The sequence below is a fragment of the Agelaius tricolor genome, unplaced genomic scaffold, assembly GCF_023055355.1.
Source record: "Agelaius tricolor isolate 1412-34295 unplaced genomic scaffold, bAgeTri1.0.p SCAF_13, whole genome shotgun sequence".
Classification (NCBI taxonomy): domain Eukaryota; kingdom Metazoa; phylum Chordata; class Aves; order Passeriformes; family Icteridae; genus Agelaius; species Agelaius tricolor.
Genome location: NW_027269273.1, coordinates 5,387,841 through 5,849,696, shown reverse-complemented (window position 1 = coordinate 5,849,696; position 461,856 = coordinate 5,387,841). Strand labels below are relative to the sequence as shown.

Genomic DNA, 461,856 nt, shown 5'->3' with positions numbered 1-461,856 from the left:
TATCGCTGTCCCGGTATCCATTATCAGCCGTTCCAGCCCCGAATGGCTCAAGCCGGGCTAATAATTGCCTGGGAAGGTTTCGGGAGCACGGCGGGCAGGTGCCGTCAGCAGCGGCTGAGTCACGGCCGGGCGACATCCCCGGCACAGCCCGGCCACCCCTCCTGCCCTCCCTATTTTTAGCCTGGAATAACGAGAGCCACGCCTCGCCCCGAAATCTCGGTGTTCCCCTGGCGGTTTCAGGTGAGGGCCACGTCACCCTGGGGTATTTATTGCATTATTAACGTGGACCTGCGATTGCTGCATCCAGCAAAACGATTGGTGACGATTGCCAGCTCCTCCTTGGGCTCTTGCCACATTTATTCCCCTCCTGAGAGGATGTTTTATTGCTCCTTTCTCCCAGCTTTTGCTCACCTCTGTGTCATCAGCAAATCATAGAATGATTTTGAGTTGGAAAGGACATCAAAGCCCATCCAGTGCCACCCCTGCCATGGGCAGGGACACCTTCCACTGTCCCAGGCTGCTCCAAGCCCTGTCCAACCTGGCCTTGGGCACTGCCAGGGATCCAGGGGCAGCTTCTCTGTGTGGGAACTGTGGGAACAGAACTTTTGTAACCCCATATTTCACCACCTTCCTGAAGATCTCTCCCAAACTCAGCTCCTGCTTTGGAAGGAACCCACTGACAGTCGTTGAAAAGTAATTATTTTTATTTCAACTCTATAAAGTATACAACAGGCACTCGGCAATTACAGCTGCAGGGGGAGTACAGAGCGAAACAAAAGCCATGGAAGTTTATGGAAAAAAAAGAAAAAAATAAACAAACCCAAAAGTTCCTCAGTCAACATCCAAAGAGTGCAAGCGGCCGATGGCCGGGGCGTGACCGACATCGGCCCGACAAACAAACCTCTGCCATGGAAGGAGAGAAAATCAGAGTATAAAACAAAGGGCTGGGGTAAAACAAGCGTAAATCGGGACTCGGGGGGAGAGGCAACTCCAAATGGGAATTTCCCCTTTTTCTGAGAAAGCCCTAAAAGCGCCCAAGTCTCGGTGTCAGGGCTGGGGAGGCAGGAGGAGTTTCCAGGGCTCATCCAAGCACAGATCCTGTTTGGTTGAGTGGTGCAAAGGAGCCTCGGCTTTGCACCGGGGTTTTAGGTCAGGAAAACGCTGCCAGGGTGGATTTTTCCCAGGTGGGAGATTCCCCAGGGAGGGCTGTGTGGGACAGCACGGATGGGTGGGATCTGCAGAGCTTAGCAAAACAGGAATACCTGTCTACAGACTGCTAGGATGTCAGAGATTAATTTGACCCGCACATCACATTTATACATTTCACAGAAATGACTCTGTATCTCATTAACAGATACACAGCTCTGGTACATTGAACAGAAATCAGAGAACGACGTCATCATTTCTGGAATTCATCGAGATCAGATAATAAAGGCTTAGAAATCGGTAGCAGAAAGAACTGTAAAACGCAGCAAGCTAAGAAAGGACGACAGTTTGAGGTGTGTTTGTCTTTGTCATGCAGCATAACACCAAATTTGTCTCTTTTTTTTTTTTTTCTCAATAAGATGCCATGGATTTAAGGCACTTGCAACAATGCCAGATAGCCAGTGACGTTCTAGAACTATGGGACAGGTGGGTGAACAGGACAGCTGACAGAAAGTTTAATCATACTGACAAATATGACATTAATTCAAGTCTACCTCGACCTAAAAACATTACATTACAAATAAGAAAATGAAGGAATAATGCCATGGAACTGGAAAAGAACAGAAAGTCCTGTGTGACCCACAAAACATCGACACGAAAATACCTATTTACAGAAATATCTGCTCGTGGTCCTGTTGTTGAAGAAGAGTTTGCTGTGGGCAGTGCAGCTCCAGGAGAAGCCACAAAACCACTCAAAGCCCCCTCTGGAAACATGGGAGCCGATTCCCCCTTCCCTAAAAACGCTGTCGTCCCATAGATCAGGAAAGGAGACAAACAAATAAGGACAGGAGGTGGAAACACAGAGGCAATCCCTTGTTGTGGATATATAGAGATATATATAAAGCAACTTAAATATATTATTATAACTGAAGGCTTATCATATACATATGCCAAGTGTTAATGCTCAGGAGAGGCCATGGAAGTCGAGTGAGGTGTTTGATATCAAAATAAACTCAGATTCAGCACAGTGCACGCTGCAGGTGTCAATTCCCATGCCTGGCACAAGGAAAAAAAGGGACAGGAAAAAGAAACCCAACTGCTCAGCCCATTTCAGACCCTCCTTCCTGTCACGTTTTCAGGTTGATCCCCAAATCCTTGTGGTGCTTTGTCCTCCTTGCCTGCCAATTTCATCAGGTGTCACCATCCTGGGACAAACTCCTACAGGAAGCTGTCCCCATGGAGTGAAAGTCCAGGGGGATGTGAGGAGGGAAGCATTTGGCTGTTAGGCCTGTTTAAGATGCCTGGTGAATGTTTTAGCCCTCGTGCTCAGCCTTGGCTCTCAGTGCTGTCCATCCCTTGGAGAAAGGTGGAAAAGCCAGCAGGTGCTGCCTTTTCCCTGTGATTTTGAAGGCAAACAAAGTTTTAATGGTTAAAGAACAGCAGAAGTGACTGTGCCAGAGGTGTGGCCTCACCCTTTGGGAAACAGAGGGAATTCCAGAGCCACAGACTGGTTTCAAAGGTGTCACACGACCCAGCTCATGCTGAACAGCAGACACGGCCCACGCTGTCAAAATACCATTTTGATTACATCCTTTAATGAAAAACATGCAAAAGAGTTGGGACTCAGCATCAGGGAAGGAATTTTTTACTGCTCAAACAGACCTTTTCCATGTAATATGTGGAAAAAGTCCTTGTCAGCAAGACTTGATCTTTCCACGGCCAGCTCTTGGCAGCTGAGATTGAAAGGAGGCAGCACCTGCCCACCCATGGCAGGGGCTGGAATGAGAGGACCTTTAAGGTCCCTTCCAACCCAAACCATTCCATCATTCCACGATTCTGTGATTTTTTGGGGTCAGGTCTCTCAGAGAGACCAAAAGCTGATGTTTCCTGTTGGATAATGGAATAAACTTTCAGTCCTGTGTGTATGCAACAAATGGGCACCCAGGACAGGATCCCTGTGCTGCATCCTATAAACCAGAGGAGGGAATTCCAGCAAAGGAAAAGCAGTAGAAGTGAGGGAAAAGCATGTCCTGATAATATTGTTTTCCCTAGTTCTTTTTTCCATATGGATTTGGCCCTCCCTGTTAAACACAGTCACGTGGACCTGGCACACTGGAGACCTCACAGGGATCTTCCATTGAATTCCACTGACTTTCCTGTGGAGCTCCTTAGCCTGGAGGGGCATCAGGATTACTGGCAGTGTTCCATCAGAGCCAGGATTTCTATTTGAATGAGATTCTTTAAACATGGAAGAGATGCAGACATGAAGACATGGAATCACCAAAAGGGAGAACGGAGCCTCTGCTACATATTCCTGACAGGATGGGTCAGGGACAGGTTTCTTCCCAGGTGAGGGATGGATGTAGCACCTCAAGAGGATATCACAGGTCTCATGTTTTTCCCTTTGAGCCCAAAAAGATCCAAGTTATCCTTAATTTTATACCTAATCAGACTGGTGGGCTGCTGTTGCTTTGTTCAGGACCGTGATTGGAGCACTGTGAAATGGATCAACGGATGTGAAAAGGATCAGTGGATGTACAGTGGATCAATGGATGTAGAACAGATCAGTGGATGTACAGTGGATCAATGGATGTAGAACAGATCAGTGGATGGACAATGGATTCATTCCATGATTTTCTCTTTCCATGCATGTGTTGGTACCAAGGGAAAGGAGAACTGAAGCCCAAAGGTGGTGCTGCCACGTGAGGGAAGCGACCCAACCTCTGCCTCGACAGCATCTGCAGCAGTTGTGCTTTTGTTTGACCAGGCTGAGCTAAAATGTTTCCAAAACAAAGAGGGAAGGGAACATTCAGTCTCGTCAGGAATACTGCTAGGGAAGGAAAAGGACACATTCCCCACTGCTTTGACGGGAGCGCTTTGCCCGTGCTCCTCCTGGGCTCCAGCGCTGCCCTGTGGAGCTCAGAGGGTGGGAATAGCCCAAATCCTGCACTGGAGTAGCTGCAGCACTTCATAAGTTACTACTGATCCTAGGGAAAAAGCAGCTGGAATTTAAGTGCCTCTTACTCTACGGATCTGTCACTCTGCTAATCAAGAGCAGGCCAGGATCTCTGTGGCCACAGAAGAGGAGTTCTGTGCCAGAGCAAGGCTCTGTGCCAGGACCACCGTGCCCAAGCCAGGTCACGTTCCAACAGAAAACATGGAGAGCACTATTGTCACTAAGCAAGAAGTCCTAATGCCACTGGAGTTACTGGAGCAGCATCAATCAAGGCATCGTGGTGACCCCGAGCACGAATCCTCCCCGATTCCGGTCTTCCCGTTCCGCTGGCAGCCACGTCCCAGGAAAAGCTGTCCTCAGCAAGGCAGAAGCAGGTAAGAGAAAGAACATTAAAAATCTATGTCCCATCCTGAGTTGTCGTCAGGGGGTGGCTCGTCACTGTCCTCTGGGAAGCTGTCAAAGTTGCTTGTGTCCGTGGGAGACGCGACCTGCGGGGGGAAGAGCAAGGAGAAGGGGATGTTCATCCCAGGGCTGGCATTCCCTCTCCATCCCACAGCCATGGGCATCCCACAGAATCCCCAGCAAGGCAGGGAAGTGCTGCATGCACAGCTTTTTGCTGAGGGGTTTCCCCCAGCTCTCCAGCTCTCCTGAGTTTTCCTACCCGTTGCCACAAGGTTATCACAACAGGCTTGGGGAAAGAGCCCAGGATTTCCCATCCATGGATCCAGGATGCTGAGCCCTGCTGCCTCGAAGCTTCCTGACATTGCTCAGCCTCAGGATCCTTCCAGAGAAACCCATCTTCCCAGGATGAAGCCCCAGCCCATTTCTTTTTTTTGGAAATAATGACATTTGAGATCTATCCTGGCTACAGAATTTATGGTTTTCCTGCTTTGTGACAGCAAGGGAAACTTTCTTACAGTGAGGACTTGATAAAGTCAAGACAATAAAAAAAATTAAACAATTTAAGAGGAAACCAGCAACTCTCCAGCCCAAAACAATGAGAGTCTTACTTGAAATTTAATACTTTAAGCTTTAGCCAGAGCAGGAAAACACTTGCTGCTGTTTTCAGTCATTTCATTTGGGAAGAGCCTGAGCCAGGGGACAACTGACAAGCATTAAATCCCAGAATTCTGGAATGGTTTGGGTAGGAAGGGACCTTAAAGTCCCATCCAGTCCCACCCTCCCACACCTTCCACTGTCCCAGGTTTCTCCAAGCCCCAAAGTCCAACCTTGGGCACTGCCAGGGATCCAGGGGCAGCCCCAGCTGCTCTGGGCACCCTGTGCCAGGGCCTGCCCACCCTCACAGGAATATTTTCGCCCACAGGAATATTTTTTTCCCAGTATCCAACCTGGATTGATCTCAGGGGTAGCCCCAACCCACTGGGCCTTGTTAACCCTCCTGAGATTCCCATTTGATGTTGGATGCTGCTGCAAGCCTTGGGAAAAGACAGGAGCTCCAACTCCAGCTCCACATTCAATGTGCTGCCCAACTGCATCAGCATTTTCCTGCTGCTGAACACTTTTTGGGGCAAATCAGGATTGTGGAATACCTGACTCATTTTGGAACAAAACCCCCACCCTACAAAATCTTAATTTCTTTCAGGTTATCTGGATCTGTTGACTCTGTTGGGGCTCCTTCACCCTTTGCTTGCTCAGCTCATCTTTGGCAGAGTCCTGAGCTTTTAAGGAGAAGTAAAATCACAGATTCCAGCTGTGGTATCAAGGCTCAGCAGTGTCCTAGCAGCAGGTTGTAAATTGGGATCTTTCCAGAAATCCCATGGAACAAGAGCTCTTTGATTGCCTCACTGGCAGAGCCACATAAGAAATGAGAGTTAAAGAGCTGGAAAAAGCCTTTTATTTTTCAAAGAAAAAGGAACTGATCTGTATGTTTGGTCCTGCTGGCTCTTTCCTAGCTAACAAGGAGAGGTGGATTGAAGGGAAAGTGGATGTCTGCCACCAGAGCTGTATTTTGGGTCCCTTTTCAGAGTGGCAGCTGAGACTTTGCCAAAAAAACTTGTGGAAAATGAGCTGGAGTAGGATTGACAGCTCTGGGGTTGACAAAACTCACAGTTCATGGCTTTGGAGAGGATCTCAGGAGTAGGTCTGGAGGAGCTACTACTCCCAAGAGCTCAGGGAAAGGATGAGCTGGGTTGAACCAGGATTAGGGCCAGCCTGGAGCTGTCCTGGAAGAGGGAAGGATGCTCCCCCTATTCCAGTCAGCCTTGCTATGTGGGGTAAGAGCAGGATTGGAAATGCTCCTACTAAAGTAAAAACCCACCAAAACCAGTTAGGAAGACATCCTGGGTTTTTTTCAGGCTACATGGACATCCTGCTTTCCTAAAGCAGGAATTGCAGCTGGATGTGAAGGAGCAAACGTGACTTTATTGCCTGACATGAAATGTGATCCTTCTGATGAATGAACAGGCATTAAAAATAGGCCAAGGCCAGGCTGGACAGGGGTTGGAGCAGCCTGGGGTAGTGGAAGACAGTGGAAGATGCCATGGAAGGTGATGGAACTGGATGATCACAAAGGTCCCTCCCAGGATCACAGCTTGAGCTTGAGAGAAAAAAAAAAAACCCCAACCAAACCCAGCTTTGATCTCTAAAACATTTCTGAGTTGTTATGGGAGAGATTTGCCAAGTCCTGCTTTCCCCACTGACTCCAGCAGCTCCTGCATCCCACAGGGCAAAAAAGGGAGGATGGGAAACCCTCCTGCTCTTTCCCTAAGCAAACCAAGAAGGGGAAGGGAAAAGATTAGGGAAACTTGACTTTATTGACTGACTTGAAATGTGATCTTGCTGATGAATGAATAGGCATTAAAAATAGGCCAAGGCCAGGCTGGACAGGGCTTGGAGCAACCTGGGGTAGTGGAAGTGGAAGATGCCATGGAAGGTGATGGAACTGGATGATCTCAAAGGCCCCTTCCAACCCAAACCAGGCTCATAGCTTGAGCTTGAAAGAAAAAACCCCAACCAAACCCAGCTTTGATCTCTAAAACATTTCTGAGTTGTTATTGGAGGGATTTGGCAAGTCCTGCTTTCCCCATTGACTCCAGCAGCTCCTGCATCCACAGGACAAAAAGGGGGGATGGGAAACCCTCCTGCTCTTTCCCTAAGCAAACTTTGGGATGGCAGACTCAGCCCCTGAGCTGGGCCTGCCCCTGCTGCAGGAGCTGCAGGATGGAGCAATGGGGTGCAATTAAACCCCCATTAATGGCATTCTCCCGGTGATCCCGAGGGATTAAGCTGGAACAAGGAGGGGAGGCTGCAGGACAGAAGGGGCTGAGGTAATTTCTGTCAGCTAATCCTGTTTGGTTTCCCTTTGCAGCGGGGCTTTGAGGGCAGGGAGCTCACAAAGACATCAAAGGAAGGGCTTTGCTGCAAAGGAAAACGAGCGGAGCTGTCCCTCCGCGCCCGCTCCCGGTTAAACATCAACAGCTTTTCATGTAGGACATGGATGCAGGGCAAAGAGGGGCACAAAAGACAGCACAGAAGGGAAGGGTAATGTGAAAGAAAAGGAAGATGGCATCCAAATCCCACTTGCCTTTGCAAAGGAAATGAGAATAAAGGAGAAAGGGAGAGGACACAGCTAAAAGAAGGGGTGGAAGGGGCAGCTCTCCATGGGAAGGGGAAAAGGAGATGCAGAAACAAGCGGAGCAGGTGAGAGAGGGGAAAATGTGCTGAAGTGGGTGATCCTGCCTCAATCCCCTGCTGCAAAGGGGATTTCTCCATGGCTGTGCCCTCCTTACACTGCCTTCCCAGGGAAGAGCCTGCCTGGAGAGCAAGCTTAGCTGGGAATGTGCCTAAAGTTATTTTCCAAGCATCTCCAGAAGAAATAAAGCACAATTTTCCCACTTAACCCAGTGTACCACTGCCCAAAGCTCACAGCATCACAGGAATTGCCCATGGAGGAGAAAACAATGGTAGGAAAACTTACACTTGGGATTATGGGAGGTGTCAGTGTCCCTTTCCGTAACCCTTCCCAGTTAAAGCCTTCAAACCATCTGAAGGGAGGGAAGAATCCAACAGTTAGACAGGTGTAGCACAAAAAGAACAGAAAATTGCTTCAACAACAGGTTTCATGCCCCACAGACTTTGCCTTCAAATCCCTTTGCAATTTTTCCTGTCATCTTTTTTGGGGACCAAGAAGGAAGAGTGTGCAGCGACCCCATGGTGACACCACCCGAGTGGAAATTGCCAACGCTCAGATGGGAACCATTCCTTGCTGCAGGTGTCCTGGAAGCTGCTCCTTCCCTTCCAGAGGGTGGATCCATCCCACAGGAGACCTTTTTTCCCTGTGGAATTGGGTTAACTCCCAGCTTCATGCTCAAGGATGCCCCACTCATGGTTTTCCTCAGGTTTGCTCAAGGTGGGTGGATGAACCCTGAGCCTTCCCACAAAAATATCCATCCAATCCATTCCTGCTGCTCTGGGGATGGGAGAAGAGATGATCCAGCACAGATGGATGAGAGAAATTCTTCCTGGAATGGTTCTCTCACCTGTTCTTATCCCAAAAAACTCCTAAGACTTCATGTAACCCCTACCACAGGACCAAAAGGGAAGATGAATTTACATGATGGAGAGGAAATGGCTTTTAGGGGAAAATTGAGGTGTTTGAAACGCCTCTTTCTGGAGTGGGCTGCTGGAGAAGACACTTACTTGTGCTTTTGGATATCTTTCACTCCATTTTTCAAGTTCCCTAATCTTTCTGATGGATTGTCCCTGTAAAAGGAAGAACAAATCCTTAATCCCTTTGCCCAGCTCATTTCTTTGCAAACAACATCAAGGCTTTTTGTTTTATTCTTACATCCACTTACCTGCATAGTTTTTTAATTAAGTTAGCAGCATTTTTGGCAATCTTCTTTGGAAATTCAATCATGTCTATTCCCCTTAATATGATGTTATAGGTCTTCATGGGGTCTGGGCCTGAGAAAGGGGGACTTCAGAGGGCACAGGGAACAAAAAAAAAGATTAAAAACTTGTCTTTCATAAAAATTTGTCTTTAAAACAGCATTGAAGTCTAATAAAATAAACCCAGATGAAAAAAGGTAGATGACAACCAGGAATGCTTTGCTTCCCACGATCCTAACCATTTCTCAAGGAGCTCTGGAATTCAGGCAAGCACCAAAAAGAAGTTTTCCATGCTAAACCTCTTCTTCCCATGGCAGCTGCATCCCCGCAGCCTGAGGCAGGAGGCTCTGAGCAGCATTCCCTGGCTTATCTTTGTGTGATTCCTGATTCCAGTGGGGGTTAATTGGCTTTCCATGGATGGGGGGCTGTGTGTGAAGGATGGGCAGGTGGAGGGGATGGATCTCCTGGGGGTGAGGTGAGGGAGCTCCAGGAAGCCCAGAGCAGCAGTGATATCCCAAATTAAATATGGGAAGGGATGGATGGTGCCCAATCTGCCTGCTCCTTTCCAGCAGTGAGGAATCTTCCCAGCTCAGTGCAAACCCTTCCCCTTTTCCCACCATTTCCTGACCCTTCAGGGCCAAATCCTTCCCCTTTTCCCACCATTTCCAGACCCTTCAGGATCAAACCTCCAGAGCTGAGTGCAAACCCTTCCCCTTTTCCCACCATTTCCAGACCCTTCAAGGCCAAACCCTTCCCCTTTTTCCCATCATTCAGAGCCAAACCCTTCCCCTTTTCCCATAATTTCCAAACCCTTCAGGGCCAAACTCTTCCTCTTTTCCCATGATTTCCAGGCCCTCCAGGGCCAAACCCTTCTTCTTTTCCCACCATTTCCAGACCATTCAGGGTCAAACCCTTCCCCTTTTCCCATCATTCAGGGCCAAACCTTCCCCTTTTCCTATCATTTTCAGACCATTCGAGGCCAAACCCTTCTTCTTTTCCCACCATTTCCAGACCATTCAGGACCAAATCCTTCCCCTTTTCCCCACCATTTCCAGACCCTTCAGGATCAAACCTCCAGAGCTGAGTGCAAACTCTTCCCCTTTTCCCATCATTCAGGGCCAAACCCTACTTCTTTCCCCACCATTTCCAGACCCTTCAGGGCCAAACCCTTCCCCTTTTCCCACCATTCCAGACCATTCAGGGCCAAACCCTTCCCCATTTCCCATCATTCCAGGCCAAACCCTTCCCTTTTTCCCATCATTTCCAGACCCTTCAGGGCCAAACTCTTCCCCTTTTCCTACCATTTCCAGACCCTTCAGGGCCAAACCCTTCCCCTTTTCCCATCATTCCGGGCCAAACCCTTCCCCTTTTCCCACCATTTCCAGACCATTCAGAGCCAAACCCTTCCTCTTTTCCCATCATGTCCAGCCCACTTAGAGCCAAAAAAAGACGATTTGAGTGCAAAAGCCACCGTGGAGTTCCCTGGCCCAGCCCTGCCCCTGCCCTGGCCTCATCAGGGTGAGAAGAGCAGAAATCTTGGGATGAATTTCAATGCCCATACCTGCCAGTCAGGAGCTCATACATCAGGATTCCCAGGGACCAGTAGTCTGCTGAAATGTCATGACCTTTGTTCAGGATGATCTCGGGGGCTACGTACTCCGGGGTGCCACAAAAAGTCCATGTTTTCTTTCCAAATCCTATTTTCTTTGCAAAGCCAAAATCGACCTGGGGGAAGGGGCAGGAGAGAGTCAGGGCAGGGCATCAGAGGGAATGTCAGCCCTGGGCTCTTCTCCTCTTGAAGTGAAGCAAGGCAGAAAAGAGGATTCCTCATGGGAATTTTCTCCCAATTAAAGCACCGAGGGTCGTTCCAGGACCAGGGAACCACAGTGACCTTTTTGCTGATTTATCCTTGGGAAAATTCCCATGAGGGAAGCAAACACCAGCACCAAGGCTTTCTTGGGGGTTGGGATTGATGTCACTCACAGGGCAGATTGATTTATTTTGCTTTCTTTTCTTTTAAATTTAAATTAACATGGGCAAGGAATGGTTTTAAGCTGTGAGAGGGCAGGGCTGGATCTTGGGAATGAGGAATTGTTCCCTGGCAGGGTGGGCAGGCCCTGGCACAGGGTGCCCAGAGCAGCTGGGGCTGCCCCTGGATCCCTGGCAGTGCCCAAGGCCAGGCTGGAGCAGCCTGGGACAGTGGAAGGTGTCCCTGCCCATGGTAGGGGTGGAATTTTGGAGCTTTAAAGTCCATTCCAACCTAAACCATCTTGGGATTCTGGGATTTTAGGAGAAGATGGAAAGAAAAATAATGGAGTAAAAGTGAAGTCTACAAGACACACTGTAGGCTGAATTTTGAAGGATGAATCCTTCAAAATTATTTCCAAGTGGGCAGCAGGGTGGAAACTGTCCATGACATGACCTTTATTTATTTTTTTTTTTTTGAAATGAGATGGGTTTTAAGGTCCCTTCCCACCCAAACCATTCCAGGATCCTGTGATTTAGGCACCTCCTGCCCAGTTTGGTTTCCTCTCCCAACATCAGGAGTGAAGCAGCACAAGTGTCCTCCCTGTTTGGCTGTTGGGATGTGCTGGGCTCACCAGCCCCCCTGTGGCCCTAGAGCAGTGTCAAGCATGGAAAATCAGATTATGCTGGGAATTGGAGTCCTCTGGGGCTGGTCAGGAACCCACAGGGTCACAGGGCTCTGGGACACTCAGGGACACACCTGAGGAGCTGGGGGCTGCTCAGGGACCAGCACAGACCCATCCCAGATGCTCCTGGGGTGGGAGAAGGACAGTCCTGCACCTCATCCTCCTCTACCTCAGAGGAGCCCCAGGCTTAGGGAAATGCCCCAGAGGGTAAATTCCAGTGTCATTCAGGAGGTGACACGTGGAGGCTGCCACCAGGCTGTGATGATGGCCTGAGCTACTGTCCCCAAAGAGCCCCAGACCAAGACACAGAGCCCTTGGCCCCTCATGAGCCCCTGGGGCCATCAGCCCCTCCTGGACCAGCTCCTTTTAGGGCTCCTGTCCTTCACTGGTGGCTTCCCAAGGGCCCACATCCTGCAGCACCTCCCACCAAGGGAACTATTCCATCTCTCCTGCCCCTCTCCATGCCCTCACCAGGCCATTTGGGGTACCCCTAAAAAGCAGGGTGCCTTTCCTGAGTTCTGGAGTTGTTTTTTGCCCAGGACAGCCAGGTGGATTTCTCCTGATGCTCTTTTCTCTGCATTGCAGGAGCATGGACCTGAATCCCAAGCCAGAACCACAGAATTTACAGAGTCACAGAACCACTGGGTTGCAAGAGACCTCCAAGATCATTGAGTCCAACCCAGCCCCAACCCCTCAGCTAAACCCTGGCACCCAGTGCCACATCCAGGCTGGTTTTAAACACATCCAGGGATGGGACTCCACCACCTCCCTGGGCAGAACATTCCAGAACTTTATCACCCTTTGTGTAAAAAACTTTATCCTGATATCCAACCTGTATTTCCCTTGGGTCAGCTTGAGGCTGTGACCTCACAGTCAGCATTTCTCAGCTCAGCCATGCCCTGAGCCCTGCTGGAAGTCAGGAAAACATCCCAGTGGTGATGACACCACCTTGCCCTGATCTCCTCTCAGCATCCCCTGATGGACCCTGTGGGAGGACTTTGCTCCTCACCCTTTCTGGTCAAAGCTGGGGGGATTTTTCTGGGCACTCACCAGCTTGGCATAACCTCGGTGATCCAGGATGAGGTTCTCTGGCTTGAGGTCCCTATAAATGATCCCTTTGGAATGCAAGTAGGCAAAGGCTTCCACCACGCACGCCGTGTAGAACCTGGTGGTGGAATCCTCGAATGAACCCCTGTGGGAAGGAGAAAGGGAGGGAAAAGGGGATAAAGGCATTAGATGAATCCTTGGGAAGTGGTTTCCTTCCCCATGGAATTCATTCTGCTGTTAAAACTTTGATTTCTGCAGTAAAACCACTTTTTAACACTGGGAAAGTTCCTGGTGCTAAACGCACTTTTATATCTCTATATATAAAATATATCTCACTTTTATATATCTCTCTCTCTATATATATATATATTCACTTTTATATCTCTCTCTATAAAATATATCTCATTTTTATCTCTCTCTATATATATATATATTCAATTTTATATCTCTGTATTTCTATAATCTAGTTAAATTTCCATTTTTCAAGAAGCCTCTTTGCTATCTCTTTATATAAAATATATCTCTCTCTATATATATCTCTCTATATATAAAATCTCTCTATATAAAATATATCTTGCTTTTATATCTCTCTCTATATATATTCACTTTATATCCCTATATATAAAATATTTCTCACTTTTATATCTCTCTCTATATATATATTCAATTTTATATCTCTATATTTCTATAATCTAGTTAAATCTCCATTTTTGAAGAAGCCTCTTTGCCTCCAATATCTGAAGCTATTTTAAGGTTTTATTCTATAATTTAGAAATAAAACTTTAAAATCCTTGTACTGTAAGCAAAAAGATATTTTTTTCTAATTACAGCTTTGGGGTTTGAGTGCTAAAACTCCTTTGAGGAGTGCAGATAAGTTCTGTATTAATGTTCCTAACTGAGACAAAAGGCAGAAAATTCAAGGCTGTGGGGATTTGAAGAGTTAATGCAAATCCCAAACTGCACCTTTGGATTCTTATTTCTGAAGTTTTCCAAAGAAAACCTCATCCCCCTGCCTGCTGGGGGCTGGCTGAGACCAGAGGGTGTCTAAGCTAGATGGCAGCAGAACCTCAGTTTAAATCCCAGAGAATTAAAGATGGAATTATCAGGCTCTGACAAAAAAAAATCAGGAAAAATCCCACCCAGCACCTTCTAACTTTGCTCCAGTTCCCCTTTCAGTGAGAAAAATGCTGTTGGGAAAAGGAAGAACTAGAGGAAAAATAGTTCTGGGGAATCAAAAGACAGCTTAATCTTCCTGGCCAATCTTTCCAAATTTAATGGAATTCTGTTCCAGAGATGAGGCTATTCCAGAATTACAATTCCCTGCTTTTTTTCCTGCTCTGTGGGCACATCCCACATGTCCCCAGGAGCCCCAAATACTCCAAGGTGACCCTTCAAGGAAGGGACTGTGGGGTTTTGGACATGCATGCTTTCCAAACTCATTTTTTTTTCCATGTCACTGCTGCATCCTGATGGACCAGTGCTCCTGGCAGAGTGTGGATTCTGATTCCCACTTGAATCAGCAGCCCTGGTGTAATATGGGATTTCTGGGCCAGCAGATCCTGCACAGCTCTCAGTTTCCCCCTGCTCATTGCTCTCAGTCCTGGCTGGGCCATAAATCCCAGGAAATATTTATGGATATTATTTAGCAGTGTCCGTGTGGCAGAGCTGAGAGTTGAGATTCAGACTCACAGAGGGAGGGCTGCAAACACAGGGGTGGGGAAATGTGATTTAAAAATGAGATGGGAAATTGTGATTTAAAAACTGTGACATCAAAAGGACCTGGAGCTGCTGGGGTGAATCCAGGGGAGGTCATGGAGCTGCTCCAGGGCTGGAGCCAGGCTGGGAGAGCTGGGGGTGCTCACCTGGAGAGGAGAAGGCTCCAGGGAGGGCTCAGAGCCCCTTGCAGGGCCTAAAGGGGCTCCAGGAGAGCTGGAGAGGGACTGGGGACAAGGGATGGAGGGACAGGACACAGGGAATGGCTTCAAAATGACAGAGGGCAGGGATGGATGGGACATTGGGAATTGGGAATTGTTCCCTGGCAGGATGGGGAGGGGTTGGAATGGAATTCCCAGAGCAGCTGGGGCTGCCCCTGCATCCCTGGCAGTGCCCAAGGCCAGGCTGGAGCAGCCTGGGACAGTGGAAGGTGTCCCTGCCCATGGCAGGGGTGGCACTGGGTGGGCTTTAAGGTCCCTCCCAAGCCTTCCAGCTGGAATTGTGACATGTAAAACATCTCACAGTGCAGGACAAGCCCCAGCTCACCTGTCCCTGAGAATTGTCCAGAGCTCTCCCCCCAGGCAGGCCTCCATCAGCATGTACAGGTACTTGCTGTCCTTGAAGGTCCTGTAGAGCCTGAGGGTGGCAACCAGAAAATCACAAATAAATCCATTATCTAAGCACTAAACTCGCTGGTTTGACACAGTTTAGAGAGCTTGAAGTGCTCTTCCTCTTCCTCCCAGGAAGGAATGTGGAGGAAAAACTGCCTCAGGGGATGGGCTGGGCTTTGTGAACCCATCCTCGAGTTCTCGACTGTGCTCCAAAACCCATGCTCTGTGCTCAACAGGATTTTCTAATGATATTACATTAATTGGATTTATAGATGTGTTTAATAATATTAAATAACTATGGTGAAAAAAAACAGAGTTTTTTTTTTAATTGGTTTTAATATTCAGCTGCTTTTGTACTTCCTATTCCATGTGTGGCTTTATCCACCCAGGCTTCCAGCAGGGTGTGGATACAGGAAAGGTTTCTTTGCAGGTAGTTTGGACAGTAATTTTAATTTTTGTAAATTTTTTGGTCATTAATTAAGTAATTAATTTTTTGTAATTAATTTGTAACTTTTGGATAATAGTTTTAACAATTTCTGCAGCAGAAAGGAATGCTGAGGGCGACTCCTGGTGCAATTCCTGCATTCCTGGCAGTTTTCAAGAGTTAAAAATTCATGAGTTAAAAATTCCAGGAGTTAAAAATTCCAGGAGTTAAAAATTCAGGAATTAAAAATTCCAGGAGTTACAAATTCAACAGCTGCCACCACATGATGGAAATGAAACCAGGTGGGTTTTGCAGATTCCAGCACTTCCCTGCTAATCTCAGTTATTATTTTGACAGAGCTGTGTAATGGATCAGCAGGAAAACACTGCAGGATTTGGTTCCTTTGGATGACATCCATTTCTATTTATATAACACCAATGGTCAGTTATAACTGACCATTAAATAATGCTATAATTGATGGTTTTAATAAAAATCCCCCCACTTATTTCTTGCCACTTGGACAAAATATCATTTATCTTAATACACATTTAATCACTATTAAAGTTTACAGAAAACTTCAAGAATCCCAAATGTAATTTCATGTTTTTAATTGCTTGGTAATTTAAATTACCAAGTACTGAAGTACTTTCCCTAATTAAGGCAGCCCTGCTGAAAATTTTATGGGCATTAAATCTGGCCTAAAATGCATAGATTAAAAAAAATCAAATCCTATTTATCAGCTATCATGGAAGCATAAAGTTTAGACACATGAAAGGACATTATTTCCTAAGTTTAAATGACAGAATATTTGAGTAACTCCTTTATTTATTTCTTTATTCCTTGAAATATTTGCACTTGTTTGGCACCTGATCCAAGCCAGAGCATTTTGTTCTGTTTGAGTTTCAGTTTATATAAAAGTCAATTTTATTTAGGGCCACTTGGCCTCTCCTGCTCCTTTTGCCTGGTTTAATTCATTTTAATAACCAAACCAAATTATTCTTCAAAGACTTTTTAACAAACACAATGAATTAAGAAAACGACCCAATTCATCAGGAATTTTGTCTTTTCCATTCTAACATCCCAGAGGTTGTGTCCTTGCTCTGAGATTATTTTAAACCCACCTTTCATCTATCAGCTCAAAACTGAATTAATCTACAGAAATATTCAAATTTCTGCCCTTTGCACTCCCCAAAAAATTATCCCAGCTGGTCCAAGAAATTGAATAAACAAGTTATTGAATAAACAATAAATAAGTTGAATAATTTTAGGATAGATACTATAGGAAAACTTAAAATCCCCATGGATGGGCAAGAGTTTGATAAATCAAATATTTTCTAGCAATAGCAAAAGGTTGGACTTTGTGACTTGTAAAGTCCCTTCCCAGAGCAGGGTATATTTCCATGGGATATTAAATATAATTCAGGGATGGTTGTTGCTGCAAAAGGTGGGAAACACTGCAGGATATGGAAGGAGAAGATGCACAGTTAAAACCTCCTTGTTCTGCTTCCCTGCTGAAGGATGAAGAGTGGGAATTTCATTTATCAGCCATGAGTATCACTGGCTCCATTAAGAAATGTTTGGAGGCTTAGGTTCTATTTAGGAGTGGGTATTTCTGGGAATGATGGCTTGGCTGGCCCTGCACTTCCCCTCTCATCCCAAAACAGCTCAGCCTTCCAAAAATCCTGAGGCTGGAATGGAATTCCCAAATGGGAATATTTGGCTCTGGGCTGGGCTGTAGGGAATGTTTCAGGATCCAGGAGCACATCCTGAAGGGAACGGCAGCCGGGCAGTGTCGGGCTCCAGTGATCACCCATGAATCACAGGAGAAGCCATGGGGAATCCCAGGGATGAGCCTGGGAAGGAAACACCCCCTGAGTGCCCCAGCCTGGCCACGTGCTTCCCTCTGGATTCATCCCAGGGCTTTGGTTTCACCCTGGGTTTGTTTGCATCTCCTGAGCAATTTCTGGGAGCAGGGCTGATCTCCTAAGGCAGAGGAGTTTCCCAGGGATCTCTGAGGGTGGGATGAAGCAGCCTTGGCTTGGATGCCCTTCAAGGTGGCTTCAGGGATCCTCAGCACCCACAGCTCCATCCTGACCTACAGCATTGGAAGAATCCCCTTTCTGTAGTCACAATCCTTGAAAATCTAGGGAATTCACAGAATCCACAGAATTCACAGAATCACTGGGTTGGAAGAGACCTCCAAGATCATTGAGTCCAACCCAGCCCCAACCCCTCAGCTAAACCCTGGCACCCAGTGCCACATCCAGGCTGGTTTTAAACACATCCAGGGATGGTGACTCCACCACCTCCCTGGGCAGCCATTCCAGTTCTTTATCACCCTTTCTGTAAAAAACTTTTTCCTAATATCCAACCTATATTTCCCTTGGTGCAGCTTGAGATTGAATGTTGTTATTAGGGTGGAAACAACCAAAAAAGCCCCTTTTATTCCCTGGAGATGTGCTAAGGTTTGGGGCAGGGAGATGGCTTTAATGTGTTTTCCAGTGAGGAGTCCAGGCATGCTGAACTTGAGTTGTCAAATATTCCCTAAAGAGAAATTCTGGACACAGCTGCTCATTGTCATGGCATTGTGTCATGTCAAAGGATCAAGCCTTGCCTTCCAGCTTCCCTTATTGGGAAGGAAAACTCAGAAATTGGGAAGGAAAAGTAAAAGTAACCTTGAGCAGGGGCAAAGCCAAGTCATCATAAATATATATATGTATATGTATATATATATATATATAGTATGTATGTATGTATGTATAAATTCTTGATGGTGAGTCCAGTGCCTTGAAAAATCCCTTCACCAGGATTTCTTCTCCTGGGAAGATGAGAAGCCTCAGAGAAAAAACAATATTTTCTCATTTGCTTCTCCCTGTTTTGCTGCTTTGGAATGTGGTCTGGATATTGTTTGCCAACTGGTCAATGTTTGATTGGTTCCATGTGAATTGTTTTTAATTAATGACCAATCACCATCAGCTGTGTCAGACTCCAAGGAGTCAGTCATGAGTTTTCATTATTATCTTTTAACCTTCTGTAATTATCCTTTCTGTACTCTTAGTATAGTTTAGTATAGCATTCTTTAATATAATAGAGTATCTTAAAATAATAAATTATCCCTCTGAGAACATGGAGTCAGATTCACTCATCTCTCACCTCGTCCTGGGGACCCCTGCAAATACCACCGTGACTAAAGGAGCTCCAAGAGAGCTGGAAATGGACTTGGGTCAGGGGACACAGGGAATGGCTTCCCAGTGCTAGAGGGCAGGGCTGGATGGGACATTGGGAATGAGGAATTGTTTCCTGGCAGGGTGGGCAGGCCCTGGCACAGGGTGCCCAGAGCAGCTGGGGCTGCCCCTGCATCCCTGGCAGTGCCCAAGGCCAGGCTGGAGCAGCCTGGGACAGTGGAAGGTGTCCCTGCCATGGCAGGGGTGGGAATGGATGGGCTTTGAGGTCCCTTCCAACCCAAATCACCTTGGGATTCCACATGGATCATCTGGCAGCACCAGCGAGCTCTGCCCAGCACCTTCCTCCTGTTCCACACCTCCATTCCCTTGCAGGAGGGAGCTGAAAACTTTTCCCTGCCATGGCTGATCCCTGTGGGGCTCCCTGGCCCACTGGAGCAGTGGGGAATGTGGCAGTCATATTTTCTGGAAAAATCTCTCTGCCCAGGATTTTCTCCTGGGAAGCTGAGAAGCCTCAGAGAAAAAGGGAAAAAATTTCTTATTTCATTTGCTTCTCCTTTGTTGTGCTCACATGTGGAACGTGTTTGGAGATTGTTTATCCAACTGGTGTTTGTTTAATTGGTTTCATGGGAATTGCTTTGACTCTTTGGCCAATCACAGTAAAGCTGTGTCAAGACTCTGGAAAGAGTAATGAGTTTTTATTATTAGCTTTTGAGCATTTAGTAAATATCCTTTCTGTATTCTTTAGTATAGTTTAGTGTCACAGACATCTTTTATGAGAAATCCTTTCCTTAGGATGTTTCCTCCTGAGAAGCTGAGGGGCCTCAGGAACAAAATGTAACCAATGGTTATCTGCTGCTGTGGAATGCAACAGGTGCATCTGGGATTGGTCTCATGTGGTTGTTTCTAATTAATGGCCAATCACAGCCCAGCTGGCTCAGACTCTCTGTCCGAGACACAAGCCTTTGTTATCATTCTTTGCTATTCTATTCTTAGCTGGCCTTCTGATGAAATCCTTTCTTCTATTCCTTTAGTATAGTTTTAATATAATATATATCATAAAATAATAAATCAGCTTTCTGAAACATGGAGTCAGATCCTCGTCTCTTCCCTCATCCTAAGACCCCTGTGAACACGGTCACAGTTTAGTATAGTGTTCTTTAATATAATATAGTATCATAAAATAATAAATTAGCCTCCTGAGAACATGGAGTCAGATTCATCACTCCTGCCTCATGTGGGGAACCCCAGAAATCCAGCAGGGCAGGTACCTGACGATGAAGTCGGAGTGGGCGCTCTGCATGATCTGCTTCTCGGAGCGGATGTGCTCCTGCTGCCGCGTGTCCACGATGTGCCGCTTCTTCAGGATCTTCATGGCAAACGTCTTGGCCTCCTCGCTCTTCAGCTGCACCTGGGAGGACAGGACAAGGTCACACACAGACCACAGCTCCGCTGGAGCGCCGCCTCCCTGCCAGCAATCCCACCGGCCTGCCGCCCAGGAGCTCCTCCCACCTCTCCAGTCATGATCCAGGTTTGTAACTGTGTGGCTGACTCCTAAAAAAGCCTTTTCTAAATGTTGCAATTGTTAGGGAAAAGCCAAATGTGGGTGTTGCTCTGGGGTCTGTGAAAACCCAGAGCACTGGGAATATTTCTCTGACCCTGACCCCCAGGGGAGCACTGACTCTGACCCTCATTCATGGAGAAAGTTTCCCAGACTTCAAGATAGGCTGGAACCCACAAAAGTGTGCAATAGATTATAGAGAGCAGTGTAGGTGTATCACTGGGTGAGAAATTGAGGTTTTGGGATTTTTAGTGTGTTGTGGATGACAGCAAGATGGAGGGCACAGGGTGTCACCCTGGGTTTCTTCTTCATGCTGCTTCTTCCTCCTTCTCCATGGGTTTGGGTGGCATTTTGTCATTGGGCAGGAAAGTCCCCATTGCAGCTCTTTGGGATCAGTTATTGGGTTAAAAAGGAAAATAATCCAGGTGCCAGCTCTTAATTGGATAGTTTAGTCTTAAAAGCCCTTGGAACAAGAGATTGTTGCCATTTTGTGCCTTGCTGCCAAACTCATGGTTGTGAGGCTGTTTTACTGATAAGAAATAATAAACACCTGAGTCTGAACATGAATTACTGTCTCAAGTGCCTTCAATGCAGACCCAGAGACACCAGCAACTGGAACCCCAGCAATTGGTACCCCCACAGGATCAGGAGATGTTGCCAGTTAACATCTGCCTTCCCCAGCCCCCTTTTCCTCCAGGTCACCCCACCTGGGCTGGCTCTGGCTGGGAGTTGCAGGGCTGGGATGCCTGCAGAGGAGGAGCAGACCAGGCTTCCCAGCAGCACTCCCTGCTCATGGCTTGTCTTCTCACCTTAAGCCTCTGCCCCCTATTTTTAGCCTGCTTCCCCAAGCTGAGGCTGACAGGAGTTGTTTGCTTGCTCTCAGGGTAACCCTGGCAACTTCTGAACCCTGAGCCACCCCAAGGGGCAGGTCCCCATCCCAAATCCAGCTGGAAGGCAGCCAGCCTTCCCATCCTGGCCAACCCTCTCAAAGAAACCCCGCTGTTGACCTCCCAGGCCTCCAAGTCTGCTGAATTCCCCCAGCAGCTGCTCACAACAATATTCCAGTGAGGTGCTTTCCCCCTGTGGAGCACGAGGTGCCATCTGGCAACTTCTGTTTGGGTGGCCTTGTAGGAATTTGGCTTCTGCCAGAGGGAAGCAGCTTGGTTGTCACTGAGCCCTGTCAGAAACCCAGGCTGCCTTTAGGGTTAGGAGGCAACACTCAGGCAATCAGAATTTATTTAATGTCAGATCTGGTTTTGTATTGCTTTGCTGACAGGAATGTGGGTGCATATGAGACACGGCACCTTTGTAGAACCATGGAATGTGCTGAGTTGGAAGAGCCCCTCAAGGATGATTCAGACCCCACTCCTGGCCCTCACACACCTCAAAAATCCCACCATGTTCCCAGGAGTGTCATCCAAAATTCCCCCTGGGCTTTTCCCAGGCCACACACCCTGAACTTGAACAGTTTCTTGTCCACCTGCTTTGTTCTGGTGTGGTTCAGGGATCAGGGAAACACTAGGAAGGATGGGATTCCCATATAAACACCAGGAGGGAGGGGATCCCCATATAAACACCAGGAAGGCTGGGATGGGATCCCCATATGAACACCAGGAAGGATGGGATCCCCATATAAACACCAGGAAGGCTGGGATGGGATCCCCATATAAACACCAGGAGGGATGGGATGGGATCCCCATGGAAACACCAGGAGGGAGGGATGGGATCCCCATATGAACACCAGGAGGGAGGGGATCCCCATATGAACACCAGGAAGGCTGGGATGGGATCCCCATATAAACACCAGGAGGGATGGGATGGGATCCCCATATAAACACCAGGAGGGAGGGGATGGGATCCCCATATAAACAGCAGGAGGGAGGGGATGGGATCCCCACAGAAACACCAGGAGGGAGGGGATGGGATCCCCACGGAAACACCAGGAGGGGTGGGATGGGATCCCCATATAAACACCAGGAGGGAGGGGATGGGATCCCCACGGAAACACCAGGAGGGGTGGGATCCCCAGGGAAACACCAGGAGGGATGGGATGGGATCCCCACGGAAACACCAGGAGGGAGGGGATGGGATCCCCATGGAAACACCAGGAGGGAGGGGATGGGATCCCCATGGAAACACCAGGAGGGAGGGGATGGGATCCCCCTGGAAACACCAGGAGGAATGGTGGAATGGGATGGGCTTTAAGGTCCCTTCTACCACTCTGGAATTCTATGGGCAAAGAAAGGCAGGGAAAAAGGAGAGATGCAGCCCCTCTGGCTTTTCCATATCCCTGTTTCATAGGATCACAGGTATAGGAACCACACCAAAATCCTTCCTGTGCTTTATGGTTTTAAACTTCTGCAGTTCCCTGGGCACACAGAGAACACCAGACCTGATTTTTGTCTGGTTTTTAACACTTACACAGAAATAAATACGGTTTTACACCTTGGTGCTGTCTCAGGCTGGCTGGGAAAGTGGGTATTGAAGAGATGAAACCCAGAGTTCAATGGAAAGGAGGAAAAAAAAGAGTTATGTGTTTCTTATCCTTCCTCCTTCCCTGCCTGTATTCCCTATAAATCATCCCTATGTGTGTGATATACAGCCTGCAAATCCAGCAATTCCTGTGCTGATCCAATCCCAGCTGAACTTGGGAAAGTGGAAACTTTCATAAATATTTCCCAGGATGCAGAACAAGCCCCCAGAGAAGGATTTATTTCTGTGACTGAACATTCCAGGATATTTCCAAAGGATGGAGGGACAGGACACATGGAATGGCTTCCCAGTGCCAGGGGGCAGGGCTGGGTGGGATATTGGGAATGAGGAATTGTTCCCTGGCAGGGTGGGCAGGCCCTGGCACAGGGTGCCCAGAGCAGCTGGGGCTGCCCCTGCATCCCTGGCAGTGCCCAAGGCCAGGCTGGAGCAGCCTGGGACAGTGGAAGGTGTCCCTGCCATGGCAGGGTGGCACTGGATGGGCTTTGAGTTCCCCACTCACCACAGTTTCCCTCTGTGTCCCTCTGACTCTCCAAAACAAAGATGCTCATCCAAGGGAATTTTGCTTCCTGTGGAACTCTTCCAATAGGAAGGAGCCAGAAATCCATGCTCTGCTGAAATGTGGCTATTTCCCCACCACATTGAGTAAGAACTGACTCAACAGCAGCACTCTGGGAGCTGAATTCCAAGTGCTCCTGCTTGCTGGCCATTGCCAAGGTCCTGCATTTTCCCTGTTTCCCAGCTTGATCTGGTGGAACCAACCAAAATAGCAGCAGCTGTTGCTGAGAGCAGCATTTGCAAGCTGAGCTTTCCTAATCCAGGCAGCTGCACACACAGAGGGACTGCTCCTGTCCCAGCAAGAGGGGACAGCCTGCTCTTCCTCCTGAAGGGATTCCTCTTCTCCCAGGATGGAAGAGAATTCCCCAAAATCAGCCAGGAGGGGTGGTCAGGGTCTGCTCCCAAGGGACAGGGACAGGACAAGGGCAAAGGGCCTCAAGCTGGGCCAGGGGAGGCTCAGCTTGGACAGCAGCAGCAATTTCTGCATGCAAAGGGTGCTCAGGCCTTGGCAGGGGCTGCCCAGGGAGCTTTGCAGTGCCCAGCCCTGCAGGTGTCCCAGCAAGGGCTGGAGGTGGCACTCAGTGCTCTGGGCTGGGGACAAGGTGGGCACTGGGCACAGCTGGCACTCCATGGGCTGGCAGGGATTTTCCAGCCTCAATGATCCATAAGGATTTTTAGGAGCCTTTCCACATTTCCTGAGGCCAGATTCAGCCTCTCTCCTCACCTAAGTTTAGAGAGAAATGATAATTTGCATATCCAAATTAGATTCCCACTCCCTACCTCAGGCCCAGCATTGATTTAGGGTTGGCTACAGAACACACTGTGCTGGGTTAGGCTGGAAAATAAGTCAAGACTTAAATAAACCCCACATAAGACATGGCTCAGGGTGGTTGTGGCTGCCCCTGGATCCCTGGAAATGCCCAAGGCCAGGTTGGACAGGGCTTGGAGCAGCCTGGGACAGTGGAAGGTGGCCCTGCCCATGGCAGGGGGGGAATTTTGAAGCTTTAAGGTCCATTCCAACCCAAACCATCCTGGGATTCTGGAATTTTAGAAGAAGATGAGAAGAAAAACCATGGAGCAAAAGTGAAGTCTACAAGACACATTGTAGGCTGAATTTTGAAGGATGAATCCTTCAAAATTAATTCCAAGTGGGCAGCAGGGTGGAAACTGTCCATGACAGAGACTTTATTTTTTTTTTAGTAATCCAGATTTCACTGGTTGGGAAAGCCCTAAATTTCCAATCCCAATTAGAGCACTATGGGACTCTACAGAAAAATAATATGCAAAATTATACACTAAGAAGACACTCAAAAAAGCAAATTTACCAATTGTTAATCAAATACTCAACTGTGCTAAACGCCTTTAACTCCACATCCTGATCTCTGCACTGAAAACTGATTTTTGTTGCTTGACAACACAACCAGGTTTTTTATGAATAAATATATTGGGCAAATATACTAAAAATAGGGCAAATATACTAAAAATTTCATCTCTCTATAAAGCCCAGAGGGAAAAATGATTTTACAGAAATGTCTGGAAGCAAAAGGCTAAAAAGCAGTGAGGAATGTCAAGGGTTTCATGCAAAAAATCATTCCAATGAAAAGTAAATAGAGGAAGAAGAGAATTCTATGGCTAAGGGATGTGGGAAATGGAAAAACTCACTGCTGTGGCATCTTGGAAATATCAAATGGGGCTAAACTCCAACAACCCCATACATGATCCTGTTCTGATTCCCAGTTTGGATTTGTCTGAAATAAAAAACCTGTTTTTATGTTTGATTCCTGCCTCCAAGTGGAGCTGAAATCACTGGCTCAGCTCATATCCTGGTCCAGCCTCTGCCCAGATTTGATGGGCTCCCAACCTATCCCATCTTCCCAAACTTTGCCAAGAGCTTTCCATGAACAGACAAGCCCAAGGATGTTTCCATCTACAAAGGATGCCTTGAGTTTCAACAGGAATTCAAAACCCAGGGAAAATTAAAACATGGCCCTGTAGTGGTGGGACAAAAGCAAACATCCTGCACGTGCTGGAGAAGGGAATATGCTGCAAATGTTGGAAAAGGATGGAAAAAAAGGGTCAGACCATGCCCAGGATTTTGCTGAGCTCAGAAAGAGTGATGTTGTCAGGTGAGTTTGGGATTTCCTTGGGTATTTGGTCTCAAATTCCTCACTGAAATCCCCAAATCTGCTCCCCTTCATAGCAACCAAAAGATCCAGTCTTTCAAAAGCTAAAAAATTCACAGAATCCTGGGATAACTGAGGCTGGAAAATGCCTGCCAGCCCATGGAGTGCCAGCTGTGCCCAGTGCCCACCTTGTCCCCAGCCCAGAGCACTGAGTGCCACCTCCAGCCCTTGCTGGGACACCTGCAGGGCTGGGCACTGCAAAGCTCCCTGGGCAGCCCCTGCCAAGGCCTGAGCACCCTTTGCATGCAGAAATTGCTGCTGCTGTCCAAGCTGAGCCTCCCCTGGCCCAGCCTGAGGCAATTCCTGACAATTAAACCCAAAAATTAGGAGAATTTCAAGAGAAAAAAAAAAATTACCTTTCTGATAAAAAACTTCATATTACCTAGGAAATGCAGCTGGCTTGGGGATTGGAAATGGGACACAGTTGGAAATTTCCACCAATAAATATTTGGGCTCTGCATCTGCCAGCCTATCAGAAGACAACTGCAGCGGGTTTTTCCTCATTATCTAATTAATTCACTAATGGCTTTGTTTACAACACAGGCTGGAGGCTGGAAGAGTTTTAATTGCACTTCAGAAGCTGGGGCCAGATTTCTCTTAAAACCCAAATAAAGCTGAAAAATTCCATTGTGTCCACTTTGTACAGAGCCTGTAAAACATGGCTGTGATGTTTCATGTGCATGTTTTTATTTGTGCCTCTAGAAATCCCCATATTGCAAAGGAATTTTGCTTTTTGGGGCCACCACGAGGCCAGAAGGAGTGAAGAAGACAAGGATGTGATTTCTTAGTCTCCCTGTGCTCAGCCATTACCTACAGGCACCAATTCCATGGGAAAATTACTCCAGTCCTGGATATTGTGCTACTCCAATGTATTTATTTCAGAGCTGTCAAAAATAATCTTGATTTAAACCCAGAAGAACTGACCTGGAGCAGCTGCTCAGGAGCACAGGACTTGAGTGAAAAGGAAATTAAAGAACAAAGCCAAGAGCAGTAAAGGTGAGCAGAGATGATTTCTGAGGGCTGGGGACACCTGCCCTCCATCCCTGTCACATGAGGTGACATTCCCTATGCCAGTGGCACTTGAAATTCCTATTTTCCTGATGTTAATCCTGGATCCCACCTCAGAAGATGCTCAGCTGACATAAAGCAGGGAGGCTGAGCTGTAAAAATCCCAAAAAGTCCTCTCCTGCCATTTGCTGTGGTTCCTCCAACGCTGGATGATTTATCCCTCAAGAAAAAACTTAGATAAAAGTTGATTGCATAGCCCAGCTTGGGATGAAAGGAGCATCCATAAGGATGTTGGAAGAGCCACCAAAAATACTGAACAAAAACCCACTCATTCCAAAGCTTTGGAATTTTTTTCCTGAGATACGGAAAACAAAACAGCCTGGAAAATCAAGACAAAAGGGGATTTCCATGTGTAATATCTGTGGAATTGAAAATAGTTTCTATTTTAGGCCGTCTGACCTAAAAGCCTTATCCTTCTGCATGGATGCATGGAAAGGGTGACCTCTCCAAGGCACCAGCATTCCCAGAGGTGTCTGGAAAGCCACATCCATGGAATGTTATTTATTCTTGGCCAATCCCAGCCCCAGACATTCCAGTTGCCCTCTCCAGTGGTGACGTTCTGAGGCTCCATGCCCAAAGCTATAAAATCCCTTTTCCTTGCCACATCCTTCACTTTTTTGATCCATTTTACTCCTAGAAAGCACAAAAAGTGTGAATGTTTTCCAGGAACATTCCTGCACTTCCATATTCAGGCAATAAAAGGGCTGATTCCTCCAATATAGTTCACATTTTTAGCCCAAAGCAATAAACCATATTTTTAATGGAGGAGGTGGAAGCATGAGGCAGCAATTCCAGGCTCAGTTTTGACAAAAGGAATATTTCCTTGGCTTTGTAACAAAATTTCCTTCTGTGGTAAAGAAAAAGAACAAAATCTGGTGTGCTGAACTACAATTTTAAATATGTTTTATCTGTGTGCAGTTCAGTGCTACAAAAAATGAATTTATCCAGCATCTTCCTGCTCAGGAGAGGGGCACCTGCCTCTGGAAGAAAACCTCTGGGAATGTTTTTCCCACCTCAGGTGTCTCCAGGGTTTCTTGGAGGCTTTTGAGGTGTGAATATCTGCTCAGAATGGAATATTCCTACTCGAGCTGACACCTTGAAGGGACAGAGCATCTCCTGTTCTTCCTCTCACCTGGGCCAGGGTCTCACATCACCAGGGTAGAGTTTTTGTCACTTTAAGGTTGTCCATGCCACCTGGCCATGGCCACTGGTGAGGGTCCCACCAGCAGCCCCTCATGGACACAAACTCATGCACCTCCCAAGTTTTTGAGGTGGGCAAAACCCATTCAAAGTGAACCCAAAAGCTTCCCAAGGCTCAAACCAAGCCCCAGACTGGTGGGTCCCTCATTACAGGGTGGAGAAGCCAGGTGTTAATTTAGGGGGCAAATCCCTGGTGTCAGGAGAGGAGGGAGGGACTTCAAAAGAGAGGCTGAGCACAACCTCCTGCTCTAAAGCATCCTCAGCAGGTGACTCCTTCAAAATACTCATAAATTAAATATTCATGAACAAAATAATCACAGATTAAACCCCAAACCCCAGGAAGGGCCCACAGATGTTCTTTCCTCCACAGGATTTCACATCCAGCCAGGAAAAGTCAGGAATAAACCCCAGGGAAGAGCAAGCTGGGCTTTGCACACCAAATCTCCTCTTTACATCACAAATAACCACCAAAACCACCCGGTTTTGGCCCATTTTATTATTCTTCAGCTCCCACAGGGCTATGGAGTGGAGGCTTCCCTGAGGTTTTGTGGTGGCAACAGTGACTCTGTTCCCCTTGTGCCCGGGCTTGCAGGAGTTCCTGACATTCTGCACCAGTGTCTGGTGTCCGGAGCTCCTCCTGGTGTAACCCAACTCCTTCTTCCTACTCCAAGGTTTTGTGTTGCCTTGGTGCTGCAAACAGCTCCCCTCTGGCTCTGGTTGTGCTTTAAAGGAGACCACAGAGCTCCAAAGCTCCAAGCAGAACAAAAAGCAGGCTTGGATTTTGTCTTTTCTGCACAAAACCAGGCCCTGTTTGGGGTGTGTTGTCATGGGTCAGGTGCTGAGTGTTCAGCTTTGAGGACAACCAAGTGCAACCACTCTAGAACTTAATAAAAAAACTGTGGGAGAGGCTTTCTACTGTTACTCTGAATCTGGTTAAATAAGATTTTAGGTTGCTCTTCCAATCCCAGCACTCACCCAATTCTCCAGGTTGTTTTTAAAAGGCCATAAATCAATGCCATAAACCACTTAAAAGAGAGAGGAGATGTGCGTTCCCCACTCAGCCTAGGACATAAATCCTCCTCGCCTACTGCAAACCATTTATTGGTACATTTTTTATGTCTCAGGAAACGTAAGGCAGCTTTCCTCACTAGACCATCCCAGCGGGTCATTTTTCTCGGGGTTATTGGGGTGTGATAACAAAGAAAATTAAGCTTTTAACACAGCAATTGCACGAGGATGTCGCACAAAGAAGAAGAGGTCACCTACCAGCTCCACTCTCCCGAAGCCTCCGACTCCCAGGGTGTCGATGATGTTGAAATCTGACAGTTTCAGGTTGGCAAAGAAGGCAGCTTCGGCTTCATATCTGGAGGTTTTGAGGCGAAAAAACGGAAATTTCTTAGAGGCGCAAACCTGAGCAGCGCGCGCCGCCGCCGCCCCCGAGCTGTGGGAGCCTGGGCCAGCCTTTACCTGCTGCACTTCCATCTCAGCTCTCAAAATTCACTTTTCTGCTGCTCCCAATCCCAGCATGGCTCCAGAGGGCACAGTTTTCCAAATTTTCCAATTTAATTGGGGTTTTTTTCCATAGCAAACATCCCTACTGAGGGTGCAAAGCCAACGCCTGGCACCGCAATGCAGCTCCCAAGGCTGGGCATTTTCTATCCATCTTCTCCTGGGTGAGGTTTGCTTGTAAATATTTTGGTGTCTTTAAGGATTTTTGGAAGACAGAAGTCTCTCCTAGGAGTTTCTCATATCCACAGGCTGGCAGCAGTTTCTATAAATGTTTATTGGAAGTGGCAGGATCACTAAAGGTCCCTGGAGAGAAACCCCAGCCAGGTTTTATGAAATCAGATCTGATAAACTGCAAATGCCTGAAATGAATGACTTCAGGCAGAGATCAACATTCCTATAAGGATATCTTCATTTGTCCTCCTCCTATAAACCCACTCAGAGCAGCCATCCCAAGCCAGGAGGTCCCAAAATCCTGATGTTCTCTGTTTATCCCCACAACACCACGCGCTCGAGTAAGGAACACGCAACTCCAACCCGAGCAAGCCTGCCAGAATCAGCTTCCCATGCCTATCCATGACCATAATTCCCCCAAAATAGCTCCTTGTTAAGGTTTAGGGTATTTTTAGAAAGGCTTGGAGGGGAAATGGATGAGCAGGATCCACCCCCTCCATAAAATGTGACATTTGTCTGCTGGAGAGTCCCGGGGTGTGTCCGACCTCTGGCTGTGGGTGACTTTATGGGAAAAGAGTTGGCTGGATTATGGAGGGAGGCTTGGAAGGTGCAAGGCTTTATTTCAGCTGGAATAACTTGCAATTAACAGTAGGGAATAATCACTGGAGGCTTTGCTCATGCAGGATAACAGCAGTGGGAAGATGAGCCACCATCCCACTCCCATGGCCACCTGGCCAGCTTTGGGACATTCCCACCCTGATTATTGCATTAACAGATTCACTTCAAACCACCTCCTCTGCTCTATTTAAAACCTCAATGCCAATGGGAGAGAGAGAGAAAAACTCCATCATTTTCCAAGTGAAAAGGGAAATGTAAAAATAAGAGTCCAACAGTGTGAAAGGTCACATCACAAAGCCCCAAATCTGAGGCAATAAAACACAATTTTCTCCCAGGGGATGCTGTCAACAAATGACTTCAGCTCTGCTTTGTTTTTTATGCTGTCACCAGATCCTGTTGGTGACCTTGCTCCTGATGCATCTGACTTTGGAAGCCAATCAGCTGGGAGCCTGCTGTGAACTTGGGATAACCTTGTGTGCCACAGCTGCTCATTGATCCCTCCGTGCTCATCACGAGGCGAACGCTGAGCTGGCACTAAAAAAGGATTGAAATGTCCCCTTTCAAAGCACAGCAGAGCCATCATTTCAGGGCTGACAGAGCAGCGAGTGCCTCTCCTTGCCATGATGAATGGACAGAGCATTTGAGTACCTTTAATGATTTCTAATTGCCAGGAAGATGAAATCCCAGCGTGGAAAATTTCCTGCCAACTCACAAATAGAGGTAAAATTTCAGGGCCAGGGTCACACCCTGGTTTGGGTTGGAAGGGACCTTCAAGACCACCTGATTTCAACCTCCCTGCCATGGGCAGGGAAACCTTCCTGGGTAAGGAAGCTGAAATCTTCTGGATTTGCATTGGAACATGTCAAAAAAACCTGTATTATTTTGCTTAGAAAAATACTTGCTGCATTCTTGGGATTGCTTTGGGAAATCCCTTGGCTAATTCCCTCTGCCACACTCCTTGGATGTAGTGAGAACACACAAGTGCAGCAAAGCAGATGAGGCACATTGGATGCATTTTTTTCCTAAATATAGTGCAACAAATATCTAAACCCTAAAAGAAATGCCAAAAATATGCAGTGAAATCAAAACACAGGTAAACCCAAGCAAACAAGCCCTTCCCATGCCCTCAAACAACAGTCCCACTGGAATTCTGTTTTATTCCCAGCTACAAAAGTCCAAGTCCACTTAAACACCAAATTCCTATAAATCAAGTTGCTATGCATTCCAAATCTGCTAAGCTGAAGGATAAATATCTTCAGAAAAAAAGATGAAAATACAAATATTCCCAAGCTAAATCAGAACCCAGGGGCATGATCCTCATCATGGAGTTTTAGAATTCCTTCCAAATTCCTGAAGCTGAGCATGCTGCTCCCTGAACAGAAGCTCCCAAGGTTCTGCAGTGTGAGCAGAACGATGGTAAAAAACATCTGTGGTGTTTGATTTTTACCTCCCAAAGTAAAGAGGCACTGGGAGGGCAGTGCTAAGGAATACAGAAGGCAGCTTCTGTAGAATAATAATAATAATAATAATAATAATAATAATAATAATTTGATATTTTTCTGTAGGAAAATGTTCAGCTCTGGATCAGCATAAAGAATCTGCAAGTCAGGAATGTTTGGGATACTCACAGGGCGGCTCAGGCTGGAAGGGACCACACCTGGTGTCCCCTCCCTGCTCCAGCAGGGCCATCCCAGAGGCCAGGGCACAGCATTGTGTGCACCCAGCTGTGCCCCAGCCCCAGGACAGAGGTGGGATGAGAGTAGGGACAGTTTGACCCCACTTGTGCAGGATGAGGTGGGAATAACTCACCCCTTTGTGGAACAAATCCACCTGTGCCAGGGCAGGGTGCTTTTCTCCACCTTGGAGATGCCACAACCTCATGCCTCATGCCATTCCTCTCTAATCAGAAAGGCAGTTTTATTGTAAATCCCAGCCTTATGCCAGTGCTTGGAGATTTTCCAAATAATCAAATGCTTGTCTGACTCTGGAAGAGTTCAAATTCCTGAATTAATTGATGGGAGGAGTGCTGGAAAGACACCTTGGAGGCACAAGTGGCATCACAGGCACACACTGGAGCTGTGCACACACGAGGCCTGAACTTCCTGCACTGGGATTTCTGGGCTTGTTTTTCTCCAGTGGAATTAGCTGTAATTAAGAAAGAGCCTTTCCCTGGATATTTTGGTAATTGTGCTGCTCGCCCCAGGTCAAAATGCCTGGAAAATCCTAGCTGGAAGTGCACAAAAAGAAAAGATCCAGGGAAGGTGTGATCCAAAAGCAATGAACAGTCTGTGCTTTATTAAAGAGCTTTTAAAATGAAGGCTGAGCTTTTCACAGGAGCTGGTGGGACACCAGGAATCAACTCCCAGTGTGCTCCTCATGGAACTTTTTGCTTATTGAAGCAGGTTTTTGTCACCCACTGACACTAGCCCACCCTTGGCAGGGCTCACAGCCCACTCCTGAAGGTGACAGCAGAGTGGGACCTCAGAGAGCAGCGCAGGAGATGTTCAGCTCTGAGTTAGGCAGGAGCATCCTGGAGAGCCTCCAAGCTCTTCTCCCAGATTCCCTGTGAATCTGAATGGCAGAAACCTCCTGAAAGCTCCTCTGGAAGAGCTGGGGCTCAGGAATACCACTGCTTTCCCTGCCTCCAAATAAAATACCTGTTCCTGAGGAGCTGTCTGGCCTCAGCCTCCTCTTGGGCAGGGACAGGCACCACATACAAGACATCAGAGCAATCAGGGGGCTCAGGAGGCAATTCCACCTTCCAATATCCCAATCCTTTGACATGGCAGTGCAGGAGCCACAGCCCAAATGTCTGGGCAATGCTGTGCCCAAGGGGAGAGGAAATCCTGTGGCTCCTCACACTCCCAGAGGTTTCCCAGCATTTAAATGAGCCAGTGCCTCCTAGGATGGTGATTGCTCTGAGAGATATTTCAAGCTTTGTCTCCTAAAACGATGAACAACAACAAAATAATTAAATAATCTTGTTACCCAGGCAGCTGATAAACTAGAAAATGTGAGGAGCAAAGGTTTGCAATTACCCAACTGCTCAGCTCTGCTGAAGTAGCTCCTGATTCCCATCCTAACTGTGTTGGGAAACATCAGACATCTGTTAGCAAACTGTCATCTCCAGAGAAAACTTGGCTTCTCTCCACCTGCAGCCTGCCAGCCAGCCAGGAATTGCAACCAAATGAGAACCAATCACCCTGATCCGAGCAAATGCCACCAGTTTGGGGGGATAAACCCAGAATTTGGGAGCCTTCCCCACTGGCAGACACCAGCTTTGTTTAACAAGCAGCCTTTAATTTGGGTTTTTGGTCAGCCTGGTCACTACCTCACCCGTCACTGAGGAAAAGCATTTCTGAAGATGGAAATTATGAAATCTCTGCAAAAACTGGGGAAAGTGGAGCTGCAGCACCTGGATGGTGATGATCATAGCCAGCCTGAAAGGAGATACAGGTGAAATGAGCCTGAGATCCACAGGTGGGGTGAGGAGGGAAATACATCCCAAAACTAAACCTTATTTCTGTGCCTTAGTCCTCTCCTTATGGTTTTAAGATACAGTGAGATTCTAAAAGGGTCAGAGAATCATGGAGTAGTTTGACTTGGAAAGGACCTTCATGATCATGTTGTTCCAACCACCTTCCACTAGGCAGGTTTCTCCCAACCTTTTATTGAACACTTCCAAGATGGGGCAGCCACAATTTATTTCTTATTAAATGCTGCTTCAGCTGATGGGGCACTTAAAAAAATCTGTGTAAAAGAAAGCAAAAATTCCCCCAAATCTTCAGTTCTGTGACTATTCTACCTCTCCATCTGACTGTCCATAATTTTAGCTGGGATGAAATGACCCACCTGGGTCTGGTCCATCCATGGCACCCTGCCTGCCTGGTACCCTGAAATCATGTAAAGCTCCCTAGATTGGATTTGTGCTGTGTCAAATTTGAGTGAAGGTGAATAATGGGAAGTGGCAGGGACATGGCTGCAATTCCTGTCACCAGGAGGCTTCGTCCTTGAAAGTGATGGAAGGAGGAGCAGATGCAGCAAATGGTGGTGGGGCTGCCACAGCTTCCCTTCCCTTCCCTGCTGACTCCAATGGCTCCAAGAAGCTCATGACCACATCTCTCCCAGGGATTTGGGGCAATGGGGAATCCAGGAAGAGGTGAAAGTGAAAACAAAAGCACCTTGTGTTGTGTCCATGTGAGATGCTGAGCTTCAGCTGTGCCCTGTTTGAGGGACACAGGCAGGGGACACAGGGGAGCAGGGACAGTCACAGGGCACTGACACAACCAGCAGGATCCAGAGCCTGGGAATGCCTGGAAGCAATTCCTGGAAGGCACTGAGAGCAAATCCCTATTTCTTAGTGGTGTGGTGCCATTCATCCTCTCAGAGGTGCCAGCCCTTCTTATCCAGCATTGTCTCTGGATATCAATCCATGGAGTCAGGATTTCTGGGGGAAGGTGTTCCTTGACGAACCTTTGCAGCAGGAAAAAACAACCAGGGCATGAGCCCAACCCTTGCTGGAAAAGGCCAAACCTGCTCTCCAGACTTCTCCAGGATGTGAGCAATCCCAGGTTTCATGGATTAGCTGGAAGGGGGTGCTGGCCCCAAAATGCCCCTCAGGCAGAGCAGGCAGTGAGAGCAGGGAATAACAATGTCCTGAATGTAGGGGTGATGCCTTGGGAAGGCTGACCTAGAACAGAGCTAAAGAATAAAGCAGGGATTTATTAAAAGGCCTCCATGGATCCACCTTGGGCAGCACAAGAGCCCAGCCAGGGCTGCACCCAAGGTGAACCAAAATGGGCACAAAATGGACACCTGGTCATGGGGTCTCTCACTTTAAACAGTTCTGCTCCATTTGCATATTGGAGTTCATTGTCCAATTACAGCTTTAGCCCATGCAGTCCCATCCTTGTTTTTCTCTCTCCAGCCCACGGTGTTTGTGCTCTTGGGCTGAGATTTGGATCATTTGTCCTTGGTCCCCAGCTGGAGCAGGAATTGTTTTGTCTCCCTGCTCTGTGCACAGAGCTCACCATCCCTCAGTGTGAAGCTCAGAACTGCACACTAAAGCAGCACAGAATCTGAAAAACATAAAAGCTAAAACCTGAAACATCATGGGAAAGGCCTCTGTGCTCCTTCCTCTGTGTACCACATGTCCATCTCCTCATGATGCACAAATGTACCTGGGAACTTCCCAAAGATCCTTTCAGGAAAAGCTGCCATTCCAAGGAAAAACCCAGATTTTTGCCTGTTTCCTTGTCCATCACAAGATCCTTGTAGGAAAAGCTGCCATTCCAAGGAAAAGCCCAGCTCTTTGCCCGTTTTCTGTTTTCCTGTCCATCACAAACATTACAAAACACTGAATTCATTCCCAGCCCTGTCACGTTATTGCCATTTATGAGCTTGCTCACAAATTCAGATCCCAGAATTATTCCAGGATTCTCCATCAATAATTCCTGCCTGAGATTAGCTACCCTATAATGCCAATGCAGTCCAGGGAGGGATGGATGCCACCCACTGACCCTGGCTGCTCAGAGAGGATTTACCTCAAGATGAGGATTTGCTGCCCTGCCCCAAGGAAGACAAAGAAGGAGAACACCAAACTCATCTTCTACTCTCAATTATTATTTTTTTTTTAATTGCAAACCACACTGAAAGAGTGGAAATATGGATCTGTGGATGGATCCAGGGCAAACAGATGGGAATAATAACCCAGGTATTCCTTAGGTCAGGTGTCCTCCTTCCAGCCCATCCTTCTGAGGTGGCTTTAACTCCTGATTTAGCTGCTCCTCTCACTGTCTTCCATATCTGACACCTTCAAAAATCCAAACCAAGAGCCTTTTCCTTGGGATTTGTAAAAGCCATGTGCTGGTGGTGCCACTGGCTTTGAAGCTGCAGTTGCTGAGACCATTGCATGGAAAAAAAAGGGCTGCATTTCTTTTCAAGTCCATGGTTTCAGGGCTGGGGATTTCTCTTGGATGCCCCAGAACCTGAACTCACAGCCTTTCACAGCAGGAGAAAACTGCACACTCCCTGCTTCAGATTTTCCTGAAGAAAGAGAGCTTTGAGTGGCAGCTAAACCAGACATTAAAGCCATGGCATCTCTAACTTCCTCTGGAAGGGGAAGGGGATCTGAAATTAAATATATATAGGGTTAAAAAACTCACAGGTTCATCTGTCCCCTCCCCTTTTTAAAAGCAAATCATTTTTCAGTGAGAGCTCAGCACCACAAACATGATGTTGTGCTGTTGCAGCAAGCTGAGCTCATCCCAGGTTAGTTCAGTAGTTAAACAAAGAGATTTGTTGGCATCATGGGGCTTTGAAGACTTGGATGTTGCACAGATCTCACCCAGAATTGTAACTGAACGCACTGAAATGCAGCCAAAGCAGCTCAGAAAGTGCTTCTCCTCATCCAGGCTCTTTGAAAAGTCTGGATTTTCTGAAGTGAGGTTTGTTGAAGCCCTAAATGTGCCAAGAGATTGGTGATACCTCATTAAACACCTTGTGCTGCTGGGTTCAGTGCCTCCCACCCCACAGTGGGACCTCATCTGAGGGAAAACCCCTTCAAATGCAAATTTCACCCTTTTTCCCCCCAAATATTCACAGAGGATCCTCTCCTCATGTAACACAGAGAAGTTCATCATTCCCTTTAAAGCTCACAACAGCCCTCAAGAGTCTGAGCTCCCAAAATCCCAACCCTCCACTCCCCATTTCCAGCACCCAAGTTGTGGAATTGTCCATTACACATCCACAAGATGCTGATGGGCCAGCAAAAGCTACAATTTTGGTGGAAGAGCCAAAAAAATCCAGGATAGAAAATGCCAACTGATGGGAACTCTGTAGAGCTCAGAGCCCAGGTACTCTCAGGAGAGCACAACGAGGGTTTTTAGGGAACACAACCCCTGATTTTCCCTGGAAGTCACAGGGAGATCCCCATGGAAATGTGTATTTGTTTTTCAGATGCACACGTTCATCCTGAACTCCTAAGGAAACAGCTCCATGCTTCCAACAGGACTGTCCCCACCTCCTGCTCTGGGGAGTGCTGCATTCATTTTACTCTGGGTAAAACAACATTTGTACTGTTCCTCATCCCAAAATGTCCCAAAATAGTTCAAACAAGACACCCTACAGGATAGCCTGATTAAACCCCCCAGATTTTAATCCATTTTAATTAAAAGGGGCGGAGGGAGGATGTGGAGTATTCCTTCCTCTGGTGGAGTTTCCTGTTCTGTGCAGTATTAGAGGATATTGCTTAAGGATGGGGGTTGTTCCTTCTCTTTTCCTTCCCTTTTTCCTGGTCTCTTGTTTTAACTCTGATTTTAGCTGGAGGCCAAAGAAATGCCTCACATCACATTCTATCCTGGCCCAGGGAACAAAATCCTAAGGAAAAGCAGAAGACCTCTCACAGCACCTCAAATGCTGCACTCACAACCTCAATTTCATTCCATTGGGAATTTCTTTTCTATTTTTGGGAATATTTTTACCATTTTTTGGAAATATTTGGGGCATTTTTGGGTACTTTTTGGGGCATTTTTTGGGCACTCACCTGTCCCTCTTTGCTGTCCCTTGGTCACTGGCAGCACCACCAGGAGCCAAATCCAGGGGAGTTTTGGGGGAAATTTTGGGATTTTTTTTGGATTTTAAAAGAATTTTTAATAAATTTTTTGGGATTTTTTTTCATAACTTTTAATAAATTTTTGAGGAATTTTTGTGGAATTTTCTTGAATTTTTTTTAATTTTCTTGGATTTTGGAGGCAATTTTGGAGGATTTTTTTTTTTTAGGCAATTTGGGGGGATTTTTGGGGGAACTTTTGCAGATTTTTTGAGGGATTTTGGGGGAATTTTTTTTAATTTATGAGGAATAATTTGGGAATTGTTGGTATAAAATGGAATTTGGGAATTTGGGAATATTTGGTATAAAATGGAAAAGCAGTAAAATGTTATTTATCAACAGCCAAATAAATTCATATTCAAATCATGGATTCCTGGGGCAAATTGGGGTTTAAACCCCCAGATTCAGCAGATTCAGATTTCTGTGAGAACACCCACTCCCCCAATTCCAAAAGGAATAACATAAAGGCTGTGGAAAACAAACCTCCCACAGTGATCTTTGATATCCTTGAATAATTTAGAAGGGGAAAAAAATTAGTATTTTGGTGAGGAAGGAGACAATTCCCTGAATTCCCTCATTTGTCCTCATTAGTTTTGTATTCAGCAGTTTGGATCTATAAACAATAAAATCTCTTTGGAAAAGAAGGCACCAAGTGTGTTTCCTTTCACTTTTCTGACTGAATTCAGAGGCAATACCCACAGATCCCTTGGGGATTTTTTTTCTTTTGGAAATCACCAAGGGGAACCCAGGCTGCTGTGGATACTGAGGAAAACAAGAATTTTACATTAAAATTCCAAATGAATGCTGCAAGGGCAATAAATCCCAAACTGGATTCTAAGGTACCATTGAGCAACACCAAAGGTATTTTAGGGAAAATTGTTGGGCTTCATTGGGAAAGAGCCTCAGTTCCACCCTTGGAAGGCCAGACATGATCTCAAGGAAAGCTCAGCCTGATGACGCCTTGAAATTGCTCAAATCACAGTTGTGGAAGATGGAATCTCCCCAGCTAATTGCAAAGTGCTAATTAGATCCCAAGAACCCCAAAAATGGCTCAGCTGAGCTCCAAGGAGCCCTTTTACCTCCAGCCTCCAGGCAGGACCTGCATGGGAAAGGTCACCATGGCAACTTGGTTGCAGCTTTCTCTTCTTAAATCTTTTAAGGAATGTGGGGAACAGATCAATAAATTGAGGATGTCAGACACATTTATTTGTCCAACTCGCTGTGTTCACCACTTACTGTGCATTTGTTCAAGTCCCAGGGGTTTCAGGCAGCTCTGCCACTGTTTTGCCCTCGGCTCTTTTTCCCAATGGTCCAAATGCTCTGGGAGAAAATCCCTTGCAAGAGGGATTCCAGCATGGCAGCTGCTAAGAGGCAGAGCTCTACCTTGAGAGAACGTGTGTTCCTTCTCCAAGGGCTGCTGAGGGGCATTTCATGGGATCACAGAATGGTTTGGAATGGAAGGGACCTTAAAGCCCATCCAGTGCCACCCCTGTCATGGGCAGGGACACCTTCCAGGCTGCTCCAACCTCATCTTGGGCACTGCCAGGGATCCAGGGGCTTCTCTGGGCACCTGTACCAGGGCCTGCCCACCCTGCCAGGGAACAATTCCTCATTCCCAATATCCCATCCAGCCCTGCCCTCTGGCAGTGGGAAGCCATTCCCTGTGTCCTGTCCCTCCATCTTTATGCCTCTGGCCAATGCTCCAGCCATGCTGCCACTGCTGGTGGAAGCGGTTCCATTTTCCATCCTAATTTACTTGGGAAAAAAGAGGTGACATGGAAGGGGAAGGCAGGAAGGAGGGGAATATCACACAAAATCCTATTGAAAAGTGGGAGCAGGCAGGAAGCAGATTTTCCCTCACAAAGAGGGGTTTAGTATTTCCCTTGCAGGCAGATGAAAATATGGGAAGAGCTCATTGAACCTGGGTTCCACACAACCAACCCCATCCTGGGATCTCCCTGCTCCAAACCCACTTCTAATTAGAGCTACCTGCTGAGATTTTGCTTTTTTGTGTGAGCATTGCTTTGAAAAGCAAAATCAAGGGCTTGGGCCAGGCAGGTCCTTTTGGCTCCACATGAGGTGGACTCTGCAGAGGCAGGAAGAGTTCAGCACCTCCACACAAACAAACTTTACGTGGCAAAAGGCAGGAAAAGGCTGAAGAATGAAAGGTCCATTTGGAGAAAATCTGGAGAAGCAGGAAAACCAAAGAACCTGTGCATGCACAGACATCCAGGAAAGGTTGAAGGGTGAAGAAGAGGAGAATTAGAAGGTCTCAGCTCTCAGGAAGGTTATTTTGGCACAGGGCTATCTCTGGGATGACAGAATTACACCCCCAGAAGATGCTGGAGACAGGAAGGCTACACCAAACAGCCTGTACTTAAAAAAGAGTGATTTATTGTGCTAAATGAGCTTAACAAAACAAATTATAAAATTAACTGTAGCTGGAAATTCCAGTGTAAACAAGGAAGGATGAGACTTCTGGACACCCAAAGGGTGGGCAAGGGTGGCTGTGATCTGGTTTGGGTTGTAAAGGACCTTAAAATCATCATGTGATGGGCAGGGACAACTTCCACTTGCTCCAAGCCCTGTCCAACCTGGCCTTGGACACTTTCAGGGATTGGGCAGCCACAACCACATGATAGATAAGAAAAGATAAGCCTGGCCCAATTCAAAGTCTTACCCTTGGGAGAACCTCCTTGTAAGAGAAAAATCATGATCTAACACTGCTGGAGAGAGGTTTCAAAAGCACCACTTGAAAAGTCACAAAAGGGAATTCAAAGAGCAGCTGAAGGAGCTGATGAGGAGAATGAAATCTCAGCAGTGGCACATGAGGATTTGGACACAGCCAACACACTCAGCATGGTTCTAGGAGAGGCCAGCAGGAATTTGGAGTGGCTGAGTGGCAGCAGGAGCCAGGATATTAAAAGCAAGAGCACCCTTCAAATATGAAGTAATTTCAAACAAATCAGGAAAGAGGAAAGAAAAAAGAACCAAACCATGTCCAGTTGAAAGGAAAAACGCCATAAGACAGAACAAAAAAAGGCAAATAACAACTTCAAAAGGCTTCAAACCAAATAATAAACCCTTCCTGACCACAGCAGCAGCACGAGCCTGACCATGGGCTGTAGAGACCCTTCAGAGACCCTCTGGAAAGAGCCCACCAAGGAGAACAAAGCCATGTGGGAGAAGCTCAGTGCACTTTTTACCCCTGGGCTCAACGTGGAAGCTCTTGGGGAGAGCCTCCCAGCACATCTTCCCTCCCAGGGAAGCTCCAGGGGAACCCCATTGAAGTGTCAGGAGGGGACCCAAGCCCACCAAGGGACCAGATGGGCCTCCCCCAGCACTTCTGTGTGACCTCCAGGATGGAAGTGGCTTTTTGATGGGATCCAGAGCCCTCTGGTTCCCTAAACCCAACATCTGTCCCAACAGAAGCACTTGACACATGGATAAATCAGAGTTCTTTGGGGAAGTGCCAAGGAGCTTCCCAAGCCTACTGGAGCTCTTTGAAGGAGTCCCCAGGCACATGGGAAGGAGAGATCTGCTGGATACAGTTGGCTTGGATTTCCTAACGGCATCTGACGAGGTTTGAAAGGCTCTTACAGAAAGGATATAAGAAGAAAGGTCTGTACATTGATTAAAATTAAAAAAAAAGTTCAAAATGGGAAATGCATGGCTCATTTTCCTAATGGAGGGAAGCCAGCACTGCTCAGATGCTTCCTGTGGAACATTTTTAGGGATAAACTAGAAAAACAAGGAGAAGAAGTGAAGTGACAGCATTGGTCAAAGATATGAAATCACCAAAAGCAGCAAACAAAAGCCCAAGGTGAAAAACTGAGCAAGGAATTAAAGACACAGAGGGACAAGGTAATACCTACACTTGAAATCCTGTAGGAATGAAGAGAGGGGGAAAAAAAATCCTGCATAAGGAGGTGGTGATGGTGCTTCATCCACCTTTACTGCCCTCACCTCAAAAGCTTAGGAGTGAAGTTGGAACAGGTACTGGAAAGTGATGGTGAGGAGCACAGATCTGGAGGGGATTCTGTGCTAGGGGAAAAGACAAGTGGCAGGAGATGGTCAAAGTTGAAAAGGTCAGGCTGTGCCATGGAGAGCAGCTGTGCAGACTCAGGGAAGAGAAACCCACCAAGGAATGCTCAAATGCATCAACAGCAGGAAGTGCCCGAGTCCCAAATCACTGGAGAGCAGAGGCTGCCAATTAATAAATCAATAATCACCTCTTTGCTCTTCTCCCCCTTCTGGATATCTGCTGGAGGGCACGGGCAGAGACAGGACCCAGCTGGATGCACTAAGGGACTTCCAGCAGATCTGCACAGAACTGGGATAAACTGGGAAACTCAAGAGCCCCTCCTTGTAGTGTCTGAGAGCACTAAAACCCAGAGCTGTGTTTCCCAGCATGCCCTGGAAGCTGTTTGTGTCTGACATGGTGAGACAGGAGCTGCTCAATCTTACAGCTTGTCTTGACCAGATAAAAGGAAGTTCTTATCAGGCATTTATTTATTTCTTTAACACGTGGCAGCCAGGCAGAAACAGATTTCTCACTGCTCTGCTGCTGCTGTGCTGAAATTCTCCACAGGAGAAACTCCCAAGTGCTCTGACAACATTGGATTATTAATTATCCTGTGCTAATCAGGAAGAGATTGGGAAAACAAGGACCCAGACAAACCACCTGAACTCCCAGGGGTTTTTTACCTCAGGTAACTCCTTGGCTGGGAAAGGGATTCAAGCTGGCTCATTTGGGGAATCCAGCCACCAAATCCTGCCCATCCCAGCAGTTCAACATCATTCCTGCTTTTCTGATGGAGCACAACATTTCCTAAAACACCTCCCACACACTCTGCTGAGTTTGGAGAAAGGCTTGTGCCAGCCCAGGAACTGAACTTGCAAGGGTGAGAGCTCCCCCAAAACCCCTCCAAGCCATGTTCCCAACACTGGAATCTCACCCCAGCCCTGGAAAATTCAATGGGACACAGGCACAGCAGCAGCTCTGGGGTGGGGACACAGAGGGGACCAAGGGCTCTGGTACACAACACCAGGGTCAGCTCAGAGGACAGAGGATCAAAAGCAAGGAGCCACCTATAACCCTGAGGCTGGGGCTGCTGCTGCTTCATGGAGTCAAAATTCAGATGAATAAAGGCTCCTAAAAGGTTTCTGTGAACATTCAGCCACTCCGAGCAGCAGAAAAGAAACTGAGGGAACCAAAATGAGCTGCAGAAGGACCTTGGGAAGAGCCTGGCAGAAGCACCTCAGTGCTTTCCCAATAAAGATGAAATCAAACAGAGATAGAAAAAAAATAACCCAAATTTCCAATGCTAAAACCAGCATGGGCACAGCAGCAGCTCTGGGGTGGGGAACACAGAGGGGACCAAGGGCTCTGGTACACAACACCAGGGGCAGCTCAGAGGACAGAGGATCAAAAGCAAGAAACCTGAGGGTTTCTCAGCATCCCTTTGAAGGTTCCCATCCCTTCTCCAGCACTTTCCCATACTTCCACTGGAGGGCAGGAATATCCCACGTTTCCAAGGACGATCCTCCAGCCCATTGCTGCACACCCTTAAACAGCCCTAGGAAGGTCCAGCCTTTGGGGACATTTGTGTGCTCCTCCACACCCTCATTTGGTTTCTGTGCTGCTTTTATGGAGCAGGATAATTAGCAGGATGGTTTTTTTCAAAACATCCTAATTATTTTCATCACAGTTTTGTCCCCACAGCCATGCCTCCCCTCCCAGTGCCCTCCCCTAATTTCCTGACATAATTTTTCTGTAGGTAGCACAGATATACTGGAATTCCACACACCTGCATAGAGCTGGAGATTTACACCCTCACTGCTTCCTCAGGAGACAACAAAACTTTTAAAAATATTTCTGGCTGGAGTGTGCTGTGCTGGAGGGATCTGCAGAGGGCTCAGGACAGGCTGGATCCATGGGCTGAGGTTCAGCAAGGCCAAGGGCTGGGTCCTGCCCTGGCTCAGCCCAGGCCCTGCAGCTCCAGGCTGGGCAGAGGGGCTGGAAAGGGCCCCTGGGGAAAGGCCCTGGGGGCTGTGCCAGGGCTGGACAGGAGCCCAGGGGTGCCCAGGGGGCACGAGGCCAATGGCCCCTGGCTGTGCCAGCCATGGGGTGGCCACAGGCCCAGGGCAGGGCCTGTCCCCTGGGCTGGCCCTGCTGAGGGACCTGAGGGCTGTGTCCAGCTCTGGGCCCTCCTGGCCAGAGAGCCCTGGAGGGGCTGGAGCGTGTCCAGGGCAGGGGCTGGAGCCCCAGGAGGGGCTGAGGGAGCTGGGCAGGGGCTGAGCCTGGAGCAAAGGAGGCTCAGGGGGCCCTTGTGGCTCTGCACAACTCCCTGCCAGGAGGGGACAGCCAGGGGGGGCCGGGCTGTGCTGCCAGGGAACAGGGACAGGACAAGGGCCAAGGGCCTCAAGCTGGGCCAGGGGAGGCTCAGCTTGGACAGCAGCAGCAATTTCTGCATGCAAAGGGTGAATTATCTCAGTTACAGTCTCACAAACCCTGAGTTCTACAGCACTTCACTCTAACAAACTAAAAATGGAGCTCCATCTCTCTCTCTACAAGGCCTTTTAAGGATAAACTGTCCAATTAAGAAATGACACCTGAATTATTTTTACTTTTGACTCAATAACCAACCACCCATGGCCTGCAACGTGGACTTTTTTATCCAATTACACAAAACCACCCAAACCCATGGAGAAGAAGGTGAAGAAGAAGGACCAGCCCCTGCCCTGAAACCTCCATCTTGTTTATATATATTACTGTATTCTAAAAATCTCAAACTCTTAAGTTTCCCACCATGTGATATCACACACTTCTATTCAAACTCCACACTCATAATCCCAGTTCTATCATTCAATTTTAGAATTCAATTCCAGGCCTTGGCAGGGGCTGCCCAGGGAGCTTTGCAGTGCCCAGCCCTGCAGGTGTCCCAGCAAGGGCTGCAGGTGGCACTCAGTGCTCTGGGCTGGGGACAAGGTGGGCACTGGGCACAGCTGGCACTCCATGGGCTGGCAGGGATTTTCCAGCCTCAGTTATCCCTGGGATTCTGTGACAATCTTGCAGAGCTGACCTGGGGACCTCTGGCTTGTATTGCCTGTATCTTTCTTTGTGAAAACTCTCACCAAGAGTAGAATAAAATCGATTTGCTGTCTCCCACAACTGGACATATGGAGGCCCCTGAAAGGGTCACACTTAAGGTTGGTCTGCTCAACGGATTTTGGGTGGTTTCCAAAAGTTCTCTCAGAATGTTCCCCAGCAAAGGCCATTGAAGACAAAGCTGCCAGGAGACAAAAGGAGAGGTTTTTTCATGGACAAAGAACTGCTCTGGAGAGCAGGAGGCCACCACCTGTAACCCTGAGGCTGGGGCTGCTGCTGCTTGATGGAGTCAAAATTCAGATGACTAAAGGCTCCTAAAAGGTTTCTGTGAGCATTCAGCCACTCAGAGCAGCAGAAAAGAAACAGAGGGAACCAAAATGAGCTGCAGAAGAACCTTGGGAAGAGCCTGGCAGAAGCACCTCAATGCTTTCCCAATAAAGATGAAATCAAACAGAGATAGAAAAAAATAACCCAAACTTCCAATGCCAAAACCAGGCTCTGGGATGACAATTCTCCTCAAGATAAACACAGGAAAGCATCAGCTCCATGCTGATGGGCTAGAAGAAGGATGGAATGTCAGGGATCACCAGGAAAGCAGCAGGAAAATACTTTGGCTTTATACAAACTACAGCACCACAGGAGTCATGGCTGAGCAAGCTGAGACTCTCCAGCCTGAAAATTGCCCACAATTCAGCATTTTTAAGACATTTTTAGTAAAGGGAGACATCATTTCACTAAAATCCAGGGGTTTTTGGACTATCTGAGTGTTTAATATCTGGGATCATGCTGAACATGCCCTGCTCTAGGAACTCCTCTCCACATTAAATACCTGACTTTTCCAGTCTAGTTCTAGGCTATAAAGACAAAGTGTTAGCTCCTTACAGGGGAAACAATTCTGCAGGTGAAACTCTTCCCACTTGGGGTCCTTCTCGGCCAGTTGTTCCCAAAAGATGGGAGAGAGCAGGATGGTGTCAGACCTGATCTTTTATGAATTTTGGTTAATTTGCTTCCTCTCTTCAGATCTCTTTCCTGATGTGGAAAATGAAGATACACTGGAGATGTGCCCTGGGGCAGATCACCTCTGGGATGTCTGGGATCAGGTCAAAGGCCCGTTTTTCTCCTCAGGAGAACAGGAAGCATGTGAAGAAGCAGAGCAAGTGTGTGGTGATATTCTCTGGAATATTCTGGCAGGCTTGGTGGGTTCACAGGAGCTCTGGAAAGGTTTTACAAGGAGCAGAATGTTGCACAGCAAACCCACCCTCCTTGTGCTCTTCCAGCAGGAATCTCAGCCCTCCCAAGGGGATGATCCCTTTGTGTGAGCATTCCAGACAAAACCCAGATCACAGCAAGGATTTGAGCTGTTGGAGCGAGTCCAGAGGAGGCACCAGGATGAGCAGAGAGGTGAGCAACTCTGCTGGGAGGAAAGGCTGGGACAGTTTGGATTATTCAGCCTGGAGAGAAGCTCTTATTGTGGCTTTCCAGTGCCTGAAGGGATTCCCCAAGAAAAATGGAGACTCTTTATAAAGGCCTTCACTTCTCCAGTGACTTCTCCAGTTTAAACAAAACCTTAGTTTAGACTTCTCCAGTCTACACAAAACCCTTCCAAAAACCCATTTCTATTTCCAAAGGGGATTATCTCTTCCTTCACAAGTAGGTTTTACTCTCTCAGCATCTTTAGTGAACACCCAAACTCGACCTGCTGCTCACTGAGAGGATGAGAGACCCAGAAACATTTCTTTTTAAATGTAATAAAACAATCCTTAACCAAGGGGTAAACAGTGATTCCTGGGGTTGAGCTCTACAGCCAAATATGTAGTTTCTGATAAAGATCATCTTCCTGCACTTCCCCTCTGCTAATGGCTCTGCTGTCACTTGAAACTCCCAGGAGAGCCTTAATGCCTCCTTCCTTTCCTGGAATTAGCAGTGGAGCTTTCAGATGAGCTTCCCTTTGACTGAAAATGAATCAGGAGAGGCCTGAACTCAGCTCTGTGCCAAACAAACATAATTCTGTGAGATTTTCCTGTCAGGCACCTCAGCCTGATTAACACCAGGCAAGGCAGGGGGGGCAAAGCTCCTTTGTAAGCTATACATGGGGATTAGGAGTGTCTGCATCCCTCAGGACTAAATCAAAACTGGCTTTTTAAGTAGGTGCCAATGTTTTAGCTTATTAAGGCACAAAACATGTGGTTCTCTGTTTATTTTTAAGCAGAGTGGATTTTGAGGCTTCAGCTGTGGTATTTCCAAAGCTGCCAGGGCTCCAAACCCCTCCCCTGGATTCAGGGATGGGAGGATGAGCCAATTTCAGCCCAAGGGCTGTGGAAAAAGGAGCCTCCAACATCAGAGGCTCTGATGCTATTGAGCAAGTGACTCTGCTGAAATCCCAGAATCATGGAATGGTTTGGAAGACACTTTAAAACCCACCCAGTGCCACCCCTGCCATGGACAGGGACACCTTCCACTGTCCCAAGTTGCTCCAACCCTGTCCAGCCTGGCCTTGGGCACTGCCAGGGATCCAGGGGCAGCCCCAGGTGCTCTGGGCCAACTCTTTCAAAAGCCTTTTTGCTGTTTATATCCCCACCAAATCTGCTGGATTTTAAACACAGACCTCTTGGAAGATGTAAAATTCATCTTTACCTTGTTGACACTCTGCATTCAGAGCATTGCACTCACATCCTTCCCAGTCAGGCTGAAGTGCAAACACAGAATCACTTATGTTGGAAAAGACTTGTCAGATCATTGAGCCCAGCATCTTCTCCAGAATTCACATCATGGTGCTGCAAGCGATGTCCTTAAGGGGATTTTCCTAATTATTTCCTGCTCATTATTTCAGCTCATCTGCATTAACCACTGAGAGAAGCAGCAGATCCTGAAGGATCCCCTGGAATGGGTGACCTGCAGTGTGTTTCTCATGCACAGAACTGTACATGAACCACATTTCCACCTCATCAGCTGTAATTAATTACACCAAAAAGAGAGGGCTTTGATAAAATTTTCAGTTGCACTGGAGCATTCTGCACTAAAATAGCCATAAAGTCAAGCACTACAACCTGTTATCTCCTCCTCAATCCCAGCTTTTCAGCATCACACCTGGATTTTCCAAGTAGAAAATGTTTCAGCAAGGAGGGACTTGATGATTATCAACTCTCCTGTCTTGATTGCTCCTTTCCCAGTTTATTTGGATCTAAGCTGAGTGTTTGTGCCTGCCAATTCAGAGGAGAAACAGAGTTGTGTTTTCCAAGACTTCTCCTCATCTCTTTCTTCCCCACTGCTGTAACAGCCCAGGTTCCCATAGAAACTGAGAGTAAAGAGCAGAAGTGTAAAATACAAATGAACAGGTCCAAGCTGGCAATGTTGTGTTTTATTAGACAAATAAATATCACTAATGGGCACTGGGCTTTTCTAAGGGCAGAGCCAGATAAGGCTGCACCTTATCAAATAAAGAGATGGCACACAAATGATAATGCCCAGACTCACTGGGAAGGGTCCCACTTCTGGAAACTGAGCTATTTTCTGCATTATTCAGTTTTGGAGGCAGCAAAACCTGAGCTCCTCATTCATAAGTCTGATCCTGACTCCCCCAATCACCCCAAATTGAAGAGGTTGATCCCACTTGCTGAAGTTGAGCTGTTTTCTGGATTATTCAGTTTTGGAGAGAGCAAAACCTCAGCTCCTTATTCACAGCTCTGATCCTGATTCCCCCAATCACCCCAGTTTAAAGAGGTTGATCCCACTTGCTGAAGTTGAGCTGTTCTCTGGATTATTCAGTTTTGGAGGCAGCAAAATCCCAACTCCTCATTCACAGCTCTGATCCTGACTCCCCCAAATCACCCCAAGTCACTCTGGATTCTCATCCCTCAACACTGGAGCTTTGCAATGTGGGAATGGGGCAACAAGCACTAATTTAGGACCTTCTCAGGTGGAGTTCATAATTTTAAATGAGTATTGGCACAAGGATTGAAGTTGTGTGTACAAAGAACTGTAAAGATGGGTTTCTGAGGAAAGAGCAGGCTGGATGCTTTTGGATGTATCATGAAAGTGGTCCTGGATAATTTCATTTTTTAACAGTGAATGGTTTTTTTAATTGAAGGACTTCAGGCAAATGATCAAGCTGATTGAAAATTATCACTTTGAAAACATCAATTCAAGTCCAACATGACAGTAGGATTCTTCCCAACAAGAACACTGGAAGTGGGAGAAAGATACTGCTGGGACTATTATCTATTCCAAGCCCTGCAGAGTTTTTAGAAGGCCATAATAAAATATGATTGAGTCTTTTTTTTTTTTTTTTCTAGAGACACTTTCAATGCCATTTACAAATCCTTTGGCATCCCTGTTGGGCCTTCTCCAAAGGGGTGACACAGATCAGCCTCTCCTGAGCCCCTGCAGCAGGAGTGATGCCCTCTGCTAGAAATTTTCTGTTTCTAAGCAATGCCATCCACTGAAACTTGGGGAAAATTAGGAAAACTTTCAAACAGCTGAGTTGTTTGCAATTATTTTCATTTCCAAGCCAGACTGTGCCATCCAACCCTCACTGACTCAAAAGGAGAATTCCCTGGAGCAGCTCCTGTTGAGGTTTTGAGCAATGCAGCCCCTGGCAGCCCCCAAGCTCAGCTCTCTTATGCTCCCCTCCTCTGTATAACAGCACAGGAGATGCTGCAGGTCAAACAAATATTTGAATTTCTTCCCCCCAGCTGTGTTTAAAACGATGTTGCAAAATGCTTGAAGCCATGCAAAGAGATTCACATAAAAGGACACTTGAGTGGAGAGACTCCCACCTCAAACCATCAGCAACCCACCAGGAAAGGGAAGGTACAGCACTACTTGTTCCCAGCCTTTACCCTCTCCTGGCTCTCCTGAGAAGTCTGAGTGGTTTCTCCATTTCCAAGGAGTTGGATAACAAGGCACTGATAAAAACCTGCCTGCCTGGGAAACAATGGAGAGGTTGAAACACAAACAGAAAACAGGAGGAGATATTCTTCATTTTGCTGCTGCATTTCCCAAACTCAGTGAAAGGAAGTTCAAATGACCAGAGTTTTAGCTGGTTGCAAGAAAAATCAGCTAAAACCAACTAAAACCAGCTAAATATCATCTATTTCATTTTCTTATTTAATTTTCATATTTAATATGAATCTATTTAATTCTCAGAGGACTTTGGGAAGTGCTGAGTGTGGTCTGTGACCGGTGCAAGGCTCACTCCTGCAGGACTTTACCCTTTGCAACCATAAAACATGAGAGCAAATCCTTTTAGCTTTAAATGTCAGCTTCAATACTTAGCAAGGGCACGTGTGAGCAGCAGGGAGCAAAAGCCTTGGAGCAGCATTTTCTCCTGGATCTGCTGTTTTTCCAAGCAGGAGGTCACGTCCTCACTAAGCACTTGCTCAACTCTTAAATATTTTCATGTCTGAATCTGACCCAGATGCAAAATATGACAACTCAGCTCCTGCATCCTTATTAAAACAGCTGATTTGGAGCAGTGGGGTTGGTAAAACAGCTTTCAAAGCTGAACTGCAGGCAGTGGAGGAAATGACTGGGAAGCTGGAAGTGGGGGAATTTAAGGGCACAGCTGATGTTTCAAAGTGGAGGCTTTCAGTTTTGTGCCAAGCCAGCATCTGCAGGGACTCCCTGGCAATTTCCCTCTGTGTTCCAAGAGTCCCAGCCCTGGCCTGGGCTGCTGCCAGCCCTGCTCCCATTTGGGGCTCCTCAAGGAGTTCTGAGCCATGGGAATTCCATGCTGCCCTCCAAGAGGAATGAGACCACTCCTGCACAGGGGCAGCCTCCAAAGGGCTGAAGGAATAAGGATCCCTGTGTGAGGAATGCACCTTGCTAAGGAAGCATCTTGGGATGGAAATGCACCCAGCTCTGAGGTTTAATCCCAGACTAATGTTGTAATAAGTTAGCCAAGACTGCATTACCTTCATGAAGGAAAAGCCAGATCGTTGTTGTGTAGGTTATGTTTTATAGGATTATCAGAAGGCTCTGTGTCAAATCTTATTTGTTGATAATACATCCACATTGGCTGGTACATGGTATTTTGCATATCTATCAAACTTCTGTATTTCTGCTTAGTTTACATATTTTCTCTACTGATTCTTATGAGACAGATCTCATTGTTTATACAGATGCACTTATTTTACACCCTAGGAATAGATTGTTGTGTTAACAAGCTCTCATTCCCCAGATTGTTTTTACATGGGAGCTTGCAGACTACTTAGCTGCACTTAGAAGTGTCAGGCCAGCTATTAATTCAGCTTAATTTTATGAGGCTTTTCTTTGATAATTTCTCTACCTGTCTGTGACAGACTCAGATCAGGACCTGGAGCTCTGAAGAGCTTGGGGGAGGTATGGCAGAGTTGTTTAACACAGATCATCAACAGCTGAGCAGATTCCAATGGCACACTTTGATGCTCATGGTATCACTCTAATCCCTCGCTCTGTGATCAATAAATGATGTTATTTGATGTTTTCTACAGAGCAACTCAACAATTGTACAGGAAATGACAGGAAACCAGGAGACAGCAAAGACAGGGCTCAAACACATCTCCCTGTGCTGCTTTGCTGAGCAGACAGAGCCAGGAACACCTCACTGCCAGCACTAAAATGAATTTTAAATACAGCCACGAATGAGGGGCTTTTAACTCGCAGCAGAAATTTAATAACAAAAGCCCCATTAAAAACCTCCGGGCAGTTTTACATTAATGTCCAACATAATGGGCCAGATGAGGCTTTCATCTCCTCTTTCAAGGTTTACAGGCACTGAGATCTCACACATATTCACAATGTCATCTTATCTATATTTCTGATGTTTCATCTTGTTATATGTCTGCAGAAACTGTGGGATCAGCTAAATCATGACAACTGCCTTTCCTTTCTTTTTTCTTCACTTCTTTTTTTTTTTTTTCAGATGATTTAAAGATTTAGAGCCCAGCACTTCTCAAATCATTTCATGGAGCATTCAGTGAGACACTGAGAAAATGGAGCAAATGCAACTGAGGGCAAATCAATGTAAGTGGAGCAGAGCAAAGCCAGGAAAACCAAGTGCAATGTCTAGTGTGGGGTTTGGGATGCCCTAAATCTGCTCCAAGGCCAGGCTGGATGGACTTGGAGCAACCTGGGAGCAGTGGAAGGTGTCCTAGCCCATGGAAATGGATGGGCTTTAAGGTCCTTTCCAACCTAAACCATTCTGGCATTCCAAGTTGTCTGGCATTCTCATGTGCTTGTCTCAGGTGCTGCAAACAAGCACGAGAGAAAAAAATAATAATAGTACTAATAGTAATAATAATAGTCATAATAGTAATAATAGTAATAGTAACAAAATAACATAATAATAACATAAATAAACCTCCATTACTCAGTGTTATGGTATATATTACTGTCATGGGAGGCTGGCACCTTCCTGGTGATGCCAACAACAGCAGCATCATCCTGTGGGTCCCACAGCTGGGAGCAGGAAAGGCATGGACCTGTCCTGGAATACTTTCCTAGAATCCCAGAATGGTTTGGAATGGAAGGGATATTAAGGATCATCCAGTGCCACCCCTGCCATGGGCAGGGACACCTTCCACTGTCCCAGGCTGCTCCAGCCTGGCCTTGGGCACTGCCAGGGATGCAGGGGCAGCCCCAGCTGCTCTGGGCACCATGTGCCAGGGCCTGCCCACCCTGCCAGGGAACAATTCCTTCCCAATATCCCAGCTAAATTTCCCCTCTGTCACTGGAAGCCATTCCCTGTATCCTGTCCCTCCATCCCTTGTCCCCAGTCCCTCTCCAGCTCTCCTGGAGCCCCTTTAGGCCCTGGAAGGGGCTCCCCAGGTAAGGCTGAGATGGGGTAGAAATCCTGAGTGGAACAGGGACTGCATTTACACTGGAATCTGTGTATGGACAGCAATCTGAGCCCTCAGGAAAAGTGATTCTTTTCTACAAAGAAGATGGAAAAGGGTGGCTCAGCTGTTTTGGTGAGATGGAGGTCTGCAGCAGCTTTGGAGTTAAGGCTACACTGTGTTTTTCACTTAAAGTGGGATTAAATTCTTCCATTTCACAGTTGGGTGATTGTATTTCATCTCCCAGTGTGACACAATTTCTGTCCTGGGGTCAGCTGAATTTGGTGGGCAGTTTCTGGGTACCACACTCACCGATGTTGGCAGGGACAACAACGAATATTCACTCATTTTGAAATAGGAACCTCCACCCTCTGCTCCTTCCCCTCTCCCTGAGTTAAAACAACCAGCAGTCCCAAACCTTGGAGCTACTCCCATAAATCCTGGCCTGGGAAGTTTTTTGGGTCAATGGGAAGAAACTTCTTTACCTGGCAATGCCTTTGCCAAGATAATTTGGAATCAGGGAGACAATACTGTACCACCTCCTACCCTGGTGCCTCCCTCTGGGGCCCAAATCTTCTCCTGCCAGGCCTTCCCTGGGTACCAGCACCAGCAACATACTTGCCCTTCATCTCTCACTGGCTCTACATCTCCTTCTTCCCTTCCCCTTACAAACTCTTGGATATAAGAGTGAGGTCTGAACTTGTTGGAGCTGCTGAGGCAGAGCCAAGCAGAACTGGACTAACACAGAACTGCAGCTCTAGGAAAGGCACAAATGATCTCCCACCTGTTCCCAGCAGTTCCAAAATCACTGTTTCCCTGTAGCAGCAGTATCACTCAGTTTTATTTGGATTACACATTTTGTTCAAGTGCCTCCCTGTTATTTAAGTCGGCAGATAACAGCAGGACAGAAATAGCCCAACTTCCAGTGGTGTCATCCTTAAAAGCTGTTTAGATAAACCTTCAGGACAGCTCCAAAATGTGCTGGACAACCAATTTACACCACCAGGGGTGCATGGCAATGTTTTAATGCTGCCTTTGCCTTTACTCCCCCCAAAACTGGCCAAGGTTTCTGGTTAAAGCACCAAGCCAGCACTGCACAGAGCTCTGGGATTAGCAGAGTATTCCCAGCAGCTCCTGAGAGAAGGATTCCCATCCATGCCACAGGAATGGTTGATATTTCCAAGGCCCAGACCATCAGGTGCTCCCACCACGTGCAGCTGGAATGGCCATGCACATGGAGGCGTCCACATTGCATTTCTGCTCCCCCTGGAATTTGTTATCCTAAGGATGATTTATTTCTGCTGCAGTTTTGCTTCCTCAGGACAGCTCTAATTCCATAAAACAAAGAGGACAGCCCCAGTTCCATAAAGAAATGCAGGCAGCTGTTGGGAGAGCAGCCCCCTTCAGAGGCCCTGACTTTTCCACACCATCTGCCATGCCCCAGCCCATTATCACATCCAAAGGTCAGCTGAGCAAGGGGAGAGCACAGAGATTATTACCTAAATAAAACAACCTGGCTTTCAAAAGGTCATTCACATATCCCTGGTGGGTGACAGAGCATTCCCAGTGCTCTTTCTCCAGAGGGAAGCAGCCACCAAGTCTGCCTGGTGTGGTCTCTGTGTGAATAATTCAAGTCTGCAAACAAACAGCAAGTCCCCCTCAATAAACAAAGTCATATTTAGCATTTACCTTCACTTAGGGACATCACCCTGCGTGCTCTCTTGCTGGGCTCTCACATTTTCAAATGATTTCTGAGATGTTTTCTAATTCCAGCCCTATTTATTCCAGCAATCAGGAAAATGTGACAGAGGTGGATACAAACTAGCAGTGGCTTCAGGATGGAATGACAAATCATTTAAGGCTGAATGCTGGGAAAAGCAAAACTCTCCAGCAGGAAGAGAAAAAGCTTCTCCAAATTAGAGGCCAAGTAATGCCACCTAAAATCTCAGTTTTTCTGAATATTAAATGTTCCAGCTCACACAAACTGAGCAGGTATTGATGATCAGTTGTTGTTTCCACACAGCCCTCACCAGAGAGGAGAAGGGTTTTAATTATTTACACAGCTTAAAAGAAATGACTGCAACCTCTTTTTATAGCCCTGAGGAGCTTTTTGCCAGCTTTTTGCACATCCCACAGGATTTCTCCCCAGTCTGGCACCATGGATAGCCAAGGCAAAAGCTGCTTCCCAGATGGTCCCTAATTCAGGGAACAAGGGACACAGAGGGGGATGGAGCCCCTCAGCACAGCTCCATGGTGCTGCAAAGCCAGCAAATTCTGTCTCTTGGAGGAAAAATGACTTTCCATGCCTTGGTGGATTGTTTCAGCCAAAGTTTTCCAGCCCAGCACCAAGTCAGATCCTCACTAAATCATCCTCTTTAACTGGCAGCTCCCATTTTGGAACCCTAACTCTGCCCATTTCCCTTCTGGCAGGGGTTAAAATCTATCTCAGCTGCATTTCTAAACAAAATAAAACCATCCTTCCCTAACACCCAGGGCTGTTTTAGCCACACAGCCCCAGGGCTGGCTGGATGTCCAACCCAGCAGGCTGGACAGAGCCCTGCAGAGGCAGCATCTGCAGGCAAAGCTTTCCCAAGGTTTTCCATCACACCAAAACATGAATTTCCATGAAAATAAGCTGGTTTCTGCTCCCTTTTACAGAGCTGAAGGGCCAATCCAGCCTCAGTGTTTCCTCATCCTCACTGGATCAAGACTGTGACCATCACTTGGACCCACACACATCAAAATTGCAACAACCAAGTCTCATTTCTGGATGGTGGGATCTTTACTCTCTCTCCTCTTACCCTTTATTTCTTTTCCTTAGATATCTTTGTAGTTTCATTTCCATAGGTATATAAAAGGGAAAATATTCATAACCATCCTCTGCAGCAAAATTAAGTCAATGAACTCCTGGGATGCTCTTTTATGAATAAATGGAGTGAGAGAGGGGGTGTAAGGTGAAAAAAAGGACATCTCAGGGACTGAAAAAGAGAACTAGGAAAGGGGACTGAAACAAAAGGTTTGAACAGAATCATTCAGGTTGGAATAGAGCTCTCAGATCTCTGAGTCCAACTGTTAATGAAGCTCTTCATTAAAACACAGCTCCAGAAAGATGAAGGGCCCTGGGGCTGCAAGGACATGGAAAGGTATCATACACTCAATAAAGGTCCCTGTCCCCTCAAGCTCTGGGAAAAGCAGCTGATTTTGGCTGTGAGTATCCAGACATTCCCCCAGGGCTGCCATTCAGCTGGGATGGGAAATAAAACACGGGAGAAGTGCAGTCAGAACAACCTCTACCTGCAGAGAGCTTGGAGCAACAGCGTGAAGGCACCAGAGTCCAGGCTGATGCCTTAAGTCGTAGCTTTCATATTTTTCAGATTCTGTGCTGCTTTAGTGTGTAACTCTGAGCTTCATATGGAGTGTTAGCAAGTTCTCTTCACAGGGTAGTTAGACAAAACAATCCTTTTCCAACTTGAGACCAAGGACAACTGTTACAAGCTCCAGGCCAAAAAGTATAAACAATGGTGAAGAGAGAAAAATGAGAAGGATGGGACTTCATAACCTGAAGCTGGAATTGGACTATTAACTCCAATATGCAAATAGAGCAGAACTTATTAAAATGAGAGACCCCGTGACCAGGTGTCCATTTTGGTTCACCTTGGGTACAGCCCTGGCTGGGCTCTTGTGCTGCCCAAAGTGGATCCATTTGCTTTAACTCTTCCCCAAGCTCCTTCCATGGGTGTTTTGGATTGGAAGAAAATGGCAGCAGGAGGCAAAGTTGTCATCTCCTCACCCTAACAAACTCTTTGTCCTGCTTAAAATACAAATACACAGCATGGCCAAGTCAGGCAGTGAAGTATTTTAAGGTTTGTTGGTTATTCTGATGCCTCAAGTTTTAGTTTTTTTATTTTTCAGATTCTGTGCTGCTTTAGTGTGTGGGTCTGAGCTTCACATTGAGGGATGGTGAGCTCTGTGCACAGAGCAGGGAGACAAAACAATTCCTGCTCCAGCTGGGGACCAAGGACAAATGATCCAAATCTCAGGCCCAAGAGCACAAACAACGTGGGCTGGAGAGAGAAAAACAAGCAGGATGGGACTGCATGAGCTAAAGCTGGAATTGGACAATGAACTCCAAGATGCAAATGGAGCAGAACTGATCAAAGTGACAGACCCTGTGACCAGGTGTCCATTTTGTGACCATTTTGGTTCATCTTGAGTGCAGCCCTGGCTGGGCTCTTGTGCTGCCCAAGGTGGATCCATGGAGGAGATCCTTTTAATAAATCCCTGCTTCATTCTTTAGCTCTGTCTGGTCTCTGCTCCAGGGCAGCCTTCTCAAGGCACCAAGGCTTCAGCTGGGGATCAATCCCAAGCCCTGCTGCCACAGGAGATGGGCACTGGGAGCCAGCTGGGAATGTGGTGGGAGCATTGGGACAGTGCCTCTGGGGGCTGTGCTTGGCTGGGCACAGCCAGGCAGTGCCAGCTGTCCCAGCTGGGTGGCAAGGGACACCTCAGTGGTGTGGCTGTGCCACAGCGCTGCCATGGAAAGGTGCCACCAGCTAGAGAGGAACCTCTCCAGCCTTGGTAAGGGTCCAATAATTGCACAGGATCAATGCCAGGAGTTCCTGGGTTGGGAAGAGCCCAGCAGGAGGGATTGGTGTGCCCTGAGCAAAGGGGGTCACTGAACCTCGCCCCACTTGGCACCACCAGCTGCAGCAGAAGCCACCCTCCTGTGTCCTCCTGGATTTATGGAAGCTGCTGGAGTGGCTCCATCTGGAAGCAACCTACACTGAGATAATCCTGATGATTTGGGCATCTCCTTCATGCCCTAAATGCCACCGTGGCTGGGCCCCTGGCACTGGGACACTGGGAGTCTTCTAGACTCCCATTTCCTCAGAGCATGAAGCAAATTTGCCTCTCTCCTTCCCTTTTTAGGAGGCAACTATAATATCCATTAGTTAATTAATTCATTAAGTCATTTGAATACATTCAAGGAGTAGAATATTATAATTCATATTATAGTCTGCACAATCCTATAATTAAAATCATAGCCTACAATTAAAGTCTTGGTCTCACAGATGACGTGTCTGCAATTGCTGATTTAAGAGAGGGAACACCAAGGATGGACATTAAAGGGAACTGCCAACCCCAAGCTGACAAAAAGCAGGAAAACTCCTCTAAAATAAGAATAAACTCAATAAATAGCTCAGCTCCTCCAGGCCTGGAGGACAGATGGATACATGGAAAGATATTTCAAGCCTGTAACTTCTGCCTAACATCCTCTCAGCCATGCCCTGAGCTCTGTGACTCCAGGGATGTGCTCCAGCATGGAAACGGGGAGAAAAACCCCAGTGCCACTAATTTTGTAGGCATTTACAGTCCTAAAATGGTTTGGGTTGGAAGGCACCTCAAAGCCCATCTGGTTCCAACCCCTTCCACCTCCCACTACACCAATCCTGCCCAAGCTGCCCTTGGTCATCCTGATCCATTTGATCCACAGGAGGCATCCCAAGGCCTTTTCCCAGCTGGCAGTGAGCTCTGAAAAGGAGATGGGAGCTAAAAAAAGACGAGCAAAAACATTCCATGGGATTTGCATAAAGCCTCACAAACCTGCCCACGTTTTATGTTCCCAGTTCTTCCCTACCACAAACCTCCCCTTGGAAAAAATAGGCCCTTGAAGGACAATTAGCTGGAGCTAATTAACTGCTGCTTGCAGAGGAATCCAGGTTAAACTTGCTGCCAAGGAGACTTTTCTCCCAAGGAGTTTTGCCTTGAGAGGTAACTCTGGAACACCAAAACTTTCTGGAAGGGCTCACAATTCTTCTGGGCTCTCTCCCCAAGGAACTTTACAATTTTTCCCTCCTCTATCCATCTTTCTGCTGGCTTTCAAGGAGCCCAGCAAACAGGAATATGGAATTTAACTGCTCAATGCTCTGTTTTTCAATAGGGCATTCCTTTTTCTTGGATGTTTTTCCAGGCAGACAACACTGATCCCTCCTGCTCTGAGGCAAAACGTCAAGATGTGACAATAATGTCACTGTCACCCCCACTCTGCAGTGACAGGGCTCCAGCACGGGCCTCTGACTTTGAAGACAAAGAAGTTGTTATGAAAATTAATTGGTTCAGCCTTTTAGGGAACAATTCCTCCATCAGCAGGGCCCTGCCCTTCCATTGGGATGAAACACTTGGCATTAGGAGGAAAAGAGTGGAGAAGATGAAGGATCAAAAATGTGAAGGTCAAAACCCAGTGGCTCCCAAAAGGAAGAGTTTCTTCCAAAGAGGTCCCAAACTGCAGCTTCCCCTACATTGTACAGCAGATCCTAAAATTCCCTGAACAACCCTCAAAATCTCCTCAACCTGCATCCCCAATGTTCCTGGGATAACAAATACTCAAATTAGAGCTTAAAATTATACAAGTGGGAAGGGCACATTTTTCTTGGTGCTAATGGGTTGTGGTGGCACCTTCAAAAACCTTCTGTGACCATGACATTGTTTATGACCGAACCCAAAATTCCCCAGTGTTATTCCCAATGTTTTCCTCCCTTCTGCTCCAGTGGAAATCAATATAACCCAAATAGGAACACTCAAAAATTAATATAAAATAATAATTGAATGACCATGTGATGTTTGGGATCATCTATCTATCATTCCACGCCCCAAATCCCCTTTTTTTGAGAATGGTAAAGGAAGTCGATAGTCTCCCACTTTTTTAATTGGGTCAACAAGAATTTAGGGAATTCAACCTTTTTAATGGAACTCTTTATAAGAAGGAAGCTCACATTTGATCTGAGGCAGGGAAATATTATACCAATCTAAAATGGAACCCTTTAGTTACCTTAAAATCAATTAGATATTTCAAACATCACTCAAACATAAGAAAAGAGAAATTATCTATGGGTATTTTGCAGGATTAACAAATTTTGCTTATGAACTGAAGACTTTTGAGATGGATCTCAGTTTCTGAAACAGACCAAGAGTTATTTTTAATCAATACTTAACTGGGAATTCTCACTTCCCTCCACAGAGGTGCCCAGTACCTTCAGCAGACACCATTCCAACCCCTGTGGTTTAATGAGAAGTTTCTATGTATAACCCCATTGGAATCTGCAATTTAAGCAGTCACTCAGAGCATTTGACTTTGAGAAAACTCTTCCCCCCCTTCTTTAATCTGCTATGGAAAAAATCCCCATAAAAGCAAAATAATTGAGAGGGAGGAAAAGTAAAGAAAATTTGTATAGAGCAAATTTAATTTTCTTTTCAACAACTTCTGCCTTTCAATTGTGTTTGGTTGATATTGAGCATCTCCCAAAGAAGAACAGGATCCTCTTGAAAAGCTTTAATCATTGGGATAGAATCAGAGCTCAAAGATTACAGATTAAAATCAAATTGCAGCTCAAGAATTAATAAAAAGTGGGGGTTTTAAAAATATTTTAATCTAATACTCTACAGCTCCCTTCTGAAAGGGATGAATATTTATTGTGGACCTCAGATGAATATATTGCTTCACATCAAGGCAGCTCAAGTTTTTATCCTCAAATGACAAATTCCACTGCCCATCCTTTGTCTCAGAACAAGTTTGACTTTGGAAGGTATTTGAGAAAGGTCAGAGCTCTCTAAAGAAATGAAATATCTTCAACAACAATTCCCTCAACAACAATTCCCTCAACGACAATTCCAAGATCTAGAGTTTCTCACATCACAATATATTTCTCACCTCAATATTTCAAGAGGATTTCTGGATTCAAATATTGTGATTGAGCAGGACCTTGGGACCACCTGGCTTTGGGCACTGACCAGAGGAAACCCATCTCCATATTCATGGGGAGAACCAGGGAGACACGAGGAAGAAAATTCCTCCATCCACAGGAGTAATCTCTCCTTTTCAAGCTCTTTGGTACTATTGCATGGAGAACAAGGAGGGGTTTTTTGGGAATTCCAGAGGTGCACCATCAAAAAACAGAAGTTTGACCTCACCTGATGCTGAACACTTACTTTGCTTTTGCTTCTGCATCCTCATAGGCTTTGTTGGAGACATCGTCCAGGCCCCCGATCAGGTGCTTGAAGGAGCTGTAAAGACAAAGGGACACTTTGAGAGGAAAATCACAGAAACACCAAGGCTGGAAAATACCCTGAAGATCATCCAGTCCCACCAGGTCCACCACTGAACCTGAACAGATTCCACCTGGGAGCCAAGAAATCCAATGTGGCTTTTTGGCAGCAAGCAGGGCTGGATCTTGATGCTGGTGACCCAGCAGGCCCAGATCTCAGAAATGCTGGAGATGCAGCAACCAATGCCAAGAAGATCCAAAATGATTTATCCAGTCCACTGAAATGGCTGCTGAAGGTTTTCACCCTCCAGCAGAAGTTTCAGAGTAAATGTGGCTGCTGGGGGCACCTCAACAATCACATCCCTGTCCTCCAACCAGGAACCCTGTAAATCCCTCTGCTTCCAAAGTGAAATGTTCACTTCTGGATCCCAGCTTTCTCATCTTTAGAGAAAGAGAATCCAAAAACATGTCAAAGGGGGTTCAAACTGAAAGAGAGGGAATTCAGGATATTGGGAATGAGGAATTGTTCCCTGGCAGGGTGGGGAGGCTCTGGCACAGAATTCCCAGAGCAGCTGGGGCTGCCCCTGCATCCCTGGCAGTGCCCAAGGCCAGGCTGGAGCAGCCTGGGACAGTGGAAGGTGTCCCTGCCATGGCAGGGGTGGCACTGGATGATCCTTAATATCCCTTCCATCCCAAACCATTCTGGGATTCCATGAAAAACCAGAAATTAATAACTGAAATCAGTGAATGCCTTGAAACAAAAATATTCCAGGTGAAAAGCTACTTTCTACTATCCAATTCCAGTATTCCCAGTCTGGGTCTGTGCCACACAGGTTTTCTTTTTTTCAAGGAAGAAGAATTTGAAAGGATGAACTGCTGCAAACCAGAGTCTCTTGACTGATCTCTGCCTTAATGTCACAGCCTCACAAATGAAAACCCTGCAATTCTTCTGTGCTCCTGACACTCCTGAGGCACGAAACACGGAGCTCAAGAAAAGGAATTGCTCTAAGTTGACCAAAAAATGAACTGAAACATTGAAAAAAATAAAAGAAAAAGCCACATTTCTGACATAAGGAATAAGAAGGGGATGTTTAATATGGCCCTTTCTCAAGGAGGATTTGTAGGATCAAAGAGAATGAATGGCACTGAGCAGGTGAGGCAAAGCCAGGGCAGCTGGGGAAATGCAATGTCCTGCCAGGCATGGGGTGAGCTGGGATACTCAGTGTTCCTGGGACAGGAATGATGGGACCCTGGGTGGCTCAGACACACTGACAGTCCTGAGAGGGTCCTTCAGGAGATGCCTGACCCCATGGAATGCACCCCCTGCATGTGTGGAGACAGCACTTAGGGCAGAACCAAGGGAGGCACAATTATCCTGTTGGAAAAAGCGGCATTTTCCCCATCACTGTGGGGCAGGAGGTGACAACTGGGAGAGCTGGTTTGGATCTGGAGCTGCTGGAAGGGCTTTTCCAGAGGAATTCTCCTTCCTGGGGCTATTCCAGAGCTGTGTGCACACAACCCTGTGCTCTGGCCCTGCTGGAGCAGGGAGGTGCCACCAGGTGCCCACTGTGGGCCCTTCCAAACTGACCCATCCTGGGATTCTCTGCTGGGAATAACAGCTCAGGAAATGCCCTCTGCCCACACCAATTTCCCCAATCTTCCACTCCACTTAATTCATTACATTTTAAATAATACAATCAAGAAAATCATTTTTGCAAGCAAATTAATTAATTCATTAATGAGGAAGAGAAGGCACAAACCCTTTGCCCTCACATAAACTCATGTTAGTGGTTTTTAACCAATCTGGTAATTACTAATATTTTTAATATTAGGATGTGTTAATAATGGGAGTAACTTTTCAACCCCAAATTCCTTGCTCAGCAGTGAAAACAGGAATATCTCAGCTCCTTCAGCACCTCAGGTTTTATCTTCCTGCTGCTGGGAATGTGCCACAGGATGAAGCCAAACCTTGGAAAGTGACAGTGAGACAAAAACAGGACTGGGGTATTAATGCCTTATTGCACCCCAAACAGGTATTTAGGCAATTAATTAACACAGTAACGCCATCCTGGAAGGCCATAAGACATTACCTAAGCCCTATATTGTGATTTAGGCTTAATTAGCTTAGGAAAATGTGGCAGGGTTAAAAATATCCTTTTTTTTTTTTTTGGCAATGCAAATAAATCTATTCTAGTGAAACAGCAAAGAAGAAAAAGTCACTGAAAGGAGCAACAACAGTTTCTCTAAACCCCTTAATTTTTATTAAAAATTTTAAGCCAGATTTAGCACTGGGCAAGCTATCAAAGTTCACTTGAGTCCCTTTTTTATTGCCCATCTCAACATTGTTGAAGTCTCAGCTCAGTCCCAGAATTCAATCAGAAACTGCTCGGGTTTCTTTCTCCCCCTGGCCTTTTCTCTTCGTTCTTTCTATTCTCTCCTCATAACCAATTTTCTCCATGGATAAACTTTGCTCTGACTGGGAGAAACAGCAGAGCAGCAAACCCTAAAATCTCCACTGAAAGAGCTCGGCTCAGCTTATATGGGGTCAGTCATGCCAGGATAATACTTTTTTATTTCATTTTTCTCCAATTTCCCTTGCCAGGAGGGCCGAACCAATACCCTTTGTTGACACCTCACAGCCCTCCCTGAAAAAAAAAATCAAACCCAGGCTTTGAAACACAGACAAAAATAGGAAATGCAAAGTGGAAAAGCAGAAAATAGCTGAAATATTTAAAATGTTTCCTTAAAAAAACGTGCATCTTCTTGATATGTGCAGCTGAAGAAGACAAGAATCTGGGAAAACAGCATTTGGAGTAAATTCCAGGTAATTCTGTAACTCTCTGTCAGCAGCAGCTGGGCTTTGAGTTGTTCTGGCTCTGATCCATCAGCTCCTCTCTCTCTCCATTTGCATGAGGCAATTTTGTCCTCCCAACACCCACAGTGCTGCTAAATCTCCGAGCTCCAGGAAAACATTGTTGGCACCATAAATAAATTATATTGAGGGGAAAAAAATCCCATATAAATAAAAGATGAACCTGGATCAACCTCAGTGTAAATATTCCGACAGTTCAGGAGCAGCCACAAACACTTTCAAACACTTTCACAGTTTCAAGAGGTAGGTAGGTAGGTGGAAAAAAAAAAAAAAAAGAATTATAGAGTGGCACCAACTTGTACCTGAGGGTGCCGGTGATGATCCAAACGTCAGGAATGAGTTTGGAGCCTTTCCCTCCTGTTTTCTCTCCATACAAAGGGGCTACAAGTGAAGTCTGTCTGTGCATCTTTATTCAAACTGATCCACAGAACAGATGCTCAAGGCATGTCTGCACCATTTTTATCAGAAGACCTTTTACAGACAAGTTCCTAAAGGGCCAATCCGTCAAATCCAGCACATATTTGTTAACTTCTCCCCAACTGTACTTCTGGAACAAATCTAATAACGCCTCCAAGGAGCCTGGAAATTCACCAGGATGAGCTCTGACAAGGCCAAGCTCAGAACAATTTGGAGGCAGCACCATTGAGCAGCTCCCAGAGTAACTTTTTTCCCAGAGGATGAATTCCTGCAGTACCACCACAGGAAAAACTTCATTAACAACAGCCTTGATCTTGTAGGGTCAAGGCAAGTCCTAAAGACAGAAAGTCCATGAATTGTAAATAAATGTTAAAAAAAAGCACTTGGAAATAAAAATGCCTTAAAACCATCTGAGAGGTGCTGTGAAATATGAATGTGTGTTCCCAGAGTGGAGGTTTGAGCAGCAGGAAATGGTGGGGCTGCAATGAGCTGCGTGGCTCCTCAAGTACCCAAAAGCCTTCCCCAAATTCCCTCAGATGATCAGATATCCAGCTGGCCTTTTTTGTCACAATTCACATGAATGCTGTGTGGAGTTTGTTGAAGTTTCCAAGCCAATTCCCTAAGCCCATGGTTGGGTCTGTGCTCCATGGCAGAAGAACATTGGCTAACTCAATCCCAACTCACCAGAGAGCTTGAGCATGGAGCCTTGCTGTGCTCCCTCACAGGGCTGCCACCTCATTTCCTCACCCTTGGCACCCTCTCACTTCCTTTTCTCCACTGGATTACTGTACCTCCTCTTCTGTGTTGAAATTTTTATGATAATGGGAAATTCCTTGGAATGTTTCCTTTCTGAATTCCAAGTTCTTTCTTTCAAACACACCTGACCAGGTAGGACTACACATATTTTCATCTTCCTTCCTTGGGGGACCAAAATGAATGGTGCTCCCAATGGGAACCATAGAATTCCTAGAAAAGTTTGAGTTGGAAGGGACCTTAAAGCCCATCCAGTGCCATGGGCAGGGACACCTTCCACTATCCCAGGGTGCTCCAAGCCCCATCCAGCCTGGCCTTGGACACTTCCAGAGATCCAGAGGCATCCACAGCTTCTCTGGGAATCTGTGCCAGGGCCTGCCCACCCTCACAGGGAAGGATTAAGAACATTAAGGACCAAATCCCACTGAAATTCATTATTCCAGTAAAGCAAGGGACTCGAAAACACAACTGCAAGATGGGAAAAAATGCCAATACTTTTTGTGACAAATATTTTCAGGACAAGGACAAGTGGGAACAAAGTCCATGGGATGCAACAAATGCTTCCTGCAGGTTGTTTTCACTGTTAGATCAGGATTTTGCTCATTCCTATGCCAGAAAAAGATGCTGGAAATGCACTTTGCAAAGCACATCTTCCTAGATTGGCAAAAATAGATGTACAACTTTTTGGGAGTCTTTGGGGTGTTTTTGAGACTGGAAGAGCCCTCTTGTTTCACAAGGAAATTACAAAGCAAGGCATCACCAACATCATCTGGTAATTAAAGACCCATCATGAGCTCCAGTTTGACTTCCCTCATGGTATTTCCCACTCCTGCTGCTTCAGCCCTGTAGCCATTTTACACATATTTTTTAAATTCCAGAGATCCTTTTGGGCAAAGCATTCCCTCCTGCCATGCTTAAGCAATTCCCTTCTCCAACCCAACTTGCCCAGAGCTCCTGGCTCATCCCTGTGATGCAAGATTCCCACATTATTCACCCCTAAACTACAAACCCTGCAGCAGCTAAACCAGCCCTAAAATTGCTGGAAAAATTGGCAAATCCAGAGCCAACCCAACTTAAGCAATTCCCTTCTCCAACCCAACTTCAGCAATTCCCTTCTCCAACCCAATTTGCCCACAGTTCCTGGCTCATCCCTGTGATGATTTTCCCCTATTATTTACCCCCAAACTACAAACCCTGCAATAGCCAAACCAGCCCTAAAGCTGCTGGAAAAATTGGCAAATCCAGAGTCAGGCTCATGCCTCCCTTAGGAATAACTTCCTGTGGCACCAAGGTGTGATTGACTTTGTTAATGAGATGTGGCAGCTGGAACAATTTTTGGATGCCTTGGGAAGCCTTCCACAAGGAATTGGGAAGAGTTGCCCTGCTGTAGATAATTCCAGTGGGTGATACTGGTCAGTGAGGCTGGAATCCTCCAGGAATCCCATGTGTTAAGGAAAAGGTCTTTTCCCACCACTTGTTTTTTTGAAACTGCAGCACCAGTTTTGCTGAGCTGCTTCAGATGGGGACACCCACAGAGCATGGAAATTGCTGCTTCAGTGGTTCCATCTGATTAGGCAAAGAGCTTGTCTGGGAAAAGGAAAATATTTGGCAGCCTCAGTGACTTGTGTCACCCCTCCTGCTGCATGGAACAAATTCCAGCTGCAGGGAACACCCACTCCCTGCTCCCACTGCCGCCTCCTGTGTCACTCAACGTTCTCATCCACCACCACAACCCAAAAGATGTAAAAATTTGCTCTGTCTGGATATAAAAAATTGGTTCTTTTTTCCTCAGCCAATTTCCCAAATTGCCACAAGTCCTGGGAGTTTATCTCCACATGAAATGATGCTCCTGCTGTTGTCATTCCTATAAAATAACAGCCTTAGGAAGAGCTGGGACATGAAATTCAGCCCTGGCCAGGACACAGGACAGCCTGCTCTGAGCTATAAATAGGGCTATCAATAGGGTCACTTTTCTTGCCCTATAAATAAGAATTTTTAAAATAGTGTTACTCTGCTAATTGCACAGTGTTAATAGAATCTCTGAGGTAGATTAACCACAGCTTCATCAGTTTAAATTTAACTTGTACTTCCTTACTATTTCAAGGGCACTGAATGCTGAGGACAAGGCACAGGAGACAAGGAAAGGAACAGTTTGGGAAATTATCAGGAATGAGTGACTTGAATTATTTGGGGTTTTTAACTCTCACAGTGCAAACCAAAAATACCTGCTGCAAAAGTGTAAAAAAAGAAGTGTAAATTATTCATTGCTTTTCATTTCCCTGAATTAATGATTGCTAAATTATCTAATTATTAAAAGCAAAAATATTATCAAAATATTTTCTTGCTAAATAATCAAATTCTTCTTCCTCTCTTTGCCCCTCAGCACGAGAAGGGAGGGTGCAGGTTTTACCTACGAGGCTGAGAAAGGAGCCCTCAGGTGTTCCCCAGCTGTGTTCAATGGACAGACCATGGGGTTTGCAATTAAGAATGAATTAACATAAATCAGAACTTATCAGGATTTCTGAAGGTTTTCCCCAGCTCAGCCTGTACAGAACACTGGATTTACAGAAATGGTGGCTTGTGAGATAACACAAACCACTGGTGTTCCAGCAGGACTGAGGGGATGGAGATCAGCCCTAAAGGAGCACAGAATCCCATCTCCCACCAGAACACAAGAGGGGCTCCAGAATCACTTCTAGAGATCCACAGGGATCATGGATCCAGCTCCTGCCCAGACACCCCAACAACCCACACTGCTCTAAAAGCTCCAAGCCCACAGGTGGGTCCTACATACTTCAAAAATCCAATGGGTTTATTTTCCTTTCCAACATCAGCATTTTTTTCTCATTATTCCACAGTTTCTGGCTCCCTCCTGCAGGTTTCTTGGGGCTCCTGCATGGGGGGAGGCAGTGAAAAGTCAACACCTGTTCACCCTCTCTGTGGGTTTCACAGATCCTTAGCACATTCCCATGGAAAGATTCCCATCATCTTGGGAGTGTCCATGTCTTGTTCTGGTCTGTGCCAGAGCTGCACAACAGGAAAACCAGCCCAGGAATGATGTTCCATTTTTATGTCATTTTTTTAATCCCATTCCCAGTAACTGCAGAGAGCAGCTGGATTTGCAGCACTGGAGCATCCAGGCACAGTTTTTTCTGGATTAACCCCCCTTAATACTCTCAAGCTTCCTGTATAAATTATTATTTTACTCTTCTGATCTCCTGCATCTCCTCTGAGTGACAGAGCTCCCAGCAGGGCTGTGGCCTTCTCCCAAGGACTCTCCATCCCCACACGGACTGGGATAACGCCTTGCTCCAACACGTGCCAGGAGCAAATGCTGTGGAATTTCCACAGTAATTCCAGCTTCTCCTTTATTTCAATTTGGACTTTCTGGGATTCTAATAGTCACTATTGAGTTTTGTAATGGTCACTGTTGAGTTTTCTAATTGTCACTATTGAGTTTCTTAATGGTCACTGTTGAGTTCTGTAATTGTCACTATTGAGTTTTGTAATGGTCACTGTTGAGTTTTATAATTGTCACTATTGAGTTTTGTCTCACTGATTTAGGGGCACCTTCCCTCCACTCATCAAGTCTGTGACTTTATCATCCCAAATTAAGAAGCCACTCTGGAGAAGATGATCCAAGGCTCTCATGAAGCTCTGGAAAAGGTTTAAGTGGGAGTTTCCCCCAGCCCCAGGCAGAAGGAGGAACTTACTCTCTGTCTATGACCAGACAGGTGACCGCTTCAGCTGCAATGACGTTGGCTGTCCTGACATCCTCCCTGCAAGAAAAAACACATTTCTCCTGTTATTTCCATGACAATCTTCTGATTTCCAACACACAGGGTTCTTCAAGCACTTTGAGGACAAATTTCTGGCTCTCACAGCTTTTCCTTGCTGTTTTCATCACCCATTTAGGCTAATAAAAGACTAGCATTCAAAGACTAATAAAAATAATAAATTTAATTCATTTTAATCAGGTCGGTTTGGTGTTCCAGTGTTTAAGAGTCAGTGCTGCATTTTCTGGGCTCACTTTATCCCAATTTCCTCCAACCTTTCCATGTCCCAAGGTTAAGTGGATTACAGTCACTTACACCCCTCTTTTGCACACCCCTCATTCATTTAGGCTGGAACACCACTCTAGGCTTCCACTGAGGCAGAAAATCAGATTTACAGGTGCTGTTAGAAATAGAAATTCCCATTTAAAGACTGGAGGTATTAAAGCAGGAATATGGTTAAAAAAGGCAATGGACGTGCACTCTCCCTTTGAGGTCATCATTAATTAACTTTAATTTCTTCATGTTCATACCTTTAGAGCACAGCAAGCAGAAATACATTAATACTCCAGTCTGTGCTGTAATGCTGACTCTGAGTCTATTTGGACTGGAATTAAGTGTGTATTCGTGCTAATTAACCCCACTGATAAATCACATTGTGCTAATTTAAAGCAATGAGAAAGAAGTAGTGGAACAGAAGTGCATAATTATCTCTATTAACTCCTAAAACTTGGGTAAATACAGAGAGGATAAGGAAGGATAATACTGAATTCCTCATTAAGTTGCTGTAGCCAGCTTTTGACAATATATTGATCCATTAAAATGAGAATCCAAACTTGTTGGTGTCCACTAATTCCCATTAAAACTGAACACATTTGTCCTATTATCCTGGATGCCACAAAAAGACATTTATCCCTGTAAATTTATGGATCACAGACATGATTTGCTTACTCCTTTATACTTAGATGATTACAGACCAGGAGAAAACACTCAAATTGGTGGCCTCAGCTCCAACATTTTCGATGAAAATGGAAATGAGGTATTCAGATGCACAAGGGACTGTTGTAATTTCTGCTAACTTCTATTAACCCATCCTTTTCTAGAAGGTGACTTTGGCCAGCAGCTGCAGCACAGGCAGGTACAGAAATCCATGGCATTAAAGGCCAATGAAACCTTGGAAGTGCATGGCATGAAAAGCTCCAAGTGCAAGGCATTAATTGGGAAAGAAATTACTAAGAGGGGATTAAAGGCAAGAGCAACCACCAGCAAGTGCCCAGCACTAAATGAGAGAGCAACTGTTCCAAGCAGGTGGCATTAAACACAACAAATAATTACTACAAGTGCACAGAGTTCAGTGCAGGAGTTGCTATTGCAGGTGCATGCTATTAAGTGCAATGAGTAATTACTACAAGTCCAAGAGTAATTCCTACCAGTGCACAGCATTCAGGGGAAAATTAACCACTAGGAAGTGCACAGCTTTAAATGCAGAAGGAATTACTACAGGTGCATGGCATTAATTGCAAGAAGTAATTACTACACGTGAACTGCACCAAATGCAGGAGTAATTACTGTAAGGGCACAGCACTAAATGTAATAATTACTGCAAGTGCAAAGCATTAAACCCAGAAGTTACTACTGGAAAATGCACAGCATTGAAGGGAAAAGTAACCACTAAAAGTTCAAGACATTAAATACAGAAGTTACTACCAGTGCAGGGCATGAAATGCAACAAATAATCATGGTATTAACTGAAACAGTAACTACTACAAATGCAGAGCATTAAAACCAGAGGTAATTACTCCCAGTGCACAGCATTAAATGAAAAACTAATTACTAGTAAATACATGAAACAAGTAATTACTACCAGTGCAAAATATGAAATGCAGAGGTTACTCCCAGTAAATGCACAGCTTTAAAGGCAAAAGTAACTACTACCAGTGCAATGACAAGTGAAGATACTGCATTAAATGATAAAAAAACATGTAAAAAATAGTAAAAATGGTAAAAAATGGTAAAAAACCAGGTAGTTTAATTACTACAAGTGCATTAAATACAAGTAATTATTTCAACAGCACAGCACTAAGCAGATACTAGAATTGTAATGTGTAAGACAGAACATATTGACAATTAATTAATTAGTTAATTCCTGGCAGTGCCCCACCACCCCCTGTGACCCCAGGGAGGAGAGGAGAGCACTGACTCGGACACTCCCTGGCCTTCATCCCCTTCCTCCTCCTCCTCCTCGGAGCTGCTTCCCGAAAATCCGCGTTCCTCATCCGTGGAGCTGCCCTCGCTCCCCGGGCGCTCCATGGCCCCGGCTGCTCCCTCATTCCCCCCGGCACTCCTGATCCCCTCCAGCCCCAGCTCTGTGCCACCCCCTGGCAGGTGCCAGCTCCCTCCATGCCAGGGCACCTGCACAAAGGGCACAGCTGCTACAGGGGCCCTTGGAAACCCAAGAGGAGAGGATTTGGGAGCCCTCGGGATATCCTTGGCTGTGGAAAAGGGCCAAAAGTTCCAGCAGGAGACCTTGTGTGCCCTTTTCAGCTCCTTAGCCCTGCAGTGGAATTAGGTGGCAACAAAAATCCAGTTTCCTAAATGTTCCCAGGTGTGCCAGTATCACTATAGGACGTGAAATAACACAGCGCGGACACGCAAAGTAAAAGAGAGTTTTTGAATTTCTGACTCTAACATTTATAGATTTCCAAAAATGACAGGGGATGGGAGGGTGACAGTGCCACCTCTCCAATGACAAACCAGCAGCCTACCAAATTTTCCTCCTCTATAAAAGAACACAAAACAATTTGTTATTTACATAAAGTGTGTGAGAAAGTTGGTTACAAGAACGTAAACATAAAAAGCTTAGAAAAACTGAAAAAATCAGGGTGACATGCCACCACACCAATGGAAACATGAGGATGTTATTTAAGGGATGAAATGCACAGATCTGTTTTCCTCCTTGGAATTTACAGCCAACTTCACCACGTTGGGAAGTTACAACAATTTTTCTTCTGACAAGCTGTCAACAACTCAATTTAAGAAGAGATAAGTTTATACTTCAGCCTCTGTCTCGTGGTTTTACCACAGGCTGCCATAACTTGCTCTAAATGTAAAAATGTTTGAGGCAATTCCCAATTTTTTTTTTGCTTTTTTCTGCCTTCCTGCATGCCCAAACTGTTTGAAGTCCTTCTCCAGTACCCTCTCCCATCGCTCCCACTGCTCCCAGTCCCTTGGATAGGGACTCCACCTCTGCCCTGGCCAGTCAGTCCAATGTTTGACAGCTCTTTCTGTAAAGGAATTTTTTCTCAGTATCCAGCCTAAACCTCTTCTGGTGCAATTTGAGGCCGTTTCCCCTTGTCCTGTCCCTGTTCCTTGGGAGCAGAGCCTGACATCCCCTGGCTGTCCCCTCCTGGCAGGGAGTTGTGCAGAGCCACAAGGGCCCCCTGAGCCTCCTTTGCTCCAGGCTGGTGGAATCCCAGCAGCAGCTCCCAGGAGTTTTTCTTTACTTTTAGAACCCTCAGTGCCATAAAGACAGAGCAGAATTTCCTTGACCAACAGAGCCTTGAAAGACCTGAGGCCTCAGCTTCATAAATATTCCAGTCAATTATCACAAACAGCTCCTCTTTCTTCGTAAATCTTGTTGTACAACCCTTGGCAGGGCTTAAATCTTTCAGCTGGAGCCACTGGGAGTAAAAATATATTTTAGGAGCAGTCGGTGAGTGCTAACAAGATGCTCACAAGGCATAAAACAAAGTATTAGAGGGAGCTGGTACATTTTCTATTTGAAGAGTTGTACATTTGGCTTACATTGAGTAAAAAAAATAGTAAAATAGTATTTTTGAAGCTCAACGAGCTGAATTGTTGTTCTCTAAGAAATGTTTTGTTTTCCCAATACCCATGAACCTTAAATCACATGGGGTTTTTGCTACATGTCCTCAAACTGGGGTACCTTGGAGTCAAATCCCTCCTGTTGTATTTCATTCCCTTTTAGGAAGTGAGATTTTAATGCCTGACGGAATTTTTACAAGATTTTTTTATGAAATGGCTTTTCAAGTGCAGCTTTTTCCAGCGGCACCTTTTATTAGTTTCACATTAAAATCTATAAAAGTTTAGTAGAGCACGCTGTGTTTATTAATCCCAGTGATACATTTTTAAACATCAAAGCCAATGGCAAATGGATGCTGGGTTCTCAGGAAGATGAAAGGTTGGAAAGCCAAACTTTGGGCTGTGTGGGGTGGATTTCCCCCATGGAAATCAGGCAGATGCAGGTGATTGATGCAGACATGGATTACAGAATTCATTAAATTTGGAGAAGAACTCCAAAGTCATTGAGCTCAATCTTTGACAAGGCTTGGAGCAGCCTGGGACCGTGGAAGGTGTCCCTGGATGGGCTTTGAGGTCCCTTCCAACCCAAACCAGTCTGTGACCCCATGGACACAGCCCCATCCAGTTGTTTCCTGATGTTCACCGTTTCCCTCCCTAAAAAATGAGGATAAAAACCTCATTTCTTAGCTCAAGAAACTGGAGAACCTCAAAGGACCACCCAGAGCAGGTGGGTCAGTGCCTGGACCTTGGTGGCTGCCCTGCAGAACCTGCCTGGGAGAGTCCCTGGCAGAAACCTCCTGTCCTGTGGGACCTCAGGAGATGAGTGCTGAGATCAGCTGAGAATGCTCTTAATGAGGCTTTTCAGAAATAAAAAATGAGGTCTTCCCTGGTGGGTTCTAAATTATGCCACAGGACTATCCAGAGGTTCCTAATTTGCTGCTATTTGAGTTTTTTAATGCATTTTCCCACCTCCCAGCACTGTGCACTTGACCTTGTTACAATATTCTTAATGAGGCTGATTTAAAGCATTTAGGACAAGACATGTCAGATAGGTGAAAAAATGGGAAAAATCAATTATTAGCTTAAATTTAGCAATAAGAGCTCAAAGCCCAGCATCTCTATCTTCACTTCTATTTTATTGGGCATTTTCTGATTATACCATGACTTTCAGGTGGGAGATAAAAATCAGTTTTATTGGGTATTCTGAGGAGTGGTACCCAAATTTGGTGATCTTCTGTCCTTTAAAAAGGGGGATTTGCCCGCCTGGAGACTTAAAAATGTCTTTTTCAAGCTTTGATCACCTTTTATTTCTATAAACAAAATAAAATTTAAATAATAATAATAAATAATTTCAATAACTTCATGTGCATCTTGGCCTATAGTCACAGCAGGGGGAGATGCAACAACCACCTGCCTATTCTTGATTTAATAAAAAAGAAATAAATAATCAGGTTTTATGTGCCAAAACCCAACTAAAACCAACTGGCATGGAAAAAAAAATAATTCCTGGCCCTGATGGGGGTAACCTGGCACTGGGAGTACAACAGCAGCATTAGGAGAGCAATTTAGGGTTGTGACCCAGCAGATTCCCAGGAGGAAAGGGATGGGTCCCCATTCCCAGGCTCATCTCCCAGGATTTCAGTGCTCTGAGGACACCTTTAATGTGATTTTATAGGGGTTTTATATGGCAGGTGCTGCTGGCCACCCAAATATGAAGGTGGAAGATTCAGCACTCAGCACTGGGAAGGCACAATAAAACCCTCAGCAATTATTACACTCATCATTTCAAGCCACGATGACCCTTCAAGAAACCTTGTCTTCCTTTTATCATTTTTATGAGGTGAGCAGGTATTTAAGAACGAATTGGGATGAATTCCAACACAGTGTTTGAATCTGAGGCCATTCAGCACAGGAAGGACTCACAGCACTAAAAATCAGGAGCAAAAGTGCTCCTCCTCCATGGGAGGGTCTGCACTAAAGCACCTCCACAGTGTTAAAATGGGCAAGAACTTATGGAAATTTCATTATGCAATAAAAGGGATTTTATAAAATAAAATGTCTGTCAAAAGAAGAAATAAAGCACAAAGCTTAAATAAAATATCTATGGGGAAAAAGCCCAGACATGAGGCTGAATTATAGCCCTGGATTTTGAAAAACAGCACTGGAATAGTCTGGGAAAGTCACCTGGAGATTAAGAATTACATTTTCTTAATAAATGTTCTGATATTAATATTCCCATGGGCCTTTCAGGTAGCACTGGGTGTCCTTGGAATGTCAGTGTGTCCATGGGAAGGAACTTCCTCCTCAATTAACTTTCTAAAAAAGGGGAATTTGGGTGCATTCAGGACAAAGAGAAGTTTTAGATAAAAGTTTCTGTCTTCTTGGAGTATTCACATTCCAAATGTGAATCCAAGGAAGGATTTCACTGTTTAAGTGTCCAAGGAGAGGCTGGACAGGGCTTGGAGCAGCTTGGGATAGTGGAAGGTGTCCCTGTCCATGGCAGGGGTATGAATGGATGGGATTTAAGGTCCCCCCCAGCCCAAACAGTTTAGGGATTGACATTTGGATTTGAAATGCCCTAAATATACAATATATAAAGAAAATAATAACTATTTCTTTCCTGACAAACAGCACTTTCCAGATCCACAACTCACAGGTAGCAAACCCCAGGGAACACAATTCCCTGTGGCTCTCTCTTTGCTGGTGATGAGCCAGGAGCCAAACTTGGACTGGAACTTCCAGAAGCTGGAGTGCCAAGGGAAGGTGCCAGATGGATTTGGGATGTTTACCTGCACACCTGTGCAAAGTGGCACCCTCAGCTCAGTTTCCACCCAGGTGTCCACACTTCCAAATGCCAAACAGCCTTTCCTGAAACATCTAACCGCAGCCAGGAGGGTCCATTTCACAAATCCCATTTCAGCCAAACAAAAATTCCACCTTCTGTTAATTCCACTGAGCTTTGCTGAGTCCTTCAGGCAAACAGAGGGATGGATTATTGGCAGTGCTGGGGTGGGAACACTGGGAAGTCAGAGAATCATGGAATGCTTTGTGTTGGGAGGGGCATGAAGGATCAGCTCATTCCACCCCTTCCACTGTCCCAGGCTGCTCCAAGCCCTGTCCAGCCTGGCCTTGGGCACTGCCAGGGATCCAGGGGCGGCCACAGCTGCTCTGGGCACCCTGTAGAAACAATTCCTCATTCCCAATATCCCATTTATCCCTGCCCTCTGGCACTGGGAGCCATTCCCTGTGTCCTGTCCCTCCATCCCTTGTCCCCAAGTCCCTCTCCAGCTCTCCTGGAGCCCTGGAAGGAGCTCTGAGCTCTCCTGGAGCCTTCTCCAGCCCCTGTGGGCTGTCATCTGTCACAGCCCTTGCTCTGCCTTTTCTCTGGGCACAGAAACTCAATTTGTACCACCCCTTGGGCAATCCACCTGCCTGGGAAGGGAATTCCAACTAAATCCAAGAGCTGCCACAACACAGTGAGGATTTGCACTGCAGGCATTCCCATATCCAGCTGAAATCCTTATTGTGGCTGACTTTCAAGGCTGAATGAGCACCTCATCCCTAACCCTTTGCTTCCAAATCCTGCATGGAATCTGTTTTTAACCCCTGTAACTGCACCCATCCCACCATGGCTGGATCTGCTGGCATCAGGACAAGCAAGGAATCACAGAATTGCTGGAAAAGGATCACTGAGTCCAACCATCCACCCAACAGTGCCCAGTCCTCCCCTAAACCCTGCCCCCAAGTGCCACGTGCACAGTTTTAATCCCTGCAGGGATCCACTGTGTCCCACTGGTGTTTCCCACTGCTGAGGTGGGAACAATGCTCAGAAATCCCTCTCTGCTGATGGTAAAACCATTTCCAGGGGTTTTTTCCATTCCCACTGCTCCCAGAAAACCCTCAATGATATTGCTGTCATTTACAACAGTGTTTCCAGCAGCTCAGAAAGGCAGGGAAGAGCAAACACAGCTAGAGGAATATTCTATAAGAATTATAACTGGTATTTGTAGGTAAACTGTGGCTTAAGATTAGTCTGTGACAGATAAACCCAAATCTGAGTGATACAATGCTGACACTGGGATGGTAGAACCTCCTTGCCTGCCAAACCCATTAATGATTCAACCCAATTACTTGTGCAATTTATTCAGAATTATTGTAATGAACCAGACTCTCACCAGTCTGTAATTAATTATATTCCCCAAATGAAACAACCCCGGGGCACGAAATGGCCACTTTTTCATTAAAGTGAAATAAAACCCCACCACACCCCATCCATTGCTGCTTTTATCAGCCAGTGGGCGACAGGAGCATCTTTAAGACATATTAAATGTTAATGATCCCATTCAAGGACAAAGCAATTAAACCCTGAACAAATCAGAGGGGCTTCTAGAAACTGGTGCCTTGCAGACCTACTCTGCATAAGGAGCTTCTCTGCCAGCCTTGATCAGATCATTCAAAGCCAGGCAAAGCCAAAAATGCAGGAAATGCCAAAAACCCAGGAAACTGGCACAGATAAAGAGAAAACCATTGATTTACATTATTTTCCTCAAAAAAGAAGTGCAGCAACAACAGAATTCAGCAGCCAGAGCCACGTGAAATGGTCCTTGACACATTTTCTTCATGAAGAACTCAGCAGCTGCACTTTAATATTATTTAATAAGCGAAGTGACAAACACAAAGAGGGAATAAGAAGACCTCCAAGATCACTGATAAGCTGACCCCACCTTTTCAACTCCTTCCCTGGCAGGGTGGGCAGGCCCTGGCACAGGTGCCCAGAGCAGCTGGGGCTGCCCCTGCATCCCTGGCAGTGCCCAAGGCCAGGCTGGAGCAGCCTGGGACAGTGGAAGGTGTCCCTGCCATGGCAGGGGTGGAATGAGCTGATTCTTATGCTCCCTCCAACCCAAGCTGTTCTGGGATTCAAAGAAATCCAAGTTCCTTTTCCCATGGCTGCCTCATCCCTCTCCAAGCCCTGGATACTGGTAACAGCTTGGGCCTGGATGGAAAACGTGGATCCCCCAAACTGAGAATGATCCAGTGCTTCTCCTGAGCTCCAGCAGGAACACAGGGTCACAGGGTCATTGTCCCATTATGACTTCAAAGCTCCTGACAATTAAAATCATTCCCTTCCACTCTCTCACCATCCTTAATCTGGAATCTCCACATGGGAAAAGTATCTTCTGTAGCCATAAAAGGAGAAATAAGGCTACAAGGTTAACTCCAATACTTTATTACAGGCCTTTCATCAAGAGATTCCAATTGATAAAACATTTCCTAAATGAGCCTGCATTCCTTGGAGATGTCCTGCTTAGGGAGCTTTATCCATAAAATATCTGATGTTGCTCAAGGACACACTGGGGGTGAGTTTAAAAACTGCATTTTCCTCTTTTCTTTTTTTTCAGCAGCAAGACAATAAAACAACAGTGCAAAAGGCTCTGACTTTTCCAGCATTCCAAAGAGTTTCAGATCTCCCAGGTTTCCCAGGTAGAGGGATATCTCCCAAACTGCCAAATTATTTCTTACTTATCATTTCTCCAAGTCTCTGAGAGCCTGCCCAGAAAGGACATTTGATGAAAGATTTTAGGTAGAGTGATGGCTTTAAAGAAATAGGAATGTTTATACAGGACAGGAATGTACTCAGCCTGTGAAAACCTGGGTGTTTAGGGAGGGAGGATGAGGAGAACAGCAACCATAAATAAATCAGGATTATTCCTACATTGTTCCCAGGTTGGTATCACTGCTTGAGCCCCATCCAGTGCCTAAAGAGGCTCCAAGGGAGCTGGAAAGGGACTGAGGACAAGGAATGGAGGGACAGGACAAGGGGAATGGGTTCACACTGACAAAGGGAAAATTTAGATGGGATATTGGGAACAAATTCTTCCCTGTGAGGATGGAGAGGGGCTGGGATGGAATTCCCAGAGCAGCTGTGGCTGCCCCTGGATCCCTGAAAGGGTCCAAGGCCAGGTAGGACAATGGAGCACCTTGGGATAATGGGAGGTGTCCCTGCCATGGCAGGGGTGGCACTGGATGGGTTTTAAGGCCACCACTGCCCCATGTCCCCAAGTGCCACCTCTACACATATTTTAAATGCCTCCAGGAATGCTGATCCCACCCCTGCCACGGGTGCCTGTCCCAGTGCTTGACAACATTTTCCTTGATGCCCAACCTAAACCTCCCCTGGTGCAACCTGAGGCTGTTTCCTTTGGTCCCTCTGTGTTTAAATTACAGCAAGCAAAATGCAAGGCATGAGCTGATATTATTCTGTATTTTAGAGGTGGAATTATTTTAATGCAGCGGTAACAGAGAACATTTGATTATTTATAAAGCACAGGCCTGAACATTTAATTACAATGGTGCCTCATAATGAGTGGGCCCTGCATCCCAATTCCAGGTTACTGCGCAGAAAACCCCCGCAATTTTCTAAAATTGATAAATTGCAGGAATTTTAAATGGAGCTCCAAAGCCTGACACACAAACCCAAATCCATCCTAGGTACAAAAAGGGATTTGAACAGGAGCCACATCACGAGGTGCTGTAGTACATTTACCTATACATTTAAGCTGATATCCCATTTTTTTTGTTCTTTTCCCCTCTTCAATTCCATCTTGTTGTAGCCTGCTCTGAGGGTTTGCTGACATGGATTAATCCTGTCTACATCCCATGAATTAATTCCTACTCCTGCATCCCCCACAGGCACCTTCAGTTGTTTGGGTGTTTTTTTTTAAAGGAAGTTAAGAGAATTCAAATTCACTGCTGCATTCTTCAGTTCCACTTAATGCTTACAAACTTGAACAGAGCTGGGGGGAGTATTTTGATGGAAGCATTTTCCCAGGGAAAATGTGAGATTTCCTCACTGGAACTCTTGTACAGGGATTTTTGTTTCCTCTCATTAAAAATACATTTATTTCAGAGCATGCATTTTTTCCCCAACTAGAATCATTTGTTCTAAAGCATCATTTTGACACAAACATCCTCATTTTGAAGTTCTAGGATAAAACATTTGGATCTAACAGTTGATGGTTATTATTGACAGCAAGGTATTGCTGCAGGACAAAAATCACATGGGAATTTTTTTTCCCCTCCACTGTTTCCTTTTTTCCTTTTGCACAACACAGGAATTGCCAGCAAAAAATCATGAAAAGAGGGAAAAGGGAAGAGTTTGGAGCCTTCAGCCCTGCCAGGCTGTTTCACACCCTCCAAGATGGGAAAATCAAAGTGCAAGCCCAGGGTTTTGCTCTTTCCAGGAAGCAAGAACCAGATCTGACCCTTGAAATCTCTTCCATCAGCACCCATTCCACTCATCCCACTTCAGACAGGAAAATAAATCCTCCAAATTGTGCTACTTTAAAAAAAAATTATAAATTAAAACCATATTCTTTTAATGTGAATGGTGCTCCAGCAGCTTTCTTAGCTAATAAATAGCAATAATATTTATTATTTCCTATGCATTCCTTAAGGCAGCAATTTTTTTTTTCAGGCTCTGAAGGAACACAGAGGAAAAAAGACATTGGAAAAAATTTTTGGAGATGTTCACTGCAGCAAAAGGAAATATAAAGGTAACTATAAACCTTCTGTAGTGCTGCTTTGCTCCAAACCCCTGGAAACCCCAAAATGCTGCTCTGCCTCCCTTCCTCCATCTGGCACACTCTGCTTGCCCAACATTAAATATATTTTATTTTTTTATATTTTTTTAACTCAGCAGGAAGAATACTGTCTCTGCTCTTTAGACATCTTCAAAAGAAAAAAAAAAACAAACCCCAGAACATTTTGAGTTCCTGAGCTATGACTCAAGTTGAGAAAATCAAGAACAATTCAAAAGCTGTGAGTTTCTAAACCAACAACTGTCTTTAAGACTCCAAAACCACTTGATTATTTACTAACTACATTTGAGTCATCAAGTTGGATCTGAGTGTAACTTCCCCACACAAATTAATGTTATTTATGACCTTTTTGTGAGGAGAAGAAGAGCAGTAAAATTTTGATTTTTTTAGACTCCTAGAAAGGTTTTGGTCAGAAGGGACCTTCTCTCCTAATGGCTCTTTTTCCCTGAGGGAGATTTTGGGTTGATGAAAATATTTTAAAAGCACAGAGTAAAAGGCTGAGAGAATTGGGATTGTTCAACCAAGAGAAGGGAAGGTTTGGGGTGACCTCATTGTGTCCTTCCAATGCCTGAAGAAGATGACAGGGAAGATGGAGAGAGATTTTGGACAAAGGATGGAACATCAGGACAAGGGGGAATGGCTTCAAACAGACAGAGGGGAAATTTAGGTGGGATATTGGGAATTAGGAATTGTTCCCTGGCAGGGTGGAAAAGCCCTGGAATAGAATTCCCAGAGCAGCTGGGGCTGCCCCTGCATCCCTGGCAGTGCCCAAGGCCAGGCTGGACTTTGGGGCTTGGAGCAGCCTGGGATGGTGGAAGGTGTCCCTGCCATGGCAGGGGTGGAATTTTGAATCTTTAAGGTCCCTTCCCACTCAAACCACTTCATGATTCTGATATTTGGTTTCTTTTTTTTTTTTTTCCTTAGAAAATAAATGAAAAAACAAGGTGAATTTCTGTGCACCAGCCTTTCATTCCTGACCACCCCCATCCCTTCAGAACCAGAGGTGTTTCCATGAGGATCTATTTGATCAGCCTAAGGTGGTACCAGCTCTCTGCACAAAAATTAGAAAAAGCCCTGAGATTATAAACTGAGCTGTTTGTCAGAACACAGAATTGCACTGCAGGTGCTGAGTTCCAGCTCCAAACCTTGATATAAATATCATATTTTATGTACATTATATTTATATAGAAATATATTACAACAGCTTTAAGACACAGCATTTTCTTTTCTATAAAAATTGTGGTTCTTGTTAACAAAAAAGTTGGGCTGAGTTCAGAAGATCCCAGAATGGTTTGAGTTGGAAGGGATTTTACAGATCATGTATTTCCAGCTGCCTAGCCATGGGCAGGGACACCTTCCAGAGATCTTCAAGTCACTGAATGTGCCAGAAAATGTAAAGACAGTTGAGGAAAACTGGCTTCACCTGGCTTGCTGCCACATGTATAATCTCAGACAACAGACTCTAAAAATCAACAAGTCAACTGCACATCTGAGAACTCAGAGGAATGGCCTCAAGCAGCAGATGGCTCATCCAAAAAGGAAAAAAAAAACCAAACAAGCACCATTAAAAGCCCCAACCTACTGTGGCAATTAGTGCCACACTTTAAAGGGTGCAGGAGGAGAAGGAAGATTTAAAAACTGCCTGAGGATATTCAACCCAGCAAGGATCAGGAATGATTAAAGCTGCAGCTCTGGTTCAGGATGCTGGTCAGCAATTAATTCTGGGTGCTGGAAATGCCACGTTTATGGAGCTTTGGGAGAATCCATTCTGTGCTGTGATTTAGGGAGGAAGAGCCAATAATATCAATTCATTCCTGCTGAAAAAGCAGAAAATAAACTGTTCCTCAGGAGTGCCAGCGCAGTGCTGCCAAGCAGGATGCTGTGAGAGCCACCACACCTTGCTCTGCCCTCTGGGAAATGCCCTTTCCAGCTCATTCCTTCATGGATTGGCAAAAAAAAAGGCCCAGAATCATGGAAATCCCAGAATTCTGGAATGGTTTGTGTTGGGACCTTAAAGGTCATCTTGTCCCAGCTTCTGACATGTGCAAGGACACCTTCCACTATCCCAGGGTGCTCCAAGCCTTGGACACTTCATGCCAGGATTCTGCTTTTTGGGGATTCTACCACTTCCCCCAGGCACCCTGTTCCAATGCTTTACAACCCTTTTGGTGAAGAAATTCTTCCTGATGCTCAGCCTGAACCTCCCCTGGCCATTTCCTCTTCTCCTGCTGCTTGGGACCTGGGAGAAGGGCCTGACTTGGAGAAAGAGAAGCAAATCTATTATGCAATACTGGAATTAAACAAACCACAAAGGGCCTGATGGAAATCCCACAATTTTGCAATCATAACCCCCCTCCATCTGCTTGAACCAAGGGTGTTGGGGCCAGGCCACGTTTTCCACCATTAAATTGAATTTTTGCCATGGGGTGTCCTCAGGAAATCACTCAGCTCCAAGGCCCAGCTGCCACAGGAGGAGCTGCAGCCCTCAGGGGAGCAGATGGTGACACCATCCTCGTGTCACTTGGCCTCCCCACTTGCAGCTGTCCCAGCTTTGGAGCTCTCACCCTCCAAAGCCTCTTGGGAGGGTTTTGTTTCAGGGAATTGCCAACAGCTTGCCCAAAACCTGGGAAAGCTTCATGAGCCTCAGGGTGATGGACCTAAATCCATCAGAGATGGGTCTAAATCCATCAGGGATGGATCTAAAACCAGCAGGGCTCCCACCTCCCTGGCAGGGAAAGGGAAATAAAGGCTGAAAGATCTTCTGATCTTGCAAGAAGTGTAAAAAGCAGCTGAGATAATGGATGACAAAAATTCCAGCTGGTCCTTGGAGACCATGTGTTGGATCCACAGTCCATGGGATACACACACAGCAGAGGTGTTGGGAAATAGGGGAAAAACACCCTGGATTTATGGGAAAAAAACCCATTATTTAGCAACAAGGGTGGCAAAAATGCTTCTCAACTTGGCAGAGTTTATTATTCTTTTGGGGTTGTTTTTATTCATTCTCCTGCACATCAACACTTGAAGCACTGCTTCCATTTTATGGTGGCCTCTACATATGGGTACATCCCCATCTCCATGGAGCTCCTGGCTAGAAAACTGAATTATCCTGGACTGCATTCCCACCCCATGGATGCTTTTAATTCCCTTTTCTACTCTTCCAAACTGGGAATAGGGAATGTCTCAGCATTGTGGCCAAGGAATGGGTTCATGCCAGGAGGAATCTCCCCAGGAGGGAATCTTCCCTCATTGTCCTTCCATCCCACAGCCCATTTTTCCAGCTCTTTCCCATCACAAATTCCATCTGCCTTCCTACACCAGAACTTTGCTGCTTCTCAAGCCCTTTCCCAACACTTTTAGGTGGTTGGATGCCTTTTTCCCAAAAACACATGGATTGCAACAGAAGGAGCTGTGGTTCTCCCTGAAGAAAAAGGAATTACAATATTTTCCTATTTTTATCCTATAGGATAAATATATATTTTAATCACATATATACCTCTGGAAATGTCACCCTGAGATGAAATTCCTGCCACATTTACACTTGTGTGCCTTCCTCTGTGTCCCAGAGTGACAAATATTTAAAATTCCACTCTCTTTTCCCTGGAAAATTCAGGACTATGAGGTACATGGGGCAGCAGATGGGAAGGTTTTAGTGGGAGCAGGGGATGGCAAGGAAGGTGTCCCAGGAAAATGGAATATAACCCTCATTATTCCTGGGAAGGTCAGTTCAAGGACACTGGAAAAGGATTCAGCCCATAGAAGCTGCAGAGATGAAAGGAAAAGGGAAAGGAAAAGGGGAAAGAGAAGAGGAGAAAGAGGAAAGGGGAAAGGGGGAACAAGGGAAAAATGAAAAAGGGAAAAATGGGAAAGGGAGAAGGGGGAACAAGGGAAAAATGGAAAAGAGAAAAATGGAAAAGGGAAAAATGGAAAAGGGAAAAATGGAAAATGGGGGAAAAGGGAAAAATGGAAAATGGGGGAAAAGGGAAAAAGGGAAAATGGGGGAAAAGGGAAAAAGGGAAAATGGGGGAAAAGGGAAAAAGGGAAAATGGGGGAAAAGGAAAAAGGGGAAACCAAGGGGGAAACCAAGGGGGAAACCAAGGGGGAAACCAAGGGGGAAAGGGAAAACAAGGGGAAAAGGGAAACCAAGGGGAAAAGGGAAACCAAGGGGAAAAGGGAAAACAAGGGGAAAAGGGAAAACAAGGGGAAAAGGGAAAACAAGGGGAAAAGGGAAACCAAGGGGAAAAGGGAAACCAAGGGGAAAAGGGAAAACAAGGGGAAAAGGGAAAACAAGGGGAAAAGGGAAAACAAGGGGAAAAGGGAAAACAAGGGGGAAAGGGCTCCTTTCCAGGACAGCCAAGGAACCTGAAAAAAGCTGGAGAGGAAAGAAAAGCAGGGAGCAGGGCAGCAAGGTGGGGCACCCCAAAGGCTTCCAGTTTGGGATGATGAGGTTTTTAAAGAAACACTGAGTTTTTCCGTTATTCCCTGGGAAAAGGAGCAATGGAAAGGTCAGGTCAGTCCAGCAGTGAAGGACACAGAAGGAAAGTGGGAATTAGAGCAGGGAGCAGAGGAGCAGACACAGGGTGATCCCAGCACCTCTTGAAGGGTTAATAGAGATTTAATAAAAAACAATTAACTTTGGAGTCTGACTCAAGTAAACACCCTCTATAAGAAAAGGAACAAAGTCCTACTTCTATTGATGTCTTGTCCTCAGCCTTTTAAAAAAGCTTTTGGCATTAAATTCAGCACCAACATTAACTTCTGAATAAAGAGAGCTCTGACATCACCAGCTGCAATCCTGATTGGATCATTCCTGATTTGATATTTCCCATGGGCATTCCCATGCTTTTCTGGTCACTGATGTCAACATCCATCAGAGCAACTCCCACTATTCCAGGTGGGAAATATGGTATCAGGTTCTGCAATGGTCAGCACAGAAATTGTCCTGTTGACATTGCTACCCATATCCATGGATATTGTTTTACTGTTCCAGGAAATTGTCAGGGCACAAATCATGCCCCAGGGATTTGGGGCAGGTAGAGCAGAGCTGATTTCTGTAACTTGGGGAAAATAACTACCAGAGATGGAGATGTAAATGGGAAATAGCACAGATTTTCTTGGAAGCAGATGTGTTGTCCCATGAGGAACAGCTACCACCATTCTCATTTTCAGATCATCAAGAATGTAACAAAAAACCCAGATATAAATCGGTCCCAACAGCTCAGTTATCACTGCTGGGGTCACCAAGGCACAGCACCTCCTGCACAACCCAAAGGCCACAATTCCTTCTTCCCCCTACACACCACAAACACATTTTGCAAAGAATCAATCAAAAAAATGTGTACTCTGCTGGCCCAGCTCAGTATTCCCCAAGTCCTTCCCCACAGAGCAAATATCTTCCTTATTTTCCAGGACAGCCCACAGGGCAGATGAACAAACTCAGCAGTTTTCAGAATAAATCAGCATTAAAAATCTCCTCCTAGATGTGCAATAAAACAGTCTTAAAACCAGCTGGCGTTCTCATGCTAAAACATGAAATATGTTTGTTACAACTTTGTGCTATTCCTGTAGGTTTAAATCATCCATATTCCCATTGCTTTTCTCAGTAGGATACACCCTCATATTTATATTGATACATAAATACATCCAATGGACACACACACATGTTATGGAGGTCCTATCTCAGCTTCAGCTTGGGCTACTCACCCATATTCTTCCTGTTTTGCTACTGCCCAGGAGTATTTAGGGACCCCTTTTTTAAACAGCAAAGCACTCACCTTAAAATCCCAGCTGGACCTCAACACTTGGCCAGTTTGGTCAAAGCCTTATGAACCAAACGATGAAAATCTCTATCAAACCCTTCCCTCTCCTGCTCCATCACCAGCTCTCCAAACATCAGCCCCCTGCCCTTGTCCACTGCTCCAGGTCCAGAACTCCTCCTGAATCCCAGAACCAGATGAAACCCACCTCACCCAAACCACTAGCCCTGTGTAAATGCAATACAGGATGGGATGTGCAGCAGGAAGGAGGCCTTCACGGAATCCCAGATTGGTTTGAGTTGGAAGGGACCTGAAATTCCACCCCGTTCCACCCCCTGCCATCAGCAGGGACACCTTCCACTATCCCAGCGTGCTCAGAACCCCCATTTTCCTAAAGATCTGCTCTCTGTCCTCTTTTCTTCCCCCATCATTTTCTGCCTCAAGGCTCCTGCCACATGCTTAAACCAGTGGGATGGATGGCTGCTCCCAAAACATCCCTCTGGAAGGGGCTGTGCTGTGCTCCAGATGTTCTGGAGCAAGATCCAGCTGTGTGAGGCCAGCAAGGCAGCACCCCCTAATTTATCAGCCAGTTTTAGTACCTGAGCCACACTGAGTTATTCCCACTGAGTTATTACTGAATGTAGCACCTGAGATGCACTGAGTTCTCTCCCCGTGCTGACTGGAAGGAACTTTATTGCCACACCATCATATTTTCTGAAAAATCCCTTCACCAGGATTTTTCTCCTGAGAAGATGAGAAGCCTCAGCTTCTCCACGTTCTGCTCCTCTGGAATGTGGCCTGGAGATTGTTGATCCAAACATGTGAATTGTTATTAATTAATGGCCAATCACAGCCAGCTGTGTCAAACTCCCTGAGTCTGTCACGAGTTTTTATTATTCATTCTTGTTAAGCCTTCTGATGTCTCCTTTCTCTTTCTTTAGTATAGTTTTAGTATAGCATTTTCTTCTAATATAATATCATAGTATAATAAATCAGCCTTCTAAAAACCTGGAGTCAGATTCTCATCTCTCACCTCGTCCTGGGGACCCCCAACACCACAACTCTTTATTTCCATGCTGATAGGAATAATTATTGCTTTATAATAAATCTTTATATTATGTTTCTATGTTTATAAATGTTGTTACACAATAAATGTTTTTACTGCAACGAAGAAAACAACACCTGATTTTGGAGCACCCTAAATTATGTCATGCTAGACTGCAAATTATCCATCTGCTGCCTCCAATTAGCCAGGAAGGTACGAGGGGCCTGGGAGAGGATGTGGATCATCATTTCATGCCTTGCTCTGCCAGTGTGCAATGGGATACTGGGAGCTAATGGGTGCCATCTGCTGTGAGCATGGAAAATGGGATAATGCACATCAGTCCCTGATGGCTCTGTCAGGGACATATTGCTGGGAGGGATTTGTTATCCCAGCTCCTGCTAGGCTGCATTTCTGCATTAGTTTCTATCTTAATGAAGAAATGATTTGTAGCCCTTGTTTTATTCTGCACACACAAAATATATCAGGTTTTAATAAAGTGTCCTGTAGTCTGTAAGGTCCATTCCAACCCAAACCACTCTGGGATTTCAAGTGTTGCTAAGGCCCTGGTAAAGTTTTTAAAAAATTAATCAAAGATAAAACAGGAAAGAAAATAGAGTAAAAATCCAATTTTATCTCAAGCTCTCAGCCATAGCTGTATTTTACAGCAGTGGAATCATCCTAAAGGTTTCCCAAGTGGCCAAATAGGGATGTCTCACACAATCCTCACAGAAACTCATTAATTAGCAATTTATTTGAGCTACCAAATGTTTACATTGCAATATTTTCACATTATTCCATTTAAATCTCCCTGTGAGACTCCTGTGATTATCAGCAAACTGGAAGGACAATTCTGGAGGAATTCTCTAGCAACAAAAAAAGATCACAGAATGGTTTGGGCTGGAAGGGCCCACCCAGTGCCACCCCTGCCATGGCAGGGACACCTTCCACTGTCCCAGGCTGCTCCAAGCCCTGTCCAACCTGGCTTTGGACACTTCCAAGGATGGCAGGATTGTGCTTTCCCTGCATGCTGAGAATGTCCTCTCAATAATTAAGTTTCGATTTCTATATTGAATATTCAAATTTATGCAGCCAAGTACTGCAAATTAACCAATCTCAAACTACTCTACTTGAAATGCCAAGGAATTCCCACTCATGGGGATGCTCTGTGACACCAGGGCTGTGCAGGGATGGCATCAAAATGAGGATATTTATTCAATAACCACAATATTTTGTAATTAGGGAAGAGATTCATTGAGGTTTGTGCTTGATACACATCTGGCTGCCAAGAAGTGCCAGGAAATTCTGCCTTCAAATATTCTGCCACCTTTTACTGGGGAGAAGGGTGGTAGAGGAGGGATTGACCATGTTACCACAGCATCCCCAAAAAAGCCCAAGAGCTCTGGCACCCAGATAAACCCCTAGGAAAATATGTTTATCCATGAAGATGAATGAGTGTCCCAAATTCCTGCCTTAATTAAGCCTATTTTTATAGCCTGAATATGAATTTGCAGCTTCTCTTCTTTTTACTCATCTCCAAAGGAAAATGTTTATATAAAGTGCTCACTCAGATCCAATTTCCACCTCCAAAATCCCATATAAATAGAGCATGGCAATTTAAACTGCCCTTCTTTCAGCCATCCACCCCACCAGGATGACCACAATTATCCTTTTCCATACAGGAATAACACTCCAGAGTTGCAAAAATCAAACTCTTTCAGCTTCCAATGGATGTTTGGGGAAGGAAACACAAAGATAAACTAATTTTTGATGTCCACAAGCAAGGGAAAGTCTACATTAGGCTGCTCAAGTGCAGAACAAACCCATTCCCCAGTGAGGTGGGGCCTCCTTCTAACACAAATCCAGCGACTCCAAAAGAATAAATCCACTCCCAATCTCTTCCCAAACAGCCAGAACCACCTGAAAGCTGCAAAAATCCTGGAGAAAATAATCAAAATTCAACAACTGCTTCTTAAGGAGCACTTACCCTTGGAGGGCTTTTTCTCCAAACCAGTCCCCCTTCCCCAGAGTGCGGAGGAAGACGGGATCTTCACTGGGAGAGTCCTCCCTGGTGACGTTCACCTGTGGAAAAGCCAAAACCCCACAGGATTCAGAGAACTTCTAATTAACAGCTAAAACGTCTTTGTTCAGAGGGGAATTTGGGAATTTGTCACCTCCTGGATCTCTCAGGAAAGGCTCCTCTGGGAGTCATCTAAGTCCCCAGAGTCCTGCACTCTCCCCAACCAACCATCCAAAAAAATGAGCAGTGATTTTTCCTTCTACTCCTGCAAAAACACACAGTTTTGGATTTTTGGGAATGTTTTTAATTCTAAACATGGAGTTGGCTGCACAAGCACAGTCACAGGAGAATAAAATTCCAAAAATTTGCTGTGTATCTATCATCTGCGGCTTAAAGCTTCCATTAGCTTTGTTCCACAGGGCTCCCAAGTTCCCTGAAGGGACAGGAAGAACACAAATCACCACCATTGGGACACAACTGAAGTGAACCAGTTTGGGGCATTGCAGGATGAAGTGTGGCTCTGCTCTCTCTCTCCAGTTCAGGGAGGGAACAAGCTGGAGCAGAAATCAAATCTTTCCATGTTTTTAACCAGAGCTTTTGCACATGGAAATTCCCAAAGCTCAAAGGTGGGATGTGTCAGGCACATCCTTTTGGATTTAGTGATATCCCAGTGTAATTTCCCTATTAAATTTGTGGCCTGCACCTTGTCCCAGCTCTTTAAGGGGTGGCAGAACCAGTGGGTTTGAGAGGTTAATGAGCAGCACAAGGTGCTGAACGCCTGCCCTGACTCATGGAAGGGCAGGGAATGTGGAGTGGGTGAGCCAGGAACACCCCTGGACAAACAGAGGGAACTTCAATGCAGATTTCAGCTCTTTTTCCATGACTTCCAATGATCCAAAGCAAACAGTGTTTAGAGATTAGGACAGAGTGACTTCTACAATGTTCAAAGCTCTGAGCCAGCCTCCAGTGGGGAACCTGCATTAAATTGGTGCCACATTGTGGATTTTAAAGGGAAAAGGGTGGGAAATGACACAGCAAGGCCCATGCTGCCTTTGGATAAAGGCAAGCAGCACTTCCCAAGCAGAAGGGAATGAGCCATTTCCATCCATTATTATTCCACAGATTCCTGCACACAGCATGGTTGGAAATCACTTTGATTTCTGCTTGGTAGGACTTGAGGAAATAAGTTCAAATAAATACACTAAAGGAGCTCAGGAGTGGGGTCACGTGGGGTGGGTGGAGCTGACAGGGGAAAAAGGAATTTGGTCCTAAAAGAATTATCAATGGAGGATGGGCTGGAAGAAAACGAGAGAGAGAAGAGGAAGAGAAGAGGAAGAGAAGAGGAAGAGAAGAGGAAGAGAAGAGGAAGAGAAGAGGAAGAGAAGAGGAAGAGAAGAGGAAGAGAAGAGGAAGAGAAGAGGAAGAGAAGAGGAAGAGAAGAGGAAGAGAAGAGGAAGAGAAGAGGAAGAGAAGAGGAAGAGAAGAGGAAGAGAAGAGGAAGAGAAGAGGAAGAGAAGAGGAAGAGAAGAGGAAGAGAAGAGGAAGAGAAGAGGAAGAGAAGAGGAAGAGAAGAGGAAGAGAAGAGGAAGAGAAGAGGAAGAGAAGAGGAAGAGAAGAGGAAGAGAAATCAATGGAGGATGAGCTGGAAGAGCAGAAGTTTTCTCAGTATTTCTCTGAGGAGTAATGGGCTCAGAAACGTAAAAATTTATCTCTGCTCACTTCAGCCTGGAGAAGAGAAGGCTCCAGGGGGACCTTAGAGCAGAATTCCAGGGCGTAAAGGTACAAGAGAGCTGGAGAGGGGCTTGGGAAAAGGCACAGAGGGACAGGACACAGGGAATGGCTTCCCAGTGCCAGAGGGCAGGGATGGGTGGGACATTGGGAATGAGGAATTGTTCCTTGGCAGGGTGGGCAGGCCCTGGCACAGGGTGCCCAGAGCAGCTGGGGCTGCCCCTGCATCCCTGGCAGTGCCCAAGGCCAGGCTGGAGCAGCCTGGGACAGTGGAAGGTGTCCCTGCCCATGGTAGGGGTGGCACTGGATGAGCTTTAAGGTCATTTCAATCCAAACAATTCCATGATTCTGTGTGACTCCAGACACTGTGACGTGACAGGCATGGCAGACATTCCTTAAGGAGCTCTCCCTGATCCTGCTGATGCTGACTGCAGACACTGCAGGTGTGCTCCCAGGAGCTGCTTCCAGCATTTTCCTGCCTTGCTGAGCTGCCTGAGTCAAGTTTTACCACAGGACATGGGAGGTGATGTGCTCCAGCTTCTGCAGGTGCCAGGCAGCACACACTGACTCTAAAATCCTGTATTTTGTTGTCATTTATTCCCTGTTTCACTGCTGAGCCACTATCCAAGGCTTAGCATGGATTAATTATTACATCCATCCTAAGCCAGGCATTAAAATTAAACTCCCTCCAGCTCCATCCACCCATCAGCCACTGGTGTCTCTTTTCCAAAGCAATAAGCTTGGAAGAGAAAATTGGGCAGGATTTAACTATCCCTGTGGGAATTTCTGTCAAGCCATCAGGCTCCAGCTGAGAGTCTGGGAATTTTTTAGCAAGTCCCAGTGCCTTGTTTTATTTTAGCTCCCTTTTTCTGGCCTGCAGCTATCACAGCAAGATAAAGGAGCAGAGGCCAGGGACAAAGCCAAGGAGCTGCTCCAGGAGGAGTCCAGGGCTCTGGAGCAGTGGTCAAGGCCATGGGAGGTCTTCTCCATCCTCTGGGTGAGGGGAAAGGGCTGCAGGCCAACAACTGGGATTTGGTTTTTACATTTCTTTGTGGATTGGGGAATGTTGTAATGAGTCCAGAGGAACCATGGAGTTGTACCCAGGGCTGGAGCCAGGCTGAGAGAGCTGGGGGTGCTCACCTGGAGAGGAGAAGGCTCCAGGGAGAGCTCAGAGCCCCTTGCAGGGCCTAAAGGGGCTCCAGGAGAGCTGGAGAGGGACTGGGGACAAGGCACAGAGGGACAGGACACAGGGAATGGCTCCCAGTGCCAGAGGGCAGGGATGGGTGGGATATTGGGAATGAGGAATTGTTCCCTGGCAGGGTGGGCAGGCCCTGGCACAGGGTGCCCAGAGCAGCTGGGGCTGCCCCTGCATCCCTGGCAGTGCCCAAGGCCAGGCTGGAGCAACCTGGGACAGTGGAAGGTGTCCCTGCCATGGCAGGGGTGGCACTGGATGAGCTTTAAGGTCCCTTCCCCCCAGGCCATTCCAGGATTCTGTGCTGCTGGGAAGGGATGGGATCCACCCAGTGACCAAGTGGGGCAAAAGCCTCTGTAGCCAACATAGCTCCAAACACTCCTTGGAGTGGGAGTGGAGATGGAGATGTGGGAGGGAGATGCACCATCCCAATGTTTTTCCCCATGAAAAAATGGCAAAAGAAAAAGGATTTGAAGCTTGGCTCGTGATTGTCCACACTCTGAGAAAAGAGGGAATATTATTTCTGATTGAAGGCAAGTGAAAGGGCATCAAACCAACTAACTTGGATTTCTGCAGGCTATGATTAACTTCATTTCAAAAACTTCTCCAAGACACTCTTATTAAACTGAAAAAGACCATTTTTTGCCTTACAATAAAAACTGGCTCTCAGAAAGTGGAAGATGATGGTGGAAAATGAGTTGGCAGCTGGAAATCACTGTGTATTCCCTCCAAAACCTCCATCCTGCTATGTAGAAAGAAGCCAAGTGTCTCTCAAGTGTATTAGGCAGGCTAAAAAAATTATAAATAATTGTTGAATAGAAGGAAGAAACTTGGTCTATAAAATCCCATCAGTGTTTTATGGGAAATGAGGTCAAAAATATTTTCCCTGTGAACAGTGGAAAGAAACTTTGACCTTTTTTTTCCCCTATGGAGAGAGCTCAGAGATCCCTGCCTTTCTATTATTTGGAGAAGCTGGGAAGAGAGAGCCATGGGAATGAAGCCTGGAAGTCAGCCTTGGAAGGGGGATGCTTAGCAAAGAAATCATGGGGTATATTTAGGAGTAGGATTTATTTCAAAGAAATTGAGTTTCGTGGCCATTAACCCAGAGACTCAACAACAGTTTCCACCCCAGAGTGTTGCCTGGGAGCACATGTGAAACCAGCAGGGGATTTCATTTTCAGCCCTTCAGGCCACTCTTCCTTTCCTGACCCAGCCAAGGAGCTCCATTACATGTCAAGTTCTGGCACATTTGTGCCCTGAGAGGGGAGAGAGAGCGAGGCTGGAGCAGGATTTTGGGAGCCCCTTGGCCTGGGAAGGTGTGAACTCACCTTTCCTTTGCTGATGATAAAGAAGGTGTCCCCTCGTGCCCCTTGGCGGATGATGTACTCTCCACTCTCGTAGTGAGTCTGCAAGAGGCAAAGGAACCAAATGAAGATGAACAAATCAAAGCAGAGCCTGTCCTATAACCCATATTTTGGCAGCTTTGTTAAGAACATCACCCTGGACCCCTTTTATCCCAGCTTGACATTGGCTGTGACTTAAAGATTGTCCTGTGGTAAGGAATAGAATAATTAAACTGGAAGCATTTGTGGCTTGCCCATTTTTCTTCTGGCTGTGCTGGTGCCAGCCTGTGCCCAGATGAATTATCCTCACAGCCTGGATCCATTTTTAGCACATCAACAAGACAGAGGAATTTCCAACAGGGAATAAGCTACATGAACTAAACTGTAATAGGAAGTCTGGTATAAAAAATTTTTTTTCTCTTTTTTTTTGGTGGTTTTGGTGGTTTTCCAGCTTTGCTAGCAAGGGTTTTGTTCAGCAAGTAAGTTTTGCTTTTCTCCTGTTATTACAGCAGTATAATCTGTCCATTTTTGCCTTATTTTGTGGAACAGCCCTTGCTAAATTCATGTCACAGCCTATCAATGCTAACATCTAAAATTGTTAGAACACTTTCATCCCTTGTGTCACCCCATCAAAAGCAATGTGCATTTACACATCACCAAAAAACCCAAATATTTTCTAAATCAAGACTTTCAATTGATATTTAGATCTCCCTCCAAACCTTGGAATCTTCATCCCAGATGCTCTGCCACTGCAAATTCAACCAACAGCAGGCTGGGGGATGCCAAGAGCTTCCCCTGCAACCTCTCCTGCATCTCCCTTGGCATAAATGTCTCTTGGATTTTTCAACCATGACCAGGAGAGCTGGAGGTATTGGGTATTCTATCCCAGCCCAAATTTGGGACAAAATCACCCCAAAAATGCCCTGCATTCAGCATCAGATCTTCTAATCCCAAACTATGTATAAACAAGCAAGGACTGGAGCTAAAACTGGGGAATTAATCCAAATCCTCAAATTTGGTTAAGCTTGAGATTTTTTTTCAAAGGTGTTGTGTTGACCTGAGTTTGTTTATTTATCTTTATACCCAACCTTTTTATCATTTACAGACTGATAACAGAACCCCCAGCTTTTCTCATTTTCATGTGCCAGAGTGGGAAGAGGGAGGGGAAAAAAAAGTCTGGAGGAGACCTGGACACAAAATTGCAGTTTTACTGCTTATGTTGGGTGTTTCTGGAGAGCAAATTTAAAGTGCACATTTTTGACCATCCATGATGAAATTCCTTGGAAGGGCCTGATTTTAGGAGGTGTTGGGATCAGACCCCTCTCAAGTGGAATCTTGTAGGCACCCAAAAATCTAATTAATGAAAATACTGGATTAATGGCTTCTAAATTTACAACAGGTGATCCATATTCATTGGTATTTTTACACGATTTCTGGGCAATTTAACATGATAAACCTGCTCCCTAAAAGGCCATTTCTTGGTCTTGCTCACCAACTACCACCAGCACCAACTGCAGAATAGAGTCTCAGTCCTGCTGCTGTAGCCAATTCCCACCCACAAGTTCTCCCAACCTTCTAACCCATCAATTCCATTCCACCATTCCACCTCTAAATCTTCCCAATCATTCCCACACATGGCTCTTCCCAAACTTCTCACCCAGAACTCCTCCAAAGGAATGGGAGGAACACAAACTTGAGCTTCAAAGCACCTAAAGTTGCCTCTCTTCTTTTTTAAACCGAGCTCTAATCTCAGCCAAGTTCTTCCAACATTCCAATCACATTCCTCTAGTCTCTCCTTGAGTGCCCAGAGCTTTCATTTTGCTTGACCTGCTCCTCACTGGTGCCTCTTTCCACGCCCTCCCTGCCACCCACATCCTCATGCTTATGTATTCCAAGCCATTTCTTTCACAGCTAATTCCACACACACAATTTTTCGTGCTTGAATCAACCCATCCTTCCCATCCTTTAGCAGAGTTCCTGCTCTTAAAATCCTTGTTTTCTAACACAAATCAGCTCGTCCGTGTGCTTTGCCCTTCTAATGGGATTCTTGCTACTTGCCCAGTGTCAGAGCACCATTCTGGGCAGGCAAAGTGCACAAGAGCTCACTCAGAGCGCATGGAAGTGGAAATAAAAACAAGGCTCTTGCTTTTAGCCCCACTTGAGATGCAGCAATACCTCCTCAGGTACCTCTGGTACCATCAAAGATCTCTGAAGAAGCTTTTTGGCAAAAGTTCACAGAATCCCAGAATGACTGAGGTTGGAAAAGACCTCCCAAGAGCAAGGAGTCCACCTGGTGACTCATTCCCACCTTGTCCCCAGCCCAGAGCACTGAGTGCCACCTCCAGCCCTTGCTGGGACACCTGCAGGGCTGGGCACTGCAAAGCTCCCTGGGCAGCCCCTGCCAAGGCCTGAGCACCCTTTGCATGCAGAAATTGCTGCTGCTGTCCAAGCTGAGCCTCCCCTGGCCCAGCTTGAGGCTGTTTCCTCCCATCCTGACCCTCAGCATACAGAGAAGCTGGAATCTTCCACAAAACAGCATTTCCAACATAAATGAACAAAAGTGAAGCTCTTCCTCCCTTTGAAGCCCTCCATCAGGTGCCTCCCCTGGAGATTTCTGTTTGTCCAGTAAGAACAGCTTCTATAAAAATACCAGGATTTTTTATTCCCTTTACTTCTATTGTCAGTTTTACTTAAAGTGAGCAAAAAAAAATCCCAGCACCAAGGTGGGGGAAGAATATTCACACAGCAGGTTTGAGAGGATAAGACATGGATAGATCTTCCTGACCTGCTTCAGGTACCCCACAGGAGAAGTACCAATCTCACTACTGAGTCAGATTTGCTCTAAAAAAGGCAACTATCTCATTTTGTGAATTCCCTCATTCCCTGCAGAATGCCAATGAGTGGACACAGACATTTCTTTTAGTCGAGAAATACCCAATGCAAGTTCTCTTCAGGAGTGACTGGATTTTTATGAGACCAACTTATATTGAAAATGGACAAAATTAGGAACAGTGGGGCCCAATAGCACCAAATTTTGTCAATAAACTCCTTTTTCAAGTTCCAGTGCTCCCCAGGATGAAAATCTCCCATAGATACAGGACCCAAAGCAATGTACAAACCATATTTCAGTCACACCACCCCCATCCATCCATCTCAGAACAGTTAAATGTGTGATGAATTTCTTTCTCCCCAACCCACCAGGACACATCTCACCCACCACACAAAAAAACCATCACCTTTGCTACTTCAGACCTTCAAATCTGGCTGAGCACTTTGGCCCACTGAGCTTGGCTGATCAGTCACAAACTTCAACTGGAGCTTCTGCTCCTAAATACCACCAAAAATGAGATGTCTGAGAGCCTGACCAGGCCTCATAGAGAAACCACGACTAAAAATGAGATGATGGAGAGCTCAACCAGGCTTCATGGACTAAATCTCAATTAGGCCTCATGGAGAAACCATAACTAAAAATGAGATGTTGGAGAGCTCAACCAGGCTCCATGGACTAAATCCCAATTAGGCCTCATGGAGAAACCTCAACTGAAAACAAGATGTTTGAGATCCCACCCAGGCTCATGGAGAAACCTCAACCAGGCCTCAAGAAAAAACTTTGACTAAAAACAAGATGTTAAAGATCCCACCCAGCCCTCATGGCAAAACCTTGACTAAAAATGAGATGTTTGAGAGCTGACCAGGTTGTGTGGAGAAACCTTGATCAGGCCTCATGGAAAAACCTCAATCAGGCCTCATGGAGAAACCTTGACTAAAATTGAGATGTTTGAGAGCCTACCCCGGCCTTGTGAAGAAACCTCAACTAAAAATGAGACGTTTGAGAGCTGACCAGGTTGTGTGGAGAAACCTTGACTAAAATTGAGATTTTTGAGAGTCTGTCCTGATGTTGTGAGGAATCCTTGACTAAAAACAAGATGTTTAAGCTGGACCAGGCCTCACGGAGAAACCTTCACTCTGGAGACCAACCCAACAGTTAAACTTGAGAAAAAGCTCATTTTTCCTCCCCCTGGATGCCTCTGACTGCTGTGTTTATGCTGAGAACATTTGGGAAAAAGTGGGAACCAGGGAGTTTGGAATGCTCCGTGACCCACGGCGCCAAAGGTCTCCTCAGGGGAGCAGAGGCACAAAGGTGGCTTTGAAACGAGGACTTCAAAGCTGGAGCTGGGTTTGGACCACAAAAACCAGTGACAGCAACACAGGGTTGATGACAGTTCTCCATGCCCCACCCATTGCATCCAGGGTGTTTTTGAAATAAAATAAAAATAACCTAAATATGGTTATTTTGCTGGTGCTTTAAAAAATATTCACAGAACTGCCAGCAAAACTCCAAACAGAAGCAGCTTTTAGAAGATCTATTTTCCCTGTTCAGGATTTGCTGCCTTAAACATCCTAAAATGACAACAGGTATGCAAACAAAATAAATGGAAAAATATATTTATTTGCTGAAAATGCTGGAAAACCAAGCAGGTAAATATCAGTCTTCTGTACTGAACTTAAAAATCACACAGATTTGTTTCCCTGGTTTTACAGTGTGTCTTACTCCCATGGATTATCTAAAAATGCTGCTGCTTGAAATAGCCAGAGGGGAAGATTATGCTTTTCTGGTCCTCTCCTCATTTATCCCTAATTTTTGACACTTAAGACATCTCAAGACCCAAGCAGCAGCTTAACTAGAGGGCAACAAGTGGGAAATGAGGAGGGGAAGAGAGGGTTAACTCATGTCCTTAATTTGACAATAATTATGGAACACAGAATTGAGAAAGGAGATGAGGAAGGGGACCTCATTGTGACCTTCTAGGACCTGAAGGGAGCCTGCAAGGAAGATGGAGAGAAAATTATTTCCAAGGGATGGAGTGCCAGGACACAGGGAATGGCTCCCAGTGCCAGAGGGCAGGGCTGGGTGGGATATTGGGAATGAGGAATTGTTCCCTGGCAGGGTGGGCAGGCCCTGGCACGGGGTGCCCAGAGCAGCTGGGGCTGCCCCTGCATCCCTGGCAGTGCCCAAGGCCAGGCTGGAGCAGCCTGGGACAGGGGAAGGTGTGGAACAGGATGTACTTTAAAATCCCTTTCTACCCAAACCCATTCCATGATCCTGTCATTTTCACTCAGCTGGCTCTAACTGAGCTGCAATATCCTGCAGCAATTTTTTGGTTTAGTTTTTCAAACTGATGGCATTACAAACTTACTCTTCCTCCTTAAAGATACAGCTCTTTGATATCCCACCAGCACTGAGTATGTACTTTAGAGCAAAAGCTGTGCTGTGACAGTGACAGGAGCCTGTCTCCCGGTCCAATCCTTTTGGGAGACATTTCCTCTGCACTAATTCACTGTGGCTCCTTAATGGGCTGTGACAGCATTGAGGAAAACACTCCTGGGAATGAGCTGGACACTCAGGCTGTCCTCTCCAATTGTGGGGCCTTCTGCCTTTATGGATTCCTTCCAATTCCTGCAAAACCATCCCTGAGCAAGGCTCTTAATACACCTCCAAAAGGGGTTGGCTGTGCATGGACACAGCTCAGCTTCCAGAATAATAAAAATCCTGGAATTCTAGGGTTGGAAATAGTTGGGACACGAGAGGATTATTGATCCAACTCCCTGGTCCAAGAAGAACTGCTTAAAACTAAACTATGATTTAAGAGATGACTCCCCACAATGAGTTCATCTGTCCTCAACAAGATAAAACCTGTATTATATCAAGATATCATCTGTGCTGCTGAAGACTCAGGAACAGGGATTGCTCCAGGGAAAAGCAATGTAAAAGGATGTATGAGAAGAGTAAAAAAAGGATATTCAACAACTATTTCATTGAAGCAAAAGCAAGTACAGCCTCCACCTAATCCATGGGATACACACTGAAATGGATAAACCAAAGGAATAAACAACAGGGCCCTGCTGTTCCTGAAGTGCAAAGATGTGAGAAATGTCCCTAATTTGAAGCTCTTTGGTTAAATGATTGCTTTAATTTCTGGTTGTTTCTTTTGGTTTTTGGCACTGCTGTTCCCTGTGGTGTGCTGAGAGTGAGCAAGAGGGAAGGAGATAGGGCTGGCACCCTCCTGCTCTTCCTTTTCCTCAAAACCTCCTCCCATTTCAGTGTCTCAAAGGCAAAAAACTCCACAAACTGAGCTGGAGCCAGCCCTCTCCCAGCTGAGCTGCTAGGACAAGACAGGAGATGGGAATAAAGTTATTCATGGGAACTGTGGAAGAGAGAAACAACACATTCCAATTTAGAGCAAAAGGCCATCTCCAAACTGTGACTTTTCCAACTCTGACCAAAGCTCTGACAACTCCTCAGGTGAAACTGCTGGTCCTGAAACCCAGGCTGAATTTCCATCAGGAATTCAAGTTTTTTGCATTTTTTTGCATCACTACTATTGTGATAATTCAGAAGCTGCCTGAAGGTTGAATTATCTCATGGAAAGAAGCAGCAGCCCCCCATCTCTGGCATTTCCCTGACCCAGAGCCCACAGCTGAGCAGTTTGGTTTCCTTTTACACCACCAAAGTCAAGGTCTTTACACCTGAACACCCAACCCTCCCAAAACCCTCCTCATGCCAATTAACAGTGGATAATTAGGAGCATTTGTGAGCAATCAGGGAGGATTTATTAGGTTTGCTATAGAACAAACACAGCTCATCTCAGAATCCCCCTAAACCAAGCAGTACTAAGGAGAAGGACACAAACTAGGGATAAACCTCAATGGTTTCATCTCCTAGTCATGAAAAACATGACATTGTCCTTTGGGCTGTGCTTTTATCTCCTTTTTTCCCATTCTGCTGGACTTCAACCCAACTTCTGCTGAGTGCAATTTTCAGGGATAATTAAAAGGCAGCAAGGTGGATAAGGGACCATGTTTGGCAAATGATGGCCCAGGTTCCTGCTTCCCAAAGGGAAGGTGCACAAGATGGGAGGAGATCCTGGCCCTTTCCTTCAGCCATTCCTGGAAGGCCCCTGGACTGGCTGGAGAGCAGGAGCCTGTGTGGCTGAGGATTTGTTGTGCTTCAAACTTGGCTCTTTTTTAAGGACTGCCTGCTGAGAAGAAACAGGAATTTGGGGAGGTTTAGGATGCTGAAGTTCAGAGATAGAGAGGGAGGTGAAGAAGGCAAAAGGTCAAGACCAACCTCAAAGATCAAGAGGGAGAACTCAAAGACTTCAAAGATTAAGAGAGAGCAGAGGGATGACAGAGGGTGAGAGCAGCATGGGGTCAGGAGAAATGGGAGAGGAGTGTAGCAACAAGATTTTCCAGGAAAACAAGATGAACTGATATGGGAAAAATTAGGATTCATTCCCAGGGGAGATAACAGATAAACTAGAGTTGGGTAAAAGGCAGTAGTGGGATTAGGCTACAGATCAAGCCACAAATTGGGGTCAAAACCCCCAAAAAGCTTTGCTTAGGAATTTAAATAATACCAGATTCACAGATAATGACTGTGAAATGTGGAGAATTAGCTGAGAATCAGTAATTAGAAAAAAGATCCCCAGGCAACAGAATGGAATCAATTCATCAGTCACCCTGAGTAAAAACTAGCAAACAGTAAAATTCAGCAAAAATAAAAACACAATTAAAAAAATTAAGACTTTGTGCACCCTGGGCCAGTCACATTAATGTAATTTTAGGCTTTTGTAGGATTGAAATCTCTATAATTCCATGACATTCCCAGCCTCCTTTGGACATTACACACAGGAACTTTGAGGAAATCCAACCAGAAACAGAACCCCATGATGGCACAGCACCACAAAACCAATCACCAGCAGCTCAAGTCCATGGGGGTTTAATTAAATTTCATTGAAATGCACCAAGAGCTGCTCTTCAATCCTTTCCCAAACAGCTCTGATTTTGTTTCCCTCATCATAATGGAAGAATATTTGTAGAAATCCCATTGCCCTCCCTAAATCCACAGGTCTGTTCCACAGTTATTAGAGTGGGAATCAATTCCTTGCCAAAATGAAACTGGAAGTAAACAACTTAAATCAACACATTTGTTTCATTTCTTTTCCTTCATTTCCTCCAAATTTCACATGCTTATTCACCCCAGGTATTTGCATTGCCACCAGGATCCAAACTCATTTCAGAATCGATCAGGAGGAATAAAAAAATGCACATTAATTCAATATATTCAGCCACTTTTCCAGTCACCTGCTATGAAATGTATTTTCTTTTTGTGGTCTAGACTGAAGAGGAGACTCTACATTTCCATATGAAAATGCACTTCAAATTATCACTGAAAACCAACTTTACTGGAAGGGAAATCACAGAAAGCATTGGATTTATTCATCCTCAACAGACTTTTACTGGAACAGGTCATTTTCCCAGTTTATACCCCTGAATTCACCAATTGCTTCCACTTTGAGGGTTCTGTGCAGGTGACAACCAGCCCTAAGTTTGGCAGGTGAATTAAACACTCATATTCCCTGTTATATCCCCATGGATTTTGGCTGTTGCTGGAAAATATCCTCCTTTTCCCTCGATTTCTCTCATCAACTCCCCAAAAGGTACAAAAAAAATGCAGTATTTTATCAACCCACATGACACAAACTCAGCCTCTATTCCCAGTCTGCTCAACAAGGAATTCTGGAAGTGAATCACACTTCCATAAGATCAAATGTTTGGTCCAAATATATTTATTAAAGCAGCAAGTGAACTTTCACTCTGTGCATAAACTGGGAAAAGGTGAAATCTCAATTTTTGAAACATCAATAAAAACTTCTCCCAAATGAAAAAGAAGCTGCCTTGAGCCACTCACCTGGGTTGTCATCGTCTCCTTGACAACAGAATTTGGAAAATTGGGATAAAACCTGTATTTTACAAGAGAAATGCAAAATATCTGCTCCCTAAGTGCAGAAATCAGTAATTTTTACTGTTTAAAAGAATCTCTGCTGCTAAAATTGATGTGGCTGGAGCTGCAGGAGCCCATTCCAGCTTTGCCTGGAGGAAAATTTTACAGGACATTTCCATTGCCTCCAACTTATTCCAGGATTTTGGATAACTGGTAACTAAAGAGGAAGGTAACTAAAGAGGAAGGTGTGAAGAATAAAAATGAATCACATCCTGAATTCAGAAGATGGTAAAAGTTGAGATTTCTGAAGGATGAAGCAGATCAAGAACTGCCCCTGCAGCAGCAACACTTCAATCTCTCATGCAATGACCCCACTCAGAAAGACTGGATTTTTCCCAGCTATTTTGTGCTTTAGGGCAGACTTTTTGGGAGCATCTCTTATATCAGTCCTAAAAAAAAACCAAAAACAAAACCAGGGCAAGGCTGGGAAATGTAATCTAGGTCAGATTGTTAGCACAAGGCACAGCTGACCCCTTCCTTACCAGGCAAGGACACAATGACCCCAAAATTCCTTCACCAGGGCTTATTTAAACTCTGAATTCTACTTTGCATGGCTTTTTCTGCAGGAATGTGGGAAATGGCCATTTGGATTTACAAACAGAGGGGTCTGACCCCAATGGAGATGGGATCCCATCCCACACAGGGAAAATCCTGGGACAGCAGCAGTTTAAAGCTGGCAACAGCCCATCCCATGGATTAAGAAATGGCTTTTTCCATCTTGAGGACACTTTTCAATTCCCATTATTACAACCCAAACACTGCAAATGCCACCCTGAGAATGGGGAATTTCAAATCCATCCCTCTGAGGGGATGTTTAAAACCAGAGAGGCACAAAGCCTCAAGTGTGAGCAACCCCATTTCCCAAGGGAAATAAATTCCCTGGAAAAGGACCCAGCCATGCTTTGAGGAGGTCTGGGGATGGGAAGAGGATCTCCCCCATCTTCATGTTTGACCTTTGTTGTAAAGCTGGGGTTTAACCATTGATCCCGTGGATGGAGGGTCTCCAGCTGATATTCCCAGCATTCCAAGCCTGGTGGCCATTCCTTGGGTGGCCACAGATGTCTCCATCACCTCATAAAGGGTTCCCTTCATTTTTTTTTTTTTCCTAATTAATCCCTGGCAGGACTCAGTCAGCAGGACCTGCATGCCAACCCTGTCCCAGATTCCAGCAGGTGTCACTGTGGGCAACACTATGGGAAAATCCAGCAGGGAAATGTTGGAATCAAAGGGAAAACACTCATCAGGGTAATTAATATTTAGGTTTTCCTTAATATAATTGCTGATAATATTTTTTCCTCTGTTTTTACAGGTAAAAAGGCATTGTTTGTGTTAACTTCTTCAGGGTTGAAGGGTGGAAGTCATGGAATATTTTTGAGTAAGCACCAGGCTGGATTTTCATTCTGGGGTTCATTCCCACCAAAACTAGCCCATACATGTCTGTAAGTAGTGATTTGTGGGTGAGAATTAGGGAATTTTGGAAACTGATGAACAAATTCCCATGAGGAGACGCCCAAAAAACCAGAGAGCCACATGCTCTCCCTTCCAAGCTTCTCCCAAAGAATCCAGCACTGAAAGCGAAGCCCTCAGCACAAAACAATCTCATCCATGGGAAGATCCATCCCAAAAATCACTTGGTTCAGGCTGTCAGGAATACAGCTTGGGAAGAGGGGCTTCAGCTGAGCCACCCCCACCCACAGTAAAACCACCCCCAATGCCCAAATTTTAATTAAATTTCAGTCAGAATTAATTCATTGCATTTTCTCTGCCCAGGAAATGAAGGACAGCCACCAACCCATTGGTCCCAAGCTGTCTGCAACAAAGAAAATGCCTGGCAAAGCAGATTCCATGGGTTCCTTGCCCCAGGGTGGCTGCAGAGCCTCTGGAAAGTGGGAACAGTAAACAAACAGATATTGGGAAATTAGGAACAAGGCTGGATCAGGGAAGAGACAACTTGAAGCTCCTGAGTTCTCCCCTATGAACTCTCTGTTGTCCCAGGTGCCATGAAAAATCCACATCCATCCTGCATGTCTCTAATAGAGCCTCCAAATCCACTAGGGCAAATAATAAATTATGGATTTGCTTAAATCCTTCCTTTTCATATCTGTGAAACCCTGGAAAATAATATCTAAGATCACAGAAAAAAATGTTTGTTTTTCTTTTTTCCTTTCTTTCATAACTGTGACGGATCAGCTGGAGAATCCGCTTAGAGAGCGTAAAAAAAATTAAAATATCTCATAGATAGGTTTAATCCAACTGGAAATAGGAAATATTTAAATCCCAACACATGCATAACCTGAGAGGGGCAGCTTTAGAAATTAACATTTTATCAGTGACTCTTGAAAACCTGATCATCCACTCAATGCACCAATGCCAAAAATAATAACAATAAATTAAAGAAAGAAAATCCCAGGACGAAGCAAATTGGGGGAAGTTTTTTCTGTTTGATGCTGCCTTTGCCACGTGTCCTGGTGCTGGTGACTATGGCACTGCTGGAGTGGCTTTTCCCACCACTGGGAGCTTGATTGAGGAGAAGGAGGTGCCCAAAGAATGGGGAAAAGCTGGAAAAGTGCTGGAAAGGCAGCTGGAAAACAGGGAACTACAGAACTCTCTTGGAAGAAGCATGGTTTGGGTTGGAAGGGACATCAAGGAGCATCCCATTCCACCCCTGCCATGGCAGGGACACCTCCCACTCTATCCCAGGTGGCTCCAAACCCCAAAGTCCAGCCTGGCCTTGGGCACTGCCAGGGATGCAGGGGCAGCCCCAGCTGCTCTGGGCACCCTGTGCCAGGGCCTGCCCACCCTCCCAGGGAAGAATTTCTTCTCTGACAGCTGAAAATATCTTACAGCTCCCATCCTTCTGAGTGTCCTTGGGATTCTCATGGAGATTTCCATGCATCCAGGTGCTTTGGACAGGTGGAGGAGATGCAATTCCCTAGCAGGGGTGCTCTGGCCTAACTCCAGTGGGTTTTACAACACACACTTGAAAGAAATCCAACAACCCAGCTCCTCTGCTTGGGGTGTAGCAAAGGAGCCCAGAGACAAGGGCAGGGGGACTTGTGACAGTAAATGAGATGTTAATAAGCTCCCCCTGTCTCCAGAGGAATCCAGCTCTGCATGGAAAGCTCTGGATAAAGATCCCTCTGATACCACTGGGATTTTCAGCCTGAACAAAAGATGCTTCTTGAGAGGTTTCTAAATTCATTTCATAAATCTCAATTAAAAAGAGAGCACCCTTCCCTGCCTGAAAAGTGCATTTGGCAGAGGCCAAAAGCTGCTCCTGGCACCTGACACAAAACACCCAGCAGGTCCTACCAGGAGAAGACCTGAAACTCCCACATGTGCCAAGAGCATGGAACTCCAGGAAATGCCTTCCTCTGTGTCCAGAACAAGGATTTTACTGGGGGAAAAAGAGGAGGGATTTGATGTTAAATCAAATGGGAAGAAATGGCAACAGGTTTTCTACCCCACCTGCAGTGGGTGTCTGATCTGAGACCTGGAGTTTTTGAAATGAGTCCAGAGGAGGCCATGGAGATGCCCCAGGGCTGGGGCCCCTCTGCTCTGGAGCCAGGCTGGGAGAGCTGGGGGTGCTCACATGGACAGGAGAAGGCTCCAGGGAGAGCTCAGAGCCCCTGCCAGGGCCTGAAGGGGCTCCAGGATGTGGAAACCCAGAGCACTGGGAATATTTCTCTGTCTGCTCTGGGGTGTCCTGACCCCCAGGGCAGCACTGACTCTGACCCTCATCCATGGAGAAAGTTTCCCAGACTTCAAGATAGACTGGAATATATAATATCCACAAGAGTGTGGAATAGAATATAGAGAGCAGTGTAGGTCTATCACTGGGTGAGACATTGAGGTTTGGGGTTTTTTAGTGTGCTGTGGATGGAAGCAAGATGGAGGGCACAGGGTGTCACCCTGGGTTTCTTCTTCATGCTGCTTCTTCCTCCTTTCCATGGGTTTGGGGGGCATTTTGTCATTGGGCAGAAAAGTCCCCATTGCAGCTCTGTGGGATCAGTTATTGGGTTAAAAGGGAAAATAATCCAGGTGTCAGCTCTTAACTGGACAGTTTAGTCTTAAAAGCCCTTGGAACAAGAGATTGTTGCCATTTTGTGCCTTCTAATGCTGAACTCACAGTAGTGAGGCTGTTTTACTGATAAGAAATAATAAACACCTGAGTCTGAACATGAAACTACCATTTGAAGTGCCTTCAAATCCAGACCCAGAGGAACCAATACAGGAGAGCTGGAGAGGGACTGGGGACAAGGGATGGAGGGACAGGACACAGGAATGGCTTCAGAGTGCCAGAGGGCAGGGCTGGATGGGATATTGGGAATTAGGAAGTAATCAGAGCCCCAAAGGTTTTCACATTGACATCACCTTTCAATAAGTTTTGCAGAACTGGGGAAGAAAAACCCCAAATCCTGCCCCATTTCTACCACTGCAGGAAAGCAAAGGATGAGCAATGAACACACACACAGACATTCCTGACAAGAATCCTCAGAAACCAGGGAATACTGAACTCCTTTCCTATGCTAATACAAGCAGGAGATTATTTTTAATTCCCTTCATGTGGTCTGTGCCCACATTAAAGAAAATCAAAAGGAAAATTTAACTCCAAACAACACATTTTATCCCAATCCAAAGCTAGAGCAGCTCCTGCCACTGACTCCAATGTATTCCTGCACTCCAGTTTCTCCAGCTGCATTTTATTTTCTAATGCTTTTTTTCCCCTAAAAAGCTTTTATTTCCTGGTGCACCTGCAAACCCAAAGCCGTGTTCTCATGAGCACCATTTGAAAAATTAATGGAAGTACAACTCGAGTCAAAATTTTGTCCATTTGTGATGGAGTCAGGTGGGACTGAAGCTGATTTGATGCTCCCACAGGCAGCATTACCCTACACCACAGCTCCTCCAGTAAGCACTCCCCAGAGTGCTTCCTTTAATAAAAAAATAAAAATAACAACATTAACATATTTTTTCTTAACCAAAACCTTTCACTCTTCCCTGTTTGAGTTCTCCCTCCAATCTGATTTCTGGCTCTGTTTCACATCAATACCTGCCTTAGTGCTAGCAGAGGCTGCAGGACAGACCTGGGACCTGATTCCCTTTATCCAAGAGCCATCCTCACTCCTAAACAAGCCTAAAAACCACAGATTCTATGGAAAGCTAATTAATTTTCCACATTTTCCCTCTCCTATTCACTGTTGCCACACAATCCCACAAAGGCAGGACTGTGTTCAGCCTCTGTTAATTAACCAGAGGCATCCCAAGGCCACCTGATCCATACTAATTGGGCAGTGTGGAGCAGGAAGGATGCTTAAAGGCCCAGGACAGCTCTGAAAGCTGAATTAAGCCATGAAATCTCCTCCAAGATCCCACTCTCCACCAGGAGCCACAACAGGATCTCCATGAGCAACTGGGAAGAATTTTGGGTCGTGTTTAATTTTTTTAACACTTGTGCCTTTTGAAATTCAGTCTTTCATTGGAATTAAAATGAGAAAATTAACATGAAAGGAAGGAACAAGACAAAGGCTGGCAAGTGACCCTCAGCACACAAACTGAGCTGCTGAAGTGGCTGCAGACAGGAGCTGGGATCCCAGATTTCAGCACCCAGAGTGGCAGGAAGAGTTTCCATCCCTGGCAGCCTCTGCCTGTGGGGTTCAGCACATTTCTCTGCCTCTCCCCTCAGTTTGGCTCTGCTGTTTGTCCAGGGATTCACTGGGAGCCAAGGCCAGACTGCCTGGGGCTGCAGGAAACACATCACTGGCACTTGGATCTCAGCAGTGCATTCAAATAGATTAAAATTCTGAATATTAATGATTCCACTGAAAGAATTCCCAAAACTGGGAGATGTGGGAATGCCATTCGCTGTCACCATCATATTTTCTGAAAAATCCCTTTGCCAGGATTTCCTCTCCTGGCAAGCTGAGAAGCCTCGGAGAGGAAAATGAAAACAATAAATATCTGATTTGCTTCTCCTGTGTTTTGCTGCTTTGGACATTGTTTACCAACTGGCCATTGTTTGACTGGTTTCATGTGAATTGTTTTAACTTAATGACCAATCACAGGCTGTGTCAAGGCCCTGGAGAGAGTCACAAGTTTTTTATTAGTGTCTTGGTAAGCCTTTTGTAAGTATCCTTTCTCTATTCTTTAGTATAGTTTAGTATAGCATTCTTTAATATAATATAATATCATAAAATAATAAATTAGCTTTCTGAGAACATGGAGTCAGATTCATCTTTCCTCCCCAAACAGGGGACCCCAAAATTATCACAATTCCCAGCACTTCCAAGCTGTGGCTGCTCTCCTGTTAACCCAGGAGGCATTAATCAAGTGCTTTACAGCTGGATTTAGGGCAATTAGCCATATTTATATTTAAATATCTATTTATACCACAACTGTGATAGATCAATATTATATATTTCAATGTTTTATAAAGTATTATCAGAGAATCATTGAATGGCTTGGGTTGGAAGGGACTTTAAAGTCCATCCCTGTGCCATGGGCAGGGACACCTTCCACTATCCCAGGCTGCTCCAAGCCCTGTCCAGCCCGGCCTGGAGCACTTTAAATTCCTATACATCCAGCAATAATCCATAAATATACACACACGTGGTGTTTGTGAGGTCCCCAGGATGAGGTGAGAGATGAAAATCTGACTTCAAGTTCTCAGAAGGCTGATTTTTTATTTTATGATATTATATTAAAGAATGCTGTACTAAAAAAAGAGAAAGGAGACATCAGAAGGCTTAACAAGAATGATAATGAAAGCTCCTGACTGGCTCAGAGAGTCTGACACAGCTGGCTGTGATTGGTCAATAATTAAAAACAATTCACATGTTTGGATAAACAACCTCCACATTCCAAAGCAGCAAAACAGGGAGAAGCTGAAGCTTCCCAGAAGAAATCCTGGTGAAGGGATTTTTCAGAAAATATCATGGTGACACACACACAAAAATATCAAAGCTGTCTCAAGCTCTGGATACACAACAAAGGAGGCAAATCCACGTGATGTGGTTTAGACCTGACATTATCTGCACAAGAAACTGATCTGCAGGGTTTTGTAAGCAAATCACAGCGCCTTTGTCACTGTCTCTGCTGCTCCAGCTGCTCAGATCCCTACACACAACATCTCCCATGGATTACCAGGCTAAATCCCAAACAGCCAAGGAACAGGATTAGGAAATGCAGATGAAGAGGCCTGGCTTGAAAATGCCAACGAGACCTTAATTCCATCTCCTCCTGTGCATCTGCAGCTACAGAACTTTAAATTCTGTCTGCGGCACCAACAGCACCTGGAGCTGCTGGGGTGAATCCAGGGGAGCTCATGGAGCTGCTCCAGGGCTGGAGCCAGGCTGGGAGAGCTGGGGGTGCTCACCTGGAGAGGAGAAGGCTCCAGGGAGAGCTCAGAGCCCCTTGCAGGGCCTAAAGGGGCTCCAGGAGAGCTGGAGAGGGACTGGGGACAAGGGATGGAGGGACAGGATACAGGGAATGGCTTCAAAATGACAGCAGGCATGGCTGGATGGGATATTGGGAATGAGGAATTGTTCCCTGGCAGGGTGGGCAGGCCCTGGCACAGGGTGCCCAGAGCAGCTGGGGCTGCCCCTGCATCCCTGGCAGTGCCCAAGGCCAGGCTGGAGCAGCCTGGGATGGTGGGAGGTGTCCCTGCCATGGCAGGGGTGGGATGGGATGATCCTTAGTGTCCCTTCCACCCCAAACCAGTCTGGGATTAGTTATTCCAGCTGCCCCCAGCTCTCCGAGTTCCTGCCTCCTTCCCCTTCCATGAAAAACCCAGTTCAGTGGAGCTGGGATAGATGTTCAGGCAGGTGACAGCTCCATCCCTGACACACAGGCAAAGGGATCCTTCTTTGAACCAGGAGTAGGAATTTGGAACTGGGGAACAAAGTTTAGAAGAATCAGCTGTAGGCACAATGCAGAATGTGAGATCAAATGGAAAATTACAAAATCATCAGTACCTGGAAGAGGCTTCAGAGGAGAAGAGGTCAAGGAACCTTAATTACAACTATCAGTAACTGAACACCTGGTTTGAGATGGAAATCCTACAAGTTTTACATTTGAATAGCACAGGGAATAACCTTAAAGAGGAAAAGCACTGCCAGAACGTGAAGCAACTTAAGGATGGGAAAGAAATCCTGATTTTGTGCCACAAAACCTGAATAAAAATGAAGAGGGGAAAAGAGGGAGAGGAGGAAATGCCAGCCCAGATCGCTGAGCACCGCCCATGCCCACCAAAAGCTCATTCCACTCCTCAGCCATGCCAGGAACAGACTCCCCATCCTACTCCCTTCAGCATTTTAATTCCATTTGCTAAATACAATTATCCATAAAGACTGAAATTACTGGCAGTGTTGGTGCCACCCAGATAATCCCTGTGTGAGTCACCAGACACGCTTTTCCATGGAATATTAACAATTCCCAGATCCAGAGGGGTTTTCCAATACTTCACAGTTGTAACCTATGGAAAGGGGGCTGTAGGCAGGTGGGAGTTTATACCTAAATACACAGATTTGAGAGTGACTTTTTATTTTTAATTTATGCAAAACACTGCCTATTCCATCCAAGGCAAACTCAGAGAAAATAACACTCATTCCAAACAGAAAACTGGGAGCATCCACCCTAACAATCCAGATTTATTCCCCATAAATGCTGCTTTTGTGCCTCATTTCTTCACTGATATTTATTAAGAATGTTTTCCCCAGCTGCCACGAAACTTGAAGTGTTTCTGGAAAAGTTTTATAGACTTTATTCTCCTCCTTAACTCTTGATAAGGAGCTTAATGCTGGTGATGTGATCCAAGCAAATTCTGGTTGGGAGTGGGGTTTTGAGATAGGCAGATGGAATTTACAGCACAGGGAATTCATATCCTTTTTTTTCCCTTAAATCAGAGCATTCCCTGGCAGTAAAGGGAATAAAGCTTATCTGTGAATATGCAATTATTCAGGGTGACAAACAGCTGATTTGTTGGAGCCACAGAATTTATCTGGGCACTAAATAAAAAGGCAGAGAAGGAACAACACCCCAGCAAAGCTTAGAAAAAAAAGGAATTCAAATCAACTCCAATGTCAGCAGCGCTTTTCCTCCAAATCCACGGGAACATCTTCCCTGATGGAGAGGCAGGGATGAAGAAAAGCCAGCAGGAATGAAATAAATTACTGCCACACACTCATTCCCTGCACTTAAATCACCTTTTGGAAGGGTTTATTAATGACTTTCTGGGATATTGAATTCCTCAGGCTCAGAAGGGAGTGTTGTGGGAATAAAATATGGGGGGAAAACTCTGATATGACCCAAATATTTTACATCTGCTTATAGGGCAAGGGGGATTTGGGGTTTTTTGGTAGGGTGCAGGTTAAGGGGTTTTGCATTTTTGGAGGGCTTGTGGTGTTTTTTCAGAGGTTTTTTTTTTTTTTTGGTTGGTGTTTTGTGGGTGATTTCTTTGTTGTTTTAAATAGACTTATTAAAAACCTGACCCTAATGAGACCCCAGTTAAAGCCAGGCAGGCAAAGCCCAACTCCACCCCAACATCTCAACACTGCTGCCACTCTTCCCAGAGCACCTTTTCCACAACACCTTTAAAACATCAAATCTGACATGAGACCAGGTTTACACATTCCCTTCCTCCCCACCCCTCACCCAGAGGCTGGAGAAGCTCATTCCAGCTTCTGGACACCACAGGAAATTATTGATTCACTCCCCAATTGGATAAAAACCCAATTTAAAAAATATATAAACCCTATTCAAAACTGGATTCATTTTCCCCACAACTCCTCTCATGGCCTCGATGGCTGCCAAACTGGGGAGCTGCTCTTTGGGGAAAAAGAAGAGGCTGGATATTGCCAGCAGAAGGTTCTGAGCTCATGAAATCTCAATATTCAAAGCTCTTACCTCTTCCAGGACATCTGCAAGCTTGCTGAGGATCTCCTCGGGAAGGCTCTGGAATGTGGGAACGCTGCAAGAGAAAAGAAACCTCCATTAATGGATCCCTTTACACAGGGCACACATCCAGCTGCTTTCCTGCCCTCTGTCTTCCTGAGACTCCTCCTTCATGCTCTGGGGCTGAACAAGGAAAAAAAAATACCATGGAAAGCTGCAGGATGCATTTGGTGATGATGGGAGACCCCTGGGATGAACCTCTGGAGAGCCACCCCTAAAGCTGGTAATAAACTAGGGATCTACAGGAATACATCACACAGGACTGCATTTTCTTCTTTAGTCATTTAACTCCTTTTTATACAGTTTTACAGACCTTGTGTGGGACTCTAATTGGTCAGGAGCTTTCTTGCCAGTTACTTATTTGTTATTAACAAGTTGTTATTCTGTATTGATTGCTCATTCAAACCCTTGGAGTGTACATGCAAGAAAAGCTGTTTGTGAGATAGTTTTCATTTTTCTATCTAAAGGTGTAAAAACAATTTATAAAGGTGCTGGTTGTTTTTTACCCAGGAATAGATTGTTATGCTGAAGAACTGCTCACACCAGGATTCCTTTCACATGGGAACTTGCAAAGTGCCAGCCTGGCAAGGCCAGCCACTGATTTTAGGAGAGCAGGCTGATTTTATGAAGCCTTTCTTCATGATTGAATTTCTACCTTACTGCAACAGGATCCATTCAGGATCCACTGGAATTCCTGTGTGCCACAAACCTGCTCAGTTCTATTCCTTCCTGCTCTGCTTCAGCCCCCCAGAAATAAAATGCAACCCAAAAGAGGTTGATGAGTGAAGCAGCCCCAGACAGAAGAGAGAAACTACACCTGGATGGACAGAGGGCAGCGCACAGAGCACCCATCCAAGCCCTCAGGGAGTTTCTGAACACTTCCCTGGCTGTTTCTCAGCCAAATTTGTGGCTTTTCTTCAGCCAAAAAAGTGACTTTGTCACTTGTTTGGCAGCAACTCCCTCAGCAAAGGCTGCCCGGGCCAGGCTGAGATGAGAAGGTGATGCAGCCATAAAGGGCCCCCTGGGGCAGGGTCCACAGGACTGCACCTAAACCAGTCTGGGGGGCACAGCTTTGGGTCTCCACGGCTCCAGGGAGTATCCTGACTTTGAAGCTATATCTCCACTGCCTTACAGCCCAGGAGGCTGTGGAATTGTCCTCCTTGGAGAGACCCAAAAGCCATCAGGACATGCTCCATGGCAACCTGAACCAGAGGACCTCCAGATGTCTCTCCCATCCTCAACCAGCCCGTGATTCACAATACTCTGCTTTCTCATCCTCTCTTTTCCATAAAAACCTGAGATCCATCAATACTCCCAGGTGATGCTGAAGGAAACACACAGCCACAACAAAAATTTAACCCAAAATACACCATGGCCCAGAGCAGCTGTGGCTGCCCCTGGATCCCTGGCAGTGCCCAAGGCCAGGCTGGATGGGGCTTGGAGCAACCTAGAGTAGTGGAAGGTGTCCCTGTCCATGGCAGGGGTGGCACTGGGTGGGATTTAAGGAGCAAAGGAGGCTCAGGGGGCCCTTGTGGCTCTGCACAACTCCCTGCCAGGAGGGGACAGCCAGGGGGGCCGGGCTGTGCTGCCAGGGAACAGGGACAGGACAAGGGCAAAGGGCCTCAAGCTGGGCCAGGGGAGGCTCAGCTTGGACAGCAGCAGCAATTTCTGCATGCAAAGGGTGCTCAGGCCTTGGCAGGGGCTGCCCAGGTGGAACCAGCATCCCTGGAAGGGTTTAAGAGCCATGGAACTTGGGGATATTGGTCAGTGTGGGGCTCAGCAGTGCTGAGGGAACAGCTGGACTTGATCTTTAATGTATTTTCCAACCTAAATTATTCTCTGATCATTTACTCTTTCTTTTAATTAAAAAAAAAAAGAAAGAAATAGTTTCAGTTGAATCTATTTAATGATAGCAAGACAAATCTGGGCTGATAAATGCAGAAAATATCACCTTTCATGCTCTCAGCAACAGCTTTTTTTCCTTAGGAAGAACATTTTTATTACTGGGAGCATGTGGGCCCACATTGTAACAGGAGCAAGCAAACAACTGGACAGGAATTCTGTGACAGCCAGGCCTAAGCATAAAATGAAAATTCATTACATCAATTCCAGCATTCCCAAATGAGGAATGAACTTATGGGAGAAGATAACAGCCTTGGACAAGTGGTTAGATTTTTGCACCCTTAAACTCCCAAATTGGGGGGAACTCACCACAGGGTATTTTTTTATGGATAATTATGCCTGTGAAACCCAGGAATAGGTAGTGAAAGACATCTATTATAGACCAAATCCATAAAAAAATAGGGAATTAGGCCCTAAGTTCTTAACTTCCAACTCTTACCATGAGAAAAGCCTAAAACTTCAACTCCGCAATAGAGCAAATAATGGGAAAAGCAATTTGTTAACAAAACAGACTCCAAACACATCATGGAATTACACCATCAATATCTCAGATTTAGGGGGGTTTATGGCAGGCCAGGATTCCCCTGAACAGCCAGAAGTGACAAAACAGCCAAATATTTGAGTTTCTTTGAAAAGAAGAGAGCAAGATTTGATTCTTGAGGTCAATAAAGATCCCCCTCTGCTCTCCACAGGACAATATTCAATGGATTCATAAAACAGAGCCTTATTTCCCTCTAAGAACTGCCTGGATTTTTGAAGGACTTGTGTACAAAAGGAGTGTTTCCATGATTATTTCCAGGTGGGTACTTGCCCTGAAAGGCAAATGGAGCCTCAGCTCTCCAGGGAGAGCCTTGAGCATAACAACTGAGCTGCAAATTGCTGCAAGTGGGAAAACACATGGGAGGGAGGCAAATGGGAGCAGAAAATCTCACAGGGAATCTTTGATCACCGCAGCAAGAGGCAGGAAAATCATATTTCCCTTCCTACAACTGTGTGAAAAAAGTATAGAAGGGCAAACATTCAGCCCTTGAGCTGGGATGTGTTTAGGGTGGAAAAAAATGACAGCAAACACTGCTCCAGCTGTTCAAGGAACAATTGTTCTGCCCAGCAAAGCAGGGTCAAACAAACCCAGACTTTCTCCACCACATTCTCCCCCCACTGCTCCTTAAATCCCATCAATAATGAAGATTTTTAAACACCCACTCCAGACAGTAACAGTGCTACAGCTGGCAAAATACATATTCTGGTATGCAACACTGAAAGTCTTCAGCAGAGATTGAGACTTGTGACTTTTCTCCCTACCTGCAGCACAAAGGAAGGACTTCATTTATTCCTCTTCTTCCACAACCATCTCTCACTTTGCCCAGGAAAAGCTGGACTTGATGATCTTGGAAGCTTTTTCCAGTTTAATGATTCAATTTTGATTACAGAAGAAACAAGAGCAGCTTGCCAACCTCTCCCAGCACGATGGGGCTCCTTCTACTCTGCTCACCCAGTCCTTATGAGGGACTTTCTCCAGCTGCTTCTTATTCCACCTAATGAGGAATAATTTCTGCACCTGCCCTGAATCCACTCCCTGGATGAGGCTATGGAATCCAGCTGGGGATGGAGTGGATATTCACAACTGACCTCCTGCTCACCTGCAACCCTCAAAGTTCTTGAAGGCAATATTGGTGTGAAAAAGTATGGAGAGCAAATTATTTGTGCCTATTTGATAGGCAAAATACAGCCTATCAAGGGTGGATCCAGGCCACCCTACAGAGGCAGCAAACAAGGAGGCAAAGCAGACCTCTAGTTCCAGGATTTGAGTTTTAACAGAAAATGCAATAAACTGGCTGATTTTAATCTCTCCACAAACAGCATTTTATCAGGAGAGTTTGACTGCCATGGCAGGGAACGAGATGAGGAACCTTCTCCTCATCCCTGTCCCTACACCCTGGACAGTGAGCAGGGCCATGAGGAGAGGTGACATTCTCCTGGCTGCATTCCCCACTGCTCAGCCACAGAACATTGTGCAGGGATGATGGCAGTGTCTGGAGCCAGGAGAATTTCCCCTGGGGAATTGCTCCCTGTCTGGAGTTGGCTCCAAACATGACACATTTTCCCAGAGAGCACCAGCTGCCAAACTCAGGGAAAGCAGCTGTGCTGAAACATCCCTGGATTGACTCCCTGTCCCCATGGAGGAGCAGGGACATGCACAACCCAAAGGTCATGGCTCCATCCCTGGGGATGCAGCCGCCAAGCTGCTCCCAACTTCCAGGTAGAAGCAACATCCCCATTAGCCATGCTTGGATTCGTGCCTGTGATCCATCCTGGATTCATGCCTGTGGTCCATCCTGGACTCATGCCTGTGATCCATCCCATGGGATGGCTCCTGAGGAAGCAGCAAGGGTTTCCAGGCAGGGCTGGCTGTGGCCCAAGGTGTTGTTTGCAGCCTCAGTCCCTGCCAGCTCTGACAGGACATTTATCTTCTGACGCACACCACAGCCCGCAGGGCTCCTGGCTCTGCTCTGCCTCCAGGACACAAAAGCAGCCATTCACTCTCTAAATCCTTTTCAAGACTCATTTCCAAACTTCTGAAGGGTGTTCAGTGAGGGTGCTCATCCAGGTCGGTGGCAGATGTTTCTCCTGGGATAAGCCTGGAACAAAACCTCTCTCTTTTATTGCTGCTTGGCACCATCACAATTGCTGTTGTTGTCACTGCTCTGTGCCTTGAGTAAGCAGAGCTCCAGACTCCAACACTACAGTAAAAGGAAATTAAGGCTGTCTGAGTTCCCTGAAACTTTTTTTTTTGGCACTCAACTGTAATGAAAGCTGAAAAATGCAAATGTCCCTCTTTAGCACACTTAGGATGCTCCTACTGCTCTGTCTCAGTTCCAAAAGGACTGAGGCTACATCTGATCAGCACCAGCTGATCCTTGATTTGGGATATCACCAAAAAACAGGGTTTTGGACAACTCAAGCAGTACAGGCAGCCTCCCACTGTTGAGTCAGGGAGGGAATGCTGGCTCCATCAGGATCATGGCATCACTTCATGGAATCAGAGTGGCTGGGGTTGGAGGGGACCTCAAAGCCCACCCAGTGCCACCCCTGCCATGGCAGGGACACCTTCCCCTGTCCCAGGCTGCTCCAAGCCCCAAAGTCCAGCCTGGCCTTGGGCACTGCCAGGGATGCAGGGGCAGCCCCAGCTGCTCTGGGCACCTGTGCCAGGGCCTGCCCACCCTGCCAGGTACATTCCTTTTGTGTTGCAAACTGAAGATAATTCCTCTTTTCTGTCAGATTATAATAAATATTACTTTAAGGATCAGCTGCTGGTTATTTTCATTCATAGTACCCACTAAAGAAGTGGCAAAAATTAATTTTAGAAAAGATGTATCTATTTCTAACAAAACCTCAGTCCTTCTCCAGTCACACAGGTCATTGCTAAGTCCAGGCTGGTTTTTGCTTGGATTCATTCAATCCCAGGATCCCTGAGGTTGGAAAATCCCTGCCAGCCCATGGAGTGCCAGCTGTGCCCAGTGCCCACCTTGTCCCCAGCCCAGAGCACTGAGTGCCACCTCCAGCCCTTGCTGGGACACCTGCAGGGCTGGGCACTGCAAGGCTCCCTGGGCAGCCCCTGCCAAGGCCTGAGCACCCTTTGCATGCAGAAATTGCTGCTGCTGTCCAAGCTGAACCCTTCCCAAGCTCCATTCCCTTCCCTGGACATGCTCCAGCCCCTCCAGGACTCTCTGGCTGTGAGGGCCTAGAGCAGGACACAGCTCAAAGAATATTAGAGAACCAGGAGGAAGGGACAGGGAGGGTGACTGCCACTCATATTCCCATTAATTTTACTTTGGGTTTGCCTTGGAAGCACCTCATGGAGCAGAAGTCTCAGGAAGAGGGAAGAGATTTGCTCTGCAGGTGCTGCAGATGATTTGTCTGCTGTGCTATAGCCACATAGGCAGTAAACCATTCACAATTACTCATTTTGGAGAAGGTGAAAATGGAACAGCCACAGTTTGAACACTCTGCCACTCATTACACAGCCCTTATGAGGGAAATAAAATCCTGAAAGGAGGTTGTGGGACATTTGTTTTCAGGGGTCTGGTTATATCCTAAGCCCTGCTACAGACAGGAAAACAGGAGAGAAGCAGAACTGATCCTATCCCTGATGAGCAAATACTGAAGCAAAGCAAGTGCCAAGAATTTCATTTTTCCCTCTTGTGCTGAATGGATTCCAAGGGATCTGCTGACATCACAAGACCAGAACTCTCAGTGTCCCTAAGGGGAACCTGAAATGATCTCAAAAGGATCAGAAAGGCTGGAAAGACCTCCAAGAGCAGAGTGCAACTCTGCCATGTCCATCATTAACCCATCCCTAGCCACCACATCTGTGTGGTTTTGAACATTGCAGGGCCCTCTTTCAGCCCAGGCTCTGTTTGAGTTCAATAAGGAGGGCAGGAACTCTGGAGGAGTGTTTTGCCTTGCTCTGTCAATCCCTGCCTCTCTCTGACAGGGTTTCATTATCACACAGAACCCTCCTACTGCATCTCCTGTGGCAGTCACTGGGGAGATGGGACTGATTTAAAAGAAAAAAAAAATCCATTTTTGATGTCAGAATGAGAGTGAGGGAGAATCATCAGCAGGTATGTGAACCCCTTCCTCCCACTGCACATGAATTTACCCAGAATGATTCATCTTGAAAGGGACAATTGCTCCCTGAGAGCTACCAAGGGTCAGCAGAAGCAGCAGCCAGTCTGGGAACCTCAGTGAAGTTTGGGCAGGCACAGTTCTGGTTGCTCATCTCCAGGCACAGGGTTCACTCTGCTGCTCCTGAGCCACCTCACAGAAGGAGCCTGCTCCTGCTGGAATCTTTGGAGGATGGCATGGGATGATTTTGGATCGAGCAGGTGGCATTCCTTCATATTTGCAAATCAAATTCTACCTGCAGTCCCAAAGTAGAGCTTTTCTACCTTCCAATTCACCCAGCTTTTCCAACAGTTGTATCACAGAACCCCAGGGTCCCTGAGGCTGGAAAATCCCTGCCAGCCCATGGAGTGCCAGCTGTGCCCAGTGCCCACCTTGTCCCCAGCCCAGAGCCCTGAGTGCCACCTCCAGCCCTTGCTGGGACACCTGCAGGGCTGGGCACTGCAAAGCTCCCTGGGCAGCCCCTGCCAAGGCCTGAGCACCCTTTGCATGCAGAAATTGCTGCTGCTGTCCAAGCTGAGCCTCCCCTGGCCCAGCTTGAGGCCCTTTGCCCTTGTCCTGTCCCTGTTCCCTGGCAGCACAGCCCGGCCCCCCCTGGCTGTCCCCTCCTGGCAGGGAGTTGTGCAGAGCCACAAGGGCCCCCTGAGCCTCCTTTGCTCCAGGCTCAGCCCCTGCCCAGCTCCCTCAGCCCCTCCTGGGGCTCCAGCCCCTGCCCTGGACACGCTCCAGCCCCTCCAGGTCCTTCCTGGACTGGGGACCCAGAACTGGACACAGCCCTGGAGGTCCCTCAGCAAGACCAGCACAGAGGGACAATCACTGCCCTGGTCCATCTGGCCACGCTGTTTTTGATATAAATACAGTGGTGATTAAAGATAAAAGCTGTCATGCAAAGCCTCATAGCCCTGAACACTGATTTTTATGATCCTGCATTTGCAATACAGCTGAAATTAAATTGTCTTTGGCTTGCACTGTAATCACCTCTTCAAAACAGTTTGCTGTCAAGGAGTTTCTCTCCTGCATTTTTCCCCCTTTGTCTAGGATGTTTCATGGGAAATGGAACCTCACCCTTCAACCTCTGGACAGACCCAGAGTGGGTGCACCAAGGCAATTTTCTGCTTCTTGATTGAACCACAGAATCCCAGGATGGTTTGGGTTGGGAGGGACATTAAAACCATCCAGTGCCACCCCCTGCCATGGGCAGAGACACCTTCCACTGTCCCAGGCTGTCCAAACCCTGTCCAACCTGGCCTTGCAACCCTGGAGCACCAGAATGAAGTCCAACAAAGACCATTACCTCACACAAGGTAGAAAACAAAGATTTTTGGGACTGATTCTCACAGTGCGCCTCAAAAGAGATCCTTAACACTGATCAGTGTGTCAAAATCGCAGTGAGTGTAAATAAGGGACAAGTGGCATTTGCATGCACGGTCTGGTGTCTCTCTTTCCTCTAAATTGGGTATTTACAACATATCCAAGATCAAATGAAGTCAGCAGTCTTGTGTCTAGGAGATCTCTGCTGCACTTGACAGCCTCATAATAATCTCTTTTTCATGGAGCCACTGACACCCTCTCCAAGCACAGCCCTGTTTGCTGCTGGAACGCTCCGTCCTCCTTTTAACCACCCCCACTAAATGAACATATCACAGAGATCACCATCATTTGCTGCCTTCAGAATTACATGTACACAAAAGAAAGATAAGCTGTAAATGTTTTTAACATCCTCTGAATCACCAGCTTTTTACATTCTCCTGGGCAACCTCCCCAAAGTAAAGGGACCTGAAAGGGCCAGGAGCTGCTGGAGCTGAGCAAGGGCCTGGAGGCTGTGGGTGCCCAGGCAAGGCTGAGGGAGCTGGGGCTGCTCAGCCTGGAGAGGAGCCCCAGCTGAGAGGGGCCCTCAGGCCTGGCTGGCCCTGGCTGCAGGGAGGGGCAGAGCAGGGCCCAGGCTCTGCTCCGGGGCCCAGCAATGGCCCCAGAGCCACGGGCAGGGCCTGAGCCCAGCAATTGCCCTGCACAGGAGGCACAACTTCTGCCCTGGGCACTGCCCAGCCCTGAGCACATTGCCCACACAGCCTGGGGGCTCTCCTCCCTGGGGCTGGGCCACAGCTGGCTGCACACAATGCTGTGCCCTGGCCTCTGGCATGGCCCTGCTGGAGCAGGGAGGGGACACCAGGTGCCCACTGAGCTCCTGCAGCCTCACACACCCTGGCATCCTGAGTAATATTTTTTTTTTAATTGCTCCCTTACACAGGTGTTGAGTGAATCTCCAGAATTCACAAAGCATTAAACCTTTTTTGTTGTTAGTTACTATGAAAATTTTTAAAACATGGATGTCCTGCCCAACACATTCCTAGGTTGGGAGCTAGCAGGGGTGACCCCGTGGCTGGCAGCATCACCAAATCCCAGACACTGGGTTTGGGAGCAACCTTGAGCTCCTCACTCTGGCTGATACATCTGAGATGATTTATGGAGGGACAAGTCCAAAGAAAATCCCCTCTGAGTGATCACCAGAGGATCACTTCTGAACTCACCAATGAGAACAGGCTTCCAAGAATTATTTAGTTACCCCCAGAGGAATAAGCCACAAAACACGGTACCAAAATCCAAAGAATTTTGTTCCTTTCATGGCGAAAACCCAGCACAAGCACACCAGGATGAAATCCTGGGATTGGCCCCATGAAAATCCAACTCAGAGGCATTTGAGACCTTCCCACAAATAAGCAGTGCTGTGCCAACCACAGAGATCCCCAGCAAGACCACCAGAAGATCCAAATGAGCCCAATTCCATGATCCCAACTCATGAATGGGCAAAACCCCTTCCTTGTGATTTATTACCTGCACAGAATCCTAAATATTTTTAAAGTACCTCTAAAGCCATGGGTGGGACATCCCTTTCTCCAGGATATGAGTCCTTTATTGAATTAAAGAAAGGAGAAGGATGATTTAATCCCAGACTTTACAGCTCTGTTGATTCTCCCTTTTCATCTTGGAGACCAAAATTTCCTATGCACAGCAAAGCCTCCACAGCTGGAAATGAATTAAAGGTTGAGGATTTTCAAGGGCCCTGGGCTCTATTGGAGAAATAATCAAATAAAGCCTGACAGATTCCACACACAGCTCGAAAATACAATTGTTTATGAAAACATAATCTTGGGAATATTAGAGACAGGCAAGCAGCATAATGGGCAATAAAAAACCCAAAATAAACAAAAAAAAGCTCTGTGCTGGGAAGCCAATTGCAGTAATTCCATATAATTCTGTCAAACCCTCTCAGCTTCTCCCAGACTGGTGATTCCAAATCCAAGCCTCAATTCTTGATCCTACACCCAAGCTCATCCCAGTCCCGGCTTCTTCTCCCAGCACAGCTTATCTGGGGCTGGTGATCCCAAATCCAAGCCTCAATTCTTGATCCTACACCCAGGCTCATCCCAGTCCTGGCTTCTTCTCCCAGCACAGCTTATCTGGGGCTGGTGATCCCAAATCCAACCCTCAATTCTTGATCCTACACCCAGGCTCATCCCAGTCCTGGCTTTGTCCCCCAGCACAGCTTATCTGGGGCTGGTGATCCCAAATCCAAGCCTCAATTCTTGATCCTACACCCAGGCTCATCCCAGTCCTGTTGGGAGCAGGACATCCAAGCTTCCAACTGGAGCATCTCTGGTTCAGATGATCCATGAGGGGAAAGTGCAACATTCCAGGTCCAAAGCAGTTTGGAAAAGGGGAGGAACCTTCTGGTCAGTGGTCACCAGCGAGACTGACCAGCCATGGGTCACTTGATCCATGGAACAGCCCCTGTCCTGCCATTAGAGAGAATTTATTCCTGGGACATTTCCTTTGGATCCATCCCCGCTTGAATCCCAACAGATGTTTCATTTTGTTCTCTCCAGCATTTTCTCTTTTCCATTATTTGCTCCACTGCAGCATGAAAGCTTCACTAAATTCCACCAATTTGTTTAATTAATTGCTGTTCAACAGATGACAAAAGGTCAGCACGTGACAGGGTTATCCCAGGAAGGGAATTCCACTGGCACCCTGCTCTGTCATTCCCTAGGCCCATGGCTGAGCCTCCAAACCTTTTCTTCTTGTCCTGTTCCAAAAGTGATGAAGACAATCCAGGAATTGGAGTGGCTGGGAACATCTGTGGGCTCCCTGGTTGATATTTGGACAGAGAAATAATAAAAGGCAGGACAGAATTCCAGGATTTCTGTGGCAGACATGCAGCAAACAGAAGGGAACACCTGACCCCACTTTAGCCCATGAGGAGGTCAGGGAAGGGGAAAGGACAGGGAAGATGGATCCAAAAGGAATGAACCCAGTTTTGGTGCTGAGCTTTTGCCCTGAGCCATGCAATCCAGGATATCCTGCCCTGCCTCTTTTCCCAGAGCAGCATCCAAGAGCCTGGCCATTCCCAGAGCCCATCCTCATCCAACATTGGCTCCACCAGCCCATCAAAACTGATTGTAAAATATAATTTATGCTAGTCAGCTCTATTTTATTTCATTTTTTCATTGAAAGAAGGTCATCATGATACGATTATGACTGTCTTGCAGATCTTATTTTCTGTACATTGATTTATGCAAGGCCACATTTAATCTTGATTAAAACCACCATTCAATGTGTTTAGAAGGAAACACTTCAGATTAAAATCTGACTCATTGACAGATATCAAAATACTGTTAAAAGGAGCCAGCAACAGGTGTTGAAAGCACTTCCATAAATCCATTCCTGGTTTCCTGTCATTCCTGATTTATTGATGATCATTCCACATGTTTGCAGATGACTCAGTTTATTCCTCTGGGGTGATTAATGTCCAACAAAATTCCCTTCAATGGCCCACATGTGCTCAACAGCTCAGTTGTGGACCAGGCACAGAGATCAGGGCAGCAGCACTGGAGCGGGCACACAAGGATTGATTTAAAATTGGTTTTTCTCAATAACAACACCCAAAAATCCCTTTAAGTGTCATTGGAATAACACATTTGTCACTTATTATGGATTCGGAGTGGTTAGTACCCACATGGGAGGAAGTTCAGGTGGAAAGATCATCTACAGGTGAAGGAAGGCAAAGGGGAGTGGATTTAGAAACCCCATAAACTGAGTTTTTTGTCTCATTCTCCATTTCCAGCAATAGGGAAAGGACAGGAGCAGCACCATGTGGGGCAAAGCTCTGTCCAAGAGAAAGCCAAGGACACAAGGCTGGATATTTTCTTATCAAGAGGTGCTTTTACCTTTCTCCAGTCAAAATCCAGTGGGGGCTGCAGTGGAGCTGAGAGGCTCAGGGACATTGTCCCTTATCCCTTAGATCTGGAACCTCATGGAGACAGTGCTGGGAACACTTTGAGAAGGATTGGGATTTACTGAAACATCAGTTTAACCTGGAACACAGGGGAACACAAGGTCCTGGATCCCTGGTGGTGTTCAGAAGGGTAAATCCCATTAGCCTGGACAGAAAAATCCACATTGCAATCCTGGTTTCCTCAGAGGATCCAGGAGCTGCTGAGATCTCCTATCCTAGAGCTGCAGAGGAATAGAGGCTGTGTTGGACAGGGCATCTGCTCCCTCCAGATTTCCCTGGGGTGGTGGTGGGATCAACTCAAGCTCAGCTGTTTTAAAGGAGGTTTTGGAGCAGATGATCCCTGCAAACAGGAACCACTCTGTTATTCCATGCCCTATTCCATGATTCCTCCTGCATTTACCTCCTCTGGATAAGGACTTACACTCTAATTACTTGTTTCAAGTGACATTATTTTATTTTCACCACCTTTTATCTCCCCACAAAGCATTACAAATCCCATGCCCACACATGTGTGTGCCTGCACCCACAGATCCCAATTTGCTCTGAGTTTTATGTCCCCAGTTTTCCAGTGGTTTGGATTTTCTTGTTAAACCAGATTCTGATTGATTCCTGGTGTGCTCTGGCCAGCTGGTTCTGCTCCCCCTCCTTGTCAGCAGCTTAACAGAACAGTGATTCACGGCAGGTCAGCTGGAATTTGCTCAATTATTAACAACTTCAGGATTCTTTACCATCCCTCTGAGGACACTTCAGCCTAAGCCTGATTTGTCTTCATCTCCAGCTCAATTCCAGAGCACAAATCCTGTGAGTTCTTTGAGCTGGTGTTCAGTACATGGAATGCCCTTTTCTGACTTCCCCTACCCTTTAAAACACTGATTTCTAATTGCATATCGAGCTACTGGGGCACCCAGTGAGTTTGTCTCCATTGAGCTGCACAAACTCTTTTCATCTTTTTCCAGAAATAATTATGCTGGTTTATCAGTGTCTATATGAAGCTTGAATTATTCCTCCTAATATGCATTAACCTGTATTTTTTTGGAGTGACAAAAATTGGCCCAGTGAAGTTACTCCAGTGATTACTGTCCCTGTTAGTTTCCAGTAATCCACGAGATGTATTTATTGGCAAGTCACTTGTGTGGTATTTCCAGAGACAGTACATAATTGAATTTAAAATGCATTCCTGATGCCCGTAAAAGCAATAAAAATGTCACCCTCTGCCTGCACATTAAAAATTCATCCCATGCAAGGAGAGGACAAATGCATAAAATGATCATTATGATGTGCAAATGGACTCGGTGCAGGAAAACCAGCCCCGTCTCTGCCTGGACATAAAAACATTAAGATATCAGAGCACAAATGGCACCATTTAGAGAACTTTTAAAGGTGCTGAAGAGAAAATGCTCCCATTAGTAGCATGACTAAGGCTTGCTTCAAAAATGGGATTTGTACCAGTATTAACAACAGTGTGGCTCCAGTGTGAAAGCAGAATTAACTCCCTGAAATAAAAACAAACCAAAACCACCATTCCATTGTTGGTGATCCTACCCAGGCAGCCACATTATGTGACTCCTTTTCTCATGAGCATTTATGAGTGTTTTAAATCTCCTTCCACTCAGGACAGAACTCCCACACTTATTTATGGCCCTGATTTCACCATGCACACAGGTGTCCTTGGAAAGCCCAGCCCAGGGAGGTGCTGCCCTTGTCCTTGACCTTCTAAAGGCTTCCCAGTGCCAGAGGGCAGGGCTGGATGGGACATTGGGAATGAGGAATTGTTCCCTGGCAGGGTGGGCAGGCCCTGGCACAGGGTGCCCAGAGCAGCTGGGGCTGCCCCTGCATCCCTGGCAGTGCCCAAGGCCAGGCTGGAGCAGCCTGGGACAGGGGAAGGTGTCCCTGCCATGGCAGGGGTGGCACTGGATGGGATTTAAGGCCCTTCCAAATAAATTCTTTCTGGGATTCTATAATTCTATACAAATCCACTTTTTTTCTGGACTTGTCATTGACACCTGTGGTACCACAGTGCTTCTTTCCTCCTCTTTCATTTTTGTCTTGGCTAAAGAACTTTCATTGCACTCTGCCCAACTCTTACTTTCTGTCTGCTCAGCACAAAGTAATTTACAGGTAATTAAGCACATTGTGAGTCATTAACTCCTCTCCAGATTCCCAGGAGGAGTCTCCAAATTGAGTCCAGATGCAGAAATTAAACCCCATCTTTTTGCTCACACAGATTAATTCTTCATAGGAGGGGGCTATTACAAATTCTTTCTCTTCCCACCTCCGAATTGTCTGACTTTGGTTACCACAGCCCTGGGGTGCAGCCTTGGTCATGGAATCAGAAATCCATGGAATGGTTTAGGTTGGGAAGGACCTTAAAGCCCATCCAGTGCCACCCCTGCCATGGCAGGGACACCTTCCACTGTCCCAGGCTGCTCCAAACCCTGTCCAGCCTGGCCTTGAGCATTTCCAGGGACTCCAGCCATTCCACCCTGAGCAGCAGGTTCAGGGCAGCCCAAGAGTGAGAAAAGAACTGGATTTTGAACTCCCAGACACGAGTCCCTAATTTTTGGCTCAAAAGAAGTGGAAAAAAGGGCAGAGCTCCATTGCTCTCCTCTTCGGTGCAGGTCCCTGCAGTTCCTCCCAGTCTGAGTTCAGTTGGAAGCTCTCAAAGAGGAGCCCCATTCTCTGTTTTCCTCAAATCAACACAAATTTAACTCTTCCCACTCCATAAAGGGGAAGATGCCAATGGTTAAAAGCCTTTCCCTGGTCCTGCTCAGCTCCTGAACCAAACTCCTACCCCAGGCTCCCATCACTGAGAATTTTCTGTGACACAGTGAGAGTCTCTGGGAGTTAGGGGCATAAAAGATAATTAATAAATAAAGATAAAAGATAAATAATCAATTTACCAAATTTATAATCTGTGGGCATTTAGTGATCAAATCAGTTCATATTACTCAGCAGTGATTTCATGCTCAACAACAACTTCTGAACAAGATCCTCTATTGACAGTGCCAGGGGCTATTTCCTGTAACATCTTCTTCTGTGCTAATTATTGCCTATCTTTAGATCAATATTTCTGTATCTTCATGAGGGGAGAGCACTGCTTGTGTGGGGAAGGCAGCCTGCCAGGCCTCCAGACACTCCACATAATGAGATGCACGTTTAACAGCTCTCTGTAATCACATTAAAGGCTTTGTGCCTCATCTTTCCTGGGCTCTGCTGAGACAAAACACAACAATTACCAGGTAAAGGATGTGAACTTCACTCAGGACAGATGATTGGAGATGTGCACATACAGAATCATTTCTAATCTTCAAGCACAGAAACAAGAATTTACCCAATTTGTACATGTTCCAAACAAATCCACCTGGCAATCTGTGGGAGCACCTAAGTTTTGGAATGGTCAAAACTGCTTGACTTTGTTGTAACAAATATTGAAACAAATATTCCTGGCTTTCCTGAGCAGCTCTTGATGAGCTTTAATTCAAATATGAGTTGGTTTTGGTTTGGAAATGACAGCTTTTGGATGAAACAGATGTAAATTCCCCTTTTATTGCATTCTCCATGGAGTTTCTTCCTGGTAAAGGTTACTGCTTCGTGCCAGAACAAACTGCAAACTTGGGGGGTTTTCACCTCTTAAAATCCAAATCCAATTTCATGCCCTGGGATATTTAAGGAGGAGAATAAAGCCCATCACCTTGACTTACTGCTCACCTTGTCCCAAATTCCAGAGGACAGTTGGAATATTGGGAATGATGTGAACCACAGAGGGGTGCAAAAGCCACCCCAGCAGCTGGCCGGGGAGGAGGACAAGCTGGAGGAGCCAGCACCATCCATCATCCTCTAAAAACACATCCACCACGTCCTCACTGCTCTCACCCACCTGGGTGGGACTCTGACACCACACAGAGATAACCCCAGGGAGATTAAGAGAGAGCAGATAGCTAAAAGCAGGGATAATTCAACTCTGAGAGGGAAACAACTCAGTAAGGAATGATCTGACACCCTCCCTTTACTCCTCCAGTAGTTACAGAGGTTGTAGAGGCTTTCTCCAGGAAAGAACCTGCCACTCTGAGCAAAAAAAAAAGAGGAAAAGCTCCCTAAACCACCTTAGGAATCATTTTAAATACACATTTAAGCCAAATTTCTTGCTTTACCTGTCAGATTAGCCATTGATGTGCTCACCAAGCTGCAGGCATGTGAAACAAATAATTCCAAGGCAGCAACACACAGGATATAAATTGTATAGACACCAACTCACTGCATTAATCCCATATTTATACATCCTCCAGCCTCCAGTTCTGCAGAGACCTAAACACAACCTAAACACAGGAATTATCCCATTTCCTCATGAATCATGGCTGTTATCCCATGAATGGAAGGAAATATTGCCACAATATTTCCCTCACACCCCATATTGCACCCAAACAGCAAAGCAGGGGCTTTTCCTGAGCCAGGGCTTCATCTCCAGCAGCATCATTCTGTAATGTCAAGGCCAAAATTAGCTCCCAATTCCCTGCCAAAGAGCATCCAGGGGTGTCCTCATGCACATCCCAGAGGTCAAAGCAACACAGAGCTGGAGTTAATGAGCTTTTAGTTTGGAATTGTGCCCAGATCTTTACTTAGCTTGGCCTTCAGACTCTCACACACTTCACAGAGCAGATGTGCCCCCGAGTCCTGTGCTACACCAAGGTGGACCCAAAGATTGTCCCTATTTTTTCTCTTGATTTGGGTTTTTTGTTTTACTTTTTTTTTGTTGTTGTTTTGTTTTGTTTTTGGGGTTTTTTTTGGTTTTTGTATACAGGATATGATTTGGCTGCACTCAGCAACTGTTTCACCCGGATCACTGACAAACATTCAAATCCCTCTGTCAGAAGGGTCTGGATGAACTCATTCATTTTATACTCCCTCTGCAGGGGAAGTAATAATTCCCTTTATTTCAAAGCTCCTCAGAGCCAGCCGGTGCTATTTTGGTTTTGCCTGAACAAACTTGGCCACGTCTCCCTTCCCAAAGGATTCCAGTTGGCACCAGGATCACACCAAGCTCATCCCAACACACATCTCAAGGGCTCTGTGTTGGTTAAGAGTTAACTAAAGTGACAGCTCACCAGACTCCTGATTAAATTTTTGTTCTTATTGAAATGCATTTTTTCACGATGCTTTGTCACAAGAATATAAAAATTAAAAAAATAAAATTTAAAAAAAATTATGTCCCAGCCTTTTCCAGTAGGGAGAAAAATCCACTTAGATTAGGAAGACGTGGGGTTAAGTGACAACATCAAATCTGCACTGGAGCTTTCTGATTTCCAGCCAGTTACAACCAATTAGCCCATGTGGAGGACTAACACCTTGCCTTGGCTTTTGCCATGCTTGTTTTTTACTGGCCCATGACAGGAAGGTGGCCATGGCTAGTGAATTTCTGTTATCCCTAAAAGAACTGCCACCACCCAAGCACTCCATTACTCCAAGCACTGTGGGCACAATTCCAGTTATCCCAAGTTTTCCTCTCTTCCCCAGCCATGGCAATTGAACTTCCACTCATTTTTTCAGGCCAGGGAATTCATTTCAGAGCTGTGTTTCTAAATCCCCCTTTCTAACAGAACCCAAAGTGAGTCTTTATCCACCACCACATCACTGAACTCTCTGGGAATTGGTGCCAGGAGAAAGCAGCCGTGGCAGAGGCTCTTCCCAACAAGGCTGAAGTCCTGGATGCGCAAAATGCTGGGTCTTGGTACTAAAAACCCACTTAGGAAATCCTAAAGGACTTCACAGCAAATTGAAACTTCAATGAATCCTTCATTGAAGGATTCAGAAACGAAATGTAAACAAAAACTATTTGATGGCTGTGGAATGTGGGCTGGAGATGGTTTACCAACAGGTGCATCTTTGATTGGTTCCATGTGAATTGTTTTTACTTGGTGACCAATCTCAGTCCAGCTGTGTCAGACTCTGAGTCTGCCACAAGATTTTATAATCTTTCTTTTTAGCCTTCTGATGAAATCCTTTCTCTTTCTTTAGTATAGTTTTAGTATAGCATTTTCTTTTAATATAATATACTATAATATCATAAAATAATAAATCAGCTTTTCTGAAACATGGAGTCAAGATTCTCATCTCTTCCCTTGTCCTGGGACTCACAAACACCACCACACACGGTCACTTATTTCTTAAAAGAACTGCCACCACCCAAGCACTCCATTACTCTGTAGGCACAATTCCAGTTATCTCAAGGTTTCCCCTCTCCTCCAGCCATGGCAAGTGAATTTCCACTCATTTTTTCAGGCCAGGGAATTCATTTCAGAGCTGTGTTTCTAAATCCCCCTTTCTAACAGAACCCAAAGCATGTCTTTAGCCACCATCACATCACTGAACTCTCTGGGAATTGGTGCCAGGAGAAAGCAGCCGTGGCAGAGGCTCTTCCCAACAAGGCTGAAGTCCTGGATGCGCAAAATGCTGGGTCTTTGTACTAAAAACCCACTTAGGAAACCCTAAAGAGCTTCACAGCAAAATGCTGGGTCTTTGTACTAAAAACCCACTTAGGAAACCCTAAAGAACTTCACAGCAAATTGAAACTTCAATGAACCCTTCATGAAAATAAGAGGAACTCCAAGTTACCTACTAAGTATTGATGGACACTGCAATTCCTGCTGGGATCTGAGGTTTTCTCTACCTCCACTCCAACCTGAGGCTTGGAGACTTTGGGAATGCTGTCATCATGGGCAGGAATTCAGAGATCAGCTAGAAGGGACAGCTGAGAAACTCATCAAACATTAAACATGCACCATGAGCCCTGTCAGCACCATGAGGTCCTCAAGTGCAGCCCTTGGAAGTTTAATTTTGGGTTCCTCATGACAAAAGGCTGCCAGGGAAGGGAGCAGAGCTGGGGAAGGGGCTGGAGCCCCAGGAGGGAGCTGGGGGGGCCCAGAACTGGACAGAGCCCTCCAGGTGTGGCCTTGAGCAGTGTGAGAGGAGATGTGGAGCATCTGCCTCACATCAACCCCACCACCCTCTGCCTTTCCCTGGCACCAATTAAACATCCAAGCCATTAATTACCTCTCTCCAGGCCTGCCAGCCCTGCCAAATTCCAGCCCATTTAATAATCCATCCATCATCCATCCTCAGGCAACAGTGTCCCCAGCCTGTCTGACCCCACCCTCAGCTCTGCCCTCTTCCTCAGAGCCTCTTCATCCTGGGAGGAATCCAGCACCCAGAGAGATGAAATTGTTCATTTCTGAAGCAGCCTGTCGATGATTTATTCAGCCCCAAAGCTGCATTTTCCATCAAATTAATGCTCCTCCAGAAGGCTTTGCTTGGCATTGTGGATTTGCAGGCAGGCTCCAGTTTTCATTAGGCTCCAAAGGCAGCTTAGAGACAGAGTTTTCAAACATGAAGCCTGAGACATCCTCCTCATAATTAGGCTGTGCTCAAACTTTTCCACCAGCTGTGCAGAAAAAGGCCCTTTTTTCCTTGACTTTCTCTGCCGAAGATTCCATGGATTTTAACATATTTTAGCCCAGTTTCCTTTGGAATTCTCTAAAATACTATACCAGAGACCTTCTAGCTGGTTTTCCATCATAAACCCAAGACAAGGAACAGTTTTGCAAGGAGAAGAAATCCCAGCAAACACCACCCAAAGGCATCTCTGATCCTGGCAGACCCAACATTCCCACAGGAGCACTTCTCCTCCCATGGACTTCCATGGCTAATCAGATTCAATCCAGGTCACTGCAGGGAAAATCAGGCATTTCTTCTTAGAAAAGATAAAAAAAAACACAACAGAGAAGCTAAACTTCACCCTCTAACCTGTCAAGAGATGCTCAGGTTCCTCCTTCATTTGAAAAATAATCCTAATGATAAAGACAATAATCCTCTTATCACACAGGAGCTGATGTGGTTATGAGCCAGGAAAAAGGAAACAGAGTTTGGAAGCCTCCAGCTGCATTTCTGCCCCTGTATGAAGAGTTCCTTACTTGGCCTGATCAAAAAAGCAAAATATTTCCAAGCAGACTCCTGGCCCTGCTGAAATCCTTCTCCTGTGAGGAGAGCAGGCTGTCAGCTGCTTTGGGAGGGATATTTGTTATCTGAGCAGGAAAATGGACACAAGAATGGGCACTGTCTGAGTGATAACAGGCTGGATAGGGAAATAAATGGCTTTTTATGAGAAGTGTCAGGATGAGCTCTGAAATATCTGTGATTATCAAATGGCTGCATGCTGTCCAAGGGCTCCCAAAACACCACTGGAGGCCAGAGGAAGGGGAGTCTAATGGGTCAGGGGAAACTTCAAAAAGAAGGTTAAGGAAGAGACCCAAATCATACTGATCCTGCTTAAAGTGAGCATCCTTTGCTGAGGCACTCAGGTGCAATAAGTCCTAAACCTGTGTGTTTATGCTTTTGCCTTGATTTCCAATCCATTGATGAGTAATCCAATACTGATCACTGAGCAGCAGCTGAAGGTCCTTCAACTCTTCAGGCACCCTGGTGACATCCTGAGGGACTCTCTGTGTGGGGCACAAGGGGAGCACAACAATCTGGGGACATCTGCAGTCACACCAGAGAGGGACAGGGATGAACATCAAACCGCTTGGTATCTTCCAACAGTTCAGGATTAGTTTATAAATTAAGGGGTAAAACCTGTTGTATTCTACCTCCAGATGTCTCATCCTTTACAATTCACCACAACTCATCATTTTTAATACTTAAATACCAAGCATGGCTTGGTACTTAATACTTAAATACCAAGCATGGCTTGGCTCCTCTCTCCTCTGCCCCAGCAAGGGAAGTGAACAGCTGCCCTGAGCATTTCCTAGAGCTGATAGGTCACAGCTCCAGAGATTCTCAGCAAAATAACCCCCAAACAAGTCTTGCCCCACTATTTTGGAGCAATGTTGCCTCAGGTTTTAGCTTTTATATTTTTCAGACTCTGTGCTGCTTTAGTGTGCAGTTCTGAGCTTCACATTTAGGGATGCTGAGCTCTGTGCACAGAGCAGGGAGACAAAACAATTCCTGCTCCAGCTGGGGACCAAGGACAAATGATCCAAATCTCAGCCCAAGAGCACAAACAACGTGGGCTGGAGAGAGAAAAACAAGGATGGGACTCCATAACCTAAAGCTGTAACTGGACAATGAACTGCAAGATGCAAATGGAGCAGAACTGATCACAGTGACAGACCCTGTGACCAGGTGTCCATTTTGGGACCATTTTGGTTCACCTTGGGTGCAGCCCTGGCTGGGCTCTTGTGCTGCCCAAGGTGGATCCATGCAGGAGATCCCTTTAATAAATCCCTGCTTTATTCTTTAACCCTGTCCGGTCTCTGTTCTAGATCAGCCTCCTTAAGGCATCCCCTCCTGAGGGAAACCTCAAGGAAGCCATGCAGGGTGTAGCTGCAGATCCCCACTCAGACATCCCACCACCTTTCAGAGCCCTGTGTTTCAAATCACTCCAGAATGTGATCAAAATATTTAATAATTGCATCTACTTTAATACTGGCAGCAAAAAGCCCCAACCTTTCACTCCAATCCCTCCCATCACTCCACTCTTCTCCACATTTTAGTAAGCAACACAAAACAATCCCTTTGCTATGCACAGCCATCAATATTTCAATCCCAAATGATAATTTGGAAAGGATGAGTGACTTCAAACAAACCCTAACACCTCAATAAATCTCCAGTTGTGCCTAATGTTCTGCACTGAGCTGTGAAGAGCTGGAGCTGCAGAAAACACAATCTGAAGGATTTGAAGTCCTGTCACAGCCTGCTTTGCCCTGGAGCTCAGAATTCCTGGGCCAAGAGCCAGGATTGGGCCTGACTTGATGCAAAATTCCTGACAAAAGGAGTTGTCTTTCCCTGAACAGGCAGGATGTGGGATGGAACCACCCTGGAAGGCTCTGTAGCACCACTGAGGGTTGGATTCTGGGCCTGTTTGCATCAGGAGAAAACCACAGAACATTTGTTTTACCAGTGATTTCACCCTGCTGATCCATCTGTACCTGAAAACCCACTCTGCAGGTGCTGAAAAGTAAAACGTGATTCTCATTGTGGGCAAAATGAATAACTGATGGCAAAAAAAAAAAAATCAAAAAAGGCAGCACTCATCCTTCAAATAAAAAAAATAAAAAAATAAAAAAAAAACCAAAAAAACAAAAAGAAAAAAAGAGGGATTTGGAAAACAAAAATACCAAGTAAAAATAAACACCATTATTTTTAAAGGATAAAAACCAGAGGAAAAAGGCCAAGATTTAATTCCTGGCATCATATTTTCAAATTCTCAGTAGAAGCACAACAATAGAATAATCTATAAATAGAAGGCAGCAAGTTAAACCTAAACCAGGCCTTGTGCCTCTGGAGATCACAAGTGGGTCTCTGAGGGTGTTTTTTCCTCAATGACAGAATCAAAAAGGGGGAAAAGGACATTGAGGTTTTGTTCTCTTTGGAAATGTAAGGACAGGAGCTCACGGAGCACAGCAATCTTGTCAGTAAATTAGAGTTTATCTCATCAAGTAAACTCTGAGGTGAATGAAAGAGGAAAAAAAAAAAAACAAACAACAAAACCTGAAAAATCAGGGTAAACACTGCAACATCCTCAGGGAACCAGGACTTATTCCCATGGGGTCTCACCAGGGCTGTCCCTCCCCTGTGCCAAGGGACAGCTCTGTGCAAAGAGGGGGGCTTGGATTGAGTGTGAGGGAGGAATTGTTCCCTGGCAGGGTGGGCAGGCCCTGGCACAGGGTGCCCAGAGCAGCTGGGGCTGCCCCTGCATCCCTGGCAGTGCCCAAGGCCAGGCTGGAGCAGCCTGGGACAGTGGAAGGTGTCCCTGCCATGGCAGGGCTGGGATGTGTTGTTGATCTTCAATGTCCCTTCCAACTCCACCCATTCTTTAATTCTATGAACTAGCAAAATTAAAATGAGATATTGACTTACTGCAATGTGTATTAACCAATATTTCAAACCCAGCTGATGCCAGAACTGAAGGAATTAATCCGCCCCTTCCATCCTGCCCTGAATCAACCAGACCCTGACCCTTCTGCCTCCTTTTCCTTTCTCCTCCCTTTTCCCTGTGGTGCATTGCCTCCAATAAGGATTTCCTTAGTTTAAAATGTGTATTGTCAATATTTAACCTCTCTCAGTGAGCAGTATCTGCCCCAGCCCCCTCCTACCCATTCCCAGCATTCACAAAGGGTTGCAGAGACTAAACTGTGGCTATCAAAAAAATTCAACACAAAAAAGCATTTAAAGAAAAACCTGAGCCTGGCTTTTTCCACAAAACAAGAAAGACAATTTTTCCTGTTAAAGGGCAGAAGGAATGGACAGTTTGATCCCATGGAGCATCCTTTCAGTTCTGCTCCATGGAACAGCAAATCCAACTCCTCCTGCTCAGCTGCTCCCCTGGCCATGCCCTCAATGTCCCCAGCACAGCCTGGATTTCAAATCACCAGGTAAAAACCCAACACACCAGGCAGACAAGAGGTGGGGCCGTTTCCAGAGCTGCTTTTCCATGCAGGGGACTGAAATCCCACAAAGCCTGGAAGGCAGGCTGGGCTCACACTTTAGGGATGATCCCAGGAGGTGCGAGGATGTCCAGAGAGCTCCTGTGGGTGTCCCCACCTTCTGCATCTTCTCACATCCAGCCTCCCTAGAATCCTTTCCTTGCCTGCCCAAGGAATTTTTTCCTTCCTGGGATTCAAGGCTGTGTTTGTGTGAGTGGGAATTTCTCCCCAGTATCCACCCCTAAAGCTCAATTCTGCCTCCAAGGTGACACCAAACATCCCTCACCCTCTCCTGACTGCTTCCAGGGCCTTGGAGGAACTGGAATTTACACCACAGACCAGAACCCGCAGCCTCTTTTAACTGAAGGAAGCTTTTTTCATTTATGAAGCCTTTTTGGGAAGAAAAAAAAATGCAATATTTACTCTTTCAAGGCATTCTGATCTTACTATGTTTAGCAGGAAATTCTTGCCACAGCACAAGTTTCTCCCCCCAACTTTTATTCCCTGGACAAATTAATTTAACAAATAGTTGTTTCCTTAACTGAAATACTCTGATTTTAATTCAATTGAATGATTTTTAGGACTGGCTTGAGAAAGAAATCATTGTAAGCCTGGAACAGGGAATACTGCAGTGAGAAGTACAGAGGCATTTAGCACAGCTGTGACCTCACTGCACTTGCATAAGGACAAATATATTCAATTAACACAAAAAGCACAATTTAGGCTGAAAACTAGAGATGAATTCAACAAACTCCCCCTGTATAATCAGGAGGAACTAAATCCACAACACTAAATTACATTTCACTTTTCACTGCTGGTTGCTCTATGATCTACCTTGACCTAACATTGATTGAGTCACGTATTGAGCTACCAAAAATCTGAGTTTCCGAGGGAGTCACTGCTCTGATTCATCTTGCAGGTTGTCTTAAGTAGCAATGCAAGATGTAACCAAAAGTATATATTCTATTACCAGGTGGGGGACAGTTCTTTTTCTTTTCCCTGACTCATCCCTCATAACTCCAGGGGGATATCTTCTGTTCATGGGCCAGCTGTTAAAACCAGGTTTTCTTTCTAAAACCAGAGTTTTCTTTATCTCTTCCACAACCAATCCTCCCTCCATAAGATCTCTGCTGTTCCTGGGCCATTAATTATTAATTATCTCCCATTCATGGCCAGTGAGTGTCCCTGCATGGCTGATCCAATCCCATCATCCCATGGGGAGATGCTCCGCCCAGGGGAGGAGCCAAGCATTCCCACCTGGATCCAATCTGAGCTTTGGGACACCCCAGCAGCCTTTGCCCAGTGCATTGCCAGAGGAGCAGCTTCTGCTGCCCTGCATTGCCAGAGGGAGCCCAGGCCCATCTCCAGCAGCCCTGGAGCTGCAGAGGAAAACTCCCCCCTTGTGCAGGATCCCTGCTCCAGCAGAGCCACAGCTGGCACTGCAGGAGGGCTGAGCCCCCATGGGATGGGGCTGTGCCACCCCCTGACACACAGGGGGACAGGGCATGGTCTGACTCTGTTTATCTTTTTGTACTATTTTATTTGTATTTTGTATTTTCCTAATAAAGAACTGTTATTCCCATTCCCATATCTTTGCCTGAGAGCCCCTTAATTTCAAAATTACAATAATTTGGAGGGAGGGGGTTTGCATTTTCCATTTCAGGAGAGGCTCCTGCCTTCCTCAGCAGACACCTGTCTTTCAAACGAAGACACAGGTACCCACAGGGATCAAAAACCAGCTGCCTTTTCCAGCCCCTCCTTGGAGCAGGCACTGCCACAGAATTAGGGCCACTTTTGATCCCATCAAGGATCATCTGATGATTTTGGGAAGGGAGGCATGGATTGGTTCCTCAGAAAAATTATATTCCTCAGAAAAAGGATATTTACTTGCTGCTTGCTCCAGAAGAGTTGCTTTATGTCAGTCAGGGGAGTTATCCCAACTTTTCTTAGTGCACAACTCCTTGGAGCAAGGTGGGATTCAGCATTCCAGCCCAGGACATGTTGGCAAGGCGCTCCTGGATTTCTCAGCCAGGAAATGGATTTTTCCTGTCTTTATGGTTTCTCCTGGCTTTCAGAACAAAGGATTGACACCTAAGGGTGGCCCTAAGGAGCAGCAGCTGCCCTGTGCCAGTGGGATGTTCCTGCTGGGGAAAACTCCAGCAAATCCACGGTGCCATTGGGGTGATATTCCCAGAGAGCCCTGGAAATCCAGCTGCACTTATTTTCAGCAGGATAAATAAGATTAAAACAAAATAACTAAATGAACAGCCTCACTTCACCCCCAGAAGTTTAATTTCTGCTGTGCTTTGCTCCCATGTGAAAATCTGTTATTGGAGATGGTGACAATTCTGTTATTGTGATAATGGCACAATTAGAGAGGGACTTTTTAGATTAATATCAGCAGGAAAAAATCCTGTCCAACCCCACTGACTTTTCTGTGGGCAGGCACCATTCAAACCGTTATGTTTTATTCAATTTATTTCTTAACAAGAGCATTTGCATTCATGCATTAATACAGGAAAAGAAAAAAAATTCCCAAATCCCCCAAAAGCAAAGAATAAAGTCAACAATCAACAAGCTCTGTCTTTTCAGGATTTATCCTGGTTTTCATTAGAATCATTTTGAAGGAAAGCATGTTTAAAAATGAGCATTTAGTGTAGCAAATGAGATTTTAAAATGAACACTTAATGTAGCAAATGGGATCTAAAAATGAGTATTTCATGTTCCATATGGGATTGAAACTGAGCTTGAGACAGCTAAAGATGCCCAGAGCACAAGTGGAAGACCCAATGGGAAAAAACATTTTTTAAGGACCTTCCTACAAGTGCTCCAAATGGAAGAAATACTCTTCCTAAATTGGAACTGTAAGATTTCATAAAATAAATATTTATTTCATTGCCTTAGGCCTTTCTAATGAGCCACAGGTTGTGTTCAAGCAGCACAGCCACGGAGTGAGGAGACACTCCTTGATTTCCTCCTCACATCATTTGCTTTAAAATTAAAGCTGGGCAGGCTCTGCAGGACCTGAATCCAAATTAATCTTGACAGCCTTCTGGAAAATCTCTATTAAAGCTCAGAGCTTCAAAGCTTCATGTGAGCATGGGGCCTGCTCCAGCAGCTCCCACCCCAGAGCTGATCCCACACCCATTCCCAGGTTTGTTGAAAAGCTTTTTAATGCTGGAATGGATGGGTTTTTAGCCCCTAAAACAAAGCAGCAGGTTCTGTTTCCTCTCCTGAGCTGGGTTGTTGATAATCACGAGCAGAGACACCTGGAAAAAGCTCAGCCATGCTTTTCCAGCTGTGGGACATCCCCGTGGAGCTCCTGTCTCTCTCCAGGGAATCCCTGACCTCACCAAGTACCTGAGTTTCATTCTTTTCCCAGGAGTATTTCCATCCCAGTGGAATTCCAGCCCACAGGGAGAGGATGGGATCAGCCAAGGAGTGGCTTGGGCAGGACTCTGCTCCCAGATCAAATCCCACTTGCATTAATTCCCTGTTCTAGAGCCACCCTCACCCCAGGGCATCAATCTCATGGGATCACCGTCCTGGTTCCTCTGGAGATCATTGAGCTCACCCCCTGCTCCCAGGGAACAAGGGCAAGAGGAACAGCCTCAGGGGGAGGTTTAGATGGGATTTTGGGGAAAATTCCTCCTGGAAAGGGCGGTCACAGCTGCCCAGTCCCCATCACTGCAGGGATTTAAAGCCATGTGGATGTGGCACTTGGGGACATGGTCAGAGATGGCCTTGGCAGTGCTGGGGCAATGGCTGGACTCAATGATCTTAGAGGGTTTTTCCAACCTAAAAGATCCTATGAATCATCTAGATGTTACATTTTATATGTATATTCCTATTATACATGGTATATAATATACATTTTAAATAATATCTACTTGTATAAACTAATTATTAATATTTTTATAATTTAATTATAAAATTATGTAATTTAATAATTATAGAAGTATTAAAATAGAATTATATAAAATTATATAGTTTTATAATTAGATAATTAATTTTTTATTAATAATGGCATTATTAACATTTATTATTAATAATATTATTGTTATTATCTCCCTGAGTCCCTTTCTTCTCCAATACTACCTGGGACAAGCTGGGTGTAGTAACAGCTTAGTAATGTCTGAGTAGCACTGGGATGGCTGAAAGCCTCACAGTGGCCTGGGCCTCCCCTTGCCTACAATTCCTGACATTTCCTTCCCTTTGGGATAATTTTGGTGACACCAAACACAATCTGTTCCTTACACTGTGGCACTGGATTTCATGAAATCATGGAATGGTTTGGGTGGGAAGGGACCTCAAAGCCCATCCAGCGCCACCCCCTGTAAAATATATGCAAAAAATATATGTAAAAATATAGTGATTTTTCATAGAATCATGGGATGGTTTGGAGTGGAAAGAACCTGAAATTGTTTTCTCCCCTGCCATGGGCAGGGACACCTTCCACTGTCCCAGGCTGCTCCAGCCTGGCCTTGGGCACTGCCAGGGATGCAGGGGCAGCCCCAGCTGCTCTGGGCACCCTGTGCCAGGGCCTGCCCACCCTGCCAGGGAACAATTCCTCATTCCCAATATCCCAGCTAAATTTCCACTCAGTCATTTTGAAGCCATTCCCTGTGTCCTGTCCCTCCATCCCTTGTCCCCAGTCCCTCTCCAGCTCTCTTGGAGCCCCTTTAGGCCCTGGAAGGGGCTCTGAGCTCTTCCTGGAGCCTTCTCCTCTCCATATAAACACCCCCAGCTCTCCAAATAATCATTATTATTCATTATTGATCCTCTCCAACTTAAATCTCTGAAGGAACCTTTGGGAAAATCAAATGGAGTGAGTGAAAATTTTGTTTTTCTGTCTTTATGTTTATGTTACTCATCCAACCTGCATTGTACAGCAACCTAAAGCTCTGCTTTCCTAAAAACTCCCATTTTACTTCCAGAAGCACAAGAACACACACCCAGTGGATCTGAACCTGTTTAAACCCCAGATTTTTCCCTTGAAAGGGTGTTTTTTTGTAAAAATGTGTCTTTTCTGACACACTTTGAATGACTCATATGAAAGCTTGTCTCTCACCCCTCAGCTCTGGGACTCTTTGCCAATGAATAACTCACAACAGGAACGAAACTCCCCCACAGCAAAGCTCCCCCTCCTCTCAGGAGGATGGGCAAACAGCAAATAAAAATCATCAGAATAATAATAATAATAATAATAATCATTTAAACTGAAAGAGATGAGAAGGAAACAAATCAAATACTGCACTCACAAGAAAAAAAAAAAGGCAAGAGAGGACGGCAGTTTCATGGGATTTTTGGATAAATAAACAAGTGCCATACCTTTTCAAAAATTCCATATACTCAGTATGCTTGATGAGGCCAGTCCTCATCATTATTGTTTGAAAACATTGCCGATCAATAGCCCAAAGTTTCACATTTACGAGAGCTGGAAAAAAACAAGACAAGGGGAAAACGTGATTAGCAAAAAAATGTCCAAATTCCTGTTGTGAACTGCAGAGGAAAACGATGTCATTGGGAATGGGGAGCACTGCAAACCAGGAAATTCAGCTGCTGGACATGAAACATGCACTGAGAGGATTGGGAAGGTCCTGGTGGATGGGGGGTTTTGGAAAGATGGCCTGGAAGCAGCTGTGAGAGGAGGAGAAATCATGGAAGGCCAAAGGTGAGCAAGGATTTGGGGTCAGTTCATCACAACCTGAGTGATTTTGGGACACTTTTAGGGCATTATCCAGCAAAATCCATTGAGGTTTTGTCCTGCTCCCAAGGAAATTTTGAGACCCAAGCCCTGCTGCACCCTGATAATGAACCACCTCCCACCTGGCGAGGTTTTGAGCCATTCTTTTCCAACTTTACTTTTTTGGGTCCCTGATGAATTCCAGGATTTCTGAGTCACTCTCCAAACACCACATCCTATTCTTCAGGGGCAAAATTCCATGGTAATAAAAAAAAAGGGAAAACCAGTGCACAGAGAGCAGAGCCCCAAAAGATCCAGTTTTCATCTCAGCTGTGGCTTAGACATTTGCATTAACCATAAATGCTTGAGTAGATACAGTTTATAATAGGGCTTCTCCTTAGAGAAACAGTTTGATTAAAACTATTCCCAAGACCTCTACACTTGTATTAATTTCTTTTTATTTTTTCAGACAGTGAATGCAATAAATTCCATACCCATGCCCCCTTTTGACTGCAGGAAACAGCACGAAGCAGAGAGACTTTCAGCAAAATATTTACAAATACTCCCACTGATAAAATCCATGAAATGAATGGGCTTTGATTTGCTGCTCCTTCAGCTCCCAAACCCCCTCCTTAATGAGTTTTTATCCCTAACTGCATTTGCAAGATAGAAAAACCTTCAAAGTGCAAACTCAAAGATTTTTTCTTGACTTGCACGGCAGAATGGCCCTTAAAGCCTCTTCTGGTTTTCAACACAGAAACTTCTCATGGAGAAGAATTTTTAGTTTTCTAATCAAAGCAACACCTGCAGGGCTGGGCACTGCAAAGCTCCCTGGGCAGCCCCTGCCAAGGCCTGAGCACCCTTTGCATGCAGAAATTGCTGCTGCTGTCCAAGCTGAGCCTGCCCTGGCCCAGCCTGAGGCCCTTTGCCCTTGTCCTGTCCCTGTTCCCTGGCAGCACAGCCCAACATCCCCTGTCAGAAATTGTGGAGAGGTGCTACTCTCTCATTTAACAGCCATAACACATTATTATATCCTATATATTTTAATAAAATCCTTATATATTTAGGATATCCTATAGATAGGATACATATGTTATATATATTTATCTACATATATTTATATATAATATATATAAATTATATCTATATTATATATAATATATAAATTGTATTATGTATTATATATAAAGATATATAATATGTATATTATATATAAATTATATATTATGTATAAATTATAAGTATTAATATAATAAAATTAATATTATAGTATAATATTATTATATGATATATAATATAATTAATATAATATAATTTATAATATTAAATTATAAATATGTTATAAAATTATATTAAAATTATATATATTATATCTTTTTATCTATAATATGTATATATATGTGTGTATATATATATATATATATATACACACAACCTCTGTGTTATATCCTACATATTTTAATAAATTCACATACCAGCCCCCCACACGGTCCATGCAGCCCAGGAAGTTGCTGAAGTGCAGACAATGCACTTGTGTATTAATTAAACCACTAATCACACCTTATATTCTCATTTCTCCTGCCTTAATGACAAACAGCTGCTTTACTAAAGGCTAATCAGGGTAGAGATTTAAATGTCAGCAAGACCCTTATAATCAGCATGTGCAGCATCTCCTGTTGTGCTGGAACCCCCTGTCAGGGCTGAAGAAACAGGAGGAATTCTGTGGGATTTCATGCCTTTAAAGACTTCAAAGTTATCCATTTAGGAGTGCCCTGAGATGAAAAATAAATCTTTGGGATGTGTCCCACAAATTCAACATCCACTGGGAATTAGAACAGACACAGACAGATTTCCTGGCCCATCCCTCCCCACAGAGTCTGTGCTGGATGCTGGAAGTAAAATATAAAATATCCCATTCCCTGACTGCAGGAGGCACAGCCAGAAAGGAAAATGAGAAACAAAATGATGGAAGGAGATGTGTCTCTAACAGGAGTTTCCCTTCTCAATAATCTGAAACATCATCCTGCAATCAGAGCTGGGATGCTACAATTTAAGTTTATTGCCTCTTTTACACTTTTTTTCCCAACAAAGTGCCATAGCTGGGGTTCTGTTTCATCTTTGGAACAGCACACAAGAAAATCACTGCTCATCCTAAAACCCCCAGGAGTTTGGGCAGGGATGCCCAAACCTGTGATTTCTATAGGGCTGCACTTGTAGGAGCTCTCCAGGTGAGGGGACTGGGCACTGCAGAATATTTGAATTGCACATTGAAGCTACAGATTGATGGGAATTTCTTCATTTGACTTCATTTCTTCTCATGGAACCAGTGGCTGAAGATCATCAGCTCCTTTTTCCCTTCCTCACATGCAAAGGCAGTGAAATAAGGGAGGAAATGCAAAGTTTTAAGTTAAATATTTACAGAAGAGCAAGAGATTGATGGGAATTATGATTTCTGACAGGTTTCTGCTGTGGTTCAAGGGCTGAGGACAAAGGAAATGCTGCTGGAGAAACAGGGAAGAGCTGAGTAAAAATTGTCAGGATTTCCTGGGTCAGAACTGCATGGGGGTGGAGATGTTTTCATTAAAGTTTAAATTGAAATGCTTGCCATGGTTAAACCCTAATTCCTGATTGAAGCTGACTGAAATTATCTAAATCAATGATTTCAGTAAATGAATCAAACCCCTCTCTCCATCAACACGCCTGATTAAAGCAAATTTAAAAACTCAATAACCAATTTCAAACTTCTTTTCCACAAAGAGCTATTTCCAAACTTTTCTTCCTATTTATTTACCTGGGAACCCATGAAATTGTATCCCAATTGAAAGGGGTGAACAGAGGGGTGCAGAGTCCAGCCCAAAAGCTGGGAAATGTCCCAGCCTGTTCATCCATGTCCAGAGCCTTCTCTTCTCCAACCCTAAATCTCTAAATAACAGGGATCTTTCATTACTGAACCTCTCCAGGCCTTAATTCTCTTTATTTTCAACACTTCCATCACACCCCCAGCCTGCCAAAGGACAAAATTTGGGCTGTTTTGCTTCATTTCTTCTCGTGGACCCAGTGGCTGAAGATCATCAGCTCCTTTTTCCCTTCCTCACATGCAAAGGCACTGAAATAAGGGGGGAAATGCAAAGTTTTAAGTTAAATAGTTACAGAAGAGCAACTTAAATGCTGTTGATGTTATTTAATCTGGTATATTTTATGTTAGATAGGTGGGGAAGTCCTGAATATTAAAAAATCCTTGAAATCAGAGCAGCCAGCAGGGGCATTATTTCCCAAATGAAATGCAATATTCACATGGTTCTGCATTCTTTAAGCATCTTCCCAAGTTTTTTATGTGCTCATTGAAGCCTTCCCAAGTTTTTTCAAGGATCATCAGGTGAATCATCCCCAGCCCAAGTGCTGCTGGCAGCATTACCAGACCTGAAAATTATTATTCCTTTGCACCCCAAGCTGGAATTCATCAGCTCATTTTGCCTTTTGGGCTATTTTATCCCAAAAATTGTTTGTTTATCTGCCCTCAGGCAAAGGAACAGCCACAACTTTGTGTCCTTAGGGCTTTTTTTGGCAGACACAACATCAAATTTCCACTCCTATTTAACCCTCCTCTCACCTGGGCTGGGTTTGGCAGGGAATATTATGGAAATTAGGAAAACACAGCCATTTCCAGCTGTTTCTGGTGCTTCCTGTTTCAGGTATGAAATGATGATGAAAGCACATTTAACTCAACAGGAGGAGCACATGGAATTAATTTATCCCACCAAACACTCTGGGAATGATGAGGGAGGCTCCAGAATACAGCATGGAGTGATGGAGAGGATGCATCCAAGGGCTGGAGCAGGAATAAATTCCTTTATTCCCAGATGTTTCTGTCCCAAATTTCTAACAACAGCACTGGCACAAGCATGGCTCCATCCTGATATCCCATTTTTCAGGAGCTCCTTTCCCTTTATTCCCCAGGGAGGCTTTGGCAATCGGTGAAGGAGTAATTTAAATTAGGCTGAGGATAAATGCAGAGACAGAGAAAACCTCCCACTGCCAGGAGGTGGAGTTAGATGGGATTTTGGGAAGGAATTGCTCCCTGGAATGGATTTCCCAGAAAAGCTGTGGCTGCCCCTGGATCCCTGGAAGTGTCCAAGGCCATTCCATGCCTGGAATACTTGGGCTGCTGTTCAATCCCTGGTCTCAGAGGTGCCAAATGATAAATGCAGGTTTTTTCAGGAGGAAAGGAAGCAGGAAGGATGTGGGAGCTCCAGGGAGCTCTGCTTTCACTCCTGTCAGCTCCAGGAAGGCCAAAAATTCCAAGGAAATGTGTAAGGTTTGCTTAGGAACAACACCTGCCTGGAGAAGATCAGAGAAAACCAAGGAAAGAAGCAGAGAGAGAAATTGTTATTACCAAAACCATCTGGAGTATTACATATAAATATAAATTAAATATAGAGTATTAAAAAAATAGAGCTTTCACTCCAGTCAGCTCCAGGAAGCCCAAAATTCAGGGAAGTGTGTAAGGTTTGCTTAGGAACAATATTTGCCTGGAGAAGATCAGAGAAGACCAAGGAAAGAAGCGGAGAGGGAAATTGTTATTACCAAACTCTGCTCTTGAATAAAACCACCTGGAGTATTACATATAAATATAAATTAAATAGAGTATTAAAAAAATAGAGCTTTCACTCCAGTCAGCTCCAGGAAGCCCAAAATTCCAGGGAAGTGTGCAAAGTTTGCTTAGGAACAACACCAGAGAAGACCAAGGAAAGAAGCGGAGAGAGAAATTGTTATTACCAAACTCTGCTCTTGAATAAAACCACCCGGAGTATTACATATAAATTAAACAGAGTATTAAAAAGGCACCTGAAACTATTGAATTTAACAGTATTAAACAGATCTGACAACATCTATCAGCCAGGGCTAAGCACAATCAGCTGGAGCAGGTGCTGTGGAGGATCCTGGGATTTCTCTTGGAGTAATCCAAGCTCCTGTCCCAACATGCCACAGAAAACTCCCAATGAATTATTCAGGAATAACCTCACCCTGGGTGATTTGATCAGTTGAAGGCCCCTGATGTTTCCCAGGTGTTTGTTTTTCTCTAACAGCACTCCCAGTCTTTGCTGTCTCCCTGAAATCTCTCCATCCTCTCCTGCAGCCTCCAAACTCCTTAATGAGAAGTGCTGGCAGGGATTAATTAAGGAAGTGTTCAATTACATCAGGTATTTTTCCTTGGAATTTCAAACCACTTGTACTACAACCCCTGCTAATTACCCATCCTGATTTGCTCTTTTCAAGCTGTTCTTTTACATAACCTTTCCCTGTCACCTCTTATTCCTCCCAGCTCTGCTCCTCTCACATTCTTACAACACAGAGGTTTGCCCAGGTTTTTAATTAACCCTTGTACAAGCTCCCAAACTACCTCAGAAATCTTCTTCAGTGCTGCACACTGAAAGCTGAAATAATTCAGGAAGAACAAGCTGAGGGCCACAAGAAATAGTCCCAAATCCTATTTGGAGTGTGATGGAGAGTGATGTGTGTGTGTGAGGGGAGAATAATGGAAAGACAAAAAGGATCTCAGGCAGGTCAGAAGTCTCAAATTAAAGAACTCATTTAGTTCACTGACTGTGAGAATGGGGTGAGGGAAAATATCTCCAGTTATTTGGGGAAGGAAGAGGGGTAAACAACACAAATCTCTCCTGGAAGGTGGAGATTCAGCCTGGGACAAATTGGCTCACTGACATGCCAGGAAAGGGGAATGAGAAAAGCAATAAATTCACATTTAGAAGAGATCACAAATCAGTTCTAGCTCCTTGCCTACAGGAGCTCCAATCCCAAGGAAAATTAATATTCCCAATTAAAGAGGGGATCTTAACACAGCCCTGGGTTGGAAGGGAAGGTGTTGATGAATGGAGAAGTTGATGTGGGGGACCATTAAAAAGGGAACAGGAAGAACACCACTAAAAAGACAACTAAAAGTGCAGTTTGTTTTCCCTCCATAACCAGTCCCAAACATCCCAGTGCTAATCCCAAACATCCCTACAGGTCCCAGCAAGGGGATTTTGCTGCAGGAGCTCAGGGCATGCCTAGGGTGCCATTCCCTCTGCAGGGATCTTCCCCTCCAGAGCAGCATCCTGGACACTGAGCTCCAGAGTTTCCAAAGGGAAGGTGTCACCTCTGCTTCTTGAGCTGCTTTGTAGCTTTTATTTCTTTTCTAGTTCAACTGTATGAATTTATTTTGCTGCTGGAGCTCCGAGCTGCTCCCTTGGGCTTTGCATGGGACAAAATTAAAATGTGCTCTGAAGTGATGGCCCCTAAAATAGCCAAATTGCAGCTGTCTGGGTGTAAAACAATGTGAAAGATCTCTTTTTACAGGATGTTAGGAGCAGAATGATTCTGCTGAGCAACAGGACATGCAGAGAAATGAAGGAGTTTTGGACTAAATAATATGAAATAAAGCAGTGGAATGAATTATTCTGGGATTGTAAGACTGGTGAAGCTGAACCCCACAATCCCCTCCACAGAAATGGCAGGAAGAAAATGGAAATAATCACAACACTGAGATGCTTGTACATCCCAAGGACGATTTCTTGTCCCTTGTCCAAGAGGCTCCAGGGCTGGGGCTCCCATTCTCCAGCTGGGATTTGATTTTAGCAGGAAAAAGACATTGAGGAAAAGGGATAGAGGGAAAAACCACACACCCTTCAGAGGCTGCATGGACAATAATCTCACAGGAAAGCCATGGCATGTTCTTCACCTTCTGTTTTCTCTCCAAGCCTGAAATGTTGTTGTCAGACCTTCTCTCCATTGAAATCAAAACTCACTCAAGTTTCTAAGATCTACTCATTTAAACCAGATTTAGATGAGATATGAGGGAGAAATCCTTCCCTGGCAGGGTGGGCAGGCCCTGGCACAGGGTGCCCAGAGCAGCTGGGGCTGCCCCTGGACCCCTGGCAGTGCCCAAGGTTGGACATTTGGAGCAGCCTGGGACAGTGGAAGGTGTCCCTGCCATGGCAGGGGTGGCACTGGGTGGGATTTGAGCTCCCAACCCAAACCAGTCTGGAATGAACTTCACCCAGCACAATTTCAGCAGCAGGAGTGAGGATTTTGTCTCCTTGCCCCACACTCAGCTGCACATTTCCTGCTGCCCACCAGCCTGCAATTGAACACCAAACAGAATTGCTCCATTGCTGCCACCTGCAATCAAAGCTAAACTTCCAGCTTTGAGCTGCAATCCCAACATTTTGAGAAACACAGAGCAGTTAAAGTGGGGCTTGGCAGCACACTGGTGTCTCAGACATCTTTTATGAAAAATCCTTTCCTTAGGATTTTTCCTCCTGAGAAGCTGAGAGGCCTCAGGAACAAAATGCAAACAATGATTTTCTGCTGCTGTGGAATGCAACAGGGGCATCTGGGATTGGTCTCACATGGTTGTTTCTAATTAATGGCCAATCACAGCCCAGCTGGCTCAGACTCTCTGTCTGAGACACAAGCTTTTGTTATCATTCTTTCCTATTCTATTCTTAGCCAGCCTTCTGATGAAACCTTTTCTTCTATTCCTTTAGTATAGTTTTAATGTGATATATATCATAAAATAATAAATCAAGCCTTGTGAAACATGGAGTCAGATCCTCATCTCTTCCCTCATCCAAGAACCCCTGTGAACACCATCACACACTGGGAGCATGAAGCAGCTCAAAACCCCAACAACACAATAGCTTCTCTTGGTGTGATTAAAAAGAGGCACTTAGCTAAATGAACTTTGCAGTAATTCCCTGGGTTTCAACACTTCATTTCCCAAGAGCAGCATTTCCTACACAATGATTAAATAATCCCTGCTCAGATTTTTCTCTCCTGAGCATTCCCTGTTTTCCACACTGTCCCATCCTGTCAAATCCCTGGGCTGTTCTGCCTGGCTTGTAAAGGTCTGTCCTAAAGCTTTTGCTGTGCTTAAATAGCACAAAGGGGGCTGCATTAATCCACTGCCCAAGGTTGTGTGTGCCCTGGGGAAAAGCTGGGGTTTTTAGGGACTTCCTCTATCCAACAAATCCCAAATCCAAGGAGATCCCATCCCCACAGGAGATCTGGGATAACAGGATCATCACAGATTCCCAGACTGGTTTGGGTTGGAAGGATCTTAAATCCCATCCAGGCCCAGGGCAGGGACACCTTCCACTGTCCCAGGCTGCTCCCAGCCTCAGTGTCCAACCTGGCCTTGGGCACTGCCAGCTTAGAGATCTTTTCCAACCTGATGGATTCTCCAATTCCAAGTCAACCCTCTCCTGTGCAGCCTCAATATCGTGTCAGCTTTGACATCCAGGTGTGGTTTTGCCCAGTTGGCTTTTTATTCCCAACTCTGCACCTTTCTCTTCCTGAAATGAGCTGATCTCTGGGATTTTCCTTGCTCCTGCACTTGGAGAGCTGTGGATCACCAGAGGCTGCACAGAGCAGCAGCAGCAGCAGGTCCTGAGGAGCAGGGAAAGGAAAAGGGCAATTCTGAAATGCCACAGGAGGAACTGTTCAAACACTCCCCGGTGGCACTCCTATCACTTCAGAGCCTTTTTGGGCTGTCTACTCCAGAAGTCAACATGGGGAAGCTTTGTAGGGTGGCAGGAGCAGGTCTGGATCCAGCAGCACTTGGATCACACATGGTGGCAGCTCTGGGAGGTGTTTCTCCACCAAAACCAAACCAGGGTGGCAAAACCTCTGTTGTGGCAAAGCAACAGATGGAGAGTGGGGCACAAGGAGAGCACTCCCATCAACACCTGTCTGCTGCTCCAACCCCAACTGGGAGGCAGATGGAATCCTAAAATCATAGGATCAGGCATCACTAAGGCTGGAGAAGACCTCAAGGACCAACCAAGCACACAGATCCACCACTAAACCACCAAACAGAGCCACTGGCAGTGCAAAAGGCACACAGCTTGCTGCAATCCAGCTGAAATTCAGCTGTTTATAGGCAAAAAGAGAGGAAAAATATAAATATCAGGAATTTCTCTGCAGAGGGAAAGGGGGATATAAAGAAATTAGGGCAACTTTTGTTGCAGGGGGTTTCAGCCATGCACTGCTCCCAGGGCTGGGGAAACAGCCCCAGGGTGCACAGAAAGAATTGGAAATTCCTCTTTTTGCCTGCTTTGTTTCCTCTGGGAGATGAATAAAATAACCTTTATTTCCACACCACACCCAAAGGCCCCACCAGAGCTCCAGGAGCTCTTGGACAAGGCTCCCAGACACAGGGTGGGATTGTTGGGGTGTCTGGGCAGGGATGATCCCTGTGGGTCCCTTCCCACTCAGACATGCAGACATCCCACCTGCAAGAGGGGTCCCCAGTTCTTCCCTCAGAGGTCATGCATCAACTTTGGGAAAAACCCTGAGCCCCCAAAGGTTGCTCCTGAAGCCACCCCATCAGCAGTGAGGTGAGGCTGGATTTCCCTGGCTGGCAGAGTGGTTAATGGGATTCATGAGGAGCTGCTTTTCCAAACCATTAAATCCATAATACCAACAGAAATAACATCATGTGTTCCATCAGGGAAACTTGTGGGGTTTCAATAAATGCTGCCAGGGACAGCTGGAATAAAAACATTCCCCGTGCATTTACAGGAGTTGTTCAGGGCCATAACGCTCCTCTGGCTCTTGGTTAATATATATGTCAAATAAAAATGCCTTCCTGATATGCAGAAGCATCATTCCATCATTCCAGAGGGTTCTGACTCTGGTGGAAAACACTGTTAACTGAACACTGACTGTGCAAGTTGGTGTCTTGGCTGGAATGCTCAGAAATCACGTTAAAAATGGAATATTGAGGAGCTTTTTTCCTTCCTCTAATAATATTTATTAATTATTTTGAAATGTCTGCAGTCCCCAGCCAGCAGCCAGTTTCCATAATTCACACAGCACTTGCTGCTGCCTCCCAAAGAGAGCAGTGAATGTAGTTAAAACACACTGAAATCTGCCTTCCCTGGAAAATTTGCTCATGGATTTCAGAGAAAATTATGTGCCAATGCTGCTGTTCAGGAGCTCTTATTTTTTGAGAGGCAGCAGTGAGCTCAGCTGTTGAGGGAAAACAGACATGAAAGACTGAACTAACAAGTGTGGAGATATAAAACATGGATTAAAAACTGGATTTGGTTGATTGGAGTTGAGAAGGAGAAGGTTGGAAGGAGCAGGCGAAGGAGAGGTGGCCCTGACAGGGAAACCAGGCTTAGATGAACCTCAGGATGTTTTGATGGAAATTGAGATAAACCAAGAGAAACTGAGATAAACCTGGGACAGGCAGAGGTAGGAGAGACTGTGGCAGATGGGATCCCAGAATCTCAGGATGGTTTGAATTGAAAGGGACCTTAAATCCCACCCAGTGCCACCCCTGCCATGGGCAGGGACACCTTCCACTGTCCCAGGCTGCTCCAAGCCCCAGAGTCCAACCTGGCCTTGCCCCTGAGCTCCAGCACATGGCAGGGATGGTTCTGTGTGTGTGCCCCATTTCAGGGTGGGAGATGATGGACACTGAGGAGAATCTGCTCCCCTGAGCCACAGGGAAGGCATTTCCAGCTCCTTTCCAGCAACCCAAGCAGCTCAGCCTGTCCAGGCACGGAGCCAGAGCAACCCCAGGGAGCACCTCAGGAGAGCCCTGGAGGGGCTGAGGGAGCTGGGCAGGGGCTGGAGCCCCAGGAGGGGCTGAGGGAGCTGGGCAGGGGCTGAGCCTGGAGCAAAGGAGGCTCAGGGGGCCCTTGTGGCTCTGCACAACTCCCTGCCAGGAGGGCACAGCCAGGGGGGGCCGGGCTGTGCTGCCAGGGAACAGGGACAGGACAAGGGCCAAGGGCCTCAGGCTGGGCCAGGGCAGGCTCAGCTTGGACAGCAGCAGCAATTTCTGCATGCAAAGGGTGCTCAGGCCTTGGCAGGGGCTGCCCAGGGAGCTTTGCAGTGCCCAGCCCTGCAGGTGTCCCAGCAAGGGCTGGAGGTGGCACTCAGTGCTCTGGGCTGGGGACAAGGTGGGCACTGGGCACAGCTGGCACTCCATGGGCTGGCAGGGATTTTCCAGCCTCAGGGAATCTGGGATTAATTTCTGCCCTAATGTCAGGAGCCTGGAGTTATTTTTAAACAAAGAGGGGACATCACACCTCCTTCAGCTGTTTCAGCAAGCAGACCCAGCAGCCTCCAGCCCTTGTGAAGGCAGGAATTTCATCCTCCCTGCCCCCTGAAATCCTCCCCTCTGTGATTTCTGCACTAACATTAAATTCTGCCTCTCGTTGCATGTTTAACCTCTCCCCAGGGCCATGTTTCAAGCACTTATTTCTCCTGATTCAGGGCATTGTAAGGTACTTATGCCTCAAGATCCTGATCCTGTGAGACACAGGATGTGCTGGACAGGCTCCAAAGGTGCACAGAAATGAATATATAGATATAAAAATATGTAAAGAGAACAAGGGAGCAGATTCCAGCAGCTTTAGTTATGTGCTTGCAGCTCCCTGGAATTCCACACATTGGTTGGCCTGTGGATCATACCCCAAAATTATTAAGAAATAAAAACATTATTATTATTATTATTATTATTATTATTATTATTATTATTATTATTATTATAGTATAATTATAATTATTCCTTTATATTATATTATTATATATACTTTTTATTATTACTATTATATATTGTAGTATATTATTATACATTAGTAGTAGTAGTAGTAGTAGTAGTAGTAGTAGTATTAAAAATAATCCACAATTCACTGAACAAGGCCTTTACTGAGGAATAATTTGCTCTCTGCAAATCTCTGACATGAAGGATGAAATCAGACTGAGCTGAGACACAGCCAGAGCAGCAGCACCAATCCCAAAACCAACTGGTTTTCCATTATTTCCATTATTTCCACTTATTCCTTCCCATGCTTCTGTTAGGATAAAGTGGGTTCCTATTGAGCCTCAGTGATTTTGGCCAGGGAGAATTTCCTCCTTAATGTTCATTTTTACAGCTTTAAAACTTTGGGTTTTGTGTTCATCAGAGAGGAGCTGGAAGGTTTATTAAACATGGAGCCTCTGTAGAAATTCTGGTGGGAATTCCAGTGGAACAGGCTGATTTTAATCGAGTTTTAATAGCACAGAGCTGAAGGCAGCTCCAGTTCATTTACTGAGGTCTGGGAGTTTTGAGAAGTTGCTTTTAATTTGGAGCTTGAATTGTATCTTCTCCTCACTTTCTCTTCCATAAAGAAAGTAAGATTTTGTCCTACAGATTTCTACAACAAAGAACAAGGACAGCTCACCAGAGTGGAAAAATATATTCAGAACTAAATACTGCAGAGGAATGAAGGGTTTGAAAACTCCATTGCCTTAAAAAGACAGGAAAAACTCCAATAATGAACTGGCATTTAAAGGAAGCTGCATTTAAATCAATCACACAAAGATGGGGAGTGGAACCAGAACCAAGGGCAGGCCACAAGTGCTGGAAAATCCATAAATTAAGATATTTCTATATAAAGTTGCAAAGGTCTTATTTTAAGCTGAAAGTTCTCAGCAAAATTCATTGAAAAGGGAGGGCTCTGTGCCACAGGACAAGACACTTGGGAAACTGCCAGGTCAGAATTACTGAGTGACCTCAGTTGGATCCTTTCTTACCCCAAACTGTCTCATCCTTAAAGCAGCCTTGATCCCAAATAGCAATTCCCCAAAGAGCTGCTTCAGATCTGCTTTCTGCTGAAAATACTCCAATTTATTCCCCATGAAAATGAAAACTCCCAACTTCCACCCCATGGTCAGCCCTAAATATAAAACAAATTAAGAGAGAAATGTGGAAACTTGAAAGGAAATAAAAAAGAGCAGAAAAAGGGAAAGTAAAAGTTAGTGGTGGCATTAAAAGCATCTCATTGCATCCCTGAGAATTTGGGAAGAAATATAAACCAGATGTCCCCAAAATGACATGAAATGGACAATAAAAAAGTGTGAGAAGGAGAAAGACAATCCTTTAAAATGCTGATTGTACCTGGATGAGGGAAAAACAGGGACAAACCCATGGTGAGGGACCCAACAGAGATTTCTGAGGAGCACCAGGGAGAAGGTTGAGAGTTGAGAGTAAAATCCTTACCAAGAGAAAAGGTTTGGGATGCCAGGATTTAAAACAAGGCTGGATCAGGAACAGACCCCCCTAAAGAGACCATTCTGCTTCCAGCCAGGAGAAAAAGGAACCAAAGAGGGGTCAGGAAGCACTTCCAGAGAATACCTGGGATAAGGGATTGCCTACATGGAATTGTGCTGGCTTTGATGCACCTGAACTCAGGGCTCTCACAGGATTATTTCAGCACATGCCCCTCACTGTGCAATACAGGCAAAAATAGAGGTGGAAAATACTGGGAAAATGACTCCCAGAGGGTTCAAGAGAATTTCCCACTGCCTGGTCTGATGTCTGGAATCAGAAAAATCAGTAAAAATTAGGTATGAATGTATCAAAGGGGTCACTGCTACTCTTGCTGAGTGTAGGAGTAGGAAATGAGACCCTTGGTTCCCCAAACTCAGCCTGGGAAGGGCTGGAATTGCTTCCCTGAGCATTCCAGGGGCATTTTGATGTGGTCTCTTCACAAAGGCTCTGAGGGAAACTCAGGAGGGTTAAAGACACCAAGCACCCAAGAATCCTGGGATGTACAGGGGGATTCCTGCTGTCCAACATGCTCTGGAAAAGAAGGGAAGGGGAGGGTGAGGAAAGGGGATCAAACCGGGTGATGAGATAAAACCTGCTGGTAAAAGCCAAAGAGGAGCTGCTGGACACTGTAGAACTCACAAATAAAAGGGGATTTGGTGCTGTAGAACCCACAAATCCAACGAGATTTGTTGCAGTATAACCCACAAATCCATCAGGATTTGGTGCAGTAGAACCCACAAATCAAACAGGATTTGTTGAAGTAGAACCCACAAGTCAAACAGGATTTGGTGCAGTAGAACCCACAAATCAAATGGGATTTGGTGCAGTAGAACCCACAAATCCAACAGGATTTGGTGGAGTAGAACCCACAAATCCATCAGGATTTGGTGCAGTAGAACCCACAAATCCAATGGGATTTGGTGCATAGAACCCACAAATCCAATGGGATTTGGTGCATAGAACCCACAAATCCATCAGGATTTGGTGCAGTAGAACCCACAAATCAAAGGGGATTTGGTGCAGTAGATCCCACAAATCCAACAGGATTTGGTGCTATAGAACCCACAAATCCAACAGGATTTGGTGCTGTAGAACCCACAAATCAAACAGGATTTGGTGCTAAATCAAGCAGGATTTGGTGCTGTAGAACCAACAAATCAAAGGGGATTTGGTGGAGTAGAACCCACAAATGAAAGGGGATTGGTTGCAGTAGAACCCACAAATCAAATGGGATTTGGTGGCATAGAACCCACAAATCCAACAGGATTTGGTGCTGGAGGGTGGAAAATGATGCATGAGGGGAGAGCTGAGCTGAGCAAGCTCCAAATTAAAATTCTTGCCCACAGAGACAAGGCTGTCATGGCTGGGCAGGAGCCACCACACAACAACCCCTCAATCACCAGCTCCATGTTCAGAACAGCCAAAAAGCCAAAAGGATTGGGAAAAGGAAGGTGAACCAAGGGGAAAACCCTGCTGTGGTCCCTCCCTCCAATCCCACATGGAGCCACTTGGCCAGGAGGCTGAAGGAGAGCACAAAGGAACAGGGAGAAGGGCAGGGGAGGAGGATTAGGGACACCTGGCTCTGGGGGAGGGATCTGGCCCAGGTCTTTTGGAAGCTCCAAGGGAGCTACAGCCTCCTTCTGATGGGCTTGGAAAAGGCAAAAGCAAATCCATTAAAAAAATCAGCTGGGATTTGCCTTTGCTGCCTATTCCCTGACAATGCTGCATTTGGAAACATTTCTGCACTGGGTGCAGGACAGAGCCTTTTTAAATCACCAACTTTCAGTATTTAATCCTATGTTTATTCCTTACCCTGCATTCCTGGAACCAGGCTACACAAACAGGGGACATGGATCAAAGCTGGGACACCACCTACATCAGGATACAGATTTTCCTTGGATCCTCTCCAAGTTTGAAATGCAAGAGAAGGGTAAGAGCATGAAATATTTGTGGCTTTTGGACATTTCCAAGCAGCTCAGAAACACGACTAGCTGGAGATGTCCTATGGCATGGCTACAAAAATATCCAAAATTATTATCCAAAATCTCTGTCTTCTTCTGCCCATAAAATATCACCACAATCTTCATTACCAGTATCCTGGAATGGTTTGGGTGGGAAGGGACCTCAAAGCCCATCCAGTGCCACCCCTGCCATGGCAGGGACACCTTCCACTGTCCCAGGCTGCTCCAGCCTGGCCTTAGGCACTGCCAGGGATCCAGGGGCAGCCACAGCTATATTCCAATGTATATTTTAAATATAAAAAAAAAAAAAAATAAAAAGCAGCTATGAGGGCTGGGGGTGATGAAGATGCTCCAAGTGGGACAACACCTAAAAGGAAAAAACTCCCATCACCTAAAGGAAAAGCTCCATTTGTACAAATCCACCCTTAGTTGTCAGCAGCTGAACTGCTTCTTCCTGAGCTCTTCTGAATTCAGCCAAATGTACAAATCTCATTAAAAATACTCAGGATATGGACTTAAGTCCACGTCACTATTTTTTTTTCTGGTTTTTTTTTTTTTTTTTGGTCAGTGCAGCATCCAATGACCTAATCTGGGAATCAATCAAAAATCACTCCAAAGCTGAATTTCTTACTGGTGCCAGGAGTCTGGGTTTGGATTAATCTCAAACTCTGCCAGGTGCAACCTGAAATCCCAAATTCCTACAACATTGAACCCAAAATATGCCCTGAGAGGCTCTCCCACAGGGATCCCTCAGTGGTTGAGAGGTACCTGAGCCCCACAGGGCATTTCCAGCCCAAACCCTTCTGGGGTTCTGTGATTATTATGCAAATAATCACACACTGGCATATCTGGAAAACCTCTGTAATTCACATGTCAGCCCTTCCTTGGCTCTCCTCAAAAAGCTGCATCCTTCTCTATCAATTTCCCAGGAATGCAAATTATCCCAGCGAGCTCTGTGGTGTAATTAAGCCATAACCTTGATTACATACTCAGCCTCCCAATAGATTGTTTATTCCTCATTATCAGCATACAAATATCCCAGGTAATCATTCCCTGCCTCGAAACTTGGCCAGGTTGTTCTGATTTCAAGGCAGAATGCAGGCCCAGCTCATTGAATCCCAGGATCCCAGAAAGGTTTGGATTGGAAGGGATTTTAAACCCATCTTATCCCACCCCTGCCATGGGCAGGGACACCTTCCACCATCCCAGGCTGCTCCAAGTTCTGGCCTTGGACGCTTCCAGGGACTCAGGGGCAGCCACAGCTGCTCTGGAAATCCATTCCAGGACCTGCCCACCCTGCCAGGGAACAATTCCTCATTCCCAATATCCCATCCAACCCTGCCCTCTGGCACTGGGAATCCATTCCCTGTGTCCTGTCCCTCCATCCCTTGTCCCCAGCCCCTCTCCAGCTCTCATGTTGGGGTGGAACTGGAGGAATTTTAAGGTCCACTCCAGCCCAAACCATTCTATGATGCAGAAAGCAGGAGCAGGGAGCTCATTCTGCCCCTGTACCTGGCCCTGCTGAGGGCACACCTGGAGTGCTGTGCCCAGCTCTGGCCCCTCAGGCTGGGAAGGACCTTGGGACGCTGGAGCCCATCCAGAGGGGGCAACGAGGCTGGAGAGGGGCTGGGAGCACAAACCCTGTGAGGAACCACTGAGGGAGCTGGGGGTGCTCAGCCTGGAGAAAAGGAGACTCAGGGGTGACCTTGTCACTCTGTACAGCTCCTGAAAGGTGCCTGTGCTCAGCTGGGGCTGGGCTCTTTCTCCAGAATGAGAGGACACAGCCTTAAGCTGCACCAAGGGAAATATAGGCTGGATATTAGGGAAAAGTTTTTTACAGAAAGGGTGATAAAGTTCTGGAATGGTCTGCCTGGGGAGGTGGTGGAGTCACCACCCCTGGATGTGTTTAAAACCAGCCTGGATGTGGCACTGGGTGCCAGGGTTTAGCTGAGGGGTTGGGGCTGGGATGGACTTGATGATCTTGGAGGTCTCTTCCAACCCAGCCCAGTGATTCTGTGAATTCTGTGAATGATACCGTGGCAGTAAATCCCCAGGATAACCTTGGGAAAAGCAGTCATTCCACGGGTACAACCCTGTTCCAACACCTCCTGGAGTCAGCAGAGGTGGAAGATGCTCAGCCTCAACCCTGATGATCCCAATCCTTCCTGAATTAAGATCTCCAGCCTACCAAAACAATTTCTCCTGCTGGAAATGCTCCTACAAGTGAAAATAACCACAATTCCCAGCAAAAACAGAAGGATTTTAATCTATTGCCATGTCAGTGGTTAGTATCTTAAATATCCTTTGCTGGGCATGTCCAGGGGATTGATTTTCTGATTAAAAATGCTGCTGCTCAGCTTTTTTCAGAAGGAAGAAATTACAGGTGTCAAGAGTGAACCCTAAATTCTATGAGACCCCCACAGCCTGATTTAGAATTCTATGGGATTTCAGGCAGAGGAACCCAAGAGCATAGGAGATTTAAACTGGCCCAATAATTAGGCAATTATTTAATGGATTGGAATTAGGGACAACTTCAATTCAGCAAAATCCTCTTTCCTTCTGAGTGGAAGGCTCTTGTCCTTTTTGTTTTTATCTGGTTTTATCTACAGTGTTTTATCTGGTTTTATCTACATTTTATCTAATGATGAGATTTCAGGGGGTCTGCTACAAGATATGCACCAGTTTTCATCACTGGACACTTCCAACCCCATCCCAACCTCACCCCCAGCTAAGAAATACTGACTTCAAGTACCTGTAAATTTGATCTGTGAAGTATTAAAGGTAATTCATGTTGTGTATTCTATCTATAAATCCAATTCTTCTCCTGCTGGGTGCATTTTACCCAAGGAGTGAGATCAGGGTAACAACAGAGGCTGTAACCATGTGGCACATCTGGGAAAAACAGAACACCAGCATGAATTTTCCCTCCAATTCCAGTCCGTGCCTGGTCATGGATTCCACCAGAACCAGGTTGCTCAGAGCCCCATCTGACCTGGCTTTGAAGCAGAAATTTATATTTTATTTATGTATCCATCTAGTTGTACATTTATATATGTGCATGAAGAAAATATGGATATATTTCCATGAAATCCTGGCATTTCATGAGCAGCTCCCCATGGCAGCTCAGCTCAGGGCTCATCTCCTCCTGCAGGAATTGTGCTTTTCCTGGTAAGGCAGACCCACCAATTCCAATAATCACCTTAATTCTGCATTTCCCTGATTTTATTAACTTAAATGGGACCCATAATCCAATTGCAGCACAGACTCCTTTAAATCAGAGCAAGGGCTCTGCCTCTGTCCTGAAATACCCATGACAAATCCAGGCTGGATCCCTCAGGCAGCCCTCCCACACCTCAGGGCTGAAGGCTCCAACCTCAAACCAGCCAACCAACAGATAGCATTTGTTATAAAAGAATAGCAAAATAATTATTAAAAATCAACAACGTAGAACTCCTCGTTTTAAAGGTGAAATTTGTGCTCAACAGCCAATTAAATCAGGAAATATAAAGTAATTAATTGTTTATGCTTTCCCCTGTTCTGCAAGTGAAGGTGTGACCAAAATGATGAATGAATTTTTACACTTTGTTAAATATACTCTATTTTTAGTCTCACCCTTTCCTCTACTCCTGTGTCTATATTTCAGTTCTGTTTAAGAGGTTTTTTAATGAATGCCTACAGATGATGCCAAAATCTTTCTCTTTCTCTTTCCTGATGATCTGATTTTAATGCCAAGGTCACTCTGGGCTGGGTTAGGGTTTGGGGTTAGGGTTGGAGTGACATTAAATGTCCATTAAATGTCCATTAAATGTCACTCCAAGAGCTGACAGAGAAGCACCAAAGTAGATGCTATTCAATTATTAATGTAAATCCAGTCAGACTGACTCCAAAATTCCCTCACACAAAATTCTCAGGACTCACATTTTCCTGCCTCCAAACAATAAAAGGTTTTGTCCATCCCCCTTCCTGGGACTTGTGCAGATCATAAAGAGATTTTTGGAGCATCTTCTGGGTATCAATTCCTCTTGTATAATCACAAAAATATCTGCTTTCTCCCCACACCTCATCCAAGGAACGCCCATCCCACATCTCCTGATTTTCCTCTGATGTCCCACATCTAAAGGAGTCCAGACTGATCCATCCTCACCCTGCTTGTGCTGCCATCAAACAGCTCCATCTTCCTCTCCCTTTGCCTTCAGGACACCCCACCACCAAGCTGTCATTCCCTAATCCCAGCCTGTTTTCCAGGTCAGCAGTTCCATCTCTCCAGATTAGCAACTCGCCCACGGATTGTCCTCCCTGTGCCTTTGGAGCCCACACCTCCCAAAAGTGTTTCCAAAAACCTCTGCAAAGGGTGGGCACTGAGCCATACTGAGCCTCTCAAACACATCAAATCCATGAAGGACAGAAAGGAATCCCATCCACCCCACAGGCAGCAAAAAACGTGGAATATTTAGGGCACGGAAATTGCTGGAGCTGAGTTTTCCTGCCTTGAGGCAAACCCAAGGGCTTGGTATCAGTCACAGCTCAGTTCTGCCACTCATTCCACTCCATGCCCATTTTTCCAAACCTGGACAGGGCTTGGAGCCATCTGGGATAGGGGAAGGTGTCCCTACCCATGGCAGGAGGTGATTGCGATGGGATGGGATGGGATGGGATGGGATGGGATGGGATTTAAGGTCCCTCCAACCCAAACCCCTCTGGGATTTTATAACTCTAACCTGACTTATTAAAAGCCTGCACTGAAAATAACAAATCTCTGAAGGTTCAGGATTAGTCAGAATCTTTCTTGCAAAACCTCCCAAATCCATTAAAGTCCTGGGAAGATTAAATGCAAACATGATTAGCACTGATTCCAGAGAGTTGGTTTGTTGTCCCAGTTCTTGAGTTCCAGTTTTCAGCCCATGAAGCACCTCCCTGTGCAAACACAACTGAATTTACATGGAATTTCCATGGTGCTCCCAGTTGTTCCCCCCTCCTCTGGCACTGGTTTGTTATTGGGATTTACACTCACTGCAGGCAATCATTTTTTTTAGTTGAAAGGTCTAAAGGCAAGGATTTCAAGCCAAAAATTCTAAATCATTCCACTCCTGTTGGAGATAAAAGGAACTACAGAATTATGCAGATTCCTACCCTGCTCCTCTACATCCTAAACCCATCAAAAACTGGGATATAAAATGCCAGGATCTCACTTGATGATTGGGCTTTCAAGGCATCTTTGCCTTGAAAAATGCTGGATTTTGCCTTGGATTTGGGGATGGAAAGGACCTCAAAGCTCATCTCATTCCACCCCTGCCACGGGCAGGGACATTTCCTGTGTCCCAGGCTGCTCCAAGCCCTGTCCAACCTGGCCTGGAATATTTGCAGGGATCCAGAGGCAGCCAGAGCTTCTCTGGAAAATCCATCCCAGGGCCTCACCATTCCCACAGGCAAGAACAGCAGAGGACATTTAGGTCCTCTCTGGGTCATTAATTTCCACCCAATTAAGCAGTATTTGAGGTTCTGGCTCAAATTAACTGAAAATAAAACGTTCCACTACTGAATCCCAGAGAGAAAAGAGGGAAGAAAATCACACAGGAAAATATAGGAATCATTTTCTATCCATACAATATGGGATGTGGTACATTTTTGACAGTAAAGAAGGCTCAATAAGATTTATTTTATGTCATGAAAGGAAAGAAAAATTTGAAATTTGCTCTGAAAATGTTTTCTCACAGTTACAAACTCTACAATTCTGCTTTCATTTTCACCTTGCATTAATTCTGTTTCAGAACTCCTCTTACACACAGAACCAGATTTCCACATAAAATATCTGCTGTGAAAAGCAAAACAGCTTGAGGCCAAATGGAACAATCTGACCCTTTCTGAGTGATTTACTCTTTTTTTGTAATCAAATCTAAATGCAATTAAAATCAACATGTTCCTGTACAGAACTCTTGGCATGATAGAGAATTAAACAACCCCAAGCCCCTTCTAACAAGCATTAAATGTCACTCCAACAGTTGACAGAGAAGCACCAAAGTAGATGCTATTCAATTATTAAATATAATTTGGGTTATTTTTCAAGAGTGATGACTCCAGAGTCACCAGGGAGCTGCAAGGAACTGTAACTGGAGTTTTGACATCTGAAATGATTTTTTAAATAATTCATGGGACCTAGTAATGCTTTACTCCTGAGTTTTTTCTATTGTTTAGATGAAAATGAATCATTTGTGGGGGGGGAAGGCTGAACATCTGCTGACAAGCTGCCAGCAGAGAGGGGGGATGTGGACAAGCATCTGTTCCCAGCAGCTTGGGAAGGGACTGGGAGAAATTCCCAGCAAGAAATAATCCACAATTCCCAGATGGGGCAGGGATTTGTCCCTCCTGGAGTGGTGGGATGGGGGATTCTCTGCAAGGGAGCTGCCCTGCTCCTCACCTGGGTTTAACCTGGAACAGTTCCACTGAAATGTCTCTAAGGCTTGGCACTCCTTTGATCTCAGATTATTACACCCTTTATTTAGTGGAAAAACCCTTTCTTAATCCAAGGTCCTGTGTTTTCTCTGATTACAGGGTGCAATCTTTTTTCCTTGGGAAAGGAAAACCTTTAGGACCATCGAGTCCAACTGTTCCCCCAGCACTGCCAAGCCCAACCCTAATTCCTGCCCCCAGGTGCCACATTCCTGGGACACCTGCAGGGCTGGGCACTGCAAAGCTCCCTGGGCAGCCCCTGCCAAGGCCAGAAAACCCTGATGTGGAGAAGGAATTTCACTCACTTTCTCCTTTTCAGGAAGCCACAAGTTCCCTGCATCAAACACCAGCTGCAGGACAAGGGATTTATTCACCACACCACCCCTGTGAGGGGTTTTGGTACAGATCTCCAGCTGACAAAGTTTATCATGGAAAACCATTCCTGGTGGGAATGAGCTTAGCATGGACACTGGAGTTATCAAAATCATCTCAACCTCCTTCCACCCAGCATAAATCCCACCTCCCTTGCTTCACCCCTGTCCTCCAGCTCCTCCAGGAACATCAATGTGCTGCCACACAGGAAATTCCCAACTGGAATTTAGCAGGGCTGAAGTGCAGCCCAAGGATGATAAAAGCAGGTAGAGCTTGGTCAGTGATTGCCAGGGGGCTGTTGCAGGTCATTCCCAAAATCCCACAATCTATCCCAAAATATCCCTGCTCCATCAACAACCCACAAGGGATCCAGGAGCAATTCAGCATCACCAGAAAGTGGAGAGAAAATGAGGATTATCACTATGGAATGTCTTGTTTACACCTCCATTATGGACTGACTGATGAATGCAAACAGAGCAGGGACACTGAATTTGTTGGTTGGGAGTTGGGTGAAAAGAATAATTCTTAAACTCCCCGATTTAAACAAACTACAGCAAAAAAATTTGTCACAAATGAACTTTTCCTCCCCTGGAAATTTTACTGGAACAGCAGCCAGGTTGAATTCAACAAAATCTACATATGAAGGTAAAATATTTCACTATCAAGGAAACATAGCAGAATTTACACAGGACAGAGTGTTTGCTTGTAAAGAGGAAATACTAAAGAAAGAAGTGCCTAAAATAATTTCTACTATGCAGTAAATCTCCAAAGCAGACTCTTCAGCCCAGCTAAACGTAACTTTAAGAAGGCAAAAAAATTAAAAACCTCAAGCCCAGCTGCAAATAGAGAGTTCTGCTATTTTAGGGTGTAAATTATAGCAGAAAATGCTATAAAACCCCACACCTGAGAGGAAGAGGACATGGATGTAGGCAGGTACTTGGCCACTGCTTTTTGCTCCACAGTGTTACATTTTGGGAAAGGTGGGGCTGGGACATTGGCAATTGAATTTCAGGAGAAATTCTGGTTTGGTTTTGGGCAACTCAGATGTGCTGGTCCTCTCTCATCTCTCTGTTCTCCTCTTTAATTAGTGCTTTAATAAAACAAAGCAATAATCCAAATTACCAAGAAATCAGATGGAAAAAGAGAAGAAGAGGGAGAAGGTTGAGGGAATTCAGCATAGGTAATAAGCACTAATCACAGGCACTGAGCTAATGAGCAGAGTGTTCTTTAACTGCAGAGTGAATTAACCAGATTCATTTCCAAACTGGGTTCACTTCCAAACTGGGTTCACTTCCCAGCTTTCATGGCCCTGTTGATGCCTTGAGAAGGCTGCCCTAGAGCAGAGGCTGGACAGAGTTAAAGAATAAAGCAGGGATTTATTAAAAGGCCTCCATGGATCCACCTTGGGGAGCACAAGAGCCCAGCCAGGGCTGCACCCAAGGTGAACCAAAATGGTCACAAAATGGACACCCCGGCATGGGGTCTCTAAATGAGATTTCCTCCCTTCAGTCCTGAGTTTTTGATTAAAAACTGATGTCAGTTCTCTTCAAATCTTGCTGGCAATGGCCAGCATCACCACAATCCCTGCCCCTGGGCTGCCCAAATGGATTTTTAGGGGCTGGTGGAGTTGATGCCTTGTGAAGGCTGACCAGGAACAGAGGCTGGACCAAGTTAAAGAATGAAGCAGGGATTTATTGGGAGGTCTCCATAGATCCACTCTGGGTACTACAAGAGCCCAGCCAGGGCTGCACCTCAGGTGAACTTAAAATGGTCATAAAAATGGACACCTGGTCATGGGGTCTGTCACTTTGATCAGTTCTGCTCCATTTGCATATTGGAGTTCATTGTCCCATTCCAGCTTTAGCCCATGCAGTCCCATCCTTGTTTTTCTCTCTCCAGCCCACGGTGTTTGTGCTCTTGGGCTGAGATTTGGATCATTTGTCCTTGGTCCCCAGCTGGAGCAGGAATTGTTTTGTCTCCCTGCTCTGTGCACAGAGCTCACCATCCCTTAATGTGAAGCTCAGACCCACACACTAAAGCAGCACAGAATCTGAAAAATATAAAAGCTCAAACTTCAGGTATGACTGTGCTGCAGGAGAGCTGCTCCTGGAGCTCTCCTCCCTGAGCACATCCCAGATAATCACACATGGAGAAGGAGACAGGGCTGGATATTCCTCAAGCTCCAGAGTCCATGATGTTCACACGTGGAGAAGGAGACAGGGCTGGATATTCCTCAAGCTCCAGAGTCCATGATGTTCCTGTACTGGGGGAATCACTCAGGAACAACTCTGAGCTATAATCTGTCTTCTCCCTGGAGCTGCTATGGAATAATGGTGCTGGTCCTTGTCTTCCTTGGGATCTCTCCTCAAGGCTCAAAGCAGAGCAGGACCCCCCCAGTTTTGTTGCAGAGAGCTCCTTTCACCCTTCCCTCATCCACACATCCCAAAAAATCTCTTTGTGGCTTCTAGGCTGCACCACTGGAGGTTTGCTTTGGCAAAATCCTGCACATGGCAGGAGGAGCAGGAATGGGGCTCTCCAAAACTTAGGACAAATCAGGAACAGCAGCAAACACAGTTCAGAACTGGGGTTTTTAATCCAAATGCTGCTTTGCAAATGAACACTGGAGCAGGGCAAAGGGAAGTTCCTGCAATTTTCACCTCTTTCCACTAATTCCTTGGCTTTATTCCAAATGCACAGCCTGGCCTTGGGCACTGCCAGGGATCCAGGGGCAGCCCCAGCTGCTCTGGGCACCCTGTGCCAGGGCCTGCCCACCCTGCCAGGGAACAATTCCTCATTCCCAATATCCCATCCAGCCCTGCCTGCTGGCACTGGGAATCCATTCCCTGTGTTCTGGCACTCCAGGCCTTTATCCAAAACTTCTCTCCATTTATATATGTTTACATTTCTATATTATTATAACATTAAAATATTGTATTTACCCATTTACATTTTTACTTCAGACCCATATGAATTGATCTTTATTTCCTTGCACCATTTTTAGGGTGAATCTCCCTCTCTCTCAGTTACTCATTCCTAATTCCAGCTGCTTTCCCCTCGCCATGAGAAGGCTGAAATTCCAGGATGAGCAAGCCTGGAACACATCCCCAGCCTCAGGGCTTATCCCAAACCTTTCCTGTATTTCCCTGCTAACAGTGATGAGGGGTGACAGCCCATTAAGGGAAAAGCCTGAGCATCCTTCCCTGGGTGCCACAGCAATCCCAGAGCCTGGCATGATGCAGCAGCTGGAAAACAAGAATTGGCAGAGAGAGGGGATGGGGAAATTGGGATGGGAACATCCAGGCAGCCCCAGGATGCAGCAGCAGCTCCGTGTGGGGACTGAACAAAAGCAATTGGAAAAGATGATTTGCTGGGCCTTACTCATTTATTTGCTGCAGGTTTCTCAGGGTTGGCTGGGCAAAGCTGTTCCCCACTGGCATCAATATTCCTACAGCACTGAGTGTTTTCCCAGGATCTGCTTTTCCTCTTTTCTCACTCTGAGCTGAGCACCTCATCCCAGCCCTGCCATGGCAGGGACACCTTCCACTGTCCCAGGCTGCTCCAAATCCCAAACTCCAGCCTGGCCTTGGGCACTGCCAGGGATCCAGGGGCAGCCCCAGCTGTGCCAGGGCCTGCCCACCCTGCCAGGGAACAATTCCTCATTCCCAATGTCCCATCCAGCCCTGCCATTTTAAAGAACATCTCTAGGGATCAAAGCCTGTCTTCTTCAAGACTCCCAGAAGTTTCCCTGTTCCCAACAGTTATTAAAAACCAAATTTAAAATACAAGGGAAAGCACAGGATCCATCCCTATGTACTCCACTTCCTATTTCCTATTTGTGTTTGCTAAATATTTCACTCTCCAAAAAATCCAACCCAGCCTGCTGCTCCAAAAACAGAGGGGGGAAAAAAAGCAAAAGTATCAGTCCAGGAAATAAAAACTGCATTCTGTTGTCGTGGCAACACAACTTTTTAACAACATTAAGGATCTGATGGCTCATCAAGAGCTGCCTCTTGTCGTTATAGCAACAAAAACGTTCCCAGTAATTGCTTTTAAAGCTTCCTCTGTCTCCTTTGCATTTTTATAAACACCCCGATACAATAAGGAGCTCTTATTAAAAGGAAGGAGCTTTTTGCCTTTTGGCAAAGCAAGAAAACACTGGCAGGGATTTAACGAGGCAATTACTTGTGGGACTCATCAGTGGCTGAGCGTGGATCCAGGGAAAGGGGTGCTCATGTCACCAACTCCAAAGCACTGCTGGAGAACTCCTGAGGAATCTCAGGGCTGGGAAAACTCTGCAGCCAGAGCCAAAATTTGGATGGAGAACAGTCAGTTATCGTTGGAACCCTGGATATTGAGAATTTTAGATTTTCTGTGCTGACACTGACCCCCAAGAGAACACTGCATTCAACATCAAGCCATGGAGAAGGCTCACAAAATTTAATTATAGAACAAGGATTACAGGTGTGCAGTTTGAATAGAAGTGTGTAATATCACGTGGTTAAAAACTTAGGAGTTTAAAGTTTTAGAATATAGTAATACATATAAAACAAAATAGAAGATTTAAGACAGAAGCTATTCCTTCTTCTTCATTTTCTTCTCCATGAGCTTAAATAATATTGTATAATTCAAAAGTACTCATTGTGAGACACTAATTAATTAAGTTAAAAATAAGAATAATTTGTGTCATTTCATAATTAGATGAATTTCATAATTATCCTTAAAAAGCCTTATAGAAAAAGAAATACAGCTCAATTTTTAACTTATTAGAGTTAAGTACTGTAGAAATAATATAGAAACTTATAATATAAATATATATAAGCTTATAGAAACTGATAAGTTTTATATATATGTTTCTATATATAAACGTATAGAAATGTATAATATAAATATATATAAATAATATAAAATAATGTGAACTTAATATAAAGTTAATAAAACATTATATTAACAAAATATAATAATAAAATATATATTATTTATATAAAATAATACAAACTTGTATTTGTGTACTACAAATTGTATAATACAAATTTGTATTGTAGTCTCACAGTTTGTGAGACTACAACATAAATAAGAACTAATAAACATCTGAGCCCAAACAAGAAATACCATCTCACACATTGAATCCCAACCTTAATACAAAAGAAGCAAAAAATCAACAAGTTCTAGTCAGGATTTTACTGCAAGGCTGCATCATAAAGATGGTAACAGTGCCCCAAAGTCCTGGATGATGGAATAATCAGGAATACAAACCAACTTTGGCCCCTGCAGATGGATAAGGGGATGCAGTGGCAGGGATTTATTGCTGCTGGTGCCTGGGTAACACCTCCAGGATATTCCAATTTCACTTCTCCCTTCCCAGAAATTCCCCATAATCTGTGTTAAAATTTCAGCCTCAATCCAGGAGGTTCCCAGTTGTGTGGTGCAGGGGGTTCATTTAGGGATAGCTCTGGAATAAGGAAGGTTTTACACAGTGGTTGATTCTTTTTTTTCTCCACTAATTCCACAGTGCTCCAAAGTCCTGCCTATTCTGGTTTGGAAAGTGCTGGGAATAACCTTCCCTCCCCTTGGCAGCATCATCCTGTCCCATAACAATCACTCTTCAACCAGGGTGATGGAATAATCAGGAACACAAACCAGCTGTGGCCCCTGCAGATGGGTAAGGGGATGCAATGGCAGGGATTTATTGCTGCTGGTGCCTGGGTAACACCTCCAGGATTTTGCAACTTCACTTCTCCCTTCGCAAAATTTCCCCACAATCTGTGTTAAAATTTCAGTCTTAACCCAGGTGTGGGGTGCTGAGGGTTCATTCAGGGGTAGCTCTGGAATAAGGAAGGTTTTACACAGTGGTTGTTTCTTTTTTTTTCCTCCACAAATTCCAACAATTTCCCATCTTTATTTGGACTAAGCATCAGCAGATTCCTCAAAACTGCCACTGTGCTTCTCTGTATGCAAGGAGCAAAACAAAACACCCAAAAACCATTTAACTCCATGAACTGATGGATATTTTGAAATACTTTAAAATTAGCACAACTGCCTGGAGCTGTTTGAAATGGAAATTCTATTTTTGGTGCCTTTTCCAAAGGAATCACAGCCAAGCAGGCTCAGGGCCTGCCTGCATCCCTCTCCAATAGCCAGGGATCCCAAATGGATGGGGGTTTTTGGGGAATAATGGGGGTAATAATGATTACAATTATTATTGCTCAATATATATATATATATATGCTCAAAAAGCAATGAATCAGCCCAGCCTTCTGCCAAGAGGTGAAGAGGAGATCAGGTGATTTTGGAGTGCCAGGAAACAGCTGAAATATTGGGTAGGGCCTGTGGAAATGCCAGAAAGGAGAGAGGCTTTACTCTGGAAATATGAGTTCCTGGAAATGCATTTTCCAAGTATGGAAAATCAAGGGAAACTGAGGCAGTGCAGCTTCAGGCTTGTAAAAATAAAGTAATTTTACATAGAATCATGGGATGGGTTGGGTTGGAAAAGACCTGAAATTGTTCCCCCACCCCCTGCCATGGCAGGGACACCTTCCACTACCCCAGGCTGCTCCAAGCCCCATCCAGCCTGGCCCTGGACACTTCCAGGGATTGCATTTTCCACGAGCCAAAAAATAAATTTTGCATTCCAATCTCTATTTCTGAACCCACTTTCCCCTGAATTTCAGACTCCATAAGTGGGTTTGGCTACAGGGAGCACAAAAGCAAGGGCTGAAGCAGGCCCATTATTCCCCTAAAAATATTACCAAATAAAATAAATGTCTCTGTGGGGGGAATTCTGCAGCAGAGGAGCAGTATATTCCTGCAGAAAATATCACAGGATCCCACCATGCCACTGGCTTCATTTCAGGCAGGGAAAATGATTTTTCCTGATTTTATTACAATTCCAAATTATCTTCTGGAAGCCCATACAGAGGTTTTTGTACACATTGAAAGTCAGCTTTTTAACCACCACACTGCACTGAGCATCAAACCATTCTTTTGGTAATGAACTGAAGTTGAGTGGGGTGCTTAATTAATTAATTTTTAGTGTAATTTTAGTGAATTTAAAAGGCCCAGGGACCTCCAGGTATTTGGATTCCAAACCAGCACATGTTTAGAGGAACACACACCTGCTCTGGTGGTCCCAAATCTTCCAGGACACCAAAAGACACCAGTTCCACCCCAATCCCTTCATCACTGCCTGGATCTGTGTCCTGCAGAAGTCCCTTTATTTATCTGCTTTTCATTATTCTGCTAAAACACCATTATTGGCACATTTCAGGATTGCTGCAAGCACCATCAGAGTGGGAGCAAAGCACTTGATGAAACAGAAAAGCACCATGTAAATGAAAAACTCTTCATGCACTGCTAGAACTTGTTAGGGCAAAGCAACTCGGGAGGGAAAAAAAACCCAAAACTAAATTAAATTTGTCTCATGCTCCAAATCATTTAAGGCTCTAATTTGAAGCAAATATTGTCAAAGCATTTCTAAAGCTGTTTGAAACACAGGAAACTGCAAGGCAGTGTGTTACCACTACTCCAGGCTGAGTTTATGGTGGGGAGTCTCACCCCTCAGCCAGCTCCATTTGCTGCTTTTTAAGGCTGAAATTTGAGGAGTTTGGTCAACACCACATTCACAGAACACCAGGTTTGGGTGGGAAGGAACCTTAAATCCCACCCAGTGCCACCCCTGCCATGGCAGGGACACCTTCCACTGTCCCAGGCTGCTCCAGCCTGGCCTTGGGCACTGCCAGGGATGCAGGGGCAGCCCCAGCTGCTCTGGGCACCCTGTGCCAGGGCCTGCCCACCCTTCATTCTCCTGAGCTCCTTCAGGAATCACCACCCTGGCATTCATGGGAAACCCACAAACATCCCCAAACCTTGCTGCTGGTCGCTCCAACAGGGAAAGTCACTGCATCCCAAACCATGGAAAAACCAGGGATGATGCCCAGTCCAGACTGAGGTGCATTAATAATCACTACCACAAGAACAGCACTAACACATTTTCATGCTTAAACTCCTCCTTGGCTTCGCTTCTTGGGAGAAGCAATCCCTATTTATTGCTGTTTGTGGATAAACAGCATCCAGAGGGGTGATGCCTTAAGTTTTAGCTTTTATATTTTTCACATTCTGTGCTGCTTTAGTGTGGGTCTGAGCTTCACACTAAGGGATGGTGAGCTCTGTGCACAGAGCAGGGAGACAAAACAATTCCTGCTCCAGCTGGGGACCAAGGACAAATGATCCAAATCTCAGGTCCAAGAGCATAAAAAGCAGAATGAAGAGAGAAAAAGGTTTGGACTTCATAACCTGAAGCTGGAATTGGACAATGAATTCCAATATGCAAATGGAGCAGAACTGATCACAGTGACAGACCCTGTGACCAGGTGTCCATTTTGGGACCATTTTGGTTCACCTTGGGTGCAGCCCTGGCTGGGCTCTTGTGCTGCCCAAGGTGGATCCATGGAGGCCTTTTAATAAATCCCTGCTTTATTCTTTAACTCTGTCTGGCCTCTGTTCTCGGTCAGCCTTCTCAAGGCATCAGGGCAATAACCCTTTCCTATCCCTGTGAGGAGACAACCCCAGGCCTGCTGAGCTCCTGAGCATCCCCAGCAGGCTGCAGCTTCCCACAGGAGCCCTGCCCCTTAATTGCTCCCCAGTCCCTGGCAGCTGTGGCCAGAGCTGCTGTTGGATGGACTCACACCATCCCATGGCTCTCCTAGACTCCTTGGCCTGGTGGCATTTGGAATGCAAACCATGTCCCAACAGCAAGGACAGCACAGGAGGGATGAGGTTTGTTTGAGTCACCTCACTTGACACATCAGCTCATCTCCACGTCACTGTCCTGCAGTGACACACAGCTCCTGCTGCTCTGCTGCCTCCCCCGAGGGAGCTCACTTGGGAAAAGGAAAAATGCCAGATTGATCTGTGTGTGCTGCTGTGCTCAACCCAGGTGCAGCCCAGAGCTGGGCAGGTGATCAGAGCTCACCCCCAGAATACAAAGATCACAGAACTGCTGAGGCTGAAAAAGCCCTCCAAGGACATCAACAACTGTCCCCACACTGCCAAGGCCACCACTGTCCCCAAGTGCCACATCCACCCACCTCCATGCTGCCCTGGACACCCTGTTCCAAGGCCTGAGCACCCTTTGCATGCAGAAATTGCTGCTGCTGTCCAAGCTGAGCCTCCCCTGGCCCAGCCTGAGGCCCTTTGCCCTTGTCCTGTCCCTGTTCCCTGGCAGCACAGCCCGGCCCCCCCTGGCTGTCCCCTCCTGGCAGGGAGTTGTGCAGAGCCACAAGGGCCCCCTGAGCCTCCTTTGCTCCAGGCTCAGCCCCTGCCCAGCTCCCTCTGTATCAAAATTACCCCAAAGCAGTGGCTTGGGGTTGGTTTCTTAGCCATTCCAATTCCAAAATAATAAATGTTACCACTCCTGTGAGAAAAAAACCCCATGAAATATTTCCATGTCTAACTGATTTATAAACAGAAGGTGTTTTTCCTTCTCTAACTGCTTTAGCTTTTATATTTTTCCCATTCTGTGCTGCTTTGGTGTGTGGGTCTGAGCTTCACATTAAGGCATGGTGAGCTCTGTGCACAGAGCAGGGAGACAAAACAATTCCTGCTCCAGCTGGGCACCAAGGACAAATGATCCAAATCTCAGCCCAAGAGCACAAACACCGTGGGCTGGAGAGAGAAAAACAAGCAGGATGGGACTGCATGGGCTAAAGCTGTAATTGGACAATGAACTGCAATATGCAAATGGAGCAGAACTGATCAAAGTGACAGACCCCATAACCAGGCATCCATTTTTGTGACCATTTTAAGTTCACCTGAGGTGCAGCCCTGGCTGGGCTCTTGTAGTACCCAGAGTGGATCTATGGAGACCTCCCAATAAATCCCTACTTCATTCTTTAACTCTGTCCAGCCTCTGTTCTAGGGCAGCCTTCACAAGGCATCAACTCCATCAGCCCCAAAAAATCCATTTGGGCAGCTCATGGGCAGGGATTGTGGTGATGCTGGCCATTGCCAGCAAGATTTGAGGAGAACTGACATCAGTTTTTAATCAAAAAATCAGGGCTGAAGGGGGGAAATCTCATTTAGAGCTGGCCAAGAGAAGAAGGATTTCCAGCAGCCCCTATTCCCAACGCCCACAAGGGAAAAGAAATTGCATTGGAGTTATTATTTCCTCGCTTTTGTCCAAGTTGGAATTCAAATGCACTTTCCAGGACCTGTAAAGCTGTGAACAGGAGCTCAGAGGGTGCCTGTCCATGGATGCTGCATCCCAGGGAAGGGATAACAGGAGAAAGGATCCCACCCCAGGTTCTTGTGCAAACAACAGGAAAAAACAGCTCATGGGTTATGCCACTCCTGCCCTAAAAGGACAAACCCTCCTAGGGCTAAAAGGTTTCACAGGCTTCTCTTTCATGTACTCCTTGCCTTCTTCTCTGACAACTCAAAATCCTGACCCAAACGCAGCCCAGGATGTGAGACAGAAATTAAGCATGGAAAGCAGGGATGGGCCTGACTGATAAAGCACTCAAGGAAGAGGCTCTGCACTGAAACCCCACAAGGTGCAAACCACCTGTGTTTGCCAAAAAGAGAAAGGAAAATAACAGGGAGAAGCTCTGCCACAGGTAGAAAAGATGGGCAACCTAAAATGGAACAGCAATTTCTAATTTTATGGAACACGATTTCTAATTTTAGCATTTATCTCATATTATTCCTATATTCCAATCCACTCCTAGTTAAGTTACAAATATTTAAGTTATAAATATTAGCATTGAGTCAGGTCTAGCTCTTCCTTCACAAGAATAATAAAATAGTATTTTGCCAATTTTTACAGTTCATACCTTTAACCTCTGATTAAACTGACAGCTACAAAGCTAGGCCATTATTTGTAATTAAATCATAAAAGCCTCATGAACACTCAAATGATCTTCACATGCATCATACTATCTTAATAATTAAAGAGGGAATTTTAAAAAAAATTTTAAAAATTAAAAACTACTCCCAGTCCCTAAAAACATTACCCAAACCCTGGAAAACACAAAGGAGCAAAGGACAGATGAAGTTTGGTGCCAGCACAGGAAATTAAAAGTTCCACTGGCACACCCTGCTTTCCCAATAAATGGCAAAGGATCTTCAGTATTGCACGAGGAATGTTTTTATTGCTACTGGCTCTAAAATTAAGGATAACCCTGCAATATCATATTCCAGGAACAAAGATGTCGAAATAGTGACAGAAAATGCACTTAAAAGCTAAAATAGGTCACCCCCTTGGTCTGCAATGCTCCTGGTTAATCAGATCCAGAGGAACTAAGTTTGGACAACACTTCCAAGATGCACAGGGTGGGATTGTTGGGGTGGGTGTGCAGGGCCAGGAGTTGGCCTGGATGATCCCTGTGGGTGCCTCCTAGCTCAGGATATTCCATGAATTTCTTTGGAGATGAAAGGTCTTTGAGTGGCTGTAGGTGATACCAGAAGTTTGGCCATTCCATTTTTTTTCCTTTGGCTACAGAAATTCCTCCCCATCTTATTCCCAGAAGCAGCACTAATGGCTGACCATAAAAACCTGGATTTCTAATTAAATCTAATTATTGAGCTCCAAAAGTGCCACCTGCCTGAGCCATGGGCTGGCTTTGATTTAGAATTTAACCAAGAGCTGTGGCTCAAATGCCAAACTTCCCACACTCCCTATGTGGATGTATTATCCACTTCCCAGGCTGACTTTTCCCCTTTTTTCCCAAATCCTTTATTCCTTTGGCATGCTCTGATGATCCCACAGTCTGTTTCGTGCTAGGATCAGCTGGGAATTAAATGAAATAACCACTACTTTAGCCAGGAATTGTTCCCAAGCTTTGAGCAACACCATCTGCCACATGTCCTCCTCCAGATGTGCAGGAGTTTCTGAGCATGACTGCAGTGCCCCCACAAAGGTCTCACCAGCTGTTGCAGCTTATTTGCATATTTAGTCCAGATTTGTCTTAATTTCAAGCAGCCACTTTCATCTGAAGCTGTTGTTAATTCTGCAAAGCAGTTCAGGGAATGCTGATGGATCCTGGCAACCTCACCTGACACCTTCTCCTTTCTATCCCAGAAATTCATCAATTTATTCCCTCATTTCCACACCAGGTGCCTTCTCTTTCCCCTTTTCCTTCTCCTCAATATTAACATCCATCAAAGCCAGGTGAGATTTTCACCTGGGGTTGGCTGAACAACCCTGGGCTGCTTTGGATTCCCAGCAGCAGAAAGGAAAACCCTGCAGGAACTTGGGAAATCATCCTATTAATGACAATAAGCAATAGATATATTAATATATTTCTGGTTTAGATGAGTTCAGCCAGAGGATCCCAGAATGGTTTGGGATGAGGGGACCTCACAAAGCTCTCGTGGTCACTCCTGGCTCTGTCAGACACAGACATCCCAACCTGCTCCACTGGGATAATCAATAAAAAACTGAGGTTTTTATGTCTTTCTTTTTTTTTAACCTTGGCTAGTTTGTCCTCACACCTCCAGCTGTGAAAGGTCTGGAATGAACATCCCCACTGGGAGTGTCAAAAGCCTGGATAAGCTGCCAGACTCACCCTGGAGATGGGGTTTGGGATGCTGGCTTCTGAGGACAGGGGAAGTTGTGCTGATGTAATTAGAGCAGAGGCATAATTAGGTTTCTCCACTAATTTGGCACTTGACACAGGCCACACCAGAGACCAAGGATGATTTTGAGGCAATTTTCTCTACTGGTACAAACTCACCTACTTGCAGCAGAGAGAAAGAAAAAAAGAGTTTTAAGATTTATGGCAATTAGGTGAGTTAGAAAGATTCACAAATGAGATTTCCTCCACAAAATCCTACAATTTACAGATTTGGAAAACTGCTCAGAGGAGGCTGCTTCCACATTTTTTGTTAACAGAATCACTTGTGATTGCACCATTTCCTTTGTGAGAAATGGATCCCCCAAAATGCCCTGGAGATTTCAAACAAAGGCAGAAAAAAAATCCATTTCTGTTTAAAGAACCCTATTTATAAATGGCATCCAAAAATAGACATTTATGGAAAGATGAAGCTGAGGGCTTTCTTGCTGCTTCAGAGGAGTGGCTGTGTTATTCCTGCCTTTGAAATCCAGCATGAAAACAGGGGGTCCATGGAATTATCTTGTGTTCATTCAAAAAATAATTGTGTTAATCTGCTTTTCCCCCCTTCCCTTTTTCCTCTGAGCTTCCCATCTTTTTCAGCAGCTGAACCAACTGCAGGCCCAGCTGATCTTGTGGAAGCTGCAGGACAAAACTATCCATGGAACATTACACCCTCTTATAAACCCATCTGTGTGAGGCTGATACACACAAAAATATGATTTTTAGCCTTTAACCTGTTATTTTCTTCTTGGTTTGTTTGGTTTCCCCCTCACCCCAAGGAATAAATTGCTGCTTCCATTTAGAAGGAAGCACAGATCATGTTGTCATTACAACAGTGCTAAATCCTATAAATTTCTGTGCTGTGAGGAACCATCCAGGCACTTAGGGAAGGCCCTGGGAATTGAAAAGCAGGAGCTGAAAATCATCTCACTCCTCTGGATTTTTTAACAAAGACTTCTTACCTACCCCATCCTCCCTTCATGGGAATTATCTGGCATCCAACTACAGAAATTCACTCCCTTAAAAAAATCCCATTGCAGGATGGTTTTAAGGAGCCAAAACAATCCCAGGATTTTCTTTCAGGTGGATGCTGAGCTAAAAGAAACTCCCTCACCACACCAGGGAATGCCAGAACCCTTCAGGATGGAAAAGCCCTCTGAGATCAGCACTGCCAAGGCCACCTCCAACCCATGTCCCCAAGGGCCACGTCCCACATGGATGGGAACAATTCCAGAGATGGGGACTCCATCCCCTCCCAACATCTGGCCACATTTTCCAGCAATAAATATTTCCTAATATGTGACTTAACACCCCCCAACCCCTCATGGAAAGCCCAAAGACTCTTAAAAACTCCTGTGGGATGATGCCAAAGGAGGAAGTCAAGGGTTAAGGCTGGATCTTGGGTTCCCTCTGCGTTATCCTTGGGGATGGAGGTGGCACCAAGAGAGGTGAGGTGGCCAAAGGAGCTCCTGTGGGGACAGGATGGTCCTGTTTGGGTGCTGAGCAACAAAACAAAGTCTTTTGACTGGGGTTTTGAAGGACACCATGGCCAAGAAGGAATTTTTTTGTTTCCTTGCCCAGGGAAGACCAAATGCTGTCCTTAACCCCAGACTGTGCAGCCCCAAGGTTCTGTAAGTTCATTGTAGGCTCTGGTGACAGAAGGGTTTGAGATGAGCACCGAGATACCCGAAGTAATAACAACCTCCCCTGAGCAGGAGTGGAAAAGCAACGAGTTCTGCACATGAATCTTGAATTCACACCTGCTGGAGCGTGACAAGGCTTCGATGACAGCATAATTACCAACACAATAAGCACATTTCTGCAGATAATCCCTTTTATCACCCACAGGAGCCTTTTATGTAGGGCCACAAGCGTTTCAAAGTAGCAGCAATTGGGAACAAAATCAAGGCAGAGGTTTTAAAAATATTTCCAACACAAAATGTTGGGTTCTGACCCTGAAAAACTGTTAATAGATTAAAAATGAAAACATCAAAAAACAAACCTACAAAAAAAAAAAAACACTAAACTTTAAAGACCCTCTTTGTCCCATTTGTGAAAAATCACCTTTTTCCCCACTAAGCTCCATCACCATCATCATTTCGAGGAAGGTTTTAGCCAATGGGACTCTCATGGCTAATGAAAAACTGAATCATTTAAAATGCACACAAACTTTACCAGAAGGATTGGCATCTTCAATCTGAGGTTTCCTCTCTAGGATACCTCCCAAGCTCTGCCCAAATTGCAGTGAGAACCTCAAAAAACAGGGTTAGATTCTTGTACATCTAAAAAAATTCTGTTTCATCTGCCCAAATGGCAGTGAGAAGCTTCAAAAAACAGGGATAGGTTCTTGTACATCTAAAAAAAATTCAATTTCATCTGCCTTGAGGGGGAAGGAAGGAGGATTCCCCAGGACATTTGGAAAAGTTTGTGAGCTGGAACAGGAGTGGCTGCTCCATGTAGAACCAGGGAGAGGTATTATATGGAGAAGAGGAAGGATTTCTCCCAGAAACCATGAAGAAACTGGCACTAAAAGGAGGACAAGTATCATTTTCAAAGCAATTATTGCCCTGCACTGGTGGTGAGATAAAGCTGCAGTTGCCAGCATCGTTTTTGGGAAGGCAAGAGAAAGGCTAGGCTTAATGAGACAAATTCAGTTTCATACTCCTCAGATAAACCCACTTTTGACTGAAGTCACCTCAGCCAGTTGCTGAGGCATGAAAATTGAAGTCCCTGAAGCGCTGTACAAACACTGACAAATTATCTCATTTTATCAAAACAGCCCAGGGAGGAGGGGTTTTGCCAAAGGCAGCCACAGTGAGAGCCAGGAGAGGAGCTTAAGAGGCTGCCATGCAGTCCAAGGGATCATCCTTCATCATTCTGTAAGGAATCACTGCTTGGAAAGCTGCTCCCAACCAACACACAACCATGCAAAAGTCCTCCCTGCCAGCAGTTTTCCAAGCTTGGATAGACACAGGAAGAGATCCACTAAAGGCTGCCACATTCCTTGTCACCGTGGTATTGTCTGAGAAATCCTCTTTGCCCAGGATTTTCTCCTGGGAAGCTGAGAAGCCTCAGAGAGGAATGAAAACAATAATTATCTGATTGCTGCTCCTGTGTTTGCTGCTATGGAATGTGGCTTGGGCATTGTTTACCAACAGGTGAATGTTTGATTGGGTCCATGTGAATTGTTTTTAATTAATGGCCAATCACAGCCAGCTGTGTCAGACTCTGAGGAGTCAGTCATGAGCTTTCATTATCATTGTTGTTAAGCCTTCTGGTGTATCCTTTCTCTTTCTTTAGTGTAGTTTAGTATAGCATTCTATAATATAATATATAATATATCATATATAATATATAATCATATATATATCATATATAATATATCATATATCATATAATATGTAATGTGATATAGAATAAATGATATATAATATAATATATAATATGATATATAAGATATAATATGATATATAAGATGTAATGTATATAGTAATTATCATATAATATATCATATAATATATCATATAATAAAATAATAAATCAGCCTTTTGAGAACAAGGAGTCAGATTTTCATCTCTCACCTCGTCCTGGGGACCCTCACAAACACCACAATTCCTGGGTAAATTCCTGCCACATGCTGCATAAAAATGTCCCCAGGTCTGTGATCTGGCACTGAAATTCTCAGGGAGTGAATGAGGAGGGACACAGTCACTGTCTGATATTCTGAATTCTTCAAAGCTGAACTGATCACAGAATCGCAGAAGGGTTTGGATTAAAAAGAACCTGAAAATTCCATCTTGTTCCCCTAAAGGCTGCCACATTCCTGGGTAAATTCCTGCCATGAGGTCCATAGAAATATCCCCAGGTCTGTGGTCTGGCACTGAAATTCTCAGGGAGTGAATGAGGAGGGACACAGTCACCATCTGATATTCTGAATTCTTCAGAGCTGAACTGATCAGAAGGGTTTGGATTAAAAAGGACCTGCAAATTCCATCTTGTTCCAACATGGGACACCTTCCACCATCCCAGGCTGCTCCAAGCCCCCTCTGACCTGGCCTTGGGCATTTCCAGGGATCCAGGGGCAGCCACAGCTGCTCTGGGCACATTTCTCATATAAGGAATGAGCCCTGTGCTGCCTTCAAGTCACAGCAACTCCTATGGGGCTTCACCTCTGCCCTGGCTCATCTCCCAGGTGCTGCCAGAGCTGTTCTTGCCTCACCAGGGATGCTGGGAGCCCTGTTAGCATAACCTATCCCAGTTTGTGTATGTTATTCCATACACAAAACCCCTCTGGAGCACCCAAAGGGCTCTTGCTGAGCTCCCTGGAGCAGAGGGAGGCTGAGGGGAGATTCACTGGGGGCTGCAGCTCCATCTCTGCTCTCTGGGACAGGGACAGACCCAGGGAAGGGCTGGAGCTGTGCCAGGGAAGGTTTGGGTTGGATTTCAGGGCAAGGTTCTTCCCCCAGAGGGTGCTGGCACTGCCCAGGCTGCCCAGGGAATGGGCACAGCCCTGAGGCTGCCAGAGCTCCAGGAGAGCTTGGACACTGCTCCAGGGTGGGATTGTTGGGGTGTCTGTGCAGGGACAGGAGCTGGATCCGTGATCCCTGTGAATCCCTCCCAACTCAGCACATTCCATAACTTTGGGGGCTGACAAGAGCCAGGAATGGCACTGAAAATGCTGCAGAGCCACAGAGCAAAAGCCACTCTGTGCCTCCAGCTGTGCCTGGGTGAAACAGCAGCAAACAGAAATGCTGGAATCTGAAATGCAGGGAACTCTCAGAACTTTGGGCCTGGAAGCCAAAGCTTGGAATTAAACACAGGGTTTGACCTGAGGCCTTGGAAAAAGCTCACAAACTTAGGTTCTAGAAGTGAGAATGTGGATTTGTAGTTTAAAGCAGAGACATGTTAAACTAAATAAAGGAAAGTTTGGTTTCAGAGTTTCAGATATAGAAAAAAATAATAGTTACAAGGGTAAACAAGGAGTTTAGAATGCAGGACTACTGTAATTTTGTGTGTCATAACATGATTGGCTAAGAAAGCTTACACTGTAACATGGGCCCATAAGATGAAATACTTAATGATTAGGTCAAAACCATAAATATCCTCGTTGGCAGTGTTTTATTGGTCAATAAATCCTTAAAAGGGCTTGTAACTACAGGTCTTGTGACCTTCTAAACCATGCTGTAATGATGTGAGCTGAACTAACCCTTCCTGTCTTTGTAGAAAATAAACCACATCATCAAAAACAACTCAGAAGTCCTGTCTCTAACTCATTCAAAACTCCCCACAAGTGAATTATCACACAGAAGTGATGTGGAGGGCAGGGATGCTCCCAGTGACACTGATTTATGAGCTCCCACTCCTCCAGCATGAGGCAGAAGAGAAGTGGGAAGAGACCCAGAGAGAGCGGGGATGTGGTTTGTGGGTCACACACAGAGCACTGGGAATTGCAGCACAGGGACCCCCTCCAGCCACAGCAAAAATGACATTTAGCACCTTACTCCCTGCTGATTCCATCCTCACATCCCTGGGGAAATCACAAATGGCCCTTGGAAACAGCTCCTCTGGAGAATATAAAAATATTCTAATATAATATAACTATTATATTAGAATATTATATTTTATATTGGAAGAAAAATACCTAAATCATCAAAAACTGATGAATATAAATATAAAAAACACCTAAATCCTCAAAACTCACACAGGTTTTTGAGCTGTGTCAGCCACAGGCTCCCAGCCACCATGCCCTGACTCCTCCAATGGAATGAGTCCCACTCCAGCACTTCCAGAGGCAGCAGCTGATGCCAACTCCCTGGCACCTCACTAGGCTGGCTAAAAGATGGCAAAATCACCCATCAGCACTGAGACCCACGTGGATTTCAGGTATAAACCACAGTTTGAAGCAGAAAAGGTGAGTCAGTCACTGCAAAGCAAAGTATGGCCATCCCCAAATCCTTCCCTCCTGCTCCAGGACCTGCAGCAAGATGGGAAGAAGCCACATCTTGCTGCCACTACACCCCTGAGCTGTTTGAAAATATTCAGAAATTGGATTTCTTTGGTTTTTCCTGAGTTACAACCAGTAAAAAAAATTGAGATACAGCTGGGGAATTCATTTAGGGATGCAGAAGAAAAGGTCTAAGGAAGATTTCCCTTTTCCAAGCAAAGACTTTTTCCACTCCATTTCCATTCCAAGTGATGCTGGGCAGGACCAGGGAGCCTAGGAATGCCTGGAAAGGGCACCCCATTGGAGAAAGCTTGGATTGTCACCCCAAACCTCTTTCCAAACACTTCCAGCACCAGCAGTGCTATCAAAGTAGCCCCCATGTAAACAATTGCCCCTTCTCTTTAGAAAAGGGAAAATACAAAATTATTTTTTATGTCAGAGCTCCACCCATGAAGTCACAGAGTGGAAAGAGAAGAAGGAACCTTTTCTGCAATACATTTAAAAATGGGAGTTTAATGGAAAAGAAAATATGTTCTGGAGTTTTTAATTTTACTGGGTAAAAAAAAAACCAACAAAAAAAAACCAAACAAAAAAACCCCACTTTTTTATTGTTTATTTTCAACTCCTTAAATTGTGGATTTCCTCCCCACTGTTCCTTCTGCAAAACTTAATAACACCAGAAAAGTATTGTGTGGCAGCACTAGAGCAGTGAGGAGCAACAGCAGCAAAATTACTGGAATTAATCACAAAAAAAGCCATCTGCTGTGCAAAGCAGTGGCTAAACCTCAGTAATCCTTCTAAAACAGGAAAAATCTGGAAAGGCAACTTGAAGAAGCAAAGCAGTAAATACAGAGGGGATTGGAGGAGTAAAAAGGGGTTGGGGATTTGGGGGAGCTCCAGACTATTCAGCCCCTTAAGGTTAAGACCCTGGGGGAGAAATGCCTGGATTTGGAATCCCTGTTTCCTCCAAAAATCCTGATTAAACTCCATCCCAGAGCTCCTGAGAGGTGTCCTGCAGCAGCACAGGAGGGAATTGCAGGGAATCCACCCAAAGCAGCGTGGGCAGCAGGGGAGGGGGGGATTCTGCCCCTGTGCCCTGGGCTCAGGTGAGACCCCACCTGCAGAGCTGCCCCAGCCCTGGGGCCAGCACAGGAGGGACCTGGAGCTGCTGCAGAGAGCCCAGGGCAGGCACCAGGATGGGCAGAGGGATGGAGCAGCTCTGCTGGGAGGAAAGGCTGGCACAGCTGGGGCTGCTCACCCAGAGAGGAGAAGGCTCCAGGGAGAGCTCAGAGCCCCTGCCAGGGCCTAAAGGGGCTCCAGGAGAGCTGGAGAGGGACTGGGGACAAGGCATGGAGGGACAGGACACAGGGAATGGCTCCCAGTGCCAGAGGGCAGGGCTGGATGGGACATTGGGAATGAGGAATTGTTCCCTGGCAGGGTGGGCAGGCCCTGGCACAGGGTGCCCAGAGCATCTGGGGCTGCCCCTGCATCCCTGGCAGTGCCCAAGGCCAGGCTGGAGCAGCTGGGACAGTGGGAGGTGTCCCTGCCACGGCAGGGATGGGATTTAAAGTCCCTTCCAACTCAAACCATTCTGGGATTGTGTGACCCCAAAGATGGAAAGGAGGTTTCCTTCACAAATAAAGGATGTTTTCCCAGGAGTTGAGCTCTCTATGGATGCTGTGCCCACCTCCACAGGAGAACTCCAGGTTCCCCCTGCCTGTGGCTCCCTCCCAGCAGAGCTGCTGATCTCAGCCCCACACCCAGCTCCTCTGCATGCTTGTGCACAATCCAGCTGCTCCCCATGCACACACACAGCAGCAGCTTCCAAATATCCCAAGGTTTGCTGGGGAGACACCAGCACAGCCCCACTGAGCAAAAACAAACCCTGGTAGCTCAGAGCAGCTTCACACTTTGCTCACAGGCACCCGACAAATATTTAATCCAACGCTGGGGAAATACTTAACTAACAGCCTCTGTTTCTAATTAGGAGTGGAGATGATGTGAAGGGAAAAGTCACCAAAGCTGCTGCTGCAGCAGTGATGCCTTGGTGCAGAGAATTTGGGTTAGTATCACATTATATCAAGGAAAATTCAATAATAAAGCACATCACACATGTCCCACCCCAAGGTCACACAAAGCATCATGTGCAGGACACTCTTCAGAGGGAGGACACAACTACTGAGGGTGGGAGGGAAAAACAAACCCTACAACACCAAGAAAATATTACCTTAAACCACCTCAAACGCTGCACGTCCTGTCTGTGACCCCTGGAGCTCTGGGAAACCTAAAAGCAGCCTGGAAAATCCCTCTTTCCATGACAAAAGTGTCAGGTTTTAGATTAATGGGGCTGAAATTTAATAGGCAACCCCACAGAGGTGTCAGTGATTTGGGCATTCAAGGAAATCCTGATTTTTTTCACCCTTTAATTGTGAGCAGCTGACACACAAACTGTTTTCCAGTGATATTCCCTCCTCTCCTCCCAGAGCAAAGGGTAAGGGTGGGGATTACAAAAGCACCTGCTCAGTGCCCAAACCAATCCAGGGATTCACCAGGACAGGACAGTGGAGTTTTTTAAGCCCTATTTAACCCTTCCAACTCGTAATAAAACCCAAAAATTTCCTGCTCCTCCATCTACAACAGTATTTTGACGTGCTGCAGATTTGGGCTGATTTCCTATCAAAATGAGTCAACATCTGGCAGAAAAGATCACAGAAAGCCATGTGGGAATGCCTTAGGAGAGTGGATATCCCTCTCCACTTATCAGATATGTAAGGACTTTGCTTGGGGAGTGAGTTCATCCATTTAACCCAAACGTGCCACCAGGCAGGGAAATAATTTCCCACTTAATTGACTCCTTTCTTATGAGCTCCAGAGGGCAATGATTGCTCCAGGAGCAGGAGGGGAGGCAAGGCCAGGGTGGGAGTGGCAGCACAAGGAATGGGGTTTGTTTTCCTTTAAAAAGCTTCCATTTTGGGCAGCATGGCACAGTTCATGTTTGGAAATCAAATATATTTTCAACATGTTAGGGAGGCTTCTTTATTTCTATGAATTATTCTCCTGCAGGGGCAGAAAACACCAAAGTATTCTTCCATTTGTCATGCTTTCTTTTTTAAAAAATAAAATCCTTGTATGGAAAAGCAGGCTCCTAAAAATGAGACATCTGGCAACTCTGTTAAATGTATTTTTTTCTGACTATACTTCCAATAATATTTTCTAGGTTTCTGAGGTGAAAGCCTATTGTATTTTTGGGGTGCCCTGATGAAGGGAGGAATGATGAATCTGACTCCATCTTCTCAGAAGGCTAATTTATTATCTTGTGATCTGTATTATATTAAAGAATACTAAACTAAAGAATACAGGAAGGATACTTACAGAGGGCTAAAAAGATAATAATGAAAACTCCTGACTCTTTCCAGAGTCCCGACACAGTTTGGCTCTGATTGGTCATTGAGTCAAAACAATTTACATGAAACCAATGAAAAAAGCACATGTTGGATAAACTACCTCCAAACTCATTCCAAAGCAGCAAAACACAGGAGAAGCAAATGAGATAAGAATTGTTTTCCTTTTTCTCTGAGGCTTCTCAGCTTCCCAGGAGAAAAACCCTGGGCAAAGGGATTTTTCCAGAAAATGTGAATGCTACAAAAGCCTTCGTTTCTCCAGGAAAAATCCAGTTTTGCCCATCCTCAGGATTAGGTGCTAATCCAGTAATCTCTCATGCACACCTTGCTTATTTCCCTTTGCTGCCAGAGGAGGGATGGGACACCTGGAACCAGAGGCTGGGTCTTGCCCAGGGGTGTGAGCATCACTTTTGGGGCTCACTATCAATTTGAGGGAATGACAGCACACAGGAACTGCTGTAGAAACTCCAAAGCCAGCTAGAAAGAAATGAAGAATTCCTCAGAATACAAAGTGGAGGCATTTGGAGCAGCATCTACCCTGCTCCTTGCACAACCTCCCTTCCTTCCCATCAGCTTGGGGAATGCTCAATTCCTGAGTGGCACTGGCACCTCATTATCCAATTAAAATGGCTTGCTTTTAACAAAGAAATAATGTTGGGATAAAAATGATTAGGTTAATGATTAATTTCAGCTGCTCATATATGAAACAGCTTTGCAATTAATTTGGGGAGGTTTGCACATTTTAAGCTCCTCAGTGTAATTGTGACAAGTGGCATCGCTGGGGCTCCTCTAATTCATTTATTAATGTGAGCACAGGGGGGGTCACCCCTGTGCCACAAGTAACAGGGGAAATTATACCTGTTTTTAAAGGAAAACAAACCACTCAGGAATGGTTTCCTGACATCTCTGGTGTAGCCAACAAGAGGGTTTTTCCCCTTTTCCAGCAGCAGAGCTGCCTCCTGCTTCCATGGGAAGAGGAACACATTGGATCTGATCAAATTAAGTGGTTTGATTTAATAGTGACATCAACATCCCAGGGCAGAACCAGCCAGCACAAATTCCCCAAAGGATTAACCTCTGGAAATGGGAATTCCAGGTCAAGGCTGGATTGCTTTAATAGCTTCAGTGTGAGATCCTCCAGGACTGTTTGGAGGGGAAGGTGTGGCTCCTTCCCAGGCGAGCAGCCACGCAGGTGCTGTGCTCCTGATGGAATCAGGAAGGCTGGAAAAGCCCCCCAAGGGCATCAAGCCCAAAAACTGACTCAGCACTGCCTGATGCCCACAGCTAAGCCATGTCCTCAAGTGCCACATTCCTGGGACACCTGCAGGGCTGGGCACTGCAAAGCTCCCTGGGCAGCCCCTGCCAAGGCCTGAGCACCCTTTGCATGCAGAAATTGCTGCTGCTGTCCAAGCTGAGCCTCCCCTGGCCCAGCTTGAGGCCCTTTGCCCTTGTCCTGTCCCTGTTCCCTGGCAGCACAGCCCGGCCCCCCCTGGCTGTGCCCTCCTGGCAGGGAGTTGTGCAGAGCCACAAGGGCCCCCTGAGCCTCCTTTGCTCCAGGCTCAGCCCCTGCCCAGCTCCCTCAGCCCCTCCTGGGGCTCCAGCCCCTTCCCCAGCTCCCTCAGCCCCTCCAGGGCTCTCCTGAGGTGCTCCCTGGGGTTGCTCTGGCTCCGTGCCTGGACAGGCTGAGCTGCTTGGGTTGCTGGAAAGGAGCTGGAAATGCCTTCCCTGTGGCTCAGGGGAGCAGATTCTCCTCAGTGTCCATCATCTCCCACCCTGAAATGGGGGCACACACACAGAACCATCCCTGCCATGTGCTGGAGTTCAGGGGCAAGGCCAGGTTGGACTCTGGGGCTTGGAGCAGCCTGGGACAGTGGAAGGTGTCCCTGCCCATGGCAGGGGTGGCACTGGGTGGGATTTAAGGTCCCTTTCAATTCAAACCATCCTGAGATTCTGGGATCCCATCTGCCACAGTCTCTCCTACCTCTGCCTGTCCCCAGTTTACCTCAGTTTCTCTTGGTTTATCTAAATTTCCATCAAGCTATGCTGAGCTTTATCTAAGCCTGGTTTCCCTGTGAGCTGAGCCCCTTTCCCAGCTCCCTCAGCCCCTCCTGGTGCTGCTGGCATCCCTGCCATCCCTCCTGGGTCCCACACTCCCAGAGCCTGCTCAGGGATGGAAAGCAGAATTGTTTTGCATTCCCTCTGCATCTGAGATCCCAGCTGTCAACCCCTCCGTGCCTGAGCTCTGCCTCTTTCCAGAGGTAACCAATTAATTTTATGGTGCCACTTGAGAGGGCTGGAGTTACAGAGCATCTAATGATCAAAGAAAATAGTGAATGGCATAAATAGAGATGTCCTCCCATTCCCCATTTCCCTATTGATATGCTTTCTAATAAAGGACAGTTTCTAATAAAGGAGTCTCCAGACCTCCCTGGGAATGATCCCATTTTCCTGTGAAAGGCACAAATATTGCATTTATCATCCCCGGTGACTGAAAGACACTGACAGGGACAGGAGGTGCCTCTGTGCAAGCAAAAATACAAGAGGAGATGGGCTCTTCCTACTCCACATCCCACCATTTCCATCAGCTCTTTTTTTATTTAATGTTAGGGGGATAATGTCACCTGGGAGAACCATGAATATACCCTGGGTGTGTTCAAGGTGTCACTGAGATTCCTAGACTGGTTTGGGTTGAAAGGAATTCAAGATCATCTACTCCTGCCCTTGCCATGGGCAGGGCCACCTTCCACTGTCCCAGGCTGCTCCAGCCTGGCCTTGGGCACTGCCAGGGATGCAGGGGCAGCCCCAGCTGCTCTGGGCACCCTGTGCCAGGGCCTGCCCACCCTGCCAGGGAACAATTCCTCATTCCCAATGTCCCATCCAGCCCTGCCCTCTGGCACTGGGAGCCATTCCCTGTGTCCTGTCCCTCCATCCCTTGTCCAATGCTGTGGGAGGAAGGAGGTGTCCCCAGGGCTGCTGTCACTGTCCCTGCCCATGGCAGAAGAGGTGGCACTTCTCCCACAGCAGCACAAATGAGCTGTGACCTGCAAGCCCCACGAGAGAATTCCATTTCTTTTCAAACACCACTTGGACCAAGGCATGACTGCAAATAAAAACCCCCTCTGAGCTTGGTACTTCCTGCCGCAAATCCTGATTTATGAATATTGCTCTGCACAACCACTGCCAGAATGGCCCAGGGGTGCATTTGCTCTGCTCCTGGCTTTTGTTAATTTGGGATTCATTTCCTCCAGGGAAAAGGAATGCTCCCTCTGAGGGTGATATTCCTGTGGCAAAGCTGCCTTTCCATTTTAAAGCCCATTTCTGACGTAAGGGATTGACTCATCCACACCTGTCCAGGGCGTTCGAATGAATGAGCCAGGAGACATTTGCCAAAAAATACACTTATTATTTGCCCAAAAATACATCTATCACCCTTCCTACTGCACTCCTTCCATTTCAAAAATGTTCATCTTTCACATTTAGGAATTGTTTTACTCACCTGCTTCCTGGGAAATAAGAAATCCAAGACCTGTCCTCACTGCTGCCTTCCAGTAGGATACAAGGAATTATTTACCAAAAATAAGTAATCTCAGTGGAAAAGTCCTTCCCAAGACTTTTTCTTTCAGAACAATGAGCTTGGAAACTCTGGGAAATCCCCAAACTGTCGTTTTCCTGTAAAAACCATCATGCACAGATGGAGCAAGCCCATCAAATTTAGGATGTCAAGTGATTCCTATTCCCTGAGTGCTGCAGAGAAATGGAAGCCCATCCAGGAGGATATGCCTTGAAAAGGGCTGTGGAAAGGGAAAGCACATTGGGAGCGGGAATTGAAACCTGTATTAATCAACAAAAGCTTTAGGAGGTTTTCCCCATCTCTTTCATCCCCTTTCCAACGTAAAAAAGTTCAAGGCCAGGTTGGATGAGGCTTGGGGCAACCTGGGATAGTGGAAAATGTCTCTCTTCATGGCAGGGGGTGGGACTGGATAAAATTCAAGGTCCTTTCCAACACAAACCATTCCAAGATTCTGGGATAAAACAGAAATTGCAACTGGTTTTGGAGATGGGAGACAACAAAAGGAACCCAGGTCTGTACTTGGATTGCTTTAGGCTTTGGGTTTTGTCCTCCCCTCAGCAGAAGGGATTATACAACACTTCATGTTCTATTCTGTGCAATTCCACTGATTTTACAGAACCCACTAAATATCCTAAATGAGAATTCTGAAGCTTCCATGAGGGATTTGAACAGCCAGCTGCTGGGGAAGCTGAAATTATTTGCAAATATTCAGCTTGTGAGGGATTTTAAGAGTTGTTCTCAGCCAAACAACTCCACACAGCTCCACAAAATCCAAGCTGCAGGATTCTGACCTGCTCCCCCTCCTGCCTTCCCCCCCAAATTATCTGGGTCACCCCTTAGGGACTAACATAAGGTTAATTAATAGTCCATCACTCATTTATCAGCACATTCTCTCATCAGAAACCCCTCATCTGTTGTTACTTGCCTGCAATGGAAATATTTTGAGCAGTATAAAGTCCCCGCACCAAAGGCTGTTGCATTCCCAAAGCCTTTTACTTTCCCCCCACTGGTTTAGGGGGAATTCCCTCCTCCTTCTAAAAATTTATCTTTACAGCAAAATCTCTAAATACAAACCTATTTCTCAGCAATACAGGGATGGAACACCCAAAATATTCCATAAATGCTTTCTCTTCCCAAGCTGCCTTCAAACCAAGCAGAACCCCTCCTATTTCAACACTCTTCTGTTTTCTACCACCACATTTATTTGCACTATTTGAAAAATATTTCCCTGGGATGAGCAATATTTCAGAACTCATGTCAACAGAAGAATATTCTCAGCCTAATTATAGAAATTCTTACAATTAATAGAAGCAAACCAAGTCATTAGCCTAGAATTTTATCCATCTAAACTGGGTTGTGCTGGGAAGTTAAATTCAATTATCTTTTTTTGATAACAGATTAACTGAGGGATCAGGGCAACTAATGAAATACTTAATGAACAGGATTAAAAGAGCTGAGGCAAAAAAGGAAAAGGAATCAGGTGAACCAAAGCCACTGGAGATGTATTGAACAGGAATGGAAATTTTGCTTATTTTCCCCACGGAAATTCAATGCCCAGACTGATGTGACCGCAGGATGGTGGACAGAGCTTTCTCAGCCGGGGAGATCCTGGATCTGCTGCTCCCTGTCCCCAAAACCTCATTGCTGTGCTGCACACCAAGATCAGGGCTTCCAGAGGCCACCACAGCTTGGATCTCCATGGATCACCATCAGTCACGATGGATCGCCGTGGGTCATCACAAATCACCATCAGTCATGATGGATCACCATGGGCCATAATGGATCACCATGGGCCATGATGGATCACCATGGGCCATGATGGATCACCATAAATCACCATGGATCACTGTCAATCATGATGGGTCACCATGGATTACCATCAATCATGATGGATCACCATGGATCACTGTCAATCACCATGGATCATCATAAATCACCATCAGTCATCATGGATCACTATGGGTCATCACAGATCACCATCAGTCATGATGGATCATCATAAATCCACCAAGGATCACTCTCAATCATGATGGATCACCATGGATCACCATCAATCATGATGGATCAGCATGGATCACTGTCAATCACCATGGAGCATCATAAATCACCACGGATCATCATGGATCACCATCAGTCATGATGGATCACCATGGATCATCATAAATCACCATCCATCACCATGGATCACTATCAGTCATGGTGGATCACCATAAAACACCATCAATCACCATGGACCACTGTCACTCACGATGGATTACCATGGGTCACCATGGGTCAACATCAACTGCAATGGATCACCATGGATCACCGTCAGTCACAATGGATCACCATGGATTATCATAAATCACCATGAATCACTGTTAGTCAGAATGGATCACCATGGACCACCATAAATCACCATCAATCACCGTGGATCAACACGGATCACTGTTAATCACGATGGATCACCACGGGTCACCATCAACTGCAATGGATCACCATGAACCACCATGGATCAGTGGGTTCTACCAGGAAGTGGCTGATTCTCTGTGCAAATCAAGTTTGCTCCAGGGCCCCAGCCAGGTCACATGGTCACCAAAGCCCTGTGGGACACCCAGTCACTCACCACCGGCCTCAGCCAAGGAAATGTCATGGAATCCCAGAATGGTTTGGTGGGAATGGACCTTTAAAGCTCATCCATTCCCACCCCTGCCATGGCAGGGACACCTTCCACTGTCCCAGGCTGCTCCAAGCCCCAAAGTCCAGCCTGGCCTTGGGCACTGCCAGGGATCCAGGGCCTGCCCACCCTGCCAGGGAACAATTCCTCATTCCCAATATCCCATCCAGCCCTGCCCTCTGGCACTGGGAAACCATTCCCTGTGTCCTGGAACTCCATCCTTTATCCCCAGTCTCTCTCCATCTTTCCTGCAGCTCCTTCAGGCCCTGCAAAGCCACAGTTTGGTCACCCCAGAGCTTCTCCTCTCCAGGTGAACAATCCCAGCTCCCCCAGCCTTTGCTCCCAGCAGAGCTGCTCCATCCCTCTGGGGTCCCTCATGGCAGATGGAGATGAATGTGCCACACTCATACACAAGGACAAAGCCACAGAGGAACCCATGGGTGGCCAGGGAGCAGAAGCTGGGACATTCCACTGGGACACAAGGACAACATCAACTGAAGCAGGAATTCTGCTCCATCCCAACTTTTCTTTGTGGTAATTTTGCTGTAACACCCCACTGGAGAGGCTGATCTGTGGCTCATTCCCATCATTTCCGTCCCACTCAGTGCACCAGGGACCCTCAGAACCCACGTGCAGGAATTCCCTGGGGGAATGCCAATCTCCAAAGGGGATTCAGAGCCACACTCCTGTTCAGGACTTTTGAGCCTCTTGACCTAAATGTATGGAAAAGGCTCATATTTAAGTGTCCTTCCCAAAAAACTTTTTCTTGCCCTGCTTTCTCCTGAAAGCTCTGGGGAAACTGTTTGGTCTTTTCTTTGACTCCAGTTCTGGGTTGCCCAATTTCCACTGCTTCCTTCCCATGCACACATCTCCAACAGGAGGACAGATAAAATGAAATAAACTAATTATTATTACTAAATAACCCACTGGCTAAACAAACTGGGCTTCCCACCACGTGCCAAACCAGCTGCAGGCCTCCAGATGCTCTGGGAAATTAAAAATCTGCTAAAACCACATGTAAAAGGGAGAGATAAAAGCAGGTAAGCTCCCACTGCCCAGAATATTGTTTGTCCTGGTATCAGGAGCTGGCCAGTCAGTCCTGTCTCATTGGGATCATTCTGCAATTTATCTGCCAACAGCACAAAACCAGCAAAGTCACTTGGGGGGTCTGGCAGCCAGGCTGGGCTCCTTCCCTTTGTGCATCACTGGCTGCAGCCTCTGCTGCTCCCAGCAGTTATCCCAGCAGCTGGGATAAAATAGCTAAAAATACAGAATTTGTCATCCCTAAGTGAATCACTGGAATCATTTGCAAAGATGCTGAATGCAAAGCTAAAGAATTAAAGCATGAAGGCAAGCACAGCTCTGCACATGTGCACAGAGAGGGTCAGGTTTGCCACCTTGACAGAGAGCACAGGGAAAATCCATCTGTCATTAACAAACTCATCCACATGACACCCTCTGCTCCTTTCTCTTCTCTCACATCTTCATTTTCCTGTTGCCTCACAAGACACCGTTCCCATATAAGGCACAAGCAGATTCAGAACCACAGAATCCCAGAATGGTTTTGGTTGGAAAGGACCCTAAAGCCCAGCCAGTGCCACCCCTGCCATGGACAGGGACACCTTCCACTGTCCCAGGTTCCTCCAACCTGGCCTTGGGCACTGCCAGGGATCCAGGGCCTGCCCACCCTCCCAGGGAACAATTCCTTCCCAATATTCAATTGAAACACATTAAACATATCTAATTTAAATCCATTCCCCCTTACCAGGAAATGATGCTATGACATGGGAAGTTGGCATAGCCATAAAACCACCTTAAGGAAAATTGTGGATTAATTTCTATGTGCACTCAGAGAAATAAATTGTGGGCTGTGTTCTGATGATTTACTGTATTTTAAATATACAGGCTCATGCAGTGTAATTGGTCGTGGCATATTTTGCATGATGAACACAACAAATTGGCTTTTGTGGAGCTGTTCCAAGCAGTTGTTCAAGACAAAAAAAGTAATTAGTGAAAGCAGCGATTAGTGACAAACTAAATGGGGAAAAATGGTTTTAACCAAATCTACTGTGAAATCTGCACCACACAATTTTACTGAAGCCACTTGGATTCCAGTTCCTTCCCAGGACTTGTTGAATTGCCATTGCATATAAACATTCACAGACCACTGTGTGTAAATAACAGTTTAAAGAACAAAATGAACCATTTGCATGGGAATTGAGAGCATTGACTTTGTGACCAGACAATTTTCAGCCCATTTTAATATCCACTTTATAAACACAGGCTTTGCAGAGAGTTTAGGAAAAGCAATTCAGACTGGAAAATTGTTTTTATAAAACAGAGCTCATAGGCAAAAAGGTATGAGTTTATATTATATATAAATTATTGAATCAGGGAAAGGCTGGAGTAGGAAAGAACCTTAAAGCTCATCTCATCCCACCCCTTGCCAAGGGACACCTTCCACTGTCCCAGGCTGCTCCAAGCCCCATCCAACCCAGCCTTGGACACTTGCAGGGATCCAGGGGCAGCCCCAGAGCTTCTCTTCCCCAGGCTGAACAATCCCAAAAAACCTCAATTTCTCAGCACCAAACATGAAATAATCTCCACACGACATCAGTGCACAGGATTTAAAATGGGACCATCCTCTCCCTGTTAGCCAAAATAAACCATCCATAGGATTTTATCAGCAAGGAATTCTTTCCTCTGACAATAAAACCTGGAATTGCATTGCATCACCTTGGAGCTTCACAGGTTTATTCCAGACAGGAAAAAGCCCCTGTTGGTGTGGGCTCAAACTTCCTGCCCACACATGGAGCCTCTCCACAGGTCTTAAAATCCCTTTTCCCCAGCACCCATCTATTGTATTTGCAGGGTGCCCCATGGGAGGGAGGAATGATGAATCTGACTCCATGTTCTCAGAAGGCTAATTTATTATTTTATGATACTATATTATATAAAAGAATACTAAACTAAATTATACTAAAGAGCACAGAAAGGATACAGACAGAAGGTTAAAAAGATAATAATGAAAACTTGTGACTCTTTCCAGAGTCCCAACACAGCTTGGCACTGATTGGCCAATAAGTCAAAATAATTCACAGCAGAAACCAATGAAACAACCACCTGTGGGCAAACAATCTCTAAACACATAGCAAAGCACAGGAGAAGCAAATGAGATAAGAATTTGTTTTCCTTTTTCTCTGAGGCTTCTCAGCTTCCCTGGAGAGAAATACTGGGCAAAGGGATTTTTCCAGAAAAAAAGGGACAGTGACACCCATCCCTTCTGTTTCCAGCACACACCCCACAAGGGCTTGGAAAGTGCAGGCAAAAGGAACAGGAGGAAAAGGTGGATGCAAAGCCAGAAGGTGTCAAGGAGAGTTTGGACAGAGTAGGATTGCTGGGGTGTCTGTGCAGGACTTGGACTGGATGATCCTATGGGTCCTGCCAGCTCAGGATATTCCATAATTCCATGAGAGGATTTATTGGCTGGATGTGGCAATCAGCTTTTAATGCTGATCAGAACAGAAGCCAAGGAGAGCAGAGAGAAGCTGAACAAGCCTTTCCCAATGGATCTATTCCAAAGCCTCACCTGGAAATCACACCCTCGTTATTCAAGGCCTGAACATGCAATACGTGGCCAGGATTAACTCCAGCAGGATGTAAATGCAAGGGGGAAAGCCCAGCCTACCCCAAACCATTCAGAATTCCTTTGCTGGTGTCATGACAGGAGTTTGTACATCCAGCTGAGCTGTTTGTCCCAGCCTGTGGAACCTTTGCCATTCCAATACACACAGATCTCTTGGGACATGGAAATAACTGCAGGATCACTGATGAGTTCAGATGTCTTTGGAGTCAGAAAGAGTGAATTTACAGCAGTGATTTACAGAATGTTTCTCCATACAGTGAGAAAAACTAATTATTACTGCACTGAAATTCATCACTGTCATCAGAATTAATGGAGTTTGAGGAGCAGTGAAGTCACCCCGAGATGTTGCCTTAATTATCCCGTCAGTCTTTAGGAGTTTCAGTCTCTGCAGTGGTTAATAAAGGTTAATGCCTCCCCTATTCTGGAAATATTACATGCAACTTGACAAATATTCAGGGAAAATAAGTTAGAGAAGCTGCAAAATAACTCCACATTACAACACAATTCATCCACAAAAGGTCTCCCAGACAGGCCACTCTCCTCAGGAGGGCTGGCAGGGGCTGACTATTAATGTAGTTAACCTTTACAGGCTTCTAACATTCCTAATTGTAGAAAATGTGGACTTGAGTGCCTGTGACTTGCAGCTCCAGGATTTCTGGGGTGTTTCCAGTGGACTCTGGAATGGATCAGATGCTGGGATCTCCAAATGGCATCAGGCAGCTTGAGGGAGTTTAGGGTATAACAAGACCAGCACATTCCTCAACTCAAACCCTCAGTAGAACCTCTGAAATTAGGAATATTTCCTCCTCTTTCACTAAGCAAACCTTTTGGAGACAGAGATCCCAACAACCAATCACTCTTGTGGCCCTGCCAGCATGGAATGTGTGTCCTGCTGGTCCCTCACTGCCAACCCCCTGTGACACACAGATGTCCCCAGCACAGGAGGGACCTGGAGCTGCTGCAGAGAGCCCAGGGCAGGCACCAGGATGGGCAGAGGGATGGAGCAGCTCTGCTGGGAGGAAAGGCTGGCACAGCTGGGGCTGCTCACCTGGACAGGAGAAGCTCTGGGGTCACCAAACTGGGGCCTGAAGGAGCTGATGGGAAAGATGGAGAGGGACTGGGGACAAGGCATGGAGGGACAGGACACAGGGAATGGCTCCCAGTGCCAGAGGGCAGGGCTGGATGGGACATTGGGAATGAGGAATTGTTCCCTGGCAGGGTGGGCAGGCCCTGGCACAGGGTGCCCAGAGCAGCTGGGGCTGCCCCTGGATCCCTGGCAGTGCCCAAGGCCAGGCTGGACACTGGGGTTGGAACAGCCTGGGACAGTGGAAGGTGTCCCTGCCATGGCAGGGGTGGGAATGAGCTGAGCTTTAAGGTCCCTTCCCACCCAAACCATTCTGGGATTCCAGGATACTCATGTGGATGTGACATCACCCTCAAACCTCAGAGCTTGCAGAGAATAAATAACATTTTACCAAGATTCAATCCTCCTGGATGGAGATGCAGCTCTGAAGTGCCTCCAGTGAGAGGGCCTCACCCCATTCCCAGGCTGGAACACAAACAGAAGTTCCCAAAACCACCAACACTTGTTCCTGTCCCAGCACCAAAGCACTGGGGACCCCAGAATGAGATCAACAAGGACATTTTACTTGTGGGGGATTATTTGTGCCCACCTCCAACAGCCTGGAACACTTGGGTTTGGAGGAATCCACACCAGTGTGTGCCAGCTCTCTGTTCCCAGCACACCCCAAGCTCTAACACCCCAGTGCAGCAGGGATTCCAGAGGTGATTAAAAGACATAAATGTTGTTCCAGTCCTAATGTGAGCGCTGAGAGCAGACACACGATGAATTCACAGTGCTCGTGGCCCACACAAACCCACAGCAGTTCATTAGCTACAATAGAACATTAAAAAAAGAGAGAAAGAACATGGAAATGAGTGTTTCTTTCCACAAGGAATCATTTCTTTCCCAAGTTCTGCTCTTATGCTGTTGAAGGATAAACTGATATTAGAGGACAAAGATGGGAACACTTTGCCTTTATCAAATTAAAGCAATTACAAACTGTTTATAAAGATGCTTTCATAACATTAGTTTTGTTCTCAGAAAAGAAGACTTAATTTGCAAACTAAGCTGGAAAATTAAGATTGGCTCCTCCAAATTGACCATCCTTGAAAAAAACTCACTGCCTGACAAACTGCTCAGTCTTCCTGGTTGATCTCAGCTGCAAACCTTCCCCAGAGGAATTTAAAAGTGCACATTTTCCATGGATCTCTGCCACTTCTCCATCTTCCCAGCAAAGAGAAGAGGAGGCTCCAGGGAGACCTTAAAGCACCTTCCAGTAGCAAAAGGGAGCTTCTAAAAAAGAGAGAGAGGGGCTATTTCCATGGTTAGATAGTGATGGGAAAGGGGAAGGGTTCTGAATTAAAGGAGATGAGATTTGTGAGATATTGGGGAGGAATTGTTCCCTGGCACAGGGTGCCCAGAGCAGCTGGGGCTGCCCCTGCATCCCTGGCAGTGCCCAAGGCCAGGCTGGAGCAGCCTCAGACAGTGGAAGGTGTCCCTGCCATGGCAGGGGTGGCACAGGATGGGATTTAATGTCCCTTCCAACCCAAACCAGTCTGGGATTTTTAATAAATGTTTAAAAAAGCCACAGCCATCACAAACCCATTGATGTCTGGGGTTTTACTGGGTGATAGATTGGCACCAGAGCATCTCTGTGATGAACACATCCATGTGCTGGAGTTACACCAATTTATCTGGGAAGTGACTGTGGTGGTGTTCACAGGGGTCTCAGGTTGAGGGAAGAGATAAGGATCTGACTCCATGTTTCAGAAGGTTTGAGTTACTATTTTATGATATATATCACATTAAAACTATACTAAAGGAATAGAAGAAAAGGTTTCATCAGAAGGCTGGCTAAGAATAGAATAAGAAGGAATGAATAACAAAGGCTTGTGTCTCTGACTCTGTCCGAGCCAGCTGACTGTGATTGGCCATTAATTAGAAACAACCCCATGAGCCAGTCCCAGATGCACCTGTTGCATTCCACAGCAGCAGAAAATCATTGGTTACATTTTATTCCTGAGGCCTCTCAGCTTCTCAGGAGGAAAAACCCTAAGGAAAGGATTTTTCATAAAAGATGTCTGTGACAAGTGACCCCAGGAGTGCAGGATTCAGGGGCACCCACCACAAATCCAGCAAGAATGGAACCACTGGTTTCCAGACACTAATGAGAAAGTCATTAAAACACACATTAAAGCAACCCCAAGGGGCACTGTGCTAATGAGCCTGCTTGCTTCCATGCCTTTACAGCTATTTTTTATACATTCCCATTGATGAGATATAGAATATATTCCCCTTTCCACTGGGAATGCAGCACATCCCTGCTTTTCTCCTGCCTAAGTGCCAAAAGCAGCTGAAGGAGAGGCTGCCATGCCAGCTGCTCCTGGGGCTCTGCATTACCAGGGTGTGATCATCCTGTGCAGTGTACTCCATATCCCAGACCTGCCTGCAAGCTCATTCCACACAAATAGTTACGGCAAACCTGGAAGCAAATAGGTTTGCAAGGAGTTAATCAGGAAAAAATACATTATCACTGATGTCTTTTGTTACTAACCAGGAGGAGATGAGGGCACAGCAAAGCCTGGGAGCCTCACAGTTTCTTGCAGAAGCTGATGGAGCGTTGAAGCATTTTATTCCCCCACAATTAAGGGGGATTATTTTAGTAATGAAGCAGGAGTTGAATATCAGCTGTCAACTACAACCATCATCATCTTCCTGGGCTTGCAAGGAGGATTTCTTTTAAACCCCCAAAAAACTCTGCAGGAGCAGCAGGCAAAACAAGATTATCTCCTTTCCCAGTGCTCCATAAAGCTGGGGAATTACTGAGTCTTTTTAGATATTACAATGTTTGTCAAGCAACAATTAAAAACGCACCAGCGATTAAGCAAACACCATAAAGCTTTTACAATTCATTTGAAGCAGGCAAATATTTGTGCAGCCAAATAAAAAAAAAATCCCAACCAACACTGAAGTATTTGTCTCTCTGAAGATTCAAAATCCTTCATTTTGAAAATGGATTTTTAAAAACTCCCTTTAAGACTCCAAGACTGTTCCAACCTGGCCTTGGGACACTTCCAGGGATGGGGCAGGCACAGATTTTTTTTTTTTTTTTTTGGTTGAATCACAAAGCTGTCATCAGCAATGGCAACCAAGTAATTATTACTTGTATTTAGAGCCATACACTGCTGATGGTATGGGATAAACCAGCCCCTTCCCAGGAAGTTGCCAATCTCATACATGTAAATTCAAATTATCCCAGTTTTTCAGACACCTGTGCTAAAGGATAGGAAGGGCTTATCCAAAGTCAAGCTTCCAGAATAAAGCAGAAATCTCAACTCAACCTGAAGCTTCACTCCAGGTGTATTTTTCCCTCCAGTAAAAGGAAATCTCCATCCCCTGGGAAAGGTGGGACAATGGGGATGAGCTCTGCAGGGCCCTGATGTCCCCACCCAAATGGCCATGTCCAAACAGCTCCAAGTCTGAAGCAGAAGAGCACTTTAAAGCTGTTAGATCTTCCCCAACCACCACAATGCAGAATAAAAGAGGATTTTAAACACTTTTCCCTGTTTTGTCACCACTACCTGCAGCAGCCCTGAGCACTCTCCCCATTCCCATGTGCTCCCCTCCCTTCTCCCAAGCAAGTGTTTACCCAGCTGTAGGGGAAAAAAAAATAGAATCACCCAAAGAGGGGTTTAAAACTTATGGGGGGGTTAATGGTTAACCCAGACTCCTTCCCAAAGCAGCTCCTGTGTCCCTGGGCACAGAGGTGTGCTCTGGAATAACAACAGGACATGGCCACTGCTCCATCTCAGGACATGCTCTTGGAAAGGTTCAGGCTGGAAAACTTCTTTTCCAAGCAGGTGTCCTGCTGGAACTCAGGTTGCTGAGAGTTTTGGACTTTCTGTGTTAACAAACACTGACCCCCCCACAAAAGAGAACACTGAGGCCGTGGAGAAGCTTCCAAAATTCAATTCTAGAACTGGGATTATGGGTGTGGAGTTTGAATACAAGTGGGTAATATCACATGGTGGGAAACTTTAAGGTTTTAGAATGTAGTTATATATATAAAGTAAGATTGAAGTTTAAGGCAGAAGCTAATCCTTCTTCTTCATGGTTTTGTGTAATTAGATAAAGTCCTTATTGCAGAGCACAAGTCATTAGTTATTAATGGTTGTTAATAATTATTAAATTAGTTAAAAGTAAAAACATTTTGTGTAATTTCTTAATTAAACAGTTTATCCTTAAAAAACCTTGTGTAGGAAAAGATAAGCCTCCTTTTTTAACTTGTGAAAGTAAATTATTGTAGACTTCACAGTTCATGAAACTGCAATATAAATAAGAACTAATAAACATCTAAGTGCAAACAAAAAAAAAAAAAAAAAACAACACATCTCACACATTTAATCCCAACCTCAACAAAAAAAAAACCCAAAAAACCCACAGTGTCCCTCTGGGTCAGGGCACCTTCAGGGCACCCAGACCTGTAGGACAAAGCCATGGCTGCCTGGCAGCCCCTGTCCCAAAAAAAAGGTTGGAGAAGCTTTCCTGAGGTCCTTCCCAAGCAACACAAGGCCAGGATCAGGGGAGGTGTCATGACCACAGGCAGAGCACCTGAGTTTCTCCTTCACACATAAAGCTGCTTCCTTAAATCAGCTAAACTCACCTGAATTCCCTTAATTTCCCCCAAGAACAAAGCCAACTGTGCTGTGCTAGCAGAGAGTATCTGACAAAAACTAAATCTGTTTTTGGGGATCTCTCGCAATGGAAGAACCACAGCAGTGCTCAGAAATGGTGAAGGACCACAAAAGCAGAGGCAGAAGAAATTTGAAGCACAAAAAGGACCCTGAAGAGGTTCAAGGGACTCCTCAAGCAGGGAATACAGGATCCAAGCAGATGCTGAACAGCCTTTAAGTGGAGAATGTGCCTGCCCAAGGGGGGAACGGGGGAGAGGCACATCCCAGCAGTGTCTCTGCCGTGGGCATTCAGGTGTACCTGGGGCTGGTGACATCAGAAATGGGGCTGGTGACACAGACAAACCCACTCAGACAATTCCTCCCGCTCCAGGCAGCTCCTGTGACCCTCATCAGCCAAAGAAAATCCGAGTTTAAAAGACAGGCTGTGACTGGGGTGCGCTGTGTGAATTCAATCAGCCTCTGCTCCTGCCCTCTACTACAGATAAGTCGGGCAGAGTGACCTGAGAGCTGGAAAACAAAACACAGGAAATCAAGACAATCCTATTTCTTCAAAGGCAGCCAGGATTTTGCCTCGTTCAGATCTCTGCCCTTAGTGCTGTCAGATCGCTTCAGATGTCTGGAGTTCACCTCAATTCCCATCAAAAAAACCAATCCAGGGCATCCAGGCCATGTCAGAGGAAAAGACAAGACAGCTTTAAGGTGGCACCTGCACCTTCTGCTGTCTACATGGAGTACCCTAAAAAAAAACCCCAAAGAACTAACAAAACATAGCTGAGCCTCTCCCCAGGCACCTCATTGCTGCAGTTAATTAAAAAAGAGACACTATTTTAATCTCATTTCCTCCAGCTGGGTGTCAGGCACAGGCTGCAAAGGGCAGAGCTTCAGCAAACCCATTTCAAACACTGCTGGCTTTGATACTGTGGAGTAAAGGCTTCTGCAAATAACTTCAGAGGAGTGAATGCAGTTGTCAACATTGCTTGTTGTCTGGATGGGTTTTATTGCAGCCTAAAGATAAATAAAAGCTTCCATTCCCAGTCCATTCCCAGAGAAGATACAATTCATGAAATATAATGAGGTTTTCAAACGTGCAATACAGAGAACTTGTTGGTGCCTTTTTTTTTTTTAATTAAAAAGCCTATCTGCAGTTTTGTCAATTTATTTGGTATCCAAATGCTTTTAACACTGGCACTTCAATAATGTGAAATGCATCTTGGCCAGGGAACTTCAGATAAATGCAAGTGAACTCCAGCCCTCTTCAGCATCCCAAACTGGGGAAACACTGGCACTCTTAGGAGGTGTCCAAGGGCTCTGGGCTGGGGACAAGGTGGGCACAGCTTGGACTGGATGATCCTGAAGGGTCTTTCCCAGCTTCAGTGATTCCATCATTCCATTATTCTTGGAACTGTTACTATTCCATCAATTTGATTGTTGCTGCATCATTGCCACGAGCAAACGGATTTAAGGTCACACAGTCAATAGCATGGAGCTCTCTGCTTTTATGGACAGCAGGAAAGGCAGCTTGGGGTGATTTCATGGCAGCAAAGAGCTCCTAAAAGTGGCCCAAGAGAACAGAAGGCAGTGGTTGCTTTGGTTCTGAAATACAACTTGATCAGTTCTGGGCCTGTCTTGGTGCCAAGTGGCCTCTTGTTCCCCAGTTACTGCCAGGAAATAGTCTAGAATGAGAAATTCCATATAATGTGGGGCAAACCCAGCCCCTGTGCTGTCTGTTGCATTTTAATCTGGGAAAAGATCACAAGTCACTGAGCCTATAAATTAATATTTATGGCAAATATTCCATTGCATCCCCTTGTTTATCAAACACTGCCCAAAGCAAAGCTTTACTGTCAACAGCAAAGTTCAGTCACCTCATTTCTCACAGCTGCTCTGGCCACATTTCAAACATCAGCAACATTTTCAGTGACATCTATAAAAAGGGATGAAATGGGAGCTTTTATGAACTAATTGTCTGACATCTGCTATTAATATTCACTAATCCTTCAAGGGTTGCACAGAGAAAACCATCATCTCCTTATAACAATGGTTAAGTGATGAGAACTCAGCTCAATCCACTCTGCAATTAAATCAACGTGAAAAATATCAACAAAATTATTTCCACAAGTATTCCAGAACAACAGAAATACTTCATTTCCCTGGAATGGTGATCACCCTCCTCCTCTATCAGACAGAACAAACAGGCCTTTGTTATTTATTGTTACTTTATCTGTTTGGCCATACAGGTCTATAGGGTTTTTCAACATGGATTTAACACTGAAAGTTTTTCCCATAAATACCCAGTCTTAAAGCTGCCTATGATGCCAGAACCTCCAGGTGCTCACCTGGAGAGGAGAAGGCTCTAGAGAGTGCTCAGAGCCCCTGCCAGGGCCTAAAGGGGCTCCAGGAGAGCTGGAGAGGGACTGGGGACAAGGGATGGAGGGACAGGACCCAGGGAATGGCTCCCAGTGCCAGAGGGCAGGGCTGGATGGGACATTGGGAATGAGGAATTGTTCCCTGGCAGGGTGGGCAGGCCCTGGCACAGGGTGCCCAGAGCAGCTGGGGCTGCCCCTGCATCCCTGGCAGTGCCCAAGGCCAGGCTGGAGCAGCCTGGGACAGGGGAAGGTGTCCCTGCCCATGGGATGGGGTGGAATGGATGGGATTTAAGGTCCCTTCCAACCCAAACCATTCTGGGATTCTGTGATCCCAAAGATGGAAATAAGGAGCCACAGAAATGCCATCCTGAAGATGCTTCTGAAGAAGGTGGGGGGCAGAATCCCGCTACACCTTGTCCATTGTCCTCAACATCATTTTCTCATTATCATCCCCTCGGAGGAATAATCCAATCCCATTTTGTCACATTACTTGCAAGACCTGGAAAGGTCACAGTAAAATACAGGCAGTGGAAGGGTGAGTTTAAATTACTTTCTCCCAGGATATATCCATTTATATTCCATTTATCTCCCACCAGGCACACCAGACTGGCTGGGCCAGCCCGGGTTTCTTATCTCCATGTAATATCAGAGAGATTTTAATCAAACAGTTGAGTATCTAAAAGTCAACTTCCTTGCAAAGTGTGTTTTAAGGAGAGCTGAACAAACTTTACCCTGGCTGCTGTAATTGTTGGAGGAGAATATCTGAAGGCAGCATCCTTCTGCAAGGCTTTAACGAGTCTCTGCAGTTTTAATTGGCAACTCTCTGCCGCCTTATTTTCTCCCACAAATTATCCATGTTACCAAGCTCCTCAGAAAGTTCTGTCATTCCTGGGGCTGCAGCAAGCAGTGCAGAGGACTCCATTAAAACAAAAACCAGCAGTTGAAAATTCAAACTCATCCAGGCTTGGCAAGGAGAAGCCGAGCTCCCGCCTTAATCCCTCTGCGCCGCGCCGGGTTTTGTACAATTAGTGCAGCTGGCAAGCACAGCAGCTTGAGGGACTCCTGTGCTGCCTTCTGAGGGCCAGCAGAAGGATTTACATAATTTAGAGTTTAATAACTTCAGCCTCTGCTTGCTTTTTATTTTATTTTTTTTTTTTTGCTAGTAGTTCTCCTGAAAACACAAGCTGGCGTGGAGTGCAACTCCCCTGAAATCGTCAGCCTCGCATGGAGATGTTTCTAAGGGATGGTTTTATTTGAATTTTTCCCACAAGAGAATCTATTTCAGGTGCTAGACCACTTCTAAAATAAGCAGAACATCCTTAGAGGATGGACAATCTGCTCCTTCCACAAAATTCAGCCTAAATCATCTGCAAAAATCTGCTCCACACATTTTTCTTTAAGAGGAACGAGACTTCTGCCCAGTATTAACAGCAGATTAATTTCACTTCCTCCCACATCTTGTTAGCAAAATGAAGAATCACAATGTTTTAAACACAACCCCAATTCATCTGAGGGGATTTCTGTCTTTTATCTTTTTTGCTGACCTCTCTTAAGCTTTTTTCCAACCATGTCTCTAAAAACAGAGGATCAGAGACATCATTTTAGGTGTAGCCACAACAAGTGATGTTTTCCTCATTCTGAGCCTAATTATTTGTTGGAATCAGGGAGAAAAGTCTGTGGTTCTGCTTTGAATTGCAAGCAGCATCCAGGATTGCATGCAGGCACTTGAGATCTCTGGATAATCAATACAGAGAGAGGGAGAAATTAGCTGCTGATTTGGATTTCACTGAGTGTGCAAGGGAAGGTGATCTGTGAACATCAAGGAGTCAGAAAGCCTTGACAGTTCCATACTTGGAGCAGACTGACCAGTTTCTACCAGAAGAAGAAAAAACAAACCAGAAAAAAAAAAAAACAAAACACCAAACCCTCTACTAATATCTGGAAATGTAAAGCAAACACTGCAGAAAAACCAAACAAAAATCAGAAGTCAGAAATTGTTCATTTATCTTAAAAAGAAGGCCACATGTCAGGAGATGTGGCCCTGCCTTCCCCGGTGCTCCTCAAGACCCAAGGGTTTGGGTTCTTCCCATGCCCTGCTTGAACTCAAACCCCACCCTGCTTTTATTTAAGACTGCAATGACAGGGAAAAAAAATATTAATAGTGCTCCTGGGGCAGGCTTTTCAAAGCCCTGAATTGCCTTATTAAAGAGGTCATTATGAGACAGGAGTCAGATCAGAATGATAAAATTTTAATGTCTCCTAAATCCTGTTGCAAAGACAAAGCCCTTCCTCCAGTGATTTATAGCTGAAGTTTGCTCCTGCAGAGTGAGCACAAGCTGAAGAGCCTGTGCAGACTAACAGTGAGTAATGACACTAAAATCATTATTATTTACAAACCAAAGCCAGGGTACACATAAAACCCAGTTCCAGCTGGAGATGTCAACTCAGCTGACACCTCATTATGGCCCAGCTGTAACACAGAGCTCCACACCCACATAAATCCATCCTTCACTCAGCCTCTGCTGCAACTTCATCCTCAGAAAGCAGCACTTAATGCCCTCCTAATGAAGTACAGGCAGGCCCATCAAAGCACACTCCTGACACCCTGGAGATGATGGAAAGCTCTCTCCTGAAAATTGGGAAGCCCTGAGAGTTCCTCCAAAGAGGAGCTGGATGGTGCTCCCTGCCACTTCTTCACCACCACCAGTGCTGAGTGTCTTCTCTCACTACAATCACCAATTTTATTGCTCCCTAAATCAACCTTGGAATGATCCAAGGCTTAATGGAGTATTTACCACCGCTTTCTAGGGATTTAGCACATTTATTGCTCATTTCCCAAAGGAACAAGCAGGTGTTTGAAGCTGTGCAGGACCAACTAAGTCAACACCAAGCCCAGAGGGGATGTGAGCACCTCCATACCCTCAGCCCAATGACTGTGAGCTGCAGCAGCTCCCCAAGCTCATTACAGCCCCAAATCTGCACTGATATGTGCACTAACCAGAGAGAAAATTCCTCCAGGCCCCTTGCTGGCCCTGGGAAAGGGATTAAAACCCAGCAGAACTCTAATTACACAATGCTGCTAAGAAAGGAACAAGGGACACAGACTCCTTTTCCTTGAGGCAAGGATTCTCTGAGTAGTGACCCCTGCCCCCAGTTTAACCAGGACAAAGGGATTTGGGACAGCAATGCCACGTGCCAGGCTGGAGGTTTGCTCAGCAGGGGTGTGTGAGGGTATGGAAAAGGCAGCAAGGGAAAATAAAACCACAGAAAAGCTGCAGTGGGAGTGCCTTGCCCAAGCAGCTGGGAATGGCACAGGAACAGAGTTGTTCTGTGGGATTCCACTCAGGTGCCCTGCAGCTCTGCATTCCTAAGGGGAACTAAACAACAACCATCCCCTCACTGCCTTTTCTAGGCTGTGAGCTTTCCCTCTGCTCTTCCCAACCTTCCCCAGCTGTATTTATCACACAAACCTGCTGCTTTTCTGAGTTTTCCACCCTCACTTGAGGTCGCCAGCACTTGTGGAAAGGCAAGGTTTGCACAGGTGAGAACAGAGAACATCAGTCATGTCCTTGAGCCCTACAGAGAACAGCACATGCTGCAGAAAATAATCCACTTATCTGTTCCTGCTTTCTCATTCCTGCCCATTTGTTCTTTTCCTTTCTCTTTTTTTGAGGCACAATTAGATATTCAGAAAAAGCTTTCTTCTGAGCAGGGACTTGCACAGCTCATTATTCTGGCACCAGAATACCACTGGTTTGTATTATTCAAGTTTGTACCTCTTGTTTGAATTTTTCTGTACCATCTGTACTCTTTTAACTCCTCCACCACAGCACCTTAAAACCACACAACTATTTATTATCTCTCTCTGCTTCAGACACCACCATAAACTCTTGTCCTCAAGATCAAGGAGAGCTGTGATATCCTAGATCTGCATCTGAATGTAAACAAAAACCCATTTAAGTCATGCATAGCAATATGATTTATTCCCTCTGCTTAACTGTGCAAGCCAAGTTTTTGCCCAGAACATTCATAAAAGAAAACAGGTAAGAAAAGTGCTGAGGAGTTTAGAGCATGGGGTCAAGTGCCATCCAGATTTTTTTTCCTTGATTTATTTTAGTGGGAAAACAATGATTTGTCCTGAACAAGAGCTAAGCTTGGCTTACTGAGCTTCCCTTAAAGACTTACACAGGTCAGAAAGGTTCTTCTAAGCAAGAAGAAAATAATTATCATGAGATCCAGCAGGAATTGTAAAGACAACTGTGGTGGCAAGCTTCAGGCTCCTCTGCATGGGGTAGGACCAACCTGAAAGACTGCATGGTGCATTTCCTCTGCATCTCCTTCATACAGAGTGCCCAAATTCCATACCAAAATCCATGCCCCAAAGAGCTGAATTCACTGAGAAAGCAAAACACCTAAAAGAGGCTGCAGCTTCCAAGTGAAAAGATTGAAGAAACATCTAAAATGCTCTTACTTTTGACAGTAGCTGTCCGGGTGCAGTTGTAGAGGATGGCTAACTCCCCAAAAACTTTGCCAGGTCCCATGGTGCAGAGCTTCACTCCCTCTTTTGTCACTTCAACCTTCCCATCTGTGAGAAAAAAGAAGAGAGAATAACCATTTTAAAAGGGCAATTGAATAATTTCAGGCATTTTTAAAGGAGAGTGAATGTCTTTTTGAGATTTAACTTCTAAAATTTATTTGATTCCAGGCCAGTTTGGATGGGGCTTAGAAGAGCCTGGGACAGTGGAAAGCATCCCTGGCCATGGCAGGGTGGAACTGGAGGGAATTTAAGGTCACTTCCAATCCAAACCATCGTGGAATTCCATACTGTGAACAAAAAACAAACCACACCAGAGCCCTACAACTTCAAAAGGAACTAAATGTCTTATGAAGAAGAGCACATACACTCAGAAAAGGTTAAAACCAACTACTGCATGCAGATACTTTTAACACTTGACTGGTTTTTAGTGAAGCATCGTTGCAGTTGAGATACCCACAGTACACAGAGTGTCACCAAACAATATCAGAAAGCTTCAGCCCACACAGAGCAACACCTCACCAGCTCAGAAGGCTTCAGGTATCTGCTCCCACACAGTAACACCCTAACACTGCCAGCAACTGCCCTTGCTGTGCCTCAGCCCAGCCTTTTATCCCCTCGTGCTGATCACTGCACCTGTGTGCCCTCTGCTCCTGTGTGATTGGTCAGTGCCCCTGGGCTCATTAAGGCTCATTAATTTCAATATCACTCACCTGCTTCTCACAGCTGCAGCTCCTTAGGGATGAGGCTCAGCCCCGCTCCCAATGCCCACAGCCCCTGTGCCCACGCACCAGCCCCGTTTGCAGGAGGTGCTGGCACTGCCAGGGCAGCCCGAGGGGTGGGTGGTGGCAGCTGGGGACACGTCCTGCACCATCTGGAATGGCAGCAGCCCAGCAGGGCCACAGGGCCCTGGGCATGAACTCCAGCCCTTTTCCATGGGATACAAAACTCACCACTGACAGCAAAGGTGTGACTCACACAGAGGAAAGTTTCAGGCATCAGCACTTGGTTGTTCTTCAGCCCAGCCTTTTATCCCCTGATGTTGATGCACTGCACCTGTGTGCCCTCTGTTCCTGTGTGATTGGTCAGTGCCCCTGGGCTCATTACTGGCTCACTAATTTCAATATCACTCACCTGTCCTGCACAGCTGTAGCTCATTAGAATTCACAGAACTAAATTCTAATGACCAGGTTGGAAGAGACCTCCAAGATCATTGAATCCAACCCAGCCCCAACCCCTCAGCTAAACCCTGGCACCCAGTGCCACATCCAGGCTGGTTTTGAACACATCCAGGGATGGTGACTCCACCATCTCCCCAGGCAGACCATTCCAGAACTTTGTCACCCTTTCTGTAAAAAACTTTTTCCTAATTCCAACCTATATTTCCCTTGGGTCAGCTTGAGGCTGTGGGACGAGGCTTGAGACACTGGGGATGAGGCTCCACTCCCAATTCCCAAAAATTCTGTGCCTACAGAGCATCTGTACAGTCAGGACATACAGTACTCTAAACTCAGTGTGAACTTGTTTCACCCCTTAGACTTTCAGGTGAAATTTCCCCTTAGACTTCCAGGTGAAATTTCCCCCAATTTTTTATGTTCAAAAAAGAAAAGATTTAGGTCTTTAACACCCCACATGAAAACGGCGGTGAGATGTAATTTTGGTCATTTTCCCTGAGAAACTAATCCCTGAGAACATTCATCCATGAGTAACAGAACTATCATAGAAAAGAAAATTACTCTGACCCGTGGCTATTATTTAATTCCCATCTCTCCACCCCTTGCCTTTCTGAATATCTCGTTTTATGAGGGGAAATCTGCTTTATCAGCTTACCTGCATCATGCTGGGATGTGTGAGGAAGGGTCAAAATTAAAATCCCAGGTTGGATGGAAAGAAAGGACCAACATGGGAGGTTGGACGTGACCCATCTTTTAAATAATGGAGGGCTTGAAAAGCAAGATTTGATAAACAAGAGCCAGGAGAAGAGAAGGAAGAGGGGACAGACATGAGGGGGCCACAGGGTTATTCCCACCAAAAAAAAAAAAGTGGGGAAAAAGAGCAAAGGTTTCAAATCTTAGCAGCCACTAAAAAAACCTCCCCTGACACCCCAAACTGGGAAACAGTTTCAGAGAACTGAAACACAGACTCATTTAGGTTAGAAAAGATGATTATTTATCAAGCTGAAAATGGCTGTTTGGTAAATATTATGACCTAAAAGTTACCTGGGCTGTGGGAGTGTAAAATGGCAGCAGTGTTTTCTGTGATAGAGAAGCAGAGTTGGGGGGAATTCAAATATCTTCATGTAAGTTAATTTTTATGACTATTTCTATAAATGTTTAATAATTTCTTCATATTAATATAACAAGAAGAACAAAAATAGGTGTTTATCTCAAGAATGAGCAATATCAACCTTTAGTGGTGCCTCCCACACTTCAGAGATTCCTAAATCATTTTGAAGAATGTCATTTTTTGTTTAATAGACTGGAGTTTCAGCAGCTTTTTCTTCAAAAAGCTCTGCTGGATAAAGCTCTATAACAAAAACCTGCAAAAGAAATTACTTTACCTGACTTTTGGCTCATGGGTTCCAAAGAAAGATGAGCAATTCTGAGCAGGAATGCACAGATGGGATCACATTATTCCCAAGTGTTGGGGAGCACAAGAAACACATTGCTGATGAAATTAAAATACTTGTTTTAAAAGTAAAGAGAAGATTTCCCAGCACAATAATGCAGGTATTAGCAAGATTAGATAAAACAATGCTCTGTGGTTTGGTAATTAATGTGCTCTTTAATTACAATTTATTATCCTGGAGAAAGCCTCCCATTCCCCTGCTGTGTAACTGAGCAATCTGAAACATTAAACACCTCACCATAAGATGCCCAGACCATGAGAAAAACTCACCTCTTATGGAATTAAAAGTTCAAGGGGCTGCTGTAGGATTTTTCCCATTTTCTTTTCCTACCTGGCAGCCTGTACAGTGCAGTTTTCCATGGAGCAAACAAATTGTTCTGCTGTATCAAGCAGATAAAGGAACCAAATGGAATACAACACAATATTGATCAATTAATGGAGATACATCTGCAGCTTGCCTTGGCATCTCCATCAGACAAACACTAAATAATGCAAGAGATGCTTCTCTCCAGGCAGGAGAATCAGAAAATGCTGCATTTCAGTCCAAATATTGAGCATTATTGAATTCAACATTATATTTAATTTACAGCTTGAGCTGATTTTGGGGAGCGCTAGTTGGCATACAAACAATGCACTTTTTTGTCAGCTGTAAGAAGCTATTCCATAACAATGGGCAATGTGTATGATTTTTCAAACAGAGCATAAAATAAAAATCTCAGTGCCTTCAGTTCCCCAGTTCCAAGGGCTCCAGCCATTCCCTTTCCAGGATGAACATGAGAAGGTGACCAGAGTTAAGGGTCAATAAAAGAGATCGATGCCTCCACAAGCCATCAGCCTGTCCTCAACAGAAATAGCTCCAAAAATCCCTTTAACCACGCAGAACTCAAAATATTTTGGGTTCTGCAAGCCCCCAAGTCTCAGTGCTTTGGTTCTTTATCCTTGGACGCTTCCAGGGATTCAGGGGCATCCACAGCTGCTCTGGGCACCTGTGCCAGGGCCTCACCTCACCCTGTTGCTTTATAGGATTTCTGGGAGGTTCACTAAAACTTCACGAAATTAAGCTTTTCTTAGTAAAAACCGGCCCTAGGAGTTGCAGCTGAGCGATGCTTGTGGATATTCCATGAAATCCAAGAGGGAACAGCTTCCCTTGCTGCCCTGGTCCCCAGCACACAGCCCTTGGGCCTCTCAACCAGAGCCTGGCTTTCCCAAATGAAACCCTGCCTGCTAATTACATTGTAGTCGCCAATTTAATTGCGGAGCAATTAAAGTTTTAATTGCTAAGTGGCTGCCTGACTTCAGAGCCGGTCCGATGGAGATGTGCTAAGGCTGGTGTTTGTTTGGGAACACAAACCGATAATGGTCCCCGTTACTCATGAATTATTCACAGATAATTCACGGGGTTGTGCCCCGGGCACTGGGAATCCTCCCCTCGGTGCCTCTGGAGTGTTACACTTCACCATGAGGAATATTCCCAATATTGAAACTACAGCCAGGATTTAGGGGATTTTTTTTGTCACAGCCCTTCTTAAAATAGTGGAAGGTGTCCCTGGCCATGGCAGGGGGTGGAACAGGAGGAGCTTTGAGGTCCCTTCCAACCCAAATCATCCTGGGATTCTGGACTGAGAATAAAAAACAGGCTGACACTGAATAAAATAGGCTTAAAACAGGCTGAATTTCCTCTTCTGTGGTTCAAATGATCCATGTTTAACTTGGCATTCTAGGAAGTTATTCAGGAATTTACAGACCCTGGCACAGGTTCTCCATCCCCAGAAGTGTCCAAGGCCAGGTTTTGGATCACCCTGGGATAGTGAACCCTGATGTACCTCTGTCCCAGTTTCAGGAATCATGGAAATAGTTCCTGGAAAATCTATACATGGAAAATCATAGAATGGTTTGGAAGGGACCTTAAAGCCCATCCAGTGCCACCCCTGCCATGGGCAGGGGCACCTTCCACTGTGCCAGGGTGATCCAAAACCTGGCCTTGGACACTTCCAGGGATGGGGAACCTGTGCTCTGGTAAATTCCTGAATAACTTCCCAGAATGCCAAGTTAAACACTGATCATTTGAACCACAGAAGAGGAAAAAGATGAATGAAGCATGCAAGAACAAAGCAGGATTAATTCTGTCCCCCACAATACCACCAGCAAAGCACAGAGGTTTGGCTTCTTTGGGGACATTGGGGGTTTTGTCACTCTGTGTCCACCCAATTAAACTTGAAATAACTGGCTTGAAATTAAACTTGAAATCTCTGCCTGAACTGCATCCATGTCCGTTCAATGAATGGAAGGATGAAGTAAATTGCACTCATGTGACTCTCTCAATCAGGAGGATCATTTTTTTCTCCCCAGTAATTAAATGGTCGTTTTCTCTTTCCAGGCACAGAAGAAAACAGATTAAGTTGACCCGAGGAACTTGCCAGCCTGTGTGTAATTTATATAATAGACTAAATTTTTGCAATGCATTATCAGCTCTCCTTTTTTCTTCCCAGCACAGGAGAAAGGGCACTCGCTGCTTCAAGCCAAAACCTTCCATGACTCCCAAATCCAAATAAATCTGAATTCTAAAGATACAAGAATATCCAAGAGGGTATGTGAGAATCCCAAGTGGATATTTCTGTACAAAAAGAATGTTTCTCCTGTTGTCCAGAAAAGGCTCTAACTGCAGGAATGAGCCAGGGACATTCCTACCTTGTATTTTTCCATACCCAGAGACACCTGGAAGACCTAATTCCTTATTTTCAGTTCTCTGTCCCAGTAGTGCCTTTGGAACATGGATAAGAGCAATGGTATATTTTAGTGTAATTCACATTCCTGGGCCCTCTTCAAGTCCTGGACCTTCAGGAAATAAGAAAAAAAGGCTGGTTCACCCATGAAGGCACTAATTATTCATCACATTGCTATGCCAGGTTGAAAAATACAAGCACTGCTAGTGAAAAATGAGGAATGTAAAAAAGCAGGGTTCAGCAAGAGCTCATGTATTCCTAAGATATAAATTTCATCCCACAACTCCAAAAATGCCAGGAGGGGTGGGAGGAGGATTCCCTCAATTCAGTGCAGCATTCATGAATGACTATTCAATATTTGATTTCATCTGTGCCTGTTTCACACTTGGACTGCAGCTTGGTTTGTTGGATGCTATTCAAGCTCTGCTCTGAAAACTGAGGAATGATTGTTTGCAGAAAGTTTTCTTTAGGAAATATCACTCTGGATCTGCAGATTTTCCTGAACAAGGCTGAATATATTGCAAAAATGGCACTTGAGACAAAGCACAAGTTGCCCTTACAGTGACAAGCCCCTGTGAGAAATACAAGCCCTGACAAGTTTCTCCTTTACCCAAATTCAGGAAAGTTCTTACAGAATAACTACACTATCAGTGAGGAAAAAAAATTAAATAATGCATCTTTTGCCAAATTTCAAGTTGTTTTCCCACTGCAAATACTTGAGAGAGTGCTTTGAGTATGGAGAAAATAGCATTTTCCTCAGATGTCTCTCTGGGAAAAGCCAAATAAATTCTGATGGCATTTTCTAGACTAATTTGGATTTAAGCTCCTGCAGCAGCAGTTTAAAGCTCAATCTCTTAGAGCTGTGCAAATGAAGAGGAACTGAACAGGGGCAGCTGGGCAGCCTGGAGACCAATGACCCTGCAGAGCCTCATCCATATCCCATTCCCAAAGACCCTCCAGTGAGCTTTACCCTTGCTGGAGAAACCCCAAGAGGAAGGGAAATGGAGCCAGACCTGAATTCTGACTCTCAAACCTCCAGCTGTGAGTGGGGACAAGCTCCAAGTCCCTTCAGCAAATGCATTTGGAGTTGAACAAACTGATTTTAGCTCCTCTCCAACCCTCTGGGGGAGGCAGTCCCAGTGTGATGGAACTGGGGCAGTCACTGGGACAGCCTCCCTATAAACAGACCCTGGAAATCCTCTTTTTTTTGGGGGGTGGGAGGATTTCCAGTGCCAAAGTTTATTTAGGAGAACCTGACAGCAGCACCAACCCAAAAGCAGAAAGTATTTAGCAAGCTGGCCCCACCTCCCTGGCAGGGATCTGCTACCAAAAAAATGACGTCCTAAAACTGCTTTTTAACACCGGCTTTTAAGAAATCGTTCAGAAACTGAGCTTGAAGCCATGAATCAACGTGTATCGTGTCTGCAGCCTGGAGCTGTGACTCCAGTAACACCTCTTGGATTTAAATCAGGGTACACTCCAGAGAAAGGATTACTGGAGATAAGAGCACAGCTCCATCCCAGTTTCCACCCTGGCTGCAGGAGCGTTTTGAAAAGCAGGAGTGGAAAGAAAGGAGGTGATTGCCGAAATGTGTAACAGCAGCCTGGGGGCAGAGAGGGGCTGGGAGAACTGAGAGCAGCTGAAAAAAGGTTAAAGGAACTTCCCCTGGGCTTTCAAGACTTTAAAGACTTTTAAGGGACTAAAAGGCAGATGAGAGGAAGGCACAGAGAGCTGAGAGCCAGAATGTGGCAGCCTGTGGGGATCCCAGAGTCACTGGGGTTGGAAAAAACCCTCCAGGATCTTCCAATCCAAGCTGTGCCTGATCCCCACCCCACCAAACTGCCAACATCCCCCTTGGAAGGAGAAGTGGAGAGAGCCTAATGAATTATCCCAAAAAAACCACTCTGCCTGCACAGGGATGGGCACTTCCAACTTCATCCTCCTGTGACCCACACAAGAAAACTCTGCAGCCAAAGCAAAATAAATGGCTTTTTTTCCCTCTCTGGGAGAATAGAAAACTAGTTTGGATTTTTTTTCTATTAAGATAATGATGATGATGATGATGACTATTTTTTGTTGCAGGTGTGTTGTAGTTGAGATGGAGACAATACAAAGCAACACACTCTATTTTCAGAAGGCTTCAAACTGGTTTTATTCTAGCATGCATGCTTTTTCTACATTCTTGCAAAGCTCATAAATTTGCACTCTACTCATTGGTCTCAAAGTGCTCATTGGAACAGGCAGTTGCAGGTTTCTCTTATTTATCCTTCTTTCTTTCTTGGTTTCTATGTCAATGACCTTGGTAGGAAATTCTTTCAGGGGTAAACATGGATCCTCTTATCAAGCTTTTCTCTGGCTCACAGAAATTGTTGTAAAACCTCTTCCACATAGGTGGAGTGGACCCACTCCCAAGGGGAGATGCACATCCTCAAAAACCATATCAAACATCAAAAACTATACCCACAGACATATATTTAACCTGCTTTTCCAAGATCTTTCCAACTGTAACACAGATCCCTGCTCAGGGTTATGGAGAGGTGAGCTCCAGAGCTCCAGCACAACCTTGGTTCTTGTGGGACTCACAGATATTTTGTCTGATGTAAGATCTCCTTCAGCACCAAGGCACAGAGAAAACAGCCTTAAGCTGCCCCAAGGAAGGTTTAAATTGGATTTTGGGAAGTATTTCTTCACAGGAAGGGGCTGCTGGAAGAGGTGGAATCAGCATCCCTGGAACTGAGATGTGCCACCCCAGAACAAGCACTGACCCCACACTCAGCCCCTCAGCTGGACAGCTCCCAGAAAATGAACAGCTCTGCCTGATTCATCCATCAGGAGGCTGAAAAAAAAGGAGGGAAAGAGAAGTCTGGGATCCTTAGAGAAAGGAACAGAACGTGTGGTTCGCTCAGTTGGATTTTTGAGGAACTCAAGGAGTTAAGCTTGAACTCAAGAAGATCTGCAGAGTGGGAGATGTTGGAGTTTATCCTCACACACTCTCCCTTATCCAGTCCTTCTGAGGCCCAGATGTGAGCAAAAAGTGACCAGAGAGAAGGGATGAGTTTCATATTTCCCCTGGATGAAATATTGAAAAGCTCAAATACCCTTCAGAGCACGCCTGTCTAATCTGCCTCACTCTTACCTGGATAAATAACAAGTTTCAATCTCAAAAGCAAACAAACCCAAATGCAAACTGCTTTTCCCCCAAGCATACTCTGGAAGGACACAGCCTGCCCTGCTGAGCTGCAATGTTTGGCCCAAATTTTGGTTCAGCACCTCTTAACCTGGAATCACAGCTCCAATTCCAGGAGTGCAAACTGACCCTTTTTTGGTACTCAAAGCCCTTTGTGAGCAAAACTCTGATTTGTTTCATTTTCACAGCCCTTCTAAGACACTTGGTTAAAATAATCCCCCTTAAAACACTGAGATGTTCCCAGCGGAATACTCTCTGAGAAAAGACATTTTGCTTCCCTGCCCCAAACGGCTCTTAGATCCTGCCATCCAAATTTATTTCCTAGTTGCAAGCCTCCTCCCTTGCTTTTCAGAGCTCTCATTTTCATTTCTTGGCTTTTCAGAATAGTTTGGAAGCATTTTCAGCATGAGAGAAAACAGCCTCAAGCTGCCCCAAGGAAGGTTTAAATTGGATTTTGGGAAGTATTTATTCACAGGAAGGGTGGTCAGGCATTGGAAGGGGTTGCTGGAAGAGGTGGAATCAGCATCCTTGGAAGTGTTGGAAAGCTGTGTGGATGTGGCATTTGGGGACATGGATTCGAGGAGCTTTGGCAGTGCTGAGTTAATGGACTCAGTCTTGGAGGGTTTTTCCAACCTTAATGATTCTATGTCAAAATGTTAACAAAAAAAAATCACTACCAAAAACAAAAGTTGTAGCTATAAAGAAATAAAACAGAGGAATTGAGGAGTCTGTTTAAATTTATCCTTCAATCAAACTGAAAATCACTTTTGATATGTGATTGATAAGTGATACTGGGACATGCAGCCACTGCAGTCTCATATCAAAGATAACAGACCAAACCCAGAGGCTGAGATCCCTAAAAACAACACAAATTCATTCCCTTCTTTCCCTTTTTACTCAGGAGTATCTTGCACTTGAAAGGCAGCAATAAAAGAACAAATATACTTAAAAACCCTGAGACAGCCACTTCCTAGAGAAGCTGTAACTCAGAGGAATAAAAAATTAATATTGATAAAAATTTACACACCCATAATATTTGACACTGTTCTGCAGGTGCACAATCCACACATCAATCTGCCTGGAACAAATCCCAGTGCCAAACACTGACAGCTCTGCAAGGAAATCCTACAAAAACTCCTCACCCCAGAGGGTTTGAGAGGAGCTAAAATCAGTTTGTTCAACTCCAAATGCATTTGCTGAAGGGACTTGGAGCTTGTCCTCACTCACAGCTGGAGGTTTGAGAGTCAGAATTCAGGTCTGGCTCCATTTCCCTTCCTCTTGGGGTTTCTCCAGCAAGGGTAAAGCTCACTGGAGGGTCTTTGGGAATGGGATATGGATGAGGCTCTGCAGGGTCATTGGTCTCCAGGCTGCCCAGCTGCCCCTGTTCAGTTCCTCTTCATTTGCACAGCTCTAAAAGATTGAGCTTTAAACTGCTGCTGCAGGAGCTTAAATCCAAATTAGTCTAGAAAATGCCATCAGAATTTATGTGGCTTTTCCCAGGGAAAAGGAAAAATGCTATTTTCTCCATACTCAAAGCACACCACAATAATTGTGTGGGGTTGGGGGGGTTTATTTAGCCCAAATGCTCCAATGCCATTGTGAGAAACGCGTATTTTATGATTGGCTTTTCGCAAATATTCAAATGAATATTACATATGTTGTGTTAGAAAGTGATGCTGTATTAATTCTCTTAAGTAGTGTGTTAAATATAGTATTAGGTTATAACAAAATGTTAAAACAGAAACTATGCTATGTAGGATACTTTTTTAAAGAAATTACTCAGACTGAGATAGCAGCCACAGGACACCTGAATCTTTCAGAGAGAAAGAATTTATTGCTCCATTATCAGGAAAAAAGAACTTCTTCCCTCCTCAAAGGCACTGTCAGGATTCAGAGGAAGAAGCTGACCCTGACCAGCCAGAATCCTGGGTTTGAATGGAATTTATGCATCATGGATGAGGTGTATGAATATGCAACAGGCTGTTGTTTTTAAGGGTTAATCCTCTGTTAACGTGGGTCCTTTTTTGGGGAAAAAGGTACTTGGACCATCCCTAGCTCTTTATTCTTATTGTTTCATGTTGTCCTAATTCAAATTGTCCAAATTATTATTACTCTAATTGTATTACTCTTTTTATAACCATTTTACTACTATTAAACTTTTAAAATTTTAAAAACGAGTGATTGGCGTTTTTCACAGCCATAATACTTTTTAAAGCCACTGCAGCCTTAGTGATGTTGCACATGCTCACAACTCCTTCCTGTGGTAAATAATGTGAGGAGATGGCTAAATCCATCTGAGGGAACACCTGGGATCAGGATTTATTTGGTCCTTCCAACCCCCAGGGTTTGACCAAAGAGCCAAACAGCTCTGAGTGACTGCAAGTCCACATTTCCTATTCCAGGTCTCACGTTCTCACAGCACAGCTCCTCTCTCCCCTATTCCCCACATTTTCCTGGTAAATAAACCTGGGGTGAGGCAGAAGAGGCTGGGCAGGCAGAGCTCTCACTGGAATGCCTCGGATGCAGCAGGAGAAGATCTCCACTAAATCAATATTCTCACCTGACACCTGCAATGAGCTCAGCTCTGTGTTACACAGAAGCAGCAGCACTTTGGTGCTTTCACTCCTCGTCCAGGCACGAGGCGTTTGGAATTGCTGGTCAATAAAAAGCTTGGCAGGTTCCTGACAGCAAAGTGTTCCTGACAGAACAGGTGCTGCAGAATTTCACTCTGCTTTTTCTCCCCTGAAGGCAGGAAGGGAAGGATTTCTTGAGAAAACAAATCCTTTCTCATTTAACAAAAATAATTCTGCTCTGCTCAGATTCCCAACCACCTTCACAGCACAGTGAAAAACTCTATTTAAGTTTCTCCACTGGGAAAGAAAGGTGCAGGCAGGGCCTTCAGGAGCTGCTCCCCTTCCCATTTTATCCTGCAGCCTCCCAGGGAGATGAATGCTGTGATTTCCTTATTTCACCCCAATATTTAGTCCACTTTACACCTAACTCTGATTTAAGACCTTCAAAGCATCCTGTGGGAAAAGGAAGGATAGTTCAGAGCTGTTTCCTTCTAGGAAGAGATGGCAAAATAACATCAGTGGCTCAACCCGAATTTTATTAAAAATGCCAAGTGGATCATAAAGCATCCAGAACAACCAAGAAGAGAATCAGGAATATGAGAAAAGTGTCAGCAGCAAACAAAGTTGGGAATCCCTGGAGACCCTCACATGCCTGGAGGGTTCAGGCTCCACCACAACATGGAAACAATGACATCTATGAAATAATGATTTCACTGCTTTAAAAGATTCTGCTCCTTTATTGCCCCAATTCCGTCTCTGCTGGTCTCAAAAATGACTCTTTGTGGTTTCTCCCAGAGCTTTTCAAGGGCTGCTTCCTTCCACAGAACTCCAAAATCCAGAGTTCACTGGGAAATAAGGAAAGGATGGGAGACAGGTTGGATTAAACAGAATTGTTCTGCCTTGCCTCTGCTAAAATATGGAGCTGAGTTTCCCTGGAGGCCACGTGGGGCTAACCTCACTGCAGACAGCAGAGAAAGGGAATGGTGGAAGGGGTTGGGAAAACATTGAGAATCAATAATTTGGAAAAAAATACTTGTCCTATGAACAGTAGGAGGTTATTTGATTCAAAGAATAAAAAACAGGTAGAAGGGGAGAGAAACAAAATATCTAAAATCAAGTCTTGATTCTGAGAGAAAGAGAAAAGTGAAATTTATGATCCAAGGGCTGTTTGTTCTGATAGTCAAATGCCCTGAGCTGAGAATCAGGGTGGCAGCTCTGAAGCAAGAAACCAGGGCTTAAACCACACTAAAAATCAGAGAATCCCAGGATGGTTTGGGTGGAAGAGCCCTTAAAGACCATCTCATTCCTGCCTCAGGCAGGGCAGCTGTGAGCACACAAAAATCCTCCTTCAAATCTTGATTTCACCAGAGCTGCTTTTCATTTCTGCTTTTCTCTGGATAACCCAGCACTGCTGACCCCACAGCAGTGAGTAAAACACACCCCAGCAAAGCCTGCCCTGTGCTGGCAGGGATGGAGCAGCTCAGGAGGCAGCTGAGCACTTCTGAAGCACAAAGAGAATTCAAAAAAGAAACCCTGGTACAGGGGAACTGGCATTTTGGGGAATAGATATCCCCAGGAATGGAAATCAGCATAGCAGGAGCCCTTTGGTTTGTTCAAACACAAGGCAAAGGGCTGTGAAAAAGTCTGGACCCATTTTATACAATCTTGGAAAATGCAGGTAGGAACCTGCATTTAAATAAATACATTTAATAAAGAAATAATTAATAAATAATTTTATTTATAAAATTATTTCTAATTCTAAAAATAAAATTCTTTATAAATTATTAAATTTGTATTTAATAAATTATAAATTAAATAAATTAAAATTATATATTTATAAGATAGAGATTTTATATATTATATAAAACTATATATAATAATTAAATTTATTATTTATAATAAACAATAAATGTATAATTTTAATAAATAAAATTATTTTAATAAATTCAATAATTTTAATAAGATTATTTATAAAACTATATATAATAATTAAATTTATTATTTATAATAAACAATGAATTAACTATATAATTTTAATAAATAAAATTATTTTAATAAATTCAATAATTTTAATAAATAAGATTATTTATTTTTACAAAGTTTGCTGGGTGATCACTGCCTGAGCAAGAAACTCCTTGGAAGTAAGAACAAGCTCTCATTCCAAATCTAAGGTGACAAATGGGCAAATGACAAGATTGGAAACACTTTGTGATATAAAGGAACGTGATTTCTCTGTCAAATGTGTTTGAAGTCTCCTCTGAAAACACAACAAATTGAGTTTTAATTACTTTTGCATACATCAAGTCTGCACTGAACTTTGAAGTAGCAAAGCTTCACTTCACTCTCTGCTGCTGCAATTTGCACCACTCCAGGTTAATGCAATGTCTGCTCCCTACAATGTGAAATGCATTCTCTTATGAGCTGCTACTTCATGTTTGCAAATCAGCACGTTGGCTGGGCTCAGAAAATGTGATTTATTACTGTCTGGGACATGAGAGAGCAGCAGGAAGCAGCTTCTGATGATGGAGGGAATACGGAGTGACAAGTCCCATTTGCTCCTGAGCTCTGTCACTGTGGAAAAGGGGGGGAATATCTGATATTGCTCTCTCTGGGAGTGCAGAAAACAAAGCACCCAGATCTGATCATCTGCCTGCAAACAATTTCTCAGCTCACAGGCAGTGGCTTCGTGTGACAAGGTGCCCTGAAGAGACTTTTCCTCAGCAGGCCAGGAAGTTCTGGTAATCCTGGAAGAGCAAAAGTCCAAGGGACAAAGATTAAAGCCAAACTTATCAAGTACCAGTGCCCTGGCCAACAAAATCAGGGTAGGAGTTTAGAGTTTGGATGGGAAACAGGTCTGGCTTGTTTGGAATTATTTTCCCATAGCAAACACTTGTTTTCATGCCACAGCCAGGGCTGGAACACTCCTACCTCCTCCATTCCCACACTGGCTGCTTTCTCACAGCACCTGAGAAGCTGAATCCCAAAATCACACAATCCAACACAGTCCTGCATTGGAAGGGACCTTAAAGCCCATCCAGTGCCACCCCTGCCATGGCAGGGACACCTTCCACTGTCCCAGGTTGCTCCAGCCTGGCCTTGGGCACTGCCAGGGATGCAGGGGCAGCCCCAGCTGCTCTGGGCACCCTGTGCCAGGGCCTGCCCACCCTGCCAGGGAACAATTCCTCATTCCCAATATCCCATCCAGCCCTGCCCTCTGGCACTGGGAGCCATTCCCTGTGTCCTGTCCCTCCATCCCTTGTCCCCAGCCCCTCTCCAGCTCTCCTGGAGCCCCTTTAGGCCCTGCAAGGAGCTCTGAGCTCTCCCTGGAGCCTTCTCCTCTCCAGGTGAGCTTCTCCTCTCCCTGGAGCTTCTCATCCCCAGCTCTCCCAGCCTTTCCCCATAGGAGAGCTGCTCCATCATTCCTGTCCCATCCTGTCCCATTCCTGCCCAGCAGGGATTTGTCCCCAGCATGGATGCAAACACTCACACATAAACTTTTTTTATTCCTTTCCTTACTAAACTTTTCACAGTTTCCACCACCCATTTTTTTAGAAGGCATAAGAAGAGGAAGGAGAGGAAGAGGAGGGCTCAGAGAGTGCTTTGGGTGTGAAAATCAGGAGAGCTGCATGAACTGATCCCTAATTAATCTCTACCAAACCCATCAGGGCTGCAGGGCCTGGGTGAATGCACACAAGTGTGTGCATCCCTGTTCACAGGAGAGAGAAGGCTGGAATTGCAGAAGGGAACAACGCTTCAGGAGAAACATCCACAAAAGAGCTGGAAAGGTTATGGATGAGAGCTTCTGAAAAGAAACACAGAACCACCCTCAAAGCTCATCTGCTTTGTTTTCTTTTCTCTGTGAGTGCAGAGGGAGATGAGAGGAGGAGGACATCAAGCCAAAGAGGGTCCCAACACTGAACTGTCACATGGATTTCTCCTCTGAGGGAGGTGATTTCCTCCCTTTCATTGTATTTTCAAGAACCAACTCTTTCCCAAGAGGACATATTAACTTCTTTTCCATTGTGCTGTTTACATAAAGCATTTTTTTTTCTACTCCAAGTGACTGCCTTTCTTCTACAACCTGGAATGGCCCTGACATTTCTGCAGGTTTTTAATATCAAGCACATAATATTCTATTGAACCCTAAAGGACAGTGAAACTGTGCCTTGCACAGCACTGCAGAGCCATAAATTCAGATGATGATTACAGGTGCTTTGTATTTGTCATCAAAAAGGTGCAAAGTCTCTCAAAGAGAAACCCTGCGAGGATACTCCAAACTCAGCCATGGGAGAAAGCTGTCCTCCCCAAAAATCAATTCATCATGCTCTGGATGAGCAAACCCCTTTCCAAGTGATGGTCTCATGATTGAATATCATCACCTCCCCAGCATGATTTACCCCTGGAGATGGAAAATGAAAAACAGCACTATTGTAGTTGATGAGTTGTTGTTCCATCCTTAAGCTTCAGCCTTGGCAAATTTGACTGTAAATGTGAGGAATTTTGAAAGAATTCGAGAACGGGACTTCTGAGGTGTTTTAGATGATGGGATTTGTTTTACTTATCTTCTACACAGGCAGGAAGGGTGAGTTCAGCTCACATCTTCACCACATGGTTCAGAAGGTCACAGAACTCCTAGTTACAAGACCTTTTAAGGATTTATTGACCAATAAAAACACTGCCAACAAGGATATTTAAGTTTTTGATCCAATCCTTAAATATTTCCTTTTACAGACTCATTCTACAATGTAAGCTTTCTTAGCCAATCATGTTATGACACACAAACCTACAGTACTGAATTCTAAACTTCTTGTTTACCCTTGTAATTACTTTTAATTTTTCTGTATCTTAAACTCTGAAACTCTAAACTTTCATGTTCCCAGCTTAACATGTTTCTGCTTTAAACTACGAATCCACATTCTTGTTTCTATCACCTAAGTTTGGGAGCCTTTTCCAAGGTCTCAGATCAAATCCCGTGTTTAATTCTAAGCTTTGGCTTACAGACCCAAAGTTCTGAGAGCTCCTTGCATGTTGGATTCCAACAGTAAAAAAACCCCAAATGAAGTTGAGAATTTTTGCTGGGTTAAACAGGTTATAACCAAGAGTAACCAGGCAGAAACCCTCCTGCCCCAGGGAGGGAGCCCCCAGGCTCTGTGGGCAACCTGCAGCACCACAGAGATGGAGCCTGAATGGGCAGAGGTGCATCACACATTTCCCAATTCCCACAAGGAAAGCAGGACAGTGACTCCATGCCCTGAGCAGGATAAGGGTCTGGATGGCTCCTGCTCCCACGTTCTGGCTGTCACTAAGGACAGGCTCAGTGCCAGAGGAGCTGCAGGGAGGGAGCTCCTTGTGCTGCCAGCTGAAAAGGCCAGGTCTGAGCCGAGCCAGCCACGTCCTGCTGAGCCATTAACGAGGAGACAGAGCTGGCTGACAGCACAAACCTGCTCTCAGCTGCTCCTCCAGCCTCCCTCAGTCCCCTCTGACCTTCCCCACAGCCACCACAGGGAAACGTGTGGCACCAGCACCTCAGGGATTGAGGGATTTGCAGCTGCTAAATAAGGTTTTTAATCCACCTACCTGACTGCCACTTGTCAGGGGACCTGACTGTGCCAGGAGCTACCTGGGGGTCCAGCTGAGCCTGGAGCATCTCTCCCAAGGATGCTGCCTGCCTCTGCCCACCTGCTGCTGAGGAAGGGAACACCACCAAGGCTGAAGGCTGGTTCATTATTCCTCAGCAGATAATCCATCCTATGGATCAGTGTGGGAACTCAGCACATCACTCCGGATGGCCAGAGTTACCGAGAGAACCCTTGGGGGGCTCGGAAATCCTGGAATGTTGCCAGGAGTGTCTGGTGGCTTGATTTCGATCCTTCTAAGGAAGTGACACCTGTTTGAGGACGTGAGAGTCACTTGGGAGTGAGTGGTGCAAGAAAGACACATTTATAGGGTGAAATATAGATTTTAGGGTTTTTGGTACAAGAGGGTTATGGAGACAAGATGGAGGGATCAGGGCGTGTCTCGTCCTTCTTCTTTCTTCTTCTTGTCATCCATTTTCTGTGGTGATGTTGGCACTTGGGAATTAGTTTATGGCGAAGGTGCACTTGCTAATATGGGTGAAAGGTATTGAGAAATAAAAGTAAATATGATGTACGTAGATTTTAGTATAAAAAGACACGACCGCCCCGTGGGTAGTCAGAGTGCCCTTGGCTGCCTTGCAAGTCAGATCTCTGTTGGGCAGAAAGAAAACTTTGTAGATAAGAAATAATAAACAATCTGAAGATCAAAAAGCTGAAGAGTCCAGACTCGTCCTTTGAAGCAGGGTGGAAGAGAGACAGTGTGGGCTTCCCTCACCCATGTCTGGGTTTTTCCCTACCATGTAGGAGTTGGGCCTTCCTCAAGCCCCTCGTAGAGATAAGAGTTTTTCCCATTTTTCTTGTTTTCCCTTTCTGCACCTAATCTCTTTTCAAGAATGTGTTGTTTGTTTTTCCAGAGGAAGCGTTCTAGGTGGTCCAGTGCACCACCCAAGAACCACCCTACGAGTGTCTGGGCAGAGACAGACAGCCAAACCAGACAGATCAGGATTAAGGAAAGGATCATCTGGAGAATGCTCTAACGGGGCACAGGTCCCATAAACCTCTGGTGTCCCACAGGGAGGACGTGTTCATTGTGTTGCTCAGCAGGCACTTTGCCAACGGCAAAAAGCACCAGGATTCTTCTCTCATCCCTCATAGTCAGCAAAAAATGGCTGTGACAACAGATACAAAATGTACCCAAGGTCTGGGATTAAGCACCAAAGATTTAGGCCCGGCCTATCCATAAGACAAGCTGCTTTCTTGTATTAACTACCCACTTCCACTAGGAGGAAAGAAAAAATCCCATCCAACAGGCACTTTAGGAACTCAAAAGCACAATCTCATATATCTGAGGGCTTCACAATTAAAGAAATGGAAGATAGTCCTTCCTGTCAGCAGTTTGACAGCATGCCTGCTGGATTTAGATTTCTGTTTGGAGAGGAAACATTACTTTGGATACCTTGAGATGACAAGATTCAAATAGAAAATAAAAACAGCACGAGAAAAATAAAGTACAGACACATGTATGGATGGTCCAGCTAAACCATGCCCCAGGAGGAAAAGGTCATGCAAACCTCAAACACACCCAGAAATGCCAGTCTGAGCAGGCTGGTGTGTAAAATACCACAGAATGCAAGGTGGGAGAAAGGGATCCATCAAATCCCAAGGGCTCCAGAAGGCAGAGATGAGTGACTGCCAGAGCTGCTGTGTCCGGGGAACCCAGCAATTTATTCCTGTGGGGAATGTGACAAGGCAGGATCTGCAGGATCTGCCAGGTCCCTGGCCCATGGAACCCTGGAGCTACCCCAGAAACCCTGGAGCTCAGCCAGCAGGGAGTCAGCACTGCCAGCAATCCATCCATTATCCATCCATCCATCCATCCATCCATCCATCCATCCATCCATCATCCATCCATCCATCCATCCATTATCCATCCATCCATCCATCCATCCATCCATCATCCATCATCCATCCATCCATCCATCCATCATCCATCCATCCATCCATCCATCCATCCATCCATCATCCATCCATCCATCCATCCATTATCCATCCATCCATCCATCCATCCATCCATCATCCATCCATCCATCCATCCATCCATCCATCATCCATCCATCCATCCATCCATTATCCATCCATCCATCCATCCATCCATCCATCATCCATCCATCCATCCATCCATTATCCATCCATCATCCATCCATCCCTCATCCATCCATCCTCCATCCATCCATCATCCATCCATCCATCCATCCATCATCCATCCATCATCCATCCATCCATCCATCCATCCATCATCCATCCATCCATCCATCCATCCATCCATCATCCATCCATCCATCCATCATCCATCCATCCTCCATCCATCATCCATCCATCATCCATCCATCATCCATCCATCCATCCATCCATCCATCCATCCATCCATCCATCCCACTGATCCCCCAAATGGTGCTGGAAAGGTTGATTATCACAAAGGAGGAGGCAAACGGCCGCAGACAAGTAAGTGGGCACAACAACTTCACCATAATTCCCCTCTTTACCTGAAAATCCTTTCCCCATTCCACATCCCCAGTTCCAGGCTCTTCTTTCAAGGCTTAAAAACCATGAAAGGCAAAAATCTGAAGGGTTCACTATAGGCTTACCCAAATTAAATGACATTGTTTACATTTTCCTTATTTTCCTTAGCTGGATAATTGTGTTTCTGAGCAATTTGGGAAACAGGAATGTTGTGAAATGAAGTCTTAATTTGCTTAATTTGATGGACCTGTCCCATCCCTATTTCCCAGCAAGGAGGAAAGGCATCTCCTTGGATTCCGGTGGCTCCGTTGTTCCCACAACTGCAATTCCCTTTGTACAATTAAATCCATTAAAAGCCACACATGGATATATCCAATTCCCTTAATTTCCACTTCAGGGAAGAACAGGTAAGAGCTGTGAGAGCAAAAGGCTGAGCGAGGAGTTGTCTGGAAGGTTTTATTACAAAAGTAAGTTTGCATTAAAATTTGAAACCTGGAAGATTTTGGTACAAGTAGCCATATTTGCTCTTTTCCAGAAAGAAGTCATGGAAGATTTACTGCTCCAACTCCATGGACTCTTATCTCCCCCACACACACTGACAGGAGCAGAATTAGGAAATAATTGAAACTCCATTGCAGAACAAGAGCTACAAACTCCTGATCAGCATCAGCAACATCAACCCCATTGAGGGGGGAAATAAATATTTCCACAGCAGCAAGCACAGATTGTTTTACCTCTCTTGATCGTGGAGCTGCTCAGCCAAGATTTGTTAACATCAATGCATTCCAAGGAGCCCAATTTCATCCCAGACCACCCTGACTTTTCTATATTTTATTTTTCTATCTTTTATTTGTGCTGAGCACATAACTCCAAGGGCACAGATGGGTTATGGAATCAAGGTCACTGTTACACTTCTAATTTATGACTTAAAATGGCAAAGGAGGGCTGACAATTTCCCTACATTTAGGAACCAATTAGGAGCAATTTATTGCAGATCATTTCTGAGGATTGCCACGAAGCTGCTGGCAGGGGGGGAGCACATTAACTCACTATTTACACACTGTTTACTCACAGTTTGTCCCTGCATTTCCTCTCTACAAGCAGCTCTTCAGAGCACCTGAATTTGTTGGAACAACAATGCAGAGTTGTAACCTACCATTGATTTTTACTTAACCCATTTCCTACTGGAATTGTTGCATTGGAAAACAAACCTGCATTTTCTCCCCAGGTTTTTGGGTTCATTTATCAGCCTGGCTCACCCCAGAGATTTAAGACATGGATTAGACATATAACCCCTAAATCTGACCATAATTTTGAGGGGTTTGGTTCATCCCAGAGATTTAACCCATGGATTAGGCATATAACCCCTAAATCTGACCATAATTTTGAGGGGTTTGAGTAATTTCTGGCCTGGTTCATCCCAGAGATTTAAGCCATGGATTGGACATACAACCTCTAAATCTATCCTTAATTTTGGAGACATCACAGCTTTTGGACACCAAAAATTCCAAAAGGACCAATTTGATTCAGTTCATGGAAGCTGAGGAGCCACTGGAACCCAAATCCCACATTCAGGAGGGGCAGATCCACATGGAAAGGGGGTGATGGAGCTGCTCAGGCCAAGCAGGAGCAGGCCCTGTCCAGCCCCACTGAGGATATTCTCCCTCAGGCTATGGGAAAGGGTGGAAAGCTGCAGATGGAAGCAGCAAGTCCCAGAGGGCTGGGACTGCTTGGACAGAGAGGTTTGGAAAGAGAAATTTAAGAGCTGGATGGACCTGTTGGATCTTTCCCAGGCCACCTCTCCCACCCTGATGGGTGTGCTGGTGCAGGACTGTCCTGCTGGCAAGTCACAGCACCTGCATCCCAACCATAACCAACCTGAAACGCGGAATTTTGGGTCAAACTGGGACACAGGAATTCTGGATTTCAGCTTTGACCAGAAGCAGCACCAGGGCAGAGAAGATTTTTCCTGCAGGTGAGGCCACCCAGAGCCCAAAGCCCGGGATTTGTGTTTGGCTTGAGAACTTTACCAGCACTCTGCTAACAGTTTGTTGTCCCAGTTTAATTGAGCATGAGCACTTAACATTTACTTTTCCCAGGCAATTGAGCAGGGAAAACTCAGTCCCTCATCCACACAAACTCAACAGATCCCAGTACAACCAGCCAGCCACAGTTTAATGGGAACAGCTACAAATGTGGCACTGCCATCCCAGCAGCTGGGAAGCACAGGGAGCTCCTTGCCCAGAAGCATAAGAGAGGACACAGGGGAGCCCCCACAGCAGGTGACACAGAGAAATTTGGGAATGTTGGGAAGGAATCCTTCCCTGGCAGGATGGGGAGGTTGCTCAGAAGCTGTGGCTGCTCCTGGATCCCTGGAAGTGTCCAAGGCCAGGTTGGATGGGGCTTGGAGCAGCCTGGGACAGTGGAAGATGCAGCAGTGTTGGAATCTTGGTTGCTGAGAATTTCAGACTTTCTGTGCTGACAGGCACTGACCCCCAAGAGAACACTGCATTTGACCAGAGGCCGCGGAAAAGGCTTCCAAAATTGATTTATAGAATTCAGTTCTATCTGAATGAGTGGTAGAATTCAATTCTTGCCATAATCTGGGATTGTGGAGTTTGAATAGAAGTGTGTGATATCACATGGTGGGAAACTTAGACTTCAAGATTTTAGAATCTAGTAATATGTATAAACAAGATGGAGGTTTTAGGGCAGAGGCTGGTCCTTCTTCTTTACCTTCTTCTTCACCTTCTTCTCCATGGGTTTGGGTGGTTTTGTGTAATTGGATAAAAAAGTCGACATTGTGGGCCATGAGTAGTTGGTTATTGAGTTAAAAGTAAAAATAATTCAGGTGTCATTTCTTAATTAAACAGTTTATCCTTAAAAAGCCTTGTAAAGAAAGAAATACAACTCAATTTTTTTAGTTTGTTAGAGTGGAGTGCTGTAGAACTTGCAGTTTGTGAGACTGTAATATAGATAAGAACTAATAAAGTTCTGAGTCTGAGTCCAAACAAGAAACACCATCTCACACATTTAATCCCGACCCTAACAAAAAAAAAAAAGTTAAAACTCAACACAGCAGCTTCCACTCAAGACAAACTTTGGGAGAAATTCAGCCAGAGGAATGGATTTGAGAGCTTGGGATCCATTCTGAGGCCTCAGGCACAGCCCTTGCTCGTGGTGTGATGGGTCTAATCACACCCAGCTCTCACTTTAAAGGCTACCAGTGCCAAATTCTTTACCTCCCAGAGCCAAGCTCTTTGGATAATCAATGAGGAACCAGGATAACCAAGATTTTTGACTCGTGGAGCCTATTTGGAGCAGAGGGAAATTACAGCAACGAAAAAAAGAGCACATGGCCACAGAGGGAGCTGTTTTTCCAGCCTGCCCTCCACCACTCAGAGGTTAATGCAGCATTCTCCAAGCCCTGCTCAGAGCTGGAACGTGGCTGTTCAGGCACACTCCAATTTGCCATGATTCCCCTGGCACTCAGAGAGTCACTGATCCCCCAGCTAATCCTGCACCACAGCCCTGCAGGACAGGAAACAAGCTGATAGTGGTGGGTGAAAATCAAAGCTGAATTTGTGCTGTTTGAGGGGGCTCCTGGTTAAAAGCTTCTCCTAAGGAAAGGATCCTGACAGGCTTTGCACTTCCCTGTCCAGGGAAGAGCAGGACAAAAGGAAGTTTAGGCTGCAGGGTGATCTCTGCTGTCTGGGAGTATTTATACACAGGGGCTGCTGAGACAGGAAAGCATCAAAACATGAGGAGATTTGGGCCCTGAGGAGGGGAAAAAGGGCCAGGGCCAGAGTTTGGAGTAGGGTTTGGGTTTGAACCCTGCCCAGTGCCAGCACTAAACTACCACTGGCACAGAGCTATGGCTGCATTTGAGCCCTTCTTTCCCTGTGCCTTCCTCTGCTGCCCACACAGTGACAGTGCCTCATTTTTCCAAGGGAATCACCATTCAGGTGATTCCAAAAGACCTCCAAGAACATCACATTCTTGACTGAACACCACCACATCAAATAAACCACAGCACAAAGTGGTATGAGGAGCTGCAGGTGTACTGAGCTTTTCCTCTGGGTTTTCCTTCCCCACTTTTATGGAGCTGTAATTCCCACCACAGTCACAAGGATGGGAACTGTGTGTCTGAGACAGACTTGAACCTCTGTCACAGCACCAAGTGAGAAAGGGTGGGAGTGGGATTTGCAAAATAGCTGCTCTGCCAAATTCAGACTCAGAAAATATCACCACAAGGAACAATTTTGATGATTGAGCCTGAAAGGCAGGAGTTGTCCTAGAAGGAGAACCCATGCAAGTATGAGGGCCAATAGGAGACACAAGTTTCACACAGAGCAACTCCCAAACCCCAAGAGCTCTGCCTGCTCCAGCTGATGACAAATCACAAATTAAGGAGAAAAGCAGGGAGTTCCATTCCTACCAAACACTAATTCTATGCAATAGCTCTCCTTGACAGAAAAAAAAAAGGAAGTAAAAACCAAGGCAGGGTGGTTGTGAAGTGATGCAATCAATCCACATCTAAGTGGCACATTAACAACCACAATTACCAGTTCATCTTTCCCAATTTGTGTGCGCAGATTCTTAAAAGTCAGAGCTGGAGCTGCACACATCCTTTAAAGGAGAGGGAAATTAGGAAATCCTCTGTAGGCAGCCCTTCACTGGGGGTTGGTTGCACCATTATTGATGAAACACAAATTCCTGAGCTGTCACATTTCGTTATTTTGCTGGTTTTCCATTGCCAGGACTCCTGCTGGGCTTGCCAGTGGGAGGCTCAGGAAGAACTGAAGTGAGCAAGAGCTGCCTTGGCAGCAATGAGGAGCCAGGGGCAGCAGCCTCCAACAGTTCCAGGTTTCACTGATGCTCTAAAACCCCACAGACATCTCCAGATCTTTTGGGACAAGCCCCAGGATGCTTTTCAGTGCAGCAAACCAGCTCAGAGAAAAAGGAGGGTTAAGGGGATGGAGTGGTTTGGGATGGAAGGGACCTCAAAGCCCATCAACTACAATAATGCTGGTTTTAATTTTCCAGCTCCAGGGGTAAAATCATGTTGGGGAGGTGCCACCACCACCCCTGCCATGGGCAGGGACACCTTCCACTGTCCCAGGCTGCTCCAAACCCTGTCCAACCTGGCCTTGGACACTTCCAGGGATCCAGAGGCAGCCACAGCTTGTGTGGAAAACTTGCTGATACTACTTTGAAGCAGTTCTGAAAGCTGAGGGAATATTTTGTCTTGTCTTGATTCTCTGTTCCCCTTAACCCTCCTTTTCCTTTTGCTGGCAGGCAGCACCAACCTTCAGAGCCTGGGCTGGTTTTCCCTGGCAAACCCTACCTCTGTTTGCCAATCAAGTGTGTTTTAGCCAACACCACAGCTAAATGATGTTTTTTGCTTTTGTTGCTTTCCCATTTGGAGAATTTTCCAAAGCCCCATTTGGAGACGCTGCCAGCTCTGTAAATATTGTGTGTGCAGAGCATATGTTGCAATAAATACCAGGATATACATTAAAGGAGAGCACACATTAATGTGTGCTTTGTTATTCTGCTGCCTGAGGTGGAATTTCATCTCCAGCAATGCCAAAATTTCATCCTCCATCCCCAGCTGTGAAAGGTTTTGCCATCTTAGAGCTCCAAAGGACCACTGCAGATCACCCCAGATTGTTTCCCAGCTAAGCTATTTGACCTGAATTTCTTCCAAAATATGATTAAAACAGAGAAGTTTTAATTTTAAAAAATCCTATTTGTGCTTTATTTTGTTAAGTACACATTTATAATAACTTACAAATCCCAGCTCCCCAGTGAACAGCCCTGCATGACAAGGCTGATTGTCCTCTGCAATTCATGGATACAAGAGGAATTTTTTAAATTGTGTATTAAATACAGAAGGAACCAAATACAGCAGAAGACCCAAATCTTGGCCAAACCTCCCAGAACCTTTCCATGGCTTTTAATCCCATTAGAGCTGAAAAGTCATGGACTCATGGATTATTTTGGGATGGAAGGGACTTTAAAGCTCACCTCACCCCACCCCCTGCCAGGGCAGGGACAATTTCCCCTATCCCAGGCTGCTCCAAGCCCCATCCAGCACAGCCTAGCAGAGAATTGTTGTTTTTCAGACTCTAAACCAGCACTCAAGTCACAAGCAGGAAATAAAGAACACATCTTTCATCTTCCTGAAGGATTTTGTGAGCACTGCAACTGCCTCAGGCTGGCTGAGACGTTCCCTGCACCACGCAAGGATCCTCTCACCTCCCTCCTCATCCTCTCACTTTTCCCAGGTAATAAAACCTCTGGGAATTCAGGCAAAGAGGTGCCCACAAATCAAGGCCTGCCATTTCTTCCTTTGGCTGGTGACAAACAGCCCCATGAGGAAAAGGAAAAAAGCAGTGTCTGCAATAAAACCCAGCCAGCTTTTCTTTTCCTAAGGCTGTTTGTCACTCTTCAGGGCATCCAAGAAATGAGCTCAAGGAATTTGATCAAAATTGCTAATTTTGGAGGAAGCACATCCCAACCCAGCACCTGGGAAGTCTTTTATTTCTCCTCTTAAACAGAGCCAAGAGTTTTCCTTGAATCACATTATTCAGAATGATTTGGGTTGGAAGGGACTTTAAACCCCATCCTGTTCCATCCCTTGCCAAGCTGCTTCCCTGCTGTCTCACACCCATTTTTCCTCTGGATTTAAAGTGGTGAAGGAGCCATGTGGGAAACAAAGGTGGGCACCTGCATGGCTGCCCTTGCAGGGGGAAAAATAAAGAAGTATTTTTTAACACACAGAAGCTGTCCCCTGAAATGAGATGGATGAATTTACTCCCAGAGATTGATGAGAGAAAACTCACTGTGGGAGGGAGGTGGGAGCCATAAATAAAGGGAGAGATGAAAATCTCCTGGGAGGGTACAAGAGCACAGAAATCCAGGTGTGCACTCCACAATCCCCTAAGGGAATCCCTCCCTGGGGTCTGCAAACCAGAGGGATTCCTGTAGGAGCCCCAGCTCTGCCTCTGCTGGGCATAGGAACACCAGGAATTCCTGCCCATGAACTCCCATTTGCTGGGACTGGGAGCTTGGAGACTCCAGCTCTGCCCCACCTTCAGGAGCTCCATCCCAGCTCCAGCCACAGGGATTTGTTCTGTATTTGGGCAAAACCCCCAAAATGAGACCAGTGATGAAGCTTGAGGGAAGGAACCCATGGGATATCTCTCCTTTCCTTGTGTTCTGAAGAGTGGAACGTAAAAATGCTAAAATTCCAAGTGGGTTCCTCATGATTGATGCACTGATGAGTTGATCAAACAAGGCAAGGACCTCTTTATTGCTGTAAATGCTGATTTAACTCAGCACATCAGCAGCATTTCCTTGATTTATTTTCATCTTCATCCAACAAAAGATTTAAATTATTCCTCTTTTAATTGCTGTGCTTACACCAAACACACAGTCTTAGAAAGTAACAGGTAGATACAGAAAGACAAAAACAATCTCTTTTTTGGCCCTGATTAATTTTAGCCCAGCTAATTACAGGCAATTACACCCAGCTGAGGAGCTCCTGGGTGTTCAGGGGACGGTGGCTGCAGACACCCTGCGTCAGTGGTACCCAGAGCTCTGGGCAGCAAAAAGTTCCCCAACCTCAAAACATACAGAAAAGTGAAAAGACAATTAAACCAGCCCTCAATTACCTGAAAATTATTAATTTTCTGTCTTCTTTTATTACTGCAGAGCACCCAGCAGCTTTTTCAAATGTTGCCATGAACCAGGTCCTTAAAACCACAAGTATTAAACCCAACAGACTCAGCCAAAGCCAAGAGCAGCAACATCTTTCAGCTTTTTTTCTCCATAGAGCTGTGATAAATCAAACATTTTAACCTGACTCCATCAAACAAAATGCTTGAAGTGATGTTCAGTGTGTCTGAATGACCTTTGGATTTCAAGGTGGCCACAGGAGAAGTACCAAAATACAGATGGGCTTCACCCAGGAACAAGGTCATGGGCTGGAGAGAGGGCAGGTTCAACAGAAAGAAATAAAATGATGATTTCTCTACTTGAGCTTAGGCAGATGGAGCAGGGAAATAAAACCTTCAATTCCAAACTGCATTTTACTATCACTGGTGTAGGGAAAATCCCAGCACAGACCAGTGCCACACACAGATACAGCCCAGGGAATCACACAGACTTTTTCCAGCCACACCACCCAGCTGACAAAAAGCTGATTGAATCCCAGAAACCCAGTGTGGTTTGGCTGGGAAGGACCTTAAAGTCCATCCCATTCCACCCCCAGGGACACCTGCCACCATCCAGGCTGATCCAAGCCCCATCCAGCCTCTCCTTGGACACTTCCAGGGATGGACACAGCTGCAGGATTTGCCCTTCCAAGCCTCCCCAAAGCCCATGCCAGAAAATTTCTTGCCATTCTGGCACAGGCTCTCCAGTGCCCACATCAAAAAGCCATTTGTAACTTATTACAGCACTGCCACTCACTGTCACATCTACTGCAGGTGTTCCAGCTTTGGCAAACCGGGTTCCTGGGAAGCAGGTGACATTCCTTTAGGATATAAGAAATGAGCTGTCAAAGCACAAGCAGGGATCCTATATTCACAGGCTCACAGTATGCACAACTCCCACTCAGTGCTTTGAACTTCAGTTGAGCTGGAACCAGCCTCCCTCGTCAGAAACCTTTCATTTCTGCAGGGCTCACAAGGAAAACACTCCGATTGCAACCCAAATCCCTCAGGATAAGTCGCCTCTCTGATTTTTGACTGGATGCAAGAACAAGATCAGAGGTTTGCCAGCCCCAGATCTGCCTACCTTGTCAGCTCCTCGACTTCAAAACAAGCCCACAAAGGAACAAACACCACACACGAGACCCGCGAGGCAGCACTGACTGAGGGCGCTGCGGGCACAAACCGCTCCCTGCTCAGCCCATCCCTTTAGAGGGAAAGAGAAAACCCAAAACTTGGGATAATGGGAGAATCAGGTCAGAGGAGATGTGAGGAAGGAATCCTTTCCTGGGAGGGTGGGCAGGCCCTGGCACAGCTGTGGCTGCCCCTGGATCCCTGGCAGTGCCCAAGGCCAGGTTGGACAGGGCTTGGAGCAGCCTGGGGGTGGAATGGGATGGACTTTAAATCTCTTCCACCCCAAACCATTCCATGATGCCATAGTCAGACCTGCATGGTTGTACCCAGCTCCTGTCCCACTCCCTGGTGATCCCTGGCTCAGCAGCACCCAGAGCCTGCTCCAGCATCCCTGAGAGGAATAGGGGATTTGCCTTTCCAAACAAGCTGTGGGTCTGCTGGTAGGTAGAACCAGCACTGGGAGATAAAAGAAACAATGGGAAGGATTCCACTGATTGATGAATGGAAAAAGGTATTTGCCTTTACAAATAAACTGTAGCTTTGCTGATAAATGAAATTAGACATTGAAAGATGAAAGAAACAATGGAGAAGAAAAACCCCTAAATTCTATGAGAATTAAAAATTAAAAGGGAGGGTTATACATTAGAGGGAAATCTTCAGTATCAGGTGTTTTGGGAAGTCTGAACCTCTCAAGTACCTCAGCCAATGGGGAAAGAGAGAAGGGAAATGTGGCTGGGAAATTGGGATTAAAAGGGAGGCTGCATCCTCCAAAAACTGGAGACATCTCAGGGGAATGCCCCATGGCCTCTCCCTTTATTCAAATAAAGTCAAAGGACTCCTTCTGTCTCCTTTTTGGACATAAACCTCTGGTGTTTGTGGATTAATTTTCCTAACAACCCTGACTCAGCTCTCCAAAGGACGATGGAGCTGCTGTTCCAGAAGCCTCCTGCAGCAGGTAATGACAGCAGGTACAAATTACCTGCTCCTCCAGACCCACACCCAGACTGAGAGGGATCCAAACCCCCCAGAGCTGCCTGGAGCTGGGAGGGCTCTCCAGACAAGCCCTGAGAGCTGGCACATTGGCACAGTATTGTGGAAACAGGCAATTCCAATGTAGGGAATAATGTGCTCTAACTCCATGATTCAAGAGGCTGAACAAATGCTTTATTAAGCTATATTATATTACACTAATACTATACTAAATTACATACTAAAGAAATACTATGGTAAAGAGATACTAAAGAAAAACCTGTGAATGTCTGAGACAGTCATAACACGACTTTGACCCAATTGGCCAAAGAATCCAAGCAACCCTCAGCAGAAGGCAATTAACAAACTGCTCTGGGTAAACAAAGCCCATAACACATTCCACATGTGCCAAACAACAGGCAGCAGCAAACAGAGATAAGAATTGTTTTCTCTTTTTCTCGGAGCTTCTCACTGCCTTTCCCTAGGAGAAAATCCTTGGTAAACTTGTGCCTGCTGCTCTCTGTGGCCACGGGCACGGGACCCTCTTTGGCTCAAAGCGTGGGGTTCAAAAGGCTGAGATGTACCTCAAAGTCTGTCTGGGGACATGGGGGTGCCAAACACCCCCTCCCCTGGCTGTATGACAACAGCCACTGCAGAGCAGGGAACGGGAAGGCACTGGTTTGAAAAGCAATTTAAAAATCTTGCTGCTGTCCAATTCTCAGCGCCTGTGCTGTATCTCTCCCACATCCCATTGTCAGGTTAATTGCCTGCCAAGAGGCCGCTGGGAAGACTCAGGGAGCAGAAATAATTTACCTAGAAACTGATGTTTGAGTTCTCCAGCTGGCACCGGGGTCCTGAGCATTTGTAAAAGGCCTTTTTAAAGCACAATAGCTGCCCTTCAGCTCTGGGGAGATGAATTTGCCAATCCTGGCTGCTCCATCAAGCCAGACTTTTAGGGATGTGAGCAAGCCAAGATCCCACACTGCCAGGGAGCCACAGGTTTTGGAGGGACAGGGCTGCAGCTTTCCAAAGGAAAATCCATCCCAGCACCTGCCAGACAGCACAGGGGAGGATGGCAAGAGCCAGCGAGGGATGTGTGAGGGAAATGCCAGCAAATCTTCAAAGCAAAATTGGAAAAGGAGAAGCTGAACTAAGCAAACAAAAACTTCAGTGCCTGTGTTGTCACCTTGCTTCACTTTTGGTTCCTGCGTTCTGCCAGTCATTCCCCCTGCCAAATCTCTGCCCCAAATCACTCACCTGCTACTTCAATTTCTCCCAAAGCTAATTCCCCACTGGATGAGGCTGAAGGAAATGGGAAATCTCTGCAGGAGAGAGTGGCCTCTGTAAGCCACTGTAGAGCACAGCAGCTGCCTGGGACTGACAGGACTAATCCTCCCCCTGACCTGGCCTTTGCCAGAGGGACAAACACAGCCCTGCCTCCCACTGCTGGCTCCTGCTGCATTCGGGAAACCCACAGGCACTGATGGGCACACCTGGAGAGCAAAGGGCTCAGCCTCAGAACAGCAGCACTCCCAAAACCTAGCCCTGCCCTCTCCTGTGTGCAATTCCTCTGGAAACAAAGCCTTCCCCACTCTGGAGATGAAGGAAACCAGCTCTGGTGCCTCTCAATCCCATTTATTCCCATTCTCCTTAGGGCCAGACAGCACCTCCCAGGCAGGAATCTCCACCCTCCACCTTCCCACCGAGCTACAGCCCCAGAACTTGGTAAGTTTTCATAGGAAATCTGAGGAAAATCAATGGAAAGGGAATATAGATTCAGTGACATAGGAGAACAGGCTAATAAATATCAGAGATGCCAATAAATATCAAATATTATCTCATCTCAGAGTCTCCAGCCTGACCTGGAAGTGTCCAAGGGCAGTTTGGAAGGGGCTTGGAGCTCCCTGGGACAGTGGAAGTTGTCCCTGCCCATGGTAGGGCTGGCAATGGACAGGCTTTGAGGTCCCTTCCAGCCCAAACCATCCTGGGATTCTAAGGTAATACAAGTATCAAACACCACCAACCAACAAATCACAGAAAACACAAATATTAGCCATTTAAGGCAAAAACCACACAAAAAGAGGAGCTATGAGTAAACGTTTTCCAACCCACTTGTTACTCTTCTTTTTAATAACAGAAAATGATCCGGCTGAGAAAAAATAATGAAGGTGCTGTCAAGGAGGCTGCTTAAGTTGATCGATCATGTGTTTAAAGGCAATCCACCCCCTGCTGCCAAGCACAAGCTCAGGCAGACAAAATCAGCACTTACAGAGCCCAAAGTCTCACTGATGGCCTTCATTAGTGCTCTGAGGAACCATTACCCTCAGTAGATTTTACTGGAGCTCTCCAGGAGGAATAAACAGATTAAAATCTCTCTTGGAATAAGTGCTTGCATGATCCACTTCCTCTGGAGTCTCTTCTGGAGCATTTCTCCTCACAGGTGGATCTGAGCAAGCCTGTTCTCCAGGGAGACAGAAAAGCTGGCAGGGAGAAAAGCCAATGCTCCTGAGAAGTTGTCCAGAGGGGTTTCAGACTCCTTATCCCTGGAAGTGTCCAAGGCCAGGGCCTGGAGAAAGCTGGAATGGCTTTAAGCTGAAGGAGGGCAGCTTTAGGTAAAATAGATGGAAGAGATTCCTCCTGGGAGGGTGGGCAGGCCCTGGCACAGGGTGCCCAGAGCAGCTGGGGCTGCCCCTGCATCCCTGGCAGTGCCCAAGGCCAGGCTGGACACTGGGGCTTGGAGCAGCCTGGGACAGTGGAAGGTGTCCCTGCCATGGCAGGGGTGGTGGCACTGGATGGGCTTTAAATCCCTCCCAACCCAAACTGGGATTGTGAGATTCCAAGCTGGATGTTTCCAGGTGTTCCTCACCCAGGCCCTGCTGATGGCAGCCTGTCCTGAGTTGTCACAGCAGCAGGACAGACACTGTCCCCACTGTCCCCTCGCTGTCACACCACAGGTCTGTCACTCATGGCTTCCCTGTGCTGCCACCAATCCAACCCACAGGACATTTCCTGCTGTGGCCACACTGTCCCCATTCCTTGTCACTTCTTTAGCTCCATGTGGCCTCACACAGCTGGAGGCAGCAGGGGGCACACTCAGAATCCAGGGATAAATGAGTGTTCCATTCACTCCTGAGGGCTCTGAGCACAGGCACCAACATCCCTGAGACACTGCTGGGACTGCAATGATTCATCACCTGTCCAGGCAGGGCATCAGGACAGGACCTTGCCCTGTGACAAAGATAAATTGCCCAGGAGATGAGGCTTAATTCACTGCTAGAGGAAATGTTACCCTTAAAACATGGGAGTTATTTCCCACATCCGATGCTACCACAGGAATACAATTTCAGCAGCTGAGCAAGGGCCTGGAGGCTGTGGGTGCCCAGGCAAGGCTGAGGGAGCTGGGGCTGCTCAGCCTGGAGAGGAGCCCCAGCTGAGAGGGGCCCTCAGGCCTGGCTGGCCCTGGCTGCAGGGAGGGGCAGAGCAGGGCCCAGGCTCTGCTCCGGGGCCCAGCAATGGCCCCAGAGCCACGGGCAGGGCCTGAGCCCAGCAATTGCCCTGCACAGGAGGCACAACTTCTGCCCTGGGCACTGCCCAGCCCTGAGCACATTGCCCACACAGCCTGGGGGCTCTCCTCCCTGGGGCTGGGCCACAGCTGGCTGCACACAATGCTGTGCCCTGGCCTCTGGCATGGCCCTGCTGGAGCAGGGAGGGGACACCAGGTGCCCACTGAGCCCTGCAGCCTCACACACCCTGGCATCCTGTGATTTGAAATTCTAAGTGTTCAACAATGGAAATAAATCACAGGAAAGGACACTGGGGCTCTCAGTATCATCAGAAAACCTCCTCAGAAGTGAAATTATCCTGTAGATTCCTGGGGGACAGATTCTGGATGTTGCTCCAGTAAATGCTGCAATCCACACACAGGTCAAACTCAGTGTGAAGAAATCATAAAATCCCAGAATCACTGAGGTTGGAAAAGCCCTCCAAGATCACCAAGTCCAACTTTTGACCAAATCCCTGCATGCCCAGAGCACTGAGTGCTGCATTTACTCATTTTTTGAGTGTCTCCAGGGATGGGCACTGCAAAGCTCCCTGGGCAGCCCCTGCCAAGGCCTGAGCACCCTTTGCATGCAGAAATTGCTGCTGCTGTCCAAGCTGAGCCTCCCCTGGCCCAGCTTGAGGCCATCTCCCCTCACCCTTTGAGCTCTGTATCCACCAGCACAACTCAACTCTAATCTGATTTTTCCTGCTGGAGCAGGGAGGTGACACCAGGTGCCCTCTGAGCTCCTGCAGCCTCAGACACCCTGGCATCCTGTGAGGAAGACAAGAGCTGGCTCTTCCTACCCACATGGGGAAGTAGTAACATCCTGAGGGACTAAACAAGAGATGCCACCTCTGGGCTACTCTTAGCACCCCAAACTCACTCAGCCAGCAGGACAGAGATTGCTAGAGCAATAAAGCCATGGAGAAATGTCCCATTCCAAGCTGTGGGAACAGCAACAACCCTCCCACATGCCGGTGCCCTGAGCAGAAGCTGCTGACAAAGGTCTGCATTGGCCATTTTGGAAGTGCCAGGAAACACCACCCAAGAAAGCAGCCACTGCCATCTGTTCTCCCTCCAACTGCTTGAGATTATTCTCTTTACCTTAAATATATCCAAATACATACAAACACCACACACAGGCTGGGAAAACAACTCAGCAGAACCTTTCATGCCCACGAGGACAGGGCTGGGTGGCCTGTGGCTTCCACGGGTGACATCCCAGCCCATCCCTGTCCCATGGCACAGGGACATCACTGCTCCACTTCCCACCAGCTCTGAATCAGGCAGCCCATAATAAACCATTCCTGCCACACCATTTCTCACATGGCCCACGTGCTCTCTGCCAGTGTTTTGAGCCCCTCAGGAGGGGCAAGGTGCAGGTATGTTGGTGTTTAGTGTGGAACCCTGTGCTGGTTTCATGGAAAATGGCCAGAGCTGGGGAATTACATCAGATCCTCTGGCGCAGTGGATCCAAAACTCCTTCTCCTCACACCTTCTTCTCACTTCAGTGTGCCAGGATGTTGAGAGACTGCTGTGTGCTCACACACATGGGGGAGGTGGTGGGCACCATGTCCTTCCAGGAGCTGGGATGACTCCCTGCCTTGCACCATCCCTTTTCTGACAGAGTAGGTCAGGCCAACACTAAAATCTGCAGCCTTCACACATCATCCAATGCCCAAAGTGCCAAAAATGTCCTGTATTCCCTTTCTCAGGCCTGCATTCCCTCTCTCAGGCCTGCATTCCATCTCTCAGGCCTGCATTCCCTCCCAGTCCCATATTCCTTCTATCAGTCATATATTCTCTCCCAGTCCCACATTCCCTCTCTCAGTCCTGTATTCCCTCTGCCAGTCCCACATTCCCTCTGCCAGTCCCACATTCCCTCTCATTCCCATATTCCCTGTCAGTCTTATATTCCCTCTCTCAATGCTACATTCCCTCTCCCAGTCCCACATTCCCTCCCAGTCCCACATTTCCCCTCTCAGTCCCATATTCATCTCCCAGTCCCACATTCCCTCTCCCAATCCCATATTCCCTCTCCCAATCCCACATTCCCAGTCCCACATTCCCTCCCAGTCCCACATTTCCCCTCTCAGTCCCATATTCATCTCTCAGTCCCACATTCCCTCTCCCAATCCCATATTCCCTCTCCCAGTCCCACATTCCCTCCCAGTCCCACATTTCCCCTCTCAGTCCCATATTCATCTCTCAGTCCCACATTCCCTCTGTCACTCCCATATTCCCTCTCTCAGTCCTGTATTCCTTCTGTCAGTCCCAAATTCCCTCTCTCATACTGTATTCCCTCTCCCAGTCCCATATTCATCTCCCAGTCCCACATTCCCTCTCTCAGTCCCACATTCCCAGTCCCACATTGCCTCTCTCACTCCCACATTCCCTCTCTCAGTCCTGTATTCCTTCTGTCAGTCCCAAATTCCCCCTCTCATCCTGTATTCCCTCTCCCAGTCCCACATTCCCTCTCCCACCTGCAGCTGCCTGGCTCTGAGGCTCTCCCCAGCCCCCCTGTACAGCAGCTCCTCTGTTGTTTTTGCCTGCACAGATGTAATTAATAACAATAAAAGCCACTGATCCTTTTGGGTGCTGCCTTTTTCTCCTCATTTAACAGAAATCAGAATGAAGCATGCTGACAGATGGCAGATATTAAAGCCTCCAGGTGAGGAACAGGCTGCAGCAGCAGCAGCAAGAAAATTCCCAAGGCTTAGGAATTTGTGAGAACCACAATGATCCCAAGTTTAGATATTTCCTTAAAGCTGAGGAATCCTCTTTTCTCTTGGTAAAAAAAAAAAATGAGTGAATAAGTACTTCAAGCAGGCTATTTCCCTGAAAATAACCCTTCCCTTGAGCCATTTTTGGGATGATTTTCTAGGCAGTTTTACTCTGTTAAAGCAACAAAACCATTCCTCACTGGAGCTCAGGGATCTTTTTTCCCCAGGGATTTATAAGTTATGGAACTCAAAGTACTCCTCTCCTCCTCTGCCTTACCCAGTTCCTTACAGGGCTGTGATTCAATACAGCCCAAAATTGGATTACAGTAATTTACTGCAGGACAGTGAAGAAAAGGGGAAAAATAAGGAAAGGAAAAGTGTATCAGTCACCTCTGAGCAGAAAATAGAAGATGGTAAAACCTGCCAGGTTCTTCCTTATCTTATTTATCACATGCTGATGGGAACAAACTGTTTTTCAAAGAAAACCCAGTGGTAGAAATCTGAACTAAAAATCCCATCCCAGCAGATCATAACAGAAATTCCTTGCCTGCTAAAAGCTGAGCAGTCCAAACACCCACTGGATATCAATGGAATAAAAACAACAGGAAACAACAAAATTCCAATTTATAGCATCCCAAACCCATCTCCACCAGCCAAGGAGCAGTAAAGCAGCAGAATTTAATGCAGAGGAGATGTTTCTCTTTAGAGGACATTAATAATGGCTTAAAATGTAATTAACTTGTGTCACTGGGCTGCTATTAATTTAAGCATGCACTAAACAGTAAATCCAAGCAGGACCTGTCATTCTGCATAAAACCCTCATGGAAAAGCTTTCAGCAGTGAAATGAAAGGAAAAACCATCATCAAGTGTGTGGAAAAGTCACCTCTGGTGATTATTTTCATCCTATTTTTGTATTAAATACTGGCCCAGAAGCTCAGCACCACCCAAGCACCCCTGTGCAGATCTTTGCAGGCATCTCCCCTTTAATTTCCTCATCAGGCAGAGCTGCACCTGCCCTCCCCATGGACACACAGAGCTTTCCTGAGCTTTTCCCAGGGCTCAGAACAAACATTTTTCTCTTCCCTTGAACTTTGGGCAGTAAATTCTGCAACACTCTGAGTATTTTGCTCAGTGCTTGTTCCAGAGGCTGGTGAAGAACCCTTCAGCTTCTCCCTTTCTTGATTCCCATAAATGACCCACATAACATGGGGGTCTCTCAGAGATAGTTTAAGTGGAAAACATTCCCAAAAATCACCAGGCATTGTTCCTGGGGTGCTCCTCCTTTTTTCCAGGAGTATCAATGTGTGGGGTTTGAGTCAATGAAAAACCAAACAGGTCCATGCAAACCTCACCCTGGGCACTCCATGGATTTAAAGGCTTGAGATGTTTTCTGACTCAACTCTGTGAGAGCAACACTGCAGAAATACAGAAATCTGCTTTGAAATAATCACAATTTGCTGGGTTTCTTCCAAAATTTCTGTATCCCTGCTGGAAGCATTTGCAAATACAAAGGATTTTGATTTGAAGCCTGTGTGTGCAAGAGCAGGTGAATCAAAGGTGATGGATCATGTTTTGTTCTATTTATCCAGGGGGATTTACCTGTTTTCAATTATTATTTTATTGTAATGCCAGCTAGAGGAAGCAAACACTCCAGCCTTCATCCAAAGGCTTTCTGTAATTCCACTTTCATTCTGGCTGAACATGAAATTAATTATGACTGAGGGGGCAAAACCTGCCTACAACCCTGCTGGGTTTGGTTGTCAAGTGTCAATCCCAGTCCCCATCCAGTTAGGAGATATTTTAGCAAAGAACCAACAAGATCAACTCACAGAAATCACACAAACAACAACAAAAAAAAAAAATAGTGAAAAAGAGTGGGAATGTCAAAGATGAGTTGTGTTATTAAATCATGGATTCCCTCCAGGTCACTTTGATCCCATGGCAGGTGCCAAGTGCACCAAAAATTGCCCTTGGTCTGTGGCACAACCTCCTCAGCTGCACAAGCCAGAGGGAAAATCTCTCATCTGTTCTGTCCAACAAAAAAAAAAGATTATTATGGAGGCAAAGTGACAGGAAAGGAGAGAAGAATGATAGCACCTAAACACATCCTCATGGGTTTGGACATCTGCAGCCTCCAGCAGGGCTCAGGAATGCCTCTCCAGCCCTGCTGAAGAGAGCAGGACAAAAAGGAGTGGAAAATGCAGTTTTAATGGTACTTGTGCTCCGGGAAAGTCTCTCCCTTGTGCTTTTCCATCAGCTTTTAGCTGAAGTGCCATAAAAACCTGCAGGCAACACTGCTGCCTGTGGGAATGAGCCCAAGGAGCACATCCAGCCCTGCCTGCAGGCATGGGAAGAGAAGCAGGAAATGGGAACTGGCTGCTGCTGCAAAGTTGAATGGGAATTAAAGGCACATCTCAAACCCAGCACCTCCAAAATGTTTGGGAACACAACAGTCAACCCAAACATCCCAATATTCAGCTTTTTTTTGGTCTTTGCCACTGATTGATTTATTTATTATTCACACCAGCCACTCCAAAGCCAAGGTTCCACAGATACAAATCTCAAATCTCAAAGGTGGCGCCTTCCAAACCTCTGTGTTCTTGCAGGGGATGGCATTTGTAACCCAGCAAATCGGATTTCTCCCTTTGAATCTGCTGGGAAGCAGCAGCAGGGCTGGGAAGAGCTGTTTGCAGGATGAGAGAAGAGCCTGATCTCTCATTAAGGCTCCCTTGGTACTTTTTTGAAATATAGATGGTGTTAACTCTCATTTCTGGGCTGATTCAGAACTGGTAATTGCTAAAGCTGTTCAGTGTTTCCTACCCCACTCCTGCTGCTGGGGGCTCAGAGCTGCTCCCACATTTCCCTGTGGGAATGTCCTGCACAGCAGCCCCAGGAGCTGAGAGAAGGTTTGGGATGGAAATTAAAGCTTCCTCAGTTTCCCACCCAAGATCTGCAGAGCAGGAGGAGCCCTCCTGGGCCAGCACTGCTGACTGAGCCTTGCTGGGGTACTTGTTGCTGATTCTTCCACTTCTGGGCCCTCCCTGGGGGCTCCCCTGTTGGGGGAGACCCTCCTGGAGCGATTTTGTGTCAGGAAAGAGAGATGCACTGGATTTTTTTGGTCTTCAGGTTCTTGTTTATTATTATCTTATCTAAAGTTTTGCATGCTGTCCACACCAGGCTCAGCACACTGCAAAAGCACCACAAAAATGGCCACAATCTCTTGTTCCAAGGTCTTTTAAGACTAAACTATCCAGTTAAGAGCTGACACCTGGATTATTTTCCCTTTTAACCCAGTAACTGATCCCACAGAGCTGCAATGGGGACTTTTCTGCCCAATGACAAAATGCCACCCAAACCCATGGAGAAGGAGGAAGAAGCAGCATGAAGAAGAAACCCAGGGTGACACCCTGTGCCCTCCATCTTGCTGCCATCCACAACACACTAAAAATCCCAAAACCTCAATTTCTGACCCAGTGATACACCTACACTGCTCTCTAGAATCTATTGCACACTTTTGTGGGTTCCAGCCTATTCTGGAGTTCAGGAAACTTTCTCCATAGATGAGGGTCAGAGTCAGTGCTGCCCTGGGGGTCAGAGAAGACAGAGAAATATTCCCAGTGCTCTGGGTTTCCACACAGCCTCTGGATTTCACTTGCACACTCCACTCCTGAATGTCCACACTCAGGAATTTTCCATTTCTCCATAGCCCAGACAGCCAGAACAACCAAATTACCTCCAAAAAAATATCCATTCTGTCCATTATTTTTATGGAGTAAAACTGTACTTTAAGTACAAAATACTTCATGTATTTTGCAATCATGTTTTTCTTCCTTGCAATAATTATCTCCTAGAAAAAAACAGATCAGCATCCTTCTGATCCTGAACATTTGGAAAGCTGCCTCCAAACATGATATCTCAGATACTGAGAAGTGATTCAAACACATTGCCTGGAGATGTCCTCCTGCACCTTTGTTATAGAAATATGTTATAATGTTGGCTTTTCACAAAGATTAAAATTAATTTTATAGATATAGTGTTGAAGTAACTTTGTTATAAAAATATAGGTTTTAATTCTGTTGTTAATTAAGCTTAGAGATGGTAGTAAAATAGCTGATATAAGTATGTTTATATTAAAATGCCTACTTAGATAACATCCAATGAAGATATGATGAAGACACCTACTACAGATACACCAACTACAAACACTCACCCTCTGAAGACAATATAGACCAAAGCCCAAAAACTAAAGATAATAAAAATGAACTAAAACTACAACCAAAAAATACACATACTCTAAAAAAGTGAAACCAAAGAAGAACCATGCTAAACAGCTCTTAGAATTTATAAAGTAGTTTAGAGAAAAATTTACCATGCATAATTGTCTATGAATATGTAACAGGCTGATGTAATAGAAATAATATATAAAGATTACAGACTATATATTAAATATTATATAAAGGTTGTATAAAGAAATAATATATCAAGAAACAAAATATATAAATTTTGTTTCCAAAATAGCAGATGTGCTCTTGGCTGATTACCATAGTAATTTTTGCTTTTTTGTCTTTATTTCCTATTGTCCTTTATTAAATTTTTTTTTAATTTCCACAAGAGAGTGAACGTGTTTTTCAGACCTTTATTTCCCCTGTGCCAAACTGATCCAGCTCCCAGAAAACACCCAAATTAACAATCTCTAAAATCTCTGTGGTTCTGCAGAGCCCCAAACTGAGGCCAAAGCCTGGCAAACCATCTCCAGCAGGCAGCGGGGAAAGGGGGATCAGAGCTGTGGGAAATGTTAGCACCCTTTTGTTCCTAAAACACTACAGGGAGATGTTGGTGCAGCTGAGGAGATGAGATTTCTTCTTTTTATTTTATTCCTTTCAGAGAGCTGTGTGTTTTACCTCCACAGCTGCCAGGAGCATGGAGAGCACCATCCCTGAGGAGCTGGAGCAGTGTGATGGATATCAGGACACAGCAGGAACACTCCCAGGGCCTTCAGAAGAGAAGGGAAGGGAGCTCCTGCCCTCAGAACTGCTGATCCTCGTTAAAACAGAAGCTTTTAGACCAATTAATGAGGTGTGCTCTGCAGACACTTCCCAGCACAACTGTCCACGAGGAAATGGAGCCTTTAAAAGAATGAACGGATCTAAAATATATCTGGGCACCAGAGAGCAGGGACACCAATTTTCAAACACCTCTGAGGGCTCACACTGCCTCTGATCATGAACATTTTCTGGCAGAGAGAGGAAAAAGAGCACTTTAGGCAAATTGAGATCACACTTGAGGGAAATAGCTGCCTAATGCTCCTTTCACCAGCAGTGCAGCTTCCAAGGGTTTCCTGGCCACACCCAGACACTTTTAGAGCCCTCAGTTTCCTTCTCAGCAAACACCAAGTTGGAGAGTTTTGCTGCTTTCCCAAGCAGCCTGAGGCCTCTCAGAGAAAGGGAGAAGAGGAAAAAAAGCAGCTCTGTAACCCACACTTTATACAAGACATTCCTGGCTTGGGTGAGCTGATTGTGGCTTTCCCCTGCCAGGAGGAGAAAGGAAAGATGGAGAGGGATTGAGGACAAGGGATGGAGGGACAGGACACAGGGAATGGCTCCCAGTGCCAGAGGGCAGGGCTGGATGGGATATTGGGAATGAGGACTTGTTCCCTGGCAGGGTGGGCAGGCCCTGGCACAGGGTGCCCAGAGCAGCTGGGGCTGCCCCTGCATCCCTGGCAGTGCCCAAGGCCAGGCTGGAGCAGCCTGGGACAGTGGAAGGTGTCCCTGCCATGGCAGGGGTGGGAATGGATGAGATTTAAGGTCCCTTCCAACCCAAACCAGTCTGGGATTGCTGCTGTTACAAACCCACACATTTCCAACAAAATTCATCATTGCCTTTACCCCAAAACACCTAAAAATCAATGCTTTGATTTCCTCCAAAGAAAGATACCTTGAAATAACAAGGCCCTTATTTACCTCTTGCCAGAAATAATCATCCCTTCTTCTTGAACTAATTATATATTTAAGTCCAGACTTTTTTCCACCTACACTGAGACACTCACACAAACCAGCAAAGCTTTCCAACAGGGCTGGTTTATGGGGTGTTTATTGGCAAATGAATGATATGGTCTCTAGTAGGTATACACCTAAATCAACTTTAGAACAAAAACAAATAGGGCTGAAGGGCATTTCTGAAATTTGCTCTGCTTATTTCACAGTCAAGCAAAGAGGGTTTTATTCAGGCTCTCCAGGAGGCTGCTGCAGCCCTTCCTGAACAAGGCTTGGATTCAGCAGCCAGAGCAGGTTTGAACAGTGCAGTCATTGTAGGATTCTGCAACCCAAAAGCCCTTTCACATGCCCAGGTGCTGCTGCAGTGAGAACCACACCAGACATCTTGGGGAAAAAAATCAGTATTTCCATAGCAAAGGAAGGAAAAGACTGCTCTGGTAATTCCTCATGGCCAAAAAAACCACATGGGTTGCATCAACAGTTGCCAAAGATGCGGGAAATGAAACTGTGGGATTTCTTTTCTTTGAGTCTGTGATAGGGAAATTCACCAGCAGGAACTAAGGGCAAAAATCTTGTATTGAGACCAAGCAGCAGGACTGGAAAGCCTGGGAATCATCACAGGATTAAAGACTTGGATCTTATGAAATGGTCACCTTAGAGAGCTGGATTTTCTTGGGTTTAAAAGGGATGTGGCTTCATCTATGCTTAATTCCCCAGAATCACAGAGAACTGGGTTGGAAGGCACCTCTGGAGATGATCCAGTGCAGACAGGGTCACCTGGAGCAGGTGACACAGCAGCACTTCCAGGTGAGCTTGGGATGAATCCAGAGAGGGAGACTCCACACCCTCCCTGGGGAGCTGCTCCAGGGCTCATGGAAAGGGAGTTCCTCATGTGGAGGTGGAGGTTGTGCAAGACAAACCATCTGGATTGACTTTAGCTGCAGTGACAGTGGCAGTCACCATGCAAATAAAACAAAATTCCAGTTTCTTTTGGCTGAACATCCCAGAGTTTGATGTGCAAATGACATTTTGGAGGTAGAAATCAGATAAATTCTTATGTGAACAAAAGGCCCAGAAGTATTCCAAGTGTATTTCCAGCACTCAGTGGGATTGGGAATTTCTCTCCAACTGGACAAACTGGGCAGGAGCTGCCCCTCAATTTTCAGTGCACTCCTTGAACAGAAACCAAAAGTTTAGCCTAATTTCCATCACAGCAGAGCAAACCAGAACAGTTCAGATCAGAGAGGGAGACTCCAAGCCTCCCTGAGCAGCTGTTCCAGGGCTCTTCCACCCTCATGGGAAGAAATTCTTCCTCATGTGGAGGTGGAGGTTGTGCAAGAAAGACTTTAACTGCAGTGACAGTGGCTGTCACCATGCAAATAAAACAAAATTCCAGTTTCTTTTGGCTGAACATCCCAGGGTTTGATGTGCAAATAACATTTTGGAGGTAGAAATCAGATAAATTCTTATGTGAACAAAAGGCCCAGAAGTATTCCAAGTGTATTTCCAGCACTCAGCAGGATTGGGAATTTCTCTCCAGCTGGACAAACTGAGCAGGAGCTGCCCCTCAATTTTCAGTGCACTCCTTGAACAGAAACCAAAAGTTTAGCCTAATTTCCATCACAGCAGAGCAAACCAGAACAGTTCAGATCAGAGAGGGAGACTCCAAACCTCCCTGAGCAGCTGTTCCAGGGCTCTTCCACCCTCATGGGAAGAAATTCTTCCTCATGTGGAGGTGGAGGTTGTGCAAGAAAGACTTTAACTGCAGTGACAGTGGCTGTCACCATGCAAATAAAACAAATTCCCAGTTTCTTTTGGCTGAACATCCCAGGGATTGATGTGCAAGTGACATTTTGGAGGTAGAAAATAGAGAAATTCTTATGTGAACAAAAGGCACAGGAGTATTCCCAAAGTGTTTCCAGCACTGGGTGGGATGGGGAATTTCTCTCCAGCTGGACAAACTGAGCAGGAGCTGCCCCCAAATTTTCAGTGCAGAACTGAACCCAAAGGTTTGTCCTAATTTCCATCACAGCAGAACAGTTCCATTCTCTAAAACCAACGTGGGGTTCTGCTCTGCTGCTTTACCTTCCAGAAAGAATTTTATATTCTTATTTTTCATTCTTGTTCTTCAATAAACCAAGCATTCCCCTGCTCCTCAGTGGAAAAAATGGAGGCTTTTGACACTTTTGACAAGGAACACACTTGGACTAAATTCCCAGCAGTGCTGTGGTGGTGTCAAACAATGTGGGAGCAGTTGCTGTGTGTTCCTCCCTGCAGAGCTTTCATATCTGCTGCCAAGTGCTGCCATTAGGAATTCCCAAAAACCAGGGAAGAGGGAAATCAGGGAAAATTCCCAAAAATCAGGTACAAGCTGAGCTCATGCTCCCCACCTTGATTGCCCAGCTAAAGGAAGGATTCCAATGGATATGCAAATCCAGCATGGGATTTAATGAAAAGGAGAATATTTGGCCTCATGGGATTTATTGAAAAGGAGAATATTTGGGGTTGTGTGGTGGAAAAGGGTTAATCCCCTTTTCCACCACACAACAGGACAGAAAAAGCAAGAGGAATGTTAGGGGAACACAGTGGGAATAATCCAACATGTTCTCATGGATCCCAGGCTGTTCAAAACCAATCCCAGGCACCTGAGGAGCAGAGGAAAATGACTCCTGAGCAAATGAAGGAGGAGAAGGCATCTTAGAAAGCCACTTTACAACCACCTACCAGAGCACTGAGGGCTGTTCAGCAGCAAAATGGAGAGAGGGAAGGAAAAAAATCATAATTAAGAACCCAATTGTGTTTTACTCCCAGCAAAACTTCCCACTTCCAATTAATTCCTACATATTTGAGCAAAGGGGAAAAAAGAACAAGTGAAAACTGTGGCTTTCATCAGATTTCACCTCTCATGCAGAGAGGCAAATTCAGGGTTTTTTGGAGTATTTGTTCCCCTGGCAAATGATTTCTTGGGAAAGGCAACTTTGCCCTAATCTGCATCAAACAGAGCTCAAAATAACACAGGGAGAAAGGGCCCAAAAGAGAGATTTTGATTTGTGCTTCTTGCTGTGTTTTAGTGAGAAATGATGGGATTGGGATCACCTGGCACATTTGGGCTATCCATGGGTTCCCCACATTTTTGGATTCATCCCAGAAAATATTTCTTATTTGTTGTTTTTAATAAGGGGAGATGCCAAACCCCTCCTGCCAGGGAGCAGCTTCCTTTCCTATCACACATCAACTCCACTTCTGAGAATATTCCCATATATTGTTGGATATTCCCCATGGCCCAGCTAAAAGGCATCACAGGAATATTGACTGCATGAAAACCCAGGAAAACTCAAATTTCAGAAGCTGTTATTTACACAAGTGGAATGAAAACTGTTTTCTGTTGTGGTCACGTGCAGCAATTACTCCCAAATAGTTTGGAACAAACAAATAAATTCCTTTTCTCCTGGAAAAGCTGGTTATTCACACTGTCAGTGCTGATCTGCAGATTGGCATTTGTTTTCCTTTAGAAACTTTGGTGAGAAATTCTAAAATACAAAAGCAAAATCTCTCCCAACCCTGTGATTTCCTGTCAGATTCCCCCTCCCCAGCTTTTCCCTGCACGCCCCATTCCACCCTTACATTCCCATCCTTCAAGTCCCACCACTGAGGGACTTGAAAAAATGACACTTTAATGAATGCTGTCAACAAATAAACAAGGAAAAAACCCTGCTGACAGGAAAAACTGAGAAAGGGGTGAACTTCTACTCCTGAGACATATTCCTGAGATTATGCTTTTAATTCCAAGTGAGGAGCTATCCCAAATCCCTGAAATTTGTAGAATACACAGAACTAAACCCCCCAAAAAATCTCCTGTGTGTTGCCAGCTCACCAACAACTTCATTTTGTTTAATTACCCAAAAGCTTCTTGCAATGACTCTCACTTGAAAAATGTTTCCATGTTTTCTTTCCTTCTACCTCCATCCCTTCCACAGCCCCTGGAATATCCCATTAAAAATTGTAAGCTCTCCTATAAATTCAGGATTTTTCCCTCTCTCCCCTTTTTTTTTTTTTTTTTTTTTAAGTGGTGTGGGGGAAAAAAAATGTTATTAAATGAAAAAAAAAATCTCCAGGAAAATGACTTGCAGATCCAAAGATCAAAGTGAAAGCTCTGCATTTGTCCTCAGGAAAATAAATTAGAAATTTTATTTCAGCAATAAAAGCTGCTTTTCAAGGAAAAGCATTTTTATTTGATGATTTCAATTCCTGTTTAATAAAAAATTAGAATTCTACCTTGAAAGTTTGAGCTTTGCTTTTCCATATCTGCTATTACTGAAAGAAAGGGAATCAAAAATGAGAAATTGGATTCATCCCCTTATTAAAAACAACAAATAAGAAATATTTTCTGGGATGAATCCAAATTTTGCTGCACTTTCCCTTCTCTAAACAGAGAATTCCAGCAACAGAAATCACTACAATATTTTAAATCCTGGACTCTTCCTGTCCCAAAAATCATTCAAATAATTATATATCCCTAATATCTTCTTCTACAGAAAACTTCATTAATTGTTCTCAATTATTTTTTAAATCCAAGGCTGGTGGTCTTGAAACAAGTGCAGCATTTACTCAAAAAATAGGAAAAATTCCCACCTGTGTCTAATAAGTCTCACAGGGATAAAAAAATTAGGATTTTTACAGTCTCCAAATGTGTCCCAAGAAGGCAATTCCACCTCACCTTGCCTGAGGCTTGGTCAGAAAAGGAGAGGAAAAGCAAAGATCTCCAAGGAAAGGCACTTCAAGCTCAAGCAGAAATAAACTCCCAAACCCCCTGGTGCAACAGGAAGGGAGATTTGGGCAGTTTATACTCAGTAACTGTGGAATTTTTGTTTCTTTTTTCTGCCAAGGTTAGGATTAAAAGTGTGAGAGGGTATTTCTTGTTTGGACTTAGATGTTTATTAGTTCTTATTTATATTCCAGGCTGATAAACTCTGAGTTTTACAGTACTTTATTCTAATAAGTTACAAATGGAGCTGTATCTTTCTTTCTATGAGGCTTTTTAAGGAGAAGTTGTCTAATTAGGAAATGACACTTAAATTATTTTTACTTTTAATTTAATAGCTAATTCCTTGTGGATTTTTTTATCTAATTACACAATACTACTTAAACTCATGAAGAAGAAGGTGAAGAAGATCAGCTTCTGTCTTAAAACCTTAATCTTGTTTATATATATTACTGTATTCTAAAACCTTAAACTCTGTTTTCCATCATGTGGTATCATACACTTCTATTCAAACTCCACACCCACAATCCCAGATTGTGGCAAGAATTGAATTCTGTCATTCATTCAGATAGAATTGAATTCTATCATTCAATTTTGGAAGCTTTTCCATGGCCTCATGTCAAATGCAGTGTTCTCTTGGGGGTCAGTGCCTGTCAGCACAGAAAGTCCGAAATTCTCAGTATTCAGGGTTTTAACAAATCACCTCTGTGACAGCTTGGGAAATGAGATTGGACCTAAATCCTGGAGTCATGGAAGGGTTTGGGTTGGAAGAGACCTTGGAGATTTTCCACCTCTGACTGTCCCAGGCTGCTCCAGCCTGGCCTTGGGCACTTCCAGGGATCCAGGGGCAGCCCCAGCTGCTCTGGGAATTCCATTGCAGGGCTCCCCACCCTCCCAGGGGACAATTCCTCATTCCCAATGTCCCATCCATCCCTCCCTTCTTCCAGCCTGAAACCATTCCTTGCCCTGTCTGGCCATATTTTACCAAGTCCTGTCAAAAATGAATTTTATAATTATCAAACAGTGCATTTAAAATAACCAACTGCACTTTGGGATGAAAATCCCAAAAGATGGAAAAGCTTCAGGTAGGAAGAACAAGGCTCTTCCCTCAGGACTTGCTCTGCACATTTTTTGCTTGGTTCAGGCCAAACTGACCCAAATTTGTTCAAGAGCAGCAGCATCTCCTCCAAGGAATGAGGCTGACAAATCCCAAATTCCAAAAGCTGCTTCCCATTCCAGCTGGAATAAGGGCACAGAAGTTATCAGGATGAAAATATTCCAGAATGAAAATGGAAGAACATCTGGGAATTCTGGGGGGGACATCTCAGCCCTGAGCAGTCAGCTCCAGCCTTTCCAGGGGTTTCCTGCCTCTGGGATCAGCTTCCTTCCCACAGGATTTAGGAAATGTTCCTAAATATTTCTCACTGTTGCTGTTCCATCCAGCTGATGAAAAAGAGGGATCTTCTCAGATTCCTCAGCTTCCCCATAATTATAATTATCCAGTTCAAAGCAAGGTGGCTATTGCTGAGGTTTTTCCAATTTAATTCCCAAAAAAGTTTTCATAGCCTTCATTAAACATTAATTGAATTAAAAACATGAGTTACCACAGATGTCTCTGCTATATGGAACACACATTCCATGGAATTTGTTGCCTCATTCCACAGGAATTAAGAACCTACAACAAACTGAAAGCTGTGATCGTGTTTTCCTTCACATTTTTTGTACAGTTCTGGCACAGAACTTGCAAGTATAAAAATGTATTTATTTCAATTTCAAAAAGGAAAATGCATTAGAAAACTTGCCAGGACTTTCCTAGAGATATTTAAAGATCCTATAGAAATCCCTTGTTACTTTTCTGGCTGTTTATTATTTATAGACAAAGGGAATTTTTGATCCTGCAACAATGAATTTATTGTGGCTCTTTCTCAGATGGAGCTCTGGCCTTTCCTTGACTCTTTGAGTGTAGACAAAGAAATTCACTTTCAAGAAAAAATAAACCACCCCAGTACTGCTGTCATTTGCAGGAAAACAGAGAAGATGACAAAGGCTTGGCTACCTCAGGTTTTTAAGAAAAGAGATGAAAAGAGGAAAAAAAAATCTTTGCAGCAACACTTCAGGAAATCAGCCCTGGGAAATGAAAGTATTTTGGGGTTGTTTTTCTCCACGTTCCACAGCACCTCCAACAAAAGCTGAGGTGGAAATAAGAGCATGAGCCACTTATCTCCAAAGAATAAAAAAAATGCCAGTGTATTTCCATCTCCAAATCATTTTGCCAAGAATATTTTCCTTTGTCAAATGATCAAATAACTCCCTGGCTGCATTAATGGAAAAATAACTACAATAATTCCAAATTACAGCTGCTTTTCTTGGGGATATTGTGGGAGTAGGTATGGATTTACACAAACCTGTGGTCAAAATATTCCCTCAAGAGCTTCTTGCTGCTGGTTCAACTCATTAATAAATTAGATAGGATTATTTCTGGTTAATTTTTCGTTCAGCCTGGCATTTCTTTGAGTACAATTCCTACCTGGATTCAGCTCATTCCTTCAAAAACCCCACAAAAAAAAAAAAAAAAAAAAGTGGGGATCAGGCACATGTTGGACTTTGGGCAGCCTCAGGAATTCTGTGATTTTGCTTGTTAGGCACATGAAAGAAGTAACAACCAAAAATCAGGAAGCAGTGATAGAAATAGGGATAATTCCTTAGATTTCTGTGCATCCCTGTCCCCATCTCACACCCCTCCAGCAGACCCTCCATGTCCAGCACTAAAGCCAGGATTTCTCCAGGATTTTCTTCAGTCTTCCAAAAGGTGAGGGCAGAGCCACACAAACCTTTTACAGCCCAAAAATTCTGAATTCCCCTCACGCTCCTCTCTGGGTTTATTTCCCTCACCTTCACACACCAGCTAAGGATGCAATATTCCTGTCTGAAAATATTGAAAAATAAAAGCAAAGCAGCAGAGCTGCAAAAATGTTATGGTTTTTTTTTGTTTCCCTGGATCTAAGCAATGAGGAAAACTGATGGGACAAGAAACTCCTTGTGCTCTTGCCCACATGTTGAGGACTACTTGAAAAATGAGGGGAATTCTAGGAAAAAATGGATTTTTCTTGTAGAAGCTGCATTTGAAGCAATAGAAATCAGAAATCCAGCCCTGTTATAGCTTGTTTTATGCTGGATTCATGCACTCCCTCAATGTAACCAGAGGGTGAACAGAGGAGGGGACAGCCCAGGACATGTGGGTCACCAGTGACATTTCAAATTTTAAGAGAAGGGGAGAGATCATGAAAAGAAACAGAGAAGATCCAGCCAGGATTTCATCTCACAGGATTCATCTCACACATCCATAAAAACACAGAATCATGGAATAGTTTGGGGTGGGAGGGACACTTCAAGATCATTCAGTCCCATCCCTGACACCTCCAGCCTGGCCTTGGGCACTGCCAGGGATGCAGGGGCAGCCCCAGCTGCTCTGGGCACCCTGTGCCAGGGCCTGCCCACCCTGCCAGGGAACAATTCCTCATTCCCAATGTCCCATCCAGCCCTGCCCTCTGGCACTGGGAGCCATTCCCTGTGTCCTGTCCCCAGTCCCTCTCCAGCTCTCTTACACTCATTCAGAGTTCAGCCACTCTATAACCCAGAATCTTCTGTGTGGCATCACAACAGCTTCCACCACCGCAGACCCTCAAGTACCTACATGACCCTCATGATAATTCAGTTCCCACAGATTTTCTGCTGCTATTGACCCTACCAATCTCCAGCCACCTCTGCCAGAGCAGGAGAGCAAATCCACCACCATCTAACTACAAAAAAATCCAAACCCAGAGGCTACTTTAGAATCATCTTGCTTGGAAAACCCCTCTAAAATCATCCAGTCCAACCATTCTCCCAGCACTGCCAAGGCCATCACTAACCAACATCCCCAAGTACCACATCCACCTGCCTCTTGAACCCTTCTTGGTGGGTGCCATCACCTCAAGAGTCACTGAGATTCAGCATGAACAGGGGGGGAAAAACCAACCTTCCTCAGGTTGGTGTTGAAACTTCCCAATTGGAAGTGCAGCCAAAAGTGAGCCTCGTTGTGCTCTGAAGGCCCTTTCCAAACCCCTGCCCAGCTGAGCAGAGAAAAACTCTCTCAAAGGAGACTCAGAGGTGACCTTGTCACTCTCTACAGCTCCCTGAAAGGTGCCTGTGCTCAGCTGGGGCTGGGCTCTTTCTCCAGAATGAGAGGACACAGCCTTAACCTGCACCAAGGGAAATATAGGTTGGATGTTAGGAAAAACTGTTTTACAAAAAAGGGTGATAAAGTTCTGGAATGTTCTGCCCAGGGAGGTGGTGGAGTCACCATCCCTGGATGTGTTTAAAACCAGCCTGGATGTGGCACTGGGTGCCAGGGTTTAGCTGAGGGGTTGGGGCTGGGTTGGACTCAATGATCTTGGAGGTCTCTTCCAACCCAGTGATTCTGTGAATTCTGTGAGCTTTGTGAATTCTGTGAGCTTTGTGAATTCTGTGAAAACCAGTGGGAAATGCCAACGGGAAGGATTTTTCTCACTGTGTCCTTTTGCTGAGGAAAATAAAACAGTGAAATGAAAACTCCTTAAAAAACAATTTAAGGGGGATCAGCAAATCTCAGCTGCTAATGGAGCGTGTCCCTTCAGCTGTCTCAGTGCCTCGTGCTCCTGGGGGCTGGAAACAGCTCCTGCCCAGGAGTGAGGGACAATCACAGCCACAGCCACGTGGTGACACATCAGCAGCTCCTCCAGCACAGGGACAACAGCAGGAACACATTGCTGGGCACAGAGCAGAGCCCTGAAACAGGTGGACTTCTCTGCAGGTTGAACATCATGAGGAAAATGTCTCTTCTGAACAGCAAGGATGGAGCAAAGCCTCTGATTGCTGGGGTTTGAAGGATCATGTTTGATCAAGAGGGATGGAGCAGCTCTGCTGGGAGAGTTGGGATTGTTCAGCCCTGAGAGGAGAAGCTCTGGGGTGACCAAATTGTGGCCTGATGGAGCTACAAGAAACATGGAGAGAGGCTTTGGACAAGGTTCTGGAGTGCCAGGCCACAGGGAATGGCTTCCTTGTACCAGAGGGCAGGGCTGGATGGGACATTGGGAATGAGGAATTGTTCCTGGCAGGGTGGGCAGGCCCTGGCACAGGGTGCCCAGAGCAGCTGGGGCTGCCCCTGCATCCCTGGCAGTGCCCAAGGCCAGGCTGGACACTGGGGCTGGGAGGACCAGGGACAGTGGAAGGTGTCCCTGCCCATGGCAGGGGTGGAGACAGATTTAAGATCCCTTCCCAAACCATTCTGGGATTCTGTGACCCCATTCTGGAGGAATGAGGAAAATGAGGGTGAGCCAGCACAGGGTGTAGGGACACTCAGGATGGCCCCAAGAGGGACCAGAGACTCCCCAGAGCCCCAAGCCCAGAGCTCAGGGCCAAGGAAAACCCTCTGCCCTCAGCAGGACCCTGCTCTCCCCTGAGCCAGGGAAAAGCAAACAGCTTCTCCTTGATGTAATTTGGTTTTCACTCTCCCCCAGGGAGAAAACAGGAGGAAAATTACTTTTTTTCCTCCAGAATCTGGGGAAAATGAATCTAGATTTAACCTTTGTGTCTAATCCCTTGTATGTGAGCCTTCTTTCAAGTACAGCAGATGCCTTGTGCTGCAAAATTATTCCAAACCAGAAATCCACATGGTTTAAACAGTGCTGGTGGGAAAAGGGCTCCAGGGTGTGCAAGGAAAAGCCTTGTACAGCCACCAACCCCTTCACACCTCTGCTCAGGAACCCCCCAGGGCACAGAGCTCACTGCACACCCAGAGAAAACAGAAATTAAGCACTGAAACTCCTGCCCCAGCCACTGCTCAAGCACTCCTGCTCCTTTTTTAGAAGCTTTTTTGAAGAATTCAGGCTTTTTGTGTTGTGTTAGTGAATCACTTCAATGGGAAAAAAGGAGAATTGTCAGAGGGGGCACAAGGTTTGCCTCTCCCCACAGAGCAGGGGTGGATGCAAGCTGATCAGACCTGGGCCACTGAAGGGTTTGCCTGGGAGGCCAACAAAGCTATGAAAACATTGCCTTGTTTTGGGGGTTTAACACAAACAAAAAAACATTACATGACATAAGTACAAAGCTGCAGGAATGATCACTGATTTCTATGATTCAAAAAAAACCAACTTTTGACTGGAGGGTTTTGTTTTGTTTTCACAAATAATGAAGAACCCTCTTGTTCCTATTCAGAACTGAGAAATCAACATTTCTGAAGGCTTGCTCTGGATTTCCATGGAATAAATCCTTCCCCTAGTTCACATAATGAGCTTTTTTTTTTTTTCCCCTCTTTAATCAGCCCTGAACATCCTTTGCCGTGCTGCTGCTTGGCACCAGGCTGGCTGGTGTGCTGATCAGCCAAAGAGCCCCCCAGAAGGGCAGAATTGCTGTGTGAGCTCCTTCCTGATCACTTCAGAGGCAGCTGATGTGATTCCATCCATGCACTGCACGTTTGGAGACTTCTCCATGCCTAAGGACAGCCTTAGGTCATTTCCTTGGGGAATTAATGGATTTTAATACAGGTGGAATAAAGATCCTAAAGGCAGGGCTGTGCTCAGTGTGGATGGATGTGCACAGGGGACTCCCCCACAGATTTCCCACACATCAGAATCCCAGGGTCCCTGAGGCTGGAAAATCCCTGCCAGCCCATGGAGTGCCAGCTGTGCCCAGTGCCCACCTTGTCCCCAGCCCAGAGCACTGAGTGCCACCTCCAGCCCTTGCTGGGACACCTGCAGGGCTGGGCACTGCAAAGCTCCCTGGGCAGCCCCTGCCAAGGCCTGAGCACCCTTTGCATGCAGAAATTGCTGCTGCTGTCCAAGCTGAGCCTCCCCTGGCCCAGCTTGAGGCCCTTTGCCCTTGTCCTGTCCCTGTTCCCTGGCAGCACAGCCCGGCCCCCCCTGGCTGTGCCCTCCTGGCAGGGAGTTGTGCAGAGCCACAAGGGCCCCCTGAGCCTCCTTTGCTCCAGGCTCAGCCCCTGCCCAGCTCCCTCAGCCCCTCCTGGGGCTCCAGCCCCTGCCCTGGACACGCTCCAGCCCCTCCAGGTCCTTCCTGCACTGGGGACCCAGAACTGGACACAGCAGAGGCAGAAGATCCCCAGATCCAGATAAAAGGATGTGTGGATGCTTCAGATCCCACTAACAGTCTGGTTTTTAAAAAAGGCAGCTCCAAACCAGCTGATATGGGTGACAGGGCACACCTTTTCAGGCTATTTCCCTTCCATACCACACTAAACCCATGCAGTGCTCTGTTTTGAAGGAAAATCAACAAGTTTGGCCCTTAGACCTCAAGAGATGTTTAACAAAATGGTCTTACAGGTGCTGTTATAAATAAGAGGCTTCAGAAAACTTTAAAAAATTCAGGAAATTCACTGGAAGAGCTCCAGCAGGTGAGTAAAACACACTCCAGCCCCTCCAGGGCTCTCTGGCCAGGAGGGCCCAGGACTGGACACAGCCCTGGAGGTGCAGCTTGAGCAAATTAAATCCATGAACAGGATTTATGAACAGCACAAGAGTTTCTGCAGGAAAGGAATGGACATGGAGATTTCCCAGCTCACCCAGGGACGGGGGCACACAAACCCTGCCGTGTGTAAGGAAAGCAAAAATGCAACTCTGCACCATGGAGAGGCCAAAGCAAGTGAATATTTTTAGAAAAAGCGAGGCAGAGACTCCAGACGAGATCCCTGCCATCCCCCAGCCTGTCTGTGATCAGGCAGGTGGGTGGGTGCAAAGTTACAGCAGATGCCAACTTATGTTCCCTCCAAATCCCCACAAAATACAGCTTAAACCTCTTTTGTGTTTGAAATCATCATGGGAGAGCTTCATATCCAGCAGGGAGCAACTTGGAATCCCAGAGTGGTTTGGGAAGGGACCTCAAAGCCCATCCAGTGCCACCCCTGCCATGGCAGGGACACCTTCCCCTGTCCCAGGCTGCTCCAAGCCCCAAAGTCCTGCCAGGGATGCAGGGGCAGCCCCAGCTGCTCTGGGCACCCTGTGCCAGGGCCTGCCCACCCTGCCAGGGAACAATTCCTCATTCCCAATATCCCACCTAAATTTCCCCTCTTCCTATTTGAAGCCATTCTCCTTATCCTGTCACTCCAGTCCCTGACAGAAAGTCCCTCTCCAGCTTCCCTGTAGATCCCCTCAGATTGGAAGCAAATAGTTTGGATCATTTAAGTCTCCACAAAATGTAAAACGTTGGAAATAATCCATTCCATGCTTTCAGAGTGGGTGGGCAGCAGAGCAGTGTGGAGGAGTGAGAAAACCACACCACAACACGGTGACTGCAGGGCCAGAGGAGCAGCACCTGCTTGTTTCTCTCTGAACATGAAGCCAAACAAAGCAAAAGATGAAAATAAAATGTTTTATAACAGCATCACTACCCAATGAATTTTTATTTTGTGAGCCCATGGTAATGAACTCCTATTTTGTGAGCCCACGCAAAAAAAAGAAAAAAAAATGCAATTCCCAGACAGCAGCAGAAAAAAAAACCCCAAAAACATCTTTGAAATGAACTTTTCCTTCCTCCTAGTGCTGAAGGTGGCTTCCCCAGGATACAGGAAAGGTTTGCTGCTCAACATCCCTCAGCAGGTGTATTCTCCTCCATCCCTCACCCCAACATCCCAACATCCCTCACCAGGTGTGTCCCCCAACATCCCAGATCCCAACATCCCTCACCAGGTGTATTCTCCTCCATCCCTCACCCCAACATCCCTCACCAGGTGTGTTCCCCACCATCCCTCACCCCAACATCCCTCACCAGGTGTGTTCCTGTCCATCCCTCACCCCAACATCCCTCACCAGGTGTGTTCTCCTCCATCCCTCACCAGGTGTGTTCTCCTCCATCCCACACCCCAACATCCCTCACCAGGTGTGTTCCTGTCCATCCCTCACCCCAACATCCCTCACCAGGTGTGTTCCCCATCATCCCTCACCCCAACATCCCTCACCAGGTGTGTTCCCCATCATCCCACACCCCAACATCCCTCACCAGGTGTGTTCCTGTCCATCCCACACCCCAACATCCCTCACCAGGTGTGTTCCTGTGCATCCCTCACCCCAACATCCCTCACCAGGTGTGTTCTCCTCCATCCCTCACCCCAACATCCCTCACCAGGTGTGTTCCTGTCCATCCCTCACCCCAACATCCCTCACCAGGTGTGTTCCTGTCCATCCCTCACCCCAACATCCCTCACCAGGTGTGTTCCTGTCCATCCCTCACCCCAACATCCCTCACCAGGTGTGTTCCTGTCCATCCCTCACCCCAACATCCCTCACCAGGTGTGTTCCCCATCATCCCACACCCCAACATCCCTCACCAGGTGTGTTCCCCACCATCCCAGACCCCAACATCCCTCACCAGGTGTGTTCCCCACCATCCCAGACCCCAACATCCCTCACCAGGTGTGTTCCCCATCACCCCAACATCCCTCACCAGGTGTGTTCCCCATCACCCCAACATCCCTCACCAGGTGTGTTCTCCTCCATCCCACACCCCAACATCCCTCACCAGGTGTGTTCCCCATCACCCCAACATCCCTCACCAGGTGTGTTCCTGTCCATCCCACACCCCAACATCCCTCACCAGGTGTGTTCCCCACCCCAGGTGTGCTCCACAGCTGGAAGCAGGAGCCCCATCCCCTGAAGGAAGAACCAAAGCATCCCCTCCTTTAGCAGGGAGCCAAAACCAAAGGAAATTAATCCATGGAAGAATTCCTTGGTGGGGGTTTATGGACTTGTATGTATCTATAAATATTCCCAGGGTTTGAGGCCAAGGTGTCTCCTCCAGATTCCATTCAGCAGATTGTTCATTTCAAAGATGTTTTCCAGATTAAATCCAATCCAGTGTCACTGAAATCACTAAAATCCACTAAAAACACCAGTGCCAGGAGGCTGCTCTGGAGAACTTCCATGGTGGAGCACAACCAAGAAGCAAAAATCATCTTCCTGCTTTGGAAGGACACCTTCACCCCTGCCACCCCATGGATTCAGCTTTGAGGGACACACAAAATACCACAAATATGAGTCCACAGCTGATGTCAGGGGAGCTCAGGAGCTGCAGAAAAGCTCCTCCACTCATCTCCAGAAAAAAAAATCTCCCCCTCTGATCCCTACACAGCAATTACAGCCTGAACTGCTTTGCTTGAGCAGATTCTGGCTGAATGGGACAGCCTGAACTGCTTTGCTTGAGCAAATTCTGGCTGAATGGGACAAGTTAAAGGGCAAAAATCCCTTATCAGTGATGTAGCTGAGGCTTTCTTCCCTTGTATCCTCTTATCTCAGTGATCACTTTGCACAAATACACACACCTGGGGATTTAAACCTCAGCTTCTAGAGGGGAATGCTTGGAAAAATGAATCCATTTGAATATTGAGGCCCCTGCAGCATGAAATTTCAGCATCATCCTCTGGAGTCTGGACTCACCAGGAGCTGTGGCTGAGCCCAAAAAAAAAAAAGGTTTTGCACTCTGGATTTAAAATCATTCCCTCAGCTCTGTCCCAGCCCAGGGGCATGGCCAGGAATGTTGCTATGGATGGAGGGTGAGGAAAAAAGGGGGTTTGCCCCAACTAAAATTGTTTTAGTAGGAACATCAGCACTGTCCAAGCCTTGGAAAATAGGAATGAATAAAATGTAGTGCCAGGCACCTCCTCCTTCACCAGAACAGGGACAGAAGAGACAAGGCTGCAGGATGGAATCTGGCCTAGGACAGTGTGAACTGAACAAACACAAAGGGCACAAACACACCGGCACAGGAAAATCCAACTCATTTGTCCAGCCTTTAATTAAGCAAACTTAAAGGCAGCATTCTAAGCCCAGCCTGTAAAGCCTTGTCCATTCAAAGGCTCCTCCTGGCCAACAGGGAAACCTGGATATTTCTGCCCAGGGCAGTGGTGGGGTCCCCATGCCTGGAAGGGTTCACAGGACCTGGGGATGTGACACTTGGGGACACAAGTGGGTTAATGGTGCTGGACTCGATGATTTTAAAGGTCTTTTCCAGCCTTAATGGTTTAAAGGTCTTTTCCAATCTTAATGATTCTATGACTCCATGATTTACTCTGTAGAAACAAGTTGGTTCCCTCCCCTCCGTCACAGCATCCCTGGGGATTTTCTGTTCTCCCTTCCTTGCCCAATCTCCTTTCAGAATCCTTATCTTTCTTTTCCTTGGAGTGCTGCAAACACTCCTGCACCACAAAGCAGCAGGGGAAATGCTCTTTCCAGAGCAAGGTTTGTATTTACACCAAAGCTGAGCTGAGGGCATGCAAGAGCCCTAAAATCTGTGTTCAGCCTGTGTTAAGTGCAGAGTGAGAAACACTCAGCCCTTGCTGCCACTGTGCAATTTTCCACACCGATGTTTTCCTCCTTCCCTCCAGCAAATTCCCCAGCCCAGGCAGGAACATTATCTCCTCCCATTATCTCGGGTCCTCATTAGCATTCCAGGCCAGGGGAGCGTGAGGGAATTTTTAAACAGAGCAATGTTCCTTTGGGCCAACTTCTGCACTGAACACCACCAGGCTCCCATCTCCCTGCCGTGCTTCAGGCCCAGATTAGCAAAAATGCTTGGTTTTGTGATGAAAAACAAGATTAAAATAGGGTACAGAGATTGAACTAAGCTGAACAGAACTGAACTATTGATAGAACTCACTCAGATGGCAAAGGATGCTCATAAAACCCTCAAAATACCAACAGGCATCACTGTCTGATGGCTTTCACCAGCTGAGCCAGCCCTGAGCAATGGGCAAGGACTGAGCCCAGCGATTCCCCCTCACAGGAGGCACAAGGGCCTGTGCTGAGCAAGGGCCTGGAGGCTGTGGGTGCCCAGGCAAGGCTGAGGGAGCTGGGGCTGCTCAGCCTGGAGAGGAGCCCCAGCTGAGAGGGGCCCTCAGGCCTGGCTGGCCCTGGCTGCAGGGAGGGGCAGAGCAGGGCCCAGGCTCTGCTCCGGGGCCCAGCAATGGCCCCAGAGCCACGGGCAGGGCCTGAGCCCAGCAATTGCCCTGCACAGGAGGCACAACTTCTGCCCTGGGCACTGCCCAGCCCTGAGCACATTGCCCACACAGCCTGGGGGCTCTCCTCCCTGGGGCTGGGCCACAGCTGGCTGCACACAATGCTGTGCCCTGGCCTCTGGCATGGCCCTGCTGGAGCAGGGAGGGGACACCAGGTGCCCACTGAGCTCCTGCAGCCTCACACACCCTGGCATCCTGTGATTTGAAATTCTAAGTGTTCAACAATGGAAATAAATCACAGGAAAGGACACTGGGGCTCTCAGTATCACCAGGAAACCTCCTCAGAAGTGAAATTATCCTGTAGATTCCTGGGGGAGAGATTCTGGATGTTGCTCCAGTAAGTGCTGCAATCCACACACAGGTCAAACTCAGTGTGAAGAAAAGATCATAAAATCCCAGAATCACTGAGGTTGGAAAAGCCCTCCAAGATCACCAAGTCCAACTTTTGACCAAATCCCTGCATGCCCAGAGCACTGAGTGCTGCATTTACTCATTTTTTGAGTGTCTTCAGGGCTGGGCACTGCAAAGCTCCCTGGGCAGCCCCTGCCAAGGCCTGAGCACCCTTTGCATGCAGAAATTGCTGCTGCTGTCCAAGCTGAGCCTCCCCTGGCCCAGCTTGAGGCCATCTCCTCTCACCCTTTGAGCTCTGTATCCACCAGCACAACTCAACTCTAATCTGATTTTCCTTTATGTGCATTATCCACACAGGAAGGAGAAGAGCAATCCTTGCCATCCAACATGGCTGTGCTTTTGCAAATTAATTTAAATATTAATAATAATAGCTGTAATATTAAAGCTTGGTTTTGCTGATACCTTTGACAGTGTGAGTCCATTCCCAGTCAGGATATTCCATGATTTTCCATGTCAGGACAGCAGCTGGGGAGCTGCAGCCCAAAACCAGAGATGGGAGCCAGAATGTGCCCCTTTTGCTCATTGCCCTCACTGGATTTAAGCAGCACAGACCATTAATGAAGCAGAGAGATAGGCCTGGTTCTCTGAAATTAAAAAATTGCTATTATTGGTGCTACCAGCTGGATCTTATCTCCTCTCATTGCACTGAAAAAGCAGTCTTTGAACAGCACACAAATCCCCATCTCTGCTGGCTAAGCTGGAAATATCTCAGTCTTGCAGTCCCCACTAAAGAAAGTTTTCTGAAAATGAGAGCTCTTGGAAGCTGAATAAAACTTTAAACTAAATTAAAACAATCCCAGGCACTGCAGACATCAGAAATAGTGGCCTTGAATTCAGGCCCTTGTTACAACTCTTTTCTCTGCCATAATGCAATTATGTCTGGCAATTAACCTGACATTTTTCTTCAAAGGATCCTTTCTTTTAAACCACCTGAGTGAATAAAAAAGGCTGATCTGTGTCTCCACAACACATTAATTGCATCCTTTAAGATACAATAAATGCTTCCAATCCATGGTGGGAAAAGTCTGAGAGTTCTACAAGTTGTTCTACAGCTACAGCCTTTTTTGGGACTGGTGCCTTCCAACCCTAACCAGTCTGAGATCCTAAACACCCTTGAACCCCTAATTTAGAGCTGAGCCTCTTGTTATGCTTTTAATGATAAGAACCAAGAAAGGTTCATCTAAGGCTGTTGTCAGATCCCAATTTCTCTTCCTGAAGAAAGAAATCAAAACCTGCAGGGCTTTGCTCCTCAGCTCTGCTCTGCTGGAAGGACCTGGAGCTGCTGCAGAGAGCCCAGGGCAGGCACCAGGATGGGCAGAGGGATGGAGCAGCTCTGCTGGGAGGAAAGGCTGGCACAGCTGGGGCTGCTCACCTGGAGAGGAGAAGCTCTGGGGTCACCAAATTGGGGCCTGAAGGGGCTGCAGGAAACATGGAGAGAGATTCTGTACAAGGGATGGAGTGACAGGACAAGGGGGAATGGCTTCCCAGTGCCAGAGGGCAGGGCTGGATGGGACATTGGGAATGAGGAATTGTTCCCTGGCAGGGTGGGCAGGCCCTGGCACAGGGTGCCCAGAGCAGTTGGGGCTGCCCCTGCATCCCTGGCACTGCCCAAGGCCAGGCTGGAGCAGCCTGGGACAGTGGAAGGTGTCCCTGCCATGGCATGGGATGAGATTTAAGGTTCTTTTCCAGCCCAAATCATCCCAGGACTCCATGCTGCAGCACTGGGCCCATCCCCAGCTATGCCACACAAACATTTGACTCTGCAAACAACGTGGCCAAAGTGTTAAATGGCACAAAACGCTCAGCCAGGGGGGTTTGGGGAGGTGCTTTTTCAAGGGAGCCTTCCCAGGGGGGGCACAGGGAGGTCAGGGCTGCTGCTGGGGAAAATGGAGGAGGAAAGGAGCCCACAGACAGATGGGAGCACAGGAGCTGTGACCCAGGCAATCACTGCTTCATTTTAATGAGCTCTTAACATCCCAACCTGGCATTTGTCTGCAGGGTAGAGGCAGCAACAAGTAACAAACAGCCAAGCCCAACACTGGGGCTTTACAGTATTCCTGTAATTAATTACTGTGCCTTCTACTGTCCTCTTAATTGGTGTTTGCAGAGCTGGGTTCCTGCAGTGCTGTCTGTGGGAAGGAGGACCCGAGCCAGCAGCAGCAAAGTGAATTGAATTGAATAAATTAAAGCACTGCAGCCACTGCCCAGACTGGCAGGTTGGGGGAGTGAGCTCAGGTACCTCCTCCAGGAAAAAACCACATCCACTGGGAAATCATCAGCTATTTCCACACAGAACCATGGAATCAGCAAGGCTGGAAAAGCCCTCCAAGATGACCAAGTCCAGCCTTTGACAGAACAGCATCTTGCCCACTAAACCACATACCCAAGTGCCACATCTCCTTGGTTTTTGAACACTTGCAGGGATGGGCACTCCACCACTGCCCTGGGGAGCCTCTTCCAATGTTTAACCATCCTTTGCATGCAGAAATTGCTGCTGCTGTCCAAGCTGAGCCTCCCCTGGCCCAGCTTGAGACCCTTGGCCCTTGTCCTGTCCCTGTTCCCTGGCAGCACAGCCCGGCCCCCCTGGCTGTCCCCTCCTGGCAGGGAGTTGTGCAGAGCCACAAGGGCCCCCTGAGCCTCCTTTGCTCCAGGCTCAGCCCCTGCCCAGCTCCCTCAGCCCCTCCTGGGGCTCCAGCCCCTGCCCTGGACACGCCCCAGCCCCTCCAGGTCCTTCCTGGATTGGGGACCCAGAACTGGACACAGCAGAGGCAGAAGATCCCCAGATCCAGATAAAAGGATGTGTGGATGCTTCAGATCCCACTAACAGTCTGGTTTTTAAAAAAGGCAGCTCCAAACCAGCTGATTTGGGTGACAGGGCACACCTTTTCAGGCTATTTCCCTTCCATACCACACTAAACCCATGCAGTGCTCTGATTTAAGGAAAATCAACAAGTTTGGCCATTAGACCTCAAGAGATGTGCAACAAAATGGTCTTACAGGTGCTGTTATAAATAAGAGGCTCAGCAAAATTAAAAAAAATCAGCAAATTCACCGGAAGAGCTTCAGCAGGCAAGTCAAAAATGTGCTGCACATCCCACAGCCAGGAACCCAGGCACCTCTCCTTTGTCCCAGAACACTTCCAGCTTTTTGAATTAAACTGATGGTTTTCTACAAATTACCTGCAGTGATGCCAAAGCCCCTCTCTGTGGCAAAGCTGAGCTGTCCTTTTATTGATATTATAGTCTTATAAAGTGTGAGCTCTATAGTACTTCTTTTTAATAAGGTAAAAATGGAGTCATATCTTTCTCTCTATAAGGTTTTTAAGGATAAAATGTTAAATTAAGAAAGGACACTTAAATTATTTTTACTTTTAACTTAATAACCAACTACTCGTGACCTGTAATGTGGATTTTTTTATCTAATTATACAATATTACTCAAACTCATGAAGAAGAAGAATTAGCTTCTGTCTTAAAACTTCTATCTTGTTTTATATATATTACTATATTCTAAAACTTAGAGTTTAAAGTTTTTTACTGTGTGATATTACACACTTCTATTCAAACTCCACACCTATAATCCTTGTTCTATAATTCAATTTTGGAAGCCTTCTCCATGGCCTCAGGTCAAATGAGGTGTTCTCTTGGGGGTCAGAGCCTGTCAGCACAGAAAGTTTGAAATTCTCAGTTTCTTAGGCTCCAGCATAAAACATTTTGTGCAGAGAGCAAATTCCAGTCACCAAGTCCCAGAATGTCCCCCCAGGAGTTGCCGCAAACCCAGTGCCCTCACGTGGCCCCTCCAGACCCTTCCCCATCCCTGTGTCCCTCCTTTGGTCACTCTCTGGCAGATGCAGATCTCCTTTTTACTTTGCTGCTACAAACTGGAGCCCCATCTCTCTCTTTACAAGGCCTTTTAAGGATAAACTGTCTAATTATGAAATGACATCTGAATTATTTTTACTTTTAACTCAATAACCAACCACCCATGGCCTGCAATGTGGTTTTTATCCAATTACACAAACAACCCAAACCCATGGAAAAGAAGGTGAAGAAGAAGGTGAAGAAGAAGGTAAAGAAGAAGGTAAAGAAGAAGGACCAGCCTCTGCCCTAAAACCTCCATCTTGTTTATATATATTACTGTATTCTAAAATCTTGAAGTCTAAGTTTCCCACCATGTGATATCACACATTTCTATTCAAACTCCACACCCACAATCCCAGATGATGGCAAGAATTGAATTCTGTCATTCATTCAGATAGAACTGAATTCTATAATTCAATTTTGGAAGCCTTCTCCATGGCTTCAGGTCAAATGCAGTGTTCTCTTGGGGTCAGTGCCTGTCAGCACAGAAAGTCTGAAATTCTCAGCAGCCAGGGTTCCAGCAGTGCTCAAACTTCCCCCAGCACTCTCTGGTGAGGAGATTCTTAAAATTCCAGAGAGAAACTGGGCCTCAGATGAACATCACCCTGCTTGGAGCAGCAGAGCTCCTCCCTGCCCTGTCCTGGGGAGCTCTCAAGCTCCTTTCCAACCCACACTATTCCACCTTGCTGTGCTTAATCCCAAATGTGCCCTTTCCCCACAGCACATAGAGGGTAATTAAAGCTCCTGCTGATCCTGTGTTCTCCGCCTTCCCTGTTCCCTTCTCCTGAGCTCACTGCAGAGCTTATTTTGTATTAAATCCAGTGATTCTTGCTGGCACAGGTAACTCAGGACCTTCCTTTGTGTGTCTGCAGCCAACCTGTGACCTGTCCAGCTCAGAGAGGCTTTTGTACCCTGAGGTGCTCTGACTGTCCCCTGGCCACCTGCCTGTCCTGCTGAAACGGCTCTTTACATTTGCTTATTTGAAATCTGTTCACTTGTGCCCTGTCCTTTCCTTTTTCCCTGAACAAAGAGTTCCCAGTGAATTCATGTCTGCAGAATATGCACGGGGAGTTCCCCTTTGGACACAAAGAGTTCCCCTTTGGACACTCCCTTCTGAATCCAGACCTTCAGAGGCAAGGAGAGATGAAAAGATGAACTCTTGCCTTGTCACCTCCAGCTTTAATTCACTGAGGAGCCTCTTTTCCCAGCCTGACCAAAGCTGCTCCACATCCCCATTCTCCTGTTGCTGGTGGTGTCCCTGCTCCACCAGAAACCCTGAGGCTGTTCCTGACTCCCCAGCCTTCCCAGGCTGCTGCTCCCATCCTCATCATCATTCCAGCAGCTCCATCTGATTTGTTTTCCCCTTCCACGTGTGGCTTATCCCTCTCCTCTCCATCTTTTCCAGGGAAACAGCTCCATCCTGCCTGTCCTGCCCCTCATCAGCCTCACAACAGCTGCTTTCAACCTGCAAATTTGTACTGGAACATTATTAAATCAAGCTCTAAATATTTCTTTTTACAATTCCAGGTCCACGTGGACTTTGCCTAAAATCTCCCCTCCCAGATTTCCTTGGGACTGGGTGATTAACTCTCAAACCTCCTTAAAAATCAGCCCTAGTCCATAGGCACAGAACAAAGGCAGAGTGGAAAATCAGCCATTCCCAGGCCAAAGAAACCATTTTCACACTGAATTTCTGCACACCAGCCCTTCAGAGGAAAGGAATGTTCAGTAAAAAGCTGTTTTCACCCCCAGGCCACCGTGAGCATCCCCTGTCACTGATCCTGAGTCACTCAGTGTCCTGCCAAGGCCAAAAAATCTCACAGAGGAGCTGTGGAGGAAGGATCCAGGAGCAGCCTGGGGAGCTCAGATTTTTTAACAGGAGCTCTGCTGCAGCAATTGCAGCCAACAGTGGGGATGTTTCAATTGCAGAACGTGTTTTGGGGTTGTTTTTGTAACAAATCAATACTTTAACACAGCTCAGAGCTGGATTACAGGCTGATTATCATCATCTGTGTTGTAAGCCTTGGATCCTCAGGTCTTACCCCAAACAAGATGCTGCTGACACAGGATGAAAAGCTGCCTAATGAGCTTTTCTTAATGATTAAAGCACATTAATAGAAAATTGATTTAATTACATTCTGATCTACTGGAAATCATCAACAGCTCCTTGTGAAAGCTTTAGGCCTCGTGCTTTTCCTGTACGGAAGGAGGTGAATACCTCAGTAATGGAGTTCTGCTCTCAATTTTCCTGTTTTTTCTTTTTTTCCCTCAAGTTCTTAACCTTTAATAGTGGCTGTGCATTAGAGACTGTTAGAATAACAAAATTCCCTTCAGAAATTGATTTGGCTGAGAATCAATTGCCAGGCAATTTGCATTGCAATTGGCTATTTCCTGAGGAGAAAAGAAAAGGGAAGAGCTCCGTGAAATCCAAAATGCAATTCCCTGGCACCCCTAGGACAGAGCCTCTGAGTGCACAGACACATCCTCACACTGGTAAATATTCCTGCTGTCATCTCCTACTGCTGGAACCCTGGAAACTGAAAATTTTTAACTTTCTATACTAACAAACACTAACCTCCCAAAAAAAATGCTACATTTAACCTAAAACCTTAAAAAAACCTTCAAAAATTAAATAATAAAACTAAAATTAGAAATATATAATTTAAATAAAAGTATATATCACATAATAAAAACCTTTACATTTAAAATTTTAAAATATAATAATATATAATATATATAAATTATATATATATATTATATATAATTGTTATATTACAATAATTATATATAATAATGATAAATTACATCTATTTATACAAATATAAATATATATGTTATATATATATATAAAACAAAAGTTTTAAAACAGAAACTAATCCTTCTTCTTCACTTGCCAGCCTCATCCCACACATCTCCCTCACATGCTGCTGGGAATGTCCCCAAGTGTAGAAACAAAGCCCTGGGGCACCTTTTGGGGCAGATTTCCAGCTTAGGGAAGGGAATTGCTTTAATGAGTTCAGGAAGGGGTGACAGGTGGCAAATCTGAGCAATTTGTCTTCACAAGTATTTGGGACAACTGAGCTGAAGGCAGTAGCAGCTCTACCAACCTCGCCTTGCTCCTGATGTGGGAAGCAATATCCCACCTACATTCCACCACAGTTGATTCTTTATGTTCTTTTCTGCTTCTGCTAAGGTTGGGATTGAAGTGCTAGAGACACGTTTGGGCTCAAATGTTTACTATTTCTTATTTATATTACAGTCTTACAGGTCGTGAGTTCTACAGCATTTCACTAACAAGCTACAGAAGGGCTAACTGTCTCTCTCTACAAGGTCTTTTAAGGCTAAACTATCTAATTAAGAAATGACACCTAAATTATTTTCACTTTTAACTCAACAACCAATCTTTTGTGCCTCACATTGTGGATTTTTCTAATTATAAAACACCACCCAAACTCATGAAGAAGAAGGTGGAGAAGAGGGACCAGCCACTGCCTTAAAACTTCTATCTTAGCTTTATAGGTATTACTACATTCTAAAACCTTCAACTCTAAGTTTTCTACCATGTGATATTACACACTTCTATTCAAATTACACACCTGTAATCCCATGTTATCAATCAATTTTGGAAGCCTTCCCCATGACCTCAGTCAAATGTAGTATTCTCTTGAGGATCTGTGCTTTTCAGCACAGTAAGTTTAAAATTCTCAGCATCCAGGACTCCAACACACCCCCACAATGTGGCAATGCCACAGAACATCATGGCACAAACAGGCACACAGCACAACTCTCTACTTGCAACATTTGCTGCCTTGTTTGCCTGTGCTATCTTTCTGCTTGGAAAAAACATCTTCTTGTTTGAGCTGGGTTTATCCTTTGCTCTAAGTCAGAAAAACCCTTTCTAACTAACACACCCTTTGCCTTTTTGGTTATCTAGTAAGATTGGTTCAGCAGTTCTTTTCTTCTATATCAAAACTTGCTTCCATCTCTATTCCTTCATCAGACTCTACATTCAAAAATCTTTCTGCTAAGCACACATATCTGTGAGACTTTCTTGTCAAACTTTCATCCTTCCCAACAACAACAGCACAGCCAGACACTCCACTTGCTCCAGTCCCCCCCCCCCCCTTGCCAAAATTCCAGCCAGGGAGACTCCAGCACTCAGCAGCTCCAGGGAGCACAGGCAGAAAGGTGCAATTCCAGCCCAGGAACCTTGGGGAGCTGCCTAGGGAGGACCTCTTGGCAGAGCTGACTCTGTGGCAATGCATATTCATGGCAAGAAAAACTGAATCCACAGGAACAGCCTTCTCCTGGGACATTCCAACCCTGTGTGCATTAATGAGCTTTCAAAAGTTTATCATTAAACACTCAGCTTTGTTCCAAGGGATGCTCCCTGTGCAGCTTCCAGGTATTTATTCAGTTAGACATCCTGATATCTGAGCTGTTTGCCATCAATTTTGTGTTAAACTCATTCTAAAGACTGTTTCCATGTTCACTGCTCCCTTCCTGCCCCATGTTCCTGCAGCATTTCCAGGCATTTCCCAGAGACCCTTCTAAGGGATTCTCTCAGTTTTTCCTCAGATGGATCTGCCCAGGTCAGCCTGAAGTATCCCCAAGAAACACCACATGGCTGAAGTTGATGCAGGAACCCAAATTTTTCACTAAAACACCTGCACAGCTTCTCAGCCTGGTGTCACTTCATGTAGCTTGGAAGGACCAGAGAGCATAAAACACAGCAAGTTCCATAGAAAAAAAATTCCAGATGGATCAAGTGAGGCTTGTTTGAGCTTGAAAAGGTTTCCCTTCAGTCCTTTGAGATGTGTCTTGAATGATGAACCCAACCTAACCATACATGTTAAGTCACAGCACCAAAATTCTGCAAGACTTGAGCCATCCCAGGGTTGTAATCCAAGATCAATCCAACTTCAAACACTTCAGAAAGAAATCAACTTCCATTTGCTGGCCATGGAGTGGGCTCCATCCCCTAAAAAAGCCCAGGGAGCCAGCACTGGATAGGAAAAGCAAACCACAGTTCCCAGCAAGAAAGGATTCCCACATTTTGTGGGAATCAGCAGCTGTGACAAAGCCCAGGAGGGGCTGCTTGCACCCCACAAGATCCCTGACACACAGAATGGGTTTTGATAAGTCCCCCATGCTCCCAAGACCGTTTGCACATTTTCAAAACAGGACCTCAACGCCTCATGTCCAACAGACAAAAACACAAACATGTTTCTAGGGACTCATTTCAAACAGTGTGCTGAAGAGAGGAGGAGCTGAGCTCCAGCATTTAATGCTCCTGTCTCACTTCCACTGGCTTCCAGCAAACTGCCTGCGTGAAAATTCATATCCTGTCTGATATCTTCAAATCCCTAAGCAGCCCAAGGCCAGCTCTTTGCTTCTGGTTCTTGTTTTTTTGGGAGGAGAAGGGAAATGAAGAATTTCGTGCACGCAGGTCCCGCCAGCGCTGTGGATCAAAGGCTCTGCTCCACTTATGGGCACACAGGGGATGCCAGGGAAAAGCTGCCAGGATTGCCACGGGGCAGGGAACTCAAGAGGGGAAATCTAAGTCAGACCTAAACACCTGCCTGAGCTTCCCTGCCTCCACAAGGTTATAACTTAATCAGAGTTTCAGAGCAAAGGTGAGCAGAGCGAGGGTACCAAGCTCCCAATCAACACCGAGAGGGATCCACAGGATTTGATCTCTTATCCTGGGACTAGGGAGCAAAGGACATCCTTATCAGCCTCATCCTGATCAGCTGCACTGCTCTGCTCTCCCAGCCAGCATCTGGAACTCATCACACTTCCAAGAGCCAGCCTGAACCCTCAGCTCAGCCAAGGTGGGCGATTCCCATCCCTGGCAGTGCCCAAGGCCAGGTTGGACTTTGGGGCTTGAAACACTCTGGGACAGTGGAAGGTGTCCCTGCCCATGGCAGGGGTGGCACTGGGTGGGCTTTGAGGTCCCTTCCATCTGGAACCCATCCCACTTCCAAGAGCCTTCCTGGACCCTCAACTCAGCCAAGGTGGGCGATTCTCATCCCTGGCAGTGCCCAAGGCCAGGCTGGAGCAGCCTGGGACAGGGGAAGGTGTCCCTGCCCATGGCAGGGGTGGCACTGGGTGGGCTTTAAGGTCCTTCCAGTCCCAGTTTGGGAGTCTCTGATTCTTCATCTGGGACCATTGTGTCCCTTCAGGGAACACAGCAGGGGAGGAGCCAACTTGCAGCTCTCAGTGCTTTTTAAAGATAACAAACAAAACCAGTCACATTTTCATTACCAGAGCCAACTTCAGCTCCTACCCATCCCAACAATACCCTGGATTTTAGCAAAGTTTTTAAAGGAAGGAAAAATATGTGTGTAACTGGCTCATGAGGCCTCTGGGGGGTTAAGAAGAAGATGGGAAAAACCAAGAAATTCATGCCTCAGTGTGGAAGTCATTTTCATGCCCCACTTTTTCAGCTGGGGAATATTTCTTTTGGAAAATAGTCACTTACAAGTAAACTCCTGGGGATTTTTTCCCCCTTAGAACAATAAATATTTCCTGTGAAGCAGTGTTCTGAAAATCTCAATGGGTTCAGAGGTCCAGTTTCATACACATGAGCATCCAAGAGCTCAAGGCTCCTTTGATCTCCACCCCAGACTGGAAACCCTAAGAGAAAAAAAGCTTTCCTGCAAGATTTCCTCTATTTCTAAATTTTTTACCAAGGTGTAAACAGCTTATTGCTTTTTATTTCCACCAATAAAACGAGACACAGGAACAATTTCAAGGTAGGAATTCAACTCAGAGTCAGCTTGGACATAGAAAATACACAGGAATAACACTCCTTTCTTTGCACAATGATCTTATAGGAAAAGCTGGCAAAAAGCAGGGCTTAACCTCCTTAAAGCAGCCAAGAGCACAGGGATTAGCTCAGTCTGAGGATGGTGACCTTGCACAGACTCACATCTTCAGATCAAACAGGAGTGAGGAGTAAATATTTGATACCAAGCCTAGAGCCACCCTCAGGCCCTTCAGCCCTGGCTGCTGCTGCACCACAGTGGGTTAAACCAAGATGTTGTGTATCAACATTTCCAAAAGTGCAGAAAAAGCCCTGAAAATGAGAGAAATCCTCCTCTGCAACATGATTTCTACTGCCAGGATTCTGTGTGCTCCTGAAATGAAGGGAGAACTTAGGAAGGGCCCTGCTGGTTCCTCCCTGCAGGCACCAACCCTCTGAAAGCACTGATGGGGACAGCAGGGCCCCAGGGTCACATTAATTAATGTCACCCACAGGCTCAGAAGGCCAGAGACACCCTTGGAACTGCAGGATTAAACAGTGGAGAAGCTGTTCCAAAGCAGGGAGGAAATTTGTGTCCCAGTCCTGTTCTCCAGGAAGGGGTGGGGAAGGGAATCCAAGAGAATCCAGAGGTAGGAGGATGAGCTGGGTGTGAGCACCCAGCACCTCTGCTCAGAGCAGGGGATGAAAGCCCAGCCAGATGTGGGTCCTGCTCGTTCCAAGTGCTGAGGAACTTCCCACACACCTCCAACATGGGATTTGTCTGGAGTGAGCAGGAACAGGAAAGGCTGGGAGAGCTGGGGGTGCTCACCTGGAGAGGAGAAGGCTCCAGAGGGAGCTCAGAGCCTCTTCCAGAGCCTGAAGGGGCTCCAGGAGAGCTGGAGAGGGACTGGGGACAAGGGATGGAGGGACAGGACACAGGGAATGGCTCCCAGTGCCAGAGGGCAGGGCTGGATGGGATATTGGGAATGAGGAATTGTTCCCTGGCAGGGTGGGCAGGCCCTGGCACAGGGTGCCCAGAGCAGCTGGGGCTGCCCCTGCATCCCTGGCAGTGCCCAAGGCCAGGCTGGAGCAGCCTGGGACAGTGGAAGGTGTCCCTGCCATGGCAGGGGTGACACTTTTAAGGGCCCTATTTAAGGTCCCTTCCAGCCCAAACCAGGCTGGAATTCTGTGATTTTGTGGGCTCAGCCCTGCTTTTCCTATTGTAGAAGAAGACACAAAACACTTCAGGTGGATCTGGAATGAGGAAACCCAAGCCTGAGCCTGGAAGAAAATCAATCACCTTCTCAGAGCTGCCTTGCAGGAACAGAAAGTGGCAATACAGGAAGAGCTAATTTCAAATATAATTTAAAAATAAAATTTTTTATCATGTTCTACACTCGCTGTGGGTTAACCCATTAATGGGAATGATAGATGTCTCAGCTGGTGGGTGTTACTGGGAGCTGGCACAGCCTGGGGGCAACACAAACAACCACCAAGTAGCCAAAGCTGCTGAATTTACCCCAAAGCAATCCCTGTCCCTCTCATTCTCCTCAGTGAGAACACTGCCCTTCTCCCAAGCTTTAATTAGGGAGGTGTTCATAGCAGGGGCGTTTAGATGCAGCACAAATAAAGACTTTTTAACCCAGAAAGTTCACCATTAAAAGAAATTATTCCTGTAATTTTTGCTATTTAAACTGCCTTTTTTTATCTGAAGAAAATAATCCCACTGGGGGTGTGCAAACAATGTTCCCTCAGTGGCTTCATGATTTAATAAACCCCTCATCACTTTGAAATGTCCTCTTGGCTCTGCTGTGCCATCTGGGGTTTGCCTCATCTTTGCTGAACTCTGACTCAAGGCCCAAAAATACTTAAAATTCACCTTATACTTTTGGCCAGAAGGCCTAAAAATATTTAAAATTCACCTTATTTGCTCTCACACTGGTGTGTCTGGGGCTGCTGCTGGCATTGCTGCCATTCCCCCTCTCTCTCTCTCCATTCCAAGCTCTGATTTCAAACTTTCCTAACCACAGAGCAGAGCTCCTGCTGTCCCACCTTCCCTCAGGCTGGAAATGCTGCATCCAAACCAGAAATCCCTTCAGGCAGCTGGAATGTTCCATCAGAAAGGAGCAGAAAAGCACAGCAGGAACCTGCAGGAGCCCACAAAGCAGGGAGGGACCTTCTCCCACCCCACAGTCTGCACCCTCCACGAGTTCTGCAACTTTTTTGTGTGTATTTTTCAGCTTTATGCTTGTATTTATGTGTGCATTTATCAGCATATGTGTGTATTTTTGAGCTTTAACATCCATGGACATTCAGTCATTAAATAATCACTTTTTGGATTGAGGTCTTGAGGCAAAAATCCAGTCCTTGGAGGAACATCCAAGCCAGGAGCTTGTGGAGGAGAAGGGATGGAAAAGGACAGCTCAGTGTCTCTGAGCACAGCCCCTCACAAAATACCACTTTGGGAGTAATTTGGTAAGCTTTGGACTTCAAAAAGTAAATTATTTTTGCAAGTCCAGTGATTTCTGAACTCATGGTTATTTTCCAAGAAAGATGTGGAAAAGCTTTAGGTTTCCAGGTGAAAATATTAAAAACAACTTCAAAGAATCCCAGAATCAATAAGGTTGGAAAAGACCTCCAAGATCATGAAGTCCAACCAGCACCACCACCAGGGAACCATGTCCCCAAGTGCCACATCCCCACAGCTTTGGGACACATCCAGGGATGGTGACTCCACCATCTCCCTTTGCACTTTGAGGCCACCAGGGGAATAAATAAAATTTATTTGAGTATTTCTTAGAAAAGTGAGATCCATTTGGAAATTCTGAGTGCAGTAAGTTGTGAAGGAGGTTTGGTGCTCCCACTTTTCTTTGGTGCTCACACTTTTCTTTGGTGCTGATTGTTCTACATCTGTTTGTCAAAACCTACAAGGTGACAGCAGCCAAGGTGTGCAGATGCCTTTTTTCCTTAGCTGGGAAATGGATATTTGATGTACTGGGATAATATTTCAGCTATGAAGGCTGATTGGCACAGAAATATCCACAAATGATGTGACATTCCTGCCTCTCTCTGACCCTTCTGCCTAATGCTCCCAGGATTTTTTAAATCCCCTTGGAGCAATTTAAAGAATGGGAACGGAATGTGAATGTGGCTTTTTACCTGGTGCCTATTTCTGGCTGGTCTGGGTTTGGTATTTATTTCATTTGGGTCGTGACTAATTGCTGAGATGCCACAACAGCGTGTCCAATCTTTACAGAGCTGTATTTTCAGCTCTTCTTCAGCAGGGCCTCTTCTTCCAGCCCAGGAATGCAGCAAAATGCTCAAAGCCAAGGAAAAAACCCAGAAAATCACCTTAAATAGTCCCAGCAATGTGTCAACTAAACCAACAATCCATTATTTTCTTGCTTAGAAGCCTCACTGGTGTTGAGAGGTTGAAAATGCAAGGGGAGGCTGAATTTGATTTTCCTTCTGAGCTGTGGGCACTGTCCACACTGATATTTCTGACTATTGTATTTATTACATGTGACATGTGGAGGAATTTAAGGGCTCCTTCCATCCACCAGCAGAATGGGAATATCTGATCTGACACTCCCCACATTCACATTTCCCTGTGTGCAGTTGGAAAACACTTCAAATGGCCTTTGTATTGCCTCTGGGATCCCAAGTACAGCTCTAAGATGTTGTCCAGAGAAGTTGTGGATGCCTTTTCCCTGGAAGTGTCCACAGCCAGGCTGGATGGGGCTTGGAGCCACCTGATTTAGTGAGTGGCATCCCTGCCCATGGTAGGGTTGGAAGGAGATGACCTTTAAGGGCCTTCCAACCCAAACCATTCCATGATTCTGTTGTGGTCAGAGCTCCTTAATGTTTTTAATTTCATTCACTACAGGTCCCACAGCTCTGGACCAAACACAAAACCTCATTTAATATGATTTTTTTAGATTTATTAACTTATTCAGGTGCTGATTCTGGAAATGTTTGGGGTCCTGAGAGGAAAGAAGGGAAGCACTGAGAGCAGCCCCCTTTTGGAGCCCCCACCCTGACCATGCCTGGGGTGCACTGCTGAGGGAAGAAATGGCAGAAATCCTTTGAAATCTCTTAGATTTGGAGCCTGTCAGATAGGAGCAGTGCTGGGAAAAGACACAAGGCTAATAAACCATGGGAAATGTTGGCTTTTCTAGGGTAAAAAGATGCCAGCATGCCTAACTTTGGATTTCACAGAGATCTGTTTGGGCTTTTTGGGAAGAGTTGGATGTCAAGACAACTTCCTTTTAAAGCCACATCTCTGTGTCTGCTCCCAGAGGTGGCTGGAGCAGGGCTGATCCCACCCAGGCAATGGGAGAACACAGCACCAGCATTTATCCATGGTTTAGCCATGGTTTAGCCATGGTTTATCCATGGTTTAGCCACAGGAAGGTGCTCCTGGCCGCCAGTAAAGGCATGGCCCTGTTCAATATTGCACTCGAGATGGATCCTGCAACCCAGTGAGGTCACCCTGTCTGCAATACTCCACAAACATATTTAATCTCCTGGGAGCTGATGGACATAGAATATAAAGCATCTCTGCAGGTTTTCAATTCTAAAATCACCAGAGTTGGAAGCTTTGAAATCGCTCTGGCCACAGCATCCACCATGTAAACCTTTGTAAGCTGGAAGCTGATCCCCAACACTCCCAAAATACAGGATTTCATCCATCTTGGGCCAAATCCCTTCTTGGATGTGGTGATGAAGTTTCACCCACATGTCAGGTGAAGCAGTGTGGCAAATTTCAAAGGTATCATGGATCAAAGATGTAAAGATCTCACAAATGCAAAGATTCCAAGCAGATCCCAGGCAGCTCAGATCCTTCCAGTACCTAAAGGGGGTTCACAAGAAGGCTGGAGAGGGATTTTTCACAAGGACCCACCAGGACACAGGGAATGGCTCCCAGTGCCAGAGGGCAGGGCTGGATGGGATATTGGGAATGAGGAATTGTTCCCTGGCAGGGTGGGCAGGCCCTGGCACAGGGTGCCCAGAGCAGCTGGGGCTGCCCCTGCATCCCTGGCAGTGCCCAAGGCCAGGCTGGAGCAGCCTGGGACAGTGGAAGGTGTCCCTGCCATGGCAGGGGTGGGAATGGATGGGGTTTAAGGTCCCTTCCAACCCAAACCCTCCAAGGAATTCATGATTCTATTAGGAAGCTCTAAAAGCCTCACAGGAAAGTTTAGGAATGCTCCTGAAAGGATTCTGTTGGAGAATAAAATGCACTGCCAAGTGTTTCCCAGGGTGTGTGTTGGACCACAGCAAGCACACAAAGAGAAAAGGGAATCCCCCCTCTAAAAGCTCCAATCAGGAGCAAATCCAATGGCTGGCACCTGCTCCAGTTCCATGAAAATCTCATTTTGTGCAAAGTCCTTGCTTTGGGCCTTGGGACACTGCCAGGGATCCAGGGGCAGCCCCAGCTGCTCTGGGCACCCTGTGACAGGGCCTGCCCACCCTGCCAGGGAACAATTCCTAATTCCCAATATCCCATCCAATCCTCTGTTTAAAACCATTCCCCCTTCTCCTGTCACTATTGGCCCATTTAAAATTCCCTCTCCCTTCACCTCAGGAAATCTCATTAGTGACCCTCAAGTGCTCCATCAGAGGAGATGGATAAAAAAGCAATAAATATAAATATAGATAATATAGATATACATAGGCACCAGCTCCTCCAGGTCACAGCCCTGCCAAACACAGCCATATGTTAAATGCAACCACAACGAGCATGCCGACAAATTAACGAGCTAATTAACACCAGCACAGAAACACTGAGCAATCACACCCTGTCCTCCCACCTCCAGAGGAAGCAGGAGGAGAATCTCATCTAGAGAAACAAGGGACTTGGGTGGAAAACTCCATTGTGACTGTGGCCCACAAAGGAACCTCAAGAAGCCCTCGTTAATTAGGAAAAGACAACAACAAAAATGCCCCAAAATCCTGCTGACCTACCTCAAAATCTACCAAAATAATACCCTTGTGTTTAATCAAATGTAATATTTTAAATATGAGCTTCATTTAGCTGGTTGACAACAAAATATGAACTTAATCACTCTGGGCAACTCACCTCTGCCATGCCAAAAGAAAAAAAGGAATTGACCCATTGTACCTCCAGAAAAAAAGCAGTTAATTGCTTAAAATACACAGACTGATGTTTAGGAACAGCTTGAATCTGCACTGCAAACCATCTGTTCTGCATGAGAGATTTCATGACTTCCCAGGTCCATTTCTAAATTGAAATGGATGTTTTAATGATGAAAAATGGGGAGAAGCGGTGAATACTTCATTAAAACACATTATTTCCCTGTCAACTTTCTATTCTCCTGACTGTAAGCAAAAATAATGTCTGAGCAGAGTTAATGTCTCGGGTTATCAGAGCTGCAGATGCCTCTTGGCATTTGCCTGAACAAATAAGCTATTTCATAAACCTGCAAACAGAAATGATTCAATAAATTGGAATTTCTTTCTCTTCTAATGAAAACCAGAGTTCTCCAACTCTTTCAATTACCTCCACGGAATGCAAAAGACACTAAAGAGAGGGTTTTTCTCCCTGTTTGCTGCATTCTTAGGACCATAAAGGCACATTAGAAACGTCAATACCTTCACAGGGGAGACTCATCCACACTTCCTCTGGCAAGCTGTATTTAATTATTTCAATAAGATGCAAGGATATAATTTCCTACCACCACGATGAGGAGCCAAAAATGTCCAAACCATTTGTATCTGTCACACAAATGAACATTTTCTATAGCATTTCTCAGTGTATTTGCCAATTACCTCGTATTTTTTGGACTAAAGCAAGTGTGTTTGCTGAAGCACAGAGAAATGATAACAAAAATACCCAAGCAGGGCTTGCTTCTGTGCTGAAGCAATTTATTAAAGCAACAAGACATTCCAACATGCCATTAAAAATGAAAAACAACAGGCTGGAGGAGAAGGATGGCATTGGAATTCTGAATAAACCACCAAAAGCCTTGAAGGCATCATGCAGCAGTGAAAACCAGGCAAGTCCCAAGTTGCTCTGCTGTCCCATGCTCTGCTGGTGCCAAGACTTCCCAAATTAATCTGATTTTCAGCATGTTTCCTTCTGAAAACACCCAGCAGGAGCCCTCTTAAAACCCTTCAATATTGAAAGGGTCTCTCTGGCGCCTTCCCCAATCAAATTCCTCTTCAGCCATCTAAAAAAATCAATGGATGTTTCTACAAACCTGAGCCTCTTAACCCAGCCCTCAGTTTCTTTTTAAAGTCATTTTATATTAAGAGATTCCCAATGAAATAAAAGCCAAACCCAAAAGGTGAGGGCAGCTACCTCAACCCTTGGAAATAACAAGCCAAAATATTTGGGCTTCTCCCTGAGAACCTCCAGTCAAAAGAATTCCACACAACCTCCTTGCTACAGATTCCCTGATCCTCAGAGAGGCTTTGACAGAAATAATTCTGGTGGTTGAAATGTCAAAATCATCCAGGCAAATGAGAGCAAATTCACTTTTGCCATCCAGATGTGGGACATGAAACTCTGCCCTCGAGTCCTCCTCCCTGAAGGTTTAGGGAACAGCTCAATATCTGGAATTATTCCCAAATAATGAGCAAAGCAAGAGCTCCATGAAGGTGCAATGGTGTTTCTGTCATTTAAAAACAAAATCCTACTATATGGCACGAAACTCCATTGAAAATCCTGCATTTTAATTAGAAATTTGATTTAACCAGGCAAATTCCAGCTTGCCAGCAGGCACAGGAACCTTCCTGGATTTCTCCATGTTCATCAGAGCAGGGTATGAAGAGGAAAAGGATGACAGCAGAGACGTTGGGCAATCGATCCATAATGAAACAGCTCTAAAGCAATAATGTTTGCCTTGCTCCGTGCCTGCTTCTTTTCTCCATAATTGATTTTGCACTGAAGCTCTCAGATTGCATAAGCAGCCTCAAAATCACGCCTGTGAGAGCTGCCAGTTCCTTTTATTCCTCCTGTATCTTCTCCCAGCGAGTTAATCCCAGGTGGGAAACGCTGCCCTGATAAAACCCAACAGTCCCAGCGCTGGATTTTAATGAGCCACTGCATTTTTGCTCTGTTTCTCCAGCACAAGGGCTTCACAAACAAGTTCTTTCTGCTGGTGGAGCTGTGCCAGGGGAGGTTTGGGTTGGATTTCAGGGCAAGGTTCTTCCTCCAGAGGGTGCTGGCACTGCCCAGGCTCCCCAGGGAATGAGCATGGCCCTGAGCTCCAGGAGGGTTTGGACACCTCTCCAGGGATGCCCAGGGATTGTTGGGATCAGGAGTGGGATCAGTGATCCCGGTGAATCCCTTCCAGCCCAGTGTGGTTCTCCTCACACCCTCAGCTGCAGTCTGATACTGCCATCTGCACCTCTGCTGGATGAAAACCCCACACATTTATTTAAAATATCCCATTTCACACACTCTTTTAAAGGAGGGGTTATGAGGGGATTATATCAAAAATAAGAAAAATCCTTTTCACGGCAGTGAAAAATATCACGGCAAGTGTATAGGTTGTTGCCAAATGGGATCTGATTCCTGGGAGCTGCCAGCAGCCTTTGAAACCAGTTTTGGCACCACTATCAAACACATTTCTGTTGGTTCAGGGAAGGAGAAGCAACAATGGAAACTCAGCTTTTGAACCAGATCTTAAAGAACTTGAGGTAAAACATCTGTCTGTCATTAGAGTGCCTCTGCAGCAGGAATCCTCCAGGCAACCCCAAATGTGTATGTTATGTTATATTTATTATATTATTCACATTACAGCAGTCCCTTCATACAGAAACTGCCGTGTTTCTCTTGGATCCAGACCTTAAACTTTTTCAACATGGAGCCAAAAGGATTTTCAGTTTGGGTTTATTTTCCTTTTGGTGAGTATATTCCATATATAGCCCTCCTTCCAAACTGAGAATTCTTCCATATGTAATATAAGAAGAAGGGCAAGATTTAGAAATACACCAACTAAGGACAAAAGAATTCACCAAGATAAATACACGAGCACAATAAATTCTATCATTTCTTTTCAAAAAAGGGAGCAAAATCAAGAATAAAATATTGTCTCTGAACCAGTTTGCTTAAAATATTTGTTTTTAAGCCAAGAAACCAGCAAGTAGAAGTTGTTACTCAACCTATTCCATCACTTTAAAAAGCTGCATACCTAAAGGCTTCCAGTGCATCAGGTTTTCAAATGCCCTTTTCACAGAGCTGCCTGCCAACATTTTGTCTGGATTCACATTGCAGACAAACTGTTCTTCCCCTGGACAAGTCACGGAAAAAAATCCATATAAAAGCAGAGGAGGCAAGGACAGCTGAGACATCCATGGTGAAATCCTGCTTAAATCACATTGTTATTAAACTTTACTGGAGAAACACGAGGTGGTTGAGCCCCAGCAATGGGAGCAGTCGTGTTTGCTGGGACAGTGCTTGGGGAAGGGATGGCCCAAGGTAACCCAGCTCCTTTCTCATCTTCAAAAACAAGATAAAACAAGCTAAAACAAGCCTGGGATCTTGGAAGTGAATCCTGGGCACTTCCAGCAGTCACTGGCTCAGTGTCACTCGCTCCCCTAGCAGGATGTTGTCATTAATTCCTAATTACACCAGATTTGGGTGTAAGGTTTTGTGTTGCCACTTCTGGAATCTGCAGACACAGAATCCCACATTGGTTTGGGATGAAAGGGACTTAAAACCCATCCACTGCCACCTTTGCCATGGGCAGGGACACCCTCCACTGTCCCAGGGTGCTCCTGCTCCAGCCTGGCCTTGGGCACTGCCAGGGATGCAGGGGCAGCCCCAGCTGCTCTGGGCACCCTGTGCCAGGGCCTGCCCACCCTTCCAGGGAACAATTTCTTCCCATATCTCACCTAAATCTCCCCTCTTTAGTTCAAAACCCTGGTCCTGTCTCTCTGTGCCACGTAAGAAGTGCCCCTGCTATTTTTCCAGGCCCTGAAAGGCTGCAGTGAGTTCTGCCCTCACTCTCACTGCAAAGGCCACTGTGATTTTTCTCTCCACAAGTAATAAAAGAAAATAGCCAAGAGCCAGAGGCCACAGGGGAGGAGCAGAGCCTGCTCTCAGCCAGCTCCCACTGCAGACAAGTCTTCCATCATCAAAACAAAAGAGAGAATGAACCATTGTCTCCTGACTGCAGCAGCAAGACCACACTTTTCAGTGTGGAGAAATACACTCATCTGCGTGGAGAAAAGCAACACCACTATTCCTAAATATATCCCAGTGCCTGGGGTGTGTAACCCAGCTCTGCAGCCTGTCCTTCATTGTGTCAGCCTGAAAACCTGAGAAGTTCACCCTTACCCAGCACCTCCTTGTGCCCCTGCTGCCTTTCTGGGGAGGAGGGCTGGATTTCCTGGGGTGATTTCCATGGTTCCAGCAGCTGTGCAGCTCAGCCCTGCTTTTCTCTGCCTCTACAACTGCATTTCTACAATTACCCAGACCTGGGATTCCTGGGGATTGACGCCTGTCAGGATGAGCATTTTAGGATACCAAAAAAGGAGGAAAAAGGAGTGTCTGAAGGGAGCCTACAAGGAAGATAAAGAGGGAGTGAGGATGAGGACCTGGAGTGCCAGGCCACAGGGAAGGGCTTCCCAGTGCCAGAGAGCAGGGATGGATGGGATATTGGGAAGGAATTGTTCTCTGGGAGACCTTGGAATGGGTTTCCCAGAGAAGCTGTGGCTGTCCCTGGATCCCTGGAAGGGTCCAAGGCCAGGTTGGACCAGGAAGGTCCATGGAAGGTGTCCCTGCCCATGGCTGCAACTGGATGGGCTTTAAGGTCCCTCCCAACCCAAACCATTCCACAATTCCATAATTCCATAACCTTTGCTATCAGCAGTTCTGTTCCAACTGCAGACCTCTGAGGAGATTTTTTTTCTCCTCACAAAATTTGTTGCACCAACATTATTTACAATATTTCAGGCAGTGCTGGGCAAAGCCATTACTGAAGTAATTCTTTTCCAATCCCAGTCTCTGAGGTTTGCAGGAAAACACACATTTTGCTGGGAAAGGGAGATCAACAGGAAATATTCCCAAATGCCTTTCTCTAAAACTGGTAATTAGCATCAAAATCTGTAACCTTTAGGGAAACAGGGACACTCCCTATACAAAAATTGCTCCTTTAGGGACACTGGCTCTGCCTTTTTGGGTTTCTGAGACCCTGAATCCCTGGAGACTTCCACTGTGAGATGATATCAGTGCAAGACACGGCCAGGCAGGCCTGGTTTCCAAAAATACCAAATTGAGATTACATAAAATGAGTGGGAAGACTGACAAAAAAATAAAAAAGCAGGGTTTTGATCAAACAATTTATGGCATTTCTGACTGGGAATGCAAATGAATTAATCTCAGTGACCTTAAAAATGAACTGAAGCAAGGGGTCCTTGGAGGCACGGAGTGAGAATAGGAGGCTTTTTTTCTCAGAGAGTGAGATAATGCTTGGACTAGAGCTTTTTAATACATTGTGCTCAGTAAATTCAGCTCAGGGACAAAACTCCTGTGGAATATTTGATTTCTGGCTTGAAAACTACTACACTGAATTCCTAAATCAGTCTGAAGTAAGTTCAGTTGTGGAGGCTCCAGAACATTTATTTTCTGGATTTGTACTCCCTCACTAATCACTTTCATAGGCATTAAGTAACAAGTAAAGGCAGTTCTTCTGAAAAGTTATTTTTCTTTCTTATGCAAGAGCCACGTTCTGTTCCCATTTTTTCCCATAGGAAACTGCTGATCTTAGCAGTACCCAAACTTTGGAAGAAATGTCAACAGAGGAGACGTGGAAAAAATTCCCACCCTGAACGTAATTTTTTCCTGTCTCACATAACATGTTCCCAAGAAACCCTGAAATATAATAGAGGCATATTTACTTTTGTAGGGGTTATCCAGCTTCTGCAGCATTCCCCATGGAATGGGGAACCAGTGATGTTTTATCATCTGTGGCTGGATCCCAGCTTCCAAAGGAGTTTGGGCAGGAGTGGGAAATGGATTTGTAGAGAATTCTTAAAGTTTGATAGAAGGTTTACATAGCGTGTATTTGTATGTAAATTTTGAGATAAGAAATTCTGACTTAGAAATGCCATGGAATAGGACAGACATTGTTGAGAGAGAAATGGAATTAGAAACAAGTTTCAAAGGATGGCCTTGCAAATAGGACTAGATACTTTGGAGAAATAGAACTATGAAAAATCCAAACTATGAAAAATCCAAACCCATTTCCCACAGGCAGGAAGCAGGAAATGGAGCCCTTCAGCAGGTGCTTCACTGCAGGGTTTTTCCCCTACCCTTGCCCCAAAACTCTCCTCCTTCACACACCACCTCACTTGGGCTGGCTTTGAGCTGCTAAATCCTGGAAAAGCCTTGGGATGGAGAGCCCACAGCCTCCCCAAACATCCCTGCTCTGGCTCTTGGCCTGGAGCAAGAGCCCAGGGAGCAAGGATGGAAATCCACCTCACCCTGCTTGACTGGGCCAATCCTCATTTGCCTTTCCACTAATTAGTGACCGTGGGGACCAGAGATGGACTGGGGTTGGAGGGATGAAGGAGAAGGAATTTTTCTTCCCCTTGTCCAGGATGGATGACAGACACTGGAGATATTGGGAGTCCAAGCCTTTCCTCAAGCTACCCCAGCAGTCTGGCACAACAGAAACTTCTCCTAGCAAGGACAGAGGGGGAAATCCCTCATTATTTCTTGTCTCTATCTAAAGCCTCCTTCAGTCTAAGCTCACCAACAACTCTGAATCACCCCCAGTTCGAGTGAAACATAAAAAAAGAAACTTCAGGACTGCAAACACAGACACAGAATCTAAAATTAACAAAAGGAAAACCTCTAGACTGCCGTGGATTTTCTCAGAGCTCAGCAGCCCCTTCTCACCACCCCAAAGTGCTGATGATTTCCTCTCCCACATCCCTCAGAACCGTCTGCACCCCAGACAGGGCCTGCTCTGAGCCTCCCAGGGGCTGTCCCTTCCCTTTCTCCAGCACTAATAAACATCATTTTGAAAGAGCAATGGGATGTGTCATCTCCATGAGCTGCTGCAGTCATCCCACGGTGTTTCAGTGATATCAGACACATCACAATTGCTCCTTCTGCTCCCTTCAAACAGGCTCCTCACCACAGCTGCTCTGCTATGGATGTGCAACTGGCTCAGAAAACAGCTGAAAAACTCATCCAAAATGGGATTTTCACACTGGAAACTCTGTGGTTTTACCCTCTGAAGCCTCAGCAGTGGACAAAGCTTTCCTTTCACGCCTCTGTGCTTTTGGGGCGTGGCTGCTGCCCTGTTCCTGCATCAACCTGGATGCCAGGGGAAGAGCATTCCATTAAAACCAGCAGCCAGGCTTTGGCAGCTGGCACAGCAGCTCTCCAAAGCACGGAGGAGTTTAAGGAGATGACAGTTACCCAGTTGCTTTCCAGCAGGGAAGCAGCAAAAATCATCTGTGTGCAGCGGGCAGGCTCCTAGTGCCAGCTGCAAATCCCTGCCAGTTAAGGCAAACAACCATTTAATTTTCTTGCAGAGAAGGACAGGATTGACTTCCCATTGGCTTCCCAGGATTGACTTCTCAAGCAGCCCTGAGAAAGGTCAGCAGGCACCAGGAAATACTGAAAAATAGTGTCAAAACCCAGGCCAAGATGGGTTTCAATGTGCTCCAAGGCAGGGGCTGAGAGATTTGACACCACCAAAATCCAAAGTGCAGAGGAGCTCCAGGAAATGGTCACAAACTCCATCAGGAATGCCTGGAATGCTTGTGATGCCCCAGCTCCACAGCTGCCACACAATTCCTGCTCCCAGATAAACAGCTTATTCCTCTGCCCAGCTTTTAAAAGGGAATTCTTTAGGTAAAAGCACTCTGTGCCCCCACTGCTAAACTCCTCAACCACCTTCTCAGCCTCTCATGGCATGAGATTTTGGACAAGTTCTGCTGAAATTATGATAAAATTTACACAGGAGCTCAGGGAATGTCAGCAATTACCAGCATGACCTCAAGGCTTAGAGAGGAATCGAGATTAGAGGGAGACTTGTTTTTCTGCAGTGATTTGGTAGCAGATGGTGACTTTTATTTAGCCCTTTTGAAGAAAAGTAGCCTTGAAACGGGCACTTTCCCAGCTTCATTAACATGACATTGAGAGAAATATCAAATGTCTAAAGCATAGACAATTCCCAGAGCCTCACACAATCCTTAACAAATCCAAACTCTTGTGCTGCAATCTGCTTGGTGGCTTTTGGAGATGTGAGCTTCCAACTTCTGCTGCTTCTTTCTCTGTGCTTTCCAATTTTATTCTGCTGTGAAACTCAGAATAAAGCTCAGCTCGTCCTTTTTTTGCTTGTAAAGTCCTGAGTGTTTTCCAGCTCTCAGCAGAAGCTGAAACCACTCAGTTCTTCCACCTGCATTTTGTTTGCTGATAGGTAAAGCAAAATATCTGGCATTGTAACATGAGCATCTTTTCAACCCACCCTGAGTAGCCTCACTGAACCCTCTGGGCTTGCAGCAGGACTGAAGTGACCCAAAAACTTCAAAAGTTTAAAGTAAGAGCAAGGAAAGAGCCAAACAAGCCAAGGTTGAAGAAGCCTGAATTTAAAGCACTTCATGAAGAGTCAAAAGTCACCAGCATCACATTCAGGAGGAAAAACTGTGGCTAAAAGTAAAGACAAACCAGACATGGCTACAAAGTTAGGAAAATATTGCCATGTTTTGGCCTCTCTGGATTGAAAACACTCTTCTGGTTGGATAATTCTATAAGAAGTACCTGCCAGCCTCCCCCTGCCTGAAGAAAATCCATGTGCTGGCTGCTCCTGTGCCTGAGGCTCAGGAGGATGTGTTTACACCGGTGACATTTCACAAACTGTGTCCCCATTCCCCTCCCACTCAGTGCTTGACAGAGACAGCACCAAGCCTGGACTGATTCCTACTAACAGGAATAAAAATGTTCCCTTTCAGCTGATAAATGGGCACAGGTCAGGGGGAAATCAATTACAGATAGAAAATACACATTTCTAACCTGTTCATTTAAGTAATTCCTTTACAAGTGCTGAGATACAGCTGAGATAGCTTTAAATCTTTTTTACACAGCTAAAAACCCTGCACTTCTTGCTGGCTTGCAGCAGCACATATGGCATGCCAGAAAGCACATGAAGGAATCATATGAACAAACAGCTCCTGCTACATAAATGAAGGCAAAATCGATTCTCCCTCCACTTAATGTTGAATGAAAACCATCCAGAACCATTAAACATTACAGGGGAAAAAAGGCCCTAAAAAGCTGAACTCAAATCGTGTATTTCTATTTTGCTGTAAGGTTTTTGATTTGATTTCACTGATCACAGAGTCCCAGGATGGTTTGGGTGGGAGGGGACCTTAAGGACCATCCAATCCCATTATTCATATTCCCAACAGTCCCTCACCCATCCTGCAACTCCACAGCTTTTTAAATCTATTACCTTGTGTTTATTTATTCTGCAGTGCAATCCATAATAATGCTCAGGTTAAACCTGCCCCATCATAAATTCCAAGAGGAAATCTCCAGCTGAAGGAATTAGTTACTCAAAGTGCTCTCAGCTCCCAAAATGTGTGTATAAAACAACTCTCAGCCCAACTTAAATCATATCAGATTTGTACCAAAAAAAACCCCCAATTCCTGTGTGGAGCTGCCAGCCCTCATTAATCATGTCCTGATGAATGAAACCCTTTCCAGTGCTGGCAACAGAGATTTGCTCTGAAATGGAGGAAATGTTTCAGGTTAATCTTTTTGACAAAGCAGTCAATTCCGTGAAATAACTTCCTCCACATCCCCTGCATTCCCAGCTAGGATAAATCCAAGGAGCTGGGCTGGAGCAGAGGAATCCAGACTGATTTTTATCAGCTGTAGAGACCAAGGCAACATTTTTTTTCCCTGTTTCAGTGCCTCAGTTAAAATCCTTAGGGAACCTTGGGACACATTTTCACATGTTTGGCCAATGATCTGCTTGGAGAGGCTTCCAGATGGATTTGGGAAGACAAGCTGAAAAATGCATGGTCATGTTCTCCTCTAAAATGGTGCTGTGAGGGGCTAAGCTGACCTTTGCTGAAGTGTATTTTAAGAACAAGAGTCACTTAGGGAATACTTCATGTCTTGGGATAAATATATTTAGCTGGAAACGAGACCTAAAGAAGAACAAGGTATTTCAAACTGGCTGTGTGTCACTGCCTACTGTACTTACAGTAGCTTTTCTTTACAAAAGAGGGACACAAAAATGAGAACTTTGGTCTTGAAGTTTTCTTTGACCCTTTTAGATCTGAGCATGGGAAGTGCAGCATCACAGCATCAGAGTAGGGAATGTTGAATCAAAATGTTGTTTCTGATGGGAAACTCCACTCCTCATTTTAACAGGCTCCAAAAGGCATTTTTAACCACTTGGTGCTGAAACTTTATTGTACAGCACATGTTTATCCTGAATTAAGTTTTTTCTTTCTTTCTGAAAACACTTCACAATAATGGTTAAGGTTTGGATTTTCTTCTTAACCTGCAATTCTTTCAACAGGCCTGGGACAGAGGCACTGGGAATAGGAACAGTTTTTGAACTCTTCCAGGGATGGACATACAACCACTGCCCTGGGCTACTGAAAGTGAGGGCCAGAGCAGAACCTTATATTTTATCTGCTCTCAGATTTCAAGTTAATTCTTTGCTGTTCAAAAATCTAATCATCTCCTTCTCAGAATTTTCATTTGCAGGATTCTTCCTGAAAAGATCACTTGACATACACAGACAAAAAAAAATAAATCAAATTATAAACTTCTCTTCACTGCAAGGAGAAAGGGAAGTGTAAGGAAGGTGATCCCTGAGTGGTGCTGGCTGAAGGTCACTCTGCTCCAGCTGAGCTTTTAAATATCAGAAAAACCAACAGGGATCAGCAGCACAGAGTCGAAGGTGACACATATTAGTGAGACAAGGGATTGCAGTGGGTGGAAGGGGAGGTCTGCCTGCAGATATTTACACAAACTGGAACAGATTCAGGACAGGCTGAGCCAGCCCATCCAACCACAAGGCAAAGCAAGGCTTACTCTGAACGACCCCGAGTTTGATATTTACTGTGTCCTCTGGGGATTCAGGCCTGGCTTAGGCTAAGTCAGGTCAATAAAAATGAAGTCCAGCTCCTGAAGTCTGGTAATAGCTCAGCAATTGAAAGGATTAGAAAGAGGAGGTTAATCCTGGGGCTAGATCTAGAAGCAGGGTGCCTGTGCTGAGCCCAAACCAGACAGTCTGGGCTCCTCAGCACAGCAGGGCCTGGAGCTGAGCAAGGGCCTGGAGGCTGTGGGTGCCCAGGCAAGGCTGAGGGAGCTGGGGCTGCTCAGCCTGGAGAGGAGCCCCAGCTGAGAGGGGCCCTCAGGCCTGGCTGGCCCTGGCTGCAGGGAGGGGCAGAGCAGGGCCCAGGCTCTGCTCCGGGGCCCAGCAATGGCCCCAGAGCCACGGGCAGGGCCTGAGCCCAGCAATTGCCCTGCACAGGAGGCACAACTTCTGCCCTGGGCACTGCCCAGCCCTGAGCACATTGCCCACACAGCCTGGGGGCTCTCCTCCCTGGGGCTGGGCCACAGCTGGCTGCACACAATGCTGTGCCCTGGCCTCTGGCATGGCCCTGCTGGAGCAGGGAGGGGACACCAGGTGCCCACTGAGCCCCTGCAGCCTCACACACCCTGGCATCCTGTGAATATTCACTACTCAAAATATGAATTATTCACTGCTACCCCAACCTGACCTGTGCTAATGATGCCTCAGGTTTTAGCTTTTCTATTTTTCAGATTCTGTGCTGCTTTAGTGTGTAGTTCTGAGCTTCACATTAAGGGATGGTGAGCTCTTCACAGAGCAGGGAGACAAAACAATTCCTTCTCTAGCTGGGGGCCAAGGACAAATGATCCAAATCTCAGGCCCAAGAGCACAAACAACGTGGACTGAAGGGAGAAAAACAAGGATGGGACTCCATAACCTAAAGCTGGAATTGGACAATGAACTCCAATTTGCAAATGGAGCAGAACTGATCAAAGTGACAGACCCCGTGACCAGGTGTCCATTTTGTGCCCATTTTGGTTCACCTTGGGTGCAGCCCTGGCTGGGCTCTTGTGCTGCCCAAGGTGGATCCATGAAGGCCTTTTAATAAATCCCTGCTTTATTCTTTAACTCTGTCCAGCCTCTGTTCTAGATCAGCCTCCTCAAGGCATCAATGGAGCCACCACCATGGACACACAGCACCTCCAGTCCAGGTGACAATGGAAACCTCTGGAAGAGCTCTCCCAACACTGCAGAACAGCCACGTCCATTCTGTGTGACCCTGGCAGATCTGGAGATGGCCTCTAGCTCTCCCACAGCCCCAAGTCCCTCAGGGTCTACTGACCTCCAGGCTACCTGAACTAACCCATTTCTAGGCAGCTGCTACTTTGCAAACTTTTACCAAAACCTCACTTTGTGGGTGGAAGAAGACAGCAAGAAGAGCAGAAACTTGTCCTGCTTTGGAGACTATTAAACATTACCCATCCTGTCTCAACCATTTTGTGTAACTCCCAGCTCACCCCAAATTGGAGAGCTCCCTGAGCCAGGCAGGAACCAGGGCTAAAATCCAGCTAAAATTCATCTTAACAGCAACACACACTCACTGAATAAACTAGCTGGGCTTGTCACAGCAAATCCCTGCACCCAGGGCCCCGAGGGACAGCAAGGGACACAAACACTCTGCCCTTTACCCGCTGCTGTCCTAACCTCTGGCTGGGAGCTGCACATCGTGGGGACAGGCTGCAGTGGATTCTGTGACAGCAAAATACCCTGGCAGAGCTGTGCATCCAATGATGTGATAGTTTGGCTGCTGCTGAGTAGGGCTTGCCCTCCTCAAGGACTCTGCAGTGTCCCATGGCACAATCCATGTTTTACTGGGAATGCAAGGATGAGAGCTGAAGATGGAGGTAAAGAATGCATTGAACACTTGAGCCTGGTCACTGTCCCTGTTTGTGAGGTGATCTTCAACATCGACCCATCCCATCCTAGCAGTGATCACCCTCTCCTTGCCCACTTTCCAGACTCAGCAGGGACTTCTGTGGGCTCAGCCCTGAGGGTGCTCATGGCCAGAAAAAGCCTGGAAGTCAAAATGGGATCCCAGCCCATGGCAGTGAAGCATTCCCAGGAGCAAGAGGCACATCAGGAACAGGCCTGGTGCCACCAGTGCCACCCCACAGGGCCTGAGAAGATCCTGCAGACACAAGGGGAGCTGTGTTCCCCCATCCCTGAGCTGCCTGGCGAGAGGTTTCTGTTTCCCCAACTCTTCCTGCTCTAAAGAAATCAGCATTTCCCAAGGAAATGCTCCCAGTGCTCTGGTTTGCACTGGGATAGGGCTCCTTTCTTCCCAAGAGCTGGCACAGGCTGAGTTTGGAGCCAGGATGGCTCAGGAAAAAGCTCCTTGGGAAAAAGTGATCACCTCTCAAAACATCAGTATTACTCACACAGTACAAATAAAAACATTGGCCTGGGTTCTTCATTTCTGGTGTTAGCAGCAGCCCCCTGTCACACAGGAAGATATAAGCACCAATTTCTAAAAATACAACATCTTAGCAACCTTGTAACATTCCAGTACAACAGAGCAGTTTAATTTCTAGTTAGAAGATGACACTGGGAGAGATGAACTTCATGGATTTCGTGGTACACGGCAGCAGTGGGGAAAAAAAATGACACTTTTAATATTTATTCCTAGAAATGCTGCACGAATCAAAAGCAAACAATTCCACCACCTACACAGGACATCTCTTATCCTGACAGAACACTCCTTGCCCAGGAAAAGGAGGGCAAAAAGGCACCATACAATGCTTACATCATTTCTCCCCCCAGTCAGAAACCACACACAACTGCCAGGCCTGGTTTTCAAATCTTTGCCCCCACCAAAAAAAAGAAGATTACCAGACCTCCAAGACAGAAAAAGCAATGAAGAAGATTCCAAAGTCAAACCCCACTCGCAAACAAATTCCTGTGCTATCTAATGCCTGGGGTAAACAGAAATCCAAGGAAATTAGAGCTGCCATTTGGTGCAATCCAGACACAATCATCACCTGAAATGCCACAATTCCTGCTGGGTTTCTGACTCTTCTCAGCTGTAAGCAGAGCAAGCCCTGGGAGTTTTTTAATAGCAGAGGCAACTTGTTTTCGCCAATATTATTTTAGCTGATAGCAATTAATTATTCTGATTTATAGGAGCGTAATCAGAAGTTGTGCTGCCAAAATGGTGCCTGGGCTGGGCAGAAAAGCACAGGCACAGCCTGGTTGTGTCCAGCTCCTCCTCACTTCTCCCCAAAAAACCAACAGAAGTTCTGCAAACCTCCGAGCAGAGCAGCCCCTTTGCTGCCTGAGCATTCCCAGATCAATCCCACAGGAAACACTCCTGCTCTGTTCAAACAAGTCCTGGAGCTCTGGGAAACATCACTGTGGCAGGCAGTGGGGCTGCAGGGATTCCACAGCAGCCATCCCAGCAGGAATTGCCTGCCCAAAAGGGATCTCTCCTCTGTGGGCAGCAGCCATCCTTCCTGCACACCCTTCAGCCAAGTTTCAGCTCCTCCAACCCAACCCTGGCTCTTGCTCTCTCTGCCACACACATCCCAACACTCCTGACATTCTGGAAGAACAAATATTTACTTGGTTTTATTCTCTTTTTTCTTTTTCAAAGTATCTTTTCCTTTTTCCCACTTGCACTTAGAGGTTCCTTCTTAATGAAGAACCAGCAGAGGAAATCCCAGGATGGTTTGGGTGGGAAGGGACCTGAAAGCCCATCCAGTCACCCCTGCCATGGGCAGGGACACCTTCCACTATCCCAGGCTGCTCCAAGCCCATTCCAACCTGGCCTTGCAATGGTCCTGACTATTCACCCTAGAGAGGAGAAGCTCTGGGGTGACCCAATTGTGGCCTTCCAGTGCCTGAAGAGGCTACAGGAAAGAGATGGAGAGACTTGGGACAAGGGATGGGGTGCCAGGACACAGGGAATGGCTTCCCAGTGCCAGAGGGCAGGGCTGGATGGGATATTGGGAATTAGGAATTGTTCCCTGGCAGGGTGGGCAGGCCCTGGAATGGATTTCTTAGAGAACCTGTGGCTGCCCCTGCATCCCTGGCAGTGCCCAAGGCCAGGTTCTTGGAGCCACCTGGGACAGTGGAAGGTGTCCCTGCCCATGGCAGGGGTGGCACTGGATGGGATTTAAGTCCCCTCCCACCCAAACCATTCTGGCATTCTGTGCTCTGCACATCCCAACAGGATGGAGCTGCTGTATGCCAGAGTCAGTGACTCTCTCTCGTGTGCTCAGCAGTCAGGAGGCAGCACAGAGACATCCTGAGGAGCAGAGAATGAGTCCAGCCAAAACTGAGTGCAAGGAGACCTTTTCAGAAAGGACTGACTCAATGAGGTGATGAGAAGAGCAGTGCCTGATGACCTGGCACACACACCCCAGGCAAGCAAGACACAAAAACAACTTTTCCTTCAGAGCTTGGAAACTTAAGGATTTTTTTTTATGCTTAAAACATCAAAGCCAACAAATTCACAATATGCCCCTGCACAAAGAATGCTGGAAAACATTGATTTCAGGATTATTCAATAACTATTCTCTTCCCTGTTGCTCTGATGAATGAGAATTTGAGCTAATTTGCTGGAGTTAATTATTTATTGTTATGGAACCTTATAGCTCGCAGATGGTCACTGTTATTGTAAGAATTGCAGGGGACCTGCTGCATCTTGCTGGGGCCTTTCCTGCTTTATTTAATTCCAGAGGAAAACAGAACTATCTGCCAATTCCCCCCAAAAAAGTCCATTTTCTCTGTATTACCACTGGAGCTATACCCTCTTCCCACTGCTGGCTGCTTCCCTTCTTCCAGTAAGAGGCATCAAGTGCAGATTGGTTTCAAAGAGAGAGAATTAAACTCCTTTTGTGGAGGAAAATGAACTCTCAGCAAGGAAACCCTGTTGTAACCAATATCACTCAAGGATTGTTCTTGCCTTTTCCAGCAACCATAACCCTCACTCCCAAGGACAGAGGATGTAGCACACTCCAATAAATACATCTAAGATAATAAAGACATAATTCTGTGCCCCAGATTCCCCTAAAAATCTGAGCCATTGATCTCATTGGCTCCATCCACCTCGGATTTGAGGCTTGGGCTTTGCCAGGAGGTGAAAAAAAACCAGAGGGATGAGAAGTGCAGCAAACACTGGAAGTCTGTGACCCCTTCCCCAAACAAAAATATCAACTGCAGGAGAAGAGCAGGGCTCTGGTTTCACCTTGCAAGAGGCCAAAGTGCTGCTCCTTCTGTTCCAGCAAGGGAAAAAATGAGTGAGTGAAAGAGCAGAGTTTCTTTGTGAGGTTCTGGAACATTAACCCTGATAAGACAAGTGCTGGGATGGAGACTCAGGCAGCTGGCTGAGCTTCAGGAGAAGTGGGAATCACTCAGCTTCCCTTAAAACACTCAGTGACAGAACATAATGGTGATATTCTTCTGTTAAATAAAACAATTTGGGCTTTTTTATATAAAACATTCTGTTTCTTCACACGTAAATCTGATTATCAGCTATTCCAGCAGGAAAAAAAAGGAGCAATTAGATTTGGAAAAGTGTAGCCAGCAGTGAATGTGCACACAGAGTGATCCTGGAGTGTAAACAAAGCTGGTTTAAACAATTCTGCTTTATTCTTTTTCATTAGTTTGCAGAGATTATATTCAACTATTTGCTTTTTAATCACATTTGAAAACATTAATTTCCTATCAACAGTCCTGATTTCAAGTGCAAACACTGCTTAATTAGAACTCGTGGGGAAATGATTTTAGGTCCTGTGGAAAATGAGCCTGCTTTCATTTCAGAAAGAAAACTACTCTCAGCCCAAAGGTTATTCCATTTATTCCTGGGGAAAATCCAAATGCCAAAGATGAAAACCAAAAATGCAGGCACTGTTTGATGTGCATCAGGGTTCCCTCTAACTCTCCAGGACAAGGTAACTGGAGAGGTGAAAAGGATGTTCCATCCATGGATGTTCCATCCATACTGCATGGAATCACACCTTTCACAAACTCCAGAGCCTAGAAAAAGCAAATCCCCTGGGGAAATAAAATTTACTGATAGGAAACCAATTTTAAAGGGAAAAAAAGCCTGCAGCCACAATAACAGGATAACCAGAACCTGAGGATCTGAAAACTTTTTAAAAAAGTCAAGTGAGGATATAGAGTCTCTCCCTTCTTGTGCTTTCTTCTGGTTATGGAATTACAGAATATCCTGCACTGGAAGGGACCCCCAAGGATCATCCAATCTCACTCTGGACACACACCCCAACAATCCCACCTTGGGCATCCCTGGAGCAGAGTCCAAACAGAGCTCCTGGAGTTCTGGCAGCCTCGGGGCTGTGCCCATTCCCTGGGGAGCCTGGGCTGCCCAGCACCCTCTGGGGGAAGAACCTTGCCCTAATTTCCAAATTAAATCTTCCATGGAAGGGAAAGAAGGTTCTAAATTTTGAATTACTGAGCTCTGCCTCAGCAGAACCAAGTAGGAGACACAGGCTCTAAACTGTTAAGCTGAACTTAACAGGACTGTAACAGGTAACCTCAGCTGGTGCAGAAGGTGGACACGGGGAGGAGGTGATTAAATCAGCCACATTTACTTAAGGAAGTCAGATGAGAAGTTATTTGGAATGAAGGGAAACAATACAAGAAGTAATGGGAGCTTTGAGGGAGGCATATCCATAAAGCTCCCTCACCAAACAGCCCCTCTGGCCATTGGAGACCCCATTAGTGCTCCTTAACCACTCAATTACTGACTGCTGGCTGGATTCCCTGGAAATTCCCAGAGCTGCCCAGCTGGCAGAGCCTGGCACCAACACAGTCACAGGATGCCAGGGTGTGTGAGGCTGCAGGAGCTCAGTGGGCACCTGGTGTCCCCTCCCTGCTCCAGCAGGGCCATGCCAGAGGCCAGGGCACAGCATTGTGTGCAGCCAGCTGTGGCCCAGCCCCAGGGAGGAGAGCCCCCAGGCTGTGTGGGCAATGTGCTCAGGGCTGGGCAGTGCCCAGGGCAGAAGTTGTGCCTCCTGTGCAGGGCAATTGCTGGGCTCAGGCCCTGCCCGTGGCTCTGGGGCCATTGCTGGGCCCCGGAGCAGAGCCTGGGCCCTGCTCTGCCCCTCCCTGCAGCCAGGGCCAGCCAGGCCTGAGGGCCCCTCTCAGCTGGGGCTCCTCTCCAGGCTGAGCAGCCCCAGCTCCCTCAGCCTTGCCTGGGCAGGGAAGGATGGCAGCAGAGCCTCTTTTATCCCCCAGGATGTGTTGTAATCTCACTTCTCAAATTAAACAAACATTTCTCCTACAGAGTACCAAAATACCCACTAGGAGCATCCAGCTCCAAGCACCAGAGCAGTGTGGCACAAATGTTTTCACTCAGCACAACCAATATCTTCCCTTGGCTTTCCTCCTCCAAGTTTGACAGGATCATAATGGAATGGAACAAAAGGGGTTGTGCCATTCAAATCCTCTGGAATTTAGAGAAGCAGCGTCTGTTTGACTCAGGTTTGTGTGGGACACAACACCCCACAGACAGAAGAGTGATCCTTGCCCTCAAATTCCTGATTTTCCTCAGGTAGTCCCAGCTGTCCTCAGCACTGGCCATTACTTTGTGCCTGGTCCTGTCATTTCTGGACTCTGGAGTTGTTTGAAGAGCACAAATGAAGGTGCACGAGCACTGACCTTTCTTTGAGTGCTCAGAAATGCTGTATCTCTAAGGTATGAAACAGCCAGGAAATTTTTCATCTTTTATTCATCTGACTAGCTCCTACTGCAAAGGAATTGGAAAATTGAAAATTAGAAACTTTGGACAGACCTGGGAAAGCAATTCAAATGCAAATACCAGCAGCTTAGTGCAAAGACAATGAAACTCAACACATGGACACCAAGTTACAACAAAAAATTCATTAGGAGAAGTGTCAGACCAGACAAAAAACTGAGTAACCTGGTTCAAATCACGATGGCAGAGATTTCAAAAGGTCTGCTTTACAAAATAATCAGGAACTAAATACTTCATGGAAAGCTTCACCAGACACCTGGTGTGAAGTGTAAGGCTGGGGCCGTGTCCTGGCTCTCCTGGGGTTTATCCCAGTTACAGAACTGTCTCTGTGCCCTACACAGGGAATTTCTGTGCATCTTTCACTGGGAACACTTCACAGAATTCCCAGAATCACTGGGTTGGAAGAGACCTCCAAGATCATTGAGTCCAGCCCAGCCCCAACACCTCAACTAAACCCTGGCACCCAGTGCCACATCCAGGCTGGTTTTAAACACATCCAGGGATGGTGACTCCACCACCTCCCTGGGCAGCCATTCCAGAACTTTATCACTCTTTGTGTAAAAAACTTCTTCCTAATATCCAACCTATATTTCCCTTGGGCCAGCTTGAGCCTGTGTCCTCTGGTTGTGTCAGTGCTGCCTGGAGAAAGAGCCCAGCCCCAGCTGAGCACAGGCACCTTCCAGGAGCTGTAGAGAGTGACAAGGTCACCCCTGAGTCTCCTTTTCTCCAGGCTGAGCACCCCCAGCTCCCTCAGTGGTTCCCCACAGGGTTTGTGTTCCCAGCCCCTCTCCAGCCTCGTTGCCTCCTCTGGATGGGCTCCAGCATCCCAAGGTCCTTCCCAGCCTGAGGGGCCAGAGCTGGGCACAGCACTCCAGGTGTGCCCTCAGCAGGGCCAGGTACAGGGGCAGAATGAGCTCCCTGCTCCTGCTGGCCACACCATTCCTGACCCAGGCCAGGAGCCCTTGGCCTCTTGGCCACCAGGACACTCTGCTGGCTCATGTCCAGCCAGCTGTCACCAGCACCCCCAGGTCCCTTTCTGCCTGGGCACTGTCCAGCCACACCTGGACTTCAGGCAGTTAGCAAGGCTCTCATTTCTCTCCAAACAAGTGTGAATGGGTGAGGTTTCCATCAGCACAAAGCCTCTGCAGTGCAGCTCTCCAGCTGCTCAGCTCCCCGCTCTCCCCACTCCAGGGTTATCAGTCCGTTCCCGAGTGTCCTTCGGGATGAAGATGCTATTTTGGCCTCCATCTCTCCACACTGCCTCATCCATCCTTGCAGAGCTTGATGAGATCATTGTCTTGAGTGCTGTGAGGAGTGAAGAACACACCAATTTCCAGCCAGGACTGCTGGCCCTGCATGCTAAGGGCTGGTGCTGGCTCAGGGGATGTCAGCCAAAGACCCACTGGGAACGGCAGGAAGGAAGGAGAAATTGCTCCTTGGATGCCTCAGCCTCAAAGTTTGGAAACTCTGAGGTTTCACAAGTACAGTGTGAAATATGATTTAACACAGGAGGTGTTATTCACAGCAGTGTGAGGACGATCCACAACCCACACTTGTCCCTGGGTGCAGCAAAGGCACCTGGCACAAGTGTCCCAGCACGACTTGGGGTGACAACGCCTTGGGGTTCCATCAGCACTTGGGATAACTCAGAGGAATGGAAGGGAAGTTAAAATAGAAGTTGGCACCATCAGCAAGATCAGAGAGCTGCCTTCTCTGCTGCTGTACAAAAGTGTGGATTTCATTCCTGGCAAAGCCAAGGTTTGCAAGCTGCCCAGCACTGCTGATGAACTCGGCACATCAACTCTGGTGACTTCTGACAGTGCTCAGGCTGTTTGCCCCAAATGCATTCCTGACACCCCTCCTTCCAAATTCCAGTCACTTTTTACCAACCTGGTACAGAATTATAGAATTAGGAGAAAATCCCAGAATGGTTTGGGTTGGAAGAGATTTCAAAGTCCATCCTGTCCCCAGCCATGGCAGGGACACCTTCCACTATTCCAGGTTGCTCCAAGCCCTGTCCAACCTGGCCTTGGGCACTGCCAGGGATCCAGGGGCAGTGAGTTCTCCATGTCTGGGATGTGCAACTGTGCAGTCCCAGCCTTTCCCCAGAGCCCAGGGACACCCAGCATGGCCTGGAGATCCCATCAAGGCCTCCAGACAGGACACACATCCAAAGTTCTGCAGGAAACGCCAGCTCCTCCCTTTTTGAGGGATGCTGAGAAGGAAACTCCAGCTCCTCCCTTTTTGAGGGATGCTGGAAAGCTGTTTGGCAGGAATGCTGACCTTCTTGCCTCATGTCCACATCAGGATCCAAGTATTTCTCCAACTGATGCTTCCAAAGTCATGGGTATTTAAGAGCAATAAAGAAGAAAGGAGATAAGGATTTTGCTGTACAAACACGATCTCAGCTTCATCTGCCCTCCTCAAGGACCTCCAGCCAAAAAGTGATCTCCACAAGGATGAGATGTTTGCCATCTCTCCCCCCCAGACCTGCAGGCAGCTCAGCAGCCTCCCTGCTGGCAGCAAAAATCCACTCAGTTTCAGTTAATATGCAAGAGAGGAGCCCGTGGTTTCTGAGAAGCTGAAAATGAGCATCTTCCAGAAAAACAAAACCCATAATAAACAGCCCAGTAATGCCTGACTGCTTTATCTCCATCACACACAAGCAAAGCACCGATTTTCTGCTAGATCATATACACAAATCCATTTAAAAACAACAGCTCATAAACGCTCTTGCCACAAGTTTTGGGGGGTTGGTTTTGTTCGGGGCGTTTTTTGTTGAAAGGACACAAACCCAGCAATCCTGAACGTCTGAAAGGCTGCAATTGCTGCCAAATCAGAACTGAATCAGCTATTAAACACCTCTACAAATTACCCTGATGTCGGGAAAACAAGCCATGCCCATGTTAGCCAGAAACATTGGAGGCTCTGGGATGAATCACAGCAGTGACGTGGCTGCCATGCTTGAAAGGACACAGTCATGACTTGGGGACGTCACCAGACGGCCCAAAACAATCACCCACCAAGACATATTTTTTCATAGGTGCTCTCCAGAGCTTTTTCAGTTGCAAGGCTGGTGTGTGCTGTGATTTATTTTGGGCTGGGAAAGCAGCAGTCTCACCTTACTGGATACTTTATCGACCCATTAAGTAGCAAATTCCTCTTAAATCTTGCTTTTTCTGTGAAGTACCTTCCAAAAAGTAAACAAAGGCACTTAAAAGGTCACAGGTAGGTTTTCTTTCCTACACATGAAAGATGGAGGCATTTTTAAGCCTGCCAATATTTTCAAAGCGTGTATCGCCTCCAAATAGCTGCGAGAAGAGAAAATATCTTTCTGCACCTGAATTTTCTCCCCGTAAATGAAAGGGTTGTTTTGTGACCCACTGGAAATTATGAAACAGATCAAAAATGACAGAAAATGTTTTCAGGCTGAGGGAAAAGGGACTCCTTTGGGCAAATGTAATTCATCTGAGGAGGGGATGGCAGACTGAATCTGAAATAAATGAGGTGCTGAGCGATCTCCCCGAGCTTGGAGCAGCAATCATGTGAAATATTGGTGTATCCAAAAAAGGGAGGCAGCTGTTGGCATCTGCTTGTGTGCTGTGGAGAACCAGAAGCTGCATCTCCTCAGGAGTTACACCCCAGGTGAGAGCCAGCAGGTGCAGAGCCACGAGGGAATGGGTTGGGAAGGAAGGATGAAGGAGAAAAGCATGACACTGCCAGAAGGGTATTCCAGCACCCAAATATCCCACAAGCAGCACCTGGCCTGCACTCCCTCACACAGAAATGGAAGCCAAGATAATGGCAGAAAATGGAATTTCTGCAGAGCAGAAAATGGGATTTCTTTCCAAGAAAATCAGACTTGGAAGTACAACAAAACCTTTAGCCACTGGTCCCTTCTGCAGGGTTTGGTCAGTAAAGGACACCAAAACAAACAGTATGGTTTTTCCCTGGATTACTGATGATTATGGAATTGCCCAATATGGATTCATTTAGGAATATTCAACAAAGGGAGTCACTGCCTAATTGTTGGTGTGCAACCAGCTGGGAACATCTGCTTTGAATACTGATCACCTGAGCAGATTAATTCATAATTAATGTCTGCATGGAACCTGAGGGCTTCTAAAAATAAATGCCTCTTCCCAGCCAGGACAATTGGGGTTTGTTTTGTTCCTTTGGAGGTGAAACCCAGCTCTTTAGGAATGTGCTGTGCTTTTCCAGGCTGAGAGTGTTGGGGAGACCCACAAAAAAAAAAAAAAAAAGAATCCTTCAGATTTTGTCACTCTGCTGAATCCTGTCAGACTCTGCCTTGGAGACTCAGCCCCAGCCTGCTTGCCAAGGTGATACTGGCTTGTTCAGAGCACTGAGTGCTCCTCGTTCACCCTGCTCAGGGTTTACTCCATGGGTTGGGCAGGTTTACAGCTCATCCCAGGGCTGGGTGTCCACAGGCTCCATCCCCATGCTTCCCCTAACAGGGAATTTCTCCTCCTCCAAGCCCTGCCTCCATTTCTGCCCCAAGCAGGTAAAATGACTTTATTAGCACGACCACTCTGCCATTCCATTCCAGCAGTCAATAAATCCCTTTCTGTCTGCCTGTGCTGCTTTTCCTCAATGGCTTTATCTGTTTGCTGATCGTTTTTCCCCATTCACTGAGACACAAATCCCACAAGCTGTTACTCCATTCCCCAGGTTCCCACAGTGCAGGAATCGATATCTTTTGAAAGACAAACCTAAACTGCCTTTTCCTGAGGCCAGCATTCCCTTCCCCTCCCCTCCCTGGGAGCCTTGGCAGTGTTGGCTGTGAAACAAAACCATTTTTGAGGTTATTAACCTGCACAGGGGAGCTGAGGGAAGAATTCCACACATCCTCTAAAACAGATTCCTCTGGATTGCACAGCAGCCCAAGGAGCTGTTCCCTGGCACGAATAATAGGCCAAACACACCAGTGGCTGTTTTCAGCCCACGTTTTAGGTTATGGAATTGCTCCTTGCTGAGGTTATTCTTGAAATCAGGAGAGTTTCAGACTGCCTGGGAATGCAAATTCTTAGGGCAGCTTAGCAACAACAGCTCAGGGGGTGACTTGTAACAATGACAGAAGGAAGAAAATTGGAAGAATTGGGAAAAAAAGCCTCCTGCAAGACCTTTGTTAAAGCTTGTCAACAACAGAATCTGGCTGCTCTTTCCCTGTAAGAATTAGGTCTAACTTTGGTAAAGACCACAAAAAACCCCTCATTTTGTCAGCTAAAATTATTTCATCTCCATGCACCGTACTTGGGTTATTGTATGGGGAAAGTGCTTAACAAAGCAACCCCTGATCAGATGAAGAAATTTGGGATGTATCTTGAGATCAGGACAACCCACACAGGAAGGACTGGGTGGCAAATTGTCATCAGGAAGGCTGCAGGGGGAAAATACAGATCTTTTCAACAGAGAGATCATTTAGCCAAAGAGAAGAAAGTGCCCAGTGATGGTTGGGCTGGAGGTGCTTCCACCCAGGCTTGCTCCAGGACATCAGCCTGGCACATTTGGATTTTCAAAGCCTTGATAATGGCTTCCTTATCAATATTTCAATACTTAACCAATAAATAATCAATATTTTTAACTGGCAGAGTCCCTTCAGCTGAACTTCCCACAGCAAAGACAAGCTGCAAACATTTCTTATGCTTCAAGAAGTGTCCCTTAGCTCTGGAAAGCACAAAGTTTTAATCTCAAATCCTAAATAATGCACTGAAGGGGGAAAGTTCTGTTAAAAAAGAACACAGTGAACCATTTCTGTCCAGGAGTGTAACAGAAGCACAGTGTTTATATTCCCATTACCAGGAAGAGCTCTTGTGTCCCAGTTGTTTCCTTTTGGATTTTTTATGCTGCCATTCGTCAGCCATGGGGCTGTGAGGCCTGAGGGGTGCAAGTTTTCTCAATACTCCATCAGCAACTCTCCAGACTCCCTATGACTGGGACTTTTATCCAATGTGAGCTGCAGGAAAAAAATCACTCAGCTTCCCTGCTGGATGACTTGAGGCTCTCCCAGCCAGATGTTCTACCTGAACATCCCTTCCCACCACAAAACCAGAAAGGAAAAAGCTGAGACACTTTGCTTTAGTCACCTTCATTAACAAACTAACCATTAAAGTTTAATTTCTTCACCAGATAAAAAATTGAGGTGCTGTTTTCTCCCAGCACATCCCAGTTTTCAGGGATGTATCTTGAGACCAAGACAAACCACAGAGGAAGTGTGGCAAACTGTGATCAGGAAGGCTGCAGGGGAAAAATGCAGATCCTTTCAAAGACACAGAGAGACTATTTACCAAAGAGAAGAAAGTGCCCTAAGCTGTGCTGTCCATTCCTCCAGACAGCACCAAGGCAGCCCAGCAAACCTTTGTGCCCAGCTCACCACTGGGAACAGGGAAGGTGCAATTGAAGCACTCAGAGAATTGGACTGAACCACTGGAGCTGTGATACGAGACAGCAGTGCCTGATTTTGGAAAAATTCACTCATTTAACAAACCCCATTCTCTTTTTCCTGCCTGATTTTGATGTCCTGAAGGACTTGAGCCCCACAGGGAGAAGCAGGGTGTGCTCCCAGCCCCAGTGTGAGAGGATGAGGTCAGAATTCCAAGCAGGCTGCAGCAGCAGCAGCAATATTCCAGCACATTAGCAATCATCTGCCATGGGGAGAGCTAATTTTTGCCTCATTAGAGCCTGATATGAATCTGTGATGTTGAGCAGTTCCGTTTGCAGCTGCTCCCAACCTGTTCTGGCCAGGTTTTTGTGGTAATCACTAGGCTGAACCAGAGCAGGGATGTTGGGAAAGAATTTCTTTCCAAAGAAACATGGTAGCTGTTAATGCACACCAAGATTCAGTGAATCCTTCTGGTTCTTTAAAGGGTACCTTTTCCATGCTTCAAATCTTTCCAGGGATCAGGAAGGGCATCCAGGGATGAGTGAGCACAAGGTCTCACAGGCCACCAGGGATATATTCCAAATATCCTGCACATAGCAAAGCTGACAGAACAAATGGCATGGAAGGAAATAGCTAAGTCAAATTAACAAAATTACACATTCCCTTAGGAAGGGAATCGTACTTGAAATGTAAAACTGTCTACATTTCCTAAGGAATTGTTTATGTCAAATGTGTATCCTGTCTCTCACCACTGGGAAAGAAAAAAAACCAAAAAAAACCCAAAAAAACCCAAACCAAAACAAAAAAGCTTTTTTTGCTCTTAGGATTTGTTGCCTGCTTGGGCCTGCTGGTGACTCCTAATTCCCAGATGGAATGAGGTGGAAACCCCCTCACCCTGGCATGTTCCCATTCCCTCTTCCCCTTCTCCACAACACAGAGGAACCTGCTCTGGTGGAAGCTGCCCCTGCCCACGGCAGGAGGAGGAACTGGAGGAGCTTTAAAGCCTTGTCCAGACTGGCCTTGGACACTTCTAGGGATTGGGAACCCACAACTTCTCTGGCAACCTGTGTCAGGACCTCCCCATTATGGGGAATAACATCCTGAATAAACACAGGACAACCCAAATCAGGCTGACAGGACTCTGAGAAACCCTAAAACTGATGCTCACCACTCCCACAGCACTGTCACTGCATTAACTTGTTTATTCTGAGCTTTTAAAAACCCTGATTCTTTCCACTCCTTATGGAGCTCTTAAAATCACTAATTTGTAATATTGGAGTGAATACTCCCTGATTTCTATTCTGGCATCAGAGCCATTCCTGATGCACATATCCCACAGTCTGACAGCTGATCTGCATAATGTGGTGAATGTACTTATAACTCATCTCCAGACAGGGAAATAAATCTCCAGCACCTCTTTTTGCTGTGTGCTGCAGCACAATGCACAGCTCTGGAAACGCCTCCTGAGTGCCAATTCTGACTCGTAGGGTTCAGAAAATTAAAACTGTATTAGGAAACAGATCATTTTCATCACCTACTCAGGGGGAACAAAAGCCCAGAGGGAGTTTTTAAGCCTTAACCTGTTCAGACATCAGTAACCCTAAGGAATGGGATTTATCCATTCCATGGGGCCCAGCACAGGAGGGACCTGGAGCTGCTGCAGAGAGCCCAGGGCAGGCACCAGGATGGGCAGAGGGATGGAGCAGCTCTGCTGGGAGGAAAGGCTGGCACAGCTGGGGCTGCTCACCTGGAGAGGAGAAGCTCTGGGGTCACCAAACTGGGGCCTTGCAGGGCCTGAAGGAGCTACAGGAAACATGGAGAGAGACTGGGGATAAGGGATGGAGGGACAGGACACAGGGAATGGCTTCCCAGTGCCAGAGGGCAGGGCTGGATGGGATATTGGGAATGAGGAATTGTTCCCTGGCAGGGTGGGCAGACCCTGGCACAGGGTGCCCAGAGCAGCTGGGGCTGCCCCTGCATCCCTGGCAGTGCCCAAGGCCAGGCTGGAGCAGCCTGGGACAGGGGAAGGTGTCCCTATGAGCTCCCTTCCCACACTCCTTGCTGCCTTGGCCCAATCTGCACTGAACAGTCTTCTGTGGAAGTCCCAAAATCCATATCCCATTCCACACTCCATTGCCTCCCATCAGCTTTCATTTACTGAGAGATTTTATGTTCTGCTTTGGCCCCAGCTCTCAGTCTCTTTTTCAGCCTGCCTTGTTTGAGGCCAGGGCACGAAGGAAAGGTTTCACTTACTGCTCATCCTCCTCTGCTAAATAACAACATTAAACAGAGCATGGAGACAGCAGCTCGGTGACAGATGGGGCTGTGCTGGTTTGTGTCACCCAAGGACCTGGCTTGGAATGCTAACACATGGAAATCATCCAGCTGCAGAACTGGGAAGCAAATCTGGGGAGCAGGAAAAGGGATAAAGAACTCCAGCCCTGATTTTTTTTCTCAGCTAAATCAGAGGCTTCCCTGGAAGTGTTCAAGGGCAGGTTGGAGCAACCTGGGACAGGTTGCAGGTGTCCCTGCCCATGGGAATGAGATGTTCCTTAAGGTCCCTCCCAGCCCAAACCATTCTGGCATCTAGGATTTATTTTGCCTCAGTAAGACAGAAAACTGAGATTAATATTAATATTTAAAAGGCAAAGCAGCACAAGAAGCTGCTGGGACTTCTCAGCACTCCCCATCCCCTTGATCTTCCCATCTACCACCCAAAGCTCCTGAGGAAACCCAAATGCTTTTTGTTCCAGTCCACAGAGCACAAGAGCAGGATATAAATGATCCTCCCAGCAGCAATGATGACCAAAGTAAGTTCTGCAGTGTTAAATATGTTCTGCAGTGTTAAATATGCTCAGCCAAGTGGGGTCTGTGAAAAAGGCCTGGTTTTTCCAAGAGGGAAAGCAATGTCCTGGAGAGAGCTGACAAATGATAATAAGCAGAGGCTGCTGGTGGAAAGCAGAAAATGCACTTCCTTTCTTTTCATTCATCATGCAGCAGGTCCACTTGTTCCCTCCAGATGAACATTCCCAAGGACATCTCCTTCTCTTATCTTGTACCAACGAGGAACAAAAACATTCCTTGCTTAAAAAAAAAAAAAAAGATCTTCCATGGGTTTTTTCAGTCCAAATTTGAACACAGGAGCACAGTGCTAAATGGAGATCTCTGGAGCTGGTTCTCATTTCAGGCCACATAGAGTTTTTTAGAGCCAACTGGTCAATCCTGGGCCCTGACACTTGGAGATTTTCCTCAGCCACCGTGGAATTTTTACCCCATGGGTTACTACAAACCTCCAGGGATCACTGGAAAACTTAAATTTCAGCAGTGATGTCAGTTCTCCATCTTACTTCTGCCAAATAAATCCTAAACTTTGGGTTGGGAGGAACTTTGAAGCTCACCTCGTTCCACCCCCTGGCATGGGTTACAGGTTTAGGAGCACAAATGGTCCATAATCCTTAGGAATCCCAGGGACTTCTGCAGTAAATTCCTAAGTTATTCACTATTTTCAGTGGACACAATTCTGTGCCAGGTGCCCTGGGATGACCCTGCTGGAGCAGGGATGTGGCATCAGATGTCCCTTCCACCCTGACTTGTCCCATGATCCTAAAGGCTTTGCCATGGCAGTTCCTCACTCCCCACTGCACATCTTTAATCCACATTACAACTGGACTTCCCTTTTCTGAGGGAATTAACTGTCACAGGAGAACAGGCCAAAAGAACACAGTGTTCTGTGCTGAAAACTCTGGGGGAAAAAAAAAACCAAACCCTCATTTCAGTCAGATTTCATATACATGAAATATATACAGATTCATATACAGATTTCATAAACAAAAGATCCTGGACCTCTCCATCCCCCCAAAAATATAATGAGAAGAAAGAGCTGGGAGCAGAAGAACAAGCAACAAAAAAAATACAATTAACTTTAGGAAGCCTGTGAAGTTATACATCACTACCAGTAAAAATCAAAAAAAAAAAAAAAAAAAAAAAAAAAAAAAAAAGCCTCACAATCCAGGCAGAAAATGACTTCAAGTTACCTCCTAGTCCAAGATAAGAGTTTACAGAGTTTCAGCAGTGATAAAGAGTCCCTTGTGGAGCTCCTCTGGAAGGATGGGGCTGCAGAACCAGCCCAGGATTATTGCTTTTCCAGATCTGCAGCATCTCAAATCCTGCCTGCTGCTGCTATTTAGAATATGAGAAAGCTCACCCACTGTTATTTCATGTTCTGGTAGCTCCACAAAATAGCTTTTGCAGTCAGAACCGAGTGGCTATGAAAATATTTAGCACAAGGATTGCAAACATCTTATTTTTATTAGTTTTTCCATCTTAAATGCAACGTGTCCTGATTGCATTTAATTATCATCTGTGCCTGGATGTGCGAGGAGCAGCAGCTGCTGGGATACACTGTAATTTCCATTATTTTAGATAAATACAGTGCAAACATTGATCTGACATTTTGATTTGTTTCCTGAGAGCAGAATTCTCATTTTTCCCCCAAACCCATCTGCCAGGGCTGCAAAGAAGTTGCAGATCAGGACCCCTGCACATCAAAGCACAGGAAAAAAAATCAGAAAACTTTGCCAAATAATGCAATGCAAACATCTCCCCCCACCTTCCCTCCCAGTTTTATCCTTTTGTTTGGATTTATTCTCAGACCTGTCTCTGTCAAAGCCTTGGCCAAAAATCCAAAATACAGAAATCCATGGGAGGTTTTTCCCACCAGAAAAAAGGAGAAGAAACCTCAGTGGAGGAAAAAATGCAGGAAATGTTCTCATGAGCTTCCCCTGGGGTGAAGAGATGTTCAACCAAGGTGAACATCTCTCCTTAAACTTTTAAGGAGAGATTTAAGGAACATGGAAAAGCTCTCTGGGACCAGGAAGAAGGATTTCCCCCATTTCACCCATTCCTGCCTGGAAGAGCAGTGATGAACTCAATACTCAGCAGCTCTTTGGGGTGAGCTCCTCCAGGAAACCCTGCAGGATGCCAGAGGAAGCAGGAGCTGATCCTGATGGGATCCCTTCCAGCTCAGGCTATTCTGTGTTTGCACAATTCTGACCCAGCCTCTCTCTCCTTCCCCTTCCCAAAATTGGTGATTTTGAGCTCTCTCCCCACAACCAAGAGCAGGAACAAAGGGCCATGAGCTCCCATGGTCTGATTATTTTTGTGGATGAGTTTTCCAAGCAAACAAGGAATCCAAAGGCAGTGGAGCCCACCCAACGTGAGCCTTCCTTTTACTGGTCCTTTAATGATAGTTTGGATTCTAACACTGGAATTTTTCTATCTGTACACACAGCCTGAGTTACAGAGCCCTGGGGTTGAAGGGGCACAGCCAAAGGTCTGACTCCAGGCTCCCCCATGCTCACTGCTGGGCTGAAAAGTCCTTTTATTTCACATTTCACATGTGGGAGCCACAACAAAAGGGAGTCATGCAACAGCAGGGGGGACAAGAAAGACATTTGTGCCTCCCTTTCCAGCTGCTATTATTAATAAAATGAATGAGGCTTTATCTCCCCAATTTCTTTAGTAAATAAAACCCCCTTCACCACAAAGCAGCCTTCAAACAACTGCTGAGCAGTACAAAAATAAATGGCACATCAGCTATGAGCTTATGTGAGGGAAAAATCCATTATAATTACATTTATTATCCAGTGGGAACTGTTTTGGAAGAGGTTACACCTATCCCTTGTTTTCCCTGGAGAGGGATAGATGGATATCTGGCTGCCTGGGGATGAAGCAGGTTGTAGGAAAGCATTTACAGAATGATTTATCTGTTTGATAAACTCCGAGTTCTCCTCCCCAGCAATCAATTCTTTCAGCTTTTGCCAAGGCTGCCCCAGTTTTGTGTCAGCACCACACTGCAGAAAGACTCAGAGAGGCTCAGGTAACGATCAGAGGAACGGCAAGAGGAGTAAATCACTGTGAATAGGAGCAGACCCCAAAGAAAGCCAGGCATTCACTGGAGAAATGAAAGGAATTCTCAGGGCAGCTCCACACTCAAACTTCTACAGGCCTGCAGAAGAACCTGCCAGCAGGCCCCTCTCATCCAATTCCAACAGGAATTTGTGTTGGCAGCAGGGCTGAGGACAGAGACACCAGACTTTGCTCTTTGGGGGATTTGTATCTGTATAAATCATCAAACACCCTCCAGTCCCTCCTCTCCTCTGCCGGTCTGGCAACACCTTCACAAATTTGGGAAGTCTGAAGTCATCAGTCCCAGCTTGGATCCCATTTTCTTTTCCACCCTATCAAATATTGGCTTACTTAACCAAAGATTAGGTTTTCCTTGCTGAGAAGGGATGACTTCACCATTATTTCTGATTGCATTTTAAATGCTAAGGTTTAGTTGTGCAGCTTTAAAAATAACTGCTCTATCCAGAAGATCAAACCACATCTGTCACAAGCCCAATCATCCTTTCATATCCCATTTCATCTCATGAACATTTCATGAAATAAGTACAAGAAATGTTTAATTCCCCATCACTAATATGGGTAAATAATATTCTTGGAAGAGTTAATTAAGAAGACACCGTAAAATTAAAATAATGAGCTGATAACAGTGGAAGATTTGCATTCCATTGCCCTGGGTATGGCAGGGCAACCCAATTTCTCCAAGAGGCAGGAAAGCCGTGAAGCCTGCAGAGGAAAAACCCTGATCTGACTCCTGCCCAACCCTGCAATACCAGGACGAAAGAAACAAAAATGAACAGTAGAAAAGCAGATGAAAGCATGAAACAAAGCAAAAAAGAGAAGGAGAGCAAAGAAGCTGCTGCCACAGGACATTTTCCCAAACCTCTTGGGAAGTCCTGGGAAAGGCAGGTTCCTTGGAGAGCAATGATTTATTGGCAGGCTGTGCAGAAATTTCCATGTTGCCATCATTTCTAATTGATTCCTTGCCACACTGAGTGTCTGAGGTTGGAAAGGGGAGTGTGGATTCTATCCCCATCTGTCAGAGCTGGGGCAGTTCTCTGCTGTTAACTGGGCAGTTTGCTTTATCTCTCCCACAACCAATCCTACCTCCATAAGATCTCTGCTGTTAATCAGCTAATAATTATTAATTATCTTCTGTTCCTGGGCCATTAATTATTAATTATCTCCTCTCCATGGCCAGCGAGTGTCCCTGCAGGGCTGATCCAATCCCATCATCCCATGGGGAGATGCTCCGCCCAGGGGAGGAGCCAAGCATTCCTACCTGGATCCAATCTGAGCTTTGGGACAGCCCAGCAGCCTTTGCCCAGTGCATTGCCAGAGGAGCAGCTTCTGCTGCCCTGCATGGCCAGAGGGAGCCCAGGCCCATCTGCAGCAGCCCTGGAGCTGCAGAGGAAAACTCCCCCCTTGTGCAGGATCCCTGCTCCAGCAGAGCCACAGCTGGCACTGCAGGAGGGCTGAGCCCCCATGGGGTGGGACCCACAGGAGGGCAGGTCAGGTTCTGACTCTGGCAAGGTTTTTTTGTTTGCACTATTGCATTTGTATTTTAGTTTTCCTAATAAAGAACTGTTATTCCTATTCCCATATCTTTGCCTGAGAGCCCCTTAATTTCAAAATTATAATAATTCAGAGGGAGGGGGTTTACATTTTCCATTTCAAGGCAGGCCCCTGCCTTCCTTAGCAGACACCTGTCTTTCAAACCCAGACACCGAGCTCCTCTGGACACTGAGTGAAACCTCCCCAGTCTCCAAAGCCAGCACCTGTCTTGGACATTTGCTTGGGACAGCAGATCCAGACCCTCCCAGAGGAGGTTCAGAGGCTCAGGTAGGGCCCAAAACAGCTGCTCTGAGAGGCAGAACAAGTCCTGAAAGCAGAACAGCCTCGATTGTGCTGGAAGAGCCCTGACTGCAATGGATGCTGTTACCACCTTCCACAGAGCCCCTGGGAGATGTGGGGAGGTGGGAATTAGCAATGTTATCAGGAATACACTTGGGAAAAGCACTCAAATCTGCCTGGTCCTAGACTAGAAAGGAAGGGATTTCCCAGAGGAAGCCTAGTAAGGTATTTGGGCACACAGGACAAACCATACTGTGAAAAATCCCACCAGCAGGGGCTCAGCTCCATCTCTCCAGGTGTGATCCCAGAGCATGACAGTGACCCAGAACACCACACACAGAGTTCAGCCAAACCTGTGCCAGGGCCTGCCCACACTGCCAGGGAACAATTCCTCATTCCCAATATCCCATCCAGCCCTGCCCTCTGGCACTGGGAGCCATTCCCTGTGTCCTGTCCCTCCATCCCTTGTCCCCAGTCCCTCTCCAGCTCTCCTGGCCCTGGCAAGGAGAGCCATTTAGGCCCTGGAAGGAGCTCTGAGCTCTCCCTGGAGCCTTCCCTCTCCAGGCTGAACAATTCCAGCTCTCCCAGCAGAGCTGCTCCATCCTTCAGATCATTTATGCTCCTTAAATCCAAAACAAGTCCCTGTTCTCCACCATTTGCTCATTTTAAGTATCAGTTCCACCAAGCCCTTTCCCTGAGAGGAGGAGGATCTGACTCACGAGACCCTCCAAGGGAATTAGTCCTGTTCAATGAGATCCATAAAAAAAGGAGGAAAGAAGGGTCACAGGGAGGTGACACAAAGGTGTGACAAAGGGATGACTCCCCAGAGCCTGCAGTGACGCTGGGGGGAAAGCAGGGAACTGCCCAGGTGGGAAAAGGGAGAGGTGGGGAGTGAGAAGTGTCAGAGCCAACACACTGAGCATGAATCCTTGGGGCTGAGGCTGTGCAGGCACTGAGCTGATGCCTGGGGGAACACAGACAACATCCATGTGCCTGCTTTGCTTTGGATTCAACAGGAAAAACCCCAGAGCCTCCCAGAGGAGCATTTCACCCCATGGAAGCACTCCCATTTGTCTCTGTATTTCAAACAGCCACACAGACCTTGTTTGTGTTCCCTTATCAACAGCCAGCTCCATGTCCCAGCAGATCCCACAGTTTCCAGGAACACACTGCTTTCCCAAGACTCCCAGAAACCCACATTCCCATGGGAAATCTCAGGCAGATCCTTCCTTTGGGGGAGCTACCAAGAAGGAAGCAAGAGACAAAGTCACCTTTAAAAATAAAAGGGAAATCTCCAAGACTGAAGACACAAATAAAAGGAAATTTAAGAGGAGAGGGAAAAGTACTAAAACAGGGGTTGGTCTCAAAAAGCTGCTTCTTCCCTCTCCATGACTGTAGGAGCAGGAGCACACAGAGGATTTTTCTTCCCTCAGGTTCTCCAGGTGTGTGCAGAGCTGCAGCCTCAGAATTCAGGTGCAGCACCCACTGACCATGAGCCACAAAAGAGTTAGTCCAAGGAATTCCCCTTTCCCCCTGTGTCACTGAATTATTTCTTATGTGCTTCATGGGAATGGCACCAACCCTAAAGGGAGGGGACTCTTTACACCTATTACTAAAATTTCTAAAAAAACCTAAAAAAATCTATTCTATTCTAAAAATAGCTGTTTCTTCACAGGAGAGCCTCAAACCTGGACCTTGCCACCTGATTTCTGCACAGGATCTTCCTGCCCTAATCCAAGCTGACAGCCTGCAGCTGGGTGGCTCAGCCAGAGGAAACATTTAGGGTCGGAGGTGAGATTTCCCATTTATCCTCATCAGTGTGAGGCAGCACCCACGCACAGCCCCAGCCTGTCAGCACAGCCCAGATCTGAGGTGGAGCTCTCTGAAAACACCTCCTCAGCCTGCCAGGTTTTTAAGGGCTTTCAGCAAAATGTTAGGAATGTTGCAAAGTCAGCAAATGCAAAGCTGCAAAAGCATCACTTGGAAAATTCACAGAATTCACACAATCACTGGGCTGCAAGAGAACTTGAAGATCATGGAGTCCAACCCAGCACTTGCACCTCAGTTAAACCATGGCACCCAGTGCCACATCCAGTCTATTTATAAACACATCCAGGGAAATGTTTAGGGGTTTTTTTCCCTTAAAGAAAAAAAAGAATGGAGGTAGCAGACTCCTTTATGGTCAATTTACAAGAACTTTTTTTGGCTCTGAGAACTCTCCATTTGAACCCCTCTCAGGGCAGCAAACTTTCTCCCAGGAAAGGGAATATATCCAATAAATAAATTTATTTTTCTCTCACAATTGTTTTCCCTGCAGAGCTGAGAGTTCCAGTGTGGAGCAGTTCAAGGCAGAGCATCACTGATGCCCCTTTTCTCATTCCCAGTCTCACAGCCTGGGGGAATATTCCTGCTGGAGGTGGGCACAGCAGGGATATTTGATGCTGCCAGCAATTTCAGCCCCTGATGGGGACTTGTCACATCACAAATACATTCACTCCCACCTTCAAAGCACAGCTGTAAGGGAAATTTTTTGGTGTTGCTCAAGGTTTAGGGCATCTCTTGACCCATTTCAGTTAATAAGGAAAAGTTGAGGGGGCTTCTTGCTACTTTTTGAACAAAAGGGAATCAAGGGGTGTTCTCAGAGGGCTGAAGGAACAGCACAGGCAGGGTGAAACTAGGGAAATAAAATGTTTTAAAGAATAGGATGTGGTGGGGCCAGCACCTGAAAGCCTGAACCAGGAGCCCTCCTACCCCTAGAGGTGGGAATTTGGCCAGCAAGACACAGACTGTGGCTAAAGTCACTCCAGGATACAAAAACAAATTTAAAAAATAAATTTTAAAAAAGCTTATTAGACCTATTAAAAGCAAAGAAGCTCTAAATTCAGAGTTCTGCTTGCTGAGAAATTTCAGCTTCAGCTCCTGACTCAAAGCTCTGGTTTTTGTCACTACCAGCTCAAAGAACAGCAAGAACCCAAGTAAGGAATGGAAAAGGAATTAAGGGAAGGAGGACAGAATTTATTTGATTTTTCAGAAAACACCTCTCAGTAACACTCAAAGATGGGTCTCTCCAGTAGAATTTTGCAAAGAACAGAGTTTTTATTTGGGTTGATTGTGTTAATGATTGAGAGGACACAGAATGATGAACCAAAATGAGCTCTCATAACCTATTTGATAATGTCCTCCCCCATTTCCATGACTTCATCATCACTCATTGCATTATGTCCAAACACAGACTATAAACTCTCCATAATTGGGTTTGCAAGGCATTATGCATATTTAGGGAGCTATCTAAATACTCTTAAATTAAGTTACAAAGCCAAGGGAAGAGCCAAGTCGTGCCCTCACACACACAGGGCTGCCAGGAGAACATGGAAAACCTCAAGTGCCAAAAAATACAAAATTTGGATTTGACACACATCTGTTGCACACTCATCACCACAAGGCTAAATAATAATCATAAATATGGTAAAATCTACCAGCAGTAAAGGGTGATCTGAGTACCAAGCAGTGCTCAATACCCCAAACCATGCTGGAAACAGTTCTGCCCAAATCCCCCCAAAATCCTCTCCAGAGAGTGGGAAGAGGCTGAGCAGGAGATAAATACACCCAGATTCCAACATGTCCTGTTCTTAGATTTGTTTTTTTTCAAGGGACAGCATTGAACACAGCATCCCAAAAGCAGCCAGGCAGCAAAAATCCCATGAGCAAACCTCTGGTGTGGGAGGAATTTGGGGAGTGAGCACAAAACTGCACAGGGCAAGTCCTCCACATTTCCACTAGAAAGAAAATACCATTCAAGGATGATTTTAAAGCAGTTTTTTATCATCAACAAAACAGATTGTGCACCTCAAAGTAGTCTCTGTATTCAGAGGACTGAAAACCTTAAATCTTTCCATGCAAACCTTAAATCTTTCCATGCAAACCTTAAACCTGGGTTTGGAAACACATAATTCACAGAAAAACCATTTCAATGTGCAAAACTCAAAACTATGAAAAAGCAGAGGAATTAAACCTGTGCCTTGAGAAAGGACTTAACCTTAAAAGGACAGAAGTTTCAAGTTGTTTTGGGAAAGCAGTGAGGAGTATTTGCAACTATACAGCATGAGGAATTTGGCAGGAAATCTTGTTTAAAGGATGGCTTACTGCCTTGGAAAGATTTTTGTTTAAAAGAACAATTGAAGATATTAAAATATAGATGAGCAAGTGAAAAGGTGTTATCTGGCCAAAATGTTTGAGTCCACCAGATAGTTCTGGTGAGGAGCAAGAAGAATTTGATAAGCTTTTATCTATTGTGGTAGCAAATCACAGCAGGAAGGAAAACAGGGATATTTCCCTGAGAATTCAATGCATTCAGCCACTCTGGATGCACACAAGGTTTGATCCAGCTCAGTAACTCTGACAGCTCTGACATGCACTTCCTCAACAGTAAAAAGCACAAATATACACAAAATATGCTCAGTTTGACACGTGGAGAGCGAGCCAACCTGGAAATCAGACAACACCAAGCACAAGGAGCTGGGATTTTGGAAAGGCAAAGCAATGGCAACATCTGCTAGAAGATTTTTCCAAAGCTGAATGAGAAACCCCAGCACATCCTGGGACCAAGCAGATGCCCAGGATGCACCAACACCATTTTCCATCCTCCCAAGCACAGCTACTGTGGAGAGCCCTGTGTGCTGTACCAGCATTTCCACCTTCTGCCTGCTCCACAGCCACTTCCCATCTCCATTCCTTCTGGTAAAATCCTCATTTATCCATGCAAAAAATGGCTAAAAGAAATGAATGCCCAAATTTCCTCCTGGGAGGAGGCTTTGAGCACCTTCTCCCTGCTCCACAACCCCTTCCCATCTCCATTCTTTCTGTTAAAATCCTCATTTATCCATGCAAAAAATGGCTAAAAAAATGAATTCCTCATTTTAGGGATTCAAAAAATGAATGCCCATGCATTTATCCATGCAAAAAATGGCTAAAAAAAATGAATGCCCAAATTTCCTCCTGGGAGGAGGCTTTGAGCCTACTCCACAGCCCCTTCCCATCTCCATTCCTTCTATTAAAATCTTCATTTATCCATCCAAAAAAATGGCTAAAAAAATGAATTCCTCATTTATCCATGCAAAAAATGGCTAAAAAAAATGAATGCCCAAATTTCCACCTGGGAGGAAGCTGTGAGCACCTTGTCTCTCTTCCACAGCCACTTCCCATCTCCATTCCTTCTGGTAAAATCCTCATTTATCCATGCAAAAAATGGCTAAAAGAAATGAATGCCCAAATTTCCACCTGGGAAGAGGCTTTGAGCACCTTCTCCCTGCTCCACAACCCCTTCCCATCTCCATTCCTTCTACTAAAATCTTCATTTATCCATCCAAAAAATGGCTAAAAAAATGAATTCCTCATTTATCCATCCAAAAAAATGGCTAAAAAAATGAATTCCTCATTTATCCATGCAAAAAATGGCTAAAAAAATGAATGCCCAAATTTCCTCCTGGGAGGAAGCTTTGAGCACCTTCTCCCTGCTCCACAGCCACTTCCCATCTCCATTCCTTCTGTTAAAATCCTCATTTATCCATGCAAAAAAATGGCTAAATAAATGAATTCCTCATTTATCCATCCAAAAAATGGCTAAAAAAAAATGAATGCCCAAATTTCCTCCTGGGAGGAGGCTTTGAGCACCTTCTCCCTGCTCCACAACTCCTTCCCATCTCCATTCCTTCTATTAAAATCTTCATTTATCCATGCAAAAAATGGCTAAAAAATGAATTCCTCATTTATCCATCCAAAAAAAAATGGCTAAAAAAATGAATTCCTCATTTTAGGGACTCAAAAAATGAATGCCCATGCATTTATCCATGCAAAAAATGGCTAAAAAAAATGAATGCCCAAATTTCCTCCTGGGAGGAGGCTTTGAGCACCTTCTCCCTGCTCCACAGCCACTTCCCATCTCCATTCCTTCTGTTAGAATCCTCATTTATCCATGCAAAAAAAATGGCTAAATAAATGAATTCCTCATTTATCCATGCAAAAAATGGCTAAATAAATGAATTCCTCATTTATCCATGCAAAAAATGGCTAAATAAATGAATTCCTCATTTATCCATGCAAAAAAAATGGCTAAAAAAAATGAATGCCCAAATTTCCACCTGGGAGGAAGCTGTGAGCACCTTGTCTCTGTTCCACAGCCACTTCCCATCTCCATTCCTTCTGTTAAAATCCTCATTTATCCATGCAAAAAATGGCTAAAAAATGAATTCCTCATTTATCCATCCAAAAAAATGGCTAAAAAAAATGAATGCCCAAATTTCCTCCTGGGAGGAGGCTTTGAGCACCTTCTCCCTGCTCCACAACCCCTTCCCATCTCCATTCCTTCTATTAAAATCTTCATTTATCCATGCAAAAAATGGCTAAAAAAAAATGAATGCCCAAATTTCCTCCTGGGAGGAGGCTTTGAGCACCTTCTCTTCTCCCTACTCCGCAGCCACTTCCCATCTCCATTCCTTCTGTTAAAATCTTCATTTATCCATCCAAAAAAATGGCTAAAAGAATGAATTTCTCATTTATCCATGCAAAAAAATGGCTAAAAGAAATGAATGCCCAAATTTCCTCCTGGAAGGAGACTTTGAGCACCTTTTCCCTGCTCCACAGCCACTTCCCATCTCCATTCCTTCTGTTAAAATCCTCATTTATCCATGCAAAAAATGGCTAAAAAAATGAATTCCTCATTTTAGGGATTCAAAAAATGAATGCCCATGCATTTATCCATGCAAAAAATGGCTAAAAAAAATGAATGCCCAAATGTCCTCCTGGGAGGAGGCTTTGAGCCTACTCCACAGCCCCTTCCCATCTCCATTCCTTCTATTAAAATCTTCATTTATCCATCCAAAAAAATGGCTAAAAGAATGAATTCCTCATTTATCCATGCAAAAAATGGCTAAAAAAATGAATGCCCAAATTTCCTCCTGGGAGAAGGGTTTGAGCACCTTCTCCCTGCTCCACAGCCCCTTCCCATCTCCATTCCTTCTGTTAAAATCCTCATTTATCCATGCAAACCGTCACCTCCAAGCACAGCAGCTCTGCTTAGGGGAGGTTTATTCCAGTGCAGGGTTAACATCTTTCACCTCCTTTCTTTAGCCAGGCAGGCACACAAATCCAGGCAGAATTTTCCAGCCAAAAGCAGTAAAGCAGTCCACGCAATTTTTTAGCAACCATATTTAGACAACCTCTTTCTCTGAAACCATTTTTCCCACGAAAGATTTTGTGTCCAAGTGTTAAAAAAAAAAAAAAGGCAATAAATAAGATTTTTCCCAACCCTACCTTCCATGACGTAGACCAGGGAACCCACATCTCCCTCCTTGATGATGCAGCTGTCCTTGCCATACTCCACAGGGTACATACAATCCACAATCTCCTGGATCTGGGACAATTCCAGGTTCTTCATGAAGTCATTGTCAAGGATTGCTTCCTTTATTAGCTCCTTGGACCTGCAGAATAAATAAATTTATTTTTAAAAAATCAGTGTTTTCCCTAAAAATGTGCAGAGAACTCAAAGAAAAATAATTACAGAGATGTGAACTTGTAATTATTTGTTGTAAGTAAGCTTTAGACATGTCCAGCATTGCAATAAAAATAGATTTTGTGGAGTTGCAAAATCCTCTTTTAGCTACAATTTTCACAGCTACAGTAACACAGCTCTTGGAATATCTTCCATACACAAAACTGAAAGGAAGCACAAACAAGAAGCTAACAGATTTATTACTTGGTTTATTATATTTTCTATTAATTATACAAACTGGAGCACACCAAAGGGTGACACTGCTCCGATTCTTTGAGTATTTATATTATAATCACTACAGGAGGCATTTGGCACAAAATCCCTAAATCCACTTGTGCAGGTGGATAACTGAGAATGTTAAATCCTGACCTAGACCAAAACTGAAGCTCCTAAAACACCTCCAGGCTGGACAGCAGCTCCTCAGCCCCTCACTCCTCACCCTGGGGGCTGAACTGTTCCCTGCAGAGCCCGAGCAGCCAGGAGGGATTTAACTGTTGGAAAGGTGAATGTGAAGCAAAGTTTTCAAAGAAAAACATTTTAATGGGTCCTATCTTCTCAAAAAAGAGCCATAGTGGGACCTGGGGAGATCCAAACTGTGGGAAATGGATTTGTAGAGAATTCTCAAAGCCTGACTGAAGACTCACACAGTGTGTGCATCTGTGTGTCAACCTTGAGATAAGAAATGCTGACTTACAAATGCCCTGGAACAGGACAGACATTGTGGAGAGAGAAATGGAACTAGGAACAAGTTCCAAAGGATGGCCTTGCAAAAAAGACTGGATACTTTGGAGAAACAGAACTGTGACAAATGTATTATAGTGTATTATGATTATACACACTTATAGTGTATTATAATTGAAAAATTGTTGGCTTTGATTGTAATGACGTGAATTATAACATCTGTATTGTCTCACCCTTCTCCTAAGACTGAAAACAGAATAAAAGTTTTTTAAAACACCTCTCAGTTACCCCACTTGTAAATCCAAAAAGAGCTCACTCTGACACCAAACCAGCCCAGCCTTGCTCAGGGTCCCACCCACCATGCTGCCAGCTCGGTGGTGTTCAAGATTCTTTTTATTCCTTTGATAGTTTGGAGGCCATTTCAACACTGGACACCAGAGGCCACCAGAAGTGACCCTGCTGAAGGGCAGGAGGGCACAGGACCAGGCTGCCAAGGACAAGGTGGGCTCAGGGCACCACAAAACCACTCCTGAGAGTTGGAATCTGCCCTCCCAGCCATCCCTGTGTGCAAATAAGGAGCCCCAGGTCCTTAAAGCTGCACCTGGGCCATGCCTTCCTTTCAGCAAAGCTGGGGATGATTTGTAAGGCACAGCAGGCACTGCACAGCCCCATTTCCTCCATTTGCCAGAGGATGCTCTCCCTGCTGTGCCCTGATCCAGCTCCTGACTGCTCTTCTCTCAGCCACCCCAAATCCTCCTCACCACCAGCTCCTTATTGGTGGTGCCCAACTGGCCACCAGAGAAAGCCTAATGAAAGCTTTTGTGTTCATCATGTCAGCCTGCATTCCCATCCCAGGCTTTTATTTCATTCCAAGGCTCCAAATTGATTTCATTTCTCCTTGATAGAGGTAGGATTTTAAGTGGAGTTGCTGCAAAAGTCACAAGACCTAAAAAGACAGTGGGGAATTCCTGGCCCAAGTCAAGCTTCCCTCTGGACACAGAGACCTTCAGCACAAAACAAAGCTCTCCTTGTTGGAATTGAACATGGGAAAGGATTTGAGGAGGACTTGGGAAATTTGGTCCAAACAACAGCAAAGGAACAGGAAAAACTCAGCTAGACTCAATGAGCTTAAAGGTTTTTTCCAACCTTTATGATTCTAGCTGGGGGAGAAGCAGCAAAACAGACCCAATGTGACAAAATTTAGGAAATTCAAGAGCTTAATAATATTATCAATATTATATTAATCATAATATTTACCTCAGATGTGTAAGAGAACACCTGAACCACCTGATTCAGTCTCTGTCCTCAACACAGGAACATCACAGCAAGCTCAGAGCCCCTCCAGGTCATCCAAACCCTTTTAACCACCCCACAAAATACATCATCATAAAGGAAAACACGTTGGCTGGGCCATCAATGAAACACAGCTTCATCTCTGCCACATCTGAGCATCCTAAAATTAAATACCCACAAGGAAAGGGCTGAATAATAACTCAGTCATGCTTGAATGTGAGCAAAATGGGCTTTATTAGTAGGGATAATTGGTTAAGATGAGACTTGGACTACAAAGCCTGTGAGAAAAGCAGCTCCAGCTGCCCTTAAACAGGGCTGGCTGGAGGAGCAAAACCACCTTGCAAGGCAGCTGCTTATTTATGAGAGTATTCCATAAAACCCCAGAATGCTTTGGGTTGGAAAAAACCTTAAAAATCATCTCCTTCCACCCTTCCCACCACAGACCAAACCACCCTGCAGTGTTTGGGAGCTCCAAACCCTTCCAGCAGGAAATATTCCATCCATCTTTTAGAACAGAGTAACAAAAAAAAAGCAGAGTTTGACACACTTGAAAATGAGTTGGTCCTAAAAATACAATGTCAGAGCTACAAGCAGAGCTCCTCTATTGTTCTCTGTGAGAGAATCTTCATCACTCCTAATAATTCAGAAAAATTATTCATGCACTGTGACTTGCCAGTCCCACACACTCACACATGCCAGGCTTTCAGCAACTTCCACGTTATTTTATTATTATTATTATTATTATCTTTTCTTTCCCTGTAATTCACAGGACCTATTTCAAATAAACAGGCTTTTTTTTAATTGTGTTTATTCTTATGTCCAATCCCAGGTGGGAAAAGCCCTGCCAGACCATCAAGTCCAGCCTGTGCCCAATCCCCACCTTGTCACCAGCCCAGAAACACATGAATCAACTCCTAGTTCCCAATTATTCAAATAAAAATTTTAATAAATTATTCAAATAACAAATGCTTCTCCAAACCACGCCATTCCTTAATCATCACCATTATTTCAAAACAGCAGCTATCCCACACATGTGAATACAGGAATCTACCCAGTATAATACAGAATAAAAAGTATTTTAAATGGTTAAAAATCACACTCCTGCTACGGCAACTAAGTGCTTTAAACAAGATACAGCTGTTCCATTACCTCTTATTTTCCAACAGCATTTCTTCTGTGCTTTCTGGTTCAGGTTTCTAATAGGAACAAGGCACAAACAAAATAACCTACAATATTTGTAAGGCAGCAGGACTGTTTCTAAATGAGTTTGTCTGAAGGAGGAGAATTTCCATGAATATTTACTTAGCACTGGAGTGGATGTCCCTGCCTTCAGAGGGTCACTCAGAGTAAAAAGCAGTTATTGCCATCTTTCCTCTCCAGAGCAAGCCTGGCACCAAGCCATCCCTGTTTTCCTGCAAGATTAATGACCAAATGTGCTGGAGACTTGATGAAGAGTTTAAAAAGAGGGCACAATCCTCTGTGATACATCCTGTCCCAAATCACTTTAGGTCCATCACAGTAATTAATAAGGCAACAGGAGGAAGAAGCTAATTGCATTCGAATTTGCAGAAGTCATGCAAAAAGAACCTTAACAGGTTGCCTACAAATACACTTAATGCATAAAAACCTGCTTGTGCTGTCTCTCAGGAGCAGAGCACACAGGGGGGTGTCCATCCACCCCTCCCAGTGTCCATCCACCCCTCCCAGTGCTGTACTGGGGTGCTCTGCTCCCCCAGCCCAACCAGAGCCAGCCACCAGCATCCCCAACAAGCCAAAGAAATTTAGGTTTTTGTCCCAGCAAAAACTGGCTGGGCTATGCATAGAAGCCATGCTGAGCTGTGGAAAGCCCTGTGTTAAAGGTTTGCAGTGGCCATAAAATGCTGAAATTCAAATCCTGCTATGAACATCCAGTGGCACAAAGGCAGGAGATAAATAAAAATACTGGTTTGTAACAGATGGGAGATAAAACCTCTGAGATGCATCCCCAGCAGGGTGAGGAGCTTAAGAGAGGGGGATTCTGCCCCTGGGCACAGGTGAGACCCCACCTGCAGAGCTGCCCCAGCCCTGGGGCCAGCACAGGAGGGACCTGGAGCTGCTGCAGAGAGCCCAGGGCAGGCACCAGGATGGGCAGAGGGATGGAGCAGCTCTGCTGGGAGGAAAGGCTGGCACAGCTGGGGAGGAGAAGGCTCCAGGGAGAGCTCAGAGCCCCTTGCAGGGCCTAAAGGGGCTCCAGGAGAGCTGGAGAGGGACTGGGGACAAGGCATGGAGGGACAGGACCCAGGGAATGGCTCCCAGTGCCAGAGGGCAGGGCTGGATGGGACATTGGGAATTAGGAATTGTTCCCTGGCAGGGTGGGCAGGCCCTGGCACAGGGTGCCCAGAGCATCTGGGGCTGCCCCTGCATCCCTGGCAGTGCCCAAGGCCAGGCTGGAGCAGCCTGGGACAGTGGAAGGTGTCCCTGCCATGGCAGGGGTGGCACTGGGTGGGATTTAATGTCCCTTCCAGCCCAGTCCTTTCTGGGATGCTTTGCAATGGCTGCAGTGAAACAGCCAAACCCTGCAGCACAGGCTGTTGCTATCCTGACAGGAATTCCCATTTTCCAAGGAACACAAGGAATGCTCATCCCAGGCTCTTCCCTCAGAGCAACACATTCCCCACGCTGGGTTTGTACCTTCTGGCATGTACAGTAAATATTGGAACACAAAGTGGTTTTTCACCCCAAAAGGGCTCATCTCAATGTGGAAAAGCCACTTGCTGGCTTTTAAGGGAAAAAATTTAGGAGCAGATGGAAAGGCCTCTGACAGACCCCTCCAAGGATGCTTCCAGAAACCAAAGCCCTCCCACCACACCCAGTACTGGTGCAGCCCCAGTTTGGAACCTGAGGGTCAAGGGGAGCTACCCAGGAACCACCTCCCAGGGAATCTGCTGCTGGCAAGAGCTGGTTAAACAGAGGTGGGTCAGGAAAATCAGAAGAAATTGAGAGTTCAATTTAAAGATTAGTGGCATGGTTCTAAATTTTAGGGTGTTTAACACCACAGCTTTGAAGCAAAACCATTTGAAACTATCAGTAAGGAAAATGAGAAGCAATGCACTGGTTGGACAGGCAGAAAGATGCCTGCAAAAAAGGGAAAGAAAAAACACACTTTGGAGTGACAAAAAGAAGCAAGACCATTTCAGCTGTTTCTATCTCAACTTTGAGCAAAACTTTTCAACATGCCAGTTCTAAAGGGAGGAAGGAGTATTTTTTTCTGGTGTTTCCCCCATCAGGAATTAACAAATACTACTAATAACCTAAATCTCCATATTTAGGAGGGAAACACCCACAGGAACTCGACCAAACAGACAGAGAGAGTTCAAGTTTACAGAAGTAAAAACACAGGGTCCTGGGAGAGGAGAACTTCTTACTTACTCATACAATAAACCCTACTCAAAGCTACTACAACAAGGGGCACCTTTTTTGGCTGGGTCATCACTGCTGCAAAAATCCAAATTATTTGTAGAAACTCATGCCCAAAAGCACTATTTTTTTGGGATCTTCCATATCCCTGCCCAAGGAATTAAGCTGATTTCAGAGATAAGAAGCATGGAAAAAAAGCATGCAGTCTCTGCCCCTGAATCTGAGGAGGGATACAAGAACCCAGCCAATCCCTACAACAACTGTTTAAAATCCACACTGTGAAATGTTTAGAAGTGTTTACTTCTACAATATGTGGCCATGGAAAAAGGAAAAAAAAAACAAAAAAACCTTCCTTAAAAAGGGATAACACAGCCAAGGATTGTGCCTGCTCCAGCTTTCCAGAAACCATCCAGCAGGATACAAACACACAGCAAGAAGTGTTACACAGATTTTGTTTTTTAAGCTGTCTCCAGATGTATCTCCCTTTCCAAAGGGGGTGTCCATTCCAAGTGGCACAAAAAGCAAAGTTCCCAGCAGGGCTGGGGAAGCTTTTTGCTCAAAGCTCACCTTTGTAGAGCTTCTAACTCTGTTTTAAGCCCTTGTGCAGTTTAAAGAGTAGGCCAGACTAAAACACACACTGAGCTCTGCTCTGGAATATAGCCCCAGAGTGGTTTGGGTTGGAAAGGACCTTAAAATCACCTCCTTCCACCCCCTTTGTGCTGTCCCAAACACCTCCCATGTCCCAGGCTGCTCCAAGCCCATCCAGCCTGGCCTTGGACACTTCCAGGGATCCAGGGGCAGCCACAGCTTCCCTGTGCTGGGGCCTCCCCACGCTCACAGGGAAGAGTTTATTCTGTCTATGGAACCTGAATTTCCCCATTCCCTGTGTCCTGGCACTCCAGTCCCTGTTGCAGGGTCCCTTCTCCAGCTCCCCCAGACCCTGGAAGGAGCTGTGAGTTCTCCCCACACCCTTCTCAGAGCCCCAGCTCTCCCAGCCTGGCTCCAGAGGGAAGCTGCTCCTGTCCCCTCAGCAATCTCAGGACTTGCTCCAACAGTTCCATGCCCTCCTCACATTGAAATATCTGCAGAACTCATCTCCTGTGGCCTGGCCACGCATCCAGAGGTTCCAAACTGGCAGCTGAGACCCACAAAGCCTTCAGTGACACCAAAATGAGCATCATCAAGAGGCAGCAGTCCAAACCTGCTCCTGGCACTCCTCCCTTCCCAGGGTTATGGATTGTTGGCAGCTCCTAGGCTCCCATCAAAGAGCCAGAGGTAGGAAGCACAACTTCCAGGATGAATATTTAATCCCTCAACCACCAGCCTGAAGCCCAAAGCCTTCAGCAAAGCTGCCTTTGGAGGCAAAGTGAAATTCTTGGTGCCAAGGCAAGGTGGAGGATCCTCCCTGAGTGCCAAAGCTCCCAGAGCAGGAACAAACCCCGGGCACAGGGCACTTCCTGACAGGTGAAATGCTGGATAATGCCTTCAAATCCTAAATCCTGCAAGGGAGCAAATGGATCTCTTCATAACTCACTCCAGGGAGCAGAGCAGGAGAGGAAAGCTCCAACCTTTGGGTAAGATCTGGGGCTTGTTTGGGCTCCATTAATAGCTGATAACCCTGCATTAGCTGTTTGCTTTGGCTCTGGATAAAGCCCACTCTGGATGTTCCTTCAAGGGAATGTTAAATATAACTCCAGAGAGCTATTCTTGTCTCAGTAACTGGGAATAAGAGTAGGATTTAAGTCTGGGACCGAGTAACATGAAGGCCTTTAAATACACTTGTGGATTTTCTTTACAAGGCTTCCCATTCCCACAACCCACAGCTCATCTTCTGGATTTAGGGGAAATTTCTGAGCAGGATCTTCAGTGTGGCTGCTCCTGAAGAGCTGGATGGAAGAATGTTCATCACAAGAGTCCACTCAAATTTTTAACCAAAATGCCAATTTAAAAATACTCCTGAAGAGCTGGATGGAAGAATGTTCTTCACAAGAGTCCAGCCAAATTTTTACCCAAAATGCCAATTTAAAAAGAGGTTAAGCAACTTTACCCTGATCTAAACCTGTAAGCCAGGAAAATAGCTTCCACATTTCCAGGTTTTCTTGCACTTCAATACAACTTAGAGTCGCAGAACCGAATTGCTCTGCAGAGAATGTTGCTCAGACAGCTCCATTTAGGATTTCTAAATATATCAGTACACTGCTGTTCATTATATCATATTTTGGCATTCGACATTTAAAAAGAAAAATCATTTCAGCAAAAAAAAAAAAAATTCAAATCCCCTTTCACCTACGCTGAAAATTGTTGTTGGTATAAAAATACTGTAGGCAAGAGTTGGTTAACTTGCATTTTAACATGTCTCACCCCACAGATCTTAATTTACCGCCCTTTTTTAGGCTCCTATTTTGCATCCTACAAAGCCCCAGGTTTAGATCCCAGAAATGTTGGCAGGCTCAGGCAGGAGAAGAAGTTGGTTCTTGCCAGCACAATTTGCCTCCTCCTGCACTCCCTGACAGCTCTGAGGAACTCCCACATGAGCTGCATTTTGAGAAACCACTACCAAGCCCTCAGAGCAGGATTAAGCAGCTCCTTGATTACCTGAAGCAAACAGCAGAAGCTTTGGGCAGCTAATGAGAGGGGAAAACACAAAAATCAGAGAAACATTTGTGTTGGAAAAGATCTCTAAGGCCATGGAGTGCCAGCTGTGCCCAGTGCCCACCTTGTGCCCAGCCCAGAGCACTGAGTGCCACCTCCAGCCCTTGCTGGGACACCTGCAGGGCTGGGCACTGCAAAGCTCCCTGGGCAGCCCCTGCCAAGGACTGAGCACCCTTTGCATGCAGGAATTCTTGCAGAACACGTGGCAAAGCCATGGTGAAGGGAGATGGGTGTCTCTAAGGCAGGCTCCTGAGGGGCCTTACCCCGTGCATTTCACAGTTTCAGCGCTCACATCCAGCACAGCTGTGCTGGAGCCTTCTTGCACCTACAAAAATAGCAGAGAAAACACATGTCCCCATATGTCTACACAGCCAGGAACCCAGAAACAACCCAAACTCCTCCAGAAGGAGCTCAGTGAGCAAGACAGAGTCACAGAGACCCAGACAACACATCCTGAAGGTCACAGTGATCTTGGAAAGAAGCATGGAGTTGAAAGGCAGGAGTTTCTCCATCCATCAAACCATTATCCACGAGGGCTTCCAGTCCTGGCAGTGACCCTGACTGGAGGCAGGGATGAGGAGTGGAGCTAAAGGCAGCTCCAGGAGTTGCCCCAAGTTTGCAGTGCCTTTGGAGGCGTGTGTGGCCCCCTGGGGATAAGTGAAGGTGTGGGCAGTGAGCTGCACCCACATTCCCTGCAGAAGGGAGTTACTGATGGCCACCACGGAGATGGCTTCACCCTGGTGCAACGGGCAGGAAATCTGCCAAGGGCATGATAACCTAATTTACATAGATGCAGAAATCCAATTAGAGATCCTCTGAGCAGAGACAGCTCACTCTGCTCTCCTGGATTAGAGGCTGAGAACACGTCAGGAGCTCCTCCAAGTGCACCGTGGGCCAGGAGAGATGGATGTGCTCTGCAGGAACACTTTGCTCCTCCCTGACAAACACATCCACAGGGAATGCTGTCACAGCCAGGGAAATACAGAGCTGCTCCAGGGAAAGTTCAGGAGGGGGATCCACAGGAATTGTGATGGATGGGGAGGGGAGAGCAGCAACAGAGATTTCACATCCCTCACTCTGATTCACCCAGGGCTTGTGATGGATGGGACTGTCACCAGGGAAGTTCCATCAGCTCTCTCCAGCCTGGAGAAGTCCCTGGCTGAAATGCCACGGGCGTGTGGCAGTGGAATGCAGACAGCGCTTGGAGCCTCAGTCTTCCAATAAATATCTCTGAGGATTTTAGGGAAAACTATTTCCTCCTACTTCACGAGTCAGCAGGAGGCCTGACATTTGCAGGCAGGCTTTGGGACATAAATATTTGCAAGATGTGTGGCATTACCCAAACAACTCCCCACTGACAAGCACCAAGGAGCAGCCAGTGGGGACAGAAGGGCAAGATGTGCCTCCTCCCAGAAGGGTCACTCCAGGATACAGCCATGGGAGCACATCCTGCAGGCTCTGTCTAGCCTGCCAATAAACCAGATTAGAGCTGGACAAGCACCTTGTGGCTGGCAAGATGAACTCTGAGCAGCCACACAACTTGATAGCGTTTAACTGGAGAAAGAGCAGCAGCAGGAAGCTCAGGAGGTGTCTCAGGAGGAAAAGCAGGGGGATAGGGCTGGGAGCAGGGCAGTGCTGCTGCTGCTGCCTTCCTTCTGCTCAAGGGCAGGTGGGGGAGAGGTTGGCACACTCAAAATATTATTTTCTCATTCCTATTTCTACTGCATGAGCATTGACTGTGACAATGCCACTGAGTTTTGAAGAATATGCCAACAACTGCTCTGCACAACTCCCTGACAGGAATGCAGGGAGCAACAGGGACAGGACAAGGGCAAAGGGCCTCAAGCTGGGCCAGGGGAGGCTCAGCTTGGACAGCAGCAGCAATTTCTGCATGCAAAGGGTGCTCAGGCCTTGGCAGGGGCTGCCCAGGGAGCTTTGCAGTGCCCAGCCCTGCAGGTGTCCCAGCAAGGCCTGGAGGTGGCACTCAGTGCTCTGGGCTGGGGTGATGCCTCAAGTTTTAGCTTTTATATATATATTTCAGATTCTGTGCTGCTTTAGTGTGTGTGTCTGAGCTTCACATTGAGGGATGCTGAGCTCTGTGCACAGAGCAGGGAGACAAAACAATTCCTGCTCCAGCTGGGGACCAAGGACAAATGATCCAAATCTCAGGCCCAGGAGCACAAACAACGTGGGCTGGAGAGAGAAAAACAAGCAGGATGGGACTCCATAATCTAAAGCTGTACTTGGACAATTAACTCCAATATGCAAATGGGTAGAACTGATCACAGTAACAGACCCTGTGACCAGGTGTCCATTTTGTGCCCATTTTGGTTCACCTTGGGTGCAGCCCTGACTGGGCTCTTGTGCTGCCCAAGGTGGATCCATGGAGGCCTTTTAATAAATCCCTGCTTTATTCTTTAACTCTGTCCAGCCTCTGCTCTAGGGCAGCCTTCTCAAGGCATCAGGGGACAAGGTGGGGATCAGGCACAGGGAGGACTCCATGACCCTGGAAATCTTTCCCAACCTTAATAACTCTGTGGTACTAAAACAAAACAGGGCTTTTGCTCAGAAATGCTCTTGCTCCTCCTGTTTTAGGAATTCCACTCAGAATCCCATGGTTGTGATGTTGCCTTTGGCTGTAACAAAAAAAAAACGAACCCAAACTGTGAAGCAGGAGGACACAGCCCTCAGCACTGTCCTCACACAGGGGAGATCCCACAGCCACAGAAGGGATGCCCAGCACAGCAGGAATGAGAGCAGCACAAGGCAAACACCTCCAGAAAAACCCTCACCAAAAAAAAAAACCCACAACACCAAAAAACACAACCCCAAGCATGGAAAGCTCCATTTATGAGGATTTTGAATCCTCATAAAATCATGGATTGTGAAGAACAATCTGCAGGGGGTAATTAGTGGTGGGTTGGGGATTCAGAGAAATTTCCCTAATTCCCTTAAGCCATGTGAGACAAACTCCAGGGTCACCTGCAATCATCCAGCCTCCTGTAAGCACAAGACAGAGAGAACTTAAAGGAAATCTTTTGAAGAATAAGAGTGACAAATGTGCTAGGAGAAAGCAGGCACCAAATTCTGATGGAAGGCAAGGGAAAGATGAAGAGCTTTGAATTTGAAGGACTTTAGGAAACAGCCCTTTTCTTTGATCAAAGTAACTCTCCTCCAGAGGCACTGAATGTTTCCAGGAATTTCAGCCTGGAAAGACAGTGAAGGGGAAATGCCTTATTTGTGGCAAAAGGGGAGATATTTTTGAACAAGCAGTAACCTCACATTTCATGGCAACACTTGTCCTCAGGGAATCCTAACAGGAATGGACATGCAGAGGTAAAACAAGGATGCAGCAATACAAAAGGTGCTGCCCAAGGAAAGCTGAGGAATAGCATGGAGACTGTGCAATCACAGAAGCAGTTAGGCTGGAAAAGCCCTCCAGGACCATCCAGTCCCAGCTGTGCCCAGAGCTCACCTTGTCCCCAGCCCAGAGCCCTGAGTGCCTGTCACAGCTGAGACAGCCATGACACACAGAGCATCACCAAACAATGTCAGAGAACACCACCCACACAGAGCAACACCTCACCAGCTCAGAAGGCTTCAGGTACCTGCTCACACAGAGTAACATCCCATCACCTCAGAAGGCTGCCAGCAACTGCCCTTGCTGTGCCTCAGCCCAGCCTTTTATCCCCTCGTGCTGATGCACTGCACCTGTGTGCCCTCTGCTCCTGTGTGATTGGTCAGTGCCCCTGGGCTCATTAGTGCCTCATTAATTTCAATATCATTCACCTGCTTCTCACAGCTGCAGCTCGTTAGGGATGAGGCTCAGCCCCGCTCCCAATGCCCACAACCCCTGTGCCCACTGTGCCACCTCCAGCCCTTGCTGGGACACCTGCAGGGCTGGGCACTGCAAAGCTCCCTGGGCAGCCCCTGCCAAGGCCTGAGCACCCTTTGCATGCAGAAATTGCTGCTGCTGTCCAAGCTGAGCCTCCCCTGGCCCAGCTTGAGGCCCTTTGCCCTTGTCCTGTCCCTGTTCCCTGGCAGCACAGCCCGGCCCCCCCTGGCTGTCCCCTCCTGGCAGGGAGTTGTGCAGAGCCACAAGGGCCCCCTGAGCCTCCTTTGCTCCAGGCTCAGCCCCTGCCCAGCTCCCTCACAGGGTTCACACTCCAGACCCTGAGCAAGTTTTGGAGGTCACTCACTCTGTAAGCTCCTGGTGTTACAGCCTGGCAAACCAGAATCCCAGTGTGGGATCCACTGAGGTATTCCCAAGGGAAGGCTCCCCCCTTTACAAACAGGGCCATTCCAAGGGGAAACAGGAGCAGCACTTGAGGACAGCCAGAACAGGCATTAGGGCACACAGCTCTCTGCCTCCCTCAGCCAGCTAGGAAAGCCCCAAAATGTACAGTTCAAATGTGCTGCCATGCTGCTGCCCAGGTCCTCAACAGAAAACCTTTGGTTCACAGGAAAGCTCCAAACAGGGCATCAGAGAGAAGAACCAACCTCATCTTGAGGCTGAGAACTGTGACAAAACAAATAAGACAGAGGAGGGCAGAGAATTAAGTTACCTTTATCTGCATCACATGAGCAGAAAACAAAATTTACTCCCATAATGTACTGCTGGGACTGCTCTCCTTCCTTTGCACTACTATCCTGCACTTAGCTCTCCCTTCTTCCACCTCCCTCGTGTCTCATCACCTTCCCACACCATCTCCCATCTCCAAAACGCTTGCTCCCATTGCAGCAACTCTGGCTTGTGTTCCTTTTTCATCTGAGTGCCTCATTTGACATTCCTAGTGCAGAGCACTGTGTATTTCTTTTTCCTTTCCCCCCACCATCCTCCCAAATGCTTTCTCCCCTCCTGCAGGTCCCTGCCCCTTGCTATTTCACTGCTCTCATGGGGCAGCTGAGCAAACAGCAGCCAAAACAAAAGAGAAAGCTGAGCCCCAGGCCAGGAGAAATACCCAGGTTGGAAAGGGGCTGCAAGGAGCCAGAAGGACCCCAAGGGATTCATGTGGCAGAATGGAGAGGAGGAAGGAAATAGCAGATGTGCCTTGGATGAGATTTGGTAGAATATTGGAAGGAATTGTTCCCTGGCAGGGTGGGCAGGCCCTGGCACAGGGTGCCCAGAGCAGCTGGGGCTGCCCCTGCATCCCTGGCAGTGCCCAAGGCCAGGCTGGAGCAGCCTGGGACAGTGGAAGGTGTCCCTGCCATGGCAGGGGTGGGAATGGATGGGATTTAAGATCTCTTCCAACCCAAACCATTCTGGGATTCTATGAATGGCTTTCAAAGTGTGAAAGTAAATTTAATTGCCCTGTGTGGACAAATACTATTCCATCTGCAGGATCTTCCCTTACACACACATCCTCCCTCCAATTAAGGATGCATATGGTTAAATAAAATTGCTTTTTCAGAGCTGTAAGAGTTGGAGTTGCTCTTGGAAGGTTGGGCTTGTTTTGCCTCTGCAATGCTTTTAAAAGTGAAACAGGACTTTGTGGGCTGACTTGAGGAGCTGAAATCCATGGAGGATTCCATTCAGCCATTTTCTCCTGAGTTATGAGTGGAAGGGGTGGCACTGGATGGGCTTTAAGGTCCCTTCCAGCCCAAACCCTTCTGTGATTCCATGACAATAAAGAAAAGAAATCCCACAAAAAAAGCAGACCAGGACGTGAGTGCATCACAAGGAGACAGAAATGGTGTTTCTTCCAATACAGCACATGTGGGTTTCTAGGGAAACAGCTCCTTCCCTCTGTCCCAAATATTTCACAGGACTAGGAAAGAAACCTTGCTCACTGCTACAACTCTTCTTCATGTTCTGAGTCTGTTCCATGCCCCACAGGCTGTGTTGAGGAAATATTTACATAAAGGAATACACAGAAAGAGCTAAAAAGGGATGGAGAAAACGTGCCTGCCAAGGAGCAGAGTTATTTCCGTGGAGGAAACAGGAACTACTGGAGGGAACTGAAATCATTCAAATCCAGCTTAATCCCAACAGGCCCAAAAAGTGTCATTTAAAATTTAAGTGCATTTTAAAGATAACAGTTACTTATTAAAGTCAAAAGCAGGCACGAGCTGTTTGCATAAATGCTAATATCCCATATATTCAGGTGATTGGAAAGATCAGCCCAAGCCTGTGTTAAACACTGAACAGTGAAATTAACTGGAACTGGAATTCTTGGAAAACACACCTTCCTTTAGTGAGTTTAAGAAAAAAAAACAACATTCCAGCCTTTCAAGTCAGTGAGAAAACAGCAAACAGCACAATTTTGTGTCACTGTCATATTTTCTGGAAAAATCTCTTTGTCCAGGACTTTGCTCCTGGGAAGCTGAGAAGCCTCAGAGAAAAATGAAAACAATAATTATCTGATTTGCTTCTCCTGTGTTTTGCTGCTTTGGAATGTGGTTTGGACATTGTTTACCAACTGGCCACTGTTCGATTGGCTTTATGTGAATTGTTTTCACTCATTGGCCAATCAGTGCCAAGTTATGTCGAGAGTGGAAGGAGTCACAAGTTTTTCATTATTATCTTTTAGCCTTCTGTCTATATCCTTTCTCTATTCTTTACTATAGTATTCTTTAATACAATATAGATCATAAAACAATAAATTAGCCTTCTGAGAACATGGAGTCAGATTCATCATTTCCTCCCTTCGTCAGGGGTCCCAGAAAATACAACAACTTTGAGCATTCGTTTTTAAAATCTAAATGCAGCCTGTTCTCCCAAACAGCAGCAGCAGCCAGAGCTGAATGGAAAACTCAAACCCAAAGAAAAGCAGCCAAACCCTGGGTGGGTCATTGTTCATCCTGGGGCCTGCACTTCCACATCTTCTTTTGCAGCAGGTTTGAAAAGTCCTTCCTTTTCAATGGAATTCACTTTATTTACCCTATTTCACCCACAAAGATCCACCTTATCTGAAATGAAACACCTCTGCTCACCTAAGAAAGCCTCTCAGGCAGCTGTGATGCACAGGCAGATTTCTGAAAAGTATTTTAACTACAAGACAGTTTCTCTCCAGGAATGAGAACTCCTGGGATTCTCCATTGTGGAACAGGAAGAAGAGGAATTCACCTCTTCCAGCTAAGGGAACTGGGACATTCTCCTTGCTTGGACCCACTTTGTAATTCCAGGACACAGGGAATGGCTTCCCAGTGCCAGAGGGCAGGGCTGGATGGGATATTGGGAATGAGGAATTGTTCCCTGGCAGGGTGGGCAGGCCCTGGCACAGGGTGCCCAGAGCAGCTGGGGCTGCCCCTGCATCCCTGGCAGTGCCCAAGGCCAGGCTGGAGCAGCCTGGGACAGTGGAAGGTGTCCCTGCCATGGCAGGGGTGGCACTGGGTGAGCTTTCAGATCCCTTCCAACCCTAGGAATTCCATGATTTTCCCCATCTATTCCAAGAATAAAATTACCAGGTCTTGAATACTCTGTAGCCCCGGTGTCCTTTAGGTGCAATGGTTCCAAATGGGTGCTAAAAGCAGCATTAAGATTTCAATTCCCTTTGTTTTTCCCTCTCCAGCCTGGGATTACAGCAGCTGGCAGCTTTCACTTCCCACCACAGAACCACTGAGGCTGGAAAAGCTCTCTAAGACTGAGCCCAACCATCAGCCCCACACCACCACATTCACCCAATGTCCCCAGGTGCCACATCCACACCTTCTTCCTTGGACACCTCCAGGGATGGGGACTCCACCATCCCGCCAGGCAGCCCCTTCCAATGCCTGAGGCCATTTCCATGGAGAAGTTTTTCCTTTATCCAATCTAAACCTCCCCTGGCACAGTTTGAGGCCAATTTCACAAGGGGCTCAACCATCCCAGCATTTCTTTCCTCCCAAACTGTAACTCTTGCAGGAGCCCTCAGGAATAGAACATTTTCCACCTGCCAGTTGCATGGATCTGCTTTTCATTTTTTTTCTGGCAGCCATCCCAAAAAGCTGCTGCATGTGAAGCTATTCTCTCCAAATCCTACTTGGACAATTTGCCTTCCTGCTCAAGGAATAAAATCTAACAATTCCTCTCTGTGCTGGTTAATAAATCTGCATGCTGCTTTCAGGGTTCTTTTTTTTTTTTTTTTTTTGTTTTCCAATAGAGAGACAAGGCTGTTCTATTTATAAAGGTCAAGTAAATTGTGTGCAGTCTGTGGAGCCTTAACATCTCTGTGTTATTAAAACAGGATATTTCATTTAAACAGCCCCTTTCAGAGAGAAAAAGAAATTTCTCCCACTAACATCTCTTCCTCCCTCCATTCTGAGTTAAGGCCTGTGCACAAGGAGGAAAACGCAAGTGTTTGTTTGTTCTTCACTTGAATTATAACAACTATTATTTTTTAAACACTCTACAACACTTTTACAGGTTGTTTGGATAAGGCACAGCCATAAATCCTGCTTGGCTGTCATGCCAGGAAAAAGCCTGGCAGAGAGAAAAGCTGCCAGGAACAGCAAAGGGGGTTGGGGCTGAGGGGGGGGTTAAACAAGGTTTAAGGGGCTTAACCTGGACAAAAACATTGCCTTGGGACACATCTCTGCCATCTTTCTGTCCTGGAATGATGTCCTGAGGGACTGGGACTTCCACATGAGGTCAGACAAGGATTCAAGAGCTGCCAGTGCTCAAACCTTCCTCAGTTCTGTGATCAAACCACACTGGTTTAATCTTTATCCGCTTAACAACAATTGCAAATAAACAGGTTTTTAGTGGTCAGACTGGTGATTATGGCACAGCAAAATGGGGCACACTGCTTAAATCCAAGGTAGCAGCACCTGTGATGCTGCTGCCACTGCACAAAGCCCAGGCAGGCCCCCAGGAACACAGCACACACAGAAATCCCATCCAAGCCCATCCCAGTCATTCCCAGCTTGTGCCTTGCACAGCACAGGAGACATTCCTCAGCTGGATCTGCACAGGAACCTGAATTCCTGATGGCATTTTGTGTTTGGAGAGCTCCACCATGGGCTGGTGGGTGGCTGAGAGCTGAGGGCTGTCCCATGCCACAGAGCCAACGTCAAAGAGCACAGGCACAACCAAAAACTGAGCTGAGCATGCATGTCCCCAGGCTGGTTATCACATTCTCCCCCAGAGCAGCTCAGAGAAGTCTGTAAAGGCAGGACAAAGAAGTGCCAGGCAGAATTACTCCCTGCAGGTGCTCCAAGTCCATTTTTCTGGACAGATATGCCCAGCACTGCCAGCTGGAAGCTCAGCAGCAGAAACCCCAAGTGACCTGCTCTGCCCCATGACAATCAAGCTGGCCTCCACAAAGCCTTTAGATTAACAAAAGAAAAACATAAACAAAAAAAAACCCCACCTAAAGTTTCTAACCTGAGCTTTAACTATTTTAAACTCTCCATATCATTAGCACACTTCTAATAGATATAAACCCAATCTTAAAAGATTGCTGTGTGATGTAGTCTCAGGTTACTAGGAAAAGAAAGCCTTAAATAAACCTGTATTTAACCTATAGCTGCATTAATGTTTGTTCTTTAGGTGGAAATTTGAGGAAAGCTTTTCTGCCTGTGAAAAATCAATGTCCCTGAAATGAGAACACTGGAATTTTAAGTGTCCTGTTTTTGTTAAAGACCCGTGCCTTGCTATTTAATCAGGAATGAAAAGTAATTTCTAATCACCAAGTGCCCGTGCTTATGAAGCAATTACAGTTAAGGCATTCTCTGGGATAGAAAAAACTCATCAGCACTAAAAGCCAGACAGATGAAAGCCTGCAGAGATGGGCAGAGCAAACCTTGTGCTGACCACAATTGTCTCCTCCTCAGGTCCAACACCCCAAACTCCCCAACTTGTCGTAAATTAGGAGGCAAAAACACATGACCAGCATAAGTACATCTGAAGAGGAGAAAATAAAGGAAAAAAAATGAACTTCCTGCTGCTCTTTGGCCACCCCTAAGGCTGCAAGCAGCACTTCAAGCAGGCTGATGAAATCCTCCTCGTCAAAGGCAGCAGAGGAGTGTTGTGATCTGCACACTCCCTCTCCTAATCTGTTCTGGCAAGGCCATTACAGGAGCTGCTTCCTTTAAAAGAAGTCAAATTTATGCACACACCAAGAAAGGGCTAACTGTACAATCAGTCCCAAGAGCAGTGCCAGGAAAAGAGCCTGCAGCAAGGGGAAAATGGGATGCAAAATGCATCATGGAAGGGAAGATGCTGGTTTTTCAGCTCCTGCTTTATAAAGGAGCAAAAAGGCCACAGTGGTCATAGAATTCCAGAAGGGGTTGGGGTTGGAAGGGACCCATTGGAGGGGTTCCATCCAATGCCTGGGCAAGGACAATCCCCTGGCATGGGCAGGGACACCTTCCACTGTCCCAGGCTGCTCCAAGCCCCAGAGTCCAGCCTGGCCTTGGGCACTGCCAGGGATGCAGGGGCAGCCCCAACTGCTCTGGGCACCCTGTGCCAGGGCCTGCCCACCCTGCCAGGGAACAATTCCTCATTCCCAATATCCCATCCAGCCCTGCCCTCTGGCACTGGGAGCCATTCCCTGTGTCCTGTCCCTCCATGCCTTGTCCCCAGTCCCTCTCCATCTTTCCCATCAGCTCCTTCAGGCCCCAGTTTGGTGACCCCAGAGCTTCTCCTGTCCAGGTGAGCAGCCCCAGCTGTGCCAGCCTTTCCTCCCAGCAGAGCTGCTCCATCCCTCTGCCCATCCTGGTGCCTGCCCTGGGCTCTGTGCAGCAGCTCCAGGTCCCTCCTGTGCTGGCCCCAGGGCTGGGGCAGCTCTGCAGGTGGGGTCTCACCTGAGCCCAGGGCACAGGGGCAGAATCCCCCCCTCCCCTGCTGCCCACGCTGGGGCTCAGCCCAGGGCACAGGGGGGGTTCTGGCTCCCAGCTCTGCCCCCAGCACCCCCAGGGCCTTCCCCAGGGCTGCTCCAGCTGCTCAGCCCCAGCCTGGATCCATCCCAGGGGCAGCACCAGCACCTGGCCTGGTTGAACCCTTGGGATTCCCAAGGGCTCCCATGGAGAAGAGTTTGGGGGTTCAGGGTTTTGTACCTGAGCCAGCCTGGGCAGACAGGGCTAAGCAAGGACAGAGGAGGGAACAAGGCTGGAGAAGGGCACTGTGTGCCCAGCACTCACCCTTCCCATGCCCAGCTGGGACAGATGTCCCTCCCCTACCGCTCCCCTTGCAGGGAACAGGAGCCACCAACAGCCAAGACATTTGCAGACAGCCCAAGAAGCAGTTTTGAGGGTGTGAGGGGGAGGGTCAAAAGCAGCAATCTGTTTATTTGGCACCTAAATATAGCCCAGTTAACTCAGCAAACATTTTCTCTCTACTACATTGCTATTTTGTCTGCGTGCACAGGCTGCAAGGAACCAGCTGCAGCATCACCAGTTGATTACATTCTCTGATGAGGAATTTGCTTTTGTTCCTCAGCTGAAATTTCTGCCACTACGTGCCCCTGACCACTCTCCTGGGTCTTGGCTATGAAAATTCAGTTTTCTGCTAAAGTCCCAGCACAAAGAAGGAGCTTTTCACCTCAGCCATGCCTGGCCAGGAATCAAGCCCCTGATAATCAAACAGGACACATCAGGTGGCTGCTCTTCCAGGCTGGCCACAGGCTGATGAATTGTTTCATTCTACACCAGGTTTATTAAGTTCTCTCATTCCACACCAGGTTAATTAATTCTTTCATTCCACACAACCCAGCTGCTGCTAAAAGAGAGGTTTCTCAACCAGCTGCATTCAGAGTGGAGCCTGCTGCTCAGAAAAGCCTTCCTGGACAGTAACCAAAAATAAGATGGGGCATTTTGAGGTTCTTGTTTAAAAAGCATTATAACCCTTCAGAGCATTTTCAGGGTGTTTTTGCTTTTTGGTTACTTTTTTTTTTTTTTTTTTTTTTTTTTGTAATAAGACTGCACAGCTGGACACCTGTAGCATGTAGCATGTAGAGGAAAACTTTTTTCATTTTGAAAATTAGAATGAAATCATAGAATTCCAGGAAAGTTTGGAAGAGACCTTAAAGCTCATCTCATCCCACCCCCTGCCATGGTCAGGGACACCTTCCCCTGTCCCAGGCTGCTCCAGCCTGGCCTTGGGCACTGCCAGGGATGCAGGGGCAGCCCCAGCTGCTCTGGGCACCCTGTGCCAGGGCCTGCCCACCCTGCCAGGGAACAATTCCTCATTCCCAATGTCCCACCCAGCCCTGCCCTCTGGCACTGGGAGCCATTCCCTGGGTCCTGTCCCTCCATCCCTTGTCCCCAGTCCCTCTCCAGCTGTCTTGGAACCCCCTCAGGCCCTGGAAGGGCTCTAGGGTCTACCCAGAGCCTTCTTCTCCTGGCTAAATCCCCAACTCTCCCTGCCTTTCCTCCCAGGAGAGGTTTCAAATGATCCATGACTGATTTTTTTTTTTCCCCAGACTCACTTAAACCCCACCTTTCCTGAAGTTTTACCACACAGGCAGATCCCTGTCAATGCAGCATCTGATTTACTCTTCAGATGAGTCCACAAACAGACAATTGATTTAATTTCTAAAAGCCCTCCCTGCACAACAGATACTCCTTAAAAAGCACAGGCCAAGGGCGGAAGGAGAGATCTTGACTCTAAAATAAAGACCAGACCACCAAAATACACATCTACAATTCCTCTGCAGTGCTTTCACACTAATTTGCTGAGGTGGCTGCCTTTTATCTGCAATGTTTGTATTGCAGCAAAGTGCACTTGAGTCGACAAAGCAATCCCACAGAAAATGGTGTCAAGGCACTGAGTGGCTGTGGCTGAGCAATCTCAGGCTCCCCAGCCCAAACTGATTTAAAAAAACCCAGCTTTTAAGTCTTCTGGAAACACTGAGCACAAGACAGGTTTAAAATGAGCAGATATGGGTGGAAGGAAAAAAATCCTGCTGTTGAGCAGAGAGATGGCCAGAGATGGGTCTGAAACATCAGCAAGGGATGCTCAGGGTCTGCATCCTGCACTCCTGCCCTGCCTGTCCCTCAGTGTCCAAGGGATTTGATGTCACCTGGTGGCTGCAGACACCTGGAATTTAGGGTGGGAAGGTTCCTCTCATCATTTTTCTGAGAAGCCACACGGAGAGAGCCAAGGCAGCTCTGAAGGAGCCACAGAGCAAACAACCTGACAGCCAGGCAGCTTTTTTGTGCATCCTATTCTTCAGTGGAACTGATAAAAATTCCATTAAGAAGCTTGGAATAAGCATGGAATATTATCTCCCCATGATAGATCATTCCTTCAGCATGAGCAAAAGCACAGAATATTTCAGCTGCTGACCAAGGAAATCAGGATAGGTAACAGAGCTCAAGGCTCCCCAGGAAGCACCTAAGCCTCAGAAAGCTCCTCCAGCATATATTAAAACTCCAAATCCCTGTAAAGATCCCATTCTGGGTACATTCCACAAGCATGCATACTTCCCACAAAGCTTCTGCTTTGCCCCAGTGCCCAAGGCAGCTGTCCCAAGTCACCCTTCCCAATCCTGCACCCTGCTAGCACAGCTTTGCTGAGCTTTACCATTTGGTTGCTACATATTCATGGATTTTCCATCAATAACAACTCTGCCACAATGCTCTGAACGTTGCTCAGCTGTATTTATTAAGCAGGAGCCTCCTTCAGAACCCTACAGCCAAAATGTTTGTGCCTAGCCAGCTTAAACAAATAATTTGACTCCAGCTTATAACACTTGCCCATCACAGAGCACAGCAAGAACCTTTTGTGTTGAAAAACATGAAAAAATATGTGGATATAGAGTAGGCCAGCCATTGAAAAAGTCCTTTATAGCTCACAGCTGGAACTTCAATCAAAACTAGGAGGGTGGAGAGCCACTGTGCTCCAGAGGTGACCTGTGACATGTCCCTGGCTCTGCCCCATTTCCAGCAGGTTTCCCATGTGTTTGGTTATTCTATTTGCTGGGAATGTCTCAATGAAAGCAGGAGTGATGAATCTGACTCCGTGTTCTCAGAAGGCTCATTTATTACTTTATAATGCTATATTATATTAAAGAATACTATACTATACTAAAGAATACAGGAAAGATACTTACAGAAGGCTAAAAAGATAATAATGAAAACTCATTACTCTCTCCAGAGTCCAACACAGCTTGGCACAGATTGGCCAAAGAGTGAAAACAACTCCCAGCAGAATGCAATGGAACAATCACCTGTGGGTAAAAAATCTCCAAACACATTCCACATGTGAGCACAACACAGGAGAAGCAAATGAGATAAGAATTGTTTTCCTTTTCTCTGAGGCTTCTCAGCTTCCCAGGAGAAAAATCCTGGGCAAAGGGATTTTATCAGAGAATGTGAATGCCACATTTGGCCTCACCAAACAGCCTCAATCCCCATGGAAGCTTCTCCATCTGCACCTGCAAAGAGTGGGATAATTCTTAACCCAGATTTGTACATCCCAAGTGATGCTCTTAGCACAGCACCAGTGGGCTCCCATTTGAGTACTTTTTGGCTTTCAAATTAAGAAGCCATTTCAAAAGATTCCCAACACCTGTTTTGTCTGTGCAAGAGCAACAGCACAAACCCAAAGAGCTGAGATTTGATTGATGATCTCCCTTTTGGAGCAGCTTTGCCTACCTAGATCACACTCACACTCATCCTTGCACAAAGTCCAGAGGAGGAAAGCTTGGGGATTTATGAGGGAAGGGATCATTTGTTCTGAGCCATGGACAAGACAAGAAGCACCTGGCAGGATGGTTGAGGAGACAGTAACAGTGGTAAAGGTGAACAGAAGGGGAAGCAGGCAGAGGTTGGGTCTGTCACCCCACAGAGCCCAAGGTCACTTTTCCCAGTGCCAGATCCCAACAAACAGCACTGGCACACAGAACACACCTGTGCTGGCAGTCACTGTGCTCAGGTGTCCCAGCTTGCTGGGAACCCTCCTGCAGGCACAGAAACAAAGCCAGCAGGTGAATGGAGGGAGATAAGATGGATATATATAGCAAAAACAATTTTAAAACAAAAGCTAGTTGTCCTTCTTCATAAATTTAAGTAATATTATATAATTAAATTTAAAAATCCACATTATGAACACAAATAATTAGCTACTAAATTTAAAAAAAAATTTAAATATCTTATCCTTAACAAATCTTATTAAAAAATACAACTTCATTTTTAATTTATTAAAATACTATAAAACTCACAATCTATAAAACTATAATATAACTATAGTTATATATAATAATATATATTATTATAATAAAATATATAATATATAACAAATATATTATAGAATATATAATAAAATATATTATATATAATATAACTATAATATAAGTAGGAACTAATAAACATCTAAATCCAAACAAAAAAAAAAAACAAACACAAAAACAAACAAAAAACTCCACACAGTTTCCCTCCTGTGCCTTGCAGAGCTGGGCTTCCACCTGGAGAACAGAAAGCAATCGTGGATCTAATGGGCAGGAGATGTTCTCCCTTTTGTGCAGTCACTGTCTGAACAGCAATGAACTGTGCAAGGAGGTGTAAGGAGCAACAACAGGTATTACACACACACACTCAGTACAACAGGTATTACACACGCACACACACCCAGTACAACAGGTATTATACACCCCCAATACAACAGGAATTACACACACACCCCCAGCACAACAGGAATTACACATACCCAGTACAACAGGAATTACACATACCCAGTACAACAGGAATTATAGACACACCCAGAACAGGAGTCAAACACCCTCAATACAACAGGTATTACACACACCCAGTACAACAGGCATTACACACACACCCTCAGTTGGTTTGTAAGTATCTGCCCCATCTGGGTCCTGTTCCAGGACTCAGGCACAGCTGTGTACAGAGGCACACACACAGTCCCACGTTTCTAATGGATTTACCCCTGGATATTCCCCAGCAGGGACACCTGGCTGTTGTTTGGTCCCCAGGCAGGACTGTAATAGGACAAGCAATGCCAAACATGGAGCCTCTGGTGCTGGGGCAGGCATGGAGGTGCCCAGGATGTCACTGAACCAGCACAGGGCATGCAGAGGGACACTGTGACAATACAAATTGGTATTTGTGGACACTTGGACAATAGGTCCAGGAGTCTGACATCCTTAGGGATGTACCTGCTCCAGCTGGAACCTCATCCATCACCCAGTGTCTCCAGGGGTTTACCTGCTGTGGTGAATTTATCAGCCACACTTACTCTGAGTGCTCCTGTTCCTGCATGGCCACCTCTAGGAGCCACAGGCTCTGCAGGAATAAACCTGCTCCAGGAATGAACCTGCTCCAGGAATGAACCTGCTCCAGGAATGAACCTGCTCCAGGAATGAACCTGCTCCAGCATGGATTTACCCACAGCCCCTGCAGGAATGAACCTGCTCCAGGAATGAACCTGCTCCAGAATGGATTTACCCACAGCCCCTGCAGGAATGAGCCTGCTCCAGAATGGATTTACCCACAGCCCCTGCAGGAATGAGCCTTCTCCAGCATGGATTTACCCACAGCCCCTGCAGGAATGACCCTTCTCCAGCATGGATTTACCCACAGCCCCTGCAGGAATGAACCTGCTCCAGCACGGATTTACCCACAGCTCCTGCAGGAATGAGCCTGCTCCAGGAATGAACCTGCTCCAGGATGGATTTGCCCACAGCCCCTGCAGGAATGAACCTGCTCCAGGAATGAACCTGCTCCAGAATGGATTTACCCACAGCCCCTGCAGGAATGAGCCTGCTCCAGAATGGATTTACCCACAGCCCCTGCAGGAATGAGCCTGCTCCAGAATGGATTTACCCACAGCTCCTGCAGGAATGAACCTTCTCCAGCATGGATTTACCCACAGCCCCTGCAGGAATGAACCTTCTCCAGGAATGAACCTGCTCCAGGAATGAACCTGCTCCAGAATGGATTTACCCACAGCCCCTGCAGGAATGAACCTGCTCCAGCATGGATTTACCCACAGCTTCTGCAGGAATGACCCTGCTCCAGGAATGAACCTGCTCCAGGATGGATTTGCCCACAGGCCCTGCAGGAATGACCCTGCTCCAGGAATGAACCTGCTCCAGGAATGAACCTGCTCCAATATGGGTCTTACCCTGCTGTGCCATGAGTTTATCCATGGCCTCATGCACAGCTGCTGATGCCTCAAGGTGTTCCTGCTCCAGGATGTCTCCTTGGGCCCCAATCCCTTTGGAGGTGCAGACACTTTGAGATGTTCCTGCTGGAGGTGGAAGCCCAGCAGCACCACCCACCCAAAGCCCAACTGGGATGGGGAAGACAATGAGAAGGGCAAAAGGCAAAAAACTCATGGGTTGATATGAAGACAGTTCAACAGGTAAAGCAAAAGCCACAAGGAATTTATTCAGTGTTTTCCATGGGCAGGTGGGTGTTCAGCCATTCCCAGGAATGTGGGGCTCCATCCTCTGCCATCCTCCTTGGGCAGCTGGGATCAGCTGTCCTGGCTCTGTCCTCTCCCAGTTTCTTGAGTAGCCCCTGTCTGCTGGCTGGTGGGGCAGGTGAGGAGCAGAAAAGGCCTTGGCACACCAGAAAAGCTGGACTGGCAGGAAAATCCAGCCTCCTGTGGGATCTTGTGCTCCAGTCACTGCAGGTTCTCTGCCTCCAGATGCACACAGGCAACAAGGCTGATTTTTAACAGAGATGGGAAGTCTGGACCCTGCTGGATGGGACAGCTGTGTAGAAAAAGAGCTTTGGGATTGTCAGGGAAGAGAATAAGCAGCATCCATGGGAAGAGGGAAAAATCTTGGGCAGAAGAGGAGCAGGAACAAGACACCCAGGGAAGTAACAAAGGGCTCAGAAGAAGAGGGAGAAGAGGATGGTGCTCCACACCACAGAGCACAGGAGCTGCTGAAGGATGTTCATCTCCCCCAGCTGACCATGCCCACCCTTAAGCTTCACACAACCTTGACTGACTTGGGCAATACTGCAATCTCAAGGCAAAGAGCTGGAGGCTAACTCTGCATTTCCAGGATGCCTGATCTTCCATTTCACCTGCAGGAATTTCTCAGCAGTTCCAGAGGCAGATTTTGGAAGTCTCAATAGCTGAAGCCGGGTATGGTTTCCAACAAGCCTTAAGGTGCAGCTGAATGGCACCATTTGCATCACATTTGCTTTATCTACACCTTCCTCAAGTGCTTGGCCACTGCCCTGATGTGCTGCTGGCAGTCCCAGGGCCATTGATTTCCTCTATTCACCAGAAATATCACCCACCAAGAAGGTTATTTTCCTCATTTAGCCTGTGGACTCCAAGAGCAGTAATGAATTCCCCTCAGCCGCCGGATCTGTGCACACAATTGACATCAAATAGGCAGTTTAAATCCTAACAAGCACTGACACATCCCAGGGACCCACTTCCACTGGGGGCAGGGAACACTGGCTCTGCATTTCCATCTCACCCATGTTATTTACTCCTGAATCTCAATGATACTCTGTGGTCACAGAAACCAACAGCATTTTCACATTTGCATTTGAAGGAACCTTAAAAATGACCTCGTTCATGGGCAGTGACACCTTCCACTAGACCAGGATGCCTTCCCACAGTCCTGCTGGGTCTGTACAAAATTGCCTCCTATATTAAAGCCTGTTTTCCCTCCTAATAAAAGTGTATTTTCATGAATGCAATGCTCCCCTACACGTGCTAAATACGTGAGTGCGTGTACGTGTCATTATGCATATATATACATATTTCTATTCACATCCAACACAAAGTATGTGCGCACTTACAAGACTGTAATTCAAATTTCCATCAAGCCAGGCAGCTCCATTATGATTTCTCCTCTTTGATCACCTCACCCACAGCCACCACCTCAGAGAACATTAAGTAAGTGAACAAAACAAGCTGGCCTGGGCTGGGTAGTTTCTAGATCCATGTCAAGCCCAAGTCACAGAGCAGCTGTGCAGCTTTCCTGACACAGCTGGGGTGTTTGACAGGAAACACCTCCAATAAATGTGCTCACAAACCGAATCAAAGAAGGGAATTTGGAGGAAGAAGCACTGCTCCAGGCAGGAACTGTTGCAGCCTGACGAGGAGCTTTTTTTCACTGATACCCTACTTCAAGTTTGCTCCTAATGAACAAGCCCCAAACACAGCCCAAAGACCCCAGCCTTCAGAAAGTCTGACAGCCCATTTTCGACTTGGAAAGCAGGCACTGGTGTTGAAGTTTGGCTCTCCCTGCTCAGGCTCTGGTTTCCAAGGAAACCAGTGGCAGCGAGAGCCTTGCACAACGCCGGTCCTGTGCTCCTGCTCGGTCCTGTGCTCCTGCTCGGAGCAGGCTGTGCTGGAGCTTCCCCTGGCACCAGCCCTGCCAGGAGGGGCTTTAGCAGCGTTTCCAGAGCACCTGGATGCAATTCCAGGCATTCAGGATGTCAAGATACACACAACATACCTGACTGACTGCACACTTCGACCAAACCACTTTCTGTACCTGCTGAGAGGAGAAAGGCATTATTGTCATGGTTCAGGCTCCAACGTAGCAACAAATACTTTTGTTTTTTCCTGTTCTCTCTGCCCTTCAAAACAAAGACCAGCCACACAAAACACAAATGTCAGGCACTCCTCTGCCTGCATGTACCCACTAGAAATGGCAGAGCAGCAGATGAAAAACATTTACAGAAATATTTAGACTTGATCCTGATGCAAAGGCAAGGATTTAAAAGCCAAAAGCAAAGACCAGCAGCACGGGCAGCAAGGACTATCACTAATGGCAGTGAATCCAGCTCCAGCTCAGCTTTTCTGAACCCCTTCCCTCAGGAAGGTGTTTGTATTCAGTAACTCTGATCATCCTACAGCATCTAGCTCGAGCAGGATAACCACAGAAACTGATGTGTAACAATTCACTGTATCCTTTTTAACTCTCGAAAGAAACAAATTTTCCCCTAGACTCCTATTTTCCAGCTGGTGCTCAGCAAGTTCAGGACTCACAGAGTCCCTTCTCCTTCCAGAGGCAGCTGGCCAGGTTAAATTCCATGCTATGTCCATTTCTGTTCAGTTTCACAACTCTGACCCAGCTTTTTTATTATTATTGTTCATTTCAAAAACGTAAGACACATCCTGTGTTTAGGAATGCTGAAGGGGGATGCTGAAGTTCAGGAATGCTTTCGCAGAGTCTGGAGAGAAGGAATTCATGTCCGTGGCCTGGGGACCTCATTTTGTGTTGAAGCACTTTAAAACTCTCCACCTACAGCATTCATACAGCTAAGGATGAATGTAACACAGCTCAAACAAGTATAAGTAATTATTCCAGTAGTACAGATAAAAGGAAAAAAAAAAAGTTAATTCTGCAGAAAATGAAATTATGGAGCTGTAGTAAAATTTAAAAAAGAGTCTCTATGTTAATTACCAGCTGTTAGTGTGCTCGGAGCTACTGTACTTGCTGAACGGTGTTGTTTTGCATACAACCACCAAGAAAATGTCATTGTAGTTTCTGAAAAGAGCTACTTTGCTTTAAAACACAGTTTACTGACACCACACTGCTAAAATTAATCTCCAAAAGCAGCAGAAAAACCCAGGGAAGTCTGTGTTGCTTGTTGAACAGAACTAAGAATAAGTGACATTGCAGCGATGTTTTATCTTGCAATTAAACTCATCTCAGCAAGAACCAGACAGAAGATGACAAAACAACTACGTGGCTTTAATGGCTTTATTGGGAGATTTGTTTTTTACCTTCCTTTGAGTCAAACCCCTCTGGAGCTTACACTCAGCACAGACATCACCAGCCTGAACAAACGTGTTGAAAGATGACCCCAAACACTGCTTCGACAGAGAAAAATCATAGTTCTGTGCTTAACAGCCTAACACCACACAGCCACCCCTTACTACCGTGAGTAACCCAAACCTCAGAGGGTTGTAACATATTACACAAGGAGCTGAGCTGTCACAGTGCCCCCTTGTCACTTCCCAAGGCACTAAAGCAGCGTGAGTCACACGAGTGCACCGAGGGGAGCCCCATCAGTGCCACCACTGCCGAGCCAGACCTGTCACAACACGGGGAAATCACGCTCGGCTGCCTGGCTCCAGCACTGCCCTTCCTGTGCTCACAGCTCTGCCAGGGAGAGCTTCATCCCTCACAGCACAGCACCAGGGATCCTCCCCAGCCTGTGCCATCAAACCCTGACCCTTCAAATGCACCGAAAAACCCCACTGGCATTAATGGATTTTTGTCCATCGAACATCAGCTTAAACCACGTTCAGATGGATTGGACATTAAAGCAACCACAGCATTTAACAGCTCCCACAACAAATGATAAATGCAGCTCAATTAATTGCTCGCTGGACGTGTCAGAGTGGATTGACACCAAAATAAAAAAATAAAGGTTGCACCACTTACATCCATCTCTGCTGACTGCTTGGGGCAAGATGCTTCACCAGACAGTGACAGGACTCAAGAGGCCAGCGCCATCCCAGCTCCTGCCCCACATTCCAGCAAACCATCCCTGCAGGAGTGGGCCTCAGTTCCTCCCCCATCACCACCAATTCCCAGTGGTTTCACCATGGACCAACCACCCCCCAAATTCCTGTAGTGAGGGGAGAGGGGCTTGGGTCGTTTCAGGGGTTTTTAGATGAAACTGCAGCATACATAGCACTGATAAACACCAGAAGAGCATTTCATGCCAACACCTAAATACAAAGTGCTTTTCAAGTATTTCTGGGGATTTTATGACTATTATGATCACTTAAAATACGCCTCTAGCCCCCAGAGGATGTGCACATTCTCCTTCAAAGAACCAATCTGGCTGTTGCAGAGATTTTGTTAAACCTCTTGTATGGATGTTGTATTTTCCCTAAGGCTATGCAACCAAGTATTTTATATTTCTTAAACCAGACCTCTTAAATACAACTCACAGGCTGCTCCTCCCCTCACAAATGAGTCTCTGGGATTTTGGCAGATTCCCCAAAAGTCTGCTAACTGCCCAAACCAAGTTATTTTTCCTTTTACTCAACATTTCTTACAAATGACACAGCACTTTGCTGCTGTCTCTGTTAACAGCAGAGCTTGTACCACCTCAGCCAAGAGATCAGGCCCTTCACACTCACGAGCTCCATGCTTTATTCTGTGTTCTACTTCTAAGTTGCTTTTTTTTCTCCCTTCTGGAAAAGAAAACACGCTGATTACACAGCCTTCCAAAAAGGCAAACAGCTGTTGCAGATCCCTGAACAAAGCAGCCTGTTAAAATTAAAGTCCTGGGTATTTTCCCATGGCAAGAAGGAGGCAGGGAAAGGGAAGAGTTGCAGCTTTGCTGGTTGAAAAGGCTTCTCTCTGCTTGTCTGCTCTGTAGAGTTTAAAGTGCAAAGGCAGTTGGTACAAACTCGGTCTCCCAGTATTCCCTCGGTGCTGACAGGCTGTTAGCAGCCAGGATATACCCTGCAAGAGGTCAAAGGTGTGGAAAAACAAACACGAGCAGCAATTTGGGAAGATGAAGAGGAGAGAACGATCTGTCACGGCATTTTTTGTGCCGCGCGGAAAACCAGCCAGCTTCCTGCCCTCTTCCTCGGTCACTGCTGGCAAGTTATGTCCTTTGTGAGGGGGAGGAGAAAAAAAGGCCACTTATTTTAAATAACTGGCTTCTTTTCTAAATAACTGGCTTCTATTCTAAATAACTGGCTTCTTGGACAAGGAGACTGATAAAGATGCTAATGCCCAATTCCTCTCACTCATAACTCAGGACAAAATGGCTGCATGGCTGGAAGTGTCCCTTCATGGATTTCAGCTCCTCAAGTCAGCCCACAAAGTCCTGTTTCACTTTTAAAAGCATTGCAGAGGCAAAACAAGCCCAACCCTCCAACATCAACTCCAACTCTTACAGCTCTGAAAAAGCAATTTTATTTAACCACATACATCCTTAATTGGAGGGAGGATGTGTCTGTGAGGGAAGATCCTGCAGATTGAATAGTATTTGTCCACACAGGGCAATTAAATTTACTTTCACACTTGGAAAGCCATTCAGAGAATCCCAGAATGGTTTGGGTTGGAAGAGATCTTAAAGCCCATCCAGTTCCACCTCCTGGCAGGGACACCTTCCCCTGTCCCAGGCTGCTCCAGCCTGGCCTTGGGCACTGCCAGGGATGCAGGGGCAGCCCCAGCTGCTCTGGGCACCCTGTGCCAGGGCCTGCCCACCCTGCCAGGGAACAATTCCTCGTTCCCAATGTCCCATCCAGCCCTGCCCTCTGGCACTGCAAGGCCATTCCCTGGGTCCTGTCCCCAGTCCCTCTCCAGCTCTCTTACACTCATTCAGAGTTCAGCCACTCTATAACCCAGAATCTTCTGTGTGGCATCACAACAGCTTCCACCACCACAGACCCTCAAGTACCTACATGACCCTCATGATAATTCAGTTCCCACAGATTTTCTGCTGCTATTGACCCTACCAATCTCCAGCCACCTCTGCTAGAGCAGGAGAGCAAATCCAACACCACCTAACTACAAAAGAAACCAAACCCAGAGGCTACTTTAGAATCATCTTGCTTGGAAAACCCCTCTAAAATCATCCAGTCCAACCATTCTCCCAGCACTGCCAAGGCCACCACTAACCAACATCCCCAAGTGCCACATCCACCTGCCTTTTGAACAGTCCTTGGTGGCTTGACAAAACCAAAGGCTGGGTGCCATCACCTCAAGAGTCACTGAGATTCAGCATGAACGGGGGGAAAAAACCCAACCCTTTTGTGCAGATTTTGTTATTTCCAGGTCCTCACCACCATGAGTTATCTTGGCCACTGGGCTCTTAAAGCTGCCCTAGAGCACTCAACACTTCCCAGAGCCAAGTACATTCCTGAAATCATTAGCAAGGATCTTTTCCTGTAATCACAGACCAATCTGGGTTGGAAGGGACCCTAAACCTTCTCTCATTCCAGCCTCCTGCCTTGGGCAGGGACGCCTTCCACTATCCCGGGCTGCTCCAAACCCCACCTGAGCGATCACAACCTGCAGCCACAAGTTGACTTGAATATTGTAAATAATATTACAAGTATTGGCCACGGATGATCAATACAAAACAACCCGCCAGAGGACTTGGGCATTACACCCCACGCCAGACCGCAGGGCTGCATTTACACAAGGAGCGATTTAAATCCCAGCTGGAAAACCTTCGTGCAAGGCTTTTCCTACACATTCCAGTGGGTAGGGCAGAGGCTGCGGACTCGCTCTGCTGGAACCTGCGGCGCTTCCCGGAGTTCTGGGAGCTCCATTTGCACTTCAGGAGCGCCGAGGGGCAGCGACGCCGACCAGGAAACCGACACGTGTGGGGCTTTGAATTCCCTGAGGAAATTAACACTGTGGGATGTGTGGATGTTTATCACACACCCCAGGGATTTCACAGCCATCCCTGTGCCCTCCTGATCACTTTTTGGGGTGTTTTATTCGTCTTGGGGGCTGGAAGGGAAGCATTTCACGCGCCACCGCCGTTCCTCCCATGACATCCCTTCAGAACGACCTTAAAAGGACAAAATATCTGTGGCGGTGAGAATGGGGGGCGGGAACAGGAATGTGGGGATGGGAGCGGGAATGGGAAGCGGCGGGGCGGCAGGAGGAGCACACACGGCCCGGCCCGGCCCGGCCCGGCCCGGCGGGGTCCCGCCATGGCGGCCGCCCTGAGGGCGGGCAGTTGCCTGGAGACGGCGGGGCCCGCCATGGCGGCGGGAAAGGGCCGAGGCTGCGCGGGGAGCGGGGCCAGCCCCGCCACGGGCCCTCAGGGGACACTCCGGCAGGGTCCCCGTGCCCCGTGTCCCGCCATCCCTGCCCGGGAACCATCCCTGTGCCCCGGGCACCGTCCGCTCCGTCCCCGCATCCCGGAGCCCACCCGGCGCACACGCTCCCCACTACCGGGATGGCTCCGGGCATCCGCCAGCGCTCCCGGTTATCATCCCGAGGAATTCCTCATAGGAGGAAGATGCCGGCCGCGGAGGGGAGGCAGGTTTGCCCATCGACGGGGAGGTTGCGCCCCGGCCCCGCACACGGAGCCCAGCGCGGCGAGCATCCGCTCATCACCTCTTCCCTGCTCCTTTTTTATCCCTTAAGGAGCGCTGAACCGAAGGCACGGCGATGTACCGGCCAGGAGAAAGCACCGAGCGAGGGAGGGCTCCGCTTCCCTATTAAGGCGCTCTAATTTCCCTAATCTGCGGCAGGTGTGAAACCGGGGCAGCGCATCCCCCGGCGCGCCGGCACCTGAGGATCCCCGCAACTTTCCCAGTCCCCCGCACGCCCTCCGGCGCACCAGGACACCGCAACAAGCTCCTGCTTCTGCTGAACCCCCCTCCCCAAAACACCAGCCCCCGCCCGCAGAGCCGGGCACCGCATCCCGCCGGGCTCCAAGTTTCCCAGCTGGGATTGTCTCCCTGTGGGGTCCCGCGGCCAGCCCCGGGTTCCTCCCGCTCCCTCCCGCAGCGATAAAGCCTCCATGCCCAGGACACGATCCCGTGCCCCAGAGGGATGTGGCAGCCGGGACGGGCGCGTCCCGCTCTGCCGGCACCTCGGCGCTCACTCCTGCCGCTCTTCCCCCCCCAGCGCTCGCAACTTTCCCACCCCGCGGGGCCACCCGGGGAGGATGCGGGATGCGGGAATGCCGCGCTCCGCTCCGGTCCCTGCCCGGCGGGCGGCGGCGAGGCCGGGGATGGAGCGGGATGGGGGAGAGAGGGGAGGCTGAGCGGCGGGGTGACCCCCTGCTTACTGCGGGCTCTTGGGGTAGAAGGGGAGGGTGACGTGGCTGAGATCCTGGATGTCGAAAGCGGTGGGCTCGGCCGAGATCGCCTGGCGCTTGGTCCGCTGCTCGCCCTGCAAGGTGCCGGCGCTTTGCTGCTGCGCCTGCTGCGTGGCGGGCCGGATCACCGAGCGGTACTTGTCCAGCTCGTTCTGCAGCTTCTGGATCAGTTCGTCCTTCTGGTCCAACTCCAGCTCCAGCTCGTCGATGAGCGCATCCCGCTGCCGCAGCTCCTCGATCTTCTCCTGCAGCGCGTACTGTAAATCCCGCAAAGTGCCCATGGTCCTGCCGCCGCGCTCGCCCCTCGCCGCTCCGGGCAACTTTCCCCCGCCGGGGCCGCCTCCCCTCGCTCGGGCCACCCCGGCCCCCGCCGCCCCCCTGGGCTCGGCCCGGCCCCGCGGGGCCGCCGCAGCCGGACCCCCGGCACGGCGCTCCGGAGCCGGGGTGTTGTCAGGGGCGATGTGGATCCGCCTGCGTCAGGCCGGGCTGCCGAGGGAGCCGAGACACACACACACACACACACCCGCGGCGGCGAGCGGGGAGGGAGGGGAGGCGGGCGGCGGGAGGGAGGCAGGGGCGGCGGGGAGGATGCACATGCTCGCCCCGCTCCCTCCCGCCGGCCCCGCCGCGCCCCGCGCCGCCCACGCCCCGCGGGCTGCCGAGCACGGAGGGAAGGGGCCGGGAGCAGCGAGCGGTGCCTGCCCTCCCGGCCTTGGGCTGCGCTCCGAGCCGCGCACACCGCCCGTGCTGCTCCCCTCCCTCCCTCTGCTCCGCTCAAGGTGCCGCTTCTCCTTAAAGAACTTATCCCCCCTTTACTTTGCTTTTAAAGAGCCGGGTTGTGTTGTTTTCTCACAAGCCAGCGTCTGGCATGGCTCCTCCTCAAGCTTCAGCAAGCTCCGGGCTCCAAAAACCCAGATTTTCACGGGAATATCGGTCAAGTCTGTCTGCGCTGAAAAAGCCTGGAGGCAGGGCATCTGGCTTTCAGAGCGCTGAGAAAAAAAAAACCCTTAACTTAAAATCTGGGAGATTTTCTGCCTGGCCCACATACCCATGTGAAAGCCGAAGTTTCTGCCGTACCAAACCGATCAGATTCCCCGGAGTGCAGGGTTTTCCTTCATGCACTCAGGTTTTCTGTGTAGCCTTACCTCTGCCATACAGCTCACGGGGCTGCAGCACAGAAATAACAAAATCAAACAAATGAGCCACAGTGGCCAAGTCCTTGGTGCCAAATGATTCTGGGTTCTTCCATTAGCCAGGTGCTGATGCTCACCCTGAGAGCACAGCTCCAGCCTTGGCTCTCTGGGGAACAAACAGGGGGCTCTGAGCTGTTTTGGGGGTTCCTGGTCAAATCATCCAGCCTGGAGGAGCCAGTGATGAAAGCCTCAGAGCGCAGGAACCTCACAAAAGCTTCTGCAGCACTGGGGCACTGGCACAGTTTCATGCTCAGAGGTTTCCAGCAGCTGTTTCTGTTCCCTCTTGGGGAGTTTGATTTGAGGAGGAAGAGGAGGATGCAGCCCTGAGTGTATTTTTTGTGTTTCTGTCTAGACCTCCCATGCCAGGCATGAGCTGGGAGTGCCAGACATCAGTCCCTGCTTATGGGGCTGAGCCCCTTTGGTCTTGCCCTTTTTTCCCCACCCTGTTACACACTGGCTCCAGCTTTCAACCTGCAGCTGGTCTTTATTTTATAAAGTTATAAAAGAGAACAGATGAGGAATTAGAACTGCTCCCTGCTCCACACTGCTGCTGGAAAGGGCCTGGCCTCTGCTCACAGACACGAGGCTTTGCAGGTTTTTTGTGCATTTGATCCTGCATTTTTTGAGATGTACATGGAAAGGGGGGAAAAATTTGGGTTGTGCAAAACTCTTCAGTTTTCAGTCCCCTTGATACATTTGTGCCAGGCACAAAGCAGAGTCCCCCAGTTGTTTCCACAGGTTTAAGTCCAGACAGCATTTTTTACTATTTCCATCTCACATAACTCACTGGGAACAAAAGTACCAGCTATCTGCTGAACATTTCCATTTTAAAGACAACAGGCATTAAACAGATGCATTCCTGCTGCCTACAAACTGGGAATCAGTGATAAATAAAATATTTTAACAGCGTTCAGCCAACACGCTGTAATTTTTATTGCTTTTCTCCCTGCAGAAGTGAAATCTGCAGGAGGGAGAGGTGATACAGTTACCTGAAGCCCACCAGGCTTCAAAAGAACCACAGCCCTGAAGAAAACTGCTGCATAATTTCTCAGTGACAAGCAGTAAAATAAGATGTGAGAGGGGCAGAGCCTGGGACTGAGACAACAGTGCCCCAGAACAGAAAGGATCCACAGAAAAACATGAGAAATTATGGCACATAAAGCTGTCAAGGAATTTAGCTGAGTGTACCTAAAATGTATATTTATCTCCAGGTAGGAAGCAGATTTTCATTAGACCCTTGGGAGTCTCAATAGAGATTTTTATGGTCCAGTTTTAGATTTGGGACCATAACCAGCAGCTGTCAAGCCCCAAGGCCAGTGTTTAAAGATGAGGCCAAAGCAGTCCAAAGGGCTTCAGAAGCCTACAGCAGGGCTCTGCCATGGAGAGACAGCCTGTAATTGCCTATCCCTGGTTATTCCCTGCTCTCCCAAAGAAGCCAGAGCACAGAAACCTGCTGTGGGCAGCACAGATCCTGCTGTGGGATCTCAGGGTACAGCCCCACTCCAATAAAAATAAATCCTATGGTCCCATCCCTTTTGATTTAAAGCTCCCAATCAAACAAATAAATAAATAAATGGATCTCAGGCTCAACAGAGCAGCTGCTTTGTCTGCTTGATCCAGGGAATGGAAAGAAACAGCTTTAGGGAGAAGAATGGCAGGAATGCACCAACTGGCTTGGTGTTGGGTGAAGCTGCTCACAGCTAAGGAAACCTTCCCAAAGCCTTTCCCTGCTCCCTCCACTGCCAGAATGTGCCTGGATGTCGAGTGGGAAGCCCAAAAAAGAGAGCATCTGCAGAGATGTGCCCCCCCAGAGCATGGCACACCAGGGCTGGCTGGTGGGAATCACACAGAGCAGGGATGGCTCTCCTCTCTGCTGCACTCACAATATTTCCTCTCTGCACAGCTCCGGGGTTCTGATACCTTCTGCTTCTGAACCCTTCCAGGGATCATCTGTCACCAAATGCACCCACTCAGCTGCCATTTTTCAAGCTGAAGCTGGATTTGAGCACTGCCTATCCTGCAAACACCTCCCTGGATTCCCAAGACAGGGCTCAGGGAGCTGGCACGATCCCTGACAGGAAAATGTCACCTTGTTCCAGCCAGCCAGGACAGCAGGGACAGAGAGGCTGGACACGCACCACTGACCACATACATAAACATCTTCCTCCTCCTGGATGTGGTGTTTGTGCCCTGCCTAATCCACTCCACTCTTTACCCAAAAGATCTGCAGGAGCAGATCAGCCCATGGCAGAAAGTTGAACCAGCTGGATTTTGTGCTGGATTATCCTGCTGGTGCAGCTTTGGGAAGCTCTGTGACCTGCAGGGCTCTGCCCTCCACTGGCACACAACCAAATCCCTGCCCTACCTGCACAGTCACAGCAACACCTTCATGATGAGAAGGAGCTACAAAAATACAGGAAAATTTCGAGGGAGGCAGCACAGCAGCTGAACCCTTGCAAAAAGCACCTCAAGGTGTGGTCACACCTGAGACTCCCCCCATCTCATCCATGGGATGCCTCCTGCTATTCCACCACGTCCCCAAAATCCATGGCAGTCCCCAAGGCAGGGCAAGGAGTGCCACCTACTGAAACACAGGCACACCTGACTCCTCCCTAAGGCACATCTGGCCATTCCTATTGCCCCAAAATGCCTCTGGCAGCTCCTTCTGGGGCCACAGGGCCCTATAGATTTATAGGGGACACCTGGGAACTAATTCAGCCCCCAGGGATGGGGATGAAGCTGAAATTATTCTGGCAGAGCAGCCTTGCCAAGACCAAGGAGCAGGAACTGAACATCTGGGGAGTGCTTCAGCCTCTTTTCCCTAGGAAAACAAAACCTATTTTCTCATGACACTGGATGCTCCTCCTCTCTATTTTGGTCCTTTCCAGAGCCTGTAAAACAAAACTGAAAGCCATTTGCTCCTGCCCACAAAGGGATGGAGATGTCCAGCTCTGAACACTGTCATTCAAACCCCACTGATTCCTCCATGCTGGCAGTCAGATCAACACCTGAACTGGATTATCCTGGTGACTTTCCTTTAGGGCATCAGTTCTTCCCATGCTCAGTAAGAAACATGGAGAAGTGTGAAGAGCATGCAGCCATTCCAGGAAATCCTCTCAGGATGAATCTGGGGGAGAGTGCATGAGAAGGAAAAGAAAAATACCACAAGGCTTATTAATGGAACAAAAAATTGCTCGCTGCAGAAGAAGTCAAAGGAAAAAATAACAATGTGCTGTTCTGCAGTTGTAATGCATTTAGCTTTTTATATCACATTAGGGACACACAGAACACCAAAATGAATGTTTGTGCCATGCAAAACCCAAGGAGGAGATACTGGGAGCATGGAATAGCAGAGGATTCTCCAGGAACACAGTGGTTTCAGGCACATGTCTCATCACATTGAAGATTTAAATTCTCCTTGGTGGGCTCTTGGCCTGGAAGGAGGAGATGGATGGCACAAAGCACCTCCTGTCAGTGCAAGGTGAGAGATCTCCCTCCCCTTGTTGTTTTTGCAGGCTGGAGCAAAGCCTGGGCTGTGCTTCCTGCTGGGTGGGCTGCAGAGCTGAAACAACACCAGTATCACTCATCTCATTACCAGCTCTAGAGAAAAATGTCACCAGAAAATAATTCTCTGTAGCCACGAGTTCAATAAGCCCTTCAAAGCTTCTTCCTTCCATCAGAGCAACCAAAACCATCCCTCTGAGTTCTTCTCCCCACTGACAACACCCTATTGCCACCATCTCTGGCCACACATCTACAGAAACCTCTGCCCTCTAAAAAGCAGGAAGATTCTCTCCCATGACCACACAGAAAATTGGATTTTCAGCAGTTCACCCCTCCAGCTGGGTGCACATGGTGGCTGTGTGTCCCCACAGCCCTGCAGGGTTAAGGGAATGCTGTGGGATTGCTGGGAGCATTTCTCACATCCTCAGCCTGAATGACTTCCTTGGGGCCAGGCTTTCTCCAGGAAGGACCACACACATGATCCCAATCCCTCCTGAAGGAACCAGTGCCACAATCCTGATCCCTCCTCTCCAGACACACCTCAAGTGTTCATTTTTCCCAGTTCCCAGGAAAGGCTGGACTGCCCAGCAAGATCACACACAGGCAGAGCTTAAACACTTCTTCCTCTGGGCTGAATTAAGCCAGAAACCAGTTCTAAATGATTCAGCTGCCTTAAGAAGTCTCCTTAGGCTCAGCTTAAGTAGAAATTTCTTCTGCAAGCTGCCAAAATAAACACTCAGTGCTCTTTGCAGTTACCACAATCAGACAGTGCCCATGCCCTGCTTCTCCCAGCAGTCCCAGGGCACTGCCTATGTAGAGCAAAAAGCAGCATTTAGACAAGGCAGGCCCTGGAAATGCAGTTTTCCATTTGCTTTCAGCCATAAGCAACCAGCAAATGAACCCAGGGACCAATTAAATGAAACGCAGGGAAGCAGATTTAGTCGTGGAGCCATGAGATCCAGGATGCAACGGAGGTGAAGTCTGTAAAAAACATCAACTCAGTTGATGTTGCTGGGAAAACAGGTTCATTGTGCTCCCACACACATCTCTGTTGGACTGGGGGAAGCTGCAGTAGTTGAAGGAAGGTGGGAGCCATGTGCTGGGCCTGGTTTCCACAGGGACAGCCAGGCCAGCTTCCTTCCACCTCTCATCAGGCACAGCTGAACGCTGGGGACAGCCTGAGCTCAGTGACCCTGTGACATTCACATTCCTCCTTGGAGTGCATCTCTTCCACACCTTCTCCATGTGAAATCACCTCTGGCCTTGGCTTTATCTGGGACTCCAATGAGCAACAACCATTCCCAGGGCACCCTTGGAATCACAGAAGTGTTTGGGTTCAAAGGGATCTTAAATCTCAGCTCCTTTTACCACCTACCATGGGCAGGGACACTTCCCACTGTCCCAGGCTGCTCCAAGCCCTGTCCAGCCTGGCCTTGGGCACTGCCAGGGATGCAGGGGCAGCCCCAGCTGCTCTGGGCACCCTGTGCCAGGGCCTGCCCAACTCCTTCCCAATATCCCATCCAGCCCTGCCCTCTGGCACTGGGAAGCCATTCCCTGTGTCCTGCCTCTCCATCCCTTGTTCAGAGTCTCTCTCCACGTTTCCTGTAGCTCCTCCAGACACTGGAAGGCCACAGTGAGGTCACCCCAAAGCTTCTCCTCCCCAGGCTGAACAATCCCAACTCTGCCAGAACACTGCTCTTTGTCAGGTGCTGGGAAAAACTTGGGTTCACCAAAAAAAGAGATTTCTTCCACCAGACAGCTGCAATTCTTCTCTGTTTCCTTTTAAAACACAGCACAAGCACAGCTGAACTCCTCAGTCTCAGCTTTTCCCCTCTCTGACCTGCACCTCCCTCATTGCTTTAATCACAGTGCTCTGGCTGCAAGAGGTGGAAAGCAAAACCCTCAGGAAGGTGAGAACAGCAAGAAGCTCATTCTATCCCCCTCCCAAATTATATTAAAGGATAACAGCTCATTCTTCCAGCCTCATTTTGAGGCTGTTTGATGCCATTCCCTCACTTTGGGGGTTTCACAGTGACAAACATCTCAGCAGCCCCGAGCATTTGCAATTCTGGGTGCTCCCTCTGCTCACCCCTTCAGACCCTGCAGTTTTCTTATCTCTCCTCGCCAGTAATGCACCACTCACCTCCCATAATTGTCTTGGTCTGCTGGGTTGATTTATCCAGCCTTCAAAACAATTCATTTATATTTGAAATTGGATTAGAAATAAACACAAACTCCGCTCCCCCGATATGAAAATAACCACTGTGTTACCATTATTTCATGATGCATTGAGAACAAGTGCCCTGTCTCTTTATACAATCAGTTTAATTTCCCTTGCTTATTAAAAAAAATATTATTTGGTTGTTTCAGGTATTTATAATAATAAACACAAACCATAGATTTTAAACCTGGGGTTTACATGCCTGGAGAACAGGCTGCTGTTTCTTTAAGTTGCACTGAGAGTTACCTTCCTTTTCAAAAACAGATTTGTGGCAGAAATTATCCTGAAATCTTTGACTTTTGCACGTCCTGAGCAACTGGAAATATTCCACTGGAGCAGCAGACTCTTATTTAGGAATCCACAGGTGTTTATGGCCACAACTGCAGCAATGCTAAACCTTTCCTCTCTGAAAACATTTCCCAAAAAGCTCTGCCCACAGGAGCTGAGCCCTGTGTTCATTTAAGGCTCAGAATCAATGGCTGCACCCCACGGAGGGCCAGGCTTGTTACAGTACCAAGGAAATATCCGTGAATCACCCAGGCACGATCTGCAAACAGGGCTCACATCAGGCCTCACAAAGGTTTTACAGCGCTCCACTGACTTCTACAGCGATTTCTTATTTATGCTTGGGGGAACTCCATCAAGTTGGGCTCTCAGAGTGTGTAAAATGTTCATATTCACCGTTTTCTCTGTCAGTGTTTGCAGGGACTGATTGCTCTACTCATCAGAGCATTAGAGACCAGCACTCGCCTGATTTGCTCAGCACCGCCAACACCTCTCAGCTGAGTGCCCTGGGTGAGTCAGGGGTGGGCAGAGCTTTCATCCTCTCCTTCCTTCCTTTCTGGTGCAGACCTGCAGCCAAACCCCTGCCTGAGGTGCTGGGCTCCCTCTGCTCCACCTCCTCACCTGCCCTGGTGTTCCTCGCTCCAGTTCCATTCCCAGCTGCTTTTCCTCTGGCTTTAACCCCTCTCCACGGCAGAGAACTCAAACATGCCAGGAGGATTCCCCCGTGCACCTCTTCCCCACCAGCTCCCAATCTTTGGTTTGTGTGCAAAACAGCACAATTGTCACTTCTGGGGAGTTGTGATACCAAATCCTGGGAGCTTCCTCCAGCCCAAAGGGAACAATGTCTTGAAAGTGATGCTGCTGCAAGGGCAAAGTGTTCTGGGTCTGCTTCTCTGTGGCTGAGAAAGAAAGATTCCCAGGCTGGAGTTGATCTTTATATGACCACAGGAGGGTTTGGGTCCAAAGGGACCTCAAAGCCCATCCAGTGCCACCCCTGCCATGGCTGGGACACCTTCCACTGTCCCAGGCTGCTCCAAGCCCCAGTGTCCAGCCTGGCCTTGGGCACTGCCAGGGATCCAGGGCCTGCCCACCCTGCCAGGGAACAATTCCTTCCCAGAATCCCATCCATCCCCACCCTCTGTCATGTTGAAGCCATTCCCTGTGTCTTGGCACTCCATCCCTTATCCCCAGTCTCTCTCCATGTTTCCTGTAGCCCCTTCAGGCCCTGCAAGGCCACAATTTGGTGACCCCAGAGCTTCTCCTCTCCAGGTGAGCAGCCCCAGCTGTGCCAGCCTTTCCTCCCAGCAGAGCTGCTCCATCCCTCTGCCCATCCTGGTGCCTGCCCTGGGCTCTCTCCAGCATCCCCAGGCCCCTCCTTGCTGGCACCAGGTGATTTCTCTGCAAGAACCCTTTGTGTTGCAGCTTTATCTCCTCTGCTTTCCTTGAGCAACCTCAGGCAACAAGGCCCTTTCCCCCTTCCCAAATTTCTGCAATCCCAACACACAAAGCCTCGTGTCCAAACCCATCCCCAGAGCCCCTGGCACAAGAGGAAGGATCAAAACAAGGCACAAACCCTGCACTGGGCAGCAGGAGGGCAACACATTCCAGACCCCTGAGCAGGAGAGCAAGCTCACAGCCTGCTTCCACAAACTGTGGGAAATGGATTTGGAGAAAACTTTTAAAGCTTGACACAAGGCTTATGTAGTGTGCATCTGTATGTAAACTTTGAGATAAGAAAGGTTGCCTTAGAAATGCTGTGGAATAGGACAGACATTGTTGAGAGAGAAATAGAACTAAAAACAAGTTTTAAAAGGTAGCTTTGTAACAAAAAAAAGGACTAGATATTTTAGAGAAATAGAATTAGGAAAGATGTAGTAGGACTTGTGAGGAGTGATTTTAGATGATTGGTTTGAAAGTATTTATAGTACAGTGTGCTTAAAGTTGATAGGTTAAAAAACATTTATAATGTATTCTAATTAAGAAACAGTTGGCTTCTAATGGCTTCCAAACCACCCCTGCTCCTTTCCACACACACAAAAATCGCTTTGTTTTTGCTTTCCACTCCTTTTTTCCTTTTTCTCCCAAGGCAGGGCTATCAGCAAAGAGAGTTTGCAGCGCTGCTTTGGGCATGACGCGGATGCTGTGCCACCTCCGCTGCCTTACATGGCCCGCAGCTCGGGCAGGCACAGCATTCCCCACCTTCTTCCCTTTTTCCCTGCTTTTTATCCCCGTTTCTCTCGGCAGGAGAGAACACAAACACAAGGAGTAAGGCCGCCCTCTGCTGCCCTACACCAAACATCGGGCGGGCGACAACATCACGAGAAAAACCCAACGGAACAGAAAAGCGACCGAACAAAAAACATCCCCAAAGCGACCAAAATGCAACCAAAAAAAAATTCCAAAAATAGTCATCTCATTAAAAAATAGCTATACTATTGCTCAAGCCCAGCTTTAATGTATTAATTTTTAAATTTGCTCTGCAAGGGGCTACCACAACTTTTTAATCAAAGTTTTTTTGAGTTACCCACTACAACTCCCCCAAAAAGTGAACACATGGCATCTTAAGGATGCATCTTAATAATGCCCTTATTTATATAAAAACGGGCATTTATAAACCCACAGCAATGTCTGTAGGTCCCTTACAGCAATCAAACTCACAGCCTGCTTCTGCTTAATACTCATTTTGCCCAATAAACAAATTATTTCAGAGCTGTAACAACAGCTCTGCCTGCAGACATCACATTTTGGGTGGGTTTTCTTTACCATTCCTGTGGTATGGTAAATAATACCAAACTTAAATAATACCATCTCTGTGTTCCCCCTTAAAGAGAAGCAAAAGATTGATCTGGTGTGAGCTGGAATCAATTGTTTGATGCAGTAATGGACTTTAAAGCATTGATTTGCATCCATTCCTGGCTCAACTCCCAACCACCTTGAGTGTGCACACAAAACTCAGGACACACAGACCCAAACCATCCCTATTGTTTAGTATTAAGAACCAATCTGGAAAATGAAGGGGGTTTATTTCCTCTGTACATGCCACATTTTTGTCTCACTTCTTTGAATTTTAAATTATTGCGTTTTCAGAAGTCTGGCTCTTTTTACTCTCCATTTATATTCCCTTGTAAACTCCCAGAAAAGTCAATTAAATTTAAATAGCTCACACTAATACCACAGATATTTCACTGCAATTGCAGCTAATCCATCACCTCCCCAAAACCTCACAACAAACCCTGACTTCCCAAACTGCTCAGATCTACAGATAAAATCAAGCTTTGCAAGCAAACCCCGATTTTAAAAACCATGAATGCAATTTCCAAGCAGAATCAGTATTGATTGGGCAGCAGAACAGCAAATGCTGAGCATGGAGGGGTAAATCATGGGAGAAAATCAATCCAGGAGCCCCACTAGGATGGGGGATTTAAGAAAATATGGTTTTCTATATTTTCTAAATATAGTTTTCTATAAGCTTCTTTATATTTTTGTAGGACATTCCCAGGACAAGGGGCAAATAAATTTTGCAAAAGGCAAATCAAACCCAAGGAGATTAAGTAATTCAGAAAGATAAATCAATCCCGAGGTGAAACCTCCCAGTACCCAATGTTTTAGTAGTATAAAATCCCTACCAGGAGATGAAATTGAAGGTGGGAACCCCAAATCCAAAATCCAGCCCATGGATGAGCCACATTCTGCCATCTCTGCTCTTCCAAAAGAAGGTAAAACTATGGCTTTTACTCCCTCACTTCTCCTATTTAAAGGATTCACCAAACCACCCACAGCTGGAGCAGGTTTGGAGCTCTTCAGTGGAGAATTCACCTCACCTGGGTAATTCCTTGATGAGAGGCAAAGCTCAGAGCAAACCCTTTCCCTGTCAGCTTGGGAAAAATCTCAGGCATTTCCTAAACTTCCCTCTCATGAACCCAATTCCAGCAGGGTTATTCCAGTTTTTCACAGTGCAAAGCAATGCTTATTATCAACCCAAAAGCAGGGGGGAAATGGGAATATTCTCTGCTTGTAGCTAAATTATTTTTTTTCTTTTCACCAGAAAAGTCTTTTAACATAAACTCAGGTTTTGCTGGCCACTGAATGTCAAATGATGTGTTGGCAAAATTAAGCTTTCCATTTGTAGGGCATTATTAGGACTCATTTCGTGATGCTAATGGGTTTTAAATATTTTTTTTCTTTAATTTTTCTTCCTCTTAAGCAACACACAGGGGATAAAAAGAGACTGGCACATCACACTACTAAATCTGCAGAAACATCTTCAAGTTCTTGCAGAGAGCAGCGATTAAAGCTTTAAAAAATGTACCTGTTTCTCCCCCTGAAGGAACAGAGGGCTGCTGGAACATAAATCCACCTGAATTAGAGCACAGCTCATCTGCTGATCATTGAAACCACATAGTTTAACCCATCTCTTGTAACTGCAGCTTTAGTTCATTTCATCTCATTTCTGTGCCTGAAAAATCACAGCGGCCCGAAGGATGAACTTAATTGCACCTCCAGTGAGCTGCACGGGTTAATTAACATAATTACTCATTCCTAGCCTGGTCAGCTCCCTGCATTCATCTGCTGCACACCCAGGCTGAATAATTCAGCAGGTATTAATTATTTATGGCCTGGAGTTCTTCAGAAGGCAGGATTCAGTCAGTGCCAGGATTGGACCTGGCAGGCAAAGCCAAGCCCTGCCCAACCAGGCCCAGCTCAGGCTTTCCTTAAACTTCCCTCTCATCAACCCAATTCCAGCAATGGCTTCTTCAGATTCTGGGTTCTTCCAGATCTTCACAGTGCAAAGCAATGTTTATTGTCAACTCAAGAGCAGGGGGGAAATGGGAATATTCTCTGCTTGTAACTAAATTCTTTATTTCTTTTCATCAGAAAAGCCTTTGAATGTGAACTCAGGTTTTGGGCATCACAGATCCCGGGCATCACAGCAGGGAAAATGGGCTGGGGTTGCATTCAGACACCAAAAAAATCACGGAAATTGATTTATCAGGGATGCCACTGGCACCAAAGGAATCTGGGGAGGGGAAAGAAATCACCTTTTCCTTTTGGTTCCTTGGTGGAATGTGCTGGAAAGGAGAACAGAAAGAAGATAAACAAATACCTGGGAGCTGGTATTTGTCAAGGGCGGAGGGGGCTTATGGAAAAAAAAAAAAAAAAACAGAATAAAAATCTTATTTTACATTAGATCAACGCTATAATTGATTAAATGCTCAACATTAAGTGGGATTTTAGGAGGAGCAGCAAAAGGCTTTACAAGAACTGGAAGATGGGCGAATCCATATGAGAAATGAGGCAGCTCTTGTGAACAAGGACAAATACCCAGGTGCACAAAACCCCTGGGAAAGTCTCACCCACACCTCCACCTGCAGCTGCAGGTCAGCAGTGCCACCTCCAGTGCCCATCACCAACCCAGCTGAGCAGATTTATGCTCTGAAACCTCCAAACCACCCAGCTTTTTCCTCCCCAAGTGTGTTTATCCCAAAATCTTCCCCCTTGCAGTCTCTGCTGCCACTCCCTATCCCCTCCAGCCCCAAAGAGCTGTGCCAAAATATTTTCCACAGCCAAGCCCTGGATGGCAGCACACAGGAGAGGCTTCTCCCCACCTTCCCACTGGGTTTGGGGGTTTGGCAGCTTCCCCCCAGCAACCCTTCCTGATAAAAACCCCAGAGTGGGAACAGGGCAGCCTTTCAGCGTCCCCCAGCCAGGGCAGCTGCTGGAGGGTGCTGTGGTTACCCACAGGGCAGCACAGCCCTCATTCCAAGCCTCTGCAGAGAGAGCTCTGCTCTGTGAGGCCCTTCCCCAGGGCACGGCGTGGGGAGGCACAGCTGAAAGCGTTGGTTCATTCCCAGGAAAGCCAGGGGGCTCGGAAGCTTTTCCCTCCCTCTATTCCCTGGCTTTGGTTTTGGGGAGGTTTTTTTAAGCACTTCCTCAGCGTTGAGCTGAGGGTTGTCCCCCTGCTGGACTATGCTTTTTTCTGACTCAGAGATGGGACAACTGAGAGGTGTTTTAAAAACTTTTATTTCAGTTTCAGAAGGTTGAGGCAATACAAATGTTATAATTCACACGATCACAATCAGAAGTCAACACTCTAAGTATTTTTTAGCTTATTATTTTTTGCCACACTATGTTGTAAATACTTTAAAACTAATCATCCAAAATTACTCCTCATGGTTCTTACTACAATGCATTTTTCATGGTTCTATTTCTCTAAAATATCTACTCTTTTTTACAAAACCATCCTTTAAAACTTATTTCTAATTCTATTTCTTTCTTAACAATATCTATCTTATTCTACATTTCTAAGTCAGTATTTCTTATCTCAAAATTTATATACAAATACACACTATGTGAACCTTCCATCACACTTTAAGAGTTTTCTATAAATCTGTTTTCCCACAGTTCCCTGCACTTTGTCAGGGTTTTACCCCAAGACATGGCTCTGTTGCTGCCTTGAGCATCAAGAATTTCCAGCCACATGGAAGATAAAGCTGAAATAATCCAAGTGTTAAAACTGCACTTTTCTCCCAGATCTCCTTTCTCCCCCAGAAGCCATGGCCAGGAGGGAGGTGGCATAAAATCCATCTGTCAGCTCAGCCTGACACTGAATTTCCATTAATGCTCTGACCAGACCCAATCTAGCCCTGGTTCTCCCACATGGTACCAAACCCTTTCTTTTCTTGCACCAACAACTACTTTAAACTGAAAAATAAGGGAGAGGTTGGCATTGAAAAAAAAAAAAAAAAAAAAAAAGCGGAGGAATAGCCCAGGAATAGCCCAGGTTTGACAATTCTTTTAAATCAAGCTGGTGTTTTTAGGGCTGGATGGTTCATGCTCCACAGAGAATCCTAAAGGTTGGAAAACCCCTCTGAGATCAAGTCCAACCATTCCCCAGCACTGCCAAGGCCACCTCTAACCCATGTCCCCAAGTGCCACATCCACAGTTTTGGAAGAGTCACAGAATTCCCAGAATCACTGGGTTGGAAGAGACCTCCAAGATCATTGAGTCCATCCCAGCCCCAACCCCTCAGCTAAACCCTGGCACCCAGTGCCACATCCAGGCTGGTTTTAAACACATCCAGGGATAGTGACTCCACCACCTCCCCATGCAGACCATTCCAGAACTTTATCACCCTTTCTGTAAAAAACTTTTCCCTAATATCCTGCCTATATTTCCCTGGTGCAGCTTAAGGCTGTGTCCTCTCATTCTGGAGAAAGAGCCCAGCCCCAGCTGAGCACAGGCACCTTTCAGGAGCTGTAGAGAGTGACAAGGTCACCCCTGAGTCTCCTTTTCTCCAGGCTGAGCACCCCCAGCTCCCTCAGTGGTTCCCCACAGGGTTTGTGCTCCCAGCCCCTCTCCAGCCTCGTTGCCTCCCCTGGATGGGCTCCAGCGTCCCAAGGTCCTTCCCAGCCTGAGGGGCCAGAGCTGGGCACAGCACTCCAGGTGTGCCCTCAGCAGGGCCAGGTACAGGGGCAGAATGAGCTCCCTGCTCCTGCTGGCCACACCATTCCTGACCCAGGCCAGGAGCCCTTGGCCTTCTTGGCCACCAGGACACACTCCCAGGGCTGTGACTCCACCAAGGCCTGAGCACCCTTTTGGTGAAGGAATTTTCTCTGCTATCCCATAAAAAACCCCTCTGGAGGAGCTTGAGGCCATTTCCTCATCCTGTCCCTGTTCCCCAGGAGGAGAACCTGAACCCCCTGGCTGCCCCTCCTGTCAGGGGGTTTTGGAGATCAATAAAATTCCACACAAGGCTTGATCTCACTGGGGAGATGCCAAAGCTCCAAGTCCCAAAAAATCTCCTCATTTCCACCACTCCTCATTTCCAGCCTGATTTTCCCTGCAGTGCTCCTGAATGAGAAGCCCACTTAAAAAGACAAATCTGTGTTTAAGCTCCTGGACACTTTTATTGGTTGGGGACTGTCACCATGATATTTTCTGAACAATCCCTTCGCCAGGATTTTTCTCCTGAGAAGCTGAGAAGCCTCAGGAAAGAACTGTAAACAATAATTATCTGATTGCTTGGAATGTGGTTTGGAGGTTGCTTGCCAACAGGTGCATCTTTGATTGGTTCCATGTGAATTGTTTTCACTTAATGACCAATCCCAGTCCAGCTTTGTCAGACTCTGAGGAGTCAGTCATGGGTTTTTATTATTCATTCTTTCCTAGCCTTCTGCCTGGATCCTTTCTCTTCCTTTAGTATAGTTTTAGTATATCATTTTCTTTTAATATAATATCATAAAATAATAAATCAGCCTTCTGAGAACTTGGAGTCAGATTCTCATCTCTCACCTCATCCTGGGGACCCTCACAAAGACCAACTGGAGACCACAGGAGACCAGTAAATTCTCATTTCTTGAAGTGTCCAGGCCTGCTTTATCAGCCTGATAACCACAGCCACTACCCTGGGTAAGGCTGGGGATGTGTATGAGTGAAAAGCAGATTTGGGAAGGCAAAAATGAGCGAGGACCTCGAGGTTTTAAAGATCAGCCAGTAATGGGATGACATTTCCTTTCTCCAGGAACATTTGTCTGTAATGAAAGCGATGCCTGAGCACATCAAACTGGGCTGTAATTATCCCATTATCCTCCTGTCGGGCCTGAAGGCTAAACTGAGATAATGTCAGTGGAAAATGCTTCTCCCACACTGGGAGTATCCCAGTAATCCCTCCATGATTTCATTAGGGGAGTATCAGGCTCAAGCAGCTTTTGCTGTGAGCAGGAGCAGGCTGAAACAGCACCTCAGCTTTTCCCTCAAATCCTGCTCCTTAAATCTGCCCCTCAGGATGTGGATTGGGGAGAGAAGTGTTGGGATGGGACCAGCAGAGAGAAAAGGGCAGAAGGAACCTCACCAGAACATCCTCATGTCCTCAGCATGAGACTCGGGGTAATCCTGGTGTTCTCCAGGCCAAAAACCACCCCTGTTCCCAGAGCCAGGCAGCTCAGACTGAGATTAAAATAAAAAATAAATAAAATAAAATTTTGTATAATTAAATGTAAGTGTTAGCACAGCTTGGCCAAGGCAGCAAGCACTGGAAAGAAAAACCTCCAGCCCATCAACATCACACTAAAATTGCCCAAATCTCACTACATTCCCATTAGTTGAAGGGGACAGGAAGAGTCACTTGATGGGGCAGTAAACTCATGGTCACAGCTGCCTTAGGAAGGAAAATATTGGGCAAGTCCCAGGCTAAAAAATGATCTTATGGGTCAGCACCTGAACAGATAAAACTTAGAGCAGGATATAATAATGGACAGGCAAAATACTGGAAAATAGAGTGGTTCAGGTCTTTACACACTGGGGGTTTTAATTTTCAACAAAAGGTGGGACAGAGGGTCACTGAGTTCTGGAATAAAAAAAAAAAAATACATTTTGGAGAGCCAGAGGACAGCAAACACTCCACCAGGATTTTAGCAGGTAAATGAAACCCCACAGGTAATTGTGTCAGCCTGACATCAAACCCTGCACATCCTTTGGGATGTTCAAGCCTCCATTTAATTGCTAGGAAAATTAAGGCAGACAACAATGCCAATCTGTGGAATCCTATGGAAAACATAGGGATGGGTTTACCAAGTTTTATTAAAGCATCTCCAAACTGGGCTCAAAAAAGCATTTGCAGCTATGCAATGCAATTAATGCAATTAAATCTGGTGTGAAGTGCCTGAGTCACAAACTCGAGCTCGTTGGGAGCATCTCCGGCTCCGGGGGATTTTATCCTGGCACAGGAAGGGTTAAAAGCGAGGGAAAAGCGCTTGGGAGAAGCGTGGGAAGGCCAGCAAAGAGCCAGGGCAGGAGGAGCAGCTGGGCCGGGAGGCTGAGACAGATCCAGGCTGGAAATGTGGAAGCGATACTGAAAGCAGAGCAATTAGCGCAGTGAATCTCCCCTGCAGCTCCGGGCCAGGGCTTTGAGCCGGATGGGAAGGGGAAATTTATTAATGACAGAAATGCACCCGTGCAAACAAAACCTCCAAGGGCAAGGGAGCGTCTGCAAACAGGGCTGGATTATCAGTTTTTGAGTTTGGGATTGAAGGTGCTTGAATGGTAGTTTATGTTTGGATTTAGGTGTTTGTTTTTTTTATTAGTGGAACAGCTTTATGAGTTTGTAGTCTTTCATTAGTAAGGCACAAAATGGCTAACTATCTGTTGTTATAAGGTCTTTTAAAACTAAACTATCTCAAAGGACACAGATTATTTTCTTTTTTAACTCAATAACATCTTTTGAAGCTTGCAATGTGGACTTTTCTGTCTAATTACAAAATATCACTCAAACCTATCAAGAAGAAGGTAAAGAAGAATAACTTGCTTTTGTCTTAAAATTTCCATCTTGCTTCGTATTTATTTTTCTATTCTAAAACCTTAAACTCTGAGTTTTCTACTTTGTGATATTACACACTTCTAACTAACTACACACTTGTAATCTCAGTGCTATTAATTAATTTTTGGCAGTCTTCTCTACAGCTTTAGGTCAGTGGTGGTGTTCTCTTGCGGGTCTGTGCCTTTAAGCACAGAAAGTTTAACATTTTGACCATCACTGGATGAGCAAAGCTGACCTCCTGAGATTCCCATTCCTCCTCTGCCACCCAGCATCTCCCAGCCCCACCAGAAAGGCTCCACAAATGCAATTTGAAATCTCCTTCCCCAGTCAGGGTTACTCTGCAGGCTGGAATAGGGATGCAGGGATTCACCAGCTCCCTGTTCTCCCCCACACCATGAGCACAACACCCACACAAGCAGCTGCTGCTCCCAGTTCCAGGGAGCCACAGGCTGGGAGCAGGCTCAGGAGAGGAGTCACTCTGGGGGAATCCAGCTCCAGGGGATTTTTCCATGTGCTGCCTGGGCAGGAGCCACCACAGAAACGAGTGCTGGGGAGATTTGTGACATCATTCCATGGCAAGTTTCCCCTTGTGTTTCCCATTTGGTTTCAAGAGAGTTGATTTTTATTCAGCTACTGGATATTTGGCAGCAAAACAAAGGAGAAGGAGAAACAAGGAGAAAGAAGAGAAGAAAAGCTCCCCAAAACAGAAATCAACCAGCCCAGCATAAAAGATGGGAATCAGCTGTACCTGCTTTTCATCTCAGAGTAGAAACTATAATAATTTAGGGGTCAACCCAGCCAAAAACTGGGAGTGTGAGGCAAAACTGTCCCAAAATCAAATGGTCTCTGCAGCTGATGCTTTAGGATGGATTTGACTGCACAGACTCAAGAGGGATTAATCAGACCCCAAAATTTCTCTAAAACCAGCCTTCAGTTGATCCACAGTACCACTTCCACTTCCTTTTTTGCTTTTCTGCCTCCAAACATTTGGAATAACGGAGTAAAAAATGTAATATTCATAATGCCCACACCAGCTCAACCCAGATTTTTGCAGCATCTTCCCACAGAAGAACAAGTTTCTGGTTGAAGTTGCCACGAGCATTCTCCTATCAAAAGATAAAACACTTTGAAATTCTTCCTTTTAAGGTGATTATTTTAGAGGGAGGGAAAAATTTCAATCCAGCTTCAAGTCTCTGTGCCCCAGCAGTGCTGAGGAATGTGGGGAAGAAGATTTGAAATGTCAAGGTTTCTGCAGGGGAGACCAACTGCTCTGGAGTGTGCTTCCCAAAAGGCACTGCAGCCTTTTCCCTGGATGGGACATGGGATAATAAAGCTGCAGATCAAAGTGAGAAACGTGCTCCTGGCAGGGAGAGCCCAGCCTTGCATTCTGGGATGAAAGGGAAGGCAGAGATTGCACCCTTTGCTTGACACACATTTCATAAAGCAGCATGAAAATCAATGGGGGGGAGAAAAAACCCCACAAGCACCACCTTTCATGCTGCTTTCAGTTTAGTATTCTGGTTTTTTTTTAATATTGAACAATCCTTTTCTGAGACAGAGCAGAGCAGAAATAAAGTAGCCAAGGCTGCTGTCTATGGATAAAATACACTCTCAGTGTCATTCCATGAAAGTTTCCCCTCTAAGAGCTGATTTGGGGATTTTTTTTCCTGCCTCCATGCAGGCTGAAATGGCCTCAGAAATGCCCCCAAGGCTTTGTGAAAAGGGCAAACATCAAATGCAGAAAAAGCAGAATCCCTGACTGGTTTGGGTGGGCTGGCAGATGGGAAGCAAAACTACCTTGGAGATACAGGCCTGGTATTTAAATAAATATAAAAATGTATATTTTATATGAATTTTTCCAGATAAAGCAACTTCCTGGTGTTTTTTCCACCTTCCCAGAGAGCTCCTCCCCAGATTTTCTCCACTCTGCCTTTCCAAACCTTCAGAACCTTTCTGTATTTCTACAAGCACAAATTTATTTTCCTATGAATGTCAAAAAAAAAACCAAAACCCATAGGCTGGAGCAAGAGGGGACACTGGATGTATTTATTCCTTCCAGCTTCCTGATTTTTTTTTTTTAAGATCCATTTTTAGGAAGTGTAGCAACTCCCCAGGTGTCTCTCCCTGCATTTTTCCCTGCTCCACAATCACTTCTAAGATTCCTTACAAACCTTGGGGTTGTATTTTTAAGGGACTGCTTCCTGCTATTCCCACCAATTCCAGGCTTTCAAAGTTGAATTTTGGCTTAATAATTGCAAGCAATCATTATTATTATTATTATTATTACCAAAATTCTGTGTTGAGCCACTCAGAGAATTTGGTTGTAGTTCTTTGGGGTCTCAAGGAATTATTCCCAGTCATCCTTCCCACTTCCACACATCACAGGAAAAATAATACAGAGCACAGCTCCTCAGAAATTGATGGATTAAAGAGTTTTAAAAAGTTTTTTAAAAGTTTAAAAAAAATTAAATATTGGCAATACAGTGCAGATGCATAAATGGAAAGTGGAATTTCCCAGATTTAGGATCTGATCCCTTACTAAAAACAGCTCAATAGATTTTTTAAAAATTTTTTTTAAAGCAGAATTTTTATACTAGTTGGTCACTTTAAATCCTGGTGGTGATTTTTACCTGGGAGGATTTTATAGAAACTCCCAAGAAAGAGTAAAATGCAAATGAGAACAACTCAAAATTCCCATTCTGCTGTGCTTGCTGTAATCAATCAATCAATCAATCAATCACCCACAGCCTCCTTTAGTGCAAACTTTGTGCCAGGAACCCCAAATATTAAGGTATTTCTCCTGAACCTGTGTCCCACCTGCACAGTTTCCTTCTGGGTATTTTATATTAAATAATTCTTTGTTTTCTCCCCCCTGTTGTAGCTGCTGTTTGAGTTTCCATCACCCCACTGGCCTGTCATTAATTTAGTGCCATGAGAGGGATGTTTTCACCCCATTTTACACCTTAAAATGTCTCAAAACCAGGAATCACCAAGAAATCACAGCCAAATCTATTTACCCTCCTTTGAGTCAAACAGAAGAGATTTGATCCCATTACTGGAGAGCTTTTCCCCCTCTCCTGTAGCAATTCCCAAAATGCTCAGGCTCAGCCCCCCAACATGAATTAAATCCCAAAAATGGAATTTTAAATTTAAAATTATCTCAATCCTTTATCCTTGTGGCTCCCCAGGATCCTCTCAGCTCCTTCCACCACCCATGGGCCTGAGTTCTGCCTCCCTCCCTCCTTTTTTAGCATCTCCTGCCTCGTTTGTGACTACAGGGTTTTATTACTAATGGAACAAAAATGCTCTGAGAACACCCATGAGCAGGACACAGAAACAAAAATCTATTTGAAAAAAAAAGCAATCCTCATCTTTTCCACTCAGGAGGTCACAGCAGAGGGGAAAGCCCTTCAGGAAGCCCTTGCCAAAGCTCTTCAGAGATTTTCCAGGACCTGCAGCAGCTCCACAACCAAGTGGAAACCTTGGGAAGGCTTTTTCCTGAAGTTTCTCGTTAGGAAAGAGGCACTCTGAGTTTTATTTTAGTCCTTTCTATCCCATTTTCCTCTGATAAGATTTCATCACCCGGGGGGATGTTTGCTGGAGAATTACCTTTTCCATCCTGAGGGAGCATTGGGACAAAAATGACAGAACAATTCTGACAAAAGTGACACAAAAATCCTGAAGAAAAGGATACAAAAATTCTGAAGAAAGTGATTTTAAAAAAAAACCTGACAGAAATTACAAAAGAGGCCAAATGAAGAGTGAGTGAGGCCAAGCAGTTTTACACCACCACATCCAGGGGCCACTTTTAAAATCACAGCAGCAAGAAGGACACAGGACCCTTTTTCTCCTCCAAACCAAGAGATGTCCACAAGCTGCTGCAGAAAAACAACACAGTCCCAGCTCCCAGCTCCTTGTATTTTTATCAATCCACTCACACCAAAGATCCAGGAGGGAAAAGCAGTTTCTGGTGGCCTTGCCTGGCAGCACAGCCGAGGTTTAGAGCCCACCAATGTAACCTGGTTCTCAGGGATTGGGAAGCAGAGCTCCAGGCAGGGGGAAGGTGGGGGACATGGAGATCTGGCAGCTGCCCTGAAATCTCTGGGCCTGTGATTTGGTGCCCCAAGGGAGGCTCCAAAATCCTCCTGACTTGAGGCATTTAAAAATAGGCTGAAGGAAGAATTTGGGATGACGCCGCTGGGACAGAGCCTGCGTCAGCCAGGGATGGGCACTGCCCCATTCCCTTGGCAAGAGTGTGCCCTTCCTCAGGGCAGACCTGAGAAACACACAGCAAAGATTCCAAGTTTTCATCCCAAACCATGCAGAAAAATCATCATTTTTATAATTAAAAAAAAATAATCCTGCCATCTTGCCCTTCCTTTCTTCACCAGGACCAGGGATCACATCTAATAATTGGTTTTTTTATTATTCCACGTGTTATATATAAATTAATCTGACTCTTTTTATTTCATTTCAGATGTTTGTATATAAATGAATACCTGTTTTGTACTATTTTTGGAAGGGCAAGCTGAGTTTAGCTGCTCTTGCTGTGCTGCCCTGGCCCATGAGGAAGCAACCAAGGGATACGATGGAAAAGGTGGATTGGGTGACCAGGGCTGCTGGTGACAGACAGACAGACAGACAGACAGACAGACGCCAGGCTGTACCCAGTGGAAAGGCACCATTTGATGCCTTTTGGGAGCCAAATTTCCCCCCATCCTGGCTCGATTTTCAGGTCTCCTGTAAACCAAAGGGAAGCGATGCCCAGGGAAAGCGGGGGGAGCAGTGAGTTGGGCCCATTAAAAATTAAAAGACAGGAAATGATTTCCATTGATTAACCATAAACATTTGCTTCTCTCCCTTTCTAAAACCCTTCTGTGCTCATTTGTCTGACCTTGGACTTCTCGAGGGGCTGATGTCACACCTCTCCCTGCAGTGACAACTCACTTTGTCCCCCCCATCTTCACTGCTTCATGCCACAAGTTTCTCCATCCAAATGAGGACCAAGCAAAGAGTCCATCTCCCACTTCCATAGCTCTCTCTGGAATATTTTCCAGCTCTCCCCAAATTTAAGCAACCCTGTCAAACTTCCCTCTGTATTTCCCTCCCTTGCAGCAGCCACGCTCTCCCAACACAACAAGCAATGAGGACAGTGTTAATTCCTCCTCTGCCAATAAAATTCCAGCTAATAAAATCCTTCTGATCTTTGGTGGGGATCACCCAGGGAAGAAGCATCCAAGGAATTTGCTGTTGCAGCGCATCAGGAGCGGATGGGACCGGATTGGGGACGAGTAAATGAGGAAGAGAGGCGTTTTCAGAGTTGTAATTAATGGCAAAATCACTGCTATCCTTCCTCTGAGCTTTGCAAAGTAATGCTGATCCTTACTGAGAGAAACCAGCAGCCTCAGATCCAGCAAACGCTCCCTGTTTGAACTATTTCAGACACAGCTGCTGAGCGGTGTCAAATATTGCACAAGGAGAGTCCCAAACTGTCCTTCCTCAGCTTAAAGGCTGAAGTGTCACACACAGGCAGCAGATCACACACTGGTCTCCCACCAGCAAAAAAAAAAATGAGGCAAAAGCTCCTTTTCCAGGCTGGCCAGGCCCTGAGGGAGAGTGGTTCCAGGTAGTGGGGAAGCAGCTGGGTTGTTTTTCACGGGCAGGCTGAGCGCAGGATCGATATCGCTTTAGTGGCTGGCAGCTGATGAGATCATGGCTAAATTAACAGAGCTCACTTCCCAGAAAGGGGCTGAGGGGGGAAGGACACAGCTCCAGGGAGGGGGAACATCCCCCTGGCCATGCTCAGAGGGTTGGAGCCATCAACAGAGCAGCTCCAGGGGTGGTGGAGATGTGAGACAGAAGCGTTTTTGGGGGGGGAAATGATGCAGAATTACAGGGCTGTGCAGGACACCTCTGCTTCAGCCAGTCCAGCTTTGAAGGTGACTCAGCCTTGAGTTCTGGACTGGAGACTTCCCAGGCTGCCCAGTTTTTACCCTGGGCATGGCTGGTCCTGGCCTGAGCAATACCCAAACCCCAGAGATGGATTGATCCTGCCACAGCCATCAGCAAGCACCAGCTTATCCCAAGTTCTGCTGCATAAAGTCAAGAGGATCCACTCCAATCCTCCATCCCCAGTACCACCCAAAGCCTTTAATCCTGAGTTTAAACACCTTGGGTGAACAAAGTATCCCCCACCACCTCAGGGCAGGTGGAAGCAGGAGAAACAAGGATTCAGGTCTGATTTTACCTGGAAAACCACAGGCAGGAGGGCTGGTCCAGGACTGAGAGGCTGAAACCACAATACACCCCAATACCTTGCCTTAAATGTTAGACCCCACTGCCATCTTGTGGCAAATGCTTCCTGAAATAAAATTTTAAAAGGGGGAAAATCCATTAAAAAGTTGCAGGAAAAGTTAGGGAGCCAGGAAGGATGGGTAAATTACCAGGAACAAGGTGGGGAATCTCACCTGTCTGAAATGATGCTGAGGCTGAGCCTACAGCACTGTGTCAGACTGAAAGAGGCATGGAAAAACCCAGGGATGGCACTGTCCAAGCTGGATTTGGGGAGCTGAGGATATAACCACACACAAAACATGGAATTGCCTGCAGGGCCAGGGCTTCAGCAAAGATTCAGTCACAATTCCAAAAGTATTCCAGAGTTCCCAAAGTCATTTCATGCTGCCCTGGTTTGAAGGAGGCTTCTCGTCCCAAATAAGCAGGATTTAGCTGGAATTAGACATTGCACCTCAGAATTAAGGCAGGCAGCAGCTGGAATTTCCTGGGAGGATGATCTGGAGGTGGGATTAGGGCTCAGGTGGATTTCTCTGGGTGCAGGGACAGGCAGGGCTGATCCAGCTCTTAGTCCTGGCTTTGCCACACCTCAGCATTTACTTTTTTGCATCGCTGATCATCTGCAGTGCTTTTGCTTAGCAACTGGGCATCACTTTAGCAAAGTGCCTGGATTGCTGCATTATCCATGGATGGCTCCCACCCCGCCAGGAAAAACAGGGACAAACTGGTTTTCCTTCTTTGTGTTGCCATAAGGGCCTGGCAGGTGCTGGATCAGACAGCCCCGAGGCCTTGTGTGATCTGAAACACTCGCTGGCTGTGGGTGAAAGTGAAGCAAAACTCACTGGCCATAAATAAATTAAGGAATCATCTACAAGAAGTGCAGCTCCACTTTCCACTCAAGTCTCTGCTGGCAGGAATGGATCAAGGAACAACAGGGAGGAATTATTTTGAAGACAGGCACAGAAAGTGGCTCTTTTGAAAGAAAATCTGATTTACAGATTGGCTATAGATACATGGATAATTCTAGACACCTGGCCAGCTACACAGCAATGCTTCCTGTCATTAAAATTTATATTTCTATGTTATCAGAAGGAACAACAGCATAAACACACACTTCCAAAGATAACACATCCTTCACCACCTTTCTGTTTACACACCTCCGTTTTTTGGATCTCTGCAAGCCTTTTCAACCTTGCTGCATGTGACAGGAGTGCCTTACAAGAGTCACAACACATTTAAACCAACTCCATTCTCCACTTTCAGCTGGGATTTATCCCTGTTTGAGTTGCCCTCATCCCATAGTCTGCTGCTTTCAACTCCTTGAGAGTTTCACATGTCAGTGTATATTACACACAATAAACAAATCCAATTATATGGTCAATAACTACATCTTTATCTTCAGGGGTGGAAAAGTGCTTGGAGGTTGATCCCAGGTAAAAAAGGGGGTTTTTTTTTGGCATTTAACTGAAAACAGGCGGGCCTGAATATCCCCTTGGGGGTTTTATGGTCTGGAAGTTGTCTGTGGGTTTGGGAAAAGAGGTGTCCCAGGGATGAGGGATGGAGAGCTGGGAGCTGCTGCTGTTGCTGGAGCACAGGCAGGAGACTCCTGGAGGTGCATGAGCTCCCCCCATAAATAAATCAGCCAAGTGCTGTCAGCAGCTCTGAGATGCCAGAGGCAGAGAAAGCCCCGGGGACACTGAGGGGAGCTGGCACCAGCCAGAGCCATCCCTGCCTCCTGCCAGGATTGGGAGCAGGGAGAGCTCATCATGCTCTTGGCACAGCTCTGTGCTCCCTGAGCCCAGGACAGCACCCTGGAGCCACATCCAGGACCCACACACTGCCCATTGAAAAAACACCTCCATCTAGCCCATGGTGGGGTGGGATCTGGGGGGAAAACAGGGGAAAAAGGGAGGTTGTGGGTGCAGCGTGCTCAGCACACCATGGAGCCGCCCGCCGCTCTCCCAGCAACGAGACGGGAGAAGAATTAAGCAGAATTAAAGGAAGAATTAAGAATTAAAACCCAAAAGCAATCCCAGACTGGCTTGGTTACCATTGTCATGGCTACCACGAGCGAGGCTGAGGCATGGGGGATGCCAGGGGACGGAGCTCCAGCCTGGAACTGCCCGCAGGCCCCACCAGGAGTTTTTCCTGCCCACTGCAACATCATCTGAGGAGGTGGGAATGGTGCAGGATGGGCCAAACGACCTTCACTGCATCACATGGACACAGCTTTTCCTGCAGCTGGCCTGCCAAGCCAAACTGGGAACAGCACAGGAAAGCCTCAGGCCGGGACTAAACCTCACTAGAGCCATGAGCAGGTTTAACAACTTCTAAATAAGTGATTACTCATGGTGGGGACACTGGGTCCTGCCCTCACCACAGGTGCCAGGTCACTGTCACCTTCCTGAGGCTCGGGATGATCGTTGCCTCCAAAAAAACCAACAGCAAAAGGAAAAGTTGGATGTGGTTTCTCCTCCATCCACAACACCTGGCCTCTGCCTTGGTGCATGGGGATGTGCTGCCCCAGGGAAGGACAAATGGAGACACACTCAGCTCCCATTCAACACGCCTCCCTGGGCACAGCAGTTTGCTTTATTAAACCACCACAGGCAGGGAAAAGAATAATAGTGAATTAAAAAATAATAATACTGAATTTAAAAAGCCCAAAGCCAAGTGCTCCTCGTTTGAGCAGTAACAAGGGGCAGGGCACAGGAGAGGAGGAAAGGGCTGGAGATTGGTCTGGACACATTTGGGTAGAGCTGAGGATTCACACGCACAGATCCCATCAGGAACGGCTCTGCTGAAACAAATCACCCCTCACAGGGCACACGGGACCGTGCCTTGCTCCAGAAGGACCAGGCACAGCTTCTGCCCAAAGCAGGGTCACACTGTGGTCACACACAACTTCTCCACCACATCCACCTCCCCAGCAGCCAGCACAGCACCACGCTCCCCAGTTCTCCCACATGTATGGAAGAAGGACAACCCCCAAGACCCCGGGTTGAGTGATGCAGACCCCATACTCCCCCCAAAAAACCTCTCAGTGGGTGCCTGACAGCGACACAGGGAAATAGAATCATGGAATTACTAATGTGGGAAAAGTCCTGCAGAACCAGCGAGTCCCACCACCGGGAGGCAAAGCGCGGCTGGAGCAGCGTGGGCTCGTCTTGGGGGAGAATGGGATGGGGAAAGGGGGGGATCGGGGCGAGTGGCAGCACCTGCCCTGGGAACGGGGCTGCCGGGGGTGCCGGCGGCTCTCGAGCAGCCACGGAACAACTTCCCGGCCCCGCCGCAAACTTTTCCCAGCGCCGGGGAGGCACCGCCGCCCCCCCGCGCTCCGGCCGAGCATCCCCCGGGAGCGGAGCCGCGCCGGGGACGGGAAGAGCGGAGCGAGGGAGGGAGGGAGCGAGGGAGGGAGCTCCGGGCTGTCCGATGCCCCGGCAGGGCTCCTTCCCGGCGGCTCGGAGCCGCTCCACGCCCCGGGCACGGTCCGTGCCGGCGATGCCGGGCGGGGGGACGCGGTGTCCCGGCCACCCCGCTCGGGACCGGGGTCGGAGGGAGCGGGGGAAAAGGGGTGCCATCCCTACCTCTCTGCCTTGGTGAACTTGCGGAAAGCCTGGCGGAGGTCGTGGAAGGAGCGGTAGGTCTGCGGCTCGGCCGAGATGCCCTGCGCCCGGGTGGTGCGGGGCCCGATGTGCGGGCTGGGGGCCGGCAGCACGGACTGGCATTTGTGCAGCCGCCGCCGCAGCTCCTGGATCTCCTCGTCCTTCTCGCCCAGGCGCCGCTCCAGCTCCTTGATGCGCTCCTCCTTGAGCAGCAGCAGCTTGGTGAAGTCCCCTTCCAGCTCGGTCATTTTGGGGCTGCCGGGCCGGTCCCGCTCTCATGGAGCGGCTCCCGGGCAGGGGCAGCGGCGGGGGAGCGGCTGCGCCCGCCCCGGCTCAGGGCAGCGGCCCCGGCATCGCCCCGAGCCCGCCGGCAGCGCCGAGCCGGCCCAGGGGCGAGCAGAAACCGCCCCGAAAACAGCCGCCAACAAGGGAAAAGGCGGCGGGGAAAAAAGGACAAGAAAAGGGGAAAGAGCTCTTGTGCCACTCTGCGAGGCTGGGATCCTGGAAATAGCAACAATTACCATGTGATCGCAGGGTGACGCAGCTCCTTGTAACTGGAGCCGAAGACTTGGGATTCAAACAAGAACACTTCATAAATATTAAATTGCCTCCTGCTAATGAGCCACGTGGAGCCGCCCCCCGGCCCGCCCGGCCCGGCCCCCGGCGGCAGCTCCGCATCCCCGGCAGCGGCTCAGCATCCCGGCCTGTCCCTCCGGAGCTCTGCATCCCATCCTGCCCCCTCCCAAGGAGATCAGCATCCCACCTCTCTCCTCACCCCTCGTTCCAGGCTGTGTTACCCTCAGCTGTTGGTCCCTGCTGGGTGTACCCCCCTTTGGCACCTCGCACGCCTCCCTCCATCCTTCCCTGCCCAGATTATCCCGTGTACCTCATGGCTGGGGCACCGCACATCCCAGCCAGCATCCCTCCCCATCCAGGACTCCACACCCCTTCCCACCAGGTTTCCTTGCTCCCTGCCCTCCAGGTCACCCCCCAGCACATGCCAGCCCAGCCCCACCATCTTGTGGGACACGCTGTCCCTCGTCCCAACCTGCACCCCACACCCTAAGGAAGAAGATGCTGTCCCCAGGCACAGACACCCTGGTGGCACCTGAGGGGGGAGCGGCCGGAGTGCTCCGCCAGCTTGTCCAGGGAGGGAGGAACTCATCCTTCCTGGACTTATTTGGAAGAGCCCATCATGCACATGAATTTTTAATGCCGGCTGGCAAAGGGCACCATCAGCTCCCCTATCACATTTCCCTCCCAAACCACTCTTGTTTCCAAGCAGGGATTTCAGGAGCCCCTTGCTGCAGGCAAAAAAAAAACCCCTTGGGGATGGGAGGGGGTTTTTCCCAGCCCCCACAGCCAGGCCTTGGGCACTCAGGGCTCTCAGGAACCCCTCAGGGTCCACATCCCGACCCACAGAATCTTGTGCCATGCCTTTAGGGACAGACTCCGTCTGCTTGGGCAGGGCAAGGAGAGGGCAAAGCATCTGAGCTGGAGGACAATGGAGTATTAAATTCAGGGCTGAAAAATCAATTAGCAGCGTCTCTGTCTTTTAAGGAGATGGGGGTGGTGGGGTGTTTTTGCACCCTCGTGTCTTTGCCTACAGCTTTCCTCAGCCCTGGAAACCTCCGGGTTCGGAGCTGTGGAAGCATCCCTGCGGCCAAGGGGCCAGGCAGTCCTTGCTGGGGGAGGAGGGGGAACTAATTAACAATTATTAATAATAATTGGGCTTTATTGGCGGGCAGAGAGCGCCACCTCGTGGGCGGTCCAGCAGAGCAGGGCCGAGATTTGGGGACAGCGCGGCCCTTCCCGGGAGCTCGGGGACGGAAAGGGGATGGATGCTCCAACAGCCCTGGGAGCTCCCATGGGATGCGCTGGGATCCCCATCAGGATAAATGTCCCGGAGCGGAACGCAGAGACCGCCCCGTGCCCGGTCCTATCCCATCCAGCACGACAACACAGCCCGGGCCTGTGTCACAAAGGGACATTGTGACACCGGGGCCCCACGGTGCCATTGTGACACGGGGCCACGTCGTGTTGTCCCCAGGGCCCGTGTGGCACTGCGGCTCCCGGGGCTGTGGAGGGAGCATGCCGGGCCGTGCCCTCCAGCAGCGCAGGGCACCGCGCTCCGGAGGCTGCAGCTCCCCGGGATAGCTGCCATGGAGATGCCCACGGAGAGGGGCCAGCTCGCCCCTCAGCCGTCCAAGAGGCACCTGCTGAAGGATGGGGCTGGAGGCACAGGCGAGGATGGCGCCAGCATTTCATCCCACACCTCCCGCGTCTCCTTCTCCTCCCGCCTCCAGGTGCAGCTGTCCCAGAGCCCGGTTCCGGCCGCCCGCGGGGAGAAGCCCTCACGGCACTCCCGCCCGCAGCAGAGCTCCAGGAGCCGTCCCAGCTCGGCCAGACCGGGGCGGGGACAGCGCTCCGCCGCGTCCAGCCCGCTGCCGCTGCCGCCGCCCGCCAACACCGCGGCCCGCGGGCAGTGCCGCCGCCTCAGGAGCTGCGTGGCTTGCTCGGGCAAGGCCACGCCGGACACCGTCTCGACAGTGCCCTCCACACCCTCCACCCCTGCCCCGACCGAGCCCGAAGTGCTCTTGATCCACCAGTTGACCCAGACACCCGAGAGCTGGCGTGCTGCCGAACGCGTGGATCGAGACGTGCAGACCGAGAGCCCGGGCCGCGAGCGGCGGGCTGCCCCTGTGCGGCTGTTCATGGAGCGGGCCACGCAGACGCTGCCCTCAGCGCTGCCGCCCAGGGCGGCCTCGGCGGAGCTGGAGCCGCGGCGGCAGCGGCTGTCCCGGGTCCGCAGGCTGTTCCGGGCCTGCCGCGGCTCCTGCACCGCCGCACCGCCCGAGCCGCTCGGCGCCGGGCACAAAGCGGCCCAGCTGCCCCAGGCACACACCACGGGCATCGGGGTGCTCATGGTGATCCAGGAACCCGCCGAGGGCGCCGCCTGGTCTCCGTACTCCTCGTGGCCGTGGCTTGCTGAGACCAGTCTGTGATTCGCCGCGGACCCCAAAATAAAGAATTGCTCAGCTAATGGTGCTGCTCTGGGCCTGGTCGTGGGGTCCCGTGCTGCAGGAATGGCTCCAAACAAGCGTGTGGGGGAACGGGGTGAGCTCTTGTGTCGCAGACATCTTTTATGAAAAATCTTTTCTTGAGGATTTTTCCTCCTGAGAAGCCTCAGGAACAAACTGTAAACAATGATTATCTGCTGCTGTGGAATGCAGCAGGTGGATCTTTGTTTGGCCCATGTTGGTTGTTTCTAATTAATGGCCAATCACAGCCCAGCTGGCTTGGACAGAGAGCCCGAGCTACAATCTTTTGTTATCATTCTTTCTTATTTTATTCTTAGCTAGCCCTCTGATGAAATCCTTTCTTCTATTCTTTTAGTATAGTTTTAATGTAACATATATCATAAAATAATAAATCAAGCCTTCTGAAACATGGAGTCAGATCCTCTTCTCTTCCCCAATCTGAGACCCCTGTGAACACGGTCACACTCTTGGGTGGGAGTGACACTGCTCCCCCAAGTCCCTCAGCCTCGGGTCACACCCCAACGGTGGTGACCGACCCCCGACAGCCACAACTGGAAAAGACCAGAACCAAAATCATTGGCAAGACAGAGAAAATTCCAGCCCAAAATGGGAATAACATCTTCCTTCAACCAAAGGAGGGAAGAAGATTCATCAAGGAAGGAAAATCCCTCTCGGGATCAAACACAGCTGGCTCCCAAGGAGGGATCTCTACCTGTCTCTCTAAACCTGGCACTGTAGAACCTGTCCCAGGGACAGGAACTCAGCCTGGAAGGCAATTCCTGGATTCCTCCTGTCGAAGCACCTTGAATGAGTAGGAGAAAAGCATCAGTAGTGAGAATGAATGTCTGACAAGGAGCTGGATGGAAAGAGAAAGGCCCAAGGTGGAAAACACCCGGATGGGGCACATGTGGCTTGGGTAGAGACAGGAAAGGCAGGAACCACCCTCAATCCTTACCTGGTGCCTGCCCTGGGCCTCAGGAAGAGGAAAATGAGGATCCCTCACACCTGGCTGGGAATAAAACAGAGCAGCTTCAGGTTTTGAGGAAGATAAAGGTGGGCAAATCCCTTGGGGATGAGAAACCTTCACCCCACATAGGTGTTGAGCACAGTTATTCATCCTGGCATGTTTTGCAATTGAGGTTTTAATGCAGCTTTTTAATAAGTCAAATAAATGCTGAGGGTTCAAGACAACAAGGTATTGGAGTCACAGAATAGTTGGAGTTGTAGCTGCTTCCTCCACACTGGGGAGCTCATGGTAGAGTGGTAACTCCCTAATCTCTGTTTTTAAGGCAAATTAAGATTTTGGAGGTGAGGTTTTTTTAACCTCTTAGGTTAAAGGGAAGGAAGGAAAAGTCTCTTATCAATATAGTTCCTGATTTTCTATTTGTGTATGTAATGATGGACTTGAGAACCTTTTGCTCCACAGAAAGGAGCAGCTTTAGGTAGTTTGTTCATTTTAAAGGCCAAATGATTGTTTCTTGGTGTGCTTTAGTTACTTCTGAGATGCTTCAGAGCTTCATTTTGGGATTTTTATTGTCATTGGGCAAGTTCTCAGCGTTTTCTTGGTCCTTTGTGTGTGTAGGGCAGTGGGCTGGTTATTATTTTTCATCACTGATTTTACAGATTTTATGTATTTCCCAGGAGAATATTAACTTGTGTAGAAACAAAATTAGGGTGAAGAGTATCTCAATCTAGGAACAAAAATACTTCCCTGAGAGTTAGAATGAGTTTGTATCATTCATTTAACAATTTCAGCTGCACAACCATCACTTTCCTCCAAGTTTTTTACGTGATAGAAGAACCCTTTTCTCAAAACGTGATTACCTGTGTCAGTTTTGTGTTCCCGTATCAATTAAATTCTTTATTGTCCATTTATAGATGTAATTATGGATGTGAGAGTCCTCTGTCTATTTAAATAAAAAGGCTTGTGGCCTTTCTGCCAGGGTACCCAGTCAGGAAAGGAGGATCCCCTTTTCTCCACACCTGAGGCAGTTTCAAATCCCTAGGGACACTCGTGTTGGCCAAGCTGCTGCCATTCCCAAACATCTGGCTTTCCTGAATGAGGAAAGCAGAGGGATCTCCATCAAGCAGCAGCCACCTGACTGCTCCAAAATGCAGGTTCTCTCCTACAACAATCTCACATGCAGCAGAAGAAGGATGCAACTTTCACCAAAGAGGTTTTTTTTAAAACTGGACACATTTTTTTTAATTGGAACTGTGTAATTCCATGGTTTAGCCCAGGAGCACCACTTTTGGTTTGAGTTGTTTTGCAGCTCCAGGGGCCAGCAGCAGAGAGAGGAAACTCCAAGGAAGCTGTGAGTTAAGGATAATTATGTATTTTCTGTGAATTCAACCACCAGTCCTGCCCTCAGCCCACTCCCATGCTCTCTCCAGCCCTCACCACGTTACTGGACCCCAGCTGGGGACACTGGGCTATGACTCTCTTTTGAGAAGAGCTCTCACTTAAAGGAAATCCAATCTCTGGAGCAGAGAAGAGCAGAAGCAGCTCCCAGGCTGCCTCCCCACGCTGGCACTCTGGGGTTGGAGTGTGTGAACAACACATGGTCATTATTAATATCCCAGCTGCCTTGTGCTGCTTGGGAGGCACAGAAGGGGAAACACATCGGTGAAACATGCTCAGTAATCTACTTTGGGTCTAGATTAAAGGCTACATCGATATATTTTTATATAAAATGTGTAGATGGCCCTAAGAACAGCTGGTGACTCCACTCCATGAGCTCACTGACAGCTCAGCGAGTCACCAAGGAGCGTCCCCATTTCACAACCAGCAACTGCTGCCGCTTCAAGGTCAGCTCCTGAGAGGCCAAAATCACAAAGCAAGAGGCTCTGAGATCCTGTGGGGTCACAGCGTCCCCCGTGTCCCCACGCGGAGCCAAAGCCACGCTCTGCATCCATCAGCCCTTCCCGGAGCGCTCCAGCGCAGGGTCCGGCTGCAGCCCGCACCAACTGCGGCTTCATCTGCAGATAAGCAGCGAGATAAAACAGCCGGCAAAAGCGCCAGCACTGCCCTGAGAAACCTCTGCAAGGAGACCGAGAGAGCCAGGAGCGGCCGGGAACAGCGGGGTGAGGCTGTGTCCCCACCGCGTCCCGCAGCCCTGTCCCGGCTGGGAGCCTGCCTGCATCCCGCTGTCCTCCCGGGCTGGCACGCAGGCAGCGCCCGAGGGATGCCCCGGGCAGGAGGGGAGGCTGGGAGCCCAGGGCCAGCAGGAGGAGAGGCTGGAAACAGAGGGACAGGGACACTGCGCACCCCCGAGGCACAAGAACAGCGACATCCCGGTCCCTTCTGTGTGCCCACATCCCGCTCCCCTCTGTGCCCACATTCCGCTCCTCCGTGCCCACATCCCGCTCCTCTCTGTGCCCACATCCCGATCCCCTCTGTGCCCCCACATCCCACTCCTCTCTCTGTGCCCACATCCCGGTCCCCTCTGTGCCCACATCCCGGTCCCCTCTCTGTGCCCACATCCCGGTCCCCTCTCTGTGCCCACATCCCGGTCCCCTCTCTGTGCCCACATCCCGCTCCTCTCCGTGCCCACATCCCGCTCCTCTCTGTGCCCACATCCCGGTCCCCTCTGTGCCCACATCCCGGTCCCCTCTGTGCCCACATCCCGGCCCTCTGTGTGCCCACATCACGGTCCCCTCTGTGCCCACATCCCAGTTCCCTCTGTGCCCACATCCCGCTCCTCTCTGTGCCCACATCCCGGCCCTCTCCGTGCCCACATCCCGGTCCCCTCTGTGTGCCCGTATCCCGGTCCCCTCTGTGCCCACATCCCAGTCCCCTCTGTGCCCACATCCCGGTCCCCTCTCTGTGCCCACATCCCGGTCCCCTCTCCGTGCCCACATCCCGGTCCCCTCTGTGCCCACCGGGATGCCCGAGAGCCCGGCCAGGAGCAGGGAAGCTCAGCAGCTCCCCGGGACACGCAGCGGGAGATGCAGACTGAGCCCAGGCCAGGAGAGCAGGGGAATTTATGTGTCTCGCAGTGGATCAGGAGGCACAGAAGGAGGTCCCGGAGCTGACCCAAGCCAAGCAGCGATTCCGCCCCGCCTCAGCATCGCCCCCGGGCCGAGCTCTGGACAGTCCCGTTTTTCAGGGATAAACCCACCCCAAGATTAACACCTCGCTGTTAATTAGGGACAATGGCAGTACTTGGTGAGGATGCGATGCTCCAAGTGCTGGGAAGCGCTTTACAGCCCCCTCATTCTCGGTGCCTTTCATCAGTGCACGTTTTTAGCTTTCAAGCCTGCCCAGTGAGACCCCGGGAGTTTATCCAAGGAAAGGGCACGATCCCATCCATAGGGAAGGGGTCCCAGAATGGATTGAGCCCCTCCCTTGCCACGCCTCCCAGCGGAGGGTGAGCATCCCCAGGCACGCTCAGAGCAGGCAAAACACAAAGTTCTGCTGGAAATGACCCCTCGGCTTCAGCCAGAGCTCGTTCTGCCGGCTCCCCGCGGCTTCTCTGTGACGAGGCACTATAGCAAACGTTTTGCAGGCGGCAGATATGTAAAATATGCCAGCTATTGAAGGCAGGAAGGCTCAGCGCCCGCGTTTCTCATGGCAGCACGCAGACATTACTCAGGCTGGGGCCGTAATTATCCCGCTGGAAGCCGTGCCAGCTCTCCCTTGGTGTAACTTTAACAGAGTATCAAAGGTGATGCTGGGTTTTTATAAAATCAATACCCTGCCTTTTACTCCACCTCTGCAACCCCCACCATTCTCTATTTCAAGCTCGCTTTTGCAAGCAAAGAGCCTCTCCAGCAGCAGCAGCAGCAGCAGCAGAGTGGACTCGAGGTCACAGCCCTGTGTGAGTTGGAGGAGCTGGAGGAAGGCAGCAATCCCCACCGTGTTAAAAAAGAAAATACTCACTATTTTGTGACTTACTTCAATAGTGGCACAAATCTGAACCTAGATTTCCCCCCACAATCTCTTAATATCAGCTGGAATTTCGTGGCAGCTTCCCAAGGGATGGAGCTGCTTTGTGGACACAGAAGATTTCAGTGGGAGGGCATTTTAAGGCCACAAAAAGGAAGGATTAATTCTGTGCTGTTTCCTTCTTCATTTTAGTCCCTATTTCACTGGGTAATTTAATAAACTGTGTCACCTCCTCAGTGTCTAATTTACTAACAGATATGAGCCTGCTCACCACAGAGTAACTCCCTAAATGGGAACAAAGATATTTGTATTAAAAAATCAGCCTTGGAGATGATGCCATGGAGCAGGCAGTATGCTGAGCTCCTTCTGAGCTTGTCACAGGAGTTTTTGCTGCCACAGGATTTTGTGGGGTTGGCTTGGGGCACAAGCAGTGTGAGGATGTGTGAGCTGCAGTAGCCTGCAGCTACTGAAGTGTCCAAGAATCCACTGTTCCTTTGGAGCACAGAAAGCTCCAGGTGATGCAGCTCAGGCATTTCCACAGAACCCCAGAATGGTTTGGGTTGGAAGGGAGACCTTAAAGATCATCCAGTTCTGACCTCACTGGGGAAACTGGGTTGAATTCCCTCTCTGCTATCAATTATAATCCATCAAACCTTCAGGCACAGTGACACTGCACATGCAGTCAGAGGAAATTATTCCCATCACCCAAATCTAGGATTTTTTGCTGGTGGAATTTCAAGAGTTCACAGAGCCCCTCTACTCTGGAGCCAGGCTGGGAGAGGAGAAGGCTCCAGGGAGAGCTCAGAGCCCCTGCCAGAGCCTAAAGGGGCTCCAGGAGAGCTGGAGAGGGACTGGGGACAAGGGATGGAGGGACAGGACCCAGGGAATGGCTCCCAGTGCCAGAGGGCAGGGCTGGATGGGACATTGGGAATGAGGAATTGTTCCCTGGCAGGGTGGGCAGGCCCTGGCACAGGGTGCCCAGAGCAGCTGGGGCTGCCCCTGCATCCCTGGCAGTGCCCAAGGCCAGGCTGGACACTGGGGCTGGGAGCAGCCTGGAACAGTGGAAGGTGTCCCTGCCATGGCATGAGATGAGCTTTAAGGTTCCTTCCAACCCAAACCATTCTAGGATTATATAAAATACTCTGATATCCCACATTATTATTTTTTTTCTCAAGGCAATAACCTGGAAATATTTCCTTGTATCTTCCTCTTTCTTTTTGGCTTTTTTTTTCCTCACTGCTTCTTATGACACTGCTCTGGAAATGGTCCCACAGCTTCAAGTTCTTCCCCCATTAATATAAATTAAAGCAGGATGTCATTTTCCTAAAGGAAAATGAAGAAGCTAAAAATATTCCTTTGGCTACAGGGGTAGCATCACATCCATGCTCTCACCACAACTGCTCCACAGCATCAGAGGCTGGTGGGAAAAAAAAAAAAAAAAGGCCCTCCAGTGATTCCCAGGATAGCAGGGATTTCATTCTGGTTTTATCCAGCCCAATCCCCCAGACTCCACGTGGGCTCTGGCATGTTTTAGATAAATATTATTAACTCTCCCCTTTGGAGGCACTTCCACAACTGGACACTCCAACCACAGACTGCAAAGAGTTTTCTTTTTAATAAAGAGGGGGGAAAAAATAAACTGCACAAGTGGGAGCTGTTGGGGCTGCAAAAATCCAGCATCCAAATTTAGATGCTCTCAACATCTACGCCTGAATTCCTGCTGGGTTTTTTCCCCCCTGTCTGCTATCCCAGAAGAATTTCCCACTCTGCATTTGTGGTTCTTAAGGCTGTTTCCTCCCTCCCACTCAGCACGGGGTGAGTTTTGAATAATGGTGAATGTGAACAAAAACTGAGAGTTTTGTCATAACTCCATTTAAAAAAAAAAAGTCACTTTCTGCCAGACTTGTAAAAAGATGATTGTATTGTAAATACTTCCTTTTTTGTCATATCCCATCACTTGATCTTATTACAAATCTAGGCAAAGAATTTTCTGAACTATTTTTTTTTAGATAGGCAATTATTATTTTACATTATTATACATTTTTATTATACATTTATAAATATACATATATAATATATGTATATATATTATATGTATATACATATATATGTATAAATATATAGATATAAATACATTTTAAAATATATATTAAAATTATATTAAATTTCTATTAAAATGTATAAATTATACATTAAAACACATATTAAACATATATAAAAATATATAATATATTAAAATGTAATATTTAAAATATATATTAAAATATAATATTTAAAATATATATTAAAATATATATTGAAATATATATTATGATTTATAGTAAAATATATCTTAAGATTTTAATATTTTTATTTAAAATACCAAATTTTAAAAATTGATTTAGTTTTTATTTTTTAAATTTTTTTTAAATTTTTTAAAATTTTAAAAATTTTATTATTGATTTTTATCAATAATAAAAATCCTTCCACCTTTCAGGAAAACTAATCCCCCAGAGCATTTCCCCTCTGCAGCCGTGGAACAAAGCCCTGCCACCCCTTCTGCCCCTGATGGCAGCAGTGGCAGGGGTGACATCCAGCAGCACAGCACAGCACAGCACAGCTGTGGCAGCCACCTGGCCAGCCACAAATCCATTCAGCCTCCCACTGGCTATTCCCAGACAGAAATGCTCCTGGAAAATGCTCAGCATCTCATCTGGGACTGATCTAAAAAGCTTCCTGCTCCTCGCTGTCGTGTCCCGTGCCAAAATTGGGTGACAACTGATGGTTATCTTGGGAAGGCGATGCCACTAAAGGCTGCTCCTCCTCAGCACCCTCCAAATTTATTTTGGATCAGCTCCAAGAGCAGCCTGGCTGTGATGGGGCTGTTTGGGGCAGTGGGATTTGAGGCAGAGCCCAATTTCCCATCCTCCTGCCTGCTCGTGTCCTGCCTTTGGATGCAGAGCTTGGAGGTGACCAAACCACCAGCGAGGAACTCTCGACACGACATAAGTGGCTCTGGAAAATCAGGAGGGTGACAAAGCAGTGGGAAAAGTCAAATACTGAAAAGGCCTCTGTGGGAATCCACAAAATCAGAGGGGTTTGGGAAAGCTGCAAAAGGCAGGCCTCAGAGACAGCAGAACTGTGATCAGAGCCAAGCAGCAGCCATGAGATTGGTCAGCAGAAAAATTATGTAAGAAGTAGAAAAGTAAGGACAAATAGAACAATGGTCTGTGTATTAATGCTTGTCTAGAATAACTCCCTAAGCTACAGAAGAGTTTATCTAGCAAAATATTAGGGAGTTCTAAGGTTAATAATGGAGCTCTGTGCATTGTGTTTGAAGGCTTACAAGCAGGTATTGTATTCAAAATAAGCAAGCATTGTTTAACCAAAGGTACGTGTGCTTATAGTGGTTGGATAGAACTACTGTCAATGTGCTTTTGCTTTGTGTGATTGGTCAAAAAACTTATAAAGTGAGTTGTAACATTGAGTTCTGTGTCTGCTGCCTGGGATGTGAGCTGCTGGCATCTTCCCATTGTCATAACCATGGAATGAGACTGATGCTGGAAAATCAAACAGCTCAAGGCACGTTCCCCAGCAGTCCTGTCCCGTCCACTCAAGGGAATGTTGAGCAGGAATAACTCCAGAGTGAGCTGGGCTTGGGCCAGCAGCAGCTCCCCAGGATCCATAAGGGAATGTCAGCCCTGATGACCTCCCTGCTCCGCTCCAGGGACATTTTCCCACAAGTGGCTCCTGTCCTGTGCTGTTGTGACCCCAGATCCCCCTCAGGAGCCACGTTCCTGAAGTGGCAGCACGTGCTGGCATCCCCAGCAATCCCAGCTGGGAGCACTGGGAAAGGGCTCTGGGAGTACCAGGGCCACCCCCAGGGATGGACGGGGATCCTCCCCTGCTCAGGGCTGCTCTTCCAGGGCCCTTCTCACCCATCAGTGAGGTTATTTTAAACCCCATTCCTCACTGTGCTGCTGCACAACCCAGTCAGCAACCCCATTATTGGGGCTGTCATTCCTTTGTTCCTTGGCTCACATCCTGCTTTTCCAGGACACCACATGAACTCCAAGTGCTTCACAGGGATGGAGAATATTTGACTTTCCAAGCCTGCCCAGTGCCCTGGGACATCCCCATCACGTGCTGCTCTGTGAAGCCTCCTCGACTTTTACATCTTTATATCAATATTTAGGTGTTGGAGCTGAACTGTTTATTTCGTTTTCTTCCAGCAAAGCTTGCATCCTCCGAGAACATCCTGTAGCTTCCCAGCCTTTATTTGGATTTCCACAGCATTTTAACAACAATAATGTAATTTCCCAGCAGAGCCGTTAACATCAGGCTCCGTGAGAAATGAATATTCTGAATATCAATGTTCTTTTCCTCTTCAATTTTCCCTTGTTTGGCAGCTATTTTTACCTCAATTCCCTTGAGGACTTTCTTCTTTCTAAATGGATTTTCAGTTTAAAATCCCAAGAAACATTCAGCTTCCATGACTTTTGCTTTTGGAAGCTGCTGAGCAGAGAAACCATTTAGAAATGATCCTCAGCTCCTACAGACTCTCCCAACACAGATGTTGAGATTCAGGTTCCTTTAAAATGGAATTTTCATTATTAAATCCTTTTTTTACTAAGGAATGACACCCTGTTCTGTTCATGGTGTCTTGGGAGGAGGAGAAATAATGGAAAACCCCACAGATTTGCAAAGACACCAGGAAAGTTACAGCTTAAAAGTTCAGTCAACATTAATTGTGGCAGTAAAATCTGAATTATTTCAGGTGAAAAATAATTAAATTCCTCTCAGGATGTACAAATCCATCAGGGATGCACACAGGAATTGGAGAATTGTTTGGAGTTTTATTTTTAATCTAAGAAATATTTACAGTGAAAAGTGAAGAATTCTTGATGCTACTGAACTGCTACTGAAACCTCTTGCATATATAGAGCATGAAATTGCTGCAAGCTGGGTTTAGAAGCAGTTTTGTCTGTCTTTTGGGGGGATTTTATTACTTTTACCTGAAGTCAAAGCTGTATTTATGACCTCTTTTTATGCCTTCTGTCACAGCTGAGAGCACCAGCTCCATCAGAAATCCCTGACACCAAGGGAGCATCTGCATAACCCAGTGAGCAAAACCAACAAAACCAGCTGCCTTTTGGAAAAATCTAAATTAATATTTCTCCTCTGCTTGGTTTGTTCTGCACTGGAGCATTTTCTGCATCAGCTGCTGCCCATGTTGGAGCCTGGGAACAGCCAGGTAAGCACGCTCTGCTCCCAGGAACCACCTCATCCACCAGCTCAGGGGCAATCCCAACCACTTGGAAAAGGAAAAGGAGGGAGAATTGCTCTTCAGAGTCCCTCTCTGCCACCCAGGTGAAGCTGTGTTGATGAAGAAATTAAAAACCAAGGTGCCAGAGCCAGCTGTAATTTTTAGAGCTTTGTTTTCCTGCCTTCCCAAGCTCATTGCCATGGGCAGAGCTGCTCCCACAGGCTGGTGTTCCTGGAACAGCTGCTGGCAGCTCACCTGGAGGGGTTTTACAGCCAGCCTTGCTCAAGATGGGGACAAAACCTCTCCATGCCCCTCTGCACTGAGGTCAGCACCTGTGAAAAGCAGTTTCCAAGATGCACAAAGCAGAGTCCAACCTGGCTTCAGGTCTGTGCCAGGCATTTTTCCTGTTCTGACTGGATTCTTGCCATTTTAAATAGATATTTTTATTTTCCTCCAGCATTAAAAGTCCTGTCACATCTCTCTCAGTTTGAAGCCTAGGAAGCAACACTGGGTGCATCCACATTTGATCTTTTCAAAGAGTTATTTGAGCAATCCCACAGGTACCAGCCATCCTCCCTGGGAACACAGCATCCCTGTCCAAAGGCCCAAAGCTTGGGCAGCAGGAATTCTCTTCCAAGGCTGGAGAAGCAGCTCTGATTCATCTGTGACCTTCTCACAACAGAACTGGCTCTTGCAGGTCATGAATGGGACAAACCTTGAGTTTGCTCCGTGCAAGCTGGCTCCTCTCCCTTCCAGAGGTCCCCTTGCATGCTCTCAATTCTCAATTTTCATGGACACCAATGTTAGGAGAGGCCTGCCCAGCTCAGGGAGCTCCATCCCACTCCAAAATCCCAGAGATATTCTGACTGCTTTCTAGTCCAGCTGAATGTATTCCCATTTAAACCTCACTGCTTGATAAACTGCCAAAAAAATCTCAGCTCCCAGGGAGCATATTTATTTACAATTCACAATTTATACATGCATTGCACGGCATCTGAAGGGGTTTTTTTCCCTTCCAAACATACAAATCAGCAATTAAAATATTTAGAATGTGCCATTTCTAGCCAATGCCCAGGGCTGTGTGTTATCTCACAGTTGTAATTTGTTGCTGGATGCTGGAGAGGCTTCAGCAATTTCCAGCTGCACGAAGCTTGGGGAGAAGTTTGGCTGCTTTCAGAGCAGGGGAAATAAAAGCAGAATATGACCTAAGTGTTGCTAGCAAGGTTTGCCAGGAAGGGTGGACATGTCCTTTGAGACAGCTTCAGCAGAAAGCTGGGCTGGAGCTGCCTGAGAAGCCACTTTTCCCAGGGGGAAAATGACACATTGCCAGAGCTGGAACTTTCTCAAAGAAATGACAGAACATGGGGGCAAGTCGAGTCCAGGATGGTGGCACTACTCAGGAAGCCTTGGAGGGTGGATGGGGTTCTTATAGAGTTTAGTTTGTCCAGCAAGACCATCCCAAGACACCTCATCCAGAGCAGGAATCTGATGGGATGGGAAGAGCAAGGATGACTCAGAAAGGAGAAGGTGCCTCCAACACCACCCACACCAGAGCTGATCTAAAAGAGGGGATTTGGAATTGTTCCCTGGCAGGGTGGGCAGGCCCAAGGCCAGGCTGGAGCCACCTGGGATGGTGGGAGGTGTCCCTGCCCATGGCACTGGATGGGATTTAAGGTCCCTTCCCACCCAAACCCATCTGGGGTTCTGCTCTGGAGTGCTGGCTCCTACCTTATTTTATTTAAAGAAACACCATTTTCACCAGACATGGAAGCATTGGAAGGTTCAAGTCTGGCCACAGCTGGAAAGGGTTTGGTTAAAAACATTCACTCAAAATGAGTGTATTCCCCATCCCTCACCCTGCAGGCACCTCAGGGGATGGTGCTGGCAGAGCTCCTTTGGAGCAGCAAACTGCAACACACCAAAAACTGCCAGGGTCCCAGATTCATTTAAAAAATAATAAAAATAAAATAAACACTTGAAAGGACAAAAGATACCCCTCACACCTATGCTGAAGTGACACAGGTCTGCTTAAAGTACTATTTTTACTATTTTTCCATTCTTTTCTATTAAATATTGACTCTGTTTGTGGTTAGCAGTCACACATCCCAACCCAAACACCACTGCCCTGCATCACAGACCCTTTTTTGTTCACATTTGGCCTCCTGGGGGGAGATCCAGCTCCACCACCCACCTGAATTTAGGACAGCTTGGCAGCTCCCCTGAACTCCAACAGTGGGATCCAAACCCAAACCCTCAGGGAGGTTCATGTTTAGCCCAGGCAGAGGGGCCAAGCCTCATGATGTGAGTCTGAACTACTTTTTGTAGCCTCCTGAAGGAGGAATGAGCCTCTGAGCTGGGCTCCAGCAAGGTCCCCTACCCCAAAACCCAGCTCTGCACCAGCTCCTGCCTCAAGAACCCCGACCCTTCCAGCTCAGGGCCACCCATGAGCAAACCCAAACCCAAACCCAACCCCAACCAAGAGACCACCCACCAACCCACTGGGCAAAGAGGAGACAGCAAAAACAACAAGGCTTAGGGAAATATTTCAAGAAACCCAGCCCCTGGCCAGCACTATTTTGGGTTCTGAGCACTCTGAGGCTGCTGGAGCAGAGGTGTGGAAGTCTCCACCAGGAGCTGGCTGTGTTTAGGGGGGCAGTGGGGTGCTTTGGCACCTCTGCAATTTGTGGAGGTGAGTAATTCTTGCTGTACCTACGAGCTGCAGGAGCTGGCCACCCATTCCCACTCAGGACTTTCCTCTCCCAGGAGTGCTCAGCACCCTCTGCTTGTTTCTCGAAGTTCTTCAGGTCACAGGAGCCTTTTTCAATTCCTTTTGCAGTTTCCCATAGCCACCCTCCCACACCTCATCCCTAAGGTGATTTGGGACAGGCCACACATTCCTGATCTTCTCCATGGCACCTCTGCCTGAGCAAGAACAAAGTCAAGCCTGACTTGCTTTTCCTGCCCCAGGGAAAATCAGGGACAGGGACTTCTGCCAAGGGCATGGAGGGACAGGACAAGAAATGGCTTTAAAGTGCCAGAGGGCAGGTTTATGTCAGATATTGGGAATGAGGAATTGTTCCCTGGCAGGGTGGGCAGGCCCTGGCACAGGGTGCCCAGAGCAGCTGGGGCTGCCCCTGCATCCCTGGCAGTGCCCAAGGCCAGGCTGGAGCAGCCTGGGACAGTGGAAGGTGTCCCTGCCATGGCAGGGGTGGGATGGATGGGCTTTAAGGTCCTTTCCAACTCAACCCATCCTGTGATTCAATTTCTCAATGAATTCATAAACCAGGGACTTAAAAAGCCCACTCAGGACATCAAGGTCTATCCCAGCCACTATTTCTTCCCTGAATCCCTTGTAAAAGTTCTGTACCAGTTTTATAAACTTTGATGCCCAAATGACAGCAAGATGTCCCAAGTGCTTTTCTGCCATCCCACAAGATGGTAAAACACACCTGAATTCAATGTGCTGCAGAGCCATTTTTCAGAAGGAAGTTATTATTACACATCAGAAAGGTGCAGCGAGTCATGAGCACACAACCACCCTTAAAGGGTGAATATTGTGGGAAATATTCCACAAATGCCTGAATCCACCAGGCAGGTATGAAATGGGCTTTGATGAAAAGCACAAGTGGAAAACAGCAAAAGCTACATGGAAGGAAACAAGGCACAAACTATTTGCTCTTGCCTCCCCAGCTGGCCAAAGCTCAGAAGAGGTAAAAGACTCAACTTAGTGGTTAGGACTGGCTTTACAAGTCCCAGCCTGCTGCTTGGAAAAAATCTCATTTTCCTCCCTGGTCTCCCAGCAGAGGAAAAATCTACAAGGCCCAACAGCACCTTTTTAATTTTGTTAAAAGCACATTTATATATAAAAATAAAGCCTCATTCCTGTCTGTTTGTCCTGCCCAGACTTGCCAAGTTCTTCATGCAAATTGTTCCCATTTCTCTTATCAGTGCCCTCATATCCCCAGATCAATACCACTTTTCCTACCTCCCCCCTTTTCCCTCACCCACAAACTGGAGCAGTGGCCTTGACCCCATTTTCTTTACACCTGCACCCAGCCACTGAGGTGTTTCCTTCTCCCCAGCAGCCCTCCCTTCCTAGGCAGGATATATTAAATATATCTATTAGGAAATATTAGGATTTATGCTGTAGGCAGGCTGGGGCACTCTGAGTTCATGCCACCCTTGTGCAGGGTGTCCTTCCAAAGCAAACAAATACCTGTGCAAGTCCTTGCCTTTCCCATCCCATTTATTTGTACTGAAACAGAAAGAAAAAGGAAAAAAAACCTAAGGCTTTTCTCCTGCACACACAGAAGCCACAGAAAGGTGCTGCAAAATAACCACATCTGGCCTTTAAGTGTAATTATTTGCCTTGGGAGCTTTGGTTTCAGCTGGGAGAAAGGTTTAAGTCTATTATTTTAAGGAGTCCTAACAGCATTAGAGGACTTACTGTCAGTGATTTGTACAGTAAATCCAATTACTGCTTTTCACTTCTGTTCAGTGTAAACCATTACTATCAGAACATTCTGGTTTTTTGAATGCACTTAGAGGAGAAATAAGAGCTGGAAGTGCCCAGGCCCAGGTTGGATGGGGCTTGGATCAGCCTGGGAGAGTGGAAGAAGATGAGCTTTAGGGTCCTTTCCAACCCAAACCAGTCTGGGGTTCTGTAACATCTTGCAAAAAAGGATTTTCTTTTTTAAGCTGCACTACGGGAATCTTAACGCCTGTGACTTCAAGGTTTGCCTCCATACTTACCAGGAGGACTTTGTTTTATAAATTTACAACTTTATTTCTAAAGCACCAGGTATTTCTAGGCCCATCATGCCCCTGTTTTTCCCCAAGACCAGGTGGAGGTCACAGTCTCAGTATCAAGAATGCATGGACAGAAGTCAGAAAGCAGGTTGGGAAATTGTTCAGCAGAACTAAAAATATTGGAATGTACCTTCCAATTAAACTTCCCAAGTGTTTGGGTCTGATGATGCCTTTTGAAGAATATTTTGCCAAAGGGGAGGACATGCCAGCAGGGACAGGATTCAGACATTTCCCATGTCAAGCACATTTGCAGGAGCACTGTTTTGCCACCAGCTCCAGCTTGAAATCACTTCTTTGCAATTATTTTTGGACACGGATTTTAGGAGCCAGTGCTGAGCAGAGAAATGGGGAATGAGGGCATTTCCTGAGCTTGCTGGCTCCCACCTTCCTGTGTGCAGGTGCAGGACCCTGCTCCTCTGCTGTGATTATTCAGGCTGGCATTGCCCAGCCACTATTTCTGTTGCTGTTATCCAGAAGCATTGGAGAAACACCTGAGGCTGAAGGAGCTGTAACCACAGCTGTACAAAAGTCATTTCTGGAGCAGCAGAGTGTCAATATTTGATCCATATCCCAACACCAGCCTTACACAAACACAGGTCATATCAAACTATCCTGAATCAAAGGAATACTTACGACCACAGATTTATCTTGAAGCCACAGATTATAATTAATTTTATAACTAATTCTGTTTTCTTTGGCAGCAGCATGATCCAGCCCCCTTTGGGCACAACTGCTGCTTTTCCATGGCACAAACAAACCCAAAATGTCTCAGCCACCACAAGGGCAAACTGGCAATTTGAATATCTGGAGAGCCCCAGGCTTGAAGGAAAGGAGGGCAGAAACCTCATTTATGCCCATTTTTTAAATTTTTTTTTTCCACCTAATATCAGTTTTGGAATTAGGACCAAGTGGTTTTCATATCTGTAACTACCAATACACAGAAGCTGTTTACTCCACTATAAATTCCTTTTCAGCCTAGCAGCAGCTCTCTAGCATGGTATGAGTCAGGCTGCTGAAGCAAAGGATTGTTTTTGGAAAGCATTAAGACTTCAATTGAATTGTTCCTAATTACAGAGCACTGTGGCATTGCAGCATGCAGATTTATTTGAGGGAAAAGGGAGAACTGTGATGTTTAGAGAGCTATAATGAGCTGCAGTGGTGTTTAACAACCTCTTTCTGTACACACACAAAACCCTCCCCAATAACTGACACACATCCCTCTAAATCTGTAGCTAACTTGGGAAAATTCAAAGTTTTTTGGCAACATCCCATTTTTTGCCCAACTTCCAGCAGTCCCTGCAGTGGGAATGTCACCAACCACACACGTGGATCACAGCAGGGTCTGTCTGACCAGGGTGTCTCCACCAAGCACAGCAAACACAGCACTCAGGAGATGCTCTCAACATCACCATTTTCATGTTTTTCCATGGCTGGGCTCTGATCCTGCTCCTTCTGACACCAAGGATATTTTTATTGGCTTGATTGCTGTGTTAAAGGGCAGCTGCTGATCCCCAGCAGGGCTTGGCACAGCAAGAGATTTGCCATAAACCCCTTGCTGGACATCCCAGAAAACTTCCTGCAGCACTTCCAGGGAAAGCTGGAGGATCAGACCATCCATTAGGGGGTTTGTGGCAGTAAATAAATAACACAAAGGGGTAACATCCCCTCAAGTGACATTTTTCCTGAGCTGGAAGTGCTTTTCCCTAATCCCACCTGGCAGGCTGAGGCAGACCCTGGAGGAGGCAGCCCACTGTGATTGTGGAGAAGGAAACAATTATGTTCTACTGCTCTTGGGGCTGCTCCTCAAGAGGCTTTCAAGGAAACACGAGCACAAATCACATCTCCTCTTTTGATCACTTCTTCTGAGCAAAATCTGTGGCAGAGAGGGGCAGACAGGGAAGGAAAGCGTCACAGCTGCTCTTCCTGCACAACCTCAAACAATGATGCTGGAATTGCAACCCCTTTGGCATCACAGGGGCTTTCCATGTCCATGTGTGCTGTCATGCTTCCCTCTGGCTTGGTTTGAAAGACAAGCAAGGTGTCTGCTAAGGAAGGCAGGAGCCTCCCCTGAAATGGAAAATGCAAACCCCCTCCCTCCCAATTATTATAATTTTGAAATTAAGGGGCTCTCAGGCAAAGATATGGGAATGGGAATAACAGTTCTTTACTAGGAAAATAAAAATACAAATAAAATAGTACAAAAAAGAAAAAAAACCAATGACAGAGTCATCATAGGCCCTGTCCCCTGTGTGTCAGGGGGTGGCACAGCCCCATCCCATGGGGGCTCAGCCCTCCTGCAGTGCCAGCTGTGGCTCTGCTGGAGCAGGGATCCTGCACAAGGGGGGAGTTTTCCTCTGCAGCTCCAGGGCTGCTGCAGATGGGCCTGGGCTCCCTCTGGCAATGCAGGGCAGCAGAAGCTGCTCCTCTGGGAATGCACTGGGCAGAGGCTGCTGGGGTGTCCCAAACCTCAGATTGGATCCAGGTAGGAATGCTTGGCTCCTCCCCTGGGCGCAGCATCTCCCCATGGGATGATGGAATTGGATCAGCCATGCAGGGACACTCACTGGCCATGGACAGGAGATAATTAATAATTAATGGTCCAGGAACAGAAGATAATTAATAATTAATGGCCCATGAATAGAAGAGATCTCCTGGAGGGAGGATTGGTTGTGGAAAAGATAAAGAAAACTGCCCAATGAACAGAAGAGAACTGCCCCAGCTCTGACAGATGGAAATAGAATCCACACCCCCAGCCTAAGACACCCTCACACCTGTGGGTCAATCCCCAGCTGGTTTCTATCCCAAAATTGGACTTTCCATCCCAAACTGCCCTATTTCCATGTCATGGCCACCTGCATTTCATCCCTTCTTGCTGACAGATCATCAGAGCCCCGTTACCTGCACTCAGGTAACACCTCACATTACCCTCAGAGAGACTTCTTCATTGCTTTTTGAGTGCTGCTATGTGACACTTGATGTTATGGAGCTGGTTTGCTCCTCCCACTGTCACAATTCCATGGCAAAAACATTTAATTGGTCACTGAATGATTTCAGCTCATTTTCCTGTGAAAATGAGTCTGCAGTGCTCAGTGGCACACGGGGGCCTTCAGTCTGAAATGCAGTGTCCCAGTGATCAAATCCCACCAGTCCCTTTGGACAAGACAGGATGACATGCTAAAGACAGAAAAATCCCTTTGACATGGAAAAAATCCATTGTCACATCTTGTTAGAATCCAAAACGTAGAGGATTCTTAAAACTTTGGGTTTGTAAGTTAAAACTTAGGGTTAAACACAAGATTTGATCTGAAATTTTAGAAAATACTTCTGAACTCAAGCATTAGAAATGAGAACGTAGATTTATAGTTTAAAATAATAACATGTTAAACTAAATAGAAGAAAGCTTAGAGTTTTAGAATACATATTTTACAGTATTTTAGAATACAGTATTGTGTATTATAACATAATTAACTAAAAAGGTTTACATTGTAATGTGAGTCTATAAGATGAAATATTTAAAGATTAAGTAAAAAATAGAAATATTTTTGTTGATGGCATTTTATTAGTTCATAAATTTTCAAAAATTTTTGTAACTGGAAGTCTTGTGACCTTCTGAATCATATAAGTCATATTCATATAAAATCATATAAGGTGAGCTGAATTTTATATAATTCATATAAAATCGTACAAGATGAGTTGAACTCACTTTTCTTACCTATGTAAAGGATAAAAAAAAAAATAATTACATTATCTAAAACAACTCAGAAGTCTCATGTCTAACACATTCCAAATTCTTTTCACAAATCCTCACAAGATCTGCCCCTCACTCCCAAGCTGTGCCCTGGAGATCAGGAGAAGCAGCAGATCCCAAATTGTGCTCAGAGAGAGGAGCTCATAACTGCTTGGGAAGGGATTATTTGGGGCTTTTATCTTCTTTGAATGTGCTCCAGAACCTGTCCTTGAACCCCTAAATCCTGCAGGGAGGTGGGGAGCAGAGGGCAGATGTGTCCTTGGGAGCAATCCCGTGTTTGGGCCGGGAAATGGGAGCTGCACCCTGGTGAGAAGAGAGGAAGGAGAGAGATGCTGCTCTCCAAGAGGGATCCAGCCCTGTCACCTCCCCCCTCAGGGACACCTCGTGCTGTTAAAGCTGAGCAAGCACAGGGATGGCACTTTTCCAAACCTGAAGCGTCAGCAACACTTAATTATAAATGCTTCATTTACCAGGGCTGCAAATGAAGCCCAGCACTGCATCCCTGTGCTGGGGGTCAGCTCTGGGATGGCAAACCATGGCCCAGCCCCAGCTCTGAGCTCAGGGTCAGCCACAGCAGGATGCAATTCCAGGGAGGGATCCCAAAGCTGGGATCCTAAACTTGCACATCACACGAGAAAAATGGTGAGTGCCCAGTGGTGAGCACAGTGGTGCTGCTGGTTTGACTGGATGATCATAAAGGGCTTTTCCAACTTCACAATCCTGTAATTCCATGAAATCTCTCTGCTAAAGTACCTTGGTGCTCCATTTCATCCCTGTGAGGGTCCAGAAGGATTTTGGAAAGAGCCAAACATTCAATTCAGCTGCTGCATCACCAGATGTGGCACAAGGACCACTAAATGTTGGGGTTTTTTGAGTTGTTTTTTGTTTTTTGTTTTTTGTTTTTGTTAAGGTTGGTATTGAAGTGTTTGAGATGATACTTAGTGTTTAGATTTAGGTGTTTGCTATTTTATTTATATTATAGTTTATATAAGGTGTGTTTATATATGAAGTGTTTGAGATGATACTTTGTGTTTAGATTTAGGTGTTTGTTATTTTTATTTATATTATCGTTTATATAAGGTGTCTTTATATAGTTTATATAAGGTTATATATATAGTTTTATAAGGTGTGAGTTTTGTAGTATTTTATTAATGGGGTATAAAACTGTTTACTATTTTTATAAGGATTTTAAAGGTTAAACTATTTAATTAAGAAATTATAATGATACTTGAATTATTTTTATTTTTAACTTAATTAATTATTTGAAGTTTGCAATGTGGACATTTTAACTAATTATGTAATATTACTTAAACTTATGAAGAAGAAGGTGAAGAAGAATTAGTGTTTTAAAACTTCTGTTTTACATGTATTATTATATTGTAAAACTTCTAAGTTTTTTACTTTGTGATATTATATATTCTTATTTAAATTACATACTCATGATCTTAGTATTATTAATTAATTTTGGGAACTTTTTCTACAGCCTCAGGTCAAATATAGTATTGGGATGCTCAGATGTTGGAGAGATTTGTGGCTTCTGGATTTATTCACAGATTCTGGATTTATTCTGGATTTTTCTGGGTGCAACAAAGCCCCCCAAAACCTGCACTGGCTTTCCTCACTCTGAATCTTTGCTTGAATAACATTTTGGCAGCAATTTCTGCCAACCCACAGCTCTGCTTAGGCCACCAGGAGGAATTTCTCCACCAGAAGGGATTTCTCACTCCTGCCATCACCCTCCAGCAAACCCAAACCTTCTGTAAAGCCCAAGAGTGTCACAAGGCTGGGGACGGATCAGGTGGGGAAGGTCCCAGCGTGGAGCAAACCAGCATCAGCATGACCCCAGCCCTTCAAATGGGATTTGCCTGCATTTATTTGGGGAAAGCTGGGCCTGGTGAGTGCTGTCTGAGGCAGCTATCTGGTCAAAGGCCTGCGGGGAGCTGGCAGATAGGGCAGGTTAACGTTTAACCCACGGGACTGTAAAGCAGCCCGGGGCTGCTGAACCTTTGGAGTTTGATATGATGATTAGGGAATAACCGCAGTGACACGTCGCAAACTCCCCACTAGCAAGGAGACCTCTTTGCCAGGGGGCCACCTCCAAAACTGCTCAGGTAGGCAGCTGCTCGGAGCTTTGGGGCTGTGGGAGGGACTGGGGGTGCTCCTGGGGGCTGCTGCTGGGCTTGGGAAGGAGCAGCTCCATCGGGAGCTCCCAGCCCAGCAGTGCCCAGCATCGGACTCACAGCCCGGAGCAGGGGGGCTGGGACCCCCTGGCGGACCCCACACAGCCCCACAGCACTGGAGATGAGTTTGGGATGAGCAGGGTGGGCACAAAGGGCTCCTCGGGGGCTCAGTGTGGTTTTTACCTGGCAAAGCCATGGAAAGAGGGGGTTTTGTGCTTTTCTTCTGTGTCTGGAAAGCGAGACCAGACAAGGCGGACAGGGAGGAGGGATTTTCCCTGCCATAATTCTCTCTGGATTTGTTAAAGCGCAACTTTCTGAGGTTTAATCATTAGAGATCTTTCCAGCCAACTTGGTGTCCCTCCTTCTCTTTGCCAGTCTCCCTGGCCAAGGCAATTGCTGCTCCCAAAACCCCCTCAGTTTTCCCTAATCCCTTCCAGCTAGCAGGGATAGTTTCTGCCCAGCACAGAATGCTCCTCCCAAGCTCTTTCCCTCGGTGGAACAGGAGTTTTGGGTGGGAGCAGGCAGGGGAAAGAGGATGGTTTCCAAGTGGGGATGCAAATAAACACTAGGGAAGGAGGCTGGGCTCAGCATCACTGAGTGGTTTTTGGGGGGCATTTTGTGTGCATTTGGAGACAGAACTGCAAAAGCTGTGACCGAGATAAAAGGGATTCCAAAGGTGATGCCCGAGCAAAAACTCTGCTGGATTAGGCATGAAATATTTTCTCCAGGCTCATATGCTTCAGAGCCTTCATGCTGCTCCAAATTTGCCCTGTTTTCCTGCAAATGTCTGTGAGTTCCCACTCTGTGTGGAGCCACCAGAGCTGGGAAGCAACCTCCCAGACTGGGAAGCCAAGGGACAAAAGCCTCGTGCCGCGTTGCTCAATCGGACTCCGTCCCCCAGAGTGTCACCCCAGCGAGGAGCTTCACAAGGCTTCCCGCCTTGGGGAGGAAAATGAAGCTTGCTTGGTGTTTGTGGATGGATAGAAAGGAGTATATATTGCTTGGAGCCTGGAGGGAGGGGGAAAAATCCCCAAAATGTTGATAACCTAGAGGAAAATAGTTTGTCTAGTGGGTTGTTAGGGCCAAGGGTGAATATCAGTGTCCAGTCTTTCCAAAGGTTGTTATTCTTTAGGAGGAGTAGTTGCACTGAGGGGATACCAAACAAAATGGCCTTAATTAGATGTGTCCAAGTGGCTCAGCACAGTCAGGTCTGTATTGATCCTGTGGGATAAACATGGGTTTGTTATCTCCTTCATAGAACCAGGAACCAGCTTTCCCCAAAAAGTTGCACAGAGGCAGGTTCTGCCCTCACATACCCCCTCAGCAAAAATCCTAGCATGGGACACATCCCTTGGCTGAGGAAAGAGACTCCTCCTTTTCTAAATAACCCAAAAGTGAAGCAAAATTTTCCACAATTTTTGGGGTAAAAGCTTCTGGATTCATCTTGCTCCTGGATGGATGGAGCAAAGCCAGAGGATGTGCTGCAGTTGGTGTGAGGGAGCCACGTGTAGAAGTAGTTATGGAGAGTAGTCAGGTGGTACCAAAATAGGTTTGTTTCTTGTTGATGGGGGCTTGCAAGATATAAAAGGACCTTTTCTTGCCTTGGGACTTCAGAATTTCAGCAGAAACCTAAAATAAATGAGAGTGGAGAGAGGAAAACCAGACCCAGTGATACTCTGATGGAAGGTAAAATCAGAACCTTCCTTTTCTTGATGCTGTGACCATGATAAGTTGGTGCTGTTGTCAAAATTTGATCACAAATGAGGATGAAATAGAAAATATGGATAGTTTGCACTTCCAAAGGTATTAATTTCAATTTAAACTTCTATACAAAATGCTACTTCCCCTTCTCCTTTTTTTCCCTTTTCTTTTTCTCATGGTGGCCCTTGTTAATGATAATCCATTTTAAGGGCAAATCCCCAAAATTGGTTGAATTCCAGAACTATTATTTCTATTAAGTGTGGCTGGGTTGATTCTTTTTTAAAGCAGAGCTGAAAGCATTGCCTGAATTTGCTGCAGTCATTCACATTTTCCATCAGCAGCCACGGAAGGGGGGTTTTCCCCTGTGAGGGTGGATTTGCTAATTGATTCCTGGCTCAGGGAACAAAGAAGGAGAAAAACTAATCGTGTTTCCTCTGGATGACAGGAATTCTCCTCCCTTAAAGTAAAAAATAAATATCCCAGCACACTGGCACTGCTGCAAGGACTGGGGCTGGTGCCTGCAATAAGGGCAAAGGGCTGCAATTCCACAAATTTCAGAAATAAAACATCCCCCCATTATTTGTATCCTGGAAACCTTCTGGATGCACTGATGGATGAACACATGTTTGAGGCACCTGGGGATGAGGTTTGGTGGTGGGTTAATGGTTGGACTCGATGATCTGAGGGGGCTTTTCCAACTTAAATAATTCTGTGATTGCATGAGATGGACCCTTGGGTGACAGGTGGAAAAGTGCCCTGTCCAAAAATGAGTTTAGATGTTTAACTCAAGGGAGGCAGGAAGGAAGGAGGGAGAGAAGAAGTGCTTGGAAAACGGCAGGGTGGGAAGCATGCTTTCCTGGCCTTGGGATTGCTTGGGTTGGGATTTATAGCTCAAAGAAAAGAGGGGTTTGCTGTTTCCATCCCGGAGAAACCCCACTGATGGGGGACAGCTCTTTGGCTTATCAGTTACCTGTGAATGATGTGGGGCTGCTAATTAGTAGGTGTGAATTGGCTGCTGAGAGTGGGGACACCAAACCATACCCGGGGTGTCCACACTGTGTCCAGCCCTGAGTGCGCAGTCCAGACTTGGCCTCCTTTGGGATCAGGGGTGGGGGCTTGCAGATTCCTTTGGAATCAGGAGAAGGGGCTTGGAGCTTCCTTTGGGATCAGGAATGGGGGCTTTGAGATTCCTTTGGAATCAAGAGTGGGGGCTTGCAGGTTCCTTTGGGATCAGAGGTGGGGGCTTGCAGATTCCTTTGGAATCAAGAGTGGGGGCTTGCAGATTCCTTTGGAATCAGGAGAAGGGGCTTTCAGGTTCCTTTGGGATCAGGAGAAGGGGCTTGCAGATTCCTTTGGGATCAAGAGTGGGGGCTTGGAGATTCCTTTGGGATCAGGAGCGGGGGCTTGGAGATTCCTTTGGAATCAGGAGAAGGGGCTTGCAGATTCCTTTGGGATCAGGGGTGGGGGCTTGGAGATTCCTTTGGAATCAAGAGTGGGGGCTTGCAGATTCCTTTGGGATCAGGAGTGGGGGCTTGCAGATTCCTTTGGGATCGGGAGTGGGGGCTTGCAGATTCCTTTGGAATCAAGAGTGGGGGCTTGCAGATTCCTTTGGGATCAGGGGTGGGGGCTTGCAGATTCCTTTGTAATCAAGAGTGGGGGCTTGCAGATTCCTTTGGGATCAGGGGTGTGGGCTTGCAGGTTCCTTTGGGATCAGGGGTGGGGGCTTGGAGATTCCTTTGGAATCAAGACTGGGGGCTTGCAGATTCCTTTGGAATCAAGAGTGGGGGCTTGCAGATTCCTTTGGTATGAGGGGTGGGCGCTTGCAGGTTCCTTTGGAATAGGGAGTGGGGGCTTGCAGATCCCAAAGGAATCAGGGGTGGAGGCTTGCAGATTCCTTTGGAATCAGGAATAGAGGCTCACAGATTCCTTTGGGATCAGGGGTGGGGGCTTGCAGATTCCTTTGGGATCAGGAGTGGGGGCTTGCAGGGGCTGGTGCTGCCTTGGGATGGGGGTCTCCAGCTGGACCCCACTTCCAGCTCCACAGTTCCAGGTGAGTCAGGGCATCCCTGAGGATGGGCATCCTGCCCCTCTTCCATGGGGCAGGGTTGTTTCCTCGGGGCTTTCTCCAAAGGCAGGAATGTGTGGAAGCACCCAGCACAGATTAAAGCCGGGTCTTTGTTAGGAACCCCCCCAGAGCTCGGGTTTTGCAGCAGGCTGTGGTTAATACTTCATTGCAACCCTGAATGCTCCTGCTCCCTGATTCCAAGTGGATTGCTTCAGCATATCCTGGAGTGCACCAGTGTCTAGACATGCTGGTCTAGAGCTGAAATCTTTGCAGGATGCCTTACGAGAAGAGCCCAGAGGAGCTCTGCTGTCTTATCTAATAAGGCAGGAGGCAGAGAGGGATATTGCTGCTGCTGGAAAGGCATCAGCCAGGGAGATGCTGTGTTCCCATCCACCCGCGCCAGCCCCGAGGCTGGTGCTCACTGCTCAGCGTGAAATCATTCCCGGGGGAGAGAGACCTTCCTGGAAATCCCTCCTCCCTGCAGGAGAGGATGCCTGCCCTTAAAGGATCCACGTGGAAGTGCATCCAGAGCAGCAGCCCTGCAGGCCTCCGGCCTGGCAGCGCTCAAGTCCAGCTCTCAGGGCTGAGAGAGACCCATGGAGAGCTGCAATTTGATCCCTCAATTCCCTGATGAAGCCAGGATGCTCCAAAAACAGAATATAAGGGGCCAGATTTGCAGTGTGACAGAGCTTTCCCCTATGTGGGGGATATGGGGTGTCTCTGCCCAGGCAGGGGAGGGTGCAAAACCAATCTGGATTTTAACTGGGTTTTGGTTGCTTTTTTTTTTTTTTCTGAATGCTCACTTTCTCTTTCTGCAGCAGCCTGGGAAAGGCTCCAAGTGGTTTTTGCACAGCAGTCTGCTAATCCTGCCCCGTGCCTGCTGAACGCCAGCTCCGGAGGAGGCAGCAGGCACAGACACCACAAACATCAGCAGGGTTCTGATGCTGCCCTCAGAAGGGCAAAACAAACCAGTAACTGGGCTCCAGCTGCTGCAGAAAACACTCATTTGGGAATTAGAGACAAGAGAGAGCTGTTGCATTGGATAATCCATGTCCCAGCCTCTGCACTTTGGTAGTAATCAAAATACTGGAGAGCCCAGGAGCATGGGAAAAATTAAAATTAAATCAGAAGAGTCTCACCAACCTCTGCATTAAATAGCTCCAAAATCTGGCATTACAGAGGTGCCTCTGTTTGCAAGTGTTGGAGTCACAGCCTCTGCATCTCAGTGTGGTAGAGCTCAAGTGACAGGAGACTGAGATCCTCCAAATTCCTGGCTCCTGCCCCATTTTTGGTGCTGGGAATAATCCACTTCAAATTGAAAAGAGCTGTTGGAGACTTCCAGGGCACAAAAGCATAGGAGCACAGGGCAGGTAATGGCCAAAACCAGAGTGGGCTGCCCCCAGCATTGGCTCCTCCCTCAGTGAACCGCAGAAGCAGCCGCTGAAAAAGAGGTTGGTGTTAAGAGCTGGGTGGAAAAGGCTTTTTCTGTTATTTCTGCAGCATCATGACATGCTCAGAAAATCAGCTGTAGCCAGACAGATTGCAGTTCTTTACTTGCATTTCTTTATATGCAGTGCTCACCTTATGTGCACCGAGGGACTGCTGTGCAGGGATTGTTTAGGGTTTCCTCCCAAAAATCTGGCAGTAGCAGGGGGATTGTTTAGGGTCTCCTCCTGAAAATCTGGAGTAGCAGGAGGATTGTTTGGGCTCTCCTCCTGAAAATCTGGCAGGGGGATTGTTGAGGGTCTCTTCCCAAAGATCTGGCAGTAGCAGGGGGATTGTTGAGGGTCTCCTCCTGAAAATCTGATAGTGGCAGGGGGATTGTTTAGGGTCTCCTCCTGAAAATCTGATAGTGGCAGGGGGATTGTTGAGGGTCTCCTCCTGAAAATCTGATAGTGGCAGGGGGATTGTTTAGGGTGTCCTTCTGAAAATGTGGCAGGGGGATTGTTGAGGGGCTCCTCCTGAACATCTGGCAGTAGCTCAGGGTGTAAGGACAGACAGCAATCCCCCTTCTTTCCACCTTCCTGCTGCTCTGGATTTCCCTTCTGCCCAGCATCCCCACCAGGGTGCCTCATCCCCCTCACCCTGAGTCCACCCCTCCCAGCCCCTTTTGGCCCTGTTTGCTCTCCAGGCAAGCCTGGCAGGCACCACCTTTCCTTGCCTGCACCTTTCTAGGATGAAATGTAATTTTAGGCAATGGCAACCATGCTGGATGACACAAATTAGCATTTTCCTGCATGGAGTCCTTGGTGCTACTGGCCCCCAGCTCTGGCTTCAAGGACCTGAGGAGGGAACTGGGTTTGTTCTGGCTGCTGTTCAGTGTCAGCCTGAGGCTTCTAGCTCAGCCTTGCACCTACAGACCCCTGGAGCTTTTTATGCCTGGAGCACATAAATGGATTTTTAAGCTCAAAGCTCAACACTCAGGAAAAACAGGGAATCACCAGTAATGAATGTTGTAAATGTCCCTTTCCCAGGGTGTAGCCCAAGTCAGATTCAGATTTCAGTTTTATGATGTTTTCAGCCCAAACCCAACCCAAACCAAAAACTCTTGAATCAGCCATGATATAAAACTGCAGCTCTGAATCAAAATGCCTGAACCCAAGGTTGCTCCAGCCCTGAGCTGAGCTAAGATCTGAAGTTCTCCCGTGTTCTTTATTTTCAAAAATAAGAATAGGCCGAATTTGGGGCTAGGTCCTGTTTCTCATGGAGTGCTGGACATGGCTGGTACAAGGTTGCCTTCCCAGTGTCAGCATCACACAAGGCCTGAAGGACTCATTGTTGTGTACTCAGTGCAGGATTAGGCACTTACATATTTTTTCCTCCTGAGACACCACCAAAAAGCTACAAATTCCCTCTGCATCTCCCCAGGATCTGGCTGTGGGTTTAAATGCTATTTATTTCCACTCAGCAAGGGGGACATTTCTGCTTTTTCCATGATCTCTGCTATTCTGTTTTGGTTTTATCTCTGAAATAACTGATTTAGGAAGAGCGACCCTGTAAGCTTTCTCAGGAGGGGTGGACTTTCTCCTCCCAGCTGTATTAATTGATTTAATTTATCTTAAATTTGATTGCAGTGAGCACCCCTAATTAACCTGATTTTTTGCTGATAATCACTCCCAAATGGAATCAAATCACAAATCCGGGGATGGATTGACCGGCACACAGAAAGAAGCCGCCCTCCGTGCGTTAATTCAGCGAACGGGATATAATTTGATCCAGGTAGGAATCCACGGTCCCATCCTCTTGTGCTTCATCCTGAAGCTTCACTGGGGGCGTCAGCAGCCAATCCATGCTCCTGAATCACTCCTTGCTCATTCCTTTTTGCTCTGTTTCTCTCTCACATCCGTGCTGATCATCACTGTGTTGTCTTTCACAAAGCAGGGTCGTATTCCTCAAGGAATTCCTTGCTTGATGGGAAATTACAAATAAGGTGGGTGTAGGACAACCCTGAGCACTGCTAAATGTTGGGAAAGGTCAGGACTGGTGTCTCAAAACCAGAGAAAACCCACAGAGCAAAGTTTCAGAAGAGGGATGAGGTGGGAAGTCCAGCACGTCACCTTTTGTGCAGATCCTTGCACAGGTACATGGGAGGCGGGTGCCTCACCTGCTCCAAGGTTTGCTCCCAGTTTAGGCTCCAAGGTCTCCAAGATCCAAAGCTCCCATGGTTAAGGCAGGTGCAGCCTGGGCATGACCTTCAAACCCACCTGAGAAAGCCTTTCTTGGCTACCATGGCCAAAACAAGCTCAGCCTTGGAAAGCATTGGGCGCTGGCCACGACTGCCTTTGCATCCTGGAAGAAGGAACTGGAAACTGGATTTTAGGCAGGTGGAGCCCATGAACCTTGCCTTGTTTTGCATGGCACTAGAGGGCACAACAGCCCCAAGCACAACCTGAGATTCCTGGGAAAAAGCACATTCCAGGACCAGGCCAGCACCTGTGTTTGGTGCCCTTTCTGCTGTACCTGACCCATGAGATAAGGGACTCCTCTATGTTTTAGATTTACTGTGGCTTTCTTAGAATCACAGGGGTTGGGGGGTTCCTTAAAGCCCATCTTGTTCCAGCCCCATGCCATGGGCAGGGACACCTCCCACTGGCCCAGGTTAATCCAAGCCCTGTCCACCCTGGCCTTGGAATTATCCTGGGGTTCAGTTTTCCCTACTGCCAATCTGGCAAAGCTCAGATTTCCTAAAGCACAGATTTCAGCTCCCAATCCCCCACACACTTCAACATCCTCTTGCTCTTCTCTCTCCTTTCCTTTTCCATCCCAACCTTGCTATTTTATCTTTTTCTCCTTCCCCCACCTCTCCTAATTTCCCTGTACCTTAGGGATTTTTCTTCCAGCCTGCCTGAGGATGCAGCCAAACATCTTCTTCCTCAGTGCACACCTGGGTCATTCATTTTTGGGAAGTGGCTGATGTCTACTTTCCCTCCAGGCACCTGTCAAGAAGGGTTTGTTGAGGTGCTGCCTTCCAGCCACAAACAAAGACGCTGCAAATTTAGAGAAGGGTTTATTTCTTGCTGTGCTCCCTCACACACCAGCTCAGACATAAAACCAAATGTCCCCAGGACTCCATCACGACTGAAAACACTGGAAAAACAGGAATGAGAATGGATAATTCAGGGCCTCTCCTAGGCTTGAGAAAACTAAAAGGGTTTGTGGTATATTCCTGTTTTCTTGTAACGATCTCTGTTTGTTTAAGTTCCTCTTAAATCAGCTGTACAAGGCATTTGCTTTCCTGGAGTAATCCCAGTATGGGAAGTGACTAAAGAAATGGTCAGGGAGCCAAAAATGCTAAAGAAATGGTCAGGGAGCCAAAAATGGAAAAATTGCTGGAGCTCCAGCTCCTCTGGGAGTAGTGAATCACTGTAGAGACGGAAGGAAGGAAGGAAGGAAGGAAGGAAGGAAGGAAGGAAGGAAGGAAGGAAGGAAGGAAGGAAGGAAGGAAGGAAGGAAGGAAGGAAGGAAGGAAGGAAGGAAGGAAGGAAGGAAGGAAGGAAGGAAGGAAGGAAGGAAGGTTGGTTAAAAATAGGGGAGGAGAACAGAGACACACTCGTCTAGCAAAAAGAGAGAAAAAGGGAAATACTGATGGCCTTCACATCTTTGAATATTAATTGGGGCCGAGATTTGCTCTCTGCCAGAAGGACCTCCTGGGTGGGCAGGTGTCATCCTCAGACTGGATGAAAATCCAGACAAGTTATAAATTTTGCAAGTGCTCCATTACCCAGCCCATAACTAACACACAGCCCACGGAGATTCCCCTGCCAGAGCCAGGAGGATTTCCATTTTCCAGGGAATTACTGACTGTCTGCACTTGGACTTCTGAAGTATCCCAGCCTTGGCAGCAGGACACTGCGTGATCCCTGCTGAATGCACCAGGAGCTGAAGGGAAGGAGGGTGTCTGCCTCAAGGATCAGGGTTGGTTTGATCCATGTTTAAAAGTTGATAGCTGAACCTTTCTTTTCTTCTCTTCCACGGCAGGAAAATGGGCAGAGGAAATATGGGGGACCACCACCAGGCTGGGATGGCCCTCCACCAGAGAGGGGCTGTGAGATCTTCATTGGGAAACTGCCCCGAGACCTCTTTGAGGATGAACTTATCCCCCTCTGTGAAAAGGTGAGGCTTGGTGGCAGCTGATCAGAGCTGCATTTCAGGGCTGAACTGAGCTGATGCCAAGGCCAGGCTGGGCAGGACTTGGAGCAGTCTGGTCCATGGAAGGTGTCCCTGCCCATGGAACTTTAAAATTCCAGTCTTTAAAATTCCAGTCTTCTCTAACCACTCCCACCTTGATGACAAGTCTCTCTCACTTGGCAGATTGGCAAAATCTATGAAATGAGGATGATGATGGACTTCAATGGCAACAACAGGGGCTACGCCTTTGTGACCTTCTCCAATAAACAGGAGGCCAAGAATGCAATAAAGACGCTCAATAATTATGAAATCAGGTAAGCAAGGCAAAAACACCTTCAAAGAAACTTTAAATCATATGTATCAGTCTTATTTTGGCATGTGAGGGATATTTTTCCTGGCAGTCCAGAGCAAAGTTATTCAGATCCCTGTGTTTTGAGGGGAAATCTCCTCCTGTCTCCCTGTGCAGTCAGTGCTCATTAAAACCAACATCTTTCACAGGAAATTTCTTCTTCACAATTAAAAAAAAAAAAAAAAAGAAAATCAACAACAACAACAAAATCTATCAGAACACTGGGAAAAAAATGTTCTGCTTTGGATCAAATTAACTTTCCCCTAACCAGCGCTGTTTATTATGTTCCCCTCAGGTTGTTTGTTGTTGACTTACTCTATTCACAGTCTCCCTCGTGACAGATTGTGCAGATATGTTTTGGTAGATGGAGCAATTGCAAAAAATGGTGAAATAGGATGGAAACCAATTGGCAAATAGTGACATTTCCTAATAGAAAGGAACAGAAAAAACCCTCATGTTTGAGGGAACAAAACACCCAGAAATCAACAACAGATGGGCCCATTAATACGTGTTGGTTGGATTTCAACCTCACTAAATGTTCTTTGCCAGTTCAAAGTGGGATGAGTTGATGCCTTTGCTTAAAAACCTTTCGGGATAAACCATTCTGGCAGTTGTATGGCTTTTTTAATAAAAAAAGTGATGGGTTGTGAACTGCTTTGAGTGGGTCAAGGAACATGGAGGCCTTGGAGATGCCCTTTGTAGCAGAGGTTGGAAGGTCTTAGGGACCAGGCTTCACCCACTTCCTCCACTTCCTTCCCTGGTTCCAAGGACTCCTCTAAAGAAATTTTGCACTTCTTCGGGCCTATAAGAGACACTTTGACCCCAAAGACGTGAACGAAGGAAATTTTTATATTAGGGTTTGCACAAAAGTTGGCCCATTGATGAGTCCATTAGTGGGTCCTCATTGGTGAGTCCTCAAATGGTGCCTCTCCATGAGAAGGGATTTTCTTCCCCCAAAACCTCAGTCACGAAGTGAGTGGGAAGCCACAAGCCACTGGTAACAGCACAAGGACCTGGGTTGGGGGGGGGTGCAGTTGCCTGGTGGCAGCAAAAGGAAGAACCTCGAGTAGGAAAAGCAAAATTTGGCTTTGGTTTCTCCCTCAAATCCTTCATTTCAGCTGTGCTGCCTGATGTCACATTTAGCAGAGTGGCAGCTTTTGCACTGAGCAAGGCCACTGGAATATCCCAAAGAACAGCTGACACCAAAGCCTCGTGTTTGGGGACAGAAGAGAGGCTTTGCTTTAACCTTCTCCTCTCTTGACTCCCGGCTCCTGACCAAGCATCTCCCTTGTTCCAGGAACGGGAGACTCCTGGGCGTGTGTGCCAGCGTGGACAACTGCCGCCTGTTCGTGGGGGGCATCCCCAAAACCAAGAAGAGGGAGGAGATCCTGGCAGAGATGAAGAAGGTCACGGACGGCGTCGTGGACGTCATCGTCTACCCCAGCGCGGCCGATAAAACCAAAAACAGGGGCTTTGCCTTCGTGGAGTACGAGAGCCACCGCGCAGCAGCCATGGCCAGGAGGAAGCTGCTCCCAGGTCAGCAGGGGTGGGGAGGGGTGGCTTAACCTTAGGAGTGTGGTGGCAACATCTTCAGGGGGTCCAGGAATCCAAGGAAGTGGACCTGGCTGGGTTTTCTGCCCTCAGAGAGAAGTTTTCTGCTAGAGACACCCAAAACCAGAGGTGCCCCAACACACCATGGGGTGTGGGATTGCCTGCAGCTCCTGCAGTGCTGATGATCCATGGATGTCCTTCAGGAGCTTGGGTTTATTGGAAATCCAGCCAGATGGATTTAGCAGTGTATGTATCCATGCAGCTTTGCTTGGTCCTGGGTTGAGCATAAAATAGAGACTGATCCATTGTTGTCCTTCAGGAGCATGGGTTTATTGGAAATCCAGCCATATGGGTTTAGCTGTGTGTGTATCCATGCAGCTCTGCTTGGCCCTGTGCTTGTCTTGGGTTGAACATAAAATAGAGATTCATCTATGGCCTCTCAGGGAGTGTTGGGTTTTCCAGCTTTTACAGAGACGGGGTAACTGAGAGGTGTTGTAGAAGATTTTATTCCATTATTAGTCTTGATAAAAAGTGAGACATAAGAAATATAAAACTTAACACCATTTCATCAGAAACTAACCTATTTCTTAGTTGCAATACCTTATAAATATTTTTCAACCTATTAGCTGTTACTACACAATACTACAATTACTTCTAACACCAATCACCTGTATTTTTACCCCAAATAGTCTTACTACAATACCTCTTTCACAGTTCTAATTCTCTAAAATATCTAGTCTCTTTACATATTTTAAAACTTCTTACATATTTTAAAACTTGTTTCTGGTTCAATCTCTCAACAATATCATCTCTGTTCCATGACCTTCCTAAGTCAACACACCTTATCTCAGTGCTTACATACAGATGTACAAAACTGTGTAAACTTTCTATCAAGTTTTTAAAATTCCGTACAAATCCATTTCTCAAAGGGAGAATCACTCAGGAAAGCATCCAAGAGCAGATTCAGGCTGGAGCATGGACTGGAAACTGATATTTTGGCAAAAAAAAATTGGAATGAGGAATTGCTTTAGAGTACATCTGTGAAATTCGGCACTGGGAGACAGCCAAAGACCATTGTGAAGGAGAGGGAGGTTTAGCAGGTATTAGGTGAAGAAGTCACTCAACATTAAGTGCATTTGCAGGGATTTCACCAATTTTCTCTTGCTTTCTTATGCTCCTGCACTGCTTTGTTGAGCACACTGGCTGCTGAAGGCATCCCACAAACCTTAGGGTTTGAGATTTGTTCAGAACCACATTCTTTCACCTGTTTGATACATGAAATACACTGCATCACTTAAATATTTTTTCTTATTGTGTAAAAAAATGAGCATGATTTTGAGCACTAAATTTTCTTCTCTACTGGGAGATGTGTCACCCTGACAATATTGCCTTTTATTCTGCATCTTCTTCTTCAGTTTAAGTATCTCCCTGATGGTGGGAGCACATTCTGTGCTCCAGCACGAATTTCCCATTATTTTTATGAGGAAAAGGAAGGCAGGGGCAGGCAGAGCACTTGAAATCCTGAGCAAAGACAGCAAGACAGATGGAAGGAACTCAGAGCCCTGAGCAGACATGTGCAATGCATGAGGGGTTTCCAGCTTAGGGAAGTCTCAGTAAACAATTTAGGGAATTCCAAAGGCCTGAGCAGGAGCCAGAGTCTTCTGAAGCCTCAAGCACAAAGCAGGAACTGGAAAAAAGTTTCAAGCCAGAGCTGAATGTGTCTCCAGCAGATGTGAGATTGAATATCATTATCAGATGCTTCCTTTAAACTGAACCTCATTGCTTTTTTGAGGGAGCTTTGTAGAGAAAGTGCTCAAAAATGGAGAGATTTCATTAAAAAATTTAAATTTTCTCCTGTCTCTGGCTAAACAAGAGGGTGGAGATGGACTCATTTTCAGCAAGAGGCACCAAGCTTAGCTCCTTGCTGCAAGTCAACCAGTTCATTATTTCCACCCTTGAAGTGAAAACAGCTACTCAGAAAGGGGCACAGAACAGCCTCACTCCACAAATCCCAGCTCATTCCCAAGGGATTCCAAGGGAACAGCACCTTCCCATTTAGTTTGATTATTTACTCTTCCAATAAGCCTCCAAATTCTATCCTCACCCTCTCATTTCACAGCTCCCACCGCCTCTTAATTGGGTTGCACAAGCAGAGATGCCTTTTTAGAGTGTTTTGCAGGATTTTCCTTGTCCCCTCAGCTGCCAATGTGTGGTTTAGGTCACTCAAAGAATCAGCAGCAAGGTCTGGGCAAAAGCAGGTTTAATATAAATTTGTGACAGGGTTGATGGCAAGGGTCACTCTATTACTTATTATACAGATAAAACAGACAAAGAAACATCAGATTAAAGCAATTAAATATCAGACAAAGCAATCAGATTACTCTGATTAATATCAGATTTAAACGGTTCATGTGGAGACCAAGGATGCAAAAAGGTGAGGAGGGAAAAAGTGAAGGATTCCAAGGGTTGAGTCCCAACAGAATAAACCCCCTTGCCAATCTCAGCCTCAGACTGGCTCAACAATTTAGGTCTAGATGGTTTATGATTCATAACAATATCTAATCATGGTTTATGATTCATAACAATATCTAATCAACACTAGTAGTTCTTAATAAGTTGACCAATTTAACACCTCTAATACGATTAATAGAATTTTCTGTAAGCGCAACAGAACCATAAATTTGACCAGAATAAATAAATTAACCAAAATCTAATGGCAACTCTAAAATGGCAGCCTTGGTAATACACATGCATGCAAACAGACAGAAATATGGACTTCTGAAAATTCCCCTGGAGTTCAGTGAAAGTCTCACATCAGGTGCCTTTAAATCTGGAGCTGAGCCTCAAGAAGTGGGGACACCAACCCAGCTGCATCATCAGCATTCAGCAATGTGATTTATTTGCTTTTTTTCTTCCCTGCCCCTCAGCAGCTCAGTCCAGTGCACACAGAGCCCCTGGGTTCATCCTCCACACCCACACCCTGGTTTATGCATCAGGACTTTTTGTGTCCCTCCTTTCTTCTGCTGCAGCTTCCCCCAAACAAATTCAAACACACACAGAGACATCCTTGCTTTTGCTGTTTCTTTCCATCCCACTGGGACTTCAGGGTCCCTGTTCTGGTATCAAGGGAATGAAACTTTGCTGGCCAAAAAGGGATTTTTATAAATGCTTTAAAATATTTCCCTTTAGGGAGTGCTTGAGGAAATGCAGGCTTGAAGTGAATTATTCCACATTTTCACTTCTTTCAGTTCTGGAGGCTCCAAAGGTATTTGCAAGAGGCCATTCTGAGTGTGACCATCTGCCTTTGGAAAGGCAGAGCTGGGAAGGTTTTTTTGGGTTGTGTTTTTAGAATTTGTTTTATGCATCAGGACTTTTTGTGTCCCTCCTTTCTTCTGCTGCAGCTTCCCCCAAACAAATTCAAACACACACAGAGACATCCTTGCTTTTGCTGTTTCTTTCCATCCCACTGGGACTTCAGGATCCCTGTTCTGGTATCAAGGGAATGAAACTTTGCTGGCCAAAAAGGGATTTTTATAAATGCTTTAAAATATTTCCCTTTAGGGAGTGCTTGAGGAAATGCAGGTTTAAAGTGAATTATTCCACATTTTCACTTCTTTCAGTTCTGGAGGCTCCAAAGGTATTTGCAAGAGGCCATTCTGATTGTGACCATCTGCCTTTGGAAAGGCAGAGCTGGGAAGGCTTTTTTGTGTCGTGTTTTTAGAATTTGTTTTATGCATCAGGACTTTTTGTGTCCCTCCTTTCTTCTGCTGCAGCTTCCCCCAAACAAATTCAAACACACACAGAGACATCCTTGCTTTTGCTGTTTCTTTCCATCCCACTGGGACTTCAGGATCCCTGTTCTGGTATCAAGGGAATGAAACTTTGCTGGCCAAAAAGGGATTTTTATAAGTGCATTAAAATATTTCCCTTTAGGGAGCGCTCCAGGAAATGCAGGTTTAAAGTGAATTATTCCACATTTTCATTTCTTTCAGTTCTGGAGGCTCCAAAGGTATTTACAGGAGGCCATTCCAAGTGTGACCATCTGCCTTTGGAAAGGCAGAGCTGGGAAGGCTTTTTTTGGGTCATGTTTGTAGAATTAGGCCTGTTCTGCTGTGACATAGAGCATGAGAAGGGGCAAGAGGAAGCAAAGCCCCCCAGCCCTGACCATGCCTTGTTCCCTTAAAGGAAGGATCCAGCTGTGGGGACACCCCATTGCTGTGGACTGGGCAGAGCCAGAGGTGGAGGTGGATGAGGACACCATGTCCTCAGTGAAGATCCTCTACGTGAGGAACCTCATGCTCTCCACCACCGAGGAGACCATTGAGAAGGAGTTCAACAGCATCAAACCAGGTAGGTGCTGTGCCTTCTAAACAAGTGCTGCAAGTGGAAATGTTTCTGCCTTCCTAAAATGCCACAAGAGATAAAAATAGCCGGGTTTTTCTTGCTGTGAAATGTTTGTGTGAAATGCCACAAAAATTGTCGAGGGGCTGAAGGCTCCCACCCAAAATGCCATCCCATTAAATGCTGCTTAATTCCCAGCCACCATGAAGGAGGGTGATTGGCAACTTGAGGAGACCCAAAATGCTGCATGGGATTGCCCTGTGTCCTCAAAATGCTTTGGAATCATTTAGTCTTTCTTTAAAAAGAGTTGGTGAAGCAGCTGGGTGACTTCAGCATTCTTCTGTGGCAAGGGATGGTGATAAAAATAGAGTGATTTAATACAACTCCTTTTTATCTGAGCTATCTAAATTCTGAACTCATTTTCATACATCCCCCCAGTCCCCGTGTAAATTGGTGAATAATTAGTGCTTTCCATTTAATTCAATATTCCTTTGTGGCATATCTTACATGCACTTAGGGTGAGATTTTTTTCAAAAAAAGCTGGGAGAATTAGTTGGGAATAAAAAAAAAAAATTTAAAAATGGTTGGGAATAAAAATCCTGCTGGCTTTCAAAGGAGATTTTACTTCTGAGTTGCTCCAGCTTTAGGAAATTCCACTCAAAACCAACAAAGTAAAAATAACCCTTTTCTGCAGCTCTGCAAGCCACACAGTCCATTAGGCATTAGGAACTGGTGCTTGGCAATGGGAAATCTCCTTTCATCTCACTCCTATTAGCTTCCTTCTATTAATTTTTTAAAATACACTGCAGAGCTTCAGTTTTCTTCCTCTAACTTCTTCATTTCATGCCTTTTTCTGGATAAGGCTGCAATGCAAAGGTCTTCATGAGTATTCCTTGTGTCCTTCCAGCATTTCTGGCTCATACTTTTAGCCACCATTGAGCTGTTGCAGAACCCATTTTACTCCTTAGTTAAATTTATGTTATCCCACTCTCTGAACTGTTTCCTTCTTTTATTTACCCAGTTTTGCTCCCGAGCTTTGAGCAAGCTCACACTCCCCAGAAACACATTTGTGGCCTTTTGACACTTTGGTAACAGTCATCTGCTTTGCTCCTAAGAAGTTTTCCACCATAACAACACAAGTTCTGCATCATCTTTCATTTTCCTTTTATCATTTCAGCGTTCACGTTGGAATTTTTTTTTTTTTTAATGGACAGCTTTGATTTTGGTGGCTAAAATCAGGAATGGGTGCATTAGAGCAGCAAAACTTCCAGCTTTGGGGAGAGAAAATGCAGTTTAAGTTACAGTGAGATCAAAAAAGGCAGCAAGGATGTGAAATGATTCATTGCCCTGCTGTGATTCTCTGCCTCACTCATTCAGCCACATTTCAGCGCTACTTAGCTGAAATTACCTTGGATCCAGGGCATTAGGAAGCTGTTTTGACATCAACAAATCATGCAATAAAAAATGATCCAGAGCTTCCAATGACACAGCAATTGCCACATCTCTGAGGGCTCCACAGGCAGCACCAGGAATGCTAAGTTGGGACACAGCACAAGCAGCACCCCTTAAATCTGTGCCAAATTCACAGCCTGATGACTTCTGCAGAGCTGTCTCTCTGAAAAGCCCTCCCCTTGCTCCCTAGGAATCCCAAGGAAATTCCTCCTCCATGGAGCTGACCCAAGGGTGGGTATCACATTGCTTGGCCCAGCAGAGGCAGAAGCAGGGGAGAGCAGAATTTTTGGCTCAGCATTGGTGTCCTGGAATGCTCTCCAGCAGGCAGAAGGGGGATATTCAAAACACAGCGAGTTCATTAAAGCTTCCACTTGTAAACAAAGCATCAGCATATAACTCCCATAAATTTTAGGCTTGGAAAATCATCCTCTGTCCCAGAAGGACACAAAGTGCTACTTTACCATCCCTGTGTCATTCCAAGACGTGCAGCCTGCTTGGGCTGTGGGCTGGGACAGGCTCATTTAGCCCTCTGCAGCTCCTAATGACTCCCCTGAACACCAAAGAAATTTGTTTCCTCCTGCATTTTTCTAAGTGCATGCTTTTTGTGGCAATATGGCATTTCCCTGTGCACCTGTTCAGCTTTAGGAGGTAAGAAGCCAACAGAAGAGCTGTTCAGCATCCCTTAGCCATGTTTCCAAAGGATATTTCTGGGGGTTTTACAGGAGGCTGGGCTGCCTGATGTTGTGCTTCCCAAGCCACAGGAGCAGAGAAGATGAGGAATTAAAGAAATGGCTGAAGGCTGTGGCCATGGGGAGCAGGACTGGTGGGGTTATTTTGGAGACAGACTCCTCAGTGTAGAGTATGAGTTCCTGGCATCAGAGCAGCTGACAGGGGAAAGAGAAAACTGTGGGGGATGGACTTAGAAAAGAAGAACAAGTAATTTACATTTGAATTACTTTGGATAAATTGGATGTAAGAAAGATTCAGGCTGGAAGAAAGATTCTCCAGCCCAAGCCCCATCCCAGGAGGGCCAACCCTCAGCTGCAGAGCCTGACTGGGGCCGTGTCCAGGTGAATTGGGGCATCCAGGGAGCCCCACTACCCCAGGAAAGGCTGTTTCCTATAGAGAGGCTGTTTCTTAGGGAGAGACCTGCTGCCCCATCAGCCCCAGCCCATCCCAGTGCCCTGGGCTGCTCTGTCCTGGGCAGGGCTGGCTGTTCATTCTTCCTGAGCTGGTTGTCAAGGAGAAAAACCGCCTTGTTTTATGGCAAAAGCTGCCTCCAATGCACATACAAAAGCAGGGAGATGGGGATCACGGGGTGTTCCCACAGCTGGTGCATTGTCAGTCACAGAAGAGAGGCACAAGACCAAAGGCAGTGTCCAACAGAATGGTTTGGACAGGAGAAAACCACTCCAGTTTAACAGGAATCTTACTGGTATCTGACCCCAAACCCTTCTAGTTTGCCTTGAAATGCTACAACCATTATATATTGATTTTCCTCTGGAATATGCATCCAAAGAGGTGAGGGGACACTGACCTCTGGTTCTTCTACCCTTGCTCAGCCTTTGCTCTCCAGGGGCTCATAACCTGACAGAGCCACTCTTTCAGATTTCTGTTTTCTGACTAACCCCCACTTCCCACTAATATTCCAATGTTTTCCACAGGTGCAGTGGAGAGAGTAAAGAAAATTAGAGACTACGCCTTTGTGCACTTTAATAAAAGAGAACATGCAGTGGAGGCCATGAAAGCCTTGAATGGGAAGGTAAAGCTGCTGTAAATGTTAATTCCTGGAGCTTACAGTGCAGTACATTACACAAAGCCACCTGCTTTATTAGCTCTAAAATCCTCCTGGAGGTGTTATCCCAATTTGCTCTTTGCTGGTTGCTTTTATACTCCTGAATTTGTTTTTCAGCAGCTCTGTTGTACACAAACAATTCATTTTGGCTCCTTGGATTTGTGCTAAGTGTTTGCCTGGCTCTAGCTCATGCTCAGACAGAAAAAAAAAAACAGGAAAAGCTGAAAGAAGAACTAGGAAAGGAGGGGTGAGGATCCCCCCCTGGCTCACACTCACATCCTTGTTCCAGACTGCCAACAAAAACACTGGCAGGGCAGCGTGTGAATGGCAAAGTGGGACAAACGAGGTCAGCCCAAACATCTGCTCTGAGTTCAGATGCGGATTTGTGAGGATGCTGCTGAATTTAGCCCTTCTTGCACTGCATGTAATTCACTCTAAAGCCAGAGCTGTTCCCAAAGAGGTGTTAACCCCGCTCCTATTTTTAGTGCCACTGCTGTTCTCCATGGGGGCACGTGGAATCTCACTGCCTTATGAGCTGCTCTGCAGGGAAGTGAGGCCTTTTGAAGGCTTTGCTGAAGGAGCCTCTCCCAGCTAGAGCCAGGGCTGGGCACTCTCAGGTTAAGCCTCCACCCATGTGAAGGAGATCCAGGGCTTTTTTGGGATGGTTTCCTCCACCTTCTCATCCTGTTAGGATGTGGGGGCAGCTCCCCCATAGGTTGGATTTCCATCAAGCACTTTTAACCACTTCCCCTGCTGCCTTAAACAGCTGGAACAGAGGCTAGACAGAATTAAGGGGAAGGATATTTATATTTAATAAAAGGATATTTATTGCAGGGCCTTCAAAGGCCACACTCTGGCAGTACCAGAGCCACGTCTTTGGCTCTGCCCAGATGGCTCCAAGATGGAAGCAAAGGAGGGCTTAGTGACGAGATCTCACGTTTTTATAAGTCTTGGTCCACAGCATATTGGAGCTAATTGTCCAATTACAGCCCCAGCCCATGAAGCCCCATCCTTCTTATTTTCTCTCTTCAGTCCACATTGTTTATACTCTTGGGCCTGAGATCCAGATCTGGCTGTCCTTGGTCCCCAGCTAGAGAAGGCATTGTTGTGTCCACCAACATTGTGAAGAAAGCTTACCATCCCCTTATATGAAACCCAGACCCACACACCCAAGCAGCACAAAATCAAAAAGAAAGAAAAAGAAAGCCAAAACCCAAGGCATCATTTCCCCCCTGTGCTTGTCCCTTGCTCTCTCAGGTGCTGGATGGCTCCCCCATCGAGGTGACCTTGGCCAAGCCGGTGGACAAGGACAGCTACGTGAGGTACACACGTGGCACTGGTGGCAGGGCCCCGGTGCTGCAGGGGGACTACACCTACACCCTGGGCCACCTGTACGACCCCGCCACCGCCTACCTGGGCGCCCCCATCTTCTACGCACCGCAGGCCTACGCGGCCATCCCCAACCTGCACTTCCCCGCCGCCAAGGGGCTCGGCAGCAGGAGCATCCTCCGGCCCCCCTCCATCCGAGGTAATTCCCTCTTGGAGTTTTGGAAAACTGAAAACCACCCCCTTGTGCCCAGCATCTCCTCCAGGGCTCGGGCAGCTGCTCCCCAGACGGGTGTTGGTGACATTGGCATTGCCCCAGCTCCTGGATGCCGTTTTCTGTGATGGGAAACAAAGGGTTTAGGCTCTTGTCTTTCCCAAAGGCAACCTTCCAGCTGGAAAAAAAATTGTTTTCCTGGAAGGAATTTGTAGGTTGCCCTCAGTCCAGTGTAAATAACCCACAGATCCTCCTGGTTTTGCCCCAGCAGGGAAGACCAAATAAAACACTTTTCCTTTCCCCCTCCCACAGCCAGCCACCACCACCACTATCTTTCCTCTTGTCTGTGATGGTGTTCACATGGGTTTTTGGATGAGGGAAGAGACGAGGATCTGACTCCATGTTTCAGAAGACTTGATTTATTATTTTATGATATATATATTATATTAAAACTATACTAAAAGAATAGAAGAAAAGATTTCATCAAAAAGCTAGCTAAGAATAGAATAAGAAAGAATAATAACAAAAACTTCTCAGACTGAGAGTCCAAGCCAGCTGACTGTGATTGGCCATTAATTAGAAACAACTCTATGAGACCAATCAAAGATCCACCTGTTGCATTCCACAGCAGCAGATAACCATTGTTTACATTTTGTTCCTGAGACCTCTCAGCTTCTCAGGAGGAAAAATCCTAACAAAAGGATTTTCCATAAAAGATGTCTGCAACACTTGTCCTTGAAAGTTGCAGGGAAAATTTTACCAGTCCTGGTGTTTTCTGACCCAAAGCTGTGGAGTTTTCCAAGGAAGTCACATTGCCCTGGTGCAGGGTAGGGAATCAAACAAGCCATTCTGTGCTCTGGGAGCTGGAGGTCCCCTTTTGGGGGATTGTTAACTTAATAATAGTTAATTCAACTAGTTCAATCTATGAATAAAAGAGAATATTTCTGAGAACTCTTGGGTGACCCTGCCTGGAGCCAAATCAAATCCCCACACTCAGGTACCCCCAAATTAAATGTCAATACAGATATTTCTCGGTCAGTGCAGATGTAAGTTTGGGACTAGCAAAGAAATAACTCTGTCATCTGATCTTCCTTCCAAAGATGATGCCTTGTGTCCCCAAGCCAAGTCCCACAGCAGGCTAGGACTCTGTGTGGCACCCTGGTAGGCCTGGCAAGGATCATGATGGCCAGTTTTTGTCCCTTTAGCAGGAAGCAGACAGGGAAGCAGGAACAACCCTTGTTCCTCAAGCTTTTCCCCACACAGGTGAACCAGCTCCTTTAAAAGTTGCATTAAGGAAAGGAGCAGATATGGTAATTCCCCATCCATCTCCTGCCTCATGGTCTCCCCAGACTCCCAAGGAGGGCTCCCTGAGAAAAAATGGAAGTGTAATAGGACAAAACCAAAGAGGATTTTTGTCCATATTGGTATGAAATTGTGTAAGCTGTGATTTCTTCAAGGTGAAATTACACTGATGGGTAACGAAAGATTCCAGCTGTCCCCTCTCTGACGTCCAGCTACAAAGCTGGCTAAAAATCTGTCTTGAAATCAAAACTGACCAGAGATGATGAAAAATGGGCAGAAAGAAGCAGCTTTTCCCCAAAACCCCTCACCTATCCAAGAAAGGGTGTCAGTGTCAAGCCTGTGTTATCCCACCACCAGGCCCTGGGACCTCCTGCCCACCTGCTTCCCAACCCTCCCAGCAAGCGGGGCTAACTTTTCCCTTTCAGCGAGAATCAGGGTCCTTTTTCCGGTGATTTGATTCGGTTTAATGCCTTCTTACATTCCTAGAAATTTACATGAATGTACCTGTAGGGGCTGCGGGCGTCCGAGGCCTGGGAGGCCGCGGCTACCTGGCGTTCCCGGGCCTGGGGCGTGGATACCACCTCAAGGGAGACAAGAGGGGAGAGGAGAAGCTCTACGACCTCCTGCCAGGCATGGAGCTCACCCCCATGAACCACGTCACGCTAAAGCCCCAAGGGATCAAACTCGCCCCTCAGGTACGTGACCCCAAAAAGAGCGGCCATGTCCCAAGGTTTGTGTTGGCAAAACGCGCCCCTCGTTGAATCTGCGTGGTGGCCTGGTAAATAAATCCGTTCTTGTGTCTCAAAAGACATTGAAATATGAGCTGCACCACTCCATCTTGCAATATCCACCTGCCTCACAAAATCATGGAATGGTTGGGGTTGGAGAAGACCTTTAAGATCACCTTGAGTGTTAGGGGAGAGTTGTTATAAATGCCTTAATCAGGTTCTGGCTGTCGCACCATAAAAGCAGCATGGGCTGAAGAATTCCCACCCATGATGGGTTTGATACATAAAATGCATCACCTGGGGCTTCCCCAGGGAACAATGCACGTGTATAGAAAAATAATGCAAATTTTCAAATCATTTATGGCAAAAGAAGTGTTGACATAACCCAGCCTAGCACGGAAACTCTTTGATTTGGTTTTGTGTGTCGATGCAAATGGATGAAGAGGGCTGAGGAGAAATCCACAATAAATTCCCTGAGTTTCTGGATGTCCAGCTCTGACAATAACTGCTTTATAACTCTTATATTGTGCAGAGCAACACAAGAAACCAACTTCACCCCGAATTTTGAAGCATGTCTTTGCCTATTAACACTTCAATTGCCACAGCATCAAGTTTGCCAAAGTTTATGAAAACATCCTTGTTTTCTCCCAGAAAACTGGACAGTGGGATTTTTCCCTCCTGCAAAAGTCCCCTTAGTCTGTTTTGTTAGCAAATCACAGAATCACAGAGTGTTTTGGGTTGGAAGGAATCTTTAGCTTACCTAGTACCAACTCATGCCATGCATAGAGGCACCTTCCACTAGAGGTGTGAAATCCCTGGAATGGTTCTGCAGAGCCTTAGGGCAGGTGAAATTCATTTTTATAAAACCAACCTATAAAGGAGTTGGGACAGCAGGGAACAAGTGTTGCCACAGTGAAAAAATGAGCTGTTGTAATTGAGAACTGAACTATGTAATGAAGCATTTTACACTGCAAGACCTGAAACTTCAGCTGGAGCTGTGGTGGCAAAATTAAAAACAGCAGTGAGGTTTAATTTTTTCTTTTTAGTTTTAAATCCATTCAAATGTAAGCTGTAAATGAGGTAGACCACAGCAAGACTTCAGGGTGACCTAACTGTGGCCTTCCAGTGCCTGAAGGGGCTGCAAGAAAGATGGAGAGAGACTTTAAAAGGGCCTGGAGTGCCAGGACACAGGGAATGGCTTCCCACTGCCAGGGGGCAGGGATGGATGGGATATTGGGAGGAATTTCTTGGCTGTGATGGTGGGGAGGCTCTGGCACAGGTTTTTCAGAGAAGCTGTGGCTGCCCCATCCCTGGAAATGCTCAAGGCCAGGTCAGGGCAACCTGGTTTAATGGAAGGTGACCAATCCCCGCTGGGACAGCACACAGGCAGTGGGTTCAAAACCCCTGGAATCCCAAGCCAAAGCAGGAGTGTTTCTGGACAGCAGTTCCCAATTACCATGGGACCAGCTGTGCCAAGGCTGAGGGCAACGTGGTTCAGCATTTCAAAAGCTGCGATCCCCTGCTGAAGCCCGTGGAATTAATTGGATGGAAACACAACCTTTCTTCTTTTTAAAAAGAAGCCTATTTGGACTTCTCGTGCTCTGTAACCCACTAAGCCAGGGAGGCAGCAGAGCAGAGGAGATGAATGCAACCCGAGTTTCTTTAGTCCTCTGAAACAGACATCCATGAGACAGAGATTCTGAGGAGGATTCAAAGCAAACCACACTGAAATAATCTAATCAGCAGAAGGACTCAGATGCCCAAGTGAACAGGGAATAATTACAGGAATTAAACAGATATTAATGTATAAAGCATTTAGATGAATCTTACACTTCAAGCTGGGTGCAGTATTCTATCTGCCATTTATTTTGGATTTTTTGGTAAGCTTTGAGGAAGCTGCCAGAGATCCCTGAAAACTCTTTGTGGGAGGCAGCTGCTCAGCACAGGGGCTGGAGCTGGGCAAGGAGGCTTCTTGACAGCAATTAACCCCAGCACAAATCCCCTTTTTATTTCCTTCTAGATCTTAGAAGAAATCTGCCAGAAAAACAACTGGGGACAGCCTGTGTACCAGCTCCACTCTGCCATTGGCCAGGATCAAAGACAGCTCTTCCTCTACAAAATCACCATCCCTGCCCTTGCCAGCCAGAACCCCACCATGTATGTCATTAGGGAAAGGTTTCTGAGGCTTAGGCTTTATTTTATAAATTCTATTTTACCTAACAGCTGTCCTCAAAGTCCCAAGAACACAGGTTTCAGTTTCCTTTTATTTTAAAAAAAATTATTAAATATATTTTAGAATATTTATTGAATCCATATTTATTAAATATTAATTTAATTCAAAATTTTAATTATTTAATTTTTAACTTTTAATATTTATTTGAAATTTTAAATCTATATTTATTTTATATAAATGTATCTTCATTTATTAAATAATATATGTTTATATAATTATATATATGTATAGATGTATAGATGTATTGTATATATAATTATATATTATATATACAATATATATATTTGTATTATATATATTAATATATTATTTTGTATTATATACAAAAATATATAATTATATAATAATTATATATGTTAGTATAGTATATATGCACATATGGATATCTATATTAATATATTTATATTAATATACATATTTATATTAATGCATATGTATATGAATATACATATATATTAAATACTCTTTTAAAAAATACAGAGAGAAAAACAACCACAGAGTATAATTAAGTGCTGTGCTTGGTGCTCTCTCTGCTGGTGCAAACATTACAGAAAGGCAGACACAATCAAGCAAAAAGGTGCTTTTTTTGTACAAAAAGAAAGCAAACCATAGCCCTTGTGGGGAAATGAGAGGAATTTGAAGGTACATGCTGATATTTCAGCCCCAAATATGATTGTAAACATTTCTGACCAAAACCACTCTTTGCTGTGTATTGTAAAGAAAAACCCAGGCTGGGTATTGTAAAGAAAAAACGCAGCAGGGTTATTTGGGGTTTTTTTTTAATGGAAAAAGCACAACAACCTCTGCAAGGATGTTGTGTCCAGGGTCGATAACCCCAGCGAGGGAGCAGACCACGGGGAGGAGAGCAGCTCTGGTAATGCACCAGCCCAGGGAAGCCACGCTTCCATTTGCTGCGTGGGGTGGTCCCAGCTCTAAGTGGATCAAAAATGGGCCCCAAGAAAAAATATAAAATATTACCCAAGAAAACAGATTATCCTAAGTGAGGATCCATCCAACATCACGATTGCCTCCAATCGCAAGCGAGTGCGGTGCAAAGACTGGGAGAACCCAGACCCTAATAACCCTGAAGAGCCAGATCTTTATACCTCCTTTTGTATTTAAAACTAAGTAATGAAAACATCTGGCAGGAATGCCCTGGGGAAAGCAAACCCAGCTAACTTTGTGCTATCACCGCTCCAAGGCTCCTAAGTGAGGATCCATCCAACACTGCGGTTGCCTCCAATCGCAAGCGAGTGCAGTGGAAAGATTGGGAGAACCCAGACCCTAATAACCCTGAAGAGCCAGATCTTTATACCTTCCTTTGTATTTAAAACTAAGTAATAAAAACATCTGTCAGGAAAGCCCTGGGGAAAGCAAACCCAGCTAACTTTGTTGTGTGCTCGCAGACACCCCTTCACACCGCCCAAGCTCAGCGCCTACATCGACGAGGCCAAGACCTACGCGGCAGAGTACACCCTGCAGACCCTGGGCATCCCCATGGAGGGGGCAGAGGTGCCTCCTGCAGCACCAGCTTTCCCAGGTATGGGCATGTCTGTACAGCAAAAGGCTCCTGCAATGTCAATTTTCCTGGTGGCTCCTTGTGGATGTGAGGAATGAAGCAGGTTTTGTCCGCTGAGGACTGGCCTGGTTGTGCTCCCTCACAGTGACTCATGTTCCTTGTGTCTCTGGCATGTTTAGCAGAGAATTCTGGACTGCTTTGGGTTGGAAGGGACCCTAAAGATCACATAACTCCACCCCTTGCCACGACAGAGACACTTTCTGCTGTCCCAGGCTGCTCCAAGCCCTGTCCAGCCTGGCCTTGGATGCTTCCAGGGATCCAGGGGCAGCCCCAGCTGCTCTGGGCAGTCTGTGCCAGTTTATTGCCCATAAAGGATTTTATCACAAATTTCTGTGTCCACACCCCAGAGCATTTCAGGTTGGGAGCACTGGGGTGGGGGGCTCTGCTCCAACCCTGACCCCTCAAGTCAATGCCACAGCTGGGATTATGTCCAGGGGGGTCAGAGCAGTGTCCAAGGGCAGAGAATCCCAACATCCAGAGGCCCATCCTGGCTCCACACATCCTCTCCAGTCCTCCCAGTTTCTGAAAACCTCCTTCAACTGGGAGCCCCAGAAACAATGCAGGATGCAAAGCTGGCATCCCCAGTGCCACATCTGGGATGAGTCCCCTCCCTGGCCCTGATGTCACCAGGATGGAGGAGATCCTCCTCCCTGCAAGGATGATGAATTCATGGGCTCTCCATCCTCCCCCAGCACCCCCAGCCCCTTGTGAACCAACACTTGGGATTTCATCTGCCAAAGAAATGACGCAGCCATGAAAGTTTGGATCCAATCCCAGCTCTCACACCCCCACAGAAGGTTTTTCTCCCAGTTTGAGAATTCATAGCTCTTGCAACTGCCCAAAACAGCTTGGAAAATCATGGAAAACACAGGAATTACATTTGCCGTGCTCTCCAGCATGACAGCAGTTCTGATGGAGAGGCAGCACCAGGTGCCAAGCTGCACATGAGGAACCCATTAGTCAGTACTACTGAGTTGTTTGGAGTGTCTCAAGGATGGATTTTAGAAAAAAAAATAAAACATCTATCCGGCTTCCTGCCACAGGAGTCCGCAAAAGCCACAGAAAAATCAATTTGTCTGGGCTTGTGCAGCTTCCGCAGCGTGGAGACCAAATGGGCTCTTTATTGAATCCAGCCTCCACTTACTGCTTAATTAGCATCTCTCCTTTTCTTTCATCCACCCTTATTTATTTGTCTTAGGAGCTTGGCAAATGGACATGCGCTAAAGTTGCTGCTTGCAGCACACACCAGTCCTTGGTCAGGGCTTGCTAAAGCTCAGCTCAGGCCATGTCCAGCTCACAGCTCATTTCTCTCCCGATGGTGGCAGCTGTGCCCTAAGTCCCAGATTTCTCAATTCCTGTTGAGATGTTGCACCTGGCTTTGCTGGTGCAAAGAAAATACTCTGGAGAGCCACAATATTCAATTTGTAAGGAATTCATCGTGTTTTTTCCCCAAAGTGACACCTCCAATGAGGCAATGTGTGCTCCCTGTTGCCCAATATTTCCATTCCCCCACCAAGAGGACCTTGGCTCTGGCTGACCTGGAGTTGATCCCATTACCCATGTGGTCAGACAGGATCCTGGGAGATGTATTTTGGCAGCAGAGCCTGCTCCAGCAGATCCAATGGACACCCCAGCCGTTCTTCCCAAATTTAGACTTTGTCTTAATTCCTGATTCTTTTACAACAAAACACTGCAGTCTGCTTGACAAGCTTCTATGCCCTGCCTTCAGAGGAACAAGCCCCAAATGATGCTGTTTTCCCAGTGATTCATTCTCAAACAGCAGCGCTTACATCTTCCCATGGAAAATCTGGAAGTGTTGAAACCACATTTTCCATTAGAAACCAATGGGAAAAAACCCAAAAAATCCCGTCCACCAAATATTTGCCCCCTGTCATTGCATTGAGAGGGTTTCCCTACCATGGCTGTCCTGAACTGCCTGTATTTTGGTTATGAAGGGATCAGAGCTATATTTTCTTCAAGAATCCTGCCCAAATTTCCCCCATTCTAGGTTGTTTCCTTGCCCTCCTCATGCCATATGCAGGGCGGACTTGTCCAGAGCACCATTAGAAATAATCAAAACCTGACAAAAAAATATTCAACCAGAGAGCATTTTTCCAGCACTGTGTTTAACAAATCATGGGTGAGGAAAAGCTTAAATTTTCCTATTAATCATTTCATTGATTTACATGATTCCCACCAACAAACTCACTGCTGCCTAAGCCGTTCCCTCTTTAGGTCGTCCCATTAAAACCTACGGGGCGATGGTGAGTTTTGGATGGATTTTCATTAATTAATCCACGGGTTTTCCTTCTTTTTTTCCTTTAGGATACACCATTGCTAATGCAGCTGCCACTGTCACAGCCACTCAGCTCAAGCAAGCAGTGACACTGGGACAAGATTTGGCCACATATGCGACCTATGAAGCCTATCCTGCCTTCGCTGTCGCCGCACGGAGCGACGGCTACGGAGCCTTTTAACCAAATTCCCTTAAACCCAGCACAGGCAGAAAGGCAAAGAAAAACAATCTCAGTCTGGTAATTCAACACCCTCATGATTTTAAGTGAATCTGTGGCCTAAGGTTCAGTTTAGTCGGAGTTTCAGGCTTGTAGGTCTTTAGTTTCATAACGGGGCAGGTGGGGGAGAAGAAATTTTTTTAAATGGTGCAAAATCAGATTTACACACTAGAAAGCAAAAGCTCAGCGCAGGAAATGAGAGGTTCTCAGGTGTATATATATATTTTTATATGTATATATATTTATACACCTATTGTGTGTTTACAAGCAACAACCTGTGCTGAAAACAGTTGGTCCTGTGGCTGTTGTGACCAGGACTGGGGAAGGATGGGGTGGCCCAGCAAACCCCTCTGTGCACCAGGAATTCTCCTGCATCCACCCCAAAGTTTCCCAGGCCAGGCAGAGCAGAGGTGCCCCTTGGCCACATGAGTTTGCCTCTCCCTGCCCCTGATCCCACCAGCATGGAGCATCTCAAGGCTCTTTGAAATTCTTCTTTGCCAAGGCAAAAAACCATTTATCCTAAACATTTTTGCCCAGCCCAAGAGGCTAATTTTTAACAGGCTTCCGTGCTAATTTTATTTTTAAAGCAGGGCACAAGAATTCAGCAGAGCTTTCCCTCTTACTTTGCTCCCTCCCAGCCATATCCAAAAATCAGCAAATACTGGTGTATTTTTGTGTGCTTCTCATCAAATGGCACATTCACTGAAAAATAGGGAAACTTTTAAGCCTGAGGAGCAGAAAAGTGCTATTCATTAAGGCCAATTCCCTCCTTAATTAGAGCATGAGAGCTCACAGCCATGGCCCAGTAATAGCAGGCACCTCGACAGGAATAAAATTATGTCCAAAGAACATTTTCCCAGGTTGGACAGAGCCCTGCCTGGCTTTACATGTTAAATCATGGTTTCTGCCTGCTCTGATTCCAGCAAAAATTAATTTAGTGGAAGACAGATCACACCAACAGTAAAGGCACCTCTTAATTTGGAGAGCACCAGTGTTGGTGTTGTGTTTGACCCCTTTGGGGATGCTGGGAGCATCCTTTGGTGTACAGCAGGGGCATTATCCATTTATTTCTGCCATGAGATTGAGGCAGGAGCAATGATGCTGTGGAGATACGGGAGGAATCCAGGGCTGGATAACTACAGCAGACACATGAATCCTGTATCATAAATCCTACATGGTGATGCACACTAAGAAAACTTGAATTTATTCAGTCTAGGACCAAAAGGACCCTTTGGGGAGGAAGAATTTCCAGCTGGGTCGGTGACACCCAGCAGACCTGGCCCCAGATTTTTCAGCTGCTTTAGATGCTGTGATGTGGCAGAGTAGAAGCCATTCCAAGGGGAGCTTTTCCTGTGCATCCCCCAAGCTGTGCAGAGCACCAGGGTCTGTGACAAGATGGTGACTGCAGCCACCAAGTGTTTCTTTCCTCTTCTGACTCAGTTTCCCCCAGAATGGAACAAACCCCATCAGCTGTACAGTCTGAGATCCCATTAGACCCCTCCTATTTATAAAGTAGCTCGTTAGGGTGACCCTAAAGGTATTACAAGCCCTCTGTGACTGCTGCTGGCCACATTTGGCTTCACAGCAAAGGATAAACCCGGTCACAGAGGGTCAAATAACCGAGAGTGTTATGGATTTTGTGGCTTTTTCTTTTTTTTCTCTTCTGTATATGTCTTTAAGTGGTGTTTGCCAACAAGGAAATATAGCCAGGAGAGTCTCTCAAACCGTTGGCAGGAAGTGTTTCTCACTTTCCATGTTCAGTAAGTTTAGTCTGCTTTTTCAGCTATTTATATAAGTTCAGAAAGATGTCAAAGCAAAGGGCAAGAAGCAGTATTAAAGATGTGTGCATGAAGCACTTATTTTTGTACGAGTAGTACAAGGTTTGTATAGAGTTTTAACACTGTGAAGTGTAGCGAAAAATCACAATTTCCATTTACTGGAGGACAATCATGTATGTTTAAAGGGAATAAAGGGGAAAATGGCATCTCAATCACCCATTACAAATTAGAACCAGGACTAAATTCTGTGAAGCAACCCTGTGATTTTAGAGTAATCCGAGGACATTCGCTGGACTTTGAAATATCATTAAAACTTTTTAAACACAAGCCTCAGTCCTTGTATGTATCTGTGGTAAACAGGAGCACACTTTGCTCCAGAGGGATCGATCCCAGGTCACACTGGCAGGGTCACAAGCTGTTCAGGAGTGTTTTCCACGTGCACTTTGATGACCCTCACCAAAAACACACAGCAGAAAATTGGCAGGTTTTGTACTTCTGCACTTCTAAGTGAAAAATCAAGGGGTTCTTGGCCTCTTTTTCCAGCACTTCTTTGGTCAGTACTTATTTACCTCTCAGTGCTACAGGAATTTGGTTTGCTGTGAATTTATTACAGTGGTAATTGTTCCTTACCTGGTCCCCGTGGAGATTTTCTGGGGGTTGTATCGATAGTGAAAAAACACCAAGCAAAAACAAGAGGTAAATGTGGAGATCTGTGATTTAGGGCAGTGAGGGATTGGCCCCACCTTGAGAAGAGCCTGTTGCCAGGTCACTGATAGGTAAATCTTTTTTAAGATGAGGCTCTGCTCCTTGGAAGGCCATCACAGCTAAATGATTGAGAAACAGCAATTCCTGGCACGAGGGCTTCTGGGTTTGCACCTTTCCAGAGACATCCTAAACCCAAAAAATGGGGGAAGCTCTGGCACCTTGCTACTGATGACACAAGCCAAGGCCTCCCTGCCACTCCAAAAGAGATTTTGCCAAAATAGCTTGACATTGCTCCTCCAAAGAGGTCAGCTGTGCTCCAGGCTCCAGCAGCTCTGCCAGCTCTATTATTTCCCTCATTAGCTTTTCCTGATGTCCTGCTTTCATTTCCTCCAAAACCAGGGCAATGGAGAATTTGCTCCACTGTAACATTTCCCCCCTGGCACAACTGAATTCCCTCTTTGCTCAGCGGCAGCTGCTGGTCAGTTTGGGAGAGCAAGGATGATTTTCCAAGGAATCTCAAACCCAACAGCCCAACTTAAAGAAAACATTTTTTCCCGTTTGTAAAGATGTGGGTTCCCAGTGGAGGGCAAGACAAAGCCAAAAACCATATCCACCATCCACCACCAATTCTAAGACAAGTTTGAGGTGTAAGTGATGAGATCAATACCCAGAAAAATCAGCAGATGGCCTCATCTTTGGCTGCTGGCAAGGCAGGGGGGACAAAAATTGCATTTTCCATCTCCCTTCTGCCAGCCAGTGCCTTCCTGGAGGTCTGTACAACACAGGGCCTCTCATCTGAGGTGCAGAGGGAGAATAAAACATCTCTGAGGGTGACATAACTCTGTGTTTGGAGCTGGCCAGACCCCGGAACATCCCACAGGGAAACTCCCATGTCCCACTGAAACCCCCTCAGTCCATGGGATAATGTGACTTTCAAAGGGATCTGCATGACCTTGGAGCTTGCATGGCTCTCTTTTCCCACCTTGATCTCCCTGGGACCATCTCATCTCATTGCTCCATCACAAACCTACCTAGATTTCACTTTTTTGAGGGAAAAAAAACCCCAAACCAAACAACCTTTGAAGGTGACATCCCAGTGAGGGGTCCCCAGTCCCTGCTGGTCACTTACTGGGGGCCAGCCTGGCCCTGGTGCTACTCACGGTGCTCTGATGGGATGGATGTTCCTTTCTTCTTTGTTGTGTCCCCCAAAATCTCAGTCTTGGATAAAATTCCAGTTCTCAGCTGTCCTTTTGTAAGTGCTGGTGGGGGTTTAGACAGCCCCTGTCCTTTTGGGATGCTTGGGGTGGGCTGCTCTCTCCCTGGACACCTCAAACTCCTCTCCATGCCCAGAGCCTCATCCTGGCCTGGCTCCAGCTATCCACAGGATTGTGCCCATCCAGATTTGGGATTGCTTGAGGAATAAACATTGGAAAAGGGACATTCCTTGGTCCCCAGCCCCACCTCGTGTATATCCAACCCTGGTTGTGGAGATGTTAAAAACCAGAGAGTTGCAGATTGACTGCACACAAATACCCTCTGTGGGATGCTGGAAAAAAAACCCCAGACAACCACGGGATCCAACAAATCCCAAATCCTGCATTTAGGATTCTTGTAGGGCCTGACAGCTAAACAACAGTAAATGTTTAATAAGCTCCAATAGTGCATACCAATTTTGCATGCTATCTCCTTAATTCTCCAGAGAATTATCAAAGCCTGCAGAGGATTCTCCCCTCTCCCCCAGGGCCTGGGGTCAGATCCCAAATTAGCATCTCCTTTTGCTGCTGGTGAATTTGGGAAGGGACACGATGTGCAGGAGGGAGCGCTCCAGTCGTGCACAGCAGCTCAGCCACCACAAGTTTCCCGAGTTCCTGGGACTTTATATCCCACACCAACAAAAATAAAACAAAGGTGGAATTCTGCCCTTCTCCCCAGCACGTAGCAGGGCACAAATGGCTCCACGTCGAGGGGAGAGGGACGAGCAACTGTGAGGAGTAGTGAGTGCTATATTTAACAGCTGGCCAGGCGCCCAAATTCCTGGAAAATTCTTTTTTTCCTAGGCTTTGGCTCGAGCTTGTTCTCGTGTAAACCAGCACTGGCACCTAGTGGCTGCTGGATCCAGGCACAGCATCCCAAAAAAGCGTGCAGGGAAGCAGGGAAGGGCTGCTGGTCACTGCCTGCCAACAGGACCATGCTGTTACAGAGCAAATGAAAGCAAGGGCTTCTCCCCCAGAGAGTTTTCTATGCACAAAATATGGTGAAAATCCTCCCAGAAATGCTCCCTAAATTCTGCCCACTGCTGACAGCCAAATAAACGCGAGGTGCTTCACAAGGGAACCTGCTCTGGGGCACGAGGGGCTCTCCAGATATCCTAATTCTAGCTTTCAACACTCTCTCTTCCCCTGCTTCCTAAAAACTCTTTTAGGGTCAGATGTTCATGATTCAAAGGGTAAATATTTTAATGTGCAACTCAGCTTGGCTTACTTAAACACGTCCTAAACATGTGAAAAAAAAAAAGAACCTACTGAAAAAACCCCTGCTATCAGTGGGGTGGCTGGGGGGTTACTAGGACAGGACAGCAGGAGCAGCTCCAGGGATTTGATTCCCAGGGATGTTCTTTCAAAGCTCTCTCTCTCTTTTTCCTGACTCAGTACTGCAAACTGCTTTGAGCTCCTCCGGATGGGGATCTCTGAGACTGATTGCAGCTGCTTGGAAATGAATAATTCATCCTCTCCTACTGATTTTAAGGAGAGGCAAAATTATCTGATTGATGAATCTCTGAAGAATTAAGGAGATTGCATACAAAATTGGTACACATTATTGGAGCTTATTAAACATTTACAGTTGTTTAGCTGTCAGGCCCTACAAGAATCCTAAATCCAGACCTGAAATATGTTTTATTCTCCCTGTGGCCCCTGATTCTACCACTTACAGAGGGCAGAGGAGATTTAGGGACTGTGGAGCTGTGCCCACTTATGGCAGTGCTGGTGGGAGGCAGCTCAGGAGGGACCTGCAACCAGCACTGGGTCAGGGTGGTCATGGCTTTGTCCAGGCAGCTCTGAAACCCTCCTGGGAAGATCCTCTACGTTCCTGGGGACTTTTTTGTGGTGGAACCCTTTCAGCCAATGCATTTGGGCACTGTCCTTGTAGCCTGCAGTGGTATTTTCATTCTGTGCTTGTGTGAACTCTTTATGGGTTGGAGAGGAACCACAAACCCTTCTGGTGACCCACCTGTAGCTGCCTCTGGGTGCCCTGCTGGCCTTGGGTCCTTCCTGGTGCTCCAGCAAAGCAGCCTGGGGTCTGTTCAGGGCAGCCTCACCCACAGCTTTAACTCATGAATTCAGTTCTTACTGATTTCCATCTAATTGCCTCCAGGAGAGCCTATTCACCATCAACAGGCACAGGTTTAATGACTACAGAAGAATTTCCATCATCCTTACAATAAGAATCAGCTGAAACCTGGCCTGGCCAGGACAGGAGCCACTTGAATGAGGACACATGAGGAGACTCAGCTGCAGGGAAAAGCCAAAACTTCCCAGGAAGTCGATCTTTGCACATCAAATGACAACCAGCACCACTCAAGGGGCAGCAGTGACAAAAAATCCCTCCCAGAACATCATGGAATCACCTGGAGCTGGGAGAGAACCCACAAGAACCATCCAAAGCCCAGACACCAAATCTCCTGTTTATTCCTTTGGGGAAGGGGGTCACCTATGGAGCTGTGAGTTGAAATGCTGAGGATGAGCCCTCAAAGGGGACAGAGATGACACGAAGGAGGGTGGCCCTCTTCTTGTAGTGCCCGAAGTAGCGCAGCCGGTACGTGCCGGGCTCCGTGCCAGCCGGGATGTGCCACTCCAGGGTCACGTTGCTCTGGCCACGGGAGCCTTTGCTCCAGTAAAACCTGCAAAACAGGCCCAAAACTGCAGTCAGCAAGGAAATCCACCTTTCAGTGGAGCTCACTGCGTGCCATGAGGTAAAATACACTTCCCTGGAGCGTCTTCAAGTCCTCTCTGTGCAGGGGCAGAGCTAAACTGAGAGGGTGAATATTCACTTAAATCACAAAATCTATAATTATTGAGCTCAGGACATTTGGCACCCATTCCCACATCAAAAGCCCATTTTCTTTTACAGACTCCTTGTGCAAAAGCCTTTCTCTAACCCCCAACACTCTGCAGAGAGTGCTCAGCCTCAAAACCCCGCACATCATCTGGACACGAGGGACTTTTCAGCTGGCTCTGAGGGAGCCCTTCTTGGGAAGCTGAGGAAGATTCACCCACAGCTCTGAAAGGTGTCACCAGCCTTGCTGCTTTGTGGATATTTCTCCAGATAGCTGACATCTCCAGCCTTCACTTTTGTTTCTTCCAAGCTTTTGAAAATTATTGTCTGTTTATTCTGCACAGCACATCTGGACAGTTTCCCCTGTGAGCCTCTCCTGTTTTCTCTTTGGCATCTTATTCATCCCCACAATGTGCCAGAGGGATGGATATAGGCTAGGAACAAGCTGCACCACAAACCTTCTGTAATTCCTGCCCTTCCTCCTCCCTCTCCCAAATTTGCAAGCCTCCATCCCAGACTCTGGAGCCAAGGGGAGCACCAGTTTTGCCAAATTATCCCCCTAAATATGACCTGGAGAGCATCACCTGCAGGGCCAAGACTAACCTGAGGCTAGGAGCTCTGGAATGAAGCCCTTCAGGTTAGACTGGAATGAGTCCCTGGGTCCTGTGGGACAGGGAAATTGCTCAGGGGACCCACCTTGTGTCCCAGGAGGCGTCGTTCAGCACCACACTCCAGCTGCTGGAAATGCTGGAGTATCTCTCCACTGTCAGGAAGTTATGCTCAGTCTGGAATAAAAACACCAGAGTCAGGGCAGACACTGAAGGTACAGGCAGGTCCCCACCTTCTGTGGCACTTTAAACTGGATAGGGACTCTGCTTCCTCATGCTTTACTGGCAAAAGTGGGAATTGCTGTTACATTTTACTGCCAAAGCACAAATTTAAGCTGATAAATGATGTGAAGAACTTATCTGTAGGAAGAAAATAGGCAGTCACAATGCCCATGCAAGGTGAGTGATGGAATGAATTAAGTGCTTTTCTAATTCCCTTTGTTTTGTTAAAATAAAGCAGCAGGGTGGTAGGATGGAAATTAGAGACCAGGTTTGCCCTGGATACCAGCCTGGTCTAACACATAACTTCAATAATATAAAGAGATCATAAACAGCCCAAATTTACTTTGTTGCCCCAAAAAGCTTTATGATGGTTTGAATTCCCAAAGCACAGCATTCCCATCTTCCCCTGATCTCCCAGCAAAGAAAAAATCCTACCCAAATATCCATTAATCCCAAACACCCCAGTTGTAACATCATTCCATCAATCCCAAACACCCCAGTCCCAGCATCATTCCATCAATCCCAAACACCCCAGTTCCAGCACCATTCCATCACACTTACTGCATTCTCTGCAGAGTTCCTGGGGTTTCCACCCACAAAAGTCACTTTGGCAACTTCTCCCTGAGGGGGAAATTGAGATTTGTATTAAAGGCTGAGCAGCACATTAGGAGCATCCTTTGAAGAGGCCATTTGATGTATTTAAGGGCGGGTTGGTTTTGTGATGTTTTATTGTGCTTGGTTTGTTGTTGCTGTTGTTTTAAATTATTTATAATTTGACTTGTTGCAGCAGCAGTGGACAATCTGTGCTTTGAACTGCTGCTCTGGGCCTTGCCATTCCACTTTGTGCTGGATAAACTCCACCACTGCACATAGAAAAGGGAGGAAATAAGGGAGATTTTTCAGAATGCCTCCCTGCCTTACTGCAGGGAGTAAGGAGACAGCAATGAGGTGAAACTCTTGCTCTGAACATCTTATCTAAACGCTGAGCATTGAAAACAGAACCATTTCTGACATTTTGATTTCATTTCATTTACATTCCATGGCAGAGGCATCAAAGGTGACCTGATTGCTGCTTGTAAAAAATCCCTGTAAAATATTTGCCTGCTTAATCAACTGCTATTTTGTTTTGGAGCAGAAGGGGAAATCTGCTTTGTGCTGAGTGAGGGGCTTTTATTTCCCCCTTTTTCCACCCATTTTATTCCCATTCAGCACAGTGGCATGGAAATGCTCTGTCCCTGCCTACCAGAGAGACAAAACCTGGCTTGGTCTGAGGGCACCACAACTCACAGGCTTGTGGGGTGAGGGGCAAGACTTTAAACACAATTTCTCCAGCAGGTTTTAGGGCTTCCCTGAAGCTCTCACCTCTCGGTACTTTGGTCTCACTTCTTCCAGCACATCCCCAAAGGTTTTTCCGGCCGGCGCGTTCTCGGCGCTCAGAGAAGGCAGCAGGGTCAGGCTGGTTACGTTGAAAAATGGGGGCTCTGGACCAGGGGGCAGCTCCTGAGTGCCATTCTGGGAGAGGGAAGATGTGCTTGTCAAACATCCACATGGACAGCCAGGATTCCCTGAGGAACCACAGCTCTGCCCCCCAGCCTCTGCTGGCACAGATTGTAGGAATAATAAAGTGGGCGTGAAAGGAAAGCAGAGGATCTCCAGCTGTGCAGGAGCAATCCCTGCAGGACACCTGCTGCCCTGTGGCTGGGGTCTCCTAAACCCCAGAACATCCCAGGATATTCCTGCCCACTGTTCCTGCCCATTTCACATGGTCACAGTGGTGATGGGCACCGCCGGGTACACCAAAACCACAGCAGATTTTTTTTTCCTTTTGGTAGAAAAGCAGCAACTTCAGGCTGTGCTGAAAGTTTAGAAGTACTGATTTCCTACACTTGGAGCTGCAAAACCACCAGAATTTCCCAAGTGGTGTCAGGGCCCCATTACAGGAATTATTTTCATACCATTGCTCAGAGTGGATTCTGAAGAGAAAGCACAGCAGTCAGGTGGCCTCGGTGAGCAACAGCCACCACCATTAAGATTTAGATATCCCCAGCAGCCTGTGGCATGTAGGAAAAGCTGCTTACCAGAGCAATAGCCTTGGCCAGGCCCCTGTACAGCTGGATGTAAGCAGAAAGGGTGTGTGGCCCATAAATAGTCGAGGCAGCCTCGTACCGTTGAAGCTGGAAAGGACAAATTTGGGAGAGGAGGGTTGGGAGGGCTCCTGAGTGGTTTGCACATCCCATCCCAGCCAGCTCAAGATCAGCACTGGGTTATTTATTCCCTTTCTGATAAGGAGACAGCCCCAACAACTTGCCAAAGTATTTCTGCTGCAATTTCAGGTTACTCCTCATTCTCCAACCTGCTGCAAACAGGGAGGGCCTGTTTGCTCTTCCAGTTTTCACCCTCTTTGTTTCTCCAATGAGCACAGTTTTCACCCTCTTTGCTCTTCCAATGAGCACAGTTTTCATCCTCTTCTAAAGGCTAATGATGCAACTTGCCTCCCCCTCCAACTTTTTGGGGTGGGATTCTTCCAACTCCAGTTCTTCCAACCTTCCCTCCCAGTTCTCCCTTCCTGTTTTTGTGGCAAAGTAGAAGAACTCTAAGCACACATAATTTCACAGGAATTATTAGCCCCTGGCGCCAAAAGGTGAACTCAGTTAGACAGATTCAATCTCCAGTTTTAACATTTACCTGGTATTCCTCATAGGTGGTGATGTAATGGGTGTAGACATTGCACAGACCTGCAATCACAACGTTCATCCCTGGTGTCCCATGGGAATCAAATTCCTAAGGAAGGAAATAAAACCCTTACCTTGAAACAAAGGAAATAAAATCCTTACCTTGAAACAACTTCTTAATGCACAACTATACTGGGGTTTTTTTATTGTTGTTATTGTTATATCAATATTGTTATTATTGTTATGTTAGTTGGTATTATTATTATTATTATTATTATTATTATTATTATTCAGGACAGAATACAAAGTTATGGTGGGAAGGGGGCTGGATGCCCAGGAATGCAAACCTAGAAGAGCAATTTGCCTTTTTTAAGGTCACTTATTCACTCCCCAAAGAAAAAGAGGACAAATGACCTCACATTCCACTAAATCTATTTGGTTTTTTTTTTGGAAGCTGATGTCTGTATAGTCCTAAAAAAATCAGGGATATAAGTATGACAAAGGCCCAGTGAATTGTGAAGACAGCATCTAGGATTGGGATTTTATTTAGGCTGCAGCCAGGATGTGTCAATCAAATGGAAAAAATACTTTTGCCTCTTTCTTTTTTTTTTTTTTCATTTGTTCTCATGTTGCAGAATCCTGGTAGGGATCAAGGAGCTGAACCCCTCCATCCCAGAGCCAAACTTCTGCTGGCATCAGTTGTGCCTGGATCCCTGTGGAATTGGCTTAATGGACTGAAACCCGATCAGTTGGTGTTTTGGGGAGGATATTCATTTCTCCTGCCTGTCAGAAAGCAGATGGAAAATCTGTCTGAAGAAAACGGGAGAAGGAAACATCTGTGGGACACGAGCCCCGTGAGCCCAGCTGGGAGGAGAGGAGGGAAAAAGCAGGAGGCTCAAGAAAAGAGAATTCCAGATGTGCTGCCCTCAGGGGAACCTCAGCAACTCACACTTTGAACAGCTTCCCGCAGCCTGCGTCCAGACATGGTCCTGGGGCATGGAGGGAACAAAGTCAGGCTCCAGATTCATGGAATCTCACAATCCCTGAGGCTGGAAAATCCCTGCAAGCCCATGGAGTGCCAGCTGTGCCCAGTGCCCACCTTGTCCCCAGCCCAGAGCACTGAGTGCCACCTCCAGCCCTTGCTGGGACACCTGCAGGGCTGGGCACTGCAAAGCTCCCTGGGCAGCCCCTGCCAAGGCCTGAGCACCCTTTGCATGCAGAAATTGCTGCTGCTGTCCAAGCTGAGCCTCCCCTGGCCCAGCTTGAGGCCCTTGGCCCTTGTGCTGTCCCTGTTCCCTGGCAGCACAGCCCAGCCCCCCTGGAGTTGGGATCTAAAGCAGGAATTGCTGGCTGGATTTGCAGCACCCACCAGAAATTCCCACAGCAGCTCCAGCACTGCCCAACATCCCTTAAGGTGCTCAAGTTCATCCAAACTCCCAACATCCCTCTGTGCTCAAGTTCAACCAAAACACCTCAAAACTTTTCACACCCATCACCACAGCCAGGGAGGGGCTGGAGGCACCCTGGGGCAGGGTAGAAATAAAGGTACAAGAGATAAATCATTATCCTATTGAAATTTGCATCAACAACAGTCAGTACAATTCGTCATTGTGGCGTTTGTGGTGCCAAAAACAGAATCAAAGTTAACAAATCCCTTTGGTTTCCTTGAAACTGCGTTTTGTTATAACCAAAATTATTCAGGATGCCTGTGTGCATCTCAGTCGTTCTCAGGGTGAGTCTGGGGACAATTTTGAGCCTACCCCCCCTTCTACCTGCAGGCAGAACTGTTCCAGGAGGTTTGAGTGAAATCTGGCTGCAGTAAATGCAGCAAGAGCCAAGGAATACCCACGTGAACTCCCCGGGCACAGCAAGGATTGCCAGGGACCCAATGGCAACAATCTGCACATCCACGATGTCTGGGTGCCAGGGGTGGGGCCAGGTCATCTGAGGGGGAGGAAAAAATGCATATAAATACTCTGAATCAGTGAAAAAAATAATCTGAGGTGCTCTCCTTCCTACAGTCACCATCCAGGCAGATAAATTTATTTATTTAAAATTTATTTGTAAATTAATTCATATAATATATATTATATATTTAATATTATATATTAAATATTATATATAGTATATATTTTATATATATACTATATATAACATTTTATATTTATTTCTATTATTTAGGATATATTATATATTATTTATATGTTAATATATATTATTAATATTATATATTATATATTATAGAATATTATATATTTTATATTATAATATATTATATATTTATATAAAATTTATTTGTAAATTAATTTATATAATATATATTATGTATGCAATATTATATATTACATATAATATATATTATATATTATATATATTATTAATAATGTATATAATATATCCTATATATATTTTATATAGCAATATATATTATTGATATTATAAATTATATATTATTAAATATATATTTTATATTATAATATATAATATATATTTATACAAAATTTATTTTTAAATTAAATTTATTTGTGAAACATGTGAGAAGGTGTTTTACCTTCATGTGATGTCTGACCATAAGAGTCACATAAGGCACAAGTAAAGACTATAGGTAAGGCCAAAAAAACCCTAAATAAGGTGTTGCCAGAGGGGCAGCTTTGGCAAAGTGGGTAAAGAAGGTCAGGGTAGCACCTAGAAACCCCTCACCTGCATGGAAAAGAATAGAATTGGGATTGATGAGGAGATGAAAAATCCCACTCCAGCAAGACAAAAAATGGTTTTTTTTCTTTTCTGAGGAGCAATTTGCTGGGGGCAAAACATGAATGACAAAAGCTTGTGAAGCACATCAGAAGCAGGAGGGCTGCCAGAGCATCCCTAAAATGTGCTAAAGCCTAAGAATAAAGTGTAATTTACTCTCAGTAACACCATCCTGCATGGAGGAGGAGGCTGGGAGGAGCTGGGGCCTCTTTTGGGGAGAGCTGAGGTGAGGAGCTGATTGAACACGAAGTGACAGCAGGGAAGCTTTTAGCGAGGCTGGTGAAAGGAAGAACAATTCATTTCCTTACCCAGATGGCCTCGTTCAAGTGCTCTGAAGAACCCTGGACATGATCCCTCTGCACAGCAGCAACGTTTGCCTCAGTGCCAAGGGAGCATCAGGTGGGAAAAGGGGCAGCAATCTCCAGTTAGAGTTGGAAAGCAGAGCTCAGAAAACACCAAGCCATGCCCTGAGCATGGGGATGGGCTGCGTCAGTGGAGCAGCAGCTCTGCAGAGCCCATGCAGCCTGTGCTCCCTCCTTGTCCTTCAGCAGACATCACAAACACTGCCTGGAGCTCCCTGACGGGCCCATGAGGGACTGGGATCCCTGCACTCCCCACAGGTGTGTCCTTACCTCTCCTGTGTTGAAGAGGATGGGTTTGGGTTTGTGGCAGGCTTTGGTTTCATTCGAGGGCTCTCCCAGCAGCTGGTCCCGGATTTGATCCCAAAATGGGTCCCCTTCCACTGAGCCTTGAGGGGGAAACACCTTTAAACTCTGTTCCTCAGCTGCCCCAGCAGCTTCAGACACTCCCTGCTCCCAGGGAAGGAGGACAAATGAGCAGGACAGTCCCACAACAGCCCTTTCTTCTCCCTGTTCCCCATCTCATCCCCTTGCTCTCCTTCCTTTGGCCATATCCTTTTCCCAAATGCGCACAGACAAACCTGGAAGGTTTGTTTGGTTTCCTCCACCTTCCCAAAACCCATCCCTTTGGAGGCTGTGAAGTGACTCCAGGGCTGTCAGTCCATCTGGGGGATGCCCCACTGGGATCTGCCCCCAAGTTACCTTGGGTGAAGTTGAAAGCCCCCACTCCATCAATAGTGCCCGCAGCAAAGCTGTGCCCCAGGGCTGGTTTACAGGTCTGAACCTAAAGCAGGAGGGGAGAAGAACAGGAAAAAGAGACAAACCCCATTTTCCCTCACAGTGGCAGGTGCTGCTGCAGGAAAGGATGGATCAAACCCCATTTTCCCTCACAGTGGCAGGTGCTGCTGGGGGAACGGGGATTTTCCTGCTGCTCTCACCGTGTGTGTGGCGTTGAGCTCCACGGACACGCTGCTCATGTTCACCCACTGGTGGGCTGAGCTCAGGGGTCCTGTCACCTCCTGGGAGGCTTTTTCATACAGCTCCTAAGGGACACATGAGGTGGAAAAAAATCCCTGTGGGACCAGTGGTCAGGAAGAGCCATATGGATATTTGCTCATGTTAACGTGTCGCCACATTTCTCTTCACAGAGAAAAGCAAGGCACAATTCTTCCTGAGAATATTTCTGAGATTCACATTGTCTGAACCTCAGAGAAAGGAAAAACAATTCTTATCTCATTTGCTGTGCCTGTGTTTGTGCAAAAGTAGAATGCAATATGGAGATTGTTTATCCAGAGTGATGGGGTTTTGTTTCCTTGTGTGTGTTGGGACTGTGGGGTGACAGTCACGAGATTCTGTGCAGTTGTGTGCAGAGTTGAGTGCTTGGCAGGTTCAGTTTAGATGTAATGGAATATAGTGTAATATAATATAGAATAATATAGTATAATAAAGTAATTAATTAGCCTTCTGATAAGATGGAGTCAGATGCATCATTCTCTCCCCCCATCAGGGGTTGCCTGCAAATTCTATATTAATGCAAATCTCTAATTCCCAAAGTCCCTTTGTTTCTGTCACCCCAGAGCCCCGCAAGCTCTCCTTGTCTCAGGGAAGGAGGACACTTCTCTTTCACAGCTGAAAAATGTCCCTATTTCAGCAGGATGGCAACTCCCTTCCCCTGGTTGCCACCTCTTGGCATTACTCACATTTTAGACCAAGCAGAAAAAATGTTTTCTGTGAGAAAGCATAAGTTTTGCTCTGCTCACTGCCTCAAAGTGCTGCAGGTATTTTCTGCAGGCCTGACAGCTGAAGGTATTTACCACACACACTCAGCCCCTCAGGGAATGGTTTTCCAGCCTCAGGTTGGTCCATGGGAAGGGCTGCCAGGAGTTTTACAGGTTTAATGACATTCCTGGAAGGAGCTGAGGGCACAGCCTTGGAAGGGCAGGAGTCTGAGGTGCTAAAGACAGCAGCAGTGGGGTTTTCTCCCCTGTGTTTGAGGCACACACCAGCACTCCTGGACTGGGGACAGGGGCACCTAAAGGAAAAGCCACCACCAAGGCTCCTGCTCTCCCTCCTCCGCTGGACACGCTGCAGTTCCCACAAGCTCCAGTCCCTGAAATGCTGCCAAAGACTCTCCTTGCACTCACTGCTCTCATCACACAGGAGGGAAACCAGACAATTCAGTCCAGGGTGGCTTCCAGAGCCCACAGGTGGCAAAGGGGAGCCTTTAGGGCTGAGGAAATGCAGGGCCAAGCAGAGCGAGGGGAGCACCCTCTGTGGGGGCTTCAGCCACACATTTTACCTCACTTTTGTGTCACTTTGGGAATGTGATGACAAACTGGCCCACAAGTGGGGTATGGTGGTGTCTCTGAGCTCTCCCAGGAGGATTCTCCCCATCATGATGCCTTTGAGATGAGTGGGAGGGAGGGGGAGAGGATAAGAGGGGACATTCTCATCATATCCCAGTGAGGAATACTGAGATCAAAACCCCAAACCAGCATTTTCAAACACCTGCAAGGATGTATCTAAATGAAAGCATGTGTTTTAAGTCCAAATTCGTGTTAAAGTATGTTTTTTAAGTCTACATTCAGGTTTCCAATCAGACGTGTTCTACCTGTGGAAATTTTTCCCTGCCATTAAGATTTCCTACAATGTCCTAACAAATTCCAGGCTCTGAGGTCCTCTTGATTCCAGCAGGCAGAGTCATCACCAGCTGGTTGCAGAGCTCATTTACTCAATAAAAACAAAATCAAGGAACTTTGGAGTAATTTGAATCTACAAACATCCACCAAAACAGGTACAAGATAGATAGAATATGGAATGTAGGAGATAGAAGATAAAATATGGAATATCCAGAGGGAAGGGATCCACAAGGCTCATCAAGTTGCTCAAATGAGCATGAGTTCCTGTCATAGCAGCACTCACACACACTCAGAGAGCAGAATATCCCTTACCTTTGCTTTCAAGTAGATATTTTGCCCTATAATCCTGGTGCTCTCAAACATATCCTTCCCGGGCCCCTTGGCCATGCACATGGCTGCCTGTTGGGAAATTTGTGTGGTGATCAGTGATTATGGAGAGCATCTGGCACTGCCAGACTGTGGGAACTGAGGGCTCCTTGCAGGCCACATCAAAATTAGCCCCAGGGTTGCTACACTCAAGTTAAATTTGGGGCGAACAACCGGAAAATCGGGTGCACGAGGGACAAAGCGCAGTAAATTCCTGGAAGTGGCATCCAGGATGGCCCCAGAAGAGGGGATTTTTTACTTTTTAGTGCCCTCCCCGTGCGCAGTGGTGAAGCAGAGGGTGGGGACACACTCACCCCTCCGATGGGACAGGTGCTCTGGGGGTTGTCACACGACTCGCCCGTGTTGGCGCAGAAGGGGCCCCGCGTGTTGGGGGACACGTCTCCCAGGTTGGACGAGGCAAAGGCGGCCACAAAAGAGCCCTGCCAAGGACAGAGGAACCTTACAGTGCCCTGCAGGGAAAGCTGCAAAGCCCAGCCCTCCCCACAGCTGCTGTGCTCACCAAGCAGGACCCTGGATTATTCCCAGAGTCACTGGGAGCTCTGGGATGGGGGTTTAGGCGCATCCCAGGAGGAGCAGGGGAGGATTGGATGCACATGGCGCCATTTCAGGGAGAACTTCACGCCTCCTTGGTGTGCAGACTGTGTTTCCTCCTCCTCCTCCTCCTCTTCCACCTTGGCTCTTCCCCAGCTTCTCATGTTGCTGATCAGATGTTAATGGGTCATTGGAGCACCTGGCACAGGATTTTTATCCTTCCAGGCACTGACCATGACTGATTTATGGAGTGAGGACTATTGATACTGACTGCAGGGACACTTCAAGGCTCGAACACTTCCAGGGATAGGGCAACCACAACCTCCCCAGATTTTAATTAAAATAAATGTGAGTTATTCCTCAAGTCTGAATAACTGCCACTGATTACTAGCTTGGAAAGTCAAAAATACACCTTCCAATTTCCCTTCTGAAAAAGGAAATAAATCAAAGCATTCGCCACAGTCCTGGTGTTCCTGTGTGTCCCTGCTGTCCCACCTGACCCCTCCCTGTCCCAGCCCTGTTTCCCCCAATTCCCTTGGGTGCTCCCACCTCTCCAGGGAGCATTCCCTTGTTCTTCTCCTGCTCAAACAGGTAGGAGGCATAGCCCACATTGTCACTGTTCACCAGGTGGTTGGAGTTGTTCATGCTCACCGGGTGCACGGCAAACCAGCTGAGCAAGGGTCAAAATTGAAATTAAAGTGAAATTACAAAAGGGAAAATCGGTTCACTCCATGCAGCAGCAATTGACCTATTGAATTTCAATCCTATTGAGTTTTCCTATTCCAAATTTGTGGGAATTTTCTTTGGGAGAATACACACAGAGACTCACGGTGCTTAGGGATGGATTAACAAGAGCAGATTATTCCCCTCCTGTCCCATCCTAACCAAGAGGGCTCATGGCTGTAACAATCCAGGCCGTGAGACAACAAGAATTTGTCACTGTCACTATCAGGGCCACCTTCAGACCTGAACTGACTCTTGCAGTAACCCATAAATTCTATTTTGCAGGGATTTTTATATTCAAAGGAACCAGGAGGAGTCAGTGATGTAAAAAAGGGGGAACAAATGGAACAGCTTCACTCCTACAAAAAATAATGAAGGTATGGAGAAAAACCTGCTGCTCTGCTGGTCAGTACCTGATGAGGCCTAGCTCGTGTCCATCCTCATCCACCATCTTCAGCAGCACCATTTCTTTGTCCGTGTTGGATGAATACCTGGATGGGAACAAAGCAGGGAAATCCCATCAGAGCCAGGGCTGTGCTCCGATCCTCTGGCAGGTTAAATCCCCACAGGCTGAGCAAGGATGTGAAAAGGTCATTCCAGGTACCACCAGCACACAGCAAGGCCTTGGAAAAGCACCTGGAACCAGGTGGGAAGGTGAGGGGAGAGCTGTGGCTGTCACTGTCCTCAGGCACTGCTCCTCCAGGGAATGGAGAGAACACAAATCCATGCACCAAGGATGGCACTTCAATGCCCCATCACTCTTTATTTGTTAAATAAAGCAGAAAGTCTCATCCTTCACCAATTCCTCGTGCTTGGAGAGGGCAGCTACAGCTTTCAAGCCCTTTTCAAGCAGTTAATTTTTTCCCTCCTGCCTGGGGAGGTTTTACCTGTTGCGCTCGGACTCCGGGTTGGCGAGGTAGGAGAAGGGGCTCCGGTTGATCTGGCTGTTTTCTACTGTGCCTCTGTTTATGAAGAGCCTTCCTTTCTTCATGTTCTCATGGGCTATATCTATGCTCTGCAAAGCAGCAAGACAGGGACTATCAGCCTGTGGGAGGCCATCTGGAAAATCTCGTTTTTTCCCTTCCTGTCCATCCCCAGACCTTTCTTGGAGTTTGGGGGTGCTTGTTTGGGATTTTTTCCTAAACTCATGTAAAATTCTCAAAAATTACAACAACATTTTAACACTACCAACAGCTGTCTCTGAAGAAAGGGTTCAAAGCTCCTGCTTTTTGAGCTGCAAACAAGCAAGCCCACCTCAAAGCAGGCAGGTGCCACCCCAAACACCCCAGCCAGAGCTGTGCTGGGCACCAGCACCCTGAACTGGGCAACACCAACCTTCACAATGCCATTCACGATGGACTTGAGGGTTGGCTGGACGAGCCCCTTGCTGGTGATCCAGAAGAGGGTGTACTGGAAGTACCCCCCAGGCCCTGAGTGGGTGTGGGTCCCGCTGAGGATGACGTTGTCCTGCCGGTACAGCTCGCCGTACTTGCTCCGCAGCTGCTTCAGCACCTGGGGGGGAGGAAGTGCTCCTAAAAACCCTTCTTGAGCCCAAAAAATCCTCAACCAACCATCCATCCCTCTCCTCACCCTTCTCTTTCTGCCTGGTGCAACAAGGAGGTTGTAGCTGTTGGCTTGGCAGGAGGATCAAAATAGGAATATCTGGGAAAAGACCTTTATATCCAACCCAAAGCACATCCCAGGAGGATCCACAGCCCTCCAGCACCTCCCTATCATTGTCACTGCTTTGTAATGAAGGGATGGGAGTATTTTTGGGCTAAGAACCATTTATTGCTCAGATTAACATCAATCTCAGAGGCTGTGAGATTTCAGAGGATCAAGCGGTCTGCCATAGCTCAAAGTAGTCACAAGTTCTTTGTACCAAGGCAATATAGAGCTTTCTAAACCAATAGATAGGTGCCACAAGGTTCATTTTCCTTTTCCAACCTATGACCTTTGCTTCACTGTGGATACTTTTGTCCAATGGACTTCTGTCACACTTATATGCTTCCATTATAACTTCTAAACTCTCAGCTCACCCCATACAACCACACCTCTACATTATAAACCCTTCACCATCTTATCAATGCAGTTTTCTGCATTACAAACCCTTCACCATCTTATCAATAGTTTTCTGCATTATAAACCCTTCACCATCTTATCAATACAGTTTTCTACATTATAAGCCTTTCACCATCTTATCAATGCAGTTTTCTACGTTATAAACCCTTCACCATCTCATCAGTGCAGTTTTTCACTTACTTAAGGCATATTTTTACTTACAACCATAGAAACACAAGTTTATGGTTTTTCTGCTTCATGTCTGTGTGTTTTATTTTTACATCAATCCAAACTCTTTCTAAGGCTGCAGATCAAACCCTTCAGTGTCTGTGGAAGTTTCTGGCTTTGTGATTCACATCCCTCTGCTGCATTGGAGGCACCATGATAAATTAGTTGCGATTCCAATGAGCTCCTGGTAATCCTCCCACTAACAGGAGAGCGAGCACAGTCCAGCCTCACTTACTGAGCTCTTCTCCAGCAGAGGCACAGCATCAGCCCAAGGAGACCCCAAGGGATTGCTCCCAGCCCTCCCCTGCAGCCCCTGGTACCTCCAGCCGGACTCTCTGGGACACCATGCCGATGTCGGCGCTGACGAAGACGACGCGTCGGGAGCCCTGGGGCTCTGCCACGATGAAGGCTCGGCTGTAGAGGCGGGAGAGGAGCCCCCCGCCCACCTGGTCGGGGTTGGCATAGCCCATCTGCAAGAGAGGAGCTCTCTGGGCATTTCTGTTGGTCACAGTGACTTTGAGATACGTACAAGTCTCTTTTCCCAGCCCGGCGGTCATAGAAGAAGGAGTCAGGACTCCTCTGGTCTCGGTCTCAAGGTTGCTTATTGTTTCTTATCTATAAAATTCTTTCTCTGCCCTGCTGAGGTCTGTGCAGCAGGACAGTTCCAGGCACTCTGCCTGCCCCTGGGGCAGTGTTATCTTTTTATTCTAAAAACTACATGTGTATTATTTACCATAACTTCCCAATACCCATCACCTGTGTTAGACAGTGAGCTTCTACTCTAAACGAATCCAAAAGTGCCAACATCACCCAGAACATGGAGCCAAGCAGAAGAAAGAATAAGGACAGGGCACGCCCAAATTCCTCCATCTTGGGACCCTGAGCCTCCTTTCTAAAAACCCAAAAAAATCTATTTTTCACCCCATGACAAACTAACTATTATTCTACCTAAACTTTCTTGACTTGTAATTCTTCACATAAAGGTAATTTTCTCCATGAGTCAAAATCAAAGTCACAGCTGCCTTGGGCTCTGTGCCAGGGTCTCTGAGCCCCCTGGCAGGGGCTGGAGCCATCCAGGACAGCCAGAGGGATGTCCTGGGTTCTGACAGAGCTCCATCATAAATACTGAGCCATTTATTCCTCTACTTTTCCAGGTAGATTTGCCCAGGGGTCATTCAACAACTCCGAGCTGCAGCTCTGCCTTGCCCCGCATTCCATGGAATGGTTGGGCTTGGAAGGGGCCTCAAAGCCCATCCCCTCCCAACCTCCCACCAGCCCACGTTGCTCCAAACCTCAAGGAAATTTCAACTTATGTTTGAGGGCAATGCACATTTGGCAAGGCAGAGGCTCTAAACGGGAAATCCTGCCCAAAAAAGTACTCCCAAAGGATGAAAAATCAGAATTTCAGCAACCCCATGAGGAATTTCACCAACTCACCAGAGGCACCTGTGCCACAGGGCCTGTGCAATCAGCTCTTCCAACACCCACCAGGTACTTGGCCTCCTCCACTGTGTTGTTGATGCAGTCTGTAAGAACATCAAATGGCAGATCAGTGAACACACCAGCCAGCAGAACTGGGGACAGAAGAGGCCAAAGGGCTCTGGCTGAGTGCTCTGGGGGGATTTCCAGCGAGCTCTCCACGTGCAGAGGCCGTGAAGGCCCCTGGGGTGGCAAAGCAGGCATGAAGAACAGCCAGGGAGCTCTCCAGAGGGTCACTGGGCTCTGTCAGATGGGTGGTGGTGCACAGAGAGGGGGAACCAGCCCAGCAGTCCCAGTTAAACCCTCCAAGCCCACCAGTATCACACAGGAACCAGGTCCAAGAGCTGTTTGACACAGCCAATTCAGCTCAGCTGTGGTAAGAAAAAAGGGATGGTGTGTCAGGAGCTTTTGGGAAAGGACGAGGGAAGAGAGAAGGGCACATCCAACACATCCTGTGTCCAGGGCTGGTGCCCTGGTCTTCCCCCAGAAAAGCACAGCAGAGCCAGCTGAAGCTCAGAGTTGGGAAAAGCAGTTCTGAGAAGTGATTTCCAGGCAAATGGTGAGGAAAATTTCTCCCAAAGGAGATCACGTCTCACCCCAACCAACAGGAAGGTGCAGGAATCCTTCCAGGATGGGCAAACCCGTGGAAGAAAAGCCATGGATGGCTATCAAATCATAATCAATCAGAAAAGCTATCTGCATCTCAGGAAATCCCAGAGCCACAAATCACTGCAGGCTGAGATAACACTGTGGGAAAACACGAAATATTTCTGTGTGCTTGCCCTGTTCCCACAGCCCTCCCCAGGCAGCTGCTTTGGGATCAGGGGATGCTCCTTCTTCCCAGCCTGGCCTCTCCTGAGCTGTCACTCGAAACACAGGAGAAGGGAAACACTCACACTGGCCACAGGCTGATGCCACTTCTGTCATTTAAAATGACACCAGCCAACTGAGACACCCCTTTAGAAATGCCCATCCTCCTCCCCCAAGAGCTCTGACACCGAGGAGAATCACTTGTGCAAAACTCTGGCATGTTATAGCCTAAAACCATGAAGTTTTGAGTCCCAAATGTGAATTACATCCAATTTGAGACCAAAATCTGGAAGGTGCAAGGTCCCACTGGTGGATGCTGAGCCCAGGGGATGTGCCTGGGGACGGGGTTGGAGGCATCAGTGGGCTGTGATGGGGTTGGTCAAATCCTGGCAGTGAGGGGCTCTCAGCAGGCACAGAGAGGGAAGGGAGGATGGAAGGAAGGGATGGATCCCTGCAGCCCTGGGGCTGTGCATCCATGCCCAGAGCGCTGCTGCTGTGCTTGGGTGGAAGGAGCACGAGCACAGTGGTGGTGACAGCTCAGCAGTGACCTGGAGACCTCCCCCTGTCCCCCTCTCACTGAAACCCTGCCCTGGGCCCCCCCTGGAGCAGGGGGCCTGGAGGGGCTGGGGTAGCTCCACTTGCCATTGGTGTTTTTGGTGAGGAAGTGCAGGACCAGGAGCGCCACGGTGAGGGAGATCATCAGCACCAGGCACGCGATCAGGATCAGCTCCAGCTTGGAGAAGGAGCACCTGGACCTCTTTCCAGCCATGGTGGGGCCACTGTGGGAGCAGAAGGGAGCCCGTGGGACATCCCAGTGAGGGGCACATCCCAGCCAGAGCTCACATCCCACCCTCACAGAGCTGTTTGTAGCTGTGCTGGTGTGAGGGTCCCCAGGACGAGGTGAGAGGATTTGACTCCAAGTTCTCAGAAGGCTGATTATTATAATTATTATTATATTATATTCTAAAACGACACTAAAGGATCCAGACAGAAGGCTAGAAAAGAATGAATACTAAAAACCCATGACTGACCAGAGAGCCTGACACAGCTGGACTGGGATTGGTCATTAATTAAAAACAATTCACATGGAACCAATCAAAGATGCACCTGTTGGCAAGCAACCTCCAAACCACATTCCAAGCAATCAGATAATTATTGTTTACAGTTCTTTTCTGAGGTTTCTCAGCTTCTCAGGAGAAAAATCCTGGCCAAGGGATTGTTCAGAAAATATCACAGTGACAGTTTGTGTCCCCCAGCCCAGCGTCAGAGACAGCAGCAGCACAGAGAAGGATGGGAAATGGAGATTTATCTTTCAGCTTATGACAAAAATGTGTCACTCCCTGACACCAGACCTGACAGCACAAATTCCCAGCCCTGTGTCTGCCAACACACTCTGCTCACCCCTCTGAAGAGGTCTGGGAACAAACCCCACAATATTCCAGCAGGTCCTGTGTTCTCTGAGTGGCTGTAGGAGATGCTGAAGCTCAGCATAATACTGTCACCATAATAAACATCAATTTAGGAATCTCAGCTTCAAGGTCCCTCCCAACCCACACCAGTCTGTGATTATTCTGTGATTACAGAGGGAAAAACGAGGCAGAGAATCTGATTTTCCTGGCTGGAACCTTTGCCAGCTCTGGTGAAGCTCCTGCCTGCAGGTTATTCCTCACAGGGAATGTGCCCTGGAAACAATGAACCCACAGGAAACAACTGCTGGAATGAGCCCTTCTGCTGCTGAGAAGGCTGCAGTGGTGAGAAATGACATCAGCAGAGAGCCAAGTGGTCACTGAGCCTTGCTCCAGGTGACCTCTCCTATCAGCTCCTTCTGCCACAGCACTCGTGGCCAGGGCTGAATTTCACAGAGCAAATATTTTAGTGACAACAAATCTAAAGCACAGGTTTGCTTCCTGCCCTCTTTGTTCCCTGAGCTGTCCAGAACTATCCCAGCACCAGCCTGGATCCCATCAGCACCACACACACCCACTCTGCTCACCACCCCACTGATCAAACTGCCCCAAAACCACTGCAAGGGGCAAACCCCAACCCTATGGGATCCCAGGGGATCTCCTTACCTGAGCTCCCCTGCCTGTCCCAGCAGCTCCCAGCTCCAGACTGGAAAGTTCAGCTGGAAAATTCTTGCTGAATAACCCCGTGAGTCAAGCGTGGCACAAGATAAGGAGAAACCAATCAATAATTGGGATCCCACAAGGAGGCCATGGAAGGTTTTTCCCTGCTGTGTTTCTGTTGAGCTGCACACAGCATCTCCCTCTCCCAAAATAACCTTGCCAGGACTGCTCTGCTGCTCGAGGAATTTGGGAAGGGGATGATTTTTCCTCCTCTGCCCTATCACAGCTTGTCCAGCCTGTGGAATTGTGGCTGGATGTGACTCCTGATTCTCATGGAAGTTCAGTGCTCAGGGTTTCCATGCTCTGCTTGAAGAACATGGAAACATGATTGTATTTTAAGTGCAAAATACTTTTTTTTTCTATTTAGCAAAACCTTTATTTGTTGAAACCCAGCTTTTTTCCCCCACCTGTTTCAAGTGCCAGCTAGGCCTGGATAAATTTTCCAGCTGCTCAAACACCTCTATCCAAAGGCTTTTGGCACTTTGCTCATCCCCAGAGGGACAGGACCCATCACACCCTGAGATGTTGGTGCAGCAGGGAGGGAAGACCCAGCCCTTTCTCCCTCCTGCATTATGGTGGGAATTAAAATCTGGGAGCACCTCTGGGATTTACCTCCCCTCTCAGGGAAGGGAAAAGAGCTTCCATCACCTTTCCCTGGGTGCATCCCTGCTCCAAGGATCAGCATGGCAGGAACAGCTGCGTCAGCGCCTCAAGGTCACGTTCAGCTCTGCCCTTTGGACTGGCTGCTGGGAGAAACAAGATTGCCAGATACCTTATCTTCCTTGGCTGTAATTCCCAAGGAACCTGCAGGGCCTGGAAACAGCCCTGTGGGCTGGCAGAGCTCCCTGGGAATGCTCAGGTCCCAAATCCTTGGGGGGAACCGGAGGGGACAGACACAACCACGGAGCAGCTGCTCTGCTGGCACAGGGAGGAGCCAGGAACAGGCTGGGCAAGAGCAAGAGCTCTTCCTGCAGGTGGAGCATCAGGAAAAGCTGATTAGAGATGGGGTTTTAGGGAATTGTTCTTGTGATGGAGGCTCCTGCCAGCCTCACCCCACAAACTGCAAACAGCTGAGGACAAGTGGCTCAGTAACCACCTGTGGCTGGGGGTGGAGGAGGGAAAGGAAGACTGGTGACAGCTCAAAACATGCCCTGGGCATTATATTTCAGGTTGTTTTCCTGTTGAGGTTCTGGGCACACGCAGCTCCCCACCTCCCTCCCCTTGGCAGTGTCCAGGCCCAGAACTGCAGAAGCAAGGAGCTTTTTGGTGCAGAAAAGGCACTTTCTGGGCTGCAAACACCTCAGCTTAAAGTGCTAAGGGCTGGGTAGGTGTCTCTGAATGCCT

General features: G+C 46.5%; 3 protein-coding genes across 7 annotated transcripts; 1 reads left to right on the top strand and 2 right to left on the bottom strand.

Moving 5' to 3' along the window:
• Window positions 1-686: 686 nt before the first annotated feature.
• PRKG1 (protein kinase cGMP-dependent 1) lies at window positions 687-384,084 on the bottom strand. Of its 3 annotated transcripts, none has more exons than XM_071438575.1 (18): window positions 383,675-384,084; window positions 322,404-322,570; window positions 206,974-207,087; window positions 140,317-140,422; window positions 111,580-111,643; window positions 92,817-92,894; window positions 88,536-88,630; window positions 68,271-68,336; window positions 60,460-60,534; window positions 28,908-29,004; window positions 19,853-19,992; window positions 14,911-15,000; window positions 12,655-12,796; window positions 10,515-10,678; window positions 8,920-9,042; window positions 8,762-8,824; window positions 8,040-8,106; window positions 687-4,590 (listed from the first exon to the last, which is right to left on the bottom strand). In XM_071438575.1, exons 1-18 carry the CDS (start codon window positions 383,938-383,940, stop codon window positions 4,492-4,494), a joined length of 2,016 nt encoding a protein of 671 aa, XP_071294676.1. In that variant the 5' UTR covers window positions 383,941-384,084; the 3' UTR covers window positions 687-4,491. The 3 variants fall into 3 exon arrangements, with proteins under 3 accessions (XP_071294676.1, XP_071294678.1, XP_071294675.1); XM_071438577.1 differs by lacking the exon at window positions 383,675-384,084 and adding an exon at window positions 357,094-357,170; XM_071438574.1 differs by lacking the exon at window positions 383,675-384,084 and adding an exon at window positions 356,248-357,029.
• Window positions 384,085-414,489: 30,405 nt separating this feature from the next.
• Window positions 414,490-436,440, top strand: A1CF (APOBEC1 complementation factor). Of its 2 annotated transcripts, none has more exons than XM_071438336.1 (11): window positions 414,490-414,588; window positions 416,848-416,982; window positions 417,181-417,311; window positions 418,644-418,882; window positions 423,083-423,247; window positions 426,355-426,452; window positions 427,743-428,013; window positions 429,838-430,022; window positions 432,076-432,212; window positions 433,695-433,828; window positions 436,193-436,440. In XM_071438336.1, exons 1-11 carry the CDS (start codon window positions 414,490-414,492, stop codon window positions 436,342-436,344), a joined length of 1,746 nt encoding a protein of 581 aa, XP_071294437.1. In that variant the 3' UTR covers window positions 436,345-436,440. The 2 variants fall into 2 exon arrangements, with proteins under 2 accessions (XP_071294437.1, XP_071294436.1); XM_071438335.1 differs by having other exon boundaries at window positions 429,814-430,022.
• Window positions 436,441-442,512: 6,072 nt separating this feature from the next.
• Window positions 442,513-459,155, bottom strand: LOC139595296 (putative neutral ceramidase C). Of its 2 annotated transcripts, XM_071438334.1 has the most exons (20): window positions 459,029-459,155; window positions 457,535-457,623; window positions 456,418-456,567; window positions 455,144-455,320; window positions 454,696-454,823; window positions 454,222-454,299; window positions 453,635-453,755; window positions 452,848-452,973; window positions 452,480-452,566; window positions 450,467-450,571; window positions 450,231-450,312; window positions 449,802-449,917; window positions 448,268-448,362; window positions 447,368-447,407; window positions 446,432-446,527; window positions 445,825-445,920; window positions 445,109-445,258; window positions 444,308-444,367; window positions 443,613-443,701; window positions 442,513-442,761 (listed from the first exon to the last, which is right to left on the bottom strand). In XM_071438334.1, exons 1-20 carry the CDS (start codon window positions 459,153-459,155, stop codon window positions 442,572-442,574), a joined length of 2,202 nt encoding a protein of 733 aa, XP_071294435.1. In that variant the 3' UTR covers window positions 442,513-442,571. The 2 variants fall into 2 exon arrangements, with proteins under 2 accessions (XP_071294435.1, XP_071294434.1); XM_071438333.1 differs by lacking the exons at window positions 447,368-447,407; window positions 449,802-449,917; window positions 450,231-450,312; ... (8 more) ...; window positions 457,535-457,623; window positions 459,029-459,155 and having other exon boundaries at window positions 448,268-448,346.
• Window positions 459,156-461,856: the final 2,701 nt, after the last annotated feature.

Coding starts and splice junctions, on each gene's coding strand:
- LOC139595296 (XM_071438334.1), bottom strand. CDS start 459,155: ATGGCTGGAAAGAGGTCCAGGTGCTCCTTCTCCAAGCTGGAGCTGATC. Junction 454,824..455,143: donor TCGTGAATGGCATTGTGAAG/GTTGGTGTTGCC, acceptor GCTGCTTTGCAG/AGCATAGATATAGCCCATGA. Junction 450,572..452,479: donor ATATCTACTTGAAAGCAAAG/GTAAGGGATATT, acceptor TGTGTCCCTTAG/GAGCTGTATGAAAAAGCCTC.
- A1CF (XM_071438335.1), top strand. CDS start 414,490: ATGGAATCAAATCACAAATCCGGGGATGGATTGACCGGCACACAGAAA. Junction 417,312..418,643: donor CTCAATAATTATGAAATCAG/GTAAGCAAGGCA, acceptor CCCTTGTTCCAG/GAACGGGAGACTCCTGGGCG. Junction 428,014..429,813: donor CCGGCCCCCCTCCATCCGAG/GTAATTCCCTCT, acceptor TTACATTCCTAG/AAATTTACATGAATGTACCT.
- PRKG1 (XM_071438574.1), bottom strand. CDS start 356,558: ATGGGCACTTTGCGGGATTTACAGTACGCGCTGCAGGAGAAGATCGAG. Junction 322,571..356,247: donor TTCTACCCCAAGAGCCCGCA/GTAAGCAGGGGG, acceptor TTTATTCTGCAG/GTCCAAGGAGCTAATAAAGG. Junction 88,631..92,816: donor TTATCATCAGCAAAGGAAAG/GTGAGTTCACAC, acceptor GCTTTTCCACAG/GTGAACGTCACCAGGGAGGA.